Source organism: Falco cherrug, chromosome 1, assembly GCF_023634085.1.
Source record: "Falco cherrug isolate bFalChe1 chromosome 1, bFalChe1.pri, whole genome shotgun sequence".
Classification (NCBI taxonomy): Eukaryota; Metazoa; Chordata; class Aves; order Falconiformes; family Falconidae; genus Falco; species Falco cherrug.
This window is the reverse complement of record NC_073697.1, coordinates 69,328,643-69,878,487: the sequence shown is the minus strand read 5'-3', so window position 1 is coordinate 69,878,487 and position 549,845 is coordinate 69,328,643. Positions and strand designations below refer to the sequence as shown.

Genomic DNA, 549,845 nt, shown 5'->3' with positions numbered 1-549,845 from the left:
GTTGGAATTTCCTCACTGCTTGAGTAACAGCCAGAAATGCACACCTGGCAGAGGCCGGACAAGAGGGACGCTCTAGGGGTTCATTGTTTTTTTGGGGGGTATTTATCTGTTTATGTATTTTTCAGTTGATTTCAAATTACTCCCAAACAGTGGGATACTCCAACAGATAGTAGTATTGCACCAGGAGAAGGTTTAGATTGGACATTAGGAAAAATTTCTTCACCAGAAGGGTTGTCTAGCATTGGAACAGGCTGCCCAGGGAAGTGGTTGAGTCACCATCCCTGGTGGTATTTAAAAGACATGTAGACGTGGCACTTAGGGACATAGTTTAGCGGTGGACCTGGCAACGTTAGGTTTGTGGTTGGACTCAATGATCTTAAAGGTCTTTTCCAACCTAAATGATTCTATGATTAAAAAAAATAAAAGCCCAAAACCTCATGTATAATCGAAATCACACATAATCTAGAGAAAAGCAGAAGCAACAAGAAAGCCTCTCTGATTTGCTACCAGGACATACGTTCTTGCAGACAAAAGCTTGTTTTCATGGTCCCTTCTTTTAACTTCAAGGGGTATCAGGACAGAACCCTGAAATCATCTTTTCTGTGTTAACAGACAGAAACTGCTCTCTCCACAGCTGCAAAATGTTTCTGTAACGATTGGTACTTGAAAGCTTTTCAAGCTTTCTTTTTGAAGACCCTAAGTTTGTCGTCAGCCCTGCTTACCCCATCCCTCAGTGTCATACACCTCAGGGGAGCCTCCCTACACACCCTACATTCATACAGCTATGCATCTCGGGGAACAGTGATTTAAAACTCAAAAAATCTGTAACGTTCACCCCTGGCTCTCAGCGTATTCCCAGCTGGGAATGCCTCGAGGCAGGCTAGCATGCTGCAGCAGCCAAGTGTTGCTCTTTTCTGTGCGCAGGTGCACTTTAATATGTCAGACAGCTGGAACCGACAGATGCACGGCTTTAACAAAGGTCTGTCACCCCTTTAGCCTTCCCCGCATAAACCCCTGCCGCTAACGAACATCCCCACTGGCTGCCTTTCAACGTAAGCAGCTCCCTCCCCAGCGCACTTTGACAGACCTTGCTTCAGAGGTGCCACTAGCATTGGCACAACCGCTCCCAGCCAAGGCCGAGGCCAAACCTACCTGCTGGGCTGTCCCCGAGGCAAGGGCGGTTTGCTCGTGTGCCTCAGGTGGCTGTGACCAAGGCACCGCGCGCCCTCGGTGCCCCAACCACAGGCTGCTTGCCCTGATAAATCAGTCGCCACTGCGGGTGCCCAGCAGAGCATCCGGCCCCCAGGGGTAGCTTCTGCCTTGCCCTGCCTCTCCTCTTACCCACCTGTCCCGTTGTTTTCTGCCTTTCGACATCTCACAGAGAGGGCAATGCCACTTTTTTATGGGAACGACTGAAAAGCCTGTGATGACCAACCAAACCAGGGCAAAAAAACCAAAAAAAAACCAACACAGGCAAACTTTAAGAGCGACAGGTGATTGTGCTCAAAGATACAGAAAAGTATCAGCACGGAAGGGTGGGGAAAAGGAAAAAAAAACACACTTAAACGTAAGAATGTATTTTTGGAAAGGTGCCTTACAGAAGGCACAGCAGGCATTAAGAAGTGGTGGGTAATGGTGGTTTCTCCGTATACACATTTTCACCGCTACTTTCAAATACGAATTTGGAAATTAAAAAAAAAAAAAAACAAACAAAAAAAACAACTCAAATCCTTTCACTCAAGTAAGACTCAAAGCAGGGGAACAAGACCTTTGATTTAAATGTCAACCTGTGGTTTACACCTAGCTGCAAAACAGAGCTTATAGAAACACACCTTCTCTTGCCTGTAGCCTGTTCGGAACAGCAGGGCACCGTGCCTGCCAGCAGAGCTGCAAGGCAGGGCTCCCCGTTACTTCTGCACTTGCATGACAAGCCTCATGCCTAACTCAGTGAATCTTGCTGATAGTCCAGCAGCACAAAGATTAGAATTGGTAGATATCATCATCTCAGCAGTAAATTAATACTCTGCTATTTAACTGACATAGTAACCTTTTTTTTTCCCTGAAAAACATGCATCTGTCAAGTTTCTGTTACACTCAGCTATGTTTACCTAATGCAGACACAACTAGTAATTTTGAGGCACTCAGTGAAGGAACATTTTGTCTCAGAGGACTGACAGTTTTACCCCCACCACCCTATAGAGCCACAGTGACAGCTCTTCCTCCATCACTCTGTGTGAGCCATTTCATTTTTCAGCTAAGTTTATGTATTAAGTGGGTTCCTTTACCTTGACCTGTAAATGATTCCCTAAGTTCATTTAGTTAATGCAAATACTGTACCATGAGGGATTCTTGCAGAACTTACAAATAAGTCAGTCAGCTCCATGTTTTAGTTGCCCCACCTCTAACCAGCAAAGGGAATCACTGATGGGCATGAGGTTAGCACAGGAAGTGTTGCTGATTTAAAGAAAAACAAAAATACTTGTGTTTAGAGGGAAGAAAAACCTTATACTGGGGTAAGAAAGTGAGAAGAAGGAGGAAAAGGTCTATTAAAGGTCTCCCTCCCTCCAGATTTGGAGCCTGCACCTCTTTCTTTCAGATGCAGGAACAAGGCACCACTCTCTCCCCCAGAACATCTTGCCACTAATTCCACGGTTTGAGCACTCACAGCCTTGACATCCAGGTCCTCCTTGCCCAAACAGATTCCAGGGCACCATCTTACAATACTTAAAATACTCCAGGATACACACAGGCACATCACATCAGCCCCCATCCTTCCCACGTCATGTAAAAATCTACTCCAAATCGTGATAGGAAGGAGTGGGGGGAAGAAGAGCCTGCTGCTCCACTGCCTTTGAAGATGGGGTTTAATCATCAGTGTAACAACAGTGCCACTCTCTTGATTCATAGTCCCCACAAACACAGCACTGGCTGCTGGAGTAGGCCGCGAGGGGGGTTGCAGATTTGGTTTTTTCTTCTACCATCCAGACAAGCTAATCAATTAAACCTGTTTCTCCCACTCAGGATTTGCTTCAACTAGCACATTAAATACTTCGTTTTCATAGTATTTGACACAAGGAAAACCATCCCAGGGTAAGCACATTTCCTTCTAATGTCATGGCAACACAGCTGTACACTCCTAAATCGTCGCAGAAGAGCCAGCCCCATGCCTGGCAGGAGCAGCTTGGGATTGAGGTTCAGCTTCCATTTAGCTTCCACTGCATTAGTGACTGGAACCTCATTGGATTTTCAGGCGTAATCATCTTCCTCTTCTTTTTCTGCTCCTGTTGTGATTATTTGTAAAAATGACAGCACCATTATCTTCTTGTATGTAAGCCTTCGTACAGACCACTTTGGTAAAGGGATTTAACTGGAGGGGATGGCTTAAAGTGCAGTCTGCTCTGAAAAGGGACGGGGGAAGTGGCATCCTGGGGCTCCCAGTCCGCGTTTCAATTATTGTTGTAGCTAATGGGCCTGATTTGGAAGGGCGGTGGCATTTTCCCCCATCTATCCTTCCCCAGACAGATGCAACAGATCTCCTCCGACCAGCCCTTCTCCCCACCTGTGTAGTCCTGGTGCTGCTGACATTTGTACAGGCATAAAGCCGGTCAGATGGCAGGAGTCCAGTTCTAATTAATGGGAGCAAATGGTTTGCTATAAACAGAGGAAGGGTTGGCATGGGGGGAGGTGACAGATGTCAAGCAAGGGGAAAACATCTATTAGCTGTTCCCTCCTCCACCACCACCCCCAGCACATTTGTTTTGCCTGACAGCGCTTCAGTTCAGGCCCCGGTTAAGACACCCAGACTCCGCACACGGGATCTGCATCCGAACCTTCGCGGCATCTCCACAGCCTCCCTGCGGCAGGACAGGGTGCTGGAAGGGACCGTACAAGGCAGAAATTTAAAACCTCAGGCTTGCCTGCTCTTCAAGAATTTATACAGTCTTAGAATCAGTAACCCTGGCAAATCTCTGTTTGTCTCTCTGCTGTTAACACCCTCCGTACCAGAAGCAAGCACGCATTGTGTCAGAGGGCTGCGGTTTGCAGGCATTTATTCTCCCAGCAATTAAGACGAAAATGTTTGCACCAAAGCACCCCAGCATCGTTGACACAGGATGCAAACAAGAGGAGCCTGTTTCCAGCTTGACCCAGGTTGCTGCGGCACCCTGAGGCGAGCAGCGGAAGGCAGGGACCCAGGCCGTGGCACAACACACATGCCTTGCAGGGGACACCCTGGGCTCCTCCTGTCCAAAACCCCAGGCAACAAATACCAGCTGATCCAATGGTAACACAGGGGACACTCATCTGTGTGAGGACAATGACGCTGCTAGGAGGTGCCAGGTGACACCAGCCACACCAGAGCAGTACAAGGAGGAGAAGAGGGTCTGACGGTTCCCACGACACTCAAATTGCCAGGTGCAAATCCCTGACACACAAGGTGACAAGGGTGAGCCTCTCTCACAGGACTACCAAGAGGACTCGGGGAACGTTTTAGATCTGTCTTGGTAATTTTCACAGCAGCAACACACTCACATTTTACAGAAGGATTTGCGACGCAGGATTCCTAGCCCCAGCGCAGGTTTCCAGGTTAAATCAATTAAAAACCAAATGCACTTTTGTCAAGGAAACCAGCTCAAGTGTAGCCATGAGGTTTCAGAGCTCCTGCAGCTGTGCCTGTTACGTGAAGAAAGAAGTGCTGCCTCCTCTTCCTCCTCCTCCTCCTCCACCACATTCGCAGAGGCAGCTGCTTCCTTGGGAAAGGCAGGCAAGCAGCTTGCTTACACATACTTAGACCCCTAAACCCATCCACATTTTAAGTGCACAGAAGAAATCCTCACAAAGTCTGAAGAGGACCTGGCAAGTTTCTGTGAATCCAACAAGCGTTCCTATGTGCTCTCTTCATGCATTTGTAGCAAGGCACTATAGAACTACTCAAATACACAGCTAAGTATACATATAGTCAGGTATAGCTGACACAACTAACTGGGAACATTAGCAGCCGTTTTCTTCCTAAGAAAGTAGTTTGCTGCTAGTTGATAGTCACCAGTTACACATGGCTGTCAGATTTCTCTGCAGGTAGATCTCCACAGTGGAATGTATGGACTGTCGATCTAGGAAAGCCACTGCCCTCTTTCAGGGGGGTTACGTGTTAGACTGGTGCTGACAAAAGCAAACCAGAGAGATTTGCTGCCTGTTTGATGTCTGCCCTCTTGTCTCTAGAGCACAGACTGAGCGGTGAGTGGGCACCATCCGGTCCGCGGAGGGCCCGGTTGCTGATGAGTATTCCCAAAAGCTCCTGGCAAAGAGCAAACAAAGTTCTTGCTTGTTCAGTTAACTCTGATCAATCAATTATAGTTAAGAGGAGAGGTGATACCTTACACGTGACCTTTTGCCACAGAGGCTGGAAAGAGATCCCTTGCTACCTGCACGTGGGAATGCAGCTGGGCTCCTGTTAGGAAGCACAGTCACCATTTTATACGGCTGGCAGAAGAGATTCAAGCCTTCAGCACAGGGGAGGGGGCGGGAGCCTTGGTCCAAGATGTGCCCCTCCTCGAGGAAGGACATTCCTCCTGTCACTCAACCCAAATTATAATAAAGTATTTGCTGGGCCAGAGGGAGAGAACTCTGCCTAAGGGGAAGCATGACTTTGTAGTATGGGAACGGAGAGCTCTGCTGCCTGTTCTCATTTCTGCTTATGGATGTGATGTTAATATTAAATGGCACATTAAAAGACAGCACTGAGAGATAGCACTTGACCCCTGCCTTCCTCTTCACAGGCAGACACCTTCCCCAGTAGGCTCTCTCCTTACCCAGCTATGCTTTAAAAGCAGCCAAAACAGAAGCAGGATGCTCGTCAGGAGCTCGGCTCCCCTGAGCAATGAGTCCACTTTGATCAGAACTTAGGCAGAGGAACACTTTGTTTTGGGGTCAGGTCATGCTTCCCTACGAGCTATGCTGTGGGACTCCCATTCTGAGCAGTCCTGGGTGAGTATGAAAGCAAAATCCAGCTGTTCACAGATGTCAGGGAGATACGTCACCTCCAGGGCTAAGTAGTGACTGAACCAGAAATATAGAGACTACAGTTCCACGGATTTCAGCCTCAAACCTCTGCTTAGAACCTGCTTCAGGTGGGTTTCTTGGTCACAGTTCCCTTGCAAAACAGTCTGCTCCAAACCACATGGGAATGTTACAGCAATAAATGCATTAACAATTTAAGTGTCCAGATACTATAGTAACGGCACCTGAACTCCATATCCTTGAACTGGGAGAGCTCAATTGCTTTTTTTCTGTTTATGTTAACTTTCTTCTTTCCTGCTTTAAACTCCACCCCTTACGAGATAAGTCCTAATAAAACATTCAGCCTTTCCTCATCTTTGCCTTTAAAATACCTCCTTTAGAGAATTGTTCCATTGTCAATCTGCAGTTTATAAAAAAAAATAAAGGGGGTGGGGGGGTGGGGGGGACTGGGGGAGAAAGAATGAAAGAGACAGCTTTCTATAAAATCTTCCAGTTCATCTAGCCCATCTCAAAGCAGGTATAGACAAGAATAGCTGCTCAGAGTGCGTGTAAAATTGTTTTACTAAATGTGGAAGGAAAAGCATTGATTCAATCTCATGGACATGAGAAGTCAAAATTGCACAGAGTTGCCATTAGTGCTCTTGCTGCTGTGAAATCTGAAAGGAGTGGAACGGCCACTCGTTCAGAGGCCAACATAAAGGCGATGAAGGAAGCCAAAATTACTCTTCTGAATTTCCTCTCACTGCTGCTATAATTGGGCACCCCAAGGTATTCTCTTCTCAGTCACAATGGTGAGCAGTCAAACCTGTCACTGCATACGCAGTAGGTAGCACAGAATTGACAGCCAGAGCAACTTTTTCATTGATTTTTCATAACATGATCAATAAAATATTGCATTATGACCCATAAAATCCTATTTGCATCATCAAGAGATGGGAAAGATGCTGTCATGTCTGGAAAAAAAAAATAAAATACCCTCCCCCCCTCCAGAGATGCAAGTCTGCTGACTGCTTTTTTCCCCAGTAAAAAATCCATACAAAATGATTTCTTTTCTGATTCTAATCATACCACATCAAGCACTGGCTAGCTGCAAAGGAAAAAAAAAAAAATTAAAAATCCCCACACTGGTCAGAATCAACTTTCAGCTAGACAAGTGCCACACAATTCAACAACGATGCGTCTAGTTGTCTTGGACAGCAAGTTCACTGTAAAAGGACGAGCCCTCAGCACTACAGGCTTCCAACTATATATTGCCTTGCTCGGAAACCGCTGCACAAAATGCTGAAGAGAACAGCACGTCTTGCAAAACTTTTCCAAGCTGTCTTCAGCAAACTGCCCCAAATGTAAAGCCAAGGAGTGCACCTTACCGCTGGGTTATGGCTCTGCAGGCAGAAGAACCACCCCATCGCAACTAACCAGCGGTGATATCTAGAGAGCTGCTGGGGATGGCAGATGGTGCTGGGGCAGAGAGTATTTGCTACTCAGACGCACTCTCTAGTCCACCCGGGGTAAGGTAACTGGAGGTGAAGATACTCAAATTCCTTTAGTTTAACTCTGTATATGTAGGGAGCACCCCCCCACCCCCATATCACGATCGCTTCAGTGAAAGAATGAAGTATCGTCTTGAAGTCTATAGAAAGTACGTGGCCAAATACACTACAAGCTCTTGGAGCCTTCCAAGGTTTTCAGAGTGCACAGCTTGAAACCTTTTAAAGCCACCTGATTATCGGAATATAGACAGGTACTTCAGCTTCTTAACGTCTCACATTAACATCCAACACTCAGCTAGCCTCTTAAAAAAGTATTTGAGTGCAAACTAACTGTAGATCAGACTACAGCAACATCTATTTCCATACTTATTAAAACATCTTATTTCTTATTCTTCCTCCAATTACAGATCTACAAAGGTAGACCATGTTTATAAAATTTTTGATTGCTCATTAAATAGTCTGTGGTACATTGCAAGATGTGGGATATCAGTAGTACGGATTCTAGGAGATGGCTTATGAAAGGCATTGTTTTGTCAGAACCTTGCTTAACAAGGCTGAGCCCAGACTGTGGAGCTATTTAAGACAGCGCTGCCCGGACCCTCTCGCCCTTTCAAGATCCAAGAAACTCTCACAACAGCCCAGTTCTCCAAAGGTCCTTCCCCAAAGGCAATTCATGAAGTTTTAAAGCGCTCAGATTACCCTAGACACAGGATTTGTGGGAAAGTTCAAGGCCAGACAATACAGCCATTCTGCAGAGCGCTGCTGAACAACCATGAAGGTGTAAGAAATGACACACAAGGGGGTGAACTGCACTCCCCCTCGCCTATTTGTCACTAGTACAACAACTGAGCAATTTTTGCAGAACTCCAGCCAGGCTCACCATAGCTTTTACTCCAAGATGCACACAAGCTATGCTGAACAAGAAGCACCGTCTCGCAACTGCTGCCAGTCAAAGCAAGACACGGACCAGGGATTTCTGAATGGATCATATGTGACAGAGGAAAGACTGGCTAGAGAGAGAAAGAATCTTGAGGAAAAGCTCTGTCTCATTCAAATTCCTCCTTAAAGGAAAAAAACCCAGAAATTGTGAACATCACCATAATCCTGGCATAATACAGAAGGGGGAGGAGAGGAAGGACAGTCTGAGGAGAGAGATTGTAACACTTCCTTGCTGTGGATGCAATTTTACAGTTGCCTGTTGCAATGCTGTAGAAGTCAGGCTGAGACAAAGAGGATCATTTACACAGCCAAGGTAATCTACTGAGTGTTCGGTTTCTCTTTCGCACCGCAGGCCTCCATCTGATCGGCTCCACAAGCAGAGAGCTGGATGCAAATCCAGAGCAGACAACGCTACCTACAGAGCACACCCCTGGGAACCCAGCAAGAGGAGGTCGGGTGTAAACTGAGCCCACAGCAACAGCAGGGACATCGATCCAGGCAGCCAGAGCACAGTTTTCAGAGCTGGCACCACAGGTGGCATGGGGCCACCAAGACATCCATAATGACCGCAAAGAGTCTCAATCCTCTTTAAGGCCACATGAGTTTCTGCAGCTTCCAAATTCCTCCAGGGATCTGAAGATTTGCTTCTCTGCATCCATTTTCAGGTGCTGAAAAGATCTATTTGCCCAACGTGTTAGGAACAGACTTGTCCTAATAGAGGAGGTAACCAGGGTCTTTTGTCAGCACCATTACCCAGGCTGTAACTTCTGTCTGGGACACCCAGACTCTTATGCATCAGTAACAAAACCTCTTCCTTCTACTTAAAAGTCACGCTTTCCTCACCCCTCAATAGTCTCAGTACTTTAAACCTCACCATATGCTGAGTGCACCTTCGCAGGAGCCATAGCACCCTCTCCAAGCTGTCCAATCTTCCACCAGACTCACCCCCCTGACTGACTCCACAGCATCAGCCGGCAAAGAAATTTTGGGAGGGGTTAAAAAAAAAAAAAAAAGAAAAAAAGCCATTATCAGAATCATTAGGTGACTTCTATTTATCGTTATGTTATTTCTGTTGACAGCAGATTATTCTAGTAAATTGTTTTGAAGTCTTGCTCTGTATGTTTGTCCATTGCACTCCATCAGTCCAGAGAAAAAAACCTGCGTATGCCTTTGTGATATTTTCCTGCCAGGGATCTTTATTACTATGACCGCCTATACTAATACCATAAAATGAACAAAAAAATTTTGGCCATTGACAGGAGCTCACACATGACTCTGGAAGGGAATATCCTACCCAGTTCTGTGGCCACCGAAATGCAGCTCTTGGCACTTGTGACTCAAAGCGTTTCCAGAAGATCAGAAGTTTTACCTATGGTCTCTCTTTATTCACACACCCACAATCATCTCTGCCTCCCTTCTTAGCAACTCAATAGCCTGTTTACCATACTTACAGAAGCTAACATTATAAAAAGAATAGTTGTAACCTGTAAGAAAATTAATACAAAGGCTTTTCTCACAGAGTGGCAAGGAATGGGATCTAAACCAAGATGCTATGTAGAAGTCAAAATTAATTGATATGCATTTTGACCCTTTCACTTCTTTCATTTTAAGAGAAGCGCAAAAAATAGGACCATTCAAGCCCCTCACTTCAGATGCTTTCAAAGGAAAGTCGGTGAACAACGAATCGATCCAATCCCTTCAAGTACTATGGCATGGGAGCTGCACCCAAACCTTGGGGGTTCGTATTTAAGGCATCTCGAAAATGAGAAAGGGGATGAATAATTCCCTTAGGCTGAAAGATGGCATGATGACTGGATCACTAATAAAAAGAAATTATATTCAGAAAGTCTAGAAGAAGGTGATACACTTTAAGGTAACAGTGTGGGCAGGAGGCCAGCAGACCCCAGGAGCGAGCGCCAGAGCTGCTGCACGCGACAGAAGCCGGTCCCGCTCTTTTCCGATCTCTCTCACAAGAAGAAAGCGCACACGCCTCTGCTGCCAAAATTGACATCTTGTAAATTGACCTGACTCATTCCGGACACAGTCAGCACGCCAGTTTGTTTGTTTTATTCAGTGCCTAAAACAGGCCAAGATGGCCCAGTGCCTCCACCTGCCCCATGGCAGCCCCGCGGGTGCCGGGTTCACCCCACTGGAGCAGGGGGACACACGGTCCCCAGCCGCTGTGTCCGCCTTCCAGGAGCTGCACTTCCCACACAGTTTGCTCCTTACCAGCCCAAGGGAGAGGTTTCATGCACAAAGAGAAGGCTTGTCAGCTCCACAGGAGGAAAGCATAGGCTGGTGATTTCTCGCCATAACACACAGAAAGCATTAGCGACGTAAGTAAACAGAGAGGAAGGTCAGTAACAGCCAGTGAACAAACCAATTCACACTTCTTAGCTGGAACAGAGTTTCTTAAAATGAGTAAAAATCCAGCTGACACCCAAAACATTCCCAGATGCAGGCAGTGTCTCCTTTGCTACAGTAAGCAAAGTGAGATAGTACTCAATTTTCTCTTTGGTAAGCTGGGATTAAATGGCATCATTTCTCCAGACAAGAGGTTTTACCTGTTTTCTTCGGGCTTGAGACACTCGCCTAGCGTAAACATACAAGCTCTTGTGCTCAACTGCATATTCACTTCCAAAATTCACCAACAAATCAGCCCTATCAATGCTGTATTAAAAAAATCAGACAATCATTAGCTGTAAGAGCATTCCATCACAGCCCGAAAGCGGTTCGACGCACGAGCGGATGCCTCCATACATGATGGAACTCCTTTGCTGCTTCCACTGATAACACACACAAGCTTTTTATTTTCTCACAGACTACCACAAGAGCCTTTAATCACAGCCTCACATCCATTCCCCGGCCACATCAAACCATAACGTGGCACACCGCCCATCACAGCTCCTCTTCGGTTTTGCTTATGGGACACCTCCAGGCAAGGAGCCAGGGACACAGGATTAGAGACACCCGGCTCTCTCCCAGGTTATTTTGTCACACACGGAGCACAGAAAGAGCGTGAATAGTTACACCACAGGACGCAGCAGCACAACCCAAAGTGCTTTATGTCATTTATAGCCAAGTTATTTTTTCCTTTAACGAATTTATTTTTTTTTAAAGACATACAGTGAAAACAAGCTAACAAAAAAAAAAAAAAAAAGAAAATCCAACTATCCCATATCAGTTGCCAGGTACTCTGTTACACCAAGTATTTTCACGTGTTTCAGTAACTCCTTTCCTGGCAGGGCTGATGGCTAAGAGCGAGGAATTCAGCCTGCAGAGCGACTGGAGCAGCTCCACAGGCAGCGCTGCAGGATCTAACCCATCACCAGGCCTCCAGTGGGACCTGGAGGTGCGTGTTAACATGAGCGCTGAGCTCACCCAGAGCTCAGGGATAATCAGGTACCTCCAGAGCGGGTGCAGGGGCAGATGAGTGGCACAGCCCAGGACCCCCGGCAGAAGCTCCTACAGCCTGCCTGGGCCTTTGGGGCGGGGGTCTGGTAAGACGTAGTGTCACTGGTTCATGATGTGCATCCTCTGATTAAAAGTAAGCACCTCTAGCCCTGCTCTTAGAGCAGGAGTTGCCTTAAGGCCACAACTAGTTTGGCATTAGCTGAGGTGTGGTAGACTAGGCCTTAAATCCCCTCTGCTCTGGAGGGGACGACAAAGTTCTAATTCTTAGTTCCCAGGAAAGCATGCAAACGCCCAAGCTAACAGCATCCCGGAGCCCGGGCCTTCCCTCCTCTCCCGGGGGCTGCTCGTGCACTTACTACATGGAGAAAAGCACAAAACTCTAGAGCCTCCCTCTCCACCTCGGAGGCAGGCACTCAGACTACGGCTCTCTCAGGCTGCAGGATTAATGCAAAAGGACGGACGAAGGCTGCTCCTGCTGAACAGCAACTCATTCCCACCTCGCTGGAGAACTCCATCGCGAGGCATGAGGCGGGGGCTCCGAGCGCTGTGCCCAGGGCAGAAGCCACACTGGCTGCACCCTCACCATCACCCACTACCATCATCTCCTTCCTCCTTCCTCCGAGCTTTGCACTTCAGCCCGGTTGGGAACCGCCTGAGTACAGCTGCCATCTTATGATGGGAATCACACTTCATAGTACCAGAGCAATGATATCTGAGATGACCATAAAGAACAATGGTCCTGTTAAACCCCATCATTCCAGCTGTACTACAAGAAAAAGCAGCACATACCCCGAGGTGCAAACACGGTGGGAAGGGTCAGAGGCAGCCAGCAGCCAGCTGCTAGTGCCCTCCAACGTACACTGAGGCTCCTCCATGGTTTAAGCTGCAAGATTTCTTGCCAGTTAAGCTGCTCAGCGCTTTCCAGACACGGTGCTTGAGCCCTGTCCTTTTGCAAGCAAGCCTTACCTTTAATGAGGCCAATCTGAGATCTCAGGAGCAGAGCACTGCATTCACAAAACGTGGAAGCTTTATGAAAACCAAAGGTACTAAACTGACCTCACCTTCTCAACTTGTTTCCCCCTGAAGGCTGCCATGACCTCTCTCGAAAAGAGTCCTCTCCTCTGCTTTTGCTTTGTAACCCAACTTCAGAGGCTGCCCACAGCCGGCCAGTGCACCCTCAGAAGGGAAAACCCTACCCACACCTGTGGGGAGCTGCCCCTGCCCCAGCGCGGAGCAGTCGGGGTGCCACCCACGCTGCAGCTGGGAATGCTCGCCGGCAGCCCCAGTTAACAGAGAGCAGCTGACCACATTACTGAGAAGCTGTAGAACTGTGTCCAACCCAGAGCTTCCATTTGGGTACTCTCCTCAGCGCTGCTCGTGATTTCCACATTTGAGATACTGTGCCCTTAAATGATTCTGTCTCATAGGCATACCAATTTATCTTCCAAAAAGTGGAAATGACAGAACCTGCTCTTTGCATTCCTCCCAGTTAATTGGATTTAACTGGGTGGGGAGGGAGGGAACTCTCTCCACTGGTTTGGTTGCTTTCTGTGCAATGCAGTAACTCAGCTTTCCCCTGACACTACACAACCCAGCCATCCCTTGCTCAACAGCAAACTCCCATTCCTGCTGTCCAGATGGTTTCTGTGGCTCCACAGCAGACTGTCTGAGATTTCTGTCTGGGGCTCAGAAGCATAATTATACTAATTATGAGAGAGAAAAGATAATAGATACAGAAGTTCTTTTCCCTAATCAGCTCTAGGTCAAAGCTTTACCTACAGCTAACAAGAAAATAATCTATTAATGAGCCCACATCAGGAACCAGCATAGTCACAGCAGCGCAAACACAGAAAACCATAATTTGCAACAAATGGGCTAGAGCTACATTTTAAAAAATGGCATGTCCTGGGTTTATTTAACTAAAGACATTATTATCTTGAAACTACAATTGCCTCAGTGCTTGGTCTTAGCTTAGAAAGCAAGCATCCATCCAAAGCAATGAATGTAATATACCACAATTTCAGAGTTCAGGGCTGCCAGGGTAAATGCTGAACGTCCAGAACAACCTTTGAAAATGCCAATGCATTATACCAGCCATTTGGAAAGACGCTTTTTTTTTCTTATTTCTCCTGTTAAAGCATGCTGCTTATTCAACAGAAAGATGCCATCCATTCTTGAATTATGGTAATGGTGCAGATTACCAGGACTCCAGGCATTAGACCACCCCAGGCAGCTTTGAGCTTTCTAAAGAAAATGGACTGTTGTTTTTTTCTTGTACAAATGTTTCATTATGTATTTTACATAAAGGCAGGACACTGAAAAATTGATTGTTAGGTTCACAGAAATATCAGTGCAGGCTTTGCATATGCTACAGCTGGATTTTTTTTATAACTGCTGGTAGATGTCCTGCCAGCAGCATAAGTGCAATTGGATGGAAGGAGCTGATTGTCAGCGCTGTGTCATCTATGCTTCTAAGAGCAAAGTGATGCAAGGGTTATAAGCTCCCCTCGCTGTGCCTTTGCTGTCACTATGACTGATAAGCTTTATCACGCTAGCAGGCTGGAAGGAAGCCTGCTTTTTGTTTTGCTTTTTTTCCAGGAAAGAAACCCTCGTACAGAGGCAAATCATGACTGACAGGTGCCCTGACAGCAGCCTGCAGTGCAGGTGGGACACGGGGTCCGCCTTTATGTTAGCTCCTCTAATTCTGCTTCAACTGTCATAATTCTGTAGTTATTGGGCGGGGGTGTGTGTTAATAATGTATATTTAATACGCAGACTGCTGGGAGGAAGGTTTGGGAAGAAAAATAGTACCAAATGCTACTTTTTCTCTGTAGAAGCACATACTTCAAGAGTATTGTGGTGTTAATGCCCCCTAAGGAACAAACTATTAATCTATTTGTGGACTTGGGGTTTTGGCACAGCAGTGCTACACAAAAGCACTTCACTCTTTTAGTCTCTAGATTTTGCAACAAAGGCAACAGTTGTGATTTCAGCAAACAGGTTCCCTGTGCAATGTGCAGGAAAGGGCTTGATGCTTCAGAGTATGATCCGCATGAAACAGCTCACTGCATGGTAAGCTGCTTCAACCAGCCCCAGGGAGCACCAAGGAGACAGAAGCTCCTTAAAACCACTTCTAGGGGCTCAGGCTCTTCATGCAGGGCAACAGGATGCCCTTCTTTTCATTTGCACTTCAGCATGTTTTGCTCTGCCCTGCCTGTATCACTTTGCTCTCATGAGGAAGGGCAACATCTTTACTAGGCGGCGTGGCCAGAGGAAGCAGCAGTGTCCTAGCCCTTCCTTAGCGGTTAGAGCACTCACTCAGGATGTGGGAATCAAACATTAGTTCCCTGTCTACTCTCTGGGGCTCAGCTCCATCTGTTCAGTTTCACAAGGGCTGAATTTCCTCAGGAATTTGAGACCCGAACACTGTAACCTCTGAGCCGTCACGTAAAAAGACTGCGCTGGAAGCTGCCCGCCCTGAGCACTGCGGGGAGAGCAGCCTGCCTGTGGCTCGGGCAGGACCGACGTGCCACCCCGCTTAGCCCTGAAGAAAAGAGAGGTACTTCCGAGAAGGACCACAGCAGGACTGCCTGTGTCTGAGGGCTTAAGTGGGAAAAACTAGGATCAGATCGTTCTCAAGTTTAGATGATCACAAGCAGGCTGGGATGGGAGGTGTGTTCGTTCTTCCTGCAGACCAGTGCTGGCGGCACCAACGATCCGGATCAGAGGCGGCAGAGACGGCATCTCTTGTCTACGATAATCAGGCCCACCAGAACAGAGCCCAAGCACAATGCTTCCCGACAACCAAGAAAAGAATAAGTCAAAGGACTATCTGTCCCTTCAGGAAATTAAACAAACAATATCCAAGGCCACGCTTGTTGCCCTGTTACTTATTAGACTTTCCCAACAAAAAAGGAGGCTAAAATTCTGTATATGTGCTATTTTTATTTGCCTGTTTCCTCCCACTTTGTTGATTTGCTAACACATGTGAGAGCACACACATGGTACAGTTTGAGTGTTTTACTTTCTGTCCTCCCCAGGGTAATGGTCCATGTTTTATGGCTGACCAGAATCCAGGACTGTAGCTGAGAAACACTGACACAGTGAAGATTCCTCAGATTGCACCACCCTTTTCTAAAAAAAAGATTTAATTTCCAAAGATAATGGGGAACAGCTATCAAATGCAAGGCAAGGTAGTACCCTGTCTTGTATTAAGAAGAGTGTGACAACCTCATGTCAAAGACAGAGGTCATAGCTGTTTGTTTATGATCGTAGGCAAGAGTTCAGAGACAAAGAAAGCATTCACTGTAATGAAATAGATTCAGTTGTGGGAATGGGAGGACTAGCTTGCACTCTAAACAGGATAAACCGCTCACACTGGTTTGCATAAAATACCCTAAATAACAATGCCAACACAGTGTGTCAAACCACTGAACCAACAGAGCACAAGATGAAATTGCTGTTGGATGGATAATCAACAAGTCATCTGAGGCAGACTGCGCTTATCTTCAAAGAATGGTATTCACCTACTGATTCTTTAAGGTATCTCACTCTCTTACACCCCGATTTTCTTTATAAAAACTTACAATGTCAAAATGATGGTAAAGGGAAGGGACAAGCATGGCATGCAGAACACTCCATCTTCTCTGTTCACCTTTTTTGGCTAGGGTTACCACACTACCCTCAATGTGTACAGGACGGTGCAAAGCACTACTCTCCTTCCAGGTCCCCTCCTCAGGACTTTGCTGTCTTCACTTCTCCTCATATTATCTTCTAGACTCCCATCCCATGCAACCAGCCAGCTGAAATGGCCTTGGCTGGTGTACATGTCGGGGTATAGACATCATGCAGAAATCACTTTGCATTGCTGCATACTGAACTTCAACAGATCTGCAGTGCACTGGGGTCTGGGTCTGGCAACTCTGCCTCAGTATGTCCCTGTGCTTTTATTTCTGTCACAGTACTGATCTCAAATATGATTCTAGAAATGACACAGCAAAAGTTCATTTTTATTTCTCCTAGCAATCACAGACCACAGCTGCCTGCTTGTCAGCTTTTGGGGTAGTTCGCTTGTTCCCCAGTTTTTGGTGTTTTTCAGGGGCAGGGTTCTGTTTTGATTTGAAAGCAGGAGAAAGAGAAGGGAAAGTATTAACCTTAAAAATCTGTGAACGTGAAAGTTGTGTGTTCTTTTTCAAGTAATGCATGTTATTTCCTGCTTTTTACTTGTGATGGCAATTATTCTTGTGTTGATAATGTAGGAGTCAGAAGGCAATCTGCTCGCTTTCAACTATGTTGACCATGCAAAGCAGATTTTAATCTAAACAATGAGAAGATTCAAGCCAGAAATAAACATGTTGATCTCCAAGTAAAGGAAGCCTGCAGGATATTCTCAGAGCAAGGTTTTTCATGATTGCTTCTACTGATATTTGTTAAGTGAAATAAATTGGCAACAGCCCCTTTATTGACAGTAACGTGAACACAAACTACAACAATTCCAATAATTGTTTCCATTTCTTAACATTTATACAGGCCATCAGGTTTTTGGGCTTTTTGGTGCTGGGTTTTTTTAAGTGACTACAGAGCATATGTGTAGTTAAACAGAGGATCCAAAATGCATCTGCCCACCCTTGTCATTGCTGCATTTCCCCTGACCTATTTACTAAAGGACAAATTACATTGCAGATTTATGGGGTCTGAAAAAAGCTATTAGTGAGAATTTAATTTGCATAATTCAAGTATCATCATTGAAAAGTAAATGTTATTTATTATCACAAAAAAGCAACAAAACTGAAGTGGTGTTATTAGGTGGTCACTTGCACTGCAATGGGTAAAAAGGTCAAAAGCATTTAGCATTTTTAAAAAATTAAAAATATCTTCAAAGTAGGTCACTTCCAAACACCTAATTCATTCCTAACAGCAATTCACTGTATCTCCTATAATTTATGAATCCTAAGGGTACGCTTAGACATCTGCAATTTCATTATTTCTTTTTTTTATATATACCATTAGGTTAAAATTTTGATGAGCCATCGTGCAGGTAACAAGTTGAGAAGCTGAGGACTACCACTGCAGGAGAAGCAATGAACCCAGCTGTTCACCACAATCAAGAAAGGGTTATTTCCTGTGACAGGTCATAGCTGAGGATTTTCTTGCTGTTGTTTAATACCTGCAACAGCTGAAAAAACAGCTGCTTAGTTTTGAACATTTCAAAATTCCCCAGTGAAAAAATAACCTTTGTTTTCAGGGGGTTTTGTGGTTGTTTTATTATTTTTTTTTCAAGAAAGAAGTAAAAAACTGCATAGCTCGCATCCAGCTTGTTTGAGATCGCTCAAATTCATATAATCCCACTCCTCTTTTACCAAAACACAGTAGTCTTTCACAAAAAATAGCAGAGTAGGCATGTCATAGCAGCCTCATGAAATAACCAAGGCTGTTTTACATATATTCAGCATAAAGTACTGAAGGCTCGGAGCACTTCCAGAATGGCAGGGAAGTATTACGTAGCCAGTAGTGAAGAGCCTCTCACTTCTGCCATTCCACGGCAGTGGCCATGGCCACCCCTGACACGGTAGGGCAGTGTCCTGCCACGCTGCTGACCCAGTCTCATCATCCTGATAGGAGACTCTCAGCCTTGTAGAAGACAGATTCGCCTTTAGCCAGGGTCCGACCCCTTATTCCACTTTCCACTCCCCTTGTAATTACAGGAGGCAAAGCTGGTGTCTCAACACCTCCACAGCTTTCAGACCCACACGCTTTCTCCGGGAGCTGCTCCATGACCGCATGCAGCCACACGTGCCTCTCCCATCCTTTTCTGATGTATCCATGAAGCCAAAGGATTACAGCAACAGAACTAGATTAGCCTCCTCCCTGTCTGCTTTTCCCTCCTCTACCTGACTTTTACATTTAGTGCTGGACTAAGTTTAGAGAATGCAAACAGTGGGCCTGATTCAGCTGCTCTGCTAACAACCAGCCAAGTACCACCGCCCCTGGCTTGCTGCACCTCACGCCTAACACCTCCTTGTAGAAGCACCATTCGCTTACGGTGCTGTAGTTTCAAACAGGCTGAGAGCAGCAACTCCCTGGCTTCCCTTCACTGAGGTCAGGACTCCCCAAACTGTGGTATGCACACCGCGCACAATGTGCAAAGCTAGTTGGAAGAGACAGGCGCTACAGCCAGACCCACCCACGGTTGTTTCTCTGGAGGAAATGGGGACAGTAAATACTGCCCGTGCAGCTGAGTACTTCTTCCTGTGCCTCTCAGCAGCCCCAGAGCTGCCACCGCATCTCTTTGCGTCAGAAAAGTCAATGCTGAAGGTGAAAACTAGCAACCTTTAAGGATATACTCATCTGCGCAGGAATTCTTTGTGCTGCTTTGCCCTCTAAGCCTGGGGTTTCACAGAATCGGGCTCCGTGAACAGAAGTATTTCACCGTTCATTGTTTTCACGTGTCCCAGTGTGAAGCACCGCACCGGAGGCTCCCCTGTGCCACAGGACCGCGGGTCCCAGCAGCCTCTCTGCCTTCCCCTTCCCCGACTTGTTCTCCTGAAGTAACCAAAACACTGGTTAGTGAGGATGCGGATAACGTGACCACACAGCCATGCAGCTGTGCTCAGTCATCTGACTGCCATGCGGCATTAACTTGGAAGCCAATCTGGATGAAGTTGTCATTTCTCCTCATCTTACCTTCTCTCTTCCCTCACCTCCTGGAAGTCTCCTAGAGATTCAAACGGTGTTTTTCTGCTCAGGGTATTGAAACATTTGCCACAAACTCATTTTGATATCAAGAAAGCAAACTTCAGGACATTCAACCAGAAGTACTGCACCAGGCGTGGGAGAAAAAGCAACAAGGTAACTCCCACTCCCTGCACACCTCCATAGGAAGCAGCCATGCTTCCAGGAGAGCAGCCCCCTGAGCTGACGCCCCGCACCACTTCCCCTTTCCGTCCCCTGTCCCAGCGCAGGCAGCCATGGGGAGAAGCTCTGTGGTTACTCTCTTGGCCCCTCCTGCCAGGCAAGGAAGGGTGAGGAAAGGGAAGGAAGAGGGCTGCCAGAGAAGGCAGCGGCTGAGCTACCCCTGCTGATGGCAGGCCGATGTGCGGGGTGCCGGGCATATACAGGGCAGTCTGCTGCCCCTCCACCCGTGCCGGTCTTGGCCAAGCTCGAGGGGAGCCCAGGGAATCCGCAGCCATTCCCCACTGCTCAGGATCAAGCTCCGTATGTAGGTGTTTAATCAAGAGTCACCGAAAGGTCACTCAATGACTCAGTCTGCCATAAAACTTGAAAGTCCTGATGCTGTAAATCTGCCACTTGCCATAACCACTAAATCACATTACAAATCAACATCTGTAATAATGTCTTCAGTTTCACAAAGCATGACCGCACTTTAAATTTGGGATCTGGAATGCAAGAGACAATTTTCCAACTACTTCAAGAGGAATGATTAGCTCACACTTAAGACCACTGTTTGTTTTGGATAATGGTTTCATTTTAACTTAATCTTCATGCAGCTCCCTCCCCCCAGACATTATTTTCTTGAGGTTTGAGATTCTTTTCATTTGCCTGCACCACTGAACTATTTCCAACCAGCCTCCACATGTGATCACCTTAACGAAAAAACCCACCGTCTGTTCTAACTCGCTACAAGGAATTGAACAAAGACACTGAATACAGGGGGGGGAAAACCAAACCAAAAAAGTTTTGGAAAACCATAGTAGATGCATGACCAATTGTTTCTGCAAACATGGAAGTTCCTTCTGTTCCTCCTGGCATTTCCAGCTACTGTTTTCCTTCTTGGGTCAGTGCCTGCATCGTACAGGATCTTTTCTTGAGAAGACATTGTAACTGGGAAAATAACATAAGATGGCTTGAGAACTTGATGGCTTAAAGAAGTGAATGAATCAACTGTTCCCCCTAAGCTCATCTTCCTTTCAGAAGTGGTTGGGACCCAAGATAACTGGGGAAGTTGAGGCTACCATCTGTATAACCCCTTTCTGAGCATCACCACAGTCCAACCATATTCTCAGAATGAGAAACAAGCTGCTGTGGTCAAAGTGTGTGTCACAGGGGTTTGCCAAGTGATAGAGAAAAGCTGATGGGCACTGAGAACAAGGGGAAAGAAGAGTCCCTTTCATTTGTTCCTGCTCACAAGTACAAAGTTAGAGCAAAACTCAAAACAACACACAAGGTTGGAAAAAAAAGATCTCTGGAAAAAAACCCACTTCTTTCTTTCATCTCCACAGTCCTCTTAGAATCCTAATCTCTCTTGTTTTCACATATATTACCTGCATAGTATCGCCTCCTCTCACCTTGAGCACCCCAACAATGCAGTTCCAACACTCTCCTACAAATCTGTGCTCTCCAAAAATGAGCGCACAAGCCCTCACCTGGCCTGAACACCCACCATCCCCAGCCTCAGAAACATCAGCTCAGCAAGGAGAAAAATGTCTACAGCACTATTGCTGCCTAATCCCATGTGGCAGATCCCAGTTCTTCAGCTTTTCATTCCCCACTGCGTGCCCCTTCTGCTGCCTTCTTGTCTCAACAAAAAGGCAGAACTCCTCTGAGGGCAGCCATACTGCATACAAACTACACATGGGATATCAAAAGGTCCATCTTCTGCAGAACTGACTTGTGACTGGATCATACTGTGATGCTAACTCCCTGTCAGCCCTCTCCAAGATCATCTGGAATGGGCCTAACTAGAATTAACAACTTTGGAAGGGGAAAGGGAAGGGGAAAAAAGAAAGAAGGAGGGGGGAGGGGAAGAAAAAATTGCCTAGTTTTAGTTCAACAAGCAAACCATAAAAGTGTCGTTGAACTTCTCCTTTCTGTGCTCCTCAGATGGTTCTCTTTTTCAGATGGAAAGGGGAACTGTAAAAAGAAAGACTTTTCTCATCCTCTTTCCAAACTGGCATGATGAACAGCCAGGGTGTGAGGCTGTTGTTAGGGGTTTGTTGTTTGTTTTGGGGTTTTTTTTGAAGGCTGAATGCTTATTCAAATTCTGAGCTTCCAGGTCACACCATCCTGCCACTAGCTGAGACTCCACTAGGCAACAACCTGTTCATTATCGTTTAAAACAAAGCAACAGATTTTATTCCTGTGTTGCAGTCCTAGTTCTCACACCATCTGTGAACAGACCATTTCCCCTGGCTACAACAGAGCAGAAGAGATGTCCATCACCAACCGTTCACGCCATGCCTTGCTCAGTTACCACTTCCTCAAATCTGCTGACTTGTTTAGTCTCATTATCTCTCCGTTAGCCATTTCTATCAAAATGTCCTTGGTTCAGTTATACAATCAAAACTGTAAATCTTTGCAAGCCTGATCTGAGAGGTGGAAACCTCATGAGGCATTTGCTACAGTTAGTTCCTGCACATCCACAGCCTTCTGGGGACAACCTACTCAACTGCCTCAGTCTCACCTGCAAAATCTCTCTTCCAGAACTACTGCTTAATTTAACAGCACTAAATTGTGCATTGTTGACGGCAAGCACGTAACATCTTCTAATGCCATGACTAGAGGGAGGGAGCATGGAATAAAACCTTGGATATGCTTACCTTCCTATCCCTCCCTCCCTCTCAAGGGTCTCAGGCCCAAGTGGAATACCCCCTGGAACCCCCTCTACCCGGCTGCACTAGGGCTTAAGACAGTAATTAAAGCACAACTTCCAACAAGGGCAGATCTGTCTCAGCCTGTTTTAGAAAATTAAAGAGGGGAAAAGGCAAGAGATCACTCAATTGATTATCACAGCTGGGTTTTGCTGATAATACTGTAATCCAGTTAATAAAGTTGCAATTGAGTTTAACTTGGCTCCATGTCCTTTAATGTAAATATTCTGCTGCTGGCATTAAGCGTGTTAATATTTGAGCATATGGTCGAAACACCACACTTCTGCTGAAAGAAACATCATCGGCTTGAATAAAAAGCCAAATACACAGACTCCTACACCAGAATGTCTCATTAATGGAAAACTACTAACAAATATAGTTAATTATTGGGCCTGTATGAATAGTTCAGCTTTCTACCTTCTAGGGCTACAGTCCCATCACACAAATATTTTCAGTCACCCTGCCAAAGGAATTGCCTTTAGTTTACACTTTCACCAACATGACAAGATGGGAAGCAAGAAGAAAGATAAGACATCCATAGGTCTGCATTAGATGCAGAAGTTTCTTCATGTAATAAAAGATCTTAACCTCCTACCGCTGGCACCAGGTGTGAGGTTACAGTTCTCTTTCACCACTGTAAGTGTTCTACAGTAACGTTGCGTAGGTCAGTAATCTCCAAATGCCAGCTCAAAGGGTTCGTGAAAACAACGTAAGAGATGCCTGCTGAACTCCTGGAAGGCAGGAACTCTTCACAGTTTGGTTGCATGGCAGAGAAATACATGTTGGTTGGTATTGTTCATGGAAGCTCTAGGATTCAGCTGGTGAAAGGACACAACAGACAGGTCTTAATCCACAGAAAAGTACTTCCTCAAGGCCAGCTGCACTTTGTTTACTTTTATCTCCTTTGTGAACACAAGGCTTCCTTTTCTGGGCCTCAGCGACACGGGGTACACAGACCAGCAATATATTAAGATACTGGCCACTGCTGTAAAAGATAACAAAAGATATTTTTACAAACACATCAGAAACAAAAGGAGGGCCAAGGATAATCTTCATCTTTTATTGGATGCGGAGGAGAACATTGCCACAAGGAATGAGGAAAAGGCTGAGGTACTTAATGCCTTTTTTGCCTCAGTCTTTAACAGTGAGACCAGCAAGTACCCTCTGGGTACCCAGCCCCCGGAGCTGGAGGACAGGGATGAGGAGGAGAATGAAGTCCCCACAGCCCAGGAGGAAACAGTCAGTGACCTCTGCTCCACTTCAGTGTGCACAAGTCTATGGGGCTGGATGGGACCCACCCGAGGGTACTGAGGGAGCTGGTGGAGGAGCTCACCAAGCCACTCTCCATCATTTGTCAACAGTCCTGCCTAACTGGGGAGGTCCCAGGAGACTGGAGGTTAGCCAGTGTGACAGCCATCTACAGCAAGGGCAGGAAGGAGGATCCAGGGAGCTACAGGCCTGTCAGCCTGGCCTCAGTGCCGGGGAAGGTTATGGAGCACATCAGCCTGAGTGCCATCACGCAGCATGTGCAGGACAGCTGGGGGATCTTGACTAACCTCATCTCCTTCTATGACAAGGTGACCTGCCCAGGGGGTGAGGGAAAGGCTGTGGATGTTGTCTACCTGGACCCTAGAAAAGCCTTTGACACAGTCTCCTACAACATTCTCCTGAAGAAACTGGCTGCTCATGGCGTGGACAGGGGTACTCTACGCTGGGTTAAAAGCTGGCTGGCTGAGCCCAGGAGATACACACAGCTGTTGGCCGGTCACAAGTGGTGTACCCCAGGGCTCAGTGTTGGGGCCAGTCCTGTTTAATGCCTTTATCAATGACCTGGATGAGGGAATCGAGTGCACCCTCAGCAAGTTTGCAGACAACACCAAGTTGGGAGGAGTGTTGATCTGCTTGAGGGCAGGAAGGCTCTGCAGAGGGATCTGCACAGGCTGGACCAAGGCCAGTTGTATGAGGTTCAATGAGGAGAAGTGCCGGGTCCTGCACTTGGGTCACAACCACCCCACACAAGGCTACAGGCTTAGGGCAGAGCGGCTGGAAAGCTGCCTGGGGGAAAAGGACCTGGGGGTGCTGGTCAACAGCCGGCTGAACATGAGCCAGCAGTGTGCCCAGGTGGCCAAGGAGGCCAACAGCATCCTGGCTTGTATCCAAAACAGGGTGGCCAGCAGGATAGGGGAAGTGATTGTACCTTTGTAGTCGGCACTGGTGAGGCTGCACCTTGAATCCCATGTTCACTTTTGGGCCCCTCACGGCAAGAGGGACGTAGAGGTGCTGCAGCGTGTCCAGAGAAGGGCGATGAAGCTGCTGAAGGGTCTGGAGAACAAGACTTATGAGGAGCAGTTGAGGGAACTGGGGTGGTTTAGCCTGGAGAAAAGGAGACTCAGGACAGATCTTATTGCTCTAAAGGAAGTTGTAGACAGGTGGGGGTTGGTCTCTTCTCCCAGATAACAAGCAACAGGACAAGAGGAAATGGCCTCAAGTTGCACCAGGGGAGGTTTAGATTGGATGTTAGGAATTTTTTTTTCACAGAAAGGGGGTCATCAAGCATTGGAACAGGCTGCCCAGGGAGGTAGTGGAATCACCATCTTCGGAAGTGTTTAAAAGCATGTAGATGTGGTGCTTAGGGAAATGGTTTAGTGGTGAACTTGGCAGTCCTGGGTAGATGGTCGGACTTTATGATCTCAAAGGTCTTTTCCAACCTAAATGATTCTTCGATACATCATGGATCCAAGGTCCCAGTATCCTACATTTTTACTATTTAGGGTATGCTAAATTTATCACTTAAACTGTAGTCCTGCTTACATGACCATTTCGTGTCACAAGCAGCCACTACCGCTCCATATAATATATAACTCGTTTGTCAAACAATACCACCACGATAGTAGTATAGAGGCTGAACGATCAGGGTAAGCCTCTGTAGAGTTCATCTCCTCCATGTATCAGCCACTGCCCCCAAGAAACCCACTAATGTTCACTGCTCCTCAAGTTCTCTCAGCCGCAGAACAGGAAGAGCATTTAGTTCTCTTCCCATCTTTTAACTGTTTTTTTCTACTTGGAGTGTTAGGTCTTTGAGGTGCTATGTATATTTTGATGTACCTACTACAATGCTCTCCGATCATGATTACAATGAGTTCTAAATAGATGCAGAAAATGGTTATGGCTGCAAAATGAGGTTTTTTTCATTATTCATATTCTGGAAAAAGAGCATCTTTAAAATCAGAAAAAATAGCTTCCTGGTTGTTATACACAACAACCATTTCATTTTTATGGATACTCTGTATCAATGATGGGTCAGAAGACCTCACTGCAACATTAATTCAAAATGAATTTTTAAATAGGGATTTTTAAATAGAAGATTTTACAATTTCAACATTCAAATTCAAAGAAAGCAAAAACCAGTTATTACAGAAGAGAACTGGAACTTAGGCAGCTACCTCTATTCACTATGCAACTAATCATCATAAAGCAACAAATTTTGCTAAGCTTATTTTAATAAACCTATATTTAGAAAGGAATTAGGCTTTTAAGTTAAAAGGAAAAAAATCCTTTAGTTTTAGGAGCTAGTGTGCTTATGTTCATTAACTGCTACAGTTTTCTCGGTCCCTTGCTGGTAAAGGGCATTTCCCCCGGCACCACACCACCACCTCTCCGCCTTTTTCTCTTCTCTAAAAATACAACTTTTGTTTTTACATGAGATCACCAGATCACACATTCAGTGAAAAATATCACAGGCTGTGCAACTTGCATACATTACACTTTCAGGCAGACCATAAGCATATTGGTATGATTCAGATCAGCTATGCTACGTATATAACAAAGAGCTTGCACGTCACAGAAACATCATTCTGATATTTTCAAGAATTGTGTCACTTCTTCCAAGAAGCATTAATTGAAGAGAAACATCTAAGGCTAATTTGCATTTCAGTTGGAGGTCCCACAAACCATTCCAGCTCAAGACAGAGAGCTAAGTGAATCAGAGAGCTACTTTTACAAAGCAGATTATCACTAATTGGGGAGCAATACTTTTACAGGATTTGCAGATAACGAAGATGTTCTGATGACACTTAGGTCCACAGAAACATGAATCTCAAATCTCTTCCCGTATTAGGATAGGAGATGCCATTTCCCTTTCCACATTTGGGTCCCCTTGTTCTCAGCTAGCTGCACAACAAGCTACAACTTTCTTTTCACGCGCACTTCACAGTGACCCTTGCTCAGCTGCCCTATTACCCTGACTCCGTTTCTCTTGCAGGATTTCCCTCACACACACATAAAACTATACAAACTTTGAGAGGACTTCAAATTTGCAGCTTCGCGCTGCCAACCTATCGGGTCAGAGACACATCTGCTAGTAATAAGGCTTCCTTGATGTTTGACGTTTTGAAGCAACTAATAGCCACCACATTATGTAACAAACAGATAATGTCCCTGTGTACAGGCACAAAAAGAAAGAGGGGCAGAGAGAGGTTTATGTGGTTTGCCTGAATCAGAAAACCGCCCAAGTAAAGGGCTAGGGATTCCTGAATTGTTGATTCCCAAATTGTCACGTATGAGAAATGATCTAGTTAAAGCAGGGCAATAATGAGACAAGTAAACGCCAGTGAACAGCTCTGTCAGGGGAATTTTGTCCTCACCTGACTGTGCCTTCCCTCTCATCCCAGATCTCCAGGGAGAGCAGGCTGCCAAATGCCGCTCAGCTAGACTTGATTTTTTTACCACACAGTAGGTCTTCTAAATAGCAGGAACTAGCAGGATATTTTCACTTTGACTCTTAAACCAGCTTTGTTCCCAGACCTCCTATGATTTAGAGTTCAAATGCTCAGAACTCCCAGGTGGTCATGAGTTACACTTTGAAATTGGCTTTTCCGCACTCCAGAAGCAACACGCATAGGCCATTAAGGGACTTGAAGACCTGCTTAAGAATCAAGTCTAGTCTCCTGCAGAACTCACAAGGACTAAGATGCCAATTCACACCTTGAACTTTTACCACCATTTACGGTCTTTTCAGTCTTAAGATAATTATGTCATCAGATAACCCTCGGGCAGATTCAGTCAAATCCTTCGGAAAGCCTGTCAGTACAGCTAACCTTCCTTTTCACTGTAAGCAAAGCTGAATATATCCTACGTTTTCCTAGACACTGGAAGGAGTTCCCTTCTCAGTGTTGGAGAAGTGTCAGGTCTCTCGTAAAAATCAGGCCACTCACAGAATCAACTTTTCTACCCATTTCACAGGTAGCATAAAGACTATGTGGTCTGCCCAAGCCCGCAAGGTACACTATGGAAAAAAGAGAATTTAAAGTTAATTCCTTGTATTCCAGCCCAGGGCTTCTGGCACCAAGTAAATATTTACTCCTTCGCTTATTTAAAATGTGAATTACAAAATACTTAAGACACATTCCCAACCCCCAGCCTGTAGCTGGTATAATTGCAGAGCAGACAGCAGTCAGACACAGAGCAGACAAACTAGTTTTGTAACATTCCAATATCCGTGTCCTGATATACGCACCAATAAACGAGCATCAAGCTAGTAACAGCTCCATAGTGCAGCCATTTCAGTGACTACACTTACTCTCTTCATCCTGAAAGAGAAGCTTACAGGACCACTTTGTGAGGATGGTGAGACACTGGCCAGGTAGCCCAGAGCAGCTGTGGATGCCCCAGCCCTGGAAGTGTTCAGCGCCACGTTGGATGAGGCTTTGAGCAACCTGGTCTAGTGGAAGGTGTCCCTGCCCATGGCAGGGGGGTTGGAACTAGATGATCTTTAAGGTCCCTTCCAATTCAAACCATTCTATGATTCCATGATTAGCACTGAACACCGCACACAAAACCAAATCTTTGTATCTGAAGAAAACCCCCTTAATTTCCAGGCAAGCATTAACACATACACAGAAGCAAACCACAAGGAGTGCAACCGAACACAAATTTGCATATGTACTGTAATATCTGGCTAATGCAAGTATTATTCTTCCAAAGATAATAAACAAAACATGTTAATATTAAACTTGGTGACATCTGTGAGGAATCTAGAAACTCTATGAGGATGTCCTAAGGGAAAAAGCTAACAGACAGCACTGTGCTGGCACATAAGACACATTCTTCACGCACAGAATTCTTACTGGTTTCTGCAATTTCCCTTACAATAGGAAACCCTTTTTTGACCCTTGCAGTAGACCAAATCATCAACAAAAATCTTACTTTTGACTGAACATACTGAATCACTGATAAGACCGATTCAGTTGCAATTTATCAGATCAAGAATGAGAGAAAACATGCAGCACTATCTGAATACTGCCCATAGCTCCAGAACACTTAAAAGCTTCTGCCACAAGAATTAGCAGTGAATTAATGAGCCAAAGCTGACAAATAAGCACAAAGTGACAACCTACAGCAGTGAGCTTGGCCTTTTTTGGGCTACCCTCTAGACCCCACCTGTAGTTTCAGGAAGAGAGCACAGCATACATCCAGCATCCTGCTGTGAGGAATCAAAAACTGCATGTGGGTCAGTCAGTCAGCATTGCTGAGCACCCAGGTCACCTCTGCACAACCCCAAAGACTCTCATAAAGTCAATTCAACAATGAATACAATTGCTTTCTATCGCTTTCCCCTACTCAGGAGATCAAAGATTAAAGCACTGTTTCTGGCGAAGCAATTGCAACTCCTGCGTGGTAGGTAAACGTTCTTCTTCATTGACGAATGCATCCTACTGACCTCTTCAGTTGCATGAAACCAGCATTGTTACACATTGCTGCAATATTTAGGCAAAACTGTTCTAAAACATTTTGGTCACTCCTTTTTAATGTTCTACTTATTACTTTTACTCGCTTGAACCTCCTAGATGCTTCTTCCGTTCTTTCTGTTCTCTTCTAGCTAACTTCTCACCTCTTTGTTCCCTAAATCCCAGATCTCTTGTCCTCAGGGGTAGGAACCCAGGTTATCAAACCTGGGAGGGGCGGGGGGGAGGGCCTGGGGAAATCACCTTAAGTTTTACAGCAAGGACAGACAAAAAAAATTTGCGCCCTACTGACTTAATATTGGGTTTGTCTTTTGACTGGAGTAAAACTGAACTACAACCCATTAAAAAGATTCAAGCCCAGTAAAAGCAGAGAAGCATGAAATAATACTTTGATCAGTTTAGGACTGCTGCATGCTGTAGCTCTTGAGCGTCAATTTAAGTGGCAAACACAAGTTACAGTAAGGTGCTCCTCCTTGCATAACATCTATGAACAGTTCTCCCAAACACACTTCAGAATTACTTTCTATTCTTTTGGGGGGGTTTCGGAGGATGCCCGTTGTTGCTAACAGCATGTAAATAATATCCTAACAGTGACAACAGCATACTATTTTCACAATGCTTTGATTTCCAAACCTAAAACAAATAATGAACGTTATTTCCCTGTAAGTAGAACTCAAACCCCATTTTCACTGGAGGGACTGAAGCGTGGACTCCATGGCAGTAAACGGTACTATTTTAAGCAGGAGCTGATGATTTACACATGTAAAAAGAAACTTCACCATCACAATAGTGAGGTGGGAAAAGAAGTAACCTCTACTTTCTCTCCAAAACAGACAAAAAGAGGAAATCAAGATGCAAAGTTATCCTTCGAAGATATACATAATGTGTATTATATATTCAGCACAGAAAATACAGTTAAGATGGACTTATTTCCTGGGGAAAAAAAAGAAAAAAATGATTTCTCTTCAAGACATCTCTCCAGGAAATATTAGAATCAGATATAAGAAAGTTATTTTCATAAAATTATTGAGAAGTGGACACCGCTACACTAAGCCTCCCACTACAATAAACTGATTTTAAACACAACAATATAGGCACACAATACAAACAGAAGACCTAGCCTGTGAAAAGAGCCAAAATAAAATAAAAAACGTTTATTGCACAGACTTGTTTTTCCTGAGGATATCTGAAAAACGTATTCTAGTTTCTCTGTCCCATTTCCCTAATCCTCTTATTAGCAGACATTCTCTCCACAGCTATTTCATCACTTCATTTCTGAAATCCACATCAGTAGCATTCAGTACATTTCAGCAGCAAGGCTATAGGTAACAGTATATCTTTCTATCCCATTTGGGAAAAAACTTTAGCAACTATACATAAACAGGTGCTGAAAATACTCTGAAGACAAGACAGTCAACTGTTTATATACTCCATACGTAATAAATATTTTAACATTTTTAAATCTAGGATAATATTAGGCATTTCTCATAATTTCAATTTTCAGCTTTCCCAAGTACTATTTGTTGTCGTCTTGCACAGCATCTAATCCGATCTCAAAATTTATTACTCCTCCTTAATTCCTAACCACGTGCCATCAATACAGTTTTAAACCAAAAATACTAAAATTATTTGAAGCAAGAACGAAGTAACTTCTGACCTAGTCTTGGCATGTTCAGCATAGATACACATGTAAACAATATTTGGTTTTCATATGTGTACAGCTTTTCATTCTGTCTCTCAAAAAGATAAGGACAGCAGTGACCACTGTATAGGGAAGATAACTCGATTTTACACAGTTTGCTTCATTGCCCAGCTGCCCCTAAGCACTTTACAAAACAGTAAGGCCTCCTAGATGTACCACCACATGGGCAAATACAGCAGCTGTTCTGTGCTCTGCTACAGCTCACCTCTAACCAGAGAAATCCGAGAGGCTACACATGAACACAAGACACTACAGAAACACTTTATTTTTAAAAAAGGCCATTATATCTGTAAGTATAATGCTGCATGTTCTTTGAATTCTAAAATCTCAAATAAAGCATGGTAAATCAGCACTTTGAGTGTACATTGGATGTAACATATCGCTTGACTAAAAAAAAAAAAAAAAGTAGTCCACAATATCTGAGGTTTATATTGCATTTCTCATACCACTCCTAAACTCTGTATAAAACTCTATGCAGATGGGAGAACTCCATCTACTCCCAAGTGCCGAGGCCCTAATGGAGATCTCCAAAGTGACTGGTGCTTATACACTAGAGAATATCCTAGCAGAAGGTCTCTAAACCAGGAAAATCAACTCCTAAAATCAAAGAACCATTCCCACAGGCAAAAGCTTTCTTATTAATAACTTTACTACGGAAAAATTAGTCCTCTATTGCAAGCCACAGACTAACTTTTCCAGTTCTTTGTATCTTCCATTTCCATCATGCGTCAGCAATACTAACATATTGTTTCCGTCATCATACAAAGCAGACAACTCTCACCTTTGTTCTCAGTAACAAGCTGGATAAAGCTATCAGTCTGTATCATCATTTCATCTCTTTCTACTTAACAGCTAGCTTTTTTTGGTTTGTTTTTAATGAACACCACGGGTACAGACAGGCCAGATATAAACCTGCAGTAGAAAAAGTGGTAGATATTTTTACCCTGAAAACACAAAGCTCAGTTCTATACATTTTATTAATGTTGATTCACTGAATGAGGAGCTATCAAAAGCCTTCAGGCATACACAACTCTAAAAATGGAAGCTTTCCATAAGGAAAGACCTTCCTGTGTGACGAAACACACAGGTTATCAAAACAGGACGTAGTAGAGAGAGCACACATGCATCCTCACTTCAATTGTTATGACACTAGCCCTTCCTAGTTGAATTACTCTTTGGAATGAAGTTGTATTTGGTTGGGTTTTCCTAAGGCAAGTATGGTCTGCTCATAACTTTACAAAGCACGCAGAAACAACTGGGCACAAAAGTGTATACAAGTCAGGGAAAGGCACCCAGTCATGTATTAAAGAACATGGTAAACTGTTAGGCCTATTACATAAAGTTTATTGTCCACCTGAAACGGATTACAGTCAGGCTGGCCAGACAAGCCCTAAGATGTAAATTTACGCAGTCTTCTATGCACCTGATGACTGGATTATTCCCATATCTAGAGAACAAGGTTGAAAACACCCTGTCTCCTACCTCATTTGATACTAAACTTCATGAGTGGGTAAGATCAATTCTGCAGTTCTGAGACTCAGAAACAAACAAGCAAGCCCTCCTCTTCCCTCTGCTCCACACTGTACAAAGACAGACATAGAAAGGAAACACTCATTTTTTAATATCAATGTTTATTTACATGATAGAAGGTTTACACAAGTTGAAGAGTTGTTTCAAGAGGAACCCAACAATTAGTGCTTTTGCCTGTCTTCAAAAAAGGGATGCCTTTAAGATTTGATGATGCAGCTTCAGAACACTTTGACGATCACTTGGGAAAAAAGTGCCAGGAATCAACTAAAACATAAAATACACATAAAGAATGACATTCGTTCTACACAACTGGCCGTACACAAACACTTGAAAAACAACATCCTGCTCTCTCAGCTGTCTCTTCTCCCACAACAGTACTTCTGGGTGAGGTCTACTCTCAGCCTGTGCAAAGCATGGCCTCAGACTAGTACCCGCTCACTTTAACAGTTTGGCTGAAACCACCCTGCAACAAGTTACAACACTGATGTGACCCTCCCTGGAAAACATCAAAGATCAGACAGATTATGTTCAGTTGTCTGTCAGAGGTCTGAGATTGTAATGCTTCAGTAAATAAATGCTATTTATTGGCATACCCTATAAGGGCAAACGGAATGCAGCTTGCTTTCCCATGACATGGACTACACAGATGTTACTTTGCAAACAATCTGGAACTTGACTCGTGACTAAGTTTCTCTTAGTGTTTCCATTAACTCACTCCATCTCAAAAAGCACGTATGTCTTCCCTATAGTTCCTGCCAGTAGAAATATCTTAAGTTTTAACAAAAACGAGCATGTAGGATTCATTCTTATTTCTTGAAGAAAAACATGAAGTTTTTTCAAGTTAACAAAACATATAACAGTGAAAAGAGAATTTTGTCCTTAGAACTTACATCTGAAAAGTAAATATGGTCAATTCTAGGAAAAGGAGCTGTTTACATGATTAGTTAGCTACTGTGAGGAATGACAAAAACTAAGGCAAAGGAACCTTTCTGCTTTAAAAAGGATAAATATAATGCACTTGCTCTCCTCAGTTCCTCACTTCCTCAGTTCCTCTTCAGTGACAGAAAAGTTTAGTCTTATCTTTTTATGTGGGCTATACTTTAACTCGCACTCAAAAGTAATCTCCCACAAACCACCCATGAATTTCTGTTCATGTTCTGTTTAACAGGGGACAGGCATTAGAAGTCTGACAGAATATAACAAATATCATTCTCATGTGCATTAAAACCACCTTTTTTAACAAGACAATTTTTATGTCGATTTTTAAAGCAAATTATTAGAGAAATTGTATGGCATTTGGGGAAAAAGGTACCTTCTGGGGAAACAGACTCTCCATTCACATGCATGGGTGCCTAAAAAGAAGAAAAAGAAAAAAACAAGAAAAAAGCAAACCAATGTATCAGTATTTGGTTGAAGTTTCAGAGGTAACACCCAAACTCAAAGCTATTTTACTGCTGCAGTCAAGAGGTATTAAACACAAACAGAACTTACTGTTGCCCCCACAGGACAACGTTCTACCTTACAGACTCCCTGCCCACTCCCCCCAACTACTGTACAAATTGCCCATAAATGACAAAACACACACACTAATGAGTGACACATTAACACCTTACCTAAAGGGGAATCTCCTACCATATCATTTTGATGAGAACAGGATTTGCTGTTTACATACTAAAGAGTGAAAATGCCTTTCCAATTACATTACTATACAAGTTTCGGCATAAGGTATGCATGTGATTATACGCACACACACACTTTACATTATATATATGCAAACATTTATAAATAAACATATGATTATACTCTTACAATTATATTTTGACAGAGTAGGATTCAGTTCTGTGTGAAGTGACAAACTGTTTTTAAAATGTAGGTCTGACATTTCAAAGCTGAATACACCAGGATTTAATTGCAGTATTACACAGTATGCCTTGTCCTGTAACTTAAAGGACAAAACTAAAGCCAGTTTTAACACTGGCTCGATGAAACATGCCTCGCGATGAGGATGCTAGTTACTTGCGTAAGAACAATCCTCCAGCGCCCTTCTGACAAGTTTTCCAAATGACCTAACTGATGGGAAAGAAGCAAAGAGCATCTCAGCAGAGGTAATCCTGCAACACTCACCTGCACACACAAATCAAGTGCAAAACCAGGGTGGATGCTGGCTTTTGCCATGACACAACCACTTACCCCAGCAGATAACCCCACAAGTAATCACTGAGGTGAACGCAAAAAAGAAGCCACCTCCAAGGCAGCATTTACAGGTGTTTGAAACTTCAGGAGAACAAAGCTGCACAGTGACCACCCATGTCTTCCACACCAACAGGGTGGCACTTCCTGCCACTGCTTTAACGGCACGTGATGACAATAATGAAAACTTTGCAGTATCCTGGCAGGCAGGCAGGCAGACCCAGAAACCGCGGAGCCAGGTTTAGCACAGTGCAGCTCTCGGACCGAGCCCCATTGGTGTGAAATTCCCTCGCGAGCCTGCCTGCCTCTGAGCACGCAGAGGGCTCAATCCACTGAGAGTGGGTCAAAACCCATGAGGAGGAAAAAGAAAACCAATATCCTTTTTCTCACTTTACCCAGGATAATCACCTGCACAAGGAGATTAAGCGACTGATCTGAAGGGATGTGGCAGTATGACAAACATAATCCAGGTCTTCCAGGCCTTACCACCAGACCATCACCTATCTTTCCAGCAAATCCAAAGCTTTATCCCACAAGGTAGGGAGAACCAGTCGTCACCATGTACAAGCAGGTGCCTGCCACTTCAGGGATAATTGCTTCGGAAGTTTAAGGTAAGGACTCGGTACCTTCCCACCACAAACAGATCACAACCTCATCCCACTGAACCAGGAGTCTTTTCGTTACACAACCCTTTCCATCTAGAACACAGTTTAAAAACCAAACAAAATAATTTAAAACAAAGCAAAATCCCAGACTAAAAACCCAATCAATCTTTTGTTTCACAACTGGCTACTGAACAGAAAATTCAGCCTCTAATAAGTCCCAAATGGAAATGCCCTCACAGAACATGTAGGGAGAAAGGCAATTTGCAGACTTTTCTTGCTTATATTATCTCTATATTATATTAATTATAATTATATAATTATCTGAATTACTCAAAACACATCATTAGATATACAGATGCAAATTTTGTTGGGAGGTTTTTTTAAATTATATGGAAGAGCCAAGTGTTTTCCCCTGCAAGACACTGTTCTGCATTTTATCAGATGAGACATCATCTAGCAAAGCTTTCCTAGTTCACTTTCCAGTATTATAAAGGGAAAAATTATGTGATAAGTCTGAGAACCACTGCTCTACTAACTATATATAGATTTTCTTGGAGATTTTCCAATTTGCAAAGTCCTCAGTAGCTTCTTCACAGAGCAAGTGAGCAAGCAGTTCTCAAGGATTAATGTTAAACAATAGTTTGGCTGTCCTGGTCAGTTTTACAGATGACAACACTTAAAACCCTGAAATAAATAGTACACCTTGGCACTAACACATTCAGCTACAAAGCTCTGCTCCTCCTGGCTTCAGTTTCCAACATACACTAACAGTGGAGCCGAGAGAGATATCAAACCATTTGCAAAGGCTGGAGAACCCTAGAAATTTTCACCACCTAGTGTTAAAACTCAACTAGGTTTGTAGTTGCAGGGGGCTGGTGTAATTCTGGCTGGTTCAAATGTTCCATATGTGTTCCCATATGCACATATTATCTTTTATCTCTTTGGGATTGTCGGGACATGGCAACTTGACCAGCTATAGAATCATTCCTAGTCTGCCACCAATACAGATGACAGTACACGTGCCCACCATGTAGAAGTGAACTCAGTGGAGTATAAATTCCCCCAACGGAGACAAGACATTCTAGTCCTGTATCTGTAAAATAATGAAAGGTCAAACAACAGCACAATAAATCTACTGAAATCAACAGGACTATCTTGGGAATTACCCAATCAAAATCTGTATGAAATTTTGATTAGTACACAACTTGGGAAGCATTTGGTAGGATTTGTTTGTTTTCCTTTTGTTTCTTATAGGTCTCTCGCTCACCATAAAAATTGTTTCATAGCAGTACCGAGTTTTCCTTTGGTGGGGTTTTTTGGGGGTATTTTTTTGGTTGAGGTTTGTGGTTTTGGTGTTTGTTTGGTGGGTTTTTTTATAACAACTCGATATACCTGCTTGAAGGCAATTATCACCCAGTCAAAAATTCCATATTTGAGTCTGACCCAGGAGACAGAATTGTAGGGTACCAGCTCTCACTGCACAAGTAGCTCAGAAATTTTGCAGTCGCTGAAATACATTTCTCATTGTTCTTGCACACAAAATCCCTACCTCAGCTTTCATTCTTCTGTTTTCAATCCAGAAATTAATAGATGGACATAAATTAGAAGAAAATGTATCTACTTTCAGTTTATAAAAACAAAAAACACAAAAAAACCACCCAGACAGACACAGGCAACTTTCATTTAAAATTACCACCAGCCATTAAGATTCTGTAGCCAACACTCATGTACTTTCACTTCAGGTGTTCATCTCTTTCAAACTAATAACCAAAGCAGGCAGTGTAGCATACTAGACAAAAAGATACGTGCTTAAAACATGCAGGTCAACCTCCCTGCTTATATTTAGAGTGTCCACCATTCATATTTCAAGAGCATTTTACTTTTTTTATTTATCATAGATTGGTAATTGCACGCAGTATGAACAGTATTTAAAAGAGTATTGCCTCTTCTCCCTGCCCAAAAAGCACCAAGCAGTAGTACCCTACAAAGACACAATTAAAATACTTTGAACTGAAAAAGAATGATGGAAAGGACAACTTCCCCAAACCAGTATCACTTAAAAGCCAGAAAGTGATAATACCTGATAAGAATGCAAGTGCTCAAAATAAAAAAAAAATAAAGTTTGATACAATATATTTTATGAACTTGTTTTTACTAACCTCCACCCCAAAACCCAGGAAGTTTTATTTGTTATTAAAAGGAAAAATAATGGATACTGCTGATTTAAACAGATAATTATTTACCCTACATGCTTCAAAGTAGAAACAGAAAGCAAAAGGAAATACTCCTTTGCAGGTTTGCCATTATCCAAATACATCTGAACTTCAAATTTTAATTGCATTTAAACACTTAGTAAAAGTTACTGTAAATTTGAAAACATAGAGGAGGTAAATATATGCTTTATAGCTGTGAGTGACATGCCTAAAAACATATCTGAATTCCAGAATGAGTTTTTCTTTCATTTAAAACTTACATTCCAATTAATAAACATTTATAAGGCCAACCATAAAGACACTTTTGAAGAAGTCCTGAAAGCAAGAGACCTGAATAGGAAAACCAGTTAGGTTTGACACTTTATGACTTAAACTAAGTTTTCTTTGCAACTGACAAGTTTTACTTCCTTGTGACAAAACACCACCAAGGACAACACATTCTTACTAGAAATGCTGTTGGAATGTTACCTGCACAGACAGTGGATGGCATCCTGAACTTGCATAATTCCTGTGACTACTGGGGCAAAACACTGGCTGCCCAGACAGCCACGCACATGTGCAAAATACCTGCCACACTCATTTGGTCACGAGCACAGTCTCAATCATGGCATATGTTAAAAATAAAACCAAGAATAATAATAATAATTAAAAAAAAAGAGTAATACTTGGGGGTTCTTTTCTCCATGTAATTTCTGGTAACTTTGCTTCATTTCTGGCATCCAAACTAGCAAATTTTAAAATGGAAGAAATTCTCCTCCACTAGCATTTGCACATGAAAGCATCAGACCTGCAGGACATTTTTCTTGCCTGAACAGGAAACCTGCATGTTTTCATTTTATGTTAATTTTCAGAATATGACAGGCATTCTTTAAGAAACATTCAAAAAAGCATCCCCCTCTCTTACAGCAATGCATTTAATTATGCAAGTAGACAAACAAAGGATCCCTTTAGTGATTAGGGACTACAGTCAGCTAGTCAATGAGTTCTAACACTGGGTGGTAACTCATGGCAACAGGGGAGACAGAGAAGACAGCAGGCTAGATACAAATAGCAGTCCATCTTGCTATTTAGGATCAGAAGAAACAGCACTGCAGAGGGAGAAAAAAAGACAAAACAAAAAACCCCCACCAGAACAGCAATGAACCTGCCAGAAAGCACAATTGGACCACTGCAATGAAAGGTTTGTATTATAATGCTTACATTTCCCCCACAACCTTTGTGCTCTTCCTTTTACTTTATGCCTAAAATTTTTATTTAAGGACCATTTCAGTTTAGCTACTTTCTTTCAGTTTTGGAGCTCTTAATCTTCTTTTCCTATTAATCACTTAAAAAAAAAAAGCAGGGGGAGAAAAAAAGTACAGATTATCCTTACCGACTGCACAATCATTCGGGCATCCTCTTCGCTGCAACAAAACGGACTGCCATTCACCAGAACATTTGTGCTGAAAAACAAAATTAAATACACATTTTATCAATCAGTGGAAAAGAGACACACACACACACTATTGAGTACCTATGGAAAAAAACACCTTCACATATAGAGCTCAGAAATGTGTATCTGCAAGAAATGAGGAAGTAAAAAACATAAAAGTAACCAGTAATGCTGGAAGAGAGCAGGGGCGTGGAGGGGTGTTCTTTGTTTCTTTGGATTTGAGGGGGGGTTTAGGCTCTATGTTCTATACGAATACAAGCAGTGCTCACACTCAGAGCTTTTGGCAGCTCACTTGGGTGCAGTTCAGGGGACCACAGTTAAACTAAATCCCCCCACAAAGTCAATAGAGATAAACTGGCACTTCCTGAGGGAATTGAAAAAACACCTAGATGGCTACCACAAACAGCGTGACTATCCCCCTGTCTCTTGTGCCTTGAAGGACAGGCAGATTCTGTGGCAGATCACCCCTGGTTTGCAGTAACCTGCCTGCAGTATGTAGCAAGGAGGAAGAAAAAACACAAGTCAAAACTCTGCTCCTACATAAAGCAGCAGACACCTGTACTGCTTCCAGAGAGCAAATTCTGGGACCAAGTACTTTGCAGAGATCTTTCCCTATAAATATCCTTTCACACCAAAAGTGAATTTGGTCATGAGTTTTGAAAGTCCTAAAGAGTAAACAGCAACAAGTTCAATTCCTCAAAGTAAGACTGCAATTTTAATTATTTTTTAATTTCGCCAACATGAACCTCAAAGCACTTCTGAAATAATCAAGACCAAAATTTTAATATTATCCTACCGTATTTCTATCATGCTAAAACAGAACTACCAACCTGGCCAACTGCTACGGTGTTCAAACAGCTCCAAGAAAAAGAAAGTCACTTTTTCCCAATAAAGTAGAAGACAACAGCAACTATCTGAGCACACCTTTCCCCACAGCCTTTGCCCTCTGGTTTCAGCTAACGGTAGGCAATCTACTGTTCTTGGAAAGCACCAGGCGAAGATACCTGCCTACTTTTCAGGACCTCTGATGCCAGAATTGCCAATGCAAACCAGTCCAGAGAGCTTAATAAAAGTCCATTTTAATTTAGATCAGGCCAAAGGCTAATAAAAAACAGTAATTTGGCTCTCTCATTCCAGACAACAACTAAAAAATATGGAATGCTAAGCTGCTAAAGAATTTTGCAGCACAGCAATGCAGCACTGAAGGATGGAATAAACAGTGACAAGAGGATTTACACGGAATACCAAGATTCTCCCAAAATGATACTGAACACACACTCTGGGGCCATTTTCCTAAAGTTAATCTATATCACTTTTATATGATCAGTATGTTTTTGGAACCACTTACCAGTAAGTCATTATCATACAAGGTGCAATTAGTCAATCATAGTCTATTATCAATTATCAAAACCATGAGTATTTCTGTCATCTCAAAGTAAAAATTCTAAGCAGCTCATGCACAGCTGCCACATGTAGAATACCACCAGCACTAGCAAAAGACAAAGAAGAAAAGACATGACTGGACACTTACCACTTAATAGTACCTCCCTCAGCTTTCTTATGAAGCAAAGCTTTCCAGTGTTCATGGGTGGATTTAATAATTTCAACAGCAAAATCCTAGTTTACATCAAGGAAAAGTTTTATGCATTAAAATGCTATTAAACAGAAAAAAAGTCACAGAACTAGTTTAGTAAAACATACTTTTCATCTGTTTTTTTTAAAGGGCCCTCCTTCAAGGCCTCATTCAATTTCTGTAAAATATAACACCCTTTTTATGAAAAGAAACAAACTTCACTATCTGTCAAATACAGTGGCAACACATTCAGGACTTTCCCTTGGTCCACAGCCAGAAAACATGAAGGCTGCACAAATAAATCAGCACTAGATGCTAAGCAGACACCTACAGTTGTAGAAAACTGTACCAGGTCCTAAATGGGACAAAGTGTCAGCTACGACTCCTCTGTCACACATACACATCAAGGTCAGAGTTAAGGTTTCCCCTCTAGTGGCAAAATTTGCATTTACTTCATTAATTGCCCAATCATATACTTAAGCATTTGCAACAACGTAACATGTCAGCTGCTTAACAGTTTTTGTTTGTTTTAAACAAAAGTAATATTGGGGGCATGGTAGGGATGAGAAAGTTTTTTAAAAAAATAAAGTAAAATAAGCCCTCCCTGTCCAGATGATGGTATCTAGACTGGCTTGCAAAAAGCTGCCAACAGAACATGCACACTTCCTAAGAAGGAGAGACTTGGCAAAATGCCACTGGAACATTGTGAACTTCACCAGAGCTGCTGGAGCATAGCCAACAGCTGCCGCCCCACATTCTGGGTCTCTAGAAATGTTGGAGAATTATTCAAGTGCTCCACACCAGCTATCCTGGGGCATTTAGTGCCTCAAGCCTGAACTCCAATGGCCTGACAGGGATATACCGTTAAACTGTCACTACAGAGTGACACTCTGCATTACAGAGCAGGACAATTTCTAAAAGCAGCTCCTGAGAGAACAGGGGAGAGAGATGAGGTTATCAAGCCTTACAACTCTACACTGGATTGATTTAAAAGACAGTTCTAGTGCAGAGGGGAGCCAGAGCATCTCTTTAACCAGACAAAACATGTAAGTTGCCTGTGCTGGTTAGAAGGCATTTTATAACTTTGACAGCACACAGCAAGGCTGAACTAGCTGACACACGGGCATCATTCAACAGGAACCTGTGACACTTTTGCCAAAAATAGTCTACAGAGTGTGCAATACATGATTTGCAAGTCACTTTTACTCAAATCACACCCAATTTCCTCTGGAAAAATCCAGGTATTTTCTTCAGTGAGGTCTATTCCCAGGTCCACTCTCCTTTCAAACCCTGGCCATTTTTACCGTAGGTAGTTGAAAACACCATTCATTTTCTAAAAAAAGAGAAAATATTTTTTCAGCCTTCAAGCCAAAACCAGTTCAAATGTTTTCACATAGAACTACCAGGAAGAAGTACACCTTGAGCAAATACCAAATATGAAAAAATCTGCAACCCATTGTCTGCCTTAAATGGCATGGCCTTAAAAAAATTGTCAGGAAAATTTATCAAATCAGGACTGAAAAAATACCTGAAAAGACTATTTGTTCATTCCTCTGACAGTAAGAATGAAAATGCTGTGAAAAAAAACTACAAATGCACAGATAAGTGTGTAAGTCTCATCAGGATTAGGACTGAATGTTTTGGTTTTGTTTGGCTTTTTACTGACTTCCGTTAATAAACTATGCATTTTCCCTGAATAAAATGGAAGGCAGCAAAGATTATTTATTCCTAGCCTAATAAATCTTTTTCAAAGATCCCTCCTATAAAAATTCTTTTTGTTAAAACCTCATCCTTTACAATTCCAAAAAGTCTATGATGTATTAAAGAGGCTACATGACAGAATGATGCATCTTTAGTTTTGGATTATCTTCACCTTGTCTTTAAATTCTCCATTAAAAGCAAACTGATTTTCCGGTTTACCATCAGGGACTTTATATAATCTGAACCAGTCAACTGTAGCCTCAAGATAACCTGGCTTGTGCTTCTTAACATCGTCAATATCTGTAAATTAAAAAGAAAAAAAAAAAAGGAAAAAAAAAAGAACTGGTCATTTTTACTCACAGTTTTTGTAACATTCATTTTTTAAAGTCTCATAAAGGATCTGCAAACTATTTGATTTCACTGAGCACTTTCAAAGTCATCGCGGAACTTCACTTCATTACATCAGGTGCCCATAGTTGATATCTTACGCTTTCACAACCACGCTGAACAGGTAAGCCAGTTGCCTCCTGCCCTTCGTTAATGAAGGCCCAAAGGGACAATGATTAAAAGGACCATACTTCTGACAGGAGAGGAAGAAAATTCTGTATTTATAGGCTTTCATCTCAATACGTATCTCTTGCAATACTTAAGATTATTCAGTGAGGTAATTGTTTTCCCCAGCAACTGCAGGGACTAAAAGCATTTTTTGATAATGAAAGAATAGCTAGTAAAAACAATTTCAACATATGGATTTTTAAACCAGCACCTCAAAACAAAATACAGGCTTGACTTCTCAAAATTACGTTAAAGGCATCCCTTTGCTCACATTACTTCCAAATTCAGCCCATTAGATACAAGACAGGTATGTGCCAGGAGCACTAAACACTAACTCTACTGATAACCCCGTGATATCTGCATACTCACAGTGATAAGTCAATTCTACCTTTACCTCTATAATCCTACTGTGCAAAGATGGAACGGGACACAAAGAGGAATGCATGCCATTTGCAGGACACCCTTGGGAGGCAGAGATGAACATTGCCACAGTGGGTACAGAGAGATTAAACAGTCACACAGTAATTCTGCTCAAGGGCTATACTACTATAGCAAAGGCGCAGTTCATGATCTTAAATGTTCACTTCTGCTGCGCCTATCAAATTTTACCAGGTTGTCCTGTGAGACTACCATCAGTTCTGTCACTTGCAACAAAGTGGTCCTATCAACCCCTTGGCAAATTAACTCTCTGGCAATATGTTTACATGGAAAAGCCTTCAACACAATTTTAATTGATTTTGATATAATAAAGGAATTTGTCCTTTCTGGAAGCAAAGTACTTTTTGTAGCTGGTGTAATCCTTCGCTTTCCATCTATTTCCCTCCTAATGTCACTTCTAATGGAAATGGGAGCTGACTTTTTATTGCTGTACTTTGCATGCAGTCTTCCAGCTTTTTCGTAACTTCACTTTGCCCACTTCCCATGGTGTTATTCTCTTTTTCTGGTGTTTTCGCAAGTCAGTTGCTGATTTCTCCCTTCTCAATTCCCTCTTGCTCTCTCCCAGTACTGCTTGGTTACTTCATTCTCTTCTGCCATAGATATGCCTCACTAACTGACATCTCCTGGTTGGCAGTGATTCCTAGCAGATACTCTTCTGTCTATCCAGTCCTCTAAACCAGATTTTCAGAGTGCTTAGTCTTCAAAATTGACACCTAGTCCTGTGCTTTCCATCTTTGAGTGCCTAAATGTCTTTTTAAAGATCTAGGCTGTGAACCTGAACGAAGACATTCAAGTATTTCTAAAAAGGACAGTATGAGAAGGGAACAAGCCTTGTGCTACAGACAATGCAATTCTCTGTAGACCACCAAGAGAGATGACACATGGACTGAACTGTGTGACCAAACCTATGTGAGAAGATAAGCCGAGTGTTCATAGGCATCTCATAGATGCCACTCCCAAATTCCACTGGATCACACACTACCCAAGGAATAAAACATAAAACTTTGAAGAACCTTATGTAAATTTTTGCTTCTGCACACACTTAATAGGGCTACGTGTTTATGGACTCAGAAGTAAAACACATTTTGCACTTGGCTGCTGGCCATCTGCCTGTAGAAGATTAGGGAGTTTCATTGGCAGAATCCCAGAAAAAAGCAAGGGCACATAAGGCTATGCTAGAGGCAGGACTTCTAGCTGAATACATGCTTTAAGAGTACAAGAAGTCTTTCACTGGGATGGGTGGGTGAGACCAACCAAGAAGAAAAGATTTAGAAAAGGGTGGGGACTTGGTTGGATGCTTCATTTGGGCACTAATAAAACTGCAGCTCCAATTCAAACTGGTTTCAGGGCTACAGTATATCATCCTGTTCACTCCAAGTGTGGGACCATTCTCCCATCTTGAGCCCTTGTAATCTCCTCCCCTTGAGAGGTTTGAACTCACAAGTTCTAATACTTGTTGGAAGAGACAGTATCTCCTCAGGTCTGTAAAGCAAACTAGGCTGCTGCAGCAACTTCCTTGGCTTCCAGCAGTGAATGAACCCCAGACCTCCATGTCTAGACACTACTTAAATACTTTCTCAGACTGCTGGTCCTTTCTTCTGGTTCCTGTTCCAGCAAATTTCTCTCCTAACTCTGCTTCTCCACTCCTCCTACTTGGTTATTTGTCTCCTATTCCCATAAAAACCATTCACCAAAAGTGTCTGTCTACAAACTGACACTTGGGCCCCTCCCCACCTGTTGTTCCTTATTTACAGGCCTTGGTTTTATTTCTTTAAAGGACTCAAATATTAGAATAGGCTTTGGGGCAGCCTTTCCTTACCTCCTTAAGACAGGGATGACCACCTTCATGGACAGAATCATGTCTCTGAATTTCACATTCTCTACTGGAAGATACCTTGCCTAGGTACAATGACTACACAGAATCAGGCTACAGCATTGTATGACCCCTAAAGTACTGGCTGCTGTATATTCTCTTTTTGAGGACTTAAGAAGGGGGACAGCGGTTACTTTTATTTCCTTGGTCCTTGCAAGTTACTTTCCTTCATCCCCATGCTTCACTTCACTATTCTTTATTATGAAGGACAGCTACTGGGCACCATATGAAGCTTAAATGGTTGAAAGAAAAAAAAAAAACCCAACCAAAACATCTATATTATAATGCATTGCTTGGGGGCAAGCAGCAGGAAAAACGTGTATGTGTGTGTGCGCAAGAATAAATTGATCCTGTTGCTGTGCAGTCAGCACGAAGCACAAAATATAAGGAAAACAGGAGCTCTCACATCCACAACAGCCATGTCTTCAGTTCCTTACAAGCTGCCATAGAAAAGCTTGAAAGACAGCTTGCCCTCCATTCCGAAATCCAAACAGCATCTTTTGGATATCAGGGGGAGAAGGAGAAAAATATACTCTGAGAACAAAAGACTAAGTAAAGAAAGGTAAAATAATAGATCGTGATAAGCAGTACAGTGATATATGATTTAAACCAAACAAACAACAACAAAAACACACCAAAAACCACTTAAATGTCTTTCCCACAGTAGACACTGTTAAGACACTTCCTTCTGACCCTGACTGCTTACCTTCCCTCACAACTACGTACTCACACTGATGTCAAAAAGGGCTTAGCAAGTATGGGAGTAGCAAGCACGCACCTGGCCTAATGCGGTTTCATTCCCACAAGCAGCTCTTGCAGGTATATTATCAGCAGGTACCCACTGGGCTCTAGGTGGTAACGTCTTTATACTGCCTACATACAACCATAGGTCACATTTTTCTGGGCACCAAAGTTAAGCACCAAGGGTTTAAAAAAAAAAAAAAAAAAAAAAAGATAGCTAATCACATTAAGTGTGCAGTTTAGTCTCAATAAGGAAAAATCTCTGAAGGCTGGCACAAACAACCACTGCTAGCTCTCTTGTCAATAGAGTGAGCCAATGCAAACGCAGATCCCAATTCTATCTGGCTTTGCAAGACAGCAACAAAAGCATTTGTACCAAACTACTGTTTTTAGTACAACAGATGCTGCTTCTTGCAAGCAAAGCTAAAACAACATGCTTGCAGCAAGCTTTCTAAACAAGGTCTCTGGGAAGAGAGGACATATGTTTTTAATAACATCTTATAAACATTTACAGGAAGCAGCAGCAACATTCCATATAAAGGCATTTGGTGTATTTTGTGCAGCCTGGTGTGAGGGGGTAGGAGGGGAGCCTCAGTACAGATAATTAATTTCTTTATATTGAATGCTTACACAAATCCACAACAAAGGTTTTCAGGGCCTCTCTGCTTCTATGCATATAAATACACTCTCATGCAAGGATCTATAAAAATATATGGTACAAAGTATGCCATATGCTTTGTTTTTGCCATTTAGGGTTTGATCACTTAATTCACAAAGCCAATCTCAAGTTGCATGCTGGAAAAGAAGCGTGACAAGATAGCACAGTTAACTATACCAGTGCCAGCAAATGATAGTGCAAGAAAGCCGGCAGACTTCACCAACTGCTGCAGAATACAACCAGTCATCTTTCCAGTAAGCAACAGCAAAAAATGGCTACTGAGATTCCAGGCCAGTAAAACACCTCCAAAATGCCATCCATTATTCATCCAATTTGCTCAGGGAAGGTAAGATGACCTTTTGAGAGCTGGACTTTTCATAAGCTGTTTCAAACACACTTCCTGTTTCAATTGCCAGCGATATTCAAAACCTCTTGTCCAACGTGAAGATGCCATATACATTTAGACCAAACTGCAGCATGGAAGATGCTCATCCTTTCTAAGCCCAACACTGTAAAGCACATCAAGTATGTATGTGAATTTCAATACATTAAATTCTATCCAAATTATGACATAAGCAGACAAGCAGTCCTTCCAGTCCAAGAATTTGTTGCTTCTCACGGCTAGTATTTTACAAAAAAAAAAAAAAAAAAAAAACCACCACAAACAAAAAGCAACAACAGCAGCAAAAACACAGCCAGGCCTATTACACCACCAATATTTAGTGTTTGAGTGTGCAGGGAGCTATTAGGCCATTTCCCACACTTGCTTGATCTGATGTTGCTTTACTGGCCTGCTAATGGCCATCTACTTTGAAACTGCCTGAGCAGAAACACACCACAGTGGTTTTCAGGTTGCCACAAAGACAGATCTCACTGACATAAAGAAACTCTGTCATAGATACTTGCATCTGACATACATCTTGTATTCGGAGTGATATTATCCCCACGCCCACCAGTATTAAGCACTATAATTTCAAACAGATTACCTTCACAAGTCAGTCCAAAAAGACACTAAGCCCTTGCTATTCCCATGGATGACACAGTTCCCAGTCGAACAGGTGCTAAGCACTGCTTATTATTCCTGGGTATTGTCACTATAAACTAGAGTTTCTCATTGCTCTGTGTGAAAGAGAGAGTTCTAGGCAGGGTTTCCAATTTAAACCAGTATTTATCAATAAATGCCTGCAGGACACAGTACAGTGGAGTGCTATGAATAAACAATGAGAACTGTTCAGAAGTTGGGACTGCTCAGTTTTAAGTTCTGTGAAGTCTCAAAAAAAATCAATTGCACTTAGGAGAACGATCACAATCCCAGAAGGAGAATATACAGAGTACCTGGGGTGTGCTTAAAGCAGCAAGAAGAGTTAACACACTGTGCGGGCTCAGGATGGGGTTTGCAAGTAATCACCGCTCTGGTGTCTCGGAATTATCTTTTCCAAATGTTCACTGGGGGCTGTGCACATACTCAGCTGAAAGCAAATGTGATGATTCTCAGTCCAATTCAAAATGTTTAACAAACGATATAAAAATTACTGGGCAGACTTAGAAGGCAACACTTAGTCTCATCTTTCCCTAGGAGGCCACCACCATAACACAGCAGCACGTCAATTACCGAGGGAGATACCAGTTTTATCTGTAGCTGCTATCCCTTTATGCTGAAATAATTAACATATTTGGGAAGGGGGGAAAACAAGTATAAAAGGACATATTGTACTGCCTACTCCAACAGATTTGTTTGTTTTCAGACTGAAGAAGGATTGCTGTTAAACACTGCAAAGCTAGTCATGTTTTGTGAAAGCAGATGGGGGCTTTTTTTCCCCCACTCCTTTTTCTTTTCTTTTGTAAATCCTGGACTGCAACTCCAATCACAAAGAGAAATCATATTAAATTGGATACATATTTCTGTACTTCTCTGAACCTCAGAAGAACAGTTCTCCTCTTGAAGTTTTGCACCTTTCTCTGATAAGAAAGGATGTACACAGGAATCAACTACAGACAATGGTTTATGCATTCCCCCCTGCCTTTTTTCTTTTTTGTTAAAACAAGACTAAAACTCTTACTCCCCTCCCAAACAAACTAAAGCTGTAACACAGCTGACCAATCAGTCATTACCTGAAAAACCAAAACAAAACAGAGGGCTTTCAAATAGAGTTACTTAACCCAGTGACATAAACTGTCCCAATTTTGTCCCTAGTTAGTGAACTCCTTTCAAATTCTCACACCAGCTTTTCTGATAAAACTGTTGCAGAAATTGTTAAGGAAAAAGGGTAAGAGTTAAACAGAACAATGTATAGAAATAAAGTGCTAATTACTTGTCTTTTAACTACTGGCACTTATATTGCATTTTACTGCACATTACAGAGGCTCAAACTGATACTAACATTAACAGCAAACTATTACTATTTCCTTAAGCAGAACTTCTTAATATCTGTCAAAGTAAAGTCATAAACACTATGTAGTAATTAATCTGTTCAATTACTTTAATCAACATCAACCCAAGAGTTTCCTTTTCCTCATTTCCTCTTATCCCCTTCTTCCCCCACAAGCCAAGTATTCTCCACATGAAAGCAACCTGCAAGAGAACTTGAGAATGAAGGGCCAGCCCAGTGATATACTTGCTTTACATTCAGAAATCAGGAAAAAGCCTCAATGGCAATAATTACTTACAAAACCACTGGATAGCCCTATGCCCTATTCTTACAGGAAGGCCACTCTGTGCCTTAGTGCTCCCTACCAACAAAGGGCAGGCTCTGATCATACATACCTGATGACATATGGGTTTTGGTCTCACAACAATCACTGTTTTACACAAACCTCCTCACTTAATTCTCATGATTCCCAGTAACACTGTGTTTGAGGAAGGGAACCTCCATTTATTCAGAGAGAAGCTGCACTTTACCTGTGCTGTAAAAACTTAACTCCCTGCAGTTTTAACACATCTGTATCATCTTCTCATGGGAATCTGCAAGCAGAACTCCACCTCACATGCTACTTGCATACATTTTAGTACTTGAATTCTATTTGGATACCAAAAGCATGGTCACAAGGAGGACCAGTCTGGAAAGGATATTTCCCCCTGCACTGCTAGTCATCATCAAGGCTGATATTAGGGTGAGCTGCATTAGCAGTTTACTTTCAAAATTTTCAAGCTAAAAGGTGAAAGTTAATCATCCATACTAGGTAACAAACCCTGGAAGTAACCCAGTTACAAGTGACAAAACATTGGAAATGTGCAGCCTTTTTCAGAATGCAACGCAATGCCTGCAAGTATGAAAGGAACAAACACTTTCAACAAGCAAAACAGCAGTGTGCTACACAATCTGAGTAGGTAAATATGCACCATTACACAGGAGATAAGCCTGTAATTTTAAGAGGTCACTTTCTAAGGTGGTTGTGTTTCAGAAGTCAAAAGACTTTCTGCATGACAGGTTCTCCTGAAAATCCAAGTCAATCTTTTTCAAAAGCTTAGTACGAAACCACATATGCCCTCCTTGAAGGAAGTACCAGATTTAAACAACAAAAAAATAGTCTTGCCTTTCTGATGTCTGCCTTTTATTGGCCTGGGTGGTCTAAACTCAGCTACAACTGAGTAGCTACTGTGCAAGCTACTGACGTAACTTGCATTAAGAAAGGTAAAAATACTTGCCGTGGATTTTCTGAGCTTCTGGGTCATCCGCACTGATAGCAATTATCTTCCAATCTGTCTCTCCTTCATCAACAAGAGCTAAAACACCCAAGACCTTCACCTGAACAATCTCACCAGAAGAACGAATCTGAAACAGAACATAATCTCACAAACATTTGGAAAACACTAAGTAGAATTTCTCTTTCACCTCACAGGCTGCATTTTTAGCCCGCAGCTAACAGAATTGCAAGATAGATCTGTAAACCCAGTACACATGTATTTAACATTACTAGCCTTTCTCCCACCACTGCTATTCTTCAACCGTCAATTCTCCAGTCAGCATTTAAGTAAACAACAAGCCAGAAGAATTTTCCTTCTCTTCTACCCTAGTTCTTCCACACCTTCTTGATGTTCACCCCAAACTGCAACTCAAAAGTATCTCATACTCATTTTTTAACTCCTTCCTGCCTCTTGAATCTCTACTTTCTCAACTCCTGGTCTTAGTCTATCTCTTTCTGTTCCTTACATTTGACTCAAATATATACATATAAACACACACTCCTTCCCCAAAAATATCAGCGCAACTCTTTTTTGCATTTTTTGGGGGAACTTACTTCCTACCAGCTAATACTCCCTTCAGAACTCTTTCTGGATCCCTTAAAATTCAAGTTTTAGGTTCCTTTTCTCAAATAAAGACACCTTCATTGAGGTCATCAATTAAATTTCCCCTTACCTAAAATATCACAAGAGATCCCTCTTCCAAACTCATCTGTTTTAAACCCCCATTTTGATACCACAGAGGATTGCTCCATTCTTTGCTGCCTCCAGATACATAAAATTTTCTTTCAGTGAGCCAAACCTTTCCACCATACCTAATAATGGTGTTTGCTGCACCTCTTTTTCATCTATCCACTATGTATCTCATAACTCTGCAACAGGTTCCTGTCTTGTCTAGGCAAGAGGGATCTACTTTTGTCTGCACCTATGAGAAAACTCAAACTCACCTCCTTTGTGGTTCTGACCTTGTAATTTTTTGTGCATGAGACACTACCATACTACTTCATCTTTCAGAAACCTATTCCTAGCTCCGTACTGCTAACAAGGGAAAAAAAAAGAAATCTTTTCCTTCCCCAGAAATCTTAAACTCCTCCTCCTTCACCCAAAACTCACCATCCAGCCACAGAACTTCAGGGTGATGTTCTCTTATTTTCCCGTTTTTCCAGTACACAGACTTTACCAAATCCTGCTTTTTTTCTCTCCTTTTTAAAAAGTCCACCATTTTCTTACCTATTCCCTCCTGAGATCCTCTCTTCATACTTCTGTTATCCCCTGAGACTATTACTACCTTTTCTTGTTTTCCATCTGCCCAACTCCTTCCAGAAGTGGTTCCCAAATTCTTAAATTAACATTGACAAATTAAATTAATCCTGATGAAGACAAACCTTTGAACCTATTTCACAAACATCAATAGGATCATTATCCCCACAACATCCTGTAATGTTATCTGTATGGTTCGGATCTTCCCAGGTCTGTCAAAAGAGAAAAGAATTATCAGTTACCAGCTGATCTGCAATTACAATTACTCTAACCACTAAACTACTAATATTAATAAAAACATCAGCTTTCTGAGAACAGGCTGGCTCAATGGGAAAAGAATAAACCATCAAACAGCCGACGGACTGACACCGAGTAACTCATCCTCATACTGAAGACAAGTAACATGAGGATTACTGAGGACATAATAGCAAAAATATTAACTGCATCTGTGAATCAACACATACACTTTATCAAATTTCAATCATTAACGCATCTGAGGGCCCTGAGTAGTATTTTTTACTAGTGGTTGTGGGATTAAGCTAGGACATTCTACAGCTACATTCTTACTATACACTTTAAATACCATAGCACTAACAAAAGTTGCTTTCAAAAACATGAAGGCTTTGAGCTAACCAAGCTCCTAGGAAAGGATTTGTAAGCACCAAATTAGCTTTTCAAATTTTTAGATTTAGGTATGAAAAATTTCTCAGTATTCTGAGAAGTGCATGTTCCCAGTACAGCCAACAGCTTAAGACCAAAGAAGCTTCTCAAGGAGGCAGGTTCAAATCCCTGCTCTGAGCTCTGTACAAGCAGAAAGTACAACAGCCACTTATACTAACTTAATTACTAGACCAGTACTTGTTTTATCTCCTACTGGCTAGTAATGAGCAACTCATTCTGAAGTTGAGAAGTTTTCCTGGTAAGAATTTTGAGTCCAAAGAAGTTTTGTTGAAAAGGTGTTAGAAAGCTCTTTTTCCAAGGAGCTATATTGTTAGCTCCTGCTGTCCATGGTCAAACCTGCACGTCAAACTTGTTCTTGAGAACTTGACCGATACTAAAAGGCAAAATGGTGAAAAGTAAATGCTCCGGTGTTTAGGTAGCAGAATCATCACAAAAAAATTGCTGAAGTGTAGTCAAGAGAGAATTGCGGTTTGAAACTTATTTTTCCAATACTCTTTTAAAGTGCTTTTTCTTTAAGGCTGCATCAAACTAGTACTATTCTCTTGCCCAGATGCACCACTCCACCTGTAAGTTAGAAGGAAAGCTCACTAGAAATACTATTGTTCTCTGTCCAGTACAGTAACTCCTACAGTAATGATAGCCCCTACTGTAATTTTTTTCTTCTCTGTTCCACAGCATAAAACAGCAGCTACAAATACGTATCTTTAAGCCATATACTCAGGTTGAACTTAAAGCAACTGCTCATCCTGATGAAAATCCTCTTGTGGTAATGGAGACACTGAATTGGATTTTTTTTTTGTTACAGCTGGAGTAACTTCAACAACTGGAGATGTAATAATCCAACTGGTATTTTAAAGTTATTACAGAAAATAAAAGTAATAGTTATCTCCAGTCCTCTCTGACTCACAAGGTAACAAGGGGAGCTGAACATTTCTCCTGGGGAAAGTGTCATCAGTCCAAAATACTGCACTTTGTACAGGAAAACATTCAAATGTTTAATTTTGGCTTTGTACTAAGGCACACATGAATTTCCAAACATTAAATGGAGTGGCTGGTTCCCAACTATACCTACATGGAAACTTTGGCTGCTGGGACTGCTGACTAGATAAGAACTTCATTGCTACACTCCAGCACCTGCCTGGTATCTCCTCTTGAGGGATCAAATACATAAGCAGATTTTCAGGAGTAAACTTCCACTGCTTATGCAGTTACGTGTAAAGAAAATAAATTTCTCTTTTTTTAGCTCCATCATGTTCTTTAGTACTAATTTAAGTCCAACGTGTTATTCACAGAAATTAATTAAGTTTAAAACTTTTCATTACACTCAAAATTTCAGCCATTAGTTGGGCTTTTTCAGGGCTCAAAGTTTTGAATGTGTCAAGATCAGTGAAGTCTCACAGTTTAGAGAAAAGTTAACTAAGACAGTTGAGGTTTAATCTAAAAAAGAACAGCCCTTGTGTTCCTCTTTGTTACAGATATTAAAATTCCCAGTTAAAATTTATGCTGCAATACATGAAAATCCTGAATTAGGTTGTTGGTTTTTTTAAATGCCTTGTTTAAGCAGAAAATGGCTACTTGACCAAGTATTCTTGAATGGCAGACCATGACACTTTAATTCTGTCACTACAGCAGAGAGACGCAGACTAAAGATTCGAGATTTCTTGATCATTTAACTCCTTCCTGAAACACAGCACGTGTTTACACCCATGCTCAAATTCTGATCAAAATTTATAGACACAATAAAGCTCAACATAAAAAAATCCTAATTTACAAATGTATCAGAGAAACACCCCTCTTGCAACTGATTTGCATTCAGGCAGTATCCAAGATTTACAAGGCAATTTACACCGAAGACAGAAAACTTCCACCATTATAACAAAAACGTTACCTGTGGGAGGGCACCATAATTCCATATATAACCCTTGTGAGGAAAGATATTTGCCACATATCGAAGCTTGCCTTTCTTTATATCTTGTTTAATGGGATTCAACGGCTCCTCAGTGGCAATCTAAGCAGAAAGGAGGGGTGGAGGGGGAGAGAAAGAGAATGGTAAAATGGAAAGCAATTCATTCTGTACCCAACCAGTTAGAAAGAGCCATTGGGGAGCATGTGTTTATGGTTTGAGAAGTATTAACAGTACAATGGCCTCACTCTAAATCTCAAGGGTCATGTTCAAAAAGAAGCTTATTAAGGTTTTAAATAATGCTGTGAAGTATGCAAGAAAAAATGAATCTAGAAGAGAAAGTCATAAATTTGTAAAGCGACTGTCATGGTCAAACATAAATACTGAAAGGAACTTCAGTTAGAAGCTCTTGCACTTTACAGTACAAGTTCAACAGACATGCAGATGGTGGCACAAGCTCTTCTAACAGGGGCTTTGACAGCAACAGAGGAAATGTTTATCTTCTCAACCTCTGTTTATTGCTCTCCTATTGCATACACCTCTCAGCATACAAATGCTTTTTAGTAAGCACAAGTTCTGCATAGTCACCAAATGCCAACTTCATGCATATTTAGAACAAGTTAAGCTAGCATTAGAAAGAGGCATATTTATTCCCAAAGAAGCACTCACAGAAGGAGTGAGCTAATTAAAGCTGAACAACTTAGTATTGTCATCATCCTCCCCAAAACCTCAAATACAAAACCACTGCCGTATGAATTACCTACCAGACATCAGTTAATTCACTGTAACCATCCTTTTGACACTCCACACCACAACCTAACCCATGTTACCTTGGCTCCTGCTTAAAAACACTTATCTGAATGTCATCACATTTGTTACAGACTCGACTGGTTACACTGGCTCAGGTGGTACATAGCCTCCGTGTGTATGCACACAGCCCTTAATCCATATTCATTTTACCACATCCTTGTAAATTACCTAAAGCACAACCACCAAAGCCATCCCAAAGGACCTGCACCTTTTTGAACCACACCAAACTGTCAACAGCATGCTCTTATTCCACAAGTAAACCCTCCCCAAGAACTTAGATTAAGGTTCACACATTTCTGGTTTCACACTTGATTCTACCTGCTTCTGGTCATAACAGTGAAGACCTCAACTATGCCACCTGGGACTTTGACAGAAGTGGAGTTCAGCAATGCTTTTTCTTGATGGAAACCAGGAGTAACTGACAACAGCAGACGAAAGTCTCATGAAAACCACTTCCAGTATAATCAAGGGAAGAACAACAGAAATCCAACAAACGGCTAAGCAGATCTGGCACTGGGGATATAACAGTGGGAAACATTCATCCTAAAGCAAAGTTTAATCTCAGCATGGAGATCCAGACAAGACCTGGTGTCAGCACTGTGCCACAGCCTGGACTGAAGGGCCATCAGGACAAAGTGGCAAGGCAAGACAACTGCCTTAATGATTAATGCAGGAAATTTCAGGTATATTAAAAGTTACACATTAGAGAACTACATCTGCTCTCCTTTATCAAGCCAGAAAAGTAAAAACTCAGTGATCACTGAAACTAACAGGACAGCAAACTTTTCTACCCTTGACATAATGGGCTGAGAGAAGGGGAAGGACAACAACCTGAACTTTATGTTCAAACAGAATTATCAAAGGGAAACTGCCAAAGAGAACTCTGCTTCCACAATAAATAGTCACCTTAAAATACAAGGTAAATACCCAAGGCAATCCTGCTTGCAGAATAACAACTGTGGTGGTAAATACAAGTCAAATGATTTTCCGGTACCGAGGAAAGGAGAAAAAATTCTGAAATAACAGGCTAGGGAGGTTCTTTAGTGTTAATTTTAAAATCAAAATAGTTAACAGCTCAACCACAAACTTCCTTAAAAGCATCTGGGAAGCATCCCTAAAATTAATACAAATGCTCAGGAAGATAGGACATACACGGGTGAGATCTGTTGTTTCACCAGTACTACAGATGAAGCATTACTCAGCTTCTATATCGTAACTGCAGAGGAAGAACCCACTAGGCTCTACTTTTAAAGTATCTCCTTACAGAAGTAAATAATTGCAGTCAGTGAGGTCCCCAAGTATTTTTTTGTCACAAGAAAATGCTTTTTCATTTGCAACTCCATTTATCAGGATTTGACCTAGCACACTACACAGCAGAAATGAGAGGAATTAAATCCTCCAAGTGGAATGCTCTATGAGCAAGCAAGAGTAAGACTAAATATTGGACATGTCCTGCAAGCCAGCACTCTAGTACTCTGCTGCAGTATGCTGCACTCTGCAGTCAGACGGCTGTCAAGCAGCGCTCACCTACAGAAGGGAAACAAACTCTGAACCTCAATACTTTTTATAATCCAAAGGAAAGCATCTGTATGCACGATTTCAAATTATTTTTTTAACAGAGAAAAATTTGTGTAATCCACACTCTAATTAAATTCTATTGGAAGTCACCATACTGTCATAACTTTCAAAAATACATAATCAAGATATTTTTCTCAATTACCTCCATTTTTGCATTTGTCCAACGAGGCACTTCTACAATCATATTAAACAGGATCTAAACCAAAAAAAAAACCAATGACAGAACTGAAAATAAAATCCACTTGGCAATTAGTATTTCACAAGACAAATTCCATCCTTCATTCAGCAGCAACAAACATCACATCTCTCTGTTCCAGCTGCTTTTAAGTACAATTTGTTTAGTCCTGCATAATGATATTCAGCCTCCCTGGTTCATCCTTTCCCCACACCACTCCTTCAAGAACATGAACAACTACAAGTAGTGGAAATGCACACAATGTGGTTTTATTCCCAAACTGACATTACGCTTCACAAAATGTTCAGGAAGTCCATGAAATGGTTTGCCACAAGGCAGTGGTTCAGTCTACTAGTCAAAAAGGATCAGACATTTCTATAGGACAGAATTAACTTCCCTCAAGCACTGGAAAGGACAATGTTTTGGGTTTCTTCAGGCCCTCTTCTTTTGCCTCATTCATTTTAACAACCCATGCAATTGCAAGAACCACTGACATTTCTGATTCTCAGTCAAATCTGGCTGAAGTGAGGCAAAATGAATCCAAAACCAATGGCAGGAGGAGGACATGGACACCTCATGTCTGCATTAGCCTTCTTCCTACTAGAAACAAAGTGGAAGTTGCTTTAAAGGGAGGGGTGGATATAAACCTAAGACATGTAAACTTTCATACTTACAGAAGAAAAGCAAGTAATCTACACCCTTCTTACTGAGAAGGTTAAGGTGACATTTCCCAAAAAGAAAAACTCTGTGTAACTGCTGTAAGGTTTCTTCTGAAGCTGTCAGAGTTAAGCACTACCAAGGAGTATTAATCAAAAGGAGTAACTAGACCAAACCACCCAGCAATGCCTACAGCCTATTTTCTCCTAGATTACCAAAATAACCCCAAAATATCACATTGCCTGGGACATCTCTCCATAGCCAAAAAACCCTCATACTGGTATTAAAAACTGCAACAAGTTAAACCAACTGAAGACTTGCACTGACTCTTTAACTACACTGCAATTAAAGCTCCAGCGGACTCTGAAATATTTGTATTTTTGCTCCTTGTATCCTGCCGCTGCAGCAAAGAAATATAATTACCAGGGTCAATGCCACAGTCTGATTAAAACTAATTCCAATAGTTCTATGATACTCTCCTCCCAAACAAACCTGAAATGTGGAAAGCAAGAAAACAAAGGAAAATCTCAACGGTCACTCAGCATTTCTCCCACAAGATCACAACCTATGCACAATCCCGACACCAAATTCTCAGTAAATTTAAATTAAATTTGCCATCCGTACTGTGCCCATACTGCAATCAGTAGCATGTCAGATGGAATCACTTTTCCCCATCAGGTCATAATTAAAAAAAACAAGGAGGGGGAAAAAAGAAAAAGAAAGATGTTTTAGATCAGTTTCATAAGGTCCATCTTCTGTACATAAAAAAGGTTGCAACAGAGAAGTAATCACCAAGAGAGCTCAAATATGTCAATACTAAGGAAGCAGACAGGACAAAGCAACATACATGCAGCAGTAGGGAAGGGAAGAGTTGGAAGAGAGCCAAGTAGTGTCTGCACATATATCTGGGAAACACTTGGAAAAGAATTGCACAGCATGAAAGCCAGTGCTGACAAGAAACTCCTAGGGAACTGCCAAGCAGGTCAAAGAATTGCTCTGACTGGTAGCTACAGGCAGAAAACTTACAAACTACTCCTGGAATTATATATGATTTCTTCCCCTCCACCACAATCCTGTATTTTTGTTGTTTAGATGTCACTGTACATTTTCCCAACCATGTCCAATACAACGGCTTCAGCAGCCTCAAAATCTTGGTTTTGAGCTTTAATTGGTCAAGAGTTATTCCAGGTCTTCACCAAACCATTCTCAGGGCTGGACAATAACTGGACTGAAATGAATACAATGCTGCTCTCAAAAACAAAAAAATAACTTAGATTTAACTCAGCTCTAAGACCAGGCCTTCATAATTTGTGGTATCAGTCAAACGTGAATTGTCAAGAGTCTTAAATGTGACAGCCTGACAGATTAATTTGTATGCAAAAAAATCCCCGAAAGTACTCTCTCTAATGCTAAGCTGCCACAAGCATTTACAAGAGATTAATAACTTCATGCAGTGCTTACATTTAAAAAGTTTTATTTATAGGGCAATCACATTTTCACAGTGATGAGACAAGATTCACTGGTGTGGAACACAGAACACATACTAGATAGTCTGACAGATAGAAAGAGAAAAGAAGTATACTGCCCTGTTTTTTTAGGGTTTTTTTCCTCCTCTTTCCTACTTTGTTTCCCTCCTTGCTTAACATCACCCAGGAATTTTTCCACCACTCATTCTCCCAGACCAAGCACCTCTATTCCTTCTGACCACTTGAATGTTCTCCCCCATCCCTTGCTGCAAAACCATCCCTGCCTCAGCTGCAAAAAGAAAAGCAAGTGCCAGACACCACCTGTCTTCACAGATTACCATCTGCATATGCCATTCACTGGTTAGTTTTGAACAGTGAATGCATTTGGTAATTGATATTTTTATCTTTATTTTAAATTAGTAAAACCAAAAATTCTACCTCACCAAAGCCCTAAGTGAACACTTCTACCCCCTCAAGCAATGGCAAGACTGTTTCAAGAGACCATTTGAGACACCCTCCAGTGACTGAAAAAAGATCTCTCAGGAAAGTTTTTGCTTTGGAAAGTTTACCATTTAACCGCCTTAATATGGCAGCAGTCAACTGGTCCGCCCCTGAGATTGCTGCTCACTGTAGTCCAGATTTAATCCAACTCTGCAAGCACCTAACACACAGGGAACTCCACTCCATGGTAGCAGACTGTACAACAGGTCAGATGGAGTAGTTGCTACAGGCTAGCCTCACACCAGCTCTGCTGGCTGATGGTTTCTTCAGAAGGACAGTCTCCTGGAGAGTGCAAGAAAAAAGGAGGAAACAGTTTGCTAGATTCAGAAAAAGGGAGAACTCATGTGCTAGGGGAAGTGACCTAACAGAGCCCAGAAGATGTCCAACCCAGGGTATTACACAGCTTGTTTGACTTTGGGTTAATGTGAACACAAGACAGACATTTGTACTTATGCTCTATTATAACTTGAAGAGGTGATGTGGAGAAAAAAAATATAAAAAATCCATTTGTTCAACACAGAGAAGTCAAAAATGCACTTCTTCATTCCTAAAAGTGAATATGAAAATCAACAGAAAATTACATTAGAAGGAACAACCAGTATGTCTAAATGATATCTTTTATTTCCTGAGAACAACACTCTAAGTACATTACATGAGAACTCATACAGGATGTAAACAAGTGTTTGCTTTATTGGGGCTTTTTCTTTAACACTGCTTGGTAACTCAGTTGAATACCCTTTTTAATGCATCATGATACCATTTTTGCTGCGACAAGCGAAAACGTCTCTCTTTCACATAAAGAACAGGAACAGGTTTTGGTTTTTGAAATAAGAAAGATGAGAAGATACACAAATACACTTCAACATATTCGTACAGCAAGTACTGAGAAAAGCCAGGAAAAACACAGACTCTTGTACCCGGGTAAACTGTGAGTCAGTGTTCTCTCCACTAAGACTGATGGCCAAAAATAACTGGTACCTCTGGCTGTACAGATTCTTATAGAAGAGAACTCATTTTGATCAGCATTTGTTATTACAAACCTGGTATCACAGGAGGAAAAAAAAAATTAAACACACTTCTGACACTATTTTTACAACCTGCCTTTCTGGACTCCCATACATCCCTCTCTGAAACAATTCTTCCTTAGCTAACTTTCCCTCTCTTGTTCAGCTACTTCCTTTCCCAGTCTTCCCAAGATCCCTGGCTGGCCCATTTGAGGAGAGGGTTTTGAATAGGCATGATTTTTGCCCAAGGTTTGCAACTTAACTCTGAAGGTTCAGCTAACTTGAAGTGAAGCAACCAATGAAGAGTGAGGAAAGTGACAAAACAAGATCAAGAGCGGAACAGAAACTCAGTATTATTTCATAAAATGACAAACATCACAACTTTTTAAGGCCTGACTGATATTCACCATCACCCTTGCATGACAGGGAGAAAAGATATGCAAAGCTTACAATTACTTCAGTCATTTTTATAGCAGAGTACTTTTTAAAAAAAAATAATCTGAAAGCATCTGTGGCAGCATTTGGGGGCTGCTGACCCTTCTTCACTAAAAAGCTCTGAACTCACAAGACGGAGAAAAGAGAAAGCAGCTATCATTCTATTTCTTTTCTGTCTGCTCATTTGCAATCTTGCAGGGATTCTCATCAGCCATCATGGCAGCATGCACCTGAGGACTAATGAGAATGAAAAAGATGAGGTGCAGTCCAGCAGCAGTGTGAACAAAGAATGATATTTAAAAAGAAAAAAGGGAGAAGGAAAATAACAACTGTCATGAAAGACTCAGAAATAAATGGAGAGGGGCTTGCTTATAAAATGAGTACCCATGTTATAAGCATTCCAATGTAACACTTGCTACAAGGTATTTGCCAATGAAAACAACAAATCAGACGCCAGCAACATCTGGAAACCAAATGCATTGTATCTAAATGAGAAGTCAATGGAACTTTTCCAATAAAAATTAACATGCCACACAGCAAAAAGTGCCCACAGCCTCTTCATAGTGTACTTCCCTCATGTTATAGTGAAAAGGGAATCATGAACACAATGTAAGTTTTTACACACAGGTATCCCAAAAGTGGTGTCAGCCATATTCTCTGCTAAACTAGTTACTGGACACACTCACCTGCAGAACTACTCAGCATACAACCATTGCATGAATGGAAACGGAACACTGACTTTCTCAAGTTTAAGGCACCATTTATTTGAGGTTAAGCTTGATCAAATCACCGATACAACTTTCTCTGTAAATCAACTCTACTCCAGATTTTAACTGGACCACTGAATGAAGATTACTAGATTACTTCTGTTCTCAGTATTTGTTAACCCACAAGAACACAAAGCAAGGCTTGCAGCTATTGGACACATCCATGGGAAAAGGCTGGGCAAGTTCAAGCATCAGGATGAAAGCTTCGCTGAAATCTGAAGTTTGCAACACACAAATCCCTGAACATACATAACAGACACACCACAGCCCAGGTTACATATACCAAAGAAAGGTCTAACGTGACCAAAGAAGGTTACAGAGGCTGTAGTTAAGACAGAATACAAATTTGGTACAAAGGTTGCACCTTTACTGCTGGCAAATGATGATACCTTTTCCTTTCTTATGAAACATACTGACTTTATCATAAGACAACTCTGATGAGGCCCTCTATCAGATCGCCCACTCAGACTGCATGACCACTCTGATGACCCCTCATGTCTCACCGGACTAGTTAATCTATCAGAAGTTTTTGCCTGACAGAAGCAATCCAACTCAGGTCCACAAGGGCATTCCTGCACTCTGCAACCCACAGGAGGCAAGAAAACAAAAGCTGTCTTGTTTCTTTGTATTTTTTTTTCACATGCTCTTGTGGGTGTCTACAAGTTAGAGGACTCCAATCTCTACATGCTTAGACAGATTCCTTACCAAGACCAACATCTGAAATAAAAATTTGTATTCAAGAACACCTGGGTCCTCTGAATGAGATGGCATGTGAAAACTTTAACTAAAGACATATAATGACAAGTAGATTAGAAACCCTTTCACTACAGGAGGGAAGCAACATGTCACATTTGTCTTGAAAACCGTGACCTCTTCAAACCTTCTTCCTGCTAGATATGGAAGACCATATTCAACAATCAGTCTCTGACAGTTTTGACTGTAACCACAGTGGGGACATCCACTCTTTCAGACAGAGATGTGAAACTTTTGATACCTTTCATAGAGATTTACTTGGGCAGGAGTGGATTCAGAGCACTCGCAATGCTTAGAACAAAGCAGAGGTTCAGGTTGCAAGCTGGTAATAATTTTGAGACTGAAGCTGAATATGATTTCTTTCAGTACAGTTTCTCCCTCAGAATAACTTCTCTCTAGTCTTCAAACAGCCAAAAAACATCTGTGAAAGCAAAAAGATCAGTTGTAAACAGTGGCTGCAAAGCTAAATTCAACTAAGATTTGGGAAGGGCTAAAATGTTACAAGAAATGGCTGCACTACAGAGCACAGTTCATACAGAAACACCACAGTCTTTCCCTTAGAAGTAAAACCTGAGACTGCAAAACAGGTAACAGACATGTACAGTGTGCATTCCCCTATCCCATCAATGTTGAAAGCTGAAACTCCTCTATTTTTGACATCTCTTCTGGCACCAGAAATGCCAAGAAAAATTTAAAGTACATTAGACAGATTGAAAAGACTCACGCAGAATTATCTTCATTTTCCATAGCAAAGCTGCCACCTGATGAATACCAGCTCCATATAATTTAACACACACTCTTAAGAGAGCTTGCCCTTGTCCAAAGTAACAAATAACTGCCAGAGTTTAAAAGATGCCACTGTGTTTCCAGGGCAAGAGGAACCACCACCTTTGAATTCTGGCCAAATTCTGTGCTAGGACTGACTAAACACCAGGTATCAATAGTAACCTTTGCATCCTTAAGACAACAGTATGGAATACAGTGCTTCAGAGGTCTTCAGAAATCAGTACCTGGCATTGAATTCCTCATTTTCCCTTTAGCCCCTGATTAAGCTATGCTTTCCCCATATTTAAGAACACACAGGATACATTTCTCACCACGCCAAGTTGAGAAGAGCTGCTGAAGAGCGCAATGTAAGAAGAAGCTGCTTTCCTGAACATAAAGACCCCTCTATTTTCTCTCTTCTCCCCAAATTCCAAAGATCACGATGAAAAAGGGTTTTCCAAATAATCTGCATTCTCACATTTCACCATCTAAGTAAAGACCAAGCATATTGGGAAGCCTACAGCCTGCACATTTATTTGCTTACTGACATCAGAAGCCCACTAAGACTGGAACGTACATTTGCCTTTGCTTATTTTCTGTAGTTCTATTAAATCACAGTCCAGAGTGCTCTCATAGGAAGCGTTATGTGGAGCAGCTCTGGAGTCTACACTGGCCCAGAAAGCAGGAGCTTCTCAGTGTCGCTGGCAGTCCCCCCCACCCCCCTTATTGCTCCATAGGCTGATTCAGGTATCAGAAAAAGGGTACCAGAAACGTGGTTTTCAACAAGCTGTCATGCTTCCCACTACACAGACAAATGCAGTTTCGAACAGTTCTAGACGCTGCATTAAACAGACTTTGCATCTTTGCAACCAGTAGGTACTGTCAACAGCATTCATAAGCAGGCAAGAAACAGAATACTTGCAACATGAATTCTCAACTACTGCTCTTGTTGGAAGACAAGTGATTTTTGAGAAAGGCTACTGGCATGTACTCTTTTCTCCTCAACAATTCACTTTTCAGGCATGATTCTACATCTGCTAAATAGTCCTTAAATGGGCATCAAGCAATAGGAAATCTAAAAAACATTACCTAGGCATTGTAGCCTGAATGAATCACAGGGCAAAGGGAGAGGAAATACATAGTGCAGGATTGCATGGGGACTGCTGTACAGAACCAACAGTGCACCACACACTAGTTGCAAAAACTACGAGAACCCAGACAGAACATTTCTTTCACATGAGATAGGGAGTTACAGTTTTGCAGTATGACAGGCCAAACATATGAGAAGGAAAGATTGGGAAACATATAACGTGGTCTTAAAGCATGGTTTTGTTTCATTTTTTTCTTTCATTTTCTTCTACTACATTTTAAGTGCTCCTATGCCAGAGAAAGCACTGCAAAAAATGATAGATCTCAGGAAAGACACTCGTATAAACAAAGCTTGCTTCACAGAAAAAGCCTGAGCAGATCTGCCATGGTTTTATGGGCTTCTGTTAGGCTTAACTTCAGTCCTGGTTAATGCTGAACCATTAGCAGATGTGACTTTTGTCTCTCTGCTTCCCAGACGAGTACAGAAAACAACATATTCTCAGTTCTAAAGAGCACATACCAAGTCTAATTTCTGCCGTAACATACCTAGGATTTCTGAAGTTCTGTATACATACTGAAGATTACCCACAGTCAGAGCATAATGAATATTTCATTAACAGAGGTTTTATTGCAAATGTTTCTGAATGCAACAGCAAAAAAGGTAACTTACCTATGCTGCAATCGTCATAACAAACCTTTCAAAGAGTTGTATAAAAGCATTTGCCTTTGAGAACATCTTGATGAATAAAAGGATGTTGACATTTCTGGCCCATTCAAAGAGGAGAATATTAAATCCCTTTAAGCATTCTCCTCCTAAAAGGCTTGCATTTGAAGATATGTCAACTATATTCAGTGAGAGCAAGTTCACTTTGCAGAATAGCAAAGTGATGTTGGAAAGGAGAGGGAATAGTTTAAAAAAAAAAAACAACAAAACCCACGCAACACTGCAGCAGTACCTCAGTTCCAGTAGTCTTTGACCTCTTTGCAGGAATCTCTTTATCCTATAGGGAAAAAAAGTAGTACAAAACTGCATTAAGAACATTAAAGAGCAATACTGTATTCACATAGATACAGACAACACTAGTTTCCAATGCAATCGAAACATTCCTTTGTGAGCTTAAAGGCCTAAACTATAGCTTTTAAAAGTTAAGTACTCAGTTTTGTTTCATTGTGAAGTTATAACCTTCCAGATGTTAACAGAGGAAGATAAAAATGTACAAGGACACATACACTTTCTCCCAGCTACTAAAAAACTTAACCACCAATCTAAATTACCTGTCTTCAACTGATTAAAAACACAGATTTATCCTTCTGTTCGGTTGAAAGAGAGAAAAAACAAAATAAACAAAACCAGCATGTAAAATAAGGCTGGAGATACCCATCGTAAAATGAAGTCCACCAAACTTACTTAAACCAGGGGAGGAAAAGAATATAACATACAACTCCTTACATCCTTCTGTTACAAAGGTGGCAAAATTAACAGGGATCTTCACAATTACTCCCTTTCTTGCTCCCCCCTCAGGTCCCTATATCCTGTGGAATGTTCTTTCCTTGGTTACACACCAAAATGAAAACCTCTCCATTCTGATCGGGTATCATTGCACTATAATCTACCCATCCAAACCTCAAACTCTAGATGAAGGGACAGCAATGCCCCCAGGGAACACGTGATGAAAATGCCTATTGCTTTCCCAGCAATAGCACTCACTGAACATAGCAACTTAGAAATGACTTTCTGAATGAAACTTACCTTTCACTGACTAGCATGCTTGGCATCTGCTGATCCAAATGGTTTCATGCATATTTTTAATCTCTCAGTTTAAATAATTCAGGAGATTATTTCATTAGTTCAGAAGTCTCAATCTGAGCATGTTACAACTGCTGACCTTTCTCACCATTCATATCCTCCATAGAGACCCAGCAACAAATCAAGAAAGCGGTCAAAACCATCCCAACTGGTTTGTGTAACAAGCGTACCATAATAAGCAAACCGAAGTCTAAACCAAGACTAGTAGCTCCCACCGGTGACACATAAAACAGGCATTTCATTATTGCTATAATGAAACTCCAGGGAGTGTGGCTAACAAGACGTGAAAGTGCTCAGCTGCACCTCGTGCCTTGTAATTCTCCAAAGGTGCGATTACCACTTCTCTCTTGGGCATTATTGTTGGCTTCCAATTATAATGCTCCTTTTGGGAATTACAGTAGTACAGTGTTAGTTATGTAAGCGCATGCTGTACATCTCCTACTGCAAGGAAATGTACACTTTTAATTGCAGATGTAGAAAAATGCCAATTTAAAAAGAGTAATAGTGGACAATTAATTCAAGCACACAAAAATGCAAGCCTTAAACACAGAGGAGAATTAACACAAGACACAGTGATGGTTTCCCCCCCCCTCAATCACTTGGAGACCTAAAGAGACATCTAGGCTTGTCTACACAGTAATCATTATGTTTCACTGCAAGTTACTGAACTCAGCAGAGAAAACTCGGTGGAGGAGTTATTGTGTCTGTATTACATAAGTAATCTGCCTGGGTTCCAGTGGTCCTTTCTGGTGCTATACATTTGTCTGTTAACTGCTAAAAAAATAAAAATTTTTAAAATGGCATTTTCACCTAAAAGATACCAACAAAGCTTATGATTTTGAAGTTAATTGTGTTTCAAGCCATAAATACATACCTCTTTAGATCCAGCAAACAGTGGAATGTCATGAAATGGGGAAATATATTTGCCATCTGCATTCTCTAAAAAAAAAAACCAAAACAAAAAAGTAGCATTACCAATCTAAAGATATGCCATAAGATGTTGGTATTGCTAACCATTATGCATTGCAGAAATTTATGATATGCCACAATTACGCATCAGTTAAGCTTTTGCTGAAGTTTAATTCCAAGGACTAAAAAATAACCTACACATAAGACAAGGAATTTCATTGTTTCACAAGTTTTCATTAGAATCAAAATTATTGCTTTAGTATTCAATACCACACTTCTCTTCTGACTACCTGGTAATAAAAGCTGAAACCATGTAAAGATGAGATCTTTTCATTCCCTTTTTTCTTTCTCCCCAGCAATACACAACCATTAAGGGAGAGAAAAATAACAAGGGAACCTCATTTCCATGAATGACCAGTGAATTCACCTGGGTTTCTAGCAATGCTGCCTTTGTGACTTCACTGTATTTCTAATAAACTGAGTTTCATGACCACAAAGAGAAAATCCCCCATCATAGCAGGCCAAAGTCTGATCAAACGAATAAGACAAGGATGGGGCAATTACTCAGGCCCTAGACATGAAACGTCATGCCTGGAAACCAGAAGAAAATTACATTTGACTTAATAGGAGCCCAATCTGCACCTCAGCCCTGCTCCCACTGCAGAAAGAAATAAATTTCACTGAAGCAGACGCTTCAGCTTTTCAAATTACTCAATTTTTTCAACGTACTAAAAGCCCAATAACTGCATCAAAACAGAAACATCAACAATATAATGTGCTAACACAAATCCCAAGGAATTTCTCCTCTGCTAGCATCCCTATTCACAGTAATGGGAAAAACACACAAGGGACACCATTTAGCTTTGGACTGTACTTTGACCACCTCAGCCAAGAACAGTAACTGGCAGTTGTTTTTGCAGCTCCTGGAAGCCCCCCCCGACACTCCTCCCAAATAACACAAAGTTTAGTGGTAGGCTGCTTATTCCCAGTGACTTCAGCTGAGTTCTCCCTGAGGACCAAGCACAAGGGAGCTCTGGCAGGGTACTGCCGACGCAGCACATGACGCCTCTGCTTCTCTCGCACCGGTGGACGTCAGAATTACCGCCTGTAAGTCACTGGACCAAAAAAACATCGAAAACCACCGCTGGAGAAGCAGCATACAAATAGGCAACATGGTTACCGAAACGCGTGACACCGAGACCGCACACCACCGGCTCCCGCCGGGCGCTCAGGCCTCCTGGCGTGCTGCCCAGGCCCTCCGGGTGCCACTCGCTGCTGCTGGCCCCGCCGGCCCCTCGGGGCTGGAGCCCCGCGGTTTGCGTGCCAGCCTCCCCTCCCCCCGAGGTGACGCTTCTGGAGGGAGGGCTGGCCTGGTCACAGGGACAGGCCATCGTGCTCCCGCTGGGCTGTCACACCTCAGAGGTGAGGTGAGGCGAGGCGAGGCGAGGCATGGCTCCCAGGGTCACGGAGCGCTCCGTGGCCTTTGTGCCCAGGCTGCCACACACCGCACCACGGCAGCGCTACGCTCCCAGCGCCCCCAGCCCCTCTTCGCCCCCCAGGGGCCTATGCCGGGCTGGGGAAGCGCACGGCTGCGCATACCAGTGCCCAGGACTGGGCAGGCCCAGATTCCCCTCCAAACGCGGATCTGCCAGGAAATCCCCTCACTCTCCACAAAAACCGCCCCCACTGAGGCTGGAGAGGGGGAGCGCCCAGGTGCGACGCCTCAGCCAGCCCGAACGGCCTCAGCGGGACCGGGGAGCCGCCGCCTCTCCCACCGTGCACGCGGCGAGGCGGGGAAGGAAGGGATTTATCGAGCCCAGGGGCTGCTACTTACTAAAGTAGAGGCGGTAATCGGGAGAGTTGGGCCGCCCCCGCTGCTCCGTGCCGTAGCGGGCCATGGCGCCGAGGCAGCGACGCGGCGGCCGCCCCCACCCCCCCGCCGCCGCCGCCGCCAGCAGCCGCACCAGCGCCGGCGCCGCGCGCATGATGGCGGCCGCCGCCTTCCCTCCCCTTCCTGCGGCCGCTGGGCCTGCGCCGCTCAGCGCCGCGCCGCGCCGGCCTCCTGCCCCGCCTGCCCCCGCCGGGAAGGCTCGCACGGCGGTGAGAGGTGCTGCCGGCCGCCCGGAGGTAGCCCCTGTATCCCCCTCCTGCCTCACCGGCGAGGAGGGAGAGCCACTGCCTCACGCCCGGCCGCGGCTGCCGCCTGAGGGCCGACACGACCATTAGTCGCCGTGGCGCAAAATGGCGGCACCGGCGCGCAGGGTCTCGGTTGGGAAAGTGGGTGGGTGAAGGGGGTTCTTCCTGAGGAGGTGACTGGTGCTGGGCAAGGGCGCTGCCGCCTTTCCCCTGCGAGCCCCGGGAGGTGGCTGCATCCCCTGCTGAGGCCGGGGTCAGCACCTCAGCAGAAGGAGGAGGCTGCAGGCCCAGGCCTAGCCTCACAGGAGGGCTCCGACGCGTTCGAAAGCAACTTAAAAAGCCCCAACACCTGAGGTGATGGGTGAGCCTGGGCAGGTGGTACCCCAGCTGTACCCACAATGAGGTGTTTTCAGGCCACCCGCACTGACAAAAGTGTGGATGCAAACCTTACCTGAGGATAACAACTTCCCTAGGGAGGGAAGCGTTTAGTTCTTGGCACACACAGTTTGATGTCACCCAAACCAGTCCGTGTCTGCAGCACTTAGGGCAGGGTATTTGCATGGGTTCCCAATGGTAGATACATTTTTATATTGCACCCTGGTGATACTTAGATTCTCATCTGTATTCAGGTTATGCTGGTATTAAAGCTTATTACCCCAACATGTGATCTGATTCTTTTGAATTCTCTTTTCATTGATCCTTGAGGAGGATTTTATATTAATTTCATCAGTCGATACAGTGGTAGTTCTTGGAGTAGTGCTTCTTATTTGTAGATCTTTCAAAAATTCCTGAAAAGGGGCAGATACCACTATTTGCATTCGATTGATGGAGAAACTGAGGCAGAACAAGTTTTGTTGCTGTCACCACTCTTAAATCCCATACAAATCATTGTGTGTATTCACCTCTAATGGTGGTCTATATTAGCTTTGAATCTTAACTCTGATTTGAATTACCCTGAAAGATTTCTGCGGGATAAATCCATGCTACCCTGATTATTTTATATAGTATTTTAAATGTTATTGGGAATTATTTATTTGCAGCAGAAAGGCTAAGTCAATCTCTTCCATCAGATTTAAACAGCGTATAGCTTCTTCCATTTATTTGTCCCTTCTACTGATTCATAGATCAGGTTTCAAAAACATCAGGATTGTCTGTCTGCCTGTGCAGTAAGGACCCAGCATTATTTTACACCAGAGTGGGAGATTTTCATGGCAGCCTCAGTCACTGTTCCCCCGTGCACTTTGAAATGTGTTATTTGCTGCTCTGGATCTTGGAGGGAGCTGTGTTCTAGCAGGTGGATTTTCCATTACAATGAAGGCTCCGAGGAGGGGAAAAAAAAAAGAAAAACAAAAGCTATAGTCTTCTCAGATTTGTGCCACACCTTGCTGTATTTGTCAGAACAGACTTATCTCCAGGAGACCAGAGAGACTATTTTGCAGGCCCATTACCCACCTCTGCAGAAGCTGCAAAATAGCAGTTAGTATTTTACCAGAGGAGTTTACGTGTTTCTTCACTGATTCCACCAAACGCAAGGTTTTCAGGGGTAACCTCCTCAGCTGGACGTGTTAGGGTGAAATTCTTCATGTATGGTTTCTGTTTGATATTCTCAATTTTTTAAAGTTTGTCAAGGGGGCAAATAATCTGTTTTTTCATGTGGAATAATCAAAAATAATTTTTTTTATTATAAAAAAATCTATTCTGTGCTTTCTTTGAATAGGCCTGCTGCTGGAACAGGCATGGTTAAAAACAAATGTACCATAGGACTAGCCTTGCACCTCTGCCTAGTTCTAAGGAACTTGGATTTCATTTATGGAAGGTCAGAGCCTTTGAAAGTCACTTACTGAGCGCACACAGAGTATTTTTACACTTGCAAAGTTGGCATTTGGGTGTAAGGTTATTCTAGAAGGAGTCCAATGTATATTTATTTCCCTATACAAGCTGAGAAGTGAAATACACTGCTGTGGCCGGGAGTCCCTGGGAGATGCACAAAGTCTGAGCACATAGTTCTCCATTACCTTGTGTTGTGACTGTGGTCTTATCTAAAGCTTTCTCATTTGTAATAGGAAATCAGCTGTGAAACACTTGGAATTTATGAAATATAAACGAGTTTCTGTGCAGACACTTTTTAGATGCATAAACAGATACCATCGTGTTACCTAGCAAGTGTGAATGATACAGCAGAAAAACACACAGAAACCCTGTTAATACTGCCAGAGCAGAGAACATGATGTTTTAGTACTCTGTGGTATCCAAAATTCTCTTATTACTGCAGAAATAACAACAACAACAACAATAATAATAATAAAGCTCTAAATAGGTTTGAATGTATTTCTCAATATTATGCATTACAGAGATTATGACAGAAATATGCACAGTACTCCTCAAGACCAGCTTCCTGGTTTGAATAAATTTACCTAACATTCTTGAATCTTGGAAACAAATTCATGTTTTGGCTCCAGTATCTGCCTTAAGCAAATTCTCCAGAATTAGCAAGGCTTTTACTGCCAAGGTATTATTTCACCTCTTTTTATTCCCAAGCATTTTACATCCAGCTCCTTGAAGTATCATTCCAACTGGGCCAGCAAAAGGCATGTACAGGACTGATTGACCTTGAAACAGCTCCCACTGAAAGACAATGAAAATATTGCTATTTATTTCAATGGAATTAGAACCAGGTCCCTAAGACTTAAGTAGGACTTACATGGTACTTAGGTTTTATGCTTGCCCTCTGCACCAGGATGAAGCTCATTCCAGCGGAATGTCACTGGAGTATAGCAAAAACTCAGCAGCAGTATAATCACCTAAGCCTGAAGGACATCCTTACTTTAAAAGTTTGTATTCTGCAGTGTACATTTACATTTATTTTATATCTTTTTTAATATATGTATCTACACACACATATATAAAAAATCATTTTGCCAATGAAAATGCTGTGCAAATTAAATGCAGAAAACATTACATTATATTTTTTTTAAAAAAAGTTTCCTTCTCTCCTGAATGAAAGTCTTTTTCATCTTTTCAGCTAATAAGGCTTTGAAGAATTTCATTACTACCACTTTGTGCTATTTCAGTACATTTGCTCTTGACTGGTGATCACATCATTATCATTAAATTTTGCTGTAATATAACTTCTGTCTCTGTGGCTTGTAAGACCATTAATCTGAAGGAATCAATTCTTGCTAGCCTCTGTTTTGCTGCTACCTGTGTGCAAAAGGCCAGCAGTCACAGACAGCTGTCCTCTGGGTCTGGCTGCCTCAGTGGAACAGGTCACTGCCTGCACTTGCTTGCCAGTGCTCACTCGTTCAGCCGTCACCACCTCACTGATGTGCCAATGGATCAGCTCACATCAGTGCTCCCTAGTTCAGACCAAGCCAAGTAAGGCTAGCTGAGGCATTTTAGGGACACTGGGCTAAGTTAGGCTGCTTTTCAGCTGAAGCAAGTTAAGGAGCATGAAAAACTCCTTCTGCAGATCTTTGCGCTGTCAGTCTGCAGCTGGAGGAGGGTGCCGAGTCGTTGGAGTCAGTAGTAACCTCTTTCACTGGCACAGCTGGATTTGGGAGAGGATGTCTATGTGCAGCCTACTCACACACACATATTTGCATTTTACGCACTGATGAACGCCTCATATCAGCAAAAGACTACATCATCTAACTAAAAGGAACAAATTGTGTATTTCAGAATTAGGTTTATTGGGTTATGTTACTTTCCACCTCAATATGGATAAAGACAGAGGCTCTTGTCCCAAAGAAGCTAAATACCTTGTGAATCCTTTTTTGTAGTGGTGAATTCACTTCAGTAACCTATTGCTTTAAAAAGACTGATACTCTGTATATATGAAAAATTAATTTTTAGTCATAATATTCACTATCATGTATAGGAAGATGTCAAGTTTGCACCCTGTTTTTTTTCTGAATAAATTGTTTCCCTGAGCTGTTAGTTTTGGTTTTAACCATGCTCCCTGTAATGTATATTAGGATTCACTTGCCAGATTAATTTCACTGGACCTCTGTCTACAAGGTGATTTTTTTTTAAGACTTTTGTATTTGTTACTCCAAAGCAACTTCCCCATCACAAAACAGAAATCACTGAATAGTCTTCTTTCCTGTTCATTCTTTCATTCGTTCTTTCATATACATGCACATACACAAAAAGAGAGAAAAAAAAAGGTTCCAGTTCAGCTGTAAAAATACTGTCTGGAAACATGAAGTTTTAGTACAAAGCTGCAAATCTATAATCACTCAAAATAGGGACCTAGAAGGAAAATCTCTCCTATTGCTAGTGATAGTCTTTTTTAGGCTCAGTTCCCATCCTGATTTGTAAATTGCTAAGACGGAAGGTTCTCAAAGAACACCACAGAAAATATTTCATCTTTGGTAATTTCTACACCCCCCCTATTTTACATTGAAACATAACAATAATGAAGATTCATCTTCCTGTCCTTTTATCTGTGCCTCGCTCATTTGCTTGTCTTTCCTCATTAGCTTTGATATCATAGTGCCATCTACTTGATCAACAGAGTCAGGTTATTTTCCTTAGAAAATAACTGTGTGGCTGTAACCCTAAAGAAATCAAAGGGCTGCTTGGTTTCTTGGTGAGTTCCCCTCCCCTCCACACCTCCTAGCCCTCTCAAAGCAGCACTGCCCTTAGGTGTGCCCCTTTGGGAGCTGGGACCGACACAAAGCCCCGGCCGAACGGTGACAGACCCACTGGCACTGCAAGGACAATTCAAGCCCTGCTGACCCTTCTCTCAGCATCCCCTCTCCAGCAGGTGCTTCGTTTTGAGAGCTGGGTCCCTCTCTGTAGGCAGAAAACACGTCAGCCTTTTGTATGTGTAAGCTGGGGCAGAGGCTTTGTTCAGAGCAAGAAAGCATCACAGCAGTGGATGGAGGTGGATTGCATAGCCTGATAGGTGGAGCCATCCCTTCTGAAAAATACCCACAGCCTAGCCCGAGCCCCAGCAGGCATATGCTTTATTAATTTGTCCTACAGATATTTAGACAAGAAACACTATAGACAGGGCTAAAAGAAATTACTGCTGTGCACGTACTTCTGAAGACCTGTTTCTCTACAGGAATCACCAGTCTGGCAAGATCAAGAGAAGGACTGAAGGTGACACTGCCACACTAAATAACTTTTCACCAACAAGACAGGCTTTTTTCTCTTTTTGTACTATTGAAAGGTGCTTAAGGGTTTTATTTCTAGGTATATTTCAAAGTAATTTTGATTCATTCATTGTGAAAAATCAATGTGTAGACTCCAGTTTTACCTGTCCTTAAGCCTTCCCTTTTTACTGCTTTTATCCTCACCTGTCACTCTGTTCTTATCTTACCAGTATAGCTGCAAACAGGTAGAGCGTACATAGTAGCAACTTCCCAGTGCTCAAAGTTCTCAGTGGGCCTTGCACGTGATTGTTCTTATCAAAGCCTCAACTTTTTGTCCCCCAGAAGGTGTCTTTGCTATGACTTGTGTGTATGGGCAGTGACAAGAGTTACGGCTTTGCTTTTATGTGCACCTAGGCTTCCTTGTACGGTGGTGGGGAGCTATAGAGACATCCACACTCTTTGCTATCGTGCTCTACCTGCAAGGAGGGTAGGACAGCTTACTGCAGCAGTGCCACGGTACCTTTCTGCTTCTCCACTGCCTGCTGAGTATAACCGTTTCATGTGGGCAAAATTGGCGCTGGTTGGTAAAGTCGCTCTGCAGCTGTGTGTTGAGACTCTCTTTGCGCTTGGTGGCTGTGCTGGCTATTGCAGTGCGCAAATTTGAGGATTGCAGGGTGGTGTCATTGCCACAGGACTCCAACAGTGGTCTGTGCCTCCACCGAAAGGGAACAGTCATGGCAGTCAACCCACACCAGCATTTTTCATATATGCTGTGGGATGCTAAGTTATAAAGAAATCTGTAACAGCTGTAAAGTAGTTCAAGAAAACAAATAACTGTTTGCTTACTTAATGGCCTTTGGTCTTGGGGACGCTCCCGGTTTGTTTATAGCTCAGGACTGAGATAAAGGTTAGCATTGACTGTACAACAATAAGCTCTTATATGTGTCTAATACAGTTGCTTGGGAACACAATGCCAATATTTTTCACATTGACACCAGCACCTGTTCTGTCTCTAAAGCAGGGTGGCTTCCGTGCAAATAACTCCTATGTGAGTGCTCTCATCAACTGGATTCCAGTTTGCTTTGTAGAATTAAATGAGCACAACACAGCACGGTTAAAGAGATTTTAACGTTAATTGTAAAAAGAGTATTTTGTCCGCATTGTGCCAAATATTCCCTCTTGTCTTAATGGATTAGTGACCCTGACACTGTTTGACCATCAGTTGTTACTGGGGCCAGAAGGGAGCAGGAGTAATTTGGAAATTGAGAGAGACTGCAAGTATTGTGAGTGGCAGGTGAAGTTACGTACTTCACATGGCAGTTCTGACTGTGCTTTCTGTGGCATTCTGTCATAATCCAGGTAAAATACAGTAAACTGTAGGAAGAGTTTATAGGGGTATCTCACTTAAATATGCATCTGATTGTTTTTTACATATTCCTCCTGCTGACTGCACTGGCACAGCCCACTAGTGTAAAACAATTGTTGGATTTAACGATGGATAAACCGGGATGTATCTCAAACCACTCTCCCTCCAGAGGGAATAGGGAAGCCACTGGTCCTGAGTGCGTCCCCCTCACTTGGAGTATTACAGAAGACATGCTATTTTCAGATTTTGGCATGCTGAGTGGCACAGAGGAGACACTTTCGGGTTGCAGAAAGTGCTCATCTACATTTCCAAACTGCGGTGTAAGCTAGCTCTGGGCTCCTGGCTGCCTCACAAGTAGCGATACCGGCTGAAGCCCGGTAAACCACTGCAAGTACAAAAGCAGCAGCGAGCCACAGCTGGCTTTCCCCACAAGCGTTCCCTTGCTGAACAAACACATACCTTTTCACACCCTGTGACTGAGTTGAGGAGGAAGAGGAAGACTTTTGCATGTGGGTAGATTGCTGTCATAATAAACACCTGAGCAAACTTTACTCTATCCTGTCTTGGCTGTAACTCTGCATATGTGGCAGAAAGCCTACAAAACTAAGTATTTTATAAAGTTTGTTCTTCCACCTCCACCCAGCCAAAATATATTCCCCATTTGTCCCTAAACATCTTCATTTAAATAAATACAATGAAATCTCATAAATGATGGGACCTGTGTCTTCTGAAAAGCATGACACTGTAAAATCCTGGCTGAGGGAAATACCTTCTCCAGGCAATGCTGGCTAAAGCAACCATCAGCCCTGCCCCCAGCTGCTCACTTGTGCCCCTGCATCATCCCCTGCCTGCCTCACGATGCCACAACTGCTCGCGTAGCTTCATGATGAACTAAACAGGAGCACAGATCCAGTTGGAAAATAGCCCAGGGGAAAGTGGGGAGGGAGAGAGTTTTCAGGCAGATCAGTTCCTCCATCTTAAATGCGGGTGTTTACGCCCTGCAGCAATAGGGGGAACAAAATTATCCAGGGAAGGTGGTGACTGTTTAAACCAGTTTTACCACCCTCACTGAATGCCAAGCCATTACTTCTAAAAAACCACCCCTCAGGAAGTCCCCTATGTAGGGAAATGGGGGAGCTGATTTCCCTCAACTCCCCTCAACCCCCAGCTTAATCTGTTTACTTGTTGCTGGGGCTTTGAGGCTTGTCACAAGTGTGTCACCGGTCTGTCCCTCTGTACGCCTCTCCCTGCTGTCACCACTGCTCTGCCTTTCAAGGAACTTTTGTGGCCTGACTTGCAAAACAAAATGTTTCTTAGGGAATATCAAAGACGAGGTGAGATGTAACACATGGATTGCCTACGTAATATGTGACTTCTCTGTGCGAGCACAAAGTCTTCCCAGTATTCCCCTCGCTGCTTTTTTCCTCTGCCAGGCTGTGCTTGGGCTGGACACTTTGTGCAGCACTGGCACGGTGCTGCGATTTGACATAGTAGATTGCTTAATAGTTCCGTAACCTTTTCCTTTCACTGCTGGGTAGAAATGAGGGGCTTTGATTGAGAGGTTGCATCACAGGACCTTCTAAGAAGCCTTCTTTAAGACTTTTTAAGGAAAAATAAAAGTTGGAAACAAGGTTACACTACTACATTGCATCCACGTTTGGTTTTCACTATGCAGTCCTTCGGGGACACAGCATGGCAATGCTAAAGCAATACGCTCCTGCCAGCATATGTCAGAGGGACATTAGTTGTGTCCCCTGGAAGATGCTGTGGCAATGAGTGTGCGTGAGACTGACACCGATTAGGCTGCACCACGGGGCTCCTGCCAGGTTTGGTAGGGCAGCGAGGGCCGCAGGGGGTGGGTATCACAGCAGCGGCAGTGATTGCTACTGATAGCTGTTGGGGCTCTTCCCAGGATAAGTCTGGTCCAAGCTTAGATGCCAGCAGCTCCTGCTGTTTTAACATGAGCTTGATTAGACCGGCGCTACGGAGGAGCACTAGACAGTGCATGTGTGCCAGAGGCCATCGCTAACAGACAGGGTCATAAGATCTCTTCCAGGGGCCTATCCAGAGGTATTTCGGTGTCCACATCCTCGGCCACCAGAGCAAGGTGATCAGTTATGACAGGCTCCACAGGTCCCTGGCAGGCTTTCGTGTCGCCTCCGTGTGTAGCATAAAGCAGGACAGAACGGGCTTTGAGAATGCGTCAGCTCCATGCTGCTTCCCATCGCCCAGAGCGGTTTACCTTTCCTTCTCGGCCTATTTTTGCATCGTCCTGGGGGATCGGTCCCCCTTCCAACCTGTAGATCAGGAGTTTCCAGCCCGAGGGCTGCACCTCCCAGTGAGGTCGGGAGCCTGGCAGAGCAATTCGATACATGAGCTGGGGTCCCCGGCGGGCTGCTGGTCTGGCACTTGCCCTGGGGCAGGAGAAGGCGCCAGGGTCCGGGGGTGGCTGCCCTCCCTTGCCCTTCGCCTTGCCCCCTGCTCCCCCGCCGCCCCGGGATGCGGCTCCGTGTCAGGGTGCCGGCGGGGTGCGGAGCGTGCCCTGCGCAGGGAACGGGGCCGGGGGCGGCTGCGGCTCGGGCTGGCCCTGGAACCGGCCCGCCAGGCGTGCTTGCACACAGGGCAGGTGAATGCAAACACTGCCCGGGGCGTCAGCTTCCCGGGGGTGGAGCTGCTCCGGCACAGGTGGCAGGGCTGAGCCCGGGGCCCTGCAGAGCCCGGGGTGCCCCGCTCCAAAACCAAGCCCAGAGCAACCAGCCTTCGCAAGGGCAGCAAGTTCACCTCCCTAAAAATCAACCTATTGCCCCCTCCCCCGCCACTGCCACCGCCAAGCAAGGCTGGCCGTGACGAGCATGGAGTGTCCGGGGAAGGAAGGCGCGGGGGGCAGGAGGAGGAATTTGGCGTTGCTGAGGAGCAAGCTGTACGTGGGGGAGAGGAGGAGGACGACAGAGCCCGTGGTGGAGAGCACCGCTGCTGCCGGGGACCACGGCACCTTGAGGAGGAGTCAGTCTGACAGGACAGAGTACAGCCACAAATTACAAGGTACGGGGGAAGCTTGCTTGGTGCCCTCCTGCTAGGGATGCTCTGTGCTGGGCTTGTCTCCTGAACGCCTCCAGGCTGCAGCCTCGGGAGAAAGAAGGGAACGGCAGTCTCTGCCCCCGTGCGCTCACAGTTCGAGTGAGCAATTGCCCCCTCTCGCCTTCAGCCCCCACTTCCAGGCTGTGAGATGTTTCCCCTAATTTTTCTAAATAATGTCATGTAGGCACGACACAAAATGCAATCTGAGGTGTTGGTGTATTCCTGAAAAATGCATATGCAACCGGGTTTCTTCTCTTTCGTCACCAGAATGCATTTGCAACGCAAACAGTAATGTGAAAATACAGTGGCTCCATCCTATCTGTCTTTGGCGGTTGTGTCAGGTGGGGTATATGCTAAGTAATTAGAAGCATCAAGGGCAGTTTTTCAGTTAAAAATACCAGGATCTATAATGTGTTTATCCACTGCTCAGATTGTACAAACCTGCACTGAAGTATGTCCAAATACATGTTTTGACGGATATGCTGATTCAAATGATACCTTTAAGGAGAGGGTTTCTTTTCAAATAACCAAACTGCATCTGGACCAGAAATTGGCAAAGTGTGTCAGTATTGGCCCTGTTAATCAAAACTTAAATGTGATGCCACAAATTGAGACACAGCATGAAGAATGTTTATGGCTGTTTCTGGGAGTCCTCTGGAACACAAGCTGATGAATTTCTGTGGGTTTCCAGGGTGTTGAGCAACAGGGTCCCATCACAAATACAGGGTTTGAGTATTACTATAACATAAGCTTGTATTACTTGTAGTGATATAACTGCCTGGTGACAGTCACTCTTGTGGCAATAATCCTTTATGGGGAAATAAAATAGGAAAATACTTTGGGTGCTGTATAATGGTTCTGGTGCACTTAATTAGGAAATAACATTCCTTCAGAGAGACAATAAAAGCAGAAAGTAAAATAATAAACCTGAAAATAATAGGATTTCTATGAGGGCTGCATATGCTGAGAACAACAGAGCAGTTCATCGATTATGCTGTTCCCTCCTTATGATAGCTAATCAATAAGATGAAAAATTTTCAGTTAAGTCAGGCACATGCTGCAGGGATCTGGCAGGGGTGTTTCAGGGTACAAGCACAGATCATTATGGCTGGGCATGCAAGCTCCTGGCACATGTCCCACCAAAACAGCAGTTTTTTACTCATGAAGGGGGTCACCCAGGTCAGGTCAAGGTTATCAGAGCGATATCCAGCAAAAAGTGTGAGATCTTTCTGCCCCGTGTCAGCTGTATTTGTACTATGAACGCCTCCTGTTTAAAATCTGGAGCAAAGGAGGCGGGGAAGCCGAGGTAGTCATGGCAGAGCATGAGGTTATGTTTATGGCAGTGGTCCAAGGAGACAGTAAATCCAGCTTTACAGCTCCTGCCACATGCTGAGACTGCCATGGCCACTTATTGCAAAGCACTGGTCTGCTATCAGCTCACTCTGCTTGCTCGTGTTTGCCCAAGGAAAACAGTGATGGGTTAACAAGGTACCTGCAGGCTTTATATTGGATTAGAAGTTGCCTGCCCTCAGAGTGAAAATACAAAGTCGGTAGAAATTCCTGTGAAGTGTATTTACAGTTGCAAAAGAAAGAAATGTCTTGTGTGCCAAGGCTTGATCTGGATCAAATTTTGCTGAGCTAGATGTGCCTGAATCTGATAATGATCACGGATCCCAGTGCTAGTGTGCTACCTGCCAGCACTGATGATGCGCTATGATTGTATGCCTTTATGTTCTTCATTTTTCTCACTAGCCCTTGGATGCAAAGCAGCTTACTTCAAGGTGAGGGAAGTGGTTTTGTTTTGTTGGCACAAAGCTTTTTAGTTCTCCATTCTTGGCAAGAAAACCAAACTGTTCTGTTGGTGACATAAACGCTCTGTTGTGTATTGCCAGGTCGGGACTCTCTAATCACCCTGAAATAGTAAATGCTTTGCAGAAAGATACAAATGGTAATAATTTGCACATGCTTCTCCCATATGAATTGGAAGAAAAGCTCTGTGCATAGTTGCCCCTCCCTTCTATAGTCCTCTGTTGGTATGTTTTCTAACACACAGTCAGCAGAGATGTGGCAGGCATTAGCACAGACAAGGATGTGTAAGACAGGGAGATGCAACAAGATCAAACCCTGCAGAGGGGAATCTCCTGTGAGTGGAGCAGGTTTCCACAGCTAAGAGTCAAAGGCTGCAGGACCCCTGTCTCTGCTAGTGGCAGGTAACCTAGGCAGAGCATGAGGACCAAGGTGTCTTTACACCCCAGTGCCTATGTCAGCATTGCAGCATCTTTGCACAATGTGATCCACGGGTGAGACATCTCTTGAGGGCCCTTCCAGCTCTCTGTGTGAAGGGTTCCCTGAGTAGAAACCAGGCTGTTGCCACTACCCACTCCCACCCCACCCCCACCTCCACCATTTCCAGCAACTCTGAAGTATATGCTCAAAGGGTAGCTCGGTGTATTAGAAATATAGGTCCCCAAATAAAAGCTTGTGAGCAAAACCAAACCAAAACACAGAAACAAATGAGCAAGCAGCAAGGCATAAAAACTCCTGAGAATTCAGTTTCTGCCCCTAGATTTCTCTTAAGTTTTGCTGGTTTATACAGAATCAAAAATGTTTTCTGTAAAGAATGAGAAAGGGAGCCTACCACCCAGATCTCCACAGTAATCTGGGTGATTTGCTCTGTAAGTCTACAAACATGAGCACAATAGCATTGTCAAAGGTGCCAACTTCTGCAAGTCTTTTTTTACTTTAAAATTAAGGATTCATTAAAAACACAAGAAAGGATTTTCATGGTTAATTATACTAGACACATCTATTCAATACCTTATCTGGTGTGAATGGCCATGCAACACCTCCTGGCTTTACTTGTTAAAAAAAGGAAATAAAATGCAAAAGTAACCATTATTTTCTCAAAGAGCTTTGCAAACATTAGTGCATCTGTTTCAACTCATCCTGTGAGACAACCAAATGCCTGCAGCCCCATTTTAGATAGAGGAAAATAAGACAATTGCCATTAAATGGCAGATTTGTGATACAACCATGCAGTCATCTAGAACTCGGGTTGTAGTTGCATTCTTGGATAAGTCCAGAAATACCTTGATCAAGCCATATATTTATATGTATATATGTATATATATATATTTCTTCCATAGTTTTCCATCAACTGGACAGAAGCATCAGTTTTCTAAAGAGGGAAGAGTGGGGTTAAGGAAGATATATTCACTAGCATTTGTGGTGAACACAGTAATAATATCAAGCGTCATTATAAAAGCTAAGAGAGCTCCTGTGCTATTTCTACGCAATGCTCTGCTCTACGTTCACTAGAAAATCTTGCACATATGTCCTTTCAAAAGGAATGAAGAACATGCTACTGTCCTTAAGCAATGGCACAAAAAGGTATTTAGCAGGTCTGTTTTCAAGTGTATTATCTGTAGCTGTAAAAATAACTATATTAATATCCATGTACTGCATTAATGTTGGGATCTGTCTTTGAATTAACCTAAAGCTACCATTCCATGGAGTATCTATGAATTTGGGTAAGAAGAGTTTGCTTGATGTAGTTATTGGCACGTAAATGTTTGCAAGATCAGGGTGGATTAAGATACAGTGTATCACGGGGATAGATACTATCAACCAAAAAGGGCAGCCCATGAAAAGGCACACATTGTTGGGTTTTGTTAATAATGGTACACCAATCCTGGTGCTTGGTGTGAAAAATGAGCTTTAGAAAATGGTGGTTTTCCAGAAGGAATTGGAGATCCCATTTGCATTGTTCAGCGAGACAATGCATGCCTTGAAAATACCCCTTGTTTTACAGATTTATTACATGTTAACTCCCTTATAACTTTAGCTGTGAATGGGTCAACTGCACTGTTAAATGATTTGCACATGCTTCAATTTAAAATACAGCAGTGACATACCTGTAATAGATACAGTGATTAAAATCACACAGCTACCACAATATTATTGCATCAGAGCTTGTATCTGAACCCCAAATTTCACGTTTTGCCCGTGTCTATTTATGAGAAATAACCCACACCAGAAATGACACAGAAACCTGCAACGTTATACAAATTCCTGGAAAGCTGCTCTCCCTTGGTGTACAAAAGCCCAGTCAGAGGCAACTGATCCCCTTTTGCTCCACCACAAGCAGGATCCCTTCCTCCACCCCATCCTCTTCCCTGCCTGCAGAGCACACCACTTCTTCCTGCGTGGGCAGCCCATGTACGCAGCTTCTCGGCACATCCCGCCAGGAGTAAAGGTCCTCCGCGCCTCTCCCCAGTTCCTTATTTGCCTTGCGCTATGCTTGCTGACTAACTTTCTGTGGAGTACAATACAGAAAATATCCCGTTTCACTGCAGAACGTATTGATCTTTGGAGCGGCTGGTTTGCTGAACTACAGTAAGGAGTAAAAGTCTGGATTATTTCCTGAAGCACAGGAGATGGCCTGATGAAAATACTCCCCTGTGCCTTGCGATGAGAAATCACAATCTAACAAATACTTCTGTTTTCTCCCGTGCAAATTTAGGTGTGTAGGATTTAATTCTGTTAACTTGCACTGCAATAAAGCTGGAGTTATTCCTTGAACTTATTGCAGCGGCAGCCAGGCTGGGAAGCGAGCTCACCTTTTCAGAGCAGAATCCATTTTGTGCTGCTGTGTTTGCACAGCACTTGGCACAACCAAGTCCTACCCTGTGGCTTAGGACTCTTGGGAGCTACTGCGGCACAACTAGTAACAGCAACTGGGGTAAAGGAGGGAAGACCAGGACCCAAGGTGGTTTACAGATCCTTCTCTGAGCATATCAGCAAATGTTCTATTAATTGGGATACTCTGTGTTGTGGGTCACACAGCTCACAGATCGTACAGCTAATCTGTGCCAGATCTTGAGGTGCACGTGTCCCAGGGCAAGCGGTTCAGGTGCAGCCCTTCCTCGGTTCTTACTTTATTAATTATTAGCTCAATGCTACAGGAGTGATATATTTATATCGGTATATGACACACTGGAAAGGTTTATTTGTAAGTATTGGCACTAACAATGAGGGCATTCTTCTGTCACCCGATGATAAGTGTTCTTTCCTTTCCACTGTGGTCACATGGGATCTCTCTGTAGTTCTGTCAGCACACATATAATTAAAGCGGTCTGCTGTCAAGGAATTGAAGAAAGAACTTACGTGTTGAATCTAAATATTTTCTGTACTTTATGGAACAGAAAAATGATCAAAGATTGAATGACCTAATTGCAAGGAAGTCTCTGATGCAGATTTTATGAGCGAACCTGTTGCCCAGGAAGACTGGCGCAAGGTCATCCTGGTTCTGCAGTGTTCTCCTCCTCTGTTCAGAAAGGGGGCTTTTTGCATGTGTAACTTGTAGCCCGTGTGTAACAAACCTACTCCTGAACAATGCTGCTGTTATGCGTGTCTGTGAGTAAAAGACAAAAAGGCATTTTCCACAACCCTCACCTAATCCTTTTGCATTTCAATGCCCAACTTGGAGTTCAGCTGTTTGCACCATATTGTTGCACTGTAGTAACTATGGTGCAAAACTATAACACCCCCCCCTATGAAGTGGTCCCTTACAAGAGGAGGGGGGATCTGGAGTAAAACTCCTTGTGTATCAGCTCATGTGATACACTTCTTCCACTTGCAGTGGGACACTCCATCTTTCCTCACTGCTTGTCCCATTTCAGGCTCCCTCGCTTCCAAAGATCCCAGTGTCCCTGTGCCCCGCAGCCTTCCTGGCACCCGCAGTGGAAGCAGGGGTGTAGGGGGCAGAGCCGAGGCCACAGTGCGAGTGGAGATGTGAGGGGGGAGAGAAAAGCTGCCACGGTAGCAGTCTCTGAACTTGGCTGCATGCATTTGATTCCTAAATCTAGCTGATAAAAGCTGGTGTACATTCCTGTGTGTAATAGCTAGGTTACCTGAGGGTACAGGCTATCTGAGGACTTGCCTTCATACCGGAGCAACTTTATCCAGGGTGCTGTGAGACTTGGGTTTCATGTGTGAAAACACAGTAACGCTGTAATTTATCTGTTATATCTTGATAACTTATCCTTTCACTGCTCCCTTATGCCAGGCAAAATCCCCATACCTGCACGGTGCAAGTGCACAACGTGCATTCCTTTGGCATCCTCCAAATGCTGCCTAAGAAATGAAAAGGGCTGTTACTCCAACACTGACACCGCTGTGCTTGTTGCCGTATTCTGTGCCAGTATCTTCATTCCCAGGTGGAAAGCACTGGGTGGGGAGAAACCTGGGTCCTGTCCCCAAGGACAAACCTAACATCCAACCTGAGCATCTTACCTGGGAGGAAGGATAGAGCAGGCCTCTAGGAGCTGCTCAGCCTCTAGGTGGGAAAGCCAGGGAAATCTGCATGCATAGAGCTTGCAGACCTGCTATGGCTGCTCCTCCAGTCGCTTGCTGTGGATCCCCCCGATATCTCCACCGGGCCTAGAAGAGAGCTGCTGCATTTGCATGTTGCAAGCTCTGTTCCTCCATGCTCTCACTGCATTGCTGGATGTCTCCATCTGGGGGGTATTTTTAGACTTTGCACTTGCAAGAAGCTTTTTGTAAGATGTGTGGCTGCTTCGTCCATGTCATCACGTGGTGAACCTCTTGTTCTGTGCAACTAGAGCTGTGTACATCAATACACAGCTGGAAAACCAAAGTCATCACCTTCCTTTTCAAAGCAAAGTTCTCCAGAACTCCACTCCTGCAGGTAACTGACATCACAAAACAACAATTGCAAACATTACCTTCTACTTTACATTTTTATGCCTACTAAAAGTACCTCCTACTTTTTTTTTGTAAACTGGTCTTAAGATGCAGCTGTCTAATAAGCCATTCAACAGGGTTTTTTTCTTTTTTCTAAACCTGGCGTCTCCAAGGAGGAATGAGCCAAATTCTTACTGTAACAGTTAATCCTCAGCAGTGTCTCCTCCTGCTAATCCTCTCTCCCGAACCTTTCTGGGGCTGGTACATGTTACCAGGTAGAAATGAGTCTGCTCATATTCCAGATATGCACTTGCTGTTTGTGCATTCATTAAACTTTCACTTACTCCACAAGGATTTCAGCAAGCAACTAATGTTCTCATACTGGTCAAAAGCAATCAGCTGAACATGAAATCACAGGTTTTGGCTGTAAACATCACTTCAGGATCTTGCTGTTGCATTTTATGGAGACAGACATGCCTGAAATGAAAAAGTGAAATTATTGAGTGAAGATGGAAAATTATATTAGTTTTAACAAAAGGATACATTTATTAAAAAACATGTTTTCTATAAGGAAACAGCATCTACCTGATATTTCTCACGGCTATTTCTTCCTGTTGAGAACAGTTTTTCTTTCCTGGCATTATTATCTATCATGCAATAAGGATAATAGATGAGCCCTGACATAATTCAAGAATCAAATTTGATCAGGGCGATCTAATGACATAAACTGAAAGAACAGCCTCTCGAGGGATTGCGACTTCAAGCCTGAAGTGGGATACGGTGGTTTTACTTTGCTCATATAATGCCCTCCCCTGCCACCGGTATAATAGATTAGAAAGTTCTTTGGCACAGCATCTTGTGTTTATCTTAAAATTCCATCTGATATCGTAACCATGTTGCATCTGAGACAAAACAACACTTCTGAGATCTTCCAGGACATCTGGTCCATTCTGTGCTGTCTTAGGCGTTGCCCTGAACTCTCACATACAGTCACATGCACACAGATATTTTCACACCCTACCTCAAGAAAAATGCTTGAGGGAGCGATTGATTGATTGGTTTTGGTACAGAACTGCAACAGAAATGGATTTTTCATGTGGTTCCTTGCGAATTTATAAGTGTGGTTACATACTCTTAAGTTTTTAGAGGAAAAGTACCTGCCATTTTAGCATGTAAGCAGCAGGCAAGGTGGTCTCATTCTGCAACTTTAGCAGAAAATTGCTCAGAGGGAGCTGTGGAGTGATACTGGTACCAGTTTTGCTCTCCTCCTCATTAAAGTAAGGGCAGAATCTGTTTTGTCCAGCACACAGCACCTTTGGTGCATGAGCTCTGCAGCAGCGTGAGCTCCTGTGCCATCCGTGCATTCACAACAGCACAGACTCACTAGGGAAAGATTCAGCTTAAAATTCTTTCGATAGCCCAAGCCTTGCAGAGGGGAGACATCCTCATCATGTCTCCATTTTATGGTCCATGTACAGACTTGAGGACAAAATGTTCATGCCTGTGTTATACACAGACTTAAAGGCTAAAAACTCAAAAGTAAAAAGTACTTCTAAATACAAAAAAGTCTGGACAAAACCAGCACCCCCTGCCCCTGGGTTTGTTTGTGTTCCTTGTCCTCACTGGTTAAAAGTAGCAGTACAGAGGCAGAGGTACAGTCCCAAAATCAGCTATTTATAACAATAACTGTGATCCTGTCGGTCTCACTAGAAAACCTGATGGGAGTAACATTAATAACAAAACTGTCCTTTCTGAGTAGCAGCGGCCAGCTTAATTGTAGAAGGGGTTAGGAATGACGATACACGGGATTTGTAACGTTTTACACATCTCAGCGGAAGACGGCTCAGAGCCCTCTCTCCTGAAAGCTGCTTGCTTCTCCCACAAGTCCAGCCCCAGGTTGTCATCTGCAGCCTGGGCCGGTGTTGCACAGGCGAGCTGCACGCTGTTCAGTGCTCACTTGAGCGCTCATGATCTTGCCCTTGAAAATCAATTCAAACAACTGCAATATATTCAGTATTGGCTATTAGCAAGCAAAGCATCCGATATTTCTTACTATTGCCTCATTATATAGTACGCTTCATACAAGAACTTGACATGAAGGCGTAGCAGTGTGATCCTCGGCAGAGATTCCTGTCCTTTGCTGCTCAGCAGTAAAAGCCCATGCTGTCAAAGCACGACCTGGGTAATGCAGAGATGAGTACAGAAATGATGTGTCCATCTTTGTTGGTACTCTGCACCATCTTGTGGCTAGCAGAAAAACACCAGAATAGCCTCTGAAATCTTCAACTTCTTTTTTTGTGTGCGTGTGTTTTTTCTAATAAAAAATACAGATTGTCAGTGTACACAGATAAAAATTTGGTGCCCTTATTACAGCTGACATGGATGTCTGCAGGCTGGCTTATGAGCCAGCAGAAGGGAAGACCACTATTACAGGTAAGTAGGTTGTGTGCAGATCCTGTAGCATACACAAATTACCTATCTGTAGAAGACTCACTTGCATTTCCTTTTATTTGGAACAAATCAGATATTCTAGATCTTAAGTATGGAAAAATAGTTGAGACTGGCCTGATCCCAACGATCCAAGAAATTATTGTTATTGATCATTAAGGGTTTTCCCATATTCTCCTGTAATTCCTTTGCCTCTCTCAAAGAAATCTTTTTAAACAGAAATACAGGTTTCATCATCACTGTTAGTAACACTGTCTTCATTTAAAAGTTTGTCTTCCAGTACCTGCAGCCCTCAGCCTCCCGTGAACAGGCTCAACATTACATTGTACAGAGCAAAGGTTATTCCACTGAAGTTTATTTATGGTAAACACAGCCTTTTTCTTCCACGGGAACACATTTTCTCCCATCCTCCAAATCATAATAGATGTCAGACCGAGACTGTGTTTTCAAAGGTGTAGAAGGGCATCAGCTATCCTTGAATTTCAGTGTGATGAGGATCAGACTTTCCTGTGCTCCATGGAAAATTTCTGCCCACATACATAACATCAAAGCTGGGGGAGCCAGTGATGGCTTATCCCCTCACTGCCAAACGGGTGGTTTCCTTTGCCAAACCCATGTCCGCTTTTCGAGGAGGGAGATGGGATGATGCTTGGTCTGATCTGGGATTGCCATTTCTTATGCTTCTTTTCCTGCTCTCCATGGCAATTTGGGAGCTTCCAACTGGAACTGTTATGTTCCCTCATGGTTGTGCAGGGCAAGCTGCGTGAGCACATGAGATTATGATGCTCCTCACATGTTTTCCTCTTTTAAACAGAAAAAATGGCTCCACAGGTGGGGTCCTCGACCCCTGCCACTTCGTCGCAGGAGGATGAAGAACAAGTCAGCAGACGCATGATGGCCAAGAGGGTGAAAATCATCGCAGAACTCATGCAGACGGAGAAAGACTATATCAGCGACCTGGATCTCTGCATCAAGGAAGTGATTCAGCCCCTGAGAAACAAGCAGGTGAGCGCCGGGGGTGGAGGATGAGACAGTGACGTCAAGGTCTCAACTCACCCACATTCTGCTTGCAGATAATCTTAATGCAAGCATAAGTGTCACCGCGAGAGTCTGACACGTGTGTGTCAGGTGCATAAAGCCTGCACCACTGGCCCAGAGTGCAGCATTGACGCTATACCCCTGCTCACGTGCTGCAATAGCAGCTTCCACCTCTCCATACTGCTCTGTAATTATAACCCCTGGTACATGCTCTGGCAGACCTTTACTGTCGCTTCTAAAAGCAGTACAATACAATTAAAAAAAAGTATTTCCCACAATAACAACCTGGAAGGGCATGAACCTCCCCGTCAAGGTAAATTCAAGTTGTAAAGATAACCTTATCCAGCCTTTCAGGCAGCTGTGGTGGAGAAAAACCATGCCTGATGGACCAGTGAGCATGTCAGAAATTTGCATTCTATTCAGAAAAACGTGTTTTTAAGAAGGAAGGCTCATAAACTATTTTTCAGGCAAAAATCTTACTAGGCCAATGATACCCATGTTCTTTTCCAGCTGAGACTTCAAAGAGCACCTTTTCCTCAACACTATTTCAATTTGTAAAAGATTGTGCAGCTGAAAGCTGGGAATAGATGGTTATCCACAGAAAAATTCATGTTTGGTGGGGCCTGCAACAGTGTTCACAGAGGCTGCACTAATGATACCTGCTGCTAACAGAGAATAAAAATAATTTTAAACAGACCCTTAAACCACGTATTCTGTACGTAGAGCATCTTATGAAACTGGTGACAAAATACAGGTGCAGATGCCAAACTGTCTTTAGATGACATTGGCATTGTCTCTTTGAGAAAATGCTGTGACCAGCTGAAGCCTGTGCTGTTTATGCTCCTGCAGGACCTTTTTCCTCTCTTAAAACTCTGTCAGAGTTTGTTCCAACACATTTTCAGAAGAGCTGGCATCTGCTGGTATAACTTGAAGGAGTTCTTGACTTCTTCGTCCTCACTTGTTCATCCACTTGGAAGTAGTCTCCACTTGACTCCCTCCCCAGCACCGAACAAGAGCATTCCCTGGTTGAACTCGCTGAGAATTTTGACAAGCGTGCTGTTATTCCTTTGCTCTTTTCCAGCCAACTGAAAACATACGTTTCATTTCTGTCCTTTGTCACTTTATTAATGTGTGTTAAGTGTCCATGCACAGCGTGGTTACAAATATTATGCAGGTATTGTGCTGGAGCGAAGGTCAGAAGTCCTGTACTAGGTCTATACAGGAAAAGTAATTTAGAGATTATAACTGTCTAACTGTCTTAATTTAATAACCTTTGCATTTTTAAAAGGCTTTCAAGAATGTTATATGGTTTTAAGGCTAGTTCTCAGATAAACTACCATATTGAAAGTTTGTAATGTGTTTAAAGAAGGATAACATTTAGAAAATTGACCTAGCGATGAATGTTTCATATTTCCAAATGGATAAAACATGTTTTAGACCCTATAAAATAGTTATAAAGAAATTAGCTGCATTAGTACTGAAAGTATATTTCTGATTCTGTTACAAGAGCATGCAATTTGATCCTCCTGGCATCTGGTAAGCTGCTATGTAAGTCAGCAATTCTGTTTCTAATGGAGAGATTAGTTCGGAGGGTATCAATATGGGTGTCGAGATCAGTCTTGCCTTTGTTCTCAGTATTAGCACATTGCTACGGGCTATCTCCAGTTGTCCCCAAGTATTAACTATTGCCCTGCTGTGTAAGGAAATAACAACTACTGCATGAAAAGTATGTGTACTGGAAACTTTTTACTTGCTCTAAAATGAGTAGGGGCATGGAACCAAATTTTCTGTTGGTGCAAATCAATGAAGTTCACTAGAGACAATGTTGTGTGCCCAGGCTCTGTAGGAAGCTCTTAGTGTTATAGTAATACCCAGAATTCTAAATGTATTTCTTTTAGTGAAAATTATATGATCTTGGCTGCATTTTTGGATTTATAGTACAACTAATTCAAAGTGGTACCACTATCTGGAAATCTTTGTATCTGGTAGCTGACACTGGGGCGCCAAGGTCTCAGTTTATGCAGTGGCATCTGCTAGCAACTGGTAATCAGGGAATCAAGTCCACTGTCAACTATTCTTTTCCTCAGTGGGAAAGGAAACAGACATTTTAAAGCCAGCTAAGGATCTTTTCTTTATTCAGATGATAATATTTATTTCCTTCCTAAGTAAACACTTTCAGATTAGGAATAGATCAAAATAAGGTTAAAAGCACTTGATAACATGCCCTTTGTTAACTGTGTCAACCATATTATACTAATCTGAAAACCATACATGTGTCCTTGAAGTCACAAGAAGGATGTTTATATGAGGTTTTGCAGAAGTGGTGCTTCCTGGAGTGTTGAACACTCAGGGCATAGCATGAGAAGGTCTGTAATACACAGTGTCCTTCTTTATCCTTTGTCAGTAGCTGCTTAATATTTGTATTCCAATAGATTGCTCACTTTGACGTGGATGGCTTGTTTAGCAACATTGAATTGGTCCATCAAGTATCAGCCAAACTGCTGTCACTGTTGGAAGAAGCCACGACAGATGTGGAACCACCCATGCAAATAATTGGTACGTTTACTGTCCTCTTGAGTTCTACAAAGCTACGTGAAAGAATAAACATAACGCTCACCTGTCCTCTGCCCTCATCAGACTTAACTAGTACCACTCCCAGAGGCCAACATGCTACAAGCTGTCCATGACACAGGAAGAATGACGTGTGAAACCTGTCCATTTGCTCTATGTACTCGTATGATTATGATGCTCTTTTTCCCATCCATCTGGATGTTGAGGGAGAGGAAGGAAGGAGAGAGTGAGTTTAGCACGAGTGAAAACTGCAGCACTGAGTGATGCCACATACTGATAATATCCTTTTAATCCAGTTTGATATTGCCTAACTGTTCACGCTTCCACCATCTCTTACATTGCGTACTCATAATTGTGCCATTCAAGAAAAGCATTAAAAATGACTGGAATAATAAGCATGTCACAACCTCACCCCACCCCAACCATTGTAAATGTGCATCTAATGGGGATACAATTAATGTAAGAGGTGATTAAATGTGCTTAACAGGTACATGGTCAGTAAAGGCAGGAAAGCTGTAATTGGCAAGAAGTTTGCAGGAATCTGTCCAGGAATGTCTGTAGGGATCATGGGTATTTTCAGCAAACAGGTTGACCCTGGATATGTCACAGCAGTGACATTTTCTGCAGATCAGGCCGTGAATGTTAAGGCTGTGATCTATTCACTTGACATCCTGGCATAGCTTGAGAGATTTAAGAAGTTACTATCAGCTGTCTCATAACTGCCTCTTCAGTGCAGAGGTAGTAGGTAATCCACCTTAAGGGATAAGGTGAGAAGTCTCAATTTGCTTCAGTGCAAATGATTCTCAGAGGACAGAGAGGTTCTTTCCTCCCTAAACTGGCCACATACCACAGGTAATGTTACAGAAAGGATCCCTCTTTTCACAAATAATGGGGTAAAAACTTACCAGTTGCTGTTAGACTAAGAAACATGATATTCAAACATATGAGGCTTGGGAAAAGTATTCATCCTGGTATGTCTCAGTCTGGTTTGCCAAGGCAACAGCTTAACACAGTTTGATGTGACTGTGTTGTTTGGCGATATTTCAATAAAAGTGCATCATCATGAGTCATACCCTTAATAAGCAATGTTCTATTCTAGCAGGAAGTGCCTTTCTCACAGCCAAGACAATCATCCTTTTAGTTCCCTGCCATATCCAGAAGTAAAGACACAATTTCATCCATCTAGTAGGGTATATTTCTGCAGAATCAGACAAAGAACCATGAAAACGTACGAGATTGTGGATCACAGAGTTGGCTAACTACTGGCAGGGAGAAAGATGACAAATAAGGTGTGAGACATTCTTCCAAAGGCTCAGGCAAAAGCAGGGAGAATAATTGCATCACTATAAGCAATAAGTTAGTCATCCTCTAAACGTACATCAAAGTGATAGTTTTGTTTTCAGGATCTTCATAATCAGTGTAAAAGTTGTCAAAGCTGGTCTATAGAAAAAAGCAGGCTGGGAATGTTTAACACACCCATCATACTCTATCATGTTTATGGTATTTAAACACCTTTCATTGAAATATCTTACTTTGGAAGGCAACCCAGTCATGGTGAGGTTGAGGAGAACTGCTAATTCACTGGTTTGCAACCAAAACAATATGGTTGTTCGTATTCATGTCTTATTTTAGTCTATGTTCTCCACACTTTATGCTATGTCCACATTGACGAGTAGTAATGTCCAATAGGAGCAGACGTTTAGAGTGAAACACTTGCTGCTAATGACCTGGTACCATTTCAAGAGGTCTTACTTCAGACTGGCTGTAGTCTGCTCCTGTGGACTGAGAGATGCCCTTTATGGTTGCACTGCGTAAGATGTGCTCTGGGAGTGTCTTCTGGTAATTACCATCCTCAAAGGGACCTAGTTTGTATATCTGTCACTGCTCCACCACACAGCCAAGGCATGTGAAATGCTTTGAGACTACTGAGACTGGCTTCAAAAGCCCTGTCCTAAACTCAGCTAAAATGCTAATGTAGACGTACCTCCTGTGGTGCTTGGTCTTCTGATGCTAAATGCCACTGAGGTTAAATACCTTGTCTATTTCTCTCCTGTATTTTTTCTCTTCTCTGTTCTGGATACTGTACATGGAGGAATATGAAGACTTAGTAACCTTACCCCGGCTTTAGCTATTTCGACCCCTTCTTCCTCTCCCTCCCACTGCTGTCCACACGGGGAGCACCACTGAAAGCCACAGGGAGAAACTGTTTCTGCTGCTCAAGCCTTCCTCCTAGGATTGTCTCCTTGAGACTGATGACCACCACACTTAAGAAGAGGCATCAGGCAGATTGGCATCTGTCAGAGTGCACAAAAGACTGTATTTTTAAAGCTGTGCCCAAATACAATGTGGTTTTGGTCCATAAAGCAAGCTCCCACAGTGATATGCCCACAGCTCCTCTGATTCAGTCCATATGGCTCAGAACCAAGTACAGCTTTAGGCTGAAGAAATCCATCTGCTTTTAAAAGGCCCTATCCATGAAATCAGCACATAATTTTTCTCATCATTGAGCATCAATGAAAGTATCCGTCATTGTGACACAATACATCAGGGAATAGATCTTGCTTATCTCTTTCATTCTGGAGAAGAGAATGATAATTTCCAGCCTCTGAAATGAACTGTAAGCCTACAGTTTACATTTTTGCTACTGAAAAGGTAACCTCACTTGAGGGCTTAGCATAGTAGAGGCCATGCTAAGCACTTGGAGTTCTGCTAAAAGTGAAAACTGTGAGAGCTCAGCACCCTTGAGAATCAGGCACCAAGGGAACAGGATTAAGAGAAAGCTTGTTAAAGTTTCCCCTTACGCTGCTGGCTTTTAAAGGCACATATAGAGAGTTTATGGGAAAGTCAGGATGCAATGTGCATCGGTAGCCATCAGCAGTAGCGTTAAACACAAGACAGAGAAGACAGACAGCTAAAGAGCATTAACTGTAAGATGGTTGTGCTTCTCTGACTGTGGTCTTACAGTAACTAAAATGGTAACTCGTGTGGTCTTACTCCATCGCTGTTGTTCCCTTATTTGCACCTTGAAACCAACATGCGTTAGACAGCCCAGTTAACCTTCGCTGCCAGGAGAAGAAACCCAGAGCTGTGTTACTGTGGTAACTGAATCATTTTTCACTTTAAGATGAAGCAGTTCAATGCAATGTATTATGAAACAGCCCACTCTGGTCAGGATGAAACACACAGGATGCCTGGCAGCTTGGTGCTCACTCTGTGAATGAATAGAGAGCTCCCAATTAATGTGGTGTTCGGCTTTTAACTTTAATAATCATTGCTATAACTCAACAGGAATGCTTATAAAACATTGCACTGATGGCTGCATAGATGTAATTTTCAGTACATGCCTGAGACAGGAGTTTTCACCATTGCTGTTGTTTATCATCTGCATTTCCAAGCTGATCAGGTCGCTGCTCCGTAAGGGTGTAAGAACCGAATGAATCTCTCAGCAGAAGAGATGAAGCATGCCTTCACCACTTGGCTAACATTTCTTACATACACAGAGACTGACACAGGAGTTTTAGGCTGAATTAGGCACCAGAATGAAACGGGTGCAGGACTATTCCAGTGCCTCTAAAATTCTCAGCTGTTGGGGGAAAATGGTGGGGTGAAGGACTGGAAATGGAAATGTTTTCCCCCATCAGTTGTATATAAGCCTAGACACTCTATAAAAATGGCTGTAATCCATGGAGGTTTTATTTAATTAGGGGAGGGATGGAGGCTGTTCCTTTGTCATGTGAAGAAAAAATCTCTATTCTAGGTCATAACAATTGCCATTTCAGGATTTTGCAAAACAGATAAAAGTGAAATGGCTAATGGGACTCATTATTCCTGTTATAACCCATTTAAGTTCATATTTAGTTAAAAAAAAAAAAAGTCAAAAGGAAAATTAACAGGCTTACATTCATCCCTCCTGCCAGCCCACACCACAAAAATGGTCTCCTCTTAACAGTTAAGCTCTCCTGTGTGGTTTCCACTGAAGGGGCATTAAGCTGGAGCAGTGAATTAGGGGGTTGTGTGTGAAGGGGTACAAGGGGTAGAGATCTCGTGCCTTTTCCTGAGGGATTTTTTGTGCGTTAACACTGATATAATGGTGCCTGGCTATGACAAAGATGAGCAGCTGAGAAATACATGTAATAAATAATGCACATAAACACGCAAGATCATTTCTAAGGGAAGTAAAGTGGAAGCCAGCCTTTTTAGCTCACGGCTAATGTGGTGGAATAATAAAACTCCTTCTGAGATGCTGTTGTCTGGCTTGACACGCTTTGTTTTTCTCCTTAACAGGGGAAGTGTTCTTGCAGATTAAAGGCCCGCTAGAAAACACATATAAAATCTATTGCTATCGCCATGATGATGCACACACCATGCTGGAATCCTATGAAAAGGATGAAGAACTGAAGCAGCATTTAAGAGACTGTGTACAGTCCTTAAAGTAAGATCTTTTCAAATGATGATTTCTGTCCATAGTCAGCTGCCTGGCAGGGAACATTTTAAATGGATGTAGATGAAAGGTCCCCTGTAAATCCAGAGTTTTATGAGGCTTGCTGGAAGCTCTGGCTTATGCTGCTTTCATGAAAAGATGACAAGCCAGGGGCCGTGATTAGAGTTCTTTCTAAGATGGCCAAAAATAGTACATGGAAAGTTGTTCTTCCCTTAGCTTCAGTGCCCCATACTGGCAAAAAAATGCTGCATCATATCATGGGCTACTGGGAACACCTTGCCCAGCTCCCAGGAAACTTGCTGCTCCTGTTTTCAGCAAATCTATTGCCTGAATTAAAATAGCCTGTAACAGAGCTATTCACGTACACTGGTGTTTCTGGGTCCCTGTTGCACCGCCCCAGGGACCTGGAGTGGCTGTGGGTGCTGGACACCTCATGATGGGAGTATTTGAGACCGAACAGTGTTGGAGCAAGCTGCCAGGTCCCACCACTGGAAGGTGCTATGTGCCGTCAGCTCCAGTGCCAGCCCCTCAGGGAAATGTGTCAAGAACTGGGGGTACCACAGAATGATGGATCCATCTTTCCTCCAGTGTAGCTTCCTCCTGCAGCCAGTCGCAGGAACCAGCTCATCCACTCGATGGATCCCCTTGCCCCCTCACTTTCCAAAAGCACCATCACACAGAGCTGTCATGAGGGAACGCGCCATGGTCTTTCAGATCAGAGGTCTAGCTCCAGCTCCAGGAAAGGCCCATGCTACATGCTTGTAGGAGAGATGTAAAGCTGTCACAAATAATGCAGCGTACATCAACAACTGGTATTTCAACAACACCCCTGTTAGTGATCGGTCTGCAGAGGTGTGTTAAGACGTAGGAGAAGTATGTCCAAGTGAAATCTGGAAGGAGCGGTGGAGGAAAATATTAACAACCTTAAAAGAAAAATGTTCACCTTGAAGACAGATTATGTCGAAAATAAGGCTTATTTTGTGAAACATGTCCAGTTATTAAATACATAACAAAGTATATGTGCAGGGTACTTAGGTTTTAGCTACATGAGAAGTTAAAGAAATAGATATTCATATCAACTCAGGCTTTCAAGCTAAGGGATGGCCAGGTATCTCCCCTAAGGGGGTGTTTTAGTTGCTGATGCCTACAATATTCTCTTCTGGCTAATCAAAAGAAGCCACTACTGTCATTCATTAATCCCTGCTGCTGAGGCAAGGGGACATGGAAGGAAATAAAGATAGTGTCCACATACATGCTAGTGTGGATGCTGCTACTTGAGTTCTAGAGCCGGCAAGAGGAGCTCCTGTTCCAACATCACAGCTGGGATTTGTGAAGGATATTTTGTGTTGGGCCATTGTAGCCTTTGCTAGCAGGAAGTGACCAGGCCTTCCTCACAATGAAGCCATGTTTTGTCTTGTTCTTTCCTGATTAGACTTTAAACAGGAACCGACAAAAAAATGCACTGGTGCATGTATACTATGCTGTGCTTTTCCCCAGTGCCTAAACACCACAGCCAATTCAACTACTAAGACCTGAAAGTGCACACCCAAATACAGAGTTGTGGGCACCTAAATCTGTTACTACTGACTAGAGAATACTTGCCCTAGGAAGAAAATTATGCAGCATTTTTACGAAATAAGTTATAGGCTGTTTTCCATTGTGAAGACATTAGAAGTGCAGGGGCTGGTGACTATTCTTGAAAAATGTTTATGTCTTAAATAATTCTTTTTTCTTGGAAACAATATTTTTCCATTTTAAAAAAAAAAATTATAATGGCCTAACATTACTAGGGGCTTCTGTTTCTCAGCTGAATAATATCTGCCATGTGAAAAACAAGTTCTACATCAGAAGCAATTTGAGAGTGGCACTCTGCACATCTTTACAGACAAATCAGATTTAATTAGCCATGCTGAGATTCCTATTCCTCCTGTTGACTGAAGAGGAAAAATTCCATCCCAAAATGTAGGTGTCTGCCTTGGAGACATGTGCAAATCCAGATTCTGTAGAGTCCACTGTTACAGCAGTGATTATGCAAACGGGGGATGTTGTTTACTAGCTTAGCCAAAGAAATGCAGCTGGTAAAAATGAAAGGATGCTGGCAACTACCTGCTCTGCTTTCAGCCTGAAGTTGCTTGGTCAACTATTACAGGGGCAGAGGGACATTATAAGCACGCCAAGTGCTGACAGTGCAGAAGCTATGAAAGCACCAGCTTCCAGATGCTCAGTTAGGCACCGTTGGGCAAGGAGATAAGAGTTCAGGCAGTCAAAAAGCAGTGGCTGACAACGTGATGTCAGGAAAACCTAACACAGAGACTGAGCAACATTTTTGTTCTCTTGCATTTGAGTGAATTCATACCATAAGGAAAATATTCTATGCACATGTTTGCATGTTTCCAAACTACAATTGTACGTTCCTGCTGTTTTCAGTATATGTATCAAACACCATCCTCCTCTGAAGAGGTTTCAGTTGACATGTAGCCTACAAAAAACCTAACAGCTTCTTTGATTCTGTATCTGAAAAGGCTGAAATATATTCTTTCTCATTTAGAAATACACTTCTATTTAAAGGGAGTAGACAGGAATGCATGTAAAGTGTAATAATGATATGTTTAATGTTACTTTTTGTATTAGAGACTTGATGTTATTTACCGTTGTTGGCACAGTGACCCAAACTTCCTTCTCTAACACTGTTAGGATAAGACTGGGTCTTATAGCCAAAGCCAGGTTTCTGACAATCCTTTCTCATTTGGGGCTGTCCTTACAAAAAGATACAGGGCCAGATTCACCAGTACCCTCTGGTTGTTTTGTGCAGTTCTGCTGACACATAGCAGCCATAAACCTAAGCTAACTGGCCAGTTATGGCTGCTCTGTGTCACTGAAGTGTATCTGAGAATCTGGCCCTCGATCTGTATAAATTCTTTTAGGAGGAATCTAATATATGTTTTGTTTTCTTCTCTTTTTCAGAAAGATATATGAGGAAGAGTAAGTACTAGAAGCCTTTCCTACATGTAAAATAATCTTTAAAATATCTATAATTTATCTTCAGTATGCTTAAAACTGTAGATGTGGCAATTTTAAGAACACAAGCCTTTTGTGTCGGTGTAACCCATAGATTTTTCCAGGACATATGTGATAAAGACTCTCAGTTTTAATTTTCCTAAGCCTATCTAGTTTTATAATTACCACTGTACTAGCCTGCCATATCTTTCAAAACTTATGGTTTATGAAGCTACTTAATTTGGTTACTAATTGATTCAGACCCCTTTATTATCACTTCCCTGTCTCATAAATGTGCTTAGAGAGCTCTGAGGTCTGCAGGAGTGCATGTCAATAGCATAGTGTCAGTCTTCAAAACTCAGACACTCTGAAATCATCTTGCAGAGGCCTCTGTAGACCTGCTAGAATATGAGAGGTTCACAGGTAAAGCTGTTTCTGAGGTGATGCCCCTTTTGGTAGCCCTATATGAAAAGTCCACCTTAGGATATTCCCTCTGACAGTGGCTGGAAGAACGTGAGAAAAGAACAAACTCATTGCAACACTTTGCTAGAATACTCACCCAGACACTGAAAACTTGTGGCTAAAGGATTTCTGTGCCAAATGTGACATCTTTGAAAAGCTGTAAAGGAGTGTTTACCACAGCTGCCGTTTCTGGACATCCAGCAGGCTGGGATCATTGAAATACAGCATCTCTTGAAGTTACCTGTAGGGAGAGGTCAGAGGAGGGGTTAGCTGAACTGAAGAAAATAATTACAACTCCAGACAGGAATGTTAAGAGAGAAAAGGGGAGCCAGTGTGCTCTGTGTGGGTAGGAGAGGAACATCTGTAAAGCCAGAGAATCTGTTAATCAGTCAGTCACACATCGTAAGTAAAATCTGTGTAAAATACACTTTGAAGGATTTGCATGTTGGAATTCTGCAGTTGGGGTTTTCAAGTTGTAGACTATGATAGGAAATAGTTTTTCTGCATTTTGTTTTGGTAAGGGACATTCTTGTATACTCCTGTCTCCCAGGGAATGGGGCTTCAAGAGGAACAAAATATCTAGAGAGTCACAATAACATCATGTGAGAAAGCAACACGTGTGGAAATAGCACAAGACTGGCTGCTCTGCCTTGTGTATCCTGATCAGAAATGAACGCCTAGTTTCCTCCTTCAAATGGCTTCCAGTGGAGTGTAGGATACAACTAACTTTCTGAGTTTAAACTGGCTTTTATAAAGCTGTGCAGAGCGCGATGAGCCAGGTTTAGTTGTGGGACCCTCCCTGAGCTTGGCTGCTTGCACAGTGTGATGGTGTTCACCTTCCCTGCTGACCAGCAGGGCACTCAGAAATGCCATCACCTGCAACTCAGCTTAGAGGTTGCAGAGCCTCGGCAGCCCTCGGGCAGGACTGCACCCAAAAATCTGGTTCATGTTGAACTGGAAAATACAGTGTAACTCACCCTCAATGGTCTGTGAGGTTGCTGCTCCCAGACTGCTTTTCATTCAGCCATGATCAGGGAAACAATTACATGAATACCAGACAGGGCTGTCCTTTGCTAGCAGCTCAACAGGTTACATTCTGCTTGGCTTAACAACTGTGCAGCCTCAGTGAATTCCCTGGGTTTGCCCGAGAGCCTTACAGCGCAGTGAATTATCTGCCCTACATGCCTTGTACTAAAATGAACTCACGCACAGTAAACCACGAAGCCCGAGAATTTAAGCCATGCTGCAGCCTGTGGTGCCCACACACCATTTCAAAACCACCAAGCTGAGTGTGACACCAGCCTCAGCCCTGCGGTACCACATCGGCTATTGTGTTTGGCACTGGACCCAGCTGCTGGGTAATGACAGCGAGTGAAACAAGATCCTGAATCGCCTATCTTTGCATAGCTCACCACCCTGTGTGTTTTAAACAGGTGGGAATCCTTCTGCATTTGTGACTTTGTTTTGAGGAGGGAAGGAGGAAGGGTATGTTGTAAAGCTCACTGCAGTTAAGCCAGCTGCATTTACTGCAGAGCTACAGTGCTAATTTGCAATGAGATTAGTACAGCTACATGTGACCTAGAATACTTGCTAAACTCACAATAACATGGGGGGAAGGCTGAAGGAGCATCACAAATGAATTATCAACTTAATTTTCTGCACAATAGATGTCACAAGCCGTTACTCGCCTGTTTCGGTTGCGTGGCAGGGCTGTGTCCTGCCCCGGTGCCCAGGTGCATCCTAATGGGGCACACTGCAAATGGGACTCGTCCAGGGAGAGTGGCTATCATCAGCTAATCTTGCTGGGGAGAATTAGATGAGTTGAACTTTGTGGCATTTCGTGCCCCAGGGAGTCATTATCTTATAACAAACCTACTATCTCTCAAACCATATTGCAAGACTGTGTCATGCAGATATGCGAACAGAGGGCTGTTTATCACTTGGGCAGCTGTCCAAAGTGCAACTATATAAAGAGAAGACACTTGAAGATTTTTCCATTCATGAGGCAGCTTTATAGATTTGCATTCATGGGGCTTTTCAGAGAAAACAATAACAATTTAAGATTTTTTTTTCATTATTGCTGCCAGAAGCTGAAAAAAGGGAAAATAGCTCTCTATTTAATGTAGGATACAGGGAAAACGAGGGGGATTGAAATGATGAGAAGGTTTGGGGACATCAAGAAGCCTTAAAAGGCATCTACTGTTAATTTTTTTTCGTGCAGAACTTTTTTACAGATAATGCCTGTGTGAGAGAGATGGTTTAAATATGCAGATGTCTCTTCTCAAAGGCATTCAAATTGTTAATTAGTCAGCAGTAAGGATTGGCTCTTGTACTTTTTATACATATAAAAGTGGGAATGAAAGCTTTTTTATTTTTCTCTTTTACTCTTCCTGCTGCACAAAACAATAGATGTCAGCCTGCAAAACCAAGTGGCTGTTCCCTGTTTTTTGTACTTTCCTTCTACATTGCGTTTGTTATTCCATCTTTCCATATGCAGAAATCCTTCTTTGCCTAGCATTAACTCTTGCATGGTTCACATCAAGCAACATTTTTTCCCTCCAAAGCAGCCTTTTCGGGCATGCAAATGGGAAGCTTGCTCTGTTTTACTGCCCTTCACACTGTTACCGACAGCTCATGCTCAGTTTCAAAGGGGAGGTCCGTGAGTTGCAGGTGGTTTGTGCCAGCACTGGTGCTAGATCACTGTCTGGACTGCTCAGGAGTGTGCTGTAACAAGGGGAGACAAGGGACATGTCTGTCCCGCTGCTGGAACCTCAGTAGCAGCTGGCCCTGGCCCTCGGGCTTGGTCACCTGGTGTTACCTAACCCGGGGAGACCCCATGTTTCTACCAGCCGTGTGGATGGTAATGAAGGCACGTGTGGCTCCGTCCTGCCCTTCCCTGTTTTCTTCCAGGCTGTTGTGACAGCCTTCAAAGTGCACAGCCTCTCCCCCTTCAAGCCTAGAGAGCGTGAGCAAAGCTTTTGTTCAGAGCGGAGCATGGATTCAGCTGGCTGGTAACTGCCTTGCGTGGGGGCCGGAGAGCTCGGGTGGCCTGGATGGGCTGAGCCGTTTGGGTGCCTGGGGAAGCTGCTCCGCTGCCCCCACCAAGCCAGTGGGGCTCGAACCTGGAGCCACAGAGCATCCCTGTGCCAGTGCTGGAAGCTGTGACTTTCCTACCCTCATTCTGCCACCCTAGGCAGCTGCCTGCTCTGCCTTCGTGTAAAGTGACTTCCAGCAGGTTGGATCAAGCCTGGGTGAACATCCTGTATGTTCAGCATTTCTCCAGGCCAGATCCGGTACCTTTGGAAGCTCAGGTATCCTTAGAAATAACCCACTGGCAGACAGCAAAGAAAAAGCACAGGTGAAAGACAGTAAAACTTGAGGGTGGCTGTGTAGAGCTGGGAGGTGGTGTGAGAAGGGATGCAGCCCTGACCATGAATGGGCGTCCCATTTACTTGCAGCAGAGATGTTGCAATTTTAAGCCTGAGGGGCTGGAGGAGGATGTAATAGCCTCACGCAGACAGTTTCTCAAACTTCCTGTTATTTGTTCTTCCACCTACCATCTCCCTTCCTGGGTGTTTGTGGTGTGTAAGTTGTACCGCATGCACCCTCAAGACTGAGTGGGACAGTTTCAGAGGTAATGTCTAAGCAATAGTCTAGAGGGTTGCTGAAAACACAGAAAACTCAGACCTGGTATGTATTTTTCATTGAGGGGGCGAGAGGAGGGTTTCGTTTACAACGGCCCTTGTTCCCTGACAGATGTAGCTTATTTTTTTACTCGAGGGGTAATTGTACTTAAGTGACTATGACTCAGTGCAAAGCACTGCTCTGGTTTTGATATTTTCTGTAGCTGAATGTTCAACTGAAGGATATAAAAGGCAGCATGTCTAAATGACTAGACAGAAATAATAAGTTTTTGTCTTCAAGGAGTTTCTCCTTATGTGACAATTTTTTTTGTATAAATTATAGAGGAAAGCCAAATCTCACGGACATGGGATCCCTGATGATCAAACCAGTGCAACGGGTGATGAAATATCCCTTGTTACTCTGTGAACTCTTGAATTCAACTCCTGCTTCTCACCCCGACCACAAGGTGCTACAAGATGCCCTTTTTGCTATGAAAAACATTAATGTGAACATCAATGAACTTAAAAGGAGGAAAGACTTAGGTAAGAAAAAGGCACAGTAAGTTCTGTCTTTTTAGGTTTGGGCTGGCAATTATAAGACAGGTTTCAACTCCAGTCATATCGCTACAACAGCTTTGGCTGCTGCTAGCCGAGCTTTGTGATACGCTGGGTTTTAAGAAGGTAACAGATGCCTTAATGTCACCTGTCCTCATCCAGCTATGTTATCTGACTGGTAACTCCAGAAATACAAAAATGATGAAAGAATTCATCCTTGTTCATTGTCCCTAATGCAGTTGCAAACACTGCAACATAATTAAGATGCAGTAATAGCAATACTTCTTATAGACTTGCCACATTGAAGCCCTAACTTCATTCTTCCCAAGGCTAGTGTTGATAACGGGTTTTTCATCATCTCAAGCGTTTTCACACAAGATTACAGCAGGTGACATCAAAGTGTCTGCTTTCAAATGGTTTCATATTTGTGTGCCTGTCCCTGTGAAAAGCCCTGCAAATACAGATTATTAGTGTCATGAAATTCTCTCTCTCTCTGCAGTGCTGAAGTATAAGAAGAATGATGATGATGAAACCCTTAAAGAAAAGTTTTCCCGACTGAATATCCACTCCATTAGCAAGAAATCCAAGAGGGTCACCAGTCACCTGAAATTACTGACGGGGGGAGAACCTCAGGTACTTACTCATCCAACTGCTGATTTGCATTGGCAGCTTCAGTTCTGCTTTTGCACTGGGCATTTTTAAAAACAGGTTGGAAATGGAGTTTGTGGTGTTGCTTTTTTTCTGTATTTTTTATAAAGTCTTTTTCTGACTGTCACAGAAGACAGGAAAGATCTCTGTGATTGAAATAGAAAACAACGTAATGTGTTCTCCACCTTTTCCTTTATTATCTAAGAGTTTCTCAAACTTCTGATCTTCACCAGAGAGGAAGTGACTGGTAGTTTTGTAAAACTGATCCTGAGTTCGATGCTTTGTGGGCAGACTGGCAATAGTCATTGTCGGTGCTGAGAACGTGTCCGGTCTGTCTTGCTCTGCAGTGTACCATTCAGGTTCCGAACACAGGAGGAAGATGAGCACTGCTTCGGATTAGGAAAGGCCATGGTGTGTGTAAGGACTTGGAACTGTCAAAACTACCAGAGGCAAAGAGCCCTGTGATAAGTCTGATGGGTGTTGGGTAGCCAAAAATAAAACACTCCTTCATAATTTCTAGGTTGTAATTCAAAACCTAGCAGGATAAACATTTTCAGGAAAGCTTAAAACTAAATCTCAAAGAAAATCAATTACAACTGACCTTGAGAATGATATCCAGTGCACCTCACTGCATGAGATGGCTGATTACACAAGGTCACTTGCCTTTCTAGATGTGACTTTACAAGCTACGTGCCATTTTTTCCTAGTTTGTTTTTTATCAGTGTTTTCCCCCTTTCTCTGACGCAAACTACCCACATTTATTTTTTCTGTTCATTTATTTGTACAGTGGAAATTTTTGTATTCAGAATGGGACACCAGCAAGGCTATAAAATCAGAGGAAAACAGGGAATTAAATTTGATTAAGGGGAGATGTGATCTTTTTTCTTTAGAAGCTTGGTTTTTTGTTTTTGTTTTGTGTTTGTTTAAGCTTAAAACATCTGAGAATCATTTTAGAATCTCCTGCTTAATTAGACTAAGTTCCCAATTCACATCTCTGAAACATGCTGTGACCCTTACAGCTGAAGACGAGACTTGATATTTCTCAAATTCCTCAAGTAAAAGGTAGGCTGGAATACTGAAATAAACGTATTTTCAGTTTTTTTTTTCTCCAGCTAGCATAAAAAAAAAAGTAGTACAAACCTATTTCCAGCGACTGAGGTCTCCGGCTGAGGCTGGCATGGCTGTAGAGGTAACAGCGCCCCCTGCAGCCTGCCTGCGGGAAAGCGCTCCGGCACCACAAAGAAGCACCCAGGGGACTAACGCCACGACATCAAAAATATCTTACAATTTTCACCCCTGTTTCCTCAAATGGATCAACAATATACAGAAAATAAAGAGTTCTGTTGGCACACGTAGGTGTGCTTGTAATAAAGCAACTCCCTCCTTCCAAAAGGATTAAAAGTTAAATTCTCTGTCACGTTGCCCCGTGCCTTTGACTTTTCTTGGATTAAAATTAGAGTTTGGGAGAATTAGGGGCTGACCCGTTCTGTTTGCAAAGGGAGGAGTTCAGGGAAGGTTTGGTGTTTTTTCAGCAGTGCTCTGGATGTTTCTTTCATTAGCCAGGCTCTTCTGGACTGCCAAAATAACAGTGCAAACATCTATTTTAGGTGAAAGATGAAACTTTTAATAAGGAAGAAAAGTTGTTTCGAAGTTTAGAGAAGACTGTGAAATTGTGCATGAAGAACATTTCGCTCTCCTCACAACATCTACAGGTGGGTACAGGCCTTTTTTGAAACCTGTAACCACAAACCATGTCCATAACCAGTTTAGCACACATTTATGCCACTGGTTAGGCAACACCAAAATATTTATAAGCAGGCCTGTTTACATCAAGATATTAAATAAATGAGCTGTGCTGCTGCTGCATTACTGAGCCCATGGCAAAGAGGTTTTGAAGCCCACACTTCTGGATTTTCCCCTTTGCACAACCAGGCTCTACAGAGACCCACAAGCGCAGTACAGAAAAGCAATTGCTGTCTGGTGGCACAGTTAGGACTTTCAGTCACTGTGTAAAGCTGTCATACGGGTCAGGCACATCTGCTGCAGTGAAGCACCAACTGCTCCTCATTAAAAATGGAAGAACCGAGTTGCAGCCACATGAATTAAAATGTCCTAAAATACATATCCTGGATGTGAAGAGTCCTTCCTAGATCCTGCTGCTACGTTGTGTTAAGGGTGTTTGCATTAGGTGTATGAAGTGCTTAAGTGCTGTAAATGTCTTTGCTTTAATCCTCCTCTCCCAAGATGTCTGTTCGTTTGCAACTTACCAACTTTTCCCTCTCGTGGACAAATTGCCAACTTTGTAGATGACATGAGGCCCTTCAAAGTGTGCCCAAACCAGACACAAAGGCTGTTTGGGAGGTGGGTAAGATCGATAGCCAGCTGGCCAGAGCTTATTGCAAGTGCACCTCATTTAGTTCAGCAAATAGGGGAAGGCCAGTGAGCTCAGCCGGCAGGAGTTGTTGCCTGGAATGGTGTTGACAACTCCTTATCCAAAGAGATGCACACTTCATTAAGATTAAAACTCAGAGTAAGTGAAGTACACTGCTGTAGTCCTACTTAGTCCTCCAGAAGAGGCCTTTGAGGGTGCATGGGTCTTGAGCTGGTTTCTTGCTGAGGAGTAGCTAAGTTCCAGTGGGACATTCACTAGGTTGGGGCATAAGTTTTTCAGTTGAACATTAACAACTTGATTCTTACATAGTTTACACTGAAAATAGACAAAACAGGAAAATATTATTACAGGAAACAATCCCACAATGGCTGGCAACTGCACAGCAACTGCACAGGTGTCACAGATGGAAAATATTTCTGATTCCATCAGTATTACTGCAGTATCTGCATGAGTGAATGCAGTATATTAAAACAGATCATAATGCAGTTTCATCTTCCTACAAACTTCTCATTTAGGATTCCATACATCTGGCTGCACAGAATATAACTGGGCTTCAGGAAATCTTGCAAGACAAAGATGACAGTGTCAACAACTGTTTGAAAAAACAGAACAACACTGCAAATCTCTGTGAAGACCTTGTAAGTTTATGCAATGTCCACTGTTACACAGCTATCTGTACGTGTGAGAAAACAGGGCTATGTGGGAAAGACAGGAAAGAGCAAAAACATAGGAATCCATTGGGAAAGATGAATGGGGTTTTTTGTTCAGTTTCTGTAAGAAAGAAGATAAAATTCAGTGTAAGTGCACTGTGTTTTCCCTAGAAGAGCTAAAGAAAACTTTTCAATCTAAATTCCTGGCTTTAAACTACAATCTTTGTGCTAAATTGGCGTGTTTCATCTAAGGTTTAGACAAGAGCAGCAGATCTTTGCTTTGCTACTTTTGTTACCAACACACAGTTTTAGAACAACTTTTGTGATCTTTGTTGCACTCGTGAACTATTAGCTCCTGGAATCACAGATTTGTGAAAGTCCCAGCTGTATTTCAAATAAGTTACTATCCTTCATACAGGGAAACCGTGAAAAATGTGAATATAGCCCATGCGAATTAAAAAGCAATTAAAAAAATAAAAAAGGGAATAGTTTTTCAACTCGTCTCTTGCTTTCAGGGTCCAAGTAAACTCTTAATGCCTGGCTCTACTAAGATAGACTAAAATGTCTCTTCAGAATGGGGAAGGCTGCTTCTTCAATTTGCCTAGGCTGGAAAAATTCAGAGGTGGAGGTTTTCCTACACTTTTCTAGGTTTGTGCTGATTAAAATACAGCCATTCGATCCTTTCCAAAAACCGCAGAGTTTGCCAAGAAACAGAAGGATCTTTGACAGACCCCATCCTCTGAGATAATGACAAGGAAGTGAGATGTTGTATTTCATTTCCTCTGAAGTCCCTGCAGTTGAAAAGAATCTCAAAAATTAATATCAATAATCAGAAAGATATTTTCAATGTCTTTACCAGAAATAACTGCATAAAGTGCAGAGGAGTACCCCTCTATCATTGCAGAGGTGAGTGTGTCCAGTATGGAAGATGTCCCTATATTCAAAAACATCAAAGAAGAGAAGAAGCCATTCAACAATAGATGAAACAGAAAACTTTTTTTCAGAAAAACTATTGTAACTCCTATTGGCTCATGACCCAGCTATTCTGAAGGTCTATGTAATTAAAAAAAGCCAAAACCCCCAAAACTTAATCTTATTCGTTTTTAACTATACATATTGTTATTAACCTTGTTAATTTCTACTTTTTATCTATTTATTTCTGTGTCTTGGATTTCCAAGATTACAAGGATTCTCTATCCTATCTGCGAGTTTTTTTAAAAAAGCTTTTGTCCTGACATTGCACAATGAGTTGATTTTCTCACTGAACAACCCATAGCGTTATTCATATGTTGTCCTGGAAGGGTATTATCAAGGGAGATCTCAACAATGGGCTCAGGTTAGTATTTTTATTTCTTTGTGCATTTGTCAATAATGAATACCTTCCTCTGTCATTATATTTTAGGGCAGAAATCCACAATAGCCTCTTTTCTTCCAGAAATCAGGTCCAGCAGCTTGGAAAAATTGTTTTCTTAATTTATCAAAAATTGGTTTTCTAAACACAGCCCAGTTTTTCAGGTGGAAAAGAAGTAGGAACCATCTAGCCAGTGTACATCATCTTGGCCTTGGAAAAGCAATTCTGGTGCTAGGATGGCTCCATCCTCAACTGTGGTGTGTTACAGAGGGCAGAAGGACAGCTGCTTTCTTATTTTCACATTCAACCCAACAACTTAATTCACGTAGGACATCCAAGAGCTTCAATATGATGATGAGTTTCACTCACTACAAGCCTGTGCTGTATTTGAACAAGTGACTTACAACAATAAATTTTATTTCATGCAATATTAATCCCTTGAGACAATTAGAGACTAATGGAAAAGTCTGAGAAAGACTTTGTTTTTTTACCAGGTGTCTAATTTCGTTGATTACTACAGATAAAACCAACAAGCATAACATAATTTAATCAAATCAAGTGATTGTTTGTGTTTGCTTAAACAGGAATTGAGTTACAGCTGTTTCAGGGTGTGTGTGTGTGTGGGCAAAAAAAAAAAAGCTTTGATAGCATTCAAGGCTGCAAGACTGCCATTTAACAAGACTCCATTGCCTCTAGACTGTATAGTGGCATGGGCCTTCCAGTGATAGAAATCCCAGTTTTATTGGACCACTTCACCAATCCTTGCCCAGTTTTTCCTCAGCAGTAACATGCTGAGGGCAGTACCTCAGGCTGCATGCTCCAAGGGACCATTACCATTACCAGACACTTCATGCTGCAAAACTATTACCTGTCTTTTGCAGTGCTGTGAAGGAGATTCTAACTCCTGCTAGACCCTTGAAGCTGCCTCTGACAGCAATGCTTTGTGAAGAGCAGCTAACAGATTGCTTGATAGGCTGCCTTCAGGCTTAACCTGTTACTGGGTCTGAAGGACTGTCTGATACAAGTAGGTCTGTTTTATACCTTTCCAGATGGCTCAGCTGGACAAGCTTGTTTTGACTCCTCTCTCAGCCCTACAAGCCTTGTTTTCAGGCCCACAGAAGCTCATCCAGAAGCGCTATGATAAGTTGTTGGACTACAACAGTTACCTTCAGAGGTCAACAAGAGAAGAGCTGGACCTGGCAAAGAAAGACTATGAGGCTCTAAATGCACAGCTAGTGGAAGAACTTCAGGTATTCAACAGAGCAGCCAAAAAGATTGTGTTGAACTGCCTGCATTGCTTCATCACCCTCCTCAGGAATATTATGTCTGCAGCACTTCAATCAAATTCTGCTGTGGCGGTGCCTGTTCCAGTAAGTACATTAGAAACAGGTGTAGGTCTGCCTTTATTTTCTTTTTTCTTTCTGTTTGATTGACTAAAGTTATGTAGGACACCTACCTACAATCTATACTGATTTTGTTTGTTCTGCTTAGCACAGTCAGGTTTGGGGTTTTTTTTTCCCTTGCAAGCTCAGTAAAAGTTAAATTCTGAGCTCAAGTTTTGTCAGGCCTGGACTTTCCATTGAGAATGATCCTAATGCAGCTGTTCCAGCTGTTACACTGATAATAACAACAAGAACATCACAGTAAGGCAAAAAGGAGGGAGCTACAAGCATTTTAGTTTTTGTTTCTTAGCATTTACCCTGAGTAGCCCAGAAAACACAGGAAGATCAGTTCTAAGAAAGCACGTGAACTGTTGCTGCTAGACCTGCAGTGTCACAGATGATGGCAAGAGAAACAAATTCGGAGATCTGATGAAATAACTTCTGTGAAAAGCAAGTTGCTTTTAAACCCAAAAATGTTGCAGAAGCTCCTGCAGACATGTCTAAGCAGTAAGGAATAGCTTCATCTATGTTGGCTTTTTTACAAAGTTCAAACCAGTTCACTTACGTAGCCAAAGGTACCAAAGTCTGAGGTACCAAGGTCTGAGCTACGCAGAAGGGCATTAGTTCCTCCAGCCCACTCTACTCTTTCTGGGCACTATGATCATTACCTGAAGAATGAAGCTGAGAAATTATTCTTAATTTGTGTGAAAATCACAGCGTTTCAGTTTTGCTGTACTTCTGCCTAGAGGACTTGAACCCCCTGAGAAACACAGCTGCAATAATCCAAATCCACTCACCTGGATTGGAGCAAGACTCTATATAGGAAACTTACCGTAGTGAGGCAATTCTGGAACATTCCTTTCCATCAAGGCCCGAACACAGCATGTTATAGTCAGGGGCAGCTGAAAAATTAAGAAAGCAAGATCAAGATCAAAACATAGAGCTGAGCTGCTTAATGGGAAAATGAAGGCTTTCCTGCGTGAAGAAATTGCATCCCTGTAATTTGACGATTTTATGTTTTGAAAGCTGTTGTGTCAAGCAGTTTTCTGTGAGGCTCTGCCTACAAAATTACCTTCTTTTTCTATTTTATGTTTACATCAGCAAATACACTTGTGGTTAGGCACAAACCAAAAGCACTTACCCATTGCCACAGACAGAGCTTCATCATACTCAACGATTTTTAACCTGGTGGCAGCACCTACTTGCACAAACACGCAGCTGTGGGGTAAGCTACTCCAAGCCTTGCAGCACATTGGCCACTCTGATAGCTGCTGAGATGCACATTTGCATCTGAAAGCAGGTGGCTCAGTAGCATAAGTGCAAGGCTGTTCATTTTCATCACTGTTTAGAATATTATTTGGTGATTTAACTTAAATTAGTATGTCTTTTAAATCTAATAGCAATCAAACTTTCTTTAAGCAAGGACCGACCTTTTCTTCCCATCTTGTACTTAGCACACTACGGCTCTGCAGAAAATAGCAGTAACTTGTCAGATTTCCTGACTCTTAGCATTCAGCCCACTAAACCAAATCTGCTCTCTCAAATCTCCTTACCATTTTGTTCACGTGATCTAACCCACCTTTGTGTTTGCAGCTGTCTTCCTCAAGCATCTGTGAAGTGCAGAATCAGTTGATGGAGGAGGTTCACAAGCTGAATTTTGTAAAAGAAAACAGCAGTGCAACCTTTATTGAGAGAAAATTGAGCTTTGAAAAAAAAAAACCTGCCCCTTCTCTGGTGAGTACTACACATTTGATTTGTGTATGAAGCATCCTCTTTTGATTGCTTTTGATTCAAATCCATTTTTAGGCCACCTAGAGGTTTGGGCTTGGTCTCTTCATTGGGACTCTGAATCAGGTTGTTGGAATGAAGCTCTTCCATTGACCAGTAACCTCTGAAGATTTTTCACTCTTTTTTTCAAGTTATTATCTTGAAATTCTCTCTGATCACCCTTAGGTCTTTAAGCACATGTTAAGTCTAAGGTTGTATATGTAAACTTCCATTACATCTTTGTTAAATACTTCTACAGTGCATCTTAGTCTTCTAATTCAGAACTTTTTTTTTCCCCTCTTCTTCAGCTGTGGTTATGTGTACTGGTATTTACACACATATACACACACATACACTCCCACAGCTGAAGATTCAAAAAATCCACCAGGAAATCTGTGTCCCCCTGGTTCCCAGTCTTATTAGACATTTCCAGAGCTTTCAGGAGTCTAGTTTACACCAAGATAAAACCTCAAGTGCAGATTTAAAGGAGAAGCTGAAGAAGCTGTAGGATCCATTTTATCGTCAGTAAGGATTCTGTGGTACGTTAGGATCACATTGATGTGCGGTACCTCCCTCCCTGCCCTCTAACCAAGCTCTGAGTGAATATGCTTCCAGCAGTTAATGGCACCTTGCCCTTATTTAATGATGCAATTTCACACAAAAAGCAGACTATTTGGGTACCACTTGATTTTTCTGCGTTATCATGCAAGTTGCTATGTGACCTTAGCACACTTCAGCTGATTTTTGGATTATGCTTTTTTTTTTTTTTGTGATATTACATAGGAATTCAAAGATCATTGCTATGGAAAACCAAGCAAATGACAGTTCACATACAGAATAGGCCTTTATCAAAATTCCTACATTTCTTTAAAATCTACCCTTTATTGCTCACCTATTAATATTTCAGTTGGACAGGTCCTTGCTGCATATGCAAAGGAGGTTTGGTTACATATAGCTGCGTAAATAACTCCTTGATCTGTGTGTAGAAGTGTAGGGTCCATTGCCACAAGCAGCATACACTTGTTTTTGTACATCTGTGTTGCTCTAGAAATGGCCTCAGCATTATTCCCGGTGAGTAGTATTTTTGCTTTTCAGCTTGAACCCACACATCAAACAGAAGGCCACAGGTCCAAGCTGTTGTCTACGTACAGCACAGAATTGCTGTACCAAGCTAAGCGCAAGTGCAATGCCACGCAGGAATTTGATATTGATTTACATGAAGGAGAACTGGTGGCTGTTGTGGAGCAAAAGGACCCCTTTGGAAGTACAAGCAGATGGCTTGTTGACACAGGAAGTAAGTTCTCTGCACAAACATCCCAATAACAGCTTCCCTTTGGGATATTGATTTCTTTTCATTCCGGCCCCATCTGTTTGCCTCTGTCATACTGACAGCTGCATAAAATGGTTGGTTTTGAAATGGTTTTAGCAGTATTTTGCTGTTTATTTTCTCTTTTTTTGTTCTGGTGTCTAGTCCTTAAAGGGTATGTGTATTCCTCCTTCCTGAGGCCTTACAATCCAGTCAAAACACAGAAGGACGTAGCAGAAAACGGCTTCGGTGATGACGATTTTGATAATATCAGCCTCTTTGTCTCTTCACGGCCCTCTGCTGACAGCAGCACAAGAAGTCAGGGGCACAAAAAGAGTGACAGCAGCTCATCTCTTCACTTCTGTGAAAATCCCACAGCTAATGGCACAAGGACCGATGCTTTTCAGGATACGGATGATCACCATGTAAGTATGATACGTGCTGTGCCTATCTTCTCATTGTTCCTACTTCAAATCTAGAATTATACTGCTTGTAACTTCAATGGTTTCCTTTTACACTAGAAAAGACTGGCACTAATCTGTCAGTACAACATGGGAATTCATTATCCTCTGTTCTTTGCCTTTCTTAAATTGCTATAAGGTAGGAAAAGATTATCAGTTAAACCGTGAATTGCCATCCTGTGTCACCTAAAACACACTGTTGCAGTACCCCACCCCATGTACAATGCCTCAAGGTTCTCCCTATGGAGCAGGAACCTGCAAAATAGCTCAGTTTGGAGGATTTTTTCCACTTAATGTTGACAAGAAAGCTGTAGTAATGCCGATCAGCAAGGCACAGAAATGACCTGTGTGCCACATTTGAGTACTGGAGCTTTAGGAAAGGTGATTATGCCTAAGGAAACCTTGCTGGAAAATTCTCCATCCAATCCAAGGCAGCTTGATGCGACAGAAACAGGCACTTGGTGTGAGCTGAAAACCTTACTAGTGTAGTAAGGTGATGACGTCTCAGAGCTTGGTTTATTCCACCCCAGCAGAATTTTCCAGATCCTTCAGTTTTACTTTTTATCTTGGCCCTATTCATTGTAGTCTGTCTAGCAACTACAGACCATGTAGTTGCACACTGGTTTGTTTATGTTATTACACATTTTCTGAATACAGAATTCACACTAATACACACTGACAAGATAAAATGTGGCTACATGTCTGAATTCAGATTTTTACTTTTGTGGCTTTCCTTTTTCAGACCTTCTATGCTGTTTATGCATTTCAAGCAAGAAATGATCAGGAGCTCAGCCTTCAGGAGTACCAGAAGGTTAGGATACTTCGGTTTTCTGACCTAAGTGGCAATAAAGAATGGTGGCTAGCAGAAGCAAAAGGTCAGAAAGGATATGTACCATCTAATTATCTCGGGAAGATGACATACGCATAGGAACAGACAGGCCCATTGAGCCAGTTTCTCTGAAGTAGACAGAATAATCACCTATTACAGTTTGCAGCAAGCAATGGAAACTCACAAGTGAATGACAGAAGCCATAGTATCTGGTACAGCACACAGATGATATTGAGAACCTCCATCCTCCAAAAGCCATCACCTTGTCAAGACATTGAGGTGGAAACATTTAATGGGAAGACTAATTCTGAGTAACATCATGAAGAGCTTTTCTATTACCCCATAATTTTCTCTCAAAGCGTCCCACATCAAGAGTGAACCTACAATTACAAATTGCAGCTAAAATTACATTTTTCTTCCATGATATTCAAGCATGATATTCAAGATTAAGAGAATTAGCCTTGAAAATGGACAAATTGAAGTCTTCCGGGATGCTGTAGTTCAGGCTGAATTGTTCCTGAACTGCTTTCTCAATGAACATAGACACATCCTAAAACTTGAGCTTTTTTGTTTGTTTTCATCCTCAGCCACTTTTGTAATGAACCTTTTTCTCAGTAAGAAAAGAAAAAAGGGTTCAATTTTTGTAGGAAACATTTCAATTTCAAACCTACCAAATGTGGTGGTGCCAATGGGTGGTTCCAGGGAAGAAGATATGTTTAGTTCAATATGGAAATGGAGGGAAGGAAAGAGAGGGCACAAGAAACAGGTACTGTGAAATAAAGAAGTTATAATTTTCAAACTAATTACACAACTACTTTATACGGTACAAACCAGTTTGTAGCAATATGAAATTGCCCCAGGTTTGCAATTCCACATACGTCTCCACACTAACGGCTTTATAGTGCAAGATCTGTGAAGTGAAACAAAACCCGTTTTATCAGACTTGGGACATTTATTAAAATGAGAAAAAAAATAATCCAGCAGTGCCTTTCAATGAATATTAACTGCCTATCTGATTCCTTAGGTCAGATATAGGGATCATAACACATAGTGAATAAGCTAGGACTTAAGATGCATCAAAATTTTTCTTCCAGGAAAAAAAAATAAATCATCATTCTCAAAGTTCCTGATGTTAGATTGGACGGTGAAGAATGTATCGATGGGCTGATTCACTGTTTGCAGAATTCAGAGTCAAAAGCCCTGTATTTTGCTAAAGTATCTTCAAAATGGTTGAAGCTATTTTAACAAGTTAATATAGTTCATGTTGGATCTTCAGTGAGCATACAAAGCAAGAAATCCCAAGGAGGATCTGAAAGTCAAGTGGTACTTCTTTAGGTTTACTGACTAAGGCAATCCTTAGGTCAGGCTGGTGCCCTACACTTGAGCTAGGCTGAGCAGTGATGTAACATCTCATTGCTATTACCATCAATAACTGAGTGTTCAGTGCAGTTGATTTCAATACAGTAATGCCTAGGTCCTCCAGTGGTAAGTGGGGACCTTCTCATGCTAAGCATTGCAAAAAGGACACAAAAAGTATATGCCTGCATCTGACAGTGTAACTGAAGGTAAATTCCTGTCAGGCATTTTCTGTATTCCTGCATAATTGCTTATAACTGACTGTCTATTAAAATGGAAACACTATTAAAGTTAAGGGGGGTGGTGTGTGTGTTGCTGATCAAGGGTATACAGAAATTGTTCTAAAACTTTTGTATAAGTTTCTGCTTCCTATAGTTGAAGTGTGGAGTATGAAGATGAAATGATTCAAAACCCCTACTGAGGTGTAATAGGAAATCACTTGTCAGCAAAGAAAGGATGAGAAAAGTTAGGGCAGTTGATGCAAACAATAGTTTTTGCTACACTAATGAACCTACTTTCATTTTCTTCAGTGTCCCAAATTTTCGTATTATTTCCCTAAAAGGTAAAGCAAGTTCTCAATCTTGCTCAGAAGTTCTTAAGTTCCCAGAGATGGACTTTCAGAAACTGGTATGTGAAACTCTGTGAACTACTGCAATCCAAAAAGCAGTGATAACAGATAATGTATTTTGCATAACTGTACATCACCTCACACATTTAAATTCTGCTGTTTCCACAGCAAGCAAAAAAGATTCTAATTAATTTTATTAATGGATGTATCTGTTTTTATGGAAAACTTTGCCTATAGTTAAATGAAGAAAATAAAGCTCTGGAGAGGGAGTACCAGCTTGGAAGAATGGACTGAAAGACTCTCCTCTACTAAGCTTGCACTGCTTTGGCTTTTATATTTTAAGATTTTGGGGAAGATGCACACAAGAAGCTTTTCAGTATGTCTTACAATGCAGAATATTTTATTTGGAGATGATCTATACTTTGCAATAGTTGAAACAGTTTTAGAAATGACTGAATTATACTTAATAGGCTTAATGCAGTCATGTAAGCACAATGATGAAGATTTGTATTTCAGACAGTGAAATTCATTGAAGGCAAGAGTCAGGAAAAAAAAGATTCCTGAAGTCTTAGCTCTGAGAACTCAGCTTGAGTCATAGGGAGAGCTCTGATTTTGAGTGTTGGGTACACCTGTGAAAAATCAGGCTCTGTGAAGGTGTCTCAAAGCGTACTCAAATGCTGCTCTCCAGAATATTCACTAGCTATCCTGAAGTAACAAGGAATGAAGGATGAAATATACTGGAGCTGGCAACCTATATTTCATTGAACTTCTGTGAGACTTGGAAACTCCTTGTAGGCCATATGAAATCCCAGTGTATGGTTAGGACCCATAGTAACTTTTATATTGTGGGGTAATTTGTAAATCTTTATTACAGCCTTGTAACTTGGGATCCAGGAAAAATGTAGTGCTTTACTTCATTTCAGAAAGTCAAAGTTTTAGCTGTTATAATGTGATATTACAGATATACTGCAAAGTTTTATTTTTGTTTAAGAGATGAACGCAAACCACAATTGCTCTTTGAAGATGCTCTTTGAATCTAAATCCTTCCTAAATTAAGGAGATTTACAACAATTTGTATCAGGCTCAGACAAATTTTTGTTAAGCTTTAAGTACTAGAAACTGAGTTGTTAGGGCTCCAGAAATTCTTAAGAATGTGCAATGCTTTTCAACTGTTTCTTTAATGTAGAGAAGGTTACAGTACTCTTAAGAGTTTTCTTATTCTGATTAATGACAAAACTAATTTTTATTTTGATTGAAGCAGGGTCAGGCTGCAGTTTAATGGACCCATCTTGCATTTATTCAAATATGCATTTTACTTAATTGAACCATTGTAACAACAAGCATGTACAAGTACTTCCAAGATTGGGTCCACTCAAACTGAAGTGTTTCTTCATTCAGGGAGTATTTTTAAGTGTTGTCATTGATAACCTGGAACCCAGAAAACATCCAAGTCAATGAACAGCAGTCTCTGGCTCTGACCTCTGGCACCTGTGTGCTTCACCATCTTACCTCTGCTTGGATGATGCCTGTGAACTTTAAGCAAGGATTCGCCTTTTCAATGCAAACACAGATTGAAGAGTTACTCCTGACTTTTCATCTTAGGAAGCTTCACTGAGTAATTACATCCTCCAAACACGAAAGTATATTTTTGCTGTCATTTTAAGACAGCTTGTAAAAATGCAGATATGTGAAGTGGACCTAACAGCTGCAACAGGAAACATAGCCATGACAATCCTTGTGCCTGTGGATCTATTACTTACAATTCCTCTTACAATACTGTTTGTTCAGAAATGGTGAAAAAATCTTATTCTAAATTATTGTAATAATAAAAATCTATTTTCATAATTATCAGTTTTTTTTTAAACAGTATTTTTTCCAGAAGCAGAGCTTTATATGCTATCCAAGATCTGCCTTCTATTGTGAACTATAAAAAGCATCACTGTAAAATTAGCAGAGCAGAGGAAACAGGCAGTTGCCTCAGGTAAAACGCTGCATTTCTAGCATGCATCCTAGCTTATCTATCAATATATTTTGTCAAACACTATGAAAATACTGAGTAGATCTCAAAATACACTTCAAGTTTCCCCATGCAGCTTAGTCCTGTTCTTTTCTAGCTGCTCCTGAGGCTGTGACCATTAATTACTGCTGCATCCAGCCAGAGGTCTGTCACGAGTTGTAGTAGATAAAAGCCCGTGTTACTAAAATAAATTACAGAACTTTGTGTTAGATCTTTCCTCTTAGATCCAGGTATTGCCAGCACCCCCCTAACCCAGCCAGAAGGAGGACTCATGGAACCAGAGTAACCTATTGTTTTAAATTACCAAGGGTATCAGAATTTGGGCATCAATGAAAAAATATATTTAAGTGGAAGTAAAACATTACCATACTGATTTATAAAATAGATAAGGAAAGTCAAGTAAGTATTTTTATAGTAAATCCCAGAGCAGTATGGTTTGGGGATGAGGTACGCTTCTCATAAATCAGAAGGGCCTTTCTACTTTCTTCCCTGTACTAGATTCCTTCCCCTGACGTGCAAATTCAGTCAAACAATCCTGTAGAACAGACTCCTTTCCTGAAAATACAGTTGTTAATTCCATCCTAACTATAACTTCAAAGCAGAAAGCAACTGTTCCCTTCAACCTACTGTTTTGCAGCAGTGCCTACCTTACATATTCAACTAAACAACTGATTTAGAAGACCAGGTCTGTGCTGTAAATCCTTCCTGATATAATACTTCAAAGAATCACAATCCTAACTGACGTTTTTTTTACCAACAGAAAGACTTTTTGTTTCATTTAGGAAGCTGGGGAAATTTACAGTGGAAGAGTCTTTTGGCGTTACAAATTGCAGCTCTTTTGCAGATTTTGCTAACACAGTAATATCAGCAAGTCCAGCTAGACTTGGCTTTATTAGAAGGAAAAAACAGGCACATATAAAAGGTATACTATAAGTTATTTTCTTCTAAATGATTAGGAGATAACCTACAGTCAACCTCTGCCAGTTACAGATGTAAAAACATCAGGATATACTTGAATCAAGTCTCAGAGGTATTTTAAATGGCACTAGCTACCACAATTTAAAAACAAAGGTGAACTTTTTCTGCTTTGTTCACCCCATACATGGTGCCTAAAGTAACCTGCACAGTTCCTATTAAGATCCTGAACGCTCTCAAGCAAAACTCTATGTATATTCATCAGAGGCAAGATAAAGGCAGCTAGCACCTTGAACCTTCCTGTGGGAGCAGGTTTTACCTACTAGAGTGAACACTTTACATAAGGATGCTCTAGCATTAAAAGAATCTATCTTCACATTCTACTTCATGGCATTAGCAACATTCTGATTAACATTCAGGAAGAAAATATGCCTTCTGTTTGCTAATGGAAACTGCTGCAGTGTGTTTTCCTACTATACCACCATTCAAAACCTTTTGTGCTAGAGAGGAAGAAGGATGGGCTGATCATAAAGCAATAAAAGTTGTGGATTCCTCCTCCTCATGCTGTTATTTTTATATCGTCCTGGAAGCTGCAGGCACTACAAAGACAAAGGCTTTCTTTTTTCCCTCCGCAGGAAGTAAGAGTTGAAAAAGTATGCAAATTCTCCAGGTAGCTGAGGCAATCCTGAGTAAATGAAACTATTCTTTTAGATGCTTAAAAAAACCTTAGCCTAAATCTTAATTGGGGAGAACAGAGAGATGTGGGAAATAGGTGATGTATCAAGCTTTACACATGCTTAAAATACAGGATGGCTAAGAAAAGCTGTAGCTTTCACCTGCCTATGAAAGTCTGTGTGGTAGGCTGAGCTTAGCTGGATGTCAGGTGCCCACCAAAGCCCCTCACTATCACTCCCCCTCCTCAGCTGGGCATGGTGGAGAGAAAATAAGATACAAGTCTCATGGGTCAAGGTAAGGACAGGGAGAGATCATTCACCACTTACCACTGTGGGCAAAAGAAACTCAACTTAAGGAAAGTTAATTTATTACCAGAGCAGGATAACGAGAAAATAAGAACCAAATCTTAAAAACACCTTCCTTCCACCCCTCCCTTCTTCCCAGGTTTAACCTTCCTCCTGATTTTCTCTACCTGCTCCTCCCAGCAGCACAGGGAAACAGGGAATGGGGGCTGCGGTCAGATCATCACATGTCTCTGCTGCTCCTTCCTCCTCACACTCTTCCCCTGCTCCAGCATGGGATCCCTTCCACGGGAGACAGCTCTCCATGAACTTCTCCAACACGAGTCCTTCCCCCTTCATGAACCGCTCCAGCTGTGCAGTCCTCCAGGAACAGACTGCTCCAACGTAGGTCACCCCCAGGGGCACATGTCCTGCCAGCAAACCTGATCCAGCACAGGGTCCTCTCTCCACAGGTCCTGCCAGGAACCTGCTTAAATATGCTATCACAGAGGCACTACCACTGTTACTGCTGGGCTTGGCCTTGGCCAGCGGTGGGTCCACATTGGAGCCAACTGGCATTAGCTCCATCTGACACAGGGGAAGCTTCTAGCAGCTTCTCACAGAAGCCACCCCTGTAGCCCCCCTGCTATCAAAACCTCGCCACACAAACATAATAGAGTCTAAGCTGATTTCATGTTTAAAAATGCTACGTTCACCACAGAAGGAATGGAGAGAGGATTGCAGAGTGCTGGTCACAGACAGCAAGAGTCAAGATAATTTTCTAGTGCTCAGCCTGAACCAGTTCTTGTGAGTCAAACAACCTGGAGCAGCTGGGACAAAGAGAGGGATCACAAGCTGTGAAGAACAGCTCAGGGGTGCAAGTGGAGAGCTGGAAGACCTGATACTTTCTCAACTACCTGTCTTAGTCATGGTGGTAAGCATAACCTATGGGTGGCTGGGACAGATTTGAAGGAGTGTAACAGAACCCAGCAGGATACATGGAAATAGCTCGAGGGGCACTTGCGGTTGTAAGAGCTAGGTCTAGTCAGGAAAACGTCACAGATGCCTCCACAGGAAGCTCCCGAGAGGCAGTCACAGCGCCTACAAACTTCCTTTGTAACAGCATCTGGGCTAAACGCAAGACTGCTAGGGCTGTAGAGGGCTTGTGTTCTGCAAAGCGAAGACAGACAAAGCTGATCCCACACAAGGGCCCGAAAGTGGAAATTTAATGTATTCAGCTTGAACAATACCCACACATACAAATTCCTCTTTCTCCTCCCTGCCCCCATTCAAGCTCATTATATCATTAGCACTTAGGCAGAGGACCCAAGATGCCAGTAGGATACAAATCACCTTGGACACTACTGATGCCTCAATGCACCTGTGTCCTGGCACTGCTTCTCTCTTGTAATAATCCCATGGCATCTGCTTCATTTGCTCCTGGAACTGAGACACTAGCACAGATACACCAGTTCCCATAAAAGCAAAACATGAACGCTCATTTTCACACAGGGCTAAAGGAATATATTCATCTCTCTGAGCAGTCCTTCCTATTTGAAAGTCTATGCTATTACAAATACTGTAACGGCTAACATAACTTACATCAGTATTTCAGACACTTGCAAATCCACAAGGGAACTAGTAGAGGAGGAAAAAAGGAAGTCTGTGAGTTGAGGAGAAAGGAAGACAGTTTCTGAATACTTCTACCCCCTGCCCAAATCAAACAAACCCTTCATCCCATGGATGCTCTGGGAGGGACAGTGGTGTATTAGGATCCCAGTTCTGGGTTACATAGATCCTAATACTTGGCCTCCCAAGTTCCAGAGCCTGGCCTTTGTACCTTCAGACACTGTTGGCAGGCTAGCCAACCTGAAATCCAAGCAGGGAGCTTGCTACAGGTCTTAGATTAATATGAATCTGACACTGTGCCACATCAGAATTGGTGAGGTGATATGTAATTTTTTCCTCCAATTACAACTCAAGGGATAAAACAGGTACCATAATACAGCTGGTTAATATGAGTCTCCTAGCATTTCTTTGTGAATGTATTTTTGCAGCCAGGAGACTGGAATTAGCTTCCTATAAGCTTAAGACTCTTCTAAATCTCTAACATGTCCTGGCCCTTCTCTCCAGATTGCTTCTGGAAATCCACCTCTTCTTCCCAGGATTCAACCCATCTACATACCAGCCTTGAAAGATCCAATGCCCATATCCAGTTAGAAGTTCTGCAACGCTTGCTAGTAAATTCAAATACAGGGTCTTCCAGTAGATTTGGGAAAGCATGCATGAGCAGAGTGTTCCATCTAAAACACAAATCACTGGGGGGACATGGAAAGAAACTTCTAGAATATACAGAATCCATTTGCTACTTTGAGTATCATGAAGGAAGACATGCACATATTTCTGTTTCTATCTCCTACAGAAATTGCTGGAACAGGTTTTCCAACTGATTTCAAAACTTACATATTTTTTAAAAAAGCAACAACTCCCTCTCCTTAGAAACTAACCAACAGGGCTAGAAAAGTGTTTTTATCTATCTGAAGTATTCAACAGTGACCAACACTATCACTAACTACTAAAGAGATTTCTGCCTTTGTATGAGAAAACAGAAATTTTAGGTAATTGTACAGGCTATGGTAGAACATAGAGAGACCAGAGGCTTAATTTTCCAAGACAAGTTGGCAGGTAATACTACATTGACACATGCAAGGCTTGTGAATTTTGTAGAAATACTTAACAGCATGGAATATTTAGGTAAACAAAAAGTCTTCTGTGTTTCAGGTGCGTCAGAAAGAAAGCTAACTTATTGACACCTAAGACAATTCCCTTAATTTTCTTCTATTTTTCCCTCTCTCATATCATCAGAACAATGTCGTTTAATTGGATTGGTTTTTAAAGAAAATATATGCTGCCTACCACTTATTTTCTATTCATATAGAACAGGACAATATTAAAGTTCTCTACAAATTAAGAAAGCTTGGAAACACTGTTTTGGCTCTCTTCCACTCTTCTTAAAGTTTAGAGGCCATTTATCTTCTGCCAATATTCTTTTCTCCTCCTTCAAAGAATTACAACAAAACGACCCATGAAGTTTCTCACTGTATAAAATCAAAACAGGACGCTTAAAATTCTCACTTTAAATAGAGTATGCAGTTAATTTTTGAAAGTGTTTAAATGAAAATCTATTTTTTCCCTAAGGAACTGTATAATTTAGGATAAACTTCATTAACTCTGCACAATATAGACAATGCTGAACAGCTGAAGCATTTTAAGTATTGGAAAATGGGGTGAAAGAAAAGCGGCAATGATTTCCCAGATTACTAATACTTTTATTAATAATGTTTAAGAATGACAGTTTCAGTAAGTTAAACTTATTAAGTATCCACATAGATCTGTGGTTTTTTTCTAGTCCAAAATACCCAGCTTTTACAATTTCAAGTTTCAGTGCTTTGAGATAAAAAACAGGAGCATATAATAGCTAATTCCTCCAACATATTCAATTTATAGATTTGCAAAGTCAGAAGGAATACTAGGATTATCAAAGTTTGAGCTCCTGTATAACATCAGTTCTGGGCTTCCCTGATTTAACTACTGTTTCAGTCCAGTAACCAGGGGATTTTCTTTAAGAAAAACACCAACGCTGCTGTTTCACAGAACACAACTAACAAAATTAGCAAGCAGCCATACTACTTCTTGAGTTTCTTTTGAGCAGCCTTCTTCTTGACCATTTGTAGCCTTTTCATAGCATTGAGCTGAGATTCCTGAGAAGTTGGACCTTTTAAGGAGGTTGACTGATTACCAGTATCTGCTGTGGTTTTGTTTGTGCTGCCACCACTGTTACCTGCAGTTCCACTGTTGCCATTCCCACTGCTCACCTGGCTGCTGGTGCTCGGCACAGTACTGCTGGGACTAGGAAGACCTACTTTGCTGACATTGTCACTGCTTACCGAACGACTAAGGGTGGTTTTCCCCAGTGTCAGAGGTGGAGGAGGTTTCAGCTGAACAGGGTTTGTGCTGTTGTTGGCAGAAGCTATTTTTGACCCGAGTCCTGTTTTGGAAGTTGCCAGCCCTGACAAACCCACAGGTTTCTGGTTACTTGAAGAAGCTGCAGGTTTCCCACTGGCGTTCTGTGCCGTTGATCCCAGTTTGGCAGTTGATGGATTGGCAGAGGAAGTTTTGGCTGCAAAAGCAGCCCATCCTGTAAGGCCACTGGTTGCTGAAGAGGAAACACTTGTACTGGCCGAGTTCCCCGAAATTGCTGCCGAGGTCTAAAATAAATAAACCATTCTTAGTATAGTAGCATCTATTTGTGTAATACATCACAGCAAGAATAGGTCAAGCCTCTGTTTCAGTTCTTTTCCCAGAAACACCGAGTGAGCACTATTTTATTGTTGGTCACTACAGTTAAAAAGTATTAACAAGAAAAGGAAAGGATGGCAGATGCATCCGACTTAATTTCCCAGTCACAAAAATCCAATATTACCTTTTCTTCCCCTTCCTCTACACAGCTAGCAGGCTACCATATGGCACTGTGATCCCCACATAAAGTCCAAATGATGGTTTACCTGAAGTAACTACAAAAAGCTTGGATTTGTGAAGCATAAAAAAAGGAAGGCAAGCTACCACCTTTTCTTGTTTACTGTCATTACCCAGTGTCACTTTTTGACAAGATGACAGATGCTCAGACAAAAGTCAGACATCGAGCAATTAAGTACTGCATTTTTTTTACAGTCTTCTGGTCAAAATAGCAGTGTCTAAACTTTTTCCTTTCCTTCCCTACACTCCTCTTGATTCTTACCAGCACGTACCACAGGCACAATTAGAAAAAAAAGAAAAAAATAACTGGACTTCTTTCCTGTAGTCTTCCCATTCAGGTACTGCAAGAGACAAACATTCTGCAGACACGGTTCTCTCTGCTATACATATTAACTGCAGTTCCCACACTTTAAACCCTACAATCTGCAGTTTTCAGACGGGGATAACACACACGTTGAATTCCTAAACCAGAGTTAGTTCTATGAAATGGCATAGTCAAAATGGATATTAAAACCCTCTATTCAAGTAATAAACTTCTATAATATATCCAGACAGTTTCTAAACAGTAAAGATGATGGATGAAATTTGGCCTCACAAACCTGTTTAGGCACATAAATAACTTTGCTAAGGTGAAAAGTTATTCACAAGTTTAAGTGCTTGAGCAATAGCTGTGATATTATTCATAACTGTTTGCATCCAGGCAGAGCAAAGGCAAACAGAACTTTGAGCACATGAATAATTGCTTTGATTCTGAGTTAAAGATGTGTTTTCCCAGGTAAGGGTCACGCTTTGTTAGACTACTACGTTATTTATTACGCTGTTTCTGGTTTACCACCTTTGCCCAACTTGTGACAACATTTATTTAATAACCTGGAGAACAGAATCAGAAACATAAGGCAACATACATAAAGCAGCAGTAGCTTCCTAAATTAGATCTCAGAGTCAGCTAGTTTCCAATTATAGAATCATCTAAGCTGCAAAAGACCCTCAAGATCATAGAGTCCAACTGTTAACCCAGCACTGCCAAGTCCACCATTATCACTAGTATGTTTCTTGACCACAGAGAGCAAATCATATCTTTTATACAATTCGTAGAATCAGAATGGTTTGGGTTAGAAAGGATCTTAAAGACCATGCAGTCCCAACCCCCCTGCCATGGGCAGGGACACCTTCCACTAGACCAGGTTGCTCAAGGCCCCATCCAGCCTGGCCCTGAGCACTGCCAGGGATGGGGCATCCACAGCTGCTCTGGGCCACCTGTTCCAGTGCCTCACCACCCTCACAGTAAAGAATTTCTTCCTAGTATTTAACTTGAATCTACCCTCTTTCAGTTTAAAACTGTTATCCCTCACCCTATCAGTACATACTCCGATAAAAAGTCCCTCTCCATCTTTCCTGTAGCCCCTTTTAGGTACTAGAAAGCTACATAAGCTCTCCCCAGAGCCCTCTCTATTCCAGGCTAAGCAACCCCAACTCTCTCAGCCTGTCCTCACAGGAGAGGTGCTCCAGTCCTCTCACTATCTTTGTGGCCCTCATCTGCACCTGCTTGAGCAGGTTCAAGTCTTTCCTATGCTAGGGGTCCCAGAGCTGCACACAGTACTCCAGGTTAGGTCTCAGGAAAGCAGAGTAGAGGGGGGAGTATCACCTCCCTCAACCTGCTGGTCACGCTTCTTTTGATGTAGCCCAGGATGCGACTGGCTTTCTGGGTTGTTAGTGCACATTTATGAGGATTTATACTTGTAAAAATATAATTTTTAAAAAATACCTGTAAATTCTGTTCTCTCCCTTGTAACATAACAACACAGTCAAGAGCTGGACGCTTTAGGGACTTACAGTTGAATTGAGTTCCCCCCTCCCCCCCCTCTTTTAGTGCTAAGGCAAAATCATAATGCTACAGTACTACTCAGTACACATAACATAGCGTACTACTTTCATTCATCGTTCTTGTGATAAAAGATTGGTCTAATTGGAAAAAAAATTCTATGCAAGTGAAATGTAAACCCTCCCACTGGAAAATTTAAACTACATTACCTTGACTTCTGTTCTCTTGAACGCTAGAAAAGTTGGTGGTGTCTCAGGTTTTAACTTAATTTCTGGCTTCTTGACCAATGGATCTTTCACAGCTGGTGCAACAGAAACCACTGCAGGAGCTGGTTTTTGAGGTGGTTTTTGTGTCTTCTGAGCCTGTTTAGGTAGTAGGAAACCCCCCCCCCCCCCAAATTAGTTATGGGCCCTATAACATCGACTGTTCTGACTTAATAAAAAGCATGAGCATTATCAGATTGCAATCTAGCCTTTAAAATTCTAAGCTGAATGGTGCCTGAGAAATAAGGTAAACAGGGATGTGGATGAGTGCTGAGTATGGTACTGGGGCAGAGTCCAACCAAAAAACATACCGAATGGGACTTGCTATTTCAGCGTGAAAAGAGCAGCAGTGTTAACACTTAGGGAATAGGAAAGCACTGGGCCTTTACAGAAATAAGGTAAAGACAGATGAGCTTAAGGAAGACAGGGACATTATCCAGCAATACTGGGATGCAGGCTGCAAGAGTCTGCTAAGTGGCAGGTAAAATGCTAGAATTTATGCCAAAACAAAAAAAGGGAAGGGCATATTGAAGGTAAACGTTGAACAGCCACAATGGCTATCCTGTTCAGTAACTGACCTCGGGCAAACACTCCTCCAAGGTCAAAGGCCTGAGGATCATCAGAATAATCATGTATTTCAGTCAGTGATGGTAACTCCTAGGCCAGGATCTTACATTGCCTTCTTCCCTTGTTTCTTAGTAGAGCCATTTCAATGGATAACAACTTGCCAAGTTATCATAGAACAGTTCCAAAATAGAACACATTTTCTGCTGTATAAAAGGGTTCGATTTTAAGATGTCAGAAAACTAATGGTTAATATTTCATGCATCCAAAGATGCTAACTTTCACGTTTGTTTCTCATAACGAGATGAGTGGGATCCCTGTGGTATCAGGAATAATTAGGCTGTTTAGTCAAGAAATTAACATGCAGATCAATCAAAATAAAGGGATTTTTTCCTGGAATGTGCTATCCTCAGCTTACTGTCAAGCTTGAGAACACTCAGCATTTAAGATCTGGACTGAAATTTGCAGCCTTGTCTTACAGGAAAACAACCAGTCATGTCCAAGCCTGAGAAGAAAACCAAAACTGTAAGGCTATTTGGTAGACACATACTAAAAATTGAGTATCACCTGAAAGCAGTTCAACTGCTGCTTACCAAGTAGGAAATAAGGCTGTTTCCCTCTTCACTTAACTTCTGCTTTTTAAGTTTTGTTTAAGAAGCACTTTACAGAATTGTCCTGGTTTTGGCTGGGATAAAGTTAATTTTCTTCCTAGTAGGTGGTACAGGGCTGTGGTTTGGATTTAATACGAGAATAACGTTGATAACACACTGATGTTTTAGTTGTTGCTAAGGGATGCTTACCCAAGCCAAGAACTTTTCCCATACTCTGCCGGTGAGGAAGCTCTGCATAAGAAGCTGGGAGGGAGCAGAGCCAGGACAGCTGACCAGAACTAGCCAATTCTGTACCACAGAACATCATGTTCAGTGATGATCAGCTGGGAGAGTTGCCTGGGAGGCACTGATTGCTGCTGAGGGACTGGCTGGGCATCAGTCAGCAGGTGGTGAGCAACTGCACTGTGAATCACTTGTCTTTCTTGGGTTTTATTTCTCTCTCTCTTTTTGTTGTCTCCCTTTTCATTACAAACATACTATTATATTTTATTTCATTTCAATTATTAAACTGTTCTTATCTCAACCCATGGGTTTTACCTTTTTCCAATTCTCCTCCCCATCCCACCAGGGAGGGCAGAGGTGAGCGAGCAGCTGTGTGGTTCTTAGTTGCTGGCTTAGGTTAAACTGCGACAAGAATACTCTTTGAGATGCTACATTAAAAACCACAACTGCATCAAAGGGAGCATTGTTGAGAAAAATCGTTCTCCAACATGCTTCCAAAGATTTCTGCAACCCATAAAATACTCTCATGTATTAGAAATAGTCTGCTGTATTCAAACAGCGCTCATACAAGACAAGGAACCGACTCCTACCATTCTCTTCATCTGCCTGGTACAGCGGGCACAATACCATACAAGTCGAGGATCATTCACTTCCTTGTCTGTCACCTGAGGCTTATGGCAATCTTGGTGGTAGAGATTATGGCACTCCTGACACTCCACTAGCTGATTCCCAGAAATAACTGTCATTTGCCTGCAGAGCAAATAGTTAAGAACAGATTATGGGAGGAAGCACTTAAAGGATTATCCAATTGTTGCAAATTTTGCAAGGCTTAAGACAAAAACGAAAAATATTTTTCTTTCACATATATTTTCTACCTGTGGCAAACGAAATATATTCCTTTTCTTTCTATATGAGGTCTTCCTAACAAATATTTTAGAATTTTTGTATTTTTTAAAGGTAATTTCTTTCAAGAAAATGTAAAACTTCTATACTGTTAAGCATATGTATATGACACTTTTGATTTCCCAGTTGGATTTTTATATTAGAAATGTCTCACCTGCTTTGCTTCAGCTGGGCATTTTATGGATACTTCACTGTATACTAATTATGAATTCCTCATTATATTAGCATATGAAGGCCTAGTCTACGTATGGATAACTTTGCTGTAAGCTGTACAGCAATACAGGTCAAGAACAAAAAATTTCTCAGTGACAAGCCTGTAAGAATGCTTTCTGCCACAGGACTTAAAAGCATCATCATCCAAGCTGTATATTACTTTAAAGATGTCTTATTAGCCATCATTTTGGCTCCTACTACACAGACAGACACTTGGAATTCGAGATAATACCAAAATAATGGAAAGATGGAATAGAAAGCATTAACTGTGCAGTCCTGCCTTGAAGCAAACACGTAAGCTGGTGATGAGGACTTAATTTTGCGTGGGCCTCTGGTGAAAGTAATCACGCTGTATAAATGACAAATTAGTGATATACACGTGACAGAGTATGTCTGTGAATTAGCCAAATACCATTTTCCTAATGATTTTTTCCTTTAGATGACAAATCAAGCTATTTAATTGCTAAGCTGCTTTTGCTCATATCCCCAAGGAGCAGGTAGCCAGGTAACCATGGAAACTCTATTTGTAGATGGGTGGGGAGAGGTAATCCCTTATTTCTTTATATAACAGGAAAATGAAGTCTGATGGTATTGCCCATATGGATACTAGAGCATTTTCTAAGAAAGATTTCTCTTTTAAAAGGGCTATTTAAAAACAGAGGGAGAAATCTTTCTGAAATTCCAGAGCCCATTATTTTAGATGCAGGACATTTCAGAAGTAATTTTGTTAGTTTGTTATTCCTAAACAAACTGGGTCGGAACAAAGCAGTGATGTTTCAACCCCATGTCTCAAGGTGGGGAGAATTACCCTATTTTAAAATTGCAAAGAACAACTCCAGGCTGATTAAAAACCCATGAATCCTCATGCCCTGAAACAAGTTAAATGAGAGTTACTTTCAAATTATATGATAACCAAGAATGATTTTTTACCTTCAGAAAACAAACAAAAAGGTATTCATAAAAAATAAGGTTGCTCTTTCAAAACCAGGCTTTTAAAAAGACATTTTTGTTTGCTTTTTGAGAGACAGAGTTCACTATCATCTGCAAACTGTATGTAGTATTTCTTCTTCATATAACTGAGGAGCCATATAACTGGTGAATTTTGTTTTTCTAAGATCTGCAGGTATCTAAGGGGGTGAAGGTCTTTTAATACTACCTCTCTCCTTATGCCTAACCTGGTATAAAAGAACAAGAAGAAAAACACCACAGGCATCAATGTTCAATACTCCTAATCACTATGAAAATTTTTTGACACTTGGCAAATCTTGAAGAAACATTTCATATCTCTATCTCAGTTTTTACGTCTCTAAAGAAGGAATAGTTAATATTCAAATGCACCTTTTTGCATTTGTGAACCCACAGAGGGGTTCTTTGAAACTTGTCTTCTTAAGCAATATAAATGTAAACACTTTGGCTGTGAATCCCATCTACTCTGCAATTGGACATTGTATTTTTATTCACAATTGAGTTATTAAAAATGTAATTTTCTAAATACGATTCATACTTGAGTTATTTTACAGAGTATCCAGGGCTTTTGTATTTCATATGTACTGGGATGTTGTTATTTCGGCTCAAGATAGCCAACCCAAAGAAGGGTCCACATGATGAAAGCTGAGCAGCAAGTAAGCAATCTAACCGATGTCCTGGTTTCAGAAAGTCTGAAGCACAAGTACTCTGAGAAACACCCTGTCCAGCATGCACTGGAGATCCAAGAACCACCCAACATCAGTTCCATCAGGTTTCATGTAAAATGAAAACAGATCCTTTGTATTGGGTGACTGTTGCCACCCCCTCTCTATGGCTTGTTTCTTTCCCTGCTGTGCTTCTCCCTCCCCCTGGCATCAGCTTAATGAGAGCTATTTTAGTTAGCTGGGAAAGATGCATCTTTTGGAACAGCACTATGAGTTTGTGGCCATGACTAGCTAGAAGCAACACCTTCAGCAGCCAGGTTAAACATCAATTGTGGAACGGCTAATGAAACCACATACCTGGCCTAATGCTTTTCAAAGCAAAGTCCGGGCCACACTAAGCACAGCAGTTGTACTTTCTTTCTGGACTTTGCAGGCATTTACCATTATGTCTTCCTTTGCCAGGGAAGATGCAGAATTAATAATCCACAGCAGCTCAAGACTGTCTAAACAAAACTTCTCTTTATCCCCTCCTGCAAATAAAGTTAATACCATACTGGTTTTACTAGCATTTTAACATGCTGGTGAACAAGGATTTGCCTGTTTAGGAGACAGAAAAAATGGAATTTGCAGGAAGGAAGGTAAAATTGAAATATTTATTTCCTACTGCAAATGTTTTTAACTGTTCTTCCTTTTTCAATGTCTACAATGAGAAATTAAACATTTGAGCTAACACATAGGAATGCAACATGAAATCTCATCAGTCCACAACTGGTTAACAGTATAATTAGATGTAACCATGGAAATTTATCCTTCATAGACTGGAGACACCTCACCTGCACAACAGGAACAACCACAGAAACAACTGAAGAACAAAGTTATAAAGCACAGTTTCCCAACTGACTTGAGATGAGCTAAAACACAAACTGCTACCAAAAGGCCAGTTCCATCTTCCTCTCTGTCCTGGCTCTACATTCCTGCATCCACACAGGTGCCACCATACAGTCAGCTTAGTATAAATGGGTAAGCTAAACCTACTGAAAATTCCAAGCAGGGACCTAATCCAGAAGCTGATTCAGCTGATCACAAACCTGGGTGGGCCATACACCCCCTAAACAGGACAGGGAAGGAGGTACAACTGGGAGAGCCAAACTGTTCCTTGTGGCAGCACTGGGGACTTAGAAGGATATCAATCATCTGTGAAACAAAATCCTGATTCAACTGATTTGATCCCAGGGTGTATATTCAAAAGCGTATTTTATACTTCTGTTAACTTTAAATGTATTGCTAGCAGAATGTTACTAGGATCCAATTTTAGAGCCCTTACTGAAAAGTAAAAATAACCTGTTTTGACTGCAAGATGTATTTGTACTGTTAATGGAGAAAGCATGGCTATATGTAAAAACTAATGTCAAAAGATTATGAAAAGAGGAGAAACATATACAGATCTCCTAATAATGCCATTTAAAAACATTTTCAGAAGAGAAATTATTTTTTTAAAAATGCTTATCATTAGCCTTTAATATTTTAACTTGTTTTCCAATAATTAAAAATCAGTATTTGCCACAATAGGTTTTGCATCATGTCTACTTTTATTATTTTTCACTTGCCCTTTTTTCAAGTAGAAAAGTTAAGTTTTCTCATTAAAGGTCCATTTTTAAGAAACCATTCTGATTCAAGAAGGATGCTTAAATATATTATTAATTTTGGATATGTGCTTAAGTGATTTCCAGAACAAAAACTACAGGAAGCATTAACTCTATAGTACACAAAAAAAGAAAGGTAACTACACAATGGCAATGAAGCAATGCTGACTTACCTGCAAACAACACAGGCTAATCCCATTTCCATAGCAAAGTCATCAGCACTGGTTTCCTCAAAGCTAGATAAATCAGGCATGGATAAATCCTTGCTTGTCTGAACTGTAATAGGAGAGGAACGAGCCTCTTGCTTCTCTAGTCTGGGCTTCTTTGGTGCATCGACTCCTTCAGCGGTATCCCCTTTTATCTATTATACACACACATTCAGAATATGTGAAAATGCAAAAATCTAATGGATATTATTAAAATGAGAAAGTGACCAGAACAACTGGGTTAGCAGTATAAGGTGGTGTACTTTACACAATATACACATGATATATTTTCCTTAGATACATATTTTCTTCAAAATATTTATGAACTAGAAGCTCAAGTCTACTTTTGCACTTCACAAAATCCTTGAAAAAGGTTTGGGAATCCCACATTGCAGCTTGCTACATTGTAGTAACCTCTTATTATCAGGATATTTAAAACAGAATCACAGAATGGTTTGAGTTGGAAGGGACCTTTAATGGTCATCTAGTCCACACCCCTTGCAACTAGCAGGGAAAACAATCATAGAATAATTGTAACAAGACTTTTGTTGGATTGCATAAATGGCAACATGATGGATAATGCAGCTCACAGGCTATGCACCATTAGATGAGTGAACTTACACAGGTTAAAAAGGACAGCTTTTGTCTAAAATGCCTTCAAGTCTATTAAGCAAGTTATTCCATCAGAAAACAAGAATGACTTACTTTATCAGCAGATCTCTTTTCTGTTTCTTTTTTCACCTTTTCTGATGCAGTGGGCTTGCCATTGTTGTTGCCAGAAGGCAAAGTAGAAGAAGCTTTAGGTTCTTGCTTACTGGAAATAGGTTTGGTAACAGATACTTTTGGTTGCTCTGCTTCCTAAAAACAGAAACAAATGTTGAGGGCAAAACCTACACGTGAGTTACTTTTTAGTTTACAGTTAGTCAGACAAAAGGATAGGCAAACAGAATGTCATACAACATCTATTGTCTACATACACGCTTTTTTTTTTTAAAAACTTTTCTTAAATATTTTTGTATAACACCGACGAATTACTGTGCTTAAGCTGCAGTCAATTATTAAAACCTTCCCTTATCACTCTCCTTCCAGAGAAAAAGGTGCTTCTTTTCCAAAGACAGATCCTTTTTGGAACATTAATTAAAAAGGAAAACTTTTGTTTTTAAAATTCAAAGAGATAATGAACACAAATTTTCAGATAGTTCTGAGGACAAAATTCAATGTAAGCTGAAAACATAAGTTGACATCTGATATCGCCAGATGTCAAAACTTCATTCCTTCATGGAGAAAAATATTGACTTCTGCTTAATCTCAGTCCACATTCAACTATCAGATTAATAAATTTAGATCTCAACAGAAATCAATAATTCTTGTTAATGACACATTAGTGTCAGCAACAGGTAACAAGCAAGTGAGTCTGTAAATGAGTGACTAATCACACCAACGTGCACGAGCAAGGCACCCCCCACCTCCTCCAAGCTTGGTAAGAAGGCAGTAATTCTTTGCTGTATACAGGGACAGGTCCTGAGCCCTGAGCTTGGCCCCCCCCCCCCCCAAGTTTGCTGACTTCCTGTTGCATCCAAAGTAAAAAATGGATTTCCTCATTTCCCTGACTGTGGCAATCCTGTGCTCTATACTCTGTTCTTGGATTTCATGGTCAACCAAAAATTACTCCTGCAACCTGAGAATCAAGAAAAGGAATTCTGAACTTTGCAGTCCAGCTGACACTGGAGACACAGTGAAAAGAGGAGAACAGATTTCTTCCTCTGGCCCAAGCCTCAGTCTCACCTGAGGGCAGGTGACTACCAGCTCAGATTTGGCTTCACAAGCCTCTTTGCAACTATTATTCGGCACTCTGCTTCCTCTTTAAACCACGAACCAATGCTTCTTTGAGCTCTGACATAGAGGGAACCTAAGAGTTTTGAGACCAGTGTTAGAGGGAACTGCAGCTTAAGTTTCAGGGATTTAACAATTTGAATAGAAAGGAGTAAGACCACACAGTGCGAACATGATGTATGCTGTAGCAGTAATAGTGCCTTTTAGTTATTCGGAACCATGTACATGTAGAAATGAAATATTACTAATGTATCAGCATACAGACCATCATTAAAACATACCAGGCTGACATCCAGGCATCCTAGGGGAGAACACTACCTCATTATCCATATGGCAGTATGTAGAAATATGAGGATGTCCCCACTTGGTTATTTCCATACACTGATCTGAGATTCAAATATTCTCTCTAGCAGGTGTTTAGTGATTTTCAGTAGATGAAAGAGAATGTTTGTCCATTGGATGGTAACGGTTTCAGCCTGCAAATCATTTCTGCTTTGAAGCATTTGGTGTTTTTCATTTTCATATATCGTCATCAATAGAATTTTGAGAACAGAGATCCAGAATTATCAGTAAACTGCTTGTTTTATGTGTAGCAAAAATAACCTGCATTTTAAGGACCTTTTAGCTCTTCTAAAGACCCTTTAACTGGAAAAATACATAATTTTGATTTCACCTTAGAGAGCATGTATGACAGCTTACAAATAAAATACCAAAAACAATATGAAAGTGAATACAAAAGGTACTATTACAAAGTCATGACACTTGCAATATAGTGTTGAATATTTCTTTCAGAGGTCTTGCTACATCAACAAGGTAAAAATATTTTTTCCATTAATTTCAATTAATTAAACAGATTATGTTACATAAAAGGGCAATGATAAATATGAACATTCCATGATTACTTTTTTTTTCTCCTCATCTTCAGATTCTCTTTTAATTTTTCAGCTATAAAAGACAAACTAGGAGTAGCAGGAGCTTTAAAAAGGCATACAAAAATGACCCATACTCTCCAAAACCAATACCTTCTGAGATGGACGATAGCTTGAGTCAGTTCCTCTGGCCAAAGACTCATCAAGAAGTGCTTTCAGCTTTTCAGCAGAGTCCTTACTCTTTGAATGCAAGAAGCCCAGGGCTTTCAGAAAAATGGGATCAAGCTCCAAGTTCACTGTAGCAGCCATTGTGGTATCTTTGGAGGGAGGCAATTAAAAAAAGAAAAAAAAAAAAAGAAAACCAATGACAACTTTCTTCATATGGAGCATAACTCAAACAGCATCTGGTTATCTTGTAAGATTTTTTTTTAAATGGAATGATATTAAATAAAATCAAGGAAGATACGTGAATTAATCATCATCATTAGAAGATGACTGACTGTGAACTTCAGAACTGCAGAACTTGAATTTGGCTTTACATCTGAAATTATATCAGATTCATTCTTCAGCATATCTGACGTTCAGAAACTAAACTCATCGTACTTACATAAATGGAACAAATATTCCATATTCTTGATATTCCATATATACATAATATTGAAAAGTATTGAAAATAAGTGTAAATTTCATGAAAACTAATTACTACCCTTCTCATTTTCTGCATAGTGATTTCTATCTCACTGCTCATTTAAGAAAAATCTTATTTGTAGAAAAATTAACTTCTGAAACTTCTGAAAAGAACAGCTCATTTGTAACACACCATGTAAAAGATAAAACAGCTAGTATATGATTTTTTATATGTTAAAATTCTGAAAAAATACATTGTCCATTTTTAAATTTAGCTGAAACAGTGAAAAAAATTATAACCCAAATTGTGAGTTATCCAAGCCGCCTTGTGATACTCTAGGTTTTCACGTCAAGTAATGACTCTCCAGAACTCTAAAATACCACAGTGTCAATGCAAATGGAATAAAGTGAGGAAAAGGTTAGAACACAATTTAATAAAAAAAAAAAAAAAAGTTTGTTTCACAGCAATACATTCCTGCACTCTGGAGCCTTTTCTGTTAATTTCATTAACAAAAGCTCTAAGGAACTGCATTTATCTTGGAAATCATCTCTACAAAGTTAGATAGCTCTCCAACTTAATCAGTAATTAACAATTACTAATTTAAGAAATAACATGGGAAGGCAAGTGTCCTGCTCTTCTCCAAAATGTATGAGAAGTGGTATTGTTAATAGTCCCTTCAAATAGGATGTTTTATTTTTTTTTTATACAGTAATCCAAAAGACATTCTTGAAAAAGCTTTCATCAGTTCTGCTCAAAAGCACTGCCTGGACAGCTTTTCTAGCTGGAGCTTCCAAGGTTTTGTCTGATGAATTCCTTTTGATATTCAAGGCAGTGAACTTTTACCTCTCTGGCCAAAACACCAGCAGTGGCAGCCTGCTCCCTCAACACTTGCCTAGAAGTCTCCAGGAACCTTTATCTCATGCTGAGCTTTCACGAGACACTAGAGAATTGCTTGACTGAGATCATCAAGGAGTTTGACATACAGTAGACTTCATAGGGATTTTATCAATGGACCCAGCAGAGAGTTAAGAATCCTCTTCAACAGCCTCTTCTCTCTTCCTTAATCTTTGCCACTTGTCAAATCATTTTCTGGTGGCCACAGAACTTCTGCTAGTAAGTACTACACACCAGTTACTCTGCTTTTTCACTGATCAAGCAGACTGCAGTGCAAGCCCCATCCAGGCAATTCAGTCTCTCTCTGAAGTTTACAAAAAGTGAATTCAATGTGCATGGAAAGCACATACCCTCTTTTTTTATGCATCTACCTCTAATAAATTTTCAGGCTGCTCCCGAGTTGTGTGAGTAGATTCTCTCTTCCATTTCTTTGTTCTGTGAATATGCTTTCCAAGTTTCAGTACCATGTAATCTTAAATTAGGACTCTGCTAAGGCCTCTGTTGAATGGAAACTGTAGAATTAAAACACTAATTTCAGAAATTTGCAGTAATTCCTTGTTAAAAAATCCTTTCAAGCTCTTTTCTGAGGCTTCTTCTAGGAACATATACTTGTGTACGTAAGGAACAGGTAGCCTCAACAGTCATTAGCAGCCAATGCAGGATGCCTGTAGTATTTACAGAACAAGTGCAAGCATACCAATTCTGTTTTCATCTTTCTGAAGGTATCACTTCCCAGATTTATTTCCAGCCTTGGCTTTTTAAAGGCATCTATTGAAAAGGAACAGTTAAAACCCAAATTTCAAAAGGTTTCTCAGTATTTATTCTTTCAGATACATATGAAATTGCAGCAATACTTTCTCTGTTCTCAAGCATAAATTATAACGTCATAGGCTACTGTGATTATAACTAACATATGACAAGAAATTTCTCATGAGAAGGGAGAGAACTAGGCTTATTAAACGGTTCAAGTATGCTCAGTTTAGAAATGTATTTTCAAATTAAAAAAATACCTATTTGCAATTTAAAGAAGGTAAGTATATTTAATGGAAAGATGAATACATCAATAGCTGTCTTAAATAGCATCATCTGAAGAAAGTAAATTGATAGAATATGCTCACACAGCCATCACACAGACTAACACCAATAACTGACCTGGGCCAAAAGGCAAATTATTGGTTTTGGTAGTGGCCTTTTCCAGATGTTTACAGACCAGAACAGTGGTTTGATACTTATAAACTTAAGATCCAATTACATTCGCTCATGTTTTCATTCACACTGCTCCTCTGGTGGTGAAGTCAGCATACAGCAATTTGATAGCCTTGGAGCAAGTGTTTTAACAGTGATTGCAGAAGTTATTCTGCATATTCCTTGACTTCCTTGTTGAAGTTGAATCTTTGTACAGAAAATAATTCAAATGTTGTTTAGGAAAAAGTAACAGGAAAAAAGTGAGTATGACACTGTCCTTTGTGTAGCCATTTGATAACACAGCTGTGAGATTAGAGGGCTGTGTTATAATCCTTGAACCCAGAGCACAGCTGGTTTTGCACAAAACAGTTAACTGAAGGGAACACGCAGGCAACTTGTGCAGCAGGGACAGGAACTCAAGCACACTGTCTTGCAACTAAGCATTAACCCATTAGCCCTTAAAGCACCTTTCTCAGCTTAGGTCTCTGACACTTCTTCACTACTGTGTAAGAACTGTGCGGTGATAGATAGACAAGATCAAATATAAGGTAACAAAAAGTATCTGAGATAATATTAAAAATCCTACAATGGGAAGTCATGGAGTAACCTCCCAATGCAGACTAAGTCGTTTAAATCCTTGTGGGAAAAAAACTTTACAAAGAATTTTGAGTCTCATTTCTTGAGCATACCGTTGTCTTCTGCCAAATATATACAATCTTAATTGAGTAGTGTACAGAATATGTAGTCTTTCAATTTAACAGACTTATTAGATTTCCAGGATGTAAGAGCCCCTTTAATTTATTTGCCAGTTATTATTCTGCATGCCTCTACATTTATTACCTTACTCATCATAATTTTCAGTTAAATGGATCTACTTACATAGCATTTTCAGATATGGTCATATTTTCATCTGTTTCTGAACTCCTATTTCTATTATTTTCTGAGACAGGTGTACAAATAGAAGATATTTTTCCAGAAAAGTGCACATCTTCAATTTATACTGCAATGCTATTATCAAACCCATTCTTTACAAAAACTCAGCAATACTTTTATTTTTCACTGACAGAGATGATTAAAAGGACTTTCACTCACATATCTTTTTCAGCTACCTTCAACATCTGCAGCAGTTAACTTAAAACCCAGCAACATGAATCAATAGCACAGAATTCCTTCCAATGCACTGCATAGTATTCATCAATAACTAATTTCACTCGTCACTGTAATAGCAATTCATCTCGCTGCTCACCACCCCCCCCACCCCTGCCTTGGATTCTTCTGTTCCTCAGGATTTCCTCTCTTCCTGACTAATCTAATAACTGTGACCGTGGCAAATTTTGCTTATTTACCAATAATGACTTTTCCAGATCATTTTCAGTTTTAATGTAAGTCTTAAAAAGGATAAAGGAAAATGTTAAAAGCAGGAAAACTAAACTCCTATGTTTAATTTTTGTTTCAGTATCTTAATCAGGACCTGATTCGTGACAACACAATTCCTCAGTTATCTCCCACGAGGGATATTTCAAAACTCACACACTTTAGTAGTCTGGACAACTGTATTAATCAGAACAATTGTATTAATCAGATCTTAATTAATTGTCATCTTCTCCAAAGAATTTTAGAAGACTGGAGTAAAAAAATCTTCTGCTATGGAATTACTAGTACTGGTATCCTTCATTTTACATTCTATTCTACAACATATTTTATGCTGTACTTTTACATTAATATTTCAATCAATATCACAGTAACCTGTTGATCCAAAATATCAAAGATCATATTATTGACCTGTATTTGCTGTTTTCTACTCCTCACAAACAGTACACTATTTAAGAATCACTCCATTTGGAAGAGATCCCAGGTGGTCACCCTGTGCAACCTCCCGCGCAAAGCAAAGTCAACAATGAATTCAGACCAGCTTGGCCAGGACTTTTCCAGATGGATCTTGAAAACCTCCAAAGACAGGAATGTGACAGAACTTCGGGGCAACCTGTTCCAATGCCTAACTGTCCTGATTTCCTTACTTCAAATTGTAAGTTACAACTTGTGCTGCAACTTGTTCCCCTGCAGTGCACCTGAGTAAAGAGACTGGCTTTATCTTCTCAATAATCTCCTCTTAGGCACAGAAAGACTTCCATTAGGTCCCCCTAAACCCATGGCAGATGACATACGACACTCTCCCTTCAACTTCAGACCTAGTTATTTTGCCACTAGAGGACAAGCCCGCTGGTCAGGCATGATTTATCCTTGGTAGATCCCAAAGTGGCTATCCCCAGGCATAACCTGCTCCTTATGCCTGCAAATTACATCCTCCATGCTCTTTCCACAGGTGGAAGGACTGAGGCTGATCAGTCTGCAGGTCTCTGAATTGTCCTTCTTGCCCTTTTTGAAGATTAACTGAGATTTTCCTTTCTCCGGTCTTCAGGGATCTCCCCAGATCTCATGGCCATTCAAAGATTACAGAGTAGCTTCGTGAAGACATTACCAGCTCTCAGCGCCCTTGAATGCAGTCCACCTGGGTCCATGAACTTGTCAGGTAAACAATCCCTGCTTCAATCCTCTTCCACACCTTATAGTTCTTCCTCTCCTTGAACTCTGCCTTTTGGCAAAAGGTGTGGAAGACGTTATTGGTGAAGTCTGAGGCAAAGATGACGTTGACTATCTCACCCTTATCTGTGTCTGCTGTCACTTACACACCTGTCCTGCTCAGCAGCAGCACCATACTTTCCTTGTGAATCCTTTTCCTGATAAACGGCATCTCATTACGATTAGCATCTCTTGCTAGTTTGAGATCTAGCTTAGCTTTGGCTTTCCTAACACCATCCCCACATGCCTGGGCAATATTTCTATATTCCTCCTTTGCAGTTTGTGTTTCCGCTTCTACCTCCGGCATATGCACTGGAGCTCTGTCATGAGCTCCCTGTTTAGCCAAACCCCTTTCCTGTTACATTTGCCTTACCTTTCCACAAAATGTTTTTGTTCTCATGAATAGCTGTATTGCCACAAAAATCAGTTTTATAAAAAACATTTATCCAAGTAGATGAGATTATCGTACCTATGCAATTGAGATATACTAATCACTGCTACCATCAGGCTTCAATATTCTGCAAAAATGAACCTGAAGATGCTATTTAAACATATGTCACTGCCCACAGGTTTGTGACTGATAAACTGATTGTACCTCCATTAACGTTTTCACCTTTCCCTAATTCAATGCCTACCAAAATTTATCAGGTTTACAATTCCCTAGATATCATCCTCCTGCTGATTTCTTGGTGAAAGGGTAGCTGAACTCCAGTTAAAATCGCGTTTCTGAACCAGTTATGCCAAAGCCACGACCCAATCCTTCGCAACACACTTGCTGCTAATTTTTCCCTGACGTTCCCTTTAAGAATGAAGGAAAGGCCTCTCATCTGAAAGTAACTCTTTAAAAATAAATGTTTAGAAGAATAAAACGCCACCATCTTTTAATGAAAAGATATCCTATACCACGGTCGACAGCTACGTGCCCTGTGTTAACGAGGCATCGCCTCTATTTGCCTGGTCTGCTCCTTCAAACCGCTGCCCCAGCCGCGGGCCTGGGCTGCTGCGTTAGAGCCGCGCCCGGGGCCGGTCTCTGTCCCCACGGAGGGGCTGAACCTCCCCGCTCCGTTACGGCGGTAACAACCGCGTCCGCTCCCAGCGAAGCCAAACGCCACAGCCGCCGCCTCACCCCCCGACGCCCGAGAGCCGGCCGGGCACCCCCGCACGGCCCAGCGCCCCGAGGCGGGAACCAGCCGCCAAGCCGGACACCACAGCCTCCCGCCCCAGCAGCGTCCGCAACGCGGCTGCGGGGAACCCCCGCACCCGTTACCGCCCTGGCCCCATCCCCTCAAGGCCGCGGCACCGGGCGCGCCCGTGTGCCCAGGAGGGACCGTCCCTTCAGACGCCGGCAGGAGCGGCGCCAGCACCCGCGGGGCCAACGCGGCCGCCTCCCCACCTGCCCAGCACCGCCTGGGCCCGCCCGACGCCACAGCGAAACGCCACGTTCACCTCACCCCGGGACCAGCGGTAACGAACGCCAATCGGGCGTGAGGGCTCGCCTCTTCCTCCACCCAGCCCCCCCCCCCCCCAGAGCCACCCACCCCGCTCTTACCGGGGAGGACTGCCCGGAGCCAGGTCCGCCGCTGCGCCGGTCCCCCCGCGCAACCAGGGCCCGAAGGCGGACGTTCCGGGAGCGCGGCCGGTGCTATAGGCGGGGGAAGTGTGCGGGCCGGGCCAGGGCTCGCTGGCGTGCGCGCGCAGGAAGGGGCGGAGTCGGGGCGGCAAGCGGCGGGGGAGGGCCGGGCTGCGCGCAGGGCCGGGAGAGCGGCGCGGGGTAAGCGGCGCTCGCGCGGGGAGGGACGTCGCCGCTGGGGGAGGGGCGGGCGCGGCGGGTACCGGGAGGTGCCGGCGGGTACCGGGAGGTGCCCTCCGGGAAGCCCTGGTTCGCTGCCCTCTCCTCACCCGGGCTCCTCGCCCGGGAATGGCCGCGCCCGCCCTGGGCCGTTAACTGTCGGTGCTGTGAGGGAGGGCTGGCGGGAAGCTCCCTGCTTAGGTGCCCGTCGGTGAGGAGCGGCGGTAGGTGTCGGCGGGAAGGGCGCTTGCAGCCTTCGAGGCGCTCACCTGACGCTCGGTGACTTACGGCCGAGCTTTTTGTGTGCGTGTGTGTGAGGAAGGGTCGGTGTTGGCCACCAGGTGCGACTACTGTGGGGGCAGCCCGCTGCGGAGGGAACGGAGCAGGCCTGTGGGGGAATTGCAACCCGCTGCTGTGATTTTCTGCAGTAACCCAGTTCTTGTGTACCGGCCTTCTGCAGTCTGGCTTCTGTTCTTTGTAGCCTGCGTCTTGCTTTCTTGAAGCATTGACGGCTTTTGCTTTGCTGATACACCTGTCCGAAGTTCTGGTTTGAAGCTCTTCAGGAAAAGTTTGCATGCTTCGCTTAGGATTCCCTCGAGGATGCAGTGGTGGCCCTAAACGCGTACAGCAAACTGATTGTCTGGGCAGAGATGTAACTCCCAACTTCAGAGTTGCCTGTCGTGAAGCACAAGTGTTAATTTTGAGGAGAACTGCATTTTTAAATTACTTATGTTGAATGTTTCTCAAGTATTAATGTCTCTAACAACAGTTCTCTTTTACCATGTAGCAATCAACAAATTAAATCTTTTCCAGGAAATAAAAGTAGGCAGATATTTATGCACTTACTTATTTTTGATGTTTTAATTCTTTATTTTCCTGGGAAACATTTGTTTTTAAGCCAATAATTTTCTTGACTACACTGTACCACAGTGAAATTGATTTAACCGTTGTTTAGTGCATATTGAAAGGGAAGGGAAAGTAGCAACAAACAGTATAGTTAGTGAAAGTTACATTGCTTAATATTGATAATTTTTAAATAGCCAAAGTGATTTTTATACCAGAGGTAGGCAACACTATTTATCTTGTCTTTTAAATTACATTGCAAATCCTGTGGAATCCATTACTTCTCCCTTTCCCTTTTCCAACAGTGGCTACTGTAAATAAGGCCAGTATAAAATAAAAAAAAAACCTTTTCCCACAGAATTTACAGTCTAATTAGAGAAAAAGAAGTGCTGGGAAAAATACTGTGGGTGAATAGTGTAATGTCTTGTAGGTTTTTTTTTTAGTTCTGTGTTCCATGTTTTGTTTTATTGCGTATGCCTGTGGCTGCTTTTGTCTTAGTAAGCTGCCAAGGGATTCATAAATTTATCCCATTTAATGGAAGGGTAGTAGTTTTGCAAAAACACTTAAGTGAGAATGGGCAACCGGGTAGGCTATTAAGTCTTTCAAAGGAAAGGCTGTGTATAAATCCACAAGGAAGATGTACTCTGCAGAGCCAAAATAGTGCAGCAGAACAACTCTCTTAGAAACAAAAAATACAGGAAACAGCACTTCATAAACATCTGTGCTTAGAAACAGGATGTTAGGGAGAATTCTCTGAAGTAAAAGACGGGAGAGGGATGGGATATGGCAATGTGTGTGCAGTTCAGTTGAAGTCACTGTGCAAGAAGACCTTATTTCTTCAGAGGAAACAATGAGGAAATGCAGATAAAGTCACTTCTAGACAGAAGTCCTGGACAGACTCTTTTTGGTTTCTCTTCTATGAGACATTTGGAAAGAAAATTAGTGTGATCATAGTTTTACATTGTATTCATAGACTGGACTTAAAAACCCACACCTACAACCAAGCAAACAACAACCACTTAAGGAAAATGTCTGATTTTTAGGGTTGCTTTAGGACAGGCTTCTTGTGTGACACCAAACTAAAAATTCTCTTTGTGCTTCAGCTTTCACCTCTATAATGGGAACACAGGAAACTTGCACCTTGCAAGGCTTTGGGGAGGAAAACCTGTGAGACACTCAGTTTACTGTTGTGATGAAAGGGCATAGAAGTTTCTTACAGTAGCAAGCAATATAAATAAAACCAGACTGAATGCTTTGGTATTCTAATGAAATCAATACGTAATGAGTTACAGCCATTACAGAAGTCTGTTTTATTAAAAATACTTTTTCAAGTTTTTTCTGGAATTAAAGTATTAGAGTAGTTGCTGCTGAGAAGCTCAATGCAAAAAGCAGAGTGGGGTTTACTATTGCTACCTCTCTTTACCATCTAGTCTGGAAAAGCCTGTCCTCTTGGTCTGGAAAGTGCATAACTTTAAACATGTTCATAGCTAATATTTCCTGGTTTTTCCGGTTTGCTTAAAAATTGCTAACTTCTCTCTATTATAAGCACGTGGAATAGCAGAATTCCGGCAAAAAAGTAAGGGAAAAATACTGGTTAACAAGGTGTCAGATTAATCATTTTTGGGATACAGCTGCATTAAAGGAGGAGGATTCAGTGCTTCCAGTTGTGAAGAAATAGTACAGTGATCTAGTCAAACATGAGACAGTGGAGATCCTTGGCATGCGCAAACACTTGAATTGCCAGTATGAACTAGGACAAACTTCAACACTTGGGCTTTCTGATAGTGGTAGTGCATGCAGTTCTTGCAATTTAGTTGTGTGTATGGCAAAGCTTGTATCCAGGACATAAGTTTTGTTTTTCGCATTAGCTAATGTGCCTTTTGTCAATCTCTAAAATCTTTGTTAAAATGTTTTAATAAAGCTGCTCTCATCTTAGTCATTCTAGAAACAAATGTGTAATGGAGAAAGAGAAAATCTTTGATTTGAATGGTTACCCTGTAATTCAAGATAGGGGCCTTTGACTGTAGCAAGTGGCTTTACATTGGTCACTATCTGTCTGAGGCTGAAAAAGAAAATTTCCTAGGTAAACTTTTGAGGTAGTCTCTGAATGATCTTTTTTGTGATTAATTGATTTTTGATGTCTAGAGGAGTAAGAGCAAGAGAAACCTGCTGGATTAGTTTAAATCTTCTAACTTCAAATACTAATTTAAAAAACTTAAGTTACTGAGGAAGGCATGTTATTTGGCAGTTGCAGTCTGGATGAAAGTTCGGTATGAGCTCAAAAACTACACTGTCCTTGTAAGTGCTTTATGAAAAATGAAGGTAGAGAACTTTTAGCAGTGCTTTCTGAAGTTGGTAGGGAGACACCTGCCTTTAGAAGTCAGAAAATGGGAGAGGGTGATTTACAAAAGATTTTCTGAGCAATTGAGCTCAGGCCATTTTTTTTTTCCTCTCATTTTGGCTAGTAGGTTCTAAATAGGTTAAAATTTCTGTGTTTACCCCATGCATTGTGAGTTCTATAGTTGCAATGAAGCTGAATCTCTAGTAGAGACTTACTTTATTCAGAATGGCATTTGAGTGTTCAACTTGCACATCTATGAACAAAATTAACTTAATTGCCATGTTTTGGCATTCTGAAAATATTCTTAGGTAGAATACAAATAGATTAATAAAGCAAAAACCCCTTAAACTTTTTAACTGTTGTAAAGGAGGACAGAAAGAAAAGGCCTTTGTTCTGTGAGAATCTTGTATGTTAAGATTTAACTTAGAGACAACTTACAGCAAGTAGTCTTCTACGACATTGTCTTCTACTGCTCAGCTCTTACGGGTGTTCACTTGGTAGCTGATTTTAACATGAGCACTGTTAATTGCCTAACTGTTGATCACAAATGGAAATATCAGCTAATAAGCTTCTCTGCTCTTGTTTGAGGATGGTACCTTCATCTTAATAATTTGTATTTTTAATTGGGTGAAATGAAGAATTAAGCGTGAGTATCGGAAGGAGAGGGAGGAGCAAACCTGAGCATATTTGACCTTGAATTATCATGAATTTAAAGGTACCTAACTTAACATGTTTGTTTGGGTTTCCTTGGAATTTAGGTGCTAGTTCTTTGGCAGCTGTAAAGATGTGTCCCTGGATGACCATGATTGGCATAGCAAAGGAGGAGAGAAACAGCTGGAGGATGCAAACAGGAGCTTCAAGTGCAACATTTCCTGCTGAGTGAAGCTCATCTTTTCATTCCTTGAAGGTTAGCTGCAGAAACGGAAGTATAATTGTCCTAAATGGACCCTAATTAAGAATATAATTTGTTCTGCTCCACACAGTAAGCTTAATAACTCAGATCTAAATCGACCATATCAGTAGCAGAACAGGGAATGTGGTTCTGGGAAACTAATTTCAGTATTGTAGCACTGCAAATTTGAGATGAGAAAGGGACTTTGGTAGGAAGAATAGTAGTATAGTATATGAGAAGAATTTAAGACTATAGTTGAAAATAATGGGACTGAATATTGCAGAGACAACTTTAGGTCAGGTACCACGAGTACTTGCAGAATCAGGGCCTTTAGAGAGATCTGATTGCCTGTGTGAACAGAAATTAATCGCAGTCATATAAATGATGAAATGATAGATTGGTTTGTCAGGGCCTGGAAATCGCGTGTGTATGTAAGTACCTATTCTCAGACTTAAGATGCAATCTTGTGAAATGTGCAATGTTCTTAACTCTCTCTGAAAACTAGAGAAATAAGACATATATTTGTGTGATGAGAGCTGGAGTTACCTCCTCCTCTGGAGTTGTGCTTTTAAGTGTAAGATGTTAGTTGCTTGTACTTTTTTCAGAAATCATCAATTTACAGTGTATTTTTATTTGGTTCAGAATTACTAACTGGAATGGTTAATTGTTGCTGTATCGATCCTATCATTGTTTATGTGATTCCTTAAAACGGAAGTTCTCATATTGACCGTATTTTTCATCTTTGGAGTTTTCCCGTACTTCTCCCATGTGGGGAGAGTCTCATTAATCAAAACCACTGCCTTAGCTTAATCCTTCTCCTCTGCCCTTACCTTGATATGAGCATCCCTTTCTAAAGGTTTTTATGAGTACTTAAAAATAATCTGAGCAGCTAGTGGATGTCTTTATGAATGAGTGATATTTACAATTTTTTGCTTTTTGGGATAAATGCAACTTCAGCATGTGCACAAAACCTAGCTAAAGGAGAACCTAGCTATTGGAAAACTTATTAAAAATCTAATATCTGCCTATCCAACTAAAATAAAGTGTAGAAATGTTTTTTTTTTTTACATATCAGAAAATTCTACAGCAGATATTGCATCTTCATTAAGAGCCCTGAGATTCTTATCAATGAAAGCTCTGTTTTAATTTCAGGGTTAATATAGGTACTTGCATGTGAGCAGCTAAACTTCAAATGTTGCTGGGTGTTACGCTTACCTCTGTAGACCTGTTCACTGGTTCTTTGTGCGTCATGGAGTTGAATCATACAATTCAGTGGAGACTTACTGGAGAACGTTTTTGTCCTTTTGTCCTTTTGGTATCATGAGTAGGTAATTACAGGCAGGTACTGGAAGACTGCTAGCCACTGAGTATGGTAACTTGTGTTGTACTGGACAGTCTTAAGTGAGAACTGCTTCCAAAGGCTAGCTAAACTTAATGTACATGCTACCAAGCCTGTGTGAGGTGGCTTTACCTGAGGAGGGAGAACACAAAAAAGAGCTAAATCCATGTCTGAACTGACTCTGTGAAGAAGGTATAACAAGTCACGGGACTAGAGGGTACTATGCTGATTTAGTGTGTAATACCAAGACCAGCTGATGCTGCCTAGTTCTGAGCCACTGTCAAAATGAGCAATTTCTGGGCTTCCTGTCGCCTGCAGTTGCAGATTTCTACTATATCCTTTACATGAGCAATTTTGTGGCTATGTGCTGAATGGCATTAATTTACTGCTCTGGCAGAGGAGGAAGAAGAGTCTTGGTTCTTCCTTCATCCCCTTCCCAAAATAATTTGATCTTAATCAATTCTGCAAACTGTTCTGATTTTACAGTGTGAGCACAGCTGTGTAAGTAGATAGTGAATAATGTCACTGCTTGTGTGTTATTTCTGTCTTTGTAGAAGTTCATTTAGGTTTGGAAAAAAATAATTCAGTCTCTCTGGCATAGTTCACCATGCTGCAGCTGAGTAGTGGTAAATTACTACAAAAAATTACTTGGAGTTTTGAAGAAGTTAGTAACCACCCTCAAGCTGTCTGGCTCAGCTGTCTCCCAGAGGTTCTTCCTTCAAGGCATTTAAAAGAACAGACGTCTCCGGAGCATACCTTTGCCTCAGCGCAAAATCCAGAGCCTTACCTCAAATGGTTGAGAAGTGACTTTTAAGTGAAGATACTGTTGACCAGATGAGGTGGGCTGTACATGTATTCCTGTTTGCGGACCCCGTGAAAAGCATGGAGTGGGTAGCTGGACAACATCTGCTTATCGTGCGTCAGCAAGATCCAAGTATTGGTTTATCTGGTTTGTGTGACTTCTGTATGGGATAGTTATATACCTGAAGGTAATAATATTTGAATTTGACCAGATGACATTTCTAGTCAAATTTCAAACTTCAAGGAGATGGGTAGATTAATAGGATAGCATCAACTCGAGTGTTTACTGGACTGAATACAGAGCAGACCAATAACCAACAAGTAATTATTTCCAATCAGTTTCTTTCTCTGGGAGTGACTGGCGGCTGCTATCTATTACTTATTGCTACTGAGCAGAAATAATTTTGTTCAACAGATTGGAGGAGAATTCACATTCATGGTGTTCACCCTTTCATCTACCAGTTTCACAGCAGGACATTTTTGTAATTTTATTCGGTGGCCTGATTAAGTAGTACCTCTGTTTGGGCATCTTTCAGATATTTATTTTTTATTTTTAGCCTAATGATGTATTATCTTCTGTGGGGAAACAGTGCTTCAGAGCTGCTACTCTGGATGAAAAAGGGCAAGGGCTGCTGTACGTATTGAAGAGTACCTGTGTGGTGAAAAGATTGTTTTACTTGTGCAGTCCCGAGTGATAGATTTGGAATAATTTGTAAGAATAGATGGAAACTATGGGAAAACATACTTTGGAAATAGAAACCTCTCCAGACTTCACCAAAATATTTAGCAGTTCTATACAGCATGGTAATGACCAAAAAAGCTGATTATGTCCAGTGAGGTCAACCAGAAGAAAGAATTCAGTGGTGAAGTGATTTCTAAGGTGAATGTGTATCCAGTCTGAGTGGCTGGAGTGACCAGGAAAAACCCTCCCAAACGCATATGAGGGTACTGTTTAATATTGAAAGAAATACTGTAGTTGAGAATATGCATTTGTGCTAGTAACTATGGATTTAGCAGGTAAGACTAACTCTTCTTGACCAATCTCAACAGTACCTTCACTATATAATTTCTTACACAGAACCGTACTTAAAGATATTGAATCTGTCTCAACTTACAGGCTGTCAAGATTTATCCAAATAAAATAGCTTTTAGGAAAGTGGGTATTTCATTTTGTACTGTACTATGTGTGGCAGGTGTGTTACTTGAAAAAAAGCAACAGTACTTGTTGAGCCATTGGTGTTCTGAGACAAAATCATGTCATGTAATGTTTTAAAAATGCTTCACTGTAACAATCACTATTATGATCTCTACTGAATGTCAGGTGGACTTGATTTTATTCTTCCACTACCTCTTTTTATTGATTTGGCCCAGTGACAGATGATACAAAAGAGTAAATTTGATGTACATGTCTACATGAAAAAAAATACCTGATAATCTAGATGTCAAATGAAAACCTGTTTTGTTTTAAATAATTGTCATATTCATGTAACTGTACAGACACCTTATCTAGACAGTGATTTGAAAGGCTGTTGCCGTTCCAGTCTCACTTGTGCTTTATATATATGTATATAAAAAAACCATACTGACCTTTCTTAGCAACATTGACATTTCTTTCTCTAATTATAATAAAGCTTTCTTCTATAATGATTGTTTTAACAGTGCCATCTAGTGTCTAAAGCTTTTCAATAGGTGTTGTGATTTAAAAGTTAATGGGCAATTTTACTGAGTGATGGAGCAGAAAAATTGTTCCATCATTGTTTTATATTAAACTGGTATGGAATAGTTTAATAGCAAAAATACAATTTTCAACCAATTCTAAAGAAAATTGATTAAAGTTTTTAATATAATGAGAAGACATTGATTTCAGCTATGTTACAGTTGTATTTAACTGCTTTAAAGTAGTTGTGTGTTTGAGGTATTCATGTAGCATTCTTGAAATTAATGTGTTTTTTTTTCTTCTTATGCATTCTCTTGATCTTCAGTTAGTATTTTCACCAGGCTGTAGATTAATATTCAGTACAGGAACCAATATTATTTCCCATAGCCTAAATATCCTCTATATATATGCCTTCTAACAGTTACAGAAAGATAAATGTGTGTATATTAGCAAAATGACTGTTGTAGATATGTGCTCAGGAACTTGTTTTTCAGTACTGTATGGTTAATGTTATGGGAGATTATTGCTTAAAGAAAAAAACCTACCTTGCTATAAAATGTTTATACGCTAAAAAATCTAAAAGGAAATAATATTTTCTTTTGGTTTTGTATGTTTTGTTTGATGTCAGAAATACGCTAAAATGTTAAAAAAAATTACACAGATCATTTCCACACAGACATTTCTATGTGAAAAGAAAGTGTATATGTGAAACCATTCTTTTCTCTTAAGAAGGGCTCGCAGTCCACTTAGGCAGGATGTCTTTAATAGTGTCTTATGCTAAAATCAGTTTTGGCACATAGTAGAAGGACCACTGTTTCAAACCCTCTATTTTGTTCTGAGTTCTGTATTATTTTCTGAATGTTGTGATCTGATTTCTATTTCAGGGACTTCAGCACAGGAGGAAGATGAAAGATAGTGTTGCTGAAGAACATTTATATTTGGATTTTTCTCATCAGTACGGAGATAGTATCTTTCCTCTTCATACATCTGTTTCACTGTTTTTGCTATCCTACTGTGACTGCAAAGTATTCAAAATTTTCTTGGTGCCAACTGGTGAAGATGTGGATGACCAGTTTGTGACAAAAAACCTCCTTGGTGATCTTGAGTTCCATTTAATCTCCAGATGTCAGCTTCCAGTGGTTGTGCAGAGCTGCTGTTTACCTGCTGTTGTTGTGAAAGATGGCAAGTTCTGCCGAGCTGGGCTTTCTGTTGTCTTAAGGCATATAATACAGAAAACATATGAGGCAGATCAGTCTAAAAAGGATGTTTTGGAACTCTTAGGCTTTAAGAAGACCTGCTTAAAAGCCTGTGCTGAAGTGAGTGCATCCCTTTCTGTTAGACAGATTATTGGGTTTTTTTATAAGCATTAGATACTCTGAAGTAGACCCTTAATATTCATGTAAAATAAGTTCTTTAAGAAACTTCATTTGCTTAGAAATGAAATTTCCTCAGTGGAGAGGTATCTGTATTTTGGCATAAAGATGAAAAATAATTCTTTTTAAAGATAGGACTTGTTAGCAGCACAAAAAGAACCCTAAAATTCAAAAAATAGGTTAGATCTTTGTTTCATGTCTAGCAGTGTAGTTTTAATGAATTAAAAATACAGCTTTTGCAGTTTGAAGTAAACTAAGAAATACCTAATTTATTGTTAATTTTGATTTCAAGAGCACTGTAGGCTGTTAGCCCTCATCACTGCCAAGACATGCTGCTGGCTTATGTTTAGCTTATGCTCACCAGGATGTACAGGGTGTTTTCAGTAGACCTCCTACCTGGTCAGGTAGTCAGTCCCTAGGAGTTCTGAGCCTGTACCGTTAGAGGGGTGTAGTCCATCCTAGGTGCAGGATGCTTTATTGTTTTATGTCAGTTCCAGTCAACCTGTTCTCTAGCCTGTGCAGGCCCCAGTGAATGGCGGCTCTTTCCTGGAGTTTGTTGACTGCTTTGCTCAACTTGCTGTCATCCTTGATGTGAGTGTATTCCACCTCGCCCTCCAGGTCATGGGTAAAGATAATTAAATAGGATAGGCCTCAGCATAGACCCCTAAAAAGCTCCACTTCTAACTGACCTTTGGATAGAGGGTGAACCATAAACCACTACTACCCTTAGAGTTGATATTTCAGCCCATTTATCACATAGCAGTTTACTCATTTAGCAGCTCATCCATCTAGGCTTGCCTTACTCCTCTCAGGAGGTTGAAGTCCACTGTTTCATGGTCTGTACATCCATGGTTGCCATTGATTACTGTGCCTTCAATCCAGTTCATCCCTGTTGGTGAGCAGCAGATCTGGGGAAGTGTATTCCTGTGTTAGTCCCTCTAGCACTGGCATAGAGAAATTGTCCCCGACATCTCCCATTAGAACCTGTAATTCTAATCTCTTCTTGGAACTGCTGGAAAACTTGGTTCCATATTTCACATGGCTTCAATGTGAGTAAACTGAATAAGGAAAGACAAGAATTTAAAAGTTTTAAAACCTTTAAGTGCAGAGAATAAGAAAAAGAGGACAAGAATATGAGAAAAATAAGAATTTTTTTTAAGGTGCTGTTCTTTTAGACTAATTTTTTTTGATACTGTATGCTAAAAACCACTGATAACTTAATGCATTTCTGTAAAATAAATGTGATCAAATCTCTTCAGTGTCATCTGGTTTTGTTATCAGTACGTAGTAGAGGTGACATATATAAACTGATTGCAGCTTAGCTTCTCCTGAGTTATGCAGCCACCCTAATCTTATGCCAAGAACAAGGAATAAAAATATGCTATTCTGGATAACTGTTCTGGTATATATATATATATATATATAAGATTTAGCTTTCTAATTCTGCTATTGCAAAAGTAATACAAAATATCTGAGCTTCAAAGATTATCAAATAATGTACTTAAAGCTGGAATTTCTTTGCTTAAAGTGGACAAGAAGGTACCCTGGATTTTGTTTCTCTTTTTGTAGAGACATTAATTACATAAATTTATCTGGCAGGTTAGTCAGTGGACCAGACTTTGTGAGATCAGCATACCTCTGGCTGTTGAAGGGTTTTTGACTGCATCTCCTGAACGCTGTCAGACTATTCCTCCGGACATTTTACAGCTTGAAAGGAAGCTGGGAGAACCTGTCCGAGTACATAATGATGATAAAATTCGAAGGCAAAAGCTTCAACAACAGAAGGCAGGTGCCAAGGCTGCAGTGCCTGTACTTGGTAAAGAAGCAACAGAGGAAGAAAAAACAGTGGAAATGCATGAACATCCACTTCCAAGTTTGGAACTGAGCATAGCTTTCTCCAAGCTGCTTGTCCAGGACGTATCAGATGCAGTCAACAGGGAGGCCCCTTGCATCAGGAGAACAAAAACCTCTGACCTTCCGCTTTTGGACCACGTTTTTGCAGAAGGGCTTTATTTTACCATGGCAGATATAGTGCTTTTGCCATGCATCCATCAATTCTTGGTAAGATGACAAGTCCTGCAAATATTAAGTAGTGTATATGTAATTTTTTTAACAACTGGGAAGTTGTAAAATGTGTTAATTTAAAATATATTGTCATTTGCAATGTAAACTTCACTTTGTTTTTGTACAAACAAAAAACAAGGATTGGTGAGATCACCACAATTACTTTTAAATGCATAGGATATAAATATTTAGTAAACACTGTCAAGTGTTAAAATGTTATGCTGAAATTTTGGCACCAAGTTGCCCAGAACATTCCTCCATGAAAAAATAGAAGGACATTTCAAGTACCTTCTAATTTGCATAAAGCAAAAGTAACTAAGCAAGCATGAAACTATTTTCTTGCCTGAATTTAGTGTACTAGATTTATGACCATGACTCAATGGATATTTGCTGAAATGAGACCACATTATCAGTGAGGAATTTTTTGAGATTTGGAATTTTGATTCAATCATAAATTGCAAATTTTAAAGGGAGGGAGGGTTGAGAATGGTGTAATGATTTTAAAATGATAGAAGAGATGTCCCCCATGAGAGATTTAAAATGGACACATAAAGTACATTGTAATATACATAGGAAAAAAAGTAGGTAAGCATGAACCTGGTTTAATTTTGGTTTCAGTGTACTAGGGGGTCAGGCAAAATGAATTCCTACCCAGTTTGTTCTACTTTTTCTACATGAATATTATCTGAATTGGAATTCTTTTCAGCAAAGGCTTGAAACTTTATGTGACTTTATGTTGACATGGACAGAGATGCCTAAAAGAGAACAAGTACCTTATAAGAAAGTGGGAATGCCTTTTAAGGAGGCAGTGAGCAGAGAGAGATTCAGGGACAACGGTGACCTTTCAGAGGTGTAAATCCTTCATGTTCCTTACCCATCTGAAGAGGTACTTGGTTATTGACCAGGGAAAGACTTCCAAAAGCTCATTTGTTTATGCTACTGGTAGTTAATTTCTTGAGATTCCCTTTGAGAATTTTTTTTTAATCTACAAATACTTGTTTTGAAAATGTGATGTGCTATGACTTCAGATTTGTTTATTGCTCCTCATAATGGGTTAATTATTCTTAATCTCTGCTGCTCTTTTTCTTCTAGTTCCTAGGAATGACTTCTTTGTTTAGGAGGAAATATTCCTGTGTAGCCAACCCAGCTTTTTATCAAGCCCTCCCACAAATGCACATCCAACTCACATCTGTAGATAAAGATGGGTACTTAGGACAGCATAATACCTACGTATCACCAAACATTTTATTCTTCTTTGCAATTTTGTTTTTAGAAAACTTAGTTTGTGTTCTTCTTCAGGCAAAGATTGGTCACTGTGACCCCACTCACAAATGAGGTGGTGTGCCTAGGGAGCAGCTTCTTTGGGATGAGCTTCAGCCCTTGAAACTTCAATAATCTGTAGTTTTCTCATTCATGGTACTGTTGATACTAAATTGTTTTCCACAGTTTATGGAAGATACTTTAGCGAAAGAAGTTCCTTGAAAAAAGTTATGTTGCTAGAAGCTCTTGGAATGAAATTTGTAACTGAAAAGTTATGATTCTCCTTGCAGTCCTATGAGATTGGCTGCTTTTTTTTTTTTTTTTTTTAAATAGAACCTTAGTTACCTGTATGGTCCAACAACATACTGAGAGAAAATCCACACTTTCTGTTAAAGAAAAAATTCATACAGACATGGTTACCACTAGGCTTGCTTTAATCGCAATTCAGAGCTGGACCGCTACCTCAGTGAGAGGCAGAGAACAAAGGGGTGCAGCACATCTTACATACACTTACCAAATCATTAGTCAATGTCCAAAGTTTTTTAGAAGTTTCCTTTGGTCTTATCGGTTCTGCAAATCCATCACCTGACTCTGTCCCATCATCTCTTTGGTTCCAGTCTCTGCCTTGGTTCCAATGTCCTCCTCTGATCATAATCTTCTTTCTGCCTGCTTTAACTCACACAATCCTTCAAGCACACTTAGTCTTTGAACTATATTAGTTTATTCACATATACTAATTTTTCTAATAACACCTGTGTTTCTGAGAGCACCTGTGTACACAAATTGATCATCTGTTGTTTCTCTATTCTACTGATTAACTTGACTGAGTTTTAAACCAACCTTGGATTAGGGCTATACAAGGGGCAAGGCCTGGTTCTGCCATTTAGCAGCTTCAGCACTTCAAATTTCTTAATTCAAAATACATTTTCTTTAACGCTTTCCGTTAGGGGAGTTGAATGTTTTCATGTCAGATTGTGTAAGTATTTTGGAAATGCCAAGAGTATGGTCTATTCAATGATGCCTTTGTCCCTTCTGCAGTCAACCTAGCGTGTTGTAAATACTGGCCAAACACCAATGGGCTGTTTTCAACTGTTTTCATCCTTGTCTTTTTCCTTCACATCGAGAGGCTTTCACAGCACAAGGAGGAAAACCAGAGTATGCTAGCAAAGTATTATGGACACTGCATGTAATGGGTATATGCAAACTTTCATTCTGAGTGTAGGACTATTTTATGTCTTCTGATGTGTTTAGAGATCTCAAAAGGTCTCCTAGTCTGTCTGTGGAGGAATTAGACACTTTTAAAGAGTTTCACCAAGTTAAGACAGGAAAAGCACTGACACAGCTGGCAGTAAGGGTGCCACATGGAATGTGGAAATAAATGGGGAATAAATCTTTGCTCCCTGACATAGGATGTCATTATAGAAACACTGTCACAAGTGGCAAAGCTGATTTTAGAAGTTCCTGTACTCCAGGATGCAGTTTGACATGCTATTGTTTGTGTCAACTTGATTATAATTTGAATCAGTAAAATATTCCTGTCTCTGTACCTTTAGATCAATGATCTGTTAAAAGCTTGCTTCACCCCTCTTGTAGGGGTGAGCCTTACTCACTTGGTTATTGAATTTTTTTGTGGTGGATCTCTCACTTTGTACAAAATTTACCTGGACTTGAGAAGGAGATTCTGTGTGTGTGTTGGTTGTTGGGTTTTTTTAATAGTACTTATTTAATAAGTGCTAGTGTCTTGAAGGTTCAGTTGTACAAATAACATCAGGGTTAGGAAAATACGTGAAGATATGCTTTGAGCCTAATAAAGCCATTCAGTTTGATTTTTATTTACTTTTCTTTTTTAAAACACACCCCTGCCACCCACGCTCTCAGCTCCCCTTTTCTCACTTCTAGGAGGAGGTAGAGCTTAGTAGTACAAGTGACTTGAGCTCAGCTTCAAGACCAGTTTTAAAGGAAGGAAAAACTTTTGTGGCAAGACTGTGTGAGGGTCTTGCTCAGCCCAATCTGTGTACTTATTTTTATGAGGAAGTATACACAGAAAAGAACTGAGGAAATGACAACTATGTCTTTATTTAGCGTGGCAATAAAATTTTGCCTACGAAGAGTATTCCTGCAGTTACTGTATGGGATTGATAGTTGAATGTGTCTGTTGCCAGGAAGAGCTCTGAGTGAAGTTGGTATTTGCATTTTCATTCTGCAGGTTATTTTGCCAAGTTTGCCTTATGGTGTTTGAAAACAAATGGAGTTCCTGGAGAAGATGCTGGCACTCAGATTCAGAGATACAATCTCTAAAAATCAAGATAATTACTAGTGAATATGACTATGTGGCTAATGTCCAGTTTATAACTTCTTTAACCGAGGTCGTCACCCTCAGTGAATTTTTTTGTGATGATAGCAATATGGGAGTCCAGAATTAGGTTAATATGGCTACCTTTGTATGAAGAAAATGAGATATTTTAGAGAAATGGGTATTAATTTGCCTCTGCTTTGTTTGTTTTGCATATGACATAATAGAGGATTTACAGCAACTGCTGTATGGATGATACTAAACAAAAGTAATAAAAATGCTTTCCTACGGTTTTAAAAATGTTAATGCATTTCAGTTTTCTTTATTTTTCCAAGGCCTTTTTTAAATAGGAAGGGCATAACTTTTTACAGTAATGTTTGAGTTACTGGTGCTATGCATGAGAAGGTTATTGGATCAGATGCTTAATTGATTTCAACAATCCAGTTGAAATAGTTCTGTAGATGTACTGTGAACAGCAGAGCATGCTGTATTTTTTTGCTTTTCATGTGTGACCCTTGAGCCCTAGTGGTCTGCAGTTTACGCACTATATATTCTTTAATTAATTTGTGTTAGCTGACACCAAGGATTGTCCTAAAAAACTGGCTTTCAGTATTATTTTCATCTAAATTACAGGAGCTCTGGGGTAATGTTGCTTTATTTCTGTTCTTTGGTGAATTATTGTTTTCTAAGCAATTATACCTTGATTCCTACAATTATCATCAAAATTGAATAACTTGCATCTGAAAGCTTCTTGCAGGCAATGGGTTGGAACTGCTTTTGCTGATGGAAGTGCCAGAGTTTAATTCTCTATTAAAGTGTTACTTTTATAACTGGAATTCCTGGTTTGTGTTTAAAAAAATCATTATAGTTGAACTTCCACTTTGCTTTAAGGGTGTGAATAATAATGAAGTCTTCAATGGTTATGGTCTGGTCCTGACTAGCTGATGGTAATAATTACCGAAAGTAAGATAATGAAACTGAGGAGTTGTTTTTCATTACCTCATTCCATTTCTGTTATCTTTTTGAGGTTAGCTTTGTTATGCTTTCTATTAGTTGTAACACTTGAAAATTAATGGAAGAATAACAAAAGCTCCGTTCTCTATCTGGGAGGAACTACTATTCACTTTTTAAAATACAGTTTAGAACACTTGCTGCTAAGTGTAACAGTACCTCTTAGAATTGCTTTCCAAAAGACTTCTTTCTTACTGAATTAATGTATTTCTGCCTGTGTTACTATTAGGATATTGAATTAGATACTAAAATTACACGGTTCATCCTCCTTTTGCTCCTTTAGCTATTACTAATTACTTGTGATTACCCTAAGAACATTATAAGCACAGCATGCAAGAAAGCTGCTTGAATTTTTCTATCATTTCAAATGTTCTTTATCAATTTCTATTTCCACACTGAGGACAGATATGTGGAGGAGCACTGTTTTTGCATGACCTTTTCTGCCTTTTCTTGTAATTGTGATTTTTAATTCTCTGCTTAAAGCAGGCACAGCATCACAGAATGGTTGAGCTTGGAGGGCATTTCTGGAAATTGTCTTGTCAAACCCCGTTCTGTCAGAGCAGGGTTGGCTAGAGCCAGTTGCCCAGGTTCTTGTCCGGTCAGCCAGGTTTTGAGTCTCTAAGGATGGAGACTTCACAACCTCTTCTGTAAGAGGATGTTCTTCACTTTTCTAAAACACTTGGGAAACTTAACAAAAATTACTTAAGTTCACCAAATACATCCTTTTTAAAAGTAGCTGGTCTTCATGTGAAAGTGTGATTTGGGTATCTTTTTTTGTAATATGTGCATCATATTCTTAACAATTTTTTTTTTTACACTTAGAATTCCAATTACTGCTCAAGGCCACTTTGTCTCACTATCATATATACTTAATTCAGAAAAGAAATACAGTAGTTACCATTTCTGTATAAAGATGTGAAGTTAAGATGGTAAAAATGTTTGAATAAATATATGATTAAAAAAATGAGATTTTGATTCAGTATTTAAATCATTATGTGACTATAATCAGTGTAAATCATAATGTGATTTGCAAAAGAAAAGTCACAGATGTAGTACAAAGGCTTCAGAGAAGACCAGGGCAGTATATACCTGCGCCCGTTTTGGTGTTACGACGTAGTCAATTCTACTTGCAGGTGCCAGCAAAACAGCTGTCAGTGGATGAGCTTTTAAGGGCTGCAGGGTGCCTGTGGGAAAGAAGAGCATTTCAGGTACCATAATGTCTTGCTTAGAGTTCAGTTTTCTTTGCAAATTACTGGGGTGATTTTTTTTGTGATTACCAATCGAAATGAATCATTCCCTTATTAGGAAGTACCAGATAATGAAGAGTATTACTGAAATTGTGTTTTCCTGTTATTGACTGAAATTATGACTAAAGTTGGTCATGTAAACCTTTTCATCCTATTAGGCAAATGGGAATTGCAGGTCAAAGTCTAAATGGCCAACTGGCAATTCCATCCGCAGGCCCGAGCTCTTAACTAGCTAGCTTTTTGCATTATTGTCATGCTGTGAGTGAGCATGCCTGGCACAGAGCCAAGCACACTTCTGCAGTTCATACCATCTTGTGGCATGTAGGAAGAAACTTGTATCAAGTTTCCTTTCTGTTTTATATTTTTCTAGGTTTCCAGCAAAAAACAAGGCAAAAATCTGGTAAATTTGCCTCTGATATCCCGTTGGTATCGAAGAGTTCAAGAAGTACCTGGAATAAAGAAAGCTGCTGCCAAATGCAATATGAAGCTTCTCCAGCTTCCAGAGTTGATGTCTGGTCCAGAGGAACAGCTACAAGACTTCTCTTCAGTTCCTGATGAATTAGAAGAGGAGAATGAACACAGTCATTTTATGGGTGGTCCAAGGCCAACTATGACTAAGTTATTGGTAATTTAAGCTTTGTAATGAATTACTTTAAATAGTAATATTCTACTTGATTTGGAATAGGTAAAATTTATTAGAATCACAGAAGCTAAGTCTGACGGCTTTTTGAACAATTTAATACCTTTTGCCCATCTTCTGTCTGATGTGGATTGACTTAGAAGTGATTTTATGCTTTATTCTGTTAGGATACTTGATCAATTCAGGAACTGAGCAAAGAAGGACTGCTGGAAGCCCTGCCAATAATTCGGAATGATCAAAGGAACTTTTTGTTTGAATTGCAATATTGAATTCCTCTTTTAAAGATATTTATATAAAGGATGACAGAAAACATTGCTTTTATGTTTGGCTTCATTGTTCTATGATTTCTGTTGTTTTTTTCTATTTGATTACAGCTTTGAACATCTGGGAACCCTAATAAGTTTTGTTAACATCATGTTCCATAACTCTCGGTATTTTTTTGCATAGAGGCTGACAGTATTTTCTAAAGAAAATTAACAAGGCTTTCTTGTGAAAATGTTAAAGGATTGCACAGTTTGATCTGATGCCATTAAATTCAGGGGGAATTTTGCTACCAACTTCAGAGGGTAAGGGATCAGTGTCTTAATTATTTCCCCCCCCCCCCCCCCCTTTCACATAGGAAAATGGCATTGAAGCAAAGTTTTCTCCTCATCCATGCCCCACCTGGACCCTAGACTGGACCAATCTACCATCTGCAGTCAACCCTGGAGAAGGTAAGGGTTTTTATGTATGTGCGCATGTATTTTAATAGTGTCTTCTGGTGAAGCTACTTAACTGTTTCATAGGGAGAATATGTCACTTCAGCATATTTCAGAGCTCTGTAAAGCAGGGAAGCAGTTATAAATCTGTTTTAAAATTCAGTCTGTATGGGATACATGGTGGGATGACTTCCCTCAGGTCATCAACAGTTTATGACTGAACTGGGAGTAAATGCTTGACCTTGATTCCTGAACCATATTTTTCCCCACTGTTTCCTACTATCCTGAACTTTTCTTCCATTTCTAGAACAGTGATTTCTGACTACATGATGTTAATATAATTGGCATGGGTGTTGTACATAGACCATGTCTCCCAAAGCAGCAGCAGCTGATTTTATTCTGATGCAAATAATATTCGTTAGCAAAGTTTGGTGGCTACATATGAATGAGTCTTCCCTTTTGTGGCTTTATTCCCTGCCCTGTAGGGTTGTTTGCTTTGCTGGGTTGCAGGGCAGTCTGTTGCCTAATGGCTGTTGTTCTACGAAGAAAAAACTGGTTATCACAATGTTTGTTTTCATTAGTGTTGTGAATATTTAATACCTCTTCCACCACACAGTTACGTTTCCTCTAAAAGGTCTTACACATACTGCCAACCAGTAACAAGTTAGTGGATGATAACTCCTTTCTACAGGGAAGAAAAAGGTTTGCGTTCTTTTGTATAAATAAGGTAACTTAGTCTAACCTCAGTGGCATAGAACTTATGATTTGAGGAATACAGAAATATACATGCAACATATATAGATGCTCTTTAGTGACCATTATGTGAAATACCTAATATCTCGCAGAATATGTTAGGAATTGGAATCATACAATATAGTTTGTATAGACACATACAAAAAACACTCTCTCTCTTTTTTACAAAATCGAACTGTGTGAATACAGGCATGTATTCTCATTCCAATATACAGGCTATAAAAATAAGATCAAATTTGATGTTGGTTTACTCTGCTTTGAATTTGTGTGTGGTTCAGAAAGCCATTAACAAAACCCTCATGTGCACCATGACTAGATTTATAATTTTATATGAAGTGTCCATCCTTCTAATATGAACTGTTTTCCTCTGGTTTTGTCCTGAGAGAACTCCACTGGGAAGTTGCACATCCTGCGTTAATTATTGATCCTGTCTTTCCTTTAGCGTGGAAGAAAAAAAAAGCCCAAAACCCAAAGCTTGGGTTTGCATCTGTGTCAACATTACATCATGTTTCTTCAGACTTTATGCGGATGTTTTGGATAGACTTATATTAAAATAGATTTGTAGTCTGACTGCTGAAATGCTTGGGGAGGATTATGTGCGTTGAATTTCTGTGACAAGTTCTAATATTTTGTTGGAAGTGAAAAAGTATTTTTGCTTATTTCCAATGCTCAGGGTTTTGGCTGTAAGTTTTAGTTCATACTTTTGTCAAGATAATCTATTTGAAAGGAAATTTTGAAAAAGATGTATACCATACAAAACCACATAATGAATGTATATTTGGAAATGTGCTGGAAGGAGTCTCTTATACTCTGTTTGGGGAAGAAATCAGCTCCTGCTGCTTCCTGCATGCGTACATGCTCAATCTCTGTTTTCATGTTTGTTAAAGTAGTTACTGACGATGTTGATACCTGAAATCAGTTTTCAGTTCAATTTTGGGGAAGATTTGCTAGCTCAACAAGGTGCTGAGAGAGATATTTCACCTCCCTCCACGCAGGACTGCAGTGATGCTGATAACATTTTCTGATTTAGGGAAACTCTAAATGGTTGTGCTTTTAGTCTGGGAGCAACAGAGTCGCAGAGGACAAAAAGAAATTTCCTGATAGGAGAATTGATTTTACTTTTCAGTTGGCTACATCTGCATGCTTACCTCTGCTGCTCTAAGTGGTACTGTTCTCTGTTTTCTGATTCTTCTGCTAGAACAGTCTAATCATTGTTACGTGAATTGAATTATCAGTATTTTGCTACTAAATCTTGCCTGGCATGCTAACAAAGTAGTCACTGAATCTGACAGGGTTTTAAACTGGATTTGAGTAATGCAATTCAAGCTTTCAAACAGATTACTACTATAACTGGTAAATAAATTTCTCCTTACTAATGTTCATAGCAGTTGAGACAAAGTTAAGAATATTTCAGTTAAAACTAATTTTGTTTTTTATCCACAGTAAATTTAATTTGCTGGCAAATCTTAATTTAATTGCATACATGATATACTTCCTTTGCTCTGTGTCAGCTTAGATACTCAGAATTTGTGTTACATGTATGTGGGGGTTCTGGGAATGAATTGTTCAGTCTATAAGTCTAATTAGACCACCTTGCTGCACAGCTATTTACTATAGAAAAGGATTACTGATGATTGAAGTTCTAATGTATTATTTAGGTTATACGTATTTCATTCAGTATTTTTGATACAGATTTACTGTTGTACAACGAAAGATTATGACATCGTGATTTACATTTCATTTGTTTAGTCATGTTTCTGAAGCAGAATGAGATAATGAGACCATTTTTTGCCTAACAAGGTGGTGACTGAAATTTTGTGAAGAGGGGGTTGCACTGAATGGAAATAGTGTGCTACTGCTGATTAAATGTGAGGTCTGGGAAAGAGGAGGTTATATTTAATTAGATTTGTGACCAACAAAGAAACGGGGCATCTTTTCTGTGATTTCACAGCTCATATTAGGCAGCAGTAGAAAGGATTATAAAGAAACGGGGCATCTTTTCTGTGATTTCACAGCTCATATTAGGCAGCAGTAGAAAGGATTATTTTTTTATCCTTTCTGGAGCTTCAGTCAACCCTGGAGTCTGCTTGTGTTCCTGGTCCTGTGTGTATGAAACCGTTTTTTGTCTTCAGGTTAATTTCCTATTATCTGCAAAAGCTTTGTGGGTATCAAGATCAGCTTGATTGGTTATGGTTAGAGGTGCTTCCTTTAGGCTCACCCAAAGCACATTAAGGGGAGGGGGAATGTGTGTGTGTGTATGTGGGGGCAGAGACTGATAACCCTGTTGCTGCTTTATTATTCTGATGTTATATAGGGATGTAAGTCTTTGGTACTGCAATTTTTTCATCAAGCTTTGTGTTCACTGTGAAATAAAAGAATGGAGAAAGGTTAAATTTTTAACAGGAATCTATTTTTTTTTCTTTAAAATAGGTTTTTATTTAAAATTTTTACCCAACTGTGAAATTCAAGAACGAGAAATAACTGACCCACAGTCTCACAAACCCTTACCTCTTTCCCATGAGGTGAAATACTTGTGAAGCAGGAAGTACTTGAAAGAAGAAAAGTGCTTTATTTGTGGTATCTCATTCTGAAATTACCAGCTAGACTGACAGAGTGTGCATGTGATGGTGTTTACTTACAAAGGTAGTGGGTTAGCTGTGAACAGATTTACAGTATTCTTTCCAAAGTGTGAAACTGCTCACAGAATGAATGTAGCAAGTAATAAACAACATTCTGTAGGCTTGTAAACTACATTCTATAGGCCTGCTGATCGTTGCTCAGGGACCGGCTGGGAATTGGTCAGCAGGTGGCGAGCAGTTGTGTTGCACATTGCTTGTTTTCTTTCCTCCTTTCCATTTGGATTTAATTCCTCCCCTTCTCCCTCCTTTTCATTATAATTGTTGTTGTTATTATTATTATTATTATTATTATTGTTCTTTTGTTTTGATTTTATTTCAATTATTTACTTGTTCTTATCTCAACCCTGGAGTTTTACATTCCTTTCTGATTCTCCTCCCCATCCCTCTGCGTGAGGGCAGGTGTGAGCAAGTGGCTGTGTGGCACTTAGTTACCAGCTGGGGTTAAACCATGACAGTGAGTAATGCCCTCCTCCTCATAAAAATATTTTTTCTTAAAGAAAGAAATTGTAGTAGATCAGAAAAGAGATCCTTAGCTGAAATATGACTGTCAGGTGAATGTGGAAAGACTACTAAACAGAAACTGGGAGTGCATGCACAGTAGGAGATTGAGGGTTCAGTTACAGAATTTGAGGAGTTTGAGGTGGAGGTCAGTTGAAAATACAATTTTACAAGTATACAAAATACATTTTACAAGTGCGGCTTGCTCTTACCAAATGGTAAGACATGTAGCCCTTTAACTTTGTAGTTGGTCCTATTCGTAGGGCAAGTTTTTCCTAAACAAGTGCATTTTAATGGATTGTGTATAAACACTACTCCCAATGAAGCACGTCAAGTATTTTATATGCTTTGTTATTCCTAGTAAGAAGTTGATGCCTAGTATTTAATTGACTGGGACAAGTGTTTGACTTGAGAAGGTGAAATTTTCCATGTATGAGTTTAAAAAAGCCAATATGGAAAAAGATAGGGCCTTTCCTGTTTTCTGTCTGGTGCACAGGTGTAAGAAAAGGTGTTAATCCATTGCAAGGCAGTGCATACCTGCCTCGCTGAAGACGGAGTGACTCTGATCAAGTTTGTTTGATTTATGCTTGCTTTGTGATCAGTAGCAAGTTGATGGCCAAATGAAATGACTACATAAAACTGTCACAGAAAGGTTAGCCTGGATAAAATGATACCCTGATTGATACTTGCCCCTTGTTTGTAGTCAAGTCTTCAGACTTTTGAGGAAGTTGCTGGATTTTTAGAATGCTTAGCTTTTGAAACGACAAAATTTGGAAAGCCCAGTATCAACTGTTCAGGGATAAGGCTGTCCCTTAAACAGTTGTTGAGAAGAGATTTGTTACCTTGATTTATAAGCCACAGAATAATTCATAATATATTATAAATGTGTTTTTTGAAGTTTAAAAAAAAAAAGCCAAATTCAGGAAATATATATAAAATTTAAAAGGTTGCCTTTATGTTGTCGTCTTTTTCTAAATGATTTATGACAGCTCCGAATCTGATGTTCAGTGCTTTTTTCTTTTTTTGAGGCCTGCTTTTATTAATAGAATTTTAATATATGCATGAATATATATCTTACTAAAGGTGCCATATTCAGTTATTTATGTACTTGCAGAATACAGAATGTTCACATTAGAAATAGCTTGTGTGATTTACAGAAAGGATAGCAACATGAGGATGAAACTCTTATTACTGTGCCACCTTTCTTTATGTTTGGTAGTAGGGATAATTTTTTTTCCAAAAGGAAATGCTACATTTTTGGGATTGGGATATTGTTTTATTTGGCAGAAACATAAGCGAAACTGCTTGAACATAATTTCTGATGACTGGTTATCTCAAATAATTTGAGCATGATAAGAAATTATGAGTAAATCTAGTATTTGGCTTTGAGATTGACATTGCAATATGTACGGCCAGATGAAGAATAGAAATTTTTCTAAAAATTAATTTAAATAAACTACTTATTAAGAATAAGGAAAGATAGAAATTTCCACTATCTTTGTGTTTCACTGGGAAAAAACCCACCTTCTTCATAGTATATACCTGCAGAGGAGTTGTTTGTCACAATGTCTTACTCTTTAATAAAAAACACATCATTGAAACCTCAAGGCAGTGAAACTTGCTTCCCTTTGAAAATTGTTGCATAGAACTAATGCTCACATTTTCTTTGTGGCATTAATTATTTACAAACCAGGTCTTGTATTTGATCTACTGTCCAACATTACAATGTTACAAGTTTAGGTTACTGTAATAGAAATCTTTTTTTTGGCAGAAAGAATAATGAATTACAAATATTTGGCTGACACTATGTTGCACTGGAATTGTTAAAATACAGTAGGAAGGCAAGAATGTTTTCCTTTATTGGCAAAAACGAATCAGCTAAATAAAAATTTGCTGGGATGTGGACATGAGAAATGTTTTTATAGTTGGGCAACCATTGATCTTCAAGATCCCATTTATGTTTATTTTTCGTAGCAATTTGGTTTGTCCTCTGGGATCAGCTCTGAAGGACTGATTTCATCCACCCTAAGTACTTTGGAAATACTGAGTACTGTGTCAGTAATTTGCTGTTCTGCATACTCTCTCTCCATACCTACTCTCCTTTCCTTCTCTGTCCATAAACACTGATTTTGTAGGACATTTTATAATAAACTTGCATTAGGCTTTGATAAAGTATTTGTAAATAAAGTATGCAGAGGAATATTTCAATGGTTTACTTCCTCATCAGCTTAAGGGTTTTTTTTTTCATTTACAAATTAACAGTACAAATATAGTCTGGTTTAGGATATGCAGTTCCTTCATTGAATGATAAATTAGCGTGATCAAAACAAGTTTCCCTATGATGACTGCTCATCAGGTTTCACCAATGTCACCGTTCAGAGTGATCTTTAGTCTTGATTTCTAGTGTGCATAATTAATGAATTAAGACATCAGCTGATTTGTCTACAGTTGAGATAAAAAATCTGATCTTTCTTTGAAGACTAGATATACAAGTAATTGTGGGGCTATTTTAAAAAATAATTCATCTGTTTACTAGGATGTTGTTTTGTAAAATTACTTCTTGGGTCTCCAGACTCTCCTGAGCTCCTCCTACCCCCCTACCTCGGCCTGATAACGATTATCTTTTTTTCTAGACAGGATCTGAAATACTAAGTAACAAATGCCTCTGTATGATATTTCTTTAGATCAATGACACTCTTTAAACTCATCAGTTCATAGATTTTAAAGCTAGATAGACAACATGATCATCTATACCTGTCTCCTGCCTGATTCTGGCTATAAGCTAAATTTGTAATTGCTTGCGTCCAGCAGAATGATTCATGGAATAATAATAATGTTAAAAAGATACCCGGTTAAAAGAAGATCTGTGGCTTCACAATATGATTTTATTTTGTTTCTCCAGAATAGAGATTAAATTGTAAGTTAGATATTCTAAAGTGAAAGAATAAGTTATGAAGGACATCAGTTTTTAAAAAGAGCTTCTGTTAAGCATATGGGGTGGACCAACAGGAATAGAAATAATGTTTATAATTTTAGTTTAGAAACATCTTCAAAATTTAAGTACCTTTAAATAACATGCTGGAACAGTAACAATAACACAGAACATAGTGTTGCAGTTCTATGGAATTAACAGATGCTTTGATTAAGCACAATTAGTGGTATGCCAGACCACAATCCTGGAGGATCAGTGTTTGCTTCAACTTGCAGAACTGATATTAAGTAAAAGATACTTTAATGTAGCAGGGCCTCTCAACAGGGAAGATACAGAGACTTAACTTGGCAGAGAAAAATTTTGAAAATTTTTAAGCCCTTGTTTATCATCTACAAAATTAGCTTTAATGAAATGGAGGAGACATCAATGAGCTATGATGAGATTCTTGATTTGGTCCATCAACCATTGAAAAACCTGGCTTCCAACAGAGTTCCTTGTATTTTGGAAATAATGTCGATTTCTTGGGTTTTGTCTTTATACCAAATGACTGTCAGCCATTCTCTTCACATTATTAGAGATTACTGATGCTTTAACAGTTGCTGCATTTTTTAATTTTTTTTTTGGTAGCAACATTGAAGGAAAACAACATTAAATGATGTAATTATCTTTTAACCAGCTTAAAAGTTTGTGACTTTGAGTCCATATTAAAATTGTTTGTAATTGCTGGCAGAACTGACTAACATAACTGTAGAATAAATGCTTTATTAGATGCAGAGTTATTTGATTTGGAACTGTTCTCAGGATTGACTCAATATATGCAAGTTGCTTCTAGGGTTATTTTGTGGAGATAGACCACGGTTATTTTCTTTTGTTCTGCTTTTTACATTAGTATTCCTTTTGGAATATTTTAGACTTGAGGTGCTTTCTGAGATGAGAATACATGATGCTTAAAAATCAAAGCTGTTTTAGGGAATCTGATATTTTATTAAATTTTTTGCTAATCAAGAGATGCAAATTATATGCTTTACTTTAAATGTTCAAAGCAACAGTGTTTCTAAAATGAGATCCAGGCAGTCATTTATTCTATAAAACAAAAGTCTTAAACGCTTTAAAGTTCTCTATTTCCCTTCCAAGCCTGTCAGAACTTTTTGAAAGGCTTTGAAGGTTGTCTTTTTTTAATAGTATTGTAGCCTATTTCAGTATCTCAAGCATCCTGGACCAGGAACTCATCCTTCTTCAGCTGTATCAGACAGCTCTTTGCCTGCAAGCCACATGGGTAACAGTCCAAGGGAAATTCAACTAAAGCTGCTTCTCATTAATCTCTCCTTAAATTTATAGTTTTGCTGCACTCATTTAAATAAGTTTCAACCACATTTATGATTGTATTGTGTTTTGCAATTCAAGATCTGGAAAACCTGGGATGATAATGGAGCCAAATTGCCTCATAGTCTTAATAAATACTTGAGGAATAAAAAATTTTCAGTAAGAAAGAGAAATGCGCATGGCTTGAATGTAGGCAACATTAGTATTTGAGGTAATAAGTGTAAGAAAATGGAAACTCATTACTGCAATTTCACTCTTATGTGGCTTGTCTTTAAAAAGAGTATTCTTGCAAAACTTTAGATTTCATATGTGACTTCTTTGGATCTTTTGACTGTTCAGGGATATAGCGTTGCATAGTTGGCCTGAGGACAATTTCGATGGGAGTTCGAATAAAATTACTTATTTTTAAACAAAAAATTCTTTGTGTAGCTGGAAATAATAAATTAGGTATGCCACCAAACCAGGTAACTCATCCATGGCAATATATGCTGTTCCTACTATTACTGTGCTCTTCCTCTATTTTTCCTTTAGTGATTGTCTTGGTTACCAAACTAAACAAGGGAAGACATTATTTTATATTTTTAAGATGTCTGTTTGGAGGCAGGAAGCAAAGCTATTACATGACTAATTTAAATTAGTATGTAATAATGATTTTTAGGTACAGTGTTTTACTGAAGCAAATACTGAAAACATTGAAGGTTTGTATGTCTTGTGAAAACAATGCTTCTGCATTATGAAACATACAAGTTCAGTACATTTAAGTTTGCTTGAAATCTGCATTTTTAAGTGGTTTTGGTCTAAATGACATGTTTAACAGCCTCTGAAATACTCAAAATCTGCAAAGAAAAAACCAGCAGTTGCTAGTGTATCTTATTGAAAATCATACTACTAGAAAGAATATTATCAAGTTCTAACAGCTGCATTTTGATTCAGTTATGACACATTCTCATTGGTGTTTGGCCTGTTGTGTAAGAAATTATTATGGTGAGGGGTGACTGAGGGACTTCCCGTACGGCTGATAATCATACTGAATAATGTCACCTTTGTTTTGTGGCGTAAGTGTAAATCCTCAGAGAATCACTGAAGTCTTATCCCTTCGTACTGGATATCCCCTGTAACAGGAGTTCAGTTGTTGATGAAGTTTAATCCCTAGAGGTATGGTTTTATGGTTCACAAATCCTTGTTAATTGTGACTTTATTAGGCTTCTAAGAGACTTGTTTTATGGAATACAGTGTATAAACTTCAGTGGAAGCTTTTTTTAGTCCCGTTGTGGTTTGTATTTGTTTACTAAAGAATTAAAATTAAATGCTGCAATTTTCCAATTGAAATGGTTTAGGGATTTATGATTTGGGAACTGAAGGCAATTCTTAATGATTTGTTTTTGTAATTCAAAGTAGTCTTAGTTCTGACTAAATTTAAAGCATGTTGTTAACCAGAGTGAACTTTTACAAAGTGTCTACACGTGACAGTCACTGGCCTAAGCTCGCTATGTGTGGCTAGAATTTGAGTGTGATCTGCCCTAGAGAAAAAAAAGTAGTTTTATTTATTAGACTGTGGTTTTTTCCCTTTTGTCTCGAAAATTCTCATGCATACGGAAAGACATCTGAACTACAAACATTAACTTGTAAATGACTAGCAGATTTTTTTTAAACAGGATTGTTAAATTACTTTTCCATCTTCAATGAATGTTAAGTACTAAGTAACTCTGGCCTTTATTTCATTTAAACTATTTGATCTTTCTTTTCCTCCTGATATCACTGTAGTAGAGTTTATTTGTTTCTTTGCACCTTTTATATTTCTGTGTTCCTTGTTCATGGGATAGCAGAGCCCTGAGGTTATATTATTTATCTCTTAAGTCAGAGTTTTAGAGAACAAGTTTCTGTGAAGTACTCTGTAGCATTATTTATTGAATCTTTATGGAAGATTACTATTGAGCAAAGGATTGATGATCCATTCTAGCAATTCTGGTTTGGGGCAATGACCAGCAAAAATCCGTGACAGATTATTAATGTGACCCAAAAAGATATTTTCTTCTAAACATGGCTCAAAGTCATCATCAGGGGTATTTTGGAAGAAGCCATAGAAATTTATCTCCTTTAATGACAGTAAGGTGTGCTTAGAGATGATGCAGTGGTACAAAGTGACACTTTGTAGAGGAAGACAATGGTGACACGTTGCTTGCTCCTTTTTGCCTGGAAAATACACGTGAGAAGGCATTTAATGACTTTTTTTTTTTTTTTGAGTCCTGTTTATAGTGTTACTGTTTTCTAATAACTGATTCCACATATGCTATCCAGTCTGAATTACACAGATGTTGACCATTCATGCACTGCTGGCCCTCAGAAGGTCCTCGTGGCAGCTGAGCTGTCAAAAAAATCTGCCTGTTTCAGAACTTCTGCAAAAATATAAACAGATCATTAGATGGAGGAATGCTGGCTTTTTTTGTTCACATTCCATTTTCTCTTGAGTGTCTCTGAATAGGTCAAAATAAACATTATGTCTGCAACTATGAGGAAGAACTGAGTGCCTGTTTCAGGAGTTTTGTTCTTTGCTTGGAACTTTCCTACAGCATGCATGTAGTGTTCAAACTTGCAGCAAATTCGTGTTTATACCTTGTCCAGTTTTAAATCTGTATGTACCTGATTTTCAGCATGCTTTTGTAATGATGTGCCCATTTTTGGAATATGAATTCCTTAAAAACCCTTTGGATATGATCTAAAAACTTGTAAAGAAATCCTGTCCTGTTTCTACATAATCCAGTGAAAAGATTGATTTACTTTGAGGCCGATACTTCCATTCTTGAAAGATCTGTTCTAACTTTCCAAATATTTTAGTCAAATGTTGTAGTATTGAATTCCATATGCATTAGTATATTTGTATTACTTACAAAGATTTAAAAGGAGGGGGAGTTAATGCCTTTCTTTGTCTCTGAATATTCTGAGTATGAAATCGTCGATGACATTAGTCTTCATAATTTTTTTCCAGGATATACTAATATCTTAGTGTTCCAGTTGCTGTACAATTTAAATTGATCTTTTGTAGCACCAGCATTCTCTTTGAAAGAGAGATTGAATCTGCTTCAGTATTCTGGTATTTCTTGCTGCAAAATGTCTTCACTGCTTGTTTGAAGATTGTTCTGTAAGTTTTTCTCATTAGACTTAAATCCCAACTACATCGATGATAGGGTGTAGCCACAGTACAGCTTGTGTCCTGTAGCTGTTTTGTGTGTCATCCGTTTGCCATATCCGAGAGTACAGGGATTCATAATTCACATAGATATGTAGCATAATCAACACAAGGATCTGAAGTTAGTGTTTTCCCTTTCTTTGCAGTATTTTTGTAGGTGACTCACATTACTGTTTTCTACCCACTGTAACTGAGGGACAGCTGAGTTTTAAATTTTTCATAACAATTAAGTAAGCGTGACAGATCTCTGTATTTCTGCTACAAAGCCTAAGCAGTCCTTTCAGGCAGAGGCATCAGGAGACCTTCATTATCTCTGCAACAGCGTTTTGACTTTTTTACTTTCTTCAAAGTGTAATGTTGAGCTGCGCAATCTGTCTTTCAAGACAGAAGCATGGACTGGTTGAGTGGAAGCCAGTGCACTGGTGTGTGACTTCTGGAGCTTAAAATCTTCACAGGCCACAGGAGGGCAGCAAATTCTGTTGTGATAAGAAAGTGTGCCTGGATGGATGGAGCTGTGCCCTGTGACTAAGGAATCATCACCCAAGAGAAAGATGCTTTTCAGGTGGCAGTTCTCAGCTCAATAACCTCTAATCCCAAAATTTCGGACCACCTGTTGGAAACGGTGATTTAAAACATCTCTCTTTCTTCAAATGGAAGCTGAGGATTTAAGTGTTGACGTATTAATTGTGTTGGAGTAGGACATAAAATTAGTAATTGCAGTCTGTGGTGCTAGATGCTGTATAAACAGGTATCAGAGTTATGCCTTCTGCCTTGAATATTTTTCAAGTCTAAAAAAAAAAAGGTAACAGCTGAGCAGGGAGTGATGGAGGAGGAAAGTTGATCAGCTCAACTTCTGGAGTTTTATATTCTTTGGAATAAAGGAGAATGCTGGAAGATACTTATAAGAGAATGAGGAGCGCAATGGAAATTTCTGGGATTTTTTTCCTGGCACGTGTAACAACATGAGAAGAATTTTGCAAGTGATTTATTTATTTTTTTTTAATTGAACGATAAATGCTGCCATAGTTCAAAGGCCAACATTTTGGTAATTGAAAAAGATGGTAGAGTTGATGGGTAGGTTATGGCTGGAATTCAGAGGAAAGGGAAATAACTTGTTTGATATGGTAGTCAAATGAAAGGATGTAAGGAGGTGAATTATAACCAACTAACCAGTAATTTTTGCTTTGTTGTAACACTGAGCACATGAGAATATCTAACTCTTCATTAGGAGAGGAGGGTAGTAGTCTGAGTGTGGGAGAGCTCTGTAGCATACACAAACATTTGACCGCGTTCCCCAGAAAACAAGTCAAAAAAGGTTCTCTCAATTGAACCTCTCACAGCTTCTCTTTGTGGTATAATCTTGCTTTCAAAAAAAGAAATGTAGGCACTGGGAAGTTACACAGAAGTTTAGATCAGAAGATTAATTAAACACAAGAAGGAAGGCATTATTTCTGTGCTTGGGCACAGAAAAGGCTGCAGCCCAGAGAACGACTGAAACTGAGCCTGTGTGTGTGTGTGTCTCCTCTTCCTTAACTGCAAACATATCAAAGAATTTGTGGTGTTCTCACTCGAGTTTATTGGCATTCACTCATACTTTGTTCAGGGGATAGGTTCTTTAAAAACATTATTTGTTATTGATTTGTTATTGATTTATTGGCATTCACTCATACATTGTTCTGGGGATAGGTTCTTTAAAAACATTATTTGTTATTGATTTCAGAGGGAAGGAGGAGAGGATTTGCTGGAAGTTGAAATACCTCATAGATGATTTACATTGTCTTTTTTTGTAATGGACTTTGGAGAATTTATTAGATTATTTGTAGATGATTTGTGAAAAGTAATTCAGCCTGGGTTCTTAGTTCACAGTTCCTTATTTTACTGGATTATTGAAACTCTATTAATCTCTCCTACTTAGTATTTAATATCCTCAAGGAGTTATTTCTTAGGCTACTGTTTTTTTTCCCAGAGTTTGTGATTGCCCAGATTTTATGTCAATTCATAAATGATCATAATAAATAAAATGGAAGTTTATTTTGTGGTTATTAAACTAGACTGTTTCCTTCAGAAACATAGGCTAACATGCTTTGAACAACCTTATTTTGCAGTGTCAGAGTTCTGTACGTTGGGGGAATGGGACTACCTCATTGTAATGTAAGAAGCATATCGCTATTGAGGTACTGTCAAGTTTGTGCAGCATTAGTAAGCTCTTAACTGACATTTGATAAGGAGTTTATGAATCACAACATAGGCTGGTGTATATAAAACATACTTTGAAACTAACGTTTCTGCTAGAAGCACAGGTGTTGTATGTACTCTCAAAGGTAAACATTGTACAAGTGGCTACACAGACCTTTTTTTATCCCTCAATCTTTATCTGTTGCAGATTTGAGGTACAGAATTTGTTTCCAATCCATAAACCATTTGTGACAAAATATTAGATAAGGGGGCATTTTTCTGTCTGTTGGAAGTACCTACAGTTTCAGTGGGTTTAGATTTCCATGTTAAGAACCATGAATGCATTACTTGATTTGGACACAATTTCATGTTGGATAAGATCAAGAGTTACATTTCAGCTCTTCCTGAAAGTGAGTTCTTAGGCCACAGTTGTGCTTTTAAAGTTCTAATCATCAATTTCAAGGAAGACAGCATCACTGTGTTTAAGAAAAAAAACCAAACCCAATGGTATAAAAGAAGAAAAACAAATATTTTTTGTTATGAGTAATTCATAACCTGAGTAGTCTGATATTTTCAAAGCTTTTAATTGCACAAAGGAAAGGCCAGACTACTGTGTATTTAGTGTTTTAGTGAAGGTGGTATCAATTATTTTGTACTTGAAATGCATCTTCTCCAGATGGTCTGGAACAGCTTCTGAAAAGTTAATTTTTGGCGCATGTCTCTTGTCAAATTTCTGGCATCTTACCATAGCGATATCAAAAGGAATTCACATCCTTTAAAAACTTCTAAAGTATTGAAGAGCAAAAGCAAGTAGGAAATTCAACTATTCGTAGAATTATAAGTGTACAAGAGCTGGAGAATAGTCTCAACATTAAAATCAGTCAAATCTAATCTGAACCAATAAAATTTGTCCCCTGTTATTGTGGAACATGAATCTAAAAATCCAGAGATAAGAGAGAGGTAGGATACTTTTATTTCAGTTTGTGCCAGGAGGTTACTTTAAAACTTTTGCAGATCTGTCATGGAGTTGCCGGTCTTAAATGGAGTCTTGATGTTTAAATCGCTTGTGTAAGTATTGTGAGTTATGATTACAGAAATTTAGTCATTCGATCAGCACATTCTACCTGTAATTTTCTAACGTATCTGGTTGGTGAAGTGCTCTTAAATCTGCTTAAATGCTTTTGAATATCCCATTTGCAGATCTTTCCTGTGTTCTTGCATTTTTAGTGGCAAGAAATAAGAAACCAAACAGTATCCCCCCACCCCCAAAGACTAAGATACCTCTTAGCAGTGTAAACTGTTCTGAGTGCTTCCATGAAGAAATGCTAAACTGGACAAAGTTCTTATCTTGGCTGTCAGTTGCATTACGTGTTTTCTGCAGGCTTTCCTGTTAGGAAGAGTATGCTGGAAAAAATAAAAATGCACTCTTAAACTTCTGTTTTATACAAACACTCCTTGCTGTCCTAGACCTTGTACCTGGTATTTTGAAGGCTGTGCTGAAAATTAGCTCAGGTTGTAAATGCTTCTAGGCTGTGTATATGGTGTTCAAGACTGTATGGAAACTGGCTTCCTTTCCCTATCCTTCATCAGTTGAAGGGAAATACTGGTATATGTCATGGAGTTCTGTGAGCTAGCATTTCATGCTGCATCCTGGATGGGTTCACATGTTTCAGTTCAAGTTTGGTGGGACTTAACTAGCTGGGATCTTTAGGAAAGAACACAAGGCTGTTACTTGCAATGTGACAGGTTTATTTTGTGCAAGAAATAAGGCAATTTGTAGATACACTACCTTGAATTGTGCCTCATATTTCCATTGTATTTTATAGTAATGTTGGCTATATTTTGTTTGAAATTTTATCTATCTATATCATTCTTATGTTTATGTATCATCAGAAGCTACTTGCATGTGTGTTTCCTGTTCTCAAAATGCAAGTTTCAAGAATGTGAATAGGGATTTGGTCTTTATAGTTCATTTTCCCTCATACAGGGAAAAGAAAGTAATTAAATCTTTGTTCAGAAGTAAAAATGAACTAGTGTATCAAATATACATGGGTAAGCTTGAGAAATCAGACTTGCTGCATAAGATAAATTTTGTGGACTTTACTGACAAATTTGACATTAATATCGATTCATTTCTAGTCTTCCTATTTTAAATGGATGGTTTGGGCTTTTTTATATATATATTCTTTAGATCTTGTCAACTGTAATACAGAATTATTGTTTTTATTTTTAATAAGCTTCATATTACTGCTACAAAGTGATATGTGTGATTTATTTTTTCTCCCACTGCTTTGTAGAGGTTGCAGTATCTGTATTCCTCCACATATGAGTATGAAACATACTCAACAGTTATGTTTCTTTTTGATGAGTACATTTTCAAATCATCTAGCCTAGATACTTCAGTGGTTGTTTTTTTTTTTTTTAAATAGGTACACCTGCCTAGTGTAAAGAACGGAGAATTTTCATTTTCAGAAGCAGAAGTTAACAGTTTGCTTGAAGGCTGTTGTCCACTAAAGATGCCTCTCCTCAGGTTAATGTTGCTTGAAAAGATGTGAATTCTTTTGATTCTGAAATCAGTAAACTTTTTCTTAATGTGAGAGGGAAAGCATTGCTTGTTCTGCAGTGAGAACTTAAACTATTCTTTTTTTGTTAGGAGTCTGCTGTGAAGAGTGTTCTCCACACCTTGAAAAAGGTTACTTTTATATTTATTAAAGTGCAGAAAGGGATGGAGCAACAATGCTAACACTGAAGAATGTTTATTTAGTTATATTCATTTAGTTCTATATTCTGTTTGATCTTGTGTCTTCTGGAATAAAGTGTCTGCTGTTCAACAGGAGCACTGCAATGTACTTTTGCGGTATAATACTGCAGAACAATCCAGGTAAATAAGAGAGACTGCCTCAGTCCTGTCACCGTGACCTTAGTCATGGGTGGCTTTGGTGTGACTTCCTTCATTTCCAGTTTGTGAATATTTGCTTATTTTGAGCTTTCTAATCATAGTAGGCATCTGCTGGTCTGTAGAGTCCTAAGGCCAGGGACTTTTCTGTTGTTTGCATTCCTGTAGTACTTAAGTTTCTCAACAGAAGCACCAGTTTCACTGCCAGATCTCTTTGCAGTACAAGTCTGAACTGAATTAGGCATTGGCATGCTACTGTATCTGCGACAAATTAGCACACAGTTTGGAACTTGTGCCTAGATACTGACTGCTGTGCTAACTGTGAAAGGACACCTGAAGTCTGACTTGGCTTGAAACCAGTGCTACAGATAGAATGTTATCTAAATTAAAGCTTTTCAGAACGAGTTCAATGTCTAAAAAAGTGTGTGTGTGTGTGTGTAATTGAGTGTTATTTGAGCCCCCAGGGTGATGTTGAATCAATGCTTTGCAATATGAGGAAGCTGCATTATTGGTCTGATAGCAATAGGACTCAAGCATGATTTAAAAACTTGCTTCTATCTGACATAGAATCCTTTATTGTGCTTAATACTGCATGTACCCCTAATTAGAGTCCGTGCCCTGGAAGAGCTTGTTGACTGGAGAATCTGTCCCTTGTTCTTCCTAGAAGAGTCTGATTCTGCTGCTTCCTCCATGTATTGTATAGTACTTGATTTTACTTGGTTCATTTCCAGAGTAATTTTCTAAGGAAGAAAAGATAAGGATGTAGAACTCAGCAGAGAGTTATGAGTATCTCAGTTTCAATATCAAGTCCTCCTTCTCTTCCAGTATTGAACATCTGAAAGGATGTATGACCAGACTTTTCATTTCACCCTCTCATTACTACCAAATTTCTTTCCTACAAACTCTGTGAGAACATTTTGAGCTCAACTCTGGACTAACATAAAAACAATGTACTGTGTTTTTTCTTTTGACAATAATTCAGCAGTATTTTAAGGTACAGATACTTTAAAATATCTGTACCTTAAAAATCTGAGTGGGTTGTTGCAGTGTAGTTGTTCCTTGGTTGTTCTTTTCCAGCATAGCTCTCTTCCACAAGTTTCTTCCAGAAGTAGGAACACTTTTAATTGTATCCTTTTATTGTAGATGTTTATGTTGCTACTACTGCTGTGGGGATCTAGTTTATAGCTTCTCGGATGTTAAAATTGAGAGCAGGCTTGTGACATGGCACAACAGTAATACCCACATAACAGCTGAGGCACTGGGCTTAGCTGATGTGCCCGAGGAGGTCTACAAGAGAAATACGAAATAGCTGGAACCTGAACGCTGCTTCCATGTTGGTGTACTAGCCCATGACCCATCTTTTTCTACTCAAATAAAATTGAAACTCTAGGTACAATTTGTAGTAATGGAAGTGTGAACGTATTTTAATCATGCTGGACTCTGAATATTGTGGCTGGGCTAGAGAGAGGGATTTAATTAATTTTGGAGTAGTTTTTCCTCTCCCAGCTTTTCACTTCTAAAGTTGAAGGAAAAGAGGAATACCCAGGAAAATGTGGTCAGTCCTAGCAATTTCAGTAAATGGCTTAATCTGAAATGCACAACTACTTAATACTGGAATTTATAGATCTATTTCTACAATAACACATAGTTTCAGAATTTAGGTCTTTCTTGTTGAAGAGTCTGTGGAATCCTGTTAATAATTTAAATGGTTTCCAAAATAATGAGTTGGGATTTCCAGGCCAAATTTGCCTCTAATCCAGAAACATTTTACTGAGCAGTGTGGTATTACATTAAGTAAGTAGCAAGAACTTATTTTTTGTATACAAGTGTATTGTGAAGTATTTATGACATCCTTTAAAATGATTATGTTTCTGCATCAGTGTATATGGATGTGTTTCATTCTTATTTATAATGGAAATATAAACCTGTAAGCAAGTACTGTGAAAAAGGCTTGTAGCCAGGGTTTTTAGAATTATTTTTTCATATGTAATCTTTAGAATCAAAGATTAAGAAAGACTTTACTCTTGAACAGCTTCTGAATAATAATAATAAATATTACTAATAATATTTCTCTATTTATTCTTGTAGCTGATTTGACCCTTTCTTTAACCATAAAGTAGCTGTACAGCTTTTCTATGTATGCTAATCCTGAAATCATTTGCACTCTTTGGTGGTTTCTGTAGCAAGCGAAGGTTTCTGGAAGCAAGCAAAAGTAAATGTCAGTATGCTTTAAGTGCAAGAAATGTGGAAGCAAATCCCAAAATTTACATCCAGATCCTGTAACTTCAGACTGGTAGTTTCCAAATAAGACATTTTATTTGTTAGTCACTTTAAACTTAAGGGTTGTATTTTCTCTGTTACACCACTCACCAGAAATCTGTGAAAATCAGTCTGGCACTTAAAATTGTTGTAATTTTTTTGTTTTGTATTTCTTCTGGAGGTTTGCAGAACCTCTCATTCTTGTAGTAGACTGTGGGTCAGATAGTTTTGGATCTCTTTGTAAAACATTCATTGATGGTGCTAATATTTTGGGGAGGCAGATGCATTTTGAATTAATGAATAAATCAAGTTAATGTTTCATGCTTTCTTAAATTATCCATTGTTGATTCTGATTAATTTTTAAAAAGTACATAAATGTAAACAGTAAAACTATTTGTTCGAGCACTCAATTGCTTGTCTGTTACGAGACTCTCATTCTGTGTAATTCAAGTATTTCATCCCCCAAATGTATTTCGGATTTGTGTGATGTAACTATAGCCTGCTAGGCAGGTATCAGTTTTGAGGAATTTTGACAATAGAAATAAGTTCTGTTCATGTGGTTCCTCTCAATTTACCTATCTAAAATATGAAAGCCAACATAAATGGGTATGTAGCTGTCTTACAAAGTTGTTAGTGTCACTGTGTTCTGTAATGTATTTTTTTGAGCACAGTCTATCTATTGCTGTACCATTTTTGTGAAGCATTGCCATAATTTCTTCACTATACCCTTATCTTTTTTTCAAAGACTGGAAATGATATCTTAATTCTGAAAACAAAACGAAACTAAAAAAAAACCTAGAAAAAAACAATTTAAGCGGAGACAGTTCTTAATACTGTGGGTTTTGTTATTAAAAAAACATCTGCCAAATGAATTACATTCCATCTTATCTGCATCACGTATTTGACATTCCTCTGCTTATGCGTGTCACTGGATGCTTTGGCCCAGTTGCGATCCCACTTGATGTATATGGGAATTATAAGTTCTCTGAAACTATTTTGGATGATGTTAAAGATGTGATGCAGAAAATAAATTATACCTTCAGTCAAGCTTTCTTGATATCTTGGATCTTAATGGCTTTGTAAACAAAGGTTAGATTGTTCTTTCTTTCTTTGTGTCCCCTGTCTTTTTTCCTATTTCATGGTTAATACATGCATTTTACATCTCTGTATGCTTTTAACTGAGGCATAAAGATTACAGCCACAGTTGATTCTCGCTCATTAGGGAGCAAGTAGAACATATGGTAGAGGTTATGAATGTTGAACCATATTTGAGCCATAATGTCAGAAATTTTGTTTAAAGATTGGTTTGTAGCTGTTGCAATGGCAAACAGTAGGGCTGAAAATCACGGCAGTAACGTTCTGCAGAACAAGTGGTGGTTTGTAGGTTCAGCTTTACCTACTTTTATGTCAAGTTCAAAACATGTAGGTCTATATGAACGTATCTGTGATTTTGTTATTAGAGAGATGAGCAGATTTTGTGCTGTATTTTTTCCTGAAGATCCTAAAAGGATAAGTTAATCTCTGATAATTAGGTAATATCTCATATCTAGTTCAAGGCATTTTATGAACATGGAGCTTTTTTTTGGTGTAAGTTGCTCATCATTTCAATGAATTCCATAAGCAAATACTTGCTTAAAAAACAAGTAGCTTCTTAAGTTAATTAAGTGATACAAGGAAATTTCTTTTTCTTTTTTTTTTTTTTTTAGTAAATATAATTTTTACAGTGACTTGTAGAGCTTATTCTTCCTTACCTGCAACCATGTGTGTACTTTGTTTAAATGTAAGAGTAGTCCTATTGAGGTCACGTGTAAAAACTGAGCAACAAGAGCTTCAGTAGAATCACAGCTTCAATTTTATGTTTTCCGTTAAGGTGATTCAGTTAGATTTGTTACTATGCAATATACACAAAGCCAACAAAAAAATTTTAAAACTCTTTATTTAGTGTATTCTTTCAGTTTTGTACCATAAATATGCTGCAAATTCAAGTGCACTATACTGCCTTCATTTCCTATTTGATTTAATTTCATTGTATGTCAGAGAGGGACAGAGTAGTGCTCAACTGATATTTTTTTTAAATTACTTTTCTGAAGTATTTTCAACTCATAATAGTTAATTTAAAAAACCCCACCCTAAACCTATAATATTTCAGTCATGAAGTCAAAACAGCTTTATGGAGAAATCAAATCCGATGGAATGTGGTCCATAGTCCATTTGTAAGACATCTATCTGCTGCTGCATGAGTAAAATTAGCATACATCTTGATTATATTTTTATATAAAGCTGCAGTACAAGAGGAGGAATGGGCTTTATAACAGCTGTTGATAATCAAGGGATGTTGAGCTCTTTTGTACATAAGGGGGAAATTAATTGAAAGCCACTGATTACTTTATCTTCCATCCTCAGGTTTTAATGACTGCAGACTATATTACACTTTTCTGCCAATATTTACCATTACACAGGTACACGATGGAGGTTGTGGTTAGTGTCACAGCTCAGGTTTTCTTGGATTTTGTAATTAAAATACCCCTTAAAATTTCTGAATACTCAGTTATGGATACTCATGTGTAGTCTTTTTTGTCCTATTGTAAAAAACGCTTTCCCATGTAATCACAATGTAATTCTTTTAGTCTAGAGATGCTTGTTCTGGCTTTGAGTCTTTTCAGTTTGGTTTACTAAAGAAGTGCTTTAATCCAAACCATAGAATCTCATCAAGTAGCCTCAAAATAATCCTACTCCTCTACCAGAAATGTCAATTTTAAGGATTATATAACAGTATTGATCTGACTGATGACACTTTTCTCTGTAGATTAGGCTGTGTGCTATGCTGTGTCTGTATTAGTTACTGTCAAAGCAGCTTTATGACTTTGGCCTCAAGGAGGATTTGTTCACAATGCCAATAGCCCTTTCGCTTGCTCTTTGAATGCTTGCTTTGCGCTCTAGGTATATAAGGGCTCACGCATCTGCAGAACTTGTCTCAGATATGTCACAGGATTATGTATGTGCCTTGCTCTCATAGGTGGTGTCCATGCAAAGGTGAAGGGTCCCCATGTTTGTCAGTTCCTTTCAGCTACTTTGAGCAGCTTCAGTTTTATTGTGACCTGCATTACTGGGATCTTCCCTTCTCAATTCCTCACACCATTATAGGTCCAGAAAAATAATTCTGCCTGTCAATGCCTACATTGTAGGTAGAATGGGATGCAGGTTTTTTCTGTGTGGAATTTATGAACAGGAATACTTAAGAAAATAACAAAAAAAGGCAAATTATTGACCCTACTCAGAAGTGGGTGACTGTATTGCTGCCTTAGCTTTACATGCATTTGCTTAAGCCCAATTTGTCTGTGCGTGCATGTTACAGGCAAACTTTGTTCAAATCTACCAAACAATCCGTGCAGTACAGTTTTTATCTATCTTACGTTGCTGCTGCTCTGGATTCTTTTACTAGTCTTAGCTGTGATAGTGTGACTGTTGTTGAGCTTGAGTATATGGAGTAGTTTATATTCTCATCTTTCTAGCAGAAGTGGGGCTTGATTTCCTTGGTTAGAATAGTAATTACCAGTGATTGGGATTGCTTGCCTGTGAAAAAAACCTTAATAATTTTATATTGTATATAAAGGAAGACATTTTAAGGAGGAAGTGATGCTAAAGTGGCTTAACTTTTGTATGTTATCCTCACATTTTAAAAAGTTGAATAGCTTCAAAAAGAATATTTTTTTGGTTTCCACTTTTATGTAGTTATTTTTGAGTGTATTAATTTTCAAGTTTCTGAAGGCAGATGTTTCTATAGCCTTGAGTCTTTGTTTAGTTGACTGAGCTGATTAATTTCTGTTGGAAAAGAGTTCACAATTTTTCATTTCTGTTAGCTTCAGATCAATTTCTGAAGTATTTATGGAAATTCAGCAAGCTGAATGACTTCAGTCCATGCTGCCCGATTTTCCTGTGTCTCTCCATCCCCTGAAAATCGGTTGTCTACTTTTAAGTATAATAAAGTAAGTAAAATATATGGGGAAGGTGAAGGACAGAAATGCTCTGATGTTTTCCCTTCTGCAGAGGGAGAACATAGAGAGCAGGAAGATACTGTCGTACATTTCCTCCTCTGAATTAATTAATGCAGTTTGCATGCTGGGGATACGTTTTTATGGATGACCTTACTGTTTAGTTAGATGGCCTCAAGTATGCTGCTAGTTTGTACATTAAAGAGAAGTGGCGTGTAAAGTTAAGTTGAAAATACTGCTGCTTGTCTGGCGGCCAGCTGTCCAGAGTTGCTTGGTCTTTGGAAGGACCAAATGAAATCATGTCTCTTGTTTCTTAATGTTCTTTACACGTAAAGCCTGGGGGACTGGAGTACAGTACTGGGCTGATGCCCACAGTTTCCTTAGCTTTTTTTCTTTCCTTTTGAATACTGGTCTCTGTTTCAAAGGTGGTTGAAAGGATTAATGGATTATTTTCCTGGCTATTTGCTTGCATAAACTATGTAAGAATAACACAAAAGGGCACCCAGCAAAAAGCTGGTTAAGACACAAGTAAAAGGAGCTGTTAACAGAACCACTGATTAGGCGACAAGTACCAATTGTATATATTCATTGTCTTGGAAACTCAATTTTTGCTTCTGCTTCGGTCCTCAGAAAAATGAGTTAACCTGTGACAGTCTTTGCAACCTTGAGTACTTTTATTCCTTATAATATCAGTAAGGAAAGACTCTCTTTTGCTCTTTCGTTAAAGGCATGTATATTTGTAGTGGAGAACTGTAAGCACAATTAGCTTTTCAGCAGTGTTTCTGAAGTGATCTTACATTGAATAATCCAGAATTAAAATATTTTCTATCTTTAGGCAGCTTTCTGAATTGATATATCCAAATTGTCTCTTAACTGGGATTTCATATGTGCTTTGAAAATCTAGGAATGTATTTATTTTTAAGTGCTGTATAGCATAAGCCAATGCTTCTGTGTTATTTGAGAGGCATTTCCCTTATGTGTAATCCTTCAGAAATGTATTAAAACATGTCAAAATTTTATTACGTTTTCTTTTTGTAAATTTGCAGACAATACCATTTTACATCATGTTGCATGTTTTTGACCTGTCATGAAAAATTTCTGTTTTAAGACAGGAATGTTTTAACTTCACAGTCTTTCTGTCATAAAGTGTGCAGTGAAGAAGCATCAGTTCGTAATGTACAACTATTGCTATGAAGGTATGATCCAGATGATCACACCATTATTTTTATTCATTAAAAGGAAAAAAGGTAGATATTTATTCGATTAATTTCATTGGTTTGTCTTCCACTGCATTATAATTGGCTTGTGTTGATTATAGTCAATTTGTGCTTTACCAAAGTTCTGAAGGATTTGAATGGGTGGGTTGGATTACTGACAACAACAAAAAGGAGCAGTTTGACCAGGAGCATTTGCAAAAGGCCCTAATTCTATTAGTGTGGATAAATAACATGTCTGTTACAGCTCTAAAGGTGTCTGGGGTACCAGTGGACTATCTCTATGAATATATTTAAGAAGCTTTTTTTTCATGATAGTAAATGCCAAAGTTCCTTAGCAAGTGGCCTGGTTCTGCATAGTTGCAGAGCTCCTCAAAGCTGAAAATGCCGGGATACATGTTGGTTTTGACCTAGATTGGTTACCTAGAGCATCATAAACATATCAAAGGACTACTTGGTAACTTTACTTGGTTGTGGTATGCTACCTGCAAAATTGCACAGCTAGCATTCAGTAACAGGAACTTAATTATGGCTAAAGGACTGCCATCTCAGCCACTTGTGGCTTGCTCATTTTATGTTCATAGTAGAGAAAGCACTGGAGGGAAGAGACTATGGAAAGAGAAATGCTAAGTGAAAACAACTTTTTTTCTTTTTTTTTCTTTTTAATCCGTCATATGTACTTATAGTAAAAGTTTATTATAGAATGAAATTCTGGAGGTTATACAAGCTTTAATGCTGATCATCAACATTTACAACGGTACACTGGTAACCTGGAAGAAGCAGATGCTGACCTACAACATCAGAGATTAAAAAAACAGTGGTCCAAAGCTGCAGATTCACTTCAAAACTGTATAGAAAACATTCCAGTTACTAGGTATTCAAAGGAATTAATTGTGTTTACTGTCTAAACTGCAGTTCGTTTTGATTCCTTCCCCCCTCTTCCCCCCCCCTCCCCGACTTTGCTAAAAAAAAAATTAATTAGAAAAAAAAGAAATGAAAACAGTTAAGTCGTCAAGCAGCTACTATTGCTGGATTAAAACCTTATGATGGAGTTGTGGAACTCCTGTTTTTCCTATGAACTCTTGAATATTTTTTTCAGCCCTTAACTAACATAAACCACTTGAATACCAGAGACACTCAATACAGTAAGATTGATTGACTAAAGTTTTCATAAACTCCAGATTTATACAGGATCAAGCTACAAGTGCTGTGATGAGTGCAGCGTAGAGCAGACAAGGTAGAAATCTATAACCTTGGCCTTCGCATGTGCAACTAGAAGGCCTTTGTTTGGAAGTCATATCCAGCTATTGTGAAATGGTGTGGTTATTTGTGTAGTAAAATGTCAATGAATTATGAATTGGTCATCAAACCCTTTGCAGTGTGGGATTTCATTTTTTTAGCGACTGAAATGCAGGATGAAATTTTACGTATGAAATTCCTTTTCATCAGGGTAAGTGTTTTGGAGGGATTCCTCCAGCCATGAATCTTTGTACGGTAAACAGGCATAATGTGTGAAGTTAAGCTGAAAGCATTGCTGTTTGTCCAGCAACAAGTTGTTCAATTGCTTGGCCCATGAGGGCAAAATGAAGCATGTCTGCCTCTGAAGCCAGCTTTTGCTGTTTCTAAATTAGTAGTTCAGGCTCTCTCACTGTTACTGATAAGCAGATCAGAGACAGGAATCATCGAAATTACTGATGTATGTAATTTTTTTTTTTTTTTGCATATTTAGAGGCTGTGGTGGGAATTAATGAGATGATATATATCAGAAAGTGTCTTTTGGTCTTTCCTTCAACTACTTATGATTCATTATTTCTTATCGTACAAAGGCATTTAGCTCTTACCTTTTCCTTAGCCAATCAATTATAGATATTCAGCATAAGGAGCTCAGAAAGGGAAATCTGCTATGTTCCTGCATGTACTGTCTATAGGCTGCCTCTTAACTGTCTCTAGGGTTGGTCCCCTGGAGGCAAGATCCTGTTGAACAGCTGTTGGCATGAGCGGTAGGGGCTTCTGGCCCTTGTTCTGACCTCAGCAGGGGCCCCTCCCTGGTTCCTGCTGGAGAAGGATCTCTCCTGTTTCTGCAAGAGACAACTGCTCTTAGCCCCTGCTGAGCACTGAATTCAGCAGGAATTAGCAGATCCCCTTTTCCAGTTAAGATACTTGCTGTCAGTCGCTATATTAGGCTTATGACAGGTAAAGAAACCATTTGATTCTTGCTTCATTGTCAGGCAGTGACGTCTTCATCTGAAGAAATCTTGCAGAAAATGAGCAGCTCCTACTTCAAGTCTGGATGTTGCTGAGATCTGTTATAATATTGTACATAGGTAAACCAGCATTCCTGTTGGGGTTAGAGACATTTTTCCACGTTTAGCACAGCAGAGGTTGCTTTTCCCTTTCTTTCATTCTTCCCTCAAAGTTTTATCGTCTTTTGCTTTTTAGGGTTTGTATTGATGTACTTTCCTCCTCACATCTTACTCAAAAACTTTGCTATAAGTGATAAATGGGTTTGAGCACATATGGAGTGTTAGGTAAAGGGCTGACTGCTCAGGTAGCAGCATCAGAAAAGGTAAGGTGAGGACAGGGGATGTAAATTTCAAGGACCGCTGCTGCAGTAAAGATGTTATATACGAATCTTTCTGCTGTACTGTTTCCTCTGACACCTGCCCTTTGAGCAGGATGTTTAGCACTTGTACTACCTGTAACATATCCATTTGTAGAATCATAATATAATTCAGGTTGGAAGGGACCTCAGGCAGTCATGTAGTCCAGTAGAGTCAGTTATGAGGTCCTGCAATGGCTTGTGAATTCTAAACACCTTTATTTTCCTTTATGTCATCTTGACCTTAAAGAACTGAAAGTAAGGGAGAAAAATGATAGAAAAGAGAGAGGAGTACATGAGAGGCAATATGTGAATAAGTGTGAGAAAAAGAAATGAAAGAAGGGTAAACACAATGTAATTTTTTTCTCACAGGTCTGTCATGACACAGTGTTTGATATCTTCCTTGAAATGCCATGATTGTATTATATTGCCTTCTTTCATTTAAAACCAAAGTAATTCCCTGATCTTTGGGATTCTGTAAAAATAGCTTAAAATATGAATCTCAAAGGCTTCAGAATGAGAAGAAGGATGAACAGACCTTGTCAGTTAGCTTAAAAGAATAGTAACTCATTTTTTGAACTAACCTGGTGTTTTGGGAAAGTTGCTGATACATGATTTTTCTAAAGATTGCTGTTGGCAATATTATAACATGAAAAATTTAGAAGAGCGTGACTCTACCAAGTACATACTAGTGTGGATAACACTGATTAATTTGAGTACCTATAGAGGCTTCATAAACTAGTACAATAAAGTTTTAAAATAGTGCAATTTTGTTTTTTAACTAACATCTGAGGAGGATGTGGCTACTAGATTGGATGTGTAAAAATGATGTTAGCTGTTTGTGCCTGGATTGCTTTTTGTTGAATATTCAGAAGATGGGTTTTGAAGCTAAGCAATTGGAGAAAACCCCAAGAACTTTTGTACGTAGAACATAGTTACAGGGACAGCCTAGTATTAACTTTAATTTCTTTTTACTGGCATCTGTTGATCTTTGATTTTTTTTTTTTTTCTTTAAAGGTGACTTCTTTGTTGCCTAAAATCCTCTAATAGAAAAAAAGGAAGCAGGCCAAATTCCTGCTTAGGTTGTTAAAGGTCAGTTTTCATAGCTTACCTTTTTAGACTACCCCAAGATAGTGTGTGTGAGATGAAGGGGTTTTTTTATGCCTGAAGTGATAAAGGTATTTTGCAAAGCTTGCTTTAATAAAGAGCAGATTGGTTAGGGACTTCTGTCTAAAAAAACCCAAGAAAATACTCTCTTGGAAGTCACTTGTATTTCCTGTCCTGCCCTGTATCCATATATTTTAAACAACACATTGTAGCATTCTCTTCTCCTACTCCCTTGACTGTATCTAAAATACCACCACATTTGATCATAAAAGCCTTTATATAGTAAAAAACAATGCGTACGCTGAGGTTTTCTTTTCTGGCCTTGTATCTGTTGACTGAAAGTGCATGCTATACATTCTCCAGAAGGATAGTTTATAGGCTCTATTTGTGATGTTTGGGGGTTTGGGTGGTTTGTTTTGTTGTTTTCGGTGTTTTTTCCTTTTTGTTGTCGCCTGTCCGTCCCCCCGTCCCCCCCTCCCCCCAACGAATGTTAATTCCGTTATTTTACATGTGTGCATGTTAATAACTTCATCAATGCTGTTTGTTAGTTCTCTTAGACTTGCCAGGAGCATTGAAGTCTACAAAGTCTGGTCCTTGCAGAATGAAGACTGATGTGTGCTGAACTGCAGAGCAGTTCTGAAGTGCAGAGCAGCTATGTGTTCTTAGCTGTAACAAGGCTCCAGGCAACAAAAACTTGGCTTTGTCAAGCCTTTTGTTAGTCCCATGCTCCTCAGATGTTAGTTAACAAGATAACATAAACTAACACAACTTTCCTGAACATCTAATTATTGTTGTAATGAACTGGAAAAGTTAAGACACAAAGTATCAATGAAAATATCCAACGATCTGACAGGAAAAGGTAAACAGACTCTGTGCCAAGACAACTTCATAGAAGTTTTCTTCATTTAATAGTAATTGCTACAATTAGAAATAGATGAAGCTGTAGCATTGGCACATGTACCTGTTACGCCTTTTAAAAAGTAAGCATTTACATGCCCTTTTACCAATAACTAAAGGCATGTGGTGTGTTCCCAAACCTTGTAGTTCCAGAACAAGTTTTGATAAACATCCACTGGGTGAAAAAAACCACAAACCAACCAAACAAAACTCCAACAAAACCAAAAAAACCCACTTTCCTCTGAACTGTTTGGATAAACTGTTTGGCTCCTGATTACTTGTAGTCATAAAAATGCACTCTGGGCAGCAGGATAACTTTCTGTCTGCTTCAAACAGCCATATTATAAACGAAGCTATTTTATAAAATGTTAATAGCAAAAATAGATGAGGTTTCCTCCATTGCAACCAGATCCATAAAACAGTGTTTTCCCTGAATCTTTAGTTCGTTCTTTTGTCCTCCAAAAGTGAGTGGAGAGAGAGCTTAAAAATGGGAGGAGGTGAGATGCAGAGAACAGTAATAAAAACAAAATCCTTCAGTAAATGATGCTGGTTTTTATTACTCACTTGCTCTGTTCTGCTTATGTCTGTGATAAAGTAGGGTATTTTGTAATAGGATTAATGCATTAAAATTCTGATGCAGAAGTAAAGCAATATTTATACAATCAGAGCCAGATTTTTAAATTTTTGTTTTAAATTTGACCCATGTCAGTTACTTTTACAATTCAATCAGTGGGAAAACTGTTTTAAGAGGAAATAAAGTTAAGCCGATGCGGGAAGTCTGAGTTGAAAAGGAGACACTGGCTTGTTTTGAATGTACCTATATTAATTACTGTTGAATATCTACATCGGTTTTGGTTAAAATAATACTTTCATGTGTGTATATATATACACATATATGTATGTGTATATGTATATATATTTTTTTCATATTGAATGTGTGATAAGAAAGATCAGAATAGTAATTTTTAAAAGTAAAGGAAGAGCAAATGAGTCAATAATAGCCCAAAGCCATCTGATCTTGTATCTGATTGAACGAATGTTTTATTCTCTATAAACAAACACAACAATTTAAATGTGGTAGAATGGGCTCGTATTTCTCGGAGAACTAAAAAATAATGATAGTTTGTCTTGAGTCATCTATGTGGGAAAGCTTTACTTATATTTTCTATTCAGAATTATTCAGCAAGCAGTTTTTCAACTTACCTGCGAACTCCTGTTTGTATTTTAGGATTTTTTAATTATTATAATCCAGAACTAGGGAAGAGGAAAAGGATGGTTTAATGTTGTCCCTTGGTGATCGAAGTAGTAAAGTTTATCTTCTAGTCTGATTTTTGCATAGGAATTTATACCTGGTTAAAAAGGGGGAGTGATTTTCACTTTGGGCGCTTCAGTTACGGCCATATGCATAAGAAAAACTAGAAGAATTGTTACAAGCAGTCTTTGTTAGCACAAAACAATTCTGTTCTGTCCTAAAATGCTGTTTTGCTTTCTGGGACAGTGTCACAGTGCCTAGAGAAAGCCAAGGAGGAAGCTGAAGTATGTGTATACCATGTAAATACGGAGTACAGCATTAGGACATGCTCAAATAAGCAGTAAGTGAGACCTACTTCATATGGTACAGTGTAGCACCTTGCAGAGAAACAAGATGAGGGTCCCTAAAAGTCACAGTAGAAACAAAGGAATAGTAGTCAAAGTAGTAGTAGACACAAAGGAATTTGGGATTAGCACGAAGAAATAGTAGACAAAGTAGTAGTAAATACCAAGGAATTTAACACTGCACTAACAGGGCTGTTACTGCTGAAAGAGCCAGTGCAGTTGCCATCATCCTGTGTAACTGCATCTTTCTGCTGCACTTTGTAGATAAAGCCTCTTGAAAAAGCTTGAGCATTTAGTTCTCGCAGTGGTCTTTGGAGATCTCTGGCCCCTTTGTCTTTATGTCACATTACGACTCTGTGAGGTTGTCTGCAAAGCCAGAAAGCACATACTTTCCCCACCTACAAGCTGCTTTTGGGTATACCTTAGGAAGGTGGTCTTGGAAAGGCAGCAAGATCAGAAGAATGAAAAAGAAAAAAATCAAGGTTTGCTGTAGTTTTTTCTACAATAAAACAATTTCCAGCATAGAGCTTTGGCTGTAAAAATATTTAATAGTTTATGGTGCTTCAGAGTAGGTCTTTTTTGTTTCTGATGATTCTGATGATGTTCCCTGGCCTTCCAAAATGTGAATTAGATTCTTAGTCTTCATACATTGGTGCAGGTAGGACAAACCAGAAATACCTCCACAATATAATGAAAATGCTAATTAAATACCTACTTTAAAATTCTGTGAAGCTGTTCAGAGTTGAAGGTTTTCATTTACTTTTTGATGACAGTGATTTCGGAAATTCACCTATTGTGCAAATAAATTATATTAGATTTTCAAGGGAAGTGTTGTAGTGGAAAGTGTAAAAACAGTGAAACTTTTTCTTTTTATGATTTGACTGATATTTTCTTTGTCACTGTCAATTCCAGCAGATTCAGTATCTTGCATTGTAAGAAGTAACCAAATTCCAGCAGGTTTTGTGTTTCTTGACTATTTTCAATCTTGCTTCTAACTCCATTTCATATCTTCATAAGCTTGTAAAATTTCATTTTAACATGTCAAATTATTTGTTTTAGCATTGGTCAGGATCAGACTTAGTTTTTTGGGTAGACTTGAATTTATTTTTCACATTTAGGTGTCCCTTTAATATTTTTCTTAGCAAAGGAAAGGAAGAGAATTCTCAAGAAGCAGCAGCGAGATTGTTGCAAACAAATTACTTTGTCCTGTATGTCAGTGTAAAGTAGTAAAAACAAATAAACAAAATCCTTTTTCAAAAATACTCTGTTAGAAGCCAGCCTTTGAATGCTGCATTCATGTCAGAGCTCGAAGTCTGACCCTTAGACCTAATGCACTTGGTACAGGAGTAAATAAGAGGCAGATTCCAGTGACAGACACTTTTTTAGCCCAACATCACTGGGAACAGCTGGACTAAATTATTTCAGAAAGCTATGCCACAATAAGGGAGCTGGATGGAAGGAAAACAGTTTATACTGAGCCTGACAAGTGGAGGGGCAAGGTCAGTGTCATTCTACAATCTAGACTGCCATGAGGAATCAGTTAGGGACATTTGGTGGTGTTAATTGTTTTACAGCTACTCTGGAATCAGAGCCTGCTTTATTCCTGAAGCTGAAACCATACTCTAAAGAATGTAACTTTTTGCTTTTAAATGGACAGATTTATATCAATTAGATGTAAGTCCTGATACAGGATGTGGTCAGACTTCTCTCTCGACAGCCACACTTTCTTTTCTGTGTCCCCCCACTTGGAGTTACACCCATGAGTAAAAACCACAAACACTATTTGCTGTATTGAATTAAAATACTGCTCAAAAAAGGTAGTCATCCTATTTGCTCAGAGTTGCCTCCCTCCATCATCATAGAAGGGGGGTGAGAGGCAGAGGAGGATTGCGACACACTCGCCTCTCACATGGCTCTGCCTTTTGATGTAGTGTTTATTTCAGACTGTGATTCAACTGGGTCTGTACTATGGCATACTTGTAGATGAAGCTGGGACCGGCTGGCCCATCTCCTGCAACTTCTCCTCTCTCCTCTGGTATGGTCATGCAGTAAGAGTAGGAAACAGATGTAGCTGAAGGCTAACAGTTCCCTTCTTGGGAGGGAGGGGAAGGGAGAGAGGTTAGTGCAGTGAAAGGGGGCAGATGGAAGATGGCCCCAGGCTGGGGAAGGGGAGGGCAGATCTTCAACTTTCAGCACTGGCCCACGCAGATTGAATTAAGTGGCTGAAGTTGAAGTAGAATATCATTCGAGTAATGAAGGTGACCACTGGACCACAGCAAAGTTATTGTCCTTGCTAATTGTATTTATTACAAGATTTGGCAGAGTTCTTTATAGCAAGGTATTATTATTTCTGACTAGTGAGAATATTTGTAAATAAATGTCAGCTTAGCTGTCATCCTTCATCTGTTTGAATTCAACTTTTAGTAGCAGTTGCATAGGAACCACTGTACAGCTGCATTAGTATGATGAATGCTATATATGAAGAGGAAAAAACCCAGCCATAATGCAAAACCAGAACAACCACCCCCAAAACAAAGCAGTAAACAATCCCCCCCACCTGCAAACAGGTATCAGAAATAGTAAAGCAGGAGATAACATCATCAAGGTGAAGGAAATATAAGCTGAGTATTAAATAATTAGAATATGCAGAATTATCATAAGGAACTACTAGAAAAAAAAACACCAAACCAGCATTGGTTTCAGAAAAACTTGTTCAGCTTAGTATAAAATAACTATTGCTTTTGCTTTATAGTTACTGACCCTTTTTGCTGTCCTAAGATTAAATCTTCTTAATCAATATAGCAATAAATATACTCTACCTGAATTTCTGTGAAAAGCAGACTAATGTTATCATTTGAATTAGTTATGTGACGCTTATGGAAAACCCAATAAAAAGATATTTGTGCTAGAACATTAAGTGTGCAATTCTGCTCTATGGAGTAGGAGAATGCATGCATTGTGTGTTATATGTATGTTTTAGTAGCTGTGTGTTCAGTTGTGCTGTGTTATGACCTCGCAGTTGAATAGGGTTAAAGTCTTAGAGGTGATATTTGGGCTTTGCTTATTTAAGGAAACTTCAATGACTTCTCAAGTTTAACTTGAGAAATATGGAAGTATTATTTGAGGACAGAAGGATTATATGAACTTGAACACTAAAGAAAGGTAATATAAAAATAAAGGGCTTTTTGCCTTCTGCCTTGGTGCCAAAATGCAAGACCTCCAAGTGCCACAGAGACTTTAAAATTCTGCTTGACAAAAGCTGAATTAACAGTAATGTTGGATTCATGAAGCCAAATAAAGTAATTTTGTTATGACCGTTAATTGGAAAGAAAAATGGATCTTTCTGGGATTGTGTGGTAAGCTGTCAGTTAGGTTCTTAAGAAGGGAACAAACCATTTTACGGGGGCCTTTCCGCATATTGTAGGAAAAGACCATATTCTTCAAGGTTTTGCCTTGTAGGGCTCAATTTCCAGCTTGCTTTCTTATTGTTCTTGAAGACAACAATTAGCATTGTTGGCCATCACAGGGCTTGAGAAATGCAAAGTGAGCTGTAGCATTTTTAGACACAGAAGATTTAGCCACATTAGCTCACATTCTCTACAGGCTATGTCACGGCTCACTGTGTTTCTGCAATTCTAGCTACCAAGCTCAAAATACAGAGGTAGAGCAGACAAAAGACCTATTGATTCAAGCGTGATTTTTTCCATCTTTCAAGGGAATGTATGTATGGTACTTATTGTCTGCCCATTAAGGGAGGATGAAACCTGGTTTGTTGGTGACCATGAAGAGTTAATTTTTAGAGATTTTTTCAAGGCTATAGGCTAATATTTTTTAAAAGTTTTCTCACTAATTTAATACTCAGGAGGTCGACTAACTACATAGTGGATCTGTTGTTGCTGATGAAAGCTGTTAGCAATTTACTTTTTGATTTTTAGTGACTCTAGGATGTGTTTGTTAACTTTGCACAGCATGAAAATTTGATGATGTTTTTCAGGATGATGTTTGTACTTGATATTAATAAATCCCAGATCTCTTGGGAAAACCTCTGGGTTGGAGAATAAGAACAGAGAAGTTGGATATGGAAGTAAAAGCATTTGCATGCATGGATTTTTGTGCTGTTTGTTGCATGACAGGTGTGGTCTGTCCTTCAGTTACAGTGCAGGAAAATGGCTCAGTACATTTGTGCTAATGCCTGTTGAGAGGCAGGAATTGGAAACAAAAGTGTCTGCCTGATCCCTCCTGCAATTATAGAGACTGAAGTTGAAAGTGGATGGAAGAGACTGATATAAAAGTTACAAGGGTAAAAAGCAAAGCTACCAGGGAAAAAAGCATTTACAACAAATCCCATTAAATAAATTGTGGCAGTTACTTGAGCTCAGGAAGCCTTGAATTCTGGAGGCTTTCCACCAAGGGAGCTTGCACTTTACACTGTGAATGAGCTTTAGGTGGTTTTCTTTCTTGTTTTCACCAAATAGAAAGATAAAAAAATCTGTGAAGGTCAAAGGTCAGGTTTGGGGGTTTTTTAGTGGGTTTTTTTGTGTTTTTTTTTTTAAGCTAATACTTGTGAGAGCCAACCCCTTTTCAAAATGAGTTGCAGTGTAAATGAAGCCACCTAAGCTTAGGAGGCAAATCTTGTTGTGTTCAACCCATTTTGAAGAACAGAGCTGACCTTTTATGTTCCCAGTGCATTTCTAAGAGCTTCTGTGTGCTTTGGCTCTCTTGAGGTTAAAAGGACAAGTCCATACTGAATTGCGTCAAACAAAAAACTCTGTTTATGCTTCTATCATGCTTTTGGAAAGCCTGTTCTTCTGGTTTGTGCTGAATCTGAAATTTTATCCAGTACTGATCAGGAGTTAGGTCCTTGCTTCCTTCTCGCTATTTGTGCCTGGTGCTGCTGCTGCTGCCCACTAGTTCTGGACCTGCAGTATCACGAGGGTAGGCTTATACCGCAGGTAGGAGTGTGCCTGCAGTTTATACAGATAAACTGATATAATTTTAAGCTGGTAGCTTGGGCTTTAGCAGTATAGGAGCTGAACAGGTTTTTGGAAGGCTATCTTGCCCTAAATGTAGAGCTGTTGTAGCAGTGTTGCTGTAAACTGGGTTGTTTAAAGCAAGCTCAGATTTACTGAGCTGAGCTGCAGTCACACCTCTTATGGCTCTGTAATCATAATCAGATTTAGATACTGTGCACGGGCAACTTCTAGTAGGCTTCTAAGGAAGCTGTATTTGTTGGAAAGTCTGGACTTGCTTGGCTGCTCATTTGCTTATTGGATGAAAGAATTCAAACGTGACTCAGTTTCTTGCTGCCTCCATGTCGTGGTTTACCAAGTACCATGCTGCTCGTTCGCTCACTCCTCCTCACCCAGGGGGATGGGGAGGAGGATCCGAAAGGAATGTAAAACTCAGGGGTTGAGATAAGAATAATTAATTAGTAAAGCAAAAGGTGCACACACAAGCAAAGCAAAACAAGGAATTCATTCCCCACTCCCCATGGGCAGGCAGGTGTTCAGCCATCCCCAGGACAGCAGGGCTCCATCATGCCTAACGGTTACTTGGGAAGACAAGTGCCATAATGCCAAATGTCCCCACCTTCCTCCTCCTTCCCCCCGGTTTACATACTCAGCATGGCGTTCTATGGTATGGAATATCCCTTTGGCTAGCTTGGGTCAGCTGTCCTGGTCGTGTCCCCTCCCAATTCCCCGTGCACCCCCAGCCCTCTGGCTGGCAAGGCCTGAGGAACTGAACAGTCCTTGACTTAGTATCAACATCACCCAGCAACAACCAAAACCATCAGTGTGCTATCAGCATTGCTCTCACACCATAGCCAAAACACAGCACTGTACTAACTACTAAGAAGAAAATTAACTCTATCCCAGCTGAAACCAGGACACTCCATAAGAGGGGAGGGCATCTGGTTATTTTGATTTTAGAGCAACAACTATTTTATTAAATACTTTATCAGGTATAATTGAAGTAATTGAAACAAACCCAATAAGGTCTGTCAATTGATGAAAACAAACCCAAGTAGTAGCCTGTATTATCAAGATAAAGTCCCTGCTTATTGTGTCCCCAACTTTGCCACAGCTGTATTTCAGGTATGGGGGATATAGCAGACAAATATAAATTAGATCTCTTGATTATTTTCATTTATTGCTCAGTTAGCCTCAGTTAGATTAAAACTACGTGCAGGACAACAGCTACTTTTTAAAACTCAGTCAATCCATTGTGATTGTGCGTACACATAGACAGAGAATGTACTTGTGTGTTTCTGAAGTATAGGATTTTTTAGGTATTAATATTACAGTACCTGTCTATCTAACATATTACAAGTTTGACCTCACAGGTTCTAACTGACACAGTGATAGCTCTTGATTTTGCACGTGATGGAATGCTGGCATCTTCCATTGGCTACAGTTAGAACTGTAGATGTTGAGAACATTTTGAACATTTGTTGATCAAGTGGTAGCATGAAAATTAGAGGCAAACAATGGAGCAGTTTACATAGATATTTGGCACACAAGGAATTGGGGTTTCTAGTATAACCTTCGGTAAAAGTGTTTTCCAAGGATCTATTCATGTGAAATAGATGATTCGTTATGATTCCTTAAAATGTATTTATCATTTTACATAATATGGTAAAGGTTTCATATCTGCAGTCCTTGTATATGTTTTTGTCATTAGAAAGCTTAATTTTGTGGGACTTTTCTTTTTGGTAACTTTCACAAAGTGTAAAAAATGTTTGAAATGTAACAGTGGTTTTATTTTTATAAAATGTACTATAAAGTATACTTACAAAGTTAATAAGAAGTGAAGAGGTTGTGTTCAATCTCTTTAAAAGTTCCATTAAAAGGTAGTACACATTTTAATGTCACCATGCAGTGCAGTCACCTAGGAGTATTTTTAAAAATGTCATTATGCTGGTTTGTTGTTTTTTTTAAATGACTGTCTGTGCAGTAACTGTGGAGAATGAACTCTGCCCTACTTCCTCTGCCTTCTGTTGTCAGTTTTTCTCTTTTCTTTGCCCTGACAGTGTAGAATGCAGTGTCTTCAAAAGTGGTTGTTTTTTCTTCTCATTCTACCCTAAACAAAGCAGTGATAGTTTTATCAGATGAGCTTGTTGAGTTTGATGAATTATTTCTAAAGTGAAATGTTATTTACAATAAGATATAATACAAAAGAATACATTATCAGGATAGAAATTTAAAAAATAAACTGTATAGTAAATGGAATTTATGATGAGATGATAATTGAACTACTTTTGTAGTAACCAGGAAACATCACTGATTTGTGGGTTTTCTTCTCAACTATTCCTCAGTACTGGGAAAAATATATATTTTATTAGAGAAAGCTAATGATTTTATACAAAACTGGAGAGTGCCCATACTCAAATGTGACATGATGCTCCAAGTAGGAAATATGTTTATATTTCTGAGAGCATTAGGATTGCTTGGTACACCTAAACTTCCTTCATGAAAACTGATTCAAGAAAGTTGTTTCAGTACCTTTTCTCTTACTGTAAATATGAGCTCATGAATATTTTTACTGTCAACATTTATGTCAAACTTTGCTTTCTGAACAAACAGAAAAGAGTATTAAATATCTGTCAGCACTTTGTTAGCCCCACTGAGACAAAATGCATCTTTACAAATACGTAAGAGCTGCCTAAACAAGTTCATTGTATCTGAACCAACGGTATGTTGGACTTTATCAAGCACATTTGTAGGAAATTAATAGTTTTTCTGTTTCTGGTTGTTACAGATGTGATGGAAAGCCAGACTTTGCTGCGCAGGAGTAGTCACTTTGAGAAGTGCCTCCTTGCACACAGTCATTTAAATAAACAAGACTGCTTGTTGTGAAAATTGAAAATTGACAGGACAAAGAGTACAACTTTTAAAAACAAGATGCTTAAGGATAGTGTATAGATATAGTAAACAGGGATTTATTTTGGCAGCCTTAATGTGCATGGGTTTGAGCTCTGTTTCTGGGGATGATTCACAGTTTTGGAATATAATCAGGCTAGAGCTTACACCAATTTGGTTAGTTAACATGAAGTTTATATGAGTCCATTCCTAAGGATACATTAACATCAACAACCAGAAAATAATTTTTTAAATATGGTAGAGGTACAGAGAAAGCTTTGTCAAGTATTTGTGAATTTAGCTCCAAGTGGATTCAGGTGCTCAAATGTTCCAGCCAGTTTTTAGTCTCAGCCATAAATTTCATTTGCAGTGATTTGCTGTTACTCATTTAAAGTATCAATGTTGAGAACTGCTGATCACGCCTTGGGCATTTTCTCTCATTCCCAGGGAAGATGTCTAGAGACCGGGCTCTGAGGAAGCAGCAGCAATTGAATAATTTGGTAGCAGCAGTGACAAAGCTTGCTAAGCCTGGAGATGTGATTGTGGATTTTTGCAGTGGAGGGGTAATGTATATTCTTGTTTATATGATTTGGTTTCTTTCAGCTTTCATCTTTGCAGTTGTGGGTGGTTGCTGCCACAAAGCTAAAGTACAAATGCTGAAATTTTAGTTGCTTTTAAGGGTTCTGTTACTGGTTAGGGGATGCTTGTCATGTAATAGGTCAACAACAGGGGACACTGAAAAGTGACTCAGATTTTGTTGTTTGTTTTTGTTTTCACAGGGCCATGTTGGTATTGTTCTTGCTCACATGATGCCATCATGTCAGGTAAATTCTAAAAAAAAAAAGTACAGATGGTATGAGCTTTTGGTCTCTGATAATCATCTTAAAAAGATGTGCGTGTAGGAAGAATAAATGTGAAGACAGATGTGTCTCAGTAGAGGACTTAGATTTGAAACATGCACATTTTTAGCATAATCCCAAATGTGTGCAGTGCTTTCCTGAGAAACAAAAGTTATAGGAAAACATAAAATATTTGCAAGCTGATGGATATTAGCAAGTTATTAAATGCATTCCATTATTGTTGGGTTTCCTGCTAAGCATTCTGGAGATGTCCAGCTCTGCTATAAAAATTTAGTTTTTCTCAATTAAACTACAGTGGTTTGTGATTGGTTGTTGGTAATGTTATACTTTGATTTCTCAGTATTATTTTGCCTTACTTTCTCCTATGGATGAAATCTAGGTGGTGCTCATAGAAAATAAGGAGTTATCTCTGATCCGTGCTAAAGACAGAAGTGATGAACTAGGTTTAAACAACATTTGGTTCATTCAAGCAAATTTGGACTATTTTAATGGGACTTTTAACATTGGGGTAAGTGATTATAACTTTCCCACTTTAAAACTTCACTATCTGGTTAGTTATTCTCAAAACAACTAAAATATCTGAGAAAATAAAATTCTGTATGTCCTTACAGACACACATTTCTGATGCTATGAGAAGCACCCTTATTACGTTAATCTGTATTGTTAGTTTTGTATTTATTCTCTGTTACACATTGGCATCGCTTTTATGTTGCATGAGTGAAAAAAGAATTTTCTGCTCCAATCAAATACGAAAACGTATGCTGCCCAGCCATGCTGAAGAAAAAGTACAGTAGATCCTTGGTTTAATCATGTTATTTTAAAATCAGTGATTCGTTAATGGATATACTGTGGAGAAGGTTTTGAGGATCGGAAGACTACTGTTGCTCAAATTAAGCCTGAGTGCAGTAAAGTGAGATCAGAAGTGTAGTTAGGTGACAGTAAAAGCATTTTAAGATAAACAACTCAAGACTTCATGACGCAAAACTGAGAACGAACTGTCATGACAGAGTGAATGCTGAACACTCCTGTTGCAATCAGCAAGCGATACTCTGACTCCCAGTTCACTGTGAATGAGCAGACCAAAGTAGGAATCTGAGTTCTGCTGGAGCAAAGTAGGTGATTGAATACTGATTCAAAGCATCTGTGTTAGACCCTGAAAGTAAATGAGATTAATGTCCTCTCCAGAATTCTGCAACCCTAGTGAAGAGAAAGGCATAAATAATCTTTTGTAACTCTGCAAAGATTCCTGTCTTTCCATTTTATATTCTCTTAAAAGAATGTGAACTTTTTCAGCAAGCTCCAAGCTTTCAGTGTGAGTCTGACTGTTCCTTAAATCAGCCATCCAAGGACCTGCTTTGGCTGTAGCTGAGGATATTTAATGCTGAACGTTTATGGTACATCAGCAGTGCAGTTTAACAATTTGGTCAGTTTATTTAATAAAGGAAAAGAAATCCAGTGCAGGCAAAAGAGGAGAGAATAAATCATTTCAGCCCAGTCCTTCCAAATGTAAATTTCCAATTCTTGAGCATTATTTTCTGTGCTGCATTGTCATACGAATCTCAGTGGATGAGCTAGAGATGTATTTCAAAAAATCAGGATCTCATGAATACTTCACTGAATTCTGTGTGTCAGTTGTCTTGTAGTTTTTCAGTGAAATGAGTCTCCTATTTTGTCATCATTGGAGCTCCTGTCTTTAATTTTGTTGATCTGTTTTTAAGGTTAATACTAAGTTAAATAATCTGTGGAGCTTTTCTTTCATAAAAGAAGTGTTATATTATCTCTTTTAAGTTTTGTGACAAGGAAAATATTGAAGTATATGTCAGAAAAATTCACTTGGAAATTCTTTTTCCAGTCCTGTGACTTCAGTTTCTTTGACTTGATTATATAGTCTGCTCAACAGAAAAACCTGGGGCTTTCCCTTTTTGGGACACCTATACCAATTTCAGCTTCAGAATTAGTTTGTATCATACCATGATTCACTCTTCAGAATTAGCTCATTAACTCAGGATTAGCTTTCATATGCAGCCATGTTTAAGACAGGAGCTGGCTGGTTTACTGACCACAAGTATTTGGTGTGTTTGAAAGTAAATAATATATAGTTTAGCTGCCTTTGTATCATTATGTCATAAACACTGTTCTGATACAAAAATGACCATATAATACCATAATATATAAATGCATACATTTTGGCAGTGCATCATTTCTATCTAAACTTACCTTCTCAGGCTTGTAAAGATATTCACTCGTTGCATGACTTCACCATTTTCAGTAGAACAATACAGTGTAAATATGAGGGTGGACACAATGACAAGAAATTTGCTGGTTATAGTACTTGAAATTTTAAGAGGTATAGAAAAAGTGACGTGTCAGAAGTTGTCATCTCTGCATTTGGTATTAGTTTAAAACATGTTTACCTTGAGATCAAATCTGCATTACTAAGCTATATCGTTATCTGTTATCTGCTAGGAGTTCAAAAGCAAGTTAAAAAAAAAACATGTTGACCCCTTGACTTTTGCTCCACATGAAATTTCTGCTCTTATGAATTGTTGGGGTAGTGGAAGATCAAGGTTCTGAAACAACTTGGTTTTGAGTGCCAAATGTACTGGTACATTGTATTGTTATTACATGTTGTAGTACAACCACCAACCACTGTAAAGGATTTCAGTCTAAAAGTGAAAGCTTTCAAATACTTGCGTTTACATGCCAACACCCAGAGGAGTCTTTGAGATCCTAATTGTTTTTAATGCTTCTGTAGTACTCAAAGTATCTCAACTAATTTGTGAGAACCAGTTGAAAAGTTTAAGGTTTGTTTGGGGGGAGGGTATATATTTTTGAGTGTGCTGAGTTCTTTTCTTTTTAAGATCACTAAAGTGAACCTGAGGTTTTGTGAAACTTTTTTCCCTTTGTTTTTCTGTGTGCGTTGGGCTGTTCTGGGGAGTTGCAGCACCAGAGGACTAATTACAGGGCAATGATCTTGTATTGCTAGCTCTTGCTCTCTTCAGGGGCCACTTTGTTTCCCTGTATTTACAGATGTATGGATTTGTGAACCAGATTCGTTATCTGCATTAGTGCTCACTTTTTATTTTGTTTCAAGCTATCCTATATATTAAACTCACTGTCTGAGAAAGCTTTGTCTTGGATTTTATTGGTGATTTTTGGCTTAACTAAATTGGCTCTGAGAAACCCAAAGAAGAAATCAGTTGGTGTAAAAGTTCATACAGGCTCAGCAAAGCTACTGGTTTTATCTGCTGTTGTTTCAAGGTTTCTTTTCCAAATGTGCAAGCTAAGCAGAGGTCTTTGTTTTCTGCTTGGATAGATGAAGTAACTATAATTATATTCCATATTAATCTAATAGCTGTGATATTAAGAATCTATTTTTTATATTAAATGGGTTTTATTTTTGTTGTTAAATTCATGCAAGCAGAAAACTTGCATTGTGAAATTATTTTCTTATTAATTTTTTAATATTCTGCTTGAGACAAGAATATTTGTTACCATCTGTATGCAGTTATAGTTCAGTCGATGATTAATGGTCTGCTCAGCTGAGCTTATGTCAAGCAGTCTGCAAACAGAAATCTTTGTTTTAATCTATATCTGAAAGTAAAGGTTTTGTCTTCCAATTGCTGTACCTTGAAAAACAACCTTGAACCCTCAAATCAGAGCTTTGTGGTTTTAAACCTTTTTCCTACGTCTACAGTGAATAAAAAGCAAAGAAAACAGTGCAGTTCTACAAATCTGTACCACTGCATAAAATTAAAAATGTGCCTCAAAAATGTCCTTGGTTTAATGAAAATCTAGAGCACCAGGTCTACTATTTGAGCTACTGAGTACATGGAAGAAGACAGAGAAAGTAACGCCTCCATTTTGCCTGGCCCATTTGGTATCACAGGTATGGGGAGGAGAGAGCTGCTTGCTGTTCCTTGAAATATGTTGCCTTTCTGTAGGAGAGCATGAAGCAGTCTGTGCGTTGCCCAAACATCCATCAATGCTTACAGGTAGCAGTTGTGATTGCATGACATTCTACTTTTAGTTTAAGAGCCCATTACTAAAAAAAAAGAAAGAAAAGAATAAAGAGAGAAAAAAAAAAAAAGAGGACAAGTTGTATTTGATGCTTTCTCCCCACCCACCCACCATGTCTGTTTTCTAAAGTTTTTACTCAATAACTTACAATCAAATGATTAACATTTATGTGTAAATATTGTCCTTTAAATATGACCTTCAGGTATATCTGTTACTTCTTTTACTGCTAAGTTCAAATCCAGTTGTGAAATAGTTCTTTGTATTCCGAAGTCCTTTTTGCTTGACAAAAATTTTTGACTAATGACCACAGCAGTTTTTATTTTAATGTTTTTCTGGGGCATTGTTTTTGATTTACGTGATATCACAATGGTAGTGCACCCACCTTTTGAGGGCTTTTGGTAAGTGACCTGTGTTCAGTGTGGATGGTTCCCTTGTTAATGGAATAGGCCATAAATTTTCCTCAGCATGGGTATGAAGGGAGGAATGACAAACTGAGGAATTAATGACCAGGTCTTAGGCATAACAGCTTTCATTGCAAAAACTTCCTCATATATTTAAGTAACTAAGTCAACCAAAAAAAAATACTGCAACAGGATTGTGTTTAGAATATTGCTGTAAATAATTTGCTTGTTTCTTTGTTTTTTACTTTTAACACTCTAGGTGGCTCTGCATGCATGTGGTGTGGCAACAGACATGGTGATCGAACACTGCGTCAGGGCACGGGCAGCATTTGTCGTCTCCCCTTGTTGTTATGGCTTCATTCAAAACACAGTGAAGTTTAAATACCCACGAAGGTAAAATAAAGCTGACAAGATCAGCTTTAAAATATCGACTTAAATGAAGGAAGAAAATACTTAGACAATATAGCATTAATCGATGGAAGATCATTGTAAGTGTCAAGGCTAAACTGGTTCACAGGTATAATGCAACTGTTTCATCCTTTGCAACCCATCCTGAAAGGGAGACAGATTGGTAATTCCTGGGTTTTTTTTCCTGGATTTGTCTATTCATAGCTCAGAAAACTTTATACCATCAACATAGTAGGTACAATATGTGGGGATCTATGTAATATGCAGACCTTTTACCTTGAAATCACAAAGTTAATAGAAGACTCATGAAAATTGCTGTGAGAAAGGGAATTGACATTTTGATGTTGGTGAAAGATGTAAGCAATAAGCTTAAAGAAATGGGTCTGCTTTATACCACAGTTTACTGCTTGTGAAACTCTTCTGATTTATTTCCAAGTAGACAAGCTCTCCTGTATTTCAGTTCATATTTTTAATACTTTTTCAATGGACTGTGTAAATACTTTGTCATCTTCAAATCTGCCATGTTGGAGATAATCATGTATTTCAGGCTGAAGAATTTTAATGCCTTTGATATAAATAAAATGTAAAAGGTAAGCATAAAATGGCAGAAGATAAGAGACTGACAGCTTTCTGAGGCAGAACTAGATGGTGGAAGAGAGTTTTGGTGTCTTTTTCCTAAAGCTGAGCTTTGAATTTGGATGTCCAAGATGGATCAGATCTAATTCTACTAGGAGTTACAACATTGTCTTAGGTATATATTTGCTAAAATAAGAAATGGAAACATGCTGTCTTAAAAGGAATCAACAAATACAAAAAAATCTTATGCATCTGTGTTAAATATTTTTCATTCTTTTCTATACTGTCAAAATGTGCTGTCACAGAAGTGCATGGAGAGTAAATATTTGGAATTTGTCAGTTTGGTAAACTTTACATTTAACACTGTTAGTGAATTTGATTCTTCCAGCTTTTTACGTGTGTCCCTTTTTGTTTTCTCTTGTGATAGAGTAAAATGAAGAAGTATTCTTAAGGAAGAGGCAGTAAAATTTTAAACCTTCTGAAGTTAGCAGGCACATAGCTTTTCTCTGCTGACTTGTTTTAAAATTGACTGAATACTGTTTAACTTTTGACCAGTTAACATTTCTAGACCATGAAGACTGGAAACGCTCATTACATTTGAAAATTTTTGTTGCTGTAAATGCTGCAAGAACGTAAATTATAGTTTTGTGTTTGCCAAAATTTTGAATGTAAGATTGTAAGCCTATGTGGAAAATTATCAACCCTAGCTCAAGCTACATTTTAGGGTTTGTGTTTTCTTTTTTTCCTTATTTGATGTGAACGTAAAACATGATAGCCTGCCCATATCCCCATATTGCCTATGTTGTCTACTCGGTTCCATTGTAGATACACCTTACTTTTGTGATACAAACAAAATATATGCATGACTAGAGGTTCTGTACATGTAATATAATTTATGTGACAACATAGAAATGCCAGTAAATCTGTGTTAGAATTTATAATGATTTAAAGAGAGAATTTTAATAAATAATGTAATAGAAAAAAAAAAAAAGGACAACACCAAAGATGCTTTTACTTTTCTAGTGAACTGGAAGCATAATGGTTTCTGGGTGTTTTTTAATGCCTTTCCTTAGGATACAGATACTGGTATTTTGTTTAAAGTGTGTTCAAGTATGTATTGATTGCTTCTATTTTCTGCCTCTGCTTTTTTAGATGCTAATTGAATTGGTCTGGTTCTTTTTTTTTTTTTTTCCAGTCATCAGTTCAAAGAAATTTTGTCCTACAAGGTATGTAAAAGGGATGGAGGGGGGAGAGGGTTATGTGCAGTTTCCTGTGTTTCACTTGGTCGTCTTATCAAATTAAATGTAAATGCTTATCTTTTAATTGCAAGGAAAAGCATGGTTTATATGAAATGTGCTTACTGCAGGTGTCATTGTGTTGCTTTCTCTGTACCATCCATTTTTAAGGCTTTTTTTTTCTTCAGTAAAATGAAATAGTTTCTCTACAAAAGAACTTTTTCTTAAAAAAATCATAATGTGTAAGCAAGCCATTCCTAAGATATGTCAACATGTACCAGTTAACAATTACAAGATATCAATTGATTTAGGCCTTGAATACAACTGTGGAAATGGTCAATCATTTTTTAGGTAAAATTATGGCTTTTGTAGATACTATTTTCTGATAAACATTAGATTTCTCCCTTTAATTTATGTCTGGAAGATTAGACATAGTGAGTAGGAAGAGCTTATACTCATCAGCAGGAACTTTATGCAGTATTGCTTTAAAAACATTATTCAAAACTATTTCAAAAGTATTCAAATTTTTTGACCCCGGGGAGCCAGGTAACGTGTGGAGGTAGTCTGAGAGAAAAGTAGGAAAAAGAATGAGGCATGTAGATTCAACAGAATGAATGTAACAGGTAATAGGGGAGTGAAAAGGACAAGAGCATAGAGCTGGACGGCAGAGAACTGGTACTGATTTGTTAATCTTTGTCTAGTGCATTTAAAGTAGTTGGTGATGAGCAACCAGAAAATTGAAGGTTAGATGCACTTAATGTGGCATGGAAAGAAAATGTTTCCATTTGAGAGAAACAAGGATATATAGAAACTTTAATAAATTTACATGTCAAATCAAGACACAAGTATCTTGGTGTTTATAGTATAGAAATGAATTTTGGAGATGCAGAATAATCCTTTATAAAGAAATACAAGGAAGAGACAGTGTTTCTAATATCCAAATGTTTTTTGGGACAGCGAGCATAGCAAAGATGCTATATTTAGCAGGAAAATGGAGATTATCCTTTTCAATCCCCAAGTAAGATGACATTAAAATAAAGCAGAAAATGTAGAGCCATTTTATATAGGGAAGTTGCTATCTGATAATACACTGATGTTATCTTCATGACTGTGGTCTAGGTACACTTTACATGGAAATAAATGTCCATAGATTGAGATGATAAAGATGGCACCATGGATTTGGACCTGCCATTGTGTTTTCCCTTGATTAACATTCTTTTCAACACATTTATATGTTTCTAGCATATAATCACGAAGAATTCAGGTTTCAGTTCAGAAAAAGCTTATTTATTAACATATTAAAAGCAGACCTGTTGACAGTACAAAAGAAGATAGTGACAATTATAAAATCAAGGATACCTAGATTAGGATAGTGTACATAATCTCATTAAAACTCAGTGATTTTTTTTTCCTTAATCTGTTAATCCATGGAGGTTTAAACACAGGGTTTGTCAATGCTATAGAAGTTACAGCATTTTATTGTACGGCACGGGGGCCAAGGACAATGCTAAAAAGGCCTGCTGCTCTTGATAATGTAAGAATCTATACAAATGGTCTAGGCTGGTCGGTGCCTCAGATAATCCTAGTTATAAATAACTTTTGTTATAGTGCTAGCTATATGTGTTTTTATATTTCATATTAATAAATTGTTACAGATTATTGGTTAGTAGCCAACGGTGCCATGTGTTAGCCAGACGCTGTCTGTGTCACCCACCCCGCTCCAGTTCCCATTTTAAATTCATTTCTCTTATCTTTCATTTTAGTGAGATCTAAAAAGACATCCAGAAGTCTGGCAATTCCAAAACATTTTTTGATGAGAACATTATGCTGTAATTCATTAGGTTATAGCTGCGGAGAATAAGGTTGTGATAGCTGTAGTTTTCTACCATGATACATTTTGAGACTCTATTTGTCAAGACACTCTCCCTGCAGGAGAACTGGAAAGTAAAACTGAGTAATTTTGCACATACAACTTTGAAAACCTAATAGGAATTGAAGGCGTGGGTGTTCCAGTAAGCAAGTTAACTGTTCATGCACATACAAAATGTAGGCAGTTCATAATTATTAACTTCATTATTTCAGAAGTGCTTTTCTTCTAATTTCTGCCAACTGGGAGTATGACAATTTAATGACTGTGTCATGGGGAAATGTTGTGGTCATAACTTCGGCTGTAGTTTAACTTCTTGGATTATTGCTGTAGGAAGCCAAGGCATTAGACTCAGTACAGATTTTCAGGTTAGGTGGTGAGGTTTACCTTGTTCTGGTCTACTTGGATGAGCTGAGAACCTGATGTGGCAAAGAGCTGGGTTGTGTTGGATGCCTGAAGGCTGATGAGGGGTTCTGTGTTAATGTGGATCTTCTCCCTCTCCTCTGAATCCTTCTTTTTCTCCCCAAGCTGGCTGTCACTGCTGCTTCTCTCCTAACAGTAGCCACATTGCCTGTGGCTTTCCTTCTGCTCATTCTCCAGTAGCTGCATCTGGGTTTAACATTTTCAGCTCTTTTGTACTACTAAAATAGCCATATTTGAATTGAACTGACTGAGCATAACATGTTTGAGTCCTAAATGTGTTACAACATGTGGTCATCTTGCTTGCATATTTCTTCTGGAGCTGTAAGCTGAAAACCTTCATGTGAATGAGCTGTACCAGGGAACAAATAATCCTGCCTCAAGATACTGTAAATTTATTTAAATAAGTAATATTTGAGTATCATGTAGCTATAATATTTTATTTTATAGTATGTGGGCAAAGGTTTTTTTTGTGATCAGATGTCTATTAAATTTATGAATTGGATGGAGTTACCATCTTGATTTAATATGAAGATGGGGTTTCATTCATTTTTTTTGTCAAATGAAGACTTTTGGATGTTTATGTTCCCCCTAATAAAAAGCTAGAGTAAGTATCCTCTTCAGCATAGTAAAGGAAGCTAAAGTATCCTTAGGTAAAGTGGCTCTCTTCATCTGTTACAGGAATCAAACCTCTAATATCATCAGCTTATATCAGGCAAGAATTTAAAAAACATAAAAAAACCCCTTTTTGATGCAAGACATATCCTTTTTTCAAGACTATAGCTCTGGAAGCTTTGCTTAGCGGAGCACTTTTTGCTGTCGTCTGTTTCTGTTTTCTCCCCATGATGTTATAGGACACTTGGGAATGTCGTACAGTGCTAAAATGGTTATGATTTACTCAGCCCTGTACTTAATATTGCAGCTGTCCCAAAGAGCACAGCTGTCATCAGAGCATTAATTTCATTGCTACACCTTCAGGGTTTCTTCTCTCACCATCTGGCTAACTCACCTTCCTTGGCTTGGCTGGTTTGGAGCAATGATTATGCTAGCATAGGAGGTGTTTTTCACAGCAAATGACAATGGGATTCTGCCTGCTTGTGCAGTGAACTAAGCAGGGAGAAAGGCGGTGGGGCTAATCCTCCACTGCACCATAGCCCTGGGTGACAAGACAGGAAGAAATCAACAGCAGCTGTTGTAGAAGCCTCTGCGGAAATTTTTAAGTGGAACGGGGATGGTTCAAAAGCAAATTGTGTGCAAATTTTGATGTAGGAAACTTTCCTATTCATGGCCAGGTGTTTCTTGCCTTCAGGATTTTATTTTGCCTTCAAAATCTTTTGGGTTGATCCTGAACCTATTTGATAGAGCAGAGGAAGTCTATCCCATGAAGTGATTCTTACGGGATTCAAAATCACTGCTTGGAAGGTAGTTCAAAATCACCTATTTTAAGAATTTTGTCTACGCTGCTTATTGATACAGAGATTCTGCCCCATGATGACAGTGCTAAAAGAAGGCTGTGCTGCTCATCAGTAATCAAAGGCAAAATTAGTCTGCAGTATGTCTTCGAAGAATGCTGTTTTGTATATGTTGCATCCAATTCAACTGCTGCAGAGAATTAGAGAAATTTCAGCAAGGAAAAAATACTCATGAGTAAAAATGTGGTCATGATTACAAACTCTTGATTTACAAACATATTTACAAACCAGAGTAGTATCAAAATTAGGATTTGCACACAGATAATTTTTCTAGAAATAGTGTCTTCAATGTGATAGCATTTTTGATACTTAACAACATTTAACTAGATTTCTTATACTTTATTTGGAAGATGGAAATGCTATTGGACCAAATTTCTTTACTTTTTTTTTTTTCCCCTAGGAGCACATGATCCTTTGCAGATTTGCAGATCAGACAGCTGTTCAGCTTCCACCTGAACGCAGGCTAATTGGTATGAATTTCTGCAGCTGTTGTGTAAACTATATCAGTAATGAATTTTCCTTGATATATATAAAAGAAGTAGTAGTACATTAATGAACAGGGCATTAACTTGCTGTCTCCAGTAAACACTTGAAAATTTTGGATTTCTTAACATTTTGCCACTTGCTGTTCTGTACTATGGTATAGAAACTTTTCTTTCAGAATTATGAATATGAGATAGAGTTTGCATGTTACAGATTTTTGTTGCTTCACCTTTTTTTCTTTCCTCCCACTGTTCTCTGAAAAGAATGAGGTCTTTGTAAAGTTCATTAAAGTCCCGCTATTGCCATTTTATCTTACATTAAAAGCACAAGCTTATTTTTCAGTGTGCAACATTCTCCTGCTTGTAATCGCCGATGATAACTCTCTTAAAAGGGCAAACATGTAATGCCAGCTGGAAACAAAAAGGGTAAATTGCAGAGGCTGGGCTAGCTTTGGTACTGGCGGCTGTATAGAGCATACAAACCTATTTGGTTCACCTCATTAGGATCATCATCATAATTTCAGAAAAAAACCAGAAGGTTTTCTGGGATTTTATATATATATATTTTAAAATAGTAAACAATAATTATAATCTGAAAACTTTGCCAAGAACACAGTTTGGCTTACCCCTTACCTGGGGTACCAGCCTTCCCAGTGCATGGAAACTTACATTATAGCTACAGCAGTGTGCGACCAGTTTTTACCTTTTGATAATCAGTTGTGTTTCAGATTTGTACTTTATTGCCATTTTGAGTAAGAGCAGCTGCCTTCTGTTGGGTCATTTATATGCAATAAACAGCCAAAGTAAATCGACTGCTGAGATTTTAGTTTCTTGATCTGGTGTCAATGGTTCCTGATGAAAAGAAATGCAAGAAGCTTATCATTAAAATAGCTGGGATTTCAATACTCAGAAGGACAACAAAATACATAGCACTTCAAATATTTAGAGTAAGGAAATCCATTTTTTCAATATGTGCAATATTCTAGTATTCTTTGACTTACAAAAGGTTGTAATGTGCTCCTGTATGGTATTAATGTTCTGATGGAAGCTGTAAACTAGCTTCCAGGTCAGAAAAGACAGAAGAGGCTGGGAACTCTCAGGATATAACTATGCATTCTTGGTTTAAAAGAAACACTTAAAAAGTATATTGAAACAGTAGTAGCAAACAATCGTAATTTTTTAAAGCTTAATTTGAAAAATTCAAAGTATTTCCTATACTCACTGTACAGAAAGAAAATTAATACATATTCTGAGATAGCTGTCTATTTAATAATAAATTTGTCTGCTCTTTTGCTATCATCACAGTATTTGAAAAAAAAAACAACCTTAAAACAGGTAGTGTTCAGTTACCACTGTAGCACCCCACTTTGCTCCTGCTGCTTGCCAGGTGGACAGAAAATTGGAAAAGGACCCAAAAAAGAAAGATTGTAACTTTTATCTATTCTCTTTCTCTGAAACTGCCATTTTTTTCCCACAATTTTAACTTCTGTGTTTTGCCCTGACAAAAACTCGAACATAAATCTTATTCCTCTCCCTTCCCCTACATCATTGCTTTTTCTGTTTTAAAGAATGTGATTTTTTTCTTTAAGTTCCATGGAATAGGTTTGTTTCAGTGAAGATCATTCCTAATTCAGTGTTCTGTTTCAGCTCTGAAACTGCTTTTATGGGACTCTTGTTGGGGTGCTTTTAAGTTCTGCTTGCAAATAATTGAAGATTGAGTCATATCAGTGTTACAGCCATGGTTAATTTTTTAATTTATTTAGCTTATTTTATGCAGTGCGTGATCAGGTATTGAGAAAACTGTGGATTTCATTTAATGAAAATATTCCTGAACAGATGGAGACTTTTTACTTTTCTATTGTAAACTGTAGCAGAATATTCAAAAAGTAGCAGAGCAAGTCATTTTAGGATTGTATTTTAAACACCATTTTAACAATTACCATGGAATTTATGCAACTTCAGTGATATGACAAATCATTTTGTTTCATTATCTGTAAGTCCCTAAAGTGCTGAAGTACAGCGTTCTGTCTGTGACTGTCATGGTTGAAACAACACATTTGTCAAAGGAGTTATCAGCAATTGCTGCACTATCTGTGAACGTAAAAATACACAATTGCACCCAGTTCCACTACTACACACAGCTATTGCCTCTTAAATGAACAAAGTTCTGTTTCCTATTTTCACTGGACATGTGTGTTTTATCCACTATATGCAGCAGTGAGTGCAAACATACGGAATGGTTTTGTTAACATCACTACAGCCCACCTGATTTATTCTCTCTGGTCACAGAACTGCTCCATATATTTCACACAGTCCTACTGAGAGTACCCAGGGAAGCAGGCCCCAGTTGTGACAATCCCAACTGCTCCTTAGTGTGTGTACTTTGAATAATAATAATATTGCTGTCAGAAGCATATACGTTTTGTTCAGCCAACTGCAGAAGGTGATTTTCTGTGAAAGCTCAAATGTAGGAGAATAGTGCCAGAAAAAGTAATTTAAAGATCTATCTTGGTTTGTTATATAAACTGGTAATTTCTCCCTGCAACATATAAATTCATACAGGACTAAGATGGAAAGTTCTTTCAGGCCTAACCTTGTTATTGTATCTCTAAATTATTTCCTACCTAATTACTACCCCTATCAAATCCCAAGCCACCAACAGAACAGAGTCCGAATGTCATAATGTTGGTGAAGTCAAAGTAGTGAATATCTTTTGTGCCTAAGGGGTTTAGCTGAGTAGCAGAAAATACTTCTGGCTGCTGGCTCACTGTGGAAAGACAGAGTAGTTTGCGCAGAGTACCATATTAAATTGTGATGTGCACCAGCTGTTCTGAAATGCAAGGATACTGAGGGGCATGTTTGTGCCACCTACCCAAAACTGCTACAGGCACCTAACAAATGCATACCAGGGCTTGTGATGGTACAGGCACTCAAGTTCTGTATATATTCGGGGAAGAGAGGCAGGCATTTCTAGAGGGTAGTCTGAAACGCCAGATTGTATGCTGATGATAAACAGAATGAGTGCTCCTGTTTCTTCCCTTCATCTCAGACCCCAAATATATTTAACTGTACGGTTCTGTCAGGGACAAGAAAAGAGGTAGGACCATTGGCTTTGAGACTGAAACATGATTGTGCCTTGCTCATGACTTGAGAGTACAGGACTGTTAGTAATAAACCATTTCAGGGAAGTACTTGCTATATCTTTCTTGCAAGAGAGTTTCAAACTGCTGAAAACATGATCTGACAAATTCTGTATTTCAGAACATAATAATTAGGAGTCATTATGTAAAGACAAATGGCTTCCTCATCTTGGTATGGCTGTATCATAATACAAACATATAAGCAGAAAAAACACTTGAATTTATCCTTCCCATTTTTTCTGCAGGTAAATCTGACGTAAGGTTAGTTTTCATTAGTAATTAGTATTTTTGATTATAAGCAGTTACATTCATATGTCTCAGATTGATTACACTGGATCACTGTTTCGTATTGTATGTTAGTCTTTTATTGATATTCAGTAATCAGAGATTTTCAGATTTTAGATGAAAGTACAGGAGGAAAACCGTTATGGTTATAAAGCGAGTAGAAGTTTGGCAGTTCAGAGCACTAAGGGGTAAACTAGGCATTTCTTTTTCTTTCTGTGGCTTTTACATCAATGCATGGATTTTTCTGTAAGTTTTGAGAATACTTAAAAAATAGTTGTGCCTGTTGTGTTTCTCCATGTATAAAGAGTTAATAGTCCTTCTCAAGATCTTTGCTAAATGAGGGTTACAAGTTACAGATGTGGTTTAGAACTATTGATGACTGCAAGTAAAAGATTAAGATAGGATTTTTTAAGTAATTTGGAGCTCATTTTTTAGATGACTTACTGATGTGTTTTCTTAACGTTGAAGTGCACGTTTCTGGTAATGTGTCTACATTTTTAGAGTTTCCATGCTCTCCTTTGCTCTTGTTTTAGGAAAGCAGTGTATGGGGCTCGTGGATCTGGATCGGGCGTGGGCTGCAGAAGAACATAACTACTCTGTCCAAGTTATATCTATGGAGCCAGAGAGTTGTTCTCCAAAGAACAATATGTTTGTGGGTATCCCTACTTAGAGTGTGAAACTTGCATTTGATTTGAATTTGAACATAAATCTTCAGTGCATAACGACATCCAGCAGATACAAGCATAGCTGGGAACCAGACGTCACACATCTTGAACCCATTGCATTTGGAAAAGGAAGCAGCATAAAAAGGCTTAGAAGGTGAACTGCATGCAAAGCATCACAAACTGTACTTTTAATGTGCCATTAAGCAACTTTTGGTTCTCTTACTGAGAAGTTTCTGGTTCTAACGACTGTGCATGGAATCACAGCCATCTGTAAAGGTTTAGAAAAACGTTGCTCTCATTGAAAGGAAGGTGATTTCCTTTTTACTAAAGCTGTCTTGTCTGCTTCAAAATCACATTCATGGTCAAAACTGTGCTTGTGTTCATAAGCAGAGCAGTTACAGCCAATAATATGGATCATTAGAGAAACAGAAAAGGTAAAATTTATGGTGTCGGTGAAGAAGGCTGTGCAACAGATAGGGGCTTGACTTTGCTAAAGAATTCTGTACTACTGTAGGAAGATTATTTTAATAAAAGTTCATCAGAATACTTTATGCATCATTCTGATTATCAAAAATGTGTTCTAATTTACCAGTCTTTTTTAAAAGACTTAAAAATTATCTTTAATATTACACAAGGAGTCTGTAACTAGGCATTTGAAAGTGTTTAGTGAAAGAAAGCAAACCCCTAATTATCCATTGACCAGATAGTGGGAGCTAAGGATGATGTCAGCAAATGGATACTTCACTGCCACCTCTGCTAATTGAAGTGTATTGCTTCCCATTCTTAAGAAGCTTGCTGTCAGAAGAAATTTTTAAGGACAGTTCATGTGTCTGTATACATAATCATCATTGATTTTCAAATTCAGTTTAAAATTTGCATAAAATTGCAGTTGTAGAACCATTTAAAAAGATCAACTGCAGTCATGTTATTGTAAATTGAAAATGGTCTGTGCTCTGATTAGTGGGTGGTTTTCTACCCTAATTTTAAATCATCTGTTGACACGAACACAGTGAAAAATAGTTTCTAATGAGATTTTTACTGCATATTTATGGGTTTGATACATTTATCAGTTCTGCCATGGATTAATTTAAATATATCTGAAGTTTGGGCAGTGTGAACATGCCTTCAGTTCATGTGGCAGACAATGACAAACAATATATACTGGAGGGGAAAAAAGGATCCTGAAATACTTTGTTCTTCGCAAAACATATCTCTGAAAGGTCTAAGTACTTGAGTTTTCTTTGATGTGAAGACTGAAGGAAGCTGCACACTTATTTGGAAGCACCTGTGAGCTTGTAGGTATGAATTCATAACTTGAGCCCGATTTCTTCAGTAGATAGTGATGGAGTACTTTTTCTGCAACTCGTTATAGTTACAGGAATAACTGGAGTTTGGAAGAATATATAGCAAATATAAAATAGATGGCAGTACCAGTTGCTCCAGAATTTTCTCTCATACTTGCCCAAAGATAAATCCATTCTTAAGATAGCAGTGTATCGTTTGAACATTATTCATGTTAAATCACTTCGTTTAGAACTTCAGATACTATGTCTGGAGTGAGAAAATGTCTCTTCATTGCCTTTTTGTGCTGAAGGAAGAATTCGTCAAGGTGAGACACTGATGGAAGCTTTGATGGTGTTTACAGTTTACAGTAAGGATTTTCACAATGCTGTGCTCCAGGCAATGGCTACTAATATGAGTATTTTAATTATGGTGATGGTGAATATTTGGCATTGGTCTGATATTATATGATAATAAATAACTTTCAGTAGAGCAAAAATCCGTACTGTTGCATGCTTCAAAATTTCTGCAATATCTGTCACAATAGTCAGTAATAGTTTTTGGATCTGCCAGAAAAGGAGAAGGAATACATCTGACGTGTGCCACAGGGAGCATGTGTGCCACTGAATAAAAGATAAAAATGGCTTTTTAAACAGGCAAACCCAGTATTTCTTGGAAACAGAAGTGGAGAAGGAGTCTTATTTGGACAGATGTCCAAGACGTTATTGGGTACTTAGCACAGTCAGGAAAAATATCTGAAGTCACACAAGATTCCAAATACCAATCTCTGTTTCACTTGTTTTGGTTTTTTTTTTTTCCCATTTTTTAAAGTACCTGTTTTCATGTTAATAATTTAGTTTCCCACAGCTGTTGCTTATTTGTGAGTCAAGTAAATTATTTTCTATCTGCCACCTCACAGAACTGGGCTTCATAAGAATAGTTTTATAGAAGCAGAGGAGAAAACCTGCAAAACTAGTTCTGTGTTTATACACATCATGACATCCTATTTTTCTTGGATAAGCCAAATTACAGAAAGTGAGTTTGTGACTCTTTTCCCCCCCCACCCAGAGGTCAAGGGTATTTTGATGATATCTCATAGTATGCATCATCTTGATGGCTTACAGGATAGTGAGACTGCATCTCATTTATAATACTGCTTCATGACCTTGGCACTGTTGGAATCAGTGGGCTCTGGTTTCTTTTCTTCTCAGGAGAACAGAATCTTCCTCGTGTCTCAGGATGGAGTTACCTTACTATGAATAGTAAAACGTGAACTATAGTTGAGGTGAGCTGATGTTTTGTTTATTGAAAGGTGAAGAGAAACAGATAAAAAAAGCATAAAAAGGAGAAGATACTTTTAACAGCTGATGATGAGCTAATCTACCACAGATTAAAGTGTCACTCTGTGCCGTGTACTTACCTCTAGAAATGTGATCTCAATTACATTATTTTTTTGTTATGTTAATTTTTTTAGATGTTTCTATATACATAAATAGTTATGGAATTAATAGAGCCTAGAATTCCATAAACAAGGTGACTAAACAACTCTTGTTCTTCTAGCAGCTTGTTATGCAAGGAGCTAGCTAGATCTCCAAGATGCAGACCTAAATACTATTTGTGTTTCTTATATGTCTTGCCCCACTGGGACCAGCTGTAAAGCGAACAAAATGTTTCCTAACATAGTCATAATTTTCTATTGTCTTGTTAGTCTTCTTTTATGTTACCCTTGTAGCCAGTAATGATGGAAGAAGGTATATTTGTAACAGGAAACGTAACCAAACTGAACTGAGCTCCTGTGTGTGTTAGTCACCTCTGTGTACATGCAGCTTTATTTTTGTTCTTTCATTTTTGTCTTTATCGTGTTAATTATCTGCTTCCTCAGTCCTGTTTCAAGAGGTGTTAGTATTGCCTTATTTAGGGCAGGGGTAGTCAAGGGAGATTTCTGGTAGGTGCATTGGGCCCCCTTCTGTTTTCTGTGGTTTGATCTTAATAAAATTTGAGATGATAGTATTACTCTGCTAAACCGATCTATTGCCTTTTTTAAAAAAATGAAAATTACATTGAACATTCTTACAAAGATACATATAAAATTATTGATTTGTGGGGCTGCCATAAATTTGAGGCTGATGTTTTCTGTTTCTGATTATTGCTTGACTTTTTTTTTTTTTTTAACCTACCTAGTGGATCTGTCATTGGAAAAGACAGTGATAATAATCCGAAATGTATTTTTAAATATCTGTCTTCCTAGGTGAAATGCTATGCCAGGTATTCTCATTGAACGAAAATTTTAAAAAACTTTCATGGTCAAGTATGTACACAAATAAGTTTGAGCTTTAAGTAACCTGCAGTGAAATGGCACACAGCTGATTTTATAATGAGATTATATGGATACTAGTTTGGCTAGACACTGTCAGCTGCAGCTATTTTCTGTCAAGATTTCGCTTTAGGGTTAGTAATTTACCCTTTCCATGAATATATATGTATATTTAAAGAGTATTGAGCTAGAAGAGCATTGCTTAAGAAAAGGTAACTGAACAGCAAAGTGTTGGTTTCAGTCTTACTGTTTGGTTGCTTAGTTGTCAGCAGAAAGGCAGGCGCAACATTTACCTTTAAGCCTATGCAAGTACTACTCATAGTGGTTTTGCCTGGGAGCATTTGCCATAGCAAACTCCTGATGTACAATCTCAGTCTTAAGTTCTTGTGATTTTATCACTCCTTTCTTTTTTTTTTAAAGGGAAAATCTAGACCTGTCTATATGTCTAGTGTCAAAAGTGTTACTTACAGGGCTCTTGAATAAAATGAAGAAAACCTCAGAACTTTCCACACTCAAGACTTGCACTTAAATTACCTGGCTGTCGTGCTTTTGGTTCAGTAGCTTGTCCTTAGCAAGTTTCAGCTCATTACAACTATTATTAAACGGAATTAAATTTCCTAAGTTAATAATATATTAAGATTGTATGCAAACAGTAAAACTGAAACCAAATTAATTTTCTCTTTACTTGTGGCTTTTGTTTACTCAGGGATTAAATGAATAATGATGTGTCGTGCTTTGCACTCTTCTCCTCAAAGTGAATTTAGGAAATACCTGTATTTTCAAAATTCCCCTGATGAGCCTCATATGTAAGGAAGAATGTTTAGGAGAATTTTATAACAACAATCACTCAGGTCATTTCTGAGTGAAAACAGAAGAGTTTTAAAACTTTTTATGTCTCAGGTTGGTATATTTCCTAAGTTGTAACTCAAAACTATTTTACTTAAATGTTTTAATTTTTTGTATGATTTTTTTTTTAAAGGTGCTAGTGGAAATGTTCATTTTATGTGAAGTGAATGATATTATTTGATTATTCTTAATTAAGTAATCACTGATTCTAGACATTAAATTATTGACTAACTATGCTTTTTCGCCTTTAGACTCTATTTTACCTGAATGTTGGCTGACCTTTCATAGGTTTGCACAGCATCAGCTGTGATGGAGCCCTTGAAACAGGTTTGTTAAATGATACAGCTTTACTAATATTGAATATATCTACTAATTTTAGTGCTAATTTATTAAAAAAAAAATAAATTTCCAGTATCTTCAACAAATACGAACCTGTTCTGTGAATTGAAATGTACCTGTACTGCTTCAGCAATTTTAGTGTCACATTCCTTGTGATAAAGTTGTCATTCTTACTTGATTGAAAGATTGCCCTTGAGCTGTAAGAATTAGAAGAGCGGTTACTCAGGATACATGAGGGTTGAAATCACAGCTGCACTGAAGATGACAGTCTCTTTGTGATACTGAGGACAACAAGTTTTAGTCCCTGACTTTCAAATACATGAAACATCACTAATTATTTTTGTGTATTGAACACCTTCTTTGTTTAGACTCCATTGTTGTGGGTATTTGAAAAGTTTTAAGGGGCTTCTATTTTAAAAACATCTTGAGTTGGCTTTGAATGTAAATATTAATCTTTCTGGGGGTGTTAAATTTATCTTTTGAGAGGTTGAGTGAGACTTGGCTAATAGAGTCTGTAATACCATATTGGTGTTCTGACCTCCATGAAAAGCTCTTGGAACTGTTTTAGTCTTCTGCGGTTCTCTAGGTTGCCACAGTAGGCATGCACACAGCCAAATGGAAAATGGGTGTGGAATACAGAGCTAGAACAAAAAAATATCTGGGGTGAGATCTTTATACTTTCCCAGAGAGATACAGCTGGAATTTGCCGAGTGGAGCAAACATGCAAGTGAGACGAGTCATGGGGTATGCAAGTACCAAAGCATAACAATGCAGTGATATCCCTGAGAGGTGTCCCGTGTGTGCCCAGTGCCGTAGGAAACACACAATGGAGACTTGATCCTTTAAGCACTAAGGAAGCATTTCATAAGCAAGTTGTAAAATCCTGCACCTGTATATGGCACAACCATATGTAAGATGTATTGCAACCCAATTTTACTGGATTCACTGGGAAAATCATGTAAAATGTTTACACTACCTGTTGATCAAAATGCATAGATAAACGACCTGCAGAGAAGGACCATTACTGTTTCTCACTTAACAAATCTGAAGGTTGAAAGATGTGGTACCATTTGTTCTCCTTTTTTAGATCTGCTGTTCCTACACGCTTCTCTACCACCTGTGGTTTTGTTAGTTTGAGCAAGTACATTGAAGTGTAGAAATAATGTATTGCTGATCACATTACTGCTGATACTGCTTTGTGTTTTATTATCCCTTATTTTCCATGGATGTCTTTTTATCTTTGGAATCCTTTCATCAACACTAGTACCCAATATGGTATTTGTGTATTGGTGAGGATTGAGTTACATTTCTTGAAGCTTAGAAAAAAAAATCACAAAACTCTGTTCTGTCTGCCTTTGGAATCAGAGTGCAATTCAGTAAGTGGTGGAGTCAGGAGCATCTTACATATATGAGAACTAAAATAATGTCAATAATTATGTTGTTGTTATGTGATCATGAAATTTGGATAAACTAGCACTTGGCTAGTTGCAAATAGATTGGAAATAGATGTGGTACGCAGAAAAAAGGCATTTGTGCTTCTTAGCTATGTTGGCTTCATATGCCACAGCCAAAGTCTAATTTCAGAAACTGGTGTTAATATTTTGTGCACTTTAATCCATCAAAGACATTAATTGGCTTTAAAATTTGTATGCTTTTGTCATTCCTAAGTAATTGTCATTTTATCTTTCTGTTAGTGTGCTGTTACAGCTTCGGGTTTTCTTGGTTGATGACGCCAGCCAGCTCTCTCAGTACTCTCAGATGTGTCTGATCCGCTCCTATGTATGAGTTAGGGAACTGCATCCAAGGTGGGGGAAACTGGTTGTGGCTTTGGCATGATGGGAAATGTTAAACATGGAGGAAATGGGCAAGTTTCCTTGCTTATGAAATAAACATGAACAAGTCTAAAATTACCTTTTCATTTACTGGTTTAAAAAAAAAAAAAAAGTCACACAGTAACTACTTCGCTAAGGAACATCTGAGTTTTATCAGATGTTTTAGCCTAATATTTTCAAGACAGCCAGGGTACTTTTGGTGCAGGCATGTGGAGAGGAACAGTGGGGTGTAAATGTGGAAAGGGAAGGGTGAGTTGAATGGAGGATGGTTATTTGACATACTGCAGCTGTGGAACTCACTCCCTCTAGCAATTTTCTTTCCCTACCCACTCCCATATGTTTGTGGAGACGTTTTTCATCTGGTATTTCCTGGACTGTGGACCATTCTGGGTTATCTATGGCTGTTTGAATTGATAGATGTAAGAGCTGCTTATGTGTGTTTTGTGACAAGCTCACCTACTATTTGGTTGCATTCAGTCTATATAGAAATATATATTAAAATAAGCATATGGTGAGGAAAACCATGCAGGTGATTTTAATAGCTTGTATACAAAGAATCCTATTATTTTGCAAAGATACAAAAAAATATGGAAGTGGTGATCTGGGATAAAATAACCAACTTAGTATAGAACTCTGGGGGATGCCAGTAAGTTTGCAGACTTAAAGGTAAGTGATCATGTTTACAATGTGCATGTTTCTTTGTGGCATCGGTATTTAGCCAGTGGAATTCCCCATGACATTACTATCATTGAGCCAGGTTTTAAATCAGGGTTTTGAACAGTGACTTTTAAAATAAGGATAATGAAGTTACCCATTGTTAAAATAGATGATAGGGAAGGATCATGGGGGATGGAAGCCTCATGTTTTAGATCTTAGGCCAAGAACTCTGAGCCAACTGCTGTTCATTAAAAAGATTGTTGCTCCTTTTTCAGAAGCCTCCAGTCTGGACCACTGCTGGCAACCAAAAAAATCAGAGTTCTGATTCACTTGCAAATCGCAGGCGCCTTCCCTTAATTGAGGTCTGCAGTGGCTGACTTCATAAAATTAACTTTTGTTCGGTTTTATTCCTCAACTGCTAAAAGGCTGTTGAACTGCATAGCTTCTGGTTACTATGGTTTTTGTCCAACTAACATGATTTTTCATGTACTTCAGCATAAACGGTAGATTTGTTTCATGAATAGATACCCATTTTCATACCCCTGCTGTGTTACAGTTCCTGAGCTATAATATATATTGCTCCTTGGATGATGACATAATGAGCTTGTAATAACTCCTGGTGTGTTTTATTGACATTACTTTTGTAGACAAAATCACATCAGCTGTGGACTATGCATATTGCCGAAGAGGCCAGTGGTTATAGTAGGTGTGTGTAATTTTGCACATTGCTTTTGCATGCTTTGAGTTAGTTTTGCAGAAATAGCTAATGTTTGGCACCCATGAAGGTTGTTTTTAATCATCTGGCATATTCACATTCAAATACCTGTTTAATGCGGTCACCAACTATAGAAATAGTTAAACAATACTGTAAATGGACATGTTTTCTTTGTTGGGATGATTACTGACACATTGAGTTCTTTTCGTTAAGTAATTTGACCGCAAACATCTCTTTGCTTTAGAAAAAGAAGAGGAAAAAAGCTCTGGCAAATAGATGTTTCCCTCAGTTTTCATATTTGCAGTGCTTAGATAGGGAGATATAATTAGAATTTCAGGATAAATTACACAAAGTATTGGATGAAAATCAAGACTAAAATAAACATTCAATTCCTCTTTTTTGCATTTGACCATTACACACAAACATTTGGTTATAAATAGATACCTCATTCATGTTGGAGTAACATTTCATGTTCAAAGTAGGATTCTGGAAAAGAAAATCTTTTAAGAAGTGATTTAAAGCAATTATGCAATTTGAATCCTTTAGTTATTTTATGAATTTTTATTACAATTGGATTACTCTTGTATGCTCTGTAATGAATACCAAAAAGCCCTCTAAATAAAACATGTTCTAACTGAATAATCCTGAGAGAATTTGAAACTGCTGTTGGTTTTAGCTCTTGATAATCTTACGTTAGCAGGATATCTCTATACCGTTGGTATACACAATAGCTACCTGTACAAGGATAAATACCATTGATATGTATACTGTCAACCTGACAGACATAAATCATCTAATTTGATGTTAGCACTTACCTTGCTTGAAAGAAGTGGGAGCATTCAAGTTCTGAGGATAACACAGCACCATTCTGTGTCTAGCAACTTTATTGAGAATTTGCTGGTGTTTCTAGAGATCGTTAGAAGGTATAGTTTGGAATTAAGTTTTCCAAGATAATCAGTCTTACACATCTAATCTTGAAGAATGTTAGTGTGTTTCTCAAGGTCATTTGTTAACCATGGAAAATGTAGGCACACGCAAGCACACAAGTGCTGTGACTTGTTGCCTACCTTCATCTTCGGAGAAGAGTTGACACAGTGCAGAAGGCAGTTAGGCACAGTTTGTTGCTATTGCTCTCGGGCTTGTTTTGAACAGTAACACTTCATGCCTGGGTGATCAAGTCCACTAGACTCATACCTTACTTAAAGCACAGCAGGTTTTCTCTAAGTGGAAGTGCTGCCTGTCTCTCTGAATTGTATGCACCTTCCACATGCTGAGAAAGAGTAGAAAATACCTTTCTTTACTCAGTCATTTTCTGGTTTGAACAAGGAAATCAAAGCTGAAGGTGACAACCATGAAGCCAAATGGGAAGAAATGACCAAAAGCAGCAAATGCCGGGAGGTGCTAGTTTAATTCTAAGCTACACTCCAGACCTTGTTGTGCTGTCACTGTGTGAAGAGTGAGAAAAATCAGTCAGGCTTTGACATGCAGAAGGAATCTATAGAAATTTCTATGATGTGTCTGTTTAATGAAACATGTCCCTAGTGCACATTGATGTGATGTTCTTTGGGACGGCATATAGAGAGTTGCCCTGCAAGCGTGCACACCTGACTTTTTCTTCATGTTGGTAATGCTATTGATGTTGGGGAAATGATTAATTAACTAAATGAACTAAAAGTTCAGTACAACAGGGTTTGGGTTCAAATGTTTGTTTGAATCCCAAAATCATAAGCTTCTGAAAACCAAGAACCAGAGATTAGCATCTTCAGTGTCAAACAAATCTGATCCTTTAAGTGGGCTTCCTTTGATTGCTTCCTGATTTAACATGTTTACAATTTATTCCTTTTTCCCTGTATGATTATTGCCTTCAGTTTCAGTAAAAGTAGAAACTGAGTACAATGCAATCTTGACAATCTCATTTTCTGATGGGCAGCTGACATTCTTGAACTGTGCTGAAAGGAAAAATGACACCTCACTTACCTGAAGAGTTTCCCTCGCTCTTTGAGAGCTGACAGTTTGTCAGTTTAAAGGTGCAGCTTTTATACTATTCAGATTATTTCAAAATATTTTAGAGCAGTTCAGGCTATAGTTCTTGAAAGAAGGGAGAACTTTTTATAGACACTTTCCTGTCTGTCTTTTCAACTCTAATACTTCCCATACTTGACCAAGCATAGTCATCAGTTATGGTTATTTATGTATTGGAACTGAAAAGACAGGAATAAAATGTGCTTCCTGAAATATGACAGGAACCAACTTATCCCCTTTGTCCTAGTTCAGTCTTCTATCTATCTATAGAACTGTTCATTAATTCTGTTACCTGTGGATTCTGTTATTTAAAGCTTTGCAGGTCCCATTTAAAATTTGGACTGTTTTTCATTTATCATAGAACATTGCAATACTGTCTGCAAACCAGTTTTGAAAAATTGTCAGCAGCTTTACTGCAGTCTTTTTCTTAGGTTTCTCCTCTCTTTTCATGCTAGCTGTTACAATTTGTTGCCTGTCCCTGAACTTTTCTCATTTTTTCTCCAGCAGAGTATCTTAATTACTGATGGAAAAAGCTTCTAGTCTGGTGCTCCTGGGCCATCTCAGCCAGGAACCATTGTATGTCTCTACATTGTGAAAATCACAATTCAGGAGAATTCTGGTTTATTTCAACAGTTCAGGCATGTGCCACATTGCATTTTAAAATGGAATCCTAAATCTGTTGTGTTCTCTCAAAAGATATCAATGAAAACCCATGGAAGTCTTTAGGATTGTTATTTGGGCTTACTGGTTCAGAATGTACAACTTCAAGAAGAACATAGTACAAAATAAAATTGAATGTTGCTGCTTTGCTTTAGCAGAATATAGAAGAATCAGTAACTGTCTACCAAAACCTGTAGATAACCCTGAAACTGCTTAATTTCCTTTCATACTGAGCACTTAAACCCATCTTAAATCTTTTCATCCTCTTGTCTCTCCACAATGTATTCTGATGTGAATTTCATGCACGTTTTAGTCTCTCAAATCCTACCTAATGAAAACCACAAACAAAATCTGTAATGCTGAAGGGCATGAAAAGGCTCCCAGGCAGCTGCCTGTGCAGTAATTGCCATACCAGTCTTGTGCTTTATGTAACTATTACTACACTATACTTCTATGAGATCTTTCCTGGTTTTGACTTAAAACATGCAAAAATTGTTAGTTTGACAGAGGTCAGTCCTGGGTTCAGTTCTGTTTCACATCTTCCATTAATGATCTGGATAAAGGGGCACTGTGTCCCCTCAGCCAAGTCTGCTGATGATACAAAACTGGGAGGAGGGGATGATATGCCAGAGGGTCATGCTGCCATCCAGAGGGACCTCGACAGGCTGGAGCAGTGGGCTGACAAGGACCTCATGCCTTTCAAGGAAATGCCAAGTCCTGCACCTGGGGAGGAACAACCCCATGCGCTATATGCTGACAGTTGCCTGGCTGGAAAGCATCTTTGCAGAAGAGAGACGGGGGGTCCTGGTGGACACCAAGATGAGCATGAACCAGCAATGTGGCCTGGCTGCAAAAGCAGCTAATGACATCCTGGGCTGCATTAGGAGGATTGTTGCCAGCTGGCCAAGGGAGGTGATCCTTCCTCTCTACCCAACACTTGGGTGCTGTGTCCAGTTCTGGGCTCCCCAGTACAAAAGAGATACAAAGCTATTGCAGACAGTCCAGCAAAGCATGTCACTGGCTAAGGTGATTAAGGTATGAGAGCGTCTCTCCTATGAGGAGAAGCTGAGAGAGCTGGGACTGTTTAGCATGGAGAAGAGAAGGCTCAGTGGGGAATTTCATCAACGTGAACAAATATCTGAAATGAAGGTGTAGAGAAGATGGAGCCAGGTGATGTCCAGTGACGAGGCAATGGAGACAAATGGGAGAACCCCATCTGAACATCAGGAACCACTTTGTGAGGGTGACTAAGCACTGGCATAGGTTGCTCCAAGACGTTGTGCGGTCTCCATTCTCAGAGCGATTCAAAAGCTGCCTGGACGTGGTCTGAGTTACCAGCTGTAGGTGACCGTGCTTGAGGAGGGGGTTGAGCCAGATGACCCACAGACATCCCTTCCAATCTCAAACATTCTATGATTCAGTGAAACAGCCATAGAAATAATCCGCTGTCCACACTGTTTGAATTTCTGAAAGTTCTTTCAGACGTTGCAGTTACATAGAAGTAGAACAGAGGAGCTGGGTCAACAATACCATAGCTATATGAAAACTGTCCCTCAGAGCATCCACAGTAAGTTTTCCTGCCTACTAGTCTTCCTTGGTATCTCAGAATGTACTAGGAATTTTCTGTATGTCAAAACAAGATGGAAATTAGGAACGCAATCAATTAGACAAGTCCATTTTCCCCTTGAGAATAGCAATGTAAACTCATGTATATATCTAGTTCCAAGTAATTTATTAGCAAGCAGTACCAGAGGATCCATCTCATTACACAGCTATAGCTCAGCTCAGGCGAGTAAGTTACAGCACCTGATACCAAATGAAATGAAGTGAAAATCAGGACCCAGAGTGATTTATGTATTTTGAGCTAATTTATTCCCTCTTTGCCAGAATTTATGTAGGTTCAGTATGAAAAAAGAAAAACAATCTAAAGGATCAGGTTAAAGTCATGCTTGATCGTTTCTCTCTGGAAAGTCATTGACATAATTTATAATTTATGGGTATGCTGCCCAGACTACCTATATACTTTTATGTGTGTCTGATACTGGCAATGAGCCCGAGGCATGAGGAAAAACAAAGTTACAAAACCTGTGTGATAGTCAAGGCTGATGTCTTAGACTACTGTAAATCATTTCCTTCTGGTTCTGCATCTCCTGGTGTATTTCTTGCTGTAAGGACTGTATTTCATGAGCAGAAACAATTGAATCCATGTTGCACCAGATTGTTTGCTTCTTTTGACCTAAAGACAATTCTGGTAACTTTCTAGGCTGATTTATGGCTGTTCCTTATATGTTAAAATTCATAGCCCAAGTCGTCCTAGCTTGCAGTCTGGGCTTATGAAAGAGAAAACTCACATAAAGTCCACAATTATTTCAGGTAATATACAAAACGGTTGATCTGCTTGATTCAAATTAGTTTATATTAGAACTTTGGTCATAAACGTGTCTTCATGGAGGTATCTTCTGCCTTGTTCTTTTTTTAAAGTTACAGCAGAAACTGTGAGGTTAAGTTTGGTTTTGGCTTACGTAATCATGTTTATTTCATTCTTAACAGCTTTTCTTATGGTTATCCTCTGTGTGATATGTGTGACGCTTTTTCTGGTTTGTTTTCTTTATATTGTCTTTTAGTTATAGCTAGTGTCTGGTGATTTGATTTTTGCTGCTTTTTTTTTTTTAAAAAAAATCTGTCATCAGTCTTTAATACTGTTGAATAGGAGGGGTTTATGCACTTCTAGCCCTTGAAAAAGACCGTACACTCGATTCTGAATGTTGCTGAGTATGTGTATTTTCTTGTCACAGGAGTAATATGTTTTTGATAATTTCCACTCAGGCTAAATGTCTTGCTGGTGCCTCGGTTTTAGTCTCTTCACTGTGACTGCTACGTGTGCGCGCCTGTAGCCCATGGAGGTGATAATGACTTAGGTGACATTATATTGGTGATGTATAGAACAGTTTTCTTGTCTTCAAGTGTTTGGTTTCCTGAGGAAAGGAGACAGCATCGGACATTGGCTGCACGATGTAAAACTGGATGTGAAGAGCTGTAGTACAATCTGCAAAAAGCTGTAGGAGTTGTTTTGGACTCAGTGTATTATTGGAACAGTAGGACCTTGCAAAGATTATGTGGAAAACACTGTTGCAGGAGCATGACTAAGCCAAGCTCCTTAGGAAACTTTGCTGGTTTGTTTTGTTTGCGAGGTTTTCCCAAAGGATGGCTGAACTAGAGCAGTGAATAATGAGAGCTGCTTGGCTGAAACAGCCTGGAGTAGGTAACAGTGATTCTGGTGCATTGTTGGAGGCATTCTGTAAAGTGCTGACAATCTAAGTGCATAAAACAGTTTGTCAAACGTTTATTCAACAGGTTCCTTCTCTTTCTGCCTTTTTCAGGTAGTGCCAGAGGCCATATGTATGTTTTTCTGCTCTACCTGTGGAGGCATTCACAATTGTTTCACTCACCTGCAGAGCTCATCCCAGTTCCACCCTGTTGCCTGCCTGCAAGTGGGGATCAATGTAGTGTAGTTTCCGATTCTGTCCGCAAAAAAAATCTTAACACCATGTATTCCAACAGCTGCATCTCTTTCACTGCTGGCATTGCTGAGAGGTGCTGGGTGTACAAGGCTGGGATTAGGGCAGACAGTTTAGCACCATTTTTTTTAAGTTGGCTTTGCTGTCCCTCACCATCCTGCCCAAGTTGTCTTTTGCATCAACTGCAGATTTTTCTGCATTCTATGATTGTGTTGCAAGTGAGGCCAAGTAGACTGTCTTCCTAATGGACAGAGTAATGTTCAGTTTGGGGGCTTATCATTGTGATCCCCTATGCAAAATACCTTTGGTACAAAAATTGGTTACGTGGACAGTTAGAAATCTGTTTAAAAGGCATAGCAGAAAAGAATACGAAATCTTACTGGCTTTGAAAGGTAAATTATTGTTTATTTATGAGGGAAAATCTTTACGCTGTAATGAAATGCAAGAAACTTCAACACAAATGCTGCTTGTAGTTTTTGAAGAAGGATCAAGTACGTGTGGAAAAAACTTACTGGAAAAAGCAAATCGGTTTGGAATACCTGATGCAGAAAAAGTGTTAGGAAGCTTTTGAATTAGTTTTTCCAAAGCACAGTGTTTATCTGTGCTGAAGATAATTTGATACTACAATGTCTGATAGTTTTGATGACTTTCTTACACTTTCATGTAGGTTTACTAAGAGGGATGCTGAGTACCAAGATTGATTTAGCTGATTGAGTTGCTGGATTTTCTTGATGCCTCACAGTTTTCTTATGCCTCTTTCTTTCTTGAACTGACAGAGAATGTTACCTAGCATATGATGAAGATAATATTTACTCAATAAATGCTACTTTTGAATATACCGTATATAAAGTTGCTTGAAAAGCAGAATTGCATAGCCCCAGAGGAGAAGTAGTGACATCAAAAGTTTAATAGATAATTTGGACTTGGATTCTTTTCTTCTGTTCCATTTTCCAAGAAGTATACATGTTACATTAGCATCACAAATGCAGAATGATCATGCATGCCATTAACTACAAATCAAGTGTTTTTTACACAGTCATAGTGTGATTTATTGACTTGGAGGGTAGTGTGATATTTATGGTTAACTTCCTTAGCCTCAGTGAGGGTGAAGTATTTAGAAAGGAGGAAGGATGGGTTTGTGGTTTTAAGTATGAAACTGATAAGCAGGAGATCCCTTTCTGTTTTGATGACAGATTATTTTGTGGGAAAATAATTTTCTGTTCCTTAATTTCTGCTTATGTAAATGGAAGATATTTGCAGGAATTATTGCCTGATTCCACTGAATAGATGACATAATGAATTAGTATTTGTAACGTGTTTTAAGACAACAAGGAGGAAGTTAATATTAAAAAAGTGGACTTGAAAGAAGTTACTCGTTTAATGCATCCCTCAAGGAAAATTTACCTGGCAGTAGATTGCCCTGAAAGCAGTATCTTTTACTGGTGTGATTACGATTATGAACAATTCATAGTTCCCTGTAATGATTAAGATAAATGTTAAAGTTGTTTCTGTGTGATTTCTGTCATGTCTGCCATATTCTGTCAGGGTGGTCTCTCCTCCCAAGTAACAAGTGACGGAACAAGAGGAGATGGCCTCAAGTTGTGCCAGGGAAGGTTCAGATTGGGTGTTCGGAAGAACTTTCTTCACTGAAAGGATGATCAAGCATTGGAACAGGCTGCCCAGGGAGGTGGTGGAATCACCATCCCTGAAGGTATTTAAAAGACATGTGGTCGTGTCACTTAGGGACATGGTTTAGTGGTGGACTTGGCAGTAGGTTAATGGTTGGGCTCAATAATCTTAAAGATCTTTTCCAACCTAAATGATTCTATGATTCTGTCTACCATATCTGTCAATATCTGTCAGCCTAACATATCTACCATGTGTATCTTTTCAGATCTTTTTTTTTTTCTTCATACTGCCTGTCTGGTTGATGACAGGGCATATTCCAGAAACTGTTGTTGTTCATTTTTTTCCTCTCAGGAATAGTTACAGCCACAAGGAGTGTATTAGAAACCTGTATTTACCCCTTCAGCTGAAGTTTTAAACACAGAGACCGATGGGCACAGTCTACCTCAAGTGAAGTAAAAGTATTTTTCAAGAGGAAAGAGGAACAGGTCCCCTGCATACAAGAAAGGTTCATTTCACTAAAGAAAACTATAAGTAAGCTTAATTTCTTTAAATCTGAGCTTCCTGTTGTTTACATGCTTTTTTAGTTGATGTTAACTTGTGTTACCAGTTACATATATTGCTTAGGACGTTGGTTCTTTCATGGAGTGTAACACTGCACTGTATTGTTTTTGGAAAAATAGGAGTACTGTACTGAGCGGTATACTGAACACATTCCTGCATGTTTTGCTTAACTGTATGGTGCCAGACATCACTGTTACACTCACCATCCCAGAAGCACCTGTTGTCATCACCACCTTTACCCTCCCTGCAGCGGAATTAGCAAGCCCCATTCCTCAGAGCATTTCTTCACTCTGCCACCTTAATCACCAAAATTTGGTTTTGTGTGTAGAAGATGTGTCTTTATCACTTATGGTGTAGAATACAGCAATAGAATATATACCTAGGGCTTCATCCCCTGGGAAATTCTAGATAATTCAGAACCCAATGGGCTTTCTAGTGGCATGGGCAACCTGCAAGTATTTTAAACTCTGCTCTCAACACAGAGTATCTTAACAAGTTTAGGGTCTTGATTTTCACAGAAGAGTCTCGATGTGAGCTTGATACATCCATGAGACTGAAAGTCTGAGATGAGGATCATGGCTGATAGTGTGGGTAGATAAAGTTTTTTATGGAGGAATGGAGAAGAGTAAAATAAGCATGGTGGGAAGGGTCACTATGCTTGCATAAAATAAACATCTCTTCAGGCAAAATTTGCCTTCCTCTTAGCAACTGCTGCATATATTTTTACTTTTTCATACACAGCTTTTCTATTCAAAATACTGTGTCTTCCTCTGTGTTTCTGCTTCGCTGTTGCTACTTTGCAGCTAAAAACCTGACTCACATGTTGCACTCAACCAAGTGTCTTATCAGTATCTTTGAAAAAGCTTTCTTGGACACTTGTTCCTTTGTCCATGCTCCACTTCATCCTCTGCTTGGTAGCTGGGTATGTGCGAGCTGGCCATCTGAGTGCTTGAGGCACAGCTGCTGGACATCAAGTCAGCCTACCCTATGGCTTCAACATTCACCAGGCTTTAATACTGCTTCACTAAACATAAGGCATGGAAGTGCTTCTAATACTTCCAAAAACTTCTCCATCTCCATCGCATATATATATATATATATACACAAACATATGTATAAAATATAAAAATAACCTTAATATTACACTGCTTTGTGGGTGTATATGGAAGACTGCTTTATACACCTTTAACTTGTCAAGAGAATTGGTTCTTTGCCAGCTCCCTCGGTAATCCTTTTAGTGTCCTGGATATGAGAAACCGCCTTGTTAAGAAAACTCCACTGGCATTGATAAAGCATTGCCAGAATAAATGAATTCATAAATGACTGGATGTTCAATTCCAGTGATAGGTATAGAAGTGCAATACATGATCTTTAGTGGCTGGTTAGCTGTTTGTTCAGGCTGATGTTCCAGAAGAAATTGTAAAGGCGGCAGAAGTTAACCAAGAGCAGACAATCTTAACTGGAGTAGACACTACGTCTGAACAGCACACTAGTATTAACACACAAGAGTGCCAAACAGGCTGCTGAGGAAATTTTAAATACCGAGTGCAGCCTGGAGAGATTACATGATCTTACTGTCATTTGCGAGTATACGTGCTTTAAAGGAGTAGCGTGTGCTTTAAAGTTGCTGTGTACATAGGTATCACCATGCAGCATTGCATGAAAGGAACTGATTTTTAGAACATGTTCCTCTGGATATCAGAGGGAGAGTGTCAGGTTGCCCTAGACCTTAATTCACAGTGAATTTCAAATGTTGCTTTTGGCACCTGTCCTGAACTTGGCTGCAGTGTAATTTGGGGACATTTTTTTTCCTGCAAGTTGGAGAGATGCAGGCAGATGCTGTTATCAGAAAGAAATCCCTAATGCAAAATCCTGTTATCACAAACAGGTTTTCTCCCCCTTTTCCCATAAAATCTTGATAGTGAATTAATTCTGCACAGTTATCACACATCCAAGTGGGGGGGGGGGGGGGGGGAAGTGATCTATCAAGCAAGAACTGGGAATTCCAGCTCTATATTTCAGCAAGAATCTAATCTGAGCCAGATGCTCCCCTGTCTTTACCAAATGCCACTGTGTTGTCTTCACTGTTGGGCTATCAGATTCTTAGGTGAGTAAAGCGAACCAGGTTTGGTCCTTGGTGAGGTTTTTGTATCTGAGCCCTCTAAGGGGGCTTGCTAGGTAACAAGCACCTTGTGGAATCATCACCTTGTTGCTTTTACAATTGTTTTTTCTCTCTGTCTGAAAAGTGCAGGGTTGAGGTTGTGGACAGAAAGCTTAGCATGGGGAGCGTATGGTCCTGAAAAGATGACAGAAAGAGAGGAAGGAGCAATGAAGGGGGCTTTCTGCTGCAAACTGGAGAAGAAAGTGGTAAAACCACTCTGGGGAAAGGTATAATTTTTGAAAGCTCACTGGGGCAATTTGTATCGTGTGCAAAAAGTAGTTTACCTGTTGCTTAAATTATCTGTGAGGCATTTTGAAGGTGGAAAGTGCTCTGGACAGAACCACCAACATAAATCTAAAGCCTGAAATAGTGTTTGGCATACAGATGCTCCCTGAAGGGTTTGGCTTTATGTTACAGCACAACTCAGAAGATCTTTGTTTTGTGCTTCTAAGCTGCGGCCAGACCCTTGTAAGAAGGGTTTTAGCCTTGATTTAGGCACAAATCAAAACCAGTGCTGCAACCTCGGCCAAGTTGTTGGTCCCATCTGTCTGTAATCAGAGGGATCTCAGAGCAGCTCTGACCCCAGATTGGTGACACACTCTTATTAAAACGGTCCCTGAATAAGTCCCGGGAGCTGCAGTTCATAGAAACAACACAAAAATAACTGCCTGGTGTAGTGTACGGATGCAGTGGGCGCTGTTGGTAGTGGTGCTGGGACATCGTTAACATTCTGTGTGGCTGATGTTTAAACTTGGCACTTTTTTCTTCTGGACAAGGGCTGGGACACCAGTTGTCACACGTGCCAGTATCTGAGCGCTATTAATAGGAGTGTTGGAGCCACAAAAAACACATACACCTTGTAATTCCTTTGAAAAGCTTTATTCTGGGGGAAGTTTGCTTGGCAGAAGGCAGCCAAATCTTGACACTCTTGGCTTTAGATGAGGACTTTGCTGGCAGAGGGGAGGGGGTGGCCCTCCTACCTCATGAACTTCAAGCTGGAAAAGCTTATAAAAACACAGCCGCCGCCTCTTGGTGCCTTCAGAGCGCGGCTTTTGCCTCGCTCGGCCCCTGTTGGAAGGAGCCGGGGGCTTCTCCCGCGTGCGGACCGTGCGGCACCGAGGGGCCGGGCCCGCCGCCGGGGGCTGCCGCTGCCCCTCCGCGGGAGGCGGGCGGTCCGGCCGCGGGCGCCTCTGCCGGGGACGGGCGGCGCTGCCGCTCCCCGCCTCCTCCGCCCGGCAGCGGGGCGGGCGGGCAGAGGGAGAGGGGCGCTCGCCGCCGCTCCGGAGCTGTGGCAGCGCAGCCGGACCCTCCGGCCCGCAGCCCGCCGCCCGCCCCGCGCCGCCTCGGCGCCGGCCATGGAGCTCTGCCTGCGGCTGCTCCTGGCGTCCTGCCTCTCCCTGGGGGCGGCCGGCGAGTTTGACAGAAGGTAGGCGCGGGGTGCGCGGCGGTGCCGGGCCGGCCGGTCGGCGTTACCCCGGGCGGGTCGGAGCCCCCGCGGGGAGAGCGGAGGCAGCCCGGGCTCTCCGCGGGGCGGGCGGGGGCTCCGGCACCGGGGCTGTAACGGCCCGCGGGCTCCTGACTGCCGCCGGGGCGCGAAATGGCGGCGGGGGCTCGTTACCGGCCCCGGGGCTGCCTCCCGGCGAGGTGGGGGCGGCTGGGGACCTCGGCGGGACTCGCCTGGGCGCCCGGGCTGGGAAGAGGTGCCCGGGGGCCGGGCGGGCCGAGCGCCAGCGCCCGGGGGGCGGCCGCAGGTGGAGGCGCGGGGCCCGGCGCCGCTGCCGCGTTCCCCGGGACGGGCTCTCTCTGCCCCGTGCCCGCCGCCCTCGGCCTGCGCATCGCTCGGCGGCCGGCGCACGGGCTCAGGCGCATACTGCTCTGGCAGGGCTGTGTCCCGCGGGAATTGGGAACAAAGCTCTTCGCGTGCTGCAAAAATAGGATTAGTGTATTGACGCCGCGAGGCACTCGAAACGAAGTACGGCGAAGGCAGCGGCTCAGGTTTCAACACGCACCGGGTGGAAGCGCCTGCCCGCGGCGCCTGTGCCTCACGGGCCGCGCCGGGCGGCGTCAGGTGCAGGGGGCGGCCGGCCCGGCCCGGGGACATCGCCGCACGGTCCCTCCGCAGGGGTCACCGGGCTCGGCTGAAATGCGATGTGCGTCTGGTTCCAGCTTGCCAGTGACAAACGCTAACGATTTATGTCAGCGCTTCGTATCTGCTTGAGACGGTGCCGTCTTGTCCTTGGAACGAGGGAAGACCGCAGCTCTCCTTTTCGGCGTAATTTCTTTGTAACAGCTCTGGAAGCCTTTGGTTTGATTTCTTTTCTCTTGAATGTTTCAGTGAGAAAACTTGGTCGTATATTGTGCAGTAAACCAGTGCTGAAACTTTATGATGGTGGTTTATTCCATGTTATAAACTGTTTCAGGCTTCTGACGGTACTCAATACCAGCCTGGGGGTGGCAGCAGTGAGCAGGCTGCAAGGCATGCCCGGTTCTTCAGGCTTTACTGAGTTACCATCATTATCTTTCCCCCTTTTCACCTACAGTCAGTAGCATTTTCTAAACTAAACAAAGTATGAACGATAGAAATATCTTAGACTCATCTTAGACCAGTTACTGTTAAAAAAGAAAAAAAGGGGGGGAAAAAAAAAAGGGGATCTCTTTCCCTTCAGGAAAGGGGTTTTGCTGCTCTTTGTCTTTCGTGTTTTGGGGGTTGTGGGTTGTTTTTTTTTTTTTTCTTTTTTTTATTCTAGAATAATTTTAGCTACTTTCAAAATGTTTCATTGGACGTTTTTGAACTGTCTCGCTCAGGTGGCCCAGGCAAATAGTCTCCTCCACAGGACTGTGTCGGTTTGGAAGTAGAATTGACTGCTGCTGGGGCTGGGCCCGACTCTCCTGGGGCCAATGCCAACGTGAGTATTGTTGCTGCTGGGGCTTCTAGTCACTCGTAGAAAAGGCTTGTACACACCTAGTCACGTCTTTCACGTGTTCACACCCATTCTTACAATGCAGGGCTTAGGCTTTTGCACGTGCGAGTCTGACTTACTTAGAAGGATGTTGTCACGTTCAAATTCTGTCTGTTATTAACTACTAAAAACGATTGCAATCAAGTAAGGTGAACTTTAGTTAGGGCAATAAGAATGTGGGAATTTCTGTTTGGTTTCCACTTCATTTCATGCTCTGTTCTAATAGCCTGACGTAACACCAAACTGTGTCATGTTACAGGCACTGCGGGGCGAGAACATTTGCGTCCGAGAAGGAAACCCAAATTATTAATATTTCACTCGGAAAGTCGATGGAAATGTTCCAGTTAGTATTAAGTTCAAACATTCTTTCAGTAACCCAAAACTAAGGGAATAAATCCACCTGACAGCATCCTTTTACAGGGTCACACGTGACGAGAAATGTCGCTGAGATTCTTCCATCTATCTGGAGTCTTTGCTATAATTGCAGGATAACCAAGTAAATAAGTCTTCATCATTAACTGCATCTTCAAAAGGTATTCTGTGGGTGGCAGCTAGCACTGTGTAGAAGTTAAAATTGTTAGGGGTGTCACAGAGACCTCAGCTTTTAAAACTACAGCCTTTGATACTGGGAACGTTTGCTCATGTTTTTAACAGTGCATACATGAGTGATACTCCCTAAGTGTTTGCAGGAGTGAACCTGTAATTGTTGGTCCTTGTTTTGGTTTTATTTATTTATTTATTTAGATGCAGATGTCTGCAAACTAGATCATTTTCTGCCAAGCCATTTTTAAAGTAAAACAGGTACTAAATACTCTGAAGTTGCTTAATTTGCAGGGTAGTGACTGCAGGTGGCAAATACTAGGCAAAAGATAGAAACAGCATTGGCAGTGCAACTGTAGACTCTCAGCAAAGGTTTTGTTCAAATCTGTAAACAGCAAGACTGGCTTCTTCCTTCCCAAGTGTGTTAAAAGCCCAGAATGTTTAATAGGTATATAAGATGACTGGTAAAAAAAGCTATGTAAATTACTTCTGGAACATACCATCCCTGATACTGATTTTTGATGCAAAGTTCTCAGTTTGATATCTCTTAGGCCATAGCATGAATCATTTTGATTTTTAGGGCTCTAATTGGTAACAGGTAGTCTTTTCCTTGGGGTGAATGTTTACAGAGAAGGAAGGAGAATGTGAAGTGGGTTGACTGGGGTTACTCCGGAGATGATGGAATCTATGTCCATTTTTGGTAATGCAGTTTTATTTGAAAAACATCAAGCTATTACATGTTTGAGGCTATGAAGGCTTGACTGGAAAGTATTAGTTATTTGCATTATTTTAAAAAAACCCAACAAACCCACAAAACAACAAGGCAAGAACAAACACAAAAAAACGCAACCAAAACACCAACAGGGTCTCACTGTGGCCATTCTCTTAGACAAATTGTCTCCTGTATTGTGACCATAATATGCAGCTCATGTTCAGGTGGAAGTCAGTTTCTCACTATTACCAACTCTGATTTGGATTTGCATTTTCATGGTCTTGTAAGACAGGAATAGCATAAAATGATGCTATCAAAAGATTCGTAACTAAAAGTTGAAAATGAAACAGAGGCTATAATACACTGAAAGTATGTTTTATTTTTTATTCTTTGAATTTTGTTAGTAAGGTCATTTGTAGTGCCAACTTTTTCAGATACTATAAATGCTCTTTTTTTTAAGGCTAAAGCTTGGTGAATTTTCACCTCCTGCTGCTGCATTTTAGTCCATTACTCACAGATTTGCTCTCCATGCACGTTTCCAAGAAGTACAGAGATGGATTTTATATGGTTATTTATCTCCAGTAGTTGGGACCAGACTTCCAAAGGAATACAGTTATAACTTAGGTGTCTAAATGCCCCATTTTTTTCTGGTTCAGAAGAGTCTCAGCTATTTGGGTGAAGAGCTTATTAAAAACTTAGCAGTTCCTTCTAGTTTTTAAATAAGAGCCAAACTCTTAGCAAAATAAAGCAAGAAAATCTGCCCCAGTTGTGGGTGGTGAAAATTCCAGTCATATCACAGAGTGGGAGATTACACTAAATGAAAGTGAATCTTTCTAGTGCTTGCAGCCAAACAAAATCTGTAGTCAACTCTCCACCTTGGGAATGTGGCATTTGGTATGAAGGATTAACCTGGCAGGGAAAGCAGCATTCCTGACCTCAAAGGAAAACTCAAGTGTTTTACTGTACAAAGGGATATTACTGAAAATTTTCAAAAAGCCAAGTACACAATTATTTCTCCTGCTTTCTCGATGGAGAAAGGCAAACCTCTTAGTCCTGTCCCCAAAATGAGTGGCATAAATACATGTCAGACTTTCTCTACTAGATGCATATTTTCTTTGCTATTTTTAGAATAAATTGTGATTTTGCAATAAAAACAAGCATAGGGTCAGGCTTAAAAGTTAACAGTGAGACCCAATTTAAAAATGAGTCCAAAAAAGCAGCTGTAAATATTCAGGCAGTAATGCTGAGCTCTTTATTAGTGAACTTGAACTGCTTTTCTCAAACTAGTTTGAGCCATCCTTGGTGTGGCTGCAAGTGCTACAGCACCTTTGGACTCTCACCTGCTTAGTCATGCATGATCTACTATGTAGGCACTAATTACCTCCAAATTCATCTTTTTGCAACATATATAAGGTGAGAGCCATGCTGGAGCCAGAGTATAGCAAGAATATAGGCTCTGGTACATGACAGGGTTGTCCCAGTTCATGGAGACCTCTGAGCCACACACGGGCAAGTGGTTTCTAACATACCTGGATACATTTTCTGCTGTCCAGCTGAGCTGCTCCTCCAGACAAGTGTGGGCATGCCTTCTGCCCATGGCTATTGAGAAAAAATGTCTTAGGTTAAACCAACTGTGTGATTTAAGGTAATGGTTTAATTGTTTAAGATGTTTAAGACTGTATATGTCTAGCAGGGTAGGAGTGTGGCACAGCTGACAAGCAGTAACTCATTAAGCCTTGGTAACTCAGTGCTCCTGATCTTCCATCCATAATCCATCCATACTGTTTCAAATGGCAGCTGAACTGTGTTAGCTGAACTTGCTGTTGTGAAGTGTGGAGTGTAATTCATTTTATATCCCTTTGACAAAGGAGTGCACGTAGAGCGTAATTCTGCTTACTGCTGCTTAGTACGCAAGTCAGCATAACTCACATACTGCCTTTTTCACTCCTATAAACATGTAGGAAGAAGTTGAAATCAGGCCCCTCCTTTAATTTACTCTCTTCCTTTAAAAACATCCTCTGTCTCCTGTTAATAAATTACACCAACCAAGAGTTGTACATGTAAGGCATGCCTTACATGCACATGTAAGGATCTGTCTGTAAACTTGATTCCAAAGCCTGTCAGTGTCAGCCCTTTCCAGTTCCAGCAAATGCACTTAGAAGGTGTCCCCCCAACTGCAATAATCAAGAACCTTGAAACAGTTTGAATTTTTTTTTTTTCTTTCTTGCAGGTTGTGAACAGTAAAGTGTGATCCATGTTTAGGCAACTAGATCCATTTTGAGACTGATACAAATACAGCCATATTTTCAAAGTAGCCAAACAAACATAACTCAAATAAATTTGTTGGCATTTCTTAGTCCTTGTAAGCTGAAAATCCATCCACACTTATTTAGTGGCCTAATCTAGATATAGAACTGCAGATATATTCCATCACTCATGTAATTAAGTAGCTTCTCTGAGATTTTGGTCTGCTATATAAACTGGGTTTATTGTTAAACCTGGTGTGTAGAAAGGCTGATTTGGAAGAAGCAGAAACATTTAGGCAACAGGTTTTAGTTCATGTGAAGTAACCTTATCGTCAGTGTAGAGCTGATCCTTTACACTGATGAACTCGTAGCATCAGTGCTTTAAAGTTAGATGTTAAATATCCCAATTGGAAATTAGTCCCAAAATCCCATGTTGTTGCCCAGCCTGCAGGATTTACATGCTCCTAAATAAGTAGTAATGGGAGTAATATTTCTAAGTGGGAGTAATCAGACAAAAGCCTGCTTCTGTGCAAAATAGTATGTTGATGAAGTACCTGATGAGACGCGTAAAAATAGGGCTGTTATCTTGCACTTCTATGTGTTGTTATTTTTGTGCACACAGCAAAACTATAGCCCATAGCAAAAGTGAGGGTAGAGTTTCTTCTGGATTTCTTCTCTCGGAGTAGGGAGTTTTGGCTTCCTGTGACAGAACATTTTTGGTGAGAGCGGGTATCAACAGTACATTTTAAATTCATAACTTCTTCTGTGTTGTAAGACAACAGCTGTGGTACTGAGTGTGTTGTCCTAACTCAGAACCCATTCAACGGGTTTTTAAGCTTACAGAGAAAACCAAGTCAGGGCATGCATCATTGCACACATCTTGCACAAATGCACTTTTCTGTGTGCCAGCAGAAAAAATTTGCCTTAGGAAGTTGATTCAACTTTTTTTTTTTTTTCATGGTTTGAAATACCTGGGGGAAGAGAATTTCCAGCAGTGGCAGGGCTGAAATGCAGTTCTTTGAGCTGAATGAGAAATGTCAACTGCAGAATAGAAAACAGTCATGTCTGTTCCTGTGTTCTAGCTACGGTAGTCTAGGAGACTTGCTGAAGCCTGTCTTCTCATCCCTCCAATAAGATGTCTGTAACATTATTCTGTGGGGATGGCTGTCTTACTGAGTGTTTCTAAAGGAAAGGATAATTTGTGCCTTGTTGTCCAAGTGTTTGTGCTAGATCAGAGGTAGGCCAGGCAGCAGGAAAGTCCTTGGAACTGTGGCTGACTGACCCTCACTCATAATCCAGTGTACAGAAATCAGCTGTGAATATAGACTCACATACTGAGCTCTGGAACCCAGTTATCAGAAAACTAAAATACAGGATAAGAGGTACGCTCATTTCATGTAAAGACTTACTTGAGAAGTAGTGTGATGGTTTTGATTCTTCAGTATGAAAGTGGAAGTTCTCCCCTTGAGTTTCCCACAGACAATGCTAGAGTTTATCTGAAAAATAGTTCTTTGTGGACATTTTTGCCACTAATGCATCTTGGTTCCCTGAAAGTTATTCTCAGAACTAATGGTCTACCTGCCTTGCTTTTATCTGGCTTACAGATACCTCTGTAGTTCTTTCAAAAGCTATAAAAATGGTTTCCACATGCGTGTGTCTTTCATGAACAAAATACACCTGCTTTGTACTTGGCTGCATGTCTGTAATTGATTTGTGTGCTAGTTTTATGTAGTCGAGGTACACTGAAGATGTAGGCTGCCTTTTGCTTCAAAATTTCAGCTGCAGTTTAACCGCCAAGAACTGTAGAAAGAGGTACTACTTCTATATAGATTTAAAAGGTTAAGCAAGATTTTTTTAAGAAAAGCAATATAAAATGGCTTGAAATTCTCATTCTGGATTACAGTTTGGACAACTCCTTTGCTTGAGGGATGGCAGAAATGGTTCTTTTTGCTGTGTTCACACACATACAAAATAGAAGGTTGGATCTGCAGCTTCTATAAAGAGATGCAGATCAATGGTCAGATCCGCTGCTGGCAGGAGTTTGCATGACTGTTGGAGTCAGCAGAGGGTACTCTGAGGTTTTGTCTGGTAGGCAGAAAGTTTGCCAAACAGAAGTTGCTTGACAGGAATAAAATCCCACTGAACATGGGGTTTACAAGTAGTGATGTTATTTGATTGCTTTGCTCATTTCAATGTTGAATTCTCCTTAAACTGTAACAAAGTCCATAAACTCTGTCTTGAGAAGGAGTGGTGAAGATGAGTGTGCTCTTTCAGAGCATTCACCTGTTGTAATTCCATCTGGTTACCTCCCTGTGCTGAGGTTTGAGTGTTCTACCTAAGGAGCAACACCAGAATAGGCCTGCATTAGTTCTTCACCACCTCACACTAAAACCATGACAATTGGCTTAAAAACCTAGGGACAGAGCAATCAAGTGAAATAGTCCATTAGGAAAGTATAAGTCAAGCCATCGATTTACCCTTCCCCTTAGCTGCAACATTAAAAAAAATGTTAATTGAAGTTTGTCAGGTTAGCATTTAGATTTAGTCAGACCTAGTAGAAACCATACGATTTCAGGCGGGTCTTAAGACCTGCAAGAGAGAGAGGGAAGCTCGTACAAGCTGACGTAGCAGGTGTGGGCATAAACAAATGCTTTGCTGGGAACTGTGCATGCTGCTGCTGCTGCTGCCTTCCAACAGTTGTGAAGAAACTTCCAGTGTCTATGCTGCTGCTCCTGTCCTAATGAGCTTAAAGACTGTGTATCTGTACTGTGCAATCTGTTTACAGAGATGCAAGGTGGTGGGCGGGGGAGGAAGAGGTGGCTGCGCTCTCATTGATGGCTAGGAGGAGATTTGTATAACCAATGATAATGTTGGTGGGAGTTTACCCATATAAATCATCTCATACATCAATGGGAGAAGAGGCCATGAGCTGCTTAGGACTTCTGTTTCTTGCACATAAAAATGCTTTCAGTGGAAACGGCAATTCTGTATAGTCCAAGATGCACAAAAATAAACCCAAATGACAAAATGATTTTGTCAATAACGAGCCATGAAAAGTACTGGCTTCCAGGAGGCTGACCCCTAGCAGAAAATTCCTTAAAGTCTTTAAGAATTTTGTTACTGCATTGCTGATTGCAGGAATACAGTCTGTATAAATGTTTAATTAATATTGATGTACAGCGTGTACACTTCCTATAAAATGACCAGTATTTTTGTGCAACCCTGGTACTTTTCAAAGAAAAGACATTTTATACAGAATTGCAATACTGCTTTAATACTGCTATGCAAGAAAAAAAAATGAGGTTTTGCTATTTTTATTCAGTTGTTTGGGGTTTTTTTTCAGTGTAGAAGCTTTATGCTTTTAAAGAAGTTATGGCTTTACGATGTTAAAGATACAGTATCCTTTTCCACTTCTCCACTGCATCCCTTCTGCACTTCATTCACAGAATAATGGTTTTGCAGTCCAGTTTTTTCCCAACAAAATCTCAACAGGAACGTGATTAGACCATTTACAACTGTAGAATATTTGTGTTGGGAGCTTCTCTCAAAGCCCAGCAACAACCTGGAGAGCCTCCCTCCACTGTAACAAATGCCAAAGGACTTTCTGGTTAAAACTAATTTAAACCAAGATTAAGTTGCAATCACACCAAACCCTTAAGTGTTGGTCACATACTACTTAAAATACAAAGAGCTACTGTTGCTTAAGTCCCAGACTTTTATAATAAGGCTATGTAGACTAACAAGCTATGTTGCTAATGTTAACTTTATTGGCAAATAAATTGATTTAAAATGAGCCTGAAACATAAATCTGTGCTTCCATCTTATTTAACTTTTGTAGTGTATCTCGTTTCACATGGTAGTAAGAGCTGAAAAGGTCTTCAAGCATTAGTTTTAATTTAGATGACATTCAAAATTTAAACATCATAAAAATGACCAGTAAACTTATATACTAGCATGTTTATTGGTTGCAGATGTTCAGATATTCATAAATGGGTGTAATTTGAATTACTTTCAAATTAACATCCAGATGCTAACCCTTTATGTTTGCTTTGTGGAGATACAGCATTAAAAATATATACCTAAATGTAAATGAAAGGATACTGTCTCTTTAAGAAAAGCATTTATGTTCTGTTGATGGCAACATTGAACCTAAACTGTGAAACATGAGAATTTTTACAGCTATGTACCATAAGAAACATGACAAAGTGTAGCTCCTTAGTTGATTGAATAAGAATAGCATCACGTCATTATATTTAATTACTTTTATGTATCAGAATGTTTGTTAAATCTCATAATGAAATACTGATGTAAGGTATTTCCATTTTTAAACGTGTACCAGAATTTTTTTTATTTCAGAAAAGCTCTGAATGTTGAATATGTGTAAGTCTCCAGGAATGTAACAAGTTGATAAAAACCCCAGCCAAGTCCATCCTCCTTACAGAAAAAAAAGCTGGAATTTCTTTTTTTGGATATTTGTTTTGCAGCTTTCTACGTCTTAAGGCAGAGAATAGCCAGCCTAAGGTGCCAGCCCAAAGGTTAGATGACTATATTTCTTGAAATAATTTTGGCAAGGTTATGACTTGGAGTTACAGCCTGTAAGTTATGAGCTTACATGAAAACTATAATACGTGACAAGAAGATGTAGATGTTCTTTTGGTTTTTTCCTTTTTAAAATGTTTGATTTGGGGAAGATGAGCGGGGGGAAGGAAATTAACAGGGCTGGTTTTTATCCTGGTCACTTATCAGATGATGTACTTCTTTTCCAAACTATTGCACTTTCAGCTTTTCACTCTGTTCCTTTTTCTTTATTTTACCCTCAAGCCCCAGGCAATATTTTTTTCCTTCCTGCAAATTGTTTATACTCTCAGCATCATATTTACAAGCTGTCAGACTTAGGAGGCCTAATTTGCTTTCACAGTATTGAATCATGTGCGGTGGGAGGTTACTTTGGGAGGGGTGAAGCACTTACTGCCCCCCATTGCCTGCTTTGCACCTCCACTGCAGGTTGTCATTCCCACCACAGGGAAACTTTACAGCCCCTCCCCTACAGCAGTGTACAACCTGGCATGTTACAGCAAAATGAAATCAGCGCTAGCTTACATTGGTGCCCAGGGCTGCAGTCCATTGCTGCTTAGGAATTGGTATGGCTGGTTTACTTAGCCCTGTGGTAGGAATACCAGTTTTCAGAAAGGGGAGCAAAGCAATCAGCTGTTCATCTGTCTGTGAACGTCAGGTTTTTTACTGTGATGCAGAAGTCACTCCACTGAAGCCAGTGGGTGTTGTATTCTAGCAAACAAAATAGCAATAGGGCCCACTTTGTCTTCTGCCAACACGCATAGAGACACTCATGGTAGCCTGCTTCTACCTGCTGGAATTCAGTAGACACACAGAAAGCTTCAGGTAACAAAGGCATTTGAGATGATAGGGCACCATTCTTCAAGCAATTATCATGCACCACTTGAAATACAAACGTGAGAAGAATGACAAAGATTGAAATATTTCTTGCTTTTCTAATTTTGCATTGTGTTAGATCAGATTTTCACTGTTTTTTAAAAACAGTGTTGAAGTGCATAAGCATTAGATTAACTTTCACTGACTTCACCAAATCCTATTGATTTCAGTGTTACCCATGCTTAAGTTAGGCATGCTTGCAAGTGCTGTTCTGAATAGCGAGACATTCATGAACTTGGATTTGTGTATGCAGTTTAGAAACGCATTTGGCAGCAGTCATAGCCAAATGAAGAATTCACTGCAATGAATAGCCCACACTGGTTGCAGTTTATCATGTTAATCTGCTGTTACCAGATTTGTATGTGCAAACTGAGTGAGTGAGTTACCCAGGAAAATATAGTAGTTGTGCATGAAAGATTAGGAGCTGCTTACTTGATGGAACCGTATGTTTTAGATGGAAGCTTAAGTCTGCATTTTGACGTATGTTTTCATGAATGTTACAGACGAGTGCAAGTGATTTGTGAAAAAATATTCAGGCATTAGGTACTATTGTTTTGTCTGATGATACTGTTGGTCTCTACTTACAGGTTGGTCAAGGGAATTTATTACCTCTCAAAAAATAGAGTAAGGAATGTTTTGCATATTAAATTATCTGAAAACCCAGTTGCCCTAGTCAGCCTTATTAAGCTCTGCAGAGAGTGTGTTGTGACTGCTAGTACACTTGTTGGGGAAGCAAAGTTATTTTTTCAGAAGTAATTCTGTAGTATGAGTTATGGGTATGAGCTGTTTTTACCACACCCTGGTAATTGTGTGGTAGGCTAAGCTTTATGCATTCTCCTGCATTTGCATGTATTTGAACAAAAAAGAAATATGTCACTGTGAAAGAGTTGTAGTGATATATTTTACAAGTTAGCTCATACCTTTAGGATCCTAGATCAAAATTACTGTGAATAAGGCAGATTTATTTTCCTGAGCGTGTGTTCATGTGATTGCATAATTTGCAAAGAATTACAGAATGTGAATAGAAAGAGACAGACGTGAGCTAAAGCTGGTTCTGAGGAAGAGAAGTGTAGAGCTTGAGGTTGTGGTCCGTTAGCACTACAGGAAGAAGGGAGCCAGTTTCAGGTGAAGGAGGAAGCATATAGGAAAGCTTGTTTTGCTAACATGCAAGTCTTTTTATAATGTTGGCATTGAGGGAACAGAGGTAGAAACCTTAAGATTGGAAGTCTGTTCTGCATTCAGCGGTGTAAGAGGATCCAGTAAAGGTTTGTGAAGCTGACTAGTATGTAAACATTGCTGGTCTGGTGCACAGATTACTTTCTGTGTTTCGGCAAACTGAATTTTAAGGAGCTGGGATTTAGAGTCAGAATAAATAAGGGCTATATGTTACTGGGGAAGAGGTGGCAGAAGCAGGTGGTCAGCATAGTTTGTTTCAAAGGCAGGTGGCCAGCATAGTTTGTTTCAAAGGCAGCTATTCTTACGTATATTTTTAGACGTTGGAGAGGTGAAAAACAAGTTCCAAGGACAGGCTGGACATTTGCAGTCTGGCATTTCAAGGCAGATTTGAGTGGAGGGGTACAGAAAGAGCAATTAAAGACTTTGAGAGCAACTTCTGTCAATGAAACCCTCTTGTGGGCATCATGCAAGAAAGAGCGCGTAAGGAATAAGAAATAACTATTAAGGAACAGAAATTAAGAGGCAAAGCAGAGAAAAAGAATGTAAGAGTTATACGCAGAGTTATACTCAGAGCAGTTTTAATGAGAGAGACATATCCAGGAGTGCTGGAAAACCAAAAAGAGTTAATTTGGTAGAGACATTCTGCTAAGAAAGCTCAGGGATTTCTGTTGTTGGCCACAAGCGGAGGAGTTAGGTAGACAGGAGCCAAGTAGTGCAACTGTCTGGTTAGGACTCCACCAAACAATGTTTGGTAATCAAGAAATAAGTCATTAATGTTAAAATTCTAGATGAGAATGAATAGAGGGGACAGCATGTGGTAGTCACCCATGCCCTCAAAAAGTAGGCAGCTTAGTGCAGAGGGACCGACAAAACCTGAGAGGGACTTCCAAAGCAGTTCTGAGGGAACTGTGTGCAGGGAGAAAACATAGACGAAGTTTTTTTAAAACCTAACATTATAGACCGATAATGAATTGATTTGAATGTGTTTATCATTTATTATATTTGTGCAACAATGAAAAAATAGTGATTCAGAATGATTGAGTTGTGCTCAGACACCACCAGCAGCTAGGAGTGGCTGGGAAGGTTGGTGGCTTCTGGCTTTTACACAAGCATAATGTGTGCTAACAGCACATGCATTTCACCAAAATTCTTTCTTCCTGTCTCCCACGCTTGAAAAAAAACCCTCAACCCTAAACCCAAACCATCATTCATGTTTCAATTCATTGTGTTATTTTTACAAGAAGTTTAATTTGTCCTGAAGTTTAAATGAGGCTTAAAATGTGGTATTTATCAACTTATTTTGGAGGAAAAGGTAGTTCTTGCCAACCTTTAAAATAGGTAGTCTGTTAGATTTATGGCCAAATAAAAAGCTTTAGGATTCCTCCTTGACTGCATTGAAGTCTGTGGGAACTGTAACAGAGCAAGTCTTCACATCTGGCCCTAAAAAAGAATCTGAAATGATTAAACTGAAATGAGTATTCATGAGACCAGGGTTCATTTGCTGATACCTCTTGAAAGAACTGGGCAACAATGAATTGGAAAGTTTAGCTGTAGTTTACTCTATGGCCTAGATAAATAAGTAGCAGTTGACTAAAGATGAAAATAGCTGTGCTTAGGATTTCTTTCTGTCTGTCTCGGTCTGCACTACTACCCGTTGCGAGTGCCTGTTTAAATGCTTTCAGAAAGGAATCCTTGGAGAAATGGTACGTGTTTGAAATTGAGTCAACAATAAATTAGCAATCTCTGTTTTAGTGGCACTTGTCTATACAGATGGACTTTTAACTTTTCTTTAAAACAATTGCTATTATAAAGAGTGGAAAGTTTTTGCTTCATTTTGGCAACTTTTTCAGACTCTTACCTTCTGGACTTAATTGCCCTACGTATGTGAGAGCGACTTTCTCAGCCTGGTGTAACTCTCCACTGTCTACATTTCCTTCTTGCCTAGTAGGGAAGTGGGTGTTATGTAGCAGAATGGAGTCCATGGACATGGCTTATTTCAGTCATTGGAAATGTGAGTTGATAGGAAGCAAGTTATGTTCCTTTGGTTGTTGCGGTCAGATGTGGGCCAATTTTTTAATTGTTAGAATGCGAAGACTTCTGCAAAGGTGGGAGACTTTCTTCCCCACTATTTATGAGTCTTAACTGTGTTAAAAAAATGGATAAACTCCATGTGTCTGTGTGTGAGCAGAGCAACTGAAATATTCTATTTTCTCTGGAATTTTGCTAGAAAATGAGTGGAAAATTCAAAGGAAAAGCCCACTCACACCAGCGTACATAGTGTATGCATAGAGTGATACCAAACAGCTGAAATAATTTCCTGCTATTAAAAGAAATGCTGAAAGTCAGGCTCAAGCTTATTTTTATACCTGGATCTCTTTGCTGGCCACGTTCAAAAGGAACCCTTCGGGAGGCAAGGAGTGTACCCGCTGCCGTGCAGGGGCAGCTCCTCTGGAGAAGGGAGCATTTGCAGGCTGTGGGTGGCAGTCAGCCCACCCTCTGGGCCTGGAGACCCTGGCACAGGTCAGTGGGAAGGGCATATAGATGTTGCTGGTGGGACCCCAGCCAGATGTGCAGGCTTGGCTGAATGCCAGCTGCTTAAGTCCTGAGCATGGTGTAAAGCCCAGTTCAAGTTAATGGGAGGATATACAAATTGCTTGGTGACTGTGGCTTGATTCCAGGTAGGAAATGCTGTGGGATGTATCTGTGGTGTTGGTTAAGCTTACTGCAAAGGGTTTTTCTCTTGTGTATGGGAGTTCTTGAGTTGTAACATTGCATTGAATTGCAGCAGCTGTGCATAAATAAGATGCATAATGTTTAGCCAAAGTGCACGGAATGTACTCTAATAAAGAGGATTTCTTCAAGTACAGCATTTAACAGCAAATACAGGTTTCCAAATACCTGTTTAACATGCAAAAAAGCCTTATATGATGGCTTGACTTTAGGGATAGTGGTTTGCTAATTGTTAGGAAACTTTCCTTGCGGTAGTAGAGATTCTTGAGCTGTAGACTACTGAGGCGCTGAGATGCCCTTTAACTGAGACTGCTTTAAAAACAGGAGAGAGAGATATTTTTCATGTGATTAAAGCACATTTATTAATTATACTTTGAGCCTAGGAGGTAGACTAGATCAGGAGTTACCCACCTGTATGTCATACAGGACATTAAATACTGCATAGTATGGAGTTAAGTTTGTTGAGATGTGTTGGACTGGATGCTCTCTTGAAGATAGGTAGAGGCAACTGCTTGATTTAATAGTTACGTTAGGGCTATGTTACGTGTTTCGTATTTGTAGACAGTTGCATATTATTTGTTTTAAACAAAAGCTAGTACGTAATTTTTATTCTAGTACGATATCTGACCTACTTGGTTAACTAAGAGAAATAAGCAAAACATGATTCTCGATACAAATGTATTTGACCTTCTAAATTAGAGGGACATCTTCAATTTCTAAATGAAATTTCTAAATTAAATTAAAATCTCATTAATTTTGTAAGGCTTCTCATCTTCAAGTATGAGATCTTTTTTTTCCTTTGTCTGAGCTGCTGATAATTCACAGTCTGTGCAATTGAGGGAGAGACCAAGACTTCAAAAAAAGTCAGCAAAATTAAAGTTGCCCCAAGTTCAGCTACTGAACTGTAACACTTCACACTAAGCAGATCCCATGGTGCTATGTATTTTTTAAAAAGTAATTATTACCTAAATGTATGGCACTCCACAATACGGATTTTCTCTGAAGTGCAGTTGAAATTTCATGGAAGCTTTCAAAAACAAATTTATAGTCATTTCTGTTTCTCTATTATGGTTTAGATCACACCTTTTTATTTTTCCCCAGTGAATTCGAAGTCATGAAGTTGGTCTTCGTAGTCTTCATTTTGCTGCCATCACCTCTAATTAGACTTGGGTCTGTGATGTCAGGAAGATAAAAGTTTGAGTGTCTAAATGAGCTCCGACACAAAGATCTTTGTTTATGACCATAGTGATTAAAACAGCAGTATTTGTTGCTAACGACAATGTTCTAGAAGTCTTTCATGATGTATCAGTTGCTCTTCAGTCAAATCTGTCCATTACCGAAGGGCATACTTTTTGAAAGGTACCTTTTAGTAGTCTAAGCAGCTGCTTTCCCTAATGCTTTAATTGAGAGATGTTTCTGAATCTGAATCCCATTTCTTTGTTTCTGGACAGTATTAATTGGGAAAAACAATATCTTGCATTAACTAGAAACATCCCTATCTTGCCTTTTAAGACAATCCTTAAGACAGTCTTCAGAAAGAGGCTGCAACATTGTCTTAGGAAGATCCATCAAGAGCAGTGCTGTAGATTGCAAACAAGGTTTTATGTTCTCAGGGGTTATCACTGGCCAGATATATATATATATATATGTACATATATGATGTTTAAATGAAAAAACGCCTTGGTAATAAAGGCCAAATGCAGTCCTAAAACTGGAGGAAACTCCTATGCTGAAAGTTGCTACTGTGGGTGCATTTGTGAGAATCAATATTATGGAAAAGTTTTAGAACATCAGAGATGTATTTTTATAGTTCTTGCAGAACCAAAACTAATCTATTGTTTCTCTTTTAGTTTTGCTTAATTCAACCCTGTTGAACAGCTTGGCTAGAATGCAGGCTACTTTTTGAGTGCCTTCTGGTAGATTTCTATTAAATTACATCCTTAGTACATCCAGTTTTATGATACAGCCTGTTGTCTGATTAATTTAATATTACAGCTGCATCTAGTTAGTTGCTTTGCAAATTCCAAATGATATTGTTAGTTTAGAAAATGAACTTCAAGCTAGGGCAAACAGTAAATCCTGATTACAGGGTATTCAAGGTATGCCACACTCTGATTTCTAATTTGTGCCCAACTTGCTTAAACGGTAAGCTCACCAGAATTTTGCATCTGCATTTTGTCATGGAATGATAAACCATATTTTAAAGCATAGTAAATACCTATCTTTCCAGTAGGTTGAAACAACTTGTTTACTGATAGAAAGACGTTTCTAATATAAAAGACTCAGAAATACTGTTAAAAATTTTCAGCTGTAAAATGGTTTCCAGAGTTATGCAGGATTTGTTGCACTCTGGAAATATTCCTGTCAGCTAACCCTACATCAGCAGAAATACATTTGTGCATGAATTCTTATATTTCTTCAAAAGTAAGGCTTGTTTTATTATTGAAGTTTTAAACGTTTGTTTTATGTATTTTATTTGTTATGTTGAGAGAGGTACAAAACATGGCTTCCTAACAATTATTTCTTGGAGTTCTGTATTTGTGCTTCATTTGGGTAATTATAAATTACTTGGAAAATTTGACTGTGGAAGCAGAATAGACCATAACTTCACATTCTGAGACTATCTGCACAGCAGGTTGGGTAATAAATGCTTGAAATTCTGAGTAGAAGTGACTTGGATGTGTGCAGTGATAAAGCAGCAAATTAAGTCAGTGTTGCTTTTGCTTTTCCCCAGTCCTTTTTTTTTTTTCTCCAAAAGAAAAAAAAGTAAAGTAAATCCCATGCCAGAATCCAGACACCTGAACACGAGACATTCAGGCAAAACATTGCTTAATAAGGGGATGAAGAGTGTTGCCTCATAGTCTTAGAGGAGAACAGTGGATGCTGGGATCTGCACTACTGCCTATCAGTGACTGGACTATGACTTTGTATGTTGCCTGTGCCATTGTTGTACACATTTTCTATATAGCTGGGGTGAATTCCAAGTTTACAGAATTTAATGGCATGAATCAGTACGTACACACACAGAGAATGCAAGTGAAGGCATAGTGCCTGCTTGCTGATTGGGTATTAAAAGGGTTTAATATCCTAGAAACAGCACAGTGTAGTGTTGTACAGAAACAGGCTAATAACAAGTATCTAATTTTCCCACATGTATTGGGGTGGTGATTATTTTTTAAAGTGCACCTGATGTTTGAATAGTGGCATTTGAAGCACATAATGATGCTGAAGGAACTTAAATGGTGCTATTTTTTAGGTAGTTGCTGTTTGTTTCAAAGTAAAGCACTGTCAGACATGACTGGAGTGGAAGAATAATGAGCGTTCCTCTGTTTGCAGCTATATGCCAACCAGGATGCAAACATGGTGAATGTGTTGGGCCAAACAAGTGTAAGTGCCACCCGGGATACACTGGAAAAACCTGCAATCAAGGTAAGAAAGGGAAGTCCAAGACAGAGAATTTCTTCTTGAAATCACAGAGGTGGTGTTGATCTCTCTCCCCCAAATGCTGTGTGTGTTGCCTGCGTTTATAGGGTAATGAATGCATATATCAGTCCTGTCACTGCTGTAGCTATTCTGATATTGGGACTGACATTTGTAGAGAGATTGACATCTGCAGTAGGATGACACAGGGAAAAGATTGCTTTCGTTCAGTTTAAATCAATGAGGTTAATGTAAGGGTATGTATGTACGTGATCTCCTGAATCTGAATCAAATTATTTAAATCTTGTGGTCAAGATTGTTATTTCATAAAGTCACAATTTTCAGGTTTGTATAGTGAAATAATATTTGTTTAATTAAAATAAAATTTCATTCATGCATTCTTGTTTTTGTCTTTCTAATCCTGAACTAGCTAGGTAGCAATGAACTGTAGTGCATACTTCAGAGTTGGAATGATGAAGTGTTCCCTTACTGAATTACCAATGTAGTTTCATTATGTCTTTTTTGCCAAAAATAATCTCCAAAACATGTAATGGTATAAAGATATGGAGTATAAGCCAGAATTTGAAGACATGATTTATTAGATTTTGATATCTAAGACATGGTCACATACAGAGGTATCTTAATAAGACTGTTCTCTTTTCCAGTTGTCTCAGCCTATAGGAAAGGTTCCTATGTTTTCTGAGTGCTGAGGAAGTATGTTAGAAAAGTGTGATATTTAGAACTATGTTGTTCAAAAATGTACCCTGATGTTTGCCAACTTTCTTTTGACTTGTTGATTTTAGAGTGAATTATTTTCTTTAAAAATGGATCCATATTTATTTTCAGACTTGCTAATCCTTCCCAAAGTGATGTGGAAATGAATGTTGTATTTTTCAGTTTTGTTTTAAGTTTCATTTGTTCTGTTATCTCTCAAATTATCCTGTCTCCTTTTCCCTTTACTCTGGGCTTACATTTTAAAGGATGGGTTGTTATGATTTCATTATTCGACACCTGTTTTAGTCAGTCTGGAACTTTTTTAGAAAACAGTGTAGTGAACTAACAGTTGTTATATGTAACGTTTTTTATATGTACTAAATACTTTAACAGTATCAAAAGAACACTGCAGGTTGCTGGAGGCTGCAGCCTTGAACTAAACTATTCACTTTCCACTGAATGCTAAGGAAGGAAAAAAACGTGGTAATAAATGATTAAAGGAAGCCTTTTAGGCAGTATTGATCAAAGATTCTTGCATGGAATTGGTGGCAGAGTTGCTGTGGCGGATGCACATGAAATTTCTGAAATGCCTGCTGACTGTAGTGTCCCAAATGTACACCAGTTCAGGTGACTACAGCCTGTATCTGTTCTGTTCTATGGTGAGACCTCTGAGCTGTTCCTGAGGTCAGGATACGTGTTCTGGCCATGTGCTGATTCCACATTAGGATGAGATCTGAAAGTGCATAGTAGACGCAGTCTGTTTTTGCTGGCAGGAAATTAAAATCACACAGGGTGTGACCTGTGTTGTTACACATTAATATAGCGCCTGTCCAGTTCAGTCCGTGGGCCATCTTAGTCATTTCTGTTCTAGAATAGTAATTAGTAATAACAGAAAGTAATGCTGTTGGAGAAGAAACGTTGGAGTTCCCCTGTAGAGATAGAGGTCTTTCTAAGATGTGTGAATGGTGCTGGGCTGTAAAGTATGCTCAGGTTCTTGGTGGAAGGCGTTCTTGCAGTACAAGCACTGATAAAACAGGCTTTACATCTCATCTGTTGATGGGCCTCATGGATCAAGGTGTATTCCAGGGACCAGTGCAAGAGAAGAACCCAGCCGCAAGGCAGAACTGTTGAACCCTGACTGTGTGATGATGCCTGTCCTTTTCCAGTGGCACTGCAGCAGCTGTGGCTGTCTAGACCTCGTTGTAGGTGACTCAGAAATTAGGACTAGCTGATACCTGTTTCATCGTGTTGCTATCATCAGCAATTGAACTGCAATGACTTTGCACAAGAGCTAACCATGTGCATTCCCCATAGCATTTGAATCTCCGAGTGGCTTTTGTTTCCCTTATACTGTTTGGATCCCAGGTTTACACCTATAATTAGTTAAAAAAACCTCAACTTTTTTTCTTTAAGCTGAGCAGCTTGCAAGAAAATACCCTGTGCCAGCTCTCCAATTTGTAATAATAATGAAACTCATACTTCTTTCAACATGTGTTCATTAGAAAATTGATACTGCTTTTCAATAAGATCTATGTTCACAAATACAAGTACTTGAAAACTTGTGATTTTTACTAGCAATCTAAAGTATATGCAGGTTAACTTCGTGTGCCTGGGCAAGGTTGCCTTTATGTGAAGAATGTAAGGCTGCTTTTCTGTAACTTACTATCATCTTACTCTGTTTGTTCTAGGAATGTGGTATAAAGTTTGCTACTTTCTCTTTTTGTAATGCAATTCTTGTCAGCACTTGTGAGAAAATATATATTATTTATTTATTTATTTATTTATGGAGTAATGCATATTACAGAGATCTGGTAATTTTATTTTTATTATGCCTTCTTCCCATCCTGTGAAGATGAGCAGCTATATGCAAGTCCTGGTCAGAGCAGTGAAGTGCTTCTATTCCACCCTGTGGAACATCGTGCAAGAAATACAGCATCAAGGGGTGAGATGGTCCTGTGTTACAGGTGGCGTGCTCCTACCTGTATGGCTTGAAACAGTAATACAATTTTTTGCAGAGGGGTTGGAGGCTAATAGACCAATGGCTGTGATGTGAAAGCTGAACTTGCACTGTCATTAGCATGCAGAGCAAATAACTGATTGTATTTCCTTGATGCTGTGTGCCTGTAATTCTGAAAAGGCTTGACTCTCCACCATACTCATGGTTGTAACTTGCTTATGTTTCTTTCCTCTGCTTTTCTTTCAGAGCCTGCACTTTTTGTTTGTTTCTGAGTTCTTTTGTAAAGTGAGAGTGATGGCAGTTGTTTATCAGGTTAGATAAAGACAAAACTATGATTTACATAAAGCTGGAAGTTGAAGAAAATGAGGCTTGTTAACTTCTCTATTTGGCAGCTGTTGATTAATCAGACCAAGTGTGAAAAAAACTCTTAGGATGATAGAAATCTCTCATAAGTTTGACATGGTAGTCTGATGGTAGTTGCTGGAAACAAAAGCTGAACTACTATTTATAGTGTGGTGATAACAATTTAGTTATTTTACTTGGTTTCTGGTCCCTGGTTTTCTATTTTCAAAGTCTGAGTAAATTCAGTATTGAATATTTGACTTCTGAGTTTCCTGATCCAAGTTTGCTAATAGGCAGGAAAAGGCTGAAAAGGTCTGGATGCTGGAGTCTTCTGCAGAAACTAATTAAAATAGCAGAGTGTATTGTATCTTCCTAGAAATAAGCACCTCATTGTTAGGTGTGCACTGAAGCAGGTCATTATCCAAGCTCATGTGTGATGCAACACAGTAGTCAAAGAAGTCACATCTGAATTTACCACCATAGTACTCTTGTCTTTTCCTTGCATTCACATTTTCTTTAAAAATAAAATACTTGTGCTCAGCAGCCTGCATGTAGGTTATAGTCCTACTTTCCCTAGCGCCCAAAACTGTCAGTCTGCTTTTATGTGCAGTACTGTCTTATGTTATTTGGAAATCAAGAATGCTGGTTTTGCATTGACTGTACAATTGTAGGCAACAAGGGAATTTAAGTGGCTGAACAATGAAATTCTTAGGTGCAGGACAGTGAGTAGACATTCGTGCAAAGAAATTAAAAGGATTTGTTAATTTTTTTAATAGTGTTGGGCTTTATATTTTAAATTTCAGTGTGAGATTATGAGTGCCTAAAAGAAATAATGATATTTTATTAAAAAGAAAAATGATGTAAAGGTGTTACTTTTATTACCCTTTGAGTTTATACATTTCACCTTTCAGGTTTTTTTTGAGAAAACTTCTGCTGTTTTCTTATCTCCTCTTTTGATGCATAGACATTTATACTAAGATATCTTTATACATGTTGCTTGAAATACCTGATTGATAAGTAACCAGCATTTGTTCAAGAGGTATGTTGCCATGGCTGCATTGGAAGGGACCTTAAAGACCATCTAGTCCCAACCCCCTGCCCTGGGCAGGGACACCTTCCACTAGACCAGGTTGCTCAGAGCCCCATCCAGCCTGGCCCTGAGCACTGCCAGGGATGGGGCATCCACAGCTGCTCTGGGCAACCTGACCCATGTCTTGGCACCTCTAATCTAAATCCACCCTCTTTTAGTTTAAAACTATTACCCCTTGTAGTGCCTTTACAGGCCCTTGTAAAAAGTCCCCCTCGAGCTTCCCTGTAAGCCCCCTTTAGGTACTGGAAGGCTGCTATAAGGTGTCCCCTGGAGCCTTCTCTTCTCCAGGCTGAACAACCCCAGCTCTCTCAGCCTGTCTTCACAGGAGAGGTGCTCCAGCCCTCTCGTCATCTTCACAGCCCTCCTCTGGACTTGTTCCAACAGGTCCTTCTTATGCTGGGGACCCCAGAGCTGAAAGTAGTACAGCAGGCAGGGTCTCATGAGAGCTGAGTAGAGGGGAAGAATCTGCCGCCTTGACCTGCTGGCCACGCTGCTTTTGATGCGTCTCAGGATTTGGTGAATTATTCTGAAGAGGTCTCTTGATTTGGTCATTATCCTGAACCTGTTCTTGAAAAAATAAACCTTACTTAAGGAACAAGAAGCACACAAACAGATACATAAGAGTACATAAATAGCAGGAGGGTTCCAGCGCTCCCCCAGTACATGTGCAGTACATCCGGACTCTTCTTAGGGAAGCAGGCTGTTACAGATTGTGCGTGTATGGGGGAGGATCGAGAGAGCTGTCATCATATTCACACAGCCCTTTACGTAGTACCAGGAGGACCTGCCAGATGATACAATGTGCCTCCTAGGAAACTGAGTGGTGCTTGTCCTGCAGTTTCCAAGTATGTGCCTGTCTGCATTGGTGAGAAGAAGAAAAGTTGCGTTTTGGGGAAAGTAAGAGGGGTTGAGCAGTATGCTCTAGCACACCTAACCTATTTGCAGGCTGGCTTCTCTTTTAAGCAGCCACAGCACTGCCAGTACTTGTTTTCCTGAACAGTAGTATTCATTCTGACTCCATAAGGTTAAAAACGTTTTTCTCTCGATAGGTAATTTTCAAGGCAAAGTGAAAACCTATGGTACTTGAGGTTTAGGTTTAAGTGGAGTTGTGTTAACAGCCTGTTTCTGCTGCCTTGTGACCTTAGCTTTCTGTTACATCAGCCAAGGTTAAAAATTTTAACTTTTTCAAGGCACAGGCTTTTTAGTTTCAGCATGCTTTTTAAGATGAGAATCAAATGAGTCAGATGCTCATGTGACAGCATTTGTTCACAGGCAGAAATAGAATGAAGCAAAGACAACAGAAATAATTTAGTCAGAATTCCACAAACAGAAAGTGTGTGATGTGATATCCTGATACAGTTGGTTGCACCTACTTTTTAATATCAGATTATTCTCAGAGTGTGTTACTAATAGCTGTCTATTTGTCAGTACCAGAGCCTTAATTTCTGTACTAAGAATATTTTATACCAAATGGTGGTGTAGTATTCAGAGTCCTGTAAAGAAAGATCCAATTATTTAAGGCTCATAATGTAATCTATACTTTATGCAAGATGGCAAACTGAAAACAGTCATAAATTCTTATCGTTTTCAGCTTTGGCTCTGTGGTTGTAGCTCTGGAAATAAGTACAAAACAGTCCTTAATGGTAAAGTCTTCGGGAATATCTAAATTTAAGAGCTGAACTTGTAGTGGGATGTAAGCACTGAAAGTTAGTGCTGTTCAAATCCTGCTCTGTCAGCTTAATTTCAGCATTACCTTTCCTCATTCTGTTCCTACTTCTGGTTAAGTATTTTATACTTAGCTCTGTTTATGCATTTGTTTCGTGAAGTGATGCTTTTTGTACAAAAGTAGAAGACTACAGATATTTTAGACTTAATAGAACTTTTCTTTCTCTTCAAAATGATTGTTCTCCATGAATCTCAAAATGGTCAGTAGCGTAAGCTCTGTGGAGATACTTCTGTGAGTTGAAGTCAAATGTTAACAGAGTTTTTGAATTTAACAGTGACACTTTTTAACAGATGCATTGCATGTGTAATAAATATGTTAATGCAGCTATAATGTCTGTCAGGAGCTGCCTAACGGTAGCAAGCTTTATAGAAGAAAGAGAAAAGCAGCTTTTAGTGCTGCCCAGAGAAGTTTGTCTCCCAAAATGCGAGTTTTCACCTGTTTATTATTGAGCATTTTTATGTCAAGGTTTTTTTACACAAAGATTTTCACAAGGAAAACTTGTCCTTTCCCTCTAGCATGATCACCTGCTGCTTTTTTTCTATTTGACCTGTGCATGTTCTCTATCAATAGTCACAGCTCTTAGCTGAAGATCCCACTTCCACAGTGGAAAGTGTACATCGCTTCTACAGCAGTTCTGTCAAACCCAGCAGGTACACTCTTGTGATTGTGGCATTGGTGCCTGTTGGGAGAAGGATGTTCTCTTAGCAACTCCAGAAATGTTTTTCTAAGAGTGAGTGTTGAGAAGGGGTACTCTCTCTGCAATGCATGATCCGCAGGAAGAATGTGGAGGTGGTCATCACTCCTTGTTTATCAGGCACAGGTCCAGCCCTTATTTTGGCCGCCTTTCCTCACCGAAGTCCTGCTTACACTCACCTGGTCTTCCTTGCCAGTCTAGGAGCAAGCGTTCCACTTCAGGCTTTCTAGAAACATCTTGTTCAGCATTCTGCAGGAGGAAAGGGAAAATTCCATCCCTTACCACTACCCTCGCACAGAAGAGGGAAGCAGGAGGTGGTGTTGTCCCTAAACCCACTGCTCTTCCCAAGGCCTTGGAAAATGAACTAAAAAAAGTCATGCCTTTTGACATGAAGGGTTGTGGGGAGGGTCAGATATCTGTCTGCATGATGGCTCACGATTCTTTGACCCCACAAAGATGAAAACGAAGTAGTTTGGAAGACAACAGACCAGCTGCTAGGACCTCTCAGGAACAGCAGTGAAATGAAGAGTATTCATTCTGGGCACTGGCAGAATCCTTGTGGGTGATTTTGGATTACACCAGTGACTTGTAGCCTGATGCATTTATTTTTTTGTTGATTGCTCTGCACTTTGTCAGTCATAATGTAAGAGAAAATACTTCTCAATTTTAGAATGCCATTTAAAAACACTTTGGCTTGAAAAAAATAAGATTAAGAATGTTGCCCTCCAAAGCAAAGTGATTACAATGTTTCAAGATGAATTTGAAATCCACATACTATGAAGTTGAAGAATTCCAGATGTAGCTGTGTAAAAGCAATGTTTTCTCTGACTTCATCTCCACAGTGAACTTTCACTGCGGTTACAACATAGTCCTTGTTGAGGTTGCTACTTTAGTCTGTAAAGTGATCGATGAATTACTGACTTCATTCCAACCAGAGGTATATTTGTCTTTCTGTTTTAATGTCTTAACTCCAAGCCTTCATGTCTAGTCCATAGATAGCACGTGTTGCCTTCTCAGCTGGCATTTTATAAAGTGCCTACTGTGTGTGTGTCTGCCACACAGTACGAGCCCAAGGCTTACTTTTCTGTACATGGGTTAGGGAGTGACACTCGATGGATGCACTTAACAGTGGAGATGGCTGTTCGAGAAGTTCCTGGAAATAACAGTGACTCTTACTGTAACAGACCTGCGGACAGTGTTGTGCAATATTAGAGAAGAGGGTCAGTAATTGGGTTGTTTAAGTACTTGCTGGCTGGATTTGTGAATGGATTTATTATTTTCAGCTATATTGTCATCTTTACTCATCAGTACACAAATAACTAAATAACAAATTATTTCGGTTTACTCAGATAAAACCAGCACATGTTCTTGGAAGAGAATTCTGAAGGAAGTCCTCACTCAATCTGTATTTCTTGTTAGAAGCCTTGTCTACTAATATGAAAATTGTAGGCTGGCTATTTTCAGTTTGTCATGAATTCTGTCTTAATTTTTAATTCTAATTGTAAATTTGAAATACTAGCCTTCATGGATAGTCCTTGAAAAATATCACTGTTGTCAGATACATTTTCCCCCAGTATTTTCTAGATGGTAAGGAATACTTTTTCTCTGTGAGCTTGTTTAAAATAGATTGGCATCAGCTTTCCCACCTTCCTCTGCGACTAATCTTGAAGCATGATAGTGGATCACTGAATCACTATCGGAATCACTGGTAGTGATTGCAGCAGTGACATTTGCTTTTTCCCTCCTCTTCCTCCAGAGTTCTGGCTGGTCCTGGACATGGCATCGACATGAATAGCGGCAAGATGTGGGCAGCCTAAGCTTGTGCATTCCCTAATGAAACTTTTGTTGTCACTTAATCTAGTGCTAAGATTGTAATTTCTGAAAGGATGTCTGTGAAACTGAAGAAAATAAGCCACTTGGCAGGAGGGGTGAACAGTGCTTCATGCAGGGTGTTCTGGACACTTGCTTTCAGCTGAACCGCATATAAAAAGCTAATTGCCATATTTTTCCTTCTTTCTCCAGGAACTTGAACTAGTAGTTTTGCCACACACACTTTGTATGTTTTCTTTTCCCACTCCCTTTCCTTGTACCTTTCATTTCAGATCTAAATGAGTGTGGACTAAAGCCACGGCCATGCAAACACCGGTGCATGAATACCTACGGCAGCTACAAGTGCTACTGTCTGAATGGCTACATGCTTATGCCAGATGGAACGTGCTCAAGTACGGCAAGGCTTGTTGCTTGCTTTTTTTCAAGCTCCTGAAGGTCCCTGCTTGAGTTTCCCTGGGAGACTTTTATGAAATTATGATGAGTCCCCAAGTAAAATATTAATCTTGTTGGAAATTAGGCAGTTGCACAAGATGAGCTGCTTTTTAAATAATGAAATGAGGCTGAACAGAACAGGAGCAAATATTTTTATTTTATTAGTTTTATTACAAGTTTCCCCAGAAGCATTCTTCGGTGTTGTAAATCACTGTTAATTGGCCTTCAAGGAGAAGTGCTTGCAGTTTTCATTGCATCAAGACACCTGCAGTTCTGCTGCATTATGTCCTTATGAATGTAAAATCTTAAAAGCTGCAGATGTTGGTTGTTTGACTGGTATAAAACTGTACTGTCATCTCTCTGGAGATCACGTTCCTACTTGCTCCCATAAAAGTGGATATTTTGAGTGTCTGGACAGAGAGAAGAGAAATTACCTTTAATTAGAGATGCTCCTATTTTAAAATGGCAGTACTGTCCAGGAGGGTTTATGGTACATACTGGGCTTTGTATTTCTCATGGGGACTAACTTCCAGCTTGCTACAATTACGGCAGTTTTCGGGGGTTTTTGTTTCCTTAGAGGTGCAGTTTGTGGAAAGTAAAAATTTACTGCATATGCATTTGCTCTTTAGAGCCTGAATGGTTATTTTTCCACTTCTATTGTAATTACATGATGTCTTAATTCTCCCAAGTTTTCAGTCATTTTCTGGTACTGATCAGAGTCCTTATCTAAATCTGTTCAATTATTTTTCCCTAGATGCCCTTTCATGCTTGATGGCAAACTGTCAGTATGGCTGTGATGTACTGAAAGGGGAAGTACGCTGCCGCTGTCCTTCTCCAGGACTGCAGCTAGGGCCTGATGGCAGGACTTGCATAGGTAGGTGATCAAATGTAGATTTAATTTCTTTTTCTCCAAAATGTTTTTGTCCTTACTCTGAACACCATTCTAGAGAATTTGTCAGATGTATTTAGAATGCATCATACATGCAGTTTAAAGACGTTACTAATGAGAACTGGGATAGGCATGTTGCTGAGGTGCTCTCACGTGGTCTGTGTCGGAGATCGCCAGGGTTTTCCTCCAGCTCTGAAAGTTTCATTGACTGCTTAAAGCCCTCACAGACTGCTTGGTATCCAAGCCCTTAGCCCTTACCACTCACCACTGCTGTTACTGGCTCGTTTTAAACTATTGCTGACAGAGACTCCAAAATACCTGCCTGCATAAAAAACGGAATGGGGAGATCAGTTCTCCATGATATGCAACAAAGTGATGCCTAGGCTCAGTGGGTAGAGCGGTAATTGGTGCAAATCATTGAGAATATGCTGGGACAAGATGAAGGGAGGTGCATGTTCCCAGTATTAATGGGATTGAAGCTACTGTTGTTCTTCCATACTGTGAAAACTCCAGGTTAAAATAAATTCAGGAATTCAGACTGTATAAAAGTGAAATGCTTTGTTCCCACGTTCCTGAAATGGAAAAGGTGCCTATGGTTAATCAGACTGTATTGTGCCACACTCCACTATCCTCTGAAGTGTGATATGTGATTTCATTAGCCATTAACTATACATCTGGAGTAGATAAGGTGATCCAGTGATTTTATTATTTATATTCTGTGCAGTGGTACAGTTCCATAACCAGTTACAACACTTTCCCTGAAAGAATGTAACAGAATGTGGATGCCATAATTACCCATTTTTGGGTATCATGGCTGTCCACAGGGGAGGTGGTGTCCAGGTGGCTGACCTGTGCTGACCAAGAGTTTGTTGAAGGAACAAGGGACAGATTCTAGATTTTCTGATGTGAGGAGCAGGCTCAATTATCAGAGGCTTTCTGAAGTGAATGATTGGCAGGTCTGTATACGCAAAAGAATGGGAAGAACAGGAGGGAAAACCCCACCATTGTCATGTGCTGAAGGGATTGAATTGTGATTAATCATGCTGTGGACATCATGGCAGACAGATCTTTGGAAGAGACTTGTGCCATGCCATAGTGAGCTGAGTGATTTCAAGTACAAATTCAAGGAAATCATGCCAAGTAGAGAAATTTGCTAGAAAAATACTTCCAGGATTCTCCTAGTGTGCATCTTTATATTCAGGCAAACTTCATACTTTGAAATAAACGAAGTGCACTTTTAGTGTTGAAGACTACCATTCAATCCAGTTATATGAAACTTTTTCAGTTCTTCACTGTAGTTTTCAAAAAACATTTTTTTTCCTCCAGAAAGGTGAAGAACTGTGCACCCACATTTCAGTTGGGTGTGCATCATTCGGACTGATCTCATAACTTTTAAAATTTTCCACAAAATTTTCAGAGCGGCCTTGTACAATACAGAGGAAGTAGTCACAGCAAGAGATGTCTGTTCTTCATGGGTCGTAACATGATCTACTCCCCTTTTTTTGGTAAAAAGTGATTGTGACACGCATACTTTTTTGTGTTACTTCCCTATCGAGTTTGAGTTGTAGTAAATACCTCCAGGAATCGAAGCTTTTTGGGACTAGGACAGTGCTTTTCCCTCTTGTGTGTACAGGCCCATCACTGTTGGGGAGGTTGTCATCTCTAGCCAGGGTCTGGGTATTGCTGCATTACAAGTAGAAGTGTAGATAACGGTAAGAAAATTGAAGCATGCATTGGCTGCAGCTCATGAAATCCTTGTTTGAGGAGAGTTTGAAAGACAGCTGGGAGTGTAATGCTTATTTTTAGCATAGGTGGAAATTTCTCTAGGCATTATTCTATTCTTAATTTAACCCGTGCTGATCATTCTCTTGTTAAAATGTTCCTTTCAATCAGTAAAGAGCCACCAAACAATTTGGCTGTGAAGGTAAATCACATAAACTAAATAACAAATTGAAAAAGAATTTGGCAACGTATTCAGTGAAAATATAGATTAACTGACTAATTAATTGATTAATGACTCTTGAATCAATAAATCAGTGTTGCCAGGTTTTCATTTAACAAAATTAGTGGTATACACATTTCAGCTTTGGAAGGTTTGAAATTATTTGAGGACTGAAAATAATTATTTTCACTGTAAAATAAGTTTTTTCTTGTTGTTTTGTTTGTGTATAGAAACTTGAAAATATGGCCTTGTGAACTTAAAAAACTTAAAAATCATATTATTTAGGTCAATTGCATAGTTGTTTAGTGCTTGAGTTGGTAACATGGTCATATTCACAGCAAGAAAGAAGCAAGACTTTGTAATTCTGCTTCTCTGATGGATGCTGAGCGTCTACCTCAGGTGCTGTCTCTGGTATTGCCTTTGGAGCAGCTCCCTGGCGCTAAGTCTGGCTGTGCACCTCTAGGGCAGTGCACGCTGAGATCGGACTACAAATCACACCTTCATGCGCTGGTTTTCATAGGAAGTGGGTATGAGCCACAGCATGTTGCAGCAGGCAAAGGGAAACAGCCTTACACGTTTTGGGCCCAGGTGTGAACTGGCACAGGTCCATACACTTGAAATAAGCTACAGTCACTGTTCTGTTTGAGAACTGCAGGAAAGTAATGTAAGCACTTGCATACCACGTTCTAGCTGATGATCGAAAAGTGGTTTTCCCACTACTAATGAGCATCCACCCACCTCTCATATTAAATGCAAGTGGTAGACTGTTACATTTTTTCATTGTTTTTATGTTAGTTTCAACAGTGTAGTGATTAGCAGTTAAGTTCTGTATCTTTAGGACATATAGCTGCCTAGAAAATTAAACAACACTGCTACAGTGCTCTCATCATCTAACATAGTTCTTGCCTTATGGGAATTTGTAAAAACATGAGTATGTACAGAATAAAAAGGCGGGACAAGCTACATTAGGTTTTAAAGGACGTAATCCATGCCATGATGAAGTATATTCAGTGGCTAATCTTTTTCTTACTGAATTGCTTTTAGAAGTTGTGGTTTAAAGATAAAAAAATCCAACAAACCAACAAAGAACCCCAACTAATTTAACAGAAATCAGTGGTCTGAAATTTGCAGCCTTGAAATAATATTTTAATGAAGCTAGAAAATTGCGGCTTGTAAATTAAATGAGGGTAAGGAACACGGTAGATTTTTTTTAAGACTGTTAATAACATACTCAAAGCCTAAAATTTTAATAATACATTCAAATCAAGAGGCAGGTTTATAGGGAGATTCAGGCATGTGGAGAGGTGCCCCGTACTGGCTTTGTTTTCTTTCTCATTCAGGCCTTTACCACAGCTTTGCAGAAGTGCTCTCAATGGAGAGTGAAGGAGAGCTGCTATGTCAGAGCAGGCCAGGGGTGTGGGAGCTCAGGGACCGAACCCTTGCTGTCCTCAGTAATTCTTCATGCAGAGTGGGACAGTGCCAGCAGAAGCTGCTGGGCAAGCCTATCTAGCCATTAATTCATGGCTTGGGGTCACTTCTTTTGGGAAACACAGCTTGGAGAATTTGAGGCTATGTCTGCCCTGCCTCAGGTAGCTGCCCTAACTAACCAGAAGTTTTGTGGTAATGTTTTTTTTCTGTGCAGTGCAGGAGACTTGGGCTTCTCTCTGCCTTGTTCAGGCCTCGTTCACAAGCAGCAGGGCATCAATCACTCGCCTTTGTTTTGCAGTCTTGACACCTGCAGCTGAAGTGCTCCTTTTGGGAAAAGAATTGTGTGGAGAGCAAAATCTTACTTTCCCATAGATCAAGAGCCTGATAGAGCTCCAGAGCAAAGGCTTGAACTGTGCCCTGTAGATAACGAACAATCATCAGGAGTGGCATGCATCAGAGGCAGCTGTGCGTGGCAGGTCTCTATTTCAGTGAAGAGTTAGGGTTCAAGCACTTGGCAGGCTTCAGCTCACTGTCCAAGAGCTACAAAATGAGCGGCAGCACAAGCAGCTTCTGTGTATTAGCCTGACCTCATCTGAGAGTTTCCCAGTCAGTGAAAGCAGTGCTGGGCGAGCATCAGCTGCTCCTTGGGCCCCTGTCTGGCTTGTTAGACAGCATGAAGAGCTGGAGCTTCTGGGAGATGAGGGGCATCAGACATCTACTGAGCATCACCTGTCACTCCTCTGTCCTTGCCTGGATGTTGCTTGCTGAAGCACTGCTTCAGGTCCTGCTGGGAGCCCCTGGCAGGGCAAATGGGAGCCGTGTGTCTTAGCACCTCAGAGATTTTTTTAAGGTCAGTCCCATGACCAGCTTCTCTGTGAAAGAGCAGTGCAGGCACTGTGCAGGGTAAGAGACTGCAAAGAGCAGATACTCATAAAGCATTGGGCCTGTAGTAACTAAGTGGTAGGAGACCCAGAAATACCGCGCCCTTGGCATTAGCTTGAACTCTCTTTGTTTAGAGCAAGTTCTGAACAGGGGAAGGTTACCTGATAGGCTCAATGGGCAGGTTATGGATTTGGGACACCTGAGATTTAAAAAAAACCCACCCCCTTCCTGCTGCAGGGTGATGTACTTCAAATACGCACGTATGACCTGTGCTACAGGAACACTGTTTCAGGCATGTTTCAGAAAAAGCATTACTGGGGTAGTTTTTATTATTATTCCTTGCCTGTAAGTCCAGGTGGCGCGTTTATAACCAGGCAAGAGTTAATGGGACAAAAGGAAGTTATACAAATATCACAAAATAGCCTTTCTTCAGATGAATACCATTACAATTTTAAGGGATAGGTGTTCTAAGTCCCTGAAGAAGCTGTTGTGTGTTCTGTGGGGAATCAGAGAGCATCTTTGCTCCAAGGGGAAGGGTACCAGGATGGTAAGGGCATAGAGCAAGCATTCCAAATTGAGTAGCAATGTTTGTTATGCCGGTGCTTCTCTTGTCACTCACAGGATTTGTAAAGGCTTCTGGCACAGGAGGCATAAAAACTTGGCCATGTGACCAAGAGCTAAACTGAGATGGCACAGCCAGAAGTGCTCGGGTATTACTGCTGGCTGACCAGCTTGTAGCCTAAAGGACCTTCTAAAAAATAATTTGTTTATGCTTCTTTTGTTTTTCATTATGTGAGACCAGTTTAATAATTTAGATAGCATAGATTGTATTTTAACTGTGATTAAGAGTAATACAGTTCCTTTGTTTCCACAGATATTGATGAATGTGCTACTGGGAGAGTTATCTGTCCAGAATTTAGGCACTGCGTCAATACTTTTGGAAGCTACATTTGCAGGTGTCATAAAGGCTTTGATTTAATGTACATCAGAGGCAAATACCAATGCCATGGTAATAATAACTTATTTCTTTTGTGCATGTAATAGAGCTGCATATTCTAAACTGAAATTAATTGTTTAAAGAGTAACATTAACTTATTATGGCTGAAATGTTGAGGAAGGCTATTTTAGGTTGCATTGCATCTGTATTTTAGGGAAGGGTGGATTATAGAAACAGACCATGAAAATAAAGAGTATATATTAGGCCCCCATTCTTGTAACTGGTTCTCCTGTGTAAGCTAGTAGGAGAGCAGAGCTGATGACCCCAGGAATTCCTTTCCAAAGCCTTTGTCCCCACAGGTTTCACTGTGCGCAGGCAGTGGCAGGTTTGGAGCAGCATGTGAGCCTGGGCTGTGTCTGAGCTGTAACGCAGGTGTGCTCCATAGCATGCACCAAGATCCAAGATAAGAAAATGTGGCTAGAGCACACTCCAGCTCCTTCCAACTCAAGTTGCCCAGCTTTCCTTCCCCTGAAGATGGGTGAGGAAAAGGCAGGGGTTAGGAAGTAATCTGTGTGTGTACATGGGACTGGAATGCAGCTGGTGTATGCCTTTCAACAAAGATGTTCCCAGGTCCCACTCTCTTAGTTTCCCAGAGGCTCAACTGGTTATGATCCATTCACTGAAAAAAGGATCATGTGGAGATAATGAGGCATTGCTTTATGTTTAAGTATGGGGTTTTTGTGGTGAAAAATCTCTATGCAGAGCACTGGAATTTGGAGATTTTTGCTTGCATCACTAACAGACATTTAAATGTCATGTAAGATGTTTCAAGCTGTTTCTACTTGATATAGAAACATCTATATGGATGTATAATAGAGGAAGCATTTTATGAAAAAACATTTTAATATCTGTGTGATTAAGAACATGCATATTCTACACTTGGTTTTTCTTTTATCATGTCACCTTTAAGAAGTGGTCATTAAAATTGTGATCTTCATGATCTCAACTGCAATCTACCCACATCTTTGAAGCTGATGCTAAGGTATAAGCTAAGCAATAGCAGAGTTGCACAATACTCCCTTTTACCCTAATTTTTGTATCGCCACATTGATTTGTGACTGTGTATCTTCCTTTTCCCACTGGCAATTCCATTTTATTCAATTTTTCAAAATTAATAGTATTTTCCTAATGACCATACTACTGTTTGTGGTTTTGCATGGATAAGCGGAAAGTCAAGTTTCTTTGGTGTAAATGATCTTTTCACTTAACTTTCTGTTGCAGATATAGATGAATGTTCCCTTGGCCACCATCAATGTGGTAGTTTTTCACGATGTTACAATACACCAGGATCTTACAAATGCAAGTGTAAAGAAGGGTACAGAGACAACGGAACAAACTGCATACGTATGTAATGCTCCTTTTGAAAAAGGAATTCTGAATGTGTCCAGTGTTATAAAGTTTGAGATACAGCCCTATCAGGCTCAGTTTCCCTTAACTATTTTTAATACTTAATAAGTGGCCAAGGAACGTAGTCAGAGTTTTCTGAGTCCTAGCATGCCTTGGTAAAAATACCTTTCCCTGAGACATTTTCATAATTGGGAAGAAATTTTCCCTATTCACAGCCTGATTCTAGAGATTGCTTCAGGATGAGAACAACTGAGTAACCAGGGAAGGTCTGGTCAAACAGTGCATATTACTCATACCCTCTTATTATGTACACGGTGCAGCTGGTCCATTTCAGCAGCTCACCCTGTCGCTCCCTACTGCTCCCCAGACGTAAGCAGAGCCGAGAGGGAGGATTTCTCTGGAAGCATTCCCTGTTGGAGAATTCCCTCCCACACCTTTCTCTTGGGAGAAGCAGCCATCCCCCTTGGTACAGAGTAGGCCATTGGAGCTCCCCCACATTTGACATCCCTCAGGACTGGGCAGCTCTGACATCTGAACCTTGTTGAGGACCCTGTGTTCATACGTGGGTTCTGGTCTTTGGTGACTCACTGGTCTCTAAAGAGCAGTACCATTGTGGGCTTGTTGCCTTTGGCTGTAGCTGTCGTGGTAATGTGATCTGGCGAAGGTGATCGTTCACAACCTGAGTGCTTGCAATCATGTGTGGACACTCACGTGTGTTACTGGCACATAGTCCTAAGGTGCATTTTGTATTTTAATACACCATAATGTAAAAAATGCAAGGTATGCAAGGAATAGGAATAAACAGGTGGCCAGAGAGAAAACCTTTTTAGCTGCTATCATCAAACAATTAGTTGTTTAACAGACAGTAGTTCTTCATGTTAACTGTGTGTTATACTTGAAACACTTGTACACAAAATATATGACTAGAGTTCTTATTGGGGCTTTTAAGATCTCCAGTGAGATAGAAAAGGCTTATTAATAAATAGAAAATTATAAATAACAAAACAGATGTTCCTGTGTTTCATGTCTGCAGAAACTCCCCTTGTAAAACCAAACTAAAGTTTGTTCTTTATGAAATATTGGAGGAGATGGTACTGCAGGCACTGTTACTGTGGTGTAGGTGGTGCTCAGTCCACCTTTTTGTGGAGGCAGAAAAAATGATGTTTACTTAGTTTGCTGGTGTTTAGTAAAGGTGAAGATCTAAGTGAAGACTATTGGCTTTGATTCAGTTGCTGTAAAATGATTAATGCCTATTGACAAGGAGAAAAGCTTAGAAGTGGAGAGATCTGAAAGATAACATTCTTAAGCCGAAGGTATGTGCCCGTCCATGACCAAAACGGTTGGGAGTCTTACTAAACTCACCTCTGCTCCCGAGTACAAACTGTCTAGTTTATAGGGTTGCTTAACACACTCTTCCTGTCCATGCCTTTTCGCTGACAGTGCTTTTTGGTTAAATTCTGCCAACTCTGAAAGAGAGTTGATGCTTGGGAGGAGGTGGGGATGGAAGTCTCTTGGCCTTCAGTCCTTCTGTATCATCTCTAAACTGTTGTAATGAGAAGTACTATATAAAGGGATGTGATAATTCAGTAGTGCTGATGATAAATTATGTTTCTAATTAGTGGAAACATTCAGAAGAAGAGAAATTATTTCAGCAAAGACTCTGTGTCATAATTAAATGTGTTGTTAAGTTTCTGGAGCAAGAGACTGATGTCCATTTTGGTCCTGTTTTGATTTCCTTTGTGGTTATTCCTAATGTTATGATTGAACCACTTGGTCCCTATGATATATTCAAGGGCAACAGCACGCTCCCTAAGGGAGGCAGTGCTATAACCAACAGGATTCCTGATGCTGGAGGCACAAGGCAACCCCTTAGACCACCATATGTACCTGCTATTGTTACAGAAAGGCCAGTGATCAGGCCAACAACTCAACCTACACCCGGGCCAACGACTCGTACTACACCCCGGCCAACAACTCGACTGACACTAAAGCCAACCACTAGGTATGTGCCAGTGACAACAAGGTCAGTAACGAAGCCAGTGATGAGGCCTCCACCTCCAACACCACCTCAGCCTACGACACTAAGACCTACACTACCACCACAAAGAACTCCTTTGACAACAACTGAAGAGCCTCCACATGTTCCCATTAAAACTACATCTTCCCAAGGAATTACAGATGACAACAGGATCCACCTAGATCCTCAGAAACCCCGAGGAGATGTGTTCAGTAAGTGATTCTATATATCCTTTCGTTTATCAGTAATTGTAGATGCAGTGAGGAGAATGCATGTGCTGAACTGTTTGGGTTTTTAGAACACTTTATCAATGAGAGCAAAGACATGAAACTGAAAATGGTCATGTGGTAAAGCTGCACAAATAATCGGAAATAATTGATTTTATTACCTAACAAAAATGTGGGGAGGAAGTTCTGAATCAAATCAACCAAAAATTTTTGCTTTTTTTCTTCCTGAAATTATTTGTGTGTACATCGTGCTGTCTAAGTGCTTAACCTAATGACACTTTCAGATGGAAGTTTTGGAGAAATGAAAGTCATTTTATTGAAAAGTATTGAAATGCAACATAACTCATAAATGGTCAACAGATTCACATTCAGGGAGTTGAGAGTCACTCAGTGTATTTCCATAGCTTTAAGAATTATAAGAAATAGGATTATGTCTGATTACCTAAAGACTGTTACATCACCTATATTGTATGTGTTCAAATAGTCTTGGATGTTTATGACTTAGCAATGGGAAAATTGCATAAAAATAACATAGAGGCTAATATTATGGATGGCATCTATGAAAATGGATACAGGAAAAGCCGAAGATAGTAAAGATTCTCAAAGCATGAACACATGCCACTTTAAGAGCTTCTCTGGAATCTACAGCACCATTTCTACGCCAGCTTTAGTACGTACCACAGAAGACATTACTAGCACATGCAGAGTTATGCATATCTGCCACAAAATACTCAACACTCAATTTCATCTTTAGTTCTGCTAATTTTAGAGATGGGGAGGGTGTGTTTGATCAGCCCATCTCCTTCAGCTTGTTGTACGATGAAGCTGCTGAAGCAATGTAGTAGGGGGAAAAGTTCGCTGTTTCAGAGCAGGCATACAAGCAACATGGTAGGTTTTTTTTCTGGTTGCTTTGGCACGTGTGTGCTAAGTTCCTGGGCTATCTGCTCTTAGGTCATTACACAGTGAAATATTTTGTTCCTTGTAAAAAAATGGTTTGTTTTCCCTGTTGACGTTTTATCTGTTGTGGACGGTTGAGAAATCTAAAATGGAGAGTAAAGCTGACTTAGAATTTGGGAAGGTAAATCCTCGTACTGCTCAGAGGACTGTGCTTTTGGCTTCTTCAAGGTTATTTTATAAACAGTCTATATTCAGTTAAAAATATTAAAAAAATTATGTACAATTCTAAAAAGCAATATAGTAAAGACTCCCAAACTTAACAGAATGGGAACCAATAGTTAAAAATAGAGATCTGTGGAAATTATTCTAGACTCTAGTGTTGCGCTTCCCAGGTGTCTCGTGTTGCAAGTGTTCTTTGGAATTCTAAAGCAGAGGGATAGTTTTCAGCTATTTTTATGAAGTCATAACAATCCTCTATATAATGCTTACTGTTTATGATTAGTCTTTCTGTATTGTCCCTAGAGGCTAGATTTTGAAGCTAATGCTTTAAGTGCATATGCTTCAGATATATTGGTTTGGAGAGTAGGAAGGTAAAAGCAGTTTATTTTCTGACTGTAAGCTTACATTATGGTACATAGAGAAAACACAGGAAGAAAGATCTTTGCAAAGTGTTTATCAACTATCTAAGTCAGCCGCCACCCTTTGAGGTTTGTGATACACGTACATAGCTTCAAAGGCTTCAGTGCACAGCGCAGCAGGATTTCAACAGGTCAGGCAGTAGCAGCAGCTGTTACTGGCTTCAGTCGGTAATACAGGGCCAAATAGCTCCTCAGATCAAGTCAAGAGATATGTGTCTTTAATCCCATACTATTCTATCCCTTGCTAAAGTAATATTTAATATACATATGTTTGTGACATACCTGTGACTGAAGGCATATTCCACTTGTGCTCTAATGATAGGAATTCGCATGATGCTAGTAGTGTGTTCCTTAATGAAACTGGTGTCTTTTCTCCTGTCTCTTTCTCTCCTTTCCACTCTTCCCCTGCTCCCCCACCCACCGCCCACCCCTTTTTTCTTCTGGCCACTTTGAAAGTATCATCTAGGTAGTGGTCACTGGTGTCCCGTCCCACCTTCTCTCTGTCCAGAGGCATTCATGGAGTGCGTGCACAAAAGCATAAGTTCAGGATTTGAAACCTACAGTTGGGTGCAAAACAGTTCTGTTCCAGAAGAATGTGCTACCTTGTCAAGGAAAGCATTGATTGTAGAGTAAGGTGTCACTTCACCTATTGAAACCTGTTACTGTAGGAGTTTATGGGGAAGGAGAAGTTAAATTTCCTCATGTGGGACATCTAGAAAAGCCGTTAGAAAAGTTACAGCCACATGCATTACTGCAGTGGGATGGGCGTAACTCAGCCTGTCCTTGCCTGGTCTGAGTGCTGCCCTTCTAAGGACAGTACAGAGAGACTCCTGCATCCCCAAAAGTCATCACACGAGGGTTCACACACATGATTCAGCAACATGGAAGCATTGTTGGCAGGTGCTGAGTTCCTGGGCGTTAGTTAGGCTGGAGATCTGACTGTGCATGATCTGGGCCAGTGGCAAATGCGAGGTAAAGTGCATTGATTCAAATGCTTTTCACGTTAGCTTACCGATGGCGTTTGCTGGGTGGGTTAAGCTTCAGGTTCCTGCTCCCGGCACCTGGGACAGCAGTGCCTGACTCTGTTAGGGTGCAGATGCTCTGTGTGAGGCACTGCAAGCTCAGGATGGCAGTGCTTCCACCGAGCATAAGCCAGGGCCTCTCGAAAAGCATTCCTCATAGCCAGACACAATGTAAACAACCGTGATGTCAAAGACAATACAGAATTTGAAACAGAAATAACTAGTAACATTTAGCTAACCTCTGACATGCTGCTTATCTGCCATGTGGATGTGCCAGACCCTCCCTACCTCCAGAAATGATTATGGATTTTTCACTTGCCTATTTCCTCAGGGTAGGAGCTTTTTCAGATACTTCCTTCAGCTTCTTTAAAACCGTTGCTGTTTTAATTTCACCTGTGTCAGACATCTTTTCAGTGTTCCTGGCTTGTGGATATGAGCTGATTTTGTTTGGCTTATACTGACCCTCTTTAAGTTCATTTTCTCACAACATCTGCTTCTCCAGCTGAGGCGGCAAAGAAACTAGTTCTAAAAAAAGAATATGCACTGTGGTCCCCATAAGCCTGCCTGGAAAGAGAAGAGAAAGTCTGGCTTGCCGCCTTTATTTGTTTCCCACGGAAGAATGCAGGCAACAATTCAGTTCTAACACTCATTGTCTTGGAAAACAGAGAAGGAAACTGATGCTAGATCCACTCAGATCATGAAGCAGGACTTAACTTCAGTTTTGTAAAGTCTTCAGAAGAGTTAAGTGCCGTCTTAGATGGCTGCTTCCTCCTGTGTTGCCATGGGCTGTTGTATCTTGAAGAGTCACAGGAGAGGTAGTGTTTTATCATACAAGGATAGCCAAAACCCAGCAGAGAGAGCACTATAAGAGACAGCCAGCAAACACTGGCAGTTGTGATGTTCCAGTCCTTAGCACCTACTGAAGATGTCAAAATTGAAAGCTGAGTTTTAAAACTAGCTTATCTTGTGATGCATGCACTTTTTCTTTCCTTTCACGCCCCCCCCCCCCCCCCCCTTAGGCTCTGAAGCCTTAGCCAGATTTCCAGAAAGCAGCACGACAAGTAAACACTGCTTTGCTTATTAGCCTTCCTGAATAGGTGTTAGGCTATAAATCTTTTAGGCAATCCACAGCAAAGGGGCGGCTGCTGACAGATGTGCTAGTGCATTAGGACAAATCCTGCAAACATACTGGTGGTCTAGGATTGGTCCATATCAGGAGAGGAAACACACCTGAGCAAGTGTACTTGTTTTCTGTAAGCATCTCCCAGATTTTTGTTATTTAATATTTTCCTGAGCTTACCCTTGGTGACTTGTTGCTCGCTATTTTCTCCCTTCACAGTTATCTGACCTGCCGTCCCAAACGCTGAGTAAATCTGTCCTAAGTTTTCACTTCAGAGCACTCTTAAATGTGCTGCTCAGCTTGAAATCAGCTGAGGACCAGTGAAATTGGTCTGTTCAGTGGTGACAAGGAACACAAATGATAACAATGCTGATAATGTTATTTAAATGCCTTTGCAGTTTTTTTTAAAGGTATTAAGTTGTTGCTTTTCTTTAGATGCTTTACCCCTTTTCTAAAAATGCCTGCAGTGACCTAGGGGAGCTGCTTTTTCAGAGAACAAAAAAAATTAGTATCTTTTAAAAATTGAATTCCTGCACTTGGCCTTTGAACCACTTAGTCAGATGCAGACAGTGGAATCTGGCACCAGGGATAATCTTCTCCTGATATGGATATGGGGGGAATGGCAATGGGGGAGGAATGCAGCGATGGCTTAATATTTAACTATTTCAGGACTGATACAGACTACAGTGAAGTACAGAGGAATCTTTTCTGGTTACCCAGGTGGACCAAGTCTTTAACAAACAGAATGAACTTAATAAAACTCTGATTTTCTGCTGCCATCAGGATCTGAGTGATAAGCATTAAAAGCATAAACTGAAAGACAAAGCATAATACTAGATACCAGAAAGCAGGAACAAAACTCCTTATCTGTATTAAAAGATAGTTCAGCAGTTTTCCTTCTTAGCCCTTAGTAAGCTCAAAAGATTGGAATTGGGAGACTTTTCTCAGAATGGTTATTAAAAAATTTAAAGATTGTAGTAAAACTTGGTTCTTTCTTCTCCCCCTTTCAGTGACTGAAATTCCTTAGTGCAGTCAATGCAGTTATGTGTTCCTTGAAGCTGTTGAAAAAGGGGAAACGCTAAAAGCAAAGAATGTGGGTTTTGCTACTCCTTGGTATCATTAGAGTAGCATCATTTTACAATAGCATTTCGTTTGTCTTCAGTGTTCTGGCACCTATTAAAATGTGTTTGTCTTAATACTGAAGTATTTAAGACAGGCACGTTGTTCCTGTTTGTACTCTGGAGCTACATCATAAGATCTAGGAGTCTTAGAAATCACACCCTCCAACAGTGTTCCAGCTATTTTTATCCCCAGATTTGATATGCAAACTTCTGTAGACTACTTATTTCCGTGAAACTCAGTTGGCATTCTGCATCTCCGGCATAGCTGCTCATAGAAGAGCAGGCAGGTTACTTTTCAGAAAATCTTCTGGAAAGGTATATAATAAGATGTTTGATTTAGGTTAAAGTTAATGAGCCTTGTAACTGCCTGAGAAATGCAAGACTGGACTCGGAGTGGTCACATGCAAGCACCATCTCTTCCCTCTTATGCATGTGGTACTGTAGAGGGTGGGACAGTCCATGAAGGCCCTTCCTGAAATACATCACACTGTAGAATTTGAGCCTGTGGAGTTTTAGGCAGCGTATCCTGGACACTCCAGGTATCCAGATAAAAGGCTAAAGTGTCACCTCTCTGTTGCCCCTCCTTTTTAGCCCAGCATATATCAAAAACACAGCATATTCTTATTTACTAAGTCCAACTGGCCTCAGGGCTACCCTTCCTTTTAGCTATTTTCTACTAGTTCTGCGTGAGACCCCATAATTTCTGGGTGTTTTTTGGAAGTGGAATTCAACAACTTCCAATCGTAACTATTCAGTCAAAAAATCTGTCTCCTTTGTTGTTTTGTTTTTAACAAACGGGAAGCTTGGTCATGACGATCGTGTGGAATGGCATTGCATAAGAGCGCAGTGTTTGTTGTAAGGCAGAACAGTGCATTATTAATAGTAATAAGAATTACTAACAACATGAAGCTGCACTCCGTTTTGTTTTGGTTTTGTAACACCAAAACAGTGATTATTCTGTAATTACAAATAAGCTGACATATGTACACTCCTTCTCTTATACTCCCAAGCTCAGCAGTTAGCAAGTACATGAAAAAAAGTCCTATGGTTTTCCCAAAGGATTAAAAAGCTGAAAAGAAAACAGTCTTATACAGTTACTAAATACTCCTCCCAGCATCCATGCATCTGTGAAGAACTCAGCTCATGAACTTTGAGAATATGGCATTATTGATGTACTGGCTCACGCAGAGCTTATAAAATTCTCCAAGAAAAAGAAGCCAAGTTTATATTTAACAAGCTTTATCAAACCATTGAAGTTAAGTGAAAAGCACACTGATATGCTATATAAAGTACACAGAAACAGCTTGGAAAGCTTGCAGAAAATAATTGTGCCAAATACTTCCTCCCACCATCACCACTCAACATATTAGTAGTCACAGTGAAAAGAAGTGTACAGATGGATCATATTTGAAGTCCTGCATCTCTTGTGGTAACTCTTGTTTCGTATCGAGTGCACATTCTTTTAATTAGGTCTGAGCACTGAAGTGACTGGTTTAAAGTTCATAACAACAGTGTTCGGAGAGGACTTTAGAGAAAAGATCTGAAGAAATATTGGTTTTGTCAAGCTTTAATTATAGGCAAATATATCAACTTTAATTTGGAGAATGTTTGTATGTGCGCACAGATGTAACCCAGGTTTGTATAAAATAGTGCATTAGAAATGGCGTTTTAGGAAATAAACCAAAGTAGTTTGGAAAATAAATTCCTAATATTTCCTGCAGCATTTTCCATAAACAAGAGCTGTGGGGGACTGGGAAGGGGATCTACAGGGCAAGTACATACCTTGAGACTGTGACCCCGAGCATCATACAAACCTTAGAGCACGGCAGCGGGTTTCCTCAATGTGCTCTGCCACAGTGTTCACTTAGAGCCCTGTAACTACCTCTCTGTGGTCTGAGCCTATGGTCCCTGTGAAAAACTTATGGCATGGGGGAAGAACAGGAAGATACAGGTGAGAGTGTTAAATTCAGTGTCAACCTAGCTAAGAAGATGATGCAGGCATCCTGTTGCAGGTGGGTGCCAGAGGCTGGTGGCACTCAGGTTTTGCAGGCTGGAGTCCCCCAGCAGCTCAGGGAGAGTGCAGCTTGCGTTTCCATCTGCTCCCGTGGGCTGGCCTCTTTCCATCCCTGTGCCATGCGGATGTGGCAGATGTAAAGACACTTCAGGAACAGGCTGCATGTCCATTCCAGATGCAGCTGTAGTACACATGGATGCTGCACTCAGCAGTTTTGAAGTGAGTCGCTGGCTTGTTCTTTACAGCATAGGAAACTGTATTTTTTCCTTAGCACGCTCCGAGAAGAGGAAAGGCAAGGTGATATCCCTGGGGGTCCCGCACAGACGTGTCTCATGCATGGGGAGTGCTGCTTTCCGTGGGGAGCAGCAGCCTGCAGAGCGAAACTACTGTGAGGGCTTATCTGAGGTGAAATTGCAGCCAAAGCACTGTCCTGCCAGAAACGACAGTAACTCACTTACAGGATGCTGTTAGTTTAGCAGGCTTTGTAAGTAAATACTCCTGCAAAAATTGCTGTCCTGGGGGGCTGGCCACAGTAAGCCCAGGAAATTGAATTGCCAGTTTTTAACATCCCTGAGCAAACCCACTGCAGCTGAATTTAAACAGTGCCGATAGCTGCTGTGTGTACCACGGTGGCGGTGCCCTAGGCACACACAGACGGCTCGCACACACATCTGCTCTGTAAGCTATTGCTCGTGCTTGTCCATGACTGCAACGCAGTCAGAGCAGTGTAAGAACGTGCATGATGTTACACATCAGAGCAGCTTATACCGCCATCAGCATCCCTGTGCAGGTGTGACTGTAGCTGTAGGACGCGCTTGTTCAACTGACCCGCCTACCTATTCATAGAGCTCTTAGGAAACACAGCAGTGTACGGTTGGGAGGGATTAAGGGTGAACGATGGTTTTAGAGCATTCCTGTTTCGATTTTTTACTGCCTGAGGTAAACAGATATGGGTTTTTTTTTCTTCATATAATTGAATATAGTATTTGTGTGTAAATGTACTGCAGGGTGATTATTGGCCTAGGTGGTGTGGACTGTGCACATTTGTAATGTTCCTTTCATGTTAAATCTAAAAATTCTAATCAGGTAAGCAAAAAAACCTGATTAAACAAAGCAGCAAAAATATTATTAGAAACAATCTGTCCTTAAAAATGAGCTGGCCTTTACTACGCAAGGCAACCTAAAGTCCTTGAAGCTGTTTGAGCATTAATAACCTAGACTGCAAATAGGTGTAACCCAAAATCTAGAAAGGATTGGAAAAAGAGACATAATGATTCAAAAACTGACTATATACTATTAAGGAGTTAATAATTTTCCTACAGACTTCAAGCTTTTAATTGATTTATTTTTATGATACAAAATTTCCATCCAAGATCTGTAGTCTGTAACATTACCTTTAAAACACATTAGCAGTTGGTTGACCTTTATCAGACTGCTTACTTTGTCCTAATTCCGAAAAGCGGGAAGCTACTTCCTTCTTATTTTTCGCTTTCCTCTGTCTTCTGGCTCTAGAGTTCTTGCAGCAGTGCTACTTATATGTTGTCCTAGTGCAAAAGAAGTTCCCTCTTACTTTTGATTTGATTTTCTGAAAACAACAGTCCTTTATTTCAGTTTAGAACTGTAAAGCATCTCCTTTTTTTCTTGTTCTCGTTTGCCTAAGAAGCCTATAGAGGCTTATTTTAGCACTGCAAATGGAAAACATGTCAAGTTTTTAACAGATAAGGCCCTTACAACTCCATCTGTAACATCTAAGGGCATGTCTGAAACACATTATGACTGTCATTAATTATGCACGGGACCTACCTCTAAAAGAGGAATTTCCAAGACAGCTCTACCCAGTGCAATCTGTTTGTCTCCAGTTGACAGCTGTCCATCAGGCATGACACTGCTGTGTTATTTCTGGAGACTTATATAGACCGGCACAGTGTCTTCAGAAGTAGAAGTCTTTGTAGTCACCTGACTTTGGCAGCCATCATTCCTGCAAAGGCCTCTTCCATTTCAGATCGTCCTGGCTGCTGGATGGCTAATAACCTCCGTTACATCACCAAGTGTTCTTCTGCTCGCAGCCAAGAACAGCAGCTGAAGGACAGACCGCGCTGGGAAGCAAAAATATTATTTTTTTTTAATAAAAATTTATAATTACAATTGAATTCCAGCTTCCAGTAGAACTGCTCCTTCTCAGCTCTCAGTACAATCCTTTTTTTGTACAGTCCAATTGATTAGGGAGCTCTAATCCTTTGCAGACAGAGGTACCTTCAGCTGTGTTTCAAAGGTTAGGTGCATGCGGGGCCTCTTCCAAGTGCCATTGCCTCCTGTTGAGATTCTCCTATAAATAAGGTGATTGGATTTTAAAGTTTGAGCAAAGGCTTTAATGTGGCTTTATTTTATTGAGAAACCACTATCTTTAAAAGTGCATTTGAAGGGGAATAGTGTGCTTCAAGGTTAAACTTTTTTTTTTTTTTGGTGGTGGGGTGGTGTTTTTTTTCCCCTGGTTAAAAAGGCGTTTTCATTTGACGAGCCTTCAGCAGATTGAGAATCATGAGTCACGTAGGCATAAAGTTTATGAATCTTCATGTCAAATATAATTAAATATATTGAATTCTCCAAGGAAGGCGCAATGCCCAGAGCTGCTCTGCTGGTTTTTATTGAAGATAAGGAAGTGGGTCACTAACTACTTTTATCTCACTCATTTCTGAAAAACTACTTTTCTCTCAGTTCCACGCCAGCCTGGAGTGAGCAATAATCTGTTTGAAATACTTGAAATCGAAAGAGGGATTACCGCTGATGAATTTGAAGCGAACGATGACCCAGGTAAAGATCATGTTCAGGGTTCAGGATTTGTTGAGTTTTCTTGGGTTTTGATGCATTTTTACAGGACTCCTACATCTTACGCCCCTTGTTTAAACTATGCTTTGTAAAAAGAAAAAAGCCCACCACCTAAGTGAACCTTTATAGTGTTTTTTTCTTAACAGATTTAGCACAACAATAGTGTGAATTGTTAACAATAACACTAGCATCCTTTTTATTGTTTTAGTATTTTTGTAGATTAATTTTTCTAGTGTCCCTTCTGCTGCATTCAGTTTTCATATTTACTTGCTACTGTCAGCCACAAGGGAAACTGCTGCAGTTCCCCAATGAAAACAATCCAAATCACTTTTTTATTTTTGACAGTCTGCTCTGTTCTGCCTAGGTGTGCTGGTCCACAGCTGTAATTTTGATAGTGGACTGTGTGGGTGGATGAAGGACAAAGATGATGACTTGCACTGGGAACCAGTGAGAGATGAATCAGGTAAGACACCTGTGTACGATCACATCCTGTAGCTGGAGAGCCACCCAGGCTTGAGTTGCATGACAATTCTTGCATTGTGATGAATTTACACACCTTCTGCTCCCTTTAGTTCTGGCATATATTTTACACCCACACCTCTTCCGTGTATAAAAATCAAACCTGAGGATTGCCAACATGAAAGAGCAATTGAGAATTTGCATTTTTATCATAGCTGGTATCTTTACAATAGGAATGTCTCTGAAGGAGTAGTAAATGTATTCACTAAAAGATTATCTGTCTTAATCAGAACAAAAATGTGGACGAGAGAACAACTTTTATTTATGCTGAAACAAAGCTTATTTTTCAAACTACCACACAAACATAATTATTTCCATATTACTAGCAAAATTACAGAAAATGCTGGAAGTAGTCTTTGTTCTGCTGCCAAATACAATGTTCTAGTTTAACATCTCAGTTTGATTTTATTGAATTCTACTCCAAGTTATGGCAACCTGTACCTAGGAAAACTGTTAAGTAACTGGAAAAAGCGACCTTGCAAGGAATATTACAGGGGTGCCATCTGCACGATAGGAGACTGGTGTCGGCACTGGTGGTCACCCAAGGCAGTGACCCCTCCTGCCCGCACACCCCTGCCGCTTTAGGCCCAGCAGAACGGCAGCTCTGCGCTGCTGGAGTCAGCTGCAGTCTGTCCCCTGTTGACTTTGCCACATGGCAGCGGGAGGCTGGCTGGCCTGGCCTGCGCACCCTTCCCACAGCGCCGGGGATTAGACACACATCTCTGGCTCCCTGTAATGACGGGATTACCTCCTACCCAGAAGAGCAGCCTTTGTGGTGCACAACGCTTACGTTATGCGAGGGGAGGGCAGGCTTCGAAGGAAACAGGCTCTCAGTAAATGTTAGAGGTTAAGTTGAGGGAGGGTGAGGGCACTGAGAGTCCTTATGCACCACCTCATCATAGATGTCTGTCCTTACCTTGCCATTGATGAGACAGTCGTTGGTCACCGCAGCAGGTGACCTGGCACCTTTTCCAGGCTGTTCAGCTGGCTAAGCAGAAGCGCTGTCTTCGCTTGCTGGTCGGGCCGCCTCCCCCCCTGCTTGCAGACTGGCATTTCACACACAATTCAAATGCCTTTTTGAAACAATGGATTTAAACCCGCATTGTTTCTGAGAAAGTCAGTCACTTAAAGCATGTTCACTATCACTACTCAAAAAACTGTTCTTAATACATACTAAAGGTTGAGAACTATGATTTTTTTAACTGGCTTTTTTTTTTATTTTTAGACCTTTTTTCCCCGCCCCTCCTGTGTTGCTTCCCAGTCAGGGACAATCTCAGCTTTTTGTTTCCTCTGTGTGTTCTGCTCCTGTTGACATAACCTGTTAAAACTAGTCCCTTGAAGTCAACCACCCACCCCCGCCTGTCTGGAATACCTTGTTGCAAGGATTTATTTTCACAGCTTGTTCCTGAGTGTTTGCTTTCACCTTTCAAAGTTTGCTATTATTGGTTTATCAGAATCTGCATTTTGACAGGTGTCATGCTGAAGCGGTATAAGCTTATCTTGCATGCAGAAAATGCTCATTTGAGGGGACCTTTTCCTGCAGGGGCTTGCCTACAGCTACACTGGCTTTGTGCTTACCTAAATCTGTTTCCTATTGATTGGATTCAGTCACTGTAACTACCTGAAACAGATGCAGTTAATGAGTCAGATCATACTTTGTTGTAGGTACAACTATATCACTGTAAAACAGGTGCAGTTATTTAAACTCTGTTATGCTTATTTTAGCTGTTAGTGACCTTGATGCACACCCAACGCATTAAAGAAAACAAAATCCCCAGAAAACACTTAACAGATCCTTGGACAAATAGATCTTACTTCAAACCCAAATGCAGATCGTGGGCTCCAGACAGCAGCATAATACTTTGCTTTGTTAAATCTCATTGAGACCGAAGAACTTAAAAGTCTATGTAGAAATAGTGAATTTGTACATAGAGTAGAAGAGAGAACAGAGACAAGATTGGCTTTCCTTATAAGTGTGTGACAAGCCCCGGTACATTGTCATTAAATCTCACAGCTTTTGAGGGAAATCACTGTGGCTTCCAAAAAGAAGCTTTCAAAAAAATAAAGCTCCTTGTCACTGTGCTACTGCTCAACTATTTAAATGAAAAATATTTTTCTATCCTGTAATAATGTAAAGACTGTGTATGTCAACAATATTACAAACCCCCAGTATTTCTACATCATCGGTTTTAACTAAGGAGCCTAAATGGCACCTTTACCTTAAGTTCATGAAACTTGGATTTTTTGATTAAAAAAAGATTTTAAAAATCTGATCTCATTGAAAAAAAAAAAAAGTTACAAAAAATACAGGTGTGGGTTTTCTCCAAGATGTGAAGTCACATTTATTGTAGTTTTGACTGCCCATATGAAAGGGTGCATGGGACTTATGTAAGTATATGCCTTCCCCCCCCACCCCCCCAAGGTTTAACGGATGTTTCCGTACCTGACATCCTCTACTATTCATGTTTAGGTGTTTTTGTGAAGGCATCTTTACTTCAAACATGATCAGAGATAACAATAGGGTTTGAATTAAGTTTGTATGCTCATTGACAGCTTACTACCGTTAGAGAAGACTTCAGGGAGTGTATCAAGTTAACAGCCATTTGGAAATGCTTACTGTTTCTATCTTTCTGTATCTAATCCAGATTAAGATTTTAGATTAGATTATGGTTAAATAAAAATGCTATCCATATTTGCAAATGGATACGCTTTGAGACTTCACCTGTTAACACAGTTCCCAAACAAAAGGGAAGTGACAGAACTGGAGTTCAGTTTACATCATAACATTTATGCTATCATCCGACAGCAGCCTAAAAGGTGTATAAACGTACACAGTAGCTTTAATGTCACTGAGAGTTTAAAATCATGCAGTCACCAGGGGGTTGTTAGAAATGAAAGAATACATGAAATTTTCATTTTCAAGAGGTCTTATTTGCTTTGTAAAACAAATCAGATGGGCAAGACCTAACCTGGTACTAATGTAAACAGAAGAGCAGCACTGTGAATCTTGCCCTGCAGGAGGCAGATGCATCAGTTCTGGTTCATGTTCCAGCAACCATACACCTTTTTTAAGATTCCTGGACCTTGTGGAGCCCTTTTTTATTTTTTGATATTTTTTTTTTTTTTGACAACTTGTGCTGCAGCACAGTAGAACTTGAAAAACCCCACAAAACATAACTGCTTTTCCTTTTGCAGGGGGACAGTACCTTACCATCACCGACCCCAACGGCAAAGAAGGAAGAGTAGCGCATCTTATCCTGCCATTGGGTCACATGGCTCAGGCTGGTGACTTGTGCCTGTCATTTAGGCATAAGGTGTCCGGACTGCATTCTGGAGCCCTCCGAGTCTTTGTAAGGAAAAATGGTGCCCACGGACCAGCTGTTTGGGGAAGAAATGGTGGCCATGGCTGGAGACAGACACATATAACTTTACAAGGACTAGGCATCAAGAGCGTAAGTACTGATGTATGTGCTGCCTTGTGGTGTTTTGCATGAGAAGCTGAAGACACTTAGAGGATGTGGCGTGGACTGTTTGTCTTCTGGGTCCAATTTCAGCCTGTCTTTTACTGCTTTGATCCCTGCCAATGGAAACACATTAAGGATAACAAAGTGTCGTGGTTTATCGCCAGCCAGTAACTTAAGTACCACGCAGCCACTCGCTCACCCCCCACCCCCTCCCCAGAGAGGCGGGGAGGAGAATTGAGAAGGAATGTGAAACTCAAGGGCGGAGATAAGAACAATTTAATAATTGAAATACAATAGGAAAATAATAATAATAACAACAATTATAATGAAAAGGAGGGAGAAGGGAAGAAGAATAAAATCCAAAGGGAAGGGAGGGAAAAAACCCCAAGTGACGCACAGTGCAACTGCTTTGCAAAAACCACCCGCTGACCAATGCCCAGCAAGGCCCTGAGCAGCGATCGAGAGGCCCTGCCCGAGTGCCCCCAGCTTATATACTGAGCATGGTATTCTGTGGTATGGAGTATCCCTTTGGCTAGCTCGGGTCAGGTGTCCCCTCCCAGTTTCTTGTGCCCCTCCAGCCCTCTCCCTGGCAGGGCCTGAGAAGCTGAAAACTACTTGACTTAGTATAAACATCACCCAGCAACAACTAAAAACCATCTGTTGTTATCAACACTACTCTCACACCAAATCCCAGACACAGCACTGCACCAGCTACTAAGAAGAAAATTAACCCTATCCCAGCTGAAACCAGGACAGAGAGTCATTGTACATTTTTTCAGATCAGTTTTATGCAAAAAAAAATAAAATCCCACCTACAGCAATAGACGGATAGGAAATGACAAAATAGCCTGCACTGAGCTACCTTGTACAGGCTGTTTTAAGGGAATTGTCACGTAAGAGAGAGCAGTTTAATGGACAATCAACATACTGGACATGGATTTCCAAAAAGCCTGTATCAAGATTCCACCTAAACAATGCTTATTAAATAATACATACAGTGCCAGGAAATAGGAAGGAGTCATCCCCTGTGGATTAGTAACTGGCTACACCAGGGCAAAGATATTGAAAATAAGTCATTTTTGATAATGCAGGGAGGTTACATGCACAATCTCACATGGCTTTATGCTCTTCAGCATACCTGCAGCTGATCTGGCCGAGCAGATAAATGATGACCTAACTATGACAATAACGCAGAATGGTTTAGCACAATTAGAAAAAGCTGTTTGAAGTGCAACGGAGAATCTTTTAATACCTGGAAATGTTAGAAGCACTGGGTGATAAAATGATATCAAAAGCTCAGTGGTTTTTTGACCTCGGCTTAGCTTTGAAGGTAGTTTCTATTTCAGATTTGAAGAAGGGGCTTGGGTGCTTCAGGGCCTGTTTTGCTCTGACATATATCAGGTGGTCTAGAAAGCTCACACATCATAACATTCATGGTGGGAGCAGGCTACAACACAGGGTATATAGTTCTAAAATTAATAATAGGTCTGTAATTACTGCAAGTAATATTCTGAAAACTTTACCACAGCAACAGTAATAAAGATGTCTGACCTCCTTTTAGTTGTAAACGAATGTCAGAGTGAGAATGTGGAAATCTGTAACAGGTGAACAATATACTTGCCATGTTCTTACCCTTTTTCACCAAGTTTAACACTTCTGGCAATCCTCAGGTCTGTCTCGCCTGATAGAGCAGTTCATTAAGTAAGTGTGTATGACTGATATATTGTCTGGCAGAAAAGCAAATGAGACCCCAAACAAGACCAGCAGTTCCCCTCTGCCCCGTCCCCTGCCCCTCGTGACCACCTCAGCAGCAGCTGTCAGCATGACTTGCCAACCATAACCGACCGCTGGCCCACAGACCAGAGCTGCCGCAGGGGTAGGAGGGCTGCTGGCCTTAACCACCCTGACATTTATTCCAAGGATCAGGGAACGAGGGGCAGCTCTAGCTAAAGGGAAGGCCTCTGCCACAGAGAAAGCAGGGGGAAATAGGGAAACTTTGTTTTCTAACAATTAAAATTGTTAGAAAAATAGCTAATTAAAAGCCAAAAGGAGCTCAATGCTAGTGGTTTAAGGGGGGGCCAGTAGAAACCTGAGGAAAATATGAATGGAGACCAGAATCCTTCATCGCACTTTCTAATGAATTAGCTCTGTGTAAATTAAAGTACAACGAAAATCACTCCTTTCTAAAAAAATAAAATAAAATTCACTATATTCAATATAGAGTTTCTCTGACCTCCTCAGTTCCCCCTCCTTATTTAAAAAGTGTGCTTTTAGCAAGCATTCAAACTGTTTTGAACTACACAACTGAATTTCTGACCTATGAATCTGTATGAACTCTTTCTAGCTCAGTGATAACAGCAGACTGACAAAGTTTTACTGTAGGCTTCAAACAATTTTTAAGCCACGGTCAAAAACACTGATCACATTAAACAAGTTCAGGCTTCTGAATCTACAGCACTAGCACAGATGAGCAATACTGATTTATGGCAAGTGTTTCTTAAGGTCAGCCGCCCATTCTGTATACTGCCTCTGACTGATGCTTCAGTCCTTGTAGTCAAGCTTTGTATTCGTTGAATTTCTTCTACTCAGGCTAAACCTGGACTGCTAGTGATCCGTCCAGAAAGCCGCACCCAAAGTTCTGCTGCCATTTCGCAAGGAGCCAGCGCTTCTGTAGATTACCATGAATCTGCGGGTGCCATAATTTCTAAATTAAAGATGGATGTTTCTAGTTTCCACAGCTAAGGCAGGTGCAAGGTGCTTTAGCAATGGAAAGCTCCTCTATTAGACAACATTTTTCAGAATACAGAGCATTTTGTGTGTTTACTGTGAGGGACAAGGAAAGCAGTGCAGAGACGGTATCTAGAAAGCACCCAAGATACTCTTATGTGGAAGTTCATCTTACCTCAGCATGAAGTGCAACATTACCCTCAACTGCTGGTTCTTCACAAAAATCCTGCCAAAGTGAAGAAGGGAGAGATCAGAAATAAAAAAAAACCCCACAGCCATAATTCTGAGCAGAATTAACAGCTTTTTGACAGTTACAGTTGCCTCAGCTGTCTTATGCTTTTGCTTTCTTACCATTGAGACCTCTCTCAACCAAAGCTTCTTTCATTTTGCTTTATTTCTACACTCAAATCATTCTGTTTCTCTTCCCAGGTTATTTTCAAAGGGGAGAAAGGGAAAGGAAGAACTGGAGATATTGGACTAGATGACGTGATCTTGAGGAGAGGACGCTGCCCTGAAGAGCATTAGCAAAGACAATGGACCAGCACAGTCACATCCTCTAGCCCTTCTCGTGCTATTCCTACCAAACTTTGAAACAGAACTGCACAAAAAGGAAGAAAAAATTGGAGAGTGACAACTTCTTAGTGGTTTGTTTAAGTGCAATCTCACTCAAACTTCATTTAAAAACATGGGGAGCGCCTCCCAGGATTCAGGAACTCCAATCGCGTGCTGGTTGTTTCTATTAATCCTTACCCCTGAATCGTATTTTGTATGCAATAACTTTATGCCCTGTTAAGCCTAGTGAGTGCTCACAGGAAGAGCACTTGTGAAAAAGGGAGAATTAATCACAAATGGTGGCAAAAAAAAGCTCCAGCTCAGAAAGTTTTAGTGGTAACTGACAGTCATTATCTTCCTATCACAGTGCTACTCTTTCGTTGATTAGATTTGATATACAGTGGGATTGATCTTGCTTCAGTCACCTCAGATTAGCAGAAGCCTGGACCTGAACTTCGGCTTACTGCCACTGACCTTCGAAGAAGGGCTTGCTTCATATTAAATAGCATTTATTTTGGTGTTGTATCTGTATTCAAAAAAGCAGTTACATAGAGTAGGCACTGCATCCTGTAATATTGCTACCGCTGCGTTTTGTGTATATGTGTATGGTTATTAACATATTTATGTTTTTAATATTTACAGACTGTAGTCACAAGGTAATTGGCAGCTGTGCTTTCTTATTGTACAAGACAGAGTTCAGCGTATTCTTTGATCCCGCTGGTCGCGCCCATAGATACGTTACCAAAGCCAGTGAATGGTGCTCATTGAAAAACGCGGGTGCGGTTTTTCACATTGTAATATGCTGAAGGCAAAAGACCAAACCCTTACCTGATGTAAACTGGCATCCGATGTGCTGTACCAGTTTGCATTTAGCTCAGGAGCAAGCCTGAAAGGGCTCTCAATCCTGCAAGAAATCCCTGGTTCAGTTGAAGACTGGGCAGCCTGGAGAAGATAACTCGCATCTTGTAAGACTGAACCTGTTGACACTACCAGGATGTTCCCTTCCCACAGGTGGCACAAGCCTACACATAAGCAAAAAGGGCAGCTGCATTAATGAACAATTCACCGAGAAATGCCTTGAGTGATCTTTATAAACGTCCGTATTCCATCCAGCTCTTCTGTATATAATAAACATTTTATTCTTTAGAACTAGAATAACTATTAGCTGTAGCTAGAACTACATATTTATCAGATCTTTGGACTAATTTTTTAGCTATGTATCATGCATGTGGTATGCAGTTTCCCAGGGAACTCTGTTTGGTTTGGGACTTTTAAATGAGGAACACCATCATCATCATTGCTGCTAACAATTCTAAATTTGACGGCGTAATTGTAACATTTAAGAACATGAGAAAAGATCGATAAAATGTTAGTGGTGCAGCCTTAAAGATTCAAAAATGTGTATATATATATATATATAAGAAATAGGTCTCAGATCTTTTAAATACAGTGTAAAATAAGTGTCAGCTTCATATCATGTTACAAAACAATCATTAAAAACAATTCATGTTAAGCGTTGTACAAAGTCCACAGAGACAGAATTGCAAGACCATTAGAGGCCGTGTTCTAGACCCCTGCCTCTGACAAAGCACTGTTTAGAAAATACTTTTCCAATTTTGTCCCCTAGGACAAAGCATGGCAGAAGTTTATTTGACCAAACAGATAGTCTCCTGCAGAACTGTATCAAGTATTTTGAAAATGAAAAAAACCAATGCGTTTGTAAACATTTTTAAACTGTTTTGCTTCAAATATGATCAAGATCTTTTTCTCTTATGTGACTTTGTAATATGTCAGAAATATTTGTGAATAGCTGAAATACCTTGTCCTTATTTTAAAGTAATGAGTAAAGGAGGCTGTTGTTTGCTACTAATTAGAAATCTTGGTTTCATTTCTGGATCGCAAGTCTCATTTTTATTGCAGTGAAATGAATCAAAATACGACAATTCAACCAAAGTGAAGTAGCTCTTGTTACCAAATGTAAAAAGAAAAGCACATTTCACTATAATATGACAAGAGCATTATATGTATTGTTCACAAGGAAGATTGACAATTTTCAACCTAGCCTTTTGTAAAGAACAGTTTCACAGGTAATTTAAGCGCTTCTGCAACATGAAACGTCCATTTTACACACAGCAGCAGCTACCGTAGTTCCACACGGCACTGAACCTGCACTAACTGTTACATTCTTTGGCATCTAAGAAGGTTAACACATTTTGCTCTGGTTCATCTACAGTGGATGAAGATGGTCTTTACGAGATATTACCACAGCCTTCTGAGGCTGATATCCCCTGGTTAAAACAGGAACCTATCTCCTTATCTCCTATCTGTGCAAGACTGAAAGAGTTGTTTGCCCCTTCGCAGGTGGCCCTTAGAACCCCGAATTGGACTGAATGCAGAAGGTAAACAAACAAGTACTCCGGTGCCACAAGGAAGGTTTGGGGTCTCTGTTTTCGAACGCGTTTCATCGTCACGATCAAACCAGTAACACTGTAAAGCGCTGCAGCAGCTGAAGTGGCGGACGGTGGATGCTGAGGTAGTCGTCCTAAGCCTGGCTCTGAAGGAGCTGCTGTGGCTGTAAGTCACTCCCCTCTGGCACTGGTGGTGCTGTGACACGATGCTGTATGTGTCACCTCTCCGTGTTTCTGAAGAGCCAAGGTGAGGCTGGCCAGTGGTTCTGTTGTGCCCACCCTTGCTGTGCCCGCCCTCTCAGGCAGCAAATTGTAGCCACGGACCTCAGCCAGGCCAGAGCAGACACTACCGTTTTCATGTGAGCCTCAAGGAAGAGATGAGACCATGGCCTGAGGTCCTCCTGGCCGGTAGGTTATAACTGCCACTCCTGCTCAGGGTTTAATCAACAGGTTGACTGTGCCAAAAGAAATTCCTGCTTAAATCCGTGGGCAAGCAGAAGGAGCTGCACTAAATTAACACGGCAATATTTATCAAATGTACTGCGTGACCTTGTGCCAGCTTACAGTGTAATGTTTCTAAAAGACACGTTAAACATTTTTCCCCTCGTAAGATTGAAAATAAAGATTCATCATAAATTACAGGTACCGTGACCAGTGGCAATGCGTATTTACTGCGTTTTCTGACAACAAAGTGAGCACAATAGAAGGGACTGAGACAAGATTTTGTTTCCAGGTTCCATTCTGTACAGTCACCTCACCTCTCATCAGAGCCACGTCACTAAGTCACTCGTGAGTGCTTTCAATAAAGCCTATTTATTCTGGAGAAAAGCTTCCCTTGTTTCCCTTTAGTAAATTAACCTAGACTTGGTGGTCAAAACATTGGTTTTAATAGAGTTGGAGATTACAATAGCCACCCTAGTAAGAGTCAGATCAGTCACGAAATGACAACCCTGAGCAGAAGAATGCTCATGACAGCAGCCTCCAGCATCCTACTCCATCCTCCTGGAGAAAAGAGGCAACAGAGCACCTGCCTCCAGTCCAGGTGCCAAGGTCTCTCTCTCTCTATGGCCCATTATAGGTTGTTCCTCCCTGCAAGTGAGGCACAGTGATTGCCACAAAGATGGTGAAAATCACAGACTTTGGATCAAGCCATGCATCGTGGCAACCACCTTGCAACCTGTTCACTCTGCATTTACAGACGGGCAGCAAGATAAAACTACAGCTGTCTGTTAACTCTAAAACTATAGATAAAACCTTATAGATAAAAATATAGCTGCCCTTAAAATTTTAATTGTAAATGTTAGAGTGTCATTACTTGGCAACTGAGGCCCAGTTAAATCCTATGCATTTGTTATTTATATAGATCTAGATCTAGATCTCAAACGCCAAATTATCAAAGTTTTCCTGGTAGTTAAAACCACTTTCTTGTCTGCTGTTTCATCCTGATGTCCTGTAGTCACACAAGGTTTTATGACTTCAGATTTTCCACACCAATTAAAAAAAAATAAATAAATAAGATGAGTGATGCATTGGTGTAAACCTGCAACTTCAGAAAGAAATGAGACATTGTAGAGGTAAGTTCCAGTACTGGTTTGAAAGAACACAGAGATGTCCTCCAGCTTTGAAAGCTAAAGTGTTCTCAGAGCACAGCTACTGCATCGAACTGACCCCGCAGTAAGCGAGGAAATGCATCCTGAACGTCCGTGATGCTGCATTTGGTTGAGAGGAAGGCGTTCAGCAAATGCAAAGACAACCTTAGCAGTGAAGACTGAGGCACCTATACAGTTCAGACACCAGCTCTGAGTAGGTTTTCAGGAACAGCGTCCAAAATCAATCAAACCACATTCCAGCTGCTCTGCTCTTACCAGTTCTCCCTGTGCACTTGTATGAACTCTTCCAAGCCCAAACCTCATTCCTTTGCTTGGAAACAAAGTGTCCTCTAGACAGTGCTCTTGCTGGTTGCTTTGGGCTGAGATAAACCATTTTTTAAAAAATAGGCTATTTTTTATTTATCTCTCTTCTTAAACTTGACAAACTGCCTGGCTAATGTTACGAGATTAGGATAGTTGATCCAGTTACAGGATGTGAGTGGCCACTGGACTTTTCATGTTAAGTTGCCTTTTTTCTCCTAAAAAAAAATATCTCTAATTTAACTCCAGAGAGCCAGTTGGGATATCATGCTTACACATGCTTGATGCATGTCGAAAGTATAGATCTGTCCCTCATTTTCTTAATAACATGTCAAACAATGAAGCAAAGTGGATCTGAATTTTCTGGATAAAGACATAAATAATTCCCTGCTCTGTAGATCAGGCACTCCATCATTATTTTTCCTCAGGTTGCTTTCCAATAGCTGTTAAGAATCAACCATTTCTTTCTTTGCTCTTAGTAATATTTAACCACACTCTGTAGTATGTGGGCAGATTTTGCCACGTTACTGTTTTCCCGTAATCCAGCTATTAAAGGACTCCCTGAGACCCAGGAACAAGCCTCCATTGCCATCAAACCACTCTTCTACACGTATCACAGACACCACATCCCCAGAGCAAAAGGCCATCTCTCCAGGACCTCTGTGCTGGATGTACCAGGAGACGTTTTGTATAATTGCACACAGAACAAGGCCGCCCCTCGCTCTGTGGACAGCCAAATCCTGCCTTCCTCTGACCACAAGATACTACAGCGCTTTTCCAGTAATTTTTGTTAACCACCTACTTTATGAGTTTTTACCTTCTGTTCCGGCCAGGAATAGTCCTCTTCCACACTCTTCTCCCAGGTTTTTCCTTATCACGCATTTCAACAGCCCATGATCTCATTTCAGACTCTCATCCAGAATCCTTTTGCTATTCATTCAGAGCCTGGCAAACCCTGGAAAGACAAGGTACAGCGTGTATTCAGAGAAGATGAGGTACAGCATGGGGAGTTTAGAATGCAAGGGGGTCCTTTCTGAAACTCATGACTCAACAGGAGGGTCTCTCTGACAGTTCTGTCTGACCCTGTCCCCTGTGCAGTGAATAATCAAGTGTACCTTGCCATCGACAAGTGTACCACTTTCACATTTGCTATCAAAATTTGTTAAATTGCGGTTTTATATCAATAAACATATTGCTGCTTCTGTCTTACGAGTGAAGTGCATCACTCCATCTGTGACACCCCCTTTAGGTAAAAAACTTGAAGAAATGGACTCACCAGATTCCTCCCCCTGTTGGGATGGTCCAAGACAGAACTCCCCTATGTATGGAGCAGGATTACTGTGGCATGCATACACTCCGGTTCAGTACCTGTGGCTTCTTACTGCAAATAACAACAACAACAACAACAAAAGCCTTTCAAAAACAATTGGCTTTGAAACAACAAAAGGACTGGATGTGTATCTTATCAAGTGCCCATCTTTCCCCTCTGCAAGGAAGGTGGTAACTTTAACCTTCGATACACAATGCACAACCTCTTGGGTCTGGTGGCAGTCACATAATGTTCTACTTGATTTAAGAAAGATTCTTTTTTCAAAATGGCTTAGTTTGTAGTAATACCGACTTAGCAAAAACTAAGTCTCTGTGAACTCCACAGAGGCCATCGCTGATAGTCAATTAAACATGCCTGGGATTGTCCTCAGGCCCTGAGGGTAGATAGCACATAATACCTGTATCCATGCCATTAAATCGATATCCATGCATCCACACTACCAAATCCCTCCTCCCTGGCAGGGCATGCACGTGCGCTCTCTCTGCGGACGGCTGGGCTGACTGTGGGGTGAGCTGGCTGCCAGCCGCACCGGGAGCTGTTTGGAGCAGAGCTGGCTGGTGAGGGCTGGCCAGCGTTTGCTGGGGGAGCTGGAGCCCGCGGGGCTCAGTGTCCCTGCAGGTCCCAGCACCCCAGAATGACACCCGCAGAAACAGCCCCGAACCCACCTACGGCCCGGTCTCACAAGTCCTGATGTAAGCCATGGGAGCGCTCCCTGTGCACTGCCTGCAGGTGAAGAGGGTGCTTTCTAAGGGCACCGCAGTGTCACAGTGTCACATGAATAGTAAAGCACATCCTTTCCCTCAGAAATGCTCTGCCAACGCCCTGATGCAAACGCACAGAGTTTGCCTGTCGGTTTGCACAACTGGCCAGCCCTTAGTACGGCTGATCTGCAAAAAGGACTTTGCAGACCTACATGTACGACAGAGCCAGCAAACAAGAAACCAGTCATAAAGGGCCGGGGCTGGGGAGGCGGCATCAGAGCAAGAGGAACAGGCACGAGGGAGGGGGAGAAGTTGCTGCCCCTGCCCCAATTACTACCTCTTCCTACAGAGACACCACAGATGCCCAAGATGCAGCTGTGGGACAGTCTTACAAAAATCCCTATGAATAAAATCCCAAGGATCCTTGGATCCACCACCCCCACACCGGGGTCCAGTCACCAACAAGGACTGTGACTAATGTCCCCAGGTGCGATCACACCTTGTACCTCTGCGGAAAAAACACCGAATGTGGCTACAACCCTCAGGCCCTGCAAGCTACTGAAATCAACGCGGGGGCAGACAGCTGTGTTTCTTGGCTGTACCTCTAAGATGCTCTCGGCCCACACAGCAGCCCGACATGGAAGGAGGAGGAAGACAACTTGCCCTTGGTCTCCCTCCTGCTGCAGCTGTCAAACGGTTTCTTGTCAGTCTTCCCCCTGGTGGCACATTCCCCATCCACAAAGGCAGCACAATGGGAAGCCCCATGGACGCTCCTGCTGGAAAAGCTGCACAGTCCACTCCTAAAACACATTTTCCTCAGATCCTGTCTCAGGCTGTCACACAGCTGCTCCACAGTGGTTCTGCCAAAAAAAAGAACCACTGCCAATCTGAAGTATGTTTTTCCATTATTTTCTTCCCAGATGAGCACAGTAATACATGTGTGGCACAACTGTCCAGAGAAAAAGATAAGCAGTCAAAAGTATACCCTGGTTTGCGATTGGTAACAGATCAAAGGCAACACACAAATTTTAAATTAGGGAAAAAAAAAAAAGCTGGCTGACTTAAAAGAACAAGTCTCTTGCCTATTATTTTGCTCCAGCAAATGCTGGAACTTACTCACTGTATCTTAATACTGGTGTTTTGGGATGCCAAGTGCAAGTAAACTTTCTACCCTTTTCCCAGACTTTTCCATCTAGTTATAAATACTGAGAGTGGCACAGTGAAATGCACTCTCACATCCCTAGGTTCAGGTCGAGCACAAGAGTTCCTCACCTTGGAGCTCACGTGATGTGGGCCACCTCAGCTGGTGGTGACACCACCAGAGTTCTCAGCAAAGACCACCTTGACGTACAGCCTGATGTGAGTAAAGAACTAAATACAAATAAGCACTGAGCGGTGCCAGTTATGCTTGTAAATGAGGAAAATAACTGGAAGACTGTCTAAGGTGAGAAATTTGACGACTAGGATTCAGAGGGGCATCCAAGAGACACACTTTGAATTTCATCCCTTTGAATTCTGAGTTAGGTCAGGAAACACTGCCATCTTCCCTCAGTTTCTTGGACCAGTTGGAGGACAGCAGAAGTTGTCTTCAAAGTTTCCATGCCCAGACAGGGTGTTTAGTGTTCTCTCTGAAATATCAAATATGTGTGATTCTTGTTAATAGCCTAGAGATCCCTTTAGTTATTGTGCCTTGGAGTGTATAAACAGGGCTTGAAGACTATGAAACTGCTCGCTAATATTAAATCCCACGACTCCATAGGGCACATCAATTTACATAGAAACCAGGCACCTTAATTGCATAGTTAGAGGTGTCATTAAACTGGGAGCAATTCAGTCACCTTCCTGTCATATGCCACTGGTTCTATCCTGCCTATGAAAGGATATTTTAAACTGGCTGAATTCCATTACCGAGGGCTGACTGCTAAAACCAAGTTATGTTTAATTACCCACAAGGTACATGAGGCAGTTTTGTGGGGTGTTTGGTGACCTCGGCATTCTGGCAGCCCGGCTGTGTGTTAGCCAGCAGCCCTGGCACACTCACACGCTTGCTGGGAAACGCATCTGTCAGCTTTTATTGCAGTAATTTGTTTGCCAAATAAAGACATATGACTGGGGTTTGAAAAAAAAAAATCATTAATATGGAAGATAGGCAGAGAAAGTACATGGATGGTACCTCAAGGGATGCCTTCATCACCATATGGCCTTTGATGAGCTTACATGGGTAGGTAGAGCGCCAGACAAAAATTGGGAGTGTTCAAATAAGGCTCAGCCACAGAGCTCCTGTTCACGGGCCTCTGACTCAGGCTCTTTGTAACACAGTCCATCATCTTCTGATCAGCCATGCCCTCCCAGGACACCAGTTAGTCCAAAGAGCGTGTTTGGCATCGTAGCAAACATACCGATGATGACGAACCCTCCATAGCTGGCTGGGACCGGGTCCCTAACTCTTCATTTTCCTACTCAGCCTTTGTCAGAGGTATGAGCTGTGCTACTGAAGACATCAGGCAAGTTCAAACTTTCACGCTCCCTGATGAAGGCAAGGAGGAGATTTTCCTTCCCTGACATGCAAGTCTGCTTTCTTCCCAATGAGGGACCCTCAACAGAGGAGACCCGTTCAGTACCACCCTCTGCACTAGCTGCTCCCACCGACCCCCCCGGTGTACCACAGCGTGCTCCTAGCACGCAGGTGAAGAGCTGCACAAAAACCCCAAACAGGGCAACATCCCGAGCATGTGGTGATCAGATCTGAACTATGACCCTTCGAGAGGCAGCTATGGGTGAAACGACAGGAGGCACAAATGGAGAATGCAAGCAGTCCTGCAACTGCACATAACAGCACAGGACTGCACAACAACCGGACTCCATCCCTGGCCCTGGAATGACACACACACGGCAGCTGGTGAGTTTTCCAGTGGCAGGTCTGCCTGGGACAGCCCAGGATCATGGCAGCTCCAAAGCGTGTGAGGCTGCCAACAGTGACTACAAGGTGATCTTGAGCATGCAAAATAGTACGTGAGGGGGATTTTCAAACCTTGCTGTTAAAAACATCCTTGGAATGATGGCTGCGTCCTGACACTCAATACGGACAACCCACGCCTCACATCTCAGTGGCGGGGCAACAACTCCCTTAGGGGATGTGTACAGACTGTGCAGATGAGGTTACCCTTCGATGACAGTGCTTTTGAGAAGACAAATGTCTTGCACCCGTAAGGGAACTGTACAGAGCTGCAGCAGAACAGGCACAGGCTGCTCCAGTGGTATCAGCTGGCTCCAGTGGTCCCAGGCTTCGCCCATGGGCCTTTCAGCCGAGGGTGAGGCTGCCTGGGAGCTGCCCAAACATGTTCAAGGGACTGGTAGCAAATTTTCTCTGTGCACCTCTCCACTCCCCTATTTATACTGTTGTAATAAGGTGAGTAAACTCAACCACATGGCAGATAAGAGAACTGGGCAAATGCTTATATCGTCCACCCAGAGGCAGGTAAACACCATTTACTTGAACTTGCAAATCCTGCTGCTACACACTGTCCTCAGATACACAACCACAGCAGAGACAAGTCAACTAGCCTAACCTGCAGAAGCAGTTAGTTAAAGAACAGTTAAAAGCCTCCATTATGCAGCATTACTGAAGGGGGGAAAGTTACAAACACGTTTCATTGGTCTGTAACTTCCAGAAGCCTGGACCTCAAACTCGGCCCTTTTGCTGCCGTCACAGTCCAGCAAGTCACGCTGAAGACACCTGGGACCCAGCTGCCATTGGCTTCTGTGGCACTAGATCAGGTCCTTCCTTAGTACCATATATAACAATTTGCTTCTGATTAAAATGAATCCTCTTAGCTGCTCAGAGAAATGCACCTGAATTTCTCTCCCGAAGGAACTCTGAACGGGGCATCTAGAAGGTCACTTCTAAGAAGACGACAGCCAAGAAAACCAAAAACACATTACAAAGGAACTTGGGCAGCCGTGAGACAAGCAAGTAGATCAGACACTGATGAAATCACCATGCTCCCTGAGCTGTTCATATGTGATTTATCTCAGTTGTTAGTTAATTTGTAACAGGCATTTCCCCTGCCCTTTGCGAAGCAGTTGGCAAACTCACTGCAGAGTTGCTGCCGGTGCTCCAGCAACAAACATCCAAGCAGCATTTCAAAGCAGATGTAGTAAATGGAGTTCTTACTCCAGGTAAGGACTGTTGTTTAAACCCCTGTTTCTCCTGTACCTGAAAACAAACAAACTCTTCTGCCTACCCCAAAGAACTGAAATGCAACATCCCTCCTTTCTCCACCATATTCTGCTTTGTGCCACAGGTGGCTTTCTTCCTACCTAGGTACAACATGTCATTCCTGTCTCCTAAGCAGAGCGTTCTAAAAGGCTCCAGAGTAGATTCTCTAACAACGGCTACCAACATTCAAAGTCTTTTACGAAGTGCATTTGCAACAACACTAAACCAGGGCAGCATCAGGGCAAGACAAAGGGAGAGCTCTTGCAGCCTCGCATTTCAGCACATTACGGTTTTGCTGCAGAGCTTCCAGTCTAGCCCCCAGTGACACCAACCTGCCAGAAGCTCTTTAACAGACCTACCAGCAATTTTAAAAGCACTATACTTGGAATACTGGCACGCTTACCTGCAAAATGCAAACGCTCAAGCTGCCTCCTCTGGTTCCAGATGTTACAGCCCTTTGGGCTGCTGCAGAGTTTGGGCTGCAGCTGAGGGCCCTCATCCCTGGTCAGCCCCCACAGCTGACAGTGCTCCTGCTCTAGGAAGCCCAGTGCCAAGCCAACACCACTCTGGATGGGCCCTAGATGTGCCAGTTTTCCCCCAGTGGGAGCTGAGGTCTCCGGTGGGAAAAACCAGCATGGACACAGCCAGTGTTAATGCCGCTGTGCTGCCCCGTGCACACGTGCTGGCTCGCTCAGGGATCTGTATGGCAGGCCAGCAGGCAGCCAGGGCATCACAACACCCGCACGCCTTGACACAGTGGGATTTCGAACTCCTGGTGGGACCCAATCCTGCCACCACTGCTCCTGGATTCAGTTAGGGCTGGAGCCCCCAGTGTGAACAGATTCAAAACAAGTCTCTATAAATTAAACTGGGAGAAGCCCCATTTGCCTCTGAGCCTCCACGGCTGGGCGTTCCACAAAGAACAACGACCTGAATTTGTACAGCCTACCCAGCCTGCACTACTCACCCCTAGCGCAGAGGCAGCCCTAGCAGCTGGGATCCCGACGGGTACCCTCCACCAACAGCAGAGAGCAGGCACTGGTGTCGCTTCTAAGCATAACAGAGTCTTAGATTAAGCAGCAAGCAGCTAAGGCTGCGAATTCAGAACCAGAGTATTTCTTTATCTTGCCCGTGGTAAGCGTGTGTGTGTGCGCTTTGGAGTTGGATGCACCCACCGCAGCATACCATGTGGGGGTACAGCTCCCCATCCTCCACACAGGTTGCTCCCCCCAACACACACCTTTTCCTCCTCCTACTCCTTCCTTCTCCTCTCACGACTCTCTGCTTCCCGACTTTTCCCTTTTACTCTTACCCTCCAGTTTGTTTCAGGACCCCAGCTTTTTCTCTCCATCTCCCAGCTCTGTGTTGCTGCTGTGGTCTTGAGCTTTTGCTGACGAACAGGCTGTCAGAGCCTTTACCCTCAGCTGCACACTTTTAAGTTTAGGCCTCTGTCTACCAGGAAGATTCACGTTGGGTATAAAGCACTGCAGCTGGCAGTGTTTGCCAGATCCTGCCCCAACAATAATAGTTTCTTTGCCTCAGGACCTGCTGAACCCAAAGACTGTTTTCTCTGGCATGAGAGGCCAATTTACTCCTCGAGATAAATATTAAGCAAACAGGATTATTTTTTTTTTTAACTTTAGGAACTAAGAAGCTAGAACTTTTTCCTACAGCCACAGTCACACCCTTGTGTCTGTAATGCTGAGCTATTTTTAAAGAATTAATTCCTGCGGTATTTTCCTAATAGCCATAATGCAGTGGGGCATTCTCTCAGACACACTTTGCTGTTATTACTCCATCTCTGCCTTGTGACTACGACCTTCCAAATACAGAAAGATTAGCCAGCTGTCTAAAGAAAAAAAAAAATATCTCTCTTTGTAACCTTTGTTTTATCACTTCTTTTCCCTGGGCAGCAGCTCAGATCTGGCAGGAAACTATCTTTTAGTTCCTGCTATAAGCCTCCATCACATCTTGGACATGATCAAGTCCTAAATGTTGCAACTTGGACTTTCCGCACACTAAGAAAAGAAAATAAAAACTTGTACCTTTTGCCAATGTTTAAATAAGCAAAACCAGTGAACCAAACCCCAAGTGAAGTACTGTTGCCCATCCATGTAATAATGACACTTTCTCTACCCAAAAACATAACATTAGTAGCTTAAAATGACAAAGGGGCACCAACATCAGCCATTCCAACAATCATACTGTTCCCTTCATCTCAGGAGATGACAAGCAGACTGAGTTTGTGACTTTGCTAGTAATTCTAATAAAAGCACAAAGTCCATAGCAAATGATGATACAGGCCCACATCAGCTTGGGGACCTCTTGTTAAAATTGCATTCAGAGACAGAGAGGTTAGCTGTCCTCTCTCCTCTGTACTTGCTCCCTCGTTTAAAATACAGAGCATGTTTTCTAAGACTATGTAAAGATAAACACAGATTAGGACAAATATCTCCTTCCCCTGATTTCATTGTCTGAACCCTCATTAAATTCCTCGGTAAGCAAGGTCAGAGCCCATCTATTTTCTATTCATACACACAATTTATTTCTGCTTGCCCATGGTCCATGCCTGGGGACAACACTCCCAAGCAATCAACCTTTCACTCTCAGCTCCTGACCCCATTTCTCTTCTCCTGTCCTTTTACATTTTCCAGCCTTCTGGCCATCTCCTAATCGTGAAATCAGCTTTTTTTGCTGGCAGAGCCAAGAGAAGAGGCAGTGGCAACGTGCCCTTATGAGGAAGAAATTGCCTCTTGCCATGTTTTCTACCTGCCCGAGAAAGTCTGCAGCTGTCTGTCCTCCTCGCCCTAACCTGCTCCGTTGCAGCTGCCCACAGCCATGTTTGTAAGGCCACAAGATGTGGCAAGCTCCAGAAGAACACCTCGTGGCTCTAGCTCACATCTTGTCAGACTCCCCCTGCAACTGCAAATGCACCCTGAGCCAAAAGCCTATTTCAAGTCGAAACCTAACCTACTGACATATAATGAGTCCAGCAACTGTTAATGGTAGATTTTGAAATTTAAAAGGTTTTCCCTGCACGTTAATGTTCTTTTCCCTCTACCTAATGAGTCCAGCTTCAAACTCCGTCCTAGAGAGGTGCTGAAAATAAGATACTGTGAGATATGAGCAAATCAGAGCTTCACCCATTGGCACAGCCCACGTGTTCCACCTCCCTCCTGGAGCTCAGGCACTGACTTCAGAGGTGGCAGGACTAAGCTTAGTGTTACTGCTACACTAGGAAAGTACATTTACATAAATTCAGCTTATAGCAAAATTATAAGAAAGGTTTTAATTCAAATGGTGCTATACTGGTTTTTCATCAGCTGATTTTCCAGCTCATGAATTCCAGCATAATTCATTTACTCAGAAATAATATTTAATTCTCATTTATATGTGAATCACAAAACTTATTTTGCTTCTTCCACATCAAACTTAAAAACAGGTGATGGGTTGCAGAGCTCTCTAAAGCTGAACACTAATTGCTGGCTGAGAAAACAAAAACCAAGAAGTTATCAACAACTTCTGGCTAATTTCAGAGGGCAAAAGGGAAGAACTTCATTCAACAAAAAAAAGGCAGCAAAATCCCAAGAGAACAAAGTAAGCATCTTTTTCCTCCGGTCAACATGCTTACAATAATTCCAGTCATTTATCTACATTTCTAGACTCTTTATTTATTCTGCCAGACATCGGAAATGAAAAATAAAATCAACTTTTGCTCCCCTCTGAACAAGCCACAGTGAAGTGCATGAGACGACAACCTGAACACACCTCTAGCAGGCAGCCAATTCCAATACCACACCTTTATTTATATAAGAAGGACAGCACATATATGTATATTTTATATATTTTAATATATATTTCACTTCTAAAAAATATGCTTACTTATATATTCAGGTAAAACATGTAACAAGGGTTGCTTGAGAAGTGCTGCCAAGGCTGCCAAGTGCTGGGCCACCGGGACCTCCTGACCTTCTCCCTGGGGCTTGCGGGGGGAGCAGGCGCTACCTAGGAAGGAACAACCTCCCCTAGTGACAGTTTTTCCCCATTTCACAGGTGCAAATCCTCAGCAGTTTGTCAGGCTGTGCTTGTTTTAAAAAAAGCTTTCGGTCTCCTGACATTTTAAAAGGGTTCAAAGAAACATAACATGAGCTAGTTAAAAATACCATGTGGAAGGAGTATACACCCCCACCCCACTCTAGAGCCAAAATCACAGAAAGCAAAGTTTGTACAGCCTAATAGCTCATCCTGCCTATCCCCTGCTCCTGCAGGACTCCTCCAAAACAGTATCTGCCCCGTTGCCTTGCCTGGTGGGCTATGAAAGCCCCAGCTGAACCCCATCTCCCCAGCAGGCATGCAAATGGTACCCCTGCACATGCCCATTTGTGGCACAAAGAGGCTCTGAGCTGAGCTGGGCACCCCCAGGTACCTGAAGTAAACAGACACTGCAGAGCTCACACCGCAGCACTTTTCCTGACCTTCAGCTAATTTGAAACTCCTCTTCTTGGGAGACCACCCAAAACGTCTTTGTACAGCTTAGGTTGTGTCTTAATCACCCAGCCAAACTTGTGTCCCGCAGCTCTTTTGATCTTTCCTGGTTAATCCAACTTCTCCGTCCCTTTGCCACTGTCGGTGGGGATTCCTCTCACCCCCGGCAGCTGCAGGGAGCGGGGCAGCATGGTAACTGCAGGCACCGGTGCATTCCCACACCTGACACTAATACAGCCCAGCGCTCAGACAGGGCTCACCAGTGGAGCACAGCAGCGCGAGCTGAGGTCCCGGTTGCTATTGCTAGACTGCTTTTGAAACTGGAACAAGATTAAGGTCTGTCTGTGCCACGATGCGGTGTGGACACACTGTTTTATTACCAAATCCATTCCCAAACATCAGTTCACAGCCGTGTGCCTGCTTTGTTCGTGGCACAGACGACATTAACTGCTTCTACAACAACTTTAAATGTCAGAGGGCTTAAGCACACCCAAAGCCCACTGCCAAGCCATTCGGTTACAGTCCTTGCTCCTCTTCCAGTTCATGCTCAATCTATTTCCCACAGCCTGGGAGAACCAGGGCCAGGGACTGCTTCAGGGAGAAGTAAAAATGATCAAGAGACAAATGACAAATAACAACATGCAGGTAATGCAAGTAAACCACCACGACCAGTATACAGGCTCTTTGCTGGGCAGATTCCACATATCCCAGATTTCCCCTAATGCTGAACAATTACACAGTGGCATTTTATATTAAAAAATAACATAAACTACACCACCAGTCCTACTGTATAAAATAACAGAAGGTTACAGACTGTGCACTGAGTAACCAGGCAATGAGGCTTCCTGCATGACAGCTCTGCCATATTTTGACACTGTGCCAAAGCCTGACAGAAGCCGTGGATTACTGCCTCTTAGTGATGCCTCCAGGCTGCTCCTCCTGCCACACAACTCATCATTGTCCTACTGTCAGCATCAGCATGCTCTGAACGCCAAAATACCAAGTTTGGGATTAGGGTGTGTTTCCCGCTACCTTTGTGCTGATGCAGAAGTGATACCATGAAGCAGTGGGAGAGGAGGCACTGAGCTCAGACTAGAAAACATCTAAAGAATTGATGGAGAAAATCCTGTAAAAGATTGTTTTTGGAAAGTCAATAGCGCCCAAATAGGTGATGCTACAATATTTAATACACTTTCATACTGTGCCATAGTGATCCATGAGAGATCTTACATGAGATGCTGTATGCACAGGGAGATTTGTGTTCAGGGGAATCCCACCTATTATGTCATTTGCTTGAACAGAAAAAAACCCTGAAATGGTGTTTTCTTCTCTTCTTTAGGTTATTTTTCATCTGAACAGATTCCATTCAAAGAAAGTGTTCTATGAAAAATGACTTAACCCTTGTAATACCCTCCTGACAGTGGTACAGTGCAATCCTTCAAAAGAAACTTTCCCCTCAGATGAATTCAGCACAGCCTGCTGACAGCAGTTAAGGCATTGCTCTCTTCATTGAGCATTATAAAATTGTCTCCTGAATACAAGAGTTTCATTTCACGTCCTGTCAAGGTTAATATGCAGGATAAATACTCTCCTCACTCATAATTTAGGATATGGGATGTTGATTGCCATGTTTTCCTACATATTACATAGCAAACTTCAGGTGTTTAAGAGAGCTCCCACTAGGCCATGTCAGACTTCAGAACGCAAGCAGGATTTTATTTTAGCTACTCTGTTCTTACTTTCCTCTGATACTAAAAAGCAGCAATCCTCTGTAAATCTGAGATACTTCAATTCACAACAGTGCAAAAAAAAGAACTCCGTGTTTCTTACAGGGATTGCTCTGAGCAGAGCTTTAGCTGAACAACAGCTGTCACACCAGCGTCCTCCATGAAAAGTGAAGTGCCAGAAACCGAGGAAAAGGAGGAAAAGAGAGCAAGAGAGGAGAGAGCTGGCAGCAGAGAGAGGAGAGCACGGGCAAGAGACAAGAGAGAGAACACCACCAGCCACCCCCCACCTGCCCCCAGACAGACACAGATCAATTTTGTCCCTCAGAATACCTTCCCTAAGAATCATTTTTCCCCCCCATAGAAATAGATATACCTTTAATAACTTAATAATAACACTATCAGTATTTATTTTTAACACTTTGCCACAGAAACTCTGGGCCACTTTGAATAGTTAATCTTTTCTCCAAATGAACCCTTATGTTTTCGTAGCAGTTGTATATGCCCTGATAAAGTACAATGACGTCTCTCTGAAATATAACTACTGTGCATTTTATTCGGCAAAAAGGTGGAATCTCCTTCTGGAAATTGTTTATAATTCGGAAATCTACACACCCCTCAACATATCTTGGTTACTCAAGTTCATAATGACAGAGAAGTCATTCATAGAAATAATCTCTTAAGCCCAGAGCAGAAAATTCGTACCTGAGGACATGAACCACCACATGCATGAAAAGACGACGCGAGTTTATCTTGGTTGGTCTCGCATCTGTACGGTTTTGTGTCAATCTGCAGAGTTTCACTGTCAGTACAGCTACTACTGTCTGCACTACCAAGCTAGAGCAGACTAATTAGGTCTAGTTAACTCTGAATCCTGCCCTCAATGTGTCCAACAAACCTCCTGACAGTTAGGGAAAAACTTGCCCATTTTCATTTTCAGCAGCAGTATGAGCTATTGAGACTTGTCAGAGATGTCGATATTTAAATATGCTTCACAAACTTCTGAGTTTTGGCTGCTTCACTGTATTTCCCGAAAGCATTATGCCTGCAGTTTTCCCCCTCTGAAGCACACAGCTCATCCATGTCAAAATAAATTTAACACCTATTAATTTCCATCCTTCTGCTGAGACAATTATTTCACACCTCCAGCAGACAAGTGCAATGCAATGGCAGGGCAGCAGGTTGCTAACCCAGCGTCACAGAGAGGGTTACAGCCCTTTCCCCCCACTGCACTGTGCACACTTGGCATTCCTCTGACTGTAGGTTTCTGGCAAAATATAAACCAGATCTATTTTTTTCAGTTTTGAGAGAGGTCTTCCCTGAGTTCATCGACTTGGGTGTCAACTTTACCTCTTTCCATTTAAAGAGGGATGCAGTTTTTCTTGTTCTGTTGTAACTGATGAAGGCTTTTTTCCCAAAAAACATTTAACAGGGAAGTTAAACCCTACATAGAAAACACTTCATAAATGATGAAAAGCTGTCACCTTTGATAATTCCCTTTTCAAGAGAAAACAGCAAAACAGAAAACAAGCATGTTGTAAAGGAGCAAGGGATAATTCTTAAAGGAAACTAAATCCATGGATCTGACACAGCAGCAGTACAGCTGGCTAGAGCTCCACTTCTTGACTTTCTTTCCACATCAAAAGTAAAAAAAATAAAACAAGACATTTTCTAGTGTGGAGTAACTCAATCTCTCACAGGAAAGCTCTCCATTTGATTAAAACCACTGCATCCTGTCTCTTAGCCAAATTAAACTCAGCTTTAACTGGAATTCTGCTTTACGTTGCCTCCTTGTTACAATCAGAGTGGGTGTATTTTTCCACGAGAAAGTACTGGCACAACTGCAAAGGAAGCGTAGTTATCATCATGCTTCTACCCCAATGCCTGATTAAAGCAAAAGCTGAATGAATTAATTGTTCTTATATTTGGGAAATCAGGTGTTCAGCACCAGCCCTCTCCATCTGAACATCATTTGACACTGCTGCCACTGGTCAGCGGGAAGCATGGCTGCTTACTGAACACTGCTCTGCCAGCGCAGCTCTGCAGTCTCTCACTCGGAAGACATTAATTTAATTAAGAGTATTTTAAAACAGACAAAAGGCAACTAAAAAGCCTGTCAGCCACTGCATACATTTTCCCAGCTTCTGTTCTTCGAATATATGAGCTCATCACAGACCTGCCACTGATACAACATGCAAGCTATCAGTCCTCTTGACTGTACAATGCCAGTAGCACACAACGAACCACCTCTCCACCTTGCATGTTACTCAGCTCAGTGGCAGCATCTTATCACCCCAAACTACTTTAAGGAGGTGGTTACTTTTTTGAAACTACCCAACAGACTTCAGACATGGTTCTTTTTAAAAATACACCTACAGGATTCCTTCTGTAGCATGAAAGAGGGTTAAAACCGTGGACACCTGGTGAACACAAGTAAAATCTTCCTTCCAGAAATCTAGGTGAGCAGGGTTTAGCACTGTTGGATGAAGAGCTGTGCTTTGTCTACACTTCTCATCCCTGAGCCTTGAAGGAAGGTGCTCCAGGGGGACCACGGGTGTAGAAGATACCTGTTAGCAGTACCTGCAAACCTGTATGTAGACATCTGACAGTTGAGGAACACTCCTCAAGCCACACAGAGCAAACGTTACAGCAGAACCAGTGATCTGCAACTAATTCTACTCTCACTTTTGGAAGCCCCACCCCAGGGAACTCTCCAGGCTGCTGCAGAGGGTCTAACAGCTCTTAGGCTAGACACATACCGAGGACCTTATGCTGTGATCATTACAATGGCAGCTGCTGGGTTTATATTTTTAAGTATTGTAACAAACAGGTAAATGTTTAGTTCTGGATCCCCATACAAATCACTGGACAATTTAATCAGCAATACTCTATTTCTCTGCATACAAACCATGATACTGATGCTGTACTAAGGTAGACAGTCCTCGTAGTCTCCGTTTACTGGAGTTACTAGGTACAGATTCAGCCCAGAAAAAATAATTCCATGATGGCTTTTCAAATATTGGTATTAAATGCCTTGAAACTGTAATTTATTCATCATTTGAACTACAACAGCATCTAGAAAATCAACTGCAGCTGGACCTCGCATAAGCATATAGGAAAACACATCCATCTCCCAGCTGGCATATGCTTTAAAGTCAGTCAAATCAGGCACACACTGAAAAAGGAAATTAAGTTCTAATTAAGTTAATTGAGCAGCCTCCACTTGGTGGCAGAGGCAGGAATAAACTTTCAGTCTCTCCAGAGCAGTTTTGTATCCATGTGTTCATGTTCTCTCACTGGTGGTTAAAAGAAACGGTGGTGAAACATCATCCCCAGCTCAGCACAGCTTGAGAAATATGATTCTCATAGCTCACACAAACATCAGTTCATAGCACATGAGGGAACTTCAACATTGCTTTTTAATGTCCAGTCTGTTAAAGTTTCATACTCAGCTAGCTCTGCCAAAATTGTGGTACCAAATGACAAATTATCATATCATCCCATTGATTTGCACTGGAATACACTCCCTGAAACATATTCAAGGAATGCACATACCCAGAAGCTGCAAAAGTAAAAACCCCAGGAAACAAACAAAAAAAGGAGGTAACAATAGCAGAATTCATTGCAGGAGCAGCGGCGTATCAGAACAATGACAGAAAAACAAGTCTTAACAACGTACAGAAGTCATGCAGGACAAACATGACTGCTATCGTTGTGCTAGAGAGCAGGAAAGACAGACAGATGAAACACGAGCACACAGTCAAGTTTCCTCCTACCGTTAAGTATGGAAGTTTCTGGCCAAAACAATCTTATTTACTACCAGCCTCAGTATCTCACCTCAGTGTTCATTCAGGAGCAGATCAGATTCAAGCAGTTTTCTGTCTAACTGACATTTTTTGCTCACCATGAATCCTAATAAAAACCACAGGGAATGAGACACATCCAGAAAAAACCCCAGTATGAATTAATTCATTTTACTTTTCTCCTTCTGGGTCCCAATCTACATTGCTGCTCTTAGCAGATGCATCTACCAACAGGAGACAGTGACCAGCTTGGTTCTCAGCTAACAACGCACAATGATCTTCTTGAGTAGGACTATCAGATTTGCTCCAGTTTCAACAACAGACTAAGCTACTACTGTAAAGGTAGTAAATTTTTGCAGCTACTCACTATCAAGCTTGCTGCATTAATGTCAGAAGGTTTCCTGTGTTCAGTTTTAGCCGTAAAGAAATCATCAGGCCTGATCATGGACTGAGTGTAAATAACATTTATATCTTCAGAGGCAGTAAAAAGGAAAGAGAAAGGAGACAATAAATGGCAGAATCTGTGTCGCAGGGGAAAACTGGAGACTTGCATCCCTCTGTATCCTAGTTAGCACTCTGCCTTTCAGCTCCAAGCTGAATGCATTGCCACTGGGAGGTACTGAAGTCTTGCTCAGTAGCTGTATAAAAATCACAAGGACAGTAAGGGAAACAGCAGGATATGAAGGCTGGCTAAAACCAAAAACCCCTAGGCACAGGGTTTTTGCACAAAAACCCTAGGCACAAAACCAACACAGTGCTGCCAGCAGTGATACATCTTGTAAATAACAACTGAAATAGCTGATGGTTGCTTGCAAAAAGGTGGGGGCAAAGACACTGGAAAAGACAATCTGCTATATTATATCAAATAAATGTCTTATTTCTCAGGATATCTTCTGTATGCTTAAGTGTTCTACAGTACATGTGCCATGTTAAATGACTTTCTGCAACATGTAAGTGCATATCTGATAATATTTTCTTTTGCTTTTATTTTCTGCATGTCATGATTTGAACATCTTCTGAGAACCTGAGCTGTTGGTTCACTCAATGAAAAGTGTACCTCGTTCACGCATGACTGTGCCTGAGATTTCACAAAGGCCAGACCTACCAGTGGGTCTCTGCAAAGCAAACACAGTAAAGACAGTAAACACGTGAATACCTCTTAAATAATTACACTAGCGCAATACTGGGAGAACAGATGCATTCCAGACTTGTACACAGTTCAGAGTTTCTGGATAACAAATTTGTTCAGCAGTACTTGACATTAATCCCTTTGTTCTCTGTACATATTAAGTTTCTCCCATATGCTTTTTTGTAGTTAGCAGATAGAGTACGGGGAGCTGTCTGTTAGCTGCAAGTACTCTGAATACTGAACAGAGAGCACAATTTCTACTTTTTTTTAATGGCAAAAAGCCTTCCGTGCTGACAGTACATTCTGAATGCCTACACAAACAGTTTATTTGACTTTGCAGCTCTCCCAGATTTCCCATAGCCCTTCTTTCCCCTTTGAATGGGTCAGAAGTTCAAACTCTTCAAGTAATACCCAACTGTAACTCCCACCTGCACTGCCAATATTCTCCAGCTCTACTGATATAGCAAGAGGCCCACTGGGAGCCTGAAGACTCTGGATCTTTTGGATTAAGGTACAGTAAAATATTCCTTTTAATTAAGCATAATTCTTTATAATTAATCTGCACAGAAAGCATTAAGTTATCTTGCTATCTCAGATTTCCGCAGAGAAAAACTTTACAGTTCAGATGATCCCATATCTATCGTTATAAATCATTGTACCTTAATAACACAGCCTGCAAGTACAAAGAGCTTCCCACACACTCCTTCTAATCAAAACAGAAATGCTGCCGTATACAGCACACACACGAATTCCAGTCTTCAGCAAAAACAAGCCCTGCCACAAGACGCTCTGTAGAGCCAATTTGTTGGCATCGCTGAGGTGCTCTCCATTCACAGCTCTGGTGTTTGCCATATGTCAGCAACCCAGGAACCATCAGTACAAGCCAAGTCAACCGCAACCCTAGTGATGAGGCAGTCTAGTTTCCCAGACATGCCCTTTTTGGAAAACTGTTCCCTAAAGTCTTGTTCTTATCTATCAAAATCAAGGCTGTCTTCCACTTTTATTAAGACTGCGCAGGATTTTGCTTAGTGTACTTAAAGATGTGCAGTACACTGTGTGCAGAGATGCCCACTTCAGCACCAGCTTGGTTATCTTCCCTTGGAAGAGGAAAGAAGTACTCCACCATGATAGTAACTTGGGATTCATTTCATGCAGCATTAACAGCCCTCACCCATCCTCCCAATCCTGCTGTTGTGGTGAGAACAATTGCACCAGAGAGGGAGGACAATTCAGAATGAAATATTTAAAACTGAAAGCAAAAAGACATCTCAGGCCTTGAGCCCATGCTGGGTGCCATACATTTGTGCATTTTTAGGTTTTCTCTACCCTGCAGTCAAAGCTGAACACACGCACACAAGACACAGTCACAGGTTCGCAGTGTGTCACAAGCAGCGCTTCCCCAGCAGCTAATCTATATGAGCTGTAGACCAGACAGACACCTCCAGAATGATGTTTTCTTTCAGATAAACAGAAATGAACCTTGGTCTGTGCTGAAATGCTTCTTTATTCTTGCCTCTTAACTAATCAGTCACGAATTCTGAATAACCCTATACCATCTTTCCACAAAATAAGTCTGGTCTCCCTTATAAAGCACAGCGGCATAAAGAAGTAACTATTCCTTGTAGCAATTTGTGCTCTAAAAAAGCTCAGGAATTGCTGTCCATTTGGTCAGTATTTACTCCTACTAGCTCTCATTTGTACAGGCGAGAGCAGCACTTTTGGCAGGACTGTGTGTGTAACTTGCTGCTTTTAGAGAAGGGCAACAGCCAGTTACCCACAAGCACGCTGCTGTAACACAGGGGCAGCCGCATCACAGAAGGTACAGAAATAGTCTAACCACACTGTTACCTGGTTTGGTGAGGACACCAGCGTGTCAGAGATCAGCAGGCTCACACTCTTCGGTTTGTCCAGGAAATGGAGTTCCAGCATTGAGGGGACAATCCTGAAGAAATGCAGGGAATACGAAGTTCAGATTCCTCCTCTCTCTTTCTCCTGCACGAGAGTTTCAAATTGACTTTTGATTTCAGATAATTTTCCATTTATAGTTAATTGTTATGTCATTATGTCTGGAAGGATCCACTTAAAAAAAAAATAATTAGTTATCCCTGGGAATAACAGATAACACAACGTACTACGCAAACTCTCTAAAAGCACCATCTGGGCTTTCAGGAGCATACGTGCAGTTGGGGAGCGAGGCAGGGGAGGCAGGTAGGAAAAGACAGCCTATGTTCATGTACAAGGAGAAACCTGGGAGTATGCAGGACAGGCCTGAGAAGGAATCAGGGTTAGAGGTCGAGCACCTGGTGAATCATAATTTTTTTCCAAGTCTCAAGATCTTGACTGACCAACTGACAAATCTGGGTAGAACATCTATTATACTCAGTATCCGTCTTCTGCACACTCATTTGCTTTCACTGACATAAGTCTTCCAAACTTTTAATGACCTTGATGAAAACAACATAATTTCAACTTTCTTAATACTTCACTTTTAAAAGCTACAATAAAAAAAATGACTTTTGGTCTAAATCCTGTTTTCTTCTAAATACTCAAAAAACTGATGGGATAATTGTTAATGCTTGACTGCAAGCAAGAACAATCCTATCCTGGAAGTACCTACATATAAGAAATCACATGGTTTCTCAGTGTCCATGGTTATCACTAAAAAAACAACCCCCCAAAAAACCCTATCCACTTCTTTTAAGGTGGTAACAAAAAAAAAAAAAAAAAAGAGGGAGGGGAAAAGTACTTCTGAAATGCAGTATGTACATGTGCACTCATACACAAAACCTACCTACAGTATGCTCCTTCAGGAATTTAATGTATAGTTTTGGAGAGTTGTATATGATCAAATGTTATGAGCCTCTCCTGCAGTAACATTTGCCTGTCCTGTCTCTTCTGTGAAGCTCACACTGAACTTGAGTGTGAGGTGGGGTGGGGGGGCACGATTACTTACTGCTTTGCACTCTAGGTGGGGATTGACAGGCAAGCTTTCAACATCAGCCAAAAAGCAATCAGCAATTACAAACCGCATCGTGTGACGAAGACCATGCTGTACACATGTAAAGCGTTCTAGCTACGCACTGTCTCCTCACCAAGAGTTAATGAGATAATTTTCCTCCTTGGAGGCTACGCCACTGTTAAATCCAGAAGTAAAGGCAGCCTTTGCACAAGCAGTACCCCCCATAGAGCAGGCCCCTGAAACAAAACATTACCTAATTGCAGGCTGCAATTCAACTACTACAGCCAAGAAAGGCTCCTGTCTGACACTAACTGCTTGCAAGTGGGATGTGTTACTTGAACGTGAGAAGCTCCAGGATGTGTGTGCATACTCTCAAGGCTGTTTACACCCCTTCAAGACGTTTTTGTGGGTGGCCTTTCTCCATTTTGTTTTTGATTGTTACAACCCCCTCCTCTTTCCCTCAAAGTACCATCACTGTTATTACTATTATCCTAACTGCTAATCCTTAGCCTGATTAAGGCTCTTTGGCTATAGGAGGTATTTTTAATTTTGGTTTAATAAAACAATACAACAACACAGCAAAGAACCCCCAGGTCTTTGAGTGGATTCAGGCAAAGCTTGATGTTGTGATCATCCCTGCTAATTGCTTCTAGCCAGATCAGAATAAATTATTTAAGCCTATGCCTAACTTAAAGCTAGGAGTCATGACATGAACTTCAATCTGATGGTGCCTGTGATCTGCATAAGTATCTTGCTGAATCAGTAAAACAGTGCAGGAAAGCAACCTTCATACCTGCTAATATTTGAACTTCTTAAGGTTTCTTACCAAAAAGCACTCTGAAATCGGAAACAGGGTCAGAAGAGACTTTAAGAGAATTTTGTAGTCAGCCTAAGATTTCATGAGGAAAACAGAGGCAGAAGACAATTCAATTCCTTTTCTTTTTTCTTTTTTCTTTTTTTTTTTTTTTTTTCTTTCTTTTTTTTTAAATCAACTAAATGAAACCAGTAAGGACAAATCTCAGCAATCAATGCCCCATTTAGGCTTGTTCTATTGCACAGGCAGAATGGGTGGTCTGCAAAACAGGTTAACAATTAACACTAGACGGATAGCTCTGCCAGCATTTCCCACTGAAACTATTTACAGACTGTATGTAAATCCTCATCCTTATGAGGACAAATTTTCCAAGCTCAAGTCCAAATTTTTAAGTGTTTAGCCGTAAGTGTGGAGGCCAGATTTTCAGGAACTTGGGTCCCATTTAGACATTTAACAAAGGATTCGGATTTTAGCAAGTCCTTTGTGCAAGTAACCGAAGACTTCTGAAATTTGGCTGTGTTAGAAGCAGCAGTTTCTATTGCATGAAAATAACCTTTAATTAACCTGGTTCATACCTAGCAGCACAGACAGAGTCTGATATGTTTCTTGCACAAAATGGTAAGAGTCCAATGCTGTAGTAACCTATCAAGATGTTACACATCATGAACAGGTGATGCTCTGCAACAAGACAACATGGCATTACAGCAAGTGAACAGGTGTACACTGGAGATTACCCTAACCCTTAATGTAGTGGAACAATGGAGTAAACATGCAATTATGCCCACCAACTGGCTGGGACAAGCATCCAGTCCTTTTCATCTACTCCATACACCAGTAATGAGAGCCAGCTATGCATCCTTGGGACAGCCTACTTCAGCCAAGTTTTAGATGTGAATTTACACAGAGAACAAAACACACCTTGAACTTCCTCACACCAAGTCAAAACTCCCAGTCCCTCCTGCCCAGCTTCCCATTCACATTGGTGACCCATCACCTGCTGAACTTTCATATAGGTTGCTTGCTATGGATGACCAACCACACTCAAAAACTGTGTAGGATATATTGCTTGGGGGCTTCTTCAGCATAATTTTGTTCTCACAATACACGTTTGCCTGTGCTAAAAACCTAAAATCCTGAAAACACCAATCCAAACTGTGAGAAAAATTGCTGGACATGTTCTTTTGTAATTTGTAACCCGGAACTATTAAATGCTTTTATTGTTTCAACTCCAGTAGTAGTTGAAGGTCATAAAGAAATTAAGAGTCCCATGTGCTAGTGGCAAAGGGTCAGGGTGGGTACATGCTAACAGTGCTATCCGTAGATAAGAGCTTCTTAGCAGGCTGCCGCCCCCCCCCTCGGGATCTGCAGCACCAAGCTCCTGACTGAAGCTAACACCAGTTCTGAAAAGTTCAGAAACTCCTTACCTTTTACAGCATGTTTAACAGTGGATTTAAGCTCCAGTTCCTGCATTTATTCAGGGCTCAGTCACCATTTCCTTAGAAACACTTAAAACAAATGGGTAAAGGCTGCAATCTAAAGAACTAACGCTTCTTCCCATTTTCTTAGACTGACCTCACCTCATTTTTGGGGACATCCCCTTGACTATGTGCATGCATTTAATACAGAGAAAGAGGTAGATACATGCACTGCACTACATTCATCAGATGAAGGATTCTCAGTGTTCTTGGCAAATTTAATCCTGTCACCCTGCAGGATGAAAAGCCTGGTTGGGGGTCACTTGTCAATGGAACTTGGAGAAGAAGGGTTGGAACTGTGGTGGAAAGCTGGTTTTGGAAGAGCTTCAGGAAAGCCAGGCCTGCCCTCCCTCCTTCCTCAGGGGACCAGAAATACCCAGTGCTGCTTCTAGGAAGATCTCTCCACCCCCGAGAGAAAGGGCAGTTCTGGCTTTCCAAGACTGGCAGAAGGAATGTGGCGAGTTTTCCTGGACAACTTCTCCTTCTGCACTTTGGCAGGCCCTCTCCCTCCTTGGACACACACACATATATACAGGTAAGGTATAAAAATGAGGAGTATTCTGTTTACATACCTGTTTGTATTTGCACAAGACCCAAAGGGAAAAGACTTGTAGGGCTCTGTAACTTGCAAAATTTCCCTTTGCAAAACACTAACATTCTGTTTTGTGACATGGCATCCTAGTGACCAGTCTGTCACAGCCGGAGTGTGGTATTTAATCAGCCTTAATACTTCAAATTCTCAGCAAGTTTGCTGGGCACACGAGGTCTGTCCTACTGCAACCTTAACAGGACTCATGCAGTCCTAGATTCATATGGAGGGGTATTACAGAGAAGAGATGAGAAAAAATGAGAAGCTTGAATAAAGTGGAAAGTGAAGGAATGCTGAGGTTCCTTTTTGCTTTTGGCATTCACCAGATGACCACCAGAAACTCAGGATATCTTCAAGTTCAGTATAATAAATTCCTAACACCCATATTTAGATTACTTGCTACTGTGACAGTTTATTGCACAACTTTTATGTGCAGCACACAAAGTAGGGCTGCTGGCTTTTCTCACTGCCTGCCTTTTTTCCCACTACTTCACAAAAAAAAAAAAAAAAAAAAAAAAGGAAAAAAAGAAAAAAAGGAAAAACGAGAAGACAAGGGAGCAGGGAAGGTAGCCACCTTATCTTTGCCAGAACAGGAGGTGACAGTTCATGCCACTGTCCCAGGATGTGATAACCCAAGAGCAGACACAGTCCATGAGGGATGTCGGTACTTCTGTAACAAGCAGTGAGCAAGAAGCAGTAGTCTGAAGCACAGCCCTAGGTGTCAGTTATTCTACCTTGTCAGAAAAAAGTAATTAGAGCATAACTCCCTGTTGCCTTCAACTCTCTCCTGCCACCCCCACTGGTTCTCATCCATCATCATGAAGACTTCTTTCAGTGATTTCATTATGACAGGCTGCCTTTCCAAGGGAGGCACTGAGAGGAATTTTCCACTTCTCCCTCCCTCACTGCACAGCAGCAATCTCATTTCATTACAAGCCCAGGATCCTAACGTCAGTGGCTTCGCACAACTGCTAATAAGGAACAAGCAGTTTCCAGGAACAGGAGTCACAAAGAGTGCATTAAACTCTTCCGAGAAGGAAAACCCATCACATGTTTCTGATAGGGAAGGTGAGCAGAAGGTAAGGGCCTGTGAAAAGCTGAATGAAATCCTGGAGGGAGGGACGGTGGGCCTGTAAAGTACACAGTAAAAGCACTATCAGGCAGGATGAAAGACAGGAATGAGCAATTAAAAAAAGGTAAAAAAGAGCAAATACTGGTTTGCCTACAGGACTTTAAGAAGAAATGCAGGGCAAATATATATTTGCACATATAGTACAAAGAGACGCAAAACATTTCAAAAGCAGTAAGAATATTTGACAACTGAGCTCAGATATATTGCAACAGCACTACTAGATTCTAACTCTACCCATTTTACTGGTTTCTCCTCAAAAATAATTGCAATCTCTCTGCTTGAAGTGGCAAGAGGACTTGGCTATTTTAGCAAAGCACTGAGAGTCATGTGTACATGCATGCAGTACATGTCTATACAAATATTTCAAAGGAGGATTTTTGTTATTCGAGCTTCACTGAGCTATTCTAGCTAGGTTTAGAGGGTCCTCCAAACAGAGTTGGCAGTTTTTAACAGCCTCGTCAGTTTAAAGAAAGCTGTTTGCTAACTATATTGTTATAGTTACAATATACATAGCATATAATTATATACTAAACTCTCCGTGTTCATTCTTCCAGGTACATACTGTAAATGGGGCACCTTTCCAGACCTGGAGAAGGTTGCTGAAGAGCTGCCATCAGATGTCATCTATTTCTTTGAAGCTGGAGAAACAACATTGCTTGAAAAAACAGCTTAACTTGAAATAACGGTTTTAAATCAGAGATATCAGCTCATTCAGGTTTTGAAGTGTTTGAGAAAAATTGCATGTAGGGTAGGAACTGAATTGAGGCAAATCTGACTAATTGACCTAATAGCAAGACAGTCAACACTTCTGTGGAAGCTGAACGTTGTGTGATCACTAAAAGTATGTTTCTGAACGTCCAGGTTTGAACAATATTTTTGAAGTAATAATTACATGGCAGAAGACAGACTGTGCTACTCTTGTGCTCACTGGTGCCAGAATTACATACTAAGATCCCAAGAAGGTAAAGTTCTTTCTACGGATGTGATTGAAAAAGAAAGTACAGCTCTGACTTGAGTCAGCTTGCTGTGAGAATGTCAAATGAGGGAAGCTTAAGGCTAAAAACATGTCTTTCAACAGCTGTTAAAACATGTCAGGAATACCAAGAGAATGAATGTATTCAATTTGTATAAGAACAGTGACAGTCTGAAACTATGGAAAACTGAGTAATAACAGGATAACACATGTTAATTTATCTAAAATGATAACTTACTAGCAGTGGCTAAATGATCAACATGATCGACTGCACGACATTTAGTTCCAAAATTCTGGTCTAGATTTATCTGTTAACACAAATCCTTTGTTCCTTATCAAGTCTTTTTATTAGAGATCTAAATTGTAGAAAAGGTGGATGGGATAGGAAGAGAGAGACATCCAAAAAGTTTGAAACTTCCCAGCTTGTGATATTTTAGTGTAGCATATAAACACGTCAGTAACAGACCTCCCTGCTATACCTTCCTGCAGGCCTCAGTGCCTGTATTTCCCTGTTGAGAAGCTGTGAGAAAAATGTTAGCAAAAAGAATTTGGCATTTTACTAACTGCTGGGGCAGGCAGAGTTTTTATGCTTTAATAAGCCATAGCAGGGCACAAAAGCACTATACAACTGATCTCCTTCCACTCATAACTTTGTGCACAAAACACAAATTCACTTGAATTGCTAAAAGAGAAAAAAGAACTGAAAATAAAAAATAAAAATACTTTCTTATTATGCTCTGACCTCTGCTTTATAAGAGAGGTTATGATTTTATTGCTGGTACTCTGCAGTTGTAAAGTCTAGCGTTTGGTTAATTTTACAGAAGGTGCCAATCTTTTATCAACGTTAAAGAAAAAAATATATTTAGCAATTGAAAATACATCATATTTTATTACAGTCTAACTGCACCAGAGTGTTTGTTATACACTATTAACATGATTAACACTATTAACATTCAATGATGGAATGGCTGGCTGGGTAGATGAGGGGAGAGCAGTGGATGTTGTCTACCTTGACCTCAGCAAGGCTTTTGGCACTGTCTGCCATAACATCCTCATAGGTAAGCTCAGGAGGTGTGGGTTAGAGGAGCGGACAGTGAGGTGGATTGAGAACGGGCTGAATGGCAGAGCTCAGAGGTTGTGATCAGCAGCACAGAGTCTGGCTGGAGGCCTGTAGCTACCGGTGTTCCCAGGGGTCAGTGCTGGGTCCAGTCCTGTTCAACTTGTTCATCAATGACCTGGATGAGGGGACTGAGTGCACCCTCAGCAAGTTTGATGATGATACAAAAGTGGGAGCAGTGGCTGACACACCAGCAGGCTGCGCTGCCATTCAGCGAGACCTGGACAGGCCAGAGAGCTGGGTGGAGGGGAACCTCATGAAGTTCAGCAGAGGCAAGTGTAGGGTCCTGCACCTGGGGAGGAACAACCCCCTGCACCAGTACAGGCTGGGGTTGACCTGCTGGAAGGCAGCTCTGCGGAGAAGGACCTGGGAGCCTTGGTGGACAGCAAGGTGACCATGAGCCAGCAGTGTGCCCTGGTGGCCAAGGCCAGTGGTACCATGCTGGGGTGCATTAGGAGGAGTGTGGCCAGCAGGTCGAGGGAGCTTATCCTCCCCCTCTGCTCTGCCCTGGTGAGGCCGCATCTGGAGTGCTGTGTCCAGCTCTGGGCTCCCCAGTTCAAGAGACAGGGAACTACTGGAAAGGGTCCAACGGAGGGCTACAAAGATGATGAGGGGACTGGGGCATCTCCCTTATGAGGACAAGCTGAGAGAGCTGGGCATGTTTAGCTTGGAGAAGGCTGAGAGGGGATCTTAGCAATGCATACAAATATCTTCAGGGCGAGTGTCAAGAGAATGGGGCTAGGCTCCTTTCAGTGGTGCCCAGCGAACAGGACAAGGGACAATGGGCACAAACTGCAACACAGGAGGTTCCCCCTGAATATGAGGAAGATGGTCTTTACTTTGGGGGTGACAGCGCACTGGGACAGGCTGCCCAGAGAGGTTGTGGAGCCTCCTTCTGCAGAGGCATTCCAGACCTGCCTGGACGTGGCTTTGTGCAACCTGCTGTAGGTGAACCTGCCTTAGCAGGGGGTTGGACGAGATGATCTCCAGAGGTCCCTTCCAACCCCAACCATTCTGTGATTCTGTGATTGCTGGATGTAGCTAACCAAAATTTATAACCAGCTTTGTAATATGAGGGCTTCTTCATCACTAGTGCTATATTCTTGATAGATGCCGTGAATTGTTTGTGGGAATGCTGGAATTCATTCATTCATATTTCCTAGAGAACGGATTTTTTAAAAAATTAGTCATTACAACTCATGTTGCCACCTATCTTTGGCTTCCCAAGGAAATGGTTTGTTCCTAGGAAGGATTTAGTGTTTGCACTGTCCTCATACTCACATGTTTTAAGTGATCATAGTACTCACTATATTTCTTTTTCCTACACTGAGTAAAATTAGGAAGTGTTATTAGCCTCACTTTAGTGAGGGGAACTGAGCCACCTAGATGATGGTAAGATATCAAAAGTTTATTGCAAGGCAGGCAATAATAGCCCCATAACTCAATACTCAATTACTGCCATAATCACTGCATCTATTTAAAACCCATAATTATTCCACGTACCTGTTCTGTACTCACAGGACTTTTACTCCTTTGGCCAGCTCAGCTGGCAAGAGCTGATATCACCAGATGCTATGACTCTCTAAAATGACATAATGCCAGATAACCCTAGACAGACAAAGAAAAGACAAATCTAATACTGCTTCAGTTAGCAAATACTAATTAAAACAGTCATCCACAACTTTTCTCAGGATTGTTCCCATTGGATACACATTGATTACCGAGTTGCTCTACTGCATCTGTTCTTTCACATAGATTACCGTGTCTGGAAGCTTGGTGTTTGTGCATTATAGAATACAGCTACTAAAGCACTTAAGGACCCGTCACCACGAAAGTAAATATGTGAATTACAAGAACGCATGCACTGGGGTCTCTCTACCTTTATGTGCAAGACCAACACCAGAGGTTAATCTGAACACTGATTTATATTATGGTTAAACACATTTTGGGAAAAAGCTTTACATGAAATATTCACAAATTAGTTCAGTGGTAATAACACTACTGATTTTATTTTTTGGACCACTTCCTTTAAACTCTGCATAATACTGGTTTACTAAACGCTGATATGACAGCCACACTGCAACATTGAATTATGTTCACCCACATGCTTATGGTAGTGTGAGATGAATTTGTCAACCTAAATTAACGGAATACAGCCTCTGTTGTCACAGAACTCAAACTTGCCCACTAGGTGTTTTCGTGTTACTATTTAAAAGGCACCACCAGCAGCAAGCTTCAAGCCTCATGGTTATTTGAAAGGCAAACGAACCTTTGAGCTGGGATTCAAAGAAAAAGGAAATCTGTAGTTTTGCTAGTCAAATACACAGGTCTGATGTTACCTCAGTCAGCACAGATCAAGTTTCAGTACTTGCCCTGGAAAGAAACAGTCTTTTGGGAGGAATAATAATCTTTCAGTCAGTCTTCACTAGTTAGGCTTAGGAGAAGGAATTAAAAATAGCAAGATAAGACTGATGGCAGTAGTTAAGTTTCTAACATAACAGTGGGAAAGGCCAGTCTGACTCATCAGCAAAGAAAAGATAACTTGAAATGGGAGATTAAAAGGCCACACTCATTCCCACACAATTCCCAGACCTTCTAGTAACTCACTCTGAACACTGTGGAAGCTAAAGATATAGCCAGCTTTTGTATTAACTGAAGAAACTTGATAAGCTACCAAAACTGAAGATGTTATCTCTGGAAGGGATATTCTGGACAACATTCCTGCCCTGCAAATAAGAACAGTAGTATGTCTCAGGCCAAAAAACTAACAGGCTCTCACACCTCTGAATAATGACTGATGCAGCTGCTGAACAGCTCAAGTGATTACAGTTGGTTTTTTTTTTTTTTTTGTTTTGTTGTGTGTGATGCAGCTCTGAAGTCCAGCTAGGGGATACTCCAGTATCTTTCTTAGCTGGCTAGAACAGCAAGGGAAGTCTAAATACTGATATCCAGAAAGTCATATAAATAACATGGCACCACTGTATTATGCCTACACAGATTATATCAGGCACAGAGGAATGGCAACAAATTGGAAGTGTAGTGGTCTTGTCAGTTAGCCTAATAGTAGATTAAAGCCTGGAAAAAGAAATAACAAAAGGAGGGTACTGAAATTTAACCCTTCACCCACTCTGACAGATTATTTAGCCCTTCATACTTCTAAAGATTATTCAGGAGATTGGAAAAATAAATGACCTAAGTGAAAAAACACCTGTCTGCCAAGCTGCTACGGTTACTGTTTCTACTTCAGAAATATCAGAAAGACTGTCTACCAAATACCCTAGACTACTGGGGGGAGAACATAAATTGAAAGGGAAAACTCATGCTAAGTTAAAAAAAAACAGCAACAAACCAGAAGTACCTGAAATGAACCACGAATAAGGGTTCATAATGAAACCTACAGTGAAGTAACCACTAACAACTTCCCTCCTTTCTGTTACATAAAGTGAGTTGTTCCCATCCTGAACTGGGAAGGTACCACAGAAACGAGGATGACAAAGGGAAGTAAGATGGGTCCAGGAATGGAGATTCCTAGGACAAGGACAGTCTTTGCTCAAAAAAGTGGACTAAACAGGAAAAACATCCACTTGTATAAAACCCAAAAAAACAACCAAGAAACTTGAAAAGTAAAATAAGAATCTCAAAGGACTGTATCTTCTCTAAAGAAGGACACTATAAACTATAGTTTAACAGCAATTATTTCATAGTATGCAATGACACAATAGATCTGAGATTGCCAAAACAGGGTTTAACTCCTTTGCTCTGTTCTCCTTAGGTGCCCACCTGGGTACCTTGTGGGGAATGCGGCTGTCCTGGCAGGGAGCTATAGGCCCAGGCGGGTGGGACTGATTCAGGATGGTTTTAGAATGGTAAGACAAAACAGACTAGGAAAGGCTGCATTTTCCAGGCCAAACAGCGGGAAACATTTAGTTAGAACATCTTTCTGCTAGCAGTAGAAGACATCAGCATGGAACATTAACACTATTTTTTTTTTTTCCCCTACTAGATCTTTATGGTACCCAGTTGCAGTCTAAAACAGAATGACAATGGTACAGCTGGACAAACCATGGTGCTAGAAAGGTATATGTTTGGAAAACCCAGCCTCCAGAAATATTTCAAGTGCTCCACAAAACCTTGTAAGTGCTTGCTCCACTACAGCAGTGCCAAAATTGGTGGGGCAACAGAGCAAACACATTTTGATGCTCTACAACTGGGAAAACGCTGCAAAACCTAGATAAAATTATTTAATAAGAAATTACAGAAAAATGGAAGAATTTTCCTTGCCTATGGAAAAGGAGCTCAGAAGCTAATTTTGTGACTGAGTGCTTGTCCTACATAATTGAATTAAAACATGGAGGCATAGTATGCCTATTTACAGGCACAGTTTCAAAAATGCTGACTAAAGTAGTAAGTGCGGGTACATCAGCAACTGGCAGCTATAACCAGCTGTTAGCTACAGAACTTTCCAGGTAGTTTTATTTACATGGGAAAAAAATCCAATACTATTTAGCAGTTTTTGACATTTCCTGCTCTTACATCCTCTCTCACAATGTCTCCTGGAAAATACATGTAAACGTTATAATGTAAACTTTTACTTAATGGCAGCTTTTAAGTCTTCCGTCAAAAACATATCCATACACAAACGGAATACATAGGCTTTAAACCTTACTCAGCTAAACTGAAAGACTGAACTGCATTGTAGCAGAAATCTACAGATATTCTACATTTTAATACTAATATCAGTTGTATTTGTCAAAAAGAATTTATTGAAGCTGTTAAATATTAAGCATTTTTCACTCAAAAGTTAACTTGGCTTCTCCAAGAATGAAAATATCTATAGCAGATAGAGAATACTTCCCATCCTCCCTACCAAAGGAAGAAGTGGAGCGGTATTTAATTTAATATCCTGCTTTTTCAAAGGCATTCTGTTCTCTGTGCTTACTGTCCTTTTCTGAATACCTGTGTAAAGTAGAAGGAAATATCAAGCTGGGATTAAATATATCTCACCTGAACTACTGTGCTGGGTATAACCCAATATCCACTTATGAAGGGCAAATGCTTGAAAAGGGATTGCAAGAAACAGGGTGAAATCTTTCCCTAGTGTATTCTCCCAGCCTCTTAATCAACAGGTCAGGAAAGGCCAGAGTCAAATACTGTTTCTCAGCCATTGTGGTTAATAGTCAGTCAGAGACAGAGCTTTTCCACAAAGCTGCCTAATCCTTCTTTATGAGTATTTTTATAAACTGTTGGCCTTTTCTGGTGACAAATTCCAAATTTTAAGGGTGCACTTTCAGCAAAAGGTGGGATGTTCATTTTGGTTGCCTCTTCTTCCAAACTGAAGAGTTTCAGTCAACATGACTAACATCATCTTATTCTGACTCTGTTTTGTGTCCATTCTAATCCTGTGTATCTTTTTTTTGCATGATAAAGCACCTGTGCTGTGTCCAAAATGTACGACATGGGTTAATTCTCTGATGACATAACTTGTTTCCTTCCTTCCTTAAAATTGACAATATCCTGAGCGGCTTTCTGGCTGCTGTTATGCATTTGTAATTATGTCTTATCTGTCAATGAATTCACCGTTGAATACAGTTGAAACTGTCGCTCTCCAGAGCCTCACGTGTACCCTTCCCTAGTGCATCTCTCTGACATTGGGTATCAAAAGGTCTTTCTCATTCTTTACGCAGCCAGGCAAAACTGATCACTGTGAATGATTTTGTAGGTTCAGGAAGCCTGTTTAACTTCACTGCTCCTCTCCATTTCCAGGCCACTGTTATAAGTCAGCTGGGTATCATGGGCCTCAACACTGTTGTAAAAACCCTCCGCTAACAGGGGAACCAGATGATTTGTCCAGTTTCATTTCTGATCCCTTACTCGGTCACTCTGCCAGGCATCTTGGATTTTTAAAGTCAAAAACTTCTCGAAAGCTTCAGTATATTATGCTGACCTTAGTCCAAAGAAAGCCCATATATATATATATATATATATATATGTGTGTGTGTGTGTGTCAGCACGTTGTAATTCCACCTTTTGTTTGTTTGTTTAAAAAAAAAAAATCACAGCTAAGATAAAAGGAGCTAAAAGGTGTCTTTCTTCCTCCATATTCTTTTCCCCCATCATACTTTTCTAAGAGGGTCTCAAAACCACCGCTGTGGCAAGAGAATACCTCTGTGGAGACAGCATCTGAAGATTCAGGATAAAATCTTCCAGTCATCACACAAGGAAGAACGAAGACTTCCTCTTTCAGCATCGTCCACAAGGTCTTATTTTCCATGGTTTCAGTTCAAAAAAAGCCTTCTAAAACAACAAAATCCATAACCCACCACCATCACTAAAAACCTCCTACAGAACAACTGATCATTTTGCCCGTGATGTACACAGACTGTTCACAACCTTCTCATTGATCCCCTTTCTCTTCTCACAATTGTGTCAGTTTTGGAGATCTCTTAGAAGAAAAATGAAATAAAGTTAGATGCTGCATTGTTCCTTTGGCCAAACTAAAAACTACTCATGATATAAGGTCCTCAACTAAGGCATACGATAACCGTATCTTTCAGAGTAAATCCTCATTAGCCTAACACTGAGCTTGTATCGTGTAAACTGCCATGTCCCAGACGATGCTGTAATAAAAAGCAAAGTGTCAAATTCACAATGCAAGCTAATACGTTACTGTAAGCAAGTGAATAGATCTTTGGTATCATTTTCATTTTACAAAACACACTTTAATCCCTGCACTTCAGTGGCTATTAAAGCCTCTTACCATGCCAGTGTTTTCTAAAGTTTAAAAATGTAGAAAAGGAAATCTAGAAGTTTGTCTTCTAAAATAAAATCTCCCAAATTTCCATTTAATTTCAGAGCCATACTGTCAGTCTTATATTATCACAACTGGTTTTCCTGAATTAAAGGTACTATTTCCAAGTAGCATTCCTGAAGACAGATTCTTTTATTTTCCTAGCCTTTTTTTTGCCCCACATAATTTTCAGAATTATGGACCCAACATGCTAGCAAAGCTAACCTAGGATTTTGAGGGGGAAGAAATTAGGGTCGGGATTTTTAACACATCTCCTGAAAAGTAGTACTTACTTGAATCAAATTTATTTCTGGCTTCTTGGCAACAGAGAGATGCCAGTTCCTGTTCCTGTTGGTGCTTTCAATACTTTCAGCTTCTATATTGCAAAATAATTTCCATGTTTCTAGTGCACAGTCACCTTATGCCTTTTGTGGAAGCCTGCTTTCACTCACCTACAGCCCTTGCATCCAGTTTAGAAACAGGTTTGCTGCCTTGATCTGTCGACAGTTTTAAAGTTCATCTTTAAGAAACAGGAATTAAAAAGACGACTTTGACACCACTAGCTAGAAAAGTTGAGAACAAAGAGAACTTTGCATCTCCAATTCATATAAGAGTGATTACTTGTGGGAAAACTACTTTGGGACGGGGAATCAGAGAAAACTAGGACCTAAGAGAAGCATAGTATTACAGAAGCTTTTTAGGGTAAAATAAAGCTATCGCTTTCAGGTGTCACATGAAGAATCCATGAAGAGATGTCCACTGCTGAGCCAATCCTTGTGGTGAAATGACTTTCCTCAGATATAATAATCTCACTGTAATACCAACGCACACCTCCATCCCAAAGTTACCGGCCTCCAAGGTACTACTACACTGGGCACGTGATACCGATCAGTAACAACAATATGTATGACTAGAGTCACTCACACTCCATCTAAGTGTGAAGGAAATGGACTACTCCTGGACTGAAATAAGTCCAAAGGGGGCGAACTGTTGTCTGAACTCCCAAGTTACCCAATTCTGTTTTAGTGTTCACTAAGTTAGGTCATGCTGACCCACTCTCTAAGCTGTTGTGAATGAAGGCACTTCTAATCAAGGGAGTCAGCCTTGGGAAGGATGAGAAACAAAGAACAGATAGTGAAAAGAACACTGTTACCTAAGTTATGTAGAAAGAAGCCTTCAAGTGAGGAAAGTTCTGGCTATAAGAGAAGACAGGCTGATAAGGTGTTGCAATCCACTGATATCAACAGAAAATCAGTTGAAAACAGGACAAAAATAATTGTGGTAGTGAGAGATCATGACCTCCAACTCAAATCGCTCCCCCTCCAAAGAGGGTAAAGCCCCACTTGAGGAGCATGCATAGTTAATAAAGAACTTCAGTTGTGCTATCTGAGGATGTGTACTAATTTGCATTAGAAGTGAGAAACTTGTAACCAATCCTGTGTACGATAAAGGAATATGCAATGTACTATGAAGGATAAAAACTGAACAGGTGAGGGAAGAAGTTAGGGAAGACTCCATCTTAACTTCTGGGATCAGTCGACAGGCTGAACCTGTCTTCTCCCCTACAGGGTCACCTGCTGGGTAAGAACTTTATCTTATACATGCTAAAGAACTCATGCTACCTATTATTAGTGATTATAGTTTGGTTATATATCACTTCAAGTTTTGGGTTTTTTTTGCAGACAGCCCCCTACCACTGGCAATCACAAACCTTAATTTGTCAGTCTTAAATTAATAAAGACCGTTATTGTTAGTGTTAGTCCTTCATGGGTGCTAGCAGTTGCTGGCAGCAGGTAATATATTCAAGCAAAGTGGAAAGATCTGCTGAGGGGTCCCCTTTATGCTGTTGGCATGTTTTCCTGGAACAAGTCAGTCCAACTGCCCTCCGATCCAGCAGGACTGTTCAGTGAAGGGTCCCTATAACGGGATGCTGACAGACTGGTCAGGCACAAGGGTCTCTGCTTTCCTGGACCACCGATAGACAGGTCAAACAGTAGGGGTCATGAAAAATCTCCCCCCCCGACACCTTCATGTGACATTACTCTAGAAAGTTTTCATATGAAAATTCAAATTGCATTGTTTCTTTTTAAGGCATGGGCATCTAAAATGGAAAAGCACTATTATTTGCAGATTAAGTGATCTGTAGTCGTAAGACATGGTATTGTCAAAAGCCCACCTTTCTGGTAAATGTAATTGTTTCAGAAATCGTTGCATTTGCTGTGTTCATAGAAACAGAATGTTAAGTTCTCCACAGAGGAGTAGGCCTTCTCCACTTCCGCGTGATATGATACAGTTTGGATTGACTCAACAGCAGCTCTTACAGTGACTTCCAATCTTTATTTCCAATCCAGACGAAAAAACGCTTTCTCAAAAGGAAGGTCGGTCACAAGATACAGCAATGATTCTTTGGAATATTAGAGAACACACTTTTTCACAGGGTACGGTTTCAGCTTGTTACTTTCAATGTTCACAGTAAACTACTTTTTGAAAAGTAATCTATTTAAGTGCAGCTTAGAGCTGTCAAGTGCCAGTTTATTTTGTTCTACAGAAATATTTGTAAGATACCAAATGCCAGCTGAGTTACTCTTTTTGTGTTCAGACTTGCTCAACTAGTTGTGCACTACAACAATGCTGAAAGAAGTTTCTTAAAAAGCTTGAAGCTTCACAGTTCATTCCAACTGAAGCTCTGTATCAAAGAATAAATGCAAAGCTCCTGTGCTCTAGATCTGCAGGATAAGACACTGATCATCAGGATAGCTTGTACAGTGACGATGCCATAATGCCCTTTGGGTTCAGGATATCCCGGTTGTACAGTAAAACTTTCCTATTCAAACAGATTGTCCTGAGTGTTTACAGTCACTTAAATTTGTGGAGAAGGAACAGTGAGGAGACCAGTTGGCTTGATCTTGTTGATCCCTCCATCTAAGATGCAGACCCTCGGGTACTTGTATTTCACTAGATGAGCTGCAAACTGAAACAGATACATTGTTAGCACACTGCATATTATAGCCCTTAAATCGAAATTACTTTGTGTTAAGTAAGGCATGTTAAACAAAAGAAGAAAAAAAAGGACAAAGTTTGTTCTTTGAACCAACTAGTCTAACACAGGAACCCAGGCTTGTCTCTCAAAACAGCTGCAATGAATTTGATGGACATGAAAGTGTCACACTGATAACCCTGAACTTCATTTATCTCTGTTTAGGCAGGATTTTACCTCATTCTAACAGGATTATTTAATCTCAGAGCACTCACTGAAACCCCTCTTAAAGCACGAAACAACAGATATTTTTCTCTGCATTAATTAATTCCCAGCTGTTTTCTGTAGGTTCCCAAGTGTACAAGCATCACAGTTTGATGCTATAGTCATTTGCTTACCTGTCAAACTTGTCTGACATGACTTTCACAGATGTCGGATAAGAATTTGTGGTCTAGTAGGTGTACTCCCCCCTCCCAGTCTGCCCACAGGCAGGTTACATAGTGCAAGCACACACACCCCTACACAACCCACCGCAAACACCCACCCACAGTCCTTGAAAGCCTCTCTCCTCAATTAATTCATTCCATAAACCAAACACAGCAGTTGCCAGTTTCCATGTAGCAACTTAATGAAAAGTTGCTACACTGACAAACTATATTTTGTATATAAAAGCAAAACCCAAATCAAAATAGCAAAAATTATGTATCAAATACCAAAATCCAAACCCAAAGGAACACTATTTTGTGTATCACATATGAAACTTCCCTTTTAAATACCGATCATGATACATTCAAAAGCAAGCCATCAAAATGGATTAGTCAGAGAGAAACTACAATAGTTTTTCTTTATTTCCAATAGCTGTGAGAAAGACTGCTGTGTCACCAGTCTTTGAGATTGTTGCTTTATACTTGATTGACAAATCTGTACCATTTCTAAAATCCCCGAGTGCTTCCAAATGGGCTATGTAAAACATTTGTAATTCCTTTTTTGACTCTTTAAAACTATTTCTGATACTATTGCAGAACCCTGTGCAAGCACGATGTCCGGATAACTAGCTTTGCATGACCAACTAAATTACCAACTCAAGAACAGCAGTAGACACCCCATCCAAACTTAGTACATGGGATTTCTTTTTACATTTACATTCCCTCTAATTACCTGTGATAGTATAACAGATATTAAGGCAGAACAAGATGTACTACATGATTACCTTATCAAGTACAAGTACTGAAATAATCTCTTTAACATGCAAGAGTTCATATCAGCAAAGTTTTAAACTCCTTCCATAGCCAGAACTTCTGCTTCACACTGAAGGGATTTTATATATGCAAGGAATTTATTTCTGTCCACTCATGTGTCAAACACAGCTACTGCATTCCTCTCTCTGTGCTTCAGGATGGATGTAACCAGGGAGTGAGCAACTAGTACATTATCAGTAACCGCTGCAAACTTCTTGAGGCAGGGTAAGAGGTCAACGTGGATCATTCTGGACATTTTGGCTGTTACGTTTCTTTCAGGTACTTGCTTTTTAAGGAAGACCAAAAGAAAGTTCAGTCATCTCTTCCCCCATTAGCTTGGGTCAGTCAGTGCAGGATTCAAGGGATCAAACTAAAAAATCCCCACAACCAACCAAACCAGCTCATAGGAAAGTTAGACCATGTATGTATGCCAGTTTTCATGAGAAAAGTAGATGCCATGATTTGAGAGAGGCTCTCTGATACAGGTGGTGTAATATGCACAGAGACATCACCAGGAGAGTCCAATTTCCTCTTGCTATAATCACAGTCCATAAAGACGTGGTGTATAGTAAAATAGAGACAAAGATATTTCTCTTGTCAAAAATAGCACTCAGCTGTGCATACCATGAACTACAAAAATAGTATATATTCCTAGTGAAATACTCCCACCAGACAGCTTTACTTCATATGTTGCTCTCCACCTATGACTAAAGGGTAGCACTCTGTCTTGGACACCGATGCTGCTTGTAGCTGGCAGAAATAAAAAACAGCAACAAGCATTCAGATGGGCAGGAAGCAGCATGTTACTTGCTGAGTACAATGTCCCATGTGTCAGCAGAAAGGTTCCACTCTCCATCTACTGATAATTTTACACTTCTGATAATAAACTGTAAACTCTGCTCCAAGTTTTTGGGTGTCCTAGCCATAATATAACTACCATTCCATGTAATCTGAAAAGAAAATATGCAAACAAATGCTTTGTATTTAGGATTTGAGCATTAAGGCCTGTATCCTACTGTATTATAGAACGGCTTCAGTAACCAAGGTATGGCTGGAAATAAATTTTCTTCACTGCATATGACATGAGGTACCTTTGTAAACTTATGGTGAGGAATCTCTTGCTTCTTGCAGGGTCCCTGCAAAGCAAGCACTGCAGAATCTGTGGCTGCTAGCAAATGTCAGGAAGAAAGCACAAGATGAAATTTTTTTTTTATGTTGACCTAGAACTGTCTGCAGTTGTCTACATAGCTTCAGTGAGAAAGACTGCAAACACAGTTCAAATATTAGATCTGAACATCCTGGACAGGGAAAATCCAGTGAGCAGGGAGTGTACAACTATTGATACCTCACTACTGTGGGAATTAGAGCTGCAAGTCAGGGACACAGAGGCATATATATTGCCATAAGCTGAGAGCTGCCATCAAACTCCAAATATCAGCTTCCAAGAGCTTTGCACATACATCTGTCTCCACACAGTAAAGAAGAAAGAAGTCAAGGCTTAACTCATAGGGTAATAGGATTTGGTATGATTAAAGGCATTCCTAGTTTCACCTCCTGTCTTCTCACATTGTGTCACTGAACGTAGAAACATAACTTTTGGTAAAGATTTAGAAGTAGTCTCTTACTAGCTTTGCAGTCTTCCTAATTAAAGCTTTGACTTTCTCTAGTTCTGTTCCTCAGTATATCTGTGCCTTCTACTCCCAGAGTCGTCCATCCATCACAAACTAGAATGGGAACTTGCTCACCATGTTTCTGCAGACATGGCTTAGTATCTTTCCCGGCCAAAATACACTGTATGAAGCTAGTATTTTAAAAACACATTAAAGTGTTATTTTTGGCATGTGCACTGATGGAGGGGCATGAGATAGAAGAATATTTGAAATAGTTACATATATTTCCTCCCCAGTGTAACCTTCATTTCTGTTCAAATACCAGTAACTTAAATTCAAGAAATTAAGACAGATCAAAAAAGAAATAATGTTTCCTAAAAAGTTCAATAAATCAATGATACAAAAAGAGCAAAATTTCATGCTTCAAAAAGAGCCCAAGGTGCTCTTCTGAATTAATGCCACAGACTTTCTACAGCAGAAACTGCCACCTTGGATTTCACACATGGGCTCTATTTCCTTTATAAATGCTATCATAAAGCGTCAACTAGAAGTTTAATAACAGGCACATGAATACGTAATGTGTAGTCCAATAAATACCTGAATTTACTGAGGTGCTCTTAAGACAGAAAATAACATGGTAAGGAGATAAGCAAATGGGCTATGTCATCCTTAGTAACCTGTAAATCACCTACATTTTAAAGAGGTTTATTGAAACATATAAAAGTAGGGCGCAATTAAATTTCCATTATACAGGTTGATTTTAAATAGAAATGAACCTCTGTCATTTATAAGGTGATTATACTTTTTCAAATTTATCAAATGTTTGTGTTGATATTACTTCTGAGATATATCTGTTTTCCCACACCACCAATGGATCACAATCCTCCCGTAATGCTTCTGTTTTCATTTAGACAACATTACCTGCAGGAAACAGTTACACTTATCTGAGGTAGAGGATTAAAGGGATGCTACAAGACTAAGTTTCTTCCTTTCTGCTGCAAGTGGCCTTTCCTCAAAATGCACTTCCCAAGTTCAGTTACTGTGTTTTTACTGGCCACACCTAGCATTTAAATTGCATTTCCTCTTGCTACTTTCACAGCAAATATTACCTATGAAAGTATCAATACATGAGCAACTTGTTTAATGACTATGTGACAGCTTTGGTGAACACTTCGGAAATACCGTTCTTCTATTAAGTAATGCATCAATCGATTCCAGACAAAACACCCTTCCTGGTGAGGATAACTGAGCCAGAAAACTGTAATTTGCATTTGAAAGCAGTCAGCTAAGACTCATGCCGATACAAGTCAGGCTCTCAAAGACAGACAAGATCACAACAAATACATCACAAAATCTAGGCAAATATTACACATTTTACCCTGTATTGGCTCTCAATACAGACAGCAAAACAGGGCTGCTCCTTTAAGTACCATCAAGAACCTTAATAATCTGCACATCACAGCATTTATCAAAATGTTTCTACTACGCTGTTCCAAGCAGTAAAATCACAGCTTTCAAGAGTGCTGAATGAATTACACCAGGGACGCCACATTTTTAGACTGTGTACAGCAAAGAGTCTAGTAACACAATAGCTTGAGCAGCATTGCTCCCAGCAGCCTTTGGGCTAGCCATCAGGTTGCTATGTACACATTATTCACTTTCACAGACATTCTTGTGACAGGTTGTAATTAAAGGGCAAGTTGGAAGGGAAGGAGGAATAACATACTGTACCAGAATACCAAAAGACTGCTGTGACAAATGTTACCAAGGTGTAAATGTTCATATCATACTCTGGAACAGCCAGAAAAAAAGGAGATACTTTAGAAGCTGGAGGAGAAATATCAACCAAATTTTGTAGTATACATCCATTGCCACAAAATTATTATTAGTTTTTCATATGTAAACACACGCTACACAAACCTTTCAGGAGCTGCAGTCCGTTTTGCAGTATGATTTCAGTCAAGAGTTCACCACTCTGAAAGCACACCATAGCCAGGCTGATCAGTCTAGAGCTATTTAAACAACACTTTCCATATGCCACAAAGACCCAGCACACAAGATTATTTTTAGTCAGCTGCTTCTTACATTAAAGGGTTCTAGAAACATGAAATGACACTTTAACACTAAGGGAAAAATAGGCACCTAAAGCCCCCGTAGCAAAACAGTGCCTAGTTAATGCTTACAGTATTAGCATCAACTGAATGGAAGTATAAAACACAAAAAGCACAACCTTGTGCAAACACATAGTATGAAAAAAAATATTAAAAAAAAAAAAGCATAGAACTTATTGTACTAACAAGATCAAGGAGAAAAATCCTTACACACAGACTTGGCCAAAAAGGAGCACTTTCAATCAGTACAAAAATACAGCAGTAACTTAAAGGACTTACATGCAAAGATTGCAAAATAAGCCTACACAATCAGGTATTTAATAGCTGGTTTCAGAATAAATTTTACTGAGAATTAAAGTAAGAGTAAACACTCAAATTTCTCCAAGTAATAAACTTTAAAATAAAGTTTTAAACACCTGCACTTTTAGTTTTGCACTTAGAAAGTATATATTAAAAAAACACCCAGCTAAGAGCGAGCATTTGAAAATGAAAACTCAATTGCAGAGATATAGCTGTTCTAACACAGCTAATTTGTACTGACCAAAATACACATTCCATGCACCCAATACAGTTGGATGGATTATAAAATTAAAATGCAGAAAGCAACCCTATTCTATTTTTTATTCAACAGAAAATAAAAAAGCTGTTAGTGAACAGAAACAAAAAAAGAGCTGCGTAACATTTGGCTTGAATATAAAGAAGAAAGCATGAGTCTTTCTGAAAGATTCTACCACTCTTCAAGTCTAAAGATTGACCTAGATGTTGAAAAATGTTCAAAGAAATACCTGACAGTGAAAAACTTTTCATTGTCATTTGCAGTACTTTTTACTAACACTACCCAAACTGCCAGTTTGGTAACGTTTCTTCTTGAACTCCAGGACAAAAGCCTTTGGACCTCCTACACAATGGACACATTCCCTCCTGAAGCAGTCAGCCAGCCAGTCCTCTTCAGAAGCTGATTCAGATATAGTTTAGAAAAAAGCAAAACAACATTGCTAAAAGACAAGCAGTATTGATACTGGAACTGCCAAATTCACCAACATCATTCTAGCTGGCAGTATCTTTACACAAGTCTCCTGCACTTTTAACACACGTTTATTAGTTCATTACCATCTCTATTTCAGTTCTCACCACTATCAGATTCTCTGATATATATATATATACACACACACACACACCAGGAAATATAAAAGTAATATAAAATGTAAAAGAGCTGAAAAACAGCCCCAGAAAGTGATAATTCTATGTTATAATGCAGCAGCCCTGAGTGATATGCAACCAACCTAATCCATACAAGCTCAGGCAAGGACAAGGGTACTCTTTCCGAGGTGCAGCCCACAAAGCCAGTATAACCACAGCCAAGGCTGACATGCCTGAAGGAAACTCTAGAGCCTGACAGCACCACTCCAGGATTCAGGTTCACCGTTTCCCATCTTCCCTGTCCTTACAGATCTCCCAGGTGATCAAAAAGAGCAGAGATCCTACTTGCAGGATCTCTCAGAAGTCAAGCATATTTTGATAGGTGAAGCTGAGGGCTCCGCAATTCCTCATCTCAGAAACATCCAAACCTCTGTGTAGTAAGGCACACAGATGGGCCAAACAACGTCTACATCAAACCACCAACTAAAATTTCCAATGACTGTAACTATCAGGTTTCAGCAAAAATTAGAAAAGGTAACCTATTTGGAGATGTAGAAATAGCTTGCTTTCCTTTGCACCTACTTCAGATGAGGAAAAGGAACACTCAAATTCTGCTCCTGAGCCTCCATCTTTTGTTTCCCCCCTTTCCTCTTTCATACCTAGCTGGAAAGGGGAAATATTTAGGTCATCAACTGGAAAGGGGTAAATATTTAGGTCATCTCTGCTGTACCTGAGGAATTCAGTGTAAACTAACCAAAGCCACTGACAGGTGCAGAATTACAACAGCGTAACACAACTCCTGGCTGGCAGCCCAAGTGTCTTTCTCATGCCATGTGAAGAGCAATGTACTGGCAACAGCAGCTGAGCTACTTTCTGTTGATGAAGGAAAACATACATACATGTTACAATAATAAATAAAGTAATATAGACTTTACAGAATAATGAAGAGTTGACCATGTCTTGGGTAGAGTTACAATCAGTAGGATTGTTGCTGACTGACTAAGCCTTTCAATCGCTTCAAAATACAAGGTTGATCTCTTCCTTTTTAAGGGCAATGAAGAAGTGGCTGATGATTCCAGCAGGCTCTGAGTCTGAATGCGGAAGGGAGGGTGGTGCCTTAACAAAACAAACACAAAAAACGCCCATTCTGGGAATCATAAGGAGCTCCTCCATCCTTACAAAGAGAAAGCATCCTCAGTTTTCATTCTACTTGTTCAATCACTTTTCTGCAGAGAATATTTACACAGAAATACAGAATCTAAAAAGATTTATGAGTGGAAACATCTCAAGAAGTTTATTGCCTAACTTCTATTTAATTTCACTCCAGAGGTTTCATTAGGCCCTTCTAACTAAACATTATCTGTCTTTAGAAGCATGAATGCAGCTGCCCTTTATAATTCTACGCAACACCTAATCTTAAGATCACCCTATGAAATTTCATGGGTATCCATGTTTTTAAGACAGGTTTATAGAAAGAAACCAGCTTCAGGATGCAGGGGCTTGCTTCTCTGGCAAGGCCCTTTTAAAAGGCCTGAGGAGGACGACAACAGAATCACAAATTCAGTGGTAACTGGACACTTTAACCTATGTGTCTCAGTCTTCATATAAGAAAAGCATTTTTGACGGTGGGCTGAGAGAGAGAAAATGTTAATTTCATATAGCTTTTGTTTTTTCCCAGGCTAAGAATACGTTATACAAAAAGAATCTTGAACTTGACCCTCTCCCTCTTGCCTTGAAAAGGGTCAGAAAGATCTCAGAGAGAAATCGGGACTGCTTGTTTTTACTTTGGAGATAACTCATATATTTTATCTATTAGCTACTGTGATGCAATAAGAATTATTACTTTGCTTCAGTAACTTGTAGAAATTGCCTAGACAATGTATTTATAGCAGCATAACTTATCCAGGAAAAAAATAATCAGCGTAACAATTAGAAGTTACCATTTAGAATTTACTTTCCTGCTATAAAGACAGATGTTTTTATAAGCTTTGACTTACAGCTTATCTTTTTCCAAGGTAAGAAATAAATGAGTTGCTAATTATTAAACAGATTAAAGTGTCCTGTATACTTTAATCTGTTAAAGCATTTAACTGACAATAAAACACATGTATTAAACCACGGGGGAAACACATATGTATTAAACAACCACATCACACAAGTGGAAGTGTGTCACTGTCAAAATTGAGGTACTGGAGCATGTTAATATCAGGTAAGGTATTTCTCCTGTTCTAATTTCAGTCAACATTGCAGTAATACAGACAAAAAAATTGGAAACAGAAACAGGTAATGTCTTAGCACGTCAAAGCTGAGGGAAGGAGAGGAGATGAAGTAATGTCACCCTTCCAAAAAACAGACCCAAACCAGTCCTCACCCTACATATGCGTAACTATGATCCACCTTTGCACTTGCTGTATCTCAGACTTTGAAAGTGACAAAAATCAGGAGACATACTATTTGCAATGCAAAAAAAAAAAAAAAAAGGAAGAAAAAAAAAAGAAGCTACAGTTAGGCACTCGTTGCATATTTAACTATTGTACTCCCAACTGTAATGATCCCTTGCCCATACTGGAATTTGCAAGGTATATATTTATCAACGGATGTGGGAAAGGGGAAATTAATTCATTTAAAAGATGCTGCACTTAACATATTTAAAAGTTAAAAATCAAAACAGAATCTGATTGATTAGCTCCAGCATAATGACTTTTATGTAGAGGTTTCTTGCTGTTTCAAAGACAAACAAGTATCTGCTCTGTAAACAAGTGCCCAGAATCCCCCAGGAGAAGAAAGGCTGGCGCAAAGTCGGAACCAGTCTAAAGGAAGCAGTATTCTGCAGAGAAGTGTGAGCCAAGCACCACCACACCATGTCCAGTGCAAGCGCCTCTTTACAATACCTTTATGCTGTGAATGGCACATTCAGTAAGGCTCTTGTACACCGGCCAATCTATTCATTTAACTTTTAGCATGAGCAAATTAAATGGCTTAACAAGCAGGATTACCCTGTTTTAATTCTATCCTAAGACTAGAGCCAGAGCTCTGCTGAAGCCTGCTGCACAGCTAGCTTCCTTTGCCTCCTGCTGCAACAGTGCTGTGGTAAAGTTTTCAGTTTTCCCTCTCACCTATCGAGTTCTAGACAGCATTTTCTTGCCAATTTAAATGTTTTATCATCTGGCACCAAATCAAGTACAAAAGATAAAAAAAAAAAACGTGTGAAAAGGGGAAAAAGGCTTTTTCTACATGTCTGTTCAGTACCTTCAACTTTGCCTTTTTTTAAAAAAAATTTTTATTTAAATGATGCCAAGTAGGCTACTAATACAAAATGCAGTTGAAAGAGCCAATCTTCTAATTACAAACAGCACCATAAATAATCAGTTTTTCACACTTACCCCAACTTTCTCAGTCTTGTAGAAATTTAAACCGAACATCTAACAGTACTAATCTCTGTATTTTTAACAGAGTAAATATTAGTAAACACTTCTGAAAAATCTCCTTTATGGTGGATGCTACAGTTTGTGGGTCATTCCTTTCCAGTTGGAAATACATAACTCTGTTTAGAAAAAAATACATTTTAAGCTGAACAACTTATAACATTTCTTTGGACAAAACTGTTTTTGTTTCCACACATTCACTTTTGCAACTTTTCAAATGATTGGATTACCTAGTAGAATTCAAAAAGTAACAGCTCTTGTTCTTCTCAAGCCTTAAACTACATAGTTTTGGACTAGTTAATTAATACTGGCAGACAGTTCTATGTAGCCACACAGAGTAAAACTGAATTGGCCTTAAAAAAATAATCCACAAAACAAAGGAATTTTATCACCACAGTCAAATTTAGGTTGGTTTTTTATGTACTTTAAGGTGTGACAGAGGTGGTGAGTCCCTACTAGCATTTAGGCTCCAGTTTAATTTGTGGTCAGACTGGTCAATCCAGTATTTTGCTACTATTTAAAACTCTACACTCTTTAGTTAGACTACCCAGAACTCTAAAAGCAAATAAAGAGACAAAGCACCGTTTCTCTTTTAGGGAAACCTATAATATTGACAATTCCAGGTAAACCAGGTCAACATTGCCTCAGTTGCATAAAGTCTGCGTTTAGAGGATAAGGCAGCACCTTCTCACATGACTGAAGTACTTGCACTTACTAAGCACACTGCAAGTTTTCTTTAGCTGCACTGCAAAGCAAACATTCAATTTTCACTTAACAAAATGTTAAAAAAAATAATCTCAGTTTGCAGAAGTGTCACTACATTACAGGAGAAAATTGTGTCTTCTTAGCTATGGTGTAACACAGAATTTGCACTGTAAACCTCTGCCCTTTCTTTCCTTCAGACACTTGTTTCTTTGTTCTGTTTTAGACAGAATACTTACAGTGCTCCTTTGTTTCAGATAAAACATTTCTGCCTGTTCCTGGAAAACAGCTCCCAGAAAATGACTTGGTAGTATGTGGGATATCTCCCATAAAGACACTCATTAGTGAATATCAAAGCACTTTTTTTCCTGTTCCTATTCCTCAGGAGGTTAGTGAATGGTTAGGCTCTTACTGGGATAAATTGGGATGTTTGGTGTTTTAAAATGTAATTGTTAAAAGCAGCTGCATAACCCACCATCAAATGTGTAAAGCACCATTTAAATCACCTCCATTTGGCTCTTAGCATTTAATGCATTTTGCATTTACTCCTTTGAGGGGGAGAATATACACATTCAGCATTTAGTGAGTTATTGTGATTATTCAAGTTGATTGATTTCATGTTGAAATACTTATCATGAACTTACCCGGATCTTACGCACAAAGCTAGATATTCACTGACTGAAACTATCTGAGATATGGCTATACAGTCTCCTTTATGCCACCTCTGCTACTACATAAGACACGATACATATCACAAGTTGATTTTCTAAATGATGAAACACAAGTTAATGAAAGGGATTTCTCACACTACTTACAACTCCCTATATGTATAAAAAACTGCAACATGTCATGCTGATGCTTCTGCTGTCCATAACAAAGACCTTTTAATGGTTCATAGACCTCCTTGTCATATCAGGATTATAGTTCATGCCCCTGGAGTAAAACAGGCTTAAGAAACTGTGGTGAACTAACAGTATACCATACTTAAGAGTAGGTCTTGAAAAAAACCCCAACAAAATCCAATCAAAAGAACCCTCAAAAACCACCCCCCAAAAATTACTTTCCTTCACCTGAGAGAAGAACAGCAAAAGAATTATACTGCTGGTCCACGACATCAATTATTTAGTTATAAAAAGGAACAGGCAAGTCTGAATATTCTGTCTAGTGAAGAATCAAACAGAAGTTAACAGTAGGAATATTTCTGCACTTCACTGAGCACAACTGCATGAGCTAAGTTATTCTAAAAACCCCTAATTAATAGATTGTTTTTTATTACCTAGAATATGAATTATATCTTATTTCCTTTGGACTTCATAACACATCTGTCCCCACTCCACTTACCTTGTGTGCACTTAACACCACAGAAATTAAATGCCAGTCAGTTTTGAAAACCAGGTATTACTGATGCACGTTAGAAGTGCTGATGTCACTTCTATGACATGCCAAAAAAGAAGATTTTAAACCTGAAAAAGGTAACGTTAAATAATTTCATTTCAAAACTTCAACTGTCTCAGATGCTGATTACTTGAAGAGAAATATGTCTTTGTCTGGAAGCAGAAAAGAACAACAACAAAATCACCCTAAAACCTGTCATCATACCCAAAGTTACTAATCTGAATTATCTAGACTAGCGTTTATTTACTACTGTCTGTATTCATGCCATTGCTGTATTTCTAAGAATAAACATATATGTTATAGCAATATACTTACGGCAGCTGTGTTCTTCACTGCATTTCCTACAATCACCACAACTCTTCCTCTAAAGCTCTGGAGCATGGCAGTTGCTGGGCACTGGACAAGATCCCCTTCTGCAGTAAATGCTGACGCAAATGGAACATTGATGCTGCCAGAAATGTGGCCACGGTTAAAGCTTAGGAAGATCAGTTAAGGACATTTGAAAGGCAGAGACATCTGTGGTAGCCTGTAGGATGAACCTGCTGTAGGATGAACCTGCTCTTCACCCCGGCTGTCACGATACAACAGTGTTGGTCTTTCGTGCTAGTATATTTTGACAAGCCTCATTTACAATTTAGTCATATAGAGAAAATAACTTCTGACACTACACAGAAAAAAAAAAGGACAGAAGAGTTGTTTCATAAAGGACATAGCACACCACTACAGAAACTGACCTGCTAAATGAAACGCTTAGTGCTAAAGAACCAGTATCCACATACATACGATATACATATTTCTGTGGATTTTACTGCAAATCAACTCTGACACAGGAGCCAAATACCAATAAGCAGCTGGAGCACCTCTTCCAGAAGAGTTTTATGTAAAAGGAATGAAGCACTTACAATGAGAACCAAAATTAAACAGGGATCATTGGGAAATTTCCTTAAACCTTCTGCCAAGCCCCATAAGCCCCCTACACTTTGATCCAAACTGAAATTCTAATGTACATGCGCTCAGATTCCCAAACAATGAGTATCATATATATTATCTGGAGTCCCACTAACAGTGAGCATATATTGGGTCTTGAAAAGCAAGCAACAGGTGAGTGCCAGCAACTCTGATATATAGTTAGTTGTGCTTCACTTTCATAGGATGATCATTCCATGGAGATTTTATGAACAAATATTGAATGTGAGTCTCTTCAATAAAATTAAGTTGGACCACTAGTACCTAGCTTCTCATGAATTTGAAAATGCACCATGACCTACACAAACTTCTGAATTACTTTCATAGACTGTACACACATGCCTGGAACACTCCCCCAACAATAAACAAGAATAGCATTGAAGAGATGGGAAACAGCAAAGTTCTGCAAAAATAGACACAATATAAAATAACCAGATTAGTCACTCTTTATTACTGTACTTGCAGAAAGCTAGTTTAATTTATAATTAAATCCCAGGCTCTTTTTCAATATAGGAGCTGCCTTAAATAAAGGTAAGATTTAATTGACTTAGGTTAATACTAGCATTCATTTCTCATGATTTATGTAACAGTTTCAGCTTTATGATCATCATTGTTAACTGTGGGAAAAATGTGGCTATATATAAACATTTGAATGAACAAAATATGATCATGTACCATTCATTTGTGTTGTCAGTTTGCTTCTATTTTGAAGGCGAAAATTATGACACCCCTCCTTCACTAATTTGTGTCAACCTCCTTTTCCCCAGGGGAAACTACATCACTCATTGCTACTAACGAAGGTAAAAGTTCTGAAACTATCACAAGACTGAAAATTACTTTGGACAGATTTAGTTGCTCACACTCATGCCATTAAGAATGCTTAAATGCTCAGAGAAAGTTGACTTAATCTCTTAACAAAGACATACATTTGATATCAATAGTACCAAACCAGATAGATCCAAAATGTATTTGCTGTCATTCACATTCTCCCTAATCTTAAGTGACCATCTTAAGCATTCCAGTACTAAAGACAATTAATGAAAAAGCCAAAGTTTTGTGCTACAGACTGAGAGACTGTAAGTATGCAGCTTAGCTATATATATGTGTGTATATATATAAAGCCAAATAACTTTGCTAACAGGTATGGAAGGCTGCCATGTTTCTGCTAACATGCTTAATGAAATGAGCCTTAGATGAATTGTTGGCCAGAGACACTGCTTTGAGTATATTACCTTTTTATTAGTCTTCTGTTACAAAGTTGTCTATTGGGAAAAAGGGCTAGCAGCTCTCAGCCTTGCAACGTGAGCTTCATTACAAAACAATACCTTAGCTTTCAACTGCATCCTAGTATGAAATATGAAGCATGTTTGATACATGTTGAAAATCCTCTCATGCTTTTTTCAAATCACACTGAAAACAAAGTGAGAGTGAAGTTTAGCATGACAGGCATCGATGATGAGGAAAAACTACTGACAAAAACGATCACATTTTTGAAACGCCTCATAGTGGTCTGTCACATTTTAAAACATGCCACAGTAACATACAGATTGTCTGATCCCATTGCACAGTTTGTTGAAAGTTTGTGACAAACACAAAAACTTTCCTTACTGCAAGAACGAACAGCACACTGAACACAGTATTCCTATGGCTTCCCATGTACATTCAGAACTGCTGACAGCTTAATAGTTTTCTATACATCGTGTTTTCTTTCTTCTACAACTGACATACAAGCCAGCCCACTCAAGGGGTAATTTTACTACCTACCAGTCTTTTTAATAAAGACATTTCCAACCTACTAACACCAGATAGGTATTAGGATTTAAGTCCACTCTTACTTAAAGGACAGGACATTTTAGTCTCCCACAAACTCCAACCAGACCAAAACAACAGCAGCAGCCATCACAGTACACTGTTCAAGCTATGGAAATTTTCTCTCTGGCATACCTCCTCATTCAAGAGCTACAAATGGAAAACCTGATTAAAGTTTTGTAATATGAAAGGCAGCGCCATAAAACTTCACAACAGTCAAATGATTTTAAAATAACTGAAATTTTGAATCCACTCTGCTAGAGTAGAACAGGATTTATACAACAGTAGAGTAGAACCTATCATCAAGCTATAAGGAAAGCTATGGAAACATTTAAGCAAACACCTTGCCTTTGATCCTGATTACAATATAAATAAATCCACTATTATACACAGATAATAGCCTTTCAGTGCAATGATTGTAGTCTCAGCATTTTATATTACCTGCTGTCCTTCTGCATTCTTCTTGATTTCTAGGAAGTAGCTTAAATAACAACAGAAGGATACATGTAGACACAGAAACATTTAACTCAGTAGTATCAAGGCCTTCTAAGCAGTAACAATAATGTTTTATAGTTTTTAATTCCAGGGACATCACTTTTAATCTGAAGTCTAAGAAGTATTATCTCTTGATGAAGAATTTATCTCCCAGAAAATAGGCTGCATTTTTACCATCTTCTGAATAACGATGACCACATTTTCAACAATTTAGATCCAGGAGTAAAGCAGCTGCTGGAGTCCAGAAAATAAAGAGTCAAACATCTCAGACACATGAATCTCTGCTTAATTGGAATCCTTAACTGATGCATGAAATTAATACATGCAAGTAAAAGAAAAATTACTTTTTTGTGTTTCTTTGACCATTCTGTTTTATCTACACAGTGGATCACATCACAGGCTCAAGTCTGGCATACAATAAAATTATAATTCCTTGAAAATAACAGTATTAATTTAGAACAGTCCAATTATACTACTCTGTTTACTATGTAAATAATAAATTTACCTCTACATAGTAACAATAATATTAATTTTTCTATTTCACCACACTTTGTCATAAATATTGCTAAATATTTAATAGAGAAAAATGTTAGTAGCAGTATTTTTCTGCATATACAAATATCTTTACAGTGGTATTTTAACAAACTAGGTGGAAAAAAATGAGGTCGAAACTTTATTTATTTTTTTACTACGTATTTTAGCCCAAATACTGGCATCTGCCATTTCACCATTCACTTCACTGCCTATAATTCACACATTTCTAATACAAATGCACTATGTTAGCAACATTTTTAAGACAGTGGAGGATCTTTTCTAATGATAAAGATGTTGGGAGCCTGTTGAATCTTTGTCATTGGAGTTCTTTAAGAACAAGCCAGAGATAGGCAAAAGAAATGATCTTCCTTTCTCAAAGAGGTGGACTAAACCTCATGAGTCTTTTGTTATTTTTCTATTGAGTACTGTTTTCCCATTAAGAATTATAACTTGTGACACAGTAAGCTGCTAAGAGTACATCTACAATAGAAACAACTACCTACATCACCTTTATTATTATGAAAGGAGCAATACTTCAGAAAAAATGATACAAACCAACAGCAAGTATTTTCCAAAATACTTGGCATAACGTTAAGAGTTACCTCTAATAAAACTCTTGTAATTATTCTCGCTTTTAGATGGATGTTAATGAAGATGTGTGTTTCTGGCAAAGCACACTTGTATGGACTCCCCCTTCTAAAACCTAACAAATCCAGCCCCATAACCACACTGTTCAGAAAAACAGTAAAAAAACCAATAATACTCCACAGGCAAAGAACTACGTATTTGATAAAGAACAAATGGGTAAGGTATAGACAGTGAAACAACCTTGATAAAAATACAGCTTCAAGACACGTTTAAGACTTCTCTGATTGTAAGCTAACTAAAGAATGTAAGTTAGGGCAGCTATATGGCTGCATTACCTGTCAGTAGCAAAAAGGTACTCAATGAGCATTCATTTTCCACTGAGGGATTGGCAAAACACATGAGCTATCAAGTCTTCTCTATGTCCCTTCCAATTATTTGGAAAGCCTCACACCATTTCAAAATACTGGTCATATTAAATGGGGAAGGTCTGCTGACAACACCTGTCACAAAAAGAGGTAGTATTAAAGCACTTACGCTACTGGTACAAAGTGGTTTCACTAGACCCACAGCTTAAAATGGGAAGGTAAAAATACATCTGTCTGTCCTCCTCTCTGCAAACCAGACCTCTCCACGACAAAAATCCTTCCACTGTGCCTCTACCACATCCCTTTCCACTAGTTACCATTCTAATATCTTACTGGCTGCACACCATGAGGAAGTAATGGACACAAGCATGGCTTGGCAAGGCTGGCACTCAGATTTGAAGGATACTCTTCACTGTTACGAATGTCTACCACCAGCAGCTTTGGCTTGCTAGACTTTGTTTTCTTCACAGGTGTTTTGGAATGACTAGGTCCTGTCAACTCACACAAATCAATCAGATCTTCTGCTGAAATGCGGGGTGATACCTCTGCCTTCAGGTCATCCAACTTGATGGAATCCCTAGACTTTAAAAGAAAAAAAATAATATTAGAGGTGACAATTACAGACATGGTGTTCTTTGAAACGTCTACTTAGTTGACAACCTCGAAGCCTAACAACCCAGTTAGACAGAAACAGATCTTTTCCTTGTAACTCTGAACTAGTCTGAGTTAAACTAGCCACACAGAGAAGCTCCAGTGCACTACCAAATGCCTGTCTTCCCTATTTTCTGTTGAAGTTGTTAAAAAATACAATTGGTTGATCATCTGTGCAAACTATTTTAGTTTGTAATTTCTTAATGAATTTTAATGAATTATTCACTGTGGTGAGGGGGTCATAAAACTCACAGAAAGTTTCTCAGCATCAGCAATTAAGTAAATGAGCTAGAAAGCACTCTCTGAAAGGCCTTGTGCTTGGAGGAGGAAAGAAGGGTAGCCATTGGAGACTTGACACAGAACATGCAGGGATGCCTCTGCAAGATACAGAGCTATCTAAACGCCAGGCATTACCCCAGCCCAAAGACTAGGCATAAATCAGGACACCAGAAATGTAAGAAATAGCCCTGTATTATAACCCAGAAAATCTGTTCCTTTGTTTTGTGGGATGGGAGAATTGGGGGACACAACAGATAATGACAATGCCACACACCTGGTAGTACTCAAGCAACTAGTCTTGATAATACTTAAACTGCTTTTCATAAAAGAGCCTTCACTGTGAATTATCTCAGAATTATCTCTAAGTGCTAGCTTTTCTTCATTTCACATTCTTAAAAGCCCATGCGTATCTAAGTTAAGGAAAAAAAACCACCAACAAACTTTCCTTATTTTTGTGAATAACACGAGAATGCAAAAATCCCGTATTTTCATTAATTACCAACACATACAAATCTCTGAATTGCAGCAGAAAAAGTAAAATATGGTCACCATAAGACATTGTGAAGTGTTTGAAGGCATGTCTCCACCTTCCTTCAGAGGTTTTACACTGCTGAAACTTTTAAATGCCATTACAATTATACTTTCACCCAAAAGAATTAGCTTGGCTCACTCAAAAAAAAAACAAAAAGCATAAGGGAAACCTTCAGCTCATTCATTAGGGTAAAACTCTGATTCTTTATAAGTGATAGGCAAGAAGATCTGCAGTATGCCCTAGGCTTTTCTCCCTGAGAACACTGCGTTTGCAAAACCAATGTGAATATCTGAAAGCTGAATGACTGCTAGTCACCTTTGCTATTATTACATATGCAAACATGAGACCTTTTTCTTTATGGTCTAAGCTACCCTGGTGGAACTTCCAGAACCATACTTACACTAAAAGGTCCTCATATCACTTCAATTAAATGTTGAAAGTACTTTTTTTTTTAAAAAAAAAACTTTCATACACTATGTAATTAAAAATACATTAGCATGCACAGTAAAGTTAAGGAGCTAGTAAGTTATGCTTATTTATAGCCTTCTGCAGCAAGAACTTTTTTTTTCCTGTTGGTGTCTTTGCCATCACAGGTAGATTTTTAAAGCAGCTTGTTTTCATTATACTTTAATTCAGCAGATACAGAGTTAACAGATTGGTTACATATGCAAAAAACCCCAAAACATTATGGAACTCAACTTACTGCAAGAGTTATGACATCAAAGATACATATGTACATCAAAGATAGAGCTTAGTCATCTTAAAACAGAACTGGCTTGTCTTGTGCAACCACTGTGCCCTGTTCAGCAGGAGGTCAAATAGAGGCAAAAGTTGTTTATAACTAAGTCCACAGCTGTTTCTAGTGAGTTATTCTGGCTTGTCAGGAGACAGGAACAAACAGAATAACTAGGATTGGTTACAGGGAGCATCTTGTGAAAGATCTTCAGACTGTTTAGATATCTTATCCTTGAGGAAGAAGGCCTATATTACTGAAAAGGCCAACCATTTCATCATAAAGATTTGCTTGTGCGCTCTGCAGTTGTTCAGAACGAGCACAGGCATAGAGATGGACTACAGAAAGTGAAAAATAAAAAGAGCAGATAAACAGAACAAACAGAATGAGTCTATACAGTGCAGTCAAAATATAGGTCTTTTCTAAGAGCATCACAGTAGCAAATTTTCTGCTTTGAAAAAATATTGCATTTCTGTCACCTTCTTTTAGACTGCAGTGACCACACCAATTCAAGACACTATGTGCTTATAATCCACGAAACAGATTCAAGAGAACAGGAGTAACACACTGAAGGAAATGGAGGCATTACTAATTCGTATTAACCCAAATGACTATTGTTAGCTCTAGCTTTTGTTTTGGCTTCTAAACATAATAGTTTGTCATTTAAACTGAGGACTATTCAAAGTTTAGAGAACATGCTAGAAAGAATAGAGAGTCATACACATCTTTTCCTGAGTTATATCCCTGAAAAAAAAGACTACTTTGGCAGTCCTTCTGCAGTTAGAAATACCTCTGCTGTAAAGCTGGTTATCAAAAAGCACTCAAAATTAAAAAGAAAGCCAATAATTTTAATTCACGGAATATATTAGTCCACCAAACTGCCTTTTCCATTGTATATGATAATATTCAAAACAAAAGAATTTACAAATTGCTAGTCTTAGCATGTAATTTCCTCCCAAGTTCAGAATAATAGAGGTTGTGATGCTTTACAATCAGAAAAATGCTTGATTTTATGGATAATGTATTATTTGTTTAAACATAATAGATAATACTCAAGGGAGACCCGTTTCCATAAAAATAACAGTATGACAGAGGACACAGCCAACTCCCAGGTGCTGTCTAAAGTCACTTTGCAGCTGAGTAGCTGAATTTCCCCAAGGAGTCCAAGGAAATGAATTGCATCAAAGGGGAGGAGGAGGAACAAAGTAGTCAAAATCTTCTCACAAACTTCTGACTTGCCAAACAAATCTAGCAGTCCATGTCTAGGGGCTTCACAGCAGACACAAACTTGCAATATCCAAGAAAGGTAGTAATGTAGGTAGTGATTACCTAATTACACATTTGGCTGAGACAGCTTAATTTGCCTGGTGACTAAAACTGGCAGACATCACTACACCCTCCTGCCGACAGCTTCTCCCTCAGGAGAATGTTTGTGGAGCAGCACCGAGGGAAGGGAAGCAAGTCCGCTGCAAAAAGAGTTCAATCCTTGAAGCAGGGTCAGAGGATTACAGGGAATAATAAATACTCAGGTAGCAAAGTCAGGCATTATAAAAATGCAGACTATGCCAGTGAAGCTGGCTGAGATGACCTGAATTAAGTCTTCTGGAGAAACATTTACATTATGATGGAGTCTAGTTACACAACCACTTACTACTTTTATTTATAAAATTCTTGCCTAATTCAGCAGATGGGATGAATGCCTCAGGAAACAATAAAAGTTTAAGAGGAAAGCATGAAGTCTACAGCAGAAAACAAACCAGTGAAAACTCACCTATACTAATGTGAAAGCAGTTTCTCCTTAGCCAAAAACATAAAAGCCACAGGAAGTGCTGCACAGGTAGATCCTATTTGTCATGTCAATAGTTTTTAATAACCAGGACAAGGATTTTTTTTTTCCCCCCTCCTTTAACTGGGCTGAAAATAAGGAGAAACAGATTCAGCTGTGAATTTGAGAACCATCTTTGTTTTGCTTTAACCTAGTATGTCCAGATCTGCCTAAATGGTGTATGTTCAGTGACACAAAGCTGCAGCCTAAAGCTCGACAGACTTGCAGAAAATAGAATTACTGAATAAATTATTTTAACAACTGTTTTATGAGACTAATTTCTTTCCTTGATATTGCAAAGTGAAATAAGTGCATGCGCTTATAAGATCATCTTTCCTAACTACATTTAAAAATTTGACTTTATATTCTGTATCTGGTAACAACTATATTTCATGTCAGAGATTTTCTCACAGGAATTTTCCAATGAACTTTCATGCAGCACAAGCTGAACACAGCTAACACCAAGCTGTCAATCATTCTCCCCAGTCCTGCTCACACCTCCTTATCATACCACCATCCTGCTAGACATACTTGTAGTTTGGCATTGGACTTGAGTTCAGAGAGCTCTTGAGACGGTCATGGCCCCTGGGCACCCAAATCTTGCAACTTCTTTTGAAACTAACACCTTTCCTACTCCTCTCCGCAACAGTGTTCCAGCTGTTTTCTACTACCTCACTGAGTACTCTCTTTGCCTCAGCCCAGCCAAGTAAAAGGAGATGCATGAGATGCAGGCTGACATTTTAAGACAGGAGGCTTAACATTTGTCCTGACTGCTGGCTTCAATTCCCTGTTTAGGCTTTATTATGTCACTGCAGGCATTGGTTTCTGGCTGGGAAACAACAGGTGAAGGAAGGGAAAGGGCCCAATTTAAACCTAATCCTTTGAGTAAGGTTAGCTTCTTTTGGGAAAAGTTTATGGCACTGACAGTCTCTTAGTAATTATTTACAAACATCCAACAAATTGTGAAGAGCAAGTAGTATCCAACTGAGATTTTGAATCCAGCTAAATGAAGTTGCAGACAGTCACATCTCAGGACATCTGCTTACAATATCTGGATCAATTCCTCATCTGCAATTTTTTGTTTGTTTTAAATAATGAAGGGAGTATAAGGACTATTCTAAAAACCTGAACTTCCACACTAGAAATACTTACTACTTTATTGCAGGGTACAAACAGATCAGTTAACAAAAAATACCCAGGATAACAACTGGGAAAAGCTTAAGTCGAAATAGCATATCACATACAAAAGACACTTGTTTCTTCCCTTCAATTATCCTTCTCCTGTGATCTATTTACTCTTTTACAAGGCAAACATGGTATATGATTTCTAAAAAAACACCCCTTACTCTTTCTTAAAAAAAGGCAAAAGCTCTACTTTAAGCACAGTGCCAGAGGGTAGTTAAAAGTCCAGTTGCACATTTGTGTAGCGCTCCAACAGTTTAGTCAACGTACTCATGGTTTTAGAGGTAACGTAAGAAATTGTATACTGACTACAGCACTAATATTGAGAACTGTGTTCATATACAGAGATAAACTGTCATTACTTAGAAAAGGTAAGAATTATCAGAAAGATACACACACATTTTCACACACATGTACATATGTGCTAAGATACTGAGTTTACTACTTAAGTTGCTTTGTCTGTTTTCCTGCAAAGAAAAAAGACTTATTTTAGCATATCCTAACTTCAAGCATGAATCTTCCTTTAGACTAGTCATCTAGAAGTTGTTTATCAGGGAAGACTGCTTAATCAGTAGGCTGGAAATAGGAAAAAGAGTAATTAAGCTGAAGTCTGAGGTCTACTTGCCTCCTAAAAGTTTCTCTGACAACACCCTAAATTCTTTACTTTCAAAGTACTTATTCTTCTCACCCCATTAATTTTCAAATAGGCCTGGGAATTGCTAAGCCATATGCATTTACTGCTCTTAATAAGAAGAAACAGGCATTAAGAATTTAATATTTTTTTTTTTAATATTAAGAATTAAAGCTGCTTAAGCACTCTCAAATTAGAAGTCAAGCTTCGGAAAGATTAAAGCGCTCCAAGAACATGAGACTGGCACAATCATAGCTCCTATCTCTTGTTCCATTAGTCTGTAATCTCTTACAGGCATTTCATCCTGGCTATTAAATGGAGATATAAAAAGTTTTTTTGAGAAAATAAGCAAGTATCTTCAGTTCTGCTGAACCTGAACTTAACAGTCTCATCTGATAAACACAGAAGCTGTGAAGCAACTTTTTATCCATGTGAAGGACAGCTTTATCTGAGTTGAAGCAGGGTTCCCCTGCTTTTGTCTTTGAAGTTGGCAAAACTTAATGCCGCAAATATAATACAGAAGGAACTTCAGCCTGAAAGTCAGTATAATTAAAATCTGGGGTTCAAGTAAAATAATCTATTTGAAGCATCAAAATCCTTCATAAAGAAACATGCTTCATGGAAGATGTTATTCCATATTTTTGGAACACAATGTTTCATTTCTAAATCAATGTATGCACGTATACCTAAGAATAAGATGACAAAAATATTTTAAAGCCAGCTTAGAAGATAATGGTTTCAAAAGATTTCTGAAGAACTAATCAAACAGAGAAAGAGACAAAAGCAGATTCACATAGCAACCACAGACGCAACTCTGAATCAAGGGTCCACTAGCTTGTAACAGACATTGCTGTTTGTGTTTGGTTTTAGTTTAAAGAACCATAATGGAAGAAAACTAATACATTTTTTACAGTGAATTCCACCTAACATAATATTTAATGTCATGGTGCCATCATATAAGCTTTGGGATAAATATATTTATACAGAGTAGTGTTATTTTATACCAACTAAAATATAGCAGTCAGATGAAAACAACTGGTAGAAATGAAGAGGGAGAATAAGCAAGAACAGGACACTTCAGAACAGATTTGTAGACAAAGCCACTGCTATCATGTTTTTATCAAAAAAGCAGTTTTTATGACAGGCAGAGTCAGTTTTCAGGAAGTATCAGAAAACAAGACCAAGGAAGAACACTGGATTTTACCTGCATCATCTAAAAGGATTTTATGACTGAAACTAATCATTACTAGTGTGTTTGCACTAGTATTTTCTATGTAAATTGTTTCGTTTATATCCTTCATAATTAAGCAGATGAAGGCAGCGCTTCATTCCCTAGGAACTTTGCATGTTTATTTTTGGCGGGATATTTTTGTTTGTTTGTTTTTAAACAAAGAGAATGACTCCCATTGCTCCCTTGAATTCTGATGGTCAGATAAAAAGTACTTAATTCCTGCACCAATGGAGAAAGAATGATGCTTAAATCTACTGTTACTGACAGAAAGAGGCCTATACAGGAAGGGAAGTAGTCTAATGATCATAAACAAATAAAAAGGAATACGTGTCTTGAGACACTCCCTAATCATATCCTCCCCGGCTTTCATGACTGTTATTAGCAAAGGATCACACAAAAAGGCTTCAATGTTTTCTGATGTTCAATCAAGACTACTTATAAAGTAGCAGCAGCCACATTTCCAGATTTCAGGAACTGGTTTCTCAATTTTTCAAACGCTCAAGAACCACTTCTCTACACCATCTCTCTAGCAAAACCATTCTTACACTTCAGATTCAGTCCTCCCTTGCCATCCTGTTCTACTTGTCACATTTCCAAGTGAAAACATTGGTGATTACCTTCTCTATGTTCCCTATCTCCCTCTACTTCCTAATTCTTCAGTTTGCAGTTTGCTCTGTTTCATTTTGCAAGCGGTATTCTTCCACCCCCTCTACCACCCTGACTCCCCCACAAGGTGCCCTGCTCCATAACCCACACCTTAAGGAGTGCACAAACAGCAACCTGTAGCTAATTATCATTCATAAATATCCTCCAAACATCTTCAAACACCATTGTAGGCAGTCTACAAAAATTTAAGTGAGCTCTGCTTGCCAAAGTAGCTCATTATTACAGAAACTTGTCTCTTTTCTCCCTGGAATAACATAATTGAGTGAATTATGAAGCTGAGTCAGCAGAGCAGAAAGACAAGTTATTCCCTTTTGCAGCTAGGCAGACACGATGCGAAATGATAAAATGGGTAAACACTTCTCACCACTGCAGGGAACCATTCTAAAATACAAAGCTGAGCCATAATCCAGCTCTGCCTGAAAATACCCACAAGATGCTTTAACATGAAATAAAATGAAGTAAAATCAGCAGCATGAATGATCTTGCAAGCCTTCCCCACTTCTCATCAGTGCCTCTTTTTTTTCCTTGATAGATGCTCTCTCCTTGACATGTTATTACTTTGCTTTGAGAAAAAATACTACAGGATGTTAAGAATACAAACTGTCAGAGATTCCCTCGCTTTCTTCAAAAACAAAACCAACAGGAATTTAATATCACATCTCAATGCAAATGGCAACTGAAAAAGGAACCTCCTTTCCCTCACAATGTGATCATGTATGTCACTTGGTGTCAAAGACCTTGGATTTAGACAATCCATCTTTTTTCAGGATTCAAGTGCAGTTGCTATTCATCCATGATTCCTGTTTTCTGAACAATGGCAGCACAGCTGAGAGTTATTTACCACTGTGAAGCCTGCCAAAGAGCAGAACGTACTGTTAAGGCTCTACCTTAACGGGTGACTATTAAGAGGAGTGCCGAATTTGAGCAACTGTCAAAAAGTTTGATAATTTGGTTAGCCAGACAGTTACACTGTAAGCTGTATGTGCTTTTCACATCAATCTCCTTGGATTTCTGTACCACTCTGCTCATTTTAGAAAACTGTGCCAAAGTTTTGGTGAGATACATGTAAGTCATCATTTTAGCATCAACAGAAACATTATGCCCATCTACTTAAAATGTGTTCATTCATGTGGCTCCGTGACTACCACTTGCTGCAGATTCACCTTCACAATCAATGCGTACTCTTTTTTCTAGTTATGCTGTCACACATATTTGAAAATCAGATTTTCCACTGGCAACAACGGCAGATGAGAAAATACATTTACATAGCCATAACCTTTTTACGAGCAGATGAAGATGATGACACGATCACATAGGCCACCAGCCAATTTGTACTAGCCCGTCAACTGCAAGAACGCAGCAACAGCACCAGGCAAAAGAGCTGTATTCAGGAAAGTATTTTTCATCATCTCACTGCACTTCACAATAAAGTTAGATCATAGTGACACTGCATCTTGACCCAACTGAGAAAATGCACAGCACTTAGCCTGGCCTGAGGTGCATTAAGGGATGCAATGGAATCCTGGATTCGAGGTTAGCCTAAGGTGGGCTCCTATAGAGACCTATTTAGAGGAAAAGAATAGGGTAGGACAGAGGACTACAGAGTAGAGAAAAAAAACACCTTAGGCCTTTAATAGAAATAAGTGTCTCCAACATAATACATCCCCACCCCATATGGTGAAATTTCATTTTTCTTATGTCTTCTCAATAGCACTGTTCCACAGCACTGTGCTCCAGGACATAACTTCCACAGCAGGAATATATGGCACACACACGGGATAGTGCATGCTGGAATTAAGAGTTGCTGTGAGTGGCAGGAGGTAGCTATGTCTGTGCACCTTAGCATATTTGTCTGTGAAATAAACTACTAAGATTCTTGAGTTTACTTCTTCTCCAAAACCTGACTTCAAAAATTTCTCCCAAACTCCACTGCCTTGTAATGCTACAAGAATACACATCAAAAATGTAATACCAAGCGGACCACTTGTCTCTGCAGTATCTAATTGTACTTAATGCTGAATAAAACATTAATCTTCTTAGATCCATGCTGATCCTAAACCTAATTTTAGCACACTCATTGGGTTATTCTGAGTGTTACTTTTCTCTTTTTTCACATACACACTGCACTGCTTTTTAATTTTCCTTTCTTTTTAGATGTAGGCCACTATTTTTTTTTTTTTGGATAAAATATGGATTATTTAAGTATGAAATAAAACTATCACCCATGAAAACATACCAAGTATTTATAATGGTTGCCAAAAACTTATTTCCACTATAGTTCTCCCTCTCAAAGAAGTCCGGAGTCAGTGCTATAAGATGTGGGAACAAGCAAAATAACTGTGTCTTCAGCCAGACAGCCAGCTTGCAATTCAGGACCACAACAGCCTGAAATTGTTCTCTCCTCAGCAGCTCATGAGCTGATCTCTTGATGTATTTCTCAGGAGAAAATTCTAAAGCATCCCTCACAAAACATTAACTTTACATCATATTGTCAGGAATCCAATAAATAATTACCTAAGGTATTTATATATATATTTATCATTCATAAATATCCTCCAAACATCTTCAAACACCATTGTAGGCAGTCTACAAAAATATAAATATCCAATAAATAAAAAACACTAAGGTGTATGACTACATCCTAACATTCTCCATGCACTGTATGTGCATAAACAAAAACAACAACAAAAAAAAAGTGTTTGAAAAATAGCTTACTGCTACTACTCTTTAGTGAGACAGAGCAAATTTCTGCTTGCTAAAACTTAGTTATAACGTAAGGCTTTGCTCCAGCTGTACTTATGGAAAGAAACAGTTGCACAACATCAAGCTTTCAAGAATGGAATGATACCACCTCACATATCACAGAGATCACCATCAATAATCAGTGAGAAAAACTGGCATCACTCAATGCAGACAGAAAAAGCACAGGTAAAAGCCACCGTGCTACTTTTGCAGAGCTCAGGATCAGATTGCCAGCTGAGTGTTGAGTACAGCTGGGCACATACAACACTGGCCAGAGAGAACTCAGAAATTCTGGTTTTCCTCCATTTTTCATTTGAATCTTCCAATAGTTTACTTTGGCAAGGACTGACCTCAGACCACATTACCACTACTACCATATGCATTTCAAACAGTGTCATCACACAGGATACCCTCCACAGGGGCTAAGATTGGGTGCAGAAAGGAAAAACAGAGTTGGCTGAAATCCAAACTATTTAACAGCTGTAGCAAACTTGAATGCACTCTTCTGTTGTGTTTATTACTTTACTATGGGTCCAAACCTCTCTTTATCTTGTAAACAGCTCATTTGTCAATAAATTCCACACATTAAAGGGTGGCAATGATAGCTGCTATATTTCTTACTCTGCTATATAGTGCCTACTGTTTATGATTTTTTAAAGTAAAACTTAAAAAAAAAAAAAGACAAGTGAAACTCCCAATATTTAATTGATCAATTTCACAATCTGATTTTAAACTCAGAATCTGATTTTAAAACAATTTCCAAATCAGGAAAAAAACCAAAACCCAAAACTGAAACCACAACATTCCCACAAGGTGCAGAGAAAGAGAACTGGCTAAATTTTTTAAAAATTAATTTGACAGGTGTAATTATCCTCACCTCACCCACCCAGCACATTCGTTAATCAGTCATGGAATCCCAATTGTAGGAGGTCAAAAAGGTCAAATACACCCCACTTTCAACTTCAAAGTGAGTATAATTGCAAAGACTTGTGAGGAAAGACTAGGTGGACAATCAGTGAATCCAGAACCTGAGCCTAAGGCAGCAGAGTGCTGTGGCTGCTCCAACTGCCCCACTTAAATACACCCCAGACTGACTCAGAAACAAAGTGTCTACAAGGTATGTTTACAAAATATGATCTAAGTGAGTATCTAACAAACTATTAAAGCACCATGTAAATAATATTTACATTATTATAAACATACTCTAATTCTGCCTCAACTAAGAAACAACACAGCACATTTGTTCCAATGAGTTTACATTCAATTAAAATAACTGGTATTTATATTACAACTTAAAAAAAATCACAACATTCATTAAAGACTCTTAAATTAATATTCAGGATCAGTTATTTCCTAAGCCATATATTTCTTGTTTTATCCACTCTGGTAATTTATTTAATACTTAATCTTCTATCAGAAAAAGTCCTAAAACATAAGAAGATACATTCACATTTTCAAAACCAAGCAGAGTAAAGAAAGTACTAAAAAAGGCTTCCTTCAGCTAATTTAGCCTGCAGAACCAAAGCACTGGAAGAAGAAGTTTCCTTACACTCCCCACTTCCTGATTGCTGGCTGCCTGGCTTATGAGTATTGTAAAAACTTAAAAAAGCTAAAAAATATACAGAGAAAGTTTTAAAGCTTGCAACAATTCCTAAAAATATTTGCTAGAACTTGGTGAGCTTATGACATGTCTAATTAAATAGTGATTTGTTTATTCACTCATAGGAGAATGACATAAAAGGTTTATTTTAACCAACCCATCTCAAAAATTACAAATAAACCCGATTTCTCACTCAAGCTGCTGGCAGCTTGCTGGCAGCTACAATCAGAAAACAGAAGCATCAGAGGCATGTGCAAAATAAATTAGAAACATAACTTAGATCTTGGTCAGTTAATGCTTTAAACAACATGAACTAAAGACATCTGAGGAATATCTTTCTGTTGAGGCAGTCATAAGACCCTTGAGGCAGCATATATATACCAGCCATTATGAACTGCATGGACACTGCACCACTGCACTTGGACATCTCCTAGCTTGTACAATGAAACAGAAATCTTGGTATACACTACTCATCGTGCTTCTTTTAGAAGAACAGATAGACTTCACACACCAATTATTTAAGGGCTTAATATAGACCCAGTCAATACATATGGACAAATATATCCTAGGTGCACACAGCAAATGAGAAGCAACTGAGTACTGGCATATTTATTGCACATGGGGCCGAATTCCCACCTGTAAGAAGTCTGTCATGCAAGCTATCCTTGATTATCTGCAAAGAAAAGTTAGCATCAGGAAAATTTGCTCATATCATTTTTGGTAAAAAGAAATGTTCTTCATGTTTGCCTTGTTTCATCAAGCCATTAAAGTCACCTTCCCACTTAGGTATTCATCAAAACCAAAATGATGAACTGGATTGGTGGCATTTAAATTGGCTCAAGGATCAATAATTGTAAGGTAGACTTTTCTCCCGTTGAATGCTTTCATTCCCCAACATTCATCACGAACTCCCACCCTTGAAAAGAGAATTGGCAGTAGAAGACCAAGATGAAGGCATAATTGTATCAGCCTCGGGATTTCTGGGAGTCCACCTGCCATACCTGAGCAGACATTGATAAAGAAACTGCATCATTCTCTTGTTTTTATTTAGAAAGAGAAAGAGTATATCTACCATGTCTATAATAACAGAGATACAGACATAGCAGAAAATCGTTACATGACAAGTGTTACTTGTCTCTGTGATTCCCTGACATTCAAGAATAACACTTTTGGAGTTTCCAGGAGATAAAGGTAAGTTTCAGAAAGAGTAAGAAAAAAAAAATCATCCATGTACTGGTCAAGAAAAAATTACAGACACAAATTTGAGTAGACTACTATTAAAATTCAGTAGTGAATTTAAAGAGGGTTTTCTGTTCTTATTTTTGACATTTTATCTTTCTCAAAATAAACATGCAAAACCACTTAAGATGTATATTCATTCTCTCTGAGACTATTTCCTCCTTGAGATTTTATCTCAGTAGAAATATGCTCTACTGGTTGAAAGAGTAAAAGATTAAGCAACACACAAGTTCAGGAGGGAAGACAGCATCCAAGCCTACTTATGAAGTTACCAATAGATGCCACTAAAATGAATACTAAGCAATGCTAGTGATAAAAAGAGTCAAAACAGTTCTGGTTTACTGGCTGTTGATTTAGGGAGAAAGCTGCTCACCCAGGGGCAAATACTTCTCATGTTATTATTAACCAAAGCACTATAACATGAAGATACACACAAATATTGAGTATCCAATAAAAAGCACTTAAACTGAAACAGTTTAGAAGGAAAATACAAATATAGGAGACAGCTGGTGTTTAGATTTAAATACACTAAACAATGTTTCAGAAAGTCCTAAATTCCCTTCAGAAGCAAACCTACAGCTTTGGTTACAAAGGAATTGTTTCCTACCCTAGCCACCCTCAAATACAGAGGTGACTCACAAATATAAAACTGGAGACACAAGTATAGTGCAAAGAGCTTGTCCAAATAATGGCCAACTAAACAGGTGGGGAAACAGCAAAGTAATTTTTTTAAGAGCTAGACTGACCAGCAAGGACACAATGGTGTTTTAGGAAATCCATTAAAGGTTACTATGTGTACTAAAGATTGAACTCAGATTCTACAGCTTTCAAGTATAAAAAAAGTTCCCCCCCGAGGGACCACCAGTAGAGGACATGTCTGAAGAAACAGATCGATAGCTCAGGATTAAGGTTAAAAAAAACAAACCCAAACCCAAAAAACCAGATACCTTTGGGTGTAAATAGTGTATTTCACAAATACTTTCAAATTTGTTTTAGCAACATTGCTCAAACCCCTGAGAAACGTCATCTTATAAAGTCAAATATCCAGAAGTGCAGAACTGGTCACAAATGAGGAGTAACTTATCGGTGGCTCACATTATGCAGAGTTTTCAAAGTCTGAACTATGGGTCCTGACAGAACCATAACATACATTGCTTGTACGTGTCTGTCTCAAAATCCAACACACAAAAATACAGCACATGAAAGCAACCGTATTTGTAGACTATAACTTGATAGATGAATCTGCTTCCTTGTCATTCAGGCGTCCGTGAGATTACTCTGCTACAGAAAAAGTCTGAATGTGTTCACATATTTCTGATATCACATAGTGCTGCTCCATATGATGAGCTAAAAAACACCACTACAGCAGTACCCAAAAAGTGCAATACACTTCAGCTTCAAAAGAAATGAAACCATCAGATACACTGCAGTAAATGAAGAGTCCTTTGCTGTTAAGTAGAAAGAAGTAAAAATGAAAGAGAAGGCAACAGAAGTTACGTGGGGGTTTTTTTGTGTGTGGGTTTTTTTCTCCCCTTTCTCTACAACATAGCAAAAACATTAGCTTAATTCCTTAGAAATTATGGGATGGGTGAGCCTAGTTGCTGGCACCATAAACAAACACAACTTCTGGTATGTAAATAAAATTACTTTTGGTAAAAAACAGCCCCAAAATTTCTAGGAAATAGAAGAATACTGAAAGAAACTTTGCTTGACCCAAAATAATGGATTTTTATCTCTGCTACACATACAAATCTTTGTTCTGTTTACAGTTCAGTAGACATCACTGCTTTATCCTGTCTCCCTCCTTGCTACTTCCAAGTCCCTTCACTCTTGCTTGGACACAGAAAGGCACAAGCACAACCTCAGAACTGAGAAGACTTGTCTTTTAACTCTTTATTGTAACATTAAGAAAAGCTAGCACATACACAAAAACATTTTCACTGTGAGCACTGTCAGACATCAGATCAGGCTGCCAAGAGAGACTGCATAATCTCTTTCCTTGGAAGTTTTCATGACCTGATGGAACAAAGCCCTGGGCAACCCCATCTGAATTCAGTGTTCAGCCTGTCTTCTGCAGATGACTTCCTAAGGTCTTGTCTCAATTACTCTATGAATGTGCAGCCTTTAGCTCATTCAGAAAGTCTCTCCACATCTTTCTAGAACATGTTGCTCAGCAGCAATTGTATTGGCTATACTTCCTGTATGACAACAACCAGTATTCTTCTGTTATTTCATTTTTCTTCCCAATTGCCTTTCTATATCCACCTATCATTTCTTAAATCCTGTAAGCTCTTTGGAGTTTCCTTTTATTCTGCATTTGTATGTCTAACACTTTGAGTCCTGAATTTGGGCTTAAGGCTTCCAGAAAATACAACAATAGAAAAAAAAATATCAAAGCTAAAGTAAAAAAAAAAACAAACCAGAAATAACTGAATATCAGACTCTGGTTTAAGGAGTACTTAAAAAGTAAGATATGCTCAAGTGACAATACAGTTTTTAGTTTCTTAGTAGTTAGGAAAAACAGATGGGAAGACTAAAACCTAATGCAATTGACCAAATAGATATGGCAGGTCTATATATACTTCCCCTGTTATTCTGACATACTCACATGAATGAATTCTGATTGTAGGAAAAAATGGAAGGAAAAAAAAACCCAAATAAAACTGTTTACTTTTTAAGAGACTGACTAGATTTACACTGCTGAGAGGAAGGAAGGAATATTTTCAAATTGCCATTTATCAGGTAGTGTATTTGACAAGAGAAACAACCATCAGATTTTACTGGAGAGAGAAGCGAAAAACATTTTTGCTAAACCAAGTATTTAATGCATATATACTCTTAGCCACTAGTAATTCTTTGCCAAGACAAACACTAGCATAATTCACATACTACCTCTCAAAATAATTTGAGCCATACATTTAACCTAACATGCCAAGATGGAAAAAGCTGCCAGAGCTATCTGCATCACTTTCCAGTTACCTATTTCTCGCTGGCAAACTATTCTTTTTATTATTTTTCTCCTAAGATAAACCCTGTTTGTAGTTCTGCAGGTGAGTTTTGGACATTGGTCTGTTGTGGTAACAAACACCACAGAACCAAAGGAGCAGGAGTTGGGAGAGGCAGAAACAGGGCACAAGAAGAAATAATTTTATTGGCATGTACATCAAAGCAGCGGAGGTTCAAAGCAGCCAAGTTAAAAAAACCACAAAACTGAACAACCTTTCAGTTAATTTCCATTCATTGCATTGGATCGTTCATCAAAATTAATAACATGGCATAGGCTCTAATGCTGTGCACTAGCCAACAAGCAAACGTGATCATCAGATGAATGTGTCAAACCCCTGCACTTGGAAGTGACAACATAAATGCCAGTAACCGAGGTTTGGTGGGTATTTTCTTCTTGATTAAATTTTAAAGAGAAAAAACCACCTAAGGCAGGAGAAGCACACAATCTGAACAATTCCGCCCCCCCCCCCCCCCCCCCCCCAATTCTCAGGTCACTTACTAGGTCACTTCGAGGTGTCTCCTGATAGTCTGCTGAAAAGCAGGACATGGAACTTCTTGTGCTGTTGCTCTCACTGGCTTGCTGTGGAGGCTGGGCATATTGCCTGTATGTAGCACTTTTTGGTGTCCAGCGAAACAAGTTGATTGACTCACGAACACAACGCTCAATATCAATCTCTGATCAGGGGTTTAAAGAAAAAACAAGAAACGCAAGCATGAAAAATCAGTAAAGCCAATTAATCTAGCTATTACATTGCTAAATATACATCCACCCATCCATAACTCTGTCCTCCCCCCTGCCCTAAAAGAGTATGCAGTTCTCAAAAACGTTTTCCCATTTGAAAAAAAACACTTAGATTTTTTTTTATGAAATGCTAGCAAAGACATTTTCATTATTAATTTTATCCCTAGTTACATAGGGAAATCTGTTTAAGAGAAGTGCAACAGAATTTTAACCTGCAAAGACAGGAATATAATCAAAACCTAGTCATTTTAAGGCATCTTCATTAAATGTCTTTGCAGATCAGGCTATTCACTCTTAAATGTAAGAGATGCAGTACATCAAAAGTACATTTCATGCAGTGTAGGGACATCAGGATTTTTGGATCATCTGAATGTTACTATAAAGCAGACTGAAAGCTTTCAGTTGTCAAACTTTGCGTGGCTTGCCATTTTAACAAAGCTACATGTTATCTACTTGGGAAAACAGGAGTTCTCAACACTAATTTGTGCTTGATGGCAAACACAATGTATTTGTTTTAGAGCTTTTTTCTGGTTTTTTTTTTTTTTGTGGCGCAGGGAAGGATGGGACAGACAGACAGATGAAACCAAACCGCAAAAAACAGTCCAAAACTCGACCAGGCATTCGCAGTGAAACATTCTGGCTGAAGGAGTCAAATGTCATACGTGATAAAATATTACTCAACTTGGAAGCAAAGCAGACACCCATCAAATGGGAAGCATCCTAAAATAAGCTGTGATCAAATAAAAATTACCAAAGCATAATGAAAAACATATGTTAAAAAAGAGTAAACTTATTACATATATAATTTTTACAACGCTAAGCATCCCACATGTATCTATACTCTAACAAGATGTAATGTAAAAACCATTTACTTTTCTCTCACTATAAAGAACTGGTTAGTTTTGCACCTCCTGTCTGCAGTTTCATGAAGAGAAAAAGTTATCCTAACTTGCATTTTATGACAAATTTAGTGTAGTTCATCAAACAACAGGCATATTATCACTTCTTGTGTCTGTCCCAAGCATCTTGGAGGATTCATTTCAGCACTCACAATTTAGAATGTTGAAGCATCAGCTTCTATGAAGGAAACAGAGGCACTCTAGCCAGGCTTCATCTGTAGATCTCAAACAGAATTTATGCATTGCCATCAATCAGGGAGTTTACTCCAGAAACCTCAATCATTACCAGGGTGGTGAGTGAAAGAAGCTGAAACTGGCTCTTGGGGCAGAGTATTTCAGTTGGACAGTATTATTTACTTTGTTTAAAATCGGAATTAATTATGTGATCTATTAATCTTCCACTCAAAAAGCTGCCTGTATTTAGGCAGAATACAACCTGCAGTATATACTTTTAATTCCTTGAAGGCAACATGCTCACGTGCTATCTTGCTTATGAAATTAAAAAATCTGGGACTAAAGCTGTATTTTACCTAATTTTAATTGTAGCTCTAAAACTTTTTTGTGGATGCGAAAGTAAAATTTTCCTTAACCATACCAGGCTCCCTAGCTACTTGGGATATACTTTTCAGAGAAAAATGAACAATGTGGTGACTCAACAGTAATTAACAGTTTTTCATTCTGTGATGAAAACATTAGATTTTTCATTTTGAATATACTGTAATGGAAGGTTGTCAGTTTAGTATCATTCCTTAGGAAAATCCATGCAGAGAATTTTACAGAATTTCTAAATTCAGGTAAAGACAGCAGATGCCTTTCACTGGTTATTATTCCTAGAGCTCAGAATACACTCCGAAGCATAGTCAGTAAAGCCACGCTTGCTATACATTTCCCAAGACTCATTTTATTTGGAATTTGAGAATTTCAGTTCAAGCCTGTAGGACATTTACGTTGGGTGTTTTTTGGGTTTTGGTTCCCCCCTCCCGCCAGTAAAGAGACGGCTGTAACTGTGAGTTATACCCCTGTCTGAGATTCTTAGCTAAGGAAATGTTTGCAGCACTTTTGTAATAGGTAGAAAGCAGAATTTAGCCAGAAAAAAAATAAATAGCTGAAACCCAATAATTAATAGCATGAGAAACATTTTATTGTGAGAGGGCAGAAAAGCCTACAAATATCGAAAATTGAAAACAGAAAAATGGGGGATGGAATAGGAATGCTATGCGCAGTAGAAAGTTACGAAAAAGCTGAAAGCAGAAATCAAGATTGACAGAGTTAAGCACTGAGACTATAAAAATATTATTCCTAGAAACAAGCTCTGTAATGCCAAAAGAAATCCATTTAGAGAAGTGGAAAATGCAGCAATGGCAATGGGTCTCCCTAAAAACAATAACCAGTTCTCACATATCCGTGTGTAAGTAAAATATTTAAGAGTCTGTTGTTCTGTGATTCTTGGCTGTTTGGTTTCTCATTTCTTCTAAGCAGCATTTCAGGAGGACAGTGGCCACGGCTGAAAATGAAATTCCATGGAACAAGAGGGAATTTTAAATGGTTTGGGAGGGAGGCCATCAAAAATCTAATACCCATTTACAGTGTGCTGATTATCTGATCTGCTTCTAAGTAACAAGGAATAAAAATGTAACAAGGAGATTGCAGTTTCCACAAATAGTAATAACATGAAAAAAAAAAAAGGTACACACACAGACACATATATGTCAATGGTCAACATTTATCACCCACAGCGAGACAAGACTATCAGTAGTAAAAGAATTTACTTGCATTCTTTTTTTTTGAAAAAAAATTAGTTTCAGAAAACTAGAATTTAGAATTACAGTAAACTGGTGTAAATATTTAAAGAATATTTGTTATCCACACTGCATGAACAGGCTTCACACTTGAGCAACCTTCAAGCCCGTCTTGAGAAAAATCATTTCCTGTCAGTAACTAAAATGCAATGCAATCTTTTGCAGCCTTGCTGAATAAGATCTTTTCTCCTCCTTTTGGCTAATAAGTAAGAGTCTGCTATACTACTTCAATTCAGATTTTTTCCCATGCCCTTTCAAATATATGACAAATGAGCCAGTCTCCAATCAAAAGTCCATCTTTTGTTATTGCATCAAGGCTTTGCATTTACACAGCCTTGTCCCGTTTGTACTCTTCCTGCTCCTAAGTTAACTGTTATCAGCCAGAAAACATTAAAGCTTACACATCGTTAAGAACATACTGTTGGTATGTCAGAAGTGTAAATATATCAAGTCAGTGCCTAGGTTCTTGAGCAGGACTATGAACAAACAAACAGAGATATCTCACCAGGATGCCAGACTACTTCATGTATGCAAACAATTTAGAAGAACACCCTTTCGACAAGAGCAGGCTCTGTATAAATCTCAAGGCATCAGCAAAAAAGTGAACAGAAACACTTAGAAAGGACAGGGATGGCCTGCTTAGCCATGGAGATGTACATGCAACATCTCTGTGCTCTCCAAGGTCCCAACTCTGAGGTATTTGTAGTTTAAAAAACATGTGCCCTTTGCTTTTACTCATACAAATTATTTTGCTGGAAAACCTGTAACGAAAATGTGCTGACGTAACATGGTATCATTAACTGTGAAGCTTGCATGGAAAAAATGCAAGCCTAACCTTAAACATAACACTATAAAAATAAGTTCTCATTTCAAAATTTAGTGTATCTTCAAGCAGTCTGGTTTTCAAAAAGTGCAGAGCACCTGCATTTCAAACAGCCAAAGTTGGCACCCAAGTACCCAGAATTAAAAATCACAAGTTTTATTTTAAAACACTGGTTTTAGGAGTTCTGGCTCAACTGAGCTCAAGTATTTCAGTCAAGCAGCACCCAAGCCCTACAGGAAACAATTCTATGGCACTAGCTAGTTAATCCATTTACTTGGCATCAAACGACATTTCCTGAGATTTCTGAACATGCAAATAATAGAGGAATTGAAAAGGCAGTGGTGGAGAAGTAAACAAAAAGTTATCTACCATGTGATCTTGCATGGCCCCATCCTAACATTAAGCCTATTGAAATGCTTTGCTCCTTCTGTTAACTAAATTTCCTGGTTGCTCTAACACATTATTCATTTTGCTTTGTTTATGGCAAATTATCACTCCCAACAGACCTCCTGCCTCCTTCTGTCAACAGCCTCAACAGAAAGGATGGCTCAGCCTGACAGAGCTGCTTTTTAAATTACATATGTTCAGTGTTTGTTATTATAGATACAGGAGAGAAGTAGATTGCACTTGAAACAGATGTTAAAAAAAGAACACCAGTTTAAATGCAATACACCTGTGACAAAAGCACATAGAATTTTTTATTTTTACAGCAAAACCGGACATGCATATGTTGTTCACAACAAGCGAAAGCAAGTAATGGAGGAAAATATAACACAAACTTTTTTTCTTGATGAAAATGTACACAGACCAAGTCTTTGTGTGCAGTTAATCAGTTCCAGAGCCCCTTCCTTGGGTAACAGGACACCAGTTAAGAAATTTGGCCAAAATAAACTGCTTCCGCATTTTGGAAAAAGCTCAGAATTATGTGCTTGGTTTGACCCCTCCATCACAAATGCCCTGCCAGGCAACATCAGCTTTCATCACACAGCCACATAAATAGACCAGAAAACCTCTGTGCTATAAAAGCTGGGAAGCTGAATAGGTCCTTCAGTTTGATCTCATGATTCCTGCTCTCAGAATAAACAGAGGTGAAAGGTCATATACCTTTTATTTTCTGATGACATACAGTAAGACATTAATAAGCCTAGATATTTACAAGGACAAATCTAGGAAGAGAAGTGACACTTCTTCTGTCCAACATCTCTATCTGTTGCTGCTAGAAGGTTGCTATAAATGGAAAGGTCAATGCAAAATTATTCTATGTAATTTATTTCATCCATTATAGGATAGTTGTGTTATTTCATTGTTTTGTGGATATTAATTTACTCTTATTTACACACATCACTATCCCTTTCAGTGCATCTTGGGCAAAATTTCAAAGGCCACAAATGTTAGTCATTAATTTTAAAATCCTTCAGCTAATACAACAGAATCCTTTGTTCTTTCTACACGGATGCAAAGTGTGCATCTTTCAAGAGCTGCTGGGAGGACAGGTGCTGTTAATCCAGGAGCCATCATACTTTTTATGTAATACAGCAGATGTACAGAAGCTGCACTTGGCTAGAAAAAAACAATTGGATGCAGAAGCAAAGGAACAAACAATAGCACTGTCTTCAGACAGATTTCAAGTTGCATGGCTGTAATAAGGATCAAAAATTTCAATGCTGCAGTGACAGGTGACCTTGTCTGACACATTACTCTACAATTCTTTCAGTATCTTGGAATAAAAGATTTCTCTAGACAGTTCCCCACAGCCAATATAGTTTACTACATCTGGATGACATTGCTGTTTTCAGCATACATGCAGCAGTTATCTTGCTGTTGGAAAGGAAAAGCAACAATTTAAACTACTCTTGAGCCTGAATGCCCACAAGCAGCAGTTAGCGCATCAAAAATTAAATGGTCCAGGCCCTTCCTTGGTAAAAGCACATCAACCATTTGTACCAGGGTTCAGAAATGCTGGGAAAAGAATAACTTTTGTTTGTATGTAATGAAACCAAATACAATGTCCAAAGAGCAGTAGTAGTTTGTGGTCTCTTGCCTTCATCCATAAATGAGATGTCTGAGGACTGAGAAATTAAGAATGCATCCAGATGAAAAGTTCTGTAGCAGAGGGTGTTATGAAGATACAATTCAAGTAGAAAGGGCGTATCTATGTGAGAACAACAGTAGGTGTGTTTGCAGCCTGTACATAAACAAGAGAAGCTGAGAGAGGAATTATGGGAAGTAGAACTGTCATAGTGCCTGTAGTTATGTAGCCATCTGGACCAGTTCATACAACACTTAAAGCAGGGAGCAATAGAGAGGAGCAGCAGTAAATACGGTGAGTTATTTCCTAAGACTGCATGAATCCTTTTCTTACTCATGACTGTAAAAATTGCTCTGACGCGGCAGTTTAGCAGAAAGATTTCATAAAAAATGCCTTCCTGTATGGAATCATGTTGTCCTGCACTGAAAAAGATAAGCAGGGAAGACACAGAATGACAAACGACTGTACAAAGAGTAAAGGTTTACTGCAAGTGAACTACCAAATGCCACATGCTATGTCTTACTGAGACAGACGACCAAATAGATTACAGGAAGACTTCAATGTTGGCCAAGCTCCGACAGTGAAGTGGGCTTTAAACAGTTTTATGAGGTGTGCCAGGGGTGTTTAACAGCAGACATCTCTCAAACTAAACAAAATGTTTAAGACATCTGGACTGGCCCCAACATCAGATTAGGATATTGGCCAATGACAGAAGGACAGGAATTCACACTATATAATGGAAATAGTCTGACGAAGGCTACTATGCAAAAACAGAGAGATACAAAACAATAAAGGAACAGACCAGCAGAAGACTGAAGATTATTTCATAGCTAGATGACAACCATGTATAGAAGATGCATAAAAGGGCAGGTTTACAAAACTGCAGTGATCAGCTTAGAGAAGAAACTTCTTAGAAATACACGGAGATGAAGAACTTGTGCCACCAACACAATGTCCAACAACATTCAATTTTTGAAGGAAAAGTATTTTTTTGGCTTTTCTATATTGTATTTTTTGTTAAAATCTTTCTAAAACAAACTCAATAGACATTTAGCAATCTCAAATACTAGTGAAACTTACCTCCTTTATCCTAACCCTGTGTTTCACAGAAGTAATATGCAAGTATTGAAGCTCAGTACGCATTAGTAAAAATCATGCTGTTTAAGTCTCTAGCTGGGTGGTAACTACAAGCTACTTCAGCTGTTTCCCAGACATAACAGGTATAAATTTGTAAAAAACCTCTGCCATCAGAAACTCTGACCAGACTAAATGCTTGCAAGACTGATCAGTTTCTAAAGAGCCATAATTAGAAGACCTGTGTATTAGCGTAGCCTCTTGTTAGCCTTCAGGATATTTTTAAGGCAATAATATGAATTAACTTAGAATTTCTGTTTTTGAAATAAGAGGCAAGTAACCTTGAAAAGGAGTACCTGTTACCATGAGAAAAGGATGAAAGCTTCTCATTTGACCTGTTTGTTCCTAGACCAGTAACAGAAAAACTTTGGGTAAAGCTTAATGTAGATAAGATACCTAGATCTGCCTAAAGAGTATTCTGAACCATGTAACACCCACAAACTACCCCAAAGAAAGAAACATATTATTCAAGACTGGAATGTTATTTATTTCCCACAAATACAGCAACCATAAATGGGAAGAATAATAACCATTTTGCTTATGTACCCATGCTTAAACCTGCTTTCATTTCTAAATGAAATTTCTAATAGATATGAAACATTCAGTGTTAACCGTAAGTTAAGTCTATGTTAGCATTTCACAGTGCAAAACTAGTAGGTTAAAGTATCTATCAGGCCAACCTTGTAAAAATAAACTTTTAAATGAGTTAAAGTTTGCTGTCTAATTAACGTACTCAGAAGTCGAGGAGAAAAGTTCCCTTATTCCATGAAAAAAACTTTCTAACAGCCCCCATCTGAATTTACACATGAAAGTATTTAAGTACTACAATCCTAAATACCCTATTTTTATAACAAAAAACCTAAACTCCCATCATCTTTAAGATTTTCTAGGTTTGTGTCATTTCAGGGTTACATTCCCAGCAGACACGCTTGTGGTTTATACTCTGTCAGCTTACACAATTGCTGAATTTGTTTCCTTAGAACTACGCTATGGTATGCTATGCTGGTGAGAGGGGAAAAAAAAAAAAAAAAAGTAGTGTTTTGAGGTTTTTTTTAAAGCATAAGCACTGAAAAACCAGCAAGAGGTTGTCTGGCTCCTTGCCTTACTCTCAAGCCAAATGATATGTGACTAGCCTATCTCCTACAGATGCTTGTCTAGACTTTTCAAATTTTTGCAGTGACAGAAGTTTTACCTGAAACACCCCTGATGGGTACTTAGCCCTTTACCACCATTTTCAGAATACAGACAACATTCTTCACATACTATGATAGCTTTTCCCAGTTAGGATACCTGTCCCTCCTGAACAGGTTTTACCCTTCAATGCTAACAATCCAGTTCTGAAATTTATTCCAAGCTTGCAATATCAACAAAGTGTTAGCTTTCGGTAGAAACACTACTCTAGCTCTCCATGTTTGGTTTTGATCATTTTGTTGATTTCTACTAAACTCTAGCTCTCAGTATATTAAGAACAAATAAATTTGGACAGACAGAATCAAATACATCATGCAGATTTATATAGCCAAGAGTTTAAGTTCTTTGAATATGGGAAAGTAAACCAAAGGGAACTGACAGCCATCCTGAAGTATGACAGCACTAAGGGTTCACTTAAACAGACCTTGTTTCTCAGCCCGTATTTTGAAAGAAAGATTATTCTAGCTCTCAGCCTACACTGCCATTCCAATACTATATTTAAGCAGGTAGGTGTATCTCTACTGACAGCACTGGAAATACACACCTACAAAATGTATCTTAACAGCACTGGATATACACACCTACAAAACGTATCTACAACCATTTAGAGATGTGCTGCTAATACACATTTTAATCAAGGGATTTTAATACTGCAGTGTTTGTGCAATGCATTTTAAAATCCTCCTCACTTAACAATTAGAGAACTAAAGCTTATTGAGAAGTCCATTTATACCTGTACAGGCAAACATGCACATTCAGCATAACAAAGATATAGACAGATATCCTATTAGACACCTTTCCCTGTCAGCAATATTTTTCCATAATTATAAAAGGGGAACCCCCCCCCAAACATCTAGTGCACACTCTTGCTTTCTAAGCTGTAGTCTAATCCTGAACCAATTGTTATGGTCATAATTTTAACGAAACCAAAACCACCCCCACCCCCTACTCCCCTCAACAAAAAAACCCGACACAACCCCCCAAAAAAACCAAGAGGGAAATATTTTCCCAAGACAATTTTGTAAAGAGTAGAACAACAACAACAACAAAAAAAAGTGTAATTCACCAAATCTAGAAGCAAAGCTCAAATAAGAGTGGCCTGCTTTTTGTCCTTCCACCCCTAGAAATACTAGTATGTTTGACAGTCTACCTTCTTGTACTTTGATTTTATTCCAGTGTAAAGGTGTACAAAATCCTGTATGACTAACAGGTGGATTATTCTATTCTCTGAAGTCCCCTTTAGCTATTAAGAGTACCTACAGGTTACATCAGGAAACACAAGAAATAACCTGTGCATGACGGTGATCTTAAGACACGCACTAGGAAAGTTTTACAGAGGAACTCACGTTTTATGAACCCTTTTCATTAAATACCACCTGAGACAGACAATCCTTTACTAAAAGATATATATTTGATTTTCTTCTGTCAATGAAAACTACAGACTAGCAAGAACACTAATACGAATAAATATAGGATTTTGGCATTTTTTTCCCTTAGTGCGTCGCCTACCACAGCACTTCTCTTTAGTCTGAAGAGCGCAGAATCTATAAATAGAACTGTATTTTGTTCATGTCACTACAAGTGGAAATATATAATTAAAGAACTTACAGCTTCAGGTAAAATGACATCAACCTTACAATGTTTGACACTATAGAAGAGCCTTGGTGAGCAAGTGTGCCTTAACAAATTGCTCTGCTTCTGTACTGAAGCCAGCTCCCAAACCAATGGCTGTAAGCCAAGAACAAAGGAAGGACAAAAAACCAACCCAACCCAAAAATGTCAAGGGGGGGGAATTAAAAATGTAAGGGGAGGGGGGAAGAAAAAAAGAGAAAATGAAGGGGGGACAAAAAGGAAGATGGAAAAAAAAAAAAGAAAAAAGGAAGAGGGGGAGGAAGGAAGGAAAACCCCACTTACTAACAGCTACACATTTTCTGCATCATAAATGACACTATTTAGCAACAATAATCTCCAGGAATTGTACTATGAAACACATCTGCATCTACAAAAAGCCATCTAACGTAGCAAAGATGAGGAATATGTTTTTAGACGATGTTTCCATAAATATCAACCTGACCTACATCTTTCAAGAAAACCAGAATATTTTTTTTTAAATTCTGTTGTCTTTTAGTATTTCAAATCCATTTTTTTTGTGTCATAGTTACAGCACCATTATCATGTGCATCACATGATAGACACCAAATTGCTGTTTTTCTTCAGCTATACGGCAAGTTGAAAAAGCAGTCCGCCTTCACTAACTCCATGATAAGTCACCTTGCAGTGTCACCTTCCATAAGGGACAGTTTTGAACTTGGGCAAGGTACAACAAAGCCACACATCAAAATTCCTTTGATAAAGTTATGAAAAATTTTCCTTTTAAAATTAGTGTTATAACTTCTATTCCACAGAGCCTTAATCTGAGCAACAGGACATTTTCAAAACTGTATGATAAAAAGTCAAACTAATAAAACCACCGTATTACCTTTGTTTGTCTACTGCTCACTGGCATATGGAAGACCTCACTATTATCTCCTTCAGCCTTTTCAAAGTTGGTGTTTTGATCTCAGATAATTTTCATTATAGAAGTCATAAAACAAATGAGAATGGGTAACAAATTCAGTGTGGGCTTGGTGGCCAGCTACTATTTCTTCCTCCTACCAAATTTTAATTAACTAAATGCTGAACCACTAGAAATTCTGGCACAATAGAAGTGTATGAATCACAGATGTGGGTAGGCAAAGAATTTTCAGGAAGAAAAACAACAGAAAATAACACACTAGCTACCTAGGGTCAGATACGTGTCTAAAGTAGAGTTCTCTGATGTGTGTAATTCCGTTGCTGTCAGCAGAAAATACTCCGTTCAAGACCTCGCTGTACAATTTTATTAGTGTAGAATTTCCCCTATTTTCTAATCTTTAATCCATTACTGAGCTGGATGTAATCCTTATAAGGATCACCATTATGGGATTCAGCATTTCTGCATGTCGCTACAATGGCAACCAATGTAACTGTTTCTCCCACGTTAGCAAATCACAGAACCATTTAGGTTGGAAAAGACCTTTGAGATAATCAAGTCCAACCATCTACCCAGGACTGCCAAGTTCATCACTAAACTATGTCTCTAAGCACCACATCTATGCATCTTTTAAATACCTCCAGGGATGGTGATTCTCCCACCTTCCTGGTTCCAATGATTGACTACCATTTCAGCAAAGAAATTTTTCCTAACATTCAATCTAAACCTCCCCTGCTGCAACTTGAGGCCATTTGCTCGTCCTGTCATTTGTTGTCCGGAAGAAGAGACCTACTCCACCGCCTACAACCTACTTACATGTAGTTATAGAGCCCAGTAAGATCCCCCGAGTCTCCTCCCCAGTTCCCTCAACCGCTCCTCATAAGTCTTGTTCTCCAGACCCTTCACCAGCTTCATTGCCCTTCTCTGGACACACTCTAGCACCTCTACGTCCCTCTTGCCGTGAGGGGCCCAAAAGTGAACACAGGATTCAAGGTGCAGCCTCACCAGTGCCGACTACAAAGGTACAATCACTTCCCCTATCCTGCTGGCCACCCTGTTTTGGATACAAGCCAGGATGCCATTGGCCTCCTTGGCCACCTGGGCACACTGCTGGCTCATGTTCAGCCGGCTGTCAGCCAGCACCCCCAGGTCCTTTTCCCCCAGGCAGCTTTCCAGCCCCTCTTCCCCAAGCCTGTAGCGTTGTGTGGGGTGGTTGTGACCCAAGTGCAGGACCCGGCACTTCTCCTTGTTGAACCTCATACACTTGGCCTCGGTCCAGCCTGTGCAGATCCCTCTGCAGAGCCTTCCTGCCCTCAAGCAGATAAATGCTCTTCCCAACTTGGTGTAATCTGCAAACTTACTGAGGGTGCACTCTATTCCCTCATCCAGGTCATTGATAAAGACATTAAACAGGACTGGCCCCAACACTGAGCCCTGGGGTACACCATTTGTGACCGGCCAACAGCTGGACCTAAGTCCATTTACTTCAGGCTTGGTCATCCAGCCAGCTTTTAACCCAGCGTAGAGTACCCCTGTCCATGCCATGAGCAGCCAGTTTCTTCAGGAGAATGTTGTAGGAGACTGTGTCAAAGGCTTTTCTAGGGTCCAGGTAGACAACATCCACAGCCTTTCCCTCACCCCCTGGGCAGGTCATGTTGTCATAGAAGGGGATCAGGTTCATCAAGCAGGACCTGCCTTTCATAACCCCATGCTGGCTGTGCCTGATCCCCCAGCTGTCCTGCACATGCTGCGTGATGGCACTCAGGCTGATGTGCTCCATAACCTTCCCCGGCACTGAGGCCAGGCTGACAGGCCTGTAGCTCCCTGGATCCTCCTTCCTGCCCTTGCTGTAGATGGCTGTCACACTGGCTAACCTCCAGTCTCCTGGGACCTCCCCAGTTAGGCAGGACTGTTGACAAATGATGGAGAGTGGCTTGGTGAGCTCCTCCACCAGCTCCCTCAGTACCCTCGGGTGGGTCCCATCCAGCCCCATAGACTTGTGCACACTGAAGTGGAGCAGAGGTCACTGACTGTTTCCTCCTGGGCTGTGGGGACTTCATTCTCCTCCTCATCCCTGTCCTCCAGCTCCGGGGGCTGGGTACCCAGAGGGTACTTGCTGGTCTCACTGTTAAAGACTGAGGCAAAAAAGGCATTAAGTACCTCAGCCTTTTCCTCATTCCTTGTGGCAATGTTCTCCTCCGCATCCAATAAAAGATGAAGATTATCCTTGGCCCTCCTTTTGTTTCTGATGTGTTTGTAAAAACATTTGTTGTTATCTTTTATGGCATCAGCAAGCTTAAATTCTAGCTGGGCTTTTACCTTTCTTATTTTCTCCCTGCATACCCTAATGATATCCTTATATTCCTCCTGAGCGGCCTGCCCCTTATTCCAAAAGTAGTAAATTCTTCCTCCTGCCTCACCCCTTCCCAAGTTCCAGCCAAAGCTCGCTCTTCAGCCACACTAGTCTTATTCCCTGCTGGCTTGTCTTTCAGCTCATGGGGACGGCCTGCTCCTGGGCCTTTAATATTCCTTCTTGAAGAATGTGCAGCCTTCCTGGACAACCCCTTGGCCCTTCAGGACTGCCTCCCAAGGGACTCTGTCAACCAGGCTCCTAAACAGGCCAAAATTGGCCCTCCAGAAGTCTGAGGTAGTAGTTCTGCTGACCCCCCTTTCCTTACTTCTCTGAGAATCTAAACCTCTCATTATTTTCTGATCGCTCTGCCCAAGACAGCCTCCAACCACCACATCACCCCCCAGTCCTTCCCTGTTTGTAAACAGCAGGTCCTGTGGGGCGTCTCCCCTGGCTGGCTCCATGACCAGCTGCAGCAGGAAGCTGCCTTCTGCACACTCCAGGAACCTCCTAGACTGTTTCTAAAGAAACTGTTCCTTGGATAATCATTTATTTTTGTGGTTGATCTTTGACTACATGTCACATCTTAAAGTTACATGCCTGTGTCTCACAAAGTAGAATTCTCTGTGTTTTCCACTTCAACCATTCTACTGTAGCTCCTCATTGCACTGGATTGCTTTTCCACAGCCAGTCTTTCTGGACTTCCTATCTGAGGCCAAGGTTCTCCCCTTTGAAGCTCTTACTAGCCTGGAGTCAGCAAAAAGACACATTCCTGAGGGTGCACAGCATCAAAAGAATATATTTCATCTCCTCCAAAATAACAGAAGATGAGCTTGCGTAAACTAACCTAAAAGGCTTATTCAAAGGTACATTTTTTCTCATATCTAGGCTTAGTGTTTCCCTATTCTCAAACAGCATCTGTCCCCATCTTTTTTTGTTAGCTGCCCTATCCCTTCTCAAGGCCGTAATTAATCTCTGTATGTCAGCGATGATATTGGCATGGATCTCTGGAGGAAGGTGTTTGCCAGGCCCTATACTGCACCCATTCCAGGTGGGAGTGAATTGGTCTGCGGGTTCCTTCAACTGTTTGCAAAGAGCTGTGCATATCTGGATCTTTCCTTCATGGGTTTGTTTCTAACAAAAGGTGCTGGCGACTTTGTACTATTTGTAATGAACTCAGTAATCAAGCCAAGCTACAGTAATCATATATTTTTGAGTTATATAATGTACATTATCACACAAACTTATGGCAGAATGCTAAAAGACTGAGCTATAAGCAAAACTGCAAGTTTTAAAGTAAAGTCACTTATACATTTGGCCCTGAATGAATGAAAGAGCCTTCTGGGCTGCAAATTTGCTGACATCTAAGAGGAAGACGTACCCAAACTGTCCTAGTACAAGTCAGTACTGGTCTGAAAGCAGGTTCCTTGAGTCCTCCAGGACTCGCATCATAGTGGTGCCACTCTGACCATCCTCATTTTCCTGCCACAGTCTCCTGCTACTTGTCAGACTTAGGCAAAGGAAAAACAAAGGGAATGCATAATGCATTTGCTCTCTCTGCATCACCCAAATGAGATGAGATTTAGTAAGTCTCAAAACTACACATAAAAATCAGCAATGACTGCAGGGCTGGTTTTGTTTGTCTGTCTCAAATACTACCTCTTAAATCTTAGCTCTGATATTTATATTGTTTGAATAAAGTTTATACTTAACAGAGATTCTTAAACATGAGAAAAAAAGATATGAAGAAATGAAAGAGAATACAAAACACTTTGGGGTAGTAATTTCCTAAACAATCTAATTCTATTTAACAGTTGCTTATATGTCCCATTTTTACAGCCCCATAAGGAATGAACCAAGACATTTGTTACTACAGCAAAGGGATTTTCCACTATTCTTAATTAACCAATTATTTTATCAAATACTTCAAATATATTTCCTAATATGCTAGAACCTTGTTAAAACTATATAAAAACAATTAAAAATTTCCAATAGGCCTCCTGAAAATAACAAGTAATGCCCAACTGTACTGAGTCTATTGATAAAATACGGCCAAAGCTTTGAGACAAGCATTGGAAACAGTTTTCAGAATCAAGTAATCAGCAATGGCACTGTGCCCCTCTTTTTCCTCACATCATTAACCTTTTAAAATAGTAACTGAAACTGTTACATGCTGTGAACTGGAAAAAAAGCAAAATTTTTTTACTTTTTAAACTTTTTTTTAGCTTTAAATAGACATTTTCAAAAATTGCTACTGTAAAAACAAGAATTCTTAAAAAAAAGTGTTCCGCAAGACTGCAGTAAAATAGCTTTATCGGTCTGGAAAGCAAGCCACTTTCACTGGCAGCCTGAGATAAGCCATTCCAACACACAAGAAAGCTCAAAAGCCACAGGAGTTTCAGACTGTTGAGCAACAACTGATTTTTAGATTGAAATTATCGCAAACATTTTGAACATCATAATCTCTTATTTGGGGTGACCCAGTTTCAGGTGAAGGTTGTAAATTACTTTCAGAAAATTCTCAGGCATGACACATGATTTATGTTAACCAAAATAACAGAAGTCCTGTTTGGAAGACAGAGGTGACAAAACGCATAAGTAGTCAATACTTCTTAACCAGAAATAAGATTCAGGTCAGAAAGAGAAGGCACAAGGCTATGATAATTATATGTGAAAAATTACTGATTACAGATGTCTCAGCTAGACCAGTAACACTTAACTTTTTAGTCACACTATAATTGTCGTCCATCCTCACTCTTTTTTCCTTAGTAGTCAGTTTATGATATACTTTGGATTAATCTCACAATATTCCGTCGTGCCACTGCTGACATCCAAAATATTGCAGACATCACCAACACAAAAAAAATAATATATATTCAGAAACACCATTTTACCAAAACATTTCCTACCAGGGTATCAGCAAAGTTGTCATAAACTATAATCAGCAAAAAGTACGTATATTATAACACACAGATTTTAGTGATTTCATTTTAATATATAAAAAGATACATATTATGAGAACTAATGTGTTCTTACATTGACCTCAGCATAAAGTATTCAACTGCCAGTAAATCAGCTGGTTCAAGATAAATTTGAATACATAATTTAGAACCACTCAAGAAAAAAAAAAAAGGGGGAGAAATTACCTTAGGCAAGAAAATAAGTTAAATATTAATGAAACTATATCTAACTAAGACATACAGATCATAGAAGGGGGAGGAGGGAAGGTGGAGAAAGATAGTCTTTTAGTTTAGCACTCACCTTTCAGACCATCTGAAGATACACAGTTAAATTTAATAAAAGCATTTTAAATGACTCAGCATATAGACTGAAAATGAAAAAAACCCACACCATACAGAATGGCCTAATTAAATTTCTTATAACTTGAAAAATAGAGTAGCAATTGCATAGTATATACTAAACTGAAAATAGCAGAAAAGAAAAATTTAGAAATCTGGACATATGTTCAAGGGCATACAGTAAGAGACAGAATTTGTGACAACGGTATTTACTGAAATTACAGAGCTTCATCTGTGACAACTCACTGAACTTCTGACAGACTGACTTATGCAACTATGAACTTAGCCTCAGCCTGCTTACTACCATATCCTAGACTACTGCTAACCTCTGTAAACTCTACAGTAGTGGAGACTGCCACACTTAAGTTTTTAAGCTTAAATGCTCTTCCAAACTTTATTCTCTCATGCAGTTCTTCTGAAAAAGAATTACTTGGTTTAAAGGAATTCTAACAGAATCACAGAATGGTTGGGGTTGTAAGGGACCTCTGGAGATGATCTCGTCCAACCCCCTGCTAAGGCAGGTTCACCTACAGCAGGTTGCACAAAGCCACGTCCAGGCAGGTCTGGAATGCCTCTGCAGAAGGAGGCTCCACAACCTCTCTGGGCAGCCTGTCCCAGTGCGCTGTCACCCCCAAAGTAAAGACCATCTTCCTCATATTCAGGGGGAACCTCCTGTGTTGCAGTTTGTGCCCATTGTCCCTTGTCCTGTTCGCTGGGCACCACTGAAAGGAGCCTAGCCCCATTCTCTTGACACTCGCCCTGAAGATATTTGTATGCATTGCTAAGATCCCCTCTCTCAGCCTTCTCCAAGCTAAACATGCCCAGCTCTCTCAGCTTGTCCTCATAAGGGAGATGCCCCAGTCCCCTCATCATCTTTGTAGCCCTCCGTTGGACCCTTTCCAGTAGTTCCCTGTCTCTTGAACTGGGGAGCCCAGGGCTGGACACAGCACTCCAGATGCGGCCTCGCCAAGGCAGAGCAGAGGGGGAGGATAAGCTCCCTCGACCTGCTGGCCACACTCCTCCAATGATGGTACCATTGTCCCTCTTGGCCACATGGGCACACTGCTGGCTCATGGTCACCTTGCTGTCCACCAGCACTCCCAGGTCCTTCTCCGCAGAGCTGCCTTCCAGCAGGTCAACCCCAGCCTGTACTGGTGCAGGGGGTTGTTCCTCCCCAGGTGCAGGACCCTACACTTGCCTCTGCTGAACTTCATGAGGTTCCCCTCCACCCAGCTCTCTGGCCTGTCCAAGTCTCGCTGAATGGTAGTAGCACAGCCACTTCTAGTTTTGTATCATCATCAAACTTGCTGAGGGTGCACTCAGTCCCCTCATCCAGGTCATTGATGAACAAGTTGAACAGGACTGGACCCAGCACTGACCCCTGGGAACACCGGTAGCTACAGGCCTCCAGCCAGACTCTGTGCTGCTGATCACAACCTCTGAGCTCTGCCATTCAGCCCGTTCTCAATCCACCTCACTGTCCGCTCCTCTAACCCACACCTCCTGAGCTTACCTATGAGGATGTTATGGCAGACAGTGCCAAAAGCCTTGCTGAGGTCAAGGTAGACAACATCCACCGCTCTCCTCTCGTCTACCCAGCCAGTCATTCCATCATAGAAGGCTATGAGATTGGTCAAGCATGATTTCCCCTTGGTGAATCCATGTTGACTACTCCTAATAACCTCCTTTTCCTCCACATGCTTGGAGTTGACATCCAGGATGAGCTGTTCCATCACCTTTCCAGGGATGGAGGTGAGGCTGACAGGCCTGTAGTTTCCTGAGTGCTTCTTCCTGCCCTTTTTGGCTTCCTCCAGTCCTCAGGCACCTCTCCTGTCCTCCATGACCTTTCAAAGATGATGGAGAGTTGCTTGGTAATAACATCTGCCAGCTCCCTCAGCACTTGGGGGTGCATTCCATCAGGGCCCATGGATTTGTGGGTGTCAGGTTTGCTTAAGTGAGTCTCCTCAACCACGGGAAAGAGTCTTCCTTTCTCCAGACTGTCTCTCTTGCCTGCAGGGTCTGTGAATCCTGAGGGCTGGCCTTAGTAATAAGAGTGATGCAAAGGAGGCATTCAGTAACTGCTTTCTTGTATCCTTTGTCACCAGGGCACCCACCTCATTCAGCAGCGGGCCCACATTTTCCCTAGTCATCCTTTTGCTACTGATGTACTTGAAAAAGCCCTTTTTGTTGTCCCTGATCTCCCTCACCAGATTTAATTCCAAACAGACCTTAGCCTTCCTCATCACCTCCCTGCATGTTCTGACAACTTTCCTATATTCCTCTCAAGTGGCTTGTCTCTTTTTCCACCTCCTGTAAACTTCCTTCTTCTGCCTGAGTTTTTCCAGGAGCCCCTTGCTCATCCATGCAGGCCTCCTGCCTCCTTCGCTTGATTTCTTGCTCACAGGGATACACCAACCTTGAGCTTAGAGGAAGAGATGCTGTAATATTCGCCAGCTGTCTTGGACCACTCCCACCTTCTAGAGCCCGAGCTCATGGGATTCTTCTAAATAGGTCCCTGAAGAGGCCAAAGTTAGCCCTCTTGAAGTCCAGGGCTGTAATCCTACTTACTGCCCTGCATCCTCCACACAGGATCCCAAACTCCACCATCTCATGATCACTGTAGCAAAGGCTACCCCCAGTCCTCACATCCTCAGCCAGTCCTTCTTTCTTTGTTAGTACAAAGTCCAGGAACACACCTTGCCTTGTTGGCTCCTCCCCAACCTGTGTCATCAGTGCCTTGCAGGAAGCTCCTGGACTGCGTGTGCCTCCCTGTGTTGTCTTTCCAGCAGATATCAGGATAGTTGAAATCCCCCATGAGAACTAGGGGCTATGATCACAAAGCTACTTCCAGCTATCTGTACAAGGCCTTATCAACTTCCTCTTCCCGATCAGGTGGCCTACAGTAAACGTCCACAACAGCGAAACCCACATTGGCCTGCCCCTTAATCCTTACCCATAAGCTCTCGACTCATTCTTTATCAACCGCTAGGCAGAGCTTGATGCATTCCAGTTCTCCTCTCACATAAAGAGCGACTCCACTACCTTGCCATTGCTCCCACCGTGTCTCTGTAACTGCAATGAGATCATGGCCCTGTGACCACTCAGATCTCTAATCCTTCCTGTGTATTCCCCATGCTGCACGTGTTGGTGGACAGGCATTTCAGAGAGGGAATCAAGCACACAGGTTTCCCAGGAGGTGTGCAAGTGGATACACCATAGCCACGCACACACCCTTGAGGTGGCTGGCCTGCTGGTGCTTATCTTGGGAGGCAACTAAGGAACATATATCACTGCTCTGTTTGGCCTGACTTAGTCTCCAGTTGGATGTGATGGCATGAGCACTGCCACTTTGGGACCCCACTGCCAAGTCCTTCAGTTTAAAGCCTGCCTCACAAAGTTAGCCAAAGATTCCCTTATCTCTTCTAGACAGGTGGATCCCATCCCTCCCTAACAGGTCATAGTCATCAAAGCACGTCCCATTGTCATAAAAGCCAAAACCCTCACGATGGCACCAGCCACAAAGCCAGAAGTTGATTTGCATATGTCTATTTCTGGCTGCACCCTTTCCTCTAACTGGTAAAATGGAAGCAAAAATAACTTGGGCACCAATATTTTTCACTTGCACCGCTATGGCTTTATAGTATTCCTGGATTCTGCCTAGATTCTAGCTTGTGGCATCATTTGTGCCCACATTAAAGCACAGCAGTGGATAACCGTCTGTCCTTCTCACAGGTTGGGGCACCGTGTCAGACCTTAACTCCTGAACACAGCACACCTCACATGACTCCCTGTCAGGCCGGCAGGTGGATGCCTTAGTGCCCCTTAGCAGAGAGTCACCCACTATGAGCACTCGTCATTTCTTAAGTATGAATTATTGAATTGCACACATGGTGTTCAAACAGAGCCCGCTGAATCTATAATTAGCCCAACAATTACCCAAAAGTTACAGTTACTTTAAGAAAGTCCACACAATGAAAACAGTGTCACCACTTAACTAAGACCTATATTATGTTAGTATAATCCTGGGTTGGAGAGGGGGAATTAATACAAGAACGTAAGTATGTTCTGGGTGCAGTAGCCTTCCAATTCATATGTTATAGAAATATTAGTCCATCACAAATGGAAACACATCTTTCAGTTGACAGGGCTTACTCAGTTCAAATGCATTCTACTGACTCACTAGAAACTTGCTCAGAAAGAAGACCCAATCTTCATGGTTAACTGCAATTTTTTTTTTTTTCTTTTCAACACTTGCTTTTATGGGTAGGTCAACTATCTCCCACTGAACAAGACGACAGAACTTCTGTGCAATGATCATGTAGCCTGCAATCCAATTTTGAAGGTTCTTTTGAAAGCTTTACGTTTTGAATGGAAACCAATTTAACACAGAACAATTCCAATAGCTTCTATACTGCTTTCCCTAATCCTTTTACATTAACTGTTTCCACAGCAAAAGTTTAATTATTTTTGAAAGGAAAACAGGCTAGCACCAGCATCAAAGTGGAAAAGCACTGTTCAGAACATCACTGCATTTTTTTCACTATGAAATCGCTATCAACTGCATTGTTTCTATACATTGCATGTCTACAAAACAGTTGCTTATGAATTATTTAAAATTGTTCTAAATTTCACAAGAAAGTGCTCCAACCTTCACCTGGAAATAATAACAAGCTCACCCAATTCTTGCTGATGACAGCAAAAAGACTTCTAACTTCATCAAGCTATAGTCACACTCTGACAGTTAATTTGCCTAAATCCATGATTTCAAAACACATGTAAGATTTTCAGTATATATTCATGTGCAAGTACATACTTTCTTCAGCAACACACAGGGGAAGACAGAAAAAGGGAAGAAATAGTTTTTTCTGTACCTGGCAAGTCTGAAAAAAGGAGAATGCATTCATTGAATCCATTAGCCAGAAGACGATCCCTCAGCTGTTGAAGTATTGCAACTCCAATACAGAACGGGAAGGAGGAATTTCCAAGCAGTAATGTATCCCACAAGTGAAAAATTTTGTGCAAAGGAAAGACATCTGCACAATGAACAAGCACAATAAAAAAAACCAACTCTATAAGCATATAAGTTGATAAAAACATATACACACACACACACTTCTAAGGAGTTGCATATATACTTTTTTCCTCTCCAGTTCTGGGGTTATTTCTTTTTTACTTGGGAGCAAAAAGGACTCAAGCTGTTTAGAAACAGATTTGCCTTCTATGCAGTTTGAATATTCTGGAAATCATCAGTGCATTCTTTCATGATTAAATACTCAGAAACACGTAGGTTTTCATATTTCAAACAAACAAAATCAGGCAATTTACTTTTCTTTTGGTATGGTGCAATTATACATTAGGATATGCATTTCATTTTTTCCAATAGTATAAAGACATTGATGAATTAATAAACTCAACTACTTAAAATTATGTAAAAAAACTTAACAAAATAGAGCAAAAACTGGCAGAATAAAGGAAAGACAAGGAGAAAGGCCTGTTAAAAATAGCAACACTTTATATATAAAGCTGAAGGTGGCTCTCCTAAAATAAGCTATCCTCCAACTAAATAGTTTTAACATTTATTGCAATTCATTGCCAAGGAAATCATCTCCTTGGTTTTCCAAAGGTACTGATTCTCATGAAAGTTTTAGAATGGACAACTTCAAGAACCAGTGCTTCACAGTCAAGATCTTCAGAAACTGCAATCAAGACTCTCACATTAAATTATTTGATATTTCATCAGAGAAATAATTCATCAGCTCTTTCCGTACTGCCACTTTTCTTTTTTTTCAAAGACTGCCAATGTTGACATGACATGAAAAAAAAAAAAAAAAATCACAGAGATCTTTGAGCAAAGATTTTTAATTGCTTTCTAGACTTTATTAACTTCATCCTCTTTCACTAAAAGCTCACCAAATTATAAAGGTCTTGTTGTTCCTAACATACATGAACATGTATCTTGGTAAAATACCGCTAGCAGAATAACAATGCGTCAAGGTGCAATAAAAAAAGCTTGTTTTCTTGGTCTTCAAAAACAAAGTTACTCTCTCTCTGACATTATTTGGGTGAGGGCAAGGGAAGGTGGTAAGGTATGGGTTGTTTTTTTCAACTATTATTGTATCTTTTTCCAGTAGATAACAGCTTCCTTTGCATACCCCCTAAATACTGTATATGTAAAATAATCCAGTTCAAATTTAGTATTTTTTTTTTTAAAGTTAATTATTATCATATCAGAGCAGTAAGTATGTGACAGGCACTGTTGAGACTTAAACCACAACACACATCCTTGCAAATTACAAGCGATCTACTGAATGATAGACACATCAAACCAGTTGGGAAGGCTTTAGCTGAAAAAGTGAGAAAAATTATGCTTAAGAAATAGAAGAACATTTAATCAGAGAAAAAGAATGCATACTCACGTGTAAACATTGTAAGAAACCATGGAATAGCATAAAGCTGCAAAAGGTGATGATGGGGGGAAGAGAATAAAAAAAAGTTTTAAAAGCTGAAGTTGTTTGTGACAAGTGACAATTATGTACTACAGTAAAGATTGTCTAGCTTGGCATGAATGTATTTAAAATGGGAAATAACTGATTGGCAGAACCACTATCACACAACTTTTAGCCCCTCTGAGAAGCTTTTTTTTCTTCCCCCCACCGCCTCCCCCCCGCCCCCCCCCCCAGCCCCAAGGCCCCCATTCTCATCTCTTTCAAATTCCTAGTTTGTGATACTGTATTGAAAATAATAACAAACCCAACCAACACCCTCCCCAGGCTTCGGTTTGTAAAAAATAACCACCAAAGTCTTAAAGAACTCAAACCCCTGCTCTATTAAACTGTCACTGTTCTCACCTTAGTGAAAATTAGCAAAAGGTGCCTGAACAAGGGTAAACCAACTTGATTCAATATATATTTTTGACTATGGAAAGAACCTTGGTTCTATATAAATAATTTAAAGTGCAAAACACAATCTCCATTAAAAAAACCAACAACCATATCAACCTTTTTCTCCTATGTTGACTATGTTCCCATGTCAGGAAAAGCAGTAAGAACTATTTCATTCTTAACAGCATATAGTGTCAGTTACTAACAAGTTAAACATTTATGTTGTGCTACTGTGACCTTTAAAGGCAGGTGTTAACTGAAGACTTTGAGACTGCTTCAGTATTCCTACTACTATGAGACTATCTAAGAACTGGTGCTGCTGCAATAGCTACAGAAAACCTTTAGGTTCTGTGAACTTTCACATTCATGTCATCATAGAGAAAATTCAGTATGCTTTAGAAGAGCTAAGCATTTATATATATTTAACACCTTCAGAGTTTCTTAGTTTTCAGTGAAGTACTTAGTATGTTGAAGGCAACAGAATCTGTTCTTAAAACATCGAACTGCACCAAAAGTCCCCACAAATTAGGAATGCAAGAGCGAGACAATCTTTGTTAAATTTTACTTAGTTGCACAGCTCATGTGCTCTGTTTTCCACTTCTGAAGATTTACAGTTAGACATAAAGCTTAATATATTACTTTTTAGCTCATAAAAAGTGCAAATTAGTCTTCCTATTAAGCTTTCCCTGGAAGTAAGCACATGAGAAGCAGAAAGCATAATTGATATTATGTTAATAAATTACTACTTATTCCATAAACACTTAACTGGGTTATGGCACCGACTAAATGATACTCATATTTGCCAAAAAGCTCTTTAGCACAGCTTGCTCTAGATTTTATTCCTGTATCTTCATCTGAGCATTTGATAGTATTTGAACCGTACTATTCATAAAACTATAAAAGCTGTGATGACCAACTGTTCACCACTTTCAAAATTCAGGCGGCTTTTATGAAGTTTAGTCTCCAAGACACCAATAGATTTTAAGGGTTCAAAAACCAGAACAAATCCATTGCTGTCACTATTTTAATCTTAATATACAGTCATTCTACTTGCCCGGGTATATCTGTCATGCCTTCAATAGCTGTCTCTATTGAATAACAACATACCCTGTGTTCCCTGAAATATCCTCAGCAGGGGCAGTAATCAGCTAATACCTATTTACCTGCTTGCTTGTATGCAATATCTTGCTTTCCATGCAGTAGGAAAACAAATACTTCTAATAGCCTGAGACTCCTCTTTGCTTGGAGGTACATATTAAGTGGACATCATTTTGAACTATGTTACTTCCTTGGTATTTAAAAGCAATTATTGTCTCCTTTTCATATATATGATTAAAATGTTTCACCAAAGCAGGTCCACACTTTCTCCTAATTTCACAAACACCTCTGTCTTCTATGCATCTACATTGAAATACACAAGAAAATACACAAAATTTACAACATTGAACAGATTATTAAGAGGTAACCACAAGGCAAACCACCACTTTGCTCCAAACCATTCTCACCAAACATATGAAGTGACATGAAGAGTAGGTCAAACTATTGAAGTAGAAGGTATCAGTCCAATTTTTACTGAAGGGAATTCTCCCTCTGACTTTCATAAATCTAATATTCTAAGACAAGGAGATCTTGGTAAACCTGAAGAGGTTACAATTACTATTAATGATCAGTCAAAAAAAAAGCCACAACACTGGTGGTATTATTCCACCATGCAAGTCAAACTGAAAAACTCAAACAGATAGCTTACCAAATTCGTTTAATTAAACGAATGAACTTTTAACATACTATTAGTCAATACTGCCCTCTAGCAATCACCGGCTGGGAGAGCATCGTGCAAGGCTTCTGTACCAACACGCTGCTGTTCAAGAAAGAGGTTTTCAACCCTTCACTGCTGAACCCTGAAATGCAATGGGGTTGTATTTATTGTTCACACTTAACTCTCCGTAGCTGGGAAGCATACCTAATGTTTAATCAAAGTAGCGTTTGAACTGCTGGAACAGCCTGAGAATAAGTCACCAACGCTTCACTTTTTTTAAAAGTGAGCTTGAGATCAGCAAAGGCATAATTATCATTTTGCTTCGCTAGTAAAATACAAGAACTTTTGTGCTTTTAAGCAAGGACTTAAGGACATTTCTTACACATGAAGAACACAGCAGTCCCCTAACATCAGTTTCCATTCAGACAATCTGAATAAATCCACAGGGGTTTTTGTGGGGGGTTTTTTTGTTTGTTTGTGGGGTTTTTTTTTTTTTTTTTGGTTTGGTTTTTTTTTTTTTTTACAATTGAAATCTCTTGTCCTTAGACTTGGTTTCATTTTCCATCTTTCTTTTATCCCTAGCTAAAGTTTCCAATAGTACTCTGCTAGGACAAATTCTGCTCAGTACCTGAGCTTGGAGATGCAGTTCATTGTTTTTCAACAGGGTGAAGATGTTTACGTGTCCATAGTTTGATAGGCATATTTTGAAAATAGTGCATCTCACTTAGATGCACTTAGAGATATCTGCTCAAATACCGATGAAAGCCTTTTCCACGAGGATTTTTTTATTGCCTATTATTACTGTCTGGATTGTTTGATTATTTGACTGTTCCTCCAGAAGAAGGGAGTTTTACACACTTCTGCCTACAGAGAGTAAGATTTCAGTTGTAAATACAATAGTTCTTAAAGAAATGTAGGCTCAGGGGATTTTATATTAGAAGGGATAGCAATGTGAAAATGAATGCTAGCATTTGTTGGTGGGGATGGTAGGGAGTATCAAAAGGCATGCACAAGCTTCTCACTCAATGAAAAGTCTGTAAGAATAAAGTGGCTGTCCTGTATGATTGAGATGCACCTTATGAACATGCTAAGGCAGCTACAGTGAAGCCATATACCTTGTTGCAGGATAATGAAAATGAATTATTTAAAATTTAAGGTTTGAGTTTTCAAAACATCAAAACCACCTACATTCTTCACAAGTTCTTGTTAGTTATGCATGTATATAACAGTTTACAAAAATCTCTAGGAAAGTTCAAAAACTCTTACGTTCACACTCCACATCTCATAGACTTACAGACCGAATAGCAACAGCTTTAAGGATAAAAAATACAATAGAAATAATCATTATTCTTGCAATCTTTTATAAAAGAACCCTCACCTGACCATTTGTCATTCAATGCAGTATGTTAAACCGGTAAACTGTCTTCATCATTATTATAAAAATAATTTATAGATGGATGACAAAAAAAATGTGTTACCATGCATTTTTTATGTTATTTGTTAGCATGTATTTCACACTATTTTCAGTGTTCAAGACTTCATTACGTTGGAGCCTTTCCTTCTCAAAGCTGAAGTCACACTTACAGGAATACAGGAACTGGATCAGGAATAAATGGCAACATGGGTAAAAACATTCTACCTCCACAGTGATTAGCTCTTTTGCTTCAGAAGAACAGGCTAAAAACCCTGCAATGGACAGTTGTAAGGTAAGTTTGTCCACCACGGTAACCTGCTTTCTACACACTTTAGGCATGCACTAGCTTAACTGACAACAGAAAGGATTTAGGAAAGGTATCATGTATTTCTTTTCTTATTGAATTGCCCAGTAAGATTCCCAGATATTGAAGAACTGTTAAGTAATCCAACCTTTCTTTCCAAGATTACTAAACTAAAAGACCATTTGACATACTACACAGAAAAGTGGTCAAACAAAGAAAGAAGGAATGATCCTCAGTTAAAAGGATGATCTGCAGCTACAGGGAATCCTTTTCACCCTTGGGAGCCCCCCCCCCCTTCCTCCTTTCGCACCCCCGCCACTTCCCCCTTCCACTGTGGTCACACTCACCAAGTAAAGTGAACCCTGGCTCCAGGTCCCCTGCACAGTGAACGTGAAAAGATTTGACCCTTAGCAGGAAGAGAAACCCCGCATTTCCCCCACAATCCTCCTCCCCACCCCCCAAAACTTTAAGGCCCTGCTTTCTTTCTTAAAAGCAATTTAAAGGAAAATCTGTATTTTTTTATTTACATTTTATATTTTTGTATATATTGTTAGGAGGTCTGCTATTTTTAAGTGATTTTGGATTGACCAAAAGGGGGCCTTTGAAGCATATATCTCTCTTGTTACTGATCTCTGACTTTACTTGGGGTGTGACCAGGCCCAAACCATTATCTCAAAGGAGAATAAAACAAAACCTTTTGAAAAAATAAAAAACCCCTGAAACATAAAAAAAAAAATATTTATAACTTTATTCTGAGCATTCCAGTAACCTTTTTCAATGTACTTCAGCTGTTCCATAGATCGTGGTTTGTATGAGGTGGCAAGGCCAAAGATAAAAAGTTGTTGGGGTTTTCTTTGTTGGGTTTTTTTTGTCCTGTTTATAAAGTTGTTTATTTTCCTTTTTTTTTTTTTTTTTTTTTGGCTTGTTTAATGTATGTGTGAAACAATGTTGTCCAACAATAAACCAGAATTTTATTTTGCTGAGTCATCCTAACAACGCTGCTGCCCCAACGGCTGCTTTTTGGTTTTATTTTCACTTGTTGAGAAAAAAATTTTTTTTGCTCTCTACAGCTTTCTGAGGAGGGGAAGCCGAGAGGGATGTGCTGATCTCTTCTCCCTGGGATCCAGTGATAGGACACAGAGGAACAGTTCGAAGATGAGCCAGGGAAGGTTTAGACTGTTCATTTCTTTACAGAGAGGGTGGTCAAACACTGCAACAGGCTTCCGGGAGTGGTGGTCGATGCCCCAAGCTTGTCAGTGTTTAAAAGGCATTTCAACAATGCCCTTAACAACATGCTTTAATTTGGTCAGCCCTGAATCGGTCAGGCAGTTGGACTAGATGATAGTTGTAGGTCCTTTCCAACTGAAAGAGTCTATTCTATAAAACCCTGATCTTCCAGCTTCATGTTCTGTCTTTGTATAAATACACAGACACATACAAGGCTATATGTTGCCCAATCACATATGTAATTGCTACAGAAAGGTGCAAAGATGTTTTGATGACTGGGGATGTAAAGAGCATGCAGACTGAGTAATTTTTCAGATTAGATTCTACACACCTGCATGTACCTACACAAACAACATTTGAAGAATGATCACTTCACTCACAAGATAAAAATACCAGCAATACACCTCTTCCCCAGATTCACCACTAAGTAATTGTGTAACGGAACAGAGATGGAGTACTTCAATCACAGGATTTTTAATTCTCAGTTAGAGGAAGCCCTATTATCGACATTTCCTGCATATCGCCAAACCCAAGCTAACCTATCTACCTATGACAGCAGCTCCAACACAATGATACTAAATAACTGCAGCCAGACTTTTGACCTTTGTTAATGGCCAGCTGACAACTGTCTAGCTTCCATAATTTGCAGCTGAAAGCTCTTTAGAAAAATATATGGCTACAGTTACCCTTTCAGTAACGTTACACACTTGCTTGTTTTTCTTCAGTTCAGTTCATGGTCTGCTGTTGAAGTCCGAATTATTCAGTAAAATATAAAAGATGTTATAAAGCATTTTATAGAGTGGGAACCATTATAAACTTTGGGAGAGTGCGCAAAGAACCACCATCAGATTCATCGTATATATATCCCCCTATTGACATGTAACTCACACAGCGTACTTAATCCAGGAACCACATCAGCTAACAATATTCACAACTATTCAAGACTCAGCAGTGTTCAATATTCTGAGAGCTACGTGACCCAAAGCGAAGGAGAAGGGTGCCAGGAAACACAGTCGTTCCTGCAGCTGAGCCTGTGTTTCAGTGATGAAAGATTAATCAGGTTTTACTTTGATAGGATTAGTACTTGAGCATGAAACTCCGGTTCAGATCTCATTACTACAGTGTATATCCTTCACCTCGATGGATCCTGTGCTGTCTTGTTACAGGTGCAAAAATCACTTCTCTCACTAATCTAAAAGGCAGAATAACTTTTACTTCTAACAAAAAAAGAAAAAAAAAAGACTATTTAGAAAGGAAAACCTCTCTTCAGAGGTTAGTGTTAATTTTAGAACTAGCATCTGTATTGAGTGAAAGTTTGGTTTTTGTTTTGTTTTTGTTTTAAATATACCTCTGTTTTGCAACTATGTACTACATTACCTAATCATCTCTGACTATAAAACTTAGATAAGGCTCATATTTGACTATGCGCTGTCCAATGACTAACACAACACAACACCTAAAATATAACAAAACAGGTGATTCTAAACTATTCCAGCTTACTTGCATCTTCAGAGTTTTCACTTGAGAATTGTGACTGTACAAGCAAACACTAGGAGCTGCAGAAAGATGAGCTAACACCCAAGATGGCTTGCTACAGAGCTCTTACATAGATTAGCAGCAGAAATGGGGACCTGCAAGACGGTCAGGGAAACTACACCTCTACCTCTTCAGTGGGAACTAGTATCCTGGACAAAATACACAGACAAATTGGTTTGTTCATCCACAGCCTTTAACAAATACGTATCAAGTGCATTTACATAGTGATGTTGCAAAATTGATTCTCCTTCAGGAACTTAAATCTTTATGTTACCCATGCCCTTCGTCCCCACAAACATTTAGGCTTTCTACAGATTAACATTCTCCCTTCTCCCCACCTTCCCTTCAAATTCCTCCCACTCACCCTCATCAGATGTGTTATCAGCAATACGTGTGGCCTTCTCAAACATCTCTTGATAATGCAATACACTCACTTTCTTATCTGCTCATTTTAGCACCACAGTACCTTTTAAATTTGTATCGTTCATAAACAGCACTACTACATTAAAAACATCTCTACAAATGAAAGCATACATTTGCTTTTCCATTACGATATTTGTAAACAGTGATAACGAGTATCTGCCAGTCCCAAAGACACACAAATTCACCCAGAAATTGTGTACAACAAATGACCTTCAGAAGCTTGGCCTTGCTGCTTCAGCTTAAAGCATTTCCTAATCGGCAGAAGGCTTTTCTAATAAAATAAGCTTAATCTTGCTCATAGAAAAATGCATATTACATTTCTTATCTATAAAATTTCTATTTTACATCAACATCTCCTGACTTGTTTCCTTCTTCCATTTTAACCTCTCAGTCATTATCTGTTCTTGTGACCACTTGTAATTACTGGATTTCTAAATATCAAATATATCATGATATAGACTGTATCAATTAACAGTGTTCTCACCACAGCCTTGCCTAAATCCACTTTTCAGAAACATCAGAGAAACTTCAATAATGCTATAGTTGTAGGCAGACAAACATTTTTATAGAGTACTATCTTGGCTCTCTGGACTACACACATCTTGTTAAAAAAAAAGGAAGAAAGCATAACTATTTACAGTAGTAGCTAAAAGTGAGGAGCTAAAGGTGGCCTTGTTTTGCTATGTCCAGCATAGCTGTCCCTCTCTACTACATTCTGGCTGTGTTCTCAGTTTTCATTTTCCTCCATCATCTTCTTCCAATGAAAGCATAAAACAAACACAAGTTATGCACTTGTTTGGTGTTTTTGATAAGATTCCAACGAATGAGTGCTAAGCATTTTCCAATGTCTGACATACCTACAAGATTAACCACACTTGCATATACTTCTTGTGTTACTTGCAAATGGATGTGTCTTTTGTGTTAGCCAACACAGCATTTAATTATTTTACATAAATTTTGCTATTAGTCATTCATGGCCACATTAATTTTTGTATATTAATCCAAATTAAAAAACGAATTATATATATCTTTTAAGATGAACCTGTAACTTATAATAAACTGACTAGTAGTATTTTTGTGGTATTTACTGTGCCAACAGAACGGGAAGGACCGAGGTATGTAAAACAACAATAAACATTTTACCATTTTATCAGTGTACTCAGAAAGTCCATTAATATACAAGTTTCACTTATGTCAAAATGCTGCTGAAACAGTCTGGAAAGGTATCTCATCCTAGCTGCCCTCATTTTCAACTTTTTACTTCCTTTGAACAATAATTATAAGAACCCTTAGCACTTACATCAGGAATAAACCCAATTTCATTAAGGTGGTTACTCAGCTCTGGATCATGGAATGCAATCATCTGGGAAAACACCGTCAGATATTCTGAAATGACAAGCAAATTCAACATCATCATCAAAAATGCAAGCCACCACAAGCTGCTAGCCCACAACAGAGCTGTAGAAAAGGGAGAATACTAATTTTTTAAAAATATTTTTTTAAACCTACAATAAAACAGCAGTTGAATACCACTGCATCCTCCACCCCATTATATTCAATACAGAAGAAGAAACAGTGCATTTTTCTTCCCTAATACTTCTCACTTTGGATTTTCAGCAATGGCTTACTTGCTTCATACTTAGGTTATGATGTAATTTGACATGCTAAGTAAAGACTTTTCAGTATGAATACGAGTTACAAGATATTGATGGAAGCAAATTAGAAGACTTGCAAGGATTTTTAAGATCCCAAATGTTTTAGAGATACACAAAGTTAATACTCTAAATCAGGAGTACTCAAACGTTTTAAACAGGGGGCCGGCGCGTGGATGAAGTGGCAGGCAGTCATCTGCGGCTGCTTGGTTTCCCCCCCCGCAACGCCCGGCGGGGGGGGGCGGGAGTGCTCTGTAAATACCGGGGGCCGGATTGAGGACCTTGGGGAGCCTTATCCAGCCCGCGGGCCGTAGTTTGAGGAACCCTGCTCTAAATTATACTCTGTGCTGTTTCTTTTCTACAAATTTTTTAACTTGTGTGTTTTTTGTTATATATACACATTATATACATAAACACACACACATATATATACACAATTACATTAGAAAATGGTATAATTTTCCACACATTTTATAATCCAGAAGTTGAGGTTTTAAGGTTACCATTTTCATGATCAGTAACATCTTAATCTGTATTTTTTGGGACAGAAATAGAGAAATACTTATTGTGAGAGACAAAATTTATTAAATCTTCAGCATGGCACATTAGGCAGATGGGTATAATTTCATTAAGTTGTCTAAATAACACTTGCTTTTAACTGGAAAAGAAGCAGACAGCAGAACACAGACACTGGCAGATTTCTCCCTCTCTCTGTTCTGCCCCTGTCCCAATTTTGTCCACACTGTCAAATGCTGCCTTAGAAGGAAGAGGAAGAGGCAATAACATTGCAATTTTGTAACAGATGGCAATTCCTTTTCCTCCATGCTCTCAAGAAAAGAGTAAGTAGGGTCCCGCCAGCTAGTTGAGGGGAGGAAGAGAGACAAAGAATGTGAACCAGGGTTCTCCCAGATCAGAACATGCTGATACCTCAATGCTCCACGGACTACTGTCCCCAAATATCAGCCCCAAACACCATGTCCACACAACTCCACAAATTAGATGTCCAGAATTGCCATTGCTTCCTTTAAAGTCTATTGTAAGGACTAGATGCTTACTAGATGCTCTCTTGGGGAGAGCAAATAAGTCCCTATTACTTGGTTTGTCTTCATCCCTGAAGTGACAAAATTCCAATTCCACTGTTAAGAAGCAGTTCTCTAGGCTAATTCCATGCATAGAAACCTTTACTTAAGCACAGGAGTGGATCTGAATGTATACACTCCTATCTTACTTAAATCTTGATTTCCTGCCCTCAAGTTAACTCCTCTTGGGTTAAGCCAGCAAATTAAGAACAATCAAACTGTAAAATAATTCTATTTAGACTAGAAATTTTAAAAGTTGATTCTGCCTCAGGAGGACTCATAATGCTCTCATTGGGGCATGAGGGAACACAAGGAAAACAAGCCATAGTCCTATTTAAAATCATACTTGAAAGGATGCCTAAATCTCCAAGGTAAGTTGCAATAAAAATTAAGACCTCTTGAGCCTAATAAGGAATCTCATAACTTTTGCTTCAAGCTGCAAAGACAAAGCCATCGCACACTAAACCTCTTCGGAGGTTTCTGGCATCTTAGGAGTGCCAGCCTCTCCCCTCTGCTACTGCACCTGTATTATGCCACAGATGCCCTGGCAGCACTCAGCCTGGGAGTTAAGTGGGTAAACAGACCCATGCTGAGTTTTGTGTTGCCAAGGCCAGATTGCTTTGGAGCTTCTCACATATCTCATGTTTTCTCAGTTTCAAGCCAAAGTTATTCTTATTCACATGCAGACAACTTAGGGAGATAACTGAATCCACACTTCAAATTCATACTACATTACCTGGCAATAATTCTAAAAACCTGCATCTCTAAGATGCATCCCACACCAGTTTTATTCACAAAACAGTCATTAATCACAAGTCAGGCATGGCAAACCAGTAATCCTGCACATTTCTACACATTCAGCCCCGTGTGCTGATGAAACCAATTTCACAATTAGCTTCCCTGAAGCACGTTTATTTGAAAAATGAAAATTCAACCCCATGATGGTTCCCTACAGATATACTAAAGGTTGACAAATAGCATCTTTATCTGACTAGCCAGTCCCATAAAATATAATTACTGTGTGGGATTACATGGTTAATTAAGGGTCCATTGAAAACACAGATCTTGACAAAAACATATGGCTTAGGTCCAGCCAATTGCTGTTGCTTTGAATTTATTATATGAATTTTTGGTTTACATAATTGGACATTCCATACCCAAATCACTTTAATTGCTCTTGCTTCCTAGTTCATCTAGAAAATTTATCTGATAAGCTTAGAAAAACCACCTGTCTTCATTGTACAGGGCAAGCTCAGAAACAAGGCATGTCGAACCCTGCAGTTTGAAAGATTCCTCCTGTCCACCCCTACATGGAAGACGCAAGGAAGCGAAGATGATAAAATCGCAATAGGCAGTTAAATGATGCATTCTTAATGCTTTTAACCCAATAAAGCAGGGAAATCACACAGAATTTTCCTTTAAATCTCTATTTACTCTTTGCTGTTTAACATATGGCCCTAGAAAGGCTAACATCAGAATACTGAAAGAATCCTAAAAGGTCCAGTCTCCCTGAGCCCTTGATGATGCCAGATGTTGAACAGGAACTCAGGAACACCTACACTGCTTTGATTCACAGAATCCTACTGACCTGTATTTCTAACTTTGACTGATACATATTTTTGTAAAGCTCGTTAGGAACAACATCAGGGAACTCCAGAGAGCAGAACTATTATTTTATGGAAGAGTATACCTCCTTGAGAAAAGTCTTAACCAAGCTATTAGTCTTGAAGTCTAAAGCAGCTGTCTTCATAGGAGCATCTGATACAATATAATCTTTTCACCTTTAGATCTTTATGCTCTTTTTGTTTTCCAGCAAGCACACTTTCTTTATAGACAAAAGGCTGCAAACAAGTTCTCTTGAACAGTTTTTCTAAACTATTATTTTACCTTTTAGGTTCATAACACTTCTTACCCATAGTCTTTCACATATAAACTCTAACTGCTGTGTTCTCTCCCTGTGTTAGATCTCTCCCTATTATCCAGTATGTAACTGCTTTTATGTCTAATTAAATTTTGTTGATCAATTCTTAATTTCCTTTCATTTTTTGAAGACAAAAACCCGATATAAACTCTAAGTTGAGGATTTCACAAGTTATCTAGAAAATAATTTCTTTAAAAGAAATACAAGGACAGAAAGCCATGCTGAAACCCAGTATTCAATAAACACTCATAACTACTTGCAATTAAAAACATGCATTACCTCCCAATTTTTTAAACTACCAATGGCTTTCAAACAACTATTTTTGGTTTTTAAAAACTGTCTGCAAGACAAACCACCTTTCCAACAAAGACAGTGCCAAGGTATCTTTTTCTAGGTCTAGACAATTCCTTCTTTGTGTTTCCACAAAATTTACAATTAACTTGCAAGTAGAACAGACATTTACCTCCTGGCTATTGTTTTAATTTATCCAAGTTACCTATATAGTTGGTGAAGACTGAACTGTGGAACATTATCCTTCAGGGTTCTCCAACTCCTTTATTGAATGATATTATCTTCTGTTCAGTAAGGAACTCCCCTCAAATTCCTAACTTTCTAAATACCGTAACTTCCATTTTCTGAGGAGTCCCTAGTTTGTACTGTTGCTCTTCATTTTCCCTCAGTATCAAAATAGCTTCTGTAACAGTGTGATTTTGATCACCTGAAGAGTAGGTCTTTACAGTCTGACACTGGAAACACTATTTCCTCATTTTACAACTTTGCATGATGAACTAAGTCTTACCTTGGCTATTACAGAGAACACATTTGGTTGGTTTTGTGTGTGTGTGTGTGTGTGTGTGCATTTGGATTTTTTCTCCTGCCTGAATCTTTACCCACTTATTTTGTTCCTGTTTTTCTTGCACAGCTGTTACTCTTATTTATCTACAATAAAGCTTTTGAAAGAAATAAGCAAGTATTTCTACAGTGTGGTTCTAATTGTGTTCCATTTGTACAATCATTTGAAAAACACGTATTTATATATCCAGAAACAATTCTACTTCTCTTTGGACTTTAAAAAACAAAAAAAAAGGACTGACTTACCTTGAATAACATGAGAATTATCCTTCAGAAAGAAGTTATACAAATACTTGGGGATAAAAGCAGACATGCAGGCATATGCCAGAGCTGAAAGAATTAGAAAAATGGATGCAACTACAGGGGTAGAAACATAAGTACACCTTAAAAAGTTCATTATTAAGCAGATAATAAGCATAAGTACTTAAATCAATCTATACACAGAAATAATTGTATGGTCAGTAGGCATAATAGGAGTAATTTTCCCCACACACAGACCTTATCTAAAGAAAGCCACGTGCAAGAAAATAGAAGATTGGACAGGACCTATTCTGAAGAAATTGCATTCTAAGATGATAAAGGCCACGTATCATCCAAAGCTGGTCTGATAAGCTTTTAGGCATTTAAAACAACCACCAGCTCTTCTGAAAAAAGCCAGTCTGACACGTTAACAATTAGGTTAACAAATCACGCATTCGTACTAAACAAGGCTGAACTACAACTTCACTGAGAAAATATTACAGAAGCTTTTCCTGCTTTTCTATAATAAAGGTTATTTGTGGTTTTTAATATATACTAATTATTGTACTTGGCAATAAACACAGGGTTTGAACCCCTGCTTGAAGAGCAGTACACCACATACGCTTTTCAAAATCCAACAATTTCTTTTGACTTGTGGCAACAAGAGCTTTAAAATTCCTTTGTAGCTACAGAAAGTTTCCATCTGTAAGTGGGTGCACACATGTCTGTCTACAACTAGATACAGATGACAGACCGTGCTTCCCCCTTCACCCCAGCACAAAAAGGTACTCACCTTCATTGTTAAAATTCAAGTACAGAAATGGTGCACAAAGAGAGTCGAGACCTAAAGAAAGAAAACCCATAAAGAAACAGTATAAAGAGCTCATTTACTGAAATGGACAAGATAAATTAATTAATCATGAAAATTTGCATACTTTATACTGATTATAATTCTGCAATATCAGGCTTCACAGGTGATGCTCAGAACAACTGTGAAATCAATGCATGAAAACAGAGAGGATTTCCAATTGTTGAACTATAATGCCGAAGTGATTATTCTGCCAAGGCTTCAAAAAAATGCAATTTACCATCCCAAGAACTCACTCAGTAACTTTAGCAGATTTACCTTGGAACTGAACAGTAAGCGACACTTATTTTAAGGAAAGTGACTGAAACTTAAGGATAGTAAATATGTAAGAAAGGAGTGGGGCAATTTCACATTACAAATTAAATATAAATTAAATTATTAGGATCTAAATTTGCAATAATCTACAGAGTCATTCTTCAAAGGAAACTGAAAGGAAAGCACTCAAATAACCCTCACACTTAGGGGTATGTCGGGGAAAGACAGGGAGGTATTTGTAAAGTCAGTCATAGCTTTCCAGTTAATCATCTGACCTTGCCAACTAGTCAGGCTTACCTTGCCAGTACACCAAATCAGGATGGGAAACAACCCAGGCCTTCAGTACACGTCTAAACTTTGCATGACCCTCTGGAGATGACAGTAATTCATCATACTGATGGCAACGAGGAATATCAACTTCAATCTGCACCACAGACAAGCATATAACAAAGAAACACCATCATAAACACAATCTACTTCCTCCATCACTCCCAAAACCAAAACTGAAAGGGGACAGTGGACTAACAGCCCTGTCAAAGATTAAAAATAGAGATTTTTTTCTTTTTTCAGTTTCCTATTTTTAAAAACATTCTAACACTTGGAAAAGGCACAAAGCAGAGTCCAGTTATAGTTTTTTCTGGCCCAGCTTTTGGACTCATTTCAGGTGCTAATATTAATTTGCTCTAAATCATCATCAAATCAGAGTTCTTGGAATGTTGTACCCAATTTGATGGAAAATATTTCTTCACCCAGCCAAAAGGAACAGCTGTTGTCCACGATGTCTTTTTATGTCTGGCAAGACTTCTTGGAGATTCAAATTGCTCAAGAACCCATTTCTGTGGAGCACAGCGCACCTTACAGGATCTCAGGGTACTCCACAGTATCCGATACATGGTCCAATAGGCAAAACAAACATTAGATAAAAACAGGGCTTTTAACAAGGTATCAGTAATACTGTTCACTACACTCTGCTGCTACAGAAACAGTGATTCTGAAGCAAAAGAGGATTTCGCTTTCCACACGTTATATAGCATAATTTGAGTTAAACTACTTATTCCTACTTGTTTTTCAAGATTCTTGCTACAGCATGAATAAGGTTACAGGATAGGGGGAACCCTATTAGTGTTATCAGTCACATCTCCTGTAACATGCAAATGACTGAGACTGGTGGAAAAGATATTTGTGATACTTAAGTGACAATATTTGATAACACCAGAAGTCTTACTTGTCTGTCTGTAGGAATTGGTGTGTCTTTATCAATGGCATCATATTTTGCTTGTATGGCACCCTAAATGGGGAAGAAGAATGCCTGAATTTAGAAAGCCCTTACTAACATAAAAGCATATTACAATGTACACACTGACATACAGAAGTTGACTGTTTTTGTTAGGTGGTTTAGTCAGTAACCTTTTTTTCCTAAAAAGATTTTCCCAAAGTACAGAAAATTCTTACATCTGAGTTTTAACAAAACCATCTTTATCCTGTTATAATTAAGGACATACAGAACTTTCTGTGACCTCCTCAATACAATCTTCAGTGATTTTCAGTTGTTTATGCAGAAAGCTATGTACTTGATACAGTTTTTCATTTTCAAGTCAAGAGATGCTCTCAGTTTAAATTCAGCGCTTACCTCAGCCGCTGGCAAGTGGGTTTCAGCACCCTGTCTCTAAAGGCACTGAATCCAGCTGCCTGTTAATTAACCAATATGCACTAATCTTAAGTAGCCTGTCCCTGCATAAATCCAGAGACAGGCATGCTAACAAATCCGTCTTAAGTTTATGGGACAGGGAATCACTACACAAACTGTACAGATGGTAAGCTGATGAAGCCTGAGAACTGACTCATCTCCCAAGACCTAGGCTATGACCCTGACCAGCAGTTCTTTATCTTTGCAGCTTTTTTTTGGTCATATTATATAGCGCTCAGCAAACTGCATCCTAAGCTAAATATCCTAAATAACCTGAGAAGTGTTACCTGTAAAAACCTCTTTGCTGCACTACTGCAGCCTGCAAGCAGGGTAGGTGCAAAAACTTGGTAGTCAAGAAATCTCAGCGAAGAGTCCTCATGTCTGAGACATTCCTTTCAAGCCCTTGGTTCATAAGAGTTACATTTAATTTATTTATTCTCCAGTCATTGGAGGAAGTGCATTGACTGGTACATGAGAAAAATAAATTTGATATGTTTTTCATCCTGTTTTGCCCAAGTATTGCTGACTGAAGCAGGATTCTAACTGCATTTGTCAAAAATACTAAAAATAAAATGAAAAACCTGTTAGCTACCAACTGTATTTTAAAAACCCAGCAAAATTTGCCTGTATGGGTAGTATTCTTCCATCCCAGAAACAAAATTAAATGTATAGAAGTTTACATACGTTCTCTGAAATCAAATAATATTAGAATCAAGAAGCAAGTTCTCTGTCTTTGTTCGCACAATTTCATAACTCATTTTGTTTGAAATTCCAGTAATTCTACCTGCCAAATTCCAGCTTCCCTGTCAATCCCATTCCTATCCCTGTACCAGTCAGTACTGGGACTACCGCAAATGCCCTCCCATTTGCTTACCCTTACCTCAACACCCAACAGGGCAGCCCACGTTATGCCTCTCAGAAGAGGAGGGATGTCAACCCTGGCTTCTTTCCAAATTTGGTTTTTCTTATACGGGTAGGCCTTCAAAGAGAAGAGATTAACAGCAAAAATATTACCATGTAACTGAAACAATTCAAATACCAATTGTGGGATGGTCTTTCCCCCAAAGGACAAATGCTGTCAGCCTGGACAGCAAATGCAAGTTTTACAAGTAAGTTTCATTCCTAACTGGAAGGCCTGGATGGAAGACTACTGTTTGATGTTAAAATAACCACTCCTTCTCATAAACATATTCATGTGCTTTGGTATATATTGGATATATAAATTTACTAATCCAAATTTTTGTTAGAAGTTTTTTCTTCGTTATGTTTCTTTTCACAGTATGCATCCAACTTTTTTTTATTAAATATTTCTAATTTATACCTTCCTAGTACTGTACTTGATGCTCATCAGCTCTCATTCTTAAGCAGGAATCCATCTCTCTGCATGTATGTAAATTAGGGATTGGTATTTTCTCCCCGCAGTACAAAACCCACATTTCTTACAGTGAAGATTGGTATTGTTTTCAAGTACCTTACTGCTTGGAAACGCAGAAATGTTACAGGCATATTTATACATATAATAGCTTAGTCTGTTATGAAATAAAGCATGCAGAAGTATTTTCTTCAGTAAATAACAGGTATTAGCAGCAGCTCCGTTTTCATGTGCATACGCTAAAACCTACTTTTACATTCACCACTACTGAAAAGGACCAATTTCTCATATTTCCATTTTCATTCTTTTATACTTCTGTAGAGTTTTCTTCCCCCTTTCCCACTGTGGTCTCTTATATCTCTGCTTCATTTTTCAATTACTTGGTCATTTACAAATCCTCTAATTAAACAGAACAAGTCCTATTATCCAGCATCAGAAAGATTCCATACCTTCAACAGCCTGTCAAACAGGACGATTCTATTTAGCTGGTACTCCGTGTCCCTCTCCCGGATGATCAGAGGAAGACTAGCAGCTGCAGACAACTCATTACTACTGTTTGAATGAGGTAAAGTTGACTGGCTGGAAAAAGAGTTTGTATACTAGTAGTGAACAGCAAGAAATACAAATCACTGCAAAAAAAAAAATTAATATCCTGTGATGCATTTCTGAGTCAGAAACAAATATAAATGAATACTTTTGAATATTCAGCACAAACAGCTGATTTCCAGAACAAAGAAACAGGCTAAGATCCTCAGTTTGGTATCAGGGCCCTAAGTCAGTACAGAGTGCTTATCAGCTCTCATGGACTTTAAGAGCCAAACAAGGACATGTTACGTTTGGTTCTGGAAGGCAGTTCTGTCTAGCTGTGCAGTGTGACACTCAAATAAAACTAATTAACTCAAAATTCAGTCTCTTGTATATGTACAAACTTACACACACACTTACTCATCTTCAAGCAATGGATAAAATGCTTCTCCACCAACATCTTTCAGTCTCTGAAATGAAAAATTAAAATAAATTATCAGAACGCTGCTCAGAATTCAAGTGGAAATATTTAGCAGAATACGAACCCCATTAATTAACAGTTCATTTGCCAAATCTAGTAGCTTGCCTTGAGACCTAAGCATTAGCTCAGTCTTCTATCAGTAAAGAAACATATAGCCTTTAACTCTAAAATCTTTTGCTAATACAAGCTTCTTGAGCTGATGGAAGTTCTGCCTGAAGATAATGCTCCTCTCATTCATAAACCTATTTACACACACACGCATTAACAGATCTACAGTATTATGCAGCTCTCTTTCTTTTCCTTGTTTTTCTACATGGACTTCCTATCCAAGTAGCTGCAGAATAATTGCACAACTTGGGTTTATGTTTTTAATCAGTTGAACAGTTATGCAAATGTGAATTCCTTTTAGTAGAAGCATCTGAAAGCTGCACAGAAATACAGAAACTCTCTGGAAAGGTGACAGACAAGCATGCCTTGACTTTTGCATGAAGTTTTCAGACAAGTTTGGTGCATTGCAATTGATGTTTAATATCACCCTCCCTGCAGCGCTCTGTTTTGCAGATCAGTTCCTAACTTAAGAGTCATACAGCAGGCACACAGCCTGTTCCTCCTGGGACTGACAGAACAGTTCATTCACTACTGATCCTCTTTTGATTATAACTATCAAGCTCTGCTCTATAAAAGGTGCTTGAAGAACGGCATAAGTTTAAAAATTTATTTCAACTAACACTGCAAGGTTCAGGCTTGTGTCTTCCGCAAAATTAAACTTCATTATATATTTGCTGCTGTACTTATAGAAGTAGGCAGCAATATCCAAAATTACAGATCAAGAAGTTTAAGAAAAAGCCTTAAAAGCTGCCCTTTTGTAAGAACAACAGTACGTAACAATAAGAAAACTCCTTAACACCAGTGTAGCATTATGAAGCAGGAATCCTTTCTTGCAGCGCCCTATGTACAGGGGATTGTTCCACTTAACATGTATGCCATATGTCTCATTCAAACAAAATTATATAGTCCACACATGTTTATGCATTACATTTCTCGGAAAAAATCATACATATTAATTCAACAGGTGGTACTACGTTAACTAAGCATCACACATGCTCCTTACAGGTATCTCTAAGACTTCTAAGGGGTCTCGAACAATACTCGATCCCATATTACAGCTAACCAATCACTGAACCTTAATTTAGTTCCTTTATATGAGACAGCCCAAGGAGAGTACAAGGTTGTTTCATCAGTTACCGATACAACAGTCTCCTCAGCGACAGGAAGTTTTAAATGACTCTTTCCCTCTTAGCATAAAATTACATAACCAGGGTTGGTTAGCAATCTCTCCATAGTGATAACATTGAAACAAACAATACAGCTGCAAAACTAATAATATAGAAGAAACACAGTAACAAAGCTAAACCAGACTATACTACATGGTAACAGTAGCAGCTGCAGTATCTATATTGCCTTTAAAATAGCTGCTGCATATTCTTAACCTCACCCCCATCACTCCACAACCCACCAATCAAGCAAACCACCAGGTTCTTTGGTCTGTCTCCATGCCCTTATGTGAAGTAATGCAAGGTTCTACTGTGTTAACAAATTTCTTCAGTATTTGCCACACTGCCCTCAAAATTAAGGTAATGGTGGCAGAGGTCAAGACTTCAGAAGTCACCTTCCTGTCTGTATTGACCCCTGTAATCATATGGAAAGTTTTTTTTATAAAGACTGTGACAGAATTGCATTCACTACTATAAAAAGCAAGCTGCAAAGAGTGCAGCATAAACTTCTAATTCTACAGCAATAAAGCTTTACACGTGCAAAGAATGTGAACAATTAAAACATTTCAGTGATATATGCAGTAAATCTTGTAACTCATCATTACATCAGGCAAAATTAAGGTTATCATATGTTGATTTTGCCACTGAAGATGGAAGAAAACTGCATTACTGCCTTCTGGCAAAACGGTTTAAAGTGATCTTTTGAACTAGTTGTTTCATAGCTATATATTCCAAAGATTAGTAATTAACTACTAGAAACTTGGTATCCAACTTTAAGTATAAAGCCATTAAGGAGCTGCAGCTGAATTGTGTTGATCTTCCTTTTGAATATTGTGAGCCACTGACAGACAGGAACTAAGGAATGCAAGACGACACTCACTATCCAATTAGTTTATCAATTGCGGAGGATATCAGGTACTATAGAACTCTTCCGGCTACATCAGAACAAAGCAGTAAACAAAAATAAGGAAAGGGAGGGACACAGGAAGGGGATGGAGGGACCGAAGAAAATCAGATTTAGTAAGCTTTTGCAAAGCAATTTATTAGCATAGATCAGAATCTGACTCAGGTGCCAATAAAGTTCTCTTGGAATCAGTAACACTGTCACTTGCAGGAACAGCAGTATGAGCTGCTGTTCCATATATCCTTTAAACAAATGTTTCTGCAATGAAGCCATAAGAACAAGTGCACAATATTCCTCTTACGTTTCGGAGTTGGCATAGGGACAAAGTCACAGTGGTGTCATCTAGGAGGGAGCTTCTATCTCGTCCTTGCCCAAAGCTCTCACCATCTTCTAATAAAAAGCTTCAAAAGGGAGAAAAGTAAAAAAAACAACAATCAGGTCATTTTATAACACAAGACTTGCATTAGAAAAAAAAATTCTTACATCAATCAGTTTCTTCCTTAAAACAAAATACTAGCGCTTAGAAGTATACTGTATTGACTCTGTATGGCATGAAACCTGCTACCAAGGGAATCACCTTAAATTATTCAGTTTTTTTCTGCAGAAAGGCACATTTCTGGTTTTCTGTAACTTTGGTTTGCACACAAAGGAAGAGTAATGAGAGTAATGAGATATGGGATTACTGTTCCCTTTTATTCCTTGACCTGGCACAGACCAGGACTGACATTTATTGTGAAAAGCAAAAATAAAACGTTATTGTCATATGAAAACCACTTCCCACCATGACAAAAAGCAGAAGTCTGACCCAGACCTTTTCTTTTGCAGTCCATCTAAGGATACAAATGAATCCAGTACATCCAATATACACAAATTGTCTGCATTACCACCAATTTGGTGATACTTTTGAAGTAGGTAACAAGAAATTGATTTCCAAAGTTAAGCTTGCATTCTAGGTATTGCTTAGCAAATGGAGTTAGATTGCCTTTTTTAAATTAACACCTCACCCTCAAGATAGATAGTATGACTAAAAATGCTTTCCCCTTATAATTCAAATGCACACGCATTCACCAGTGGGTACAGAAATAGGCAATCCCTCAAAATCTCACAGTAATTTTACCACCAAAACATCACTTAAAATCTAGACATGACACTTTTTTTTTTTTTTAAAGCTACTACATTTTGGCTGTACACTGACTTCATGTGTCTTTAAAACACAGACCAGGTAATTGATCTACATGGATACATAATTATGGTTATTAACATCAGATTGTGGGATTAAAACCATATAAAATTGCAATGTGTGCAGCAGTAAGATAAAAGTAGTAATGAATAACATGCTGTTACAGATCAAGTCATAAAAATAAGCTTTTTTTTTAAAGAAAAGCAGTCAGCTGATCTGCTGAATAATCAGGTTGACCATTCAGCACTGCTGCTCTGTGAAAGGAAATTCAGAATGTGAGAATTTGCTACCAAATTTATTAAACTGCAATTACAAATCTGCTGTTGAAGCACAGTGAGACATTTTTACTAAAACTTAATGCTACTGCAAAGTGTGCTTAATTTAGGGACTTCCAGTTCAGTATTTTGCACTTCATCAACATTTCTTCTTATTTTACAAAACATATGAAGTACAGTTAGGTGAGAAATATAAGGCATTCAAACAATGCCTTAAATTGGGTAAGAAGGGAAATGACAATATTTCCCCCTAATCAAGAATACTATCTTCAATATTTTGCATACATACAGGTCTTGAAATGAAAAACAAAACCAAAAATGTTCTCTCAGAACCAGTGGCCTTCTCCATCCATCCTCCCTTCCCTTAAAGGGCTTCTCCTTCCTTACTTGGGAAGCGTGCAGACAGGTGGCTTTGATCGAATGATTTCCTTGTTGACAAGTTCTTTCTCCAAGTCTCCTCCAGCCAAACACCAGAGATAATAAACCTCTTCAATTGATCTTTCTGCTAGGTAGTCACTATCTTCACCTGTTAGTAGAAACCACATAAAAATGAGGTACATTTTTTAGGCAGCTTGTACTTCTTCCATTCTAAACAAATACTGTTGAAAAATAAATAATTATGCTTGAAAAGTCCTAGACCTTCATGTGAAGTTAAGAGGAAAAGTGATCTTCCCTTTTGAAGTGCCATTTAAGAAGATTTAAGAAAATAGCAGCAGATGGGCAGAAGTCAGAAAAAAAGCAATTATTTCTGCAGTTTGCCTTGGTGCCAGAAAAGAGAACCATTCAGATAAATACACTAAAGTGTGGACTTTTGCCTACTGTGTCTTTAAACCCCACACACCCCCACCCCCCACACTATTTTGTACACAACACAAAGCTAAATGTAAAAATAAGAAACTAGTGATTCATACTGAGTAGTTACGATCCATCTTCCCTTCACACATCATACCATACCAGTAACAACAAGGTATAAAATCTTTATCTCAAAAAATTGTACAGTGTATTCTAAACATGTAGAAATCTGAGTTCAGAAAAAGTTAACGAGGACTAGTAACACTTCCAGCATACTGTAGTTTCAAATTCAGAAATGTCATCTTTTTATTCTAGAATATGACCTTTTTCACAAGGATTTAGTCTTCCAATACGTGCAAAAATCATCTCATACTATGACCCAGCAGAATCCAATTACCAATTCACAACACAATTTAGTGTAAAAAACCCTACCTTACACATGCACATCTCCAGATTCTAAAGGCAAAAGATGATATTGATATTTCAACCGTTCTTGAATACTAATGATAACTTTTTAATCCCCGAGGCTGAAACACAAAATCAAGATGCCCTCCTTTGACTTGCACACATTCCTTAAAACATGTTTGCCTATATCTCTGCCCATTAAACAACTACTACAAGAATGTATAATTGTAGCATGTAATAGTTTCTCTCCAACAAAGTATTCAAAGAAAACCCCAAAACATTTTATTTTCCTTCCCCCCTCCAATGACATTTATCCCACTACCTGCTTTTACCTTTACATAATTGACTTATGTCTTCAGGAAGCGTTAAATTAGCACACCTTGGAGAAGAAGAGAACAGACCAGCAGGTTTATGGAAGAGAGGATATACTGAGGATACTTCACTGAACAAACTGTCATGCAGCAGTTCCTCTGGAGTTGGCCTTGAATTAAGAAATGAGAATAAAACACTAAGAGTAAAGTGCTTCCAAAAAAAAAAATAATCTTGTATTTCAGTAAGAAATGGCCCCCTAACAAATATCAGCAAGTTGTTTTAAATTATATTGGATTTCAGAAATTTTAATAGCAAAAATGTCTACCAATTTTGTTCAATTCATGATGTTTAAAACACCATGCAGTCTGTTTACAGATCAAGTACAGATCTCACCTTAATTTAATGTACATAGCAACAATATTATTAATCCCCTTTAATTCCTCTAAGCATAGATGGAAAGATGCAAAGCCTTGATTGAAGTACAAAAGCATACTTTCTGCTTTTCTTTGCAAAAGACAGTTGTGGTAGACTAACATCATGAAAATGTACTTTGAAAGAGGAAACTTGAAGAAAGCAGCCCTAATTCTGGCTACAACTGAGCTACATTAACCACCACCAACTTCCAGACACTGAAGCAGTAAAAACTGTGAACTTAGAACTACAAATGCATGAACAGTTTTTCCCAAAAATACTCAGGTTCAATCTCAAGGTTTTGCACACTTGATTTCCCCTCCCTCCACCTCCCCCAATTCTTTTCCATTAAACACTGAAAAGCAACAAAACCAAGAATTTCTTAAATATAGCATAAATCATCATTACTCCAAAAAAGGTTCAGCAACAGGTCATCTAATTTCATAGTATCCCAGCAGAGTTTACTAGGCATTTGGACTGAATACTTGCCTCTTAGAAGGTTGGAATATAAGGCATTTCTTCAGCAGAGCTATGGTATTTTCAGAAAGGCCCTAGAACATAAGAAAAATATGTAGGAGGTCTGTTTATTACTGTTTTAATTCAGCATTAATTAATTTGAGCTTAATTTAGCTCATACTTTTAACATACAGGCTACTCCTTTGAAAGCAATATAATTTCACACCTACACATACAAAGTTAGTTAAAATGCTGGGGAAATTATTCTTCTCAACCCTCAGCCCTCCATTTGCTTTTGGGGGAAAAAAAATTGCAATGCATGCAGCTTAGCTTTTTATTTTTATTTTTAAATTTAGATATTCTGTGCCCAGTTTGAGACAATGCAGTACCTGGGAACTCCCTTCTGCTAACAGTCAGAATCCTTTCACATAATGTCTCAAAATACAGACACTAAAATTCAGTGAACAATGTTGGGAGTGAGGAGGAGTTGAACTGTATAAACCTACACTATCAATAAGTATAAAGTGGACCAGATAGAAGACTAAATCTCCAGAAGAAAAGTTCTTAACCCCCAACACTTTAAAGAATTTTTTTCTATCCAGAGAGTGTTAACATTTACTGAGATTGACAGGAATTTTAGCAAAGAATGAATTTTACCAGTACTGGTTATTTGAAGGGATCTTAGATAAGTAGTTTAGACTTCAAAAATTTTCTTTATACTGCAATACATCAAGTGACTAAACAAGTTAAAAAAAAAGTATATGAAATACTATGCAACAATAATAAAATGTTTTGGATAAGACTGTATGGAAAAGTAAACTAGTTCCACCAACCTTAATAATATCAAGGCAACCATGTTCTTCAGCCAATACAGTTACAATATCATCTACACAGCCTTTGAAAAACAAACAATAAAGAGTTCAAGACTTTGAAAAAAATGGTAACAATTAAGCAGTGAATCAGATAAAAACCCACCCCAATAAAAAGCACTTAACTTTGGGTTTTTATTGACATTGTCACATCATATAAAAGTGAATTCTCAAAATTAGAAATGAAAATTATTATCATCACCTATGCAGACAGAAAATCGAAGCCTAAGGAAGTTAATCAGCACACCTCATTTAACAGTGAAAATATTTTTGGAGGCTTAGTAAATCCACAGTGTCAGTTTCTGTCAAATAATTTAAAACAGTGTTTCCACTTCCAAAAAAAAATATCCCTAGAACAATTTAAATATCTGCATCTAGAATGTCAAGGTAATTTTTGTTTTATTGCTACCTGCAGATAATACTAGCGGTACTTCATAACTTGTTTTCAACATGTTATTGAGAAAATAATTCCTAATTCAGGACATGAAGGTTTTTCAGTGGATAAAGGTTACATGTAACTTGCATTCAACTTGAAGGGAACTGAAATGCTTCAGGACGCTTTGTTAACAAAACAAAATTTCAGCACCCAAGCACTAACTACTGAATGAAAACTATGTTTCTACCAACAGTAACTAACTTCAACAGTATTGGTATTTGCTCTAGATAATAACTTACTGACAAAACTTTAAATTGCAAATTCATGTCCTTTCCCTCCACATGGTTTATACATAAATTCTACAATAAACCAACTTTTAAAGGCCACAAAATGTACCCACTTCCAGACTCATTTACATTAAGCAATAATTCCATGTCTACAGTTATGTTTTATAGTTTTTAGGTGAATCCAGAAACATAAGCCTGGATCCAGTAACACACTTCTCAGCTCTTTTTATTTTCTGTCTTCCTATTTGAGTCCTGCTTCTCCCTGCTTGGGATTTGGTACACAAGCACTGCTAGTGCAGGGACAGTTTTCTTTAGCATCATAAAATTCCTAACTCATTTCAGAAACCTCCTGCAACATAAAACAACAAATAACCATCAAAAGTACAACCTTTTCTGAGCAATTTTTTTTTTTTTTATATATAGTTTGCCCTTTCTCTAACCTACTCACAGTTCTGCAAATGTATTTTTCCTGGCACCCACCTCTGCACCTTCCCTAGACAAGCAACCATATTTCAAATGCCTATTTAATTCTGGAGATGAAAGCTGACAAAGATGAAGTACCTTAGGTCTGAACATCACAAGCTGACTAGTCTGTAAAGCTCTAATTATAGAGCTGATTAGAAACCTGAAAAATTGATTTTGTGCTACTTACCTAACATTATGATAAATTTCAATCTTTCTGCTATCTCCAAACTCTGGAATAATTTTCTCCCCTAAATGAATAACAAAATCAAATCAACAGTTGAATGTCGCTACATAAAAATATTTAGATACCATACACACCCATCTATATACAAAGAGAGTGAACTAAGCTTCCATGCATGAATTTTAGATTCAGGAAAACTATTTACCTCAACTATAGCAGAAACCATTTCATGCCATCATAAAGAAAAAATGTATCATTTATAAAGTCTCTTTCCCAGAACAAATACAAAACAAACAACAACAACAACAACAAGGCAAAACAAAGTTCCAAGCTGCCTTAGCAAAACTGCAAGCTTATTATTAACTCAGAAACAGGAAACAGGCTTCTAAGAACTGTACTTTCTCCAACATAAACACGAACACAGGTAATTCATTACTAAACATGATAATCATCATAGCTTGTATTATCGCACGGTGTTTTTGAAAAGTCACCTGAAAACCCCTCTAAAGGTGTTTCAAAGAATACCATCATCACATTTTAAACAAAATGTACTTATTCAAAAGAATAAATCATGATCTATGAACACTACGCAAATTTACAGTAGAATATGCAAAATAAGACTGTTTCCAATATCCTGATCTAATCACTATATAAGACAGATTCTTGACCATGCAATTGTCTGACAATTTAGTTATATAATGAGACTAAATATCAACATTGAGGTATTTGTTAGATCATACCTCCCTACAGAATGTTTTTGTGTTTGAATCAAAGAAGGCCAGTTTAACATATACAAAGAGCAAACATAAAGAGCTGTTATAATGTATTTCAACTTCTAGAGTCAAGTAAGCATTTTCCAAATTAAACCTGTAATTCTGTATAGAAGCTCTTTAAGCTCTGACAGCAAGAGAGACTCTCCCTTCTCTTCCTCTCCATGCAACTGTATTAGTTTCTCAACCTTTCTAAGGAGAATGAGGGCATGACAAATATTCCATGCTTAAAAGCACAATTAAACAACAGATTATCTAGAGAGACTTCCTGGTTCAGAAGCTATTCCTCACTAAGAATTCTATCATGCACTCACATCACTGTAGCTTAACAGGCAGCTGCCCTTCATGGTTAACACATACACACATACCAAGTCAATACGCACCCTACTACTAGAACCCCCACCAATACTGTCCAGGTAGGAATACTAACATATTCTGGTATTTGGACTTGAGTAATAGGCAAAGTGTCATGAACCCCAAACTCAAGAGCAACCAAGTTAATGTAACTATTCCCCAAGAGTCACAATCCAGAGAATCATCCTCTTACATACCATGCAAAGCTCAAATAATATTATACCAAGAGACCAGAGATCTGATTTAGGGCCAGAAGGCTGAGGCTTCTCACACTGAGTATGATCACTTGGTTTTACTATTCCCTGTGCAATTACTTCAGGTGCCAGATATGATGGGTACCTAGAAAGATGCAGCAACGTTAATATCCTGTCTGTCCAAAACCCTACCTTTCCAGTTACAGTAATCAAAATAATTTTGCATTCTGAGAAACTAGAACTCATAGCAATGTAGACTGTTCTATTTTATCCAGTCAAAACCTACACATAACAGCAAAGTTTCCCTCCAGTTGTATAATACATAGTGCCTACTACACAAAAGGTCAAATCTTAATCACTAGCTCTGACTTTTTGTGCTAGAAAGTAACAGCAGCTTTCAAAATAGTATGCCTACATATCTCAAAGAAAATATGTATTGTGTTCTAGCACTTGTACGTTAGCTAAATGTATCCTAGACCCATACTGGGTCTGTGGTGGCAGTATTCTCCTCCACTGACAGCATTCCCATCAAATAACTTCTGAATTTGTAAAAAAAACCAAACAACAAAGGTGTTGAGGACATACTTTACCTGCTGCTAGATGATTTTAAAACAACACTATTGATTTTTCTATAAACAATTCATTATAATGCTTAAAAAATCCCAAAATCTGAAACCACCTTTTGAATGGAAACATCATTATTTCTTTTGGGCATATCTTCAAGAATCAGCTCAGTGTTTCAACTGTAAACAACATGACACCTCAAAAAACGGCAAGGAAACCCTGTAATGGCACTTCGGCTAGACAGTAAGATCACTTGAAAACAAATCACAAAATGATAAAGAGCAAGATGCCTACAGCAGTGTGCAACAGCAAAGTGCTGGTTGTGGTTTCTCCTAAATTTGAAATTAGATTGTCTGAGTCCCAGGGAACTACTACCATTTGAAGGCAAATCTAGGCAATAAGGGCTGACATCATATAATTACAGTAGTATGTTTGTGTGGTATCCATTCTCTTTCATTAATTTCATCTAGTCAGATGATAACCTCTTCAGTGACGTTATCAGAAGCTTCTGTGTAAGGGATGTATGCAACAAGTATGAATCAAACCAGCAACCTATAATCTATGCATACAACACATTTTTGAAGATGATTCCTCAAAGCATAAATTGTTTCCTGAAAAAATATATCCCTGACATATCTGTACTGTGTAGCTACTACCTTACCCTATAGGAAAATCAACATCAACACCTTGAGCAGTCATATGGTAGAGTCCAAATTTAGCCAACTTCACGTGTCCCTGAAAAGGAAAATAAAAAATGATTAAGAGCAGCAGAATCTGATCCTGGAAAAATCTGTGTTTAAGCTAAAAAAAAAAAAAAAAAAAAAAGAATAAAAAATTAAAAAAATAATAAAATATTCAAGTTGCATTAGCTGCCAGAAGACAGATACCTATAAAATCACCTTCTTACATTTCTGTCTCATCTATTATGTAGAACTCCACGGCAAGTTAATAAGGTGCTTATTTCTAATACTTTCACTTTCCAAGGGCATTAAGTAATCAGATTGTTTGGAATGCATAAGAAAATCAGAACTTTGTAAGTTACAGTATATTTTCAGTAAATTAAAAAGGCTTAAATACTCTACTGAACATTTCTCCTGTTTGAAAACTGTTCAAAATCCTGTTTGAATCCCAGAACTCCCTAAGTATCACCAGTATTCCCTCACCTTTTCTATTTACCCAGCCTTGCTCCTGCAGTCCTTCCCATCAATTCATTACTAGCTTGCTCTACTTAACTGTGTCAACACATATTCCAAAAAACCCCAAGTTTTCCAGGTGCTTGCTTTAGTTCTGTGGAGGCAGAAAGTTAACACCAAAACAACAAAAAATAGGTCCAGAAGTTATGTTAAACTGAGACATTATTTCTGCTGAATTTTGAATTATACTTAGCCAGCCTGCAGATCATTCAACAGTGAAGGCTACATCAGCAAGCTATTGAAAGTGCAGGGGAAAAGTTTAGAAGTTTATGGTCTCATGGCCTGCTTTTGTTCCTTTATTGATTTTAGGAGTATCGTAAAATCCTAAGTACTTTTGCTTGTTGAAGTATCATTATGATTTTCATTTGTTTACAAGTATATTAAAAACACCGTTCCTTCCTTCCAAGGGAAGGATCTAGCTATTCTATATAAACAAAGAAGGGGAAAGAGAGAGGGGTTATGCAGACAGACCAAGCTCTTTAGCTGTCAGTTCAGACGAAGCAACTGCTCTGCGTATAACAGCAGCTATTAATTTCTCCCAGCTTTTATGAAAAGAACCTGTATTCCACACTGCAAACTCAACAGTCTGTGACAACAGATTTGAAAGACACAGGAATTTTAATAATTTAAAATTAACAAAGAAATATGTTGGTATCTTAAAAGTATCAGATTGCCACGAAACACAAGAGATGTTATTAACTGCTAATTAGCCAGAAGAAATATTTTCATATTCCAACAGCTAGGAAGGTCTTTTAACTAATCACAATGATGACAAGTATACTTAGAATACCACTGTAAGAAGAAAAGGGTGAAAAAAGTGGTTTGGGATAGAAGAAAATGCGAAAAGAGGAAAAATCTGAAATACATTTGAAATTTAAGAAATGGGGGGAAACTGTAGTTTAAAAAAAAGCCCAAACAACAAACCCACAACAAAAACGACCACAACATCTTTTTCCCCATCAGAAAGGCTGTGACTGCCCAATGCTCATATATGACATAGCATGCTGCCCATTGGCAGCAAGAGGAAAAAACAAAAATCAAACAAGAACCAGACTAATTTCTGCAGCTGTACCTTTCGATCCAAAAGAATATTGCAAGGAGAGAGTGCTCGGTGGACCATTCCATGTTTGTTCATATACTGCAAACCCTGCAAAACCTCATATGCTATGCATAAGATCCTTGAAGAACTGCCAAAAAAAAAAAAGAAAGAAAGAAAAAAAGAAGAATGTTATACTGAATCTTTCCCTTTTTAATTTGTAATAATGTGGCATGTTCCACAGCTATTCCAAACACAAGTGAGACATTTGTAAATCCAGAACAGTTTAAGGGATAGACATTGATTACAGTAGGGTATGTTCAGGTCCACACACAACTGTATCCCACAACTAGGTTTCTTCAGCCTGAACTGGTCCTTCAAAACAGCAGAAAATTATGACAAAGTATAAAATATTCTTTGTGATAGAAATTATGAGATATACCTCAACTAATAGCAAAACAAAATATAAATCCCAACCCTCCTTCATTTCTATTTGTTCTTCCTAAGTCTGCTACTGATGTTCATAGAAAAGTTCAACTGAACAAAAGTTCTTGAAACTCAGATGCTAACTGGATCGTGACTAGTAGATAGTGTAGAGGCATGGCTAGATCACACCTACAGCCTTCAGCCAACTCAGCATCTAAACCAGGGAACAACAGAAAGGGCAGAAAAGTTCACTTTCAGCACATTCTGTTTCACAGCTTTGGAAGCATCAACCTTACTGTCTTTGGAAAAAAACCAATGAAGATTACCATTCAAACCATTTTGACTTAACAATGTATTTTGAAAACAGTTACCATTTACTCTAAGAACTGATAGCCCTGAAGAAAAAGTGTTTGTGTAGGGTAGGCCTTTGTAGAGACCACCAACACTAGGCTTCCAAAATGCATCCAAAATAAGAACAAAAGACACAGATCTAACGTCACCCAGAGTGATTCCTTGGAACTTTTTACCTTTCTCATGTCCTCCCTACTCCCCTCTGAGTACATTTCAGGTGTCTTTGGCAACTTTATCTCTGAAGACACTAGTTTACAAAATGTCTAGAAATCAAAGCATATCTACTTATAAAGGCTAAACTTTACATCTGCACTTTTTGATTTCATTGTTAAAGAATGACATGCAACAGCATTCTGCACTAGGCTCACCACCTTCTTTTCCTCATTAAAAATTTGTGTAACAGTAAAATGAGGGGGAACGTTACAGACTGGCGAGAGTGACAAGCCAACTAAACACCAAAATTGATTTATTAAAACTTTATTAGCTGCTATTCATACCTGACTGAATGCCAAAACTTTGTCACAAGAGTACATAGCTAGATTTTGACAAAAACAAGACAAATTCCAACAAATTCTGAGACTATGCAACACAGAAATACTGAAAAGAGCTGTTTCAGTAATAGTCTAAAGCCACCATTAAATTACCTTACATGGAGCCAGATTCTAGACTCTAATCTTCTTCCTTGAAAGGCAGCTCTATACTACTTTACACTAGTTGTAAATACACACTTTTAAGTTAAATTTTAAGCACAAAAGGAATCTATTCTAACAGATACCCACACTGCTGTACCTTAGATCATAGCATTCAGAAGTGATTCTCAAGGTCTTAGCAATTCAACCAAAACCACATGGCTAATAACCACAAAACCAAACCAAAATCCCACAACTGTCTTGCTCCTCCCTTGCTGGCACTTTTTCTTCCCCATCACTCCCACCGCCAAGTTATATAATACACCACAGCATCTGACACCACTAGCTATGCTTCCTCCCAGTCATTCTTGGGCAGACATATAACTGTGACCAAAAATTTACCTCACAAGCATTCAGCTTCCCTATATAGTTTTTTGCCTACAATGCAAATATTAATGAGAATAATTGCAAACCAGAATAATTTCTCTCACTGTTTGCACAGCTTTGTAAAAGAAGACATAAAAATAAAATTTCAATGATCAAGAATTCATGTTTCCAGTAAGAAAGCAATTTAAGGCAAACAATTAATACACCATAAGGAATCTTAGCCTAAAAAGTGTTTCTTTACATTAAAAAATAAGAGTAAATATAAAGTGGCCGTTGTGCCTGAGGAGTGCAGTGTGCTCTGCTGGCACTAGGGGGCCTCAGCCACCCATTAATTCTCCACGTTCTCTTGCAATTCATAAAAACGGAACGCAGGCAAATGCCTGAAAATACTGCTTTTGGATTCTTTACAATAAATCCTTCATAGCATTACAATGACGAGCAACACATGAATGATAATTATTTTTTCACTGCACGTAATTATCAGTGTCTTAAGCTCCTGATGCCAACCTGCTGGGCAGATGTATTCAGCCAAGTACCTCACCTTCAAGCTGACACACGTACACCACCAACCCAGGAGAGAGAGAACTCTGTAATACAAGCTCCTCATTGTGCTGTTGCACATTATCTAGTTCTTATTTCATTTATTAGGCCTGACAACAACACTCATCACTGTTATCAAGCACAAGAAATATCTCTGCTTTAAATTCTCCAAGGCCAAGTTCATAAGCAGTCCCTGGCCTCACTGGAGATGACTACCAAGGCTATCTCCTTGCTTCAGTGGGGCTCAGCTCTCTCCCAGTTTCTACAGCCACTATCAACACTGCAAGCATTACAGTGGGGTTCTGCAAGGGCAGGAGGGATACTCATGGAGCTGCTTCCAGGCTTCAGTTAAGTTGACCTTTTAGAAAACAAAAAGCCAAGAAACCATACATAGAAAAAGAAAAGACAGTCTTAAGTGAGGAGGACATTTATAATACCCAGTGCTCGTGGTGAGGTCCGAGCAGATTCAGACCCTTTTTCCCTGATCAGCTGGAAGCCAGCTTTCCAATCGACTTAGCTAGTTATGATAGATCTAGAGGAGTGTTTTAGCCACTGGGGGTCTTGAACTGCAGACGTTTCAGCACCCTACTTTAACAGCAGGTGGGGGAAAACCACCACCAACAAAAGTACTAGAAACAACAGAAGAGAAAGAGCAGCAACATGGAGGTGTGGGAGGTTCAACACCATCCATGCTCCACCACTGACCTAAGGAGAACCATAACGACAGTCATGTGGCATGAAATACTCTGTTTATCTCAGCAGCAGATGATCATGGATGTGACTTTAAACTATTGCGAAGCAAATTATTCCACTGATCAAGGCAGATACAGTAGGATGCAGTAAGCAAAAGCATGAAAGTATGAGATGCACTACAAATGGCAGATCTGAAGGGGCACTCGTTATCTTCTGTTTCCTAGCTCTGCTAACAAGACTTGCTTTAAGATTCTTTCTCCCATTGGTGGAGAGGAAAAAAAGAAGCAACAGGAGCTTCTCTACAAAAGGAACACTCATGGACAGAAACAAAAAAAGCATGATCTCTCTACAGCTACCAGCACATTTTAAAGGTGCAGGCTTCATTTTAATCCTCATTCGGGATACCACCAATCTACTCAGCTGTAGCCTACTCAGCTAGGCTTTCAAAAAGGGGTTCTCTTCAAGTAAAAGGATTACACACATGTAAAATCATACTGCTTAGATTTAATCATTGCCTGCTTTTTTCCTGGTTTGAAGAAGTAATGTAGCCATGAAAAGGGGCTATTTTGTGTTTCTTCATTTTAGAAAGGAAGAATTTAAAGAATACGGATTAATACCAATACCAGGTTTAGGCTCTAACTTGAATTTATTGAATGGTAGCAAAGGAAGCGCAAAGGATAACTGAATTCCTCAAACTTGTCTTGTAAGGGGCAGGAGGAGGCAGAATCTAGAAGCTGATATAAGCAAATCCAGCCAACAGCACAAAAGTAGCATGGCTAAGAAAGGCATGTGCATGGCATTTGTGCGTGGAGAGAGAAGGGAAGACAACTTAAAACCCAACAAGAATGAGAATTGTTTTATTATCTCCAGAATTTGTCAGACCAAAAGCTATGCCAGACAAATGACTAATTTCCACACTGTAATAGTACACAGGTGGCTGCATTGTGCCTTCACAAAAAACCATTAACTTTTGCACATAACAGTCAGCTCAGTCTCCAGCCTGTTAAATTGTTACTGTTTAAGGACACAAAGCCCTTTTCTGGAAGTTTACCTCAGGAATAACGAGCCTAACCTGTCAGGAAACAGATGTTTTAGCAAAGTTTGAATCTCTTGTGGTGCTTCAAACCCACCATTGAAATAACCTGACTTCTTAGGACACCTCCCTCACTTCTTGGATTCAGGGAGATGAGAAAAAAAATAAATCTTCTTAGTGCACCCACTATAATCTTCCATCTGACTGAGAACAGGAGCCAGGCCAAGGTGAAAAGGAGTTGTACTAGAAGAAATTGTCCTACTCAGAGACCTACTTTTCTTCAAAAGGATCAGATATTAACAAACAGCAAGGGAGAAAAAGAGATTTATCAGGAACCAAATAAAGGCAGTAAGCCCCTAAAATAATTAGTAAAATCGAGAGCTGAGAGTGAGCATACTCATCCAGCTGACAGAGCAGTACCTGACAACAGACATCTAGGGAGAGCTGCCCAAGCCATAGCTCAGCATAAGCACAAGATCAAACAGAAAAGGTTGAAAACGTTTAGAAACTGACAGAAATGTAGGATTCTGAACTCTTGCAAAAAAACCCCAAACACTCCAACAATATTGCCTATGTACTATTCAGACTGATCATGATTTATTAACATATTATTTGTGATAATATATTGGGATGATAATGCAACTGCTTGTAGAACCAGAAAGCTGGACTCCATAATAGGATGCTGTAGGTAGAAACAACTTTCTGCAACTGATCATGTCCATTTTAGGTAAAATTAATGGTCTTCCAAACCCTACAAATTGTCATACTAGCTCAGACCAAAAACTATTAAAGACCACTATTCTATTTCCAAAAAAAGATGACAGGCAGATGCCTAGGAGAGAAGGAATACAGAGCAAGCGTATATGAAATGCTCCCTGATATTTTCCTGGCTTCCAACCTCTTTAAAAGCTTGCTTCTGGGTCTAAAAGAAAAAAAGGAAAAAAAAAAAAAAAAAAGAAAGCTTGCCTCCTGAGTATCACCTCTGATAATGTCAGAACATAAGATAATCCCTACAAGCCTCAAAAAGTTGTTGTAACAAGATACCCATTATTCCAAGTCTTTCATCCATAACTTACTCTGGAAATTAACAGCCACCAAGTATTCTGTTGATAGAATGTCCTTGCCGTTGCCATCTATTTTACCATGAGGTTCTCCTGATGGTGCTCCACTGCTCTAACTTCCAAAAGGCCAATTTTAAATTTCAGCAAATAAAACAGCTGCTTAACTCCACAGTACAAAAAGTGATTTTGGAAAAATGCATTTGACCATCAGCAGCAGTGGTCCCTACATACACCACAAATTGCTGAAAGGAAAATAAAAACTACTTGATGCATGACATCTTGAATACTTAAGAACAAAAGGACTGTAGATCAAACAGGTGGAGATGGGTGGGGTCAGGAGACTTGACCTATTAAACTGTTGGAATAAAAGAACTCCAACATGAGATAAGGAACAATGAAGAAGGGATAAAATTTCAGCATTCATGTCAGTATCATGGAAGTTACAGGTTCACACAAGTTTCTTTTCCTCCATTTTAAAGGAAAATTAATGCCAATCTGTACCTGAATTCACTCTATTCATCATTTTCACTTCAGAAGTGCATTCATGGCATTAACCAGAAATACATTATCTCCATTCTTTTTTGCTGCTGCAATTAAATACTTTACAATGAAAGAGTAATTGGGTATTCCAAAAGATCTTCCTTTGCCTACTTACTGTCTCCAGTCCTACTGTCTTCTAGACAAAGCAATCCCCCCTTTTTATGGCTTTGATCCAGGCAGCTGTAGTTATTACAGTGTAGTTAACCAGAACACATAGATGTACCTGGACACAGTACAGGTGCCAAGGTAACTGGGGCTGGAGAAAAGTAGCAGCAGCAAAATCTTGGGGAGAGAAGAAACATTTCTGGTTGTTACCAATGCATTTGTTATATTTTTAACTGGTAAAGTTACAACTGGCCAGCTGTAAATTTCACTTGCTTTTATGCTATTGTAACAGTTGACACAGTGTACCTAATTCATTTTGCAGAAGGAAGAAAGCTGTGCCTGGAAAGTACTGACAGTGTAATCAACACCTAATGGACTACTTTGAATAAGAGCATTTCATCTAGTGAAACGAACAGAAGCTCCACTGGAATTTGAAACAACAGAGTGCTGGCACCAGAGAGCAAGCCTCATCATCGTCTACTTAATTGTAGAGAACCCTGTAGTTCTCTACAATTGTAGAGACAAATGTACTACAAATGTAGTCATGCTTCTTCAATGCAGTGGCAACTTAATGCAAGAGGAAACTGATAACAAAACCTGAAACTAGAACTATTTTTACTTTCCTCAGGAAGGCAAAGCAAGACCAAATAGAATAAAATTTTGCTGATGATACCATGCTCCAGTGTCTACAACTCATGGGTACACAGAAAGGTACAATTTATACAGAGAAATGCATGTTTATGGAAGTCCTTTATCAAATCTGTCCATCTTGTTATAACGTTGTATTATTGCTGTGAAGTAAACTCCAGAGGAAGAGAGTCTCAGCAACCAATAGTCTTAAGAAGCTTATGGCACTGATACACAGAAGCAAAAACATTTATTTGTTCCTCTTCCAAAGAGGAGTGTCAAACAGGGTCTGCCCTGATGAAGCACAGAAGAGCAACACAAACCAGTGATGTCATCAATCACTACCCCAGAACTTGTGAAACTAACAGGCATTTGCATTCAGGAAGGAGATTCATCACAAAAAATTGTGTCTGTTCAAAGTGGAACAGAACCAGGTTGTGAACAGATGTAATGTTTCTGAACTCAAGAAAGTGACAATATTTCAATACAAGCAAAACTATAAAACAAAGAAAATTACATTTGCAGTTAGTTCTATTACCACCAACAATGTGGACAGAATGTTTAGGAGTCGTGTGGCCAAGTGGTTACAGCAAAGGATAAAGTTTGGGTATAATCCCAGCTGAGACAATCACTATGTTGACCTCAGGAAAGCCATCTGACCTCCTTATGCCTCAATCAACCAGCTGTAGAACTGGATAAAAAGCAGGTCTGGGTTGAAAACCAGATGTGCAGATAAATCAGGTCTTCCTGGGTAAATAAATTACAAAATATCCTATACAGAAACATAAAGAGTTTGATGCAGGTGGGAATGGTTTATTTAGCACTTTATTATGTGTTTGATTAAAAAATGGCACTAGGGACTGAGATTGTAAACACTGCCAATCTACTTGGAAACGCATTCACATTATCAGAATGAAATGAACTAGAAGGGAATGCAACAAGGAAAGAATGCAAGACAAAAAATATGAATTTTATAGGCAGAGTCCTCAGGAAGTCTCTAACTCATGTGCAGAGGTATTTCACACAGGATATCTTCAACAAGTTCATATTGCTCATCTGAGGAAACTTGGTAAGTCATTTCTTTTTTAAAGTTCTAAGCTGCAAGCATGACTTTAAAAGCAACACAAGTGATGTTACATTTTTATGACGGTCTCAACTTGTAACGTATGATAAAAAAGTCCATAAAACAATGAATGATGGCACAGATAAAGAACAACTTCATATACAGAGCAGGTTGCACACAATTTTTAATAGGTGATTTTTCAGCTCATTATCACTCTGAATGATTTAAGTGTATCTGCTCCTCATCAAGCAAAAATTTTAACGTCACACCTTGAATTCCTTTACAACATCCAGCTTTCATCCCATAAATTCGAGGAGCAATTGAACAAAGGCCTTTTCAAAAGTAAGCACAGCTTATAAAACACCATTGTAATGGAACCTCTAGTGCCATCTGGTTTAATGCACAGAAGGGGAAAGACATCCACATTCCCTGTTTTTGATCTCCCACTGATTAACTTCTGAGATGTCACCTTCTGCATCTTAGTCTCAGCTCGCTAATATGTAAAAGGTGTAATAATGATACTTTTTATTGGACCAAAATGTGCAATGAAATTAAATTTCAATCACAAAATGTAAAGATTAGGTAAAATAGCTCTCATTTAAAACCAGATCAGACTCAGCATTCTTATCAGACTATACTTTCTAAGATAACTAACACAACAGAACTAGAGCCACAGGTGACAATAACAGAACAAGAGCTGAAGGGATGAAAACCAAGACAATGACCTCAAAATATATATACATGTATCATACATCACTTTTCCAACATAAAGGAAACAACACATCTCATTCTCCTCTCCCTCTCCAAAAGGAGTGAACTGGTAAAATGTAGAAGTAGAATTAGGATCAGTTGAAGTCAGATCTCCAAAAATCTTTATTTTGTTTTCTTCTGGACTTCATCTGAACAAATACATGCATCTTCACAAGACCACACATTTTGTGACCAACAATTCCCACAAGGTCTCTCACCATCTGACAGACTCAGAAAACTAATCAGATGACATATAAAAAGCAAATATGGGAATTAACTGCAGCTAGGATACTCTTCCTTTACAATAAAAGGCACTAAACCATATCTTCAACTGCTCAGGCGTGTCTTGTTAAGTTAGTTCCAAACCATGCATCAAATCCCATGCTCTAGGCAAGGACTATCACTCCTTCATACTTCAACGCACCAGCATCGACATTTCTAGGCATAAAGTGTATTAAGTTTCAGCTCTATGACTATAGAGGCCTTGAGATTTGTCTATTACTATGCAGTAAACAGTACAAGTAGCAGTGCTACCAGAGCCTTGCACCATGCAATCATTGAAGGAAAAGTGTCTTCTAAAGATGCATGATGAATGGTCACACAGTAGACAGCACCTATTCCTTACCTTCCTCCACGTTAAATAAAAACAGTTGCTGTTTGCATGCCGAAACGCCAACTGGCAACTGCAGATCAGTGTCTTGCACGGACCCTATGCTTTCTAAGTCACCTAAGTAGTCTGAAAGTGACTTTTGTAGCAGGCAAACTTCACTCGCTTCCCAAATCCTGCCCTGTCACAACTCTTACATACTAACCATCTTTTCAGAGTAACACATAATATGACATGCTTAAATACAAAAAAGATGATAGAAGAAGTAGTAGACCCAGCAAAGATCACATCTGAATTATTTCAGTTTGGAGAGTTGAGGGTATAACAAAATCATGGGTTTGGATTTTTCGCCCTAACCTTTGTTATAAAAACAAAACCAACAACTTCATACCATGGGAATTAAAAAGCCACCAGGTCTACACATTCATGAAGCTGACTTCAAAAAGAATAGTTCTACTACTACTACTACTAGGAGGAGGTGGGAAGGATTGCAAAAGCTCATGGTTACAGCTATATAGGTAAGATTTTTCTCTCGAAGAAAATATTCTGAAGTAATATCTAAGCAATCGAACTGTACTAACATGGCATTTGAAAATAACACAAAATGGTAGTTACAATACAATGGCAAGAGTTGACAACACTGACTTTGCAGTAAAAAAAAAATCACAGAAAAAGAATACTATGCATTACAAAGTCTGTGTGATTCCTGTAACTCACTAGTGACAGCACATCCTTTCAGCATATATGGCAGTATAAAAGGTGGTTATAGACTTAGGAAATTGGGTATCAAGCACAAAAGCAAGATGCTGCACAAACATTATCATTATCCCTCAGCCAACTACTCTTCACGTAGCTCATCGCAGCATTGCACAGTTGAGAAATTTTGCTGATGCACAACTCAACAGATTCTGGATTTTTGTAACGTAGGAAAGTTGAGCTTGAGGAAATCTATTTCCCTTTCCTACAAAAAAAATCTCCGAGGAACATAAACAGCAAAGACGAAGACTAAGAAGTATTCTTCCTGTTTTGGCATCACTTTAACGACAGAAAAGTTGAGATTCAGTTAACACAGGTTAGTGTCTTACATATAACCAGAAGACTGTGGAGGTCTGGAATACTTTCATATCTGAGAACACACTTATTTTAGTGGTCAAACCCTTGCAACCTCCATTCAAACCAATGATCAAAAGTCAAAGTTCCCCTTCATATCTACACTTCACACACTTGCTGTGAAGGCATTGTTTCCAATGGCTGAAGTTGGCATGTTAGACTATCAAATATAAGTATCAAGTCAATGCACTCTCTGCACAAAAATCCTATTTTGAGCTGGGGATCTCTATCCAGCATTCACCTAACAGAACAGTTTGGCCTACTGTTCTTTTCTACCACTACAGATCTTTCGAGGCTATTACCATACAAAATAATTACTTCAGTTAGACTAAATTTACAAAACATCATTTTCTCACATCTTCCCCTCAAAAATCTATCATTTACTTTAATAAATAAATCAATATACTTTTTAAAAAGTTTACATTACATTATGTATTGTCAAGTTCACAGTGTGATGTAAGCTTTTTAAAAAAATATAATTAAGTCTAAGTGTTGACCTAATGTCAATTATGGCAACACTATGTTGACATCAAGCATGTTTAAAGTGCTCTTTCAAGTGGAAGAGCACGATAAAATAATTTTTTATAGTCATCACAATCATTTACTATGCAAGTTTTAAAAAATATTATTTCCACTCTCCCTGTTTATGGTCAGAGGATTTCTTTAATGATTGACGAGTCCCTGCTGAGTAACACAAATACTGTTTAATGCCCAAGCATTAATTTCTAATTGAACCAAATTATCAGAATTTACAGTAATTAATCAAAACCACCCATCCTATGTTGTTAGTCCACCCAATGCATATCCAGAAGTTACTCAAAGCTTTCAATAGTTATAATATACACAACCTTGGGCTTGTGCAGCAGCAATTCTGTAAAGTCTGCAAGCCTTAATACTATTTGCATTAGTCACTCAAAATTACTGCTTTTCAAATGTTTGCTGCCAGTATACTGCTGATTAAGTTCATCCCTGCTTTTCTGCCTCCTCCCATTAAGAAAAGGTAATATTGCACAGTTTGCTAGTATGGCCTTTGCCAGGAAAAAAGGGAAGTGGGCTGGATGGGCAGATTTTAGCAGAACTGTCTTACGGTGCTACAGTTAACTTAGTGCAGCTTCCTTCTACAGAAGGAAAGAAGGACAGAAGGAAAACATCTTCTTAATCAAAGGCACAGCCATGTACATTAGTACGTACAGTATTAGTGGGCCACCTTAGATTGCATGTTTGAAGCACTGTCTTAACAAAACAAATGTTCATATGCTCAAGGTACATTATTTTCAGATACTTAAGTAGCCTCTTTTCACCCTGAACTGCTATACCATTCAGGCTTAGCTCAACATAATGACAGAAGATTCTTCTGCCACTGCTGTCTTTATCCAGACAGAACTCGAGCCTCAAACTGGAAGCTGTAACCTTATATCCAGTTTATAAAGATAACCATGATTTTACCAGGGCTGAGGATTCTCTGCTACAAATATCAGCATCACAGCAAGAATTCTTCAGAAACAAACAGCAGGACAGCAACATTTTGAAGTTTTCATTCTGACAGGCAGTGGGCTGTAGTCTACATTTGCCCTTAGGAACAACCCTGCAATCATGTCATCACAAAACTAAAGATCTTGTCATAATTTCAACTGAGAGCAAAGGAATTATTTTGAGATATCATTACTAAGAGGAAGACTTCTAGGAACACTTTAAAGTGACATGATTAACAAGAAAAAATTAAAGATATTTTATTTGGAAACAGTGCTTTTGGTTAAGTCTTTCAGCAGAGGGTTTCACTACTGTATTACATACTTCCTAGTTTATAGCAAATGTATTCATTGAAAAAAATAGTAATATACACAGAATTCCAAGTCTGCTTTAAGCATTCTCTATAAAGTGATCAATTTTCTCCCTTAAGCCAATTTGTTTGCTCATTAGTTTATCTGCTTTTAAGAACATGCATACGCACAGCATACACAGAGGACTGTAACAGTGGTTTTACAGTGCTAAATATTTTTTTCCCATAAAGAAAAGCAAACCCAGTGTTTTATGATTTTTGTAAATGCAGCCCTGGCAAAACAGCTGAAGTTGGCTTGTACCATTTGTTTATCACCTTTGATAAAGTTACAAGAACAGAAGAAAAATAAGATTTCAGAAATCACTAGAAAATAAAACCAAACCTGAGCTTTAAGGTAAAGAAATGAGAACTGCAACCTTCAGTTTTGTGTTTGCAGCACAGAGCTCAAGGCAACTTAAGGAGTTCTATATTAGAACCTGAGTTTGGATCAGAGCATACTTTTAAAGTATGCCCTCCTGATAAGCCCCTCCTACCACACTTGTTTCACAGGGTGGTTCTGGAGCACACAAACTGGATTCATTTTAGGTGAACCATAAGGTGGGATCCAGAACTTGCCTATTGCCCTGCAGCTGCTAATAGACATTTGGTCCAGAACAGACTGGAGCTATATGGAATCAGCAACCCTAAAACATATATATAGCACACTTTGCTTTTACACATCTGTTCCTACTGTATCACATTACTTGCTAATAAAGAGATCGTCTGAGGAAGATCCCTTTTCTTAGTACAGGTCATCCAAGGCTTTTTTATCTCATCTGTGGCAACCTATGCTCCTGGGTTCCACAAAGACACTCTAGCACTGGGGGCCAAGGAGGGTACAGCCAGCCTGAAGGCCACCCCCACAATTAAACCAGCTGCCAACCTCAGTCAGCATTTCCTGCACAAACTCCTACCTGCAGCACCAGGAAGGCACAAGCAGGAGCAAGAGCCTGAGCTGCAGCTGTCCACAGCTGCTTTGATCAGAGCCAGGGAGCACACATGGTTAGCCTCTCAAGGTAGAGCATTCTTGCCCTACTGCAACTGAGGGCCAGGTATTGAGCAGATATTTTAAGATCATAAGGGTGCTCTCTCTCATTTAAGGTTACAATGGACAACTGCATATTTTACTTTATTTTTAGGGAAGACTTGTATCTATGACATGAGAATAAGAGTTTTGCTTATTATTAGCCATACTGACTTCCTTCTTCCCACTGCAACAGAAGTGATGGGTCCCTATCTTTATTATACAAGGACATGGATTCTCTCATGCCGTCTGTGGTGTCCCAGGTAGATCAGAAAAATCTCATTAAGATTCTGATCATTGAAAATTTTTAAAAGAAAAGCAGAAAATGATGTGTAGTTACCAATACAGTTAACATTATTGCAGCTATGTGGCAGTATGAACTGAACTGACAGCTCTAGGAATCGTGACTAGCTGACAACAAATAATGCTGTCCTTGAAGCCAGACAGGATTGATTTTTTTGTTATTAATTTCTGCAGTTCTGTGAAGCATTGCCAGTGAAAAATTTTTTTTTTTTTAAAAAAAAGCCAGACAGGCCTGTTGGCTACTTCTTGATAGAGCAGCTGCAGAGCTAACACACTAGAAGATTTAAAAGTAAGTTACATTTAAAGAAAAAATGGAAAGTAATTTCAAAGAAACAAATATAAGTTCTAACTCCAGCAAGTAACATATATTAGTAGGAACAATAACTGAGCATGCTTTCTTTTTTATGAGTTATTGGATAGCAGAAAAGGCACGTAGAACTTCAGGAAACCACACTAAAGCAATCTCTACAAATTTCGCAGCCTTTGAGAGAAAGACTGCACTTTAGGCATCTCTACATGAGAGGATTAAGCATTAGCAAAAAGTCATGTTCTTAATTAACCCCCTGAAACCCACCCCCACTTTATAAAGGTGCAACAGAATTTTTAAAACTATGAACAAAAATTGCAACAGTGCAAGCTCTTCTAAAGCCAGGCATTTCCTGTAAATCAGTCTACTTTGCAACAGTGTTAACAGACAACCTGGCTATACCATACTTAAAAAAGTTTCTAAATACCTAAGGTAAAAGCCATATCTAGGTGCATTTTGGTGGTTAGCTCAAAAAATCTGGATCTCTGCATCAATGGTACAGATGCTACTCAAAAGTGAATGGCAAGTTCCAAGAGAAGAATAGTCTGCAAATGCAGGTGATCAAAGGGACTTTGCAACTAGGCCAATAAGCAATGGTGCTGTTAGGAATTTCATAGCTAACAAGTAAAATTCCAGAAGGCATTAAAAGTGCATCACTTTGATCTATATCCCAGTACACATCATCACAACAGGCAGGAAACACCTATCTAGAGAGTTAACAATAAACTAAAGTGTAGCCAAAGCAGATGACTGTGACTATAAATTGGAAATGTATTAATCAGCATCTAATTAACATTAAATTTCCTTGAAAATGAGATGAGAAATGTGATCACCAAAGAGGCAAATAGAGATGGATATAGTTGCATACAGGAGAAATCCACACAACAAAAGTTACCAGATCAAAGGACAACAAGCACAACAGGCTGTAAATGTGCAAGACACTCCCAAATAGAGATAAAGGATGACTGGCAAAACATAAAACAAGCAGTACTGGGAGTACAGGAGACCACTCCTTGCAGGGACTGGAAAGTGGTGATAACACAAAAATTAGATAATAGTAGAAGAAAGATGAGTCCACACTGGTTCTTACTTCACTCAAACTACTCTCAAAGCCTGATCACCTTGACTTCCAAGAACCACAGCTACCACTTAATTGTACAGTATTAGCTCCATGGTACGGTATACTTGCAGCTAATTTACAGTACGTGCTAAAGACTAACAGTTTTGTTTACACAGTGATGACTAATAACATGCATGAGTTAACCCTTAGCAAGATGTGTGTTGTTAATGAATGAAACGAACAGTTTTAAACCTTAAAACTAGCCTGATCTGCCAGCCTTCTAAACACTCCCGTCACAGCAATCTCCGATTCCCTGTTGTCTACCTAGCTATAAACACACCCACAAATGCACATATTCAGTCCCAAAACAAGTTCCTTCTGTCCACATAGCTGTCTGCCCATCTGAAGATCCTGTTGGTTCAGGAGCCAAGCAATTCAGTTAACTTAGTGCTGTGCTCATGATATGGTGCCCACAAAATTGCAGGGCGGGGGAAGAAGGGCTACACGATATTTCCCATAACATTATGCTCTGTAAATCTATCATTTCAATTCTGGTGGACCACTGATGGTATGGGAGTAATGCAGCTTCCAGGCAGAAAAGCAGCCAGCTTGGAGGAAAGGCACAAATCTGGGTCTATCTGCACTGTAAAACAGAGAGGCATGGACCTAAGGAGAGAACATCCATATGCACAAAAGAAATTATCTCAAACCACAATGACATTAGAGATGTTTGCAAGCATATCAATGTGTCTAAATAAAGCAGCTGTCTGATCCCTAATTAGTGACAAATGCTCCCCTGAAGACACCACTCAGTAGTTCCAAATGCAAGAACTTGCACTTTAAAAATATATTCCCTTTCTAGAAGTATGCACTGCATAGCAAGTTTAATGTGTACTAGCTCTTCCTTTTTTTCCTTCCTAAAAGCAGGATGAAGTGTCACACACTGCATGAAGTCAGAATAAACATATACTAACCGCATCATGCTCTCACAAGTCTACAGGCAATTTTTATTCTAAACAAAATGGTCATAAATCAACATTAAGATTAATAATATGACTTAAATCCAGTAAGATTTGCCTAGTAGAAATTTGACATTTGTTTTTTCAGCCATTAGCTCATTAGTAGTAGTTTGCTCACTTATGCAGAATGGAATGTTAACACTGATCCTCACACAATTCCTTGCAGAAATACCTCTGCAGAATGAAGCCACCCTCCTGCTGAGGATGATGTTTGGTCTGTTTGAGAGAAACTCAACACCCTCTTTCACTCGATACTGAAGGCTCAAAACTCTTAGCTACTTTTGTTCTCAATTAACTCAGCATAACTCATCTGAAGTTACGAAGTTCTTCTATTAAAGAAGATCTTTAATACTGCCTTTAGCACAGAAATCTGTATGGTGTCTACAAAAGGAGCATAGTAGAGCAAAAGGTTGAAAAATAATTACATATTTTTTCCACTTCTACAGACTTTGTTGCATACAGCCATCATATCATGTTAATCATGAAAAGTAGGATTGTTTTCTTTTTCCTGGCAGATAAGAAACAAGTGTGCACAAGCATGCGCTCTCTGTTATGTTCCACATGTAAGGGAGACAAACGTGTTCCGAGATGTCTGTGCGGCCATCAAAAATTGCAGCCAACTATACAAGCAAGGAATTTGGTTCCATACCTAAAAAGATCACTCAGACATCAAGAGCAATAATGTTCACCTCAACTACCTCATGAAAGCTATACCCCTTTTCCATCCCAATCATTTTCTCGTTGTGAGAGCAAAGACAGTCACAGGACACAACCTATGCTAAAAGGAACACTACAGAAAGATTTGCAGGCTAAAAACTATTTACAGAAATAAAAAAATACTCCTTTATGAAGCAAAGCATCATTGGACAATATATAAACAAGCCTGGAGTAACAGTTAATCTTTCATCATAGCTTTGGAAGTAAAGCATTGGCAAGAAAATAAAGGAAAACTACAGACAGCAAATACCCAAACTATTGACTCTCACACATGCTTAGGAAAAAAAAGTTTGTTTATTAATGCTACTTCATTTTACTACTTCATCATTTATCCTTGCTAAGTGCAGCCTCATTACGACATATGGATTTCTCATGTGAAATTCCAACACAGACTTGATTCAAAGCAGAATACTCTCAGCCCTTGAAGTTCTGCTCATATGCAGCTCTTCAAGTCAAATCATGTAAAACCTTCAGCCTTTTGATGACTTGCACCTGTCTTAACAATATTTTTTTAAGAATCTCTGGCTACTCAAAAATCACTGCACACACACCCTGCATCTAATAATCTTTTCTGTAATGTAGTTTCACTTGAAGTTTGCCAAAAGCACACTAACAGCAAGGATGGCATACAAAAATCTAATGCAATCAATGAGCAGACAACTGTTTAATACAGCCAAATAAAATGTAGTCATCCGCATCAGTCAAATCATGTTTTCTCCGAAGTAGTAAATAGCTGCAGACACAGCCTGCTTCCCATCAAATGCTCCATGTATAACAAACTATACCTTGTATCTCTGATGGTTCACCAGTAATTTTTCAAAACCATAACTTTCAAAACATATGACAACTATATTTTATCGAAGAATAGAATAGGCTTAGACTGCCCGAGCCACAAACTGAAGACCAATCCAGAAACTCTATTGTAGGTGCCAAAAGTCTGCTGAATGTCAGTATTTGCTGGCATTTTTATTGTTATGAATACAAGTGCAGACCAACTTCTTCAAAGAAGAAACACACTTCTAGCATGACAGAAAAGGAAAAGCTCACAATCCTATTATAACAGCACAGGAGCACAGAAAATAACTCCTTTAACACTGTCTGGAAAAGGTATCCCAAAGGAGTAGTTGTAAATGTGCTCAAAAGATGGAGATCCTTAAAAATATATGCATCTTACATTCTGGTCTGTGGTATCAGAAGTGCTAAAATAACTAGCAACTTTGAAAATCCAGTAAAATTTTGACTGCCACAAACATGAAAAGTATCCTTAGCGAGTGAGACTGCTGAAGTACAAAACTTCAACCCACCATAACTTTTTGTGACTTATTTTCAATTCATTCACAAGAAAAAAAATCCTTGCATGCACAAGAAGACAGAGGAAACTAGCCAGACTGAGACACATTTTCAAATCTCTGAACAGCAGTAAACTATCATGAGCTTAAATCAGGTATTTGCTATTTTTGCTTGAGTATGTACATAAATTCCTAGCCCCTTAAAAATTTAACTGACTCCTGAACATACTGCAGAGAGCTGATTTTGCCTACTGTGACTGTTACAAAGCAAAATTAAGTGCACACTTTCTCTGACTCACAGTAACAACAGGACAATAGTTTGGGAATAAACAGACAGGAAACAAGTGACCCAGACTACAATTTCTCACACAGAAGACAATGGAAACTGGGCTCATAAGAAATGGAACATCAATGCCTAAAATTCTTATCCTACCCTATCCTATCTTAAAACTCTTATCTGTAGTTGCAGCCCAAGTTCTCTGTGGCACACAACTGCAAAAGAGTTCTCCTGCTGTTACTGTGATGCCCTATAGAGGCACAGTAAAGAAAATGGGAATTAATGTCACTTTTAGAAGCATTAATTGTAGTTACGATGTCCATGTGGCTATCCTCTAAACAAAACATAGAAAACACTGAAGAATTGTACTAAATTCCTTTTTTGCATCTAGTTACCTATGGTAAGAATTGCAAAGAGCAGTCTCATTTCATCCATTTGAGAGTTCCTGAAATTTACCGGATAGAGTTCTAACAGCAACAAATGTCCTTTCTAGGATACCAAATACGCACCACTCAACAGAGAAGATAATGTGGCCATAAATTACCAAACACTTACTTGCATTACCCTTTAAAAATGTAGTTGAGCATGTTAATTTTGAAGATAATGACAAACCATGTTTGTAATTCCTGGAGACTGCTGTCACAATATTGTCACCTAACAAATGAATTCTTGAATGTATCACAAACCCAATTTCTAGAAAATTTTTGGTGGTATGCTCAGTAAAATGACTTATCGCACTGTGACAGAGCAGAGAAAGTAAATGGTTCGAGCTGTGGTTTCCAGTGTTTGGCCCTTACGTGCAACTGATTCATTAGGATTGGAAAACTTGGTGAAACTCTGAGGTTAACTGAATAAAGAACTCTGCTGCATTTTTTTTTTTTTTTAAACAGAATTCATCTATGAAGGAATGTATGCTACACTTGATACATATCTCCAGGAAAGATTAACTGCAAATAACTACCAAACAGCTGTATGGCCTGTTTTCCAGTATGTATGGAAAGATACAGTCCATAATCTAATGTCTTGAATTTCAGCACTAACATAATAGAAGATTTCCTGCTGATTTTAGATCAGCTTGTGGTACAGGTGCGAAGGACTTAGGTTACTGGCAAGCGTAAGGAAAATTAATCTAGAAAACAGAAAAGCAGGTTTTGCATTCCATAAGCAGTTTATAAAATTAATTGCAATAGCATACACATCAACTCTGGATGTGTAGCCAGCTGTGCTATCATTGATGAATACAATCAGTATACATGGAAAAAGCAAAATAACTTCCCTCCAAAGGTAATTGATATAGACAGATAACATAACCAATAACTGGAAATTGGTCCATTCAAGTTACTTCTGGAAGTTTATGGGTCTCACATAAGAACCAAAAAAGTCTGTTTTCATTAAAAAGAAACAGTAGTGGAAGGAAAACGTCAGTCTCAAGAAAATTCATTAGAGTGAACATAATTTACCTACATAATAGCTACTACTGCAAGAGCTGTAATTTACAGTATATGAACCACTAATGTCAAAGCTATGAACAGTCATACAGGCTATATTTTAGCTCTATACCTCAGGTGTTACAACTTCTGGAAGAAATCCCAATCGGCTCATTAAAAGAATGATCAGACAGTAGTGTAACTTATCTCAGTAAAAACTCTCTTAGGCCAAAACTAAAAAATATAAAGCCAGGCTTTATGCATTTACTGTCAACAGAGCCACAGCCAAAATACCTGAGGCAACTGTCATAAACTGTTTTTTTGACATGCTAAAAAGTTAAAAGTTGCATACCTTAGCAAACTTTAAAATGGGTCAAAAAATCTTTCTTGATGCCACAAAACACATGCTAGTAGAGAGGGGCATAATGGATGTGCATACAGACCACAACTGTTATTTGACAAAGTTTTTTTTATAGATTTCTGATAGAGAAACATATTCCACCCCCCACCCCCCTCAGAAAAGGACATCTCACCCCTTACAATTCCAAGGCTGCAGGATTAAATCGCAACAGAAGTTGTCAGAGAATCTACATTAAGTACGTTGTATCAAGCAATTAAAAGCAAATTAAAATAGCTACATGCATGCTTTTTCAAAACCAGTCAAGAGGCAGCTGACAGTCTGGGCTCCTTATCTGACACCAAGATATATACACACATTCAAAGAACAGTGCGAGAACTGAATGAAAAAGGAAAGAAAAGACCTTCCGATTCTTCAGCTATTTCTGGAGCTTTGCATAATAAGAACCCAATGCAGAACTGTGTGAAATGCTGTAATATATATCACACATGAAAAGCTGTTTACACCTAAATATCTCTTACGAAAAAACAAAAGCAATATTTGCCCATTTTCTCAAGCTATAGTCTGCTACAACACATACTGTCATACAAGCTTAAGTTCAAAAAAAGCTAACACACAGGCACAGGGCATTTTGCACTTAGATTTATCTCTGCCAGACAACTTCATTAGCATCCTATTTAGGGGTTGCAAAGACTCAAAAGGCTACAGACCCAGTATTAGTCCCTGCACACAATTGTGATGCGTCACAGGAAGTCTGTCTGGATAGTACTTTATTGAAACACAGTTGACCTGATATGCCTAATGTTAATCAGGAAGACACATAAAAATTTGTCGCTTATTTAATGAGTAATCATCCTCTCTACGCTTACATGAATATCAACAGATGAAATCCAATGCTTGTTGTAAACTTCTCAGAAACTAGAATGAAGACTTTGGATTTCTCTAAATGTGTTTCATATTTATAAATCTGTGTGTTCTGGAAATACCCAGTTCGCTTACAATGCCTTGCTGTCCCAACTGGAAATATTTATCTTCTTCCACTCTTCACATTTTCTATATTGCATATTCTTTATGCAAGAGACCACTTCTTTGTTCCAAAGGTAACGGAGTTTAAAATTACAGTTAATGCTTTTAGCAATAAGTCTGATGGGGAATTCGTTTGTAAAGATACAGCTCTGTGCATCCTAGTATAAAAGCAAATATTCTTGGCTTGGTTTTTATTAAAGCCTGCTGATGTGACTATATTAAACCAAATTCAAACCACTTAGCAGCACCCTAGCATATGTATATGACACCCTATCCACTTCCTAGTTAATAAATTAATACATTTATGCATATGAAAAACACACCAAATTCTGTCCTTTCTAGCAAAAGTTGTATTTCATCATCTGGCAGACATACAATCTTCAAATTAATTCTTCTGAAGATGCTTATCCTGTCATAGGTCTAACTTCATTCTTAAAAAAGAAACCCCAAAACTACCATTACAAGACTGACAGGATTTTATGAGTTACAAAGTATTTAATTTGTGAAAAAATTCCCCATAACTCTTCCAGCTTTTAGAATTGCACAAAAATGAGTACTCTCTCTTTCAGGCACGTGTTTTACCTGATAAACCATGTCTTTAGGTTAAATTTTAAGAGTAAAATTCATATAAACCAGTAAAAGTTGAAAAAAGGTCTGGGACTTCACCACAGATGCTATGTGAAATTATGGTGAGTGGATCTGAGTTTAGCTTGGCACCTTACCTGACTGGCTTTCTTTCTCGTAGCACATCTTCCAGACTCTTTTCACAGTGTTCAGCTGCCACAACCAGTCTCTCTAATTGGAAAAAAAGAAAAAACTTAAGAGGACTAGAATCCAAACAAGACAATGGGACTACCAACTTCTCAATCTACCTATCTGGTGGATGTTAAAGTATTTAGATATATGTTGTATGGAAAATGACACATAATTAAACGTTAAAGATTTACAACTTCTGGAGATCACCACCATTTTAATTTATGAGATAACGCAGATTATCTTTCCTGTTTCCTTATGCAAAGCACTTTTGATCCATCCATTCAGTAATGTCCTAACAAATGTTGAACGCCTCAGCCAATGTCAGTCAGATTTGACTTAAGAATAGAGGTCTCAAAGAAAATAAGCATATATAAATTTGCAGAAATCTGAGTGGGTTGACAAGAGAGACACTCAAAGTAACACCAGCTTTGGGAAAAGGGACTCAGAATGAGCACAGAGTTTCAGTCCTGATGGGCTAACTAGCACATTACTAGCTCTACTACCTCTTGCCCAGGAAACAGCTATAGGACTTCTGGAAGTCCCACATGTACCCAAGATCGATGGATTGCCTCTGAATACAGAGGAAAAGACAAAACAACTGTTGTTGTACTGAAGACAGCAATTATAAAGTAGAAAAAGACAAAGGTGTAAGATGTTACACTGAGGTGCAAGGTAACTCCTAACAGAGCTAAGTTTGCTACTTTCACTACTTATAGAACAGCTAGTAGTGAATGTTCAGATTCAAAACCAAATCAAACTAAAGCATTTCAAACATTTTTTACAAGATAACTGTTACAGTAAGATAAAGGTGGAAAATACTCTGAGGAACACAAGTCATCACATTAAAGCTGGAATACTTGTTACTCAGCTGTTTCTCCTCCTGGAAATCAAAGGACCACTTAAACTCTCTTTGGAAGAAAAAAAAATTGAGATTGCCTTCTACAATGCTAGCAAAGATTTACAAGTAGTTTAATTTTACAAAAAACAAACAAAACATTTAGCTGAATGTTTTCCTATTACTTTTATATTCCATTTTTTTAGGGTCTTGGGGGGGGCAGATACATACATCTAATTAATTTTGTTTGCATTGTTTTCCTAGTCTGCTTTCTTATTTCTCTCTAAAAGTAGAAAGAGACATCGCAAGGAAACAACATTAAAACACTATGCATAGGACTGACAAGGGAAAATTCTGTCACTATCAGAATTTGCCACCAAATCTGCCATATTTTTTTAAAGTAATTAACTACTATTCTAACCACTAGTAACAGAAATATCTCCTGACTTCATGGTTATAGACATTTTATTTGCTATCCTGTGGTTACTTGAATTATCAGAAGGTATTTTCTCCTTCATATTTATACATACTCATAAACCTTCATATCATTGACTCTTCATTGTCAAAAAGAGTCATTTATTTAACCCTACCTTTTATTTACTTAATGTTAACTAATGTTTCTTAAGCTTTCATCCTAAAGGGTATTGTAAAGAAAATCCCAGTTTCTGTTTCAAGAGGTACCAGCTAACACAAGATGAAACTGAACAAACTTCCCAGATCTTCTGACTGCAGAAAATGTAAAATCTTTTGAGAGCAAATGAAAACACACAAAGACCCCCATCCCGTGGAATACTTCAGTGTTTGGAGTTGGCAATATTCTCATTTTCTGGAAATCTGAAACATCCTATCATACTGCATTCTAAAGGGGAAAAAAATTATATGCTCTACTGTACTAGACCCTGTAGCAAATCAAACAAATACATACAATGCACTTTTATATGGGAACACTGCTGATTTATAAGTTAAAGGTGGCAACCACTTAAACTGCCACAGTTGTTGCAGCCTTTTTGTGGAAATTAAGTCCTGTACTCCTGCTGAGCTTGCAACAGAATAAGATCATCTGGAGCAGAAAAAAATAACTGAAGTCTTATTCAAGCTAACCGTAAGTGTGATAACAGTTACTAAAACAAAACTATCTGTACTAGAATAAAGTAATTTTAAGTGGGAGATATCTTAAAGAGCTAGAATAAAAAAAATAAGGGAAGCTTGCAGGCAAGACAGAAGATGACTGAGTCAACAAGAACAGCTGCAAATCAAGTACAAGAAACCTAAAAATTACACGAAAATGTTCACAAGATTAGAACACTGGTGTAGGAGTAAGCATCAAAAAAATCATGGATTTCCATGTCCCACACAAAGACATGGCACAGCAATCGAGTATAAGAATTTTAGGGAGTGTCCTGGTTTCAGCTGGGATAGAGTTAATTTTCTTCTTAATAGCTGGTGCAGTGATGTGTCTGCGATTTGATGTGAGAACAATGTTAGTAACACACTGATGTTTTTAGTTGTTGCTGGGTAATATTTATACTAAGACAAGGACTTCAGTTTCTCAGGCCTTGCCAGAGAGATGGCTGGAGCAGCATGGGAAATTGGGAGGGGACACAGCCAGGGCAGCTGACCCAAACTAGCCAAGGAGGTATTCCATACCATGGAACGTCATGCTCAGAATATAAATTGGGAGACTTTGGCCAGGGCCAGCCAATCCTTGCTCAGGGGCTGGCTGGGCATTGGTCAGCAGCTGGTGAGCAACTGTACTGTGCATCACTTGTTATCTTTTCTCCCTTCCCTTTGGATTTAATTCCTGTCCCCTTCTCCCTCATTTTCATAATTGTTATTATTGTTGGGTTTATTTTATTTCAGTTATGAAATTGTTCTTATCTCAACCCTTGAGTTTTACATTCCTTCCCAATTCTCCTCCCCATCCCTCTGGAGGGTGTGGGGGGTGAGCTAGCAGCTGCATGGTACTTCATTACCAGCTGGGGTTAAACCATGACAGTGAGGTATAAAAAGAAGAAAGTTCTTAGGTTTTAGCAGTTACTACAACATAAGGGGACAGACAACCAACCTCTGCCTTCACTCTGTAGAGAAGAAACAAAAGCACCAGTACTGCCAATAACAGCAAAAGCATACAGTCATTTTGAGACTGAATCATCGCCATAAAGGCAATATTCTGCTCAGTCATCCTCAGATATATTGCCACAAAAACATAACTGTAACTATATCTAAATATTCCTTACTAAACAGATACTCACCATGTTTACCTCTGGTAATGTCAACATACTGGCAAAGCCTGGGATGAGTGATTGACTTAAGGATTTGAAATCTCCCCAAAATTTTGATGGAGTTAGGTGTCAGAGGAAGGCCATTACTTCCACAAACATCATGTGGCAGAGCTGAGGCGAAGAAGGTGGATGCACCCATCTCAGTGTCTTTTAACGGAAACATCTTTTTCATACAGTCTTAAGCCCTTCAGAGCAACTTGTGTTCCCTAAAAAGAGAACACAGTAAAATTTTATCTGCAAAAGGTACAGATTCTTGTGACGTGGCTTATTAGTTGTTTACTAAATAATGCAATTAAAACACTTTTTTCCTCTGTTATGAAGGAACGGGACATTTTTTTATAAAGAACACTGTAATAATAATAATAATAATCCAGTGCTGCTGCATCATAAACACTACATTTAAAGATGAAAATATAGCCACAGTTTGAAACACAGATTCAAGAATCAAAACTATTTTTAGGAGCAGATAAATGCTTTAACACAAGGAATCTTCAGATGACCACTGCAATATAGTAAGTTATTTATTCAAAAACCAGTAAAGGCACCAAACAAGAAAAACCTCTTCTAAAATACCACCTCATACCAGTAGGCCAGGAATTCAGATTATCACATCTTTAGTGATAATCCAGCATCTATATGCTATAGCATTCCTAATATTTAAAGCTATGAAGTAACAGCCTTCTGCTCCACCACCATTTCTTTCCCTGTAGGTAACTGTTAGCTCACACACTGACTCAGTAACAAATTAAGGAAGTAATCTATGTTAAATATTTCTGTGAGACAGTCAAGTGAAATAAATTCTTACAATTTAGTTCCAGGAGCACTTAGTTTCATGACCACTTTTTTCTCCAGGAGAAGCAAGCTCTTTCCTCCAAACTATGCATTTTGATTCAGTGCGAGCTAAACATTTTTTCTGCACTTTTCCTCAACTAACCATTATCCCCATTCAAGAATATGAAAATCTAAATCATGCACAAGTAACAGACACTTCTACAGTCATCTAGGCCTCAGATAAAACTGCCTTTCCTCTTTTTACTACCAAATTAAGAATTTAATCTGAGGTAACAAGTACCAAAATCCAAACACTGAATCAAGCCTCTGCTCAGCTCATTTCTGGATTGCCCAGATGGTGACTCAAGACACTACAAGGTGTCATTAGGCACTATTAACTCTGTGCTTCCATAGCACATACATACTTGTGTATAAGGATACATGTACAAACAGAGACTAAAAGGCCAGGCTTTTAACTAAACCCTAGTCTGGAACTTGTGATGGGGAAGTAGATGGCACTCCCACATAACGTGGGACAAGAAGCCACAGAACAAAATAACCCACTTCATTAATGAGCCTATGCAGAAGAGTACCATCCAGCTCACTTGAACTCCAGAGACATTATGGCACAAAGTCTGGAGGTATCTGGGTACACAATCAACAAAAACGGTCCACTGAGGTGGAAAGCATACCTAACTCTCTTGTCAGCTATAGAACAGCAATTATAAACTCTAAAGAGTAAAAGCAAATATGCAGTTACTCCAGGGAAAGCAGAGGAAGAACTGTCAGAATTTAAAGTCCATAAAAGAAATAATATGAAAAGCTTAAAGTATAAAACCAACATAACTCTTTCAAACTAGATGTGGTAATTTTTTATTATCTTGGGGACTTCATGTAACAAAAAACAAGTAGAACAAGATTATGCATAGCACTAATAAAGCTAAGTGCTATTTTTTTATAATTCTTTCAGCCAACATTGACCTGCTGCTTTCAGGAAAAGCTTTTCTCTCAGAAGTCACACATGAGAAACTGTGTGAAACTTCTCAAAAGTTTTTTTTTTCCTAAGGGAACAACTTTGCTCCCAGCTTAAAATTCCCAGTAAAAACCTACCAAGTTTGTTTTGTGAATCCTAATTGAGAGGGTGACCCCGTAACAGGTTGTACAGAGATCCTTGTATACCAAACATATTTACTAAGTCTATATAAATGGAAATTTTAGTATCTACATTCTGGTTTAACTTATACAGCCAATTTAAGATACAAAGCAAATGTAAGACTGCTCTCATTTGTAGTTATATTTTTTCCTTGAAGAAACAAAGACAGGATATGTTCATTTAAATTCTAATATACATCTTCATATTAAATACAAATGCACAGCATTAAGAAATCAAACTTTAAAAAGTAAGAAAATAAATCTGAAGCAGCATTAAGCATTGGAGTTTTCATAGTAGTGTTTTTGTATTAGATGTCTTATTTACAAAGACGCAATGCTTTTAGGATGCCAACAATGCAATTTACAATCAGAATATTCCATTGGAAAGACATAAATCGGAGTGAGTGCAAGCACAAAGATTTATTGGCACACAGCAAGTTCCAATTGGAAATCTTTAACTGTGTATTTATAGTAAGACCCACATTCCTGTAAAAACATCCTCTCTGCCAAATGCACTACACCGTTTCAGAAAGAAAATACTTATTAACCATGAAAAAAAAAAACAAACTTCATTTGGAAAGTGAATTATAATCTTGCTTGGCACAACTGTCCTCTAATAATTGCTCCAAAATAAAAAAAGAACTTTAAACAATCAGAGTTGAGGGGAGAGAGAGTAAAATTATGCCAAACAGCGAGATGCATTGTCTCTAAAACGTTAAATGCGTAATGCACAATATATAATTTCAGGTAAGGTATGTTTTCAGTTTTACTGCAGAAAAAAGAATCTGCTAGATAATACTTTTCTAACACATTGTATCTGCATTCAGATGACATTTAGAGAAGAATTTTAATTAAAAGAATTGTTAAATATCATCAATTCAATAACCATTTTAAGAGACTAAACTTTTCTTATACTCTAGATCACTTGGCCTACAACGATGAATTAAGACTACCTGCAATACTTTTAGACTGCAGATCTATCACTCACTTCCTTTGGTTAAGAAGCACACAGACAAAAAGGAAGGTATGAGATAAGCAAACAGTCTTTCCTGTCAGCCCCTTAAAGGAATCAATAAAGAACTGTAAAAGGCATGTATTAAAACAAATTCTCTTACTACAGTTAATTCTGTGGAATTCACTAAAGCAATGAAAAAAATTCTCTCTGATGATGGAACAGAGCTAGTTCTCTCAATAGCTACCTTCACAATTAAACTCTGATCTCTGTCCTTAACTTTCAACTTCCACACATTCCAAGGACTGACTTGAAAAATAAACCAAGTAACCCCAAAACTACAAACTTGATCCTTTCACCACCTTTAAGGGGCACACGTTACAGCTTCAATAAAAGGGTTTATTCTAAACTCATTTTTTTCAGTCTAGTAATTTCTCCAGTAACTTGCTGACACCTCTAAATTGAAACAGAAGTGTTATACCTATTTTAAAAATTAATCTGAAAAGGATTGTATCTAACTATTTTTAAATAGGGGGGGGTGTGTGTCTTTTTTTTTTTTTTGATGCTCATCAAGGTCTGGCACAACTATAAACATACAGAGTGCTACATATCCTCCTCATGTTCAAGGCACACAACTTGACACTTCAAACTCACCTTTTCTATACATAAAAGACACATACTGCATTAATTTTATTATTTGGAGGAATGAATTATAGCCTGCAGAACTTCCCTATTACTCTGAAATTAAAAGAGGAAGAGAGAAAGAAAGGGTTTTATTTTAAACTGACACCAGAAACAGTTAAGGCAAATTCAATTTTAGGACTGAATCCTGGAAATTCAATTCTGATAATCCAAAACAGCGAGGGTGAAAGAGGATGTGAAGACTTGTCATATTAGTGTCATCTAAAATTACTGAGCTGTTGTTTCCAAAGCACCATTTATTCTGTTTATGACAGACAGTCTATCACATTTGCAGAACAGGTCTGGCATAAAGATTACAAGTCCAGAAATGGCCTATTTCACATCCCGCCTCTGAAGGACCTTCCCTAGCTCACTACCTCCATCCAAACCTCCCTTTTAGAAACCTTACAGTACACAAAAACACTAACCAACATTCTCAGCAAAATCCATTAGAAACAGAAGACCTTTATAAATTACTATTTAATATTCAGATTAGCACAATTCTGACAATCTTTCATTTGATAGCTTTTCCATGTCCAACGGTTAGAAATAAAAAAGGTAGCCCCTCATCTACCGAGCAACTCATCCGCTCCTCTGAATAGTTACTGCTCTCAGAGAACAAGTATTTTTTTTCTTCAGAATCTAGCATTTTCTAGCCATCACATAACTTTGCCTTAGCACTGCTGTAGTTAAAATTAAGTCAATGGACACTAAGAACTTTGCCCTTAAAATACAAATAGCGAAATACATAAATTTGACTCTCAGAAGCAAATATTGTACTTACAAACAGAATCACCTGAATGAATCAATCTCGTGAAATATATCTGTGGTTTCTAAAGCATACATATGCAGAAATAAAGACAACTAGCCATGTGCTAAAACCTGTTGGTAATTTGAAACGGCTAGTTATTTAAATGCTTCCCCAAGTACCCCAGTGTAAATGTCCCTTGCCTAATGAAGGCAGCTTTCCAGAATTAAAACCTAATTATAATCAGTACTGCTACTGAATTATTTTTAAAGCAACTGAGAAAAATTTCAGGAGAGCAGTGGCCTGAAAATCCTATGCTTACAATGTTTTTCATTAAATCATAGTATTTTCAACAAAGTAGGTCATTCATAAGAAGAAATTCTTTCACAAAATCTTTTCCTCTCCTCTTAAGTCTTAAAGTATTCCTGTTGCAACTATATAAATTATTATTTTGATAAAGTAACTGAAATTAAAGATTAATTTTTAACTAGTGTTTCTACTTCACAAAAAAACACAACTGCAATTTGACTTCCACTGTCCACCATCACTCAGCTACTGATAAAGTTAACATTAAAATGTGTAACAGATATTGAAGAAAAGTCAAATACAGATTTCTATGGAAGGGAGCACAGAAAATAAGTAAGAGTTTGTTAGGACAATCACAATAACAAGCTGGGACATGCTAACTTCATAATAATAATGAAAAATACAAACTCATCAGCCTAATTTTTGCAGCACATAGGGGGACTGTGGATTAAGTGTAGTTCACCTTGCAAACCTTTTTTTCATCCGAAGTATAAACTTCTACTACAAACACCATATGATTGCTTAAAAATATAAATGCAAGCAGTATTGTGTTTAACCAAATGTTTTCCCCTGTGGAATAACATCAAAATGTCCTCTCTTACAAAATTTTTTAACATTCATCGAATTAAGAAGTATTCTACCTATAAATAAACTATGGAGTCATGGGCAGATAATTACAGTCTACACACACGTTAAGCACACTTACAAAAACAATTTAACATTGTTATTCTGTCCAAACTAATAAATTTAGTGCAGCGAAGAAACACTTCCCTTCAGATTCTAGCTACACCAATTCAGCAATATATAAAACAGCATGCCAAAATTTTCATTATAATACCGTTACTCAAGACATATGGAAAATGCAAACCAGATTTTGACAAGGCTCCAATATCATTATTTTGTCTTCAATGAATACACAAAAGGAGGACAAAACCAGACAGGTATCACGGTGGTTTTGGCATAGGTAACTAGGAAATATTTGAAGAGTTGTTTCATGACAATGCTACATAGTAATTCCTTTTCCTCCTCTTGTAGGGATAATTAAAGCATCGCTTCACTCAAGTGAAACATAAGCTGTCAGCAAAGACTAAAAAATGCTTTATCTCAGTAGTACTTGGAGAATTTTGTCATACATACATGAAAGACTCTGTATTCTATGCACGTATTTGCACAAGAAGAGTTACTGGCATTATCTTGCACATTTGCAATGTCACTACATAGATTAAGATGTTGCTGCTTTGAAAGCCAAGCATAAGAGTGAGACGTATGGACATCTTAAGTTTCATGCCTACAGCTAGAACACTCAGCTCTTGGGAAAAAATAATAACACCTGGATGGCATGATGAAAACATATAACCTCATTTTGATACATCAGGATCGACTTTTAGTCACATCTATTTTATAAACCTGTTATTTCTTGGACCTGTTTATCAATGTCTTTTGGTTACAGCCCGTCTGCCTGTCCTGCTACATCAGTGTCCCTATATACGTAAAGACGGGGGTTGTTACCATTCGATTTATACGGTACACACGGCTGTTCAGGAATTAAATCTAATAAAAGAGAAATCGCTTTTAACCAGATTGCTAAACGGCTGCTAGAAACGCTGGTAACCCCGGGCACCCCGGTAACCTCGAAGGCCCTATAACGGGACCACCAGAGGCTCCCCAGCCCTGAGGTACTAGCCCAGGCCAGCGCCCGCAGCCCACAAAGGCGCGAACCCGCACCGCCCGCCCAGCCGGCCCCGCACACCTCACGACGCTGCGGGGGACGCTCGCCCTGCGCCCCCGCCTCACTCCCACCGCGCCCGCCAGCTCCCTCAGCCCCTCCGTTACCCAACAGCCATGGGCAGGGACTGCCCTCGGCGGCGGCTAGCGGCCTAAGCTTAGCCCAACGGGGCAAGGGGAGAGCTAGGGCTGGTGTCGGGGCCGGGGGTCTACCTCCGTGAAAGAGAACCGCCGTCCCCGCTGCGCGCCCCGCCCCCGAACACCGCGGAAGCGCCCTCGGCTGCCCCCGCCGCTCCGCAGCGTCACTCCCGGCCGCCGGAAGAACCCAGGCATAGAGGCGGCCAGCGCAGTGCCTGAGCTTTCTTTTCGGGGGGACTTTTTAGGAACAAAGCATTTAACACCCCTCCATGCGTGTATGTACTTTGTCAGCACGCTGAGAACGACGTTTTGAGAGCCTTAGCTGTAAAAACCACGCTGGCTGGGGGTAGTGAGGCTTTCCCAGGCGCCTTCTTACAAACCTCTGGCGCTTGCTTGGGCAGCCCGGGGCAGAGGGGCCTTGTTACCTCAGCGGATGAAGGTGTGTGGCGGCGGCTCGGTTCATGTGAGTGCCTGTCGGCGGGCCCCGTGGGAGCTCGGCCGAGCTCCACCATGGCGTGGGGGTGGCTCTGTTTCCTCAACGTGCTCTTAGCGCGCCCGTGGGTGGCTTAGTTCGGCCGCCTTTTGCCTCTGAGGGGCTGCCCTGGGCCTCCGCCGCGGGCCGGGCTTTCTGTGCCGAGAAGGCGAGAGCTCGGCGGGGCCCTGTTTGCTTGAGCTGCCGGTGCAGTGAGGGAAGGGTAGGAGCGGGGCTGCCCTGAGCTATGCGCTGCTGTGGCGACGGTCGTAGGGAGGCCGCTACTGTCCTTCTGAGGGGAATTCCCCTGTAGAGGAGGGGCAGGATGAGGGCCTCGAATTAGAGGAAACGGCGTTGTGTTAGTGGTTTAATTTAGAGAAGGGGTTTAATCGCGGGGCTTAATATGTGCTGGGGCTGTAGGGTGGCATTGCAAGTACAGATACAGCACTTTGTGGGGAGGAAGCAAGCACGTGAAGTGTTTTTTCTGAAATTACTTGTGTTCCTTAATTCAGGCCATTGACTGAAGTGGCAGTTTGGAAGTGGGATAGTGGTGGGCTGTAGAAGAAAAGGCTGTAATAGTCTGGAAAGTACAGGCATGGAGTATAAACTGAGCTTTGTGTAGGAATGGCTTTCACTAATTGACAAGCAGCTCCTTTCTCTGTTTTGGAAAATGGTATAAATATTCATTATGCATTTCCACTGGTTTCAGTGAGTGGAAAACAGTATAAATATTTGGTGCATCCTCAGTAGACGTACTTGCAAGATTTAAAGTACAACACATATTTTGTACAGAGATACATGGATTGGATAACAGGGATGAGCTCATGATTTGTTGCTTGTTAGGTTGTAAGTCCACAGCTAACCAGCATATAGCAATATTACCAAAGTACTATATACATTGAACTAACCAGCCAGTAAAATGAAGAAAATACTACTGCAAAATAATTAATCCTTGCATTTCTTGCTCTTTCTGTTTCTTTAACTCTGATACTGTAACTTTTTTTAATATAGTCTTTGCTTTTCACAAGTACTCTTGTGGTTCAGGGTGCTTATGTGAAATTAAAGTCTACATGGGTAGACAAGAGGAGAGTGGTGGATGTTGTCTACCTTGACCTCAGCAAGGCTTTTGGCACTGTCTGCCATAACATCCTCATAGGTAAGCTCAGGAGGTGTGGGTTAGAGGAGCGGACAGTGAGGTGGATTGAGAACGGGCTGAATGGCAGAGCTCAGAGGTTGTGATCAGCAGCACAGAGTCTGGCTGGAGGCCTGTAGCTACCGGTGTTCCCAGGGGTCAGTGCTGGGTCCAGTCCTGTTCAACTTGTTCATCAATGACCTGGATGAGGGGACTGAGTGCACCCTCAGCAAGTTTGATGATGATACAAAACTAGAAGTGGCTGTGCTACTACCATTCAGCGAGACCTGGACAGGCCAGAGAGCTGGATGGAAGGGGAGCCTCATGAAGGTCAACAGAGGCAAGTGTAGGGTCCTGCACCTGGGGAGGAACAACCCCCTGCACCAGTACAGGCTGGGGTTGACCTGCTGGAAGGCAGCTCTGCGGAGAAGGACCTGGGAGTGCTGGTGGACAGCAAGTTGCCCATGAGCCAGCAATGTGCCCTGGTGTCCAAGAAGGCCAGTGGTACCATGCTGGGGTGCATTAGGAGGAGTGTGGCCAGCAGGTTGAGGGAGCTTATCCTCCCCCTCTGCTCTGCCCTGGTGAGGCCGCATCTGGAGTGCTGTGTCCAGCTCTGGGCTCCCCAGTTCGAGAGAGACAGGGAACTACTGGAGAGGGTCCAACGGAGGGCTACAAAGATGATGAGGGGACTGGGGCATCTCCCTTATGAGGACAAGCTGAGAGAGCTGGGCATGTTTAGCTTGGAGAAGACTGAGAGGGGATCTTAGCAATGCACACATGTAACTTCAGGGCGAATGTCAAGAGAATGGGGCTAGGCTCCTTTCAGTGGTGCCCAGCCACAGGGCAAGAGGCAACAGGTGCAAACTGCAACACAGGAGGTTCCCCCTGAATATGAGGAAGATGGTCTTTACTTTGGGGGTGACAGAGCACTGAGATAGGCTGTCCAGAGAGGTGGTGGAGTCTCCTCTTGGAGACATTCAAATGTAGCTCTGTGCAACCTGCTGTAGGTGAACCTGCCTTAGCAGGGGGTTGGACGAGATGATCTCCAGAGGTCCCTTCCAATCCCAGCCATTCTGTGAAATCTGTAGTAAGGTGAAGCCATAGTGATTAAATATAGCATCCTATTTTTGTACGCCTTACTGTTCACGTAGTATATTTTTCTCTGCTTATGTTTAGATAATAATACATGTGGCAGACCTGTTAGAGAGTAACCCCAAGTTTGTAAAATAAACCCAAAAGTCCTAAAACTGAATTTTTAATACAGGATGTTATTAAAAAGGATAAGGCTTTAGAAATGAGTAACTGATAAAACTTTGACAAATCTTATCAAATAGTGGGTAAAGTGGTGTTGGTTTGGTTTTTTTTTTAAAGCTAGCCTCAAGGATCTTTGCTTGTCAAGGTGACTTCATTATAATACATTCCACACACACTGTCACAAATGGTCTTGTTATGTTAATTTTGACTTAAAAGAATTTTAAGCAATATATGGGTGAGTTGCTTTGATGTTTTAGCAGCATTGCCTCCTGATGGTGCAAGATGTTGAAGGCAGAGTGACTTAGGTTATAATGACTCTTAAAACTATCTTTAGCAAATTTGGGCTCTGGTATGTCTTTTGCCAGTTGTAAATATGAAGCTTATGCATATTTTCCATATATTGCTATAGATGTATTTGTTTCTTTCACAGCTTTAAATGTAAATAGAGAAGGAAACAACTCATTCCCCAGACTGAAAGTAGTGGACAGTCTGGAGAGAATGGTATGAAATGAAAAAGGATATTTGCTAAAGAAGGACATTTTAAAAACCTGAAAATAGTCCATGAGATTGGAAATAATAGGACTCTTGAGTTGCCTAGAGCCTTGAAGGCTTGATGCTTCTGATGATGAAGCATATATGAGTGGGGAAAGCAGTCTGAAAAATAAGTTTAGTGCAGAAAGGTATGATGAAGTTGCTTTGACATGATGGTTAAATTCATAGTAGATTAGATTTGTAATGGCAAGCTAACATAGGGCATCTTTATTGAAGGAGTGCCAAACAGCCCATGGACGTTTCTTCATCCTTTTGATTTAAGAGATGTTCTCTGATGTTTTTTCTCCTAAATATGTTTGACTAAAGTCTGTTTAATACATTATTGTTATTTCAATTCTATGTTATCCAAGAAAACTAGCAATGAGGTTAACTGAATACCATGATGGGAGGGAAGCAAGCAACCCCCCTAGGGCTTCTTATGCTTTGCAAAAACCTTTAAATCAATTAATGGAGTTTTCTTAAAATTATTTCTAACAATTACTCAAAGGATTCTAGTTTACTAGAGTCTTTGACTTTGTACTGACCTGGAAGTTTCATAGTATTAATGTTTTCCTTAAAAGAGAGGTGTAAACTGTCATGTGAATAATGCTCCATTATGCAAAGCGTTTTGGTTCTTTGTAATGTTGCTTGCTTAATATTCTTGGTAGAATCACATTTTTGAAGAATGGAGTCCTAACGTAAAGAATGTTGAAAAATATATATTTAACTTTAATGTTTATTACTGAATTCTCGTGCTATATGCTGAATTCCTAATTCAAGTGACACATAGTCACAATAAATTGATCAGTGTTCCAAATTATCTCTTAATCATGGAGACCTGGTTGTTTGTGACTTTGGGAGTTAAGGGTGTGTGTTGATGTTTCTTACATTAGGACTAAAGTAGAAAGTAAAAAACTTTGGGTTTATATTAGTCTGTAAATATATTGAGATACAGTACACTTATTTCAGCTGGCATGAACCTTTAAAAACAGTTTCTGGAAATATTCTAAAAGTGCCTCAAAACATTTCTGTACTTTTATTATACAGCACATTTTATACTATAGAACTATGCTAATTATATTACAAGATAGTAAGAGATAACAAGGTAATAATCAGCTGTAATGATTTGTGCATGTTCTTTCTGAATCAACAAACCACTTGTAAATTTTCACAGAACAGCAATTTTACTAATTAGCAGTAGAATCAAATTAGAAAAGTACCAATTTCTCAGTCTGCTCCCCTTCCCCCTGCCCCAAAGTAGAAGAAATCATGTTATGGGTGTCATGTTACTCTGCTCATTTCTGAAAAAGCCCTGAGAAGCAGCAGAGTAGTTTGTACATTCTGGAGGACAAGAACCCAAATAGTGGCATCAGAATGAAGGGTGGGTGTTGAATTGGCAAGGAAAAAAATGTCTTGAGATGCAAAACAGGAGATATCTATTATCCAAGACCTGCTTAGACCAAGAGGGAAAAGAAAAACAGGTCTCAGATGCCTACATATCCCACCTACTTTACAAGTCCCTGTAAGCATACTGCGGAAATATCTATATAATAAAAATAATGCAAAGTAGTTGTTGTAAGAAGGCTTGATCAGGTGTGCAGGAAGACAAATCTGGTATCCACCGTAATGTTTTTGAACTTCTCTGATATTGATTTGATAGCTGAATGTCACAGCTGCCCTGTGAATTCATTCATTCATGCATGTCTCTTCTAAGGGAGTGTTTCCTAAACCCTAAAGAGTGTCAAATACAAGACAACACAGATAAAACTGAGGGGTCAGCATAGAGGGCAGCTCCTAGGAACATCAGACGTGAGCAAAGTAAATAGCGTTTCTTGTAACGGTATGAATTACATGTTGTCAGTCCAGCAGAGAGCCGCAGAAACCCCCGTTTATTCTCTTTCTAGTTACCTGTATGGTTCTCATTACCATCACCAAGAAACACTTCCCTTGTTAGATTTCTTGTTGTACTGAGGGTGAGGGGGAAATCTGTTTAGTTTTCATTTCCATGGTTACATTAGTATTACACAGTAAGGAACAACATAGTTTTCATGGTTAACTTAGTATTAAGCGGGGTGGGGGGAAGTCTCTGATAGCTTCTTTTTTCCCTGGTGTGTCAGAAGCCATCCCTACTCATAATTTAATATGGTTTCAAAAAGGTTTGAATACTTCCCAAAGCAGCCTTCTGCTTTCATTGTTTTGATTTTTTTGTCTTTTTTTTTTCTGTGATTGGGAAAAAGCACTTTGCTTTAAAAAAAAATCCTGTAAAATTGTTTACTGACTAGGCTTGGTGATTGCAGATCAGTAAGTCACCAGTTAGTTTTCACAAATCTTCTTTTCTTTTGGAGAACATGAAAATGTAGTACTGTCTGTGTAATGATGTTAGAGGTCAATTTCTTCAGAGTGAGTTTAGAATTAATGTATTGGGGTTTTACTTCACAGGTGGGTTTCTTTATCCTGTTTTCACAGTTAGCAAATTTTTTATGTGTTTCGTTCTCCGAAATAATCACACTTGAATATGTGGAAATATCACAATTAGAAAGGTAGGGTTTACTACATGTTTTTAAAAATCAAATGTAACTTAGGGATATAAAAGAGGGAAATAATGCGTTTCTAATGCTGGGTATAATGAAAAGACCTTAGCAGAAGAGGCCAAAAGATCTCAAGTTCATTCTAATCTATTATACCTTAATCACTTATGACAGATGTTTGACTAACCGGTTTTTAAAACTTTCCAGTGATGGATATTCCACAACTTCCATAGGCAGTCTGTTCAGTCTATTACTCTTTACTTGAAAGTTTTCCAAATGTCTAACAAATCTTCCTTGCTTTTTCCTGTCTGCAGTAGACCTGGTGAACAGTTTAGTCCCGTTCTCATATCAACTTCCTTTGTGTTTGAAGAATGAGACCAAGTCTTCCATCTATCTTCACTTCTATAGACTAAACTACTATGCCTCTTTCAAGCTTTTTGATCTTCTTTGAAGTCTTTTAAAAGTTGAGAGACAGGAAAGGAGGATCTGAACAAAAGCAAATCTCTGTGGCATTTGTGGGGGGTCATGAGTATGCATGAGTGCAATGTGAATATTGCTTGGGAAGCCTCTTGAGCAGCTGAGACAGTTTGCCTATAACAAAATGTGGCTAGCCAAGTCTTTCCTGACTTACCTCTCCTTTTGTTTCTTCCTGTCTCCCTCACACTTTTCTAGATCAGTTACAAGTTTCAGCTGCTCCCTGCCCCCCCCCCCCCCCCCCCTTTAAACTGGAGGAGGGAGTCATGGCAAGGGAATAGATTTACAGGTGAGAAATTGTTCTCTATAATGTTTGTAGTGTTGTGTTAATTGATTTGTTAGTTAATTACCTTTATACTTTTTGAGCCATAGTTTTCTAATGTGGGAGTCCATAACAAGCATGAAAGATTTTACAAGCTGGTATTTCCCTCCTGAAAATGTAGCCCCTGTGGCGCCAGCCAGTTGAACAGATCTGATAGAACAAGGGAAAGCACTTTTTAAACATAATAAAAATGTGCTAGTTTGCTTGGGTAGCATGATAGCTCCAAATATTTTGAGATTGTCACCACATGCATTTAAGTATTCCTAGACTGTCCAAGCAGACAAATGCTTATAAATTCAGTATTGTTAGAAATTTGTAATCAATTATATCTAGTTTTAGGTGTGGCAATCTCTGGCATTCCTGATGACAAAATTCAATGTGCCAGATTCCTTTTCAGTTTTTAGGGGACAGTTGCTTATGATGCAAGTCATGGCCTGCTACTGGGTGACACTCTAATACCAGATGATTGGCCAACACAAAAAGAAATCGGTTTAATTTATAACCGCTGGCTGTGACTTCCCTCCCCCCTTCCCCCCCCCTTCAAATGGGAAAAGAGGATCAATTCAATAATTCAATCACTCATTTGTTCCTTTGTATGCTATTTATTTCACTATGGTAATTAATCTATGCCAATAATTCTAATGCTGCTGCTTACATTGAACTGCATTAGCAGTAGTGTGTGACCACCAATTTGTTTCTGAATTGTGTATATTCATCCTCTTGAATGTCCTTGGGTCTGTTCCTCTTCTGTTACTCAACAATTCTTGTCTCCTACCATGGGATCAGGGCAGGAATGGGGGGATAAAACTAACCAGGAAAATAAGTCAGCATATGAATAATCTTTTCTTTGAACTCTCAGAGAAGAGCACCTTCCATTGTTTACTTGCACATTTGTGGTTTGTTTTGGTTCATTCTGTTCAGCCAAAATATTGTCAGTTGGTCACTGGCCTTCTGGTAAGGGTAGGTCACCCATTCTATCCATAGAAACTAAGGAGGGAATGTTTGCCAAAAACCCCTTTTTGCCTATACACTGTGAACATTAAAAATAATACATAACTTTATTCATAAATGAATAAGCATAAGCAAAGGAATCATCTCTTCCTACCAAGATGAAAGATAAGGTTTCTCTTAAGTTACATTTACAACCTGGAGTCATGATAGTCTGAAATGAATCCATTTTTGATGATTAAATGAATCAATGGGTGCCTGTAACAGCAGCTGTAATCACTTATTGACACTCGCTGTTTCAAAGAAAATTACTTTGATACCTTACTGAAATGGGAGTTGGATAAATTCTTCTTTGCTGCGTACAATTTTCAGAGAGAAAGTTCACCAGAGTAGCTTCTGCTGACCTAGTAGTTAGAATTTTTGTTAGGCTCATAACTTTGTATACAAATCTTAAGTTCTTATGCCACTTCATACCCATTAACAGCCTGCAAACTGTGCTTGACCTCAAGAGCTAGAGAGGGAAGTTTCATCTAGTGTTCGTATTAGAAAGCAATATATACTGTGTTTAACCATCTGTTAAGCACAATTCATGTCAAACAAGTCCTTCTTCTTTCCTCAGAATGCTGGAAGAAACCTGATAGAGATTCTGTGCTGGATTAGAGGAAAATTGAATTCTTCTCATAACTGCTTCCCTGGTGTGTTGGCTCATATCCTAATTATCTCAAAGCAGACATTCTGAGATGCTTTCTGCATTTGGAAGTGGCTGGCAATGCATAAAACATCAAAAATTGCCTCAAGTTAGCAAATCTCCTCTTGAGATCATTTGGTACAATCTTTTGGCATAAAACCACCCGTTAGAGAAGACTTTTATTTCCATTTCCTTCTCATCAGGAGCTTTCCCAACATAATTTCAACTGAGTATGAATTAATAGTTTAAAGATTAATCTCTGACTTCAGGACGTTCTCTCGGAAATGATCCATGGCTATTGGATCTGGTTTCTATCCCAGAGTGTTTCTCAATTACAGTTTAATATACAGCTTTGTAGTGACATCTTCCTTCAGACTTCGAAGATAAGTGCATCTTATTTGGCCAGGGCAGCTAGGACTGCTATTCCCAGAAGAATGCACAGGTTTGCACATGGCATGCAAGAGGCATTATGTTTGGCTTGGTAGCAGCTGCTCTGGAGTGAAGGCTGTAAGTTCATATTCATGCTTGTTCTGTTGTAAGGTTTGAGACCTCCTGTGTGAAGTGCTCTAGTAATTGGTAACAGTCACACACTAAGGAAGTCACTGTTGCCAACTAGGATATGACGCTGAATTGTACACCAGGGAAATTAATCTTTTCCTAGGGGTTGAATGACCCTGCTACGTGTAGGTAAGTAATTTCGCATCCATATGACTGTCTATAAAGTAATGCTATTGATAAGAATTGGGCACAGATTTTTTTTTTTCTCCTTTACATATAGCTTATAATTAAATTTTACTGAGAACTTATCTGCAAATTTGCACTTTTTGAAGATGCTAACCCAAGATATTCTAATCTGAAATAATTGTTTTAAAAGGGTTGGGTTTTTAATAGAATAATCTGGAACATAGCAAAATTAGATTGTAGCTCAATTTGTCTTAAGCTATGGAAACAAAAGAATCTCTGAATTCATAGATGAAATACAGCTGTTCCCCAAAAGCTGCTTGGAGGATTTTTCTGTCAGTTCCTGTAAGTCTCAATAGCTGACATCAGCCCTTTCAATGTCCAGGATGAGTGCACAAGGGTTTTGTTTGTGTTGGATTTTTTTGTTGGTTGGGTTTGGGTTTTAATTTCCCTCTGCACAGATCTGGTATTAAAAGAGGAGAAAATAATATTAAACCTAAAAGTTTTAAAAGCTGTGAACCTCAGGTACTTCTCACTACATGCAACTACAAAGAGGATTCTGAAAGACAATTAGAAGGCTCCTTACTTTTTTGGTACCATTACAAGATGCGATATTGCTGTGCTTTCTCTCAAGCAGTACTTAAGTATTTATAGATGTGGTCCAGAAGTTTACCTAGACTAACATACTATCAGCTCAGTAACCATGTTGCTATTCTGACCTCTGCTGAGTTTACTTCATTAGAAATTGGGCTATCAACTGCTCATAAATACCAGGTATTTTGTAAGAGTGATATTCCTAACTTAGCTCTTTTCAGTATCAATGCATAACATTTTTGTGAGAAGTTTTTCTTAAGTGTATGCAATGTTAAATTAACAGAGGGAAGAAGCAGCTTGAGGCAGTGTCTTGTAACGGCTAGAATTTTGCAAGGGATGCTAAAAGGTAATACACAAACCTCTTTGTGTTCCCCTCTAGAATATAGAAAACAACTATGACCAAAAATAACAGTTTCAAGATTGCCCTCTTTGGTTTGGGAAGGTTAATTTCTGTGTGTCACCTAGAATAACTACAATAGTCAAATGTAAACCTCATGCAAACAAGATACATTTGATTTAATCAGTCTTGGCAAACTGATTTCAAAATGTAAAATAATCATATAAGATCTTAGAAGTGGTTCTCTGTTAATAAGAATTAAATGATTCTAAATTTAAAAAGAAAAGAACTGATAAATACAAGCAGCATTTGCTGTACAGGTAGAAGTGGTAGGGGTTTTTGTATACCGAGGACATCTCTGTAAAAATGTCTTTGTTTCAAATCAATAGAATATCTGAAATACCTACATAATAATACAACTCTTTGGTGGCTGTTCATGTCTGAGCAGAAGAAAAGATAGCATTTTTATTTTGAGTACCCTTTGAATTGTTACTTTTTACACTTTATTTAGAAAAGATTGACAGGTAGTTGCTGTACAGTCTTTGCTGCAGAAGTTGGTTGTTTTCCTGATGAGAATAGTGAAGTCTTCATGTGCAGAAGTGTAAATCTGAAACTTTTTTCTTCAGAGTCTGTCTTTTATCACCAAAAGGGAAAAAATATTCTCTATATTTCTACCACACAAGTAAAACCATTGATTGAGAAGGTAGGTAGTTACAATACTTGGTAGTTATATCTGGAGATTTTTCTAAGTAGATGAGATGCATGATGCTTGCTAGGAATTTTAAGTCTCTTCACTCTGTATGTGATGAAAGGAAAGGCCCGTGTTTTGAGACAGATGCCAAGAATATGCAGAGGTAGATACTCCTGGCATGTGGTTTTGAAGTGACATATAACTGCTTCTGGCTTCTGAGGATTAGTTGTTGTCAGCCCACTTCAAATTTAAAAGTTAATTTAGACTTTTCACTTCACTGCTGAATGAATAATTTTCTCTGCACAGGGTAGGTTAGTATCTTTATAGGACATTTTCATTAAAATATCTTCCTCCTGTATTATGTGAGTAAATTCAATACTGGGTAGTACAATTATTTATGTGATGAATGAAGTTGGGTCATCGTGTGTGTGGGAGGGGTTTGCCGAGGTAAATAAGATATGCAACTGCAGGCTCAGAAGTTCTGTGAGGACTTCTTTTTCCCTTTTGTTTTTTTGTTTGGTTTTTTTTTTTGACAACTTTGTTGCTCTCTATTGAGACATTTGTCATTACTCTTGCATCCATTACACACAGACATGTGCGCACATGAACACGCTTTTTTCAGTTTAATTTTATTTGGCCCACATAAAAGGATACCTAAAATTTCTGTCTCGGTAAATAACAGAAATCATTAATGCAGCTGTAGTTAGAGAATGTTGATTCTTTTGCCATACATCTGCATGATGTTTGCTGAATGCTTTCATGAATATATAATGGTTATCTTTAACCTTAGTACTTGCTTTAACTGAATGTTTAAATCCTGTTTTCCTTTAGCTGTGTTACAGGGTACTATTTTTACATGTAGGAAAGCTGATACTAATCTAAAAGTAACAAATTTCAAGATTATCTTCTACCACACTTGAACTGTGTGAGAAAACTAGTAGGCAGGTTTCAGACATGAAGAGTATTGTCAATTAAAACTGAAAAGGGGGATCAATGTTCCTGTGAACTGCCTTACTGATACTGGTATTTTGTAGACTGTTGCTGACATGACATATATTGCTTAATGATATTCTTATTTCCAAACTCCTCAAGCTTCAGAGGAGAAGGTATCTTTAAAATGTCTTTTTAGCAGCTAGGATTTTTGACAAGGGTTATTATCCTTATTTCTCTGACAGACCCAAGAGAAAAAGATTAGGTTTTGAGAGATACTTCTAAAATACGTTTTTGTTCTCAAGTGAGACCTGTCTTGAAGAGAGGGGGTGAACATTCAATTCTTTTTTACCTTTTTATAACTGCTGTGCCTGTTCTTAATTAAGGAGGTAGTGTGAATGCTCACTTTTTTAGTATAAAGTTCTGAAAATCAATACAATACCTAAGAAATAGTGTTCTACTTGGTATCGACAGGTAGATTTCAGTACAGTTCTGATTATTCTTCTGCTATCTGATTTATGGGTAACTTTGTAGTTATAACAGTAATCTAAAGCTTTCACTCCCCAGTAAAACCCTAGAGGGTGAACCATTGTACAGATTCTTCCACTTCCTGCGGCGCATGCTGACCTTGCAGACTTGTCCAGATACAGCTGAGTCTGCTTATATTTCTGAATTTATAGGCATATGTGTGTGTCTGTAATTGTGAAGTCCATCACCTGTCGAGGAAGTTTTATGATGATACTTTGAGGCATGAGTAGCAGCTACTTTTTTTTTTTAATATTCAGTGATAGTCATTAGATACAATGTGGTTTGGAAAATTCAGCTTTTATAAAAAAAACCCCCGAACAACAACAAAAAAAAGCCAACACAAAACAAACACCACCCCCATCCTCCAAAAACCCCCAAACCAACCAACCAACAACAATGAAAAAAACCCCACCCCAAACTCTTGATTTTTAATGTAAGCTCTCTGTTCCAAAGAATTGGATGTATTTAGATTTTGGAAATCAGTGCTTAAGGTCAAAGAAACAAGGTAGCATGTTGTGGGTGTTGTGTCTTTTCCATCATGGGATTTATGTGAGAATTCCTTCTGCACGTGGTGATAATTTACCATAAGATTCTGATAGTACTATTAAAATATTAATGCAGTGGGATCCAAAAGATACACACTGCTGAAAAAAATACATAAGGCTGTCCAACTGTTTTGGCATATGAGCTGCTACTTAAATTTCATACAGCACTGTAAGCACAACCAGATGAATCTCTACTGAATTTCCAGGGGACCTGGCAGATGTACTGGGTGTGTAACCTGTTGAGACTTAAGCACTGCAAAGAAGTTGCTTTTTGTGACCCATGTTGTGAGCTATCCATGTCTATTGAATTAATTACTGGGCAGTCTTCTCAGATTAATAAATTAAATTACATGTAACTTTGTATATAGTCTTAGTTACTGAAAAATTTTGGTAGCTCTGTAGGCAAAAATTTTGTTACAAACAGCATCCAAATTGCTTGACTTCTTTCTTGACCTGGACAGGACTCCTTGTAGTCATGTCTTTGCTTTGTTTAGTCCTTGGGGTGTCTGCTCAGAAATGGGAAAGAGTACAAAGTTAGTTCAGGATTGGACTGAGGCAAGCATTAGTAGAAACTTCTCCCGGAGTACAAATTTAGCACAAGCTTACAGCCAGCATGTGAATGAAATTGTAAATACTCTTAACTTGCGTTAGCCTTTTGAATGTTGCAGCTGTAGTGTGTTAAGATATCATGAGGTTAATAATAGGTTGTGGCATCTACTAAGTTTTGAAGTGAAAACTTGAACAAAATAATAGTCAGAAGTAAAAATTATTCCAGTTAGTTTCTAATGATCTCTGCTGTACAGATCCAAGAGATCCATTTAAATCTAAACTAAGCTTGTCATAATACTCTTTTGAATGCTTCTACCTTAATTTGTTCTAAGATATGCCTTGTCTTACTAATTCATTCATTGCTACTCATAGATTTGATTTTTTGCCCCTCATTAATGCTGTGACTTGCTTGTAACTTAGATACATCGTTACCTCTCAAGACAGACTTGTCTTCGTATTTAAAAATCGTTATTACAGAGTAATTTCTATTGCCTCAAAATTAGTACTAGTGGACGAGCCTTTTCTGTACAATGTTCCATCACATTTTTAAGAAATCTCTTTCATGCTGCAGTGTTTTTCAGTCTGAAGAAGTTGACGTGTGTTTTTGCTATTTACAGCCCTTTAAAATAGGGAAGGGTAGGCCCTTAGGACTACTAAAAGACCTGTCTGCAGCTGGGATTGAGCCTGATATATCTGGCAGCCAGAAGGGTTGGACTGTAGTCTCCATAGCTAGCAAATCATTCCTTAGGGCTGGCATTGCTGCTTGGATGGACTGTGTTTAGATATTTTAGTTGTTTGGAAATCTGCAAAGCAATTACTCTGACTCTCTTAGTGCAAAAGATGTGACTTGAAATAACATGTGGCAGAAATGTACAACTTTGCTTAATTTGTTGCTTGGCAAATTGTTTTCAGTACTGACTACACAGGAGTTTATAGTTTATGAACACTTCAAAAATTGTATTTAAGTGCTCAAAAAAAAAATAATCAGACTGTTCAACTCCTTAAAGCCCCAGTTATAGCAATCACTTGTTTGGGGAGAAGAGGAAGATAAATTCTTAGGTCTTTTTGCAATTATAAGTCTGCAAAACTGTACTGCCATATTCTACAATACCCCCTTATATTTTATGCTGTAATACCCTTTTGACTTGTATTAAAAAGAGCATTCTTTCTTTAGCAGAATACAAGGGTGATAGTTAAAATTTCATTTGATCGGTTTTAGTGCCATATATCTAGTACCTGATAGGGGATCACTCATCTAATACCGAGAGTCAAAAATCGGATTCCACAATGATTTATTTGATGATAATTTCTAGATTTTGAGTTTTTACACTACAATTTATCAATAATGCTCAAAATCTTGACAAAAAGTACAGGGGAGTGGGGTTTTGTTTATTTGCAATTTTTATGCGGTTTTTGTTTGGTTGGTCGTTTGTTTTTAAATTGTGCTGTCATTGCTAGGTGTTGCTTTTCAAGTGTTTGCTATTGTTCTGTCAGAAATATTTTGGTAGGTCTCCTTTGCTGTAGGCAAAGGACCTCGGTGAGTGCCCTGGTTTAACCCCAGCCGGCAGCTAGGCACTATGCAGCTGCTTGCTGACTCCCCCTCTGGTGGGATAGGGGAGAGAATCAGAAGAGTAAAACTAAGAAAATTTGCATGTTGAGATGGGTAGTTAAATGCATAAAGCAAAAGCCATGCACACAAGCAAAGCCAAATAAGGAATTAATTTACCACTTCACATTGGCAGGCCGGTATTCAGCCATCTCCAAGAAAGCAGGGCTCCATCATGTGTAACAGTTACTTGAATAGACAAACACCATAACTCTGAATGACACACCCCCCCCCTTCCCTCTTCTCCCCCCAGCTTTATATGATCAGCATGATGTCACATGGTACAGAATATTCCTTTGATCAGTTGGGGTTAACTGTCCTGGCTGTGTCCCCTCCCATGTGTTCCTTTCTTATGCACCCCTAGCCTACTTTTTGTTGGAGTGGTGAGCGGCAGAAAGGGCCTTGACTGTGTAAGCACAGTTCAGCAATAGCGAAAATGTCCCTGTATTATCAACAGTGTTTCCAGCACAAATCCAATACATAGCCTCATATAGCTGCTATGAAGAAAACTTAACGCTATCCCAGCCAAAACCAGCATAGTGAGCATCTACGTTTTGATAATTTACATATATTTGCTTAGGGCCTTAAATCGTATTTTTAGTTGTGTAAACTGACTTTGACAATGTGCAATTCAAGAAACCTACCTTCTTCCTCTACAGACCTAAAAATATACTTCATACTGAAAGACAGGTGAGCTGGTTGTTAAATCTTAACTGACACATGCCCATCTTTTCAATGTGGATGAAATAATATTTAAGTGTAATGGAGTGCACTATGTTTCTTTGCTGTACTATAACAAGAAAACTAGGGGTTTGATTGATACTTCTGTTTTCTTTCTCAGCATTACATTGCTGCTTACTGATACCATGACATATTTGTATATGGGTTGCAAAGGCACAAATTTTGAAACCTATTTGTGAACAGCTTCATGTTTGAATTTATTTTGTGGTTGAGGAATTACTTTTTTCCACAGATAAAACTGTGGGAAACCTGTGTTTCCAATAAGTAAATCTGATTCTTCTTTGTTTATTGAAGCCTAGAATAATTCAATCTTTTAGAATTGCATTTCCTGAGGAGGAAGGAGTGTTTGAGTGTAAAAGCCATGATTGCATTTTACAATGTGTAACAGGTATAAAACCAGTAAAACACTCTACTTTTGTGGTAGTGATAGGAAAGTCCATGAAACTTACTGAATATAGCTGATTTCCAAAATGTCCTAGCAATAGAATTATATCACTGCAAATTTCTAATTAAATATTACAGACCATTGCATCCCTAAAAACAAATTGAGAGATGCTGCTAACCTTCTGTGCTTTGATTAGGGTGAAGCAGGGAGATGATCAAGTCAAAACCAAAATTTGATCTCAAAACTAATTAGTTGTAGCTGTCCCCTGTTTTGGAGATTTTCTTAGTAGTTTAAATTGTCATAATTTTGAAAACAAACCTTAAGTTTTTCTACAAAAAATGTGAAATCACATCAGATATTGTAAATATTAGCCAAAGACCTTTACAGCATCAGGTCTAGAATACTTCATCAGAAATTAGGGGAAACCTGCAAGAGAGAATTGAGATTTTTGATTTTTTATTTTATTTTATTTTTTTTAAGCATGAATCCCGATTTTCTGAGACAGGGAAAGATATGACAACTTACAACAATTTCTGAATTGCACAGACACTTTGTTTTAGCAAAAAAAACCCCCATAGTTGTACTCTTTTTCTGGTTTGATCTGCTCACTACAGTTCCTTACTTCACAGAATGAAAAAGGTGTGATGTGAGATTCTTAAACCTGATTCACTGTGTCCTGACAGTTCATAGAAGTGCAAAGCATAGGAAAGCAGAATCTGGCAAACAGCTGGCAGATTCTGTTACATTTATGGGGTTTTGTAAGATTGTTTGCCAAAAATGACCATACTCAAAAAAGATGCTCAGATAGAAGTCTGAACACACTTGCAGAAACAAGTGATTGTTGATACTTTCTATCTTTTACAGAAAGTAGAATCCTTTGCTGTACAAGTTGGCCACAGTAAAGTGTCTTGAGACATCTCCCGAAGAAGAAAAGGAGTTTAATTTGAGAGCTTCTCGAGGCTTAAGACCAAAAACATAGGAAGAGGAATTGCTATTAAATATTTTTCTGTAGCTTAAATTAATAAACTTTATTTAGCATTGGAGAAATTACCTTTGTGTTGTCGATAACTTTTAGAATAAGGCTGATCCCACTGGTTCTGCTTTGCAGTAACAAACTCGTTATTCAAAAAGAGCGTCTCAACTGAAAACTGAACATGTCTTTTTACAGACTTTTTTTTTTTTCCTTCTCTGCTGGCTCCTTGCATGATACTAAGTCTTAATTGGTGGCTATTCCTAAGCATGGCATTCTCTGTAAGGCATATGTTTGTGCTGTCAGGGCCATCCTATGATTGCTGTCTGTTCATTGCTAAAGATCAGTAGGATTGGATTTGCTGCAGAAATACCATATTCCTGCATAGTATGCACAAAGTGAATAGCAATGGTGGGTCAGAGGAGTTGGTGTGTATGTGAGACAGGAAGAGAGGAGAAGCAGGGAGTTGTGGTGATTTTATTTCGTTGTGCATCATTTGAGACAAAACTTGGCAACTTTTTGTCTCATCACGTGCTCAGGTTTACTAACAAATGCACAAGTTTTGGTTGTGTTACGTTAAAGCCTGTGGGAAGGAATGAGACCAAAAAATAAGACGCCTATGACCTAGGAGAGCAGCATAAAATTATACTGAACTGAAAATGCTTAAATAAAGCTGCATCACTGTCATAGATGTACTCAGTGCATACATGGGTAATATGTTGGTCTGTAGGCAGTAAATCTTACTAAGCAGCCTGCAGGTTAGATACCATAGTTCGTAATCCTACTTTGTGTGTTGACATGAACAAAGCATTGCAAGAAGACTCTGAGAACTTGGAAGTACTGAGCCTTTTTAAATCTCCAGCTGGAAAAAAGGAATGCTTAGAGCTAATTATTTTAGGTTTTGGGAATCAGTTGGCTTCCAATTTCTGGTTTTGTTTTGTTTTTGTTTTTTTTTTTTTCAAAATGATTGCTTTCCCAATAGTGAAAAGTAATTGGTTCCATGTTTGGACTGTGAATAGATTCCAAAAACAGTTTTTAGGGTTTAAGTTTTAAACCTTGTCGTTATTTTTATGGGGGGGGGGGGGGGGGGGCGGTGTTGGCTTTTTCTTGCTTTTAGAAACAGAGAATATTAATATTGAAGAGTAAGCTACAGCAAGTTTTGTGGTTTTAGCATCTTCTTGGTGTGTTCATTTTTTCATCTGGATATATTCTAAGGTCAAAGCCAATGTTGATGGACCAGTATTTGAAAACACGTTGAAATTTTGGGGTAATTTGTAGTGTATGAGGAGTCTTGATTTATTGTAGAGTTTGCCACTTTGAGGACCCTTCCATAGTACATTTTCTTAAGAAATGAAGTAGAATAGTACCTTTTTATTTCCTGTGAGGGTACAGCAGCTTCTTAGAAGACCACAGGGGGCAGTGCTTTCTGTTTAAAAGAAGATAGGCAACTCTTAATCAGGAAGTAAAATGATGAGAAATTATACGATTTTTATGTGTTGATATGTAGCTTCATGAATAACTGCAGAACTTTTATCTTTAATTTGAAAATTGAGTTCCATTATAGTGGAGCAGTTTTGGAGTAGTTCCAAATGTCTTGCAGGTAGCAAAGGAGTCCTCAGAGGTCTGAGGTTAAAGTTTTTCTTAGCTGAGCAACCAGGTAACTTCAGGAGGTTACCCTTTTCAGAAGGTCTGAATATAGCTACTCCTTACTTGTTTTTCAGAACTGCTTTTTGTTTGAAGGGAAAGCAGCTTATTAGGCACAATTGTATGAAATTACTACTTTCAGTTGGCTTCTGGATCAATTTCTGGAAAACAGCTCAGAATTTATCTGTAATAAGATACGGTTCTGGTTTTAAGCTATAGTATTTCTGATTTTCTTACCCATTTTTAGGTCGTATATCACCAATAGGAATTGGTGTTATACAGTAGGGTGGGTTTTTTCCTGTATGGAGTGGGGAGGGTGTCAGGGTAATAGAAGGCAAGGAAAATAAGGGAGAGATTTTTCAAAAATCGTTTACTATAACCTTTGATTGTTGCAGTGCTGATATTTTTAATGTGTTTTGTGTTTATTATAAAGGGTAGATCTTTTTTAAAAAAATATGTGCCTTTTAGATACAATTTTATTACTGTGCTGTATGGGTTCCTATGCCTTTGCAGCAGTTAATTTCAGCCTGTTGGCTTTTTGTATTAGTATTGGAAATACCTATTCCTTTGTGTTATTGTTATAATACTTGGTTTACAGAAATTTATTTGACAAGTGGGAAGATGTCTACCCATTGTAATCATGTAACTTCATTTCCAGGTCTTCAGTTCATTAGCCAACTTGGCTAAAACCTATAGAATGTACCAGTTGTATTCACTTTGAAGTTTTAGTAGCATTTCTGTTGTTGTTGGCAAAGTTTCCACTGTTAGGATTGTGCTCCCCTGGGAGAATATGTAGCTTGCAAGAAATCTTACTGGTATGCAGACAGTAATACCCCAGGCTTTGTATTATGCTGTGTTGTGCCTTAATAGTTTTGTGTCTATTTCCATTTGACATCTAAATCAGTAACTTATTAGAATCACTGCTTTTCATTTAAAACCTTCTGTTTTCAGACTGCGCATGAAAACAAAATTATTTTCTTATTAGAAGAGATTAATTTGAATATTAAAATTACTTTAATTGTCCTAGAGAGATGATATTACTGCTCTTCTCTCCATGAGTTTGTTGTTTTTTTCTAAATGAAAAATCTGTTTGTGGGTGAGTGGAGGGTGTGATGGCAGTAATACTCTTGCATCTTTAAGCATAACAGTGTGTGTAGAACAGACTTTGATTGTATTAGATGGCAAGAAGGCAAGATGTTGGATCATTCATTGCTTTTGCAGGAGTAATATACCCCATGCATCATCTGGCTACTGTATCTCTCTCTGGCTTCATTAATTTTACTTTTAAGAACTTCTAATTACATTATTCTTGATTCATTGTCTTTTGTACTGTGTTGTGTCTCCCTGCCACCCCCCCCCCACCACCCCACCCCCCCAGTTTTTTTGTAGGTAATTATTGTGGAGAATTGAGTTATTTTAATAGAAGATCAGGTATCAAATGTAAGTTAATACTGAGAGTGAAGCAGAAGTGCTATGTTGGTACTGGCATGAGCACGATTGTATCTGTTCACCTTTCAGTTATTTCTAAACCTGTTTTGTCTTCAGCATGGCTTTTGTTGCAAATCCCAACAGCGAATATTCGTACATTAAAAACATTAGGAGGTCATTGTGTCAGAATAATCTTGCAATAATATAGGAGGTTTTCTGCAGTTTTGATATGAGAAAAGGCATTTTTGGGCTCTGATAAAGTTGTGGAGCCAGTGCATGCATCTGGGTTGTCATTGTCTTACCAATTGTTCCCTTTGTTGCAGTTGATGGGCAAATACATGGGAATTATATCACCGATGCTTGTGAAGATCTGCAAGGTGTTTTTTCTTCCTACCTATAATCAGTTTTCTTGGTATACAGATGAGGCAGCTGTTAGTACAGATCCTTTCTTCATCTAGACACTTAAGTGTGAGGGTGAAAGCATTATATGCTATGATATGAGTGACTGTAACTGTATTTTATCATTCTGTTGCTACTATTTGAGCTTTTATGGGTAGACACAAATGTTCCAGACACGAGCGTTTACATTTTGTTAGATTTCAAGAGATCAGGGATGTACAGAAGGCGTGCCTAGTTTCTGGAGCATTAGAGAAGCCCAGTAAAAGGAGCTGAATGTTCTAAAAGAAGGTTAGACAACATTTATTTGTACTCTTGCCTTTACTGATCTTCTGTGTTTCCTGCTGCTTTAATTTGTTACCTGTGTGCCTGGCCTTCCATTTTAGTGAAGCAAAATAAGACAATAGAAATTGGTGCTAAAATAACTCTGAAGGTGTAAACCTGCAATAAAAATTGTGTTAATCTGAGATGAGTAAAAATACTGATGAATTCTGATTAAAAGTAAAATACAAGTAAATTCTTAATGTAGGCACAACCACAACGTATGAAATATTCAGTATATTCTGAATTAATTCGTTGGAAAAGTTTGGAAGTGGGATGTTTCTATTTTCTTAGTCTCATTAAAATTCTTCTTACACATAATACATTTATCATCTAAAGCCAGGATATGGTGTTCTCCTGTCCAACCTTTTCCCTTTTTATTCCCCCCCACCCCACCCTCCCTTATTTATTCACAACTTTCTTTCTGAGAAGGTGGAATTTTTTCTGTTTCATGAAGGAAGAACATGTTTTCTGCAGCTGGGAAGAAAAGCAGTTTTTCTTCTAAAATATGTGAGAGCAGCTGTCAAACATCAGATTCTATTTGTTTCTTTTTGTTTGGGTTTGCGTTAGGAGGTGAGAGCCTAGCTTGTTCACTTAGCAAATTTTCTTATTGAGCAGCTGATTTTAGAGCCGCTTCAAGGCGTAAGAGATGGTAGCATTATTACACTATGAAGTCATTAATTTTAGACTTTCTGTTGTTTATATAGGTTTTCAGCCCGTTTCTTGGTAAAGATGGCAGCCAGCAACACAGTCCTGAACAGACTGGAGCAGAAGGGTGCAGAGGCTGATCAAGTTATTGAATACCTCAAGCAACAAGTTGCTCTGCTCAAGGAGAAAGCTAGTAAGGAATTATCTGTCTTACGATAAACTTGTTAACCAGATAGTTAACATTGAATGCTCATAGGAAGAAACAAGAACATTGGTGCTGTCAGCCTTTTAAGTGTGTTCCAAGTTCTTCAAGATAAAGCCTGTAATAGTAGCACTGCTTCTCTGTCTTGTGGTTTGTGGATTCTTTTGAAGCTGTTTATTCTAAAATAGAAAAGGCGTGAGTGAGGAAGGATTAAAGACATTATGGAAATTTGCTAGGACACGATTCCATTTTGGGGGGAGAAATGGAGTCAGGAAGAATATGAGACTATGCATTTACCTGAGTGTGTTACTACTTTTCCACCACTATGGGATTCTTCAAGAGCATCATACCTTCAACTTGGATATTTTGTACATATCTGTTAGTGATTTAACGTGCTCCATATTGCAAACATGTTTGAGCTTTTTCTAATAAGTTTCTTGGAATTTTTTCTTGTGAGTCTCTTTAGGGAAGTGAGAAGCTAGTATATTGAGAGGCAACTTGAGTACATAAGTATTATTGAAAAATAAATAAAAAATAATAGCCATTTCAACAAAAAGGGTTCCAAAACATTTCTGATGATCTGCTCCTTGAACATTTCCACTGTTTTGGTGGTTTGGTCACCATGTTTAATTTTCTTTAAAACAAAAGCTTTGTTTACCAAATGATGAATGCGAATTGTTGAAACCTGTTGTTTTTAATATAGTGTCAACTCTAGTCTTGCAGGCATCTCTCCGAGAAGAGAAGAAGCTCCGTGTGGAAAATGCTAAACTGAAGAAAGAAATTGAAGGGCTGAAACAGGAGCTGATACAGGCAGAAATTCGAAATGGAGGTGGGGGAAAAATTTCCTATCCTCATACAACATAAATATAGTTAGTTTTGGTCATATGTTGTGCTATCTTTATTTTTGACGTTTGTCTTACTGTATATTACTGTGGCATTTCTTAAAAATTCTGGATTTTCCTAGGTTCCATGCTTACGACATTCCAGTATTTTAGTAAGCTGAAAGCCTAACGGGTGCATATGCCAAATCTTAATCAGCCATTGGAACTGGTTCTTTGTATGTTTTTGTAAGTGCCTTTCATAATTAGGCCTGAATTTGACTGATTAAAATGGCTCCTTATAATACCTTAGAAACTGCTGAATGTCTTAACACTTCTTGATATTCTGAATATTTAATCTAGCATGACTGAAAATTCCCAATGGAAAATTCAACCGTAGTTCAAAGTACAGATGGGCCATGACTTATTAGAAAATCTGTGGTAATGTAAAATTAGAAACAATGTGTTTTGAATTTTTTATTTCATGTTTTAGTAAGACCAGACTTTCATTGCACTTTTTCCTTCTGTGAGAGGTTCAGCTCACACCATCATTATATAATTCAAATTAAAAAAAGAAAGAAGAAAAAACAAAACTGAAGTGTTTCAGATCCAGCATATTGTCTTTGAAACTATTTCCAAAGAAAGACTCTTCTGCCCTCAACAGCTATTACTGGTTTTACCCACGCTGTCAGTATTGTAAACTGGATGAGAGAGTATACAGTATAGCTGGCTGCTAGCTTTCAGTCGTACCGAATGTTTTACTGCTAAAACAACACATTCAGTCTTCAAAAGGACTAGCATTTTATAAATGCAGGGGATTCTTTTTCTCTTCTGGTCATGAGTAAAGTCCTTTCATGTACTAAACCAAACCATTAGTTTACATTTCTTCATTGTCTGTTAGTCTGCAGCAATTCTTGACGGGTATAGGATATTTCACAGGATCTCTGTTACGCTTGAGAGAAAAGTCTCAAGATGTATGATTTTTTCCAAGATGGGAAAGGACAAGGAAATTAACATTTAGCTTGACACGCATCTTCCTGTATTTAGCTGGTTTATCTGAAAGGTAGTAAGACAATATTCAGATCTTTTCTTTTGAAGTAAGTATGTTAGCTGTGATAGTATTAAGTAGTTGAGTACCGAAATTAGATGGACACAGAACATCAAAAAAATCATTTGAGTGATTTTTTTTGAAAAATCTGAGAAACAAAATCTTCCTACAACTAGCAAGCAAAACAGTAAGCAAGTGGTTGTTTGTACAAGATTATCTTAGATACATATGATTTTTAAAAGTTGTTTATAAAAACTTAATTTATGCAAATCACTTTAGAGCAGGAACAAACACAGTACAGTTCAGGAAGCGTAATAAATGTCTGAAGTGTAAAAAGAAGTGTGGATGCAGAATGGAGAACTGCATAGTAATGATGCTAAATGATTTGTCAAACTAATTAATCATAGAACAACTCGGGCTAAAAGGGACGTCGAAAGATCATCTGGCCTAACCTGTCTTGGGAAGAGGAGCCTAGATGACATTTAGTGCACTAACGATGCCTACCCAGTACAATGATTGGTAAAAAGCCTTAATGAAGTTATTGAAGAGCAGAATGTAGAAGTGATGTGATTAGGCTTTCACGTGGTAAGACTGATAGTGAGATGATGTCCAGTATTCTGTATCAGCAGTTTAAAAAGTAACATGAAGGTTAACATGGAGAAATTAGGGAAGGGAAGAATCAACAGATTGTTTTAGGGCTGCAGGTAGTTTCTTCAAATCTGATTATCAAGGCTCAATTTCTTTAGTTAATTGGAAAAGAGAGTCGAGGAATGATTGACTACAATATAAAAATCATTTTCTCTAGCACATTATGGAATAGTTTCCAGTACGACAAGAGCTAGTAGCTAGAAACTGAAACTAGACAAATGCAAAGGAGAAATAAGGAGTTACTAGCAAAGATAACTAGATTTTGAAATAAACTACAAAAAGAGATGGTGTTTGTTTATGTTACGTTTTATTTAGCACTTTCATTTAAAAATTTATAGTCAAAGGCATTTTTCTTAATTGATCAGAATAATCATATGTAGGTTGAATTCTGAAATGTGTTTTATAGTGTTGTGCTTCATTACTCAACAGTTGTGGTTTAGGTATTTAAAGCAAAATTTTTAGTTCTCTCCACTTTTATTTGGAAACTTAAAACATAAGTGTTCAACGTTCTTGTACCCCTTCTAACTTTTGTGGGTTTGATTTTAGTAAAACAGATTGCAGTTCCTCCTGGTGCAGCTGTTTCTACAACTTCATTTAGAGATGATGTTCCCCCACCTACGGCAATCACATCATCTGGTTCCAAAGATCAAATTAAAGGTGAAGATGAAGAAAAGAAAAAGAAGGAAAAAGTAGAAAAAAAAGGTACTTTAGTTTTCTTAGCTGTGATAGACAGTTAAGGTATTTAATTTATGCAAGTGCTTTTATGTCAGTTTGGGCACACAAAAGATCAGTTCGTGCAGCTACAGTAGGAAGAGTCAAGTGCTAGTTCTTAAAATCTTGGAAGTACTTGAAGCTAATGAAGACCATCAAGTAAGCTACAGATTCTTACTTAAATGGGATACATACCAAATTTCTTTTAATGTCCCTGAACTTCCTTATTTTAAAAAATATAACTAAAAAAGCCCCAAGCCTGCTGCCTCGGAAAACCGACAACAGAATACACACAGAGAAAGGAGAAGAGGAAAAAGTAGAGGGGAGCGGGGAAGGAAGATGAGGACACAAAGTTCAGAGAAGTTTTTTTGGCAGACTGGATGGGTTTCTGTTCTGAGGCTTGTGTAGATTTTTTTTTTTATTATTGTTATTTTTTCGCCTTCCATGGAAACAGTGCAAGCAAAAGGAAAACACCAGCTCAGCAAAATACATTGCAAGCATTAGCAGCATAACATAATACTAAAGGAAGAGTGTTAAATCAGTTTTCTGCATCCTCTTAAGTATGCTGCCTTTTTTTTTTTTTTTTTTTTTTTTGGCGGGGGGGCGGTGTTCCTTGAAAGATTCTTACAGGCAGTGAAGTTCCATCAGAATTGATCAGATACATCCGTGTCAATGCTGGTGAAATTGTGTGGCTAAGAGGAAGTATTGGGTAAAGGACACAGGCAGATAGGTTTTGGCAACAGGGTGGAAATGTAGAGAATATATATATGTTTCCTGTGTATTGATTTCTGGTTAATAAACTTCTTTAACAGAAGACAAGACATGTCTGTTACATTTGCACAGAAGTACACCTGTCTATCTTGTGACTTAAACTCATGTTTTGTGTGACAGAATGATTGTAAATTATTAATTTGCTATTAATTGATTTGTACAGTTTTTCAAAATTTGGGTATTATGTGGGGTACTGTATCTCTTTGATTTTTCTCATGAGCTGTGTGCAGGCTTATAGGCTGTTTCATATTTTTTGATGTACTGTGGCCTTTGACATATCAATATTCCACAGAGTTGTAAATATAATAGCAGAGGCCACATGTCATATCAGGTAACTTAACTGTTTTATGCAAATATTCAGAAACTAGTAATAGAGGTAAGGAAAAATAAAACTTTACTGTATTTCCTCTCATCTTGTATAGATAGCTTAAATTTGGAAAGCAATCTATTTGACGTTTTCCTTTCAATGACTATATTTGGGAAAAGGTGAAATATGGCATTAATATTAAATAGTAGACCTGAACGCACTATTTCTGTGGAGTTCAACATCTACTGTACGTATACTATTTAACAATCAATGTGACCAATATGTAAAACTTGTTTTTTAGTCTTAAAATTTATGAAATTATGTAATATCTCAAATCCCTTTGCTTTCTGTCACCTATCTCATCTGTTTCCTCTATGGTCATTTACATATTCTTTGTTTCACTTCTTGCAAACTTAATCTGTGGTGCTTCTCTGGGCTGACTGACACTGGCCAGAAGAGTGCCGTTCTCTCTTTAGCCTGTGGCATTGAAATGGATGTTTTCTGTATGTCTGTATATATGCTATGTATACTTTATCTTCTCTTTTCCTTATTTGGTGACAGACTTCTCTCTGAAGTGTAATAGACAATGTGCTGGAAGCTGATTTTCTTGTTTTTTTGGCTCCAGGCTATTGTAGAGAAATGTCATTAAGTGGAGAGTAGTGAGGAATGATACCAAGAATAAAGACAGCAGGTCTTTTGAAATAGTCTTAGATGTTTAATATTAACTATTTTGACAGTATTTTTTCAGTTTCTCTTCAATTATTGTATATATGGCTGGTTTTATTAATCTAATTGTAATCTATTTACAATTAGGTTAATAAAACCTAGTCATAAATGCTTGAGATTTTTTATCATAATGAGCTGAAATATTTTTGAAGAGCTAATGCTTGTTCTGTTGAAGAGCTATGTTAAAAATATACTGCCTGTTTATTGAATGCATTATTTAATTCCAACCCTGTATGATAGCAATGGTAAATGAATCAAATTGCATGCTCCACTTTTCCTTTTTTGCTTCCTAAGGAAGGGATCTTAGCTTACATATTAATGAAAACTATCTTGAATGAAAAAATTCACAGAATATGCTTGTTTTAAGTAAGCACTTCTTAGATATCTCTCAATCTCTCAGAGGATGTAGTTGTTAAAAAATCTTGAATGTGTTTTAAACAGGACAGTCTTCTATACAAACTGGATCTAATAACTTGCTCATGCTGAAAAGATTATCTAAATAAACAGCTAAGTGTGGGGAATATTGCTTCACTGCAGTTTTATGCTATACAGTGCACATGGGTGGTGATAAACCCTTACATTGCCATGGATAAAGACTCTGTATCAGTGGAACCTCGTAAGCCATGAGCATTTTCACACACTGGTATGTTTGGGAGTGAAGAATGTTAGCTAAGGTCATCTTGAAGGGTTGCTTTGCAACTGTAACAGCATTGTCCACAGTCATCTGTTGCGCACTAGTAACCTGATGACTTGTGATTGTCTAGTTTCCCTTTGCTGATGAAACACCATCGCAAGACTTACTGGTAATTGCTAATTATTAAAACGGTACTATTAGGGTTATTGATGTGTCCTTTGGCAGAGTGTATATGTCACTTACATACAAGTTACTACACTTAAAGTTCAGGATGACTTCACTTTATAAATTATTTCCAAATATTTCCAGAAAATACCTCTGTCCTGAGGTGGTAATTACTTGGAGTAACAATCTAAATTGGAGACTGTATGATGATTCTCCATTGGAAACTAGTAATAGAGGTGCTAACTCTACTCTTCATTTGGGTTTTATGCTGTATTTGCACTTCTAAGATTGTAGCTCGCTTTTCCCTTGCAGTAGTCATATAGATTATTTATACTTTTAAAAATGTTCATTACATGAACTTAATTTTCTTTAATAGGTGAAAAGAAGGAGAAGAAACAGCAGCCAGCAACTGGAAGCGGTGATGCAAAACCTGTAGATGTTTCTTGTCTAGATCTTTGTGTTGGCTGCATTATTACTGCCAAAAAGCATCCAGATGCAGACACTCTGTATGTTGAAGAAGTTGATGTGGGTGAAGCAAGCCCTAGAACTGTTGTCAGTGGTTTAGTGAAACATGTTCCTCTGGATCAGGTATTGAAAAAGTTACTTACTGAGAGCTTTTCCTTTCCTAAAGTGTCTTTAAGACCTCAGTCTGTTTACTAGATGTGTTTTCATTCTGCTAAATGATTTTTACAGTCATGAAAACAAAAATAAAATGCAAATGGAAGTAATGCTTAGCAACATTTGCCAGTAAATGGAAAAGTACTGTTACCACAAATCAGTTTTTCTGCTTGCAGCTTCTACCCTGGGATCTTATTCTGACTCCTCTGTGATGCCATTGGTAGGCAGTGGACTCCTAAACCAAACAGATGTGACTCTTCCTATTAGGTTTTCTAGTATGTAGCAGGGAACCCATAGAAACTTTTTTGCTCTCATCCAGACTTTTGAAACCTTTGCCTTCCATCTCCCTTTACAACCTATTGAAGTGTTTGGTGTAGAGCAGAGCAAAGAGTATGTAAATTTAACTTGGCTGGCAGTGAGTGGCTTAACAGTGGAATACAAAATGCATGTTTTTACTTCCTTGTCTGGAGTACAGTCTGCCTCCATGCTTTTTTAATCGATACACTTCTGTATTTGACATGGTATACGTATGTCTGTGGAACAACCTAGGACTTAAAGATTACATTTTCCTTCACACTTCTAGAAGGTTAGTGGAAAGGAGGAATTGACTGAAGGCTGCTTCTTACATTCAAGAAAGCTGGGCAATTAAAATAATGTTGTATAGAGCAACTGCAAAATGGGTCATAAAAGAACTGATCTTGGTGTGGAAAAGCTACATTTTCTCCCATGCCTTTTCAATCCCTATTCATGTCCTTAACATGTCCTGTCCCTATGTTAAGACTGGAAATGTAGGAGTTGTGAATGTTGTTTTTAAGTTACAGAAAGTTACTGAACTGAAAAAAATGACTGAATCCAATAACTGTTCTTGCACTGATCACCTGATAGTGTCCAGTTACTGGATTTGCAGTGGGTAGAAATCAAAATTGCTCATTTTTAGCAGTCTACTCTCAAGAAAAAACATTTTAGAAGACTTTCTAAATAAATTGACAGACATGAAGTTCATAATAGAATGCAGGGGCAGTAACAGTCCTTTCACTTTAACTTTGCTTTCTGTCTGGCAAAAATAATCTAAAGTACGCATTAACAGAGAATTGGGTTTTGTTCTTGCACATTCTTCGGGAACAGTTAGTGTGTCTTGGTTTTGGCAAGTACTATTGGGCAGTAGATTCTCAGTCAAGTTTCCATATTTTTGTGGGTTTTGAGGTGTTCAAAAATGTGAAGGCCTGGCATGTAACTATGTTGTATATTTAAATAAAAATGTATATATATCAGATCAAGCACTATAGATGTAATTCATATATTCAACTATTTATGATAGAAGTGTTTGAGGCTGTAGTATTTGTATACTCTCATACTACTTTTGGTTAGGAAGCAGAACGTGTATCTTCATTAAAACTTCAGTATGCAGCGCAAGTTATCTCTGGGTGCAAAAACTTCTTACATGCCCACTTTATATATGGTACATTGTGTTTTTGCGCATCACTGGTAGTGAAGCCAACTCTGAAGTTGCACCCTCAAGTATCATGTATAGATAGATACGTGTGTCATCAGTCATAGGGATATGGAGCTGAAGCATGGAGTGGACCGTGCCGATGCTGAGCTCTTTCAGGAGCTGCTGGGGACAATTGGAGAACATTCTGAAATGTCAGCAGCAATTGATAGCTTTTTGCCACTGCATTTGCTTTTTTGAGGGGAATCTCTTGTGTGTTCCTAACATCAATACCTGTCTCAGGCAATCATTCTTGAAATTCAGACAATTCTCAAGTATTGCTTTTTTTACCTCCCGAAATTCCCTCTAACCTAGGACATCTTGATGTCAGTGATCAGAAGTGAAGGACAAGAATGGAGGGCATGTATCTTAAACTTAGCAGGAAGAAAAGAGGCCACCATCAGTCTCCAGAAACACTATCGTACAAGCATTCTTTCTGAGAGGGTGCATTACAGCTATATCTGTTAAAATATATAGTCTTATTTTTATAGCAGAAACTTTTTCTTGCTACTTAAATGGCTTCATCTTTTTTCTTTCTAGATCACGATTTAAGGGCTAATGTTGTTCACCCAGGAATTAACAAATGGTACTGCAATTCCAATTTCTTTTTTTTTTAGCTAGAAGGATAATTACATTCTTTATACATACTTTTGAGCTTCAGTTTGTGTATTCTGCAGGGAAAACGTTTCTATAAATCTTAAGGAACAGTGACTGCAGCAGTGACCCAAAACTTACTGATACATTCAGTGTAATGTAAGACACCTTTCTTACAGCAAAGATTGTTTTTCCTCTGCTTTGGTAGAGTTATGCTTCAAGGCTATATTAAATGCTACTGTTTCTTTTCAGATATGAAAAAAAATAGAAATATGTGTGTAACCAAGCTTGTGACTTGTAAATTGTGTTTTGCTGGCAAACTCAAGATCCAGAGGAGCATGTATAATTGAGAATGACTTTTTCTTGCTGTTGGCATTCCAACGCACTCTGGTTTTGAAGGCATCACCATGTTGGTTTTACTCGTTTTCACTCGCCATTGCAGTCTGTCACAGTATCTGATTTTGAGATACGGAAGGATGGTTAGTTGATAATCACTTATACAGGTAACGTCAAGAACTACCTAAGAAAAAGAGCAATTTAACACTTGTGCTGCAAGAATAAGGCCTTGGGTTTTCTGTATGGTAAACTTCAGGATTGCATTGTCTTTGTTTGAGTTTCTTTGCTTTATTTCTTCCCCCTCCCTTGCTTCATTCTACCAGTGTGTTGGGAAAATGCATTGTTTTATTTTGAATGTAAAGTAGCTGGGTGTCCAACCACAGAAACCGTAACAACTAATATTTTTGTTGAAACTAAATCAGTTTCTTACTAGTTGAGTTGTCAGTTTTGAAGTTCCTGGATTTCTGAAGCAAAAGGACTGGCTCTTTGGAATACCAGTGGAGGTTGTTACTGTTCTAAGGAGATAACATTTGGATTTCCTTTGCTTATTCTCAGCTTATTTATGTATCGGACACCTCCGGAGATACCAAAGCCTTATCAGTTCCCTGTAGACAGAGATTTGCTTTTCTTTGTTTCCATTTAAATGTAGAAATTTGCCCTGTTCTTAACCAGAATTTGCTTTACTGGATAGTAACGCATATGCAGAAGGAAACATGCACTTACTGTCTGTCTGTGTTACCTTCAGCTGCTTTTCAGTAACACCCTGCATTTCTGATAGAACTTTTCATGTAGTGGGAGTCGGGTTGTTTCTTCTTTTTTTTTTTTTTTTTTTTAATTTATTTTTGCCCAATCCTATCTATCTGTGAGGAAACTCCCCAATTTATTTCTATACTGACTTTAGAGAAACTAGATTTTCTTCTATTCCTCTAGTTTATGGGGTTACAGAGAATAGCCATCAGTAGAATTACTGGATCTGACTCTTTGTAGCTGACACATGTCAGGGTTTTATTATTTACTGTAAAAATACCTCTGAAGAGCAATGCAGGTAGAATGATACCCAAACATGAGACTCTTTGATGGTTCATAAACAATGTGGCTTTTTGCACTTATGTGTGAATACTGAGGGGTTTACTATTGCAATTGAAGCCCTGTTTTCTGCAAACATTACATAATAAAGTAAGTCACTTCTATTAAATTTTTAAATGTTAATTTTAAATATTTTTCAATTATTTAATATCAGTAGATATTAATTACATAACTTATAAAAATAATAAATGTTGAATTTTAAACAGTAATTAAAATTAGCACAACCATCTTTTTTTTAAAAAAAAAGAAAACCACTAAAAACTTTTGCATTGTTAGGAAGCATTTAATTAGGTCTAGTTGCTTACTTAAGGAATTGTAATTTACCTAAAGACAGTTTAAAAACTGAGCCATTTATAATAAAAAGGAAAGAAACTCCCAACCCTTGAAACGGTTTTTGGATTTCTGAATTGCACATTTTGTATTTCCCTGGTAAGTGTGTTACAATTCAGCATTTACTCCATTTTTCACTGGACAACTCTTAAGTGGTTTAAATGTTGTTTGTTACTGGTGTCCGGTTATTAAAGTTGTGCATCCGTTGCTGTGTGCTTCTCTCATCCATGTCAAGGTCTTTTCATTGTAATTCTGTTGTTATAACAAAATAATTGGAGTCCCCCAAAGCATGTGGCATTTAAGTACTCACATCCTTGTTTTCCTCCCACCAAGATGCAGAATCGGATGGCAGTACTACTCTGTAACTTGAAGCCTGCAAAGATGAGAGGAGTAGTATCTCAAGCAATGGTGATGTGTGCCAGCTCCCCAGAAAAAGTGGAAATTCTGGTTCCCCCAGCTGGGGCAGTACCTGGGGATAGGATCACTTTTGAAGGCTTTACTGGTAAGTAGATATTTGGGAAATTGGAGGAAATGGGTATGCCATGGTGACCTCAATGCTGAAGCAGATAAAACAGTATTTTAAAGTTGGCTGCCTTTTTTGTCGAGAATTTATGAATTGGTTATATTCAAACTTATTTATTATTAGCATGCCAAGATTGTGTAAATAAAGGACTAAAAATATCTAACCACCTGCCAAAACTTGGAAAATACAGGAAGTAGCTGTAACTTGAAAAAGTTGTATAGTACTTTAACATAGAATTAGCCACTTTCTCGATAAGTCTCAGTAAGTACTTCTGCTTTTGAAATGTATGGACAAACATATTTGCCTGTTGCAAGTTACAGTAAGCAAATCTAAAGCATCTTTCCCGATGTCTTTTCCCTCTGGTAAGGGATGAAGTAGTAAGTTCCTGATTCTAGCTTCTGGCCCTAATGAAAGTGTCAGAACTCGAGTTAGGCTTTCTTTTTTTTTTCCGAGGAGGAGGAAGGGATGGAGAGGACTGGAGGGGGGTGGAAATCTCCTATTTCTGAGAGAAACGTATAATATTCAAAATATCAGGGGTGTTTTGTTTGTCTGGGAGGAAATGACTTTTTGGGTATTCAAAGACAGACATTGGACTTCTTCTCACTTAATTAAATCAATAAATCTGTGGGTTTTTTTTTTTTTTCAGATTATAAGTAAGAAAATAATAAAATTTAAAATTTCTCAAAAGATAATTTTCATCCATTTTACCACTTCGGCCTTCCACTCATCTATGAAAATTATTAGTTTTCAGTCCTGCACAATGATAACTCAAAAAAAAAAAATCACAGATGTAACATGTTAGTGAATCTTTCCCTCCTACCCAAATGTTAGTTCATTATTCTCACAGGCTGAAAGGGATATGGTTGGATTCAACTTCTCTTGTTGCTCTCTTTCTTAGCGCTGTTATCTTGTTATCTTTATCATGGTTTTAAGTGTTTTTCATCAATAGGTGCTGGTTCATTAGGGTCCCATTAAGAAAGGTGCTCAGACTCTGTGAAGTGTCATTTAAAATGCTATTTCTTCGAGCTGATGCTGAAAAGAGAGAATAGTATAAATAATCTTAGATTGCACAGATGATGGGAACCCCAAGTTAGTGCAGCATCAGACAGGCTTCTGATCAACATGCAGCATGAGCTATGGACAGGGAGCGAAGAGATTAACTGGTTTTGGTCATTCAAGATATTGTATTTTCATATTCATTTTGACTGTCAGACAGAAAGGAGGCTTGCCTGAGAACTCGATGTTGCACTGTTGCGTAAAGGTGAAGACATGCAGGTGGCTTAGGCACTGGTACCACTGGGAGCTGCCTGCAGGCTTCTCTTAAAATCAGCTGGCTAGGTTTATCCTTTGCCCCAGGAATTCGTGCAGCACAAGACAAGTTCAGACCTACTCAGGTCAATTATGTGGACCACAGAGATGTTGATGAACAGTGGTCTTCTGGTCAGGATCACTGCATCACTTTACCTTAAGAAGTGGTCTAACTCCCAGTATTTCCCATATTGGCTGGAGTTCTCTGTGTGTGCATTTATCAACAAAATATTTGGGATGAATTTGTTGCTCCAAAGTTGACTTTCATGTCTGTAGAAGATGGTGTAGCTTTCTGTTTTCTACATATTAACCTTTTAAGCTATTGCACCTCTGAGAATTTCTAGCCATACAGCAGTGGTTTTATTTAGGAACCTCTTGGCAAGCTTTATGCTTAAACAAATTTGCATGAAATACCTTTCATAATTATATACTTATATGCATATATATAGATGTTTTTGGACTTCTCGTGATTGAAACTGATACTCTAAAGAAATACTATATTTTGGTTGGCGTATGATAAAGGAAGCAGTGGTCTAGGTGTTTTTAAACAGGAGGAAAGCTCAGCTTGCTGTGGTTTAATGGTGTGATTGAAAATACTTTAAAATAATACTGTGTTTAAGAAGGAAATCAGTCTTGAAGCATTTTTTCCAATTTTAGTTTTCTGTATTAAAAGTGTACCAAGCTTGCTAGTTGAGATACAGAGTTGGTAATCTGTGCAGAAATCTGAAAGGCTTCAGCAATTGCCTTGACTAAACTGTAGGAATACTCACTCATAACTTCAAATAGTTACCCACCTACCCATGATTAAAGAAAGACAGATTAAATGTTGGATGTGTGACCTCTGTTACATGTAATGGTATACTCATATTGCATTCTGTTGCTGTAGAATTGAATGTGCAACAGCTAGCATCAAGCTGTAGAGTAAACCCTTCCAGTGCGTAAGTCTGGTCATCTGGGTTTTATGAGAGGTGGGGGAGGTCTTTTTTGTTTGTTTTTGTCTGATGCAACCTTACTCCAAACTTACATCTCAATTAACTTCATATACCTGGTATTTGAAAACAATGTGAGAGTAGTAGTGCTAGTCTCTGTTTTAGCCAGCATATCTAGTTCTTGCCCATTGCTAATGATGTAAGTTTTCTGAAAGTAACTAAACTATTTGACTCCAGGGTTTTTACAGCAAAAAGGTTTTCCTGGAGCAAATCAGATATAGGAATATTGGTTTTAAAATTATTCCCAGCTGTTAAGGTATACAGGTAGTCTGTTGACGTTTTGATTCTTAAAAGTCAGAATAAGCTAAAGGTGATGTGAGAGTTGTACTAATTCTAAAGTTATGACCTGCAGTTTGAGAGACAAGGTTTCATATACTTACATACAAACTTTTGTCAGTTTCATTCTTGACATGGAGCTCTGTCAAGTGCCAAATGAAGGCTCTTACAGTCCCTTTGGAAAGAGTATATATCCAGGGCTATAGACTGTAGTCTGAAATGACTGCTGTTTCCTAATGTTTCATAAATAGCTGCTCAGAAAAATCGGTAGGTATGAGATTAAAGCTAATAATTCACTTTGAAAATATACGTAATGCTTAATAGTGCAAAGTGAGTGATGCATCTCCCAGTTATGTAAAACTTGAACAATTTTAAGACTTGTGATTTTGTTATTTTGAAGTGAGTAGGAGAAAGCAAGAAAAGCATTGATGGATGGAGACTTAAAAAATCCTTTTGACATCTGCTTCTGTAACAGTTTGTTGCATACTTGTCTTTTGCGTGTTGTCTTTGTAAGCAAAGATATTAATACTGTTCATATGTAGGCTTTTTTGTGTCCTTCAGGTTATTGGGTTTTTTAAAATCTCTTAGCTAGAGACTAAGATTGTTGCCACTTACCAACTTCTGGTGGGTTTGGTTCCCTGACTCCCCTCCTCACCTAGTTCCTTTTTCATGTTTGGGGGGTGTTTGGTTTGGTGTGTTTTTTCTTTTTTTTTCTTTTTTTTTCCTCCTGAGGGAGGGAAATTCATTGGGAGACTAGAAAACTGTTTCCCAATTTTTAATGGTGTTGTAAATTTGTATCTTCTACTTACTGTTTTTCTGTTCAAGTCTTAGGTGCTTCTTAGCTGCTGTTTACTCAAAGGCAATGTGGCACTTGACTGATACTGTTATCAGGAGGATAGAATCCTTGCTATGTCAGTTGTTATTTAATTTCAGTGCTTAATTGTAAGCATTTATATTCTGATCTAATTTTATTCTCTTTTAAAGAGTAGTTTTAAAGCATAAAGATTCAGTATGAGTCCTTGAAATCAAAATAGAAAGGACAGCTGGGTCTTATTTTAGTTTGAAGTATGAAAGCCTATGAAGCAACAGAAGCAACAATAAAGCAACTCTAAAATGCACACAGCTGTTTATCAGGCAGCTTGGAATCAAGTTATTTTTAAGCCTTCTCTTTCCACCATATGAAATATTCATGAGTTGCAGGCTAATTTTCCTTGGTCATTTTAGTCAAAGTAAACAAATGGTATCTTGATTCAAAGCAATTGAACATTATTTTTTTTTCTCCTGCAGAAACATGAGAGTTTCCCTAGAACCATCTTGAGTGTTACAGAGGAGTGATTTGATAAGGAATGCTGTTTGTCTGGAAGAGTGTTATTTTTTGTTTGGTTATTTGGTGTCATTGCCCTTAGGGGAACTTTAATACTGTTTTATCCTCCAGTACTTGAATCTTCAAAATCTGTTGGGACATTTATGTATTAAGAACTTTACAAACTTTCTAATTTTCCGTTGAAAGGGTCTGATTTATAAGCCATAAAAAATTTCTCCATTGCATGTCTATACCTTCATATACTATATACTCTCATATGCTATCCCTCATATATAGTAATTGCCATAAGACAGCAATAATTGTTGGAGTTTTCACAGCCAACTGTGAAATTTTCTTTCTAATTGCAATATATTTGACACTGACAAAACTCTGCCATGCAGAAATACCACAGTAACAAATCGGTTATTTAAGTTACATAAATAAATAATTATTCTGGTCCAAGAATCCCTGGCAGTTCAGTTAATAACTATCCATTTAAAAAAAGTGCTACAACTGGAGTGCAGTGGTTAGCCTGTATTTAACAGGTTTCTTTAATCAAAGCTTTGGTATATGGGTGCTTTCCTTTATTTGCATAGTTACATAGTTGCAGTGTGCTAAGTGATACTAACTTCTTTTAAGATTGTGTCACTGCATCTTTTTTTTCCCTCTTCTTACACTGAGATATATTTTTTCATTAGTTACTAAGCTGTTACAAAGTAGAGAGGTTTCTTGCTTATTATGATGATTTCTTTTGTAATATTGAAACTGGTAGACTGAATGACGATTAACAAAATTTGGGACCTCTTATTTGCTTCTTTTTATGTAAAGAGAGTGGGAAGCTCATTAAACCATTACAAGTTTATATTTATTTTATTTATAGAAATCCTTCTAAAGAATATTTTCTGGGAAGAAAGAATTCAATGAGGAGAAGTCATAGGAAAATGCACAGCCTAAAGCTCTGGTAGTATTTAAAATTGGTGCCTGTGTTAATCTAATATGAGCTCACCACAGATCCCAAGGGAGCTTGATGCAGGATTCCAAAGAAATTTATTAACATCCAAAGCGTGTTTTTTATAATAAAAGTCAGGGGTTTTTTCTTACTGAAAAAAATCACTTGCTTTTTATATTTGAGGAGGGGAAAGGAAATGCACAATGGATCATTTTACATTCTATTTAATGATTTTATTAGTTCGTATGCACTCACTTTGGTCTAAATCCAAGTTTGTCTTTGTTCACAAATGTGAACATTGAGCCGGATTTTTGTTTTCGTGTAAATGTGCAATTAGCTCTAAATGTTTAATCTATTAATGGTATTACTGATTTTTCTTTTCAATATTAAGTGCACTGTGGTTGTGAAATAACTCGACTGCATTATTGAATCTTGCTCTGGCAAACCGTGCCTAGTCTGCTTTTCTTACACAGTTGTAGAAGCTACAGAAGTTAGGTCTATCTACAGGCACAAGTAACTTTTGAGAACATTGAGAATGTGGGTAGACTGAATCATTGAAAACATTTAAAGGAGAAAAACAATAAGCCGGGCTGGAATGAGAGAAAGCTATTTAACCGCATGGTGGTCAGCCAGTCAGGAATACACCAAGCAATAATGAATTTCAACTAGCTACTAAAACACATACGTTAAAATCCGTATAGCCTTACAGTTTTCCTTCCTGAACCTTTGGGGACACTGAGTAGTGGAAGATGAGAGTACTTGACGTTCTGCTCACTTGGATAATTATTTTTTATTTTTTTTTTAGGAACTTCTGGTGCCTCTGAGAGGACCTCAGGGAGGATATGTTTACTAGGATTTGTTTTTTGATTATTGCTTGTTCTGGAGCTTAAGATTTTAATAGTTTTTGCAGAATGGTGCCAATGTGGCACTCCAAGCAAGTAAAATTGCATCTAGAGAGAGTATATCGACAATGAAATAGCATTGGATCCCTTTCAGCATTTAAATGTGCTCTAATGGTATTTAAAACAAATCTGGTGGTTTTTTCTATTAGTCCTGCCTATATTACACACAAGTAGTCAAGAGCACCCAACACCATTATGATTAAATAACTTTTTTAATAAAATCACTTTTCTCTTAAGAGAATCTGCATTGTATTAGAATTAAGATATGAAATTTACTTGACTTTTGAACAGAAAATTATTTTACAGTGAATTGGTTGTCTTGCTTTTTCTAGATTGTCAGCAGGCATCAGTTTATTCAGTATCTTTACAGCAAGAGAGCTTATTTAGCTTAGTTGTTTTGTTCCTATATTTTGCATTCCATGCCTATTTAAAAATAGGAGAAAATATGACTCTGAAATACTTCACTCTTCAATGTAATTTGTTAACAGTATTTCAAAACATTAGTAGAAGAAACCTGCATTTTGTGGTCATTAGAGATCCCTAAAATAGTCAGATTTGCTAATGTAGTAAGACTGTCAATACCTCTAGGCGTAGGTAGCTTATCCTGATGTATACATGGAAACAGGGAACTGAGATTTACAGAGACTGGGGACATAATTGCTAAACTGTAAGCTGACCCTTGATGCTTCTGTTATTTTAGGCACCAGAGCTTGTCATCAAATAGTACAAAGAACAGCAGAACAGTGTTAAAACTTGAGGCTAAAATTATATGTCAGTATCCTAATTTTGGACTATTCTTAAGTACAGTATTTCTCAACTGTAGGGGCACCTGCCAAATGCACTTACTATTAATTGCTTATTAAAAAATCATTAATTCCTAAATTAAAGATGCTGATGAACCTGTGTCTTGGTGAGTAGTGTATTTCTGTGTTCCACATCTACTTAATTTTTAGGAATCCTTTTGGTCTCTAGTAAATCTTGTAAAACAACAGCCAGAAATGGTTTGATTTCTTCCTTTTGCCAGTATTTGTGCTCTGTTACTTACAACCTTTTTTCCCCCTGAAAAATCAAGATTTTGAGAGAGGTTCTGGAGATGTTTCCTAGACAATCCTAAGTCTAATTAAAGTTTTCATTTTGAGAATTGCAGGTGTTTCCCCCTCCCCTTAAAAGTGTGTGCAGTGATGCTATGTGGTCTGTTACATGTGTGTGCATACAGAGAGCTCTTGCTCTGCCTTCTGTGTTGCGTGCTATTAGATTATTCTTTGTTTTGAAACAGGAGATCCTGAGAAGGAACTTAATCCCAAGAAGAAGATTTGGGAGCAAATCCAACCTGATCTTCATACCAATGACCAATGTGTTGCTACATACAAAGGAGTTCCATTTGAAGTGAAAGGGAAAGGAGTCTGCAGGGCAGAGACCATGGCAAACAGCGGAATTAAATAAATAAATTGTTATTAGAAGCTTTTTCAGATGTTGAAATGGAAAGTAATGCAAGCACAATAAAAAAATGAGTATATTACCCCTCTGAAATGCATGGCTAATACCCTTTTTGTTTGACACCTCTTCCAGAAGTACAGAATGTGTTGTGCCTCCAACGTTTTCACAATTCACTCATTCACCATGCTTATTATCCTTGAGGTTAAATGTTGTCAGTTTGCCACTCAGTGCTCAAGACTTAATTGCCAAGGCTTTTGCATGATAGAGCAACAGGAAGGCAAGCATATTTTTTGACAGCTAAAAGGTTAAAGGATCTGTGGAGCAAGAACATCTAAACAAGGGAAAAATTCTCCCATGTTCCTTCTCTGCTAGCTGCTCTTCAAGAGGTGTAGGACTAGCAGTTGGTCAGTGAAGACCACAATTATCATTCTTCTAGTAACCTTTTAGTAGCTTTTCTCCTCTTCTTCCAAGCAGTTCTCATGTATATTGTAAGCCTCTGCAGCTTTGTTCTTGGCTGTGCTGTCTCAATAGTCTGCAGACTACAGTAATGGGAAGATTAAACTGTGGCCTGTGCTCTAACATATACAAATGGACATACTTTCATGTCCCACAGTTAATCTGTTACAATGTCAATAAGATTAAAGCTGTCACTTTGCTGAAATACTTCTACATCTAGTCCACCTAGGTATTTCCTTCCAAGTGAATAGGAAATAGATTGCCAGAGCTAGTCAAATACTAACAAAAAAAACCATTTCCAATGCCCAAACAGGTATAAAAAGTTTGGGGTTTTTTTTGGTATTAATGTGTTTTTATGCAATGATATTGTATACAAAAGTTGTTTTGGTTTTAACAGATACAGGTTCTTCAGTTTTTACAATTAGAGTTATTCCATAATAATGTAGTACAAGTAGTCATGGTTGTTATGGTAATAGCCTCAGATTACTTATTTTAATTCCTGCCTTTTAATAACCTGAAAATAACTTTTTTTAGATAAATTTACAATAAACCTTTTAAGTAACTATTTAGAGATACTTCAGATATTTGACATATATTATTTAATTAACTAGTTACTTTCTAACCACTGAAACAGTAAGTGCTTTTTTAACCACTGAAATGAAAAAAATTTAGCCTTTTTTTTTTTTTGCAGGCTTTGAATGTCATCCAATAAACAGAGAAAACAAAATGACAATAACAAAAAAACCCAAAAGGAACAGGCACAAAACATGAGATGAGCAGATTTCTTTTTTTGAATCAGTTTTGTATGTGCCTATAAGCTGTTAAATTTTTATGTATCTGGAAATAAGCAATAGCAATTAGTTCTTTTAAATGTGCCAAATAGTGTTAAGCACATGGGAGCTATTTTATCTGCCTTGGAAACTACATATCCAGTAATGCATTATTAAACAAAATTCTTGAAGTTCAAAAACTCAATTCTAACTAATTTTGAATCAAGGTAAGGACATACATTTACAGTAGATAAATCTTAGTTTTTAATACTGGAAAGCTCTTTTCAAACTTCGGAATTCAGAGAAACAACTGAAAGCTTGAAGAATTGAGCAAAGAGCCTCCTTTACAGTCTGAACTCAAGCCTTTTTTACTTTTTTTTTTCTTCCAGATGTGTGTTTTCTATGAACTGCAATATACAATCTGGTGTAGCATAAAATCTCATTTGTGACTACATACGTGTTAGGAGTGTGATTTAGAGCACTAGCTTGTTCTGATTTTGTGGTTGAAGCTAGGATTCTGGATGCAGCCGTGTGAGGTACTCTATGAAAGGCAAGTAGTTTGGCAATCTAAAGAGATATATCTAACTGTGTGTTCAAAGGTATTTGGTATGGATTTTTTCCAGTCAATGGCTTCTACTCTTTTATTTCTATTAAATGTTACTTACCATAGAAAACGGACAAATGAGCACCTGAAAACTAATTTTATTCCTTGCTGTGTTTAAGTAAAAGCACATGATAATTATGTCTTATAAAATTCAAGAGCTTTCTTAAGACAATAGCTCTTTCCTCTAATTATGCTCTTCTGGTTGTCTAGGAAAATATATTTGTGCTGTACTGATCACAAAAGTGACAACAGAATACCTGAGGCAGTGTGCAAGTACGTTTCCTCACTGAATTCAGTCTCTTCTGCCTTGTCTGCATGAGTAAGTAGAGCTGCAGTGAAATCCTTCCATGTGGGATCCAGAAGTTGCTGTAATGAAAAACAAATCTTAAATAGTTATCTTTTCTTGTTAGTTTTCCCCACTCCCACCTCATACACTTATGTATTAACAGACCAGTTATATGTTCTTTTCCTGGCAGTAAACCGGTTCATGCTATCTGAGTTGCTGAAATTTCTGGGGTTTTTCACTTTCCCAAGAAAGTGGCAACCACTTTCAGTGGAAATATGTGGTTGTGCAGTACTAGCGGTTCTTGGTTCTCTTATTATGGATGTTAATATAATTTTTCCATTTTAAAAATGTCGGTGTAAATAAGGAAAAATGGTTGTTTAGCTGTGTCACACGTTAGTTTACATCAGTAGTTTCCACATACCTGTATTTCTACACTTTTTACAGGTTTTTGAAAAGATTTTTTTTTAAATCACCAAATCACCGTGTGTTGAAAAAATGAATGATGAATTTCTGTGTAATACCAACTGCATTTCCAGCTGTATCCCATAAAACTGAACTATTCTCAGCAATTCAGGAAAAAACACAAATCAAATGCATCAACCTAAGTGATGGTCTGGAGAGCTTATCTTTAACTGCTGTGATTCATCAGATGGAGGGAAATGGAGAAAACAGGCTGGATTTTTGCCAATAAAAAGAGTACAGAAATTGTTAATAAGAATAAGAGATCGAGCTTTCATTTACAGATGTAAATGAAATCATTACCAAAGTAGGCTTCTTGTCACACACAAGAGTTAGCATGATTGCACTGAAGTTGTAAAGTCCACTTTGCAATGACCTTGACTCTTTAACCTAAATATCGAGGTGTATAAAACCGGATTAAAGTATATCTTTTTACTTCCGAGATAAGCAGGAGTTGGAAAAACCTGCTTAATTAATCTAAAAGGTTAATCTGTTTTAGACGTGAAGGGTGAAAAAGAATTAAATCTCTAATAATTTTTGGCATAAGTTACCTAAGGAAGTGTTGGGTTATCCATTTTTAGAGAGGACTCAAAGTTGATGCTAACGTTAGTTCTGAAATCAGTTATCTGCTACTCTTTGTTCATTAAGCTATGTTATTGAAATAAAAAAAGTCCAGAGAGATTTAAATGCTAGTAGTCCTCTACTGGTAAGCCATCTTCATTGATATGCTGTCTGTGATTTGCAGAGGATCATTGGGAAAAGTCCTGGTTGCTAAAGGTGTTCTTTGTGCTAATGTCTTCTTGGAATGACACAGTGAAGTACAACCATTACTGTTCATATTCCTGGCACCCAGGCAGCTGTCCTGCCCTGTTTGTTTGTGGCTGATGAAATCACAGCATCTGGTCTTTTAAGGGGAAAATAACTAAAAAGCCAACCAGTATATAAGCTGAGAGCCAGTTGTAATCACGAAACAGAAGTAAATGTTGCTTTCTTCTTATTTTTAAGCATACTTTATTTCCTGTAGGTGTTTTAAAAGATCAGTTTAAAGAGAAAAGGCATGGTGGCATCTCTTATACTTTTAATGTCCACATGGACTTAGTCCTAAACAGTCTCAAACTAGAATCATGATGATTTTTCATTGGCTTAGAGTAAAAATAGTTTGAATAAATAGTCTTTTCTCTTAAATACTGTGAAGTATAAAGAGATAGAGAGTGGTATAAGGGAAAAGGGTAACACTGAAAACAAATATATGTAAACTGTACTTTTTCCCCCAGGAGCTTCAAAATATTTGCTTCAAGTCAGTTTGGCTAAAAAAACTTTAGCATGAGTAAACTTACAGTAACTTTCTAGTTATTGTCTCTTGAACAGATACAGCAGTAGTGACGTGCAGATGAGAGATGAGCATCCTCTTCCCAGATCAGTCAGATTTTCTGTGTGATTTTGAACCCATCACCCTCTGCTTTGTTCTTATACAGAGCACAGGAGAGTGTGGTAACCTGACTTTAGTTTGCTTTAAATAGCATTTCTCTTCAACAAGCTGTATCTGTCATGATACAGTGTTAACCGTTACACCTGCGAGAAAAAGCTTACTTGATAGGTACATTTAGTTTCTAAATTTCTTTGTGTCGAGCCCATGTACAAAAGAGAGCAGTGCGTACCTCTCTTCTCAGGTTTAGTCTGGAAAGTGTTCAATTTTTCATCTGTATTTCTGTATTTCACTTTTGCATGGCTATGGTCACCTGAAGACAAGAGTTGCCATTAGGGCTGAGACTTCTATTTATTTATTTGTTACCTGGATGAACTGAATTGTGTGATCACTTTCATCCAGACACAGAAGCAAATCAGCCCTCAGGACCAAGAGAGATAGATACAGGGCTTCCTCCCTGAAGTGGGGCAGCAAGGCTGATGTCACTGGTGTCTGTCACCTGCCCTTTGCTCAGACTGCTGTGAGGGTAGCTTGGAGTGTCAAGTGCTCAGATGTGGAGAACTCTTATAGCCATTTCATAATATAATCCCCAAAATGCAGCAGCTGTGTCCAAGGCTGCAGCATGTAGTCACAGAGCTTTGGGAGCAATGACTCTCAAAAGTCTGAGCTGCCCAGCAGGCTGTTCCCAGTAGCACTTTTGCCAGTCTTGAGTTCTTCCAAAGACAACAAAGTTGGTGGTCATCTCATTGCTCTCTGTCATTGTCTATGCTTTAGTGACAGGTTTCTGGACAAAGTGAAGAACAAATAACATGAACAGTTTCAGGTAACTTTAAAAATCCAGCAAAAATTTACAAATTTGATGTCTTTTGAGTGTCCTTCCCTGCCTAAAACGTTTTAAGAGGAGGTGTGGTGTAGACACATTCAGTACAGCACATACACCTCTGATCCGAGGACAGATCTTTGCTGTCCTTCCCAGTCTGCTGCTTAGAAATAACAAGACCCCATGGAAGGTGTCACAGCTACAAGAGCAACGTAACAGGCTGTGCTCCTACACTGGCACAACTGAGGAGCTGGGAAAGAATCAGGTGTGAGAAGAGTTATAGAAACAAGTAAAGCAGATAAAACTAAGGACAGGCAACACAGAAGGGAGGAGTTGGGAAACAACAGTGCAAGACAATATTGACATGCAAGGAGAGTAGGTTATGAAAAGGAGGAAAACTAAGGAAGAAGAGAATGGTGGAAAATATGTGCTGCTGTTAAGTGACCATGTTCCAGGGAAACAAATGGATAGGGAGAAGTAGCTCTTAAAGGAACACTTCTTCACAGCAGAGAACAGATGAGCAGCAGCTGATGAAAGATGTGTTCTGAGCTCTCTCATTTTCTTTGTGCTTTTCTATAGTCCAGTATTTTAAGGGGGTTTGGTGCATGTTAATTGTCCAACAGGAATACTGGCTGATTAAATAAAATCAGAGGTGTTTCAGATGGAAAACTGTATTGCCAGGTAAGTAGTTGATTTTAATTTATCAGTGACACCTAAACTTCAGGAAGATTTTTTTTTTTCTTTTTTTAAGAAAGATACTATGTTGGTACTCAGAGAGATCATAGACAATTGTAGAATGGGATTTCCTGTGATTACTGGGTTTAGATTCTTGCACGTGTAGTTCAAGCTTTCTCCCTCATATTAAATCCATGCCCAAATCAATCTTGAAATAACTTCAGTACAAGGCCAGATATGCAAGAGCTATCAACATGCTGATTTTGTTACAGGCAACGTTAAATGCTCTAATGCTGTACATGATGATGTTCCAAACTGAATTCACAGTGAGGTTTTTGTGGATTTTTCAATGATTAATTGCCTTTTAAAAAAAAAAGAAAAGAATACCTTTTTAAAAAGACACCTTTTGAAATGGTTGTCATCAGTTATCCATTGTCTAGATGTGCATTGTATTCTTTCTCTGTAGCATAGTAATATGACATAGTAGGCACACATTTGTGCATTCCTCTTAGATCATGATCAAGGATTTGTTTTGGTTTTTTCCTGTAAATAGTCTATGCATAAAGACTTAGATTAATTTCATATTATGTCACTTATTTTCCCTTAAATTCCACTCTCATTCAGAATTTATTCATAAATCACATGTAGTGTAAAAATACATTCGTATGTGAACTTTGGAACTAACAGCAGCAACGTACCACACTGACACTGTTATGTACACGTTAATCTGTTACTGATAGATCCTCATTCAATTTGATATGTTTGGTCAGTAATTGGCACTGCTGAATTTTTGCAGCTTAGTTCAGGTACAGTTTTTGCAATCACTTTAGTGATTGCATGAAGCTGGTATTTTTGAAAGTGACTTGAGTTCTACCAGCAGTTAAGTGTGAGAGTGATAATGGAGGTACTGGGATTACTTTGGTGCGTGTTCTTGAACGCGTGTTCATATATGCATGTGAAGAGCATATGCATTTTCTCTTATTACTGCAATGAATTAATAATTGCAATATTTTTAAAGCACAGTATATACCATATACAGATGTAAAGCAGTTTGCCCGACAAAGATGGATTTAGGTGATGAAAAAATGGATTAAAATGTAGAAATTATTTGTGAATCAGGAGGCAAACTGAAGGCTTGCACCACTGAGTCATGTGCATTAGCTGTTGGCTTGATAGCTTGATACATTTCTCTTGCAAGCGTAATTCTTTGCCATGTTATAGTAGTATTAAAACCAGGGATAAAGAGATTGTCCAGAAAAGACCTGTCACTTTTTAGACAGTTGCCCACAAGTGGGAAAGTAACTGATTTGAACTCTTATGCCTTAGTGGAAAATAAATATAAATTTGTGCTTTAATGACTAGTTTTTAGTAGTGGAATGAAAGAGTGGAGTGAGCCCTTCTTGTCTGTTCACAAGGAAAGGTTTAGATAAGCCACATCTGACTGTAAATCCCCGGTGGGTGGACACACATGTTTACTCCAAGGGTATTAAGATATGAGTCATTACAGTGAGAACAAGAATCTGGTATGTAGGCTGTCTATTGGGAGGAAAACAAGGTGCTTTCCAGAGCACAATCCTGCTGGGGACGTTGTCATCCAAAACATAGCTCTCTGAGGGAGCCTGTAAGTACTGTTTTACCACACTACCAAGGCTGTTCCCGTGTGCCACAGCAGTGGAGTTGAGATTTCAGTGCCTCTAGAAGTCCGTCTCCTGCTGTGATGCCAGAAGTGCAGCCAGTGCTTTGGCAGAAGGTAGGAGCTAATGGTGCATTCACAGCTTCCTCACTTAAGTTCATATTATTCACCACGAATGAGTTCATAGTTTGTGTTACTTGGCTGTAGGTGGCCGTGTAATAATTTCATTGCACTCTCTTTTTAAGAGCACATAGACAAATTACTTGCTTTCAGACAGCTCCCTGCTCTCAAGCCTGCCTATTGTGGTGAGAGGTGAGACATTAAATCTTTTCTTGTATGTGTAGCTGAGGCACTGTGGAAAGCCTAGCGGCTCAGTGCCATGCACAACCTTTGTGTCTCAAGGCATATTTATATATAAAGTGTTAGCAAGGTCCCTTCATTTGCTACTGGGTACAGACTCAAATAAGAGCGGATTGGGATGACACTTGCAAAGCAAAAGGGTAGGTCAGTCTCATAAAACTATGAGTATCATGAAGATAAAATCCACGTTCTTCCTTTAAGTTGCCTAGAAGTATTGACTTTGGTTGAATTGTCACAGTCTAGCTTTGTACTTTTCATCAGATTGTTCCTATGCACAGTAATCCCTCTCATGACATCTGAGGCAGTATATGTCCTAGCAGTCACATCCCCCTGAGCCATCAGCCTGCCAAGGAGGTTAAGCAAGCTGTGCATGGACAAGGATTTAGACTACCAAGAAAACTAGAATCCCAGAAGCAGAGGAGTGTCGTATGCAAAATACAGCTTGCCCAGGTGGGTGCAGAGCAGAGCTTTATGCTGGCAAGATGGCTGTAAAATTAAGAGCAATGTAAATGAGGCACTGTTTAAATGATATCTAAAAGTTGGCTAACCAAACTTCCCTGCTAAAAAACTCATTGTTTTCCAGTGTTGTTATGAATGTAATACAGCCTGAGTTGGGACACATCTGGAAGGTCTTACAACAGTATGGGCAGAGGATTTTAAGAAGTTGTCTTCCTGGGAGGATAAGATGGAAAAAATCAAACTGATTTATCTGACACTTGCTAAGACTCCTCAAAGTACATGGAGAGAGTCCTCCCCAAGGTGGCAGTATCAGCCTGCTCCACAGGTGCTGTACAACAGCTGGTGTTCCCTTGCTCTGGAGTCCTCTGCTGAAATAAAATATCAGGTCAGAAATGGGTGAAAGCATTAGAAAATCAGAATAATTACAGGAGTCTTCCAGCGTCTCCTGAAATAAGACATGTATAAAGCATTTGTCTCTCCACTGTCATAAGAAATGTTTTTTACATTATATATAAAAATGCAGTCAGCATAGAACCTTAATGAATTTGAACAGCAGTAATGGAAAGGTAGAAGTTAAACTGAAAGTGTTATTATACTGTCCCTTATATGATTCTTTTTCTAATCAACACCTTTGTTTTCACTAGCTTTTAAGTTGACTTGGGGCTTTGTTTGAGATCTTAAAATCTACTGTCAGAGTGTGAATTTGCAAAGAACAAGTACAGAGTACAACAATTTTGCCTTGGATGCTTTTTAGCACAGCTCACTGCCAGTGGGTAAGCTTTTTTTCCTCTTGTTTTTATATAACTCTGTTTTTGAAATGGCAAAGAGAAAACCAAAACTGAGCCTATGCCAGACTGGCAGGCAGAAAGGCTTCCTGTAACTGGTCAAGGAAGCCTTGTACACTGCTCCCATAGAAATACCAAGCAAGTCTAGTGAGAAACTGTCAATCTAAGGAAGTAAGGCCCCTAATCTAACTGAAAATAAGCAGCATTTGGGTATCCAGCTTCTTTAGTTGTCTTTGAAAAACTAAGGCTAAAATCATTTGCAAGTAAGCATTGGGCTTGTGTGTATCTACGGAGTTAAGTAGAGCTGAGCATCTTAGTCACATTACTGTGTTGGCTGCTGTTCTGTTTCAGTCCCCGTGATCACCTGTTTGGTTTGCATGCATCCAAAACAAGCTCTCTATGATGCTTACTCGGGTATACCAAGCAGGCTAGATCTTGTAAACTAATAGCATAGTTTCTCTTTAGACACATGGCATCCCTTACCATGTGTCATCTTTCAGTTCCCACGCCTTCCCATCCCTTACATCTTCTTTCCTGATGCGGGCTCTCATTTTAGCCCAAGATGATGCCATAATAAGTAATTTAAGATGTGCTTTGATGAATTTCTCTTACTTAGAGAAAACCCAGTGAAGCCATTTTATGGATTGCCACACACAGAGGTGGGTTCTTAGCCTTCCCAACAACATGAGAAATCCAGGAAGGTAGGCAGTCCACGTAGTTAGTTTGTTCTCAGTTCTGTTAGATGTGTAATTTCTAAGAAGCACCAGGCATAGCACTGCTGTGAGACAGGACAGATGGAGTGGTGCTCTAGTCCTTTGGACTGCATTCACAATAAAATCTTCTGTGCTAGTACTAAAGGAATACACACATAAAATATGCTAGTGTTTCCTTAAAAACACAATTATTTTTTCCTTTGTTTAATCCAATCCTTAGGTTTTTTGAACAAAAGTAAGCAATTATCAGCAATCTACGGTATCGCGTTTCTCTTTGCAGTATAGGTGGCTGTGTAGGTTATGGCATTGCCAAGGGGAAAGGAGGTGGGATATAGCTGCAGACTAATGCTGCCAATTGCACCGGCTTTCGGACGATGTCTGTACCGTTGTGGAACCAGCCTCTGGTTCCCACTGTACTTACTGCAGAGTATGGGTTCAGGGCAAATATTGCTGGCAGAGACAGATCGAAGACCTGCCTTATGTTTAAAAGGTGATTGAGCAGAACTGCCAGCACAGTAAGAACATCAGCCAGACTTCTTTTTTTCTTCTCTCTATTCTCCCACTGAATTACCAAGATGCACAAGATATCCTTTTCCTTCATCCTCTGCAAGTAATAGACAACTTCGAATTAGAAACCAGTATCTTTGACATGCTGATCTAGTAAGTCTCTGCTGTGTAAGTATTGCGTTTCTTGGCAGGAATGATACTCTTCCAAGTGCTCTGCTTCTCAGTGCACTGAGAACAGACCACTGTAACAAGTCACAGGAACAAAGCCTCTTCTAGTTTCCTGTTAGTATGGTTTGATGTGACATGGCTTTTCAAAATGCTGGGGGGATGCATGGAAAAATAGGGCATGTCACGCTTGCTGTAGCAGGCTGCCAGTTTCTTAATTGTCTTACTAATCCCCACTTTCTCCAATTTAACTAATGATTTTCCCCATGCCACTGTATCAGGGTTTTTTATAGTATGCAAGGAATTCTTTTAATTCACCGTATTGTGCTGTACTGTCTCTTGAGTAGATTACTTAAAGTAAACATTTAAACTGTTTAATTTTCACCCATGTTGCCAGGATATGTTTTCTTTAGTATAAAGGTTGGACAAAAGTCACTAATGCACAGGTTTCGCCATAGAACTATGCTGCAAGGCTGATGTGTTTTGTGTCTGTTTACTGCTTCATGTGAAATATGCAAAATATCCAAAGAAATAAAGATATTGCAAGTAAGACTATATACATCTGTAAATAATATTTTTTTTTTAAAAGTGGAAAAATGAGACATAAACTGTTGATTTCAAAGGCATATGGAAGTACAGACTTAAGAAAGAATACTTTTTCACTTACACATACTTAGCTAGATGAACTCGGTGGCTGTCCCCATATATCTTCTGTTGTGACAACATGAGTCGGGGTGCCATACTCATTCACCTTCTTGTGATTAGCCTCAGAATTCATCCATGTGTGTAAAAACATTTTGCCCCTCGGGCAAAAGTCCTGTGAATGGTGAATGTATCTAGAAGCTCAGTAAATCCAGATCTGGCTGCTATTTGTGTTTCCTCATTCTGAGAAGCTGCGCAATTTCTCAGTTTTCCTATCTAAATAGTACGGGGAGTATTCACCTCTTTTGGAGATGTGTAGTGGGATTGATTTAGCTGAAGGGAACAGATTTCTGTAGGGCAATAATGGCATTGATTGCATTAAAAAAAAAGGTATTTTTATCATATGTAAAATGCTCCATAGGGATGCAAATGACTTAAGTTACACTTTCAAAAAATATTCCTATGATGCCTGAAAAGGGTATAATGGTTGTAATAGTAATAACCACAGAAGCTACACTGATACACTGGTCACACTGCTACTGTTATGCACTCTAATCCTTAAGAGATGTTTCATCAAGTGTCAGAAATACAGAACGTATGAAGTTTCAACTCAAGGATATGTGAAAATGACAACTTTCTACTCAATAACATGGATATCCATGTGTATTCAGGACATATTTAGTACTCAGTTCCTTCATTTTCTTATTTTCCAGGTTTTGCAGGGTGTTTGTTTCTATGGATTCAACACATGTTGAGGACTTCTCTTAAAATACCCAATAGCTAACAACTCTATTTTTTATATTTAATTCTGATTATGAAACCTTCCTGTCGTCTCTTCATATAACTACACTTTAGAGGCAATACTCTCAATTGCGAAAAGCATTTCTTAAAAACACAAGTTTAAGAAACTGCAATACTAATTAGAAATACTATACTTTCTTGGGTTTGATAGTCATGATAGCTTGTGGACTTCAAGCCTGAACAGATGCTTTTTATATTTTAAAACGTTCCAAACAAGCTGAATCTGAGGACATGCTCCAATATATTTCATGATGGCAAGCTGTTGAATATGTAATGTCAGAATAATGCTGTAAAAGTTGTCTCACAAGCCAGCATGGCTGGTTTTGGCAATGTGATTGTTTAGAAAAGTGGAATTGCTGTAGATGGTTTATTAAAGTTCTGAATAGTGTGTATAAGGAAAGGGTGCAAAGTATATGGTTACAAAGATGATATGTGGTTTGGGACTGTGAGCCCCAGACTCGGTAATTAACCCCAATGCTTGTAACTTTCCAATATCAACTGTCACCAAATACTGTGAAGTTGGAGATTTTTGAATCTCTGTCCTTTCTGCATGAGGGGACAAAAGGGGCAAAAATCCCCACCTGGAAAGGAAAGGTTTTAAAAAATCTGAATACTTCCTCTCTTCAATGCTGTATGTAATGTAGCATTTGTAATGTGCTGCATTCAGGAATGTGGTACCTCTATAAACTGGAATGTATCTAGGATCTTTCAGGGCTTAAAGCATGGTAGACTGTTATTTTATTTAGTGGCTGGAAATCTGCTGGTTATTGATGCAAAAATACAGAGCTGCACACCACTTGCTCTCCTGAAATTAAAGTTTTGTAGGTACAGACAGGAGAAAAAATAAGTGCCTGTACAAACACTGCAGACCTGAAGCCTGGTTCCAGTGAGCACTGACATAACAGAGAGCAATACAAGTCATACTTGAGCTTTGGATATAAGAGGGCCGAGAAGTTGCAGGTTGATTGGATTTTTCTCTGGGTTCCTTGACAGTTATGTCACTGCTTGGCAGACTTCATCTGCACATGTTGGAAGCCTTCTGTGTATCTTCAGGTAAAACGGCCCCAGGTCTGACACCCTACACAGCACACAGGAAGTGTGGACCCAGTTCCTTTTGATGTCATACACCTTACCACATTAAGTCACCCAGATTTAAAGGCTGGAAATTTAAAGGTATTAATGATACACAAAGAAACAAATAGGAACCAGAAGAAAGTTTTCAAAAGTCAGTTTACATTGGTGTGGTTTGGTTGTTGGGTTTTTTTGTTTGTTTTTTCTTGATGTCTACAAACCAGTTTGCCACCACAAATTCAATGAGTACACTTGGCTCCTTCAGGTCCTCGAAGTCTTGATGAGGATACCTCCTCCCTCCACCTGCCTTCCCATCTAGGCTTTGCTCGTTTCCTTCTCCATGTGACTGCCTTTCCAGCCATTTGGAAGAGCTGGGTACAAATTTGATCCATTTATTTCCTTAGTTGATGACAACCTCTGTCCCAAAGACAGGTTTTGGGTGGATATTTTTCCCCCACTCCTCTATCAGACATCTGGCATCCTGGAAAAAGTTGTTTCTTGCCAGTGCTTCCAGGTATGATACAAGCCTGGGCGGCTCACTGTACAGAGTGGGATAATGGGGCAGTTGGGAAGCCTGATGAGTATGTGGCCACTATCAAGTTCATGGACTCCGATAAAAGTGTTGTTTTCCCTTCACATAGTCAGCTATGGTTTTTATCCAAATAATTAAGTCTCTGATGTATTTTACAATACAGTGCACTAAACCATGAGACGAGTTTAAAATGTGGTATCATGCTGTGAATAACTTCTGTGGGAGAGATGAGAGTATTCCATCTGTAGCACAATGCAAATCAGCACTGCTAGTGGAAATTCAGCTATAAATTTTTGTCATGCAATGTTCAATAGGCCTTTTCTCAGAACAGGGCTGTACAGGAGACAGCTACATAGCAGGGACCAAATGGTGACTCCCAGTAAGTTAACAAATTTTTTTCTATCTCCCAGTAAAGTGAACCAGCAGGAGTAATTCAGGGCTTCAAGTAAAGTTAAGTTTTAAATTGGAAAAAATAAACTTACATAGTGAGTTTATGTTTTTATGTTAGCTTCCCTGTAGCTCAAACAGTACTTGCACATTGTCATCAGCTAAGATTTTACAAAACCCTTTTTCAGTCAGCACAAAATCACTGATGGGCTACGAAGAACAAACAAATACTAATTTTTTCAGTCTACACCCACAGCTCTTTCTTTAGAAATGGTATTTGTCTCAAATGAGAGAATGGATTTTTTTGGGGGGGGGTTGTTGTTTTTTTAATTAAAAAAAAAAAAACTTAATGTGGGAACAAAAAATTTCAGCTGTCAGCATTTCTGTAACCTCACAAGACCCAATTTTCATGTCTTAATTTATAAGACGTATTCTTGGTGCAAAAGGAAAACATGTTTTTGTTTTTCCTGTTTCAGATTTGAATAACTGGATGATTATATATAAATTTACTACATTTGTGCAGAACATGTGTTGTTTTTAACATCTGTCAAAGAGCTGCATTTAAAGTTCCTTTCTGTGATCATCTTTTGGGTGTCACTTTCTGGTAAGTTCGGGACTTTAAACTGGTTTTGAGAATTCTTATTGTAGCAGAAGGATAAACTCATTTTGATTCAAGAAAGTACTCCTTCTTTAGCATGTATACAATTAGGATTCAGTGGCTAAATTGCTGGTTTCCTTAGAAAAGACAAAGTAGTGACAAAATTCAACAGTTGGTTAAGTTTTGGTGCGTCCTGAGGGGGTTCTGAAGGCCGTATGAGATGCATGTTAAATAGGTTGCAACAGAGAGACAGCCTTGAACAGGTGGTAGAGCAGAAATCCTCCTTTTAATTAGGAGAAGGCTATGTATTAAATTGGTACATCTTTGGTACCATCACTTAAGCTGTTTGGATATAAAATAGGTTGTCTTCTGGTAGGATGTGAGAGAGTTCACTGGAGACTGGGGGAGAGTGATAAAGACTTATTTTGTAAGAGCTCTAAGCACAGCATTTTTGCCACATTTTCTCTGTCATTAGAACACACAACTTCTCTATAAGGATAAATACAATAGATATTTTCTCAGAAATGTTAAGAAGTAGCTTTTTAAAACTGCAGTTCTTAATCTAGCGTTAGCACCAGAGTTCCACAGGCAGCACATGGAACTGACAAGCTTTGTGAATGAATGTGTCAGGAAAGGCAGAAATCTGCCGGAGCGTGCTGAGAAAGCATCAGAAATCATAATATGGAAGGATTTACAAAAAAAAAAAAGTCTGCTTTAGTAGATGGGAGATTCAGTGGTTATATGAAGTAAATGTGCACTATATCATGCTGACTGGTGCTGCATTGTCCATGTCATGGTTTGACCCCAGCTGGCGCCGAAGCACCACACAGACTCCCCACGGTGGGGGAGAGGATTGAATGAGTAAATGTTAGAAAACTCGTGGGTTGCAATAAAGACAGTTTAATAGGTAAAGCAAAAGCCATGCACACAAGTGCTGCCAAATAAGGAATTCATTCACCACTTCCCATGGGTAGGCAGGTGTTCAGCCATCCCCAGGAAACGGGCTCCATCACACGTAATGGTTACTGGGGAAGACAAGCAGCTTCTCTCTGAATGTGTCCCCCCACTTCATTCTTTTTTCTCCAGCTTATATACTCAGCATGACATCAACTGGTATGGAATATCCCTTTGGCTAGTTTGGGTCAGCTGTCCCAGCTGTGTCCCCTCCCAATTCCCCGTGCCCCTCCAGCCCTTTCGCTGGCAGGGCCTGAGAAACTGAACAGTCTGTGATTTAGTATAAACATTACCCAGAAACAACAGAAAACATCAGTGCATTATCAACATTGTTCTCGCACCACATCCCAGACCTGTCCCAGCTGAAATCGGGACAGTATCCACCCCTTATTCCATACCGTTTTGCATCATGCCGCAATTTCCAATACAACCTCATTAACTACCACTACCCTTCCATCCTTTGTTAAAATACAGAGATATCAATGTCTATAGGGATATGTAACATCTGTAAAATGCCCACAGAATGTCTATTGAGTTCATTTAGTCCATGACTTCGGGCACCATCTGTTATGGTGGTCACTTAGGACAGGAGAGGTGGTGTGTCACTTGGAGTTATTGGGCACCAAAGCCAGGTCAGGTCACTGCTGCACTTGTACTGCTACTTCTAAGTCTTGTCCTCCACTGATGCAGGTGGTTCCTGCCATAGTAACTCCTGTGACACACACCTCAAAGTATGGGTTACAACAATTTAAAGGTATTTCCATTACAGTCTCCACCCCTGGTCCTTTTGGACCAGACCGTAAGGTTTAACATTACAATGAAGTCCTCTTCTTGTTCCTGCTCTGCCTTGGACTTACCCACAGACTGCAGTCAGTCCCTTAGGGTTGTACCTGCTCCAAGTGGAACCTCATCTATGAGCCACACTCCCTCCAGGGCTATACCTTCTGTGGTGTAGACTTATCCACAGCCACAATCACTTTGAGGTGCACCTGTTCCAGCATGGCCTTATCCATGGGCCATGACTATGGACCTGCTCCAGCATCGCCTTACCCACAGCCACAGTTCCTTCAGAAGTAAATCTGTTGCAGCATGACCTCGTGCACAGCCACTGATGCTTCAGGCTGTACCTGCTGTATCATAGACTTATCCACAGCCATAGATGCTTCGAGGTGTACCTTTTCCAGAGTAGACTTGTCCTTGGGTCACAGTTTCTTCAGAGGCATACCCACTGTGGTATGCATGTAACCACAGCCATGGATGCTTTGAGATATACCTGCTCTGGCATGGACTTATTCATGGCCACAGATGCTTTGGGGTGTGCTGCTCCCACATGGACTCATCCACAGGTCACAGTCTCTTGTGACTTGAGTTCACGCTGGAGTTCCAGTCTGTCCAGTACAGCAGCACAGAAACAGCAGCGATGCCCTGGCCATCTGCCATCTCGGGCGCATTGTCACTGCTGTTACCAAAACGTTCCCGGGCACAGCGCAGTAAGATGACAAGCAGTGCAGCAAGCAGCGAGAGCAAAAAGCGGCCACTAACAAGCACTGGACTCTTGATACACAATAAGGCAGGCAAGCCCATGGCAAGCACAGAAACCAGCTGATTAATAGCTAAATAGCAATAACAGTGGTATGTTTAGACTGGCACTTTCCAGTCGAATCTGTTGTTATCTCAAACCCTTTGAGCCCCACATTGGATGCCAAAAAGGACTCTTGTGGTTTAAGGCCAGCCAGTAACTAAGCACTACACAGCCATTCACTCACTCGCCCCACAGTAGGGCAGGGGAGAGGATTGGAAGAGTAGAAGTGAGAAAACTCATGGGTTAAGATTATCTATCTTGCAGTTTAATAGGTAAGTTTAATAAAAAGACTAAGTTTAATAGGTAAAGCAAAAGCCACGCATGCAAGCAAAGTAAAAGAAGGAATTCATTCGCTATCGTCCATCGGCAGGCAGGTGTTCAGCCATCTCCAGGAAAGCCGGGCTCCATCACACGTAATGGTTACGTGGGAAGACAAACAGCATCACTCTGAATATGTCCCCCTCCTTCGTTCTTTCCAGCCCCACCCCCAGCTATATACTCAGCGTGTCGTCATAATATATGGAATATCCCTTTGGCTAGTTTGGGTCAGCTGTCCTGGCTGTGTCCCCTCCAGCCCTCTCCCTGGCAGGACCTGAGAAACTGAGAAGTCCATGATTTGGTATAAGCACTACCCAGCAACACCCAAAACCATCAGTGTATTATCAGCATTGTTTCCATGCCAAATCTGAGACACAGCACTGCACCAGCTACTAAGAAGAAAATTACCTCTATCCCAGCTGAAACCAGGACAGATCAATACTAGTCCACAAACTGGCATGCTGTCTCACGCCCTGTGATAATCAGTGCTATGAAGGACAGAGCCTGTGGACCCTGGCAGCTGAAAAGAGAAGAAGAGTTACGCAGATGACTTCACGCTGTTTAGAATTTCTGCATTTGGGGAATATTACGGAATTGCTAACAAATTACTCTTCTTTAATTGTAGTGGCATGTATGCATTTCCTGTCCCAACATGTTTATGCTTATTCATAGCACACCAAAAGAATCACAGAATTTTTTTTTTGGCCTTTCAATACAAACAGCATGAAGAAAGATTATTTTCTAGACATCAAAGAGAATGAAGTAAAAATGACCAATTCAAACACAGAAAAACAGAAAACTCAACAATCTAAATACTGGCCTGTTTTATGCCGTTTAATGATAACAAGACCAGCTATTAAAGAAAACAGAGTAAGAAGGAAGGGAAGAGGGGCTTTCCCCCCAGTTTGTATTTAATCATGGAGAAAAAGTTGGTAGAAAATTGTAATTCGGACTGTAATGTGGTGAAAACAGCCTTTTAGACCTTAGTACAAGGACGGTGTGGTATTTCAGACTATAATTTGAGTAAGACATATTGGGTACTTAAGTCTGCCTTTTCTTTAAGTGACCTTTATAGCGTTCCACCTTTCAGATTCCTTGGATATGAACATATCTAACCTTGCTGAAACACAAATTTAGACATTGAAGTCACTTAACTGCAGCTCCATCAACAGCGAAACACAGCAAACCAACAGTTTAAGTAAGAAGGTTTTTATATATATATATATATATATATATATATATCTCAGAGGAAACTGCAGGATTGTAAGGGCAGACGGAATTTCTTGCATGGAATATTACCAAGGAATACCAGCTGTTTGCAAAAATGTCATATGAGCATGCTTTTGTTATTCATTCTTCCCCAATACCGGGTTTATACAGTATAAAACAAAGAAAACCAAACAACAACCCAAACAAAACACACATTAAAAAAAAAAAAGGGGGGGGGGGGGTGAGGGTGGGGATGGGGACACACCCCCCCAAACTGAAAGGGAAGAGTGCAGGCATATGTTGACCTTTCATATGAGAGAGTCCTGCATGTCTGCAGGCCCAGCAGAAAAAGACAAAGTGTTGCACTAGTGAGGAAAAGGGACCACAAAGGTAGGGCAGAAGCTATGAACTGAAAGATGTGTTTAGCCTGGGTGATGCAGGAGAAGGACCCTGGCTTGTTCATGGGTTGTGTTATTGGTCAGAGGAGTCTAACTTGAGTGTAAAGAGTATATGAGTGTGGAGGAAACAGACCTGGTGAAACAAATAGTATGACTGTACAGCTTTGCTCAGTGTAAGTTAAAATAACCACACGGGATTTTTGGGGGTTTTGTTGGTGGTGGTTTTTTTTAGTCTTAGAAAACCTGTGTGTCTATTTGCATCTGATATCGGGAATGTAAATTCAGAATATCTGTAAGGTTAGGAAAAGGTATCCTGCAGCTGCTGGTGACTCTCTCTGAAAATTAACATTGGTCCTGGGGCAAAAAGCAGCTGGAACTTCTGAGACTTAGGAAAAGAGTGTCACAGAGGGATGCTCCAAGTAGTCTGCTCCTTTGCCCCCTAAAGAACATCTCTAATTTCCAGAAGTGCTCAGGATCCAAGAATTCTCATTTGAGTCAGTAGAAAGGGACAAATGTTGCAGTTTTGAATTAGAATTTTAAATTTAAATTGAAGTGCTTCAACATGGATGTAGCAAACAAACTTTTTATCCCCTTCTTAAAAAAAAAAAAAAAGGTTCCAGGTCCCCAGTCTAAGCTGCTAAACTGGTCGCAGATAACAGTGCAGGGGTAGTGTCTGGGCTTTGGAACCTGGCTGCAGCTCCAGCAAATCTGCATCGTTACTCTTGGAAGGCTTTGCAGAAGTGTGTTTCAAAGGGGAGACTTGCTTTGAGTGAAAGGCCATATTGTTTACAGGAAACTTGATCCAGCTTCCACTGGCCTGGATGGGAATTTTAGCACTGAATTTGTCAGCTTCTCCTCCAAATCTTACAGGTCTTGTCCTTTTCTTGTGCATTCAGCTTTATTTTCTTTGACAAGGTCCCAAATAGAAAGAGCATCCACTGGCTACCAAACTGTGCCCCTGTTCAGCTCTTTCCTATGTTTGTCAGTCTCCTTTGAGTTCACCTTGAATCTTGTAGACTCTCTATTCTACAGCTTTTCAGATTCACCAACTGCGAAGAGTATAGAAAAGAGTTTCAAGCATAAAATTGTGGCTGTGACAGTAACTGAAGAATACTGGACAGGATTTGATACACAGGGGTATTGAGCAAAAGCAGGATGGAGGACTTGTGTGTAGGCACTGTTAAGCTTATTGAGAAAAAAGCAAGTACGTTGCTCTTGTGTTGAGCCAGTAGAACATGACAATGATAAAACATCATTAAGATTAGTTTGATTTCCATGCATAACAGTAACCCATGACTCTTGCAAATACAGCAGATCAAATTCCTTTCAGCTGTACCCCAGAATAACTCTGTTGGGTTTATTCGCTATACCACAACAGTGCTCTTTTGGTTGGGTATGCTTATAAATCATTTGAGTAATGCTGGTTAAAACTGAAATAACATTGATGTAAGCGAGACCTTTCACTTCAAATTGAGATGGCAAAATATGTTCAGCCCCTTGAGAGGAAATGACAATGAGCTATGGCATACTAAAGGAAAGCTGAGCATTGTAGCTCTGGGGATCACGTTGAGAAACCCTTTGTAAGGCCATGGCCTCTCACTTCATATTTTCAAGTGTCCAGACTGACTTCAATTCTCTTCAAAAGGAGGACACTCAGACTTTTCTTTTTCCTGCATGTTTGCATTCTCATTTCTCTCACTTTCACAAAGAACGTTACCTCAGAAACATTAAATGGGAAACATATGCTTCAGGGCTAACGGTATTGCTGCTCTGTAAGGTCAGCTCCAAAGTCTCAACATAAAGGCTTTGTTAATCTAAAGTGAAATAAAAGCAGCTGTCATAAAGCATGTGATATATAAACTCCCATTTAAAGTTGTATTATATTCCTCTTATTATTTTTAATAGTCTGAATTGAGAGAGAGAAAAATATTTATTGAAAGGATAAAAAGCAGCACTTTTCTAAACTTCTCAAGAATGAGCAGACAAATATTTTGTCACTGATAAAACACACTATCTTTTAAGTGCCTTTACCCTGCCCCCCCCAGTACTCATTTCTCTTAGGCCATATATTCTGTCTACAAAAGAACAAGGAGTGTTGGTATTCTGTGACTGAGAATAGCAGACAAGATAAATTTCACAGCTTTTTCAAGCCGATGAAAGAACATTTTTCCTCTTTCTTATTAAGTTCTCATTCCATCACTCCCAGTCAGGGATTTAATTTTGATTGGTGGTCCCAAGGAAAGGAATTCTCCTTTTTTCCTACTTTATTTATCTGAGAGTTGCAGTCAACATTAAAAAAAAATCAAGCATTGCTGTTCACATCATGAGACCTCTGTGTGTTGATGAATACTGGTGTTTCTCTCACTGCAGATTTAAGTTGCTTCTGTCTTCTACCGACCCCTTCAATCCCTAGCTCCTATCTCATTAAGACTAAAACAAGTTATGAGGTTGGGTTACTCCTTGCTGCAAATGATCACTCGGTCTTTGTTGGAAAAACTTTAGATTTTGCACCTCAAGGCCCAAAGGCAATGGTTCACGACACAGAAGCTGTGTTTTGGATATGCAGTGAGGAAAAGTGATGGTCTTGCTGGTTTTCTTGACAGACAGTTCTCCCTATGAAATCCACTGCTTCTTACCTTCCAGGACAGAGGGTCAGCAGTTGCTAGATCCAAGCAATTATCCTGGTGGTTTTCATTTTGGGATTGTATCTATACAGCTTTTAAGATGCATGATGCAAGAAAAGCTGCTGCTTTTCATAAAACTATGGGTCACTGCATGTGTCTGATTTTTCTTTCTAAAGATTCTTTTCCAAAGGCATGTATTTAAAGCAGGACCCTCAGACATAACTTGGAGGCCAAATTATTTAATCAAGAAATAAAAATTTCTTGACAAAGGTAAACTGTGAAGCTAAAAACTAAAAGTGAATGCAAGTGTTGGGTATGAACTTTTTCTGAGACTATAATGATCATTTGGCTATATCAAATTACATTATGAAAAACATAACGAATGTGTGAGCAGTTTATAAGATACTGGTTTGGATAATGTAGCTCAGAAAAAAAAACCCCCAAACAAAAAAAAACCCCAAAATCCCTGAAGAAACCTTAAACTACATTTTCTTCATTGCCTTGCTGGTCCTCATCAAAGCCATTACCCTGGCAGTCAGAAAACTTGGAATATCTGTAGGGAATTTTGGGTTTTTAAAAAAAGTTTATGTACATTTCTAATGTGTATCATGGATGTTTATTTTTCTCTTGGTTGTTTTATTCCTAGTGCCCAACAGATAATTTAGTTGGGATATAGCTATATAGTCTTTGATAGCTTAGCAATAAAGTATAGTGACAATTTGGGCAATCTACAGAGAAAAATAAGACTAGAAATGGTATTAGTAGAAAAGTAAACTAACAGTTCTATGATTTGTAAGCAGCACAGTGCTTTCCCTCTCAGTTCCAGATGTCTTTCAATTTTTCTAGCTTCAAAATTCATTTCTGAGTTTATCTTATTTACTGTTTAATGTATTTTTCTTCCTCACATTCAGCAAATCTTTCTGCATTCATTATAGATCTTTTTAAGAGAGTGTAATTTTATGACATTATAAAAAGCCTTCATTTCCAGTGTGCAATTATAGCTATTCTTTATAGAGCCTATACCCATTTCATAACATACATCTTGAGGTACTTGTTTTGGTGAACTTTAACTGGAATATCCTCAAATCCCTTTTATAACTCTTTTGGATATCTTTCTTTTGTTTTTCTTTTTTCCTTTCATTTTTTGGGAGATCACAGTTTCTCTTTTTACAGTTCTTCAAGAAATCAGAAACCTTATTAAAAACTGTCACAATGGAAAAAACATGTTCTGTGAAGCCAGAATATCTAAGGTTTTTTATGGTCCATTCTTCCTTTTACACAAGATCAAAGCATTAAGGGACAAGAAAATAGGGTGAGAAAAGTCAATTCAAGCTTTCAGAAATCATGCTCAGGCCAAATATTTATCCAGTGATTCATTAAAAATGTTGCAAAATGTAGTACTAGATTTTTAATGATCGCAGATTTCACTGCCAGTTCTTGTAGGACATCCTGTTTTGGTGCAGTGCTTTTTTTTTTTTTTTTAAAAAAAAGGTAAATACATTAGGTCAAACCATAATTCAGGGACAACTGGAAGCCACTAATGGGATGGACATATTTCATTATGAAGTGGTGGGTTTTAAAAGAATGTAAATACTTATAGTGGTGGTGATAGAAGACTCACATTTAATTTGATTGTACAGGAATCTCTTGTAATTGAACAAGTTCCTGTTTCTGCTCCCAGACTAAAAGGATTCCTCAAGAGTGAGGCAAGTTCAGAAAAGAAGTGGTACAGGCATAACAACAGACAGCTCTCACATTTCAGTTCTTCTGAAATAAAAAGTGATATTTCAGAGTTTCCAACCACGACATAGTGAGCAACAGGTTACTTGTTAGACACTGACGTAGTTTATAGGGATCCTTGATGCATAGAACAAAAAGATACACAGGAGAAGCAAACAGACCCTGAGCTCTGTTGGCAAATTAGGCATTGGTTAAGCAAGACAGCGATAGTAGAAGACAGTAGAGAAAATGTGGTGAAGCAGAAAGGTGTGAATCAATATCAGAGAAGTTGAAGGACAAAATAACTGTGCATGCTAGTCAAGGTCTATGTAACAATTTATCAAGTATAAATGAAAGATGTCTGCATGAAATCAACTATTTTGCTGAAGGGTTTGTTTCAACAATTTTTTCATATCAGGAATTGCTGTATTTTAGCTGCTGCCCTTGATCCCTCTGTAGATGGCTATATTTCAGATATAGACCTGTTCTTTTTATGTAAGGAGTAACACTACATGAGGAGCTCAATCTGTGGAGAAGAGGAAGGGCCTTGAAAGGCTTCAGCTCCTGAGGCATTTTCCTAAGTGCCTTTCCATGGCGCCCTACATAAAAGTGAAACCAGTCCAAACATGCTGCTTTTCACGTAACCACAGGTACTTTCCACCATGTTTCCTACTATACCATGTATCAAAAACTTATTTTTTTTAGAAAAAGTAGAAACAGCAGAATGCACGTAACCTATATATTAATGAGATAACCATATGGATACTAAGAGAAGAGTAGATGCTAAGAGGTAACTTCAGAAACTCAGTTTTTTGAAGGAACAGAACTGCTACTGAAGATAAGTTCTGCTAACGAAGCCTAGGAAGCCTGCTATTCAAACTACATATCACATGTCTTATCCACAGCTCACGCTACAATTTATCTTAAAACCGATCCATGACCTTTTTTTCATATGGTAGTCTTAAAAGTGAGAATACGTAGTTCAGTGTAATGGACCATAACGTACAACCACATATAACCACAAAGGTTATATACTAATGAAGGTATAAAATAGAGAACAAAGTCAGAATGAAATGCATGGGAAAACTTTGGCTCTCATAGTACATGGAAAAAGGCAAGCAGATTTGTCTCTTGTGAAACATGAAGGAAATTACATAACTGAAATTTTAAACATACAAGTTTCTTGGCTTCTTCTCCTTCCAGGATTACTGAGGCAATGAGGATGGGATTTTTCTCATGCTTTTTAAAATGTTAATAATGGCATTCCTGTTTGCCAATGGAAATATCTCTGCAGACTCCAGATAGACTGTATTCATTTCTTTTGGAGCTTTAAAACACTGACTGTTCCCAATCATCTTAAAGATGCCTCTTCTCAGTCACTTCAGGAGACAATTTCCAGTGAAAAATCAATCAAGCTTGACACAGCGTACATATCTGTGTACATGTAAGCAAGAAGAAGCACCCAGGCTCTCTAATGTGATGACAGCAGCAAAGCAACGGGCACATGCTACTCCATGGCACACATCCCCTTCTCTAGTGCTGCTGCTTTGGAAGTGTTTTCACTCTACTTATCATAGACCAGCAATGAATATTATTTCTAATGGGGTATTTTCACCCTGCAGTTAAAAACATCAATGCCAACAAAACATGCATTTTAAGGAAATGTTAAATTCTTACTTTACCAGTTTTCCACATCAGAAAGCATGGATAAGTGTAAGGAAAGTGTCTCAGACCGAGTAAGCTGGATAGGAGTCACAGTATAGGAAGAGAGCCAACTAGCTTTGATCTCTTGGGCTAATCCTTAAGACCAAACAGCAGAGAGACAATAGAAAAGAAGATTTGACAGAAAAGAGAACCTGATTCCCACAAAGAAAATTATAGCCTTCTTGCATTTTTTTTCTTTAGATCATGCACCAAGAAGATTCAAGGAAAGGTTGGATGTCGCAATCAGAGTCCAAGTCACTTTTCCTCACATGGGGCACTAATTGTTGTAGCACAAGCTATCAGGCTGCAACAAGGCTTTTACCTTCAGTCAGATTCTACTGTCCATACTGTTTCTCCTTCCTCTAGAGGCCAGACCACACTGCTCTTCCATCTTTTCACTCCTCAGTGCTATTTAACTAGTTAGAAGGAGCAAGCTACAGCTGCATATTATCAATGATAACCAACCCACTGCCTTCATTCCTCTGCAGTTGGAGAGTTTTAGCGCTCTGGGAGGAAAGCCCTTCTCTCTTCACTTTTAAAATAAATTATTTTGTTAATGCCCTTGCAAATAAAGTAGTAGAAAGAAAATTAGTGGCTTGTTTTGAGACACGCAGAGAAGTAATTATTACAGCTGTAAACATTATTGATATGCTGCTGTTATCTTTTTGAACCAGCAGAAATGTGGCTGAGTGGTGATTTAGGCTTTGATTCCTACCACCTGTGCTACACAGGTGATGACATTCAAACAGCGGGTGCACCTGTGAGCTGCTGGCATGCCATGGGAAGACTTTATTCCATTGTTTGAAGATTTGTGTGGGTGAGCATAGGCTTGCTTTGTATGGGATTTTTTTTCTTGAAAGAAGCATCGTAGTTAATAACAGTTAGTTATTTTATTTTTTCTACACTGCAAACCTAAAAGAGAAGCAAACCTCCGATGAGGAGCGGCCTCTCATTTCCTGCATTGGATAATGGAAGCGAGTGTTGAGGTATGGGAATTAACTGAGGTTGGGAAGGCGTTTTCCAAATGTAGGCTGGGGAAAAAGAGGGCATGGATTGGGATAGTGGAGAAGTGGTGGTGCTTGATAGTTTAAGTGGCAGATACATGGATGAAATCCTGTTCCCTGCCTACAGGTGCACAAAAAGATTTGGGCAGCTCTCTATCCCTGTAGCTATCTTCGTATTTTCTGGTACTTGTTGCCTGTGGAGGAGGCATTTCTCCCTGTTTATCTTAATATGTCTGTACCCTTTTGCTCTTCTGGATGAGTTGGGATTTAGAGGGCTTGCTGCCTTTTTCAGGAGTATCTGAGGCTCTACATCTGATTAGCAAAGCTCGTTCTCATCTAGGCTTGGGAGCATTTCAATGAAGCTGTTTCTGTACATGTCTAAAATTCACCCGCTACCAAATAGTTTCAGTTTTTAGAGATTTGTCCTAACTTGTGAGCTTTCTGGGGAAGCAGTTGTCAATTTGGTTTTTAGTTGGGCTGCTATGGAGAGATGCTAGTCATCTGGATCTGTGTATATGGACAGCTTTCTGGGGGAGAGCTGGAGGAGATGAAAAGCACAAGAAGCAGTGTTTGATGCTTTATGGAAAGGCTAGTGTATCTGAGAGTCTGGCTGCCATAATATTGACCTGAGACCTGGCGGTGCTGTGGCTGATTGTTTAGGGGAAAGTTATTAATGTCTGCCACCATAGCTCTTATTGATCTCAGTCTGTTAAGGGCATCTGGGGAGGTGGAAGTGGTGGAGCTCAAAACTGAAAAGGAACTTGTAAAGGTGTGTGTGTAGGTTAGTGCTTTTCAAAGAGCTACTCCTTTTCTGTTCACACGGATCTTAACATGCCATGTATGAATAGGATGAATGGTTAAAGTACTGTATGTTCTTAATTCCTATACTAACTTCATTTTGAATTCATGCAAATAGATCATCCCCATAAGTTTTGGGGTTTTTTTTGCTCCTTCTCATGAAGAAGAAAGAATTTTACCAAGTTTAAAAGAAAGAGAGGTTTGTATGGAAAACGTTAAGTTGGGGTAAAGTAGTCCAGCGGTTGAAACAGTCTTTATTCCCAGTGAAACTGCACCAGCTTGAAGATCAGTGTCTGATACTGGTGTAAGGCAGGTGTGCTCGTAATTAGAGTATGGATGTGAAGTGTGGTTCTGCTGCCTCAGTGGATCACACTAACTATAGGAGGCAGAGAATCAGCTGGTATCAATTAGCTATCAAGGCGTATACCTCCAGCTGGCTTGCTGCCTGCCACACGCCTGTTCAGTAACAAGAGACAGGCAGGACTTAGGAGTGCATTAGGAGACAATTTGACACAGAACTGAGCAGGCAGCACAGAAGATGAAACAGGGAGTTTTAGAGGTAGGCGTAGAGTAAATTACCAAAGTATTTCTCTTTTCCATGTGTTTAATTTGAGCTCTGACTTCATAATAAGTGATCCCATGTGGTGCTTCCTTAAAGTAATACTTACCTATTGTAATCCTTTAAACATTCTGAGATGCCTGAAGTATGAAGTCATTTTAATCTATTACCTGGAATGTACTAATCACACTCAACAAATTTTTCAATAGCTATTAAATATTTGAGTGTCGTTTTTCCTTCCCCCCCTGCCCTCTGCTGCCAGGGATGGAGATATTACTGTTTCTGCAGCAACCTTGGTATAGATACAGCTGTATCATGTATAACTAACTTGGTGGTGAATGGTGGTTTAATAGGATGTTTTAGCTGAATGTGTATCTTTGGACAATATAAATCAATGGTCTAACATGGTCAGTAACTTTCTCAGTTCAGCTGGTGGTTTTTAGAGAAAGTATTACTATGGAGGGGCAACTTTTTTCTTTTTTTTTTTTATGTTTTTTTTTTCTTCCATCTAATGTATGATAGACATAGTGACTGTTGCTTTTCACCAGACAAGCCCTGGCTTGACTTTTGATAAGTGTCTTGAAATCTCACTGGTTTGATTGTACTTATTTTGGTGATGTGAAGGAAAAAAAAAACCCCAAACCCAATGTTCTGTGCTTGTAGGTCTTTTTGCAAGGAATAGCACTGAGAAACACAGGAATGCAAGAGTTTTCCAATAAAAACATCACAGTAATTGCATTAAAGGAGTGAATCATACATGTAATCTTTCAAATATGCTGGCATGGAGCAACCAACTTGGCTAGTGTGATAGGTGCTATTCTTTAGAAACATACTTAATTATAATATAGAGAACTTGTCTGATGTCAAAGCAAGGTAGAGCCAAGTGAGGCTAGATCTTGGACAGGAAACATCCTGGGACACAATAGTTTGCAGAAGCAGATGCTTTTTATTTGGGAGATGCTGCACTGCTAGAGCTGGTCTTTAACTAGCATTGTGATGCTGGTAATCTGGTGACACTAATAAAAATCGGTCAGGTTGAAAGGACCTTAGGAGGTTGCCCAACACTGAATTCGGAGCCAGTCCAAAGTTTCTTAATTAAGGAAGCATAACAGTAATTGGTATGGCTGCATAAGCTGTTAACCTTTGTTGTTGCCAAGTTGCATGGGTCACTAACCTCTTGTTCACCAGGACCCCAGTGTCTTTGCAGTGGAGCTGTTAGCCACTCAGTTACTTCCCACTCCAGGCCCTGTACAGCTGTTTCCTTGTAAGAGAACTAGATTGCTTGAGAGACAAAATTCCTGCTCTTACTTGCCCAGCTGAGCTGTGATTTACGTTAATAGTCTACTATATTTTTCCTATTATAATTGGTATTATAGGGTTGCTGCTGCATACTGGTTAAAAAGTTGCTGTATTCCTCTACTAAAAGTATTGCATTTTAGGTCAGCAGCAGTGGCTGTACAGTTTAGACCTGAGAAAATGTGGAGAAAATCCATTTAATCTTGGGGAATGCTCTGAAGCTTTCTAAACAAAGAACACTAGAGAAGTGCAATGCATAGGTGCAAGATCCAGTTTGCTGGTGTGTCCAAATATTTTTCTTGGAAGTTTTCCATGCACAGCTCTTGATCAGGAGTAACCCTGCTAAAGTAGGGGTTTGGACTTACTTAGGAGCTTTTTACCCAACTATTTGGTTTTATGTTTCTATTTTACCTTAATTTTCCTAAGACTCATTGTTATGGGATTCTCTGTATCCTAACTAATACAGTTGAAGTTTTCATTTGAATACAGGGTGACTTGCCCAAACTGATAATGAAAGAAGGCATGCTTGTACTGAGTAGTAAATAAGAGCTTGATTAATTTGCATACAAACCTAGGCTCAGAACACAGGTTAATACTAGTTATTCTATATACTGATATATAAAAAATGCTATAGTACATACTATGCATTATTATTCTATGTACATAAATAGTATATACTATGAACTTTACATTTTCTGTTGCTATAGGGTACAGCAGGTTGTTCCCACCCAGTGAAGTGGAAATGCTTTTAAAACAGACATTCATTTCTCCATTTACTATATACATCCAGTGATCTTGTAATTGTGGAAATAAATTGTTTGGGATTTTCTTTCTTCAGTTTCATTTCTAAATCATACAAAAATCATGTTACCTTCTATTTCAGTCCCTTTCAGGGATGTCTTTAGTGCAAATTCTAATACATATATTGCTTGATTAGCTCTTGATGCTGATGTACAGGTGTAAGCTAATTGTCCAGTGCTATTAATTTAATGAAATATGAGACTTAATTTCTAGCAATTTGTTAGAGAAAGATATTTGATTTCATCTTCATCTGTTTTTTCAAGCAACAAATACACAATGTATATAAGAAAGCTGGTACTAATCTAGGAGAGAAAATATGAAGAATGAGAGAGTAAAGCCCTCACCAATGAAAATGTAATTAAATATTTGAATTCTATTGATCAGAATCAAAACAGACATCTTTAATATATATATTTCTGTTCCTAGCCTAGCATTATTCAGCCATAAGATCCCTGTGAACATTCATTTATATGTTGTAGGAAATTCAGCCTCAAGAACCAGGAGGCTTCCTGGCTTTTACTTTTTTGCATGACTGCAGAGAAAGATTTCATAAAGTCCATAGATCACTTGTAGTGTGGCTTCAGGAAGAAGTGATGAGCAAAAACTTGTTTGTTAGTCACAAGTTATCAGGCAATTTTTCTTCTCTGGAGACCCTGTTCATCCACGTAGAACCCCATAAGGCTCTTTCGGAAGTGTGTGAAAGAATCTTTTTGGTAATAGTCATATTTAACATGTCTTTCCATTGGTTCATCTACCTGTTAGGGTTGATATCAATGTGGGTGTTGGATCTTTGCCCTGTATTCCCCTCGTTTGCTGTGTACCATCTAAATTCAGTCCTTTAAAAGTCTGCTGGATCCCACAGGTGCTGGAGATACAGATAGTCCTGCTTCCTTCCTCCCCATCATCCCACTTGGCTGGTAGTGCAGTGATCCTGTTGTACTGGGACCCCGGTGCCTTATGCAACTGCTGGTAGCCTCCAGCCAGCGCCTGTGCTTGGAGGCTTTGCCTGCGGTGCCAGTAGAGCAGACCAAGGGCTGTTCTCTGGTACTCAGCAATGGCAAACCTAGTCAGGAAAAAGCCATGTTTGGAAAGCATATTTCTTCTTGGTTTGTGCTAATGTGTCTGCATTCGCCTTCACCCTTCTATCAAGATTCAATTTAAGCCTACATTTAAGCAACTCTTAATTGCTTACTGTCACTGAGTTCACAATTACCATGGATCAATAGGGCCCAATTATGACAAGTCCCTTGTCATTCTGCAAGGAATAAAGAACAAACGGAGGAAAACCTCCTTGAAAACATGAACCTGAACTTAAACTTTAAGACAAATAAGAATCCCTGCTTGTTTGTTTTTTCATCTTTTTTATTTCTTTTTTCTCTCCTCTCTATCAATAAAAACTTTTTCACTCTATTTTTGGAACCGAGTTCACTATATGTGCATGCCTGAGACTGGCCTTACTCTTGGTACAAGTTTTGGATTGTCAGTCTACAAGTGGTGAAGCTACTTTTTAAACCTGTAGCAGTGAATTATTCCCACTCCAAATGTCAATATGATGTTTATATTTTGGCATATTCTTGGAACTTGAGTTTGTAGAAGTATTTCTCAACTTCAAGTAGACTATGATACCATTTGGTTTTGTAGGTAAGGATTTCTATGAGATTTCAAACTTTTTATGTTGTCTTCAGGCTCGCTTCATTACCGATTATTCCTCACCCCCACCTTGGGTATATTTTGCATTCTTCATTTTGATTTTTGGACCATGAATGCAAGCAAGTAGTCTTACAATTGAGGAGGTAGGGGCTCCTAGTTGTTTAGAGGAACCCTCTGCCTATTGCAGAGTCATGGCGGTTATTGTTTGTTGACATTATTTGTAATTTGGGATTTAGGGTGACTTACAGCCTTTTAAAAATAGTAGAGAATGTATTTGTCCTTGCACCTTCTTGGTGCTAAGTGTTTTGTTAAGGTAGTTGTTGGAAACTGTTGCTGCTGTTACTAGCTTAGGTATACGGTAGTAGAGTAGCTCAAACCAGGAATAGCTTTCTGTGAGCTATCTGCTAATGCTTGGTTCATGCAAGACTTATTCATACTTGCTTGGTTCGTGCAGTTCCCTGCTCTGTGAATAGTTCAAAGAACCTCAGTGGCTTTCTAAATTGGCTTAAAGAATGCTGGAAAAACATGTCAAAATCTGATGTTAACTAGATTGTCTTTGTTTTCCATTTGACATTGTTTTACATTGGTTTTGAGTTGTGGTAACTATCCAAGTAGATATGTTGGTGTTTGGAGAGGGTGAAAATAATGGGAAAAGTTAACATGACTTTAGTATTCAGAAAAGCTGGACTTCAAACATCTATTCCAATTCTGCAAAGACTATTCTGCATTCCAGTGGACTGTACAGTAACATTTTCTGTATGCTCTTCCGTCTTTTAGAGTAAGAAATTCTATTAGATTTTTTTTTTTTCATTTCTAAATATGTGCAGGAGAACTCATAAGAAATCTGTCTAGTTATCTTATTCATAAAAGTTGGTGGGAGGGGAGAAGACGACAGTCATCACCACCCCCGCCCCCTGCCCCATGCTCTTCTCCTGAAATGCCCATGCCTCTGTATTGCATAATCAAAACAGGATGTAGGCTTTTTATAGGAAATTAGGAAAGCAGTCAATGCATAATATGGCTTTAGGACATGTTGAGAAATGCTCTAAGAATGGGCAAGGTATAATGTTACTCTTGGAAAGCAAAGAAAAAGATCTGTCCCCTCTTGCTACAGAGTACCAATGCAGTCAGTTGCTTAACAGGGGAGAGAGAGCAAGGATTGTTCTCAAGAACAGGGGTCCGTATAGCTGGGAAGTGGCGTAGGACTGCAACAGCCTCCTGAGTGCAATGTGAAACTGCGTTATTTAGTGTGTGTGTGTGTGTATAGAGAGGGAGCTGATACTGCCATGAACAAGAGGCATAGGAGCAGGACTGCGATTTGCTGCTGGCTAGACTGGCTCCAGAGCGCTGTGTTTTTTAATATATGGTAGATTAATATTTTTGAAGAGAATGTTGTCTGGCTGGACCACCTGGAAGGATAGTGATGAGAATCTCCCAATTAAGTGAGTTGTAGAGACCAACAGTGAATCTTGAAGAGAGCTTCGTGTTGGCCATAATGCATGAGGGCATTTTGGAACTGTGTACAGAGGCCTGGAAACGCTTCTGATCATCTGGTTCCTTGGGAACAAAGACAGAAAAGATAACACTGAGAAAAATGAAATATTAACTGTACTTGTGTTTTGTCTTGATGATTTCTTGGAAAGTCCTGTCAGACAAAAATGCATCAACAGAAGTGTTTAGCCTATCTGAATGGGAGCGTGGGTAGTGGTTCCATCAACTTAATCTCTTTATAAAAAAGACCACAAATTACATTTGTTTAGTAATAATTTAGTGGGAAAAGAATAATCCCAAAACCTATACGCAGTTCTTCCTTTTGTATTTTATTTGTGGAATCATTAAACCAGCCAAACCGCACTCTCAGTAACTTAAATGCATCCAGTTCCTGAAAAATTTAATATAACTGCAAGAAAAAGAGGCTTGTCACTCTTAAATGTGATGAGCAATTAGGCCAATGAAAGTCTGGCCACTACTGCATTCTTTCTTCTAAGCTGCTGAATTTTAAATATAAAATGAGCCTTTAAACTATGCTAGATGCAGTGTAAAATTGCCTTACCAGTATGGCTGCTAACCTGAAATATCTTAATTTTAATAATTAATTAATTAAAATATTTTTCAATCAATGGCAGAGTGCTGTGAGATTATTTCCTTAGCATGGATACACTGGGCTGTCTGCCAATGCCATCTGGGGGAAGCTGGTCTGTGAACTTTTCCTGGTAACTCTGGTGTACGATGATGGCTTCATAATGAACACAATTAACTGGGCTTTTATCAGAATCAAGAATGCTCTTCAGTTCCATTTTAATTGTTAAGTAAATGAGATGGCTTTAACTGGTGTTTGTTGGTTCAGCCATGGGTGAAAGCAGTATCAGCCAATGAGCCGACATGTAGTGGAGCAAACTGATAGGGAGTTTGCAGGTGGTAGAAAGCAGCGTCCCATATAGCTAGTGATCATTTATCTAGGTTGAAATAAGAATTGGTTTGCCAGCCCATAGCATAAGGACAGATATGGCTTGGTATTATAACATCTCTTTCACCTGAAAACCTCGAAAGAACAAATTGATGAGGTCTCCCAGTATCATCTTGTAAAGCAGTGCTGTGAACTACAGTGGAATGTTGAGTTACTGCTCAATCTGTCTAAAAGCCAGAGGTCAGTTGTGTTGCTGTATGACAGGAATAATTCCTGAGCTCTCACTAAATTCTAGGTCATTGCCACTGCCGAACTCTCCATGTTATTGCATGTGAGCTGGACAAAATCTTGCTTGTAACAATAGTGAGATCAAAATCAGAATAGTCAAAGATTCAGTGCTGATCAACCCTGTTAATTTCATTGACTGTACCCTAGCCGCAGGTGTGCTTGCTTGATGGATTTGTGTGTTCATGGAATAGATCCAGTCCATTAGAAAGACAGGAAATGCAACAGATTTTGAAGTTTCCAAGCTGCTGTTGAGTAGGAGCCCATGTGAAAGAGATATTTGGAGTTACTGTAGAAATAGAGACAATGAACAGTGCTATTTCAGCAAACTGATCAAGTAGGAGCATATAGATGAACTCTTCTGTAAATACCAGATCTCTGGGACCTCTCATCTTTCATTTTTCCTAACTAATCAGATTCTTTTAGCATCAGTGGAACATGAGAAGTTAAAGCAACTTGATATCAGCCTAAATGTTAACTATATATAAAAAAATTAACGTAATCAGTGGGAATAATATTTTTTTCATTATGCTGATAACAAGACAGGTTTAAAAATTAATACAGAATTCAGCAGTGGTGGGCAGATAGCTTTAACCACAGCTCTTGCTTGGGCTATTCAGTGGCATGATCTAAAGATCTGTTTTAGAAGCATATGACCTGTAAGTGAAAATAGCTGTAGTAATAACCTAAATGTTGAGGGGTTGCTAATTCTGAAAATTACTCTTAACTATATTGGGATATCTATTCATATCCAAGTTTCACAAGAAATGTGTTTTACAAGTAAAGTTAATCGATGCAGATGTAGCCATTAGAAGCTTCATCTGAGTTAACCCCTCCCCCCCCCCCACCACCCAAAAAACCCCCCAAAAACAAACAAAAAAAACCCCACAATGAAGCAAAATGACCACTAAAACTGCATTTTAATTTCCAAACACATTAAATATTTTGTGTTACTTGGGAGAAGGAAAAGCAAGATGCTAGCTGATTCCAAAGACTGTCACGAAGACTTGAGGTTTAGTGAATATACTGAGTGTTTTCAGCAATGCCTTTGAGGTTCACCCACTAACAGTACTTCTGAAAAATGTCTTTAAAGTCTGCATCTTATTCTTTTGATGGATTACCAGAATCTTAGGCTCATGCCTGAATTTAGTGCAACATAAACTGCAGCTAAGGCAGAGAAGGAGGAAATGAGATGAGAATGCCTGAAGAAACTTTGAATGTCCTTGCTTTGATGTATTTCACAATCTTAGCATGACTTCATAGCTGGCAGTGTACAATATATACAAGTCTTGGAGAGCCAACACAGCATGACAGCCTGAAACAGAAGTATGTATTATATATCAAGAGAAAAGTGAACTAAAGATGTCAGGAATAACTGCAAAGTTCTAGCAAAGTTGTTGTGAAAGTGCTGATTGTGGCTCCATACTTAAGAATTAACTTGCCTTTTATTTCTGAAAGATATTAAGTCCCTGTGATATCTAGAAAGACTTAGAGCACTTTCACTCTTGGATTACAGCAAAAAATAAATAAAGGTTATGTTGCTTTTCTGTGTAGTGTGTATATCTGCCTCTGTGGTTTTGTGCCTTCTGAAATAACAGGGTTTACTTACTATTAGACTTGGGAGGTTTATTGCTTTCATGTATAAACCTCTATAAACAACTTGTAACTAGGTCTAAGACTAAGTGGAGACCTTGCTAGACAAGCACACTATGAATAGAGATTGTTAGACCCCTGAAATATTACAGGGAGAAGAGTAGCTAGCTATAATGTATCTTGCTAAGTGAAAAAATTAAGATTGCCATGAATCGAATGGTAAACAAGTGCTTTACAAGATTTTCTTTCAGGCATATGTTGCTGTGATGGGTGCCTCCACCAGTATTTTGCTAATGAAGTTAAACATCAGTGGGCAGTAGTAATGAACTTTGAATTTTTTACATAGCCACCTGATCTCAGGATGAGTGTGGACACTTGTGCATCAGAGATCGTTTGCTGTCACTAGTAAACCTGAGGACGTCATGAAAGATGCTTAGATTTCTTTGCAACTTGCCTAAAGGGCAAAGCACAGACAAAGGCGTCGCTGGTTCTGCCCCCAAATTCAGCAGATCTTTGAGTATTCGGAGCTTCTGAAATTCAGCTGTTTAAATAGCACTCCTGGCACATCATGGAGATTTTGCTGTTCATCTCTACTTAAGTCTGGTGGCTTTAGTGACAAAAATGTTGGTGTGTTAACCACATTTTAACAAATGCTTGCAAACACTAGAGAACTGACATACCTGAGATAGCAAGCAGCAGCTTCTTGACTGACCGTCAGTGCCAATTGTTACAAAATCTGCTTGCTCACTTTTGTGGGAGTAGGAATTCTGGGAATAACTTTGGAAGTGGAATTAGAAGACAGTAATTTGACTAGCAGAATTCTTATTTGGCATACAAGGTGGATGACTCTTCTCTGCTTTCGTAACAAGTCAGCCAGTAGAAAATACAGCTTTATTTGGCAGCATTAGAAATCTGATCCAGGATTCTTCTACCCTGTTTTTCACTTTCCTGTGGGTGTCTGTGCTCAAGTGTATGCCTGCAACCCAACCACCAAGTAGAGTGCAACCTTTTAGTGGTAGAGGAAAAAAAAAAAAAAATCTGTCCTGGTGACTTAAGTTGATGCTTCTATCATACTGGATGACAAAGGACCAAGATCTCCACTGGTTTTACTTTACGGACTATAGTTCTGTTTCATCCATAGACAGGTTGGCTTCAGAAGGGAATGTGTGGCCCTGGAACAGTACAATACAGTGACCAGCACAAAGGATGAGATGTGATCTCAGAGGCAGGTCTGCTATTGCACCATAAAGCTGGAATCTTCTTTTCTTGAAAGATTAAGATGCTGTCACTCTTACAGCAGTACTTAGAGTTTGATTTCTGCCTTCTCAGCCTAGTATCTTTTGTCAAAAGCATTCATGACGAAGGTAAAAGAATGAAGGATTTTGCTGAACAAATAGTAAGAAATGAAAGACTATTCACGTTCATTGTTGTTTTAGGTGGAGATTAAGCTACCTAAACATGCCTTTAATACATAGTTAAACGTAGCTTTGGTATTTTATTTTATTTTATTTTTATTTAAAGTGTATTTGCATGTATGATATGGCTTTTTAAATTAGCTGGTCACACACTGTATTCATTGTTTAAGAAGCAGCATTTGATAATTTGGGAAAAGTGTATTTAAAATCTTGAATGTAGCTTCCAGTGCCTTTACTCAAATTCAGTATGATCCAGTATATTATACTCATAGTGGGGGAGATACTGAGAGATGCAATGATGAGCAAAGAGGTTTCTCTCTGAGTTAAGTAGTATTATCCATTCTATACATAATTATAAATTTATAGCAAAGGTAGGGTAGATTAGGTTAAGGTAAAAATATAGCCAGCTGTACAAAGGCTGAAGCCTAGTATGTGAGTGTAGGCAGAGTAGAGGCTAGGCCTTGGCCAAAGAGGAATTTCTCCTTTTCTCAGAGGAAGGAGGCCTTGTTCCCTGAAATGTAGGTGTTCTGCTTATTTAAAAATCATTAGGAAGGCACTAAACCCATAGTTAAGACTACTGACTTGCAAACTGAAAATCCAGATTTGTGCACTGTGGCAAATGCAAGAAGCTCTGTTTTGGCAAAGAACAGTAGCTGTACTATTGCAACAAAACATCAGAACACAGCTCCCTTTTACTTGCTTCCCAAACACGTCATAACTAGCTCCTCACGTGCACAAAGTCCTTAAACTCTGTTAGCTTTAGTAACTTGTTTATGGTGAGCAAACAGGGCTGAGTTTGGGTTGGTTTGTTTTGTGTGGTTCTTTTTTCATGGAGGAGATGAAGTGATTCTGTGGCATTAAAAGCTCTTATTCCTCTTTTCTCAGGTTACTTTGTCAAACAGGCAAGCTTGATGTCTCTGGGGAATGCAGAATTTCTTTCCTGTGCGTTTCACAAGTTCATTGAAAAAAAAAAAAAAAAGATAAAATTTTTTGGTTGCGTGTTACAAGACAACTAGTCATCCCAAACAGCCTTTTCTGGAACTCAGGAATGTCTTCCTCCTTTCTGCTTTTGCCTGTACCTCTGCAGGACTTAAAATACATTGTTTTGATAATAGGCACTGCTGGGTAACTAACATCTGGGAATGTAAAGGATTTATTAGATCTGACATGGAGTTAGGGTACATCTAAGACTGGGCCCAGCAACCTAATTTTCAGTATAGAATCTTTGGGTTCATTCCTTGTCTTGATAGTATTCATCCTTGCAACTAATTTCACATAAATTGCCATAAATTCCTTCCTAAACCTTTAAGGTAAACTAAAATAATACTGAAAATGGGTCGAATTTGTTGTTCTTGTAACTTTTTGCATGTGCAGTACTACTCCAGGATTTCCAAACTGACTCAACATCTTTTGACAAACAAAATGCAACCTTGATATATGAGCAGCAAATCAAAACAACTACCTTTCCATTTGAACATCCTCTGTTAACTCATTGACACTCATGTAAAATATTTCACAGACCTACTCAATACGAGTAAACAGAATGTGCTCAAATGAGAAAAGTCCACAAGTAACTTGTAAGAAATGTTGAATAATCTGCCATGCAGATAACTGATGGCTGTAAAATAGTAACAGAAGAGATTAATGAAACAGTTGTGTTATGAATGAATCAAATGTCAGGATACAGTCCAGAGTAGTGCGGAAGATGGTCTGAATGTACTGAGGCAAAGGACTGTGCCAAATGTAGTTTACAAATGTCTCTGTGGAGAGCAAAGGATTGAGCTGATTTCAGAGTACCCCGATGGCTCTGTTGTAAGTGATGTCAGATCTGGAGAGATTGTTGACTCGACAGTCTTGGTGTGAGATGGTATGCTTCTTTCAAAGCATTAGTAGCTGTGAATGGCATGCTGGCAGTGATTTATTTACCAGAGGAGGCAGTGATGTGAAAAGTCACTTTAGAAAGAACAGGTATTTGAACCTCTGTGGAAAGTGTGCTGTAAAAAGCAGAGTTAAAATATTCTGTAAATTTGGATCCCTGTATTACTCTTAGGTTCCCAGCCATCACCATAACTGGTACATGTGCCCTGGGTTCATACCGTGCTGCTGATGAAATGACCTTGGGTTGTGGTTGGTGTTTTTTTTCTTAACCCCTCCTGCCATGCTCATACTGTCCAATGTCTTAATCCTGAGCTCACTCTTTATCAGAATTTAAAATCTCTGGTGGCAGAAAACATGCTGAAATTTGAATGGGGCATTGTCTCACCCCACATGCAGTATTTGGCAGCCTCAGAGTGACTGTAATCACAGCTGCTTTCAAACTTGCTTGTTGTCAGAGGATTTCCCACAGGCCCTGTGAAAGCCAACATTTAAGACCAGAGCAGGAGCAATAAACTTCTGTCTTCCATGGTTATAGACATCCCAAAGCCTACTCAAAGGTGTGCTTAAACTGTAGCCAAAATCATCGCTTTTCAGTTGGAGTTGCAGAGGTGGAAAAAAACTTTTCCCTTGATATTGTTAATGCATCGGTGTTGAAGAAATCTACAGTGTGGTGATTTACTTACTTGGTTTAGCATCTGTCTTCAAAATTCTTGTGCTGGGGAAATACTGATTACAGCTAAGACCTTTTTTCAGTGTGTTCAACTAAAGAACTTTTTGGGAGACTTTCCACCTGTAGATGTTGGGTCCCCTCTTCCCATCCTCGTACTTGCAAAATTATCAGTGCTGTCACCCTGTAGTAACTTCACCCCACAGGAGTGTCGTGATCAGACCCATGAATAAGTATGACTCTTGCAGCACGTTGAAAATATGAACCAAACCAGTTACTCTTTCTGAAGAACTTGTAAAATTTAATCTGAGTCTTCAGAACTCCACACGAATTTTTTTCTTTTTTTTTATGGGGCTAGTTTTACAGTTGTTTTCTTTAAAAGGAAAAAAAGGAAAAGGAAACAATTAAAAAAAAAAACAAAACACCAACAAACCAACCTAAAAACCTAATGAAAAGGGATCTCTTTCCTTACAAGTGGTTTAATCGCACTGCTAGAAAGGATGTAATCCAGATGACTCTTTCAGGGGATAGGAAGGACTCTTGCCAATATTCCTGTATTGCTGAAAGATTCACCATGCAGCCTTCCTAGTTGGGAGAGAATGCACTATTGTACCACTGTTAGTTTTACCTCCGTCTTCCACCCCCAGTCCCCCTTTCTGAAATCCTTTGTGAAACAAAAAGACAGCAAGGGTTTAAGTGAAGACCTTAAAAGGAATTCCTCATTAGTTTTAGAAAGTAGCTTTGCAAACTTTTGGTAAAGCACTTAACTGAAACTTGACATTAGGCAGCTTATTTTCATTTAGTGCTGTAAAGATGCGGTGAGAGAGTATTGCCATTTTACTAAAATGTATCTTTAGCTAGAATTCCAAAAGGTTTGATTTGAGGAAATAGAAGTTGTCCAAACTTAACATTTAGTAATAAAGATTTTGAATAGCTGAACTTATCTCTTCATGTGGTGTTAATATTTTTTTTTAAAAGCAACTATTTTCACCAGCTTTAATATTTTTGGCTTTATTTGTTCTAAACATTAATTTAGAGGTTGGGGGCAGCCTTATGGCTGTAAAAAAATATAGTGGACGTTGCACCTTTCAAAAATCCACATTTTCTGAATCACTTTTGTGTTTGTATGAGTTGTTTAAAACATTGTGATTAATGTTCTACCTACTGATCATAAAACACTGTTTCCTCGTCAGGGATTTCTTTGCTTACATTTTGTTTATTCACTGTTTCTTATTGCCAAATTTTAGTAACACTGTGCAAAACATACCCTGCTAAAGCTTTGTTCGTGTGAACTTCTTTGAAACGTAGACTTGAGACTATTCGAGTAAAATGTAAATTAATATGTAACTAATTCTGATTGCTACCCATCCTTTGCTTCAGAACATCTTCACAATCTAAAAAAAAACCAAACCCCAACTAAACAAAAAAACCTTCAAATATCATTCAGTTAAAAGGGAGTAACTTCTTTTGGCTCCCTGTGGGGGTGCACAACTGAAAGGATTCTCCTATGCTTGCTGCTGGCTGACATAACAACTGACATGCCTGCATTCATAATGGCAGAGTCTGATCCAGCATCCCTTTCAAAAAAGAGCTGGTCTTTCTAGATGTTCTCTGTGCAACTGTGGATACAGTGCTTTAAATCACTGGATTTTATCTCATTCATTTTTATTGCAGTGTATATTTACTTTCTCACGTTACGTAGCCTTATTTCCTGTGAGCAAGTCTGTTGGTTAGCATTTCATAAAAGTAGCATTCAAATGCATAAATACTCATAATATGGTCCTCTGTGAATTCAGAGGTAAGATTAGCACAGATCCATACATCGAGCCCATCTCCCTACAGCTAGGCATTATATGAAGTACAGTAGACAAAAATACATCTTTTGAGTTCTTCTCAGTGGAGATCAGATAGAGTAGCAGGAAAAGCACAGGCAAAAATATCTGATTTCATTCTGGCATTAACTTGCAACAGCTCGTGGGCTATTTTAGGAGCCTTCTTTGTATTGCTGGGGCTGAGTTTCAAAAAAATGAGTGCTCTTGGCAGGCAGAAAAAATTCCCCAAATTAGAAGTGAAATTAGACTACTATAAATAGTGTTACAACAATAAGATTAATCAGGTAAGGGCATCATTTGTGGGAAAGGATTTGTGGAAAGGATGAAAACATCAGCGCCAGAGATGTTCCTGGAGTACAGATAGTGCAGATGATACTTCACTGAAAAGGAAGGAATGGGAAAGTCTGTTCTTCTTCAGTAACTGTAATACAAAGCTCTGCTGCTTTTGTGCTTGTACATTCTTTTTCACTTAGCAGCAAACTTCTTGGTGAAGATCAGAAAACTCTTTAAATAACCACTTCCTGGTATGTCCTTGAGATGCTGATAGCTCAAAGGAGAAGGTTTTTTTCAAGTGTGAGTATTCTGTTCCTGATCATGGCTTGTGTGGGAATGTTTGTGGCTGATGAGTATGTATAAAGTGTAAGTAAAAATCTTAATGATTTGTATATGTACAAAATGATGACCAAATGCCTTTTTCTGCTGTCAAATGTCACACAGAAGTGCTTAGAAATAGCCACCTGACTTAGAAATAGACCTTGTATATCCTTAGTCTGATATTCTGTCTTCATTTGTGACAGTGGATTGAAAGGGAGATGCACAAAATTCTAGTGTTATGTTAAAGTAGGACAGGTTCCAGTTCCTGTACAAACTGTAAGTCTTTTTCTCAAAAACTATTTTAAATATATTATATTATTGCAAGATGTCATACTGGTATTTTGCACAAGAATGTGTCACCATTTTATAAGGAAAAATCAAACCAACTTGTCTTTAGGAACAAAATTTCATAGACTAAAACCAGTGGGAATTGAATGTCTAAGTGAGGAACTGCCAGCAACACTTCAGTTGAAGTGTCAAAGCACTGAGTTGATGGCTTTATCAACTTCTACCTCTGGTTCTTCATCTCCCTGGATGAACAGCTGAGGAAAAGCTGTACCTGCAGCATCCACAGCCACTCCTGAATGTGTCTAGTTACAGCTGCACAGTTTCTTCCTTGATGAAAATATCCTTCTACACTGCTAAAAGTACGTCTAAACTGCAGGTGTTTGGAGTGCCTTCAAACTACTATGCCACAGCGTGTAGTTGGCTTATTTCAAGTCTGTTTGGGGTAGAATAAGGCATGGTGCCATCCCTCCTGCCTTTTTTGCATCAAAAGGAGTCCAGACACATGGGCCAGGCTCAAGGCATACACAGTATGCAGTCCAAGGTGGGGAATAAGTGTATGGGGGGGAATAACAAAACCCCAAGAATAAATATCCTCTCTGTGAAATGGTATTTGTGTCATTATTAACTAAATAAATAAAATTTTAAAAAAATAAAAAAGGTAAGCCAGGTGCATTGGACTTTTAGTGATTCAGAAAATAAATGCTAGTTTCTAACCAGCATTTCTGTTGCTAACTTGTTAAGAGTCCCTGACTACTATTGCACATCAATGTTAAGATCTTCAAAACCACCTAGCAAAATTTGTTCTTTCTTGCATGGTTGTCAGGTCACAGGGGAAGATTAGAAAGGGCCGTTTTCTTTAAGGAAAAATCTGTTGGCTACTGGTTGTCCTACAGAGGCTCCAACAGTCCCTCTGGCAGTGAAGAAGGGAGAAAATTATGGAGTCTTAAAATAAGAGATTAAAGTTGAAGGTAAGAATCTCTTTCATTATAGATCTTCAGCTTCTTGTTTATTCTTTTTGTGCTTCAATTGTTAAACTGAAATATGGTAGCGATAGGGTTTTACGTTCTCTCTTAATGTGAGCTGCGGTTAAAACCACACAAGAGCTGAAGGTTAAAGCTGAAGATAAAGGAAACCCAAACAAACCAGGAGGTCATTTTCATAACACAGTGCCTCACTGTAGTACCCTAAATAGGACAGAGGAGAAGAAAAGAAAACTAGGGCTACCTTCAGCAGACTGAGGGTGGAGAGTGTAGAAAGCTACAGGTAAAATTGCATTTGATTGTTTTATACTAAATTTGTATGTTGGCCAGAATCCCTGATACAAATTCTTCACACTGGAAAAATGTTTCTCGGGGGAATCTATCTTATTACTTTTTTTTTTTTTTCAATTTTGATGAAAAAGGTAATGATATGATGTGGAAAATGTCAAGCAAAATTAATCTAAATTTTGGCCTCGTGTAACACAATAGAAAACACATTTTACTGTGTGGCGGTGTTATTCACTAAAGGCCTTATGTACAGGTGTGCCACACTGTCAGGACATTTTTATACAACTAATCAGTTTTCCTTTGCTAGAAAATGCTGCAGTCCCCAGGACTTGTTTTCCCCTTGGACTGTGATCTAGAAAAGTTTTTAAACTCTTGTTGTGCAAGGCCCACCGCTCCATTCGTTTTCCTCCCTATCTACAGTCCCAAATGGGGATGTTTTCCATCTGTGTGGTGTGGTCCTATTACTGCAGTGCCTAAGCATCTCACCTGGACCATTTCTGCTTTCTCAAAGAGAATAGTGTGAAAGTGAGGGACAGACACTGTAGGCCAGGTGTGACAGCTGCATTCTAAACACAGACACGGTTTGCTTTTGTTGCATGTCTACAGAAAGTCTGTTCTGTGTGTGTCCTATCCCCAGCATATGGAAGTAAAGCAGGAGATGGAGCACCATTTGTAGTGGGTAATGGAAGTCTGCAGCTGGAGTCTGCTGCCCAGGCTTCTTGAGGGTGTCCCTTGGGGACCTCACTAGAGAGCACTTTTTTTCCTAGGTTTAAGATGCTATTGTTGTACTCCAAAACAGAGAGTTTCTTATTTCATTAACTGGAAGGTAGATGCTTAGATGCTTCCAAGTCAAGCAACTACTCTTTGATGAAAGTTTGATGCTAAATTTGTTACCAAGTTTGATTTTTGGAATCCCTTCAGTAATGTAATCCAAGTTACACTGGAAACCCTTGTGAGAGCAAGAAATCAAACCCATATTTGCAAGTCTTGGCCAGTTTCCTAAATGCTTGAACGTCCTCCCTCTTGCAGTCTGTTTTTTTCTGAAATGGAGCACTCCTGATTATGTGCTGTTTGGATAACAGCTTGAGAAATTTCTAAGAGGAATGAAGGGTGACCTACTTGCATCTTAATTTTTTTCTGCCACCTTAGTGAAGATGTTCCAGTTTAGTAGTTGATTTTAGTTTAATCACACATTATCTAAAAGCTCTTTGTACCACAAATAGCTCTTTTCCAAGTAGGAATAATGGATTTATAGTAAGACAATCGTGACTGATGCGTCCAGCACTGCTACTTAGTTACTGCTCTTTATATATGCTTTACATTGTTTTGAAGAGCTTACTGTCTCAGGTCACCTTCAATTCTTGGTTAATAATCTTTTGGGCTTTTGCTCTGATGGACACCAATCCTCTTTCTTAAATTTTAAACTTAATCACATCTATACACAGGCATATTAATTTGTTTGGTGTTGAAGGTGGATTTTAAGAATTAAACATTGCATTGTGGCCATGGAGTTTGATTCTTTCAAGGTTAGGATATATAGTGCTGGTCAGCAACATTCTCTGAGGTATCTTTGTTTCAAGGTCCATGCATTTGTTAATAAATAAACATCTCTATGCATATTTTATGTCTGTAGACTTTGATTGTTTCCCACTGGTGAGAATAGCTGGCTTACCTTCAACATACAACAAGCAGTCAATTTAAATACAGTTCAAATTTGTTTCTGTTTCTCTTGGCTAATGAGTAGCAAGTCATTTGCCAGCCCTAATTATGGTGTTAATGTGTTTCCAAGAGGCACAGAGAGAACAAATGCCATTAAATTCTACAGTGGCTTAAAGCAGTTTGGTGTAACTGCGTTTAAACAAAGCAAAATGCAGCCTTTCTTTGTTACATGCAGTCAGTGGCAGCAGCTGAGGGTTTTTTTGTATGACAAAAACCAGGCAAGCTAAACGTCAGGTTAGAGCTGTCCTGCAGTAATACATATAACTAGTGTTTGGGGGTTTTGGTCTCTTGTTTTGTTTTTTTCCTGGTTTTTTTTTTGTTTGTTTTTTACAAACTTCAGAAATGCATGTTTGCTCTCTGATGGCATGTGACGTTCAAGGTTGTGCAGTCAACTGAGGAGGCTGTATAGAAAGTAGAATCAAAAACTGAGGTTCTTTGTTGCATATGCTAGAGCTGAGTACCAAAAAGTAAGTGTGCAAAGATGAGCATGGGTCTCTTTATTTTTAGGTCGTTGGTTTTTTGGTTTGTTAGAGGGGATTTTTTAATGCACTGATGTGAAATTGCACCGACTGACAATCCCATCACCTGCAACTTGCTTATGTGGCATGTCAAAAATACCCTGTGTAAGTACAGCAAATACTTTCAGAGGGTACAGCTGGCTTGAAATGAGCTGTTAGAGAGGATTGTTGTATGGGCTGTTGCATACAGAAATCTCTTTTCCTCTTTTTATCTCTTCTTTTATTGAAAACGTATTAGAAGCACTGAGTTTGAGCTTTCCTTGAAAGCTTTAAAAAAACCTTATGTTCATATAGAGCAACTTATGTTTTCCTTATGTAACTCCTGGTGCCAGAGGAATTTATAAAGTGCTTTTAATGACTTAAAAGCCCACAAAGTGTAGGATAATCCCTCCCTGTCTTTAACACAGTCCAGTATCCCTTCATCAGCTGTTCTAGTGGAATGGCTTCTTATCATAGTAATAAGTCTTCTACACTGTGGATTCATTCAGGCTTGTAGATAGGTCGAGGCTTGTTCTGACAAATTTATCTTATTTTTCATCTTACTCTTCCCTCTAGAAGGCTGAAATCATAAGACCTTGTAGGATCTTTCTGAGGCTTGCCTGGTAGTACCCGGACGAGAAAGCTACTTGACTGTACAAAATTCTAGTCACTTCTTGCAGTTTTGTTATACCAGTTTACAGGCTTTTCAAATGTGTGATCTGCTGACACGTACAGCAGAGAAATACCAAGTGTGCTGTGTTTCTCTCAGCCAATAGCAGAGACTCCATCACCCTCATCTTCTAGAAGTGATTTCTGTCGCCGGTTCATGTGTCATTTTGGTTTACCATTTTGTTCTCTGTCCTACTCTTAATAGTTCCAGTATTTCTAGAAAGCCTCATAATTTTATTTTTCAGAGCTATAGTGCGAATGGCCAGAAAGGAAGCTAATGATAGGGTAAAGCCACACTTAGGTTCCGTCTCCTTCAGCTTAAAAAGAAACTAAGGCTGGAATTGCACTGAAAGTATTCAGGAACCTCACTTAAGACACCTAAAAGACATATTGTGAAATCCTATTCCCAGTCTGTAGAAGTTTCTTTTGCCCTCATGCTACGTGTTTCTAGCCAGGTTTCACAGACTGAAAGTAAAGCAGGGAAGTTAAAATCCTGGTCCAGCAAACCACATACTATAAAGTGCTTCTCTGAATTGGGATGTGAACCCTTAACTCCACTGAAAATTCAGTATTCTAGCCGCCTTTTGAGGATTACTGTGTGAGTGACCTGTCTGAAGGTGGTGTTGCTATAGCACCAGGATCAGAAGTTGGGAGATTCTGGTTCGCCCTTGTCTAATGACAGTAAATAATAGCATCTCTCCCCTCACTTAAACTGGATGGTGGCGGGGTCTTTTCCACTCCATATGGAAAACCCATTTCACGCTTTGTCTTACCTTGTATTTCAGACAATGGCTGGGGAAAGACTTCACAGTGGAAAATGCAGGAAAATTGGACTCTGATACTGATCTGTACTGAAATAGTCAGGAAATACCATATTCTAAGCTTAGTGGGCGCTGATGACTTCTTTTTTTTTTTTTAGAGATCCTTAGTATTTAATATGACCCATATTAAAAAAATATCCTGTTAAATTCATCAGCTGTTCCCCACATGGTCTTAAAATACTTTCCAAAAAGGTATCTATGTATGTAACTTTTTTGTTGTTGTTGTTTTAATAGATTATTTAGTGTTTTCTTTTACATGTCTCAAAGTTGGATGTTTATCTGGAAAGGAAAAGATCTTTAATAGCAGGTGGTATTCCCAGGCTCAAATAATATCTCTTGATTTGAAACTTTATGCAGTGATGTAAAATAGAAGGTTATTTACTAGAGTCAGATTTAGTGAATGGAACATTTTCCTCTTCAAAATTTAGACATAAACCATAATGTTACATTTTGGACAAATGAAGTTTCTGTGATTATTTGGAGGTAGTGTGTTCTCCTTTTGTCATGCTCAACACTAAGGAAAAAAAATCCAGTTTATGAAAGTAAAATCTAGGTGGTTTGGGTTTTTGTTTTGTGGTTGTTTTTTAATAGAGGGTTGTATTTATTTTCTGGCTCAGAAAATCTTTAGGCAACAGATACATCTCAATGGAGTTGCCTCCAGTTTACAAAGAAAGTACTGAGTCACGGCCAAACAAGCTATGTAACTGCTTTTCTTAAAGCTGTCAGAGGCTAAAATCAGGAATAAAACACAAATCTCCCCTCTCCTTTTTTGTGTCACTGAACCACCTTACTACTGTGTCATCTCTAGCATCTTCTTTAACACCTTCCTTTTCACTGAGCAGGGAAATTAACCTTTACCTGATTCTCAGTTTGGGTGGTCCTTTTACATATGGCAGAGATATAAACAATGTGAAAGTTTAGCTGGTTCAAGGAACTATATTATATTACAATGCACGGTTAGTTTAACTTTGGCACATGATCGAATATAAGGGGTAATTATATTGTGGAGTTATTCAATATTTGAACAGCTTGGAAAGAACAATCTTCAGGGAGGTGGAACGCTCAGTTTGATTATAGAGCTGCCTTATTTATGCCTTATGGGACTACATTGTTTGCTGACTTGTCTCTGATTTGAGGTGCAAAAGAAACGAAATACAGACATAAAGATTTGAGTTAGAGTAGCTGAACACCAATAAGAGTATTTTGTTGGACAGTTGATTTGATGAGCGCATTCAGCCATGTCTGCGGCAGAAGGCATGGTCTCACTGTTCCACATTGTGCAGATTCCTTATGTGTAAGAAGAGGAGTGAAAGGCTGGATGCTAGTTTTATACTGAAAAAACAAATAAACATTAATTCTGGATGTGTTGCCTGCAACCCTAGGTTCGTTCATCATTTCAGTTTCTACTGTCTGCTTATGACAACACTTTCCTGTAGGTCTTGGCGATGTGGCCATTGATCCATCACTAAGAGTTTATGGGCAGCATTTGACCCATCAAACATATTTGAAAATTAATGGGTATCTAAATAATCCAGGCAGCTTTCAAATCCCCATTCTTAATGTTTCTGCACTATTCACTATCTTAGTTGTGGTAAGATGCGGTGGTGAGGAGTGTCTGAGGGCCTAAGACCACACGTCCATTATTATTTGTCTTTCATTTTGCCTACATAAGGTGTGTTCCTCTTTTTCTGGAACTGTGTTTAATATGTGGTAATATTCAGTCTGCTTCTCTGAGTTTTCTGAGGTAATGCTATAAAACATGTTGTCCCTTGAGAGGCCAAGGCAGATAACTGTTCAAGGGACATCTGAATGATATGATCTGTCCTGCAATAAATGAACATCTGTTTCAAGATTCTCAGCATGCTGGGAATGAGTGTCTTGAAATGTATTTCACTCTGAGTATCTGACTGGCACTAAATGACCATCACCATTTGCTTAAAAGATCTCTCTGCATACTCCTGAGCTCTTAGACAGAAAAAAACAAGGTAAATGTTTATCTTCTAGCAGCACTGTAATTTGAACACATAAGTGCATAGCATACAGCATTGTTATCCCCCTTGGGACTTCTGAATGCAAACTTTCTGCAAATGTGTAGGCTTGCATGGAATCAGTAAGTACGGAAGGTGATTTTCCAAAAAGGTCTGACATTATTGAGAATCAGGAGAAAAATATTTGATCACCATTTGTCCAGGGATCCAGATTCCTGAGAAAACAGAGAGGTTTCCTGGCTTGATTGCAGGTGAATGAGGAATTTACCGGCACCTCAGCAGGTCAACAGTGTGTAGCTATTGAATGCCCTTGATGTGAGGGTCTCATTGGGGGTGGGTTTGCATGGTGCTGTTGCACAGTCTGAAGTGCCACAAATGAGGAGAGTGAGATGGCAGAAAGTTGTGAGTAAATGTTGTAATTTTCTTTTTAGGTACTAGCTAGAAACTCTGTGGCTGACTTCAGAATAACACCCATCCTCACCACAAAATGTTTTGAACAGCAGGCATGAGTAGAATTCCCTGTCCAGGGAGAGCCACTCTGAAGGGTGGGAATCTGAGAAGTCTTGAGGAAGAAGGGAGCAGGGCCATAAGAAGAGAGAAGCAGCAGCTACTTTAGTATTCTCATAGCAGTGCATAAAATCCACCTGGTTTTGTGAGCCTGGTTTTGTGAGACGTGTGTTTTGTAGACATCAGTGAAACCTGGGAATGCACAATGGAAAAAAATACAAGAATTTGTTCAGCACCTCACTGCAAGCGTTTGCAGCTTAAATGGCAGACAAACAAGGCATTTAAGACCATTGATCACTCATACCAGCTGGACATTCAGACAATACCGTTTTTCATCCTGTTGTTCTGAGGACATATGATGGGCAAAAACTTTTGTTCTGCGTTGGTTCTAATTTGGCTGTATAAGATGTTGATTTATCTGGTCCAGTTCATAACTCTAATTTTTTTTTAATTTTAGGAGAAATAATTTGCTCTTAAGTGCTTTCGAGGATGGAATCCATGTTCCTGCCATTCTCTGAACCAATTTTACTCTAACACTAGTGCATGTGTATAAGTGGCCTTAGGCTGCTTGAAAGAGATGTGTGAGGCCAGTTGGTATGACCCATTGCATTCTTCCAGTTGTTGAGAATTAGCCGGGTGGGACTAGGCAGCAGATGGACCCCTTTCCTAAATCCAAGGGCCAGCTGCCATCACTGACACAGTGAGGACAACCTCTTTCCTCGCAGGTGATTCTTTGTTCCTTGCAGCAGATTCTTTTCCACCGCAAGAGGCCTTTCTGTACTGCATGAATACCATCAAGACTGAGCCATCAAAATCAGCTTAAAGCCCTTAAACCCAAGATGTCACATCTGTTTTACAGAGATTACAACAGGAAAACAAGATGATTTAAAAAAAAGAAAAGAAAATAATGTAAAAATAAACATTGTAAAAACTTAGTGGAAACACATCTGCAGTTTTCGGATCATTACAGCAGTTTGTCAGTTAGGTTGTGGAGAATTTTTGCATTTTTTCCCTTGAATTTATTATTGTTGCCTTCTATTTCTAAACAGCATCATTTCCTACCAAGAAAGACTTAACTTATGCTGATGTCAGCAACAGCATGTAGCTGTTAGGCAAGGTATACAAGAAGTCTGAAATACTGGGAAGAATGTTTGCAATAATTAGGACAGCTTAATAAATATGAAAGACAACATTTACAAGGGCTTGTTCTTGTAAATTTTCTTAGAGGGTGGAGATGCCTGAAGGGAAAAAAAAAAAAAAAAAGAAAAGAACTTTCTAAGCTGCTAGAGCAGGTAGTGGAAGAAGCAATGATGTTTTTTTACATGCAAATAAAATATATCAAGCATAGTCAGATTTTGAATCGGGAAAAGTGTTACATGTATGGCTGTACTAGAAAAGGTGGCACTTAATATCCAGGCACAGGTATTGGAAACAATGTAGCTAAAGCTTCATGGGGTGGGAAAGTTGTCTGTATGAGCTAATTATATCAAGAAGCGGAGCTGATCTGATCACACTGAACTTAGCTGAAAATGCTCTCCCTAAACTATTTTTTGAACTAGCTTGCAAACTTGCAAAAGCTAACAAGGTGGCTTACCAAAACTGCATTCCTGGAGAAACGGAAGCAACAGCAATGCTAAGCAGGATTGCCCGAGTGCTGACACGAGAGCACTCATAATGCTAAATGTTATCATGGTCACTGGTAGGACTTTGGTCCTGCAGACCTTCCAAAATGCTTTATTTCTTTATGAACTGTTTGCCAGCTCTGCAGATGTGATTGAATGGCTAATAATGTCACCATTGTGACAGAGGTGTTTGCTGTCTCCTTCTTTCAATGATGCACAAAGGGAAAGATTTAGGAAAGCCGGGGTTCACAGAGAAGTCTAAAGCAGAATAGTAAAAGTGTAAGTCACTCTTGGCAGATTCTTGTGTACATTCAAAATGTGCTTTCTTGTAATGAACACTTGAATAGAAATGCTGCTACTGCAGGAGTTGAGTCAGTCACTAAAAGACAGTGTTGCACTGACTGGCTTAACTCTTTAAGGTTCTGGTATAACTGAATGCAACCCTGCCCCTGATTAAGCAAACCTGTCTCTTTAGTTGTGATGTCCTGAAGTACTTGGTGTAACTTGTAACTTGCAAAAACACAAAACTTGACTGCTTTCCAGTGCCCAATGTCACATACGGCTTTCTTTAGCTGACAGAAGACAGATGCTATTTTACTTGGACTACAAAACTAAACAAGGATTGATTGCAGTGTGAAGGATCAGTGTAAGGGCTAGGTTATGAGAGTGCTTTTTGGGATTAGCTCAAGGCTCTTTATCAGACTTCACATGGCAAGTGGGGGGCCTGTAACAAATCTAGTAGGATGTGCTTTAGTTATTTTACAGCTGGAAAACAAGAGCTGAACCATCAAGCAAGCAAGATGTCTGATGCTAGTGTAATATTCCATTAGCTTGGAATCAGCCTACACCCACTGATGCAGAGCTCTAAGTAACTTGGCATGTGCAGCACTCATTCAACATGCATCTGAGAAGTCCCTGTAAATTCAAGAGCAAGCGGGCTTATTAGGTTTGCTCAGAGTTACCCAGGTGATGCAAATGCACTCTGTGAATAGATTGCAGTAGTCAATTTCCATACCAAGTAATGTAAATTAATGGGGAAAAATGATAGCTCAATCTTGATAATGCTGCATAGACACAAAGATTTTATCAGATACATGTAACGTGGCCAAATTCAAGTAATATCTACCAGCTCTTTCTTGGTTGAGATGCTGAATTTCTCCATGTGTGCGCAGGAGGGAGTCTGTACTTTGCTATTTAATGTAGATTAATATCTATTTTAAATTGGTGTACATGCATAGATATTTCTTTGCTGGACAGGGAGTATATTGTTCGTTGTCCTCCTTTCAGGAACATGCTGTAAGAATTTTGCCTCTCTGATTTTATGTACCTGAACCTATTCTTAAGCTGAGATAATGTGGGAAACCTGTGTTCCACATTCAAAATGGTGAATTAGAAATGCTTCCAGCCATGCTTAATGCATGAACCCTTGTCACCTTTTAGCTTCAATCAGTGCACACAGTAGCCCCATGCTGTATGTTGAAGCAGGTGGCCTGTGCCACCTATGAATGCAACCTCAGTGGGCGAGGGTCAGAAAGGCTGCACCGCTGTAAGATGGGATGTGAAAGAGTTACCAGTATGGCTTGGTGCTAATGGGAAACTCTGGGACAGTGACAAACTGTCCACAGAGAGCCTGGGCAGGATGACCTGGGTTTGGCATACCAGCAGCAGTCTTCAGAGAGATCTGTCTGCACCTGTAGCACCACTAATTTGTGAGGCAAGAGAGCAAGATGATGATATGTTTGCATGTATATATGAGAGTTGTGTATGAGCTGATTGTGGGTGCTCCACGTATAGGGACAGACTTAAGAACTGGCTTATTTGAGGAGTCAAGCAGGAAGGCTGGGGACCTTGTTTTGCTCCTGCTGAAGCAGGGAGAAAGCAGCCATTGAGAGAGAGTTGAAAGGGGAAACAGGGAGCAAGGGGAAATAAGAATGGAGACATATTCAAAAACATCTATTCATATTGTATGTGTATCCTGGATTGCTGAAAACATCATCACTTCGCTTAGTTGAACTAGTGTTTACTGGTTTACAGTGCAATATTTAAGTGTCAGTGCATCGGATATCAAACCCATCATTGTGACGTATGTAATGGTTTAAGTCAGCTAATGTTGCTTCTATGACTGCAAAGAACTAATGGCCAAACTAACAAACTCACGGAAGCATGTGCCAATTCAGCAACGCAATCAATCTCTTTCCCAAAATGGTCTAGAACTCAAATACTGTGAAGAAAGCCCAGAACCTGCACCCAGTTGGTCTAGCTGTAAGCAAATTCTAACACATTTACCAAAATGTTTTGTTTATCTTGATGCTTATAATCAGACTCCTGCTAAACCAAAACAATATTATGTCTGTATGGATGAAATCTAGCAGCAACACCAAATGGAATAAAATATCACTTCTGTGGTAAGTCAGAATATGTTGACGAGATGTGGTTGATCTAATTTACAACCAAGTCTCCTTACTTAGTTAACAGGCTTTCCCCTCATACCATAAATGCCCTATTTGCTCTCCCCAGATCTACTCCCATGATCTTTTTCCATATTTTATATTCAGAGTTTGGATGGTGTGGAGATTGGGAATGGGTCTCAGCCGAATTCTCTTCTTCTCTTTCTCTGCTCTTTGTTAGTCTTTCATTCTCCCTCCCAGACTGGTAGTGCAATCTGCAGTAACTTGTAATGTTTTCCTTTTCTGTGGTTTAGAAGTTCCCCTTGAAGGCATGTTCTGGAAAAAACATAGTCAAGGAAGAACCTGGAAAGAGTACTTAAGCGGAGCATATGCTCGTAGGGGCAGCAAGCTATAGTGCAGGTGACCTTCACATCTAGTGCTCCATCTGAAGTTGTAGGATGGAACTCTTGGTCTCTTTGGGGAGAGGTAAATATGCCCTCAGAGGGAGAAAAATCACAGGAACACTCCACAAGTCAAAACTGGTGGAGCTTCCAACCTGCTGTCTGTGAGTTATTTCAAATGGAATGCAAATTCATAAGATTGCAGTTGTTCAGATTTTTTTTTCATACACGGGTCCTTTATACTATAGATGAAGTGGAGCCATCTGAGTGTATCTACTGAAAGTGATCAGATTCATGAATTTGGAAAAAATGCACGGGAAACGAATACAGCTGCTCGATGTTTCCACAATTTGGTGGCTTAAAATAAAGAAATAAATAAAAAAAAATAATCTAAGAACTGATTTATATTATGGGGGGAATATAACAGGAGTAGCATTGGAAGGTTAGTCTTGAGTAACAAAATTGTCTGAGATTCCACATTATGTCTTGGGAAAATCATTTTCCTGTACTCTGGGTGTAGGGGAGTGCTAAATGTCTTAAGGTGCTCTTGTGGGAACTGTGAATCTTTAATTACATTCTCTATTCAAGGCCTAATAGTTGGATCTAGCTTGCAGTAGGTGCTCAGAAAAATATCAGTGGGTCCTGTTGAACTGGTGAGTTCTTCTTGAGATAGAGGTTATTGAAGCCATAAATAACTTACGAGCAATAAACTCTACCATCAGGGAGTTGTGATTGTCTGTTTGGGTCTCAGTGCATGAACAGGTCAGCAGAAACAACTTCGAATCCTTTCTTGTCTTTCGGATCTCATTGTCTCTGGCTATAGCAGAGTTTCCACATCTGCAGTTCTGCAACATGTTGTGCCAAGTCCTGTGCACTCTGCTCATGTGAGCTGTCACATTGACCTCAACTGGATAGCTCCTGTGAGTAAAGTGAATGCAATTTGGCCCACTGCCAGCACAAAGACTAATAGCTAGTCCCTGTATCTGGACTTCACTTTCCTTGGTATTTCAAGGTACCTTATTCTAGCTGCTGAGTGTACAGTATCTGAAAAACACGTATGTTGTTACTTGAAGGCCAGCAACCAGACAGTCCTGAGGACTATTGCACCACGATGGTTATCCCAGAAAATGTTCCATGTTATGCAAAGGCCAAAGATTCCATGACTTCTGTTGTGGGCTCTCTTTCAAAATCAAAAAAATGTTTTTTATTTCAAGAAGACTCTTTGTTTCCTAAGAAAGCTTTTAGTGATATGTTTATTCATGTTGATCAAATGAAAGTCATGTGGCACACCTCCCTTTCTGCTGTGGCGAGCCACACAGTGTTTGATATAATCCCACTATCTTGTGTGAAAAAAAAAACAAAACAACAAAACACCAAAAACCCAGCTGAATATCAGATGTGCATTGCTTGCATGTCAGTGAAACAGAAGGCATGTTACACAAGTCACCACACTTTACAAACTCTATTTTTATTTTGGAACAACCCTCCCTTCCACTTTTTCCACTCTCTTTCGTTAGACATAGGGTGAATACAGAGGTAACTGTATGAAAAGAAAATGTAGGCACCAGGAAAGACACCTGTATACCCTGACTTTCCACGTGGCTTCTCATGTTTCTGGGATTAGGTGCCCTGACTGCTTAGCTGATTTTATGTTCTGGAGATATATGAATGTGATTTCTGTAAGGGACTGTTAAACTGTTAAGTTCTCTCCAATACAGGAAAGTCAAAACTCAAGTGAAATTGTGTAACTCCAACTAAGTATTTGAAAAGTATCTCATTTCTACCAGCAAGAGAACTTTGCACCAAGAGACTAAGATCCTTTTTGTGTGCATGCTCATACATACATTGCTGGTATAGACATCTATTAGGCATGTGTAATAAGCTAATGAAGAAAACTGATGCAACAAGATGGACTGTGATATGCTATGCAACTGGGTAGTTGCTGAGCTATTGCTACATTTATCAGCTTAGTCTGGTACTGCCTGTTTTGTTTTATTTTTTTCATGTGCATATTTAACTAATTCTTCATAAAGTTAGGCATGCAGGTATCCCATTCACGGTGGCTGGAAAGTTCTGAGGGCAGCCAAGTAGCATTGACATGAAAATAAGTGTTGTGTTAGTAAAAGTGACCAGTGAACGTGAAACAAAAGTATCCCAAGATGATGGTTAGTCCAAATGACTAAAATGTAAAGAGGGGCTTTTTTATGGGAATAGGACAAACATACATCAAGTGAATGAAACATAAGGTCAGAGAAGTCTGTGTGTGTAGAGGATGCTGGTGCATGTGCTGAAGGAGGGAGAATGGCAGTACTGTAGCTCCTACCATCTGAATAGCTCTATGGGTGGCCGTATTGGAGGAATGGTAGGAGAGGGACAAGGCCTGTTTGGCCCCACTGCCCAAAGCATGCATTCACAGAAGGAGCTGTATGGCCTGGTCAGGCAGGAGTGATGCTTGTAGATGTAGCACGTTTTGTCACCCCAGAAATCTGTATCTTCCTCTTAGTTATTTTAAAACAAATTGCATCATATTTGTAGCTCTGTGCATCTTCAGGTGAGCCCATTTAGTCTTGGAACATTGCACAATGTTTATTTCAGTGCAGAATTTGTCCAGTGGGGGTTATTTCTGAAATAAAATTATTAACTAAGTCTATTTCAGACTTAACTGTTAAGGTATTAGTACCCTGTTTGCAACGGACATCCAAGTCTGAAGCCAGCAGGTAAAAGTGCTTGGCAGGAAAACTGCATTTGTTTTACCCGGTGCAATGATGACTTCCAGTTAGCAAAAAAAAAAAAACAAACCAAAAAAAACAAAAAACCTGTGCCATCCTGCTGCTGAGAGGATAAGAAAAATCAGATACAGACAGAAACAGGAGAAGGACAAAGGAGACAGGTCATGGGAACACTGAGATTCTGGTTCTGAATCAAGTCTGTTTTGTTGCCTTATTCATACCATGCCTGAAACTTGCAAGTTTTCATGAGGACAAAGAAATTAAGTAAACTTAAATACAGCTGGTTATCCCTCTAGGTACCATTGGATACATTTCAGTGTAATTTTTTACTAAAAAGTGAAGGATTATTTGTTTGATAGAAAACAGACAAAAAGAGGGAATTAACATCATAAGTGAAAGAAACATGCTCGCTCTTAGCCATGGTATTGGGCTACTGTACTCTGGACGTGACTGCTGCAGTGCATGATGTTCCCTGTTCCGAGTATGCCCTGGGCAAAGAGCAGAAAACCACTGCCTTGCAACTGCTGCTCCTGGTGAGCACAGAGCTGGAACTGGCTGGTTTGTACTGTCTTGAAGCGAGCTGTCCTACAACTGACTTGTTTTGGTGGGAACTGCTGCTTCCCTGACAGAGGATGGGGTATAAGGAGTGGCCAGGTGACTGCTGCTGTTTAGATGTGTTTTGTCATAGGATCATAGAATGGTTTGGGTTGGAAGGGACCTTCATGATCATCTAGTTCCACCTCGCCTGCCATGGGCAGGGACACCTTTCAGTAGACCAGGTTGCTCAAGGCCTCATCCAGCCTGGCCCTGAACACTGCCAGGGATGGGGCATCCTTATAGCTGCTTAAGCCAGAAATCTTAGCTGGTTATGTAAAGCAACTTGAAATCACTTTTCTTCATGGTATTCTTGCTTTCCTGTCCTCTAATCAATCTGTGCAGTCTACAGTAATTTTACTCGTTAGTACCAGTACAGTACGCAGCTTTCTTCTGTGAAAAGCAGGTGTTGGCACCCTTACAAAGACCTTATCATTAGTTTCTAACTGAGCAGCCATAAACTTTTAGTTTATGTGCTTTTAGGACTGGTTTGTAGGTTGGTTTGTTTTTTTTTTTTTCTTTCTCCACCTGTATTACTCCATATTGCTGTTGGAGGGAGAGGGCACTGTACCGATGTTCATGCAAAACTGAGCTGTAGGCTGCTTCTTTCTCTTGACCTCCACAGAGGTAGGAGTGAACTGATACAGACTATCTGTGATATTTGAAGTACAGAACTGAGCAGAAAGTTATTTTCAAATGTGAATGCATCACTTGGTCAGAAAGCCAGGACATCTCCTAGTGGTCTTGTGACACTAATGCAGCGCTCAGGCAGGTACTAAACAGAGGGCTCAGGGTGTGCTCACAAGAAAAGTTACCCAAAGAAGAGGCGCTTTACTGTTTTTCAAACTGGAAGGCTGCACTGGTGCAAAAATAAAGTGAAAAGTTGTTTTATAGCTGGACACCTATCCAGAGCTGGATGACCCAGTGGCTCCAGGAAGTCAGAGCTGCTGGTCCAGTCTGGTTAGTTCTGGAATTTCCACACACACCCCCTCTTTTTTTTTTTTTTTTTTTTTTTCCCCTCCCCCCTGCTTACACACATCATCAATTTCTAATATGAAAACCAAACCATTTCCTTATTTCCATCATTTAATTTGGAACTGGATGGGACTGCTCTCTGTGTCCTCAGAATGATGAGGGCAGAAAGCTCATTTATCAAAGCTCTGCAATGAACAAAGCCAGAGCAGAGCAGCATAGGCATAATTAACAAGGAAAAAATGGAGCTTGTGGCTTGATGTTGATGGATACAGAATGTGCCACAAAGGAAACAAAGCTTTGAGAATGCTTTGAACATAAAACCAGTCTCACAGGATCAACAATCCCATGCCAGAGAGTAAATTCAGGATAAGATGAATAAGCTCCACCTATCATGGTGATCAACAGCCATAATGCTGCAGTGGTGGAGAATCTAGCCACTTCCTGGACATGTTTTGGAGTTGTTTGGGAGGCAGGAGCTGGTTTGTTTACTCAGTTCCCCTAGGTATGCTCCAGTTAGATTAGGCATTATTGTCGCCAGTTTTATAATGGCAGAGGTGTGTGCTGCAAAGGGATTTGTCCATAGTGAAATAGCATGTATTTGTCTGAGTTGTCATTAGCTTCTCCCTGCAGAAGACCCCAAAGACAAGACAGATATAGTTAGACAGCCTCTGTTTGCATACATGATCACAAACCTACTGTAGCCTGTCATGCAACTGAGCTCAGTGTTATGGGAAGCACGTTTGTCTTTTTCACTCCAACGGTCCTTGAAAAAGAAAAGTAAAATGAAATTCCATTTGACTGCTTCTATTGGAAACACTTCATAAAGGATCCAGGGAAAAAAGCTTTTAAAAATGTGTGTCTTTTCCCTGGAAAGTTTTTCTTTTATCATATTTGCATTTTTGTTTTCCTGTTGACTTAGAAGCCTTTAATACTCAATTCCTGAAAAAATGTGCTTACATATTCCTAACTCCACAATCAAGTGTTGGACTAACCAGTAACAGAGTTTCAGCATGTACAATGGAAATTAACTTGGATAAGAATAAACAAAACTTCTCTCCTGAATAATAGGATGGAAGCACGAACATGCAGAACAGAGCTAGAGAGTGGGTTGCAAGTCCTGCTCTGTGGCAGTCCTAGCAAGGTCAGTGAGGGTTCCTATAAAACCCTCAGACACTGCTGTATTTTTAAGAATGGTGACAAGTTCTAAAGCAACAAAAATGAAAAGAAATGGATCTCTGTGCTTCATCTATATGAAATAGAGCTCAATGGATTAAATATAGGGCTGTTTCTTAAATGCTGTGAAAGATGAGGAATTCAATTACTTTACACTGCCTTATGATTGGTGTCTTATTTTATATGAGTAACCTGACTTGGTCAAGTCAGCAAAACAAGCATATTTAATAAACCTTTTCTCATCTTTATGAATAAAACCATTTTATTATAATGCAAGCTGGTTGAGGGTTGAAGAGTATCTGTAGACAAAGTGATTACATTACTGTGACTTTATGAGTAACTACTGTTCAGCAATTTTTTTCATTGACTGTGTACCAACTGTTTGGCTAGTATGAAAACAAACCAGTATTAATTAACGGATTTGTATTTGTGGCATCTTAGGCCAACATTTGATTCAGCAATTTCAGTGAATTAAAAATGTGCAACTTAAGGCAGTAACATGGTACATTGTGGAATTTTTCATGCTTCTGAATGCTTATGAAACAAGATAAATTTTCAAGACAAATTACAGGTCATCTGGAAGATCATTTGTTCACAGTGTTGGAAACAAAAAAAAAATAAACATCATAATGCTTAGGGTATTTAAAGAAGTTGATGTGTTACACTTGTTGGCTTATATGTATGTTTACAGATTGCACATGGTAGAACTCATCCTTGTTGCTATCAAACTTGAATTCTGATTAAGTCACTGAAAGGGGCCTATGAGGACTTAGTAATTCATTAAAGTTCAGCAATTTTCATGGTGGCCTTAATGATGTAACTGTGCTGTCTTGCTGCTTTTTTTCTTAAATGTCTCTAGGCTTTTCATCCACTAAATATTTGTGAAACTTAAGCTTGCTTTAAAGTATCTGTTCTTGGCTTTCTTGCAATTGCGCGTCTGACACTGTTTCCTTTTGCCATGTCTCCTTTTCTCCAATTTGCACCAAAATTTTCTTTAAAATTTCATAATTATTTTCCTAGTGTTAATGTTATTTATGGTTTTTGAGAATCAATGCAAACCATATGTTTCAGTGAGGTAATGTGACAGTATTCTTTTCCTTTATGTAAAATCACACAATTTTCAATTTCAGCACCTTTCCACAACTAATGCTTTACTTAAATCTCCACTTCTGCCACCCCACCCCCCACGTTATAATAGATCATAATAGTTCTATTATGAGGAATATTTGGAAAATCTAAGTCAGGAGGGGTGTGGGGGGAGAGAAAAAATAGGAGATACTACCTGTTTAGTCACAGCTATGGTATAAGTCATGACATGTGATCTCCTCCTTTTTTTCTTTGCATGCTTCTGACCTGGAAAGATGACTGCCTCTAGGGGAAGGAGATAATTCAATTTCCATTCGTGTCAACTTTCATCTCTCTGCAGAAAGGCAGCAGATATGTTTCAGATTTTGTGGGATCATGTATTTTGCTTCAGTGACATAGCATATCTCTGCCATAGGACTTAGATTAGACCACCATGTTTCCTTTGCTTCAGACCCTTGGTGGGCATGAAACCAGACTGTGTAACTTTGAGCAAAAGATCATAGCCTGTAGACTGTCCAGATACCCATGTAATTTTTACTCTGATACTTTCATGAATGAACTAGTATAACAAAAGACCTCAGGAAGGATGAGGACTAGAGGAATGGTGAACAGGGTAGAAAAGGAATGGGAGTCACAGGTTGGGTTTTCTGTTTTGTACTCCATGGGCAAAGGAAAGGGCTAAAACTTGCTTATCTTAAAGGCTGATGTTCAATAACTGGAAGCTATTCAGAAGTATTGTATGCTCAACATGATCCTGAAAGAAAGTTGTTAGCTAAAATTCCTTAGGGAAATTATGATAATTTCATTACCATTTAGAGTTGGTTTGTTTGGTTTTTTTTTTTAATAATCATTAGTTCCTGGAATCAGTAAGTCTTGCCAAATTAAAAATCCTGCAGTCTTCTCAGATGAATTGTTAGATTCCTAGAATGAATTTTAGTCTTTTTCTTAATGTTCATAGCTCCCTCTTCAATAATTTGAAACTGTGCTGTTGGGTCTTTTCGAACTTCCTCCCCTCCCACCCCCCCCCACCCCCCACCCCAAGTAGGAGGATTTCTGAACTGAGTTTAAGGACTTGAAGCCCCTCCCCAATAACAAACATGCCATTTTCTGCATGAGTATGTGACTCACAGATTGTACTAGCTCTAAAACATGTGAATAAATTGTATATCCATAAATGCTGCTGTCTCTCCGCAGTGAGACCATTGTTCCTCATCAGGCAAGTCACATTTACTTTGCTGCTGGGTACTCATATATGTGTCACTGCAACCAAACAGGTCTGACTACAGGAAGGAAACATCGTGCACTTGGGTCAATAAGCAAGATAATTATCCTTGTACTAAAGCCCGAATGTAATTCCTTACTCCAACCACAAATTTCTGTGGAGGATGAACCCAGAACAAAAAAAACCCCCAAACATCAGTTCTGTATTGCCTCCCTGCTTCCCTGAGAAGTCTTGTATCCACATGGGAATTAGCATGTCTTTGGGTGAGAAGGCTGTGTTCGGTTTGTGGACATCCAGTTGATGCTCACCTAGTGCCTCGCAGGTGAGGCTGTAATGGTGGAGACAGGCTTGACATGCATAAAATGTCAGATGTGGCCATGTGTTTGGTGCTGCAAGTGAGCTCAGGGTAGAGATAGAAGTAAGGATATATCCGTGCTCTTCCAGAATAGCTTGGAAATGTCTGGTTTGCATTTTCTTCAAACCTCCTATTGGCTCACATGAAATATGGGCAGTTTTTGACTCCAAAGACGTTTGTCACAAGGCGATAAGCAGTGCCTGAATATCAACACTGACACATGTGATGGCTCTTTTTTCGATAGCTTTTTGCCTTTAACCATTTGGTGGATTGTCATTTCTTTGGAAATAAATGGGTTTCTTATCTCTTGTAGTATGTTTTTGTGTTTTTGTTTTGTTGTTTTTTTGTTGGGGCTTTTTTGAGTTATTTAAATAAAAGAATAATCTAATAGTCCTTTAATGTGTAAATCCCTGGTAATTATTTAGTCTTTTCCTTTCATGGGGTACATTAGGTGCTTGGGTCAGTTAAGTATAGGCACTGCAAGCACTTGTTAATGCAGAAGAAAAATTCTGCCTTGCGAATGAGGGTCTCCTGACCATAATCTACAGCTAGCTTTGGGCCAGTAGGACTCTAATATTCAAGAGCAGTGGAGCACTAGCAACCATATTGATGCCATATCATATATCTGATTCTAGAAGATAATGAGCTGGGCCATTTGGAACAACAGCCAACCTCTAGTTGTGGAAATAAATGCAGCTGCTTCACTGTCTCAGCTTTCCATGGTTTTTAACTCTTGAAGGTGACCAAATAATCATCAGTGTGCAGCTTTATCCTGGGTGCAGTTTTCAGTCTTCCTAAGTGTGATCTAATCTGATATAGATCTAATCTATTCTTAATGCTATGGTGACCCTGGGAGGCTGGGGTGCACCTGTGGGGTTTTTTGTTTTGGTTTGTTTGGGTTTGTTTTTTTCCCTATCTGTAATTTCCTGGGAGTGTCTTGCTTGGTAAATTTCTTAATAGAATTCAGAAAATACATATAAAGTATCTTAATAAAATGCTGCTGGAGACCTATAACAGCCCCCAGGCATAATGCAAACATACAGATGTATTAGCAATCAGCCAGGAAGCAATAACTTGCTATGTTTGGAATGTACAAATATGCTGAGATCAGGTGTTCAAAGCATTGGCTGTTGTGTACCACTCAAGTTTCTGGCTGTACCTGAACAAGCTTGCTCTGTGGGATCATGTTTTTGAAGACTTACTAGTAAGTGCAGGACTGGGACTTCTTGTCCATATTCACGCTGAAGCTCATGCTGTAAATCATAGTGGGCGTAGCACTGTTCTCTTATTTTGGGACAAAGGAGCATTTTATCAGAAAACTCCTCTTTATACTGGGGAGAAGCTTCTCTCAAAGCTCTTGTAACTTGTCTGAACTTTTTTTTTTGCTTTTAGTTTGAGTTAATGACTTTTACTCCAGCAATGGTAAGCCAGTATCACTCAGCATTTCTCCTCTACAGGCAGAAGACTTCTAAAAGGTGACTTAAGTTTTCTTCATGTAACATACAGTCAGGTCATAAAATCTTGTGAATTTTTGCTTTTAGAGTTGCCACGCAGAGTGATAGCTTGGCCTATAGCCCCTCAGAAAGGAAGTAAATGATATATAAATTAATTAAGGCTGACAATACTGAAATTGGTTTCATGATGTTTCTTTGATTATACAGTGGTGTAATCAAAAGATCAGATGGTTTAGTAGCTCAGAGGAATGTAGAAAGAGCATATATGAGTGGCATTTTGCTTTTGTTAGTGTAATTGCTGAGTACTTACTGAAGTTACGTTTGATCTGTTTTGATACTGTTGTAATCATGAACAGGACCTATCTTACAATTAATTTTTTAATAAATATGAAGCTGTTAGGCCAATAATGATTTGGGCAAAAATAGGTTCTGATGGAAACAGAGATGCTAGATACTGTATTAGATTTGATAGTATGCAGAGCATGTCTAGTTTCACTGACATTTCAGGTTGTTTTTCTTAAACACTAGATAGCTACTTTCTAAGCCTAGGAAACAAACACGGTCATTTTTTAAAAATTGGGTATTCTTTTGTGATATTATTGTACAGTGAAAAGTGTGGAAGCTGTAGCAAGAAGTGTTTGAGGAAAAACAATCTAGCCTTGCAAAATTATTAGACATGGGACACTTCTCTTGGTCATTTGATCACCTTACCTTAAATTGTTGAGGTCCTAGACTCATTGCAAAAAGGTGGGAATTCTCTCATTCCCTTCTCCCCCACTCTTGCCAAAAAAAGATGTCTTGCTGAAATACCACTCACAGCAGGAGGTCAGAAGTACTCTGTGTGTGTAAATCCTTCATGTTCATCTACGTATTGGGAAATGCAAGGCTGGAGCATAACATTTTTTAGTTCTGGCCAAGCATGCATAACACCGTTGAAGATTACATATTCGGGTGTGGAATCTGCAATAAAGGGGGATACAAATACACAAGTAAAACCACATGAGACCAGGATGTCTGTGCTCCAAGGCTGGCAGAAACATTACTGCATCAAGCAAGCAAGGTGCCTTTTAAGTAGTGGGCTGCCATCCAGTTAAAGACGTTCTACATCAATTGAAACGTCACTTTTTTATAGGACAGAAAATTGTATGGCAATTCCCAAGTTAATGACAGAAATGTATCAAAACTAGAGAAATAGCATGTTAAAAAAAAAGTTTTTAATATTCCACTCAAGTGCACAACATCAGTCCTTTTGTCAGCCCAGGTGGTAGGAAGGTGTTTTAGAGAGAAACTAACTTGGATGGCTCTACTTGCTGGTTCAGTTAGGTGGAGGTAAGTGCTCTGGAGGGGTGATACAAGTCCCCCACTGTGGTGGAGCAAAAGGGACTGTGGGACTGGATGTGCTCCTGTGAGCACTGTTCATGGTCATCCTGCTGGCTCTCCAGAAATGTTGGTTGGTGTGTGGTACTCTAGACAGTCTTGGTTCTGCCCAAGTATTCATTCTCCGATCTTTTTTTAACCATACCATTTCAACTCCCTGGAAAAAAGATGTATTTAGAAGCTTTTACTTATAATCCATGTACTTGACTTGCTTTAAATAAATATTCTTCCCTTTTACCTGTAAAAGAAAACGATTCAGCTACAGTTCATCAATGTAGCTACAGAATAAGTGAATTAATCTTGTAGATGTGCGACTGTATGCCTACAGTATTAACTGCACAGTAATAAAGCAAATGTTTTGCGAAGCTAACTAATGGGGGATTTCTTAAATAGACCTGAGTTTTCCCCTACAAGGAAAAAAGGAAGCAAATTTCAGCAATCTGTCCTAGTATGGTGAGGAACTTTCTGAGCACTGGGGAGAAAGATCTTGCTCTGACCATGAAGGGTCATGTCATGTCAAA

At 39.5% G+C, this 549,845-nt stretch overlaps 8 protein-coding genes and 2 long non-coding RNA genes across 22 annotated transcripts; 4 read left to right on the top strand and 6 right to left on the bottom strand.

The window, feature by feature from the left end:
- Nucleotides 1-32,521: 32,521 nt before the first annotated feature.
- On the bottom strand, nucleotides 32,522-68,899 carry PPA2 (inorganic pyrophosphatase 2). Its single transcript, XM_055698973.1, is given in 13 exon segments — nucleotides 32,522-32,704; nucleotides 33,753-33,792; nucleotides 38,821-38,890; nucleotides 40,412-40,497; nucleotides 42,327-42,454; nucleotides 50,066-50,192; nucleotides 51,487-51,573; nucleotides 53,931-54,050; nucleotides 56,476-56,529; nucleotides 64,902-64,946; nucleotides 66,627-66,691; nucleotides 68,496-68,661; nucleotides 68,663-68,899. Coding segments are annotated over 13 exon segments (1,239 nt in total). The 5' UTR covers nucleotides 68,885-68,899; the 3' UTR covers nucleotides 32,522-32,675.
- A 9,157-nt stretch (nucleotides 68,900-78,056) lies between these two features.
- On the top strand, nucleotides 78,057-114,381 carry ARHGEF38 (Rho guanine nucleotide exchange factor 38). The gene is made up of 14 exons (XM_005437319.4): nucleotides 78,057-78,307; nucleotides 88,311-88,501; nucleotides 90,967-91,090; nucleotides 95,390-95,537; nucleotides 98,511-98,528; nucleotides 102,972-103,171; nucleotides 103,683-103,816; nucleotides 105,439-105,543; nucleotides 106,739-106,861; nucleotides 109,274-109,594; nucleotides 111,200-111,340; nucleotides 112,469-112,667; nucleotides 112,845-113,104; nucleotides 113,883-114,381. The coding sequence occupies exons 1-14, from the start codon at nucleotides 78,118-78,120 to the stop codon at nucleotides 114,066-114,068; spliced, it is 2,340 nt and encodes a 779-aa protein (XP_005437376.1). The 5' UTR covers nucleotides 78,057-78,117; the 3' UTR covers nucleotides 114,069-114,381.
- Nucleotides 95,531-111,280, bottom strand: LOC114015362 (uncharacterized). 3 transcript variants are annotated; one of them, XR_008730174.1, is made up of 4 exons: nucleotides 111,186-111,280; nucleotides 110,439-110,508; nucleotides 99,103-99,246; nucleotides 95,531-96,436 (listed from the first exon to the last, which is right to left on the bottom strand). It is a non-coding gene; the product is annotated as an uncharacterized LOC114015362 (long non-coding RNA). The 3 variants fall into 3 exon arrangements; XR_003559248.2 differs by lacking the exons at nucleotides 95,531-96,436; nucleotides 99,103-99,246 and adding exons at nucleotides 106,855-106,994; nucleotides 107,730-107,807; XR_008730175.1 differs by lacking the exons at nucleotides 95,531-96,436; nucleotides 99,103-99,246 and adding an exon at nucleotides 106,855-107,807.
- An 8,708-nt stretch (nucleotides 114,382-123,089) lies between the features above and the next one.
- INTS12 (integrator complex subunit 12) lies at nucleotides 123,090-142,077 on the bottom strand. 3 transcript variants are annotated; one of them, XM_055698517.1, is made up of 7 exons: nucleotides 141,934-142,077; nucleotides 135,251-135,414; nucleotides 133,101-133,253; nucleotides 132,363-132,550; nucleotides 128,390-128,549; nucleotides 126,349-126,501; nucleotides 123,090-124,049 (listed from the first exon to the last, which is right to left on the bottom strand). In XM_055698517.1, exons 2-7 carry the CDS (start codon nucleotides 135,404-135,406, stop codon nucleotides 123,468-123,470), a joined length of 1,392 nt encoding a protein of 463 aa, XP_055554492.1. In that variant the 5' UTR covers nucleotides 135,407-135,414; nucleotides 141,934-142,077; the 3' UTR covers nucleotides 123,090-123,467. The 3 variants fall into 3 exon arrangements, with proteins under 3 accessions (XP_055554492.1, XP_055554509.1, XP_027658407.1); XM_055698534.1 differs by lacking the exon at nucleotides 141,934-142,077 and adding an exon at nucleotides 141,836-141,898; XM_027802606.2 differs by lacking the exon at nucleotides 141,934-142,077 and adding an exon at nucleotides 136,991-137,131.
- Nucleotides 142,078-142,088: 11 nt separating this feature from the next.
- Nucleotides 142,089-214,935, top strand: GSTCD (glutathione S-transferase C-terminal domain containing). 5 transcript variants are annotated; one of them, XM_055698467.1, is made up of 14 exons: nucleotides 142,093-142,155; nucleotides 146,116-146,264; nucleotides 150,931-151,362; nucleotides 153,019-153,480; nucleotides 159,181-159,255; nucleotides 159,665-159,919; nucleotides 160,554-160,647; nucleotides 199,006-199,121; nucleotides 199,338-199,382; nucleotides 199,798-199,926; nucleotides 204,099-204,232; nucleotides 206,019-206,049; nucleotides 210,218-210,287; nucleotides 214,258-214,935. In XM_055698467.1, the coding sequence occupies exons 3-14, from the start codon at nucleotides 150,952-150,954 to the stop codon at nucleotides 214,392-214,394; spliced, it is 1,959 nt and encodes a 652-aa protein (XP_055554442.1). In that variant the 5' UTR covers nucleotides 142,093-142,155; nucleotides 146,116-146,264; nucleotides 150,931-150,951; the 3' UTR covers nucleotides 214,395-214,935. The 5 variants fall into 5 exon arrangements, with proteins under 5 accessions (XP_055554451.1, XP_055554442.1, XP_027658405.2 ...); XM_027802604.2 differs by lacking the exon at nucleotides 142,093-142,155 and adding an exon at nucleotides 142,215-142,397 and having other exon boundaries at nucleotides 153,127-153,480; XM_027802603.2 differs by lacking the exon at nucleotides 142,093-142,155 and adding an exon at nucleotides 142,217-142,397.
- A 19,099-nt stretch (nucleotides 214,936-234,034) lies between these two features.
- Nucleotides 234,035-289,450, top strand: NPNT (nephronectin). Of its 2 annotated transcripts, XM_055698502.1 has the most exons (13): nucleotides 234,035-234,350; nucleotides 235,730-235,830; nucleotides 243,867-243,917; nucleotides 252,076-252,168; nucleotides 260,785-260,904; nucleotides 261,699-261,818; nucleotides 266,960-267,094; nucleotides 268,304-268,426; nucleotides 270,332-270,658; nucleotides 280,201-280,296; nucleotides 280,676-280,774; nucleotides 284,026-284,282; nucleotides 287,451-289,450. In XM_055698502.1, exons 1-13 carry the CDS (start codon nucleotides 234,280-234,282, stop codon nucleotides 287,544-287,546), a joined length of 1,689 nt encoding a protein of 562 aa, XP_055554477.1. In that variant the 5' UTR covers nucleotides 234,035-234,279; the 3' UTR covers nucleotides 287,547-289,450. The 2 variants fall into 2 exon arrangements, with proteins under 2 accessions (XP_055554477.1, XP_055554485.1); XM_055698510.1 differs by lacking the exon at nucleotides 243,867-243,917 and having other exon boundaries at nucleotides 234,037-234,350.
- LOC114017746 (uncharacterized) lies at nucleotides 288,491-320,064 on the bottom strand. Of its 2 annotated transcripts, XR_008730171.1 has the most exons (5): nucleotides 319,845-320,064; nucleotides 311,131-311,224; nucleotides 293,168-293,272; nucleotides 292,709-292,846; nucleotides 288,491-288,595 (listed from the first exon to the last, which is right to left on the bottom strand). It is a non-coding gene; the product is annotated as an uncharacterized LOC114017746 (long non-coding RNA). The 2 variants fall into 2 exon arrangements; XR_008730172.1 differs by lacking the exons at nucleotides 311,131-311,224; nucleotides 319,845-320,064 and adding an exon at nucleotides 294,525-294,832.
- Nucleotides 320,065-327,445: 7,381 nt separating this feature from the next.
- TBCK (TBC1 domain containing kinase) lies at nucleotides 327,446-445,423 on the bottom strand. Of its 2 annotated transcripts, none has more exons than XM_055698444.1 (26): nucleotides 445,319-445,423; nucleotides 438,741-438,976; nucleotides 435,620-435,692; nucleotides 414,386-414,500; nucleotides 412,782-412,855; nucleotides 411,560-411,701; nucleotides 410,245-410,305; nucleotides 408,894-408,955; nucleotides 408,094-408,155; nucleotides 407,214-407,362; nucleotides 406,072-406,210; nucleotides 404,531-404,630; nucleotides 401,991-402,040; nucleotides 401,495-401,624; nucleotides 400,554-400,652; nucleotides 399,212-399,274; nucleotides 398,284-398,410; nucleotides 397,657-397,707; nucleotides 396,870-396,953; nucleotides 392,420-392,505; nucleotides 383,995-384,031; nucleotides 382,450-382,611; nucleotides 361,300-361,475; nucleotides 344,890-345,065; nucleotides 340,042-340,201; nucleotides 327,446-328,099 (listed from the first exon to the last, which is right to left on the bottom strand). In XM_055698444.1, the coding sequence occupies exons 2-26, from the start codon at nucleotides 438,940-438,942 to the stop codon at nucleotides 327,989-327,991; spliced, it is 2,691 nt and encodes an 896-aa protein (XP_055554419.1). In that variant the 5' UTR covers nucleotides 438,943-438,976; nucleotides 445,319-445,423; the 3' UTR covers nucleotides 327,446-327,988. The 2 variants fall into 2 exon arrangements, with proteins under 2 accessions (XP_055554419.1, XP_055554427.1); XM_055698452.1 differs by lacking the exon at nucleotides 445,319-445,423 and adding an exon at nucleotides 445,214-445,285.
- A 119-nt stretch (nucleotides 445,424-445,542) lies between these two features.
- Nucleotides 445,543-484,849, top strand: AIMP1 (aminoacyl tRNA synthetase complex interacting multifunctional protein 1). 2 transcript variants are annotated; one of them, XM_027814936.2, is made up of 7 exons: nucleotides 445,543-445,682; nucleotides 466,646-466,779; nucleotides 467,504-467,617; nucleotides 469,849-470,004; nucleotides 472,993-473,204; nucleotides 477,403-477,571; nucleotides 484,596-484,849. In XM_027814936.2, exons 2-7 carry the CDS (start codon nucleotides 466,671-466,673, stop codon nucleotides 484,760-484,762), a joined length of 927 nt encoding a protein of 308 aa, XP_027670737.1. In that variant the 5' UTR covers nucleotides 445,543-445,682; nucleotides 466,646-466,670; the 3' UTR covers nucleotides 484,763-484,849. The 2 variants fall into 2 exon arrangements, with proteins under 2 accessions (XP_027670737.1, XP_005446047.2); XM_005445990.4 differs by having other exon boundaries at nucleotides 445,567-445,706.
- Nucleotides 484,850-484,988: 139 nt separating this feature from the next.
- GIMD1 (GIMAP family P-loop NTPase domain containing 1) lies at nucleotides 484,989-493,212 on the bottom strand. The gene is given in 7 exon segments (XM_014285609.3): nucleotides 484,989-486,772; nucleotides 486,774-486,952; nucleotides 489,124-489,243; nucleotides 489,245-489,320; nucleotides 489,322-489,416; nucleotides 489,418-489,462; nucleotides 489,464-493,212. Coding segments are annotated over 7 exon segments (657 nt in total). The 5' UTR covers nucleotides 489,518-493,212; the 3' UTR covers nucleotides 484,989-486,684.
- Nucleotides 493,213-549,845: the final 56,633 nt, after the last annotated feature.

Coding starts and splice junctions, on each gene's coding strand:
- AIMP1 (XM_005445990.4), top strand. Junction 466,780..467,503: donor TCTGCTCAAGGAGAAAGCTA/GTAAGGAATTAT, acceptor TGTCAACTCTAG/TCTTGCAGGCATCTCTCCGA. Junction 467,618..469,848: donor GGCAGAAATTCGAAATGGAG/GTGGGGGAAAAA, acceptor GTTTGATTTTAG/TAAAACAGATTGCAGTTCCT.
- GSTCD (XM_055698476.1), top strand. CDS start 150,952: ATGAAAGATAGTGTTGCTGAAGAACATTTATATTTGGATTTTTCTCAT. Junction 199,122..199,337: donor TGGATTTTTGCAGTGGAGGG/GTAATGTATATT, acceptor TTGTTTTCACAG/GGCCATGTTGGTATTGTTCT. Junction 204,233..206,018: donor AAGTTTAAATACCCACGAAG/GTAAAATAAAGC, acceptor TTTTTTTTCCAG/TCATCAGTTCAAAGAAATTT.
- TBCK (XM_055698444.1), bottom strand. CDS start 438,942: ATGAAAAAGATGTTTCCGTTAAAAGACACTGAGATGGGTGCATCCACC. Junction 408,956..410,244: donor GAAATTTATCATAATGTTAG/GTAAGTAGCACA, acceptor TGTTTTTCAAAG/GCTGTGTAGATGATATTGTA. Junction 398,411..399,211: donor CAATTCCTACAGACAGACAA/GTAAGACTTCTG, acceptor TCTGTGGTGCAG/ATTGAAGTTGATATTCCTCG.
- INTS12 (XM_055698517.1), bottom strand. CDS start 135,406: ATGGCTGCTACAGTGAACTTGGAGCTTGATCCCATTTTTCTGAAAGCC. Junction 132,551..133,100: donor AAAAGAGATCTGCTGATAAA/GTAAGTCATTCT, acceptor TGTGTATAATAG/ATAAAAGGGGATACCGCTGA. Junction 126,502..128,389: donor CCAGGCAGATGAAGAGAATG/GTAGGAGTCGGT, acceptor CTACCTAAACAG/GCTCAGAAGACACAAAAACC.
- NPNT (XM_055698502.1), top strand. CDS start 234,280: ATGGAGCTCTGCCTGCGGCTGCTCCTGGCGTCCTGCCTCTCCCTGGGG. Junction 268,427..270,331: donor CAACGGAACAAACTGCATAC/GTATGTAATGCT, acceptor CTATTGTTACAG/AAAGGCCAGTGATCAGGCCA. Junction 284,283..287,450: donor AAGGACTAGGCATCAAGAGC/GTAAGTACTGAT, acceptor TTCTCTTCCCAG/GTTATTTTCAAAGGGGAGAA.
- ARHGEF38 (XM_005437319.4), top strand. CDS start 78,118: ATGGAGTGTCCGGGGAAGGAAGGCGCGGGGGGCAGGAGGAGGAATTTG. Junction 78,308..88,310: donor GTACAGCCACAAATTACAAG/GTACGGGGGAAG, acceptor TCTTTTAAACAG/AAAAAATGGCTCCACAGGTG. Junction 106,862..109,273: donor CAAATCTCTGTGAAGACCTT/GTAAGTTTATGC, acceptor ATACCTTTCCAG/ATGGCTCAGCTGGACAAGCT.